General features: G+C 40.0%; 2 protein-coding genes, 1 long non-coding RNA gene and 5 pseudogenes across 16 annotated transcripts; 3 read left to right on the forward strand and 5 right to left on the reverse strand.

The window, feature by feature from the left end:
* Positions 1–38,467: 38,467 nt before the first annotated feature.
* On the reverse strand, positions 38,468–42,428 carry LOC309652590 (ferritin heavy chain-like). Its single transcript, XM_082446676.1, has 2 exons — positions 40,010–42,428; positions 38,468–39,859 (listed from the first exon to the last, which is right to left on the reverse strand). The coding sequence occupies exons 1-2, from the start codon at positions 40,069–40,071 to the stop codon at positions 39,277–39,279; spliced, it is 645 nt and encodes a 214-aa protein (XP_082302802.1). The 5' UTR covers positions 40,072–42,428; the 3' UTR covers positions 38,468–39,276.
* PRRG1 (proline rich and Gla domain 1) lies at positions 40,001–411,943 on the forward strand. 9 transcript variants are annotated; one of them, XM_082446651.1, is made up of 4 exons: positions 251,003–251,495; positions 329,045–329,095; positions 346,945–347,105; positions 366,536–367,205. In XM_082446651.1, exons 2-4 carry the CDS (start codon positions 329,086–329,088, stop codon positions 367,103–367,105), a joined length of 741 nt encoding a protein of 246 aa, XP_082302777.1. In that variant the 5' UTR covers positions 251,003–251,495; positions 329,045–329,085; the 3' UTR covers positions 367,106–367,205. The 9 variants fall into 9 exon arrangements, with proteins under 9 accessions (XP_082302775.1, XP_082302777.1, XP_082302779.1 ...); XM_082446653.1 differs by lacking the exons at positions 251,003–251,495; positions 366,536–367,205 and adding exons at positions 271,405–271,517; positions 410,723–411,943; XM_082446652.1 differs by lacking the exons at positions 251,003–251,495; positions 366,536–367,205 and adding exons at positions 271,405–271,517; positions 384,676–388,033.
* Positions 110,588–113,756, reverse strand: LOC309652417 (E3 ubiquitin-protein ligase RLIM pseudogene; annotated as a pseudogene). Its single transcript has one exon. The product of its transcript is annotated as an E3 ubiquitin-protein ligase RLIM pseudogene (transcript).
* LOC309651901 (ferritin heavy chain pseudogene) lies at positions 156,763–159,586 on the reverse strand (annotated as a pseudogene). Its single transcript has one exon. The product of its transcript is annotated as a ferritin heavy chain pseudogene (transcript).
* Positions 190,644–199,640, reverse strand: LOC309652671 (protein FAM47E pseudogene; annotated as a pseudogene). Its single transcript has one exon. The product of its transcript is annotated as a protein FAM47E pseudogene (transcript).
* A 2,676-nt stretch (positions 411,944–414,619) lies between the features above and the next one.
* On the reverse strand, positions 414,620–446,895 carry LOC309652648. The gene is made up of 3 exons (XR_014258847.1): positions 442,223–446,895; positions 415,234–417,200; positions 414,620–415,174 (listed from the first exon to the last, which is right to left on the reverse strand). It is a non-coding gene; the product is annotated as an uncharacterized lncRNA (long non-coding RNA).
* A 52,573-nt stretch (positions 446,896–499,468) lies between these two features.
* LOC309653314 (protein FAM47E pseudogene) lies at positions 499,469–502,853 on the forward strand (annotated as a pseudogene). The gene has a single exon. The product of its transcript is annotated as a protein FAM47E pseudogene (transcript).
* A 26,378-nt stretch (positions 502,854–529,231) lies between these two features.
* LOC309652252 (ferritin heavy chain pseudogene) lies at positions 529,232–534,756 on the forward strand (annotated as a pseudogene). The gene has a single exon. The product of its transcript is annotated as a ferritin heavy chain pseudogene (transcript).
* Positions 534,757–576,716: the final 41,960 nt, after the last annotated feature.

Below are 576,716 nucleotides of genomic sequence, written 5' to 3' on the forward strand. Positions count from 1 at the left end.
AACACATCCCACAGATTAAGGTTTCAATCCTACGAGACGGGCACCTCCACCCTACCCCACTCCCCACACACATACTTCAAGGACCAGTTGCAAGTCTAGGCTGTCACCTGTGCTCTGATCAGTAGGAACTGGAGTTCCTGTGACCTCCTCCTCAGGTTTGATAATTTTGTCTAATTGCATAGAGAACTCAGGAGAATAGTTTGTTTACTAGATTACCCGTTTGTTATAAAAGGATACAACTCAGGATCAGCCAGATGAAAGACTACCATAGGGCAAGGTATAGGGAGAAGTGGCACAGAGCTTCCATGCACTCTCTAGTTATGTTACCCGAAAATCGGGTTCGCCTCTTGGTGGGTGTTGAAATAATAGACACAACCAAGCCAAAGCTAGGGAGAAGGAAGGATTTATTATTACTTGCAGCAAGTAAGGAGAACACCAGGGATCTATCCCAAAGCAGTGTCCCCCTGAACAGCAAAACTGGGGAAGTTTTAAGCTAAGGGTACATGCATATTCATGAAGGGGCTTAAGCAGAGGAGAATTTAGCATAGAATTGGGACAAAGATCAACAGAGTCGAAGCTTTAATTGATTGAAGTCAGGAGGGTCAACATCATCATTCCATTCTCCACCTGGGTGGGGGCCTTAGTTCCTGCAGAACTCAAAGATACATTACCATGTATATCCCTTGAGGAGGAACTAGGACTCTGCTTTATCGCTGCACTATTGTTTGACCACCTTTTCTCTGTTCCTGCATTCCTTGTTCCCTTAAGCGTATTAATTACTGAGACCTGTTCAAGGGCAAGCACTGAGGTCAGGCTTAGATCACAAACTGACTTAGACCAAAATAGTTTCTCTTATGTCAAAGTCCTTCCGGTTCTCTCTCTCCAGGGACCCCCAAACCTATCTGCTCACAGTTACATCATGCTCCTAGCACCCCCATGTGTTCACCAACCAGGAAGATGTCTGAACCCCTTCCATTAGATTTTTTACAGAGGCCTAATTATGACTGATTAAATCATTGGTCATTAGTGATTAACTCAACCTCTAGCCCCTCCCCCCTCTGGCAGTCACGAGGAAGGGCTGAATGTTCCACCCTTCTAATCACTTGATTGGTACCCCTGGCAACCAACATTCCATGATTTGGGGCTTCCCAAAACTCAGGTGTAGTTAAGGGGGTTTGTTATAAATAACAAAAGATGTTCCTTTCACCTTTATCACTCCAGACCTGTTTCAGGAATGGGGAGGGGTGTTGGGGGGGGTGGAGACGGGACAAGTATTATAACAAAGATGCTTCTGTGGCTCTTATCATTTAGAAAATTACTAGATTCAGGGCCTCTAGCTAGGAGCTGGGGATGAAATTCAAAATATATATTTCTTATTTTGTAAAAATATCACAATTACTTTGCCTCATTATCCTTTGACTGAGTATATGATCTGTAGTGATGTCTTCTCTCCCATTCCTGAAACTGGTAATTTGTTTCTTCTCTCTTTTTTTCCTGATTAGTCTACATACAGATTTATCTTTTTGTTTAATTTTCTGAAAAAGTCAGCTTTCATTTAATTGATTTCATCTATTGGTTCTTTTTTGTTGTTATGTTTTCTTTTATGCTCTTCTCTGATCATATGTTTAAAAAATCCTTCCTTCTGCTTAACTGGGTATATTTTGGTCTGTTTCTACTTTTTAAAGTGGAAGGTTAGATAAGGGATTTGAAACCTTTTTCCTTTCTAATATAGAAATTTAATGCTTTAAATTAACATGCAAGCACTGCTTTAGCTATATCCTACAAATGTTGATATGCTGTTTTTGTTTTCATTCAGTTCCAAATAATTTCTAATTTCCCTTTGATCACTTCTCTGACCCTTGGTTGTTTAGAAATGTGTCATTAGCTTCCAAATATTTGAGTGTTTTTCAGATTTTTTATGTTAATGATTTCTAATCCAATTTCATTGTGATCAGAGAAAATACCTTTCATGATATGAATAATTTTATATTTATGGAGATGTGTTGTGGCCTGGAATATGGTCTGTCTTGGTCAGTGTTCTATGTCCACTTGAAAAAATGTTCTATTAAGGAATATGTTACTAAAAATCCATCACATTGACACTATGATTTTTCTTTTTTTTTGACGTCATTGTTTTTAAATTTTTATCAGAGTATAGTTGATTTACACTGTTGTGTTAGTTTCAGGTGTACAGCAAAATGAATCAGTTATACATATACATATATCCACTCTTTTTTAAGATTCTTTTCCCATATATGACACTACAGAGTATTGAGTAGAGTTCCCTGTACTATACAGTAGGTCCTTATTAGTTATCTGTTTTATATGTAGTAGTGTGTATATGTCAATCCCAGTCTCCCAATTTATTCTTCCCCACCTTATGCCCTGGTAACCGTAAGTTTGTTTTCTACATCTGTGACTCTACTTCTGTTTTGTAAATAAGTTCATTTGTACCATTTTTTTAGATTCCACATATAAGCAATATCATATGATATTTGTCTTTCTCTGTCTGATTTACTTAACTCAGTATGACAATCTCTAGGTCCATCCACATTGCTGCAAATGACATTGTTTTGTTCTTTTTTATGGCTGAGTAGTATTCCATTTTATATATGTACCACATCTTTATCCATTCCCTTTGATGGACATTTAGGTTGTTTCCATGTCCTGGCTATTGTAAATAGTGCTGCAATGAACATTGGGGTGCATGTATCTTTTTGAATTATGGTTTTCTCTGGGTATATTCCTAGGAGTGGGATTGCTGGACCATATGGTCCTGCACGAGCTGTTTATATATTTTGGAGATTAATCCCTTGTCGGTTGCTTCATTTGCAAATATTTTCTCCCATTCTGAGGGTTGTCTTTTCGTCTTGCTTATGGTTTCCTTTGCTGTGCAAAACCTTTTAAGTTTCATTAGGTCCCATTTGTTTATTTTTGTTTCTATTTTCATTACTCTAGGAGGTGGATCAAAAAAGATTTAGCTGTGATTTAATTCAAAGAGTGTTCTGCCTATGTTTTCCTCTAAGAGTTTTATAGTGTCCAGCCTTACATTTAGGTCTTTAATCCATTTAGAGTTTATTTTTGAGTATGGTGTTAAGGAGTGTTCTAATTTCATTCTTTTCCATGTAGCTGTCCAGTTTTCCCAGCATGACTTACTGAAGAGACTCTTTTCTCCATTGTATATTTTTTCCTCCTTTGTCATAGATTAGGTGACCATTGGTGCATGGGTTTATCTCTGGACTTTGTATTCTGTTCCATTGACCTCTATTTCTATTTTTGTGCCAGTACCATGCTGTTTTGATGAGTATAGCTTTGTAGTACACTCTGAAGTCATGATTTTTCTTAAGATTAGTATGATTTCATCTTTTTTATCCTTTATCTCCACCTAATTATAACAAATAATACCTAATAGTTCCCTACAGACTTCCCTGGCAGTCCAGTGGTTAAGACTCTGTGCTTCCAATGCAAGGGGCGTGGGTTTGGTCCCTGGATGGGGAACTAGGATCCCACATGTCATGCAGCTTGGCCAAGAAAATATTTTTTAAAAATTAAAAAAAATACTGCTGCCTAACAGTTCCCTACAGAGAGAACTCCATGGTTTTTAAACTGCATAAAAGTATTGCATATTCAGACTACTTATTTTCATTTATAAATAGTAAAAAACAAAAACAAACTGAATCCTGGTAGTGAATAAAAATTATTTACAGAGACACAGACTAGAAAAGGTGGCGGTGAGGAGACCAGAAATTCATTTTGTTTAACGGGTTGGTCTTTTTTTTAATATTTTATTTATTAATTTATTATTTATTTTTTGGCTGTGCCAGGTCTTCATTGCAGCACGCAGCATCTTTAGTTGTGTCATGTGGGCTTCTTAGCTGTGGCACGTGGATTCCGAGTTGGGGCATGTGAACTCTTAGTTGCGCATGCATGTGGGAATCTAGTTCCCAATCAGGGATCAAACCCAGGCCACCTGCATTGGGAGCATGGAGTCTTACCCACTGGACCACCAGGGAAGTCCCGAGACCAGAAGTTCTTGAAAGACAGGAAAAGCAGAGGGTTTCAGATTGTTTAATTCAAAGGACTTGAAACATCTGCAACAGAAAACCCCATCACATTCAGAAACACTCTATATCAGAGTAAATGAAATTGCAGCACCATGGAGGATCCTAGGTCAGCTGTGAGATGAAAGAGCTAATCCGTGAACAGCACATGCTTCATCCTGCCCGGCCCTGAGCCTCCTCCACCCCTACTTACATTGGGCATAAGCACCTGTGCCATTTGACCACCTTTAATCTCCCAAAACTGCACTCCAGAGACAGTGAATGAGCTTAAGATACCTGTAGACCTGCACAGAAGGGAAACATCAGGACACAGCTACCTCGAAGGGAAAAACATTTTTCTTCTGATGTGAGAAATTACATCTTTCTTTTGGCAACAGTGAGGGTCATTAGCCTACCTGAAAGCTCTATGCCATGTATCCCCCAGAGGAGACCACTGAATAACTGACACGCTCTGCCCTCCCATACAGAGGAGGAGACTATAAGTGAAATGGACATCACAACTCTAGAGCCATTCCATGCTAATTACTGAGGCTAATCAAATGGGTCCTTTATTCCGAAGTTTAAATGAACAAAGGCTTGCCAGATATTGAGGAAAGTAAAAGAGAAGATCATGATGAACAAAATGAACTATTTCTGGGGGGTAAAAAAAAACACCCAGATATAATACAGAAAACAGAAGAGAACATGATCAAACTTTCAAATTCATATTCTTCAAATTTTAAGGGAAGAAAATGGATTTATGAAATAAGGAAAAGCTGCTATAGAAGGAAACAAGCAGAGGACAAGATAAAGTTCTTGCAAATTAAAACTATCAATGCAAAATTAAAAACGTAATAGATACCAGCTGCTCAGGCCAAAGTCATCCTGCCTCGCCCAGGCTTTGATGGAAAAAAAAAAAAGACAAGGTTCTTAGCAATGATTTCTGTCAGTCTTCATTCATCTGGAATTGTTTTTATTTTGCCTTCATATTTAAGTGATAATTTTGCTTACTAAAGTATTCTTGGTGGACAGGTTTTTCTTTCTTTTTTCCTTTCTGCCATTTGAATATCTCACAGCCTTCTGGCCTCCACTGTTTCTGTTGAGAAGACAGCTTAGGGTATATTGTGGTTCTCTTCTACATCTCAAGTAATTTTTTCTTGCCGTTTTCAACATTTTCTCCTTGTCTCTGTGTTGGAAATTAAACTATGATGTGTCCAGAGGTGGATCTCTGCATTTTTCCTAACTGGATTTGGTTGATCAGCTTGGATGAGTGATGTTTATCAGCAGATTTGGGAAAATTTCATCCATTATTTCTTCAAATACTTCTTCTGCCCCTTCCTCTCTCTCCTCTTATTCTGGGACTCCAATTATGCATATGTTCATGTGCTTGAGGATGTTCTACTGGTGTCTGAATCTATGTTCGTATTTCATTCTTTATTTCTTTTTCTGTTCCTAGGATTATATGATCTCTAGTGATTTAACTTCAACTTCATTGATTTTTTTTCTTTGTCAGCTCAGATCTGCTGTGAAGACTCTGGTGAATGTTTTCATTTCAATTAGTGTACTCTTGGAGCCCAAAATTTCAAGTTTGTTTCTTTTAAAATTACTGTACGACTTAATTTTTATCCTCTACTTGACAAATCATTTTATTCATACTGTCATTTTAGTCTTTAAATACGTTTCCCTTTAATTTTTTGGCATGTATGAATAAAAGCTGCTTTGACATCTTTGTCTTCTGGGTCTACTGTCTAAGCCCTTTCAGGGAGTTTCTATTTACTGCTTTATTTCCCGTGTATTTGTCAAAATGTCTTATCTATTTGCATATCTCACAATTTTTTCTAAAAAGTGAACATTTTCGATCCTGTACTGTAGCATCTATAACTTCTGCCTGGATTTCTTCTGTAGAGGCTGTCTCCCTTGTAGTGTGTGAATGCTGATGTATGCTCATTTCTTTATTCTTATCTTTATTTTCAAACCTGGCTACCTAGAGGTCACCCAAGTGTCAGTATACCTTAGGGGTCAGCTTTGATTGGGCAGATTTTGTGCTTGAAACACCCTTAGTCAGCTGGCGCTGCCATAAGAAAATACCATCAACCAGGTGGCTAAACAGCCACCGTTCTGGAATTCTGATACAGATATTCTCTATCTGAAACGCTGTCTCCCAGGCTACAGTCCTCATTTTGCCCCAAATAAAACTTCACTCCCAGCTCTCACGATGTGCACTTTTTAAAGTCAACACAACTTAGGCTTCTATTTCTTTCCCTCCCTTTTTCCTTCCTTCCTTCCTTCCTTCCTTCCTTCCTTCCTTCCTTCCTTCCTTCCTTCCTCCCTCCCTCCCTCCCTCCCTCCCATCCTTCCTTCCTTTCCTCCCTCCTTTCTTCCTTCCTTCCTTCCTTCCTTTCTTTCTCTCTCTCTCTTTCTTTCTTTCTTTCTTTCTTTCTTTCTTTCTTTCTTTCTTTCTTTCTTTCTTTCTTTCTTTCTATATAAATGAATAGATAGATAAGAAGCTAGATAAATAGACATAGATGTAGGTACTATCTATGAAAAGTTAATCAGTCAATCTAGGAAAGAAATGGAAAATTTTATTTGAGCCACATTTGAGAATTATAACCTGGGAAGAGCCTCTCAGAAAGCTCTGAGAATTGTTCCAACCATTAGAAGTCAAGGCACAGTTATTTCTGCCTATGGGGGAGGTCTGGTTGATGCATAATGCAGATACACAATGCACAGTGGGATGAGAGAGGAGGCCAAAGGGCAAAGAAGATTTTTTATTTTGCTTAAGTTTTTCTTGTCTTCTCATAAAATATGAAATTTATTTCACAGTAATAAATTTATTGAGAACCTACTATGTGTTGGGCATTTTGTATACAATATCTCTAACCCTGACAAAGTGATACTATTGAGCCCATTTTACAGATGGAGAACTGAGGTTCAGAAGTGTTAATTGTCTTGTTCAAAGCCATACAGCTACTAAGTGGGCCTGCTGGAGAGTTTCACCTGATATGTATGAACCGCAAATCTGTTACCATTCCCTCTATCGTGCTGCTTCCCCATGCATTCTTCCTCTGAGCAAACAAAGTACATTAAGCTTTAGGAGGAAGAACTATTGTAATTTTGTATCATTCTGCTCCCAACATGAATATATATGCTCCCTAAACTTGTTTTAAATTGAAATCGGAGGGTGGGGGAACTGGGATGATATTGGTCAAAGGGTACAAACTTCCAGTTATAAGATGAACAAGCTCTGAATGATAACATACTCCATAGGGTTAACAGAAGCTGGCGCCTTAACAGACGTGATTGAGTGTGTCTTGCAGAACAGCAGATAAGGGAACAGTTCGTTAAAAACCCCTCTGCTTGGAACCTCCCTTTACTAATTAAGCCTGCTTTAGTTGTTATTTCCTTTCTTTAATTGTATACCCTCCAAGCTTCCCATAGCCTAGGTAATATATCACCAGATTTCTTAACCAGATTTCTTTTGTGTTTTGGTTGGAGCCTACAGTTCTGTTCCAACAAGATCACGCAGCTTAGGAAGCAGAAAACTAGCCTCACTTCCCAGACTGACAGTACCTGTAGGGCTTGGAAACTGAAAAAGGAAACGAAGCCTGAGTCTACAGCATCCTCCAAGTGCCAACAGGTGGGCAGGGCAGCACAGTGAAGAAATGAACCCAAACTTCAGACACTTCCCCATCAGGCATCAGGCTCCTCTGACTAAACAATTAGGTACTTATGACAAACTCCAAACAAGGGGAACTGTTATCAAACTTGTACGATTTCATGTCCAGGATCGCATAAGTGTCTCTTCTTTGGACCTCAACCAGGGGGCAAGGAGAGCTGTCGTCATTGAAACTACACAGGTAGAGACGACCCAAATGAATTCGAGGCTCATCAACATCCAGGCCGCTCTACAAAAAATGCACATGTGTTCTCTGATTACCTTAATAGATACTGAGATAATGCCTCTGACTTACAGGTCACTAAAATAATATGGGGGCTTAAGTTGTTTTCCAGGAACTTGGAGTCAGCTCCTGTCCAGTTTAAGATGGCCAAGACTGGTTGGGACCATTGACTCCAAAACTGGGCCTGTGCAGGTGTCCAATGAACAAACTTGTGACATCTGAGGGCTGAAAACTCCACCCTCAAATCATGCTAAGTGCCTCCATTTTTGAACACGTATCTCATGAAGAAGTATGTAATCCAGATATGCCTGCACAGAATACAGATTACCTCACCTTTTCCCTACCTCCAATCCCCTTTTCCATGCCTAAGACCACCTGTCTTTATCCCATAAATAGTTTAAGCCCCTCAATTCAGGAAGGTAGATCTGAGACTTATTCTCCTGTCTCCTTGCTTGCCTGCCTTGGGAATAAACTCTTTCTGGGCTACAAACCTTGGCATCTCAGCATTTGGCTTGCTGTGTGTCAGGCAAACAAGCCTGGTTTGGTAACATGGTGATCTAATGCATGACATGGTGATTATACTTAGAAATGTTGTATTATATGCTTTAAAGTAGTTAGGAAAATAGATCTTAAATATTCTCACCACACACACACACACACACAAAGGCAATTATGTGACAGGATGGAGCTATTAGCTAATGCTTTGGTATTAATCATCTTACAAAATATAAGTGTATCAAATTAACATGTTGTACCCCTTAAATTTATGAAACCAAGTAGGACCCTGTGGGGCCTTTCTGGGTAGAAACCCCTCTGTGTCTCCAGCTTATTGTTTGTAGAAAAAGGTTTAGTCTCCTAGGCCTTCCCCAGGTTCCAAAGAGCAGACTCAAGCAGTTACTAATTAGAGAAATGAGGGAATGCCAAAAAAAAAAAAAAAAAAAGAAAGGAAAAGCAGTCAAGCAAGAAAAGTAATGATAGCTTAAACAACATTTCAGCCGTAAGAGAGAGTCACAGGACTTCTAGTTCCTCCTCAAGTGATATAGATAACAAGCTGATGCATATCCTTGAGTTTTGCAGAAACTAAGACCCCCACCAGGTAAAGGTTGTTGACTACAAGCTGACCACAAGCACACAGACCCCAGAATGGTTGGAACCAGAAGGCTGATGATTGAGAATCCTGAAATATCACCTTGCCACCTTACCACCAACCAATCAGAGGAATGTCCATGAGCTGATCATGTACCCTGGCAACTCTTACCCCTTATGTTGCCTTTAAAAACTCTTACCTAAAAGCCATCGGGGAGTTCAGGTCTTTTGAGATTTAGGTGCCTGTTCTGCTTGTTTGCTGCCTTGCAAATAAACCGTGCACTATCCTTCACCACAACCCTATGTCAATAGACTGGTTTTGCATCTGCAACGGGTGACGTTTGGTAACATGTACAATGTTATATGTCAACTATATCTCACTGAAGCTGGGAAAAAAATAAAAAGAGTACCAGTTTTTATCACATAAAGTACATAATTTAAAGCAGCAAACAGACAATTATCTGGTTCAATTGAATGTCCTTTGACTTATTTCTTCAGATAGACATGGCTTTTCGTGTGGGTCACAGAACACGTATAGAAATTAGGAGTCATCTGTTTGTGATACTGATACATAATAGGCATGATGCCGTTCTTTGCACAGATCACAGGCAAATGTGTATCCTCTAAGATACAAAGATTCATGCAGAAATGAGGAAAACTGAAGGCCCAGTTCTCTAAATAAAAGGAAAATCACAGAAACAAGAGGCAGCATGGACAGCTTCACTGATCATTTGTCCACCTGGGATGTCAGAATGTTTGTCTAGCACAACGATGATGATCTGTGACATAGGTTATCTATGTTCTAATAGAGTAACACAGAAGAGACAATATTTGCGTGCTTATGGATGATCTATTTCTGCCGAAAAACTTGTAGCAGGGCTGCTAATCAAGAGAAAAATGCAGCTGTTTTTTGGTGATAAAAATTGCTTTCCAGTGACTGACTGTGCTAGTCAATCTTCTGCAAGGGAAATCAAGAGTAAAGGATGGCCAATAGTTCCATCACATTGCTGCACACCCAAAGAAAAGTAACTCATATGCAAAACACAGGAAAGCAACTCTTGAGAAAATGTCATGGGACAAATAAGTTGGGAAGCACTTCTAATTTGCAAATTCACACTGAGTTTGGGAGATACCAAAGGTTATAGGAAGTGGAGAAACACTTCACTGGGTTCATCTCTATATTTTTCAGGTGTATTTGATCACAGATTCCTCTTTTCATCCAATACCATGTAACATGTCCACAGACATATGTGTACTGAGACTCCTGGATGAGACTTGCTAATGTAAGGAAGGACAGACTTATGTTGAGAAAAAGGATCCTGCAGCAGCAAGTAGGATAAAGGGGAGAGAAGAGGAGATAGAGGCAGGGAGGGCAGACCTGAGCAGGGAGGAGGGTGGTGAGGAGAGAAAGACGAAGGTTAAAGAGAAAACCAAGGGAGAAGGCACGAGGGCTGGAGACATTGACTAGACAGCTCTCTCCTATTTACAACACAACAAATACAGAGTTCAAAACATCTTTTACATGCAAAATGGCTTTTGTCAAATTTTGGACCAGTGTTCACTGTAACACTGTAGGAGTTTCCTTACTTTTTGGTTTGTTTTCCCTGAACATATAGGCAGTGCCCAACTTATGATGGTTTGACTTAGGATTTTTTGACTTTAGGATGGTGCTAAAGCAACACGCATTCAGTAGAAACCAACCGTACTTCAAATTTTGAATTTTGATCTTGTCCCAGGCTAGAGATCTGCCCTCTGGTCCTCTCTTGTGACGCTGGGCCACAGCAGCTCCCAGTCAGCCGTGGCATCATGAGGGCAAACAACCGATACACTTAAATCATGCTGTACCCACACAACCATTCTGTTTTTCACCTTCAGTTCAGTGTTCAGTAAATATCATGAGATATTTAACACTTTCTTATAAACGGGCTTTGTGTTAGAAGACTTTCCCCACCCGTAGGCTCATGTGGGTGTTCTGGTATGTTTAAGGAGGGCTACACTAAGCTATGATGTTCATTTTGGTAGTTAGGTGTATTCCATACATTTTTTACTTATGATATATTCAACTCATGATGGGTTTAGCAGGATGGAACACCATAATAAATCGAGGAAGATCTGCGTATCAAATGTATTTTCCTGTTTTATCTGAATATGGTACATGTTCACGAACTTAGCCACTATCCCTAAAAAAATGCAGATGAAGGGCAGGAGGCAGAAGAGGATCTACAATAAAAATACATTCTTAGGGCTTCCCTGGTGGCGCAGTGGTTGAGAGTCCGCCTGCCAGTGCGGGGGACATGGGTTCGAGCCCTGGTCTGGGAGGATCCCACATGCCGCGGAGCAGCTGGGCCCGTGAACCACAACTGCTGGGCCTGCGCGTCTGGAGCTTGTGCCCCGTAACGGGAGGGGCCGCGATAGTGAAAGGCCCGCGCACCGCGATAAAGAGCGGTCCCCGCACCGCGATGAAGAGTGGCCCCCGCTTGCCGCAACTAGAGAAAGCCCTCGCACGAACCGAAGACCCAACACAGCCAAAAATAAATAAATAAATAAATAAAGTAGCTATAAAAATACATTCTTAAAATCCTTAAATGTCATTTGTGACCAGTGGCTAAGGAGGATCCAACCCCTAAGGAATCCCCCCACCCCACCCAAGTGAGCCACGATTGCCTGACTCCTTACCTCCAGGAGAGGCCAGTGGGCAGTTCTCTCCTCATCACAGTTTCCGGAAGTGGTCCTTAGGGTCCATGGATCTGCAATGGCAGAACTGAGATTAAATTTCCATCTAAAGAGGAGGAAATTGCCACATGTGGTCGGCATTTTCGAGTTTTCTGATGAAAAGTGACATTCATTTCTAAGCAAGGTTTAGTATCAGTAAATTAAATTGAAACGTTGACCAGAAAAAAATCTGTCATAAACTCGATCGTACTACATCTCTTAATTAAAAATCTGTCTAAAATTAGTACCAGAACATTCTGGGTTTCAATGACAGGTAATGCGCTAGCACTTTTTCTTACCACTGCAGCTAACATTCTCTGCCTGCCGCTCACTCCAGGTTGAGTACTGTAGATTTGTTCTATCCCTACTCGAGGGCAAATCTGAATAAGAAATGGACGTTGCATTTTAAACTGAGGTGACATTTCTAAATGATTTAAGAAACTTGAATAATGAGAACACGGATTCTCAGTCAGTCATAGGAGCCTTAATTTAATTTTTTTTTTTTTACCTTCTCCATGCTTGAAGCAGGTTCTAATACTGTGCTGTGGGCCTGTTATAAAGCATGTATAAAAAGGCACTGCAAAGATTATTCGCATGGCTCTTGAATGTGATAAACACTTTTTATAATAAATTATTACAGAAAAGCCCTTAAATGTTAGTAGCATATTTATGAATGTTTCTTTACATTAAAGTGGCAATAAAGTAGTTATTTCGTATGGAAAAAAATCAACTGAAATAAAGATGTTATTTTTTCCAGACCAGAGTGAAACACAGTTTCACCTTTTAAAAATTCTGCTTATAGGTATTAATGTAGATGAAAATAACATATTAGAATGTTATATAAGACATCCAGCCTTTAGAATACAAAAGTGCTCTGTGAGAATATAAGTGAGGTAGAAAAACTTTAAAACTGGATTGTGCACTATAATTTTAAAGTGCTCTGCTCTCTATAATCCTTAACCAGGAAAGTGTCTCTAACTAGTTATTCTCACTCCTGTGTAGTATATTTATGCTATCTTCTGGCAGTGGTCCCTTCAGCTAGGAATGTTCAATTTAACAGGCTGTACTAACATCAAATAATTTGGTATTTCCACACAGAATCACTCGCTGTCACTTTCTAGGTTGAAAGTAGTGCTCTAAAAGTGGAATGAGGCCAAAATAACAGCTCTGCTTAGTAAATAGAAATAGGATGATGTTACAACATCACTATTCTGACAGTCTGCTAGTCCCAATATGCCAGGATAGAGGCTAAATATTCAAAAAAAAAAAAAACTGTAGAAATTAAACATTTGGAAAATACCAAGTGAAGGGATGGAGCAACCCAAACTCTATTTCACAGAGCGCCGGCAGAAGTCTAAATTGGAGAACAGTTTGGTATGCCCACTGAAACCAACAAGAGCATAGTTGATGACCCACAGTTCATTGTTTAGTAAGTAAGGCTTATACACATGCGCTAAGCAATGCTGACAGAACGTCCTGAGCAGCATCGCTCCTAAAGGCAAAAATATGTAATCAGCCCAAATGGCCTTATGTGGGAGAATGGACTAATTTATTCATTGGAGGAATATGCACTGGGATATTATACAACAGAAAAAAATGAATGCACAGCAGCTGCATGCATCACTATGCAGTTCAAAAAAGAGTGACAGAAAAAGACATGCTCTAGGATTATATTCATATACCACTAAATGAGGCAAAATTGAAAAACAAATTGTTTATGTGTTCAACATGTAAGATAAAAGCAAGAGAATAAATAATATGCATTTGGACCGTGAGTACTTCTAGACTGAAGAGAGGAAGGGGGGGTCAGGGAGGAGCGTACAGGGGACTCTGAGGTACTGATAATACTCTCTTCTGAATTTGGTGCCAGGTACATGAGCACTCCTTTAATTGTCATTGTTTCAACTGGTATATGCCTTTTGGACACAACTCCCTTTAAGGGCCTGCCTACAACAAATTGGTCTTGATGTGTAATTTTTTAATATACTGTTGAATTCAATCTGCTAATATTTGTTGAGGATTTTTGCATGTATGCTCATGAGAGATGTTGGTCTGTTGTTTTCTGGTTTTTAAAAAAAATTTATTTATTTTTGGCTACGTTGGGTCTTTGTTGCTGCACACGGGCTTTCTCTAGTTGCGGCGAGCGGGGGCTACTCTTCGTTGTGGTGTGTGGACTTATTGCGGTGGCTTCTCTTGTTGCAAAGCACCGGCTCTAGGTGCGCAAGCTTCAGTAGTTGTGGCTCATGGGCTCTAGAGCGCAGGCTCAGTCGTTGTGGCTTACGGGCTTAGTTGCTCCGCAGCATGTGGGATCTTCCCAGACCAGGGCTTGAACCCGTGTCCCCTGCCTTGGCAGGCGGATTCTCAACCATTGCGCCACCAGGGAAGCCCGATCTGTTGTTTTCTTGTAATGTTCTTGTCTGATTCTGGCATTAGGATAATGCCGGCCTCATAGAATGAGTTAGGAAGTATCCCCTCAGCTTCTAACTTCCGGGGGAGATTGTGGTAGAATTGATATAATTTGTTCCTCAAATAAATTGGTAGAATTCATCAGTGAACCCATTTGGACCTGAGGCATTCTGTCTTGGAAGGTGATTAATGATTGATTCTATTTCCTTAATAGATGTAGGCCTATTCAGATTGTCTGTTTGATGAGTTTTAATTAGAAAATAATCTCAAGATACTAAGAAGTCAACCTGGATTTAGACTCCACCTACATTTTTTTCAGATTATTTATAAGTTTTAACATTGCTCTTCCCATATTTATTTTGACGATGTTTCTTCTCACCTTTATGGGATCACACCAAAGTACACAACCTAGTTTTCATACTAGCTACTCTCTCTTATATCGTTTGTATTGCTTTTAACTATTAATTAAATTATCCAATTATCAGAACATGTCAAGTAATATAAGGAGTATCATAAAAAACACAGGTTATTCTTGGAAAACTTTCATGTGCCTGTGGGAGAGGGCCTACAACAGAGCAGCCTACTAGTGCTGAGTCTTGAGTATGCCCATCGCATCAGCTGGCTTGCTGTACAGAGACAGTGGAGAGCACTTGTTCATTAGGTGAACTGGGTGAATAGACATAGGTTTGCTAAATGAGCTCATGATACATTAAATACCATATAAAGTATTTCCGTACAAAAGAAATCTGAACTAGAAAGCACGGGTGGCCTGACACATGATCTCTCAGTCTCCCAGGACTTCGGTTAATTCCTTGTACAATAGAGAGAACGGAGTTACCCATGGAAGGGCTATCCTAGATGAGGGAATCTCTTGGGATTCCTTGGGGGGGTGGTAGAGGAAAAGGGAGAGGAAATGCACATTTATAGTGCATTTCACGACCTCTGCATATATTACAGAACACAGGGTTCTCTCTAGACCACACAAGTCTAAGGTCCTTATTTTAATCAATGCAAATTAAAAGCCTCCTTCTGTAAAACAAGATTACTTTTGCCACACAGCAGTTGGCCAAGACAAATGACATTTTTAAACTGATTATAACAAATTAAAGTTTAAAAAAATCCTGCATACCAGATGTCTTCACTCAACCCTGGTTAATATAGTACTCATATTATACAGGTTTGTTTGTTTTATTATTGAGATCGTGCTCTACAAAATGTGAACCTAGTATGTGTTTTTTTGGTAAAGATGGCGGAGTCTGAAAGGTTAAGTCTCATGGTGGAGAGAAATTTCTGACATCAGGGAAAAAATGGGTTGAATGAGGTGTGTGTGTGTGTGTTTTCAGAAAATGTGAGTCACTGCTTTCTTATTCCCAAAACAGTTTGTAAGTGGATCAGGTGAGAGACTATATATGAGAGAAACAAACAAACAAAAAGCAAGAAAAAGAGCCAGTTTTAAATAAGAAAAAGTAATCATGTATACTTTATTTTAAAGTGCCTTTTTAAAAAATTTCTGTTGTTTTCCTCTACCTCTTCCTCTCCCTCCTTCCTCCCTCCCTTCCTCTCCATTTCATAGAAGGGCTTAGGAATAAACATTAAATAAATGAAATTAGAAAAGACTAGGAACTTAAAATACATCATAAATGAATGTAGAATTAAGAAGCATGGAATAACTTATTTTATAAAGTATTTTAAAGGAAAACTTTTATCTATTTATTTTCTCATACAATATTTTACAGTGAACTCAGAAACTGGAACAATAAATGAAAACCAAACTTGGGTTTTCTGTGTGCGCATTTTGCTTCTTTCTCTTCGGATGAAGCCTGTCTCTGATATAAAAAATAAAAAACATATTCCAGGACTATCATGAGTATTAGGGGTGCCCATCAATTCAGTTTATGGAAGATGATGTGCCCCCCTAGGAGGCACATACTAAATCTTAAAACATGACCAAATGAGTGTTCCAAGACTAAAACAAAAGTGACAGTGAATTGGTAAAAACATTCAAACCATTAAAAAATTTATTTCAGTAGGTACCAAAAAGAATATATTCAGGGGAGAAAATATCTGAATGTGATCATGATTCACTTTATCCTTCTTGCTTTATTAAAATTTGTGACAGCTTGTCAAGTAAAGATACTGAGGTATAAGAAACTCCAGCTTTCCTTTTTGTACTCCAAGGCAATAGTAAAAAAAAAAAAAAAAAAAAAAAAGACTCTGCTCTTCATCACTGTGATTCTATGCCAGGCGCGAAAAACTGCTCCCTACAAGGGTTATCCTCTTGTCTTTCAGTCGTAACTGTCAACCCTAATAATCAATAATGCTTATTCCTCTTATATTTTTTACATGACCTACCAACTATTCATATAAATTGAGCCTTTATAAATTTTATCAAAAGCAAACTTTGTCTTTCATCTTAATTCTCTCTCCCTTTTCCAGTTCTCTAGATTCCATTCAGAATAGCTCTTCCACCCAATAAATTGGGGAGATGGGAGCTGCCCTCAGGTGCTCAGTCTACTGGAACAGCTCTTATGCAAGGCAGAACTGCTGAGGCCTGGGTACCATCTCTAGTTTGAATGCCATGGCTTCCCACTATTCTTACGTAGTTTTCATAGGCTTTGTTAAATAAATGCTTTTCTCTTTGTTGTATGCCCTTTGATGCATCTTTATCCCTGAAAGACTTTATTTTTATTTATTTTTTTTAAACATCTTTATTGGAGTATAATTGCTTTACAATGGTGTGTTAGTTTCTGCTTTATAACAAAGTGAATCAGCTATACATATACATATGTTCCCATATCTCTTCCCTCTTGCGTCTCCCTCCCTCCCACCCTCCCTATCCCACCCCTCTAGGTGGTCACAAACCACCAAGCTGATCTCCCTGTGCTATGCGGCTGCTTCCCACTAGCTATCTATTTTACATTTGGTAGTGTATATATGTCCATGCCACTGTCTCACCCTGTCACATCTTACCCCTCCCCCTCCCCATATCCTCAAGTCCATTCTCTAGTAGGTCTCTGTCTTTATTCCCGTCTTGCCACTAGGTTCTTCATGACCTTTTTTTTTTTCCGTTAGATTCCATATATATGTGTTAGCATACGGTATTTGTTTTTCTCTTTCTCACTTACTTCACTCTGTATGACAGACTCTAACTCCATCCACCTCACTACAAATACCTCCATTTCATTTCTTTTTATGGCTGAGTAATATTCCATTGTATATATGTGCCACATCTTCTTTATCCATTCATCCGATGATGGACACTTAGGTTGCTTCCATGTCCTGGCTATTGTAAATAGAGCTGCAATGAGCACTGTGGTACATGACTCTTTTTGAATTATGGTTTTCTCAGGGTATATGCCCAGTAGTGGGATTTCTGGGTTGTATGGTAGTTCTATTTTTAGTTTTTTAAGGAACCTCCATACTGTTCTCCATTGTGGCTGTATCCATTTACATTCCCACCAACAGTGCAGTAGGGTTCCCTTTTCTCCACACCGTCTCCAGCATTTATTGTTTCTAGATTTTTTGATGATGGCCATTCTGACTGGTGTGAGATGATATCTCATTGTAGTTTTGATTTTCATTTCTCTAATGATTAATGATGTTGAGCATTTTTTCATGTGTCTGTTGGCAATCTGTATATCTTCTTTGGAGAAATGTCTATTTAGGTCTTCTGCCCATTTTTGGATTGGGTTGTTTGTTTTTTTGTTATTGAGCTGCATGAGCTGCTTGTAAATCTTGGAGATTAATCCTTCGTCAGTTGCTTCATTTGCAAATATTGTCTCCCATTCTGAGGGTTGTCTTTTCATCTTGTTTATGGTTTCCTTTGCTGTGCAAAAGCTTTTAAGTTTCATTAGGTCCCATTTGTTTATTTGTGTTTTTATTTCCATTTCTCTAGGAACTGGGTCAAAAAGGATCTTGCTGTGATTTATGTCATAGAGTGTTCTGCCTATGTTTTCCTCTAAGAGTTTGATAGTGTCTGGCCTTACACTTAGGTCTTTAATCCATTTTGAGTTTCTTTTTGTGTATGGTGTCAGGGAGTGTTCTAATTTCATACTTTTACATGTACCTGTCCAGTTTTCCCAGCACCACTTATTGAAGAGGCTGTCTTTTCTCCACTGTATATGCTTGCCTCCTTTATCAAACATAAGGTGACCGTATGTGCGTGGGTTTATCTCTGGGCTTTCTATCCTGTTCCATTGATCTATGTTTCTCTTTTTGTGCCAGTACCAAACTGTCTTGATGACTGTAGCTTTGTAATATAGTCTGAAGTCAGGGAGCCTGATTCGTCCAGCTCCATTTTTCGTTCTCAAGATTGCTTTGGCTATTCGGGGTCTTTTGTGTTTCCATACAAATTGTGAAATTTTTTGTTCTAGTTCTGTGAAAAATGCCATTGGTAGATTGATAGGGATTGCATGGAATCTGCAGATTGCTTTGGGTAGTAGAGTCATTTTCACAATGTTGATTCTTCCAATCCAAGAACATGGTATATCTCTCCATCTATTTGTATCATCTTTAATTTCTTTCATCAGTGTCTTATAATTTTCTGCATACAGGTCTTTTGTCTCCTTAGGTAGGTTTATTCCTAGATATTTTATTCTTTTTGTTGCAATGGTAAATGGAAGTGTTTTCTTAATTTCACTTTCAGATTTTTCATCATTAGTGTATAGGAATGCAAGAGATTTCTGTGCATTAATTTTGTATCCTGCTACTTTACCAACTTCATTGATTAGCTCTAGTAGTTTTCTGGTAGCATCTTTAGGATTCTCTATGTATAGTATCATGTCATCTGCAAATAGTGACAGCTTTACTTCTTCTGTTCCAATTTGGATTCCTTTTATTTCTTTTTCTTCTCTGATTGCTGTGGCTAACACTTCCAAAACTATGTTGAATAATAGTGGTGAGAGTGGGCAACCTTGTCTTGTTCCTGATCTTAGTGGAAATGGTTTCAGTTTTTCACCATTGAGGACAATGTTGGCTGTGGGTTTGTCATATATGGCCTTCATTATGTTGAGGAAAGTTCCCTCTATGCCTACTTTCTGCAGGGCTTTTATCATAAATGGGTGTTGAATTCTGTCGAAAGCTTTCTCTGCATCTATTGAGATGATCATATGGTTTTTCTCCTTCAGTTTGTTAATATGATGTATCACGTTGATTGATTTGCGTATATTGAAGAATCCTTGCATTCCTGGAATAAACCCCACTTGATCATGGTGTATGATCCTTTTAATGTGCTGTTGGATTCTGTTTGCTAGTATTTTGTTGAGGATTTTTGCATCTATGTTCATCAGTGATATTGGCCTGTAGTTTTCTTTCTTTGTGACATCTTTGTCTGGTTTTGGTATCAGGGTGATGGTGGCCTCGTAGAATGAGTTGGGGAGTGTTCCTCCCTCTGCAATATTTTGGAAGAGTATGAGAAGGATAGGTGTTAGCTCTTCTCTAAATGTTTGATAAAATTTTCCTGTGAAGCCATCTGGTCCTGGGCTTTTGTTTGCTGGAAGATTTTTAATCACAGTTTCAATTTCAGTGCTTGTGATTGGTCTGTTCATATTTTCTATTTTTTCCTGGTTCAGTCTCGGCAGATTGTGCATTTCTAAGAATCTGTCCATTTCTTCCAGGTTGTCCATTTTATTGGCATAGAGTTGCTTGTAGTAATCTCTCATGATCGTTTGTATTTCTGCAGTGACAGTGGTTACTTCTCCTTTTTCATTTCTAATTCTATTGATCTGAGTCTTCTCCCTTTTTCTCTTGATGAGTCTGGCTAATGGTTTATCAATTTTGTTTATCTTCTCAAAGAACCAGCTTTTAGTTTTGTTGATCTTTGCTATTGTCTCCTTCATTTCTTTTTCATTTATTTCTGATCTGATCTTTATGATTTCTTTCCTTCTGCTAGCTTTGGGGTTTTTTTGTTCTTCTTTCTCTAATTGCTTTAGGTGCAAGGTTAGGTTGTTTATTCGAGATGTTTCCTGTTTCTTGAGGTAGGCTTGTATTGCTATAAACTTCCCTCTTAGCACTGCTTTTGCTGCGTCCCATAGGTTTTGGGTCGTCGTATCTCCATTGTCATTTGTTTCTAGGTATTTTTTGATTTCCCCTTTGATTTCTTCAGTGATCACTTCGTTATTAAGTAGTGTATTGTGTAGACTCCATGTGTTTGTATTTTTTACAGATCTTTTCCTGTAATTGATATCTAGTCTCATAGCGTTGTGGTCGGAAAAGATACTTGATACGATTTCAATTTTCTTAAATTTACCAAGGCTTGATTTGTGACCCAAGATATGATCTATCCTGGAGAATGTTCCATGAGCACTTGAGAAAAATGTGTATTCTGTTGTTTTTGGGTGGAATGTCCTATAAATATCAATTAAGTCCATATTGTTTAATGTATCATTTAAAGCTTGTGTTTCCTTATTTATTTTCATTTTGGATGATCTGTCCATTGGTGAGAGTGGGGTGTTAAAGTCCCCTACTATGATTGTGTTGCTGTCGATTTCCCCTTTTATGGCTGTTAGTATTTGCCTTATGTATTGAGGTGCTCCTATGTTGGGTGCATAAATATTTACAATTGTTATACCTTCCTCTTGGATCGATCCCTTGATCATTATATAGTGTCCTTCTTTGTCTCTTGGAATAGTCTTTATTTTAAAGTCTATTTTGTCTGATATGAGAATTGCTACTCCAGCTTTCTTTTCATTTCCATTTGCATGGAGTATCTTTTTCTATCCCCTCACTTTCAGTCTGTATGTGTCCCTAGGTCTGAAGTGGGTCTCTTGTAGACAGCATATATATGGGTCTTGTTTTTGTATCCATTCAGCCAGTCTGTGTCTTTTGGTGGGAGCATTTAATCCATTTACATTTAAGGTAATTATCGATATGTATGTTCCTATTCCCATTTTCTTAAATGTTTTGGGTTTGTTATTGTAGGTGTTTTCCTTCTCTTGTGTTTCTTGCCTAGAGAAGTTCCTTTAGCATTTGTTGTAAAGCTGGTTTGGTGGTGCTGAACTCTCTCAGCTTTTGCTTGTCTGTAAAGGTTTTAATTTCTCCATCACATCTGAATGAGATCCTTGCTGGGTAGAGTAATCTTGGTTGTAGGTTTTTCTCCTTCATCACTTTAAGTATATCCTGCCACTCCCTTCTGGCTTGCAGAGTTTCTGCTGAAAGATCAGCTGTTAACCTTATGGGGATTCCCTTGTGTGTTATTTGTTGTTTTTCCCTTGCTGCTTTTAATATGTTTTCTTTATATTTAATTTTTGATAGTTTGATTAGTATGTGTCTTGGTGTGTTTCTCCTTGGATTTATCCTGTATGGGACTGTCTGTGCTTCCAGGACTCGATTAACTATTTCCTTTCCCGTATTAGGGAAGTTTTCAAATGTAATCTCTTCAAATATTTTCTCAGTCCCTTTCTTTTTCTCTTCTTCTTCTGGGACCCCTATAATTCGAATGTTGGTGCGTTTAATGTTTTCCCAGAGGTCTCTGAGACTGTCCTCAGTTCTTTTCATTCTTTTTTCTTTATTCTGCTCTGCAGTAGTTATTTCCACTATTTTATCTTCCAGGTCACTTATCCTTTCTTCTGCCTCAGTTATTCTGCTATTGATCCCTTCTAGAGTATTTTTAATTTCATTTATTGCATTTTTCATCGTTGCTTGGTTCCTCTTTAGTTCTTCTACGTCGTTGTTAAATGTTTCTTGCATTTTGTCTATTCTGTTTCCAAGATTTTGGATCATCTTTACTATCATTATTCTGAATTCTTTTTCAGGTAGACTGCCTATTTCCTCTTCATTTGTTAGGTCTTCATTTGTTAGGTGTTTTGACCCTGCTCCTTCATCTGCTGTGTGTTTTTCTGTCTTCTCATTTTGCTTATCTTACTGTGTTTGGGGTCTCCTTTTCACAGGCTGCAGGTTCGTAGTTCCCGTTGTTTTTGGTATCTGTCCGCAGTGGCTAAGGTTGGTTCAGTGGGTTGTGTAGGCTTCCTGGTGGAGGGGACTAGTGCCTGTGTTCTGGTGGATGAGGCTGGATCTTGTCTTTCTGGTGGGCACGTCCACGTCTGGTGGTGTGTTTTGGCGTGTCTGTGGCCTTATGATTTTAGGCAGCCTCTCTGCTAATGGATGGGGCTGTGTTCTTGTCTTGCTAGTTGTTTGGCATAGGGTGTCCAGCACTGTAGCTTGCTGGTCGTTGAGTGAAGCTGGGTCTTGATGTTGAGATGGAGATCTCTGAGAGATTTTCGCCATTTGGTATTACGTGGAGCTGGGAGGTCTCTTGTGGACCGGTGTCCTGAAGTTGGCTCTCCGACCTCAGAGGCACAGCCCTGATGCCTGGCTGGAGCACCAAGAGCCTTTCATCCACAGAGCTCAGAATAAAAGGGAGAAAAAATAGAAAGAAAAAAAGAAAGAGGATAAAATAAAATAAAATAAAATGAAGCTATTATAATAAAAAATAAGAAAAAATTATTAAGAAAAAAATTTTTTTTAATTTTTTAGAATAAATTTATTAATTTTTTATAATAAAATATAAGAAAAAATTTATTAAGAAAAAATTTTTTAAATGTTTTAAAATAAAAAATATGAAAAAACTTATGAAAAAATTTTTTTAATTTTTAAAAATAGAAAATAGGAAAAATTTATTAAGAAAACATTTATTAAGAAAAAAATTTTTTAAGTACCAAAAAAAAAAAAAAAATCGGCCGGACCGAACCATAGGACAAATGGTGAAAGCAAAGCTCTACAGACAAAATCTCACCCGGAAGCATACACATATACACTCACAAAAAAAGGAAAAAGGGAAAAATTAATATATCCTGCTCCCAAAGTCCATCATCTCCTGAATTTGGGATGATTCGTTGTCTATTCAGGTATTCAGCAGATGCAGGCACATCAAGTTGTTTGTGGAGCTTTAATCCGCTGCTTCTGAGGCTGCTGGGAGAAATTTCCCTTTCTCTTCTTTGTTCGCACAGCTCCTGGGGATCAGCTTTGGGTTTGGCCCCGCCTCTGAGTGTAGGTCGCCTGAGGGCATCTGTTCTTCGCCCAGACAGGACGGGGTTAAAGGAGCAGCTGACTCGGGGGCTCTGGCTCACTCAGGCCGTGGGGAAGGAAGGGTACGGAGGCGGGGTGAGCCTGCGGCGGCAGAGGCCAGCGTCACGTTGCAGCAGCCTGAGGTGCACAGTGCGTTCTCCCGGGGAAGTTGTCCCCGGATCACGGGACCCTGGCAGTGGGCAGCTGCACAGGCTCCTGGGAGGGGAGGTGTGGATAGTGACCTGTGCTTGAACACAGGCTTCTTGCTGGCGGCAGCAGCAGCCTTAGCATCTCATGCCCGTCTCTGGGGTCTGTGCTGATAGCCGCGGCTCACGCCCGTCTCTGGAGCTCGTTTAGGCGGCGCTCTGAATCCCCTCTCCTTGTGCACCGCGAAACAAAGAGGCAAGAAAAAGTCTCTTGCCTCTTCGGCAGCTGCAGACTTTTTCCCCGGACTCCCTCCTGGCCAGCTGTGGTGCGCTAACCCCTTCAGGCTGTGTTCACGCCGCCAACCCCAGTCCTCTCCCTGGGATCCGACCTCCTCCGAAGCCGGAGCCTCAGCTCCCAGCCCCGCCCGCCCCGGCGGGTGAGCAGACAAGCCTCTCGGGCTGGTGAGTGCTGGTCGGCGCCAATCCTCTGTGCGGGAATCTCTCCGCTTTGCCCTCCGCACCCCTGTGGCTGCGCTCTCCTCCGTGGCTCCGAAGCTTCCCCCCTCTGCCACCCGCAGTCTCCGCCCGCGAAGGGGCTTCCTAGTGTGTGGAAACCTTTCCTCCTTCATAGCTCCCTCCCACTGGTGCAGGTCCCGTCCCTATTCTTTTGTCTCTGTTATTTCTTTTTTCTTTTGCCCTACCCATGTACGTGGGGAGTTTCTTGCCTTTTGGGAGGTCTGAGGTCTTCTGCCAGCGTTCAGTGGGTGTTCTGTAGGAGCAGTTCCACGTGTAGATGTATTTCTAATGTATCTGTGGGAAGGAAGGTGATCTCCGTGTCTTACTCTTCCGCCATCTTTCCCAGACCCCCCCCCCCCCATGAAAGACTTTAAATGCGTGTCTATGCCAGTTTTACCAGCTTAACAGACATTTCTCCAAGGAGAAGATTCCCCCAAATTCCGTACACCACCATTCTGGAAGTCCAACCTCGCTCAGAATCTTAAGGGTGGGTATTTGAAGTGCCCCTTGGAAAGGCATCATTATTTATCTTTATCCATCAGTTATCCCATCACCAGATGCATGAGCTTCAGTGAGAATAACAGCACTGAGAAGTGGGAACATAATAAAGCAAGGTGGCTGAGAACCACTGAGTCTAGAATACACTGATACCAGATAAAACAAACAAAGCTGACTCACCATTTCCAACTGGACCAAGTCAGTGGCAGTAGAGTGTGCTGATAAGTTGACATGAAATAAACACCTTTCTCCTGGTCACCAGGTAATGTGTTGAAGAGTAGGGTACAAAATGGTAAATTTTTATTCTGTTAGCAACTGCTTTGAATCGGCTTCTTTTAGTAGAAGTTGAAGCTGGAGAGACCTGAGAAGATTCTGTAGATCAGTCCTTCTCAAACTTTACCTTGTGCATGAATCACTACGTATCCCATTAAAGTACGGATTATGATTCAGTTGGTCTGGGGTCTGGCCAGGGATTCTGCATTTCTAGCAAACTCCCCAAGGATGCCAGTACTCTTGGTGTCTGTGGACCTTACTTTGAGTAGTAAGGATTTAGAGCCCTAGGGATGGAATCCACTGAATGAGCAGATGGAGAGTGGAGGAAGGGATGGCACTGACAGAGAAGAGAGGACAGATGTGGATTCTGATGGGACAAGCAAGGTGTGAAGACTTTCCTCTTTATTATGTAGAACCCCTTCCTCATGACTTCGCAAGTCGTCAAGATTAGTAATTCAAAACTATATTTTTCCGGGGAAAAGCAATCTTTTCAACAAACAGTGCTCAGAAAACTGGATACTCATATGCAACAGAATGAAGCTGGACCTATACCTTATGTCATATAAAAAATTAACTCAAAACGATTCGAAGACCTATATGTAAGCTAAAACTATAAAACTCAGAAGAATATATAGGGGGAAGCTTCATGACAGCGGCTTTGGCAATGATTTTTTGGATAAGGTGCCGAAAACTCTGGGAACTAATGAAAAAGTAGATAAATTGCTGTTCATCAAAATTAAAAGCTGTCGTCATCAAAGGACAGTATTAAGAGAGTGAAAAGACAACCCATAGAATGGGAGAAAATATTTGCAAATCATATATCTAATAAGTGATGAATATCCAGAATATATACACAACACCTAAAACTCGACAACAACAATAACGAAATCAACAAAAATACCCAATTTAAAAACGGGAAAAGAAGTTGAATAGACGTTTCACCAAAGAAGGTAAACAAAGGGCCAATGAGCACATGAAAAAATGTTCAACAGCACTAATCATAAGGGAAATGGATGTTAAACTACCAGATACCACTTCCCATGCATTAGGGAGGGAGGAAGGGAGGGAGGGAGGGAGGAAGGGAGGGAGGGAGGGAGGGAGGAAAAAACAGATAATAAGTGTAGGTGAGGATGTGGAGAAATAGAAACCCTTGCTGGAGTGAAAGTAAAATGGTGTAGTCGCTGTGGAAAACAGTGTAATATTTCAAAACATTAGAAATGGAATTTCCATATGATGGAAGCTTTACACTTCTGAGTATATACCCAAAACAGGTAAAAATCAGGATTTGATCAGATACTTGTAAACCAGTGTTCGAAGCAGCAAGATTCATAAGAGCCAAAAGGTGGAAACAACCCAAATGTCCACTGACAGGTGAATGGTTTAACAAAACGTGACATGTGTGTATCACACACGCAATGGAATATTTCTCAGCCTTAAAAAGAAATTAAATTGTGATGCATGCTACAAGTTGGATGAGCCTTGAAAACATTATGCCAAGTGAACTAAGCCAAAGTATTTTTACGAATCCACTTATTTGAGATACACGAGAGGGGGACCACTTCCAGGAGCAAGGGGTAGGGGCGGGGCAAGCATGAGCCGCTCCAGTCAGGAGCCAGAGCTGGACCCTGAGCCGTCAGGATGCAGAACTGCAGACCCTCCCCGGTGGGCAACACCTCCCGCAGCCGGGGAGGGGCCGGGGCGGAGCGAGCGAGCGGGGCAGCGCCGGGGCGGAGCGGGCGCGGGCAGAGCGCTGCGCGGGGCCGGCGGCGAAGGTCTGCGGCGGGATCGGCGTCGCTGCGGCTGCCCACGACCCGGTCCCCGGCCGGCCGCCCCGCAGATCCACCTTCGTGGTGCGGCGGAAAGCGCGTGGATCCCCGAGGGAGCGAGTCCCCGCGCGCGGCGGCTCGGCTGCTTCCCTCCGTGGGAGGTCGGGCTCCCGGCTCTCCGGACCCGCCTGGCGTCCTCGTCTCCGGCGGGGCGGGCCGGCTGCGGCGCCCGGGACATGGCTTCGGCGGGCAGCGGCATGGAGGAGGTGCGCGTGTCGGTGCTGACCCCGCTGAAGCTGGTCGGGCTGGTGTGCATCTTCCTGGCACTGTGTCTGGACCTGCGGGCCGTGCTGAGCCCGGCCTGGGTCACGGCCGACCACCAGTACTACCTGTCCCTGTGGGAGTCCTGCCGGAAACCCGCCAGCTTGGACATCTGGCACTGCGAGTCCACACTCAGCAGCGGTGAGGGCCCGGCGCGCCGCGACCCCTGCCTCCCGCCCCGGACCGCCCCGCGCCCCGCTGCCTGGACAGCTACCGCCTCTACCCGCCTCCCCTTCTCCCTTGTGTGTCCCCCACCCTAGTTCGCCCCCTCCATCCTGGCCCTTCGCGGATCCTCGGGCTCCAGCCAACTCCCTGATCTCCACCCCTCACCTCTCCCCAGTCCCGGTCGCCAAACCCAGTGCAATGTCCCACGCTCTCTCTTCCCGTGGCCATTCCTCGGGCTCTGGAGTAACACGTATGCTATTTTGGGTAATTGTTATCATTTAAGGCGAGAACCATGTGGCTGTGTTGAAAGTGCAACGCCTTCCACACCCACGTTAAAAAAGACACAAGCAAAAGCGCCCCAACTCCCACCAGGATGCTGTGGGTTCTCTGTGCCTTCCCCACTCACTTCTCCCTCCTCTCTCAAGAAAGAGTTTGCCTGAGTTTACCACCTAGTGCCCCCGTTTCTGCCTGTTCTACTCCACTTTATCCAGAGTTTTCCCCAGTGAGTTAAAGCTTGGATTTTACATCCTTAAGTTTCTGAGGGATGTAGCGAGTGGGGTAAGGAACAGGCTTAATTTCCTTTCCTTGTTTGGTGACACTGTCCTTGGTTGCAAGGTGCCCCTCCTTCTCTCCCACTCCAGTGCCTCCTCTGTCCTCCAGAACTTTCTTTTTCTTCTCCAGGAGCTACTCACAGAAGCCTGGAAAGTTGCGGCTCATTCAGCCAGCGCTGGAAGCTGCAAAGGGATCTTCACTGTGAGAGCTCCTCAGACAGTTGATGTCAGAATTAGATCTTGGAGTGAAATAAAAATGCTCTAAAGGACATTTTTGGAATGATTCTTGAGTTCAAATAGGGATATTAGATAATATTAATCAATGTTAAATTTCCTGATTTTGATCATTAATAGTGCGTGAGTAAACTATTTACTTTTTATTTTTTATCTTTTTAGGAAATACACAGTGAAGTGTTCAGGAGTAGAGAGGCACAATATACCCAACTTTCTCTGAAATGATAGAAACTGTGTGTGTGTGTGTGTGTGCGTGTGTGTGCGTGTGCGCCTGCAGGGGGAGAGAAAATAAAGCCAATGTGGCAAAATGCAATTGGCAGGTACTGGTAAATGGCATTGTTTGTACTATACTTACACGTTTTCTGTAACTTAAAACCATTTAAATTTTTTAACTTAAAAATAATATTGTTCACTGGTATCAAGTACTTTCAGCCCAGTGCATTTCAAAGGAGGATTTTCCTTTCCTTTAAAGGAAAATGATAAAGTAGGATGAAAAGTCATTAGCTTTGTGAAAACTCTAGAATATCTGCAATGTATTTTCCTTGAAAAAAACACAATATGAACAACCAGATTTTGTTTATGTTTTAAAAACATGAGCAAGATTATACTCCAAACATTCTGTGATATTTGGTATAGGTAGTGAAGGTTCTAAATAGCATGTAGGTCACAATTACGAACAGCACTTTATTCTATTTAGAGGATTTCATAGCTCGTGATTGGTCTAGGAATATAGCTACTTTAAGACAAAGCCAGTTATGTTAAAATACACACACACACACACACACACACATTGACCTACACACTCACACACAATCATCTGAAGCAGTGTGAGAGTGAGAATCAAGATGTATTTGAATATCTTTAGTACATCTGACATCACTTGTTTCGTATATAGTGTTAATCTCATGGCTGGTGCACAGGAATGGATCTTTCTATAAAGGCTGCCTCTGGTAATGTCATTTGCAAGTGTGGAGCAGTTCCATAGAATTTGCACCAGTGCCTTCTGCTTTCCTATCTCTGTTCACCTTGAACAGCAATTGGTCTAAAGTAAAGAGAGGTGGAGAGGTGTCTTCTCAGAGTGGGGAGGGGTGTTCTGATACGCCTTTTCCTTTGTAGGAGAAGTAAAATGTTTTAATACAGTGTCACTATCTATTAGCTCCCTCTGCACTTTGTCTATGGTCAAGCATGGTGTGGTCATGACGGTATCTATAACTTTCCCGAACAAAGCCTTGTGTAAAACATGCTTCCGCCTTGCTGAGATGATCGATCTCAGCTCAGCAGGGTCCTATGGAAATGGAGCCCTCAAAGACAGACCATCACACGGGGAAGTGAACCTAGGTCTGTCACCCACACAGTATTCTTAGGTGCCACATTCAGAGTCCTCTGAGAGGATAGTTTTTAACTGATAGCAATGCACACAATTTGGGAATGCAGATTTCAAATATGCACCATGAAGGTAGGCAAATCTGTGAACATTTTTTTAAAAATTGACAATTTACTTATGGTTTTTTTCATTATTTTCAAACTTGTCTTGATTCTTCGAATGTGCAGTCTTCTTCTTTGCATTCACACTCAATATTTCCCTGTCTTATGTCTTCAAGAAGTTCATTAGCTGGTTGGTTTTTTCTCCTGTGAAGAAAACTAAAAAGAGCTATTATTATAAGCATAAAAAATATAATAAAGAACCATGTGGAAAATTAACCTATAAGATGAAATCTACTAAATGCTCTTTAGAAAACATAGCCAACACCCTAAACCTCTTTCTCTAGGTCAGCAATGAAGTGACTTTCAGCTCTCAACCACCACATCTGCTGTCTTCCTCATCATGTGAGTGTGTCCTTTCAGTAGCAGTTGCCCTGGGCAGGGACAGTGACATGATTAACAATGTTATATCCAGACTTTAGCACATTCCTGCCAACCATGGGTGTTTAAATAGAGCAATAATGATACCAGTACTTGTGCTCATTACTGTAAGAGGATGCCCCCAGGCGTTCTGCTGTTGGACAGCAGCAGTGAAATCAAAATCCAGTCTGTGGACTATCAGTCTTTGTCCCCCTAACTAAAAAAAAATAAAACTCCAGTTGACCTAATATAAACCCCGAGACCCTTAGCTGTATGAAAAGAAGAGGTAACAAAACAGCATTGAGGAGTTAAGATAAATGTGGCCATATGTATATCAAGGAAGAACTAATTATTTTTTTTAAAAGTACTTGAGTAGTATATAGTGTGATGCTTTAACATATCTAACCCCATTCCATTCACCTTCAGAAAAAAAAGTTCTTCTGCTTGATCTATAGAGATATTGCACACAATCAAGATGCACACCCAAGATAGCCTATGCAATAAAAAGGCCATACACACACACACACACACACACACACACACACACACACTTATGGGGAATTCTTTTTATTTTTCTATACAAGTAAATATATGCTATAATTCAATTACATAACTCTAACAAATATTTCTAGTGTGCAGGCATAAATATAATGCCACCAGCATTTAATCCCTGTTAATGTAAAGGGTTTAGAAGATTTCTTAATCTTATAAACTCTAAGACTGAGAAAGGCACATTACAGACATTTCCTGATCATTTTTTAGTCTGTACTTTCCAACAAATTTTGTTAAAGTATTTGTTTTCCAGAGGACCTGTTGAAATACATAAATGAAGAACAGAAAGTGGAAGTATCCAAATTAGAATCACCTAGATGCACTTGCATGTGGTAACAATGGTCAACCCACAATGACTGTTTCCACCCTTCCAACCTTATCATGGTAGCCATCTAGAACACAGACTTTGAGCGTGGCTGAATGAGGTCAAATGAATGAGCGTGGTAGTCGGCCAGTTCTCTTCCAAAAAAGTAACGACAAACTGGAGATAACAACCATTTCAGTACTCTGGAAGTTGATAAAAAGCATACAACAAACGAAGAATGTTTATGCAAGAATAACAGTGAGAATTTGTGGCATTCGTAGCCTAAGCTGCTCCTATTCTGCCTCCCCGCCCCAGGACTGGTATAGTAGTTCCACTAAGGTATAGGAGGCATGAGGCACAATGGCCTGGATGATGGAGAGGGTTGATTTCATTTACATGTGGAAAAATCTATGCTGAGGGGTGTTGCTGAGAACAGTACATATCTCTGTGCCAAACCCTTTGGGAAGAGCTACATCACAGCTACCCTGGGGGTGCAGTCTGGGTTGGTGTGAACTACAAATGGGAAAATCGGCCATAAATTTAACAGAGACTTCTGGCAACAGGGCAACTATCCTACACTTTAAGAAGTTCCCACATATCACAGCCATTCTGGAAGTCTGTGTGCACTCAGGAAGGACCAGACAAGGCCACAGGTAGCTACCCGTCGCTGGCTGAACATGAGGCCTTGCATACCCAGGAAGTAAAAGCCAAGGCAGACTGGTAAACTTCCTGAACTTTGAGTGCCTTCCCCAATTCATGAGATACATCCATCAGGAAAGGCAGAACTCCTTCTTGGCTCAGGTTGTATTATGGACTAGAAGTCTGTGTCCCCTCAAAATTCATTTGTTGAAGCTGGAACTCACAATGTAACTGTATTTGGAGATAAGATCTTTATGGAGGCAGTTAGGTTAAATGAGATCATAAGGGTGGGGCCCTGATCCTATAGGTTTAGTGACCTTAGAAGAATAACCAGAGCCTTACTTTCCCTCTCCCCCATGTGAGGACATAGCAGGAAGGCCACCATCTGCAAGCCAAGAGAAAAGCCTCAGAATGGCCTACCTTGCCAGCACCTTGATCTTGGAACTACCAGCCTCCAGAACTGTGAGAACTCCAGAACGGTGGCTTTGTTTAGCCACCTGATCGACGGTATTTTCTTATGGCAGCACCAGCTGACTAAGGGTGTTTCAAGCACAAAATCTGCCCAATCAAGGCTGACCCCTAAGGTATACTGACACTTGGGTGACCTCTAGGTAGCCAGGTTTGAAAATAAAGATAAGAATAAAGAAATGAGCATACATCAGCATTCACACACTACAAGGGAGACAGCCTCTACAGAAGAAATCCAGGCAGAAGTTATAGATGCTACAGTACAGGATCGAAAATGTTCACTTTTTAGAAAAAATTGTGAGATATGCAAATAGATAAGACATTTTGACAAATACACGGGAAATAAAGCAGTAAATAGAAACTCCCTGAAAGGGCTTAGACAGTAGACCCAGAAGACAAAGATGTCAAAGCAGCTTTTATTCATACATGCCAAAAAATTAAAGGGAAACGTATTTAAAGACTAAAATGGCAGTATGAATAAAATGATTTGTCAAGTAGAGGATAAAAATTAAGTCGTACAGTAATTTTAAAAGAAACAAACTTGAAATTTTGGGCTCCAAGAGTACACTAATTGAAATGAAAACATTCACCAGAGTCTTCACAGCAGATCTGAGCCGACAAAGAAAAAAAATCAATGAAGTTGAAGTTAAATCACTAGAGATCATATAATCCTAGGAACAGAAAAAGAAATAAAGAATGAAATACGAACATAGATTCAGACACCAGTAGAACATCCTCAAGCACATGAACATATGCATAATTGGAGTCCCAGAATAAGAGGAGAGAGAGGAAGGGGCAGAAGAAGTATTTGAAGAAATAATGGATGAAATTTTCCCAAATCTGCTGATAAACATCACTCATCCAAGCTGATCAACCAAATCCAGTTAGGAAAAATGCAGAGATCCACCTCTGGACACATCATAGTTTAATTTCCAACACAGAGACAAGGAGAAAATGTTGAAAACGGCAAGAAAAAATTACTTGAGACGTAGAAGAGAACCACAATATACCCTAAGCTGTCTTCTCAACAGAAACAGTGGAGGCCAGAAGGCTGTGAGATATTCAAATGGCAGAAAGGAAAAAAGAAAGAAAAACCTGTCCACCAAGAATACTTTAGTAAGCAAAATTATCACTTAAATATGAAGGCAAAATAAAAACAATTCCAGATGAATGAAGACTGACAGAAATCATTGCTAAGAACCTTGTCTTTTATATATATATAAATTTATTTATTTATTTATGTATTTTTGGCTGCATTGGGTCTTTGTTACTGCGCACGGGCTTTTCTCTAGTTGCGGCGAGCGGGGGCTACTCTTCATTGTGGTGCGCCGGCTTCTCATTGTGGTGACTTCTCTTGTTGCGGAGCACGGGCTCTAGGCACGTGGGCTTCAGTAGTTGTGGCGCTCGGGCTTAGTTGCTCCACGGCATGTGCGATCTTCCTGGAGCAGGACTCGAACCCCTGTCCCCTGCATTGGCAGGCGGATTCTTAACCACTGCGCCACCAGGGAAGTCCGGAACCTTGTCTTTTAAAAAAGTTCACAAGAGTTACCCCATTTGAAAGGAAATAACACCCGGCAGTAAGTAGAATACACACAAAGAAAAAAAGACCACAGATAAAGTTAATTAAATATAAAACACTGTAGAAATATTCTTCTCCTTTTTTTAGTTGTTTTTAAAGAGAATTCATAATTATAATAATTAAAGCATTTTGTTGTTGGATATGTACCATATATAGATGTCTATGAGAGTAGCAGCACAAAGAGGGTGTAAGGAGTGGAAGGAAGCTGGAAGAAAGTTTCCGGGTTTTACTGGAAGGTATTAGTATTAAGGTGAAGCATAGGTAAGCTGCTTCTTGTGGTAAGATACACATTGTAATCCCTAGAACACTCACTAAACAATAACTAAAACATAAGAAAGCAAACCAACAAGTGAATTAAAAAGGTCAAATAGGGAAATATCTATTTCATACAAACAGAGTAGAGGAAGATCAGGGAAACAAAAAAGACATGAGATGTACAGAAAACATATAGCAATATGGCAGACATAAATCAACCATATCAATAATAATATTAAAAGTAAATAAACACTCTAGTCGAAAGACAGATATTGTCACAAGGGATAAAAAAGGAGAGCCAATTACATACTGTCAACATGAGATACACATTATATTGAAAGATACAAACTGTGTGAAAATGTAAAGAATAAAGAAGATATATCATGCAAAGACTGAACAAAAGAGAGTGGGAGTAGCTATACTCATTTCAGGAAGAAATATATATATATTTTAAGACACAAACTATTACTAGGTGCAAAAAGAAACAATTTATAATGATAAAAGGCCCAAATCATCAGGAAGAGATAACATTATAAACAAACATACACATAACTAAAGAGTCTCAGATGCATGAAACAAAAACTGACACAGTAGAAGGATGAAATAGCTAAGTCAGAAATAATGATTGGAGTCTTCGATTCCCACTTTCCCTAGTAGATAGAATAGGAAGAAAAGCAACAAAGAAGTAGAAGACTTTACTAAAACTATAAACCAACTAGACCTAATGAACATCTATTGAACACTGCACCCAACAACAGATGAATACTCATTCTACCCAAACACCTATGAGATACTCTCCAAGATACAGTTGATATAATATATTAGGACAAGCCTCAATAAATTTAAGAGGATGATACTCTTGCAAATAATATTTTTTGAGCAAAATGGAACAAAATTAGAAATCAATAAGAGAATATACAAATATGTGTATCAGTAAGGAAATGAAATCATATGATATGTGTATCAATAAGGAAATTCACAAATATGTGGAAATTAAACAACAAACTTGTAAATAACCAATGGGTCAAGGAAGAGATTACATGGGAAATTACAAAATACTTTGAGATGGATGAAAAAGAAACACAGTATACCAAAACATATGGGATGTAGCAAATGCAGTGGTTAAAGAAAAATGTATAGCTGTAAATGCTTATATAAAAGAAAGAAGATGTCACATTACATCATTTTCCAAATTAAAAAATAAAAATAAAAAGATGACAGCCAACTACATTCAAAGGAAGCAGAAGTAAGGAAATGTTAAAGATTAGAGCAGAAATAGAAGCAATGTAGGACAGAAAAGCAATAGAAATAATCAACAAAATCAAAGGAGGTTCTTTATAAACTCAAACAGCAGCCTCTGGGTAGACTGTATAAGAAGAAAGAAGAGAAGACAAATTATTAAAATCAGGAGTTTATCTGCGTTAGATAATTACATATAAGGGAATACTATGACCCAGAACTAGGTACGCCACCTAGATGAAATGGAGAAACTGCTAGGAAGACACGAACTACAGAAACTGACTCAAGAAGAACTAGAATATGTGAATAGACCTATACTAGGTGAAGTGATTAAAATAGTAATTTTAAAACTTCCCACAATCAAAAGCCCAGGCCCAAATGATGTCACAGGTGAACTCTATGACGTATTTAAAGAAGAATTAATGCCTATTCTTTGCAAACTTTTCTGAAAAATACGACAGGGAAACATTTTCTAACAATTTCCCTGAGGTAATTCTTACAGCAGATTCAGAAAAAGGCATCCCAACAATACTACCGACCAATATCCCTTATGAATATAGATACAAAAATCTGGATTTGGGTTGTGGGCTGTAGTTTGACAACTCATGTTATAAAACAAACCAGTTTGTGATAAAATAGCAGAATGGACAAAATTCTGTGTGTGTGTGTGTGTGTGTGTGTAATCAGCAACTGTTGATTCAATAATTGTTGAAGTTAAAGTAAATTTTTAGTGTGATTGGTCCAGGACTTGCATGATGGTCTGACTGAGTGAGTTGTGTAAATCGAGGCATCATTATTATTTTCCAGCTCTCCAGGTGATTCCACAGTGCAGCCATGTTTGAGTACCAGGTTGTTAATCCATGTTTTTAACACTTCAGAGTGCATATTCGTCACCTGAGATCTTGTTGAAATATAGATTCTGATTCAGTAGGTCGAGAGTGGGGCTTCAGATTTTGCTTTTCTAACAAGTGGCCAAGTGGCTTCTGATCCATAGAATATACTTTGGGTAGCAAGGTGCTCACACTGGCTTCCACTGCCTGGGATATCGGGGTCCTGCCCCAGGGGACTCTGATGTACTTGGTCTGGGAAGTGGCCTGTGCATCAAGAATTTTAAAAGCTCCACAGGCGACTTTAATGGCCGAGAAAGCTAAGAACCTTTGTGCTAAAGTGCATGATGTTTTATAAATTTTAATTTTTGTATTATTGGGAGCCCTAATATGGTCCCTTTTGCCCGTTTCTTGCCCTATTGTACACTCTTCATGACAAACATCCATATATATGGTGGGAATCAGAGTGAGCCCTTTATCCTTCTGCTCTTGTCCATCTCTGACGAATGAGAAGTAGTTCAAGATGGAAAGAGAAGGATCAGGTAAGCTGGATTGGAGAAGAATAAGCTAATCGTGTCTAGGGGGCTCTTTACAAGGAAGGTTGGTTGAGACAAAATGGGAGGATTACCACGGAAATTTGTCACAGTAAAACTCATTTCCGGGCTTGGCTTGGGGCAACATAGACAAAAATCGTCCTTCCTGAGTCCTGGCTGAGCCTGACACCCAGAGAAGCTGCAAAGGACTTTTTTTTCCTTCTCAATACGCAAGGTGACACGGTTGGCCAAAATGCAAGAGGGAATTCCAATGGCAAGGTCTAGACATGCGGTCTTTTCCCCCAAAGCGTAAAGTACAACATGGAACTTAAAAGTGACAGAGACTGATGATAAAGATGGTGATGTTTATGGTAATGATGAAGACCAGATAGACGGCTAACACATAAAGTACTTCTACTGTGCCAGGTGATGTTCTAAGAGATTCACAAACATTAACTCGTTTAATCTTCACAGGAACCCAGTGGAGTTGACACTTTTATTATCCTTATTTTAAATGTGAGGAAACTGAGGCACAGAGAAATTAAATACCTTAACCACAGTTACTCAAGATGAGTGGCTAAACTGGCATGTGAACCCAAGCAAACTGAGGTTAAGAAACCCTACAGCAGAGAAGCAGGTCTGTTGTTTCCTTGGGAAATCTTTTTACTGGGAAATAATGTCTTTCTACCCATAGCCAAGACAAGGTAATAGGCTAACACCTCTCCACATCTAGAAAGGAGAAACCAGAGGCCACACTGAAGTTAGGAACAGGCTTATTCTGAGACAAGCTCTGAGCAGACACAGGTGGCCACAGTCTGGAATGAGGTAATGGTCCAGGTGGGGCCAGCAGCCCTCCGGATGTTCCAACACCTCATCCCATCCTCTGAGTGTTAGCTGCCCTGGGTGTGGGGCCGCCTGTGCCATAGTCTCTCTCCACGCTTTTGCTGGTGAGTTTATCCACTCTTATGACCCCAGCACCATCAAAAGGATGATGTCTCCCCATGTTTATTTTCAAACCTGACATTCCACCTTGTTACTCAACCAAACTCGGGTCCACTCCCCCAAAGCACAGTGAAGCCAATCTACTGGCATTGGTTTGGTGAAGGAAAGTACAGCTTTTATTACAGGCCAAGCAAGGAGAACCAGCCGCTCATGCTGAAAAGACCCGAACTCTCCAGCTGCTTTACAGGGAGGATTTTTAACAACAGTGTGAGGGAGAGGGTCTCGGGGTGCATGATCAGATTGTGCTCAAGTCTCTGATCGGTTGATGGTTAGGTAACAGGGTGATGTTTTCAGGAATCTCGATCATCAGCCTTCTGGTTTCAGCAGGTCTGGGTTATACATTCTTGTGGTCAGCATGTAGTTAACTTTTTCTACCTGGTTGGGTTTTAGTATCTGCAAAACAACTCAAGGATATGCCTCAGGATATTATCTAAAGCCCTGGAGAAGAAACTGAAGGTCCTTGACTTTGTTTTATGGCTAAGCTCTTATTTTGTCTTGGTTGACTGTTTTCATTTGTTTCTGCACATTCTCACTTCTCTGATTCAATTTGCTCTAAGCTTTTCTACAAACAAGAGGTGGGAGGGGGGCATACGGGGTCCTATCCCCAGAAATGACCTGCAGAGTAGTGCTTGATTTCAACCTGAGCTTCACATTCAGTTTTCTGGCTACGTGCAAGACATTTCCACTTGCATATCTAATAGGCATCTCAGACTTACATGACAGGCTTTCCCCCATCGTTTCTGTATCGCTGCTAATGTTCCCAGATTAATTTATAGCAACACCTTCAACCCAGGTGTTCAAGTCCAAACACTGGAATGTAGATTATCTCCCCTCATTTCCCATTCCTCACCTCTTGCCCATAAGCAAATCTTGTCGCCTTGTCCAAAATCCATTTGGAATGTGTGCAGGTCTCTTCATTTCCTCAGTGACCACTATATTTCAAGCCACCACTCTCTCTCTGGACCTGCTACAATGTCTCCTAACTTGTCTCCCAGTCTCAACTCACCCTCACTCCCCTACATTCCTCAAAGCAGTCGGAATCACTGGCTTAACATTCAGGGAGTTTTATTCTATTTTATATTCAGTATCAAAAATTTGACCTTCACAGTGAGCCCATATTTTTCAGCTTTCCTCATGAGGTAATTTGAGCTTTTTTTGGTACTGTGTTAGTTTAATGGAAGAAAGGGTACAGTGGAAGGGGGGAAAAATATATATATATACATATATATATATATATATATATATATATATAATGTATATGTATATATACATATGGATTTTTTTAAAGCTATTTTAAGCACATCAAGTTTTTTTTTTATTAATTAATTAACTTATTTATTTTTGGCTGTGTTGGGTCTTCGTTTCTGTGCGAGGGCTTTCTCTAGTTGCGGCGAGCGGGGTCCACTCTTCATCGCAGTGCGCGGGCCTCTCACTGTCACGGCCTCTCTTGTTGCGGAGCACAAGCTCCAAACGCGCAGGCTCAGCAATTGTGGCTCACGGGCCTAGTTGCTCCGCGGCATGTGGGATCTTCCCAGACCAGGGCTTGAACCCGTGTCCCCTGCATTGGCAGGCAGATTCTCAACCACTGCGCCACCAAGGAAGCCCCATATGGATGTTTTTTAAGGGCAATTTGCATGACTAGCATGTGACCTAGGAAGTCACTCCCATGCCTATGGGAAAGTCAGCCTCTGGCTCAGGTACCATTATCGCTGTTGTTCGGGATGACATTGTCATAGAGGGACCCTGCCATACCTGTTCAGGACCCCAGGCTGCTACCCAGAAGTGATAAATGTTCACATTCACATAATTTAATGAGCTAAAAGTTTTCAGGAAAAGTTGAAGGCACCCTTTATTTTACTCCCTGTCCAATCCCATTCTTCACTTCTTCCTAAGAGGCAACCAGTATTTTGTATTCCATACTAAGGTTTTTTATATATTGCTATATAATTTTACCATGCACAGGTACCCACATAGACTAGGGCTCAGAAGACCCACCCCACCCCACCCCTCTACACTGATTTTGTTCATAAGCGGAAGATTGATTTTGTGTTTTCCAGGGTCCCAAGGAAGACCATCTCCCTCCCTCTGTGGTGATCCTGAGCTGCATGTGGACCAAGCCTGGGTGTGTTCAGAGACTCCTGTATACCTGCTTTAAAATTTAAAAGGTGAGAGATTTGCCCACATGAATCAACCAGAGACCTTTATTTATTTATGAACCAATAACTTTATTGGAAGAAACGGAAAAACTGGAAGAAAAAAACTTAAGTGATAAAGTCCAGGAAAAGAGAGTCCTGCACTTGTTGCGAAAAAAAAACAAACAAACTTAAGTGAACTTCTTCTGCAAGGGCACTATTGCCGTCTTCATGGCAGGCACGGTGACCAGGGCTCTGGTCACCCTGTGGCTCTGGGGAAGTCCAGGCTCAGTTCTTCTTGTCGCTGTCGCCCAGGGTGAGCTTGTCAAAGAGGTACCCTGCCAGGTCGGCGTCCGGGGCCCCCATCATGCTCAGGGTGGTGACATGACCCTCCAGCTCTCTGATGAACGCCACCTGCTGGCCGAGGTGGTGAGTTGCCAGGAAGAGACGCAGGTGGGGGTCGCTCTTGTCGGTGGCCAGCTGGTGCAGGTCGAGCAGGCTCCGGTTCACGAGCTTCTCCAGGCACAAGGCGCACTTCATGGCCTTGAGGCCGCTCTTCCACTCGTCACTGGCTGGCTTCCTGATGTCTTGGAAGTGGAGGCGGCCCCCGCGCTGGTTCTGCAGGCGCATCAGGCCCTGGGCCCGCTCGCTGTGCTCGTGGGAACGGCGCAGGAAGAACCCGGTGAAGTGTTTCAAGGCGACGTCGTCGCAGTTGAGGTAAAGAGCCACGGCCAGGCACACGGCCAGGCACACGGAGTAGGCGTGGCGCTCCAGGGTGAAATGGCTGTTGACGTTGGCCTCGCAGTGGGGCTGGTAGTTCTGGCGCACCTTCGAGGATGGCGCGGGCAGCATGGCGGGCGGCGCGGGCAGCCTGGCGGGCAGCCTGGTGGGCGACACGGGCAGCCTGGTGGGCAGCACAGCAGGCGGCGCGGGCAGCGTGGCGGGCAGCATGGCGGGCGGCGCGGGCAGCCTGGCGGGCGGCGCGGGCAGCCTGGCGGGCGGCACGGGCAGCATCGTGGGCCTGAAGGCCAAGGTGAAGGCGAAGCCGCGGGGCCTGCGGTAGCTGCCTCGGAGGGCTCTCATGTGGTCGAGGAGGGCGGCCGCTCTGGGATGGACCGAAAGGCGGGTCCATTACCCGGGTTTGGGAGTGGGGAGAGGAGGTTCCGATTCCGTTACAGGGGGGATGGGAGGGTGGATGTGCACGGGGGGCGGGGCACGGACGCTGCGTCCCAGGTTCCATCGAGGCCTGGGTGAGGCAGGGAGACTGCGCTGAGCTTCTGGCCTAGTCTTTTTAAATGTTATTCACGAATATAAGCGCAACCGTTTTGAGTTAATCACTTGCGTGATTTCTTATTTGAATAGTGCCCTAATGTGATTCTTTCATTAAACAGTTCTTTTGTGGTATCATTGGTTATATTTACTATCACAGAGCTCTACTTGAAGTTAGCTCTCCTCAGTGACTTTAACACCCGTACTAATGACACTTCTGATAGCCTCTTCGCTGGGTTCCTGGACCTTATTAACTCCAGTGAGCTCCACTTTTCTCTTTCTGTTTCTGGTCACGTTCACACTTGTCTGACAGCAGAGCACCACCTCCAAAGTCTCAGTGAATCTTTCCACCTCTCCAGCTTTCACTCGTTTTGAACCTTGTCTTCACTCCCTTTGTTGTCTCTCATCTCTTAATCTTTCAGCACAGTCCTAGAAACACAGCCCCTTTCACCTGATTTACCAATTCCTTCCTCTGGGTAAGTGCAGACTTCTCTTTTCTTTATCAGAAAACAAAAGGCTTAGATGCATTCTTAGAGAAAGAACTTAACTGTGTGGATGTATTTATCCCCTCCAACCTCATTTGTCCTTTCACTGCCACTCAGCAAGCATTTTTTTTAACCCCTCAATTATGTTGTATGGAATGAGCCACAGTGATAGGAAATACCATTGATCTCAAATTATCTTTCATTCATTCATTCAATAAATATTTATTGATTACTTAATATGGCCCAGGCACTGGTATGGGATTTGGGCATATATTAGTAACAAAGAGAGACAAAGTCTGTTCCCATGAGGTTTGTATTCTAGTGGAGAAGCAGACCAAAACAAAACAAAACAAAAAACTGCTGTTTTTCTCCCTTTATTGTCTCAAGTAAATACGTATAAGGTATTACACATGTATATGAAATTTAAAAGTCAATATTTTCTTAGAAGTTAAGGATATTATAGTGGAAGACATAAGACCAATCTAGGTATTTATAATTAATTAATTCAACATTAATTCAACAGCCATTTATATACAGTACTCCAAATATGTGTCACTGTTTGACTCTGGAGATACACAGAAGAATCAAACATGGTCTCTGTTCTCAAGGTACAAGAAAGAGTGATGGACTGTTTTAAGTGCTCTCAATGGTTTTAAAGTTTTTGGATAAAATAGCTGTTTTCACTTAAAGTTTTATTACCATGGCTTTGACTAATGTACTTTTTTGGGGGGGGGGTCTCTTTATTTCTCTTTGAAAGCTCATGCTATGCTATAATCATTGTTTATGAAGGAAGCAAAGGATCAAATATCAACTGTCACATTGTAAACTTATCTAAGCAATTTTAGAGGCATTTAATTGTTGAGTCTGTAAAGAAATAGAATAATAACAATGTCTATTTGATAAGTTGATTTTAATGATAGAATCATACATTAGAGATGGAAAAGAACTACATGATTAGTTTCTCAGTGAGATAAAATTGTATTCTATGTTTGCTTAACACCAGTGTTTAGTCTTAATATAATTGCAATCTTTCAAAAATTTCCTTGGAAGAGTCCATTGTAGACTTCACTGGAAGAATCTATTTAAATAGAAGAAATCGTGATTTTGTAGAACATTTTCTCATTATGTCCCAAGATTATTTAATAATTAATTTATCTGGACAACTTTACTCTTCAAATATTAAAATAATACTATTGAATGGTTATATGTGTACTAAGGGGTGATAGTGGTGTTTCTCAGATGTTTTATCCCTCATCATTACTTCCTAGGTTAGAAGATAATGTTAAAGTACATGTTATAACTAAGAGAAACCTAAGGTTTAAAATCTAACTTTTTTAAGGGAAATCAATAAATTAGCATGAACTGGAACCTCAAATTTCCATGAAGGAAATATACATATGTATAAACAAAAACATTGCGTCCAGTTTTTCTTTAATGAGGAATGTAAAGCTAAATACAAACACAGAATGAAAAAACTTCAGAGCAGATCATGTTTTTAGAAAAATTTAAAATTTTATTTTTTAAATTTATTTATTTTATTTTTTAATTTTTGGCTGCATTGGGTCTTTGTTGGACGCGGGCTTTCTCTAGTTGCAGCGAGTGGGGGCTACTCTTTGTTGCAGTGCGTGGGCTTCTCATTGCGGTGGCCTCTCTTGTTACGGAGCATGGGCTCTGGGTGCGTGGGCTTCAGTAGTTGTGGCACGCGGGCTTCAGTAGTTGTGGCTCATGGGCTCTAGAGTGCAGGCTTCAGCAGTTGTGGCTCGCAGGCTCTAGAGCGCAGGCTCAGTAGTTGTGGCACACGGGCTTAGTTGCTCCGCGGCATGTGGGATCTTCCCGGACCAGGGCTCAAACTCATGTTCCCTGCATTGGCAGGCGGTTTCTTAACGACTGTGCCACCAGGGAAGCCCCCAAATTAAAAAAAATTTGATAATCAAATTTTATAGTTTATAACTTGGTCTGTGCTAAGATAATGTCTTTTAAAATATCAATATAGGACTATAAGATGAAGGTTTCTTTGAAATGTTTGTGGTCAGTGTTGGTATTATATTAGGATTCTCCAGAAAAACAGAACCAGTAGAAGATATATTTGTATATTATATAAAATAAGGAATTGGCTCACGTGAATATGGAGGCTGACAAGTCTCAAAATCTGCAGTTGCCATACTTGAGACCCAGGAGAGTCCATGGTGTAGGTCCAGTCCAAAGGCCAGGAGGCTCAAGACCCAGGAAATTCAAGTTGAAGGCAGGAAAAAACAATGTCCCTGCTCCAAGGCAGTCAGGCAAGAGGAGTTCCCTCTTACTCAGAGGAAGGTCAGCATTTTTATTTTATTCAGGCCTTCAAATGATTGTATGAGGCTCATCGACTTTAAGGAAAGCAATCTGCTTTACTTAGTCTACTATTTCAAATGTTAATCTCATGGAAAAACACCCTTTCAGGCACAAACGATAATATTTGACTAAATATCTGGGTACCCCCTGGCCCTTTCAAGTTGACATATAAAAATTAGCTATCACAGTATTATTCATGATAAATGCAGAGTCAACAAATAAAAATTCTCATGCTGTAATCTGCAAAAACTGTTTTGACTTTCAGTTCCCTTCATTAATTTAAAAATGGTACAGAACTAATAGTTACACAACTGATATTAGACAATAAGTTCTGACTCCATGTCAATGACTAGCTCTCATTCATTCATTCAGTATATTTCTATTGAGCACCTATTATATGAAAGGTATTTTATAGGTACTAACATAAAAACTTGTTCTATAAGCTCCTCATATTTGTATTTCTTTTGTAGCTAAGTGCTAGTAAATGTTTCATATAATTCCTTCTTTGAAAATTAATACATGAAGTAGGATCAATGGTATAATCTTAAGGAAGTAGACCATAAGTAGCAGCAGTCGGTGGCTTATCTCACTCTCTGTGTTGTGTGTGTGTGTGTGTGTGTGTATACATATGTATAAATAAATCATTTAATGAGAGGTAGTGAAAAGTGATACATCAATATTATATATCTCTGGGCTGTTGACTCTGCATTACCTCATTATTACAGATACTGAATTAAATTTGATTATTATTACCCATATTTTACAGATAAAGAAATTGTGAATTAAAGTATGTAACATGATCAAACACAGAGCTTGTAAATAGCAGAGAGTGACACTCTGAACTGGATTCCTCTCTAGGTAGTTTGGGAAGTTTGGCTGGACCATGAGCTCCTTTAGAACAAAGACTGGTCAACTTGTGATGCTAAATTTCACATAGTAGGGGCTCAAAAATATAAATTAAAATATTGAGTGGCCTATTAAAAGCTTTAGTCTCATTATTTCTCCAAATGAAAAAAATGAGTGGGAGTGGATGTTGAATATATATTTAAACTCTGTTTCCTTTAGAAGGAAAAAAAAATCAGACACCCAATGGTGATAAATTACTATTATAATTTTACTTTAATATGCATAAACATAAAACCAGGCATAGAAATTGGTATGCTTTTATAACTGTAAACCTAACAATTTGTAAATATATGCAAATACAACTATAAAACTATTAAAATTAAAATTAAGAAATTCCAGTTATGCATCAGATTATGCGTTTTGTCTTAAACACAGTCCCTTCTCACTGAGAACATACTAGTTGACGAGATGCAAGTTTCCTTTTGAGTGTGCCATGCCTGTGCCCTGATATCCATGAAACATCTCAGTTCTCTACCACCCTTCTTTACTGAAGACATGGCACACTTTAGCTCATATGATGATTCATAATGTACTTTTGCTTTCAGGTAGTGGAAGTCATCATTCAAATATTGTCTGTCCTTGTTCTTTTTTATTAGTTTGTGAATAGTAATTCTGATGCAGTTTGTTGATTTCATGAAATACCATTAAAAGTCTCAGGAACTTCAGTAACTGAAGAGGCTGTTCAAACTGGGAATTGAGGGGGAAGAGAACTACTGACAGAATTTTAAGGGATAACACTCTTCCCTTTGAGTTTCATTCTATTAAACTATTTTTCGCTTCCCAGTCATCACTTTAAAAGGAAATTTTAGTGTTTGCAGCTGGTAAAATGTGACTATAAGGGTGGACATGCGACAGTTGGCCTTTTTACACTAGAACATGCCAGCCTAGCAGCAGTCACACTCAGTGTGATTCAAAACACACATGCAGGCATGGACGGTGAGTTTGTGCTGCTGCGTTGAGCTATAGACAGATCAAGATAATTCTGAAAATGCTTCCAGTAATTTTCCATTTGGATGTAAACACAAGAACAGATCCATGGAATTCACAAATACAGGTAGAGAACACTGAGTTAGAATGGCATGGACACACCATATATCTAGTCAATAACTATTTAGGACCTAATCCAGCTTTGTGCTAAATGCTGAATGATTGCAACAGGCGTTGACTTTAATCTCATGGGCCCTAGAGTCTGTTTCAGTTCACTATGTTCACTGACAGAATATATATGTGATGAATATAAAATTAGATGCTAATGAGTTAATAATAGAATATGTATATATATTGAAATATTCATATATATTCAATAATATTTTGTTTGAAATCTTTACCACTATTGTCACAGATACAGAAATTGCTACAGACGTTCTCATACCTTTTCCTACATAGCAATTAGGTTTAGGGAAAATATTTTTGGTGGAATGGTGTTAGTCAACCTACAAATCCAGAATGTCTTGGTTGAAGGTGTAGATACTTTGTTTCACTAAAATCAAGTGTAAGTTTTTCCAAACAAGTTAGGAAAAAAATGCAAAATCCTTATAAAATGTTCCTTATGATTCCATACCTTACTATACTATTAACCCAATGTGTTAATAAGCTTATATTTAATGTAATCATTATTCTTCTTAATTTGACATGAGTAATGTGCTCTCTCACATTTTAATTTTCTAAACTTTTATACCATATTCTCAATGACTTATTTACTGATTTCCTTTTTTATAAAAATATGATAATGACCTCAACCAACCACTGTTAAACTCAGCAAAAAGCACAATTTCCAAATTAAATGTTTTGTAAAGTGTTTCCTGTGTATTATTCACATTTATTACTTTTCCTCTGAGCTTTTGATATTTCAGTACATACATCAAAAATAAATAATGTCCTTTTGACTTATTTTCTTGAAGTCTTTTGCCATTTTCCAAATATATCTGAATAGTTAAGGTCAGTTAAACCTATTCAGAGTTTCAAATTTCTAGGAAATATCTGATATTTAGTAACTTTCTGCCCAAATGATTTTAAATCTCATTTATTATAAAGTGAATTAAAAGATTGGCATATATTCTTTAAATAGAAAGATTATCAACCTGCTTTTGCTAATGTAGATGGTGCTCTTAAGTTCTGATTTCATACATGACAAACAACCCATGATTAAAGGCTCATTAATAATCTGCCAAATACTGTCAGCTGTATGACTCAGTTCTCCATTAGTAATGTAATCCCTTGATTTTCTTCTGCCAGAAAAGTGCTGATTCTTTGAAACCATTGGCAGTAATATGAATTTATACATTATATGTATATGTGTGTGTGTGTGTGTGTGTGTGTGTATATATCTCTTGGAAGAGAGACTGAACGCCAAGACAAAACCTCGCATTCCTTTACAGGACGTGCAATGCAGATGTGTTGTGGAGTAACTGCTGGATCTGGGAAGGAAGGTGAGGCCAAAGGCAGCCCATTAGAAAGGGAAGAGGCTGTTGGAACTGGGAATTGAGGGAAAGAGAACTACTGACAATTTTAAGGGATAACACTCTTGCCTTTGAGTGTCTGTGTGGTAGAGTCCGTGGCCTGGAGTAGAAGGGGAAAGCTGTACTAGAGCAGCTTCTGGTGGCAGGAATATTATTTTCTTATACATGCAGCTATTGAAACATTGCTTAACATTCCTCAGATCTTAACTGTCAAGGACAAAAAACAGCAATGATAACTGGAAATGTCAGTTCCACGTCCACAATAATCTATTTCCAATTGCTTCCCTATTTCACGAGTTCTCTATCAATTATCCATGCTTTTATTCCCCCCAAATCATCACTTTTTGCCTTAATCATGTGTATTCCTCAGTTATGCTGTAGAGAACAGCAATTTTCCCTATGTGGCCCTTCCCCCTTAATTCTTTTTTTTATTTTCCACATTAACAATCCCTAATTTTTAGAAAAAAGACAATAGCATATAAATGAATCAAGGTGCAGAATTCCTCAAATTATAAAAATCAATTCCTGGAGCGTTACTGATTGATAACTATATTGATCACATCAGTGTAAGTATTTTAATCAGTCTGTCTACAGAGATTGCAGCTACAAGATAAAAAAACATAATCAGTTTATTCAGTTGTTACAAATGTAGGAGGGGGAAATGGAAATAGGATTAACAAGATTTTATGCAGAACCAAGAGTCCACTTCCTTTTCTTTCCAGAGACACTGTTCTATAAACCATGGTATTGCTTCTCCTAGCCAGACTATTAGGCATGTTTGGTTAGATTACATGTTGAATTATACCAGTTCGTTGGAGTAAATGTCTCTATGGGACACTTGGGTTTATAAAGCTCTGTTTCATAGCTGGATGATGTAGAGCATCCCTCAGACTATCTTCTTGCAAAAGAACGCTGTTGGGTCAAATGAACAAGAGAAAACAGGTAATAATATAATATTAGAACTCTCTACAAAATAACATCTCAATTCACATTTTGTGATACGTTCAGTGACATCTTAGAAAGCCATGTTGTGTGTACGTATGTATGGAGTGCACACATTTGTACGTACATGTTGGGCTTTGATCACTAATGTTAATGTTCGCTAAAATTTGTACCTTAATGTGGATTGTAGTATGAATATATATGTAGTAAATTATTATAAAGAGATATGATTATTAATATAGAATAGTATTCTGTATTTTATAATTAGGGTTAGAGTGGTATAATTTAAAAATAATAATAATATTGAATATTTTTGCCTACCCTTCCAATATTGGACGTTAGTTAGGTAAAGTAGACATTAGTGGAAACATGCATCTTAGCTGATTGTGTATGTATATACTCTGTCAATTTTTAATTCTTTAAAAAATACAAATATTGTATTAGAAGCCATGGGGTATTAGAAGTCAGCGGTAGTGGAAAACTGAGGTTATTGATTATTTTGTGTTTTCATATCCACAATATGAAGTGATTTTGGAAGTGTTTTGCTAGCTACTAGAAAGTAAGCTAAGATTTATGCTAGCTCTTTGAAGGTATCTACCGAAGCACCATCACTAGGAAAGTGAGGTCACCCTTCTTTGATTAAATCATCAGACATAACATAGTACCATTTACATGTCCTCAAAGTTTTATTACAACACAATTAATAGCCAAGATTTTAGCTATTTACAAGGTCTTCTAACTATATACCAGATAATTTCATGTGTACATGGCATGAACTACCTTATAAAATAGAGCTGCCTCTTTTTATTTCCTAAATATTATAATCTATCTATATTAGTGAACTGGAGCTGTGGATCAGGTGATAAGATATGCATAACTGTGTGCACTGAGTGATAGGAATGCCACTTGTTATCTTTATTCTGGAAATGTCTATATAAGAAAATAAAAGGTACTTTCTAGAAATATGAAAAAAATAGCAGCCTGATACTGTTCATTCTTACCCTTTTTGGGAATTTGAATAAGTAACTTATTCTCCCTTAACCTCAAGTTCTCTATTTAAAAAAGTGACCTTGGACTAGATCCTGTTGCAGATACTGTGGTCAAATGATTTTATGCCCAGGGATTTCAGCCGTTGGCTGTGAATCAAAATCAGTTGAGGAAATTCTGATTCAGCAAGTTCGGGGTTGAACTCTGGCATATGTACAGTTGATGCTTGAACAACTTTGGGGTTAGGGGTGTGGACCCTCACACAGTCGAAAATTCAGGTATGACTTTATATAATCGGCCTTCCGTATCTATGGTTGCACATCTTCATATTCAGTCAACCCCAGATTGAGTAGTACTGTAGATTAAGTGAACCCACCCAGTTCAAGTCCGTGTTGTTCAAGGATCAACTGTACTTTTAAGAAGTGCCACAAGTGATTCTGATACTCAGCCAGGATATGGAATATTGATTCTATGCTATTTGGTGCGAAGAACAAAATGGGAATCTCTAATTCTATATATTGATTATAAGTTGTCTAAATTTCATACCTTACTAAGAAAAAATATCATTGGGTGTAGCAATGGTAAAATAGCTGCAGTGTATTTCATTGTAAGAGAAGATGGTTACAGTGTTACTGGTAGAAAAATGATCAGAATAGTGTATTAGTTAGGGTTCTCCAGAGAAACAGACCTAATAGGATATTTATATTATATTGGATTGGATTGGATATATAATAGGTTATTGTATTTTATATAATAGGGTAAAATATCCTATTGCGGTTGACCCTTGAACAATATGGGTTTGAACTGTGTGGGTCCACTTATACACGGATATTTTTCAGTAAATACTGCAGTGCTACACGATTCGTGGTTGGTTGAATCTGCGGATGCAGAACCGGATTATGCAGTTTTTAACTGCACCCTAACCCCCATGTTGTCCAAGGATCAAATGTTTATATGTGGGGAGGGGTGATTTCTTTTAAGGAATTGGCTATTGGCTTTGGTTTATGTGATTGTGGGGCTTGGCAAGTCAGAAATCTGCAGGGTAGGTCAGCAGGTTGGAAATTAAGGTAAACGTTCATGTTGCAGTCTTGAGTCCAAAAGCTAGAAACTCAGACAGAATTTCTATATTGCAGTCTGGAGGCATAGTTCTTTATTCATGGGAGGACTTCAGTCTTCATTCTTTTTTTTTTTTTTTTTTTTTTTTAATTAATTAATTAATTTATTTATTTATGGTTGTGTTGGGTCTTCGTTTCTGTGCGAGGGCTTTCTCTAGCGGCAAGTGGGGGCCACTCTTCATCGCGGTGCGCGGGCCTCTCACTATCGCGGCCTCTCTTGTTGCGGAGCACAGGCTCCAGACGCGCAGGCTCAGTAATTGTGGCTCACGGGCCTAGTCGCTCTGCGGCATGTGGGATCTTCCCAGACCAGGGCTCGAACCCGTGTGCCCTGCATTGGCAGGCAGATTCTCAACCACTGCGCCACCAGGGAAGCCCAGTCTTCATTCTTAAGGCCTTCAACTGATTGGATGATGTCCAGCACACTATGGAGGGATCATCTGCTTTTCTCAAAGTCTGCTGATTTACAAGTTAATCACATCTAAAATATACCTTCACAACAGCTTCTAGACCAAAAAACCAGGCACCATAGCCTAAGTTTTACAGGTAAAATTAACCATCATAAATGGTAAATATGACTGAGGGCTGGCTGAGGCAGGCAGAAGGATGCCGAAGTGGGTTCATTCAGAGGGAATGTGATTGGGTATCAGAGGAGGGCTGGCATATGCTGTGTGGGTGGAGGAGGCAGCAAGGTTGTGGACTACTTGAATCTGTTAGGGCTCAAAAATGGTGCCCTGAGCCAGCGTGAAGTCTACCACAGTAAATGTGGTAGGCAACTGAGGGTAGGCAGAGGCACATGGGATGTCATACTTGAGACCAATTAGGCTTCATTTAACCAGTGAGTTTCATCACGTTGATTTTCATAGTTTATTCTCATTCCCTTGTTCATCTGTTCGTTATATACTACTCCAGTCAGAGCCTTTCAACTTGCTTGAGCATTTGTTTATTAGCTTGGTGGTGTTGGTTTTGGTTGTCAGTACTGCACTATTCATTTTTGGAGTAGTATCACTTCATACTAAGGCAGTTGTTGCCTGTTGATTGAACAGGCCCGTTGTAATTTCTCTGCACTCCATGGCAATATCACTTTTCTTCAGCCCAGGAAGGGTTGTTTGAATAAGCAGGTTGCTTCCACTTTTAGTCTTTCAGCTGCCACTTGGATACTTACCAAACTTTGAATCCACTTGCCAAACTATCATGACCCTGTTATCCTGTGTGCCCACCAGTTATATACATATTATCTTTCCTTACCTATCTTGCATATGCTGAATTTTGACTTTCTTCAAATTTGGTTACCTTGGATAATACCATTACTACTTTGGTTTTTAAAGCCTTTAAAAGTCTTTTGCGACTATAAAAGGCGCAGGGCTCTAGAAATGGAATCCTCAGATTTTGGTGTGCATAAGATTCACCTATAGCTATATGAAATGCAGATTCTTGGCTCCATTTCTAGAAAATTCTGATACAATTTATATGGAGAGAGGGGGGTCTGCAAATCTGCATTTTACAGGAGCTACAGTTTCTACTATGCTTAATAGCTATTCTGTGTTGATTCATCATAATGCAATGCAATTATGCACTTAAAAAAAAACTAAACCTTTTTTTGAGAATATTAGATTTATCAAACAGTTGCAGAAATAGTACAGAGAGTTCTCATGTACTCTTCACCCATCTTACTCTAATGTTACTATTTTACATAGTACATATGTTAAAACTAAAAAGACAGCAGTGCATTAGTTTTAGCTAAACTCCAGACTTTATTCAGATTTATAGATTTTTTTTTTTTTTTTTTTTTACAATTCTGTCTTTTTTCTGTTCTAGGATCTAATCAAGTATATCACATTGAATTTAGTTATAATCTCTCTTCTATGGTCTCTGACAGGTTCCCAGCCTTTCCTTGTTTCCCATGGACCTTTATAGTTTTGAGAAGTACTGGCCAGGCTTTTGTAGAATGGCCCTGAATTTGGGTTTGTTTGGTGTTTTTCTCATGATTAGACAGACCAGGGTTTTTTGGGTTTTGGGGAAGATTACCACAGAGGTGAAATGTCTTTCTCATCACCTTGTGTCAGTAATGACTTTTACTGGTGATGTTAACCTTGATCACTTGGTTAAGGTGAGGTCTGCCAGATTTCTTCACTGTGAAGTTACTATTGTTCCCTTTCCATACTCTTATCTTTTGGAATCCAGCCAGTACTCCTAAGAGGGAGTTTAAGCCCCATCTCCTGGAGGGAAGAGTATTTACTTGTTATTTGAAATTCTTTGTAAGAAAGATTTGTACCTTCTTCCGCATTTACCTATGTATTCAGTTATTTATATCAGTATGGACTCACGAATATTTATTTTATATTTCTCTATAACTTTAAAGTTTAATTAATTTTATTACTCAAATTGTTTCAGCTTAGGCCATCAGGTGCTCCTTCAGTTGGGTTCTTGTGTCCCTTTGATCTGCCTCTATCCTTTTGATTTTTGAGTGCTGCCTTATTTCCTGGCACTACATAATGCTCCAGGCCCATCTTGTGTTTTCATTGCCCCAGGCCTAGAGTTAGTCATTTCTCCAAGGATGTCTGGTTTTTGTTATTTTGGAGAACCATGTTTAGAAACTAAGGCCTGGATGCTAGATGTGTTTGTTGCTACTTGGTGTCATTGTTTCTAGTCTCTCTGCAGAGTTATGAAATATCTGCATGTATATTAACCAATATGTACACACATATCTGTAATCATTTCTATAGGTGTCTGTCTCTATACCTATTAAACTAAACATGAGTTCATACTAATGTCTAAGACGCTAATCCAGTATCACATGGTTCATTCCAGCTTTTGCCCCTTGCTAATTTGTAACTTCTTTTACTGACAGTGAGAAACCTGACTCAAATTATTTACCATTTATTTACTTATTTGTTCTACACTAGTGTAAATGTTTTCAGATTTCTTAACTGTATTCCTGTGAGAAACAAACTTACCAACTAAAATTGTGTTTATGTACAGTTATTTTTGAGCCTAGTCTTATACTTACCAATCAAAACATCATTTTCCAAAGTCACTTATGTCAGTTCCTTTTTCTCCACCCCCTTCAGTGCCATTTTATCATATGTTGGGAATACAGTTGAATTCATTTGTCACAGTATGCATTACATCCAGGATACTCTGATTAAAAATTGCATACATTAAAGTTCACCCTGTGATGTACTATTCTATGTGTTTTGACAAATGCGTAGTCATGTATCTTATGCCTAGTACCATACAGTACAGTTTCATCAACCTAAAATATTCTCTGTGAGTGGCCTTTGTAGTCAATCACTCCCAACCTCTGACAAATGCTGATTTGTCTTCCATCCCTATAATTTGTCTTTTCCAGAATGTTGAATAAACAGCATCATACAATATGTAGACTTTTGAATTTGGCGTCTTTGACTTAGCAACATGCATTTAGGATTCATCCATGTTGTTGTGTGAATCTATAGTTTCTTCCCTTTTATCACCTGAAGTATCCATCATCTCGAATACCAAGTTTGTTTATCCATTCACCTGTTGAAGGATAATATGATATGATTATTTCTAGTTTGGGACAATTATAAAAAAAGCTGCTGTAAACATTTGGGTATAGGCCTTTGTGTGAACATAGGTTTTCAATTAACTGGGGAGTATGATTGCTGGATCCTATTGTAAAACTATGCTTAGCTCTGTAGGAAACTGTCAAACTGTCTTCCCAAATAACTGTATCATTTTATATTCTCACTAGCAATGAATGTATGTTCCTGTTGCACTTTGTCAGCATTTGGTATTGTCAGTTATCGGATTTTAGCTATTCTAATAGGTGTGTTGTGATATCTCATTGTGGTTTTATTTGTATATCCCTAATGACATATGATGTTGAGCATCTTTTCATATGCTTATTTGCCATCTGTATATCTTCTTTGGTAAAAATAGGTATATATGTATTTTTCTTTCTTTTGTTCTTATAGATTGTGTGTGTGTGTGTGTGTGTGTGTGTGTGTGTGTGTATGTGTGTATATACACACATATATAAAGTTAGGTTGCTTGTTTTCTCATTGTTGAGTTTTAAGAGTTCTTTATATATCCTAGATATGAGTCCTTTATACAATATATTCTTTTGGAAAGTAAAAAAAATGAAATGGATACAAGGTACAAATAAAAGTTTTAATCAACAGTCATATGAAAAATTTTGAAGCTGCCCAGTTGAACTTTAGGATATTCTAGATAAGTGAATACTCATTAGCTTGCTAGTTACAGTATTATTAAAGGGAATGGTTGAAACATTGGCTCTTATAAAAGTTCCTCAGAATTTTTCTAAATAAGGAAGCTAAAATTATACCCTTATGAAAATTCTCTTACTATATAAATAAACATCATGAAATCTACTAAATATCTTGAGACTTTAAAGCGTATTCCTATAAATAAATGAAAATATTTGTGAGATATAAGGAGATCTCTATGACTTTTGCTTCCCCTTTATGCATTGACTATAGCTTACTTCTGTTTTCTAATTATAATTATACTATATGAAATAGCAATATTATACTGGATGTTTATTCTGAGACAGATAACGTGCAAAACCATGTTAGATAAATTATATTGATTTACAAATAACCCATTTGTTTGATTTCATACGAAATTTAGAAAGAATATATATTGTGTCCAGTTTACAGAGGAAGAGCCAGAGGCAAAAGAGGCATTTATCATTCCTCATTCACAAGGAGGAGCTAAGGCATACTTGTTAGTAAGGGGAGAAAACATCATTCAGCTACATCTAACAAAGGAAATGATAAAGATTCTCTTGACAAGTTAATAAACATGTTTAGAACAATTAATTCTGTCATGAAAAATACTGTGATAAAAGAATAATCCAAGATGAATTTGTCTGTATTTCAAATCTTTATAAAACAGCTTTTTCACGGGCATTGTTGTAAGCACCACAAAAGAGATAAAAATCTAACTGTTATTATTCATGGAAAAATCAAGGATTGCAATTGGATCTGTAGAGTGACAAATATAAATCTGTGATATTAATCACCTACTGCTTAAGAGGTAAATGTCTCAGTTTTCAAAGTCTAATGTATTTATTTATTTATTAAATTTATTTATTTTTTAAAATTTATTTATTAATTTATTTTTGGCTGTGCTGGGTCTTCGTTGCTGCACGCAGGTTTTCTCTAGTTGCAGTGATAATGTATTTATTTTTATTTCTTTGGAGATTTATTTTCTTCTTACAGATCATATGGTATCACCACTGTTTAAAATTCTCATATTATTCTTTCATTTAAAAATTATTTTGGGGGCTTCCCTGGTGGCGCAGTAGTTGAGAATCTGCCTGCCAATGCAGGGGACACGGGTTCGAGCCCTGGTCTGGGAAGATCCCACATGCCGCGGAGCAGCTGGGCCCGTGAGCCACAGTTACTGCGCCTGCGCGTCTGGAGCCTGTGCTCCGCAACAAGAGAGGCCGCGATAATGAGAGGCCTGCGCACCGTGATGAAGAGTGGCCCCCACTTGCCGCAACTAGAGAAAGCCCTCGCACAGAAACGAAGACCCAACACAGCCATAAATAAATAAATAAATAAATAAATAATTAAAAAATTATTTTGTTAAAGTACTTAAAATTTTTATACAATTTTAAAGGTTACTTTCCATTTACGGTTATTACAAAATATTGGCTATATTCCCCATGTTGTACAATATATCCTTGAGCCTATCTTACACCCAAGAGTTTGTACCTCCCACTCCCCCACCCCTATATTCCCCTTTCTCCTCATGACTGGTAACCACTAGTTTGTTTTCTATATATGTGAGTCTGCTTCTTTTGTGTTATGTTAATTAGTTTGCTGTATTTTTAGATTATACATATAAGTGGTATCGTACAGTATTTATCTTTCTGTCTGATTTATTTCACTTAGCATAATGCCCTCCAAGTCCATCCGTGTTGCTGGAAATGGCAAAATGTCATTCTTTTTTATGGCTGAGTAGTATTCCATTATATATATATTTATATATATATATATCTCACATCTTCTTCATCCATTTATCTGTTGATGGACACTTGGGTTGCTTCCATACCTTGGCATTGTAAATAACACTGCTTTGAACATTGGGATGCATGTATCTTTTTGAATTAGTGTTTGTTTGTTTTGTTTTTTTTTGGTATATACCCAGGAGTGGAAATGCTGGGTCACATGGTAGCTCTGCCATTCATTTTTTGAGAAACCTCCACTGTGTTTTCCACAGTGGCTGCACCGATTTACTTTCTCAACAACAGTGTACAAGGGTTCTCTTTAGTCCACATCCTCACCAACATTTGTTATTTGTTGACTTTTTGATGATAGCCATTCTGACAGGTGTGAAGTGATATCTTACTGTGGTTTTTATTGGATGGGCCAAAAGTTTTGTTCAGTTTTTTCTGTAAGATGGCTCTAGCAGCACTTAGTTGTCTTTAACTTTATTTGAAACAATTTTGTTAGATTGTATGTGACAGCTGTCATATCAGCATGCATATAAAGAAAGACTTATCAAAATTGGTAAATTTTTGTGTAGCCATTTTAATATTGAAGATGGAAGAAAAAAGCAACATTTTTGGCATATTATGCTTTATTATTTCAAGAAAGGTAAAAACGCAACTGAAATGCAGAAAAAGATTTGTGCAGTGTTTGGAGAAGGTGCAGTGACTGATTGAACATGTCAGAAGTGGTTTGCGAAGTTTCGTGCTGGAGATTTCTCGCTGGACGATGCTCCATGGTCAGGTAGACCAGTTGAAGTTGATAGCGATCAAATCGAAACAGTAGTTGAGAACAATCAACATTATACCACGTGGGAGATAGCCAGCATACTCAAAATATCCAGATCAAGCAATGAAAATCATTTGCACCAGCTTGGTTATGTGACTCGCTTTGATGTTTGGGTTCCATATAAGTTAAGTGCAAAAAATCTTGACCATATTTCCACCTGTGATTCTCTACTGAAACGTAATGAAAACGTTGCATTTTTAAAACAAATTGTGATGGGTGATGAAAAGTGGATACTGTACAACAATGTGGAATGGAAGAGATCGTGGGACAAGCGAAATGAACCACCACCAGCCACACCAAAGGCTGGCTTCATCCAAAGAAGGTGATGTTGTGTATATGGTGGGATTGGAAGGGAGTCCTCTATTATGAGCTCCTTCCAGAAAACCAAAGAATTAATTCCAACAAGTAGTGCTCCCAATTAGACCAACTGAAAGTGGCACTCAACAAAAGCATCCAGAATTAGTCAACAGAAAATGCATTAATCTTCCATCAGGATAACACAAGACCACATGTTTCTTTGATGACCAGGCAAAAACTGTTACAGCTTGGCCGGGAAGTTCTGATTCATCTGCCATACTCACCAGACATTGCACCTTTGGATTTCCGTTTATTTTGGTCTTTACAAAATTCTCTTAAAGGAAAAAATTTCAATTCCCCGGAAGACTGTAAAAGGCTCCTGGAACAGTTCTTTGCTCAAAAAGGTAAAATGTTATGGGAAGATGGAATCATGAATTTGCCTGAAAAATGGCAGAAGGTAGTGGAACAAATGGGTGAATATGTTGTTCAATAAAGTTCTTGGTGAAAATGAAAGATGTGTCTTTTATTTTTACTTAAAAACTGAAGGCACTTTTTGGCCCACCCAATATTTGCATTTCCCTGATGATTACTGATGTTAGGCATCTTTTCATATGCCTATTGGCTATCTGCATTTCTTCTTTGGAAAAATGTCTATTCAGTTCTGCCCATTTTGTAATTGGGTTCCTTGTTTTTGATGTTGAGTTTTATGAGCTGTTTATATATGTTGGATACGAATCCTATATTGGTCATATCATTTGCAAATATTTTCTCCCATTCAGTAGGTTGTCTTTTCATTTTGTTGATGGTTTCCTCTGCTGTGCAAAAGCTTTTAAGTTTAATTAGGTCCCATTTGTTTATTTTTGCTTATATTTTCTTTACTTTAGGAGAGGAATCCAAAAAATAGAGCAGAAATAAATGAAATAGAGTCAAAAAAAATCAATGAAACTAAAAGCTGGATCTTTGAAAAGATAAACAAAATTGATAAATCTTTAACCAGACTGATCAAGAAAAAAAGGGAGAGGGCCCAAATCAATAAAATCAGAAATGAAAAAGAACTTACAACTGACACCACAGAAATACAAAGGATCATAAGAGACTACTGTGAGCAACTATAAGCCAATAAAATGGACAACCTAGAAAAAAATGTACAAATTCTTAGAAAGGTACAATCTCTGAAGACTGAACCTGGAAGAAATAGAAAATATGAACAGACTGATTACCAGTACTGAAATTGAATCAGTTATTTAAAAACTTCCAACAAACAGAAGTCTAGGACCAGATGGCTTCACAGGTGAATTCTACCAAACATTTAGAGAAGAGTTAACACTGATCCTTCTGAAACTTATCCAAAAAATTGCAGAGGAAGTACCACTTCCGAACTCATTCTTTGAGGCCACCATCACCCTGATACCAAAACCAGACAAAGATACTACAAAAAATGAAAATTACAAGCCAATATCACTGATGAACATAGATGCAAAAAGTCTCAACAAAACACTAGCAAACTGAATCCAACAATACATTAAAAGGATGATACACCATGATCAAGTGGGATTTATCTCAGGGATGCAAGGATTTTTCAGTATCCCAAATCAATCTGACACACCACATTAACAAATTGAAAAATAAAAGCCATATGATCACCTCAGTAGATGCAGAAAAAGCTTTTGATAAAATTCAACATCATTTATGATAAAAACTCTCCAGAAAGTGGGTATAGAGGGAATCTACCTCAACATAATAAGGGCCATATATGATAAGCCCACAGATAACATCATACTCAACAGTGAAAAGCTGAAAGCATTCCCTCTAAGATCAGGAGCAAGACAAGGATGCCCATGCTTGCCACTTTCATTCAACATAGTTTTGGAAGTCCTAGCCATGGCAATCAGAAAAGAAAAAAAGATAAAAGGAATCCAAATTGGAAAGGAAAAAGTAAAAACTGTCACTGTTTGCAGACGACATGACACTATACAAAGGAAATCCTAAAGGCGTCACCAGAAAACCACTAGAGCTCATCAGTGAACTTGGTAAAGTTGCAGGGTACAAAATTAATATACAGAAATCTGTTGCATTTCTATATGCTAACAACGAAATATCAGAAAGAGAAATTACGGAAACAATCCCATTTACCATTGCATCAAGAAGAATAAAATACCTAGGAATAAACCTACCTAAAGAGGCAAAGACCTGTACTCCAAAAACTATAAGACATTGATGAAAGAAATTGAAGACGACAGAAGCAGATGGAAAGATATATCGTGTTCTTGGACTGGAAGAATCAATATTGTTAAAATGACCATACTACCCAAGGCAATCTGCAGATTCAGTGCAATCCCTATCAAATTACCAATGGCATTTTTCACAGAACTAGAACAAATAATTTTAAAATTTGTATGGAAACACAAAAGATCCTGAATAGCCAGAACAGTTTTGAGAAAGAACAGAGCTGGAGGAATCATGCTCCCTGTCTTCAGACTATACTACAAAGCTACAGTAATCAAAACAGTATGGTACTGGCACAGAAACAGACACATAGATCAATGGAACAGGATAGAGAACCCAGAAATAAACCCACATACTCATGGTCAATTAATCTATGACAAAGGAGGCAAGAATATATAGTGGAGAAAAGACAGTCTCTTCAATAAGAGGCGCTGGAAATCTGGATAGCTACATGTACAAGAATGAAATTAGAACATTCTCTAACACCATGTACAAAAATAAGCTCAAAATGGATTAAAGACCTTAGTGTAAGAGTGGACACTATAAAGCTTCCTAGAGGAAAACACAGGCAGAACACTCTTTGACATAAATTGAAGCAATAGTTTTTTGTAAAAATACTTTTAATAGAATTTTTAAAATATGAACATGTGGGAAAATTTTCTTCGCATTTGAGTATTTTTCTTCTTTCACAGAATTGGTCATCTGACTGGGTATAAAATATTGGTATAAAATAGTTTTTATCAGGCATTATTCCGTTGACATTAGATTCTGTTGGGTTAGATGTACATCTGATTCCTTAGTAGGTCCCTTGTTTTTCTGCTCTGACATCTTTTTAGAAAGCCTTATACTTGAGATTCTGAAATTTCATCAGCGTATGTTTCGGTATGGATCTTTTTTTAATACTTTGAACTCTGTACTTTACTCTGTGGACTTATTTCAATCGAAAACTCAGATATTTGTTCAGCTAAGGGATATTATTTTATTAATGTCTCTTTGATGATTTCTTCTCTATTTCTTATGTTAACTGATTTTAGAACTTCTGCTAGTTTTGTGTTGGACTTAATCACCACATTTCTTAATTATCCCTCATATATTTAATCACTGTACCTTTTATTCAACATTCTATAGTATTTCCTCGCTTTTATTTCCCTTTTGCCTGATTCATTGCATTATTCAGTTCATATACTGAAGATTTAAATTCCAGAAATAGTATTTTAATTATTTATTTATAATATATAAATGTAATATTGTGTTAATGTCAAAATATTAATCTTTATAACTTGCTTAAACTGAATTGTAAATACGGATAATATTCTCTTATCTGATGTTTTTCCAAAGGATGTTCCACTTGATATATGAGAGTTTAATAGGTATTACTTGAAAAAAAAATCTTTTCTGACGTCAAATGAGTTTAGGAAACACTGCGGTTAACAAATATTAAATTTATTTCTTGAATCTGTTATTGTAAATAGCATTTAGTGAACTCATGGGCATTGGGAAACTCTAAGAAGCTATTTTATAGGGCGAATTTTTCAGATTTATTTTACTAAAATATTTATAAATTAAAGAACATATTAAGGCACAGGGCAGTTTAAGAAATGGAACAATGTCACTTTAGAATATACAGCATTGGAAATACATTTTTTACAGTCAAATTTTGTTAAATTTAACATGGTGTATTATTAGAAATTTCTAATATCTTTGTATTAAATAAATAAATTAAGAAGTACTTTATGAAAATAGGAGCAAGGGAATATCATTTATTCCTCCATGCCCCATTTCATTTCCTCCTCCAGGATTTCAAAACTAACTTTTCACATCTTTATTTTGGTGACAGGTTAAAGTTTGGTTGTCTTTTTTCTAGATGATTATAATTATATAAAATGAAGGGAATTAAAGTACTATGGAAAGGCTTGACTAAGTTTATTTTAGCTTTCCTCCTTATCACTATTAGGAAAACAGTATTCAATCAAGATCTGTCTGTATGGAGACTAACTGTTGACAGGGTCTAAAAACACACTGTGTTAAGATTATTTCTGGTATAAAATTTATTATAATCAGATCAACAGTGGGCCACAGAAATAGCTTTTTAAAAGTAAAACCAATCAGTCAACATACGTATTGACTGCCTATATATTTGTAATAGGAAGAGCTGTATTGTATATTAACTGTTTTGTTGCCAAATTACAGGAAAAACCACAGTTGTTTACAGCAGTGACTTTTTTACCCAGCAGGATGGACAAAACATTCTCAGAAATGTTATAAATATTTTCAATGTAATCAATTTTGTGGTTGCAACTGTATTTATTTTGATTGATTTAACTCATGGTTAAGTGTTTGCAAAGCCCTTTGTATGTAAATCTGTGGTGCATTATTGTGCATTATTGAACTAGAGTTCATTAGGTAATGGAGTTTTATGAACTTTATTAGCTTTTTTATTTTCTTACCCAGGAGTAAATAAATAAGGTTCTTGCTCTAAATAATAAATTTCGTAAACTATTGGTAAGATGGCTTTACTTTTAAAAAGGCTAGCAAAAATAAATAAATGAAAAGCTTGTTGCTATCTCCTGCCATCATCATCTTGCAGAACACAAATTTCATATTCACATTAAAAAGACATATTGCTCATGTTGATTATTAACTAGGAAAATGAGCCATAGGGGATACATTATGCTAAAGAACAGTTAAGTGAGAAAAATTCCCAAGACATTTCCCTCTTGAAAACAGCCTATAAGTAAAATCTTTTAAGCACCATGCTGTCATTTGATAAACTGTTTTACTGAAAAGGTAAAAGTCAATACCCAAATTTGAGATGTCACCACACACATATCACAAGTGTGACTTCACTTGTCTGTAAATTGAAGTCCTCTTTTTACAGTAATTTTAGTTATAATAGTGAATATTCTGGTAGTTAGCAGAAAGTTAACAATAATAACTTAATGATATAATAGCAGCCTTGGGAATTGAGATAATTCATGATCTATATATATTCTCAGTGTACTGCTACTTCATTTAAGATATATAGGTACAAAATGAATGCAATAAGCATTCTTTATTTCTTTCGCAGGTACGAAAGACTTGGGCTTCTGTGTCAAAAAGTCCTCAGTTGAAAGCTTGTTCCAAGCTATGTGAACTTGCATATAGTGATTTACTCATCAGAAGAATGGGACTAATAATACCATATATTATAAGTATTAACTTAGGTGATTCATTTAAAATGATGCTAATATTACACTTAGCTCATTGGCTTCAATTAATATGTGGTAGCAATTATTTTTAAAAGACTGACCTTGATAAAGTAGTCTATTCATTATGTAAAAACTCAAGTTCATTTTTAAACTTTAGGTTCTTCTGTTATAAGTTTGGAAGGCTAACATAATACCTTTCCCCCCTTTTTTCTTTTTTTTTTGTTTTCCAGCTAGTCACTGAAATCTCATTTATATTTTTTCTTGTAGAAGTGTTAGTAGGTAGTACATTTCCAGCATATGAATAGCTTTTGGAGTCAATAAATCCTGAAGATTAGTTTGAGACAGAGGAACTAAACTTCCAAAAGTAGCTTATCAAGGGCTACATTTATATGGCCTTTAGATATTTCATATATTATTGTTCTGAATTTATATTTAATTTCAAGAGTAACTGTCCTGTCTCTCTAACAACAACAGAAAAGGAACTTTAGATTTTGTCTGTGTTTCCATTACAGATTTTTCTCTCCCAGAGGCTCAATAATAATGGTGTAATAAGTAGTACATCTTACGGAGTTTTTTAGTCCACTGAATACAGATCCACTAAATATTGGTTCTGATACACTGTACTGTATTGTGAAAATTTTGATAGTTCATCATGCTGAATTTGCTTTTTAAAAAAATTAGAGGAAAGATTGCAAATATGCAATATATAGTAGATTTCAGTGATTTTAATTTTTTTATTTATTTTTTAAAATAAATTTATTTATTTATTTTATTTTTGGCCACATTGGGTCTTCGTTGCTGCGCATGGGCTTTCTCTAGTTGTGGCGAGCAGGGGCTACTCTTCGTTGTGTTGTGCGGGCTTCTTCTTGCGGTGGTTTCTCTTGTTGCAGAGCATGGACTCTAGGCACACAGGCTTCAGTAGTTGTGGTGCGTGGGCTCAGTAGTTGTGGCTCACGGGCTCTAGAGCACAGGCTCAGTAGTTGTGGTAAACGGGCTTAGTTGCTCCGCAGTATGTGAGATTATCCTGGTCCAGGGCTCGGAACTGTGTCCCCTGTATTGGCAGGCAGATTCTTTTTTTTTTTTTTTTAATTTTTGAATTTTATTTTATTTTTTTATACAGCAGGATCTTATTAGTCATCAATTTTATACACATCAGTGTATACATGTCAATCCCAATCGCCCAATTCATCACACCCCCACCCCCACCCCCCCACAGCTTTCCCCCCTTGGTGTCCATACGTTTGTTCTCTACATCTGTGTCTCAACTTCTGCCCTGCAAACCGGTTCATCTGTACCATTTTTCTAGGTTCCCCATACACGTGTTAATATATGATATTTGTTTTTCTCTTTCTGACTTACTTCACTCTGTATGACAGTCTCTGGATCCATCCACGTCTCAACAAATGACCCAATTTCGTTCCTTTTTATGGCTGAGTAATATTCCATTGTATATATATACCATGTCTTCTTTATCCATTCGTCTGTCGATGGGCATTTAGGTTGCTTCCATGACCTGGCTATTGTAAATAGTGCTGCAGTGAACATTGGAGTGCATGTGTCTTTTTGAATTACAGTTTCCTCAGGGTATATGCCCAGTAGTGGGATTGCTGGATCATATGGTAATTATATTTTTAGTTTTTTAAGGAACCTGCATACTGTTCTCCATAGTGGCTGTATCCATTTACATTCCCACCAACAGTGCAAGAGGATTTCTTTTTCTCCACACCCTCTCCAGCATTTGTTGTTTGTAGATTTTCTGATGATGCCCATTCTAACTGGTGTGAGGTGATACCTCATTGTAGTTTTGATTTGCATTTCTCTAATAATTAGTGATGCTGGGCAGCTTTTCATATGCTTCTTGGCCATCTGTATGTCTTCTTTGGAGAAATGTCTATTTAGGTCTTCTGCCCATTTTTGGATTGGGTTGTTTGTTTTTTTAGTATTGAGCTGCATGAGCTGTTTATATATTTTGGAGATTAATCCTTTGTCCATTGATTCGTTTGCAAATATTTTCTCCCATTCTGAAGGTTGTCTTTTCGTCTTGTTTGTGGTGTCTTTTGCTGTGCAAAAGCTTTGAAGTTTCATTAGGTCCCATTTGTTTATTTTTGTTTTTATTTCCATTACTCTAGGAGGTGGATCAAAAAAGATCTTGCTGTGATTTATGTCAAAGAGTGTTCTTCCTAGGTTTTCCTCTAAGAGTTTTATAGTGTCCAGTCTTACATTTAGGTCTCTAATCCACTTTGAGTTTATTTTTGTGTATGGTGTTAGGGAGTGTTCTAATTTCATTCTTTTACATGTAGCTGTCCACTTTTCCCAGCACCACTTATTGTAGAGCCTGTCTTTTCTCCATTGTATATCTTTGCCTCCTTTGTCATAGATTAGTTGACCATAGGTGCGTGGGTTTATCTCTGGGCTTTCTATCTTGTTCCATTGATCTATGTTTCTGTTTTTGTGCCAGTACCATATTGTCTTGATTACTGTAGCTTTGTAGTATAGTCTGAAGTCAGGGAGTCTGATTCCTCCAGCTCCGTTTTTTTCCCTCAAGACTGCTTTGGCTATTCGGGGTCTTTTGTGTCTCCATACAAATATTAAGATATTTTATTCTAGTTCCATAAAAAAATGCCATTGGTAATTTGATAGGGATTGCATTGAATCTGTAGATTGCTTTGTGTAGTATAGTCATTTTCACAATATTGATTCTTCCAATCCAAGAACATGGTGTATCTCTCCATCTGTTGGTATCATCTTTAATTTCTTTCATTAGTGTCTTATAGTTTTCTGCATACAGGTTTTTTGTCTCCCTAGGTAGGTTTATTCCTAGGTATTTTATTTTTTTTCTTTTTGTAGCAGTGGTGAATGGGATTGTTTCCTTCATTTCTCTTTCTGAACTTTCATTGTTAGTGTATAGAAATGCTAGAGATTTCTATGCATTAATTTTGTGTCCTGCAACTTTACCAAATTCATTGATTGGCTCTAGTAGTTTTTTGGTGGCATCTTTAGGATTCTCTATGTATAGTATCATGTCATCTGCAAACAGTGACAGTTTTACTTCTTCTTTTCTAATTTGTATTTCTTTTATTTCTTTTTCTTCTCTGATTGCCCTGGCTAGGACTTCCAAAACTATGTTGAATAATAGTGGTGAGAGTGGACATCCTTCTCTTGTTCCTGATCTTAGAGGAAATGGTTTCAGTTTTTCACCATTGAGAATGATGTTTGCTATGGGTTTGTCATATATGGCCTTTATTATGTTGAGGTAGGTTCCCTCTATACCCACTTTCTGGAGAGTTTTTATCATAAATGGGTGTTGAATTTTGTCAAAAGCTTTTTCTGCCTCTATTGAGGTGATCATACGGTTTTTCTTCTTCAATTTGTTAATATGGTGTATCACATTGATTGATTTGCATATACTGAAGATTCCTTGCATCCCTGGGATAAATCCCACTTGATCATGGTGTATGATCCTTTTAATGTGTTGGATTCTGTTTGCTAGTATTTTGTTGAGGATTTTTGCATCTATATTCATCAGTGATATGGTCTGTAATTTTCTTTTTCTGTAGTATCTTTGTCTGGTTTTGGTATCAGGGTGATGGTGGCCTCATAGAATGAGTTTGGGAGTGTTCCTTCCTCCGCAATTTTTTGGAAGAGTTTGAGAAGGATGGGTGTTAGCTCTTCTCTAAATGTCTGATAGAATTCACCTGTGAAGCCATCTGGTCCTGGACTTTTGTTTGTTGGAAGATTTTTAATCACAGTTTCAATTTCATTACTTGTGATTGGTCTGTTCATATTTTCTATTTCTTCCTGGTTCAGTCTTGGAAGGTTATACCTTTCTAAGAATTTGTCCATTTCTTCCAGGTTGTCCATTTTATTGGCCTTGAGTTGCTTATAGTAGTCTCCTAGGATGCTTTGTATTTCTGTGGTGTCTGTTGTAACTTCTCCTTTTTCATTTCTAATTTGATTGATTTGAGTCCTCTCGCTCTTTTTCTTGATGAGTCGTCTGGCTAATGGTTTATCAATTTTGTTTATCTTCTCAAAGAACCAGCTTTTAGTTTTATTGATCTTTGCTATTGTTTTCTTTGTTTCTATTTCATTTATTTCTGCTCTGATCTTTATGATTTCTTTCCTTCTGCTAACTTTGGGTTTTGTTTGTTCTTCTTTCTCTAGTTCCTTTAGGTGTAAGGTTAGATTGTTTATTTGAGATTTTTCTTGTTTCTTGAGGTAGGCTTGTATAGCTATAAACTTCCCTCTTAGAACTGCTTGTGCTGCATCCCACAGGTTTTGGGTTGTCGTGTTTTCATTGTCATTTGTCTCTAGGTATTTTTTGATTTCCTCTTTGATTTCTTCAGTGATCTCTTGGTTATTTAGTAACGTATTGTTTAGCCTCCATGTGTTTATGTTTTTTACGTTTTTTCCCCTGTAATTCATTTCTAATCTCATAGCGTTGTGGTCAGAAAAGACGCTTGATATGATTTCAATTTTCTTAAATTTACTGAGGCTTGATTTGTGACCCAAGATGTGATCTATCTTGGAGAGTGTTCCGTGTGCACTTGAGAAGAAAGTGTAATCTGCTGTTTTTGGATGGAATGTCCTATAAATATCAATTAAATCTCTCTGGTCTATTGTGTCATTTAAAGCTTCTGTTTCCTTATTTATTTTCATTTTGGATGATCTGTCCATTGGTGTAAATGAGGTGTTAAAGTCCCCCACTATGATTGTGTTACTGTCGATATCCTCTTTTAGAGCTGTTAGCAGTTGCCTTATGTATTGAGGTGCTCTTATGTTGGGTGCATATACATTTATAATCGTTATATCTTCTTCTTGGATTGATCCCTTGATCATTATGTAGTGTCCTTCCTTGTCTCTTGTAACATTCTTTATTTTAAAGTCTATTTTATCTGTTATGAGTATTGCTACTCCAGCTTTCTTTTGATTTCCATTTGCATGGAGTGTCTGTTTCCATCCCCTCACTTTCAGTCTATATGTGTCCCTATGCCTGAAGTGAGTCTCTTGTAGACAGCATATATATGGGTCTTGTTTTTGTATCCATTCAGCAAGCCTGTGTCTTTTGGTTGGAGCATTTAATCCATTCACGTTTAAGGTAATTATCGATATGTATGTTCCTATGACCATTATCTTAATTGTTTTGGGTTTGTTTTTGTAGGTCCTTTTCTTCTCTTGTGTTTCCCACTTAGAGAAGTTCCTTTAGCATTTGTTGTAGAGCTGGTTTGGTGGTGCTGAATTCTCTTAGCTTTTGCTTGTCTGTAAAGCTTTTGATTTCTCCATCGAATCTGAATGAGATCCTTGCCGGGTAGAGTAATCTAGGCTGTAGGTTCTTCCCTTTCATCACTTTAAGTGTATCATGCCACTCCCTTCTGGCTTGTAGAGTTTCTGCTGAGAAATCAGCTGTTAACCTTATGGGAGTTCCCTTGTATGTTATTTGTCTTTTTTCCCTTTCTGCTTTCAGTAATTTTTCTTTGTCTTTAATTTTTGCCAATTTGATTACTATGTGTCTTGGCGTGTTTCTCCTTGGGTTTATCCTGCATGGGACTCACTGTGCTTCGTGGACTTGGGTGGCTATTTCCTTTCCCATGTTAGGGAAGTTTTTGACTATAATCTCTTCAAATATTTTCTCGGGTCCTTTCTCTCTCTCTTCTCCTTCTGGGACCCCTATAATGCGAGTGTTGTTGCGTTTAATTTTGTCCCAGAGGTCTCTTAGGCTGTCTTCATTTCTTTTCATTCTTTTTTCTTTCTTCTGTTCTGCAGCAGTGAATTCCACCATTCTGTCTTTCAGGTCACTTATCCGTTCTTCTGCCTCAGTTATTCTGCTATTGATTCCTTCTAGTGTAGTTTTCATTTCAGTTATTGTATTGGTCATCTGTGTTTGTTCTTTAATTCTTCTAGGACTTTGTTAAACAGTTCTTGCATCTTCTCAGTCTTTGCCTCCATTCTTTTTCTGAGGTCCTGCATCATCATTTTCACTATCATTATTCTGAATTCTTTTTCTGGAAGGTTGCCTATCTCCACTTCATTTAGTTGTTTTTCTGGGGTTTTCTCTTGTTCCTTCATCTGGTACATAGCCCTCTGCCTTTTCATCTTGTCTGTCTTTCTATGAATGTGGTTTTTGTTCCACAGGCTGCAGGATTTTAGTTCTTCTTGCTTCTGCTGTCTGCCCTCTGGTGGATGAGGCTATCTAAGAGGCTTGTGCAAGTTTGACATGCAGATTCTTAACCACTGTGCCACCAGGGAAGCCCAATTTTTATTTTTTTAATTAAAAATTTTTTCCAACTTTATTGAGATATAATTGAGAAATAACATTATATAAGTTTCAGGTATATAATGGGATGATTTGATACATGTATGTATTTTGAAATGATTACTACAATAAGTTTAGTTTATCCATTACCTCACATAATTAAATTTTTGTGTGTATGTGGTGAGAACATTTAAGATCTATCTTAGCTACTTTCAAGTATATAATATGGCACTGTTAACCATAGTCACCATGTTCTACATTAGGTCCCCAGAACTTACTCACCTTATAACTGGAAGTTTGTACGCTTTGACCAACATCTACCCATTTCCCTCACCCTCCAGTACCTAACAACCACCATTCTGCTGTTTCTGTGAGTTTTTTGTTTTAGATTCAACATATAAGTGAGATCATAGAGTGTTTGTCTTTCTCTGTCTGACGTATTTCACTTGGCATAATGTCCTCAAGGTCCAGCCCTGTCACAGATGGTAGGAGATCCTTCTTTTTTATGGTTGAATAATATTCTTTTATATTTAGGTATATATGTATGTGTATATATATATATATGTATGTATATATGTATGTATATGAGATAACATATTCTGCAAAGCAACTTGCCTAAAGCCACAGGATGACAACATGGCAGTGCTGGACTATGAACTCATTTCTGCCTGGCTCAAAAGGCTGGGCTTTTAATGCTCTTTCATGCAGACTGTCAGAAATGAAAAACAATTTCCTTTTTCTTTATTAAACTACATATTCCTAGAACGAAATTCTCCAAAGGTTTTGTTACCCCTTATGTGACACTGTAATACAATTGATTATTATAATATTTGTATAATATACCATCAACTTTAGGCGCATGGCTGGCTTAAAGTGGAGGCTAACATGGACATACATATCACCAAAGGAAATTTTAACAGAGAGGAAGTTTGCTACAGTCTACTGTAACCTATTTTCCTAACCTAAGCAAATCTTTACTTTAAACAATTTTAATATGAGCATAATTAACCTGGTTAGCAATGTTTAATAATTACACAGTGTTTGTTTTCACTAGGGTTGTAGCAAATAGAAAATATATGTTTCAAAAAATAGGATGAGGTATAATATTTTCCCTTTTTTAGTAGGATACAATCTGATGTAAAAAGTTAAGTGCTGTGCACTTGGGCAAAAAAGAAGCAGTGAAAGGGCGATAATTAAGAAATCACAGGTTTCGGGCTTCCCTGGTGGTGCAGTGGTTGAGAATCTACCTGCCAATGCAGGGGACACGGGTTCGAGCCCTGGTCTGGGAAGATCCCACATGCCGCGGGGCAGCTGGGCCCGTGAGCCACGACTACTGAGCCTGCGCGTCTGGAGCCTGTGCTTCGCAACAAGAGAGGCAATGACAGTGAAAGGCCCGCGCACCGCCATGAAGAGTGGCCCCCGCTCGCCGCAACTAGAGAAAGCCCTCGCATAGAAACGAAGACCCAACACAGCCAAAAATAAATAAATTAATTAATAAAAAAAAAAAAAGAAATCACAGGTTTCCATTTTGTAAGATATTAAATAACAGGAGTGGCTGTTCATTACCTTTCAATTCTTCCATGTACTATCAGTTTCTTCCTCATGATGCAAATATCTGTTGAATAAATTATGCCATAAATATTTGCTTACTTAAAGGCATTGTCTTTATTATGCACAATAAAAGTTCCTTATTTACTCTAATGATAGATTGAAAAGAGAACAATATCCTTAAGTTTTTTTTAAATGGTGAAAGATCAGGAGAGCATGATACGAGTATCAGTGGCCATGCAGTCCACTTCCACCTTGTCTGTGGCTTTTACATCCAGAAAGGAATTTATCCCCCCTCCTGCCACATAACTGACCAACAACAGGCAAGATGGAAAAGCAGGGTACAACTCATTCCAGAAAATGAAAGTATATCTTTATGTTTTCTTTATTAGAGGCTCCGGTACATATGTTGTTATTGCCCTAGTTTCAATAGTTGGGGTCCAAGGTTTCAAGATGTATATTTCATTTTTCATAATATCGCTGAATGTCAGTGTGGAAATAATGCACACAATTAGAAGACACTCAGATCTCACACTTTAGGTAACTCAAGTTATCTGGAGTTTTCTCAGTTATTAAAATGAAGACAATAATACTTTTGGGTTTCTCTATATCATTAACCTCAAAAACACCAAAGATTGTGAATGGGCTTTGAAAACTTTAGGAGGCTACACTAACACAGATATATAAGGCTCTCCTGATTTGTCTCTCCTAAAAACTACAGATTTGAGGGCAGGTTATTTCTTAAAGTCTCATTGATGCTAAAAAAAAAAAAATCCAAATAGATCGAACATTGCTCCTGTTTATTTCTATATGACAACTAATACCAATACAGGTAATTACAGCAATGGAAAAAACCCACATAATTTCTCCAAGGAAAGTTTATTTCACTGGAAGTAGCCATCACCAATAAGCAATAAGAAGCTTTTCTAGTGACTCTCATTTTGCAAATACATTTTTTTTTCATCTTAATAGATAAGATTGAGCTTTAATCGAAGGCTATCACACAAGATAAACACCATTAAAGCTTTTTTTTCTTGGGTTCTTTGTACCTTTTTGGAACTCTCCTTCCTTCCTCTCTCCCTCCTACTCTTCTACAAATATTTGCTGAGTATCATTGTGTGATGCTTGTAATATTAGGGACTTATGTAAAGTGATCATTTAATTCTCACCAAAATTTGAGTTTGTTGATATGGTTTCCACTTTATAGTTGAGGAAACGTGTTCTGTGAAATGCAAGCTCACGTAAACAAAATGTGGAAAAGCAGATTTTATGGGATGGAATAGTGTAAGGGTGAAAGGTGCTGCACAAAGTCAAAGGCTTGAATGGAGAGCCACAGAAACCAGATAATGCTGAGCCAGAGAGCATAATATTGGCCTCTTTGATGTGTGAATAAATAAGTTTGGCAATTTCCTAGATTTTGAAGGCATTAGTTCCTCATTTGTCTGGAGTATTAGAGTGAATTCTTTAGTAGAAGGCAACTGGCAAATGAGGGTCCTTGTCTAAAAACATAAGATCTTAATAAAACCAATCATAAAATTGGCCTTGAAGGAGAGAGCATTGAAAGAAGATCACAGTGGTCTGAGTGAAGTCCTAACAATAGGGAAGATCATGTACAAAGACATAGAGGTATGAAAAGGACATATTGACTGGAATCTAGAATGTAAGAGTGTGTTTGTGTGGCTGTGTGTGTGTGAGAGAGATGTGTTTATGCGTATAGGTAAGTTTAGATGAGCCTGGAGAATTAACAAGCATGTGAATTTGACCAGATTTGCATTTTATAAAAATATACTTAAGAAGAGAGACTAATTTGGAAATCATTGCGTAAATAAGATACAGCAGTGATACGGACTTAAGGTTGTGGTGAGAAATTTTAGATTAGAGAGCAATTCTAGGCTTTGGCTTACGAAACTACATAGAAAAGACCTGGTTCTTCAGGCACACGATGCTCACAGGCAAACTTCATTTGAAGTAGAATATTTGCACATAAACAGATATCCTCTCCTATAAGGATGAAATATATAGATATACTTCCATTTATAGATGAATTCCTTCATTAATGGAAGCAGAAGTACACTCTAGGTCTGCACTATGAATTTTTCTAGCTACAAATTTTCCTGTCCCAGACAGTTTTAGCTGTTATTTTGGAAATGTAAAGGAGTTGCTTGATTTCTTAAATTAATGAGTGAATTTTAAATTGCTATTCATGAAATGCAAAGCATATGAATAGATTTGTGAGGATATTTGATGTTGCTGTATAGTTTTGATCACAGATGTCTATTTTGCAAACTACATTTGCCAGGGACCTGAAGCACCCTGCTGTTCTGTATCTGTGATATAGGATATGGAAATATTCCTTTGTGGTGAATTTTTATGAATAATGTAAAATTTAAAAATTATATTTAGTTGGGAGATATGATAAAATGGCATGACTCAAGTTTTACCTACAATTTAAGTAAGTAGTATTCAATCTGGCTTTGGGGGCTTGATGGAATTGTAAAAGGGGAGATAATAATTTCATTATTAAGCAGAGTTAACATTGTTTTGACCATAGATTTCAATTTTTGGTTAACAAAATAATTGTCATAATTATTTCATTACAATCTTAATATAAGTGGAGCTATACAATTCTCTTTTTATGCAGCACTATTATTTTGAGATTCCTCCCATGCTGTAGTGACTTAACTAGATCATTTTTCTAAGAGTAATTCTGCTTTTACTTATGGCTTCATTTTCGCCAGTAATTGATATAAGTGTAATGTTCATAGCACTACAAAAATATGAGAGGAGTATATATGAATGTTGGTCTCATAGTTGATAAAATACTGATGAACCTGAAGCAAAATTCAACTTCTTTAATAGATATAGGTATATTCACATTATCTATTTATTCTTGAACTTGATTAGTTTCTGTATTTCAAGGAATATATCTTATTTCATCTATCTTGTCAAAATTATAGTCAAAGTATTCATATTACTTCTTGTTATCCTTTAGATAGCTGTGGAATCTGTAGAGTGATGTCACCTCTTTCATTGCTGATTTTAGCAGTCTTTTTCTTTTTTTTTTTTTTTTTTTTTTACTAATTAGACTGGCTTGAGGTTAATATACTTTATTGGTCTTCTTAAAGAATCAGCTTTTACTTTCATTGATTTATCTCTATTTTTTTCTGTCTTCTATTTGATTGAGTTCTCCTCCCAATTTTGTTCTACTGTTGACATCCATTTTGCTCTTGTATGTCTTATAAATTCCATACTACTTAAAAAAAATTACCTTTCCTTAAATACTGCACCACCACTGATTTTAATATATAGGAAATCTTATTTATTTACCCATGTAGTTATCAATTTCACTACTCTTTATTTCTTTAGACACTTATTTCCATCTGGTATAATTTTCCTTCTGCCTAAATGAAATTATTCAACTCTTTTGGGGGTACTTTATGTCTGCTAGTAATGAATTTGTTCATCTTTTGTATGACTGAAAAAAATCCCTATTTTGCCTTGGTTTAAAGAGATGTTTTCACTGTACATAGAATTCTAAGTTTACCAATTTTTTTTTTCTTTCTTTAAGGAGGCTGTCTACTTTTTCTCAGTTGCATTATTCAGATAAGAGGTCTGATTTCATCCTGATTTTTGTTTCTTTGTATGTAATGTGTCTTTTTTCCCTCTGGCTCTTTTAAAATTTTTCTGTTTATCACGGTTTTTGAACAATTTGTTTACGATATGACTTGTCCTTTTTTTGTGTGTTTCTTGTGCTTGAAGTTTGTTGAAGGTCTTGGATTTGGGGACTTATAGTTTCCATTAAATTTGGGGGAAAGTTGCCATTATTTCTTCAAACATGTTTTCTGTCTTGCCTTCTCTCTCCTCTTCTTTGGAGACTCCAATTTTATATATATATATATATATATATATATATACACACACACACACACACACACAGACACAAACACACACACACATACACACACACACATTAGATTGAAGTTTTCTTCAAACAGTTTACTCATGCTCTGCTCATTTTTAAAAATTTTTTCTTTTTGTTTGTGTTTTATTTTGGATAATATTTCTTGCTTAGTCTTCAAGTTCACTAATCTTCTGCAGTGTCTAATGTGTCATGGATGCCATTCAATGTGTGTTTTTTTATTATCTTACACTTTGAATTTTTCATTTCTAGAAGTTTGATTTAGGACTTTTAAAAATATATTCCATGTCTCTGACTTAACTTTTTGAACATTTTGAGTATAGTAATAAGAATTGTTCTATGGTCATTTCTGCTAATTCTAACATCTGTGTCGATTATGAGCTGGCTTTGATTGCTTCATTTCTTCATTACAAGGGTGATTACTGCCTCTTTGCTTCCTTGATAATTTATTATTGGATGCAAGCCATTGTAAATTTTACCTTTTTGGGTGCTGGATAATTTTGTATTTTTACAAATATTTTTTACCTTTTTTTCTGGGATACTGTTAAGTTGCTTGGAAATGGTTTGATCCTTTTAGGTCCTTTTAAAGATTTGGTAGAAAGAAATATAGCAGGCTCCTGTTATATTATATGGCTTAATAATGTTGCTGTATTGTTCTTTTATAATATATGGTTAAATATTCCCCACCACTGAGGCAAGACCTTTCCATGTATATTGTCCATTGCCCTGTTAATCTTGAGGTTTTACAGTCTGGCTGATAGGAAAAGTCAGTATTTCAGGCCCTATATGAGTATTAGGCACTGTTTTCTGTAGTCCATTTAAGTGGTTCCTTTCCTGGCCTCTAGTAATGTAGTCACACACGTAAGCTGATCAGTAATCAGCTGAACAGTTAGTGTGGAGGTGCAAGATTCTGGAGTTGCCTCTCTGTGAATCGTTCTCCTCTCTGGTACTCTGTCTTGAGAACTCTACCCACCTTGTTCTCTAGAGTCTCTCAGCCCTTTCTCCTTTATTTAGTGAGACTGCTGGTCTCTGCCTGGGATCCCCCTCCCTGAGCTGTGGCCTGGAAACTCTCAGGTAATGTGAAGCAATCATAAGGCTCACATCATTTATTTCCTGTCTCTCAGGAATCAGTCTCTGCTCCTTGATGTCCAGTGTCTTGCAAACTGTTGTCTTATTTCCCTACCCCTTTTTTTAGGTGTTCCAGAGGGTAACTCTGATCCCTGTTACTCTATTTTGGCCAGAACAGAAAATGTAATTTACTTTTTCTTGCTTTGTCTCCACCAATTTGTCAATCTACCTTCTCAAAAGTCACCAGTGACTTCCAAATCATCAAATATCGCCAGTCCCTGACTTACCATGGTTCGACTTTGTGATGGTGTGGAAGTGATACACATTCAGTAGAAACCATACTTCAGATTTTGAATTTTATCTTTTCCCAGGCTAGTGACACGTGGTATGATACTCCTTCGTGATGCTGGGCAGCAGGAGTGAGCTGCAGCTCCGAGTCAGCCACGCTATCATGAATGTGAACGACTGGTACGCTTAAAGCCATTCTGTACCCGTTAACCATTCTGTTTTTCACTTTCAGTGCAGTATTCAATAAATTACATGAGATATTTAACTCTTTATTAAAAATAGGTTTTTTGTTAGATGATTTTGCCCAAATGTAGGCTAGTGTAAGTGTTCCAAGCCCGTTTAAGATAGGCTAGGCTAACAAGCTATGCGGTTCGGTAGGTTAGGTCTATGAAATGCATTTTCAATTTATGATATTTTCAAGTTACTATGGATTTATCAGGACATTACCCCATCATAAGTTGAGGAAGATCTGTACCTTATTACATTCTTACTGATCTCCATCATTAGAAATTATAGCTCAACACTTACATCATTGAAACAAAGTTCTCGCTTAACATCCATACCATTCTGTTTTTCTTTCCCCCCAATACTCATGATATTTATCTACTTTAAAATCCACGAAATAAATACCAAACTCCTTAGCATACAACATTAGGTGTTTTACAAGTTTGATGCAGCATAGCTCTTCTTTTGCCATAGCCAATAATACTCCAATACACAAATTACATATTAGATGTAATTCTTCAACCGTGGCTGCAGCTCGTATCTTTTCTTAAAATCCATTTTCTATTCATTTGTTTGCTCAACACATGTTTGTTAAGTTCCCATTTTGTGTGACAGTGTGCTGTATCCTCAAACTATTGCAATTAAAGATACAAACATTATGTTTTCCTATAATAAAATTTCTACCAATTCTTTGCCAGATGAAATAAATTTTGTCATATGAATTATTTCAAAGATTTTGTTCAGACTTCATCCTTGAAGTACATTCTTTCTGAGTAAGTTTTGAGTGGGGCAGGTTAAGATTGTAAATCAGTGAAATAGAATTAAATGTGTCAGTACAACCAGGATGACCTAAGATTGATGTGTCAGAAGCTAAAGTATGAAGCAAAGGAATAAAAATTTAGGTGACCATCATTCAATGGGAACTTGGTTTAGTCTAGTGACCATTGCATGTAACTGTTTTATTATTATTATTATTATTATTATTCCCTGCAGTATGAATCACAGGCAGAACATCTCCACTTAAGGTCAAGGACAACGTGACATTTTCATTTAAAGAAGTAAAGATGATTAGCAAATTGCCTACAGTTAATGGCCAGTTAAGAAAACATCTGATATTCAGATACCTTTGAAAGTTCACTATCTCCCCACTTTGTGATATGGCATATACTTTTTCCATATGATGAGAGATGTACAATTAAAATTACACCCACCCATTATTACAATTATCAAGTGAAATGTAATGAATCAGCATCATGTGTTCCAAGTAATGCTTTCAGAGCTCACTTCACTCAAATGAAAGAGATTACATTACTGTATGAAAATCAAAATCTTCCAATTATCCATCCTACTCTGGCCATGGAAGTCAATATCAGGAGATAAGGCTATTGAAAAGGAGCCTGCTGAGGTTGTTTGACATCTCTCAAAGCCATATTTCTGAAAAGTGATTATCGATGTAGAATCCCATCTCTTTGCTCAATTGCCCCATTTTTGGCTTCTTGAAGTATTAGGGAGCATGTTAATGTTGTATCTTAAAGGTAGTTGTTACCATAATTTTGGTTCTTTATACCAACACACAATAAAAACATTTTTGACAGCTTGTTGTCTAGGAAACCTTTTCAATATCAGATTATTCTACTAGCTTCCTCTTTTAGTTTTCATTTTGATTTTCCTTTTTTTAAATCAACATGACATTGTTAATTCTCTATATGCTTGGCTTCTATGTGTCACTTCTCTCTCTTTTGATATTATCAAATATTTGTATATAATTATGTTTCCACTTAGTCATCTGCTTTTCCAGGTTTTCCAAATTTAGTCTCCCTTGTTTAATATTTTTTTATAAATCATTCCAGGCATGCATCATTGTGTTCATCTTCTCTGAACTTCAATTTCATCTAATTTTGCCCTTAATTTTCACTATGGAAGCATGCAAAGTTTGTTCTTCCTGAAATATCAAGAAAGTTCATATTTTATTACTTGAATACTCAAATGAAAAGAACATGACTGTGAAATTTTAGATTCATTTCTGACCTAGCAAAAGGAAACACAACCAAGAAGCTGTGTTGTGTAAAGTTCAACTATATAGGAGAAAAGTATCAGCCATGTATAGCATTGAAAGCATAATGTGAATAATCACAGACCAAAACTTTGTGAATTTTAGAAATTAAAGTGTTAAAAGATGATGTTCAGCATTCAACTATCATGAGAGGCACAGATTCTTTCCTGTAATAATGTACTTTATATAGGGAAAAATACCAAAGTACAGACTCATTTCTGATTTCTTAAAGAGGAAACACCGTTTATCTTTTCAGAAATATAAGTCTGATACATGTTAGTTTTCCTTCATTTTCCTGGATCAGATTTTCAGTGTGTCCCACCACAAAAAAACATCATTATCATGGTCTCCCTTATGTCAGGCTTGTACCCTCCACTTTCTACATTGATGTAGAATACACTCTTCTTTTTTTTAAATAACAGCTTTATTTTCATTATGATTCACGTACCATACAATTAACCCATTTAAAGTGAACAATTCAATGGCTTTTAGTATGTTCACTCAGTTGTGCAGCTATCGCAACAGTCAATTTTAAAATAGTGTCATCATCCCCAGAAGAAACACTATCTATTAGTAGCCACTACCTTTTACCCCCATCTCCCTCAGCCCTTGGCAACCACAAATCTACTTTTTGTCCATAGATTTGCCATTCTGGACATCTCATATAAATGACTACATAGAATATGTGGTCTTTTGTGGCTGGGTTATTTCACTTAGCATGATGTTTTCAAGGCTCATCCATGTCGTAGCATATATCAATACTTCATTTCTTTTTATTGCTAAATAGTATTCCATTGCATAGATATACAATATTTTATTTTTTCTACTGTGAATAAGGCTGCTATAAACATTTGCATGTACTTTTTTTTATGTGACATACATTTTCAGTTCTCTTGGGTATATACCCAGGAATGGAATTTCTGGGTCATAAGGTGGTAACTCTATGTTTAACTTTTAGAGGAACTGTGAGATTATTTCAAAGCAGCTTTACCATTTTACATTCCCAGTAGCAGTATATGAAGGTTCTAATTTCTTCACATCCTCACCAACACTTGTTGTTATGTCTTTTTGATGATAGCCATGTCAGGGTGTGTGAAGTGGTATCTCGTTGTTGTTTCAGTTTGCATTTCTCTGATGGTTAATGACATTAAGCATTTTTTCATGAATTTATAGACCACTGTATATCTTCTTCGGAGAAATGTTTATTCAGATATTTTGCCCATTTATAATTGGATTATTTGTCTATTATTGATCTGTAAGAGTTCTTTATATATTCTAGATTACGGGCCCTTTATTATATATATGCTTTGCAAATATCTTCTCCCATTCTGTGGATTGTCTTTTCATTTTCCTGATGGTGTCCTTTGAAGCAGAAAAGTCTTTTTAAAAAAATTTTTATGAAGTCTGATTTATCTATTTCTTTTCTTTTGTTGCTTGTGCTATGATTTTGGTATCATATTTAAGAAGCTGCTGCCTAATCCAAGGTCACAAAGATTTACTCCTAAGAGTTTAATAGCTTTAGCTCTTACATTTCCATTTTGAGTTAATTTTTTCATATGATATGATATGAGAGATGGGTCCAACTTCATTCTTTTGAATATGAATATTCAGTCATCTCAGCTCCATTTATTGTAAAGACTGTTCTTTCCCCCATTGAATTATCTTAGCAGTACTGTTGAAAATCAATTAAATGTCAATGTGAAGATGTATTTCTGGGCTCTCCATTATATTCCACTGATCTGTGTGTCTAGCCTTATGCCAGTACCAAACTCTCTTGATGATTGTAGCTTTAAGTTTTGACGTATGGACGTGTGAGTCCTCCAGTCTTTTCAAGATTGTTTTTGCTAGTCTGGGTCCCTTGAATGTCCATATGAATTTAGGGTCAATCTGTCAAATTGTGCAAAAAAGCTAATTGGAATTTTGATAAGGATTGTGTTTAAGGTGTAGATAAATTTGGGGAATATTGCTACCTTAACAATATGAAGTCTTCTGATCCAAGATGTCTTTCCATTTATTTAGGTTTTTAATTTCTTTCAGCAAGGTAATGCTACTTTCAGAGTATAAGTTTTATATTCTTTTGTTATAGGCCTCTGCCCTATGAGTAGAGGCTTTAAGTGGTTTTTAAAAAAATAATTTTCACCAGCTATGATTGTTTTGCTGGGGAATGGGTCTGCTTTTCATATCATCATTCCATAAGTGCTAGCGTGAGAATAATCTTGAGGTTGATTCTGACTGCATCCATTTCTTCCTTGAATTATATTGCTTTCTTATTACCCTATAAACAATTAATGATCATTTTCTAAATATGGTGATGTGCCATCTGCCTTACAAGCGTTGTTTTTCATTTTTTCCCCATGGTAATCTGGGCATAGAGAATGACTCACTATGTCCTGAAAACCCCTGTACCTTTCAGTAATTATACCTTTAAAATGAACCTTTTTACATAGCTCTTTCCTCTACCTCTGTCAAAGAGTTTTCAGTCTTTGAAGGATCCCTCAAGTACCACCTTCTCCTTCATGAATCCTTTTGCATTCTCAGGAGGCAAAAGAAGTATTTCCATCATCTGCCTATATTAGCAATTTGAAATTCTTCCATAGCCCTTATCCCATTAAACTTTGCTCTAGAGTCATTTTATGTATACTTTTCTAATATACTATTCCATGAGCTCTTTGTAGGCAAGATTTCTTACCTTTTTATTAGTTCATTTCCACAATACTTAGCCCAATTCCTTTCATATAATACGATCTCAAATTTTTGCTGAATCCAAGTGAGTGTGTTCTGTGTCAAAGTACTATGCAGCTTTTATTCCCTTAAAGAATTCTAAATATAAAACATTCAAAATTGATCATGGAGCAATTTAAATTTGATCTCTTTTAATTCTTTTACTGGACCATTAAAGCGCTGTATTTCATCTTCTAATTAAGGGATCTAGCAGAAGGAACAAAGCTGGCCTTTCAATCTTTACTGTGACTGCAGCAACACCATGGATTACAGTGTAGAGTACACTGATTTACTGCTAAGTAAATGGAGACTTGTGGACTAGTCAGCACTGTGTATACTCTGCTCATTGGTCATATTAGGTCACAGTATTGCTTCTATTTGCAATGGCTTCACTGACTTATGGGGAAAATAAAATCTTTTCCTCCTAGGAGCTTTAACAGATCATATTTACTTTATTTTGGCTAAAATAAATACTTATGAAAAAGTAAAATTTCCAAGGAGTGGGTAGCATTAATAAGCACTGATTTGCATTGATTTGATAATTTAGGAGTATGAAAAGTGGTTTGAGAAGCGTTATGAGCATTCATAGTCATTTAGATATTTTTTTCTAGAGCTTTTTGGAAATGTGAACTTGAAAACAGATGAGATTTGGACTTGATGGTTAACAGCCCTTAGATTTGCCATGAGACGGCATAGAATCCATTTTCTTCTTCAATACAAAAGATAATGGACAATTTGAGTATCATACTTGCGCAATCTTATAGACTTGTTTTCCGATCTGTATATTTTGTTTCTGTGATAAGGCATGATTCATTTCAAATTTATGTTATATTTTGTGATGGCTTTTTAAAAATTCTTGTTTCATATTGGTTGTTTTGTTTTTTTCCATCTACTAGGATATATATAGGACAGAGAATTATATATATATATATATAGGACAGAGAATTACAACAGGGCATATAAGTACATATATATTGAGTATATACACACATACAGAGAAAAATACAAATAAGAGAAAATAAAATAGCGGAATTCTTAGGATCTTTCTAATGTTATTCTAATGTCATTTTTCTTATTTTAACCTAAATCTGTGCTTGAACAAATTCATCAAATAAGATAGAGTACTTCTTTAAGATGGGATCATATATTTTTTTCTACTTTAATGTCTTATGACAAGAATTTTGCACTTACATTCCCAGATTGCCTTTCTAAAATTGGTAATTTTTATTAGTGGCATTTAATTGAGTTATAAAAATGATTAAAACTATGACTTTATAAGTAAATTATTTGAAATTTCTCACAACACATGCTATGTATGTAATCCATAGATATAAGGCAACAACAAGATGTGTGGGCTCGGGTAAAGCTCAGATTTCAATGTAAACAATTAATAGTTTATTTTCTAAAAGAATTTCTAAATATCTTTAGCATAAATGACACAATACTAATAAATTCTGTTGTTTGTATTTGTATGTATGTATGTATTTACTTATTTTTTACAAAGAACTGGAAGTGATACAACATTGGTGGAGTTGTTCCTCTTTGAACTGCTAGCATCTAATATGAGGGAAATTTTGCTCAGTGCCTCTGTTACCTCCTAATTTCTTAGATTTATTTGACTGGACTTCCTGTTCTTTTTCCTTTTCACTGCTCCATTTGTGTTCTTCTTGAAGCTGAGCTCTTTAACAGGATAAACTTTGTATTTGTTCAAATAGTCTTTAATTCAATTAAAATAAAATTACCCACTTAAAAGTCCTCATCACAAGAAAAAAAAATTCTGTAACTATGTATGGTGGTGGATGTTAACTAGACTTTTTGGGATGATCATTTCACAATATATACAAATACCAAATCATTATGTTATACACTTGAAATTAATATAATGTTGTATCAATTATACCTCAGTAAAATTTTTTTTAAAGTATTGAAAGAAAGAAAGAAAAATCTGGACCTCAGTAGTCTCTATCACCAAGTAACTTTTCTTTTTTTGATACTTTTTGTGTCCCTGGAACTGCCTTTCAGAGTGGCTGATGTCCCTCCCCTTGGACAGGCCTGGGAAACTGCTGTGGATGCTTTGGTTGCTGGAAAGAGAGAGTATGATGAAGTCTAAAATTGGCTAGATTGTGTCACAGTGATCATGGAATATCCAACTAGCTAAAGAGGTGCCAGAAGAAAAGTTTCCAAATAACCAACATCTTTCCTTATCTTCCACAGAAAGCTTCCCTCCTTCTTCAGTGCTGAATAGTGTATCTAGAGCAAAATGACCTGCACTCAAGTGCCTGCTTATTAAGAGAAGAGGTAAATATGCACGTTCAGGGGTGAGAATATAGGTATTAAGCATTTAAAGATGAGTTTCAACAATCCCTTTCTTGATCTTTTGCTTAGCAACAAATGGCTTTGCCAAAAATCTCTGGGTACACACACATGCGTGCATGCGCGCGCGCACACACACACACACACACACACACACACACACAAAGGGTGTGGGGAAGAGAGAGAGAGAAGCATTTGTGTTATTGCTTATTTAGCCTTATTTAGAAGACTGTAAGAAGACCATGTTTTTCTCAACCCTCACTGTCCAAAGAACCAGGCTTCAGGTTATCTGCTAAAGAGTTCAGTATTTAATCACAATCAACCATTCAGTTAGTTAAATGTATATTTTGCTCACTAAATGCAAGGGGTTTTAGATACAACTTCTGGGTTGAATACTAAATTTCCATATTTAAGCTTTCTTCTTCTTATATCTTGCATTCATTATTCAAAACTTTATCCTCGTTGTGTTGCTTATACGTAGAGTTATCCCTATTGCAAATTTCCTAGACTTTTTCTTTCCCACCTCTAACCTACCTGCTCCTAATTTTCTTCTTTCTCATTTTCTTTCTATAAATCTGTTTTGCAAAGGTTTTGTCAGAAAGCAAAGTAGATTTTGGAATCCTAGAGGTCTATTTCAAAGTTATTATAATTATTATGTTACCATTATTTTTACTATAGTTTTTTGAGCTCATGCTATCTGCCAGACACTTTAAAAATGTTCTAAATATATTAGTTCATATAATCTCCATAAGAAAAAAATTATCATCAAAGCAGTGTGCTCATTTTACAATCAATCACTCTCATAAATATTGTTTCTCTGGATCTGTATTCATCAGTTTAGTAAATAAATAGTTCGTGTGTTCATTTTGTACCGTGTAATGTATAAGTTACTGTTGTTAAACAGTGGTTAGCCTCATAATCTTTTTCTTAATGAGGATAACAAATAAGCAAAGAAAAAAACTATAATAGCAGGTAACAAATGCAGTGGTACAGATATCCTTGTCATCTCATAAGATAAAGATAGGGATGTCAGGGGAATGTTTTAGAGAAGGTAATATGCTTTTCTTCTTGAAAGAGGAATTAATCAGATACACAAGGTTGGTGTGGACATGACCATGGAGAGAGTATCCCAGGTGAATGGAAAAGAATGTGAAAGATCTCAGAGACATAAAACCTATGATATTTTCAGGTAATTTAAAGAAAGTCAATGAAAGGAAAATCAGAAAGAACAGAACGTACCAGATCATGAGAGCTGGCTAAAGCAGAGTTTCTTTTTAAACCCCCCCCCCCAGTTTTATTGAGGTATAATTGACCAAAAACATTGTGTAAATTTAAAGTGTACAATGTGATTATCTGGTATACATATATATATCGTGAAGTGGTTACCACAATAAAGTTAGGTAATGTGTTTCAGAAGTTGTTTAGCCTTAGTCCAAATTCCAAGTTTTGCCCATTGTTACCTTTTTGTGCCTCAGATTTATATCTGTATAATTGAGATAATAATAATATTTTCCTTATAAAGTTATTTAGGGGTTAAATTGGTTAATAGCTGCAAAGATTTTATAGTAGCCTCTATCATGTAACAAATGCTATATGAATGTTGGCTGCAATTATGCTCTGCTAAAGAGACTGAAGCTGTATGTTTAGATTTTTTTTTAACAGGATCCCTGTGGAATAACTGAGATGAATGGATAGTGGGATGCATAACTGCCCTCAGTGAGACCAGTATGTAGGTTAGAAATGTTGCATGAACCAACTAAGATGGTACCTGTGCATATGGAGAAGAGGGCTTGAATGTAGTTTGGCCCTGACTCAGGACCTTTAGTATATGGAGAAGGAAAATCTGTTCTGAAAAACTGGCTATACTGTGGTTCTGCTTACAGAAATAGGAAAAAAAAAAGTAGGAAGAGGTTTTTCATTTGAACACCTTGTCTTTAGTTGCCTATCATGCATAGTAATGGAGGTATCTGGTAAGTGGTTGAAAATGTATGTCTGGAGCTTACATTTAGATCTGTAAGAGAGTCATCATGAGAAAAACCGGTAAATTTTTGAAGTATAGTTAGAAAAATTACGAATCATAAGTGCATAGCTCAATGAATTTTCACAAAATGAAACACCCATATCATCACTATATTTTAATCTGAGGATAACTCACTTGAACACATGAAACATATATTCTAGTCTGAGAGTGGCATTTTAGTATAAGAAACAGACCATAAACTAAATGAACTTCAAAATAATTGGAGTTCTTTGCTTGTGTTTATAAAACATTAGCAAAGATATATGGAGTTTAGAGAAACCCTTATTAAAATGCCATTTTCTTTCTCTTATACTTCCTTTCGCCCGTAAAATTTCTCAGCTATCTATTCCAAACTCTTTAATAGAACCCCAACCCTCTCTACAGTTCTTTTTAAAAACTCTGACAAAATATCTTTTCTTTAAGCAATAATATATTTCTTTTAATTGTTTACTGTTCCTCTTCCCCTAATTTTATGTCCCATGCAACTCAAAGAACTAGGCTGTGAATGTTCAAACCCTTTCAGAGAATGGATATCAGCAAAAACACTAATAAAGAAGAATCAGAACCTCTTTTATAGGAAAATATTGGGAGTGCTCACAGAACAATATTTCTTTTATATGTACATTTAAAAAGCTTTGAGAAGGAAGCTCTGGAAAACATCAAAAGCAGACATTGCAGCAGGAAAAACAAGCAAGGGACATCTGGAGAGGAGTCCTAGAAATCAAAGGAGGAAGAAATTTCAGAGAAATGGAGGGTGGCCATCAGTATAGTAGGTTTCAGAAGTAATGTAGGATGGTTTCCAAAAATTTTCAATTGGCTTTGACAAATTGGAAGTTTTTGGTGATTTTAGTAATTGCTTCTAGTGGAGTGACTAGAGAAGAAGCTGAATTCCAGTGGGTTGGGAAGCACATGGGAATTAAAAAGTAGAGGTAGAGAATTTAGATGACATTTCAAAAGAACTAAAGTATGAGGGACATGAAAGGAAGAGTAAGATTTCTGGCAGGGTGAGGGAGATACAGAATAGATGGAGAGTTGCTTTTGAAGATTTGAGTGGCTTAAATGAATATTTTCTTAAATTCTGAAGAGGAAAGAACCAGTAGAAAGGAAGAAGATAATGATATATAAATCAGATGAATTACGATGATTGAAGAAATGAAAGCATATGGAATCCAGAACACAGATGGAAGGATTGTCCCAGTCACGAGGAAGAATACTTCCTTTAGTGGGACAGGTAGGAGAAGTGCCTATGACTGTAGATACATTACAGAGGGATCAGGGAGGTGAGCTATGCCTTGCTGAAAAGGCAGTGTTTCTTGCTGAAACACTTGAAATCAGGTATGTTGCTTCCGTGAGAAGTGATTCAAGTCCACTTTCTGGCCCTTTCCTAATCCCTCACATAACACGTCTGAAGGGAGAAGGATAGTTTATGAACTGGTTAGAATGAATGTCTTGTTTACTTTTGGAATTGGATGTTGTGTTAAATTTTAGTTTATCATAGTGGTTCTTTCTCTTTTACTCAAATGGCTGGAACATTAAGCAAACCAATGACCTACTCTGTTAGATAGTCTTTTTTTTTTCTTCTTCTGCCTCTTCTTGCCACTCAAATAGGAGATAGAAAGTAAGGAGGATTGAGTTTGGATGCATGCCATGTCATCTACATTCCTGCTTACCTGTTTTCCCCTGGTACCTTCCTCTGCCTAATTCCTGTTGGTTGGACCTGGTGAAATTGTCCCTTCTTCAAAGAGATTGCTAACCCCACATCTGAATCATGGCCAGTGTTATATTTATGTGTCTCATAATAGCCCATTTTTTATGTCAAACAACTGTTGATATTTATAATTGCATGTTTTTGGTATTGTTGTTTCAATGTTGCTTTCCCATAAGACTGTAAGCTTTGGAAAGGTAGGTACAAAGTATATTATAACTTTAAGTTCCCATTGTTCCTTTTACAATGATCTGTTTAGAGCACCTCCCGGCCAAGGAACCATATGTCTGTGGTCCACAGCAGGATTAAGGTAATCTTGATTCTATGAACAAGTGCTGCAATGTCACTATAGCTTGTATATTAGTTGGAGGTAAAGGCAATTGATTATTAATGATCTGGCTGACATAACGGAAAACATACTCATTAAACTTTAAGAGGACACTGGCAATGTATTATTGGGAATTTTAACTGGTCCAGTGTCATTTGTTTCCTTTTTGTATTCTCACTTGATTTACTGTTTCTTAGTTGAAAAGAATGCAAACATCTGATTACAGACAGCCTAACCAGCTAAACACCAGACCAAACAGGAAAAGAAATGAGAAACAGATTAAAATTAATTTTTGATGTCCAACGCATCATTAGTCAGTAGGCACATAAGCAAGTGATTATTTTCTTAGTTAATTCAGTAGTGCTAGACCAAAGAAGTTAAGAAAAAGCTCTTTAACTTTTTGTTTGTTTCTGTTTTTAAAACTTTCAGAGCAGTGCAAGTAAACCTCAAAAGTGACAGGTAACTTGGTTCAGAGGCATAAGCCCTGCTGGAATTAAGCCTAAAGTTACTGTTAATCTTATTATAAAATTGTATTATATGTGTGTTTAAAGTGCTTCCCCTTTATGAATACGGAATAACTCAGAAGGCAAGGCAAGGCTTATTTAAATAAAGCATAAAAATAATTCCAAGCATACAATGATTGTTTGTGACCTCTGAGTTTCTATAGGATGATAGCAGCTTCTTAAATCCTAATCTTTCCACACATGCTCTAGAACCCATAGAGATCAACAAGGAAAGAAAATAAAACCATGAAAAACTTATGCCAAAAGCCTAGAAGTCAGAGAATACTACAACTTGGGCTTATGTCTAATAGGAAGACATCTGAAACCAACAAAACTCGTTTTGCAGCCCAGGCTGAAGGGGAGATTCAGATGAGACTGCTGAAAATCCCGAGCATGCAGCAGGATAAAACTGGTGCCAGAACGCAGATAAATTTCTCCTAGAAAAATGAGGTCTTACCCTGAGTGGAAAAATACCAAAAACAAGTAAGAGACAAGAAGAATCAGAAAACACTGGGTACTAAGAATCCAAAGGATTCCAAAGGACCTAAAAGTGTGGGACCAGAGGTAACAGTCATAGAAAGGCACTGCTTCTGGGAGAAAGGGAGCAACTTGGAAGGGATGAGCATCCCCTGGGCTTTTGAAAATGAAGAGAAAGAAAAAAGTATATGGAGGAGATTAGAGATCCTACAGAAACAAAATAATGCATAATCGGAATATAAAACCCTCTTTTAATTGTGTCATTCATTAAAGAAACTGCACATCACTGTAGCAATTATATTCTAACTCTAGAAAATAATTAGGAAGAAAAAGAGAGAGTTATACATGATTGTAGGGTTCTGACATTTTGACCTGCCAGTAGCAAAGAGCATAAATAATACTGAGATCTTGGTTTCTAAAAATCATTCCTTGCTGAAAGGAACCAGGATTCCTTGGCGATATGGCCTATTGTAGGAAAGGTCAGAGAAAGTACAAGGTAAACCAGAAAGCGAGGAAGTGCTCAAACACAGATGAGATTCATATCAAAAGAATTCAGTAGTTGAAGTTGGGCCCAATGGATACATTTGGTACAGTGTGAGCATTACAGAGAATAATGATGGTAGTACATTAAACAATAATAAGTATCTATGAATAAGAGTAAAGAAAATTTCATAATTATTTTGGAAAGAGGGATAGGAAAGATAGGAAATGATCTCTTAAATATAGGATTTAAGATCATACCAAATGATCTCAGCAAGTAAATGTAAAAAGAATTTCAGAATTAGAAACTCACTATTTTGTAACTCCTGATGTCATAGATATTTCCAGTTAAGGGTCAATGGCTGAAATCACATGGTAAAGAAATGTGGAGGACAGGATCTTTACAATCCCTTAAATTACATATTAATTACAAATGGAAAATATGTCTTTGCAACAGAGAAATCAGTGGCCCTCTCATAAATCACTAATGTTATGACCTGGCATTAATGAAATGCAGAGAAAGTTACACAATATTACCTACGTGGTGTCCTTGCCAGAAATATTTTATCTGAATTTAAACATGGAACACACTCTGATGAATCCTGAAAGTATAACATACTGAAGAACAACTGGCCTTGACTCTGCAAAGTATTCAATGTAATTAGAAGTACAGGACAGTAGATCAACTCTTCCAGATCATGGAAGACTTAAAGAGCCATCATAGCAAAATACGATGGTTGATGGTTGAATTAGATTGAATCATGGGGAAAACCAGCAGTAAAAAGTACATTTTGGGGAAAATAAGAAAAGTTTTAGTATTGTATGGGAGGGAAAATAATTTTCCCTTTACCCTTCTAGATTCTTGGCTAAGACACTATAAGGGTAGAAAAACTTTCCTTCTATCCTTCTAAGTTCTTTGGCTGGTCTAATAATCAAATAGACATAAAACAGATTAACAGGAGAAAGACAAGTTTAATTTCGTATGTAAGAGAGTCCCATAAAATATGAGACCCAAAAGGCAGCCAGGTAATTGAAGCTTATATAACATCCTGAGCTAAGGAAACGGGTAGGGGTCTGGGGATACAAAAGGAAGGAAGGCATTCACAGGAATGCAGAGGAGATGTTTAGAAAACAACGGTTATCCTATTATGCAGGTAAGTTTCTTAGGTAAAAAGTTATCTCTGGTAATAGCTCTCTTCCTGTATAGGCTCCCTTTCCAATGTAAATTTAGGAACTTGAGGTAGAGGTAAAGAGCTTTTCCTGAATCTGTTGGGTTTTGATTGTTTATAGCTCAAAATAATCCTCCTGCCAAAGTAGCATATTTTGGGGTGGCAAATGCTGCTCCCCTTAAGTTCCACCTTTGAAACTTCAAATAAGTTTCACAACCCAGACGCTAAGTTGATAGATTGCTGCCTATCTCATTGACCCAGTCTCAGCCTTGAGAATAGGTCAGTTGAGTTAACAGTTGTGTTTCATTTCAGGAGGTGGATGATGCAGGTGGGCTCCCAAAGTTAGGCTTGTATTGCATAAACAAGCAAACAGATATTCAATACGAGGATTTCCATGGAATAGAGAGTTTCTATGGAAGAGAAAGAAAAATGAAGGTTAATGTTTGGAGCAAATTATGAACCCAGTGTCTGAGTCCTGAGAGCTGCCAGTCAAGAAGACCTCTAGATATCAGGCTTGAAACATCTTCAGATGGAGAGAGGGCAGACAGACAGTGGGAATCTGACGGATTTTCCTGGTTTGCAGTTTGAATGTCTCTGATGAGGGCACTGGGTGTACCAGTCTGAGTGGCCCATGCAGTAACAGGCACAAAGGAGATTGTCTAAAAAAGCTATTGTGGTGATTTCTCTGGAGTTTATATCAAGTCATTCACGTTCTGTTTGCAGGGGTGCAGGAAAAAGCTTTTGTTCTCCCATCTAAGGATGGGAGAAAATCAGAAATATTAGTTTGGAGAGTTGTAGCCAGGTATTTGAGGGAACTGAAGGAATTAAAGATCCAGTCCACTTTACAGGCAAATAATAAAACCTCAAAGACAAGAAACAGCCCTAGAATCTAATATCCACAAAGGTGTGTTGCTGAAACATACTTTTTCTCTCTAAAAAATTTCTACACCCTCATTTTTACAAAGAAGCCAAAATAAGACTAATCTGTTTGCAAAGTAAGTCTAATTTCAGTAAAATTTGTCCTGATTTTGTACAGAAGTGCAGCTAGAATAGTGATTGACCACATAAGCTCTTTTAAACATGCTTTGCCAGAATTTTTCTAAAGGAATCTCAGATTAAACTTTTGAACTTTTTTGTTTTTGGCTGTGCCCCGCAGCTTGTGGGATCTTAGTACCCCAACTGGGGATCAAACCTGCACCCTCAGCAGTGAAAGCACAGAGTCTTAACCACTGGACCGCCAGGGAATTCCCCAGATTGAACTTGTAAAAGCCTCTCGAGGGTAGGAAGCCAAACCAAAGACTTGCCATCTGACTTCACTTGCAATACCTATAGATATAGGTGAATTCTTCTCTTCTCGAGGTTCCCCAGTTACCCTGAGATTACTGCGCCTGTCAGGAAGTTCATTACTCACCTGATTAGGCTGTTGGGAACCCTGTAAGCAAGGTTCCAGGCTGTCTTTTCAAGGGTTTTTATTGGCTCCATAAAGTCACCCTTAATTTCTTAAAGTTGTCTGGTCACATTTGATTCTATGTACATTATTCTCAAATATGACATTCCAGTCAAAGCCTTGGTTAATATAATCAGTTTCCAATTGTGTCCTGTCACAAGGAAAGCAGATATCTATTGCACTTATGCAGATAACTAACTGTATTGCTGTGAGATGAATACTCAAGAGTTTCCAAAATCTGGAGGGTCAGGTAGGGAGAAAAAGTAAATGTTTCACCTTTGTTTACAAAGGTGTATCTTACCCAATTGCTGCTAGCTTAAGAGAAAAAGTTTTCTTAACTCTGGGGGAAAAAACATTAAAGAACCAGCAAAGTTTCAAAAAGTTGTAAAAACTATAGTCATCCTAATCAGTTCATTCACTCCCGTGTTATTAATTCTTGTTATGCTTGAATACAGTTTTTCCATTAGTTCTGAAAATTCTTCCCCAGTTCAGTTCTGTGATCTTAAAATTATCAGAAACTTGGGCTTTTCAGAATCCTTTCCATGAATCTCCTTGAATATGCAGCACTTTTTCAGGAACACTTTTGCAAAAGCATCAGAGTAAAACAATAACTGTAAATGATAAAAGACTTAAAAATGTCCATGGTTAAAGATCCGATGAGGGTATATGCCCAGTATTGGGATTGCTGGGTCGTATGGTAGTTCTATTTTTAGTTTTTTAAGGAACCTCCATACTGTTCTCCATAGTGGCTGTATACCCCGAGAAAACCATAATTCAAAAAGAGTCATGTACCAAAATGTTCATTGCAGCTCTATTTACAATAGCCAGGACATGGAAGCAACCTAAGTGTCCATCATCGGATGAACGGATAAAGAAGATGTGGCATAGATATACAGTGGAATATTACTCAGCCATAAAAAGAAACGAAATGGAGTTATTTGTAGTGAGGTGGATGGAGTTAGAGTCTGTCATACAGAGTGAAGTAAGTCATAAAGAGAAAAACAAATACAGTATGCTAACACATATATATATGGAATCTAAGGAAAAAAAAAAGGTCATGAAGAACCTAGTGGCAAGATGGGAATAAAGACACAGACCTACTAGAGAATGGACTTGAGAATATGGGGAGGGGGAAGGGTAAGCTGTAGCAAAGTGAGAGAGTGTCATGGACATATATACACTACCAAATGTAAAATAGATAGCTAGTGGGAAGCAACCGCATAGCACAGGGAGATCAGCTCTGTGCTTTGTGACCACGTAGAGGGGTGGGATAGGGAGGGTGGGAGGGAGGGAGATGCAAGAGGGAAGAGATATGGGAACATATGTATATGTATAACTGATTTACTTTGTTATAAAGCAGAAACTAACACACCATTGTAAAGCAATTATACTCCAGTAAAGATGTTAAAACAAACAAACAAACAAAAGAGCCGATGAGAGTTCATTATAATGCAGCTGACAAAGAAACCTTATTATTTTTGTGACACACAACATTTTAATATAACTAGAATTACAAATGATAACATTATACCAGGACATATCAGATTTCTAGGAATTTCATACAATTTCAGAAATACTTATATTAATAATACATAGCCATACAAATATAATTATTACTTCTTATTTGACACTGCTTCCCATGTAATTTAACATACCAAATAAGCTGAATTAGTGTAATATCTGTCTTTTTATAAGGAGAGATAACAAATCTTTTTATGTGTTCTAGGGACTCTCTGGAAAATCCCAAAGTTAGATTGAGGTCAAAAAATCTTCATTTAGAATTTGATTTTGGGAAGTTTGTCAAGAATATCAAAAGTTTTGGACACTTAATAAGCTCACAGATAATTATGAAACAATACTTAATTATCTGTTTGACCAAAGTGACAATAAAAGATTTCAAAGGCAAATGCAGGTGGTTATATAGTTGTTGGTAAAGCTTAGCTCTTTTAAATTGAGAAGATTCAGTTTTCATAAGTAATCAAATACCTGATTAAGACAACATAGAGCACAGGAAATTATTTTAATGACACACAAAATCTTTGCTTTCTAGACAGATTACTTAAAAGATAAAACTTTCACTATATCTTATTATCAAGAGCAGACTAATAATACAGGGAAACTTTGTCCTTTTAGCAGATGAAAGACTATTAAGTTTCAGGTTTTCACAGGTACACTATTGATATTAAAGCTTATTTAAAAATCTTTATAAAAGCAATTCAACTTTAGCCAGCTTGATTACACAAGGTAAAGTTCTCTCTGTCTTGTTTTCTCTCTCTCTTCTCAACTTTCTACACCAGTCTATCCTTTATCCTCCTCTTTCCCATTCTGGAATAACCAGTTTTATTTTAGGACAAGTATACTTTCTTTTTCCTTACAAATTTATCTACATACCTCATACATTTTTTTGGCTAAGACACATCCTATGTTCTTTGCATACAGAATTGTGTCCTCTATTATTTCTCATATCTTTAATTATGTATATTAATTAGAATCCTTAACCCTTAGAAACCTTAATTTCTAGTGAAAACTAGGAAGTAAGCAATTATGAACAGTCACACCAGCGTTCTTTAGATTGGCAAATTTATGGATACATTTTATCATTTCTCGAAGCATGAATTTTTTTTTCACTGTATAATCTTTCAATGTGGAACAAAGCATGTTTATTAAGAGAGTCAAATTTATCTTTAGTTCATCTGTAATAAGAATCCAAAGATAGCTAAATCCATGTTCAGTAATTAATGTTTCTGTATTTTATCTTATTTGGAAATGATCTATATGCTAAATGAATTTTCATCATTTAACTTAACATAGCAAAACTCTAAAATTTCAAGTTACCCAAAAGATTTTAGAAGCTATTTTTAAGTACACATACCCTAAAATATAATTATTGCTATAAAGTTCACTAAAAACTTTGATCCTACTTGCATCTGTCTAGATCACTTGCCCCCAACAATTATGTTTAGACTACTCATGAAAACTTCATGAGCTATTAGACAAATTCAGCCATCATCCCAAGCTATGTTTCTTGCTGACAAATTTTGCAACAGAGATAGCATGAATTTTACTAGTAAACTCAGGTAGAATAAAATTTGTTTACATTCATTCTTTTAATTAAACCAACATGGATATTTTAATTAAACTAACAAACTTAAACTAGGTTTTATTTACTGAAGATTATCCCAGATTAACACTTGGGTTAGTTTCTATATTTCTGAGAGTTTTAGAAGACCCAAGTTTTACAAGCACTTGACCTTCAACCCAACTAAATAGAGCTCTTTCACAAATTAATTTTGGCAATACCATCCTAAGGTAGAAAAATACCACATATATACAACGTACATATATAGACACACATAAACATACAGACAGATGCAAACAGAGACCTTATAACTATAGTTTTAAAATGTTAGCTATGATTAAGGTACAGTAATATAAAACTCACTAGTTTATAAATGAACAGGTGGATCCAAATTTTGTTTTGGCAGTTGGAATAAGTGAAGTTCACCTGCTCAGATGGCTAAAGCTTTTTATTAATATTTGTGGAGAGGACATTTAAGATTTTTTTATTTGCCCAATTTCCAATTACCATCCCCCCCCCTTTTTTCTGATGAAAAACATCTCCCTAAAATTTGCATTTTAAAGGAATGGCTCTTAAGTCAATAGAGGAGATGGAGGTAGAAAATCTACATCATAGAGAAAGTATCCAAGTTTTCTCCAAGATGGAGTTTTGGGGGCATATTTGCCTGTTTTCAGAGGTCCAGGGTAATTGCTATTCAAATTTTTCTTTTTCTTAAGTGCAAGACAGGTCTGTCTCCAATGTCCTGGTTTTTAACAATATCTACAAGCATTTTGAGATGAATAGGGGAGGTTTGGAGATTGGTAAAATAGGTGGAATTTGATTTGCTTCTAGAGCCACATTTCTGGTTTTTTTTAGAGATTTGTAAGACAAAGATTGTTGTTTCCAATTCCCCAAAGACCTGGATAACAGCCTGAATGTCAAGGGACTGATGTGCCCATCCAACTAAACTTGCTTCTTTATATCAGGGAGATTTCCAACTAAGATGAAAATCAAAAGATTTCTAGAGCTTGAGGGTTTAATGCAGTATGCCTTCAAAAAGTCCGTCTAAAGCGTTTAACAAAGACCTTTCTGAGTACAAAATTCAACCTCAGACCAATTCACCTTAGGGGGAAAACCTGTACTATTGCTTCTACTAGCCCCTAAACATTGGCCTCCAGGTGATCCATTTCCTGATCATTTGTAGGAGGGCCTGGGAGAACTTCTGTTTCCTCTGTTTCCTCTGCAGGGGGGAGGTGTTCCTCAGGGGACTGCCTGGCTTGTCTGATAGCTATAGTATAATCAAGGGTGGGAAGAACATCCCTTAACAGCCAATCTAGGTTGCCGTGAGTGTGGTTGTGAATGGCCACTAAGCTTTCCATTCCTCTCTAAATTTGGTAAGATGTTCTGAAAGTTGAGGTAAAAGGCTTTATAACTTAGAAGATCTGCTGCTGTCTGGGGGACATGAATTTTTTGTGGTGTGGGTCCTGGATACAACCACAGAGGCATTGCACAGGAAGGCCTAAAGCTGGCAGAGCCTGTTTACAGAGCCCTGGAAAGTGGAAGGGGTCATAAGGGATGGAAAAATGATCCCTACCATCTGTCTCTGGTACTTCTGCTGAATTCAAGTCCTTGCTTTTAGTAATTTAATGCGTAATCTGTATACCCCAGGCCTAGAGGTTAGGCCAGAGTGCTCTCTGTAAATCTTGTAAAGAAAGGGAAGTCAAAACAGGCAACTTGATGTTTAAGGGATTTTGGGGGAAGTTGGAGGAATCTGGGGACCTAAGGGAATTCACTGAGGTGATGGAGTTGGATTTTGAGAGGTAGGGTTTAGACCAGAGGCCCAGAGATCCAAAGGATCTGGAGGGTCAGGGACGGGGAGTTGGGGGTAAAGGAATGTATAAGAGGATGAAAAAGGGGAATTTATGTCAGGTGTAGATTTTATTTTTGTTCTGAGTCTAATTTCTGTTCTCTCATCTTATTAAGGGAGTCCCTAACAATAGCCATTACACTGAAATATAGCCAATTCGAAGCTTCCATTGTCTGGCAATTGACAGGTAGGATCTTATATTAATCTCAATATCAAATCAAACCAATAAGACGGTTTATGGCTTAACCATGGATGCAAGAGATGTCCCAAAGGAGACTGCAAAGATGCAGCCCTAACAATATCTGGAATGAGACAATGAAGGTTGAGATGACAAAGGCCCCTTATGGATCAGGGCCCCTTGTGACTGAGTCCCCTGAGAGCTGGCATAGTCAGACAAAGAGATGCCAGTTGCAAGCCCAGATTGTTACCAGTGATTCTCATCAACTGGCTACCGCACTTGGAATCCCAGTCTTTGCAACTGGAAATGCACACAAGTATATGTACCTTCCAGGTGGTGGAGACTAGAGGGGATATTCTCACTGGTCATAAAGCTAAGCTCTTAAGCATAGAACAACACAAAAGGAAAACCTCCTCCACTTCTTTTTTTTTTTTCATGTACACATTAATGGCTTCAGCTAAGCCTTGGGTCTCTTGGAGCCAAACTGATACCTAAGAGGGATGTGCCACTGGATTGGGGATTGTGGTATTTTACCATGTACCTCATGGCATGGAAATGTTCTTGAGGTTGGTGGTGACCTAGTCAATTTAACCCATTCATGACCAACTTATCCTAACCTGGGGGTCTTTGAGTTAGGTTGCGAGTGCTCTAACAGCTTTTAAGTGCTCAACTGTGCCCACCAATTTTGTGGCTTGCTTCTGAAATTCCCACTAGTAATAGCCTCTACCTCATGTGCACATTAACTCACAGTGCCGGTCTGGTGAGAACTGTGAACTCACCAGTCTGTGAGGCAGGCTCAAATGACAGGCTTATAGGACTTTTGCCTCTGTTACGCACTGTGGTTTTCATCATTATGGCAAATGCCACGAAAGACATAAACAAAGAAAAGAAACAGTAGGAAAAGAATCAATAGAAAACAAGAGTACTCGTATCAAATTTTTACCAGAGTAGGTATTCCTAAGCAACGAATTCACCCAGATATTCTCTCCTGCTAATGTAAATTTAGAAAAAGCAGAGGACTCTCACCACCTTCCCTTCCATCAGACCCTGCAGGCAGAGATCTGGGAGACTGCCATGAGATTCCTTCTTCTGGCTTTTGTCAGAGGTCCCAGGATCTCTCAGCTGCAGCAGGCACAGAGTGAGCAGTGTCCAGCCAGTGAAGGTCCCTTCGTGGTTGCCAACTCAAGTGGAAAAGTGTTCCTACTCCCCTTCTAGGTTCTTTGGCTGGTCTAATAATCAAATTGACCTAAGACATTAACAGGAGAAAAACAAATTTAATTTTATATGTATGGGAGTCCCATAAAAATAAGAGACCCAAAAGGCAGCCAGGTAATTGACGCTTATATAACATCCTGAGCTAAGGAAAGGGGTAGGGATCTGGGCATGCAAAGGGAAAGAAGGCCATTCACAGGAAGGAAGAGATGTTTAGAAAACAAAGTTTGCCCTGTTACACAAATAAGTCTCTTAGGTAAAAAGTTATCTCTGGTAATAGCTTTTTTCCTGGTACAGGCTCCCTTTCCAATGTAAATTTAGGCTGTTGAGGGGGAGGTAAAGGGCTTTTCCTGAATCTGATGTATTTTGATTATCTTTCGCTCAAAATAATCCTTATGCCAAAGAGACATATTTTGGGGTAGAAAAATGTGTTCCCCTTTAATCCTCCTATAATAAAATACAGAGTAACAGGAATAAATACAGAATTTTAAAAATAAATTTATTTATTTTATTTTATTTTATTTATTTTTGGCCACATTGGGTCTTTGTTGCTGCATGCGGACTTCCTCTAGTTGCGGTGAGTTGGGGATACTCTTCGTTGCGGTGCGCGGGTTCTCATTGCGGTGGCTTCTCTTGTGGCGGAGCACGGGCTCTAGGCATGCGGGCTTCAGTAGTTGTGGCTCGCAGGCTCAGTAGTTGTGGCGCACGGGCTTAGTTGCCCCGCAGCATGTGGGATCTTCCCGGACCAAGGCTCGAACCCGTGTGCCGTGCATTGGCAGGTGGATTCTTAACCACTGTGCCACCAGGGAAGTCCCCAAACAGAATTTTAATAACAGGTATACCTCCTATATACATGGGAGGTACCCAGGAAAACTGAGTATCTCCCCAAAATGGCCCAAGCCACCACCTTAGATACCATCTCCAGCTAAAGACAAAGAAGATGTTTAGTGTTGGGGGGCAGTTATGGGAGGTTACCAGGCAAAGCACAGTAAATAGGGATATGTTTGTTATGCAGATTTAAGTCATTGTCCTCTCTACTGATAAGAGTTTCTAGAGACTTAGAGTCATCCTTCCTTTTCTGATATAGAGGGGGAGACACCCTTACAAATGGAGATTTCCCCTTGTAAATGTCCCTTACAAAAGGGTAACTTCTACTTGGTTTTCTGAGTTTCTCCTGAGTCTGCTCTTTTTTTAAAATAACCAGTCTAAAATAATTCTTATGCCAAAGAGGCATATTTTGGGGTCCCAAATTTTCCTCCACTTTTGTATAATGGATGATAGAATTGAATTAATGTTAATTTTCATAAGTGTGGTAGTGGTGATATGGGTTTGTATCCTCATTACAGGCATAATGAAGTATTTAGAGGTGAAATATAATATCCTCAGGCTAATATCAGATTGTTTGATAAAAGAGAGATAGGTGTGTGTGTGTGTGTGTGTGTGTGTGTGTGTGTGTGTGTGTGTTTGGAGAGAGAGAGAGAGAGAGAACTGGCATTGTGGTACATTAATAGTTGGTATATTTATTCATTATACTGGTCTTTCAACTTTTCTTTGAGTTTGATACTTTTCCCACAAAAATGCAAAAAATAAAATACGAATTAAAAATTTGGTTTAACTGCTTATAGACATTATCAACTGTATGTGTATTTATGAGGTTTTATAGATTTTAATATTTCATCTTTTTTTCCATAAATAATTGTATACCAAAAATCCATGGAACATCAATTTGAAGGAAACACTGTAAGTGTGAATACCAAAAGTGTTGTGTGTAGTGAGTATCAGCTCATGTTTTTTTGTTATGTGTATAGATGATTCTCAATGAATCTATCTGTGGGCTCAAGGGACATTCTGATATCAGCATTCAGTTCTCTCCTTGAGTCCCTAGAATAAATGTACAAAAATCATAGTTGACTGTGAAAGAGAGTTTGACTTAGAATAGATTTTCAAGAAAGGTTCACAGTATTTTTAAAGAACAATAGTAAAATTAATGCTAGAGTAGATTAATGTCTGTGAATTTGGATTTCTTTTCAAGTCTTGAGATCATTTCTCTCCAATTAATTTCACGGAATTATTGTATAATGTGTCACCCAAGTAGAACTAACTATAACATATGGATGTTCATACATTATTTCAATTCTGTTTTGTTCTTTTTATACTATGAAATCTCATTATGAGGACACTGGATAATGATAGGTTTTACTCAATCTCACGGTAAGCTTAATATTCTATTTTTATATTGTGTGAAATATTGCGGTTTGGGGGGGAATACATATTACTTTGAGAAATCATAACCAAATCGGGTATATAGAATGGATTGAAATGGGAATTAAATGATCTGGTTAAAAGTATTCTAGCAAGACCTAGTAACTGGAAAGAAAATATTTTTAATAAAAACGATTATTTTGTAGTTTCATTTTCATTGCTAAAGCATATATTTCACATTTTTATGTTCAAAAAGCGAACATTTCCATTATTCTTTCTTTCACCTTCCACACTTGAGAAACCTATTTTTCTGTACCAGCGAGTGTCCTACTTTATAATAGTATCTCAAGTGCAATTCTGATAGCATTTATGCTATCATAAAAATTGGCCGTCTACTCTCACCTCTCTTAAAAATGATACTCTTAGATTAATAGATTACCTTCACATGCTAGATGTTTAATAGTCTCCCACCAGAGTTATATATAATTGTGTACCAGTAAGTACTTTATTCATAAATGCTTTGGTTCCGCCAGTGTTATATGATGTCACTTTCTCTACAGAAACTTTTTTTTTATTAATTAATTAATTTATTTTTTTTTGGCTGTTTTGGGTCTTCGTTTCTGTGCGAGGGCTTTCTCCAGTTGTGGAGAGCGGGGGCCACTCTTCATCGCCATGCGCGGGTCTCTCACTGTCGCGGCCTCTCCCGTTGTGGGGCACAGGCTCCAGACGCGCAGGCTCAGTAGTTGTGGCTCACGGGCCCAGTTGCTCCGCGGCATGTGGGATCTTCCCAGACCAGGGCTCGAACCCGTGTTCCCTGCATTGTCAGGCAGATTCTCAACCACTGCGCCACCAGGGAAGCCCTACAGAAACTTTTATTTGCAAAAATAGGTCTACAGGATTCACGTCAGGATCATATTTAGAAAATTCCTCAGTCTACAATTTTCTGTAGTCGAGCAGTTTTCTGGAAAGGCATCTAACAAAGCAATTTTTACCTAATATACTGATGCTAGTTAATTGTTTCTTTTGTTTTTAATGTTCTTTAAGATAGATTTCTAATTATGGTACATATTATTTTCACATTTACTAATTTTGAGGTACTCTGTAGCACATAACAGAGTTTATTATAGTGGTTCACTTCTTGGAAGAAAATTGTGCTCTTTTGTGAGGAGTTTATGTTTATGATCATGGCTTTAGTTTGCAAAGCTCATTCATGTGAATTATTCATGTCAACAAATGTTTAATGTGTACTTACTATGTTCCATATATAAGGTTATGTACTAGAGATACAAGGAAAAGGAGGAAGAGAGAAGGACTGGCCCAAGGAGGAGGAGAAAGCATGATCTAAGACTCAAGGACTTAGTAAAGGACATTGATCCATTACAGTTTTTTTAACTTTTACTGTTTACAACTATTTAAACTTAATAAAACAGCACAGAATCACTAGTGTATCCAAAACTCAGATTCTAGATGTGATTTTTCCCTATTTGATTGCTTTCTTGTTTTAGAGTAAAATATTAGTGATACACATGAGAGCTCTCAAAGTCCATGGCATTTTCCTTACTGCGTAGTTACACACTGTCTAAAGTTTGACTCTACTCTAGCATCCATATTTTTATAAATCAGGACATTTGTTTATAGTTAGAAATAATATTCTACTCTTTTATATTTTGAACTTGCATAAATAATATATTTCCTTTTGTAACTTGCATTTTTCATTCAATGTTATGTTTTTCCCCTCAACAGATTTGGAGTTTATCTATTCTAGTTCTAGATTTTTAGTAATTAAAGGTCTAACATTCCTACTTGAGTGATCACAGTCTTATATTTAATAGCTCTAACCCTTACAGAAAACAACATTGATAAGTTTCAAAGCATTGGTTCTGATTGCATTTTATATCATCTCCATGTAATTATCATCTGTATTTTAATTGCACTTTATTTTTGACTTGGCCCCCAAATTAGTCGCACAGTTACACAGTGTTTAACAGTTAATCCTTCTTGGATTTATCTACATGTATATCACTTTCTTTGCTCAGTATTGTTCTTTAATCCCACTTCTTCACGGAGAGTTTAATTCCCTTCAGTAAGAAACCTATTCCTTGGAAGTTTTACTATTGAGGGTCTATAGGTAGAAATTTCTGTCTTTGTCTGAAAATGTCATCTCTTTCATTTTTTAATATGGTTAGTTAAATGTTATATTCTAGGTTAAGAGTGATTTTTCCATTAGTACTTTAAGGATAGTGCTTTCAGGTATCTTCTGGCATCTATCGTTACTGATAAGAAGATTGCTACTAGTCTAATTGCTCTCTTTATTTGATATTCTTTCTTTCTTCCAAATTGTTTCTTAGACTTTGCTCTTTGCCATTATGTGATGTGGTTTACCAGCTATTTTTTAGCCTTGGTTCCCCAGAAAGCAGAGCCTCAGGCCAAGAGTTTATGTGCTATTATTTAATTAGAGAGTACAATCCAAGTGAACAGGATTGCAGGGCAAAAGCAGTGAAGCAGGGAAGGATGGCGATTCAATATGAGAATGCATGATCAAGCTGGGATTTGACCCCTGGAAGTTCTGTAAACTGGATCTCAAAATTATGGGGAGGGAATGTGAAGGAAGGAGAAAGAATTCATCCATGGGTTTAGCCTGTGGAGGAACTGAACGGGTTGCTTTAGGAATATTCTCACCTGCTGGAGTAAGGAGAGAGGTGGGGGATAGATTTGTTGGAATCATGAACACAGTGAGACACTGTCAGATCGTATATGTAAGTAGTCTGCCAGTGTTGCACATTCTTTTAATGTGGAACAAAGGAAGGATGAGGCTGAGGTGAGGTATACGATACAGGGATATAGTCATATATTTGTTTTCATTTCTTTTACTGGTGACTCCATGCACTTCTTTTATCTGAGGATTTATTTCTAACTTGATCTCTGAGAAGTACTATTTCTTCAAATGCTTGTTAAATTCACTCTAATCTCACCTTCTAAAAATATTATTAGATGAATGTGGGTCTTCCGTTTTATCCTTTATTCCGTCATCATTCACATTTTCATTGAATCTCATAATTTTTTCTGGCTTATTTTCAACTTATAAAATTCAAATTCAGTTTTATCAAATATGTTATTTAAACTTTCTATGGCGTTTTGAACGCCAATGAACATACTTTTTATGCCTTTTTCTGCGTCAATTGAGATGATCATGTGGTTTTTCTGTCCTTCATTCTGTTACTGTGGTGTATCACATTGATTGATTTGCATGTGTTGAACCATCCTTGCATTTTACAAATAAATCCCGCTTGGCCATGGTGTATAATCCTTTTAATATGGTGTTCAGTTCATTTTTCTAGTTGGATTATAGCTTATCTTTGAAGATTCCAGCTTATCCTTGATCTCCTAACTTCAAATCATGTCTCATTCCTGACTGCCAGCCCTACTGACTTCAGGACTGGCACCAAGAGGCAGGGGCAGTGGATTTACATAGACTGCTTAACCAAGTCCCACTATCATGTAAGGTTTAATCCCTATAATAAAGTCCTTCTAGTGGTTCTACTTCTCCAATCAAACCTTAGCATAGAGTTTATCTAATGTCATTTGATATTCTGATCAAGGAAAAAGGGAGAAAGCCAAGGTGTAAAGTATAGGACCAGAAAGAAAAAAGATATAAAGGGAAATATATTAAATTTAGGATGATGCACTGAACGTAAATATGCTGTAAAAATCTAAAAACTGGATGAAATTGATTATTTCCTAGTAAAATATATATCACCAGAATTGATTCAAGAAGAGTGTGAAAAACAAAAGAGAACCCTTAGAAGCCCTTCATTGCTACTTTTGGTGAATTTGTCCACATTTCCATCTGGCTTGGCTTGGAGATCCCACCTCCATATTCTAGTGCTGGGCATGTGACCAAGACCTGGCCAGTTAGAATCCCCTGAACTTGAGGTTTTAACAGAAATCCCAAGCTGAGTCAGTCTTTTGTATAAAGGCTTTCTCTTTGCCTGGGTTCAGTAAATTGGTAATATATAAAAATAGAGTTGCTATTGGTCATTTTTCTTGCCACGCCTTGGAGAAAGCTTTCCCCAAAATAATACGAAACAAAACAAACTGCAGAGGGAAGAATATCCAAGTCAGAGAAACATTTTCTATTTATATCCTTTGGGCCCCTACACTTACCTGTGTCTGAAAGTATCAGCACTTTCAAACTTTGGTGTATTGTGAGTCAATAAATTCCTGTTTAGCCTTTCAACTAATTTGTAAGGGTTCTCTAAAATTACAATTTATAATTAATACAATGACTGTGGCAGCAATTGCATAAGATTTCAAGAAGCTAATTTTCTTGCAAAAATGAAGTTATGGGTATATACTCTTTCAAGTTCAAATACTCTGAAACTCTTTCCCTGTTGCTGAAGTTGTAAAGTCCTTTATATTGGATTTCAAAATACAAAAGAAAATAGACTCTGGTTCAAGATGTTTGTGAATGTAAGCATACGTAGCCGTTGCCTTTGCCTCTCAAGAACCTATCATAATAATGGTGAAATCTGAAAGAAAGGGAAGCCCACTACTATAATATGCAAGGAGGGGGCTTCAGCTTCTGAGGTATATATGTGCCCAGCAGAACTCCTGAGGAACTCAGGATGGCAAGAGGGAGAAGTAGACTGAAAGTCTATGTGGGGCAGAGTTACTTCACCTACACCTTTTTCTCCCAAGCAAAAAGCCTGACAGAAAGGCATTTAACCACCCTCTTACCAATTCTTTCTTTTAAAAGAGAGCCTTTTAAAAAAGATATGTAAAGACTGTTTCCAGGTGATCTATAATGGCCAGTATGTTTGTTACAGTTCCTGCCAAAGACTTACTCTTTCAACATTTGTAGGTGTTTAGAATAGTGGCAGGTCTCCATCTGTTCATGGTAAAACTAAGCCTTTCAGGTTCTTTCCTAGTCCATGAATTATTCCTATTTCTCCCAGGATTTATTTTTCTATTCTTAATATTTATCTTATTCTCTCTCTGTCATGCCTATCTCAAATATCTCAACAAATATTTATGGAACATCTACTTTGGGCAAGGCAGTATTTTGGGTGCTATGACTATTGTAGTGAAAATTACAAAACCCTTGCTTTCCTAGGAGTTTACATTCTTCTTAACATCTAGAGATATTTTGTTTTCTCTTCATATTTACGAATGAAGACCGTGAGCTCTGTGTTTATGATTATCTTTATACCTCTCGTTTTTCTGTCTTGATTATCTTTGCTATCTTCTTTATGTCTGTCTACTTTATAATTGCTCCTGTTCCAAAGGATTCCATCCATCTCCCTCCACTACTACCATGGAACATCCTTTCCCAGGCAATACCTCGTACTTCTTTGACTTCAATCTGGCATCTTTATCCTAATTTTAGAAGCATACTTGATATTCCGTGATAGCTAGATGAACATTGCCACTAAAATATCACTCTGACATCTCAAATCTCAGAGATTCCAGCTGAATTGTCATCTGTTCCTCTACTATGACAAACAAGTTATATTGCATTTCTTATATCAGTGGAACTTCTCACCATCTACTCAGTCACCTAAACCAGAAACTTAAGGTCATCTTTAGATTATCCAAGCAGCCACCAAATTTTATTGTGCTTCTTTAATACTACTTGAATCTATATGCATCCATATCTCAACTGTCTCACCATTATTTCAGGACTTTATACTTTTTTCTTCCAGTTAATGCCATAACTCCGTAAGTGGGACAATCTAACTTTTTGACAATCTGTTCATATCCCTGCTAGTTTGACCATTCTAAACATTGAAAACTGTTATTCCTATTAGAAAAATCATGTTGACTGTGCATTGCTTAGAAGATCTAGTTCAACTCTTCAGCCTGATACACAATACCACTTGTTACCTCATTGGCCTCATCTCTTCATGTTTTGCTAATGTACTTACATCGCTTCCTCTTCTGCCCCAGAGTATGATGATTCATACTTACTGTTTACTGAGCCCTAACTTTTCAGTGCATCTTTACTGTTGCATGCGGTGTTTATTTTGCTTAGAATGAAATTAATGACTTCATTTCATTGGCTAACTGCTACTAGTCCTGTAAGATACAACTCAGATATAACCCAACTTTAAGGAGTTTTGAATTATTAGTGTAGATTTCTCCTCCTAGATCATTCCATTATATCCTGTGTCTGAATCTGTGTCAGGGCATCCCTCACGTAGAGTGTTACTGTCTGTTTATTCATCTGCCTTCTTTAAAATTTAATACATTTCTTAATGATAAGTGCTGTGCGTCTTAACTATGACCCTAGCACCCAGCATTGGGCATGGCACGTTCTTGGTCAGTGTTGAATGCCTGAAATAGTGATTTAGAAAAGGGTTGGCAGATATTATAACTTCATAGGCAAGAAACCCTATACAAATATGTTAAGTAAGTGAGAGAGGTCTAGGTTGAAATAGATCAAATCCGGGATGCTAGGTAACAGTATTAAAATAGGTTTTTTTTGAAGAATAAAGGGTGAAAAATAAGTCTGGGATGCTCACAGTGGCCAAAAATTCTGAAGCAGTCTGTGTGTGTGTGTGTGTGTGTGTGTGTGTGTGTGTGTGTGTGTATGCTAGTAACTGTTCTAGTTCTTAGAAATGTAGTAGTAATTAAAAAAAAAAAAGAAAGATCTTTTGGAGCTTCTATTTTGGGATAGGAATGGGGAAGAAAACAAGCACAAGATAAATAAAAAATGTTTTAGACAGTCACAAGTGCTACTAAAGAAAAAAAAAATACACCGCCAGAATAGAAGATGACAAGGCCAGGGGTGGTAGGTAACTGTGTTGTGACTGGTGACGTCAGAATGGATAACCCAGAACCCGGAGTTGCCTTATAATTAGTGTCTGTCCTCTACGAATGGTGGATGAGAGAAAAAGGAATTTCCCCAAAGTGCTTTTCCAAATCCCCACATTTTTGCAGTGATGTTAAAGATGCTGGCTTGATGATTAAAAATGGAGAGTTTTGAATATCACACAAAGGGGAGCCCCTTATTTCATAGTGAAAAAGCCTGAGTTAGGATGGTAAAGAATTTTCAAATCTTAAATGAAGTCACAGAAAAGAAATACAGTTCAGATTTCCATTCGAAATTCTCATACCAGGAAACTTCTCATGGAAGGGAGTATACATTCACCTCTCAAATAATGAAAAGACGTGAAATGTTTGGTTAATTGTAGTAAAGAAGATACTGAAGATCTCAAAGTATTGTATATTGATAACAAGTGATATTACTTAACAGAAACGTCACATTTCTTTGTGAACTTTCCAGTACATGCAGTGTTTTGATGTTCATGTTGTTAAGTGCTCAGGCTTGTTTGCACTTACAAAAGAATCTTTATACTTAATTCTTCATGGAATATTGAGAGCACAACTTATTTTCATGGTTAGCCAAAAAAGATAGACGTTATATTGCAATCAAAAACCTATCCACAGGCTATAACTACTTTCAGAAAGAATTTGTTATTCAGATAAGGGTTTTGTTTTGGAATTAGGGCAAAATAAACAAATATTTAAAAAACTACAAAGAAAATACAGAGAAAATTCTTAAGATGGAAACGTTTATGCTCACAATCACGGTGAGTGATGCTGTGTATTTAAACTGATATACTGTAATGTAAAAAACGTATCAGGTTGAGCTCAGAAGATTCAGGTACAAATCTTCTCAATTTCTGATTTGTCAGGGCAGATAGAGAGGAATATGATTTGGAAGAGCAATATAATACTCAGCAATCGCTTTGAGACAAAAATAAGTGGCTCTATAGTTTCCAAGTCAGAGTGTTAAATTGGGTTTATGATATAAGCAGCATACACTGGTAGAATGAGATAGGGTGATGTGAAGTAAAGTTAGAGCGATAAGATATTGGTGGTTGTTCAAACAGGAAGGATACTGTCTTCTAGGAGCTTCCGTAGCAGGAATTAGGGATTCCATTCTTGGGGAAAATGGTAGAATATAATGTCATAGTGGGCCTAGAACCAAGACATTGAGCCATTTACTTGTCTAGGACTCATTATAATCATTTTCTCAGTACAGGATGGATCCCAGATGAGAAGTTGTATTAGTTTTCTGTTGCTGCATAAGAGATTAGTACAAATGTAATGGCTTAAAACAGCATCCCTTTATTAGCTCACAGTTCTATAGGTTGGGATACTGGCATGGAGTGACTAGGTTCTGTGTTCAAGGTCTTAAAGGTCTGAAATCAGCATTTTGAAACCCTTGTCAGATAATTCTAGCATCTAATTCATCTTGGGTCGGCATCATCTGTCACATCTTATTCAAGCTGTCATGTATCTGGTTCTTGGTATAAGTAGTGATATTTTATTGTCTTTTGGACATTTTGGCTATTATGTTAGGATACTTTGGTCCCTATGTAAAGTGTTTTGTTTTGTTTTGTTTTTTCAACTTTTAGCAGGCATTCACTCTTTATAGGTTTGGCACACATCTCCTGTACTTTGACGGACTGTGGTTCCATGATAACCTAATTTTCAGAACCTTTGTGGTACTCTTTTGGTCTGTTTATCTTGTGCAGGTGGGGTTACCTCTGGTCCCTTCTCATGCTGCTCATGGGGTCTGAAGCAGCTTCCCCGGGATACGGCCCTTGGTGCTTCTGGTGAGGGAAGGGAATCTCTGGAACACTTGATGAGGAGTCCTTCCTGGGCCAGGCACTTGTGCCAGGGTCTCCCTGGACTGTAAGGATGGAGGGCGCTCACCAGGTTGAGAGCTTTCTGTGGAGGGATCTCCGTTGCTGGTACCAGCAAGTTGCCTGATGTTTCTGGGTGGGGAGAGGAGTCTCAGGCCCATCTGAGGAGAGCATTTTCCAGGTGGGAGCTTTTTGTGGTAGGATCCCTGTTGCTGGTACCCTTAGCCACGGATGTGTCTGGGTGGTGAAGGGGGATCTCAGGCCCAGTGGGGAAGGAAAGCACTTTCCCTGGTCGTGTAGTGTCATCAGGGCTTCCAGGTGTTCCTCCTTGCAGGTTCTGCACGGCTCACCTGGTGTTTGGGGGCTCCCCATCTGATGTGCTGGAGGAAGAGCCTATTTGAGCCACTTCCTGTTACTAAGTTGGGAGTTAGGAAATGCTGGGCCTGGATCACATTTTTTTGTTGGTAGAGGGTCATAAGGTGCCCTGCCATGAGGTTGTTCATCCATTCTGAGGGTCCCTAGGCAAATTCACCTTCTTTAGACCTTTCAGAGCTGTCCTTCGGTTGTCTCATATTATTTCCAGGATATATAGTTGTGCCTATAAAGGGGGAGCCGGGAGAGAGAAGTACAAACCATCTTATCTGGATCAGAAGTCCTCTCTGTGCCTTTTAAGTGCTCACCTGATTAGGTCAGGCTCACTCTGGATAATCTCCCAATCAACTGTGCTACATATATCATAATCTAATAATGGGAATGATATTCCATCACATTCACAGGTCTCATACTCAAGGGGAGGGGCTACTACAAGGATCGTTGGGCATCATCTTAGAATTCTGTCGACCACAGAAGGTGCATGTGAATGTACTGAAGCATTAATTAAGCAATTATCATCCCTTGGAAGGTTTTAATCTGTTAGGATAGTATGAAAGCCAAGTACTGTTACAATTATTCTACTCACTTTAAATGAAGTGTATCTGATACCAAAAATACTTCATAAAAATCAGAATATTCAAACAACTTTCAGAAGTTAATGTCAATTTCAGAGGTTTGATCCAAGCCTTCATTTCTGGCCATGCAGGTATCTTCTGTGTGAAAAATATGCTACCTCAAAGATGTTTTAAAAAACTTCACCACCACTCCCCATTTATATTTTGTAGTTATGTGCAAATACTGTGGCTGCCAGCAATTCACATAGAAAATAAAGGTCAGTGATGTTTCTGACTTTAACTTTTTAGAGAAGGTTTATACTTAACACTGCCTACATTTGTATAGGTTGCACATTGCACAAAATTTCTGACTATTGCTTTAGGTTATAATACAATGTACTCTCACCTATACCAGGATTGAAAATTTTAAGCACAGTTTTCTGGACTGGCCAATACACCCCCCATAAAATAGTTTTCAGGCTGAATTAGGAGAAAAAGCCTTCACTATGTTTAGGTTGGAAGGAAGCATGACCCAAATTTTGATTTCAAATACTCACGGTTTTGGGTGATGGTTTTACTGGGGACAATTAGAATTGAACTATGTAGACATGTTTTTTGAAGCCAAGTTTTACCTTTAAGGCTTTCGTGTTGCAGCTTGAGAGGCTCCAAGCAGCAGTTGGGTACTTTGGGTCATTCCCACAAGGATTAAGAGTCATATATAAACCAAAAAACCCTTTATAAGAAATCAGAATCTGTTTTAAAAATGAATTATATGAACTAAACATATATAGAAAGAAATTGAAGCTTGAATATATTTAAGAAGCAAAAATTAAAGACATACCTATAACTGCCCTTTTTCCTTAATTGTTTACAATCACAGCACATCAAAGTGTGACATGTTGAAGAGAAAGGTAATTCAGTTCTAAGGCTTTGTCATCTTATCACTTTTAAAAATACAAGATCCGAGTAGATGAAAGGAAAATAGAGAGGGTCGTTAAAGAGCTGAGTCATAGAGTGGAATATAGGACAAGCGGAAGAGGCAAGAAGGCGCACGCAGACTGGGTGTGAAGAGAGTTGGGAATACTGGTTGTGGGAGATGGTCTCTGATTTGCTTATCGGATCTACTCGCCATCCTTCTTAACCCTGCTCCGTGATTCCAGGAGGCTGACCTTTGTCAGCTTCATCGACCAGTCTCTCTGTGTCTTCAGGTTGGGTTTGGCTAATGTGAAGTACTGACAAGAGATGAGAAGTCAGGAGGAAAGAAGGTAAGGGTATTTATTTCCATGACCTGCCCCCTTCCAAACTTTAGGTTGGCGCGGATGCCATTCTCTAAGGTTACGTCTCGTCGGGGGGGACTCCTGCTACAACTCTAAGACCTTCTGGGTTGCAGGAACTACCATCTCTCTGTGCCCCTTCAAACCTAGTGGTTGTAATACTGGCTTCTCACAGTTGCTAGCCTCAGGGTACTTCATCATCTCCTGGTTCCCCTTCATTCTTTACACACTTTAGTCTCTTCATTAAATGCTATCCCATCACTCTTTTAAAGTGTGCCATCAGTTTTTAGCTAGAACTGACTGATACATTGGTCGTGGGGAATAGGAGAAACTTTAAGGTAGTGTTAGGGAGGTGGGATAAACTGCTGTGGAGAGAGATAGGAAGAGAAGGGTTTCAAAGCTTTTTATGGCATTCTATGAATGTAACATGACTTCCTTATGTGGATGACTCTAATATAGTCTTAAATTGCCTCTTAATTATTGACATTTGGTTGGGTTTCTGTTTCTTTGCATGCACAACCAGGATTGAACAGGGCTGAGAGATGTCTGGGATTTACGTGACTAGATAATACTACTAGGATCTATCTAGATTCATTACATCATGTGAAGACATTTCTCCCATGGAATCAGGAACATCCCAACCCAGTGCACATGCTAAGTTTTTATTGAAATTCAGTGAACTGCTGTGGTGTGAAGTTAACTTTTATTGTCAAATTGGACAATATTGTTTGACTTTTTAATATTTCCTTTTATGATGGAACAGAAATTGGGGAAAGCCCAATGATTCCTTCAGGAACTAGTGATTCAGTTCAGATTGTTATATATAGATTCAGGTTGTTATATTTAAGCATGAATAACTCTAAAAGTGGACATGAGGCAGGTGACTGTTGTTTGTCCGTCACTGTAACACTTTACATAGCTGAGAATTCAGATCTCAATTAGGATTTTCAGTCTCATTGGAATCCACTACTTGCCCACGACAAATAGGACAGGTAGAGTTCTCAGAGAGCCAGTGATCAATGCAGTAAATGTGATATTCATGGGAGCAAGGTAGGATGCGAAGCTTGCTGTTTTTGATGTACTCTGTCATGCAAATGCTGCAAGCTTTTAATGCATCATTTTCATCAAAAGATCTTACAGCCAAGTTGTCAATCTGTGCTTTGCTGAGTCCTGTAGGTTGGTCTAGATCATCTTCATCTAAGTGGAAAATCTGTTCCAGATTAAGGAAGAGCAAAGGGTCACTTTCATCAGATATTACTGGGGTCATTTGTCTACCCCCTTGCCTGGTCTCTGATGGTAAGTCTGATGATGAGTTAGTTTCTTCAGTGCCTTCAAACATCAGTGAGCTAATTTCTGAATTTTCATCGCTTGAGCTGGCATTGGAAATAGTACGAGAACTGGAACTAGACATACAATTGGGGCTTGAATGACAAATCAGTGTGGAACTTGAGTGGGGATTATAGCTAGGATTTGAATCGGAACCAAATCCACTACTACTACTACCATTAGGACCATCGCTGTCATCTGGTGACTCTGGCCATTCCATGCTTTGACTTGGAGGTGAGACACTATGCTCTAAATTACTGTCACTGTCCATAAGGTTACTTGAGTTACTAAATTCTGTCATTGTCTGCCTTAACGTGCTCTGAATTGGAACAGATGTTGTGTCATCTAAGCTAGTATTTAAAATTCTACAAACGGGATTTCTGATGGTAATGACATAAGCTCTCACATCTGCCTGCTCAGAATGTGAATACATATGCCTCAGTCCTCGTTCACTTTCAGAACTGACGGTGTTGTTTGGTGTCTCAGATGTTAACTGAGTTCTACTAGCTGTGCTGTCTCTCTGAGAATATGCTCCAGAATGAACTTGTCCTACTTCAAGACTGAAGTGTATGGTCAGATATACTTCCCTCATTCCCCAAGATTCATCACTGCTGGTTGTATCTGGAGAATCTTCTCCATGAACGGCATTCCTTGTTCTAGAAGTTTCAATAAGACCACTATTTTGCACCTCAAATCCAGTCATTTGCTGTCTCAATATTTCTTGGTGCTCAGTTGTAGAAAATCTCACATTCTCACTTACCAGAGGCTGCTCAGAAGTCTGAGATGGTATACTATGATTAAGTCTTTGTACACTTTCCCTAAGTGAATGTGGAGGCGACCAACTTTCAGTTCTTGCTCTGGTTCTCGGATACTCTGGGCTCCTACTTCTTGCTCTTCTCTGACTTCTGGTAGGTGAGAATTCCACTAACGTTTCAGTTGTATCTTGTTCAGACATAGATGGTCTTGTAAATATTGATTCAGATTGTGGATTTTCCACTTGCCTTTGGCTGTCTTCCATATTTTCTCTTCTGGGAAGTCTTGCAGATGCTACATATTCATTCTCTGGATTTGGACTCCCATTATCAAGGTGAAAATTTCTTTCTAAAGTGAATCTGAACTGGTCACTTGTAGGATTAATTTGGCCCTCTTCTCTCCCAGATTGGTTTTCTGTCTGTCCACTTGTCATATTTTCAGTTTGTCCAAAACAGTTAAGCCCGTCTATTATAGAGTCGCCACTAGACACATCATCTGGAGCGTCTCCTCCATCTGTTAACAAAAAAAATGGGGAGGGGACATGAAAGAACTACCAAAATTAGAACCATCATAAAATAGCACTCTGAAACTTTGTTTCAAAAACAAACAAAAAGTGAGAACTTAAATACTCAGATGTTTTAAACTGATTTCACATTTATAGGGTTAATATTTTATAAACTACACTGTCTAGATTTACAAGTAAAGGTAGGAAAGTTTCAATTCCATCTGAAAAAGAGTGAGCTAATCCTAGATAAACTTAGAGAATTTTTTAAAAAGGGAATCTGGAGGAAGTCTATTTTGCAATATTTCATCATATACACAGCCCTGTGTACCAGCCCTGTGTAGGAGGAATACCAGCCCTGTGTAGGAGGAATGTCAAGAGACTTTTTTTTCAGTCCACTGTCAAAACACTAATGCAATTAAACAAGGTAAACACCAGTTAAGGTACAATGCTAGTATTTTAGTTCAATTTACATTATTGTCTAATTTTCATTAGTCTCCAACATTACTATTTCTAGGCTCTTCACCTATGTGCTTTTGATAATATATCAGCTGTTTTAAAATATAAGATTATTGCGCAAACATAAACAAGTTTTATAGGTTTAAAAGTATTTGAATTTTGAATACTTGTTAATGTTACCAAGATTTGTAATTGACATTAAATTGAAGGTCAGATCAAATGAATAGACTGAACCTAGCATGGTACATATAAGACCATATTCAAGAACCAAAGTATTACAGTCTCCTCTTCATTAGACAGTAAAATCCTCTACTTCACACTGGGAGAGAAGGCACCAGACCTGAGGTTTGAGCACGGCTTCTCAGCCTTAGCACTGTTGACATTTCGGTGCTGGACAGTTCTTTGTTTGGGGAGCTGTCCTGTGCATTGTGGGATATTTGGCAGCACCCCTGGCCTGTGCCCACTAGATGCTAGTGACAACCATGCCTCCCCTGCGACAACCAAAAATATCTCTAGCCATTGTCAAATGTCCCCAGGTGTTGGAGAGAGCAAAATTGTCCCCAGTTGAGAACCACTTGATTAGAATATGAAATATTTCTGTTTGCTTTTTTTACATGTCTATGTAGAAAAAATAATTCAGGAAGTAGGAGGGACTTTCAATTGAGGTAGAAAACCAAGAAAAGTACAAATAGGCTACTTCACACTGTTTCCCAATTAAAACAACCCAAATGTGAATCAGGAAAACAAACAAACATACCTTGACATTCTCACCAAAAATCAAGTAAATGCCGGTTCTTTTTATGAGAAGTTACTCACCAGATTAATTTATGTCACTTCTGTAGAATTAGCTACTATGTACTATTATGAAGTTACTATTTACTATGATGAGGTTCCTTATTCATCCCATCCTATTCCCTCCAAAAGCAAAGTATACCTGTATTTTCATCTGAGTCTTGTGGTGGGTTTTCTTTAATTAGCTGAAGTCTTCTCAGCAACTCTTCTTCTGTACTTTCACCTGGAATGCCTAGAAGATTGTTGTCTCTCATAAGTTTGTAATCTTCTTCACTCAGACTGTTGACAAGCCTGAAGAAATCTTCTTCCCGAACCAGTCGGTCCGTTTGACTTATGCGTTGGGCCGGAACGCCATCTCCTTCATCGTCGGAATCCGAGTTTTCCATCTTAGTAAACAAGTAGAAAAGGATCTGAAATTCACGACATAGTGTTGAAATTCACCAACGGCCGTTTAGCGTTCTTCGCTTTCTATCTCCTGCCAGAGTGTCCGGTTTCGGTTCCGGTTCCGACTCGGTCGGATGACCCTCCGCACAGGTTCCTCCCTTCTCCCGTCCCTGACTCAGCTCTGTAGCCGCCTGGTGACGCAACAGGTGGGAGCCGCCTCTGTCGCAGAACTTGCTAGACGTTGCCTAGGCATCCATTATCTTCCCCGCTGTTACCGGGTAGGGACTGGATTCAGGTTAGGTTTCATTTCATTGAAAACCAGCCAGTATTACTGAGGGTTTATAGTGTACCAAGCACCGTCCTTCACCTCGTTTCACCCACATGAGCCTATTCTCAGGTTTTCAGGAGGCGTTTTCAGGCTCTGATACGCTCTATTTATTCGTTACCTTACCTATGACTGCCTTCTTCAAAATGCCATGCCAAAGTCAGCCTAGTTAAGTGCAGCAGTTCTCATTTTCAGGTGCCCAGGGACCCCTCCGCCTTTTCTCCTCATGGATTTCTCAAATCATAGACTCTCACTAAGAAAGCCCACAGTTTGCGATAACTTACCAGGGCCCTAGCTGAGTCTCTTTAGAGTATCCTCTCCCTTTTAACTGTTAGTGGCTTCACCTTGCATTATACGGCCCTTCAGTCTTGTCTCAAACAAACAAACGAGAAACACCAAAACTCTGGCAGGCTTTTCTGCTCAGCCAGGGAATTCCTTCTCCACAAAAGCATCAGGTTCACTTTTGTCCTCCTTTCTCATAAATATTATAAATCTTACTTAAAGAAAACTAGCCAGAACATCACAGGAACTTTTAAGACAGATACATAATAGTTACTTTGTCTGCCACAGTGAGTACTGACTTTGCTGATTTTGTGGCATGTATATAACCTGAAAGGCTTGGTGAAAATAAAATAATGCTCATTTGCAGTGCCATCTGAAGGAGACCTCTAAGAGCTTCTGGACTCATTAACATTACCAGCCCCACTTAACACTTGTTTAGGAGCTCTTTGTTCAACTTATTCACGTAAAGACAAGATTTGGCTGCTGAATTTGAGACTTTATTCAATTTGACTTATTTAATAATTAATCCATCCAACATAAACTGGGTCAGTTATTGCCTCAGCGGCTAGAGATATGTCAATTGTTGAAGCAGTTTGTACTCCCAAGTAATTCACACACCAGGTGAGGGAAACACCACATGGAAACTATCAAAGTACAGTATATTTTATCATAGATTTATAGATGCAGTATTGTGTAAGTACAGAGAACTGTGTAGCAGTTATTTAATGGGAGTTGGGAAATGCTTCACAGAGGTATTATATTTAAATCTGAATCTTTAAATATAATTATACTTTCTATAGATGGAAAGTGGCAGTTATGTGTTGCTAGAGAAAGACTATGTCAGATGGAAGAAGTAGACTTGAAAGACCTTGGCTTGTTTGGGCAACTGTGGCCACAATTTTGGGGTTGGGTGGAAATGTGGAGTTAATCTCAGAAAGAATACTTGACAAAAACTATAAGTTGAGTTTTGATTTTTTTCATGTAAGAAATAGGACACTGATTAAGATGTTTTGGTATTTTTTTGAGAACAGGCAGTAGATTTTATTTGTGTCTGCTTAGCTTCCCCTTAACATACTTATGCTAATAGCATCCTGATTTTCATGGGGGAAAAACCCATTCTACAGTCTTAGTCCACTTGGTTTAGGTTTAGCTGGATTCACTGCCATGGCTAGAGGAAAGGACACATGACGCAGCCACGTCCAATCAGTAAACCTCAGATCGGTTACGGTAATTGGTTTAAGCATGGGCATGCGACCGAAAGTACATTTAAGAGTTAAATCTGAGATGTTGCGAGAAATCATTTTCCACTGCGGTTGCTAAGCTGCTAGGATATAAACCTGAAGATGCTTGTGGCTATGTTATGTCCCAAGAATGAGGAACATTGACATAAAGGGACAGAGGAAAACCATAATGGAGAAAGAGCATGATACCTGAGGAAAAATTTGAGAAATACCTGAAGCTAGATGTGCCTTAAGATTTTTAGATCTGTAAAACAACGTATTTCATTTTTAAAATGTAAGCCTGTGAAAGATTCCTGCCACTTATCATTGGAAGGCTCCTAAGAGTTGTCACGGGAGAGCCATATGATTGGTGATGTAATCAGACGTCAAAAAGTAATTTGATACAGGGCAGGGGGTCAGGGAATGAGTGAAACGTGTGGGAGATTAAGTGGTACAAACCTCCAATTACAAAATAAAGGAGTCAAGGGAATGAAATGTACACTGTGGAGAATATAGTCAATAGTAATGTAATATCTTTGTATGGTGACAGACGGTAACTAGACTTGTTGTGATCATCTTATAATGTACAGAAATATCTGATCACTATGTTGTGCACCAGTGACTAACATAGTGTTGTAGGCCAAGTATACTTCAAAAGACAAACAAACAAACTAATAGAAAAAGAGATCAGATTTGTGGTTACCAGAGGTGGGTGGGGAGGTTGGATGAAGGTGGTCAAAAGGTACAAACTTCTAGTTACAAGATGAATAAGTATAGGGATGTAATGTATAACATGATTAATATAATTAAGACTGCTGTATGTTGCATATGAAAGTTGTTAAGAGTAAATCCTAAGAGTTCTCATTACAAGGAAAAAATATTTTTTTCTTTTTCTTTTATTTTGTATCTATACGAGGTCATGGATGTGTGCTAAACTTATTGTGGTCATCATTTCATGATGTATGTAAGTGTAGGGGAACAGAACTTGCCACTGCAAAATGTTCCTTTGGTATGCAGATGATTTCAAGCTGAAAAAAAATCTAGGCCCAAAAGTCTCAGGAAGAAACTTTGACCTTGCTCCTAACCGCCTAGAAAAATTTAGATAGAGGGCCAGTCATTCCGCACTAGAGCTATCACCAGAGATATCTGCAAAGACTACGGGCTGGTAGTGGTAGGAGAAACTCAGCAGGGCCTAGAGATCAGAGTCCACTCTGTGTCCCTCGTCTCTCTACACGGCCCATCTACCAAACATTTGCTCTTCCATCTTCATGTAAATCACCTTGCTCCCATTTGAAGTCTCAAACAGTACCCACAGCATCCTCTTTTGTTTTTAGCTGAAGATGATATTTCAGGTGAGGGTTTCAGCCATACTGGTCATTCAGTTTTCCTGGGTCTCTCCCATATGTACATGTTATTAAACTTTGTTTGATTTTCTCTTGTTAATCTGTCTCATGTTAATTTAATTCTTAGACCAGCCAGAAAAATCTAGAAGGGTAAAGGAAAATTTCTTATTGCCCAACATAAGTCAAATCATTATGCTGTACGGTAAGTCCCCTGCAAAGGAACGAATTCCATTCCGAGAGCGCATTCATAAGTCCAATTTGTTCGTTAAGTCCAACAAAGTTAGCCTAGGTACCCAATGAACACAATCGGCTATATAGTACTGTACTGTAATAGGTTTATAATACTTTTCACACAAATAATACATGAAAAACAAACAAAAAAATGAAACATTTTTAATCTTACAGTGCAGTACCTTGAAAAGTACAGTAGTACAGTGCAACAGCTGGCATACAGGGGCTGGCATTGACTGAACGGGCAAGAAGAGTTACTGACGGGAGGAGGGAGAGGAGGCGGGAGATGGTGGAGCTGAGGGATCGCCAGCAATAGGAGACGGAGGGCAAGCTGCAATTTCACTCGCGTCTGACGTTGATGGCACAGGTTTGGTTCCTTGCTGGTTTCGATTCTGTCTCCCCTTTTGAAAAAACAATCCAGTGATGTCTGCGTAGTAGCTCTTCTTTTCTTGCCATAGATGATGACACAGTAGTACTGGATTGCATTCTGAATGGCTGCTGCAACCTTTGTGTACTGTTCTATGTTTGGATCCTGTGCCTCAAAAACTAACAGTGCCTCATCAAATAAAGAAAATCCCCTTGCCATTTCCTGCATCGTGAATCTCTTTGGTTCTTTAGTTACTTCTTCTTCCTCTTGTCTCCCTTTATCCTTTCTCTGGGCTGCCAATTCCATCTTTTCGCCTCGCTCCACTCTCTCAATTAGTTTCAGTTTTGTTTCCTTCGTTATCACTGCTTCTTAGCAGTACCAGCTACATCATCGCTGCTTTTATGCTTGCTTCCGGACATCCTGGGCTTGAAATAAAGATACTGTACTACTGTATTCTATACAGTACTGTAAAGCACACAAAAGCACAACCACTTGTAGAGGATGCACACACATGACAGTGTACACCAGACATGTGAACTGACTTACGTGATTGGACATGTGACCACACGTTCGCATATTTGACCTTTCACAACTTGAAGGTTCGTGTGTAGGGGACTTACTGTATGCCTTAAACTTCGACAGTGCTAAATGTCAAGTATATCTCCATAAAACTGTAAGGAAAAAAACCAAGTGATTTACAATAAAGTTGCCATGTAAAACTTACTTGCTTTTGTCCATTCTATAAAGTTAACATGTTTATACAATTTAAGTTTAATTGGATTTAGTTTTTATGAAAAAATAAGCAAACAGAATTTTTCTGTCATTTATTTGTTTAATAAGTATTTATTAGGCTTTGAAATTCTGTAAAGTTGAAGGAAATGAACATTTTCATTTGATTATGAATGAAATGTGGTTATGACATATAATGTTAACATTGTGAATAAATTTCCTACTTCTTTGTACCATGAGGTCCTTTCAAAATGTCCCTATTTTTGTATGTGTTTCATTTATTATACAATGTATTCTGATACCTTGGCCCGGTAATACTCATTTAATTCTCATATGAAGAGAAAATATCCCGAGGTAAAGTACCACTGAACGCTTGGCTTATATTAAGAAACAGAATGGTCCTGGTGGGAACTAAAATGTCTTTCACCGATAACCTTACTAATGAGTGAGATAATGTTATGTGACCAGTTAGCTCCCTGGTGGGATTTTTAGGATGCCTAAATTTAGCAAAGTCTTAGTGTGAGTAAGTGTGTACTTATGTGTGTTCTTGCATGTATATGTGTGGCGTATTTAAAAAGTTTTAACAGATGTTTGGTTAGGTTAATGACCATTGGCTTAGGTGTGGTTTCTGGATACTAGTAATAGGTCTATTTCACTGAAGTTTTGAAAGCTCCTCTACAGTGTGAACATACTTTATCTAGAACTTTGAATTCCTATAACACTATAGTTATTGTCTAATTTAAAGTCTTGTTTTTAATATTTGTTCTATGCATAAACAAAAAGATACAGCATGTTGTTAGCACTTAGAAAGTTACAATTGACTTCTTAACATTTTTCATATTTAAGTTCGTAACTGAAGATGGTCAGATTGACCACTTTGGGAGTGAAAGGAAAAAATAAAGGCATATTTACTTTTAAGTTCACCTGCTAGATGTGCTCACTGTATGCCCTGTTACATATGCAAGGCCAGGGTGACTGGAAGTGCAATTGTCAGGCTTTTTCATAAACTGGATAACCATTTGTTTTTGCGCAGCACATTACCTTTACATAGGAGCAATAAGGAGAAAAGGTGGAAGAGGCAAGCATTCTGCACTACAAAACACCACCTTTAACAGCTAACCCGCATTACTCAACTGCTGTACAGCTGTGTCTAGTGCAATTAAAAATATATAAACAGCTCATGCAGCTCAATATTAAAAAAACAAACAACCCAATCAAAAAATGAGCAGAAGACCTAAATAGACATTTCTCCAAAGAAGATATGCAGATGGCCAACAAACATATGAAAGAATGCTCAACATCATTAATTATTAGAGAAACGCAAATCAAAACTACAAGGAGGTATCACCTCACACCAGTCAGAATGGCCATCATCAAAAAGTGTACAAACAATAAATGCTGGAGAGGGTGTGGAGAAAAGGGAACCCTCATACATTGTTGGTGGGAATGTAAATTGATACAGCCACTATGGAGGTTCCTTAAAAAACTAAAAAGAGAACTACCATATGACCCAGCAACCCCACTACTGGGCATATACCCTGAGAAAACCGTAATTCAAAAAGAGTCATGTACCACAATGTTCACTGCAGCTCTATTTACAATAGCCAGGACATGGAAGCAACCTAAGTGTCCATCGACAGATGAATGGATAAAGAAGATGTGGCACATATATACAATGGAATATTACTCAGCCATAAAAAGAAACGAAATTGAATTATTTGTAGTGAGGTGGCTGGACCTAGAGTCTGTCATACAGAGTGAAGTAAGTCAGAAAGAGAAAAACAAATACCGTATGCTAACACATATATATGGAATTTAAAAAAACACAAAACATATATATATATATATATGTATATATATATATATATATACGTATATATATACTTATATATACGGTCATGAAGAACCTAGGGGCAAGACAGGAATAAAAACGCAGACCTACTAGAGAATGGACTTGAGGATATGGGGAGGGGGAAGGGTAAGCTGGGATGAAGTGAGAGAGTGGCATGGACATATATACACTACCAAATGTAAAATAGATAGCTCGTGGGAAGCAGCCGCATAGCACAGGGAGATCAGCTCGGTGCTTTGTGACCACCTAGAGGGGTGGGATAGGGAGGGTACAAGGGAGGGAGATGGAAGAGGGTAGAGATATGGGGACATATGTATATGTATAACTGATTCACTTTGTTATAAAGCAGAAACTAAGACACCATTGGAAAGCAATTATACTCTAATAAAAATGTTTTTTTTTTTTAAAAAAAGACTCTGCATTGTACTATCCTGATCTTCCTTTTACTATCCTCTCTTTCTATTATCCATATAGTCACTGTACCTGGAAAACAGGGCTGGTGTGAGAGCCTCACCCTCCCCTCCAGTCTCCCTTTCCTCACCTTTGGAGTATTTATGAGGGTAAGGAACCCTTCATCATATACAAATTACACCAGAATTTCCAGGAATGTTAGTTTAGAGCATCTGCTGGGCATCGGTGGGCTTAAAAGATGACTATCTGGGAGATGGTTCCAATTTCTTCTGAACATGTTAATTTGGGGAGACAGTTGTCCATCCTTTAAGGTCATATCAACAATTACAGTCAGCCCTCTTTGTTTATACTTCTTTCATAACAGTGATGTGAAAGCAAGTGAGTGGACTTGCAAGTACTTTCTAACATATAGATAGGAAGATATATGATTACATAATTACCTTAAATTCTGTTCCAATTTCCTCTGGAGCAGAGTGATACAATTTTCATACTATATAGTACGAGTAATTCCATTCAAAGTTCTGTAACCTGACATTGATCATTGGACCAGATATCAGAGACTAGTTTTTTGGTTATTCCCTTTCTCCTTTTTAATATGTGTACTTTGGGGAAGTTATGACATTTCTCTTAGCTTCATTTGCCCCATCTATGAAATGGAGATAACATACGTGTTTTAACTAAGTCTCGGAGTTGTTGTAAGGCTCAAACAAGTTACTCTGTGAAAAGGTGATTTATAACTTACAAAGCATTAAAAATATAAGGCCCTATTTTTATTAACACTAGATGGGTTTAGGTTTTTCTCTATTTTACAAATTGCTTTAAGATGTTAATCTTATGACAGATGAACTTAAGCTAGTTAGCCTAGCTTTTCCATCCATTTATTTATTGTGAGGCAAGTGATGTTCTGTAAAAGAGATTTAGGGTCACTGCATTTTGTAAAGGTGAGAACACATTGTAGAAGCTTCATAAATATTAAACAACCATGTAAGACACTTGGAAGTATCTATTGAAATACATTGCTGTGTCTCTGAGACACCCCTTACCATACTTTGAATAATTAATAGATGTTGTAGAAAAAATTCTGACAGTAATGTGAGGCTCATTTATGTCTTTCAGAGCCTTTGGAGTTCCTGGGGATAAATGAATGCAATTCTGAAGAAGTATTAGAAAAAGTAACTCATGCAGTTTTCCGTAAGTCATCACTTTGTAAGTGAGAATATTCCATTTTTGTCCCAAGGAAAGGTTAATAGGAATATGGTGTGCAGAAAAAGAAAAAGCAGCAGTGGCCAGCCATGCACTTATTCATGATACCACATGTGAGTGCAAGTTCACTGGATGAGTTATCTTCTCAGGAAAGGTTTTTCACTGCTAGGAATGAGGATGACATTGAAGCTTAACGGAAAAGATCTATTTTACTTTATCTGATGAAAAAATCTTCCTTCTCACCCTCCACAAATAGGTATCAATTATATATTAGTGCAAATACCATTATTTAGTTATTGCTAAGCTGCAAGTAATAAGAAATTTGACCAATGTAGTAGAGAAGGAAGGGATTGCAAGAGAGGAAGCAGCCCTTCCTAAAGGGATAAAAGTGACCAGAGTGAATGCAGAAAAGCTGGAAACCTCAAGCAAGTGACAGTTTAATTTAATTATGCACCTTCACCATGGAGAAGATGAAGTGCTGTAAGAACTGTCAATGGCCATGCATTTTAAATCCCTGCCTTTTGACTATGAAGTATTATAGTATTATCCCAGTATTATAGATGAGGCAACTTAACTAAGAAGTGGTTGGAGTCCCAAGTTCACAAATTAAGTGATGGAATGTAAAGTGATGAAGAAATCAGCCTATGGATGTTTAGAGGGAATCTGAATTCAGTAGTTGGAGATGTGCTGTGAAGTGTCAACTAAGGCAACTAAGGATTTCCTGCCCTGGGCAAACTACGCCCGCCTCCTAGATCCTGATGTTCTACTGGACACATACCAGGAGCTCTACACATGTATGTTATTGACTCCCTTTAGAACAGTCTTTTGAAGTTTGCTTCCTTATGACCTACATAGTTCCAACCTCTTTTCTCCTGCTGAGTATTCAGAATATCCTCTCCTGGTCTGAGTCTCAGAAGAGATCCCCTCCACTGCTGACCACAGGACCAGTCAGTCTCTGGCCATCTTTCTGTGTGAAATGAAACCTGTGATTTTGGTGTGTTAAGGATTGGTGTGTGGTGGGTCCAAGCCTGTGGCTGGAACAGTCGATCTCTTTTTCCTTCCTACAATGCAACTTCTTTTTTTTTTTAAGATGACAGTATAATCTATTATTTTAATAACTTTATTGAAATATGATTGATATAGAAACTGCACATATTTAATGCATACAATTTGATGAGTTTGGATATATGCATACCACACTGTGAAACCGTCACCACAGTCAAGGTGATAGACATATCCATCACCTCCAAAAGTCTCCTGTGCCCTCCCTCCTTTTTTTTGGTGATAAGGATGCTTAACATGTGATCTGCCCTTTTTATATGCAATTTATTTTCTTAATAAACTTTTTACATTTTGGAGGCTTGTTATTATGGTAGTAGTAGGGTGTGTGTTAGGGAAGCTTTCTCTAATTCTGATTAAACCCTAGTTTTTGGAGTGTGCTATGGGCCTGTGCCTAGGGGATGTGGCTTTTACAAGAGTTTCTGTCCCTTCTCTAGGGGTAGAGCTTTTTCACCCCACGCCCTCTAATCCTTCACCCTTGCAGTGGTTGTCCTGCAGTGTCCCCAGTATATATAATTGAATTTCTCTCCCCTGTACATTTAATTTTTCATTTTTTTTCTTTAAGTGACACAGGGAGGCTGTGGTAGACCAGAGTTCCCTTCACCCAGCTTGAATGAGATTTCCCTGATGCCAACTGTCAGTGTCAGACTTTTTGGAGATTAAGCCTTTTGTTGCCCAAGAGAAGGGTCTGGATGGATTTCACAATGGCTACTCTTCCCTTCCACCAGCTAGGGTCCTGTGGCTAGGGGAGGAGCTTTCTTAGGATTTTGATTCTGTGAGAGCCTGGTGGGTTCCTGTGAGAAAAACCTTTAAAAATGTAGGCCCTTCCCCATGACTTCAGCTCCCAGGAGCTTCTCAGTCTCATGAGAGCCTATACCCAGCTTCTAGCAAGTCATCAAATTTTCTAGTTTAATGTACCTTCCAGCTTATATGGCATCTGCCCAGCGGCTTCAGCTCCAGATAAGTAAATGACAGAGTTATCTCCCTGGAAAAGCTCACGTCTCTAGATTTTGGGATGGTAATTTGACGTGCAGTCTCAGTTCTCTGATCTGTCCAAGAAAAGGGTGGATGTGCACGGAGGGCGGGGCACGGACGCTGTGTCCCAGGTTCAATCCAGGCCTGGGTGAGGCAGGCCGCCTGCGCTGAGCACCTGGCATCTATTAATCTTTAAATTTTGCAGTAATATTTCTATCTTCCAAGGACTTTCTCTTGTTCTCTTATTGTTCCTTCTTATAGCACCCTGTTCTCATTTTATAAACCCACTGTCTTCCTTAAAATTCTGAGAATATGAATTTGGATTTTTTTGGTAAAGTTCTTTTCCGTTTCCTGTATTATATTTCTTTTTTCTCCAGAAATAGTTCTGTTTGTTCATCGTGATCCTCTCTTTCACTTTCCTCAAATATCTGGCAAACATTTGTCCATTCATATTTGGGAGTAAGGGACTCATGTGATTAGCCTAGGTAACTAGCATGGATCTGATCTACAGTTGGGACGCCCATTTCATTAATAGGCATCTCCTCTGTATGGGAGAGTGGAGCATGTCAATTAGGGAGTGGTCTTCTCCTTTGGGAGTACACAACATAAAACTTTCAGGTAGTATAGGGACCCTTCCAAATGCCCAAACCATGGCATTTCTCTGACATCGGAAGACTTAAGTGGACCTCTCTTCAGGTAGATGTGTCCTTCTGTTTTGTTTCCCTTCGGTTGTGCAGGTCTGCAGTTGTCTCAAATCTGCTCTAATTTGGGTTCACTTCCTGGACAAGTAATTCACTCTCTTTGGAGTATAGTTTTGGGAGATTAACACAGATCAAATGCCACTTTGACTTTGTCCAACGTAAGAAAGATTGGCGTAGGGTCAGGGCATGGTAGCAGCAAACAGAACTGTTGTTCAGAGAGTAGTTCTTTAATCTAACAGTCCACTCAGTACCTTCTGCACTGCTTTGATTTCATTGACTCTGTTCTTGAACTTTCTTTGAATGTGCTTGGCTTTCTACTACAGGTATATTGTTTTATTTTCCTTTATTTTTAAAAATTGAAGTATAGTTGATTTACAATACTCTATTAGTTTCCGGTATACAACATAGTGATTTAATATTTTTATAGATTATACTCCATTCAAAGTTGTTATAAAATATTGGCTCTCTTCCCTGTGCTATACAATATATCCTTGTAGCTTATTTATTTTATACATAGTATACATAGTAGTTTGTACCTCTTAATCCCCTACCCCCATCTTGCCCCTACTCTTTTTTTTTTTTTTAAACTTTTGGGTTTATTTATTTATTTATTTTATTTATGGCTGTGTTGGGTCTTCGTTTCTGTGTGAGGGCTTTCTCTAGTTGCGGCAAGTGGGGGCCACTCTTCATCGTGGTGCGCGGGCCTCTCATTATCGTGGCCTCTCTTGTTGCGGAGCACAGGCTCCAGACGCACAGGCTCAGTAATTGTGGCTCACAGGCCTAGTTGCTCCGCGGCATGTGGGATCTTCCCAGACCAGGGCTCGAACCCGTGTCCCCTGCATTGGCAGGCAGATTCTCAACCACTGCACCACCAGGGAAGCCCCACCCTACTCTTTTCTTTCTTTCTTCCCTCTTCCTTTCCATCTCCCCTTTCCTACTAGTAGAACCTATTAACCACTAGTTTGTTCTTTAAATCTGTGAGTCTGTTTCTATTTTGTTACATTCATTCGTTTGTTTTATCTTTTAGGTTCGAAATATAAGTGATAACATACAGTATTTGTCTTTCTCTGTCTGACTTATTTCATGAAGCATAATACGCTCCAGGTCCATCCATGTTGTTGCAAATGGCAAATTTCATCTTTTTATAGCTGAGTGGTATTCCATTGTAGTATTACATACACCACATCTTTATCCATTCATCTGTTGATGGACACTTAGGTTACTTCCATGTCTTGGCTATTGTAAATAATACTGCTGTAAACGTTGGGGTACATGTATCTTTTCAAATTAATGTGTTTTCTTCAGATATATGCCCAGGAGTGGAATTGCTGGGTCTATTTTTAGTTTTTTGAGAAACATACATACTGTTCTCCATGGTGGCTGCGCCAATTTACATTCCCACCAACAGTGTACTAGGGTTCCCTTTTCTTCACATCCTTGCCAACACTTCCTATTTGTGGTCTTCTTGATGGTAGCCATTCTGACAGGTATGAAGTGATTTCTCAAGGGTTTTTGATTTGCATTTCTCTAATGATTAACTATGTTGAGCATCTTTTCATGTGCCTGTTGGCCATCTGTATGTCCTCTCTAGGAAAATGTCTACTCAGTTCTTCTGCCCATTTTTCAGTTGGGTTGTTTGGGTGGTTTTCTTTGTTTTTTTGTTTTTTTTGGGTATTGACTTGTATGAGCTGTTTACATATTTTGCATATTAACCCCTTATCACTCATATCATTTGAAAATATTTTCTCCCATTCATTTGGTTGTCTTTTTGTTTTGTTGATGGCTTCCTTTGCTGTGCAAAAGTTTTAAGTTTAATTAGGTCCCATTTGTTTATTTTTTCTTTTGTTTCCTTTGCCTTAGGAGACAGGTCCAAAATATTGCTACCACTTATGTCAGGTAGTGTTTTCTCTTCTAGGAGTTCTGTGGTTTCTGGTCCTACATTTAGGTCTTTAATCCATTTTGAGTTTGTTTTTGTATATGGAGTGAGGAAATGTTCTAATCTCATTCTTTTACATGTAGCTGTCTAGTTTTCCCAGCACCACTTATTGAAGAGGCTGTCTTTTTTCCGCTGTATATTCTTGCCGCCTTTGTTCTAGATTAATTGACCATCATGTGCATAGCTTTATTTCTGGGCTCTCTATTCTGTTCCATTGATCTATGTGTCTGTTTTTGTGCCTATTTTAGCTACTGCTTTGATACTGTAGCTTTGTAGTATAGTCTGAAGTCAGGGAGCGTGACAGCTCCAGCTTTGTTCTTTTTTTCTCAAGATTGCTTTCGCTATTCAGTGTCTTTGTGGTTCCATATGAATTTTAGGATTATTTGTTCTAGTTTTGTGAAAGATGTCATGGGTATTTTGTTAGGGATTGCATTAAATCTGTAGATCGCTTTGGGTGATATGGACATTTTAACAGTATTAATTCTTCCCATCCATGAACATGGGATATTTTTCCATTTCTCTGTATCATCTTCAGTTTCCTTCAACAGTGTTTTTATAGTTTTCAGAGTATAAGTCTGTCACCTCCTTGGGTAAGTTTGTTCCTGTGTGTTTTTTGATGCGATTTTAAATGGGATTGTTTTCTTGCTTTCCCTTTCTGATAGCTCACTTATTACTAATTCAAGTTTACTACTAGTGACCAGTCTGTTCAGATTGTTTATTTCTTCCTGATTCAGTCTTGGAAAATTGTGTATTTATGGAAGTTTATCCATTTCTTCTAGGTTGCCCAGTTTGTTGGCACATAACTGTTCATAGTATTATGATTTTTGTATCTTTGTGGTATCGGTCATAATTTCTCCTCTTTCATTTCTTGTTTTGTTTACTTGAGTCCTCTCTTTTTTTTCTTGAGGAACATGGCTAAAGACTTATCAGTTTTGTTTATCTTTAAAAAAAACAGCTCTAGGTTTCATTGATCTTGTCTACTGTTTTTTGAGTCTCTATTTCCTCTCTGATATTTATTATTTCCTTCCTTCTGCTGACTGTGGGCTTTGTTCTTATTTTTCTGATTCCTATAGATGGTAGGTTAGGTTGTTTATTTGAGATTTTTCTTGTTTCTTGAGGTACGCCTCTATCACTATAAAATTCTCTTGTAGAACTGCTTTTGTTGCATCCCATAGATTTTTGTTGTTGTTGTTTTGGGAGGGCATGCACTGCGCAGCATGTGAGATCTTAGTTCCCCGACCAGGGATCTAACCTGCACGCCCTGCATTGGAAGCATGGAGTCTTAACCACTGGACTGCCAGAGAAGTCCCTCATCCCATAGATTTTGGAAAGTTATGTTTCCATTGTCATTTGTCTTGAGGTATTTTCTGATGTCCTCTTTGATCTCTTCATTGACCATTGGTGTTTTAGTATTTTCCCATTTTTCTTCCTGTAATTGATTTCTAGTTTTATACTACTGTGGTCTGAAAAATGCTTGATATGATTTCTGTCCCCTTAAATTTGATGAGGCTTTTCTTATGGCCTAGCATGTGATCTATCCTGGAGAATGTTCCATGTATACTTGAAAAGAATGTATATTCTGTGGCTTTTGGGTAGAATGTCTTATAGACATCTAAGCCCAACTGGTCTAATATGTCATTTAAGACTACTGTTTCCTTATTGATTTTCTGTCTGGATGATCTGTCTGTTGATATAAGTGGGGTGTTAATGTTCCCTACTATTATCATATTATTGTCAATTTCTCCCTTTATGTCTGAGAATACTTGCTTTATATATTTAGGCACTCCTATAATAGGTGCAGATATATTAACAAATGTTATATCCTCTTCTAGTACTGATCCCTTTATCATTATATAGTGCCCTTCTTTGTCTTCTGTTATAGACTTTGTTTTAAAGTTTATTTTGTCTGATATGAGTATTGCTACCTCCACTTTCTTGTCATTTCCATTTGCATGAAAAATCTTTTTCCATCCATTCACTTTAAGCCTGTGTGTGTCTTTAGCTCTGAAATGAGTCTCTTGTAGGCAACATATAGATGGTCTTTTTTTTTTTTTTTAATCCACTCATCCACCCTTTTTCTTTTGATTGGAGCCTTAAGTCCATTGATATTTAAAGTGATTATTGATAGGTATGTACTTATTGCCCTTTTGTTATTTGTTTTCTGGTTGTTTTTGTAGTTATCCTCAGTTCTTTTCTTCTTTTAGTTTCTTCCCTTGTGGTTGGATGGTTTTCTTTAGTGACATGCTTGTGTACCTTTCGCTCTAGTTTTTGTGTATCTGTTGTAGGTTTTTGATTTGTGGTCACCATGGGGTTCAGATATGTTGACCTGTAACTATATCTACTTGTTTTAAACTGGTAGTTATTTAAATTCAAACACATTCTAAAAGATCTACAGTATGTTAACTCCCCTCCCCTACATTTTGTGTTTTCGATGTCATATTTTACATCTCCATATTTATACTTTAACTGTTATTGTATTTATATTTGATTTTTCAATTTTTTGTCTTTTAACATTTGTACTAGCTTATTTAAGTGGTTGATCCGCAGCCTTTACTATATATTTGCCTTTACTAGTGGGATTTTTTCCTTTTCTATAGATTCTTACTTCTTCTTGTAGCCTTTGATTATCTGCTTAGTGGAGACTCTTTAACATTTCTTTTAGGGTTGGTTTAGTATTGATTAACTCTTTTAGTTTTTGCTTCTCTGGGAAGTTCTTTATCTCTCTTTCAATTCTGAATGATAATCTTGCTGGGTAGAGTATCTTAGGTTGTAGGTTTTTCCCTTTCATCACTTTAAATATATCATGTCTCTCTCTTCTGGACTGCAACGTTTCTGCAGAAAGATCAGCTGATAGCGTTATAGGTGTTCCTTTGTATATGACTCTTTGTTTTTCTCTTGTTGACTTTAGAATTCTTTCTGTGTAACTTTTGCCGTTTTAATTATGATGTGCCCTGGTATAGGTCTTTTTGCTTTCATCTTGTTTGGGACCCTCTGTGCTTCCTATGCCTAGATAACTGTTTCCTTCTTCAGTTCTGGGAAGTTTTCATCCATAATTCTATCAAATTCATTTTTGACCCCCCCTTTTTTTTTAAACTCTTCTCCTTTTGGGACCTCTATAATGAGAATGTTAGTACACTTGATGTAGTCCTAGAGGTCCCTTCAATTGTTCTCATTTTTTAAACTTGATTTTTTTTTGTTCTGATTAAGTGGTTTCCATTATTTCATCTTTCAGGTTACTTATGCATTCTTCTATATCACCTTGTCTGCTGTTAATCCCTTCTAGTTTTTTGTTTGTTTGTTTGTTTGTTTTCATTTCACTTATTGTATTCTTTGACTCTGACTGGTTCTTTTTATATTTTCTAGTTCCTTGTTAAAATTCTCACTGTGTTCATATATTCTTTTCCCTAGTTCCATTAGCATTTTTATTACTAATGCTTTGAACTCTTTATCTGGTAAATTATTTTTCTGTTTCAGTATTTTTTTCAGAGTTTTTTTCCTTGTTCTTTTGTGTGAAACAAATTCCTTTGTCTTCTCATTTTGTTTAACTTTGTCTCTATGAAATTAAGTGAAACAGTTACCTATCCCCTTCTTGAAGGGGTATTGTTGTGTGGGAGCATCCCTATGCAGTTTGTGCCTGCCCAGTAGCTTTGGTGGCAGAGCTGAATCTGAAGTGAGCACAAGTCACATCTTCCCCCAGGGTTTCCTGGCAGTTATCACCTTGGTGGGCGGTGGGGCTGCAGATGGAGGAGCTAGAGTCAGAGCCAGATATGAGGTGGGGCTTCTGCCATGCTCAGTGGCCAACACCACCCTATTAGGGGTGGGGTTGGGTCCCAAGGTGCTGGAGCAGAAGACTTGAAAGTCAGCTCTGAGCTAGTTATGTTCCCTCTAAGTGTATGCTCTCCTTTCTCCCAGCATTGGCACTTTTGCCCTGGAAGGGAGCAGTGCTGGATCAAGAGGGGCCAGAGTGGGTTCCTGGTGTGGGCCGGGCTTGTGCTGGGGTGGTCCCAGCACACCAGTCTGAGTTCCAGATGTTCCTGATCTGCTGCCTCCTGTATGCCAGCAGTGGCCACCCTTTCCCCACTGAGATGTAGTGCTGGGTCTGAGCCAGATCCATACCCCACAACTGTGCACTCTCTTCAGCAATGGCAGCCTTTGCCCTAGTGGGGCGCTGCACCATGGAGCAAGATGGGCCAGAGCAGGCACTTTGTGTGGACCGGGGCATGCACTGGGGTGGTCGCAGGGAACTGGCCAGGGTCCCAGTCAGTCTCAATCTGCTTCCTCCACCTTGTTTTGACAGCAAGCAAACGTGTACATGAGTGAAATCTAAGTTTCTCACAGTACCCTTGCCAGTTCTATTGGTCTTCACACCAGCCAAGGGGACTCATCTTCCTGGTGTCATACCCTAGGTCTGGGGTGCCCAATAAGAGGTTTGAACCACTCACTCCCCAGGGAGGATCTCCAAGCACATGAAATCCTCCCCCTTCTGTGTTCCCTGCTAAGGGCACAGGTCCCAATCCTATTGCTTCTCTTCCCTTCCTTCCTGACTGTGTGTATCTTTCTTCCAGCCTTCATTGTAGAAGAGCCTTTCTGCCAGTCTCCAGTTTGTTTTGAGTGAGAATTACTCCACATGTAGATGTATTTTTCATCTGTTCATAGGGGGAAGAGAGCTCAGCCTTCTCCTACTCTGCCATCTTGATCTCCCAGTAGCCTACTGCAGGTATTTAAAATTCTCTGGTTTTATCATTGTGAAAGCATCTCCTGTTTTTATCTTCCAAGCATTCCTCACAATATCTGGTTTGCTAACTATATCCTTTCTCATTTGTGTACGTGTAGATAGTAGTTTTTGTGTCTAGTCCACCACTATGAGTCAATCATCACTTTTTACTTTTTGAAAATACAAATACTTATTTTTTAAAAAGTTAATGCATCTGTATGGCTTAAAAGCCACATAGTTTTCTCTCTGTAGTCAGTCAATGGCGTATTACTTGTTATAATCAGGAGAAGAAAGAGGAAGAAAAAGAAGAAATAATACTCATGTTAAGAAAATCATAGACACATAAGAGAGGAATCTTTAGAAACATATTCTTCAGAAGCATATTATTTTTGAGTACATGTGGAGCATTTACCAAGATAGACTGTGTTCTGGGCCACACAACTGGTCTCAATAAATTTTAACAGTTTCGAATCATGCAAGATATGTTCTCTGACCACGATGGAATGAAACTAGAAATCATTAACAGAAAGATGTCTGATAAATCCCCAAATATTTGAAAACTAATAGTAAAGTACACTTCTGAACAATCCAAAGGTCAAAGAAGAGATTAAGGGCATTAAAATTATTTGGAATGGAATGTAAGCAAAATACAACATATCAACATTTGTGAGATGCAGCTAAATCAGTGCTTAGATGGAAACGTATAGCACTAAATGCCTATATTAAAAAAGAAAAAAAGTCTCAAATAAATTATCTAACTTCCAAACTTAAGAAACTGAAAGAATGAGGAACAAAATAAATCTAAATCAAGCAGAGGGAAGGAAGAGTTTGTTGCAAGCCAGGAAGTGTTTTCTAACCTGGGACAAAGCTAAGATGTTGAGGACTCTGAATAAAGCAAGGGTGAAGCATGTCTACTGTTATTGGGGATTGGCCCCAGGGAGAGGCCAGTGGGCCAGATTTAGGGTCTGTGGTTGAGCTGGTCATTTCAAATAGAAGTCTAAGTGAGAACTCTGTCTTTTTTTTTTTTTAAACATCTTTATTGAAGTATAATTGATTTACAATGGTGTGTTAGTTTCTGCTTTATAACAAAGTGAATCAGTTATACATATACATATGTTCCCATATCTCTTCCCTCTTGCATCTCCCTCCCTCCCACCCTCCCTATCCCACCCCTCTAGGTGGTCACAAAGCACTGAGCTGATCTCCCTGTGCTATGCGGCTGCTTCCCACTAGCTATCTATTTTACATTTGGTAGTGTATATATGTCCATGCCACTCTCTCACCCTGTCACATCTCACCCCTCCCCCTCCCAAAATCCTCAAGTCCATTCTCTAGTAGGTCTGTGTCTTTATTCCTGTCTTACCCCTAGGTTCTTCATGACCTATTTTCTTTTTTTTTTTTTCTTAGATTCCACATATATGCGTTAATATACGATATTTGTTTTTCTCTTTCTGACTTACTTCACTCTGTATGACAGACTCTAACTCCATCCACCTCATTACAAATACCTCCATTTCATTTCTTTTTATGGCTGAGTAATATTCCATTGTATATATGTGCCACATCTTCTTTATCCATTCATCCGATGATGGACACTTAGGTTGCTTCCATGTCCTGGCTATTGTAAATAGAGCTGCAATGAACATTTTGGTACATGACTCTTTTTGAATTATGGTTTTCTCAGGGTATATGCCCAGTAGTGGGATTGCTGGGTCGTATGGTAGTTCTATGTTTAGTTTTTTAAGGAACCTCCATACTGTTCTCCACAGTGGCTGTATCAATTTACATTCCCACCAACAGTGCAAGAGTGTTCCCTTTGCTCCACACCCTCTCCAGCATTTATTGTTTCTAGATTTTTTGATGATGGCCATTCTGACCGGTGTGAGATGATACCTCATTGTAGTTTTGATTTGCATTTCTCTAATGATTAATGATGTTGAGCATTCTTTCATGTGTCTGTTGGCAATCTGTATATCTTCTTTGGAGAAATGTCTGTTTAGGGCTTCTGCCCATTTTTGGATTGGGTTGATTGTTTTTTTTGTTATTGAGCTGCATGAGCTGCTTGTAAATCTTGGAGATTAATCCTTTGTCAGTTGCTTCATTTGCAAATATTTTCTCCCATTCTGAGGGTTGTCTTTTGGTCTTGTTTATGGTTTCCTTTGCTGTGCAAAAGCTTTGAAGTTTCATTAGGCCCCATTTGTTTATTTTTGTTTTTATATCCATTACTCTAGGAGGTGGATCAAAAAGATCTTGCTGTGATTTATGTCAAAGAGTGTTCTTCCTAGGTTTTCCTCTAAGAGTTTTATAGTGTTCAGTCTTACATTTAGGTCTGTAATCCATTTTGAGTTTATTTTTGTGTATGGTGTTAGGGAGTATTCTAATTTCATTCTTTTACATGTAGCTGTCCAGTTTTCCCAGCACCACTTATTGAAGAGACTGTCTTTTCTCCATTGTATATCTTTGCCTCCTTTGTCATAGATTAGTTGACCATAGGTGCATGGGTTTATCTCTGGGCTTTCTATCTTGTTCCATTGATCTATGTTTCTGTTTTTGTGCCAGTACCATATTGTCTTGATTACTGTAGCTTTGTAGTATAGTCTGAAGTCAGGGAGTCTGCTTCCTCCAGCTCCGTTTTTTTCCCTCAAGACTGCTTTGGCTATTCGGGGTCTTTTGTGTCTCCATACAAATTTTAAGATGATTTGTTCTAGCTCCGTAAAAAATGCCATTGGTAATTTGATAGGGATTGCATTGAATCTGTAGATTGCTTTGGGTAGTATAGTCATTTTCACAATGTTGATTCTTCCAATCCAAGAACATGGTGTATCTCTCCATCTGTTTGTATCATCTTTAATTTCTTTCATCAGTGCCTTATAGTTTTCTGCAGACAGGTCTTTTGTCTCCCTAGGTAGGTTTATTCCTAGGTATTTCATTCTTTTTGTTGCAATGGTAAATGGGAGTGTTTCCATAATTTCTCTTTCAGATTTTTCATCATTAGTGTATAGGAATGCAAGAGATTTCTGTGCATTAATTTTGTATCCTGCAACTTTACCAAATTCATTGATTAGCTCTAGCAGTTTTCTGGTGGCAGTTTTAGGATTCTCTATGTATAGTATCATGTCATCTGCAAACAGTGACGCTTTTACTTCTTCTTTTCCAATTTGTATTCCTTTTATTTCTTTTTATTCTGATTGCCTTGGCTAGGACTTCCAGAACTATGTTGAATAATAGTGGTGAGAGTGGACATCCTTGTCTCGTTCCTGATCTTAGAGGAAATGCTTTCAGTTTTTCACCACTGAGAATGATGCTTGCTGTGGGTTTGTCATATATGGCCTTTATTATGTTGAGGTAGGTTCCTTCTATGCCCACTTTCTGGAGAGTTTTTTACCATAAATGGGTGTTGAATTTTGTCAAAAGCTTTTTCTGCATCTACTGAGATGATCATATGGTTTTTATTCTTCAATTTGTTAATATGGTGTATCACATTGATTGATTTGCATATATTGAAGAATCCTTGCATCCCTGGGATAAATCCCACTTGATCATGCTGTATGATCCTTTTAATGTGTTGTTGGATTCTGTTTGCTAGTATTTTGTTGAGGATTTTTGCATCTATATTCATCAGTGATATTGGTCTGTAATTTTCTTTTTTTGTAGTGTCTTTGTCTGGTTTTGGTATCAGGGTGATGGTGGCCTCATAGAATGAGTTTGGGAGTGTTCCTTCCTCTGCAATTTTTTGGAAGAGTTTGAGAAGGATAGGTGTTAGCTCTTCTCTAAATGTTTGATAGAATTCACCTGTGAAGCCATCTGGTCCTGGACTTTTGTTTGTTGGAAGATTTTTAATCACAGTTTCAATTTTATTACTTGTGATTGGTCTGTTCATATTTTCTGTTTCTTCCTGGTTCAGTCTTGGAAGGTTATACCTTTCTAAGAATTTGTCCATTTCTTCCAGGTTGTCCATTTTATTGGCATAAAGTTGCTTGTAGTAGTCTCTTAGGATGCTTTGTATTTCTGCGGTGTCTGTTGTAACTTCTCCTTTTTCATTTCTGATTTTATTGATTTGAGTCCTCTCCCTCTTTTTCTTGATGAGTCTGGCTAATGGCTTATCAGTGTTGTTTATCTTCTCAAAGAACCAGCTTTTAGTTTTATTGATCCTTGCTATTGTTTTCTTTGTTTCTATTTCATTTATTTCCACTCTGATCTTTATGATTTCTTTCCTTCTGCTAACTTTGGGTTTTGTTTGTTCTTCTTTCTCTAGTTTCTGTAGATTTAAGGTTAGATTGTTTACTTGAGATTTTTCTTGTTTCTTGAGGTAGGCTTGTATAGCTATAAACTTCCCTCTTAGAACTGCTTTTGCTGCATCCCACAGGTTTTGGGTTGTCGTGTTTTCATTGTCATTTGTCTCTAGGTATTTTTTGATTTCCTCTTTGATTTCTTCAGTGACCTCATGGCTATTTAGTAACGTATTGTTTAGCCTCCATGTGTTTGTGTTTTTTACGTTTATTTCCCTGTAATTCATTTCTAATCTCATAACGTTATGGTCAGAAAAGATGCTTGGTATGATTTCAATTTTCTTAAATTTACTGAGGCTTGATTTGTGACCCAAGATGTGATCTATCCTGGAGAATGTTCCATGCGCACTTTAGAAGAACGTGTAATCTGCTGTTTTTGGATGGAATGTCCTATAAATATCAATTAAATCTATCTGGTCTATTGTGTCATTTAAAGCTTCTGTTTCCTTATTTATTTTCATTTTGGGTGATCTGTCCATTGTTGTAAGTGAGGCATTAAAGTCCCCCACTATGATTGTGTTACTGTCAATTTCCTCTTTTATAGCTGTTAGCAGTTGCCTTATGTATTGAGGTGCTCCTATGTTGGGTGCATATATATTTATAATTGTTATATCTTCTTCTTGGATTGATCCCTTGATCATTATGTAGTGTCCTTCCTTGTCTCTTGTAACATTCTTTAAAGTCTATTTTATCTGATATGAGTATAGCTACTCCAGCTTTCTTTTGATTTCCATTTGCATGGAATATCTTTTTCCATCCCCTCACTTTCAGTCTGTATGTGTCCCTAGGTCTGAAGTGGGTCTCTTGTAGACAGCATAGTTATGGGTCTTGTTTTTGTATCCATTCAGCAAGCCTGTGTCTTTTGGTTGGAGCATTTAATCCATTCACGTTTAAGGTAATTATCGATATGTATGTTCCTGTGACCATTTTCTTAATTGTTTTGGGTTTGTTTTTGTAGGTCCTTTTCTTCTCTTGTGTTTCCCACTTAGAGAAGTTCCTTTAGCATTTGTTGTAAAGCTGGTTTGGTGGTGCTGAATTCTCTTAGCTTTTGCTTGTCTGTAAAGCTTTTGATTTCTCCATAGAATCTAAATGAGATCCTTGCCGGGTAGAGTAATCTTGGTTGTAGATTCTTCCCTTTCATCACTTTAAGTGTATCATGCCACTCCCTTCTGGCTTGTAGAGTTTCTGCTGAGAAATCAGCTGTTAACCTTATGGGAGTTCCCTTGTATGTTATTTGTCATTTTTCCCTTGCTGCTTTCAATAATTTTTCTTTGTCTTTAATTTTTGCCACTTTGATTACTATGTGTCTCAGCGTGTTTCTCCTTCGGTTTGTCCTGTATGGGACTCTCTGTGCTTCCTGGACTTGGGTGGCTATTTCCTTTCCCATGTTATGGAAGTTTTCGACTATAATCTCTTCAAATATTTTCTCTGGTCCTTTCTCTCTCTCTTCTCCTTCTGGGACCCCTGTAATGTGAATGTTGTTGCTTTTAATGTTGTCCCAGAGGTCTCTTAGGCTGTCTTCATTTCTTTTCATTCTTTTTTCTTTAGTCTGTTCCACAGCAGTGAATTCCACCATTCTGTCTTCCAGGTCACTTATCCGTTCTTCTGCCTCAGTTATTCTGCTATTGATTCCTTCTAGTGTAGTTTTCATTTCAGTTATTGTATTGGTCATCTCTGTTTGTTCTTTAATTCTTCTAGGTCTTTGTTAATCATTTCTTGCATCTTCTCAATCTTTGCCTCCATTCTTATTCTGAGGTCCTGGATCATCTTCACTATCATTATTCTGAATTCTTTTTCTGGAAGGTTGCCTATCTCCACTTCATTTAGTTGTTTTTCTGAGGTTTTTTCTTGTTCCTTCATCTGGTATATAGCCCTCTGCCTTTTCATCTTGTCTGTCTTCCTGTGAATGTGGTTTTTGTTCCACAGGCTGCAGGATTGTAGTTTTCCTTGCTTCTGCTGTGTGCCCTCTGGTGGTTGAGGCTATCTAAGAGGCTTGATGGGAGGCTCTGGTGGTGGGGAGAGCTGACTGTTGCTGTGTGGGTCAGAGCTCCGTAAAACTTTAGTCCACTTGACTGTTGATGGGTGGGGCTGGGTTCCCTCCTTGTTGGTTGTTTTGCCTGAGGCAACCCAACACTGGAGCCTACCTGGGCTCTTTGGTGGGGCTAATGGCAGACTCTGGGAGGGCTCATGCCAAGGAGTACTTCCCAGAACCTCCGCTGCCAGTGTCTTTGTCCCCACGGTGAAACAGAGCCAGCCCCCGCCTCTGCAGATACCCTCCAACACTAGCAGGTAGGTCTGGTTCAGTCTCCCCCAGGGTCACTGCTCCTTCCCCCGGGTCCCGGTGGACACACTATTCCGTGTGCGCCCTCCAAGAGTGGGGTCTCTGTTTCCCCCAGTCCTGTCGAAGTCCTGCAATCAATTTCCACTAGGCTTCAAAGTCTGATTCTCTGAATTCCTCCTCCCGTTGCTGGACCCCCAGGTTGGGAAGCCTGACGTGGGGCTCAGAACCTTCACTCCAGTGGGTGGACTTCTGTGGTATAAGTGTTCTCCAGTCTGTGAGTCAGCCACCCAGCAGTTATGGGATTTGATTTTACTCTGATTGCGCCCCTCCTACCGTCTCACTGTGGCTTCTCCTCTGTCCTTGGACGTGGGGTATCCTCCTTGGTGAAGTCCAGTGTCTTCCTGTCAATGATTGTCCAGCAGCCAGTTGTGATTCTGGTGCTCTCGCAAGAGGGAGTGAGACCATGTCCTTCTACTCCGCCATCTTGGTTAATCCCCTGTCGTTGGCTTTTAAAGTCTGAATTGTCATCTGTGTTTATTGCATAATTGCCTAGTGTGAGTACTTTATCATTGCTGTCACTCATTGCAATCATCCAAACCATAAGTCAGTCTAGGTCTGCCACCTGTTTGGAGACCCAAGATAGAGTGAGATTGGGCTCTTACCATTCACCTTCTCCCTGCCACTCCAGGAGCTCTGTTGTACTCTCTTTCCTTGTGGTAGGTTGTATTATTTCCTCACAATTCTTTCTTCCCTCCCTGTCCTAATCATGACTTCACTGGTGGTGGTAAATACTTCCTTGCTCCCTGATTTTGAGTGTCCCAAGTCAATTTTTTTGGACAATGGTATGTGAGAAGACATAAGGTTTGCCAAATTGGACCAGAAGATGTAAATGTCCCTGCATGGTTGGGCTTGGCCTCTTACGTTTCTTGCATCCACCATTTGAAGAACATGTCCTGGGCACATTGCAGAATAATGGGACATGTAGAACAGACATGAATCCAGCCCAACTAAACTCAACCCATAGCCAAACCTAACAGGTACCAGCTGACTCCAGCAAAAGTCATTCTGTAGACCTGTGAATGAGATTTTGAGGTTGCTTGCTAGACAGCTTTACTGCAGCAAAATTGCCTAAGGCAGCTTCCCGAAATGCAAGTTTCATACCTAGTTATTTTACTAACAGCAGCCAGAATTTGGTTACTCTCAGTTATGCATACAGTGGCTATTAGCCATTGCAGATTGGTGCCTGGTAAAGTCAATTTTCATGTTCTAATTCACTTTACAAATGGTTTAATAAAAATTTGTCAAAGAGGAAAACTTTACCTTTATGTAGTTTCTAAGACTCAGTTACCATGAAAACCAGTAAGCTTCAAGGAGCAACATGACACTGTATTATACACACAAAGAAAAAAGTACCTCCTAGGTGCAAGTTATTTGGCTTTATTCCTTTATAGAGTATGTACAGTCTGTTTCTTTTATAAAGCGACTTGTGGTGGAGATGGTAGACAGGCCCATGAAAAGATGCTCAACATCGCTAATCATCAGGGAAATGCAAATCAAAACCACAATGAGCTATCACCTCACACCTGTCAGAATGGCTGTCATCAAAAAGCACAGAAATAACAAATGTTGGAGAGGGTGTGGAGAAAAGGGAACCCTCGTGCACTGCTGGTGGGAATGTAAATTAGTGCAACCACTATGGAAAACGGTATGGAAGTTCCTCAAAAAACTAAAAATGGAGCTACCATATGACCTAGCAATTCCACTTATGAGTACACATAGGAAAGAAACAAAAACACTACTTCGAAAAGATACATGCACCCCAATGTTCATAGCAACATTATTTACTTTAACCAAGATATGGAAGCAACCCAAGTGCCCATCAACAGATGAGTGGATAAAGAAGATGTAATATATATATATATATATACACACACATATATATGTATGTGTATATACAATGGAATACTACTCAGCCATAAAAAGAATGAAATTTTGCCATTTGCAACAACATGGATGGACTTGGAGGGCATTATGCTAAGTGAAATAAGTCAGACAGAGAAAGACAAATACTGTATGATATCACTTATATGTGGAATCTAAAAAATACAGCAAACTAGTGAACATAACAAAAAAAGAAACAGACTACGCATATAGAGAACAAATTAGTGGTTACCAATGGGGAGAGAGCAGGGAGGAGGGGCAATATAGGGGTAGGGGATTAAGAGGCACAACCTATTATATATAAAATAAGCTACAGGGATATATTGTAAAACACAGGGAATATAGCCAATATTCTATAACAACAATAAATGGAGCATAACCTTTAAAAACTGTGGATCACTACATTGTACACCTGCAACTTAGGTAATATTGTACATCAACTATATTTCAATTAAAACAGGAAAAAAAAGTAGCATGTGGTAGGCAGAATAATGGCCCCCCAAAGATATTTACACCCTAATCCCTGGAATTTGTGAATATATTACTTTACATGACAAAAGAGAATTTGTCTGTGTGATTAAATTAAGAGCTTTGAAATGGGGAGATTGTCATGAATTACGTGGGTGGGCAAAATCTATTCACATGGGTTCGTAAAAGAGGAGAGATTTTCCCAGTTAATAGTCAGAGGAAGATGTGACTATGGAAGAATAGTGATAGAGATGGGCATTGCTGACTTTGAAGACTGAGGAAGACGGATACAAGCCAAGGAATGTTGGAAGCCTCTAGAAGCTGGAAAAGACAAAGAAACAGATTTTACCCTGGAGCTTCCGGAAGGAATTAAGTCCTGAATGCACCTTAATTTTAGCCTAGTGAGACCTGTGTTAGACTTCTGACCTACAGAACTATAAGAGAAATGTATGTTGGTTTTTTTGGTTTTTTCCCATGGAACGTGTTCCTTGATTTGATTTGATTTGATTTACAATGTTGTGTTAGTTTCAGGTGTACAGCAAAGTGAATCAGCTGCACATATATCCTTTTTTTTTAAAGATTCTTCTCCTGTATAGGTCATTACAGAGTATTGAATAGAGTTCCCTGTGCTATACAGTAGACCCTTATTAGTTATCTGTTCTATATATAGTAGTGTGTATACTTCAATTACAGTCTCTCAATTTATCCCTCCCTGCTGGTAACCATAGGTTTGTTTTCTACATCTGTGACTCTGTTTCTCTTTTGTAAATAAGTTATTTGTACCATTTTTTTTTAGATTCCACATATAAGCGATATATGATATTTCTGACTTACTTCACTCAGTATGACAGTCTCTAGGTCCATCCATGTTGCTGCAAATGGCATTATTTCATTCTTTTTTATGGCTGAGTAATATTCCATTGTACATATGTACCACATCTTCTTTATTCATTCCTCTGTCAATGGCCATTTAGCTTTCTTCCATGTCTTGGCTATTGTAAATAATGCTACAGTCAACATTGGGATGCATGTATCTTTTCAAATTATGGTTTTCTCTGGACGTATGCCCAGAGTGGGATTGCTGGATCATATGGTAGTTCTCTATTTAGTTTTTTAAGGAACCTCCATACTGTTCTCCATAATGGTTGTACCAATTTACATTCCCACCAACAGTGTAGGAAGGTTCCCTTTTCTCCATACCCTCTTCAGCATTTATTGTTTGTACACTTTTTGATGATGGCCATTCTGACAGGTGTGAGGTGATACCTCCTTGTAGTTTTGATTTGCGTTTCTCTAATAATTAGAGATGTTGAGCATGTGCTTTTTGGCCATCTGTATGTTTCTTTGAAGAAATGTCTATTTAGGTCTTCTGCCCATTTCTCGATTAGGTTGTTTGTTTTTTTTGATATTGAGCTGTATGGGCTGTTGGTAAATTTTGGAGATTAATCCCATGTCGCTTGTTTCATTTGCAAATATTTTGTCCCTATCTGTGAGTTGTCTTTTCGTTTTGTTTATGGCCTATTATGTTACCCTTGATTTCAATACTCTGCTTCTGACTTATAGATGACATTTCTGTATATGGAGGTGGTTTTCCATCCTTTTTCAATGGGAAAGATCAATAGCTCATTGTCAAGGTAAAGAAGAGATTTGGATTGCCTTTACTTGTTGGACTAAAACTAGTTTTAGGGAAAGGTGTTTGACCCCTTTCTCCCAACCTAGTTTTCCTTGGTCAATTCAACTAATAACCATTACTATTTCTATATGCTTATTTCCAATGAGAGTGTACTTTTGTGAGGGCTGCACAGTATTTTATTCCCTCCTCCCCTCTCAACAGTTTGGAACACATAATAGGTCTCAAATAATTGCTTAGTAGATTAACTACTAGTTACTTGGATTAACTAAACCAACACCTCAAATGTGGCCCACAATTGCCCACTGCCATTTTTTTCTATTATTATTATTTTTTAATTGAAGTACAGTTGATTTACAATGTTGTGTTAATGACAGGTATTCCAAATTACAGGTAAGAATTTTTTTTTCTATTCATGCTGGAGTCAAGGGAATAAATAAATCAGCTCTTTGTTTCCCTCTTGAGCCAAAAACCAGTTGAGACGTAAGACACAAGAATCAAATAGATAAGAGAGAAAAATATCAGCTTTGTCACTCTAAGATTGAATTGTACAATGAAACGGAACATATGGCCATAATGAGTCCCCCAGAACCTCCCTTCCTGACAGCATGTCTGAGAATGCAGCCTCCCACTTGCAGGGGGAAATCATTCCTGGGGAACTTACCACAGGGAGTTTGTGAGAGAGGGTGACTCTTTGGGGTGGCGGGAGAGAGAGAGAGACAGACAGACAGACGGACAGAGAAGGGGTAAGTCTATAGAGCCACACTGTATTCGTTGGGTCTTGTGAGAGGCAGACTCTGAGACACAGGAGTGCAAAAATTTTATTGAGAGGTAAAGTTTTGAAAGATAAAAGAAGGAGAAAGCACAATTGGGCAGGAGAGCCTGGGATCTCAATGCACATTTGACAAAACGTCTGCCAAGCCATTGGGGGGCTCCACAGCAAGCACTGTCTATTAAAGGGGTACCACCTTGGGCTGAAATGCCAGGCCTTGGCACTCCTGCTATGTTCAGTCATTGGTTGCGGCTGCCCAAGAAGAAGAACATGGCTTTCAAAATCTGGAGGCTGTCAACTAACTTCACTTGTTGCAACTCACTGTCAAGTTCTTTCTTGAAGGGGGATCTGAGTGGCACCCCTCCAGGGCTGCCACACAGACCTACTGTGTTCCTTTTCCTACTGTCTCTGATTAGAAGAGTTACTCTTTCATCCCTGAAGAGGAATGGACAAGGGAGCAGAGAGAAGCTAGCTGTGTTGCTCCCATGTGTTTCTTTCTCAAGGAATGAAGTGGAAACACAGAAAGAAATACCAGTTAAGGAAAGGTCCTTTACACAAACGTGAGACATAAGAAAGAATTCCCTCTGCTTCTTGCAACCAATACCATATAATCCCACTTGCCTTCTCAAAACGTCCTGTTAACTGGAGAACTTTTTATGTTGCCGAGCTAGAGATCTGGAGGGGACTCTGCGTAGGAAGACGGAAGAGCAAATAAGTAGGGGTGAGGAGGACAAGGATGGAGCCAATGACGCTGGGCATTGTATGGAGGAAGGACAGAGAGAAAATCACTGTATCAAAGAAGGCTAAGAAGGGATTTGGGAGAAGATAAATGTCAGAGATATTAAAGTTGACTACTTTGGGTAGCATGATATAAACTCCTTCTTGAGCTCCACTGTGGAATCTTGAGAAAGTCTACATTGCCCTCAGATGCTCTTGTGAGAGCGGATTCTTCACACGATCCTCGGTGAGGTATTGACACGTGTGCCTGGAGGAATATACCATGCAACAGAACTTAGTAGCTGAGACACGGTCTACCTTAGGTCCGCGTGATGCCAAAACCTATGCTCTCAGCTGCTCAGCTTACACTGCTGTTGGTTGGCTTCCAAGGAGGGTGGCAGTGGTTCACAAAGTCAGTGGAACAGCTTAAAAATTATTTTGCCCTGAATATGCCAGAATTGTGGAGTTCCTTCTTTAATGGGCGTGTGTTCCAAAACCCGGGCTGTGGAGCCAGAGAGTAGAGACACACTCTTCGTTTTCCGTAGTTGCTCCAGAGTAACTCTGCCTGGTTAGTCAACCCCCAAGGGTTCACGTGACCTGACAAAGAAGATAGCCGTGATCCTCCCTATCGTTGCGTTCAGCCGTTACCGTGGAGTTTATCCTGGGTCCCCCCTGGGGTAGGTTACAGGTGATCAGAAGCAGTCCCTCTGGGGGGAACTACAAGCCCAAACAGCCAGACCAAAAGAAAGAAAATGCAGTCTCTGGTGGAGAGCAACGGAGAGAAGCTAAAAGCACAGATGCTGGATATATAAAATGAATACCCTCCCATCACCGCCATTATTGTTAGTACTCATAACAAATCAATTTTAGGAGTCAGAAAAGGTCTGTTTCTATCTCTTCCTTTTCCCCTAGGCTGCAGTGATTATTGCTCACCCTACTTCTGTCCAAACCCCGCTGCTTCTGATTCTCTCAGGTCTTCATCCCCTGGCCTCATTGCCCACTTCTCTTCTTCCGCTGCTGGTGCGCTTTCTCCTCTTCCATAGGCCAGCCTTTGGTCTCCTCTCACAATAAACATGGCAGCACAGAGCACGTAGTGCACTGAACTGCCACAGACAGAGGCCAAACAAGAATGGGACGAGTATTGACCTCACCTCTGGTTAGCAAGCCCCATGTTTCCTTTTTACTTTATATATATATATATATACTTTTATTTGAAGTATAGTTGATTTACAGTGTTGTGTTAATTTCTGCTCTACAGCAAAGTGATTCAGCTATATATATATATATATATATATATATATATATATATATATATATATTCTGTTTTTTTACATTCTTTTCCATTATGGTTTATCATAGGATATTGAATATAGTTCTCTGTGCTATACAGTAGGACCTTGTTGTTTATCCATCCTATATATAAAAGCTTACATCTGCTAACCCCAGCCTCCCACTCCATCCCTTCCCCACCCCCTCCCCCTTGGCAACCACCAGTCTGTTTTCTACATCTGGGATTCTGTTTCTGTTTCATAGATAGGTTCATTTGTGTCCTACTTTAGATTCCACATATAAGTGATATCATATGGTATTTGTCTTTCTCTTCCTGACTTACTTCACTTAGTACGATAATCTCTAGTTGCATCCATGTTGCTGAAAATAGCATTATTTTATTCTTTTTTATGGCTGAGTAGTATTCTATTGTATATATGTACCACCTCTTCTTTATCCATTCATCTGCCAATGGACATTTAGGTTGTTTCCATGTCTTGGCTATTGTGAATAGTGTTGCTATGAACATAGGGGTGCATGTATCTTTTTAAATTATAGTTTTGGATATATATGCCCAGGAGTGGGATTGCTGGATCATGTGGTAATTCTATTTTTAGTTTTCTGAGGAACCTCCATACTGTTCTCCATAGTGGCTGCACCACCTTACATTCCCACCAACGGTGTAAGAGGGTTCCCTTTTCTCCACACCCTCTTCAGCATTTGTTGTTTGTAGACTTTTTAATGATGGCCATTCTGACCGGTGTGAGGTGGTACCTCATTGTAGTTTTGATTTGCATTTCTCTAATAATTAGTGATGTTGAGCATCTTTTCATGAGGCTGTTGGCCATCTGTATGTCTTCTTTGGAGAAATGTCTACTTAGGTCTTCTGCCCATTTTTGGATTGGGTTGTTTGTTTTGTTGTTGTTGAGTTGTATGAAGCTCCATGTTTCCTTAATTCTCAAAAAGGAAACCATGAAACAAAATATAAGCCAACAAAAGTAAGCTATCATCATGACAATTCTAACGTGTTCCATGTTAGGATTACATGAAGTATGGTTGCCTCATGAGGAGTATTTCAGAAAAGAGGTTAGCTGTTTAAAATATGTATTAGTACCCATCCAACACCATGGAGAGGAAGGTTGGTTGGTTTCTACAGGACCAGTTCCACTTATTCAGAAAAATTCCTATAGTAGAAAATTTACTCATTAATTCATATTACCTTATTATGAATATCACTTGGGAGAAAAAAGGTGTAGCAGATGCTGTTGATGCCCCACTCATATCCCCTTGACATTTCCCATGTCCATCCATGCTGCCCAACTTCCAGCTGCCAGCACCTGCAACTCTTTGCCTGAATCCTCTCTCTGGATACTGGAGCCCTCTCTGCCCTCTGCCCTCCCAGAAGCAACCCTCAACCAATGACTGATGGAGTTACTGGATAAATATCCCCACTCCCTTGCCTCATGAGTAGAATAAATCTGAGGCATGTTTTATCAGGAAGTTGCCCTTAGTGATCCTTCTCATCTATGCAAATTTTACTGGCTTCCTTCCCTTCCCTGCTTTACTTTTCTACTTGTTACTGGTATTTCCAGGGATTATCTGCCAAGTAAATACTTGGCATTTAAACCATTTTCTCAGGGTCACTTCTGGAAGAACAAAAACCAAGAAAATTTGCCTGACCCACTGCTTACTAAGCAACCTTTTGATTTGTAGTATAGTTACATTAATGGCTAATTTTTGGTAGGACGTTCTTGGGAGGTAATCTGTCCTGGTTATATGTGAGTCTTATCTGGCTGATTAGTGACTCTTGGAAATACTGTTGGTGTAAGTCAGTCTTCTAGAACAGGGATTGGCAAACTACAACCTGTGTGTCAAATCTGACCAGCCAGCTGCTTTTATAAATAAAGTTTTATTGGGACTGCAGCGACACCCATTCATTTACATATTCTTTGTGGCTTTCACACTACAGTGACAGAGTTGAATAGCTGTGACTAAGACCATAGGTGTGTAAATTCTAAAATATTTACGCCTTACAGAAAAAGCCTGCTGATCCCTCATGTAGAACTGTTCTCATTTGGGTTCACTGAGGAAAAGAAAGCCATGTATTTGTGAATACGAGGGTTAGAACTTGGACCAGTGGCATCTCACCAAACGGCAGCAGCTCAGCCTGAAATCCAGACTGATCACCACCCACTCAGTTTGTCCCCGTGTTTGGTTATAGCATGTCCAGAATCATGTCTTGAGAATTCTAGAGTAAAAATGAGCAGGAGGGCATGGGCTAGAAAGGAATATTGAGAAAGTGTCCTTTATTTTATTTTACTTTTTTTTTTTTGGACATAGATAAAACCATTTTTATTTTATGTATTTTTTCACATCTTTATTGGAGTATAATTGCTTTTCAGTGTTGTGTTAGTTTCTGCTGAACAACAAAGTGAATCAGCTATATGTATACATATATCCCCATATCCCCTCCTTCTTGAGCCTCCCTCCCACCCTCCCTATCCCACCCCTCTAGGTCGTCGCAAAGCATCGAGCTGATCTCCCTGTGCTATGCAGCTGCTTCCCACTAGCCATCCATTTTACATTTGGTAGTGTATATATGTCCGTGCTACTCTCTCACTTCGTCCCAGCTTCCCCTTCCTCCGCTGTGTCCTCAAGTCCATTCTCTACGTCTGCATCTTTATTCCTGCCCTGCCGCTAGGTTCATCAGTACCGTTGTTTTAGATTCCATATATACGCTTTAGCATATGGTATTTGTTTTTCTCTTTCTGACTTACTTCACTCTGTATGACAGACTCTAGGTGCATCCACCTCACTACAAATAACTCAATTTCGTTCCTTTTTATGAATGAGTAATATTCCATTGTATATATGTGCCACATCTTCTTTATCCATTCATCTGTCGCTGGACACTTAGGTTGCTTCCATGTCCTGGCTATTGTAAACAGTGCTGCAGTGAACATTGTGGTCCATGTCTCTTTTTGAATTATGGTTTTCTCAGGGTATATGCCCAGTAGTGGCATTGCTGGGTCATACGGTAGTTCTATTTTTAATTTTTTAAGGAACCTCCATACTGTTCTCCAAAGTGGCTGTATCAATTTACATTCCCACCAACAGTGCAGGAGGGTTCCCCTTTCTCCACACCCTCTCCAGCATTTATTGTTTCTTAGATTTTTTGCTGATGGCCATTCTGACTGGTGTGAGGTGATACCTCATTGTGGTTTTGATTTGCATTTCTCTAATGATTAGTGATGTTGAGCATCTTTTCATGTGTTTGTTGACAATCTCTATGCCTTCTTTGGAGAAATGTCTATTTAGGTCTTCTACCCATTTTTGGATTGGGTTGTTTGTTTTTTTTGATATTGAGCTGCTTGTGTATTTTGGAGATTAATCTTTTGTCAGTTGCTTCATTTGCAAATATAGAAAGTGTCTTTTAAAATGAGGTTCATCCACACACTTGAAAATTTCTCTCCAAAAGATGTTCTTTCTTGATTGGCCTGGTGCTTGCTTATCATCCCATTGTGCTATACCCTCTTGGATCTTACAGGCTCAGCATTAATTATTAATCAATTTGAAACTGGTTAATGGAGGTCCTCTGTATGTGATCCTACGCTGTGGATGCCATGATTCTAGCTAGCTTGAGCTCCTTCTGCATAGAGACACTTTCTATTCTTTCTTGTCAACCGTCTAACCCCCAACAATTGATAAAACCGTATTCTATATATAATAAATACTCAGTAAACTTTGTCTCATATCCATCACACACAGACTCCTACCCTTGAGCCAACATGGTAATAAAACTGGAATCATATGCCAAATATGAAGTAATTGTGCATAACAGGTGAGTGATAAGGAATATAGGTTTGAAATATGCGAACACAGTGGGTGAAATCCTTCATCCTGGCCATCCAGGCTTATTTTCCGACATTCGAATGGAACAAATTGCTAAGTCACAAAATTTTACACCTGAGCCCTTCCTGAGTAGGTAATAATGAAACTAGAAAAGAAAGAATAAATCTGACCCCTTTAGGAAATTAACCAGATTGCATAAACTCTATGTCTTGTTATGAAATCCTTTTGGCCAGAGACTACTTACTAAAAACTTGTTTTTGCTCTATCATCCACAATCTAGTAGGGGGATAAAATAGGTAAGCCAATAACGACATTTAGACATTGGAAAGAATAGCCTACCACTACATTTATTGTCTCGACTCTCTCACTTCTATTCATTTTTTAATCCACTGTGATCTGGCCTTTATTTTCAGTTAGGTTCAGCTTACCATTCTTTTTTTAAAGTTCCTATTACATGTATGCTAGTACTTAAGAAGAGGGGGAAAAAACCCACATATTCCCTGCCCTCAAGGATTCTATAGCCTATTAAGGAATGTGTATAATGTGCATGTGTATAAAAAAATTGTCATACAGAGTGGTAAGTGCGATTGAAAGAAATGAAGTAGGAGTTGTATTGCCTCTGTTTAAGGGTGGATTTTAGGTTGAGTTTTCTGGAAACAGAGCCTGAGACAGGCGTTTATTGAAGGACTATACTCAGGGGAAAACTGTACACAAGTAAGGGAAGCCGAATAGGGCAGGAGAAGGAATCAAGCAAGGATGTGATCTTAGGCAAAATCTAACCTTGGCTTGACACAAGACAGATTCTGGAGCACAAGTCTCACTGCAGAGACAGGGCAAAGGGTTCAGGCTCTTGTGCCTCTATCATTGGCCGTCCCAGTTAGCCAAGGGCACTCCTGAGAACATCACAGATGTAAGCTGTCAGCTGCAGCACTCACAAGCAGCTGGGGGTTTGGCTGTCCTGGCTGGTCCAATTGATCTGGGCAGAGCACCAATAGCATCTACAAAAAGAGGGTTAGAATAAACTAGATGATATATTTATCACTTTGGGCAGCCCAACATCTGAGCACCCTTCCTGTTTGGGGAAAAATGTCAAGACAGGAAACACTCCCATTTACCATTGCAACAAAAAGAATAAAATACCTAGGAATAAACCTACCTAGAGGAGGTAAAAGACCTGTACTCAGAAAACTATAAGACACTGATGAAAGAAATCAAAGGTGACACAAACAGATGGAGAGATATACCATGTTCTTGGATCGGAAGAATCAATATTGTGAAAATGACTGTACTACCCAAAGCAATCTACAGATTCAGTGCAATCCCTATCAAATTTCCAGTGGCTTTTTTTTACAGAACTAGAACAAAAAATCTTAAAATTTGTATGGAGACACAAAAGACCCCGAAGAGCCAAAGCAGTCTTGAGGGAAAAAAACAGAGCTGGAGGAATCAGACTCCCTGATTTCAGACTATACTACAAAGCTACAGTAATCAAGACAGTATGGTACTGGCACAAAAACAGAAACATAGATCAATGGAACAGGATAGAAAGCCCAGAGATAAGCCCATGCACCTATGGTCAACTAACCTGTGACAAAGGAGGCAAGAATATAAAATGGAGAAAAGACAGCCTCTTCAAAAAATGGTGCTGGGAAAACTGGACAGCTACATGTAAAAGAATGAGATTAGAACACTCCCTAACACCATACACAAAAATAAACTCAAAATGGATTAAAGACCTAAATGTAAGGCCAGACACTCTAAAACTCCTAGAGGAAAACATAGGCAGAACACTCTATGACATAAATCACAGCGAGATCCTTTTTGACCCACCTCCTAGAGAAATGGAAATAAAAACAAAAGTAAACAAATGGGACCTAATGAAACTTCAAAGCTTTTGCACAGCAAAGGAAACATAAACAAGAGGAAAAGACAACCCTCAGAATGGGAGCAAATATTTGCAAATGAAGCAACTGACAAAGGATTAACCTGCAAAATTTACAAGCAGCTCATGCAGCTCAATATCAAAAAAACAAACAACCCAATCCAAAAATGGACAGAGGACCTAAATAGACATTTCTCCAAAGAAGATATACAGATTGCCAACAAACACATAAAAGAATGCTCAACATCACAGAAACGAAGACCCAACACAGCCAAAAATAAATAAATAAATAAATAAATTTTTTAAAAAACCAAACAATTCTTTAAAAAAAAAAGAATGCTCAACATCACTAATCATTAGAGAAATGCAAATCAAAACTACAATGAGGTATCACCTCACACCAGTCAGAATGGGCATCATTAAAAATCTACAAACAATAAATGCTGGAGAGGGTGTGGAGAAAAGGGAACCCTCTTGCACTGTTGGTGGGAATGTAAATTGATACAGCCACTATGGAGAGCTGTATGGAGGTTCCTTAAAAAACTAAAAATAGAACTACCATATGACCCAGCAATCCCAGTACTGGGCATATACCCTGAGAAAACCATAATTCAAAAAGAGTCATGGACCACAATGTTCACTGCAGCTCTATTTACAATAGCCAGGACGTGGAAGCAACCTAAGTGTCCCATCGACAGATGAATGGATAAAGAAGATGTGGCACATATATACAATGGAATATTACTCATTCATAAAAAGGAACGAAATTGAGTTATTTGTAGTGAGGTGGTTGGGCCTAGAGTCTGTCATACAGAGTGAAGTAAGTCAGAAGGAGAAAAACAAATACCGTATGCTAACGCATATATATGGAATCTAAAAAAAAGAAAATGGTTCTGAGGAACCTAGGGGCAGGACAGGAATAAAGATGCAGATGTAGAGAATGGACTTGAGGACACGGGGAGCGGGAAGGGTAAGCTGGGACTAAGTGAGAGAGTGGCATGGACATATATACACTACCAAATGTAAAACCGATAGCTAGTGGGAAGCAACCGCATAGCACAGTGAGATCACCTTGGTGCTTTGTGACCACCTAGAGGGGTGGGATGGGGAGGGTGGGAGGGAGGGAGACTCATGAGGGAAGAGATATGGGGATATATGTATATGTATAACTGATTCACTTTGTTATAAAGCAGAAACTAAGACACCGTTGTAAAGCAATTATACTCCAATAAAGATTTAAAAAAAAAGAGGGAGGGGATATGGGGATGTATGTATACGTATAGCTGATTCACTTTGTTATGCAGCAGCAACTAACACAACAATGTAAAGCAATTGTACTCCAATAAAGATGTTAAAAAAAAGCAAAGAAAGACAGATGGAAGACAAGGCTCCACTCCACATGATGTTTCCCATTTTCTGAGCAAAGTTCTACGGCCTTCCTCGTCGGCTACCAGACATCCTTCTAAAAATGCCTTTTCTGTTGTGATTAGCCAGGGTCCAATTTTGTGGTTTGCCACCAAGAACCCTGATAAGTACAGAGATTATGGACATTGTTAGATCATAGATGATTAGAGCCTGAAAAAGATGGGGGTGTCAGGTAAGAGGAGAGCTAATGGAGAGGAAGGGATGTTCAGACTGAGTAAGGCCAGAAGTCTAGGGTCGACTCTGAAATGTTTTAGTTGTGAGACTACCAGAAGGTGTGGCAAATCTAGGGGGAGTTTAGTGAAGGGGCAATGAGTTCATCTGGGGACTTGTGGAATCTGAGTTTTCTGGCGACATCCAGAAGGAGATGTCTCACAGATGGCTGTGCAAATGTCGTAGTCAAGGGAAGCGTCTGGGAGTGGGGGGAGAGAGAGAGAGAGAGAGTAAGATTGGCCCATGGATGTGGCGGAATTGGAGGGGAAATATATATTGAACAAGGGTTGAAGAGGCCAACAGCAGAATGCAGGAGGATGGTTAGCTTTATGTAGTTCTCTGTAGATAAACCTTAGGTAAACCGCGAAAGGACAAGGAAGGTAAGAAAAGAAGGACACTATTAACAACTACAGAATGATCAAGCAGGGCAAGTGCTGAAAAGAGACTAATGGTAATGTGAATTAGTAAGCCAGTGATTACTTTTGAGAGAGGAGTTTTGGTAGAGTTCCTTAAAGGGAAAAAACTCTCCCTCCTCCTGTGTCACGTAAATCCACTGCCTCTCCCCTGTCTCCTCTGGGTCTTCTTTCATTAACTGTATCCCAGTGCACTCCTGAATTTGTAACCTTTCCCACTCTATTGGCTCCTCTGCAGGAAATGAACATAGCTAAAATACCCTTTCCACTCTTCTCCACTTGTAGAACTCCAGTTCTTCTTTGAAGACTCAGTGTTACCTCCACAGCGGACGTTGCCCTACGACCCAGGTAAGATTTAGACCCCGTTCCTCTCCTGCACTCACACGGCACCTTGTAAGCCTCCTCTTTTACATCTTACTCAGATAGATTGGTGCTATCTCTCTGTGTGTCCATCTTTTCCACCACGCTTGTGAGCAGGAACTGTGCCCTAGTCATATTATATTCCTAGTGCCAAGCACAGCGCAGAAAACTTCTAAGAATCCAGGATAATTTGTTGAAAGAATTTGGCTAAACATTCTTGGCTATTTTAATTGGGCTATTTGGCTAAAAATTTCAAAAGCTGCATGAATGCTCCCTCCTAGAATGTTTTATTTTAGGTGTATTTCTTGAATTATGGTTATAAAAAATATTTTAAGGTGGAACTTTTACTTCTCCATCAACTTTATAGAAGAATTAAACTTTGGGGAGAAAAAAAACCCATGCCCAGGGAATTAGCGCAGAGAAAAAAAAAGAGAATAAATCTCCTCGTTGCGTGTGGCATAGTTAATATCAGATATAACATGTTGTAAAGCAAAAGTAATGTTACCAAAAAATAAACGTTAAAATACAGATTAAAGGGAAGGAGTCTATTCCTCCTCAGGCAAGGCAGTCGCTTTGCATATTAATGAAACTTAAATGCCTCACAGTAAGAAAAAGGATTGGAATAGATTGCAGTAATTTAAAAATGAGTACACTTTAAACAGCTTCTGTGATGAATGTGTGATTATGGAGAATCACAATGGCTAGTCCCACTCTGATGCTCCCAGAAGAGAGATGACCGCTGGCCCTGAATTAACAAAGCCACGTGTGGAGCCGAGGAAACTGAAGACACAAAGGAAGTTGACAGGTTGACTTGCTGAAATACGCAAAGATGTCAGTCTGGAAGGTGACAACTACAATTCTGGGGAGTGTGAGGGTTAGGGATGTGTATAAAATATTATAAACATCCAAGCCATTCTAGAATATTCATTGAAAGTGACAGAAAAATGGAAGGCAACAGGAAAAGACAAAGAGCTGCGTAAAGACAGGTGAAAAGTTTCAAATATTTGACGGCTTGAGATGACTTCAGGGCTTGTGGCAAATTACTGTAAAACATGGCTTGGCAAAGATTTCCTGTAACGTTTTAGGCTTTGCAGGCCACACGGTCGACTGACTCTGCAGTCGTAGCGAGTATGCAGACACAGACAACAGGAAATTGATCGGGTGCGGCAGTGTTCCAGTAAAACTTTGTTTATCAAAACCCTTGGGGGCCAGATTTGGCTTGCAGACTGTGGTTTGCCAGCCCGTACTCTAAAAACACCAGTTTGTGACAAAACAGCACATTGCGCAAAAGCTAGTACGTAAATATGTGTGTGTGATCAATAATTGTTGGTTCAATCATTGTTGTTCGGGTTTTTATTGTGCTTGGTATGTTTTTATTGTGCTTGGTCCGGTACTTCCATGAGGGTATGGCTGAGTGAGTTGGTTAAATCGAGGCAGCAGTGTTATTTTCCAGCGTCCCAGGCGATTCCAAGGTGCAGCCACGTTTAACAAATAGGATGCTGAAGAATGCTACGCAAAATTCAATGTGCATATTATTCATCACCTAGGGTCTTGTTAAAATGCAGCTTCTGATTCAGTAGGTCTGAGGTAGAGCTTGGGATTTTGCATTTCTAACAAACTGTCGATGACACTGACCTGCCGGTCCAGGGACCACATTTTGAATAGCAAGGTGCTTGCACTGGCTTTCAATGCCTGGGATGTCTAGGTCCTGCCCCTGAGACTGATGTAATTGGTCTGGGAGGTGGCCTGGGCATTGAGAGCTCTAAAAACTCCCAGGTGGCTCTAAGGTGCAGCAAAGCTTGAGAACCTCTGTGCTAAATCAAGTGCGTGGTGACATAAATTTTTGTTATTATGTTATCAGTAGCCCTGTTGCCCATTCTCCCCTTCCAATCCACGCATTCCTCTCCTTTTCAGGTCCAAACATCCAGAAGGTGGGTGGGATCAGGATGAGCTTTTCATCCGTTCAGTCTTTCCCACCTCTGAGGAGTGGACTGTAGTTCAGGATGGAAAGAGGAGGGAGGCTCAGGCAACCTGGGTTGGGGAAGAATAAGCAAAAAAATTGTCCTAGGGGCCGATTTAAAGGGGAGGCTGATTGAGACAAATGGGGAATTACCACAGAGGGCTGTCACAGCAGAACTCACCTCCAGGCTTGGGCCTGAGTTTGGGGCACTGAAAACAGCAATCTACCCTCCTGAAGCCTGGCAGCAACTGGCAGCCAAGCAGCTAGGAAGGATTTCTCCTTCGTGATATGCAGAGTGACACAGTTGGTCGAAATGCAAGAGAGACCCCTAGTGGCAAAGTATAAATGTGAAATCCTTTCATCAACAAATCATAAACACCACAGATGAACTTAGAAGTAAGTGAATGATAATGATGGTAATGATGATAAATGATGGCTTACAAATAATATATGTACTATATGTGCCAGGCACTGTTGTAAGTATTTAGAAAATATTAACTCATTTAATCTCAGCAACCCAATGGGGTTGATGCTTTTTAAAAAATTTAGTTGATTTACAATATGTTTCTGGTGTACAGCAGAGTGATTCAGTTATACATATATATTCTTTTTCATATTCTTTTTTCTTATTGTTTATTACAAGATATGGAGTATAGTTCCCTGTGCTATACAGTAGGACGTTGTTATTTACCTGTTTTGCATACAGTAGCTTGTATCTGCTAATCCCAAACTCCTAATTTATACCACCTCCCCCCTTCACCTTTGGTAACCGTAAGTTTGTTTTCTATGTCTGTGAGTCTGTTTTTGTTTTGTAAATAAGTTCATTTGTATCATATTTTAGGTTCCACATATAAGTGATATCATATGACATTTGTCTTCCTCTGTGTGACTTAACTTCACTTAGTATGATAATCTCTAGGTCCATCCGTGTTGCTGCAAATGGCATTATTTCATTCTTTTTTATGGCTGAGTAATAGTCCATTGTATATATATACCACATCTTCTTTATCCACTCATCTGTCGATGGCCACTTAGGTTGCTTCCATGTCTTGGCTGTTGTAAATAGTGCTGCTATGAACACTGGGGTGCACGTATCTTTACGAATTATAGTTTTGTACAGATATATGCCCAGGAGTGGGATTGCTGGATCATGCTGTAGCTCTATTTTTCGTTTTTTAAGAAACCTCCAGACTGTTCTCCACAGTGGCTGCATCAATTTACATTCCCACCAACAGTGCGGGAGGGTTCCCTTTTCTCCACACCCTCTCCAGCCTTTGTTGTTTGTAGATTTTCTGATGATGCCCGTTCTAACTGGTGGGAGGTGATACCTCATTGTAGTTTTGATTTGCATTTCTCTAAGAATTAGTGATGTTGAGCATCTTTTCATGTGCTTCTTGGCCATCTGTATGTCTTCTTTGGAGAAATGTCTTCTGCCCATTTTTTGATAGGGTTGTTTGTTCTTTTTGTTATTGACTTGTATGAGCTGTTTGTATATTTTGAATATTAAGCCCTTGTCAGTCGCATCATTTGCAAATATTTTCTCCAATGGGGTTGACGCTTTTATTATCCCTGTTTTACATATGAGGAAACTGAGGCGCAGAGAAGTGAAATAACATGCCCAAGTTCCCCCAATTTAGCAAGTGGCTAAACTGGGATTTGAATCCAGCCAAGCTGTGGTGAAGGATCCAAGACACCAAACTGTTTCTCCAAAACAGGAGAGTAAGAAGGATCTTCAGACAATTTATAGTTATAAACACTCACAAACAGCTGCTCAGCCTGTGCTTCCTCATATCTAGAGGAGAACAGTTTATATATATATATATATATATATATATATATATATGTGTGTGTGTGTGTATATGTATGTATGTATGTATTGAGACTGTATCAGAGAGAGAGCAGGGACCTCAAAGCAGACAGAGAAAGCGGAAAAAACAAGTTTGACTAAAAAGAGTAAAGGGGGAAATACCATTCAACACCATTTTTCTGGAAATTAAACTCAAAGGACCATAATCCTCATTTTTAACAAAGTATTGAAGCACAGTTATGGGGAAATGTAGAAAGAAATGACTCCTTAGCTAAACTTGTTCATATTTCAGTAAATGTTGAAAGCAATCTAGTAACTCTAAAATGACTCAAGCTACTCGTGTGTCTTTGAATATAGGATACAAAGTCTGAAAATTTCTAACTCTGACCTTTGTAAACTGTACACGACACAGAAGAAACAATATGTTTTGAGTATTTTTTCTCAGACCTAGACAACCTTAGGGTTTACATGGGAACAGATTTCATCTGCTCAAATAGAGAATGGACTGAGAGAGGGGAAGAGTTTTAAAAGGGGAACAGAAAAAAAAAAACAAACATAGAAAAGCAGGTCTGTCGTTTCCTTGGGAAATCCTTTTACTGGGAAATAATTGTCTTTCTACCTATAGTCAAGAAGACAAGGTAATAGGCTAATGCCTCTCCACATCTAGAAAGGAGAAACCAGAGACCACACTGAGATTAAGAACAGGCTGATCTTGAGATAAACTCTGAGCAGACACAGGTGGCCACAGTCTGGAATGAGGCAGTGGTCCAAGTGGGACCAGCAGCTCTCTAGGTGTTCCAGTGTCTCATCCCATCCTCTGAGTGTTGGCTGCTCTGGGTTTGGGGCCGCCTGTGCCATAATCTCTCTGCTTCCTTTCTGGTGAGCTTATCTACTCCATGACCTCAACCCATCTATGTATATATAGGCTAATATGTCCCATATGTATTTGTCCAAACCTGACATGCCCCCTGAGCTCCAGGTTCATTTTTCTGGCTACCTGCATGACAGTTCCACTTGGGTATCTAATAGGCATCTCAGATTTTACATGACATGCCTTCCCAGCTCCTCGAGTCCCCCTGCAAATACCCCCAGATTAATAAATAGCACGACCATCAGCCAGGGTGTTCAAATCCAAGCTTGAGCCTAGATGATTTTCGTCATTTCCCATTCCTCACCTCTGGTCCATAAAGCAGCTCCTGTAGACTCCTCCAGTTCATCTGAAATTTGCCTGCATCTCTTCATTTCCTCTACCAACACCGCCGTTCAAGCCACCATTGTCTCTGTGGGCCTGCTACAGTTATCTCTTAACTGGTCTTTCAGCTTCAACTCTCCTCATCCTCTACATTCTTCAAAGCGGCCAGAGTCAGAGTAACTTGGCTTAACATTCAGAGAGCTTTATTCTACTTGATATTCAATATCACAAATTGACCTTCAGCCTGGACCTTATATTTTTCACTCCTTCTATTGAGGTAATTTGGGGTTTGGGGTACCATGTTACCTTAATGGAAGAAAGAGTACTGTAAAACAACCTACATTTGCATGTGTTGTAAGGGCAATATGCATGTCCAGCATGGTGACTAGGGAGTCACCCCTATGTTTGTGTGCAGGCCAGCCTGAGGCTCGCTCAGTGACCATTATCACTATCGCTCAGGGTGAGCTTGTCAAAGAGGGACCCTGCCAAGCTGGCTTCTGGGGTCTCCATCTTGCTTCCCAGAATCAACAAACACTAACATTTACATATTTTAGTGAACTCAAAGTTTTCAGGTAAAGTTTAAGGACCCTTTATTTTTATCCCTGTCCCATCCCATTCCCTTCATTCTTCCTCCAGAAGCAACACTACTGTGATTTTTATACCATGTTTTTATACTCCTGCTATTCGCAGGCACCCGCATTCAGCAGGGCCTCACCTCACCACCCCCCATATACCCACATTGTTTATAAGGGGAAGATGGATTTTGCACTTTCCAGGGCCCCATGGAACGCCTTCTCCCTCCCTCTGTGGAGATCCTGACCTGCATGTGGGTGGGGCATGGGTGGGGGGAGAGCCTCCTGGATACCTGTTTTAAAAAGTGAGAGATTTGCCCACATGAATCAGCCAGAGACCTTTATTTATTTATGAACCAATAACTTTATTGGAAGAAACAGAAAAACTGGAAGAAAAAAACTTAAGTGATAAAATAAAGTCCAGGAAAAGAGAGTCCTGCACTTGTTGCAAAAAAAACAAACAAAAAAACTTAAGTGAACTTTTTCTGCAAGGGCACTATTGCCGTCTGCATGGCAGGCACGGTGACCAGGGCTCTGGTCACCCCGTGGCTCTGGGGAAGTCCAGGCTCAGTTCTTCTTGTCGCTGTCGCCCAGGGTGAGCTTGTCAAAGAGGTACCCTGCCAGGTCGGCGTCCGGGGCCCCCATCATGCTCAGGGTGGTGACATGACCCTCCAGCTCTCTGATGAACGCCACCTGCTGGCCGAGGTAGTGAGTTGCCAGGAAGAGACGCAGGTGGGGGTCGCTCTTGTCGGTGGCCAGCTGGTGCAGGTTGAGCAGGCTCCGGTTCACGAGCTTCTCCAGGCACAAGGTGTACCACATGGCCTTGAGGCCGCTCTTCCACTCGTCACTGACTGGCTTCCTGATGTCTTGGAAGTGGAGGCGGCCCCCGCGCTGGTTCTGCAGGCGCATCAGGCCCTGGGCCCGCTCGCTGTGCTCGTGGGAGCGGCGCAGGAAGAACCCGGTGAAGTGCTTCAAGGCGACGTCGTCGCGGTCGAGGTAAAAGGCCACGGCCAGGCACACGAAGGAGGCGTGGAGCTCCAGGGTGAAATGGCTGTTGACGGCGGCCTCGCAGTCGGGCTGGTAGTTCTGGCGCACCTGCGAGGGCGGCGCGGGCAGCATGGCGGGCGGCGCGGGCGGCGCGGGCAGCACGGCGGGCGGCGCGGGCAGCATGGCGGGCCTGAAGGCCAAGGTGAAGGCGGTGTGGAAGCGGGCCCTGCGGGACTGCAGGCGGCGGTGGCCTCAGAGTATCCCCAGGGTGGGCGATGAGGGTGGCCGCAGCCGCTGGGCTCCGAGCCGGGTGGCAGATGGCTGGATGCCGGCTCTGGGATGGACCCGAAATGGGGTCCGTTATGGGAGTTAGGCGGTGGGCTTCCGGTTCTGTTACCGGAAGAGGTCGCGTGGGGTGGGCGGGGCACGAACGCTGCACCCACGTTCCATCAAAGCCTGGGTGAGGCAGGGTGACTTTGACCTGAGCACCTGGTATCTATTAAGTTTTTAACTTTGCAGAAATCTTTCGGTTTCCAAGGACTTTCTCTTGTTCTCTAATTGCTCCCTCTTATAGCACCCTGTTCTCATTTTATAAACCCATTGTCTTCCTTAAAATTCTGAGAATATGAATTTGTAATTTTTGGTAATGTTCTCTTCCGTTTCCTGTGTTATAGTTGTTTTTTCCTCCAGAAATTGTTCTGTTTGTTCATCATGATCTTCTCTTTCACTTTCCTCCAATATCTAGCAAACATTTGTCCATTCGTATTTGGGAGTGAAGGAGTCATGAGATCAGCCTAGGTAACTAGCATGGATCTGATCTACAGTTGGGACGCCCATTTCACTAATAGTCTTCTCCTCTGAATGGGGGGGCTCAGTGTGTCAGTTAGGGAGTCTTTTCTATTTGGGATACATGGTGTGGAGCTTGTAGGTAAGATAGGGACCATCCCAAGTGCCAAAAGCTTGGCATTTTCTGACATTAGCAGACTTTCGTGTATCTCTTCTGTAATAGATTGTGTCATTCTGTTTTGTTTCTTCCTCTTCTGCTGAGCGGGTCTGCGGTTATCTCAGACCTGCTCTCATATGGGTTCCCTTCCTGAGCCTTTGAATGACGTAAGGAGACTATCACCCCATCGCCTGCACCACCACTGTGCCCTGGATCTTGGTAAGAACAAAAAATAAAAATGTACTGTCTTAGGCCAGCAAGACTTGGGATATTTGTTACAGCAGTTAGCCTACCCTGACTAGTTACCCAAGGAAGTTCTGGATGACTACAGGTTATAAGCCATTGTAAGCTTTTATAGCATTTCCTCTTGGTGGAAACGCAGATCCAAAAGTTAAAAAGTCTAGATAGAGCTGAATCATCAGGCTCTTATTTCTTTTGCAAAATTCATCAATAATATATATCAGTCCTGTTCCCTTTTTCCCTCATGGAGAGTGGAATGAAAAATCCCTCAAAGACCCATGAAGCACAAGGAGTAAGCTTTTCCATTTCCCTCAGTGCTGGGGAGCAAACCCAGGCTGGTCCTCAGGTGCCCGGCCTTAAGCTGACAACAGGAGGCATAAGGGGTGGGACTGGGACCGGCTGACCCCTGAGCCAGTCAGCTGTGGTGAGGGAGATGTGGGTCATGTAGGAACCACATAACTGGAGGATGTGTTTGTGTGGGGCAGCTCCCCAGAAGAGGAGGATACTGGTGCAGAACTGGCAGCGGAGCTAAGGAGATGGTCCAGGGGTCGTACCTGTTGGCCTGCCCTATTGGAGTGTGCGGGCTGTAGGCTGGAGGGAGTCCCAGACCTGCGCGTGTCTCCTCCACCACACAGCACGCCTGGCGCTTAGCACCTCGTTCCCTGAGCAGTTCTTCGCCTTCGGGAAAGAGTAGAGAGAGAGAAAGGAGCAGCAACAGCGGGCTCAGGAAGGCCTGGAACAACCAGTCTGAGACATCTGTGGGGGTGGGAAATGGCTTCAGCGCCCAGACGCTGCCTCGGGAGGCCCTGGGGCAGGGTGGCCTGGCCGTGCTCGCCGCGAAGGCCGGGGTTCGGGAGCCTGGCCGCGGCGAGCACCGGTTAACCGAGGGGACCAGGGCGCCAGTCCCAGTGAAAGACTTGATGAGTCCTCCCCAGACCCGGTGATTCCCTGCCTTCTCACTAATCCTCGCAATTCTGTGAGGGAGGGTTGTTTTTATCATCTCCCGCACGAGGAAACTGAAGTCTGCGATATAAACTTCTTGTGCAGGATGACGTGGAAATTGCAGTGAAGTCAGATCTGACTCTCAGCTACACCCCTAGTGACCTCAGTCAATAAAATGGGGTACACACAGGACACTGTGTCGTGTCGTTTCTTGAGGCCTCTCCCAGGTTCACATAATGAGAGAACAAAGAGGTGCAGACAGACAGCTGTTCTGATTCTGTAGCAGCTCAGTAACCCCTCTGCCCCCCTTCTCGGCACAGTCCTAACCTTCAGCAGGGCCAGGTTTCCCGTACCCAGCCATACAGGACAGTCTCTTCTTGCTCAGCTTCTACTAGGAAAGAAGTTTAAGTAAATTTTTAAAAATTTATGAAGGACCACAGTTTGAGATGGAACAACACTTTTCCTCAGCAGGCCGGCAAGCCCCTGACCATGGCCGGCAAGCCCCTGACCTTGGCCGGGACGAGGGGGTTGAAGTTGGGCATCACTCCTGTCATGTGCCTCCTGGCCAACCCCTCCAGCTGGGTTGTTCTTGATTTACATTCTGCTGGTCTAATTGATAGGTGACATTTCCTCATAAGTTTGTGATCTCTCCTCCTCTTTCAATGGGGGTAATCAATATTTCATCCTAGGGTTAGAACAGAGACTTGGGTTGCCTTTCCACATAGACTAAAATCAGTTTTCTAGAGAATTATTTAGCACCTCTCTCCCAAACTCCTGTCCCTTGGTCGATTCTCCAAGTAACCATTGACATGTGTGTATGCTTCTTTCCAAGCAGACTGTACTCTGTGAGGTCTGACGAAGATCACCACCCGTCTCCCTCTCTCAACAGTCTGATGCACGTAAATCCCCCAAAATTGCTTACTGGTTATGTGTACCTCTTTGGCGTAACTAAACCACACTTCTCAAATGTGGACCATAAATCTTCACACCTGGTGTTTTAATCTGGGGGGAGGGGTGGGGCTGATATGTCAGAAAACCACCCATGTTCTGCCTTTAGTGGCCAGCAACGGACTCGGACCCATTTCTTGTGGAAACGAGCGCAGAGAGCGGTGGGGATCATCACTGGTCCTCAGTGCTTTCCTGACCGTGATTTTATGGTTGAGCACGTGTCGTTCAGAAATCCAGTACCTCAGTTGTGCTTCTTCATCCAGAAGCAGTTTAAAGGATTCCTCTGTCACGTGTGGCCAGAGACGGGGACTCTCTTGTGGGGAGTTCTAGTCTAGCTGTGGTCCTGTGATTACTGACTGCTTATCACGTGATCAGCTTGACCCAGGGAGGGGTGAGGAAGAACCGCTACAGGAGGAAGGTAAACAACAGAAGTCTTGGGGGTGGGCTCAGCCTCTCAGTAGCGCTGCTGTTGTCCAGAAATGCCTGGGGCACTCACCTGGGCCATACTGCTTGAGGCAGCCCTCACAGACCTCTCCCCTTTGGGAGCCAGTATTGTGATTGGACCCGCCCTCCCTCCCCACCTCACCCTGCGGTTCTTATTATGATTGCAAGATGCACTTCAGTAACGACGATCAGGGAACTTTGAAAAAAAAAAACATGGTTTGTTACTCACAGGTCCTGGAGGATACATGGCATGCGTGGAGCCACACAGCGAGGTCATTGGTAGAAAGAGAGTACGTGTGCAGGCCTGGGGTTCTTTTATTGGGGCCTAGCATGGGATGCCTAGGGTTTCACAGGTTCAGTCTTTATTGGTGCATTTAAAACATGAGCGGGAATTAAAATGCCAGAAGGGAAAAACAAGTGGTCAGATGGTCAGTTCCCTAAGTCGACCAGAGATCTCCAAAACAAAGGAAACTTCTGGGGCGGGGCCGCCTGGCTCTTCCTCTAGTCCTGTAGCCGGCAGTGTGTTTATTCAAGATAGCTGTCTTTGAAGTGGCTGCCTAGGCAATCAGAAGCTTAAGGTCAGGCACTTGCTTTACAATAAAAAAAAAAAAATTTAAAAAAAATACTAACTCAGCTGCTTGCAGTACAATCCCCCCCCCCCGCCCCGCCCCCCGCCCCGTGATGCTGAAGCATCTGAGTTAGTGGTGAGGACGTTAACAGCCTTCAGTCATTTGTAGGCGGGGAGCTGTCTGGTTGGGAGCGCACATTTTGGCCTGCTTCCGTGGGGAAATATGATACGGTGCTGTCCTGCTGTCGGCAGGGGACAAACTCACAGTCTGACGAGCCTCTTGGTATAGGGTAGGGTCAGCGAGCAAGGACCCAGCAAGTTCTGCAAAATCATACCATAGTAGGTCATCCCCCGATGCCGTCGGGGCGATGCGTTTAGTCCATTGTTTCTGGAAAGTCTTAGTCTCCATGGCAGCGTTCCGCAATATAAACTGGGAAGTCGGGCCATCTGGGTGAGCAGCTAGGTCTCCAACTGGTGCCATGGCCCTGGGGTGTCCTCTCTGGTACAGGACGCATGGGCATCTCCAGTGGTGAACTCTTGGGCTGGGGCGGTATTGTCTGGAATGGTATCCTCTCCAGCAGTGAGTCTGTCTCACTCAGGGGTGAGGTCCTCTGGAGTGGTGGCCACCCAGGGGCGGGTGCGTCCTCCCATGTGGCTATGCAGTTGGGGTACTGATCATGGGCTGGGCATAGGCTAGCCTGACATAACTTAGAGGCTTCCCCGAGGACCGAGCTGCACACCTGATGCCTGCTGCTAGTGGAACAAATTGTTAAGAGCTCTCTGGGGTCATCAGGGGCACATTTGGCAACAGAATGGGTTGCTGTCCTTTCCTTCCCGGAGGAGCTCATCCAAGCACATAAAGATTCTGGGCACGTTTATGTCCCAGGCTACGGGAGAGCTTATGGATGCCACTTAGGCATTCCTGGGCTCAACCCGTGAGGGCAATCTGTGGGCAAATCCTGGGAGCACAGTCCCTGTACCCAGGTGGGTTTTATGTACGGGCAATCATAGGGCCAGTTAGCTTGTAGCACGATTTGATGTTGAAATTGGGCAAGTGTCATTTAGACATTGCTTCCAGAGGGCCCCTTGCCTATAAAGGGATGCGATCCCTTGGCCGCTCAGACTCGGTGGCACACTAGCCTGAGCCCTTCCCGCAGGGCTCTCCAACATTCCCCGCTTTTCCACCCTGTGGTGCTACTGTGGGCCGGAGCAGTGTGTTTACAGCATTATATCTGGGTGAGGATTAGGCCCAAGGGCTCTCCCAGTAACCCTGTCACCCAGGCGGTACAAAGCAGTAAGAACAGCCATCACCAGATGGAGCGCTGACGTGTGAATGAGCTTGGGTCACGTTCCTTCTGGATGAGCTATCTGTGTGTTGCTTAATGGCTGAGCGCGGTTGCTTGGTGGGGGAAAGTACTGGGTCGCCTTGTCTGGCGTGGGGTCAGGCCACGACTTGTAGCTTGCTCGCCATGTTCTCATCCCCAAATGTGGCCTGCGTCCACCAAGCAGAGCTCCTGCCCCTCTTTCAGGCACCCAAAGTGCGCCACTGGTTGGTCCCGGGGCGATGACTTCTACTTCCTCTGAATTAGCTGGGGAGTTCAGTTTCATCAGCCGGCTCTTGTAGCCACTGTGTTTGGTGAGAGCGGCCGGTGTGGAGGTGGCTCCTTTTGGAGAGTCGTCACCGTGGGCAGGATCTCCAAAGCGATGATCTCGCACTGACTTGGTGGGCTTGTGGCCTGTGGGGCATTCAGTGGTGAGGGGACCGTATTGGACTGTCTGCCCTCGATCAGCCTATATCAGAGGGAAGCAGATGGTCAGATGATTAAAAAGAAAATCATAGCAGCATAGGGAAGTGGAGTCAGAGGTCAACGTTTAAAGGGCATCGTGCTGGAGTGTGAAAGCTTGAGAACTGCCAGAAATGACCCAACGTGGAATTTTGGAGGGTGTATGGTAATTGTGTAATAATTGGTAGGAGGGGTATAAAGGCTCAGGGGGTGAGAATTAAGCAAGATGAGGGCCTGCGGCAAGAGGTCCATCCATGTCGAGAACCACTTGCTTGAAAATAATTTAAGTAGTGTCTCTTTAAGAAGGTCATTAAGATGCTTGATGAGGCCAGCCACCTGGGGGCGGGAACCCAGATGGAAGTTTGGAAGAATGTTGGGGGGGAGAGCCCACTGTTGAATCTCCTGAGAGGTAAAGTGGGTGCCCTGGTCAGAGTCAGCAGTGTTTGGCGGCGATCTGAAGGGAGCAGCAGTGAAGGTAGGAAGGAAAGAGATTACCTGTTTTGAGGAGGAATTTGGGGTGGAGTTCACCAAGAGAAGCCTCGTGTTAAGCATCAGTGATGGTGATGGGTCACGTGGAAGCCCCAGCCGGGCGGGAGTATGGTCGGGCTCCCCGGGGGAGTGGGTCCCCGTCGGGACGGCCCCCGTTGTTTGCTTTGGGTGCAGAGAACGCGCTCATCTGTCACCACCTTGGCTGCCGCTGAGGAGGGGGGCGTCCCCTCGCATGAGCACGACTTGTTCAGGCACGAATTCCCCGATGACCTGAGGTTGTGCGGGTCCATTTCGCCAGCTGGGGAGAAGGGTCGGTACCCTGAGGCATCCACGGGGCAGAGAGTGGAGGGCTGAGTGAGGGGGTCTGACCGCAGCATTCTTGAAAATGGCTTCAGGTGTGGAGCGGTTAGCGTGAGCAGAAACGTGAGAACTGACGATGGGGGTCGGGGGTTCTCCTCGTTCCTTCCGTGTCTTGGAGCCCCAGATGGCCTTGCCTTGCGTGAGGAAGTTGTCCCTTAGCCACTGGCCAGGCCAAAGTGCAAGGCTGTTAGCAGCGGCCCGGGAGTCTGTGGAAGGCCCCTTTTTGTGGCCTCCGTAAGGGCTGGGTGAACAGCCACAGCTTCTGCCCGTTGGGCTGAGCCAGGGGTGTCCTCCCCGACTAGAAAGGTGCCCGAGGCCGGGTGCGTGACGCAGCCCTGCAGCGAGCCGCATGGCACGCAGTGATGGCCCTGCCCTTGGCGAAGAGCACTAACCCCCTGTCCGTTTCAGACAGTTGGTCCCAAGGGGCTCCCCGAGTAGCCACAGGAGGAGAAAGCGGGGTGGGGTGGGGTGGGGACGGGGGCTGTCACTCCTCGGGGCTCTCCGGCAAGGGGCTGAGCATGGGGGAGACCACATCCTCCTGCCATCTGGAAAGGCCTTTGACCTCAGGTTTAGCCCTCCCCTGCAGGTACCATTTCCCTGTTACCAAGGAGGCATCAGTGGCCGTGCTGAGCTTTTCTCTTCAGAGGCATCTCTAACCCAGGGCACTTTAGGAACTTGTGTTCAGAGTAATCCCAGGTGGGGGCTGGCTAGGGGCTCAGTTCCTAAAAGAGCCCAAGAGGCTGCCAAAAGCTGGTGCCCAGGGGGAGTACGCGGGCCTGCCGCTGGGCTAGGTGCTTAGTCCACAACCCCCCAGGAAGCCAGGTAGGCTCCTGTTTGGTCCCGAGACTCCAGGAGGCCACTTGACGTGGCATGCGGAGCCAGTGGGGACTAAAGGTAAGACCCGCTGGACTGCGTGCTGGGCACCTTGCAGAGCCCACTGGTTGGGCTTTGCCCCGGTGGAAGGTGGGTGACTTGTGTGCGACTGCGTGTGCGATGGGGCGAGATGAGGGGCGTGTTGCCTCCAGGACACGAAAAGGCCTGATATGTGTTGTGCTTGTCTGAGTGTAGTGGGTGGTTTAATGGTGAGTAGTTGATGTTTGGCTGTTGGGGAAATTTCTCAGCCCTTAGAGGACTAGGTGACGCCCAGAAACAAGACGGATGAGGCCAGGCCTTGGCTCTTGAGGTCCAGGGGGTTGGTGTGCGAAGGGATGCAAATCTGCCCGTACTGCTTCCTCAGAGGAACCCCTGAGCATAATGTCATCAGTATAATGCCAGAAACGGCACCTTTCCAACCGTAAGGTGCTTAAGTCCTGGTGGCAGAGGTTATGTGTGGTCGCAGGGCCGTTTAAATATCCCATTGGGAAGCACGTAAACGTATAATCGGCCCCCTTCAAAAGTGAAAGCAAACGGAGCCTGGGATTCCTCCACGATGGGAACAGAATGGAACATGTTAGTAGGTCAGTGAACACAGAGGACGCTCCTTGGGCCGACTGTACATCCTCAGCCAGTTCTATATTATTAGGAACTGGAGCCTTACCGGGGAACCTGAGCACTTTTTGGTTTCGATAGTCAACGGTGAGGTGCCTTCGGTTGGTGGCTGGCTTAAGTACGGGCCAAACGGGGCTACTGAACGGGGAGATGGTGGCTTCACGACTCCAGTCTCAAGCATGTCGTTAATGACAGGGCGTAGGCCTTCAGTGGCCTGTTTAAGTCGCTACTGGGGAATGTTTACCGTCTTGACTAGGGGAGGAAGGGTCCCTGGCGTCCATTTGGAGAGTCCCACCAGGAAGGCCAAGAACTTGGGCTTATTCCATGTGGCACGGTGTTGTGTCAGTACCTCCACGCCTATAATAGGAAAGAACGAGCTGGGGGGCCACCACCAGAGGAAGCCATTTGAGGTGAAGGGTCCCAGTAGTGATATCCGAATAGGTTTGTGAAGCTTGGATTGTTTTACCAGCAATGCCCTGTAGGTAGAAGGGCTTCCCTTTTGGGGATACAGAGGGATTGCCTAGAATGACAGTGACTTGGGTCCCCATGTCTAGTAGGGCCAAAAAGGACTGTGCATTTTTATTGTCCTAATGGACCACCAGAGTGGTACAGGGGTAATTGTCCCCAGGTGGTGGGACAGGCCCCTGGGAGCGGCTGATTCCCGAGGGTAGGAGCTTAAGTGGCTGCCAGCCCTGGAGGTTCGGGAAGGGGGCCGAGGGGGTAGCGGGGACGGGCTTGGGGCTAGAGGATGGACGGCAGAAGAGGGCCGTAGCTGGGAGAATGTGAGTTTCGGGGCCTGGAGTTTAGAGAGTGGCTGTCCGGAGGTTAAGTAGCCAGGAACCCCAAGTTTTCATAACTCGCAGTAGAGGTTTTGCCTGTGTATTCCCATAAGGGACAAAATTAAATCAGAGGTTTATTAGGAAGGGAGTGGGGAACCCTTTCCATTGAGGGAAATTTGTTCGAGGGAGACCCTTCTGGAGCAGTGGTGACGGAGGGCCCTGAGTGTGACGTATTGGGGCATCTGGGCAGCAGTCTCGTCTGTGTCTAGCAGCCACGTCCGTGCCCTCCGGTTGCCTGATGGATGGTTTCAGGAACCCCCCCGAAATGTAGTAGCGCTGCCCTGTAATTAGGGGGGCGCCCTGTGAAAAGAATTCTCTGGACTTAGGGTCACATGGGGCCTATTCAGGGTTGGAAATCCAGGGAGTCACTTGGGTCACTGTGGTGATGGAAGTGACAAAGCCAGTGGATCATGCCAGTTTTGCACAGCAGGAGGCATGGAGGACCCTCATGTACATTAATGGTCAATTAAGGCCTTTTAAATTAGTGGTCTGACTGTCTCATTAGACCGTGTGGCCTTGGTCACGGCTGCTCTGGGGAGATCATTGACTTATTATGGCAGCGGTGACATTTTGGCATGGATACTGCGGGCAACACACGACAGAGGCAATATGCAAAAGCACGTAGCGGCATGGCAGACCTCCAGCAAGCGGTGTTCCGTTCCCAGATGGTGTTACCCACTTGGGTTGGTCAGCTAGTAAGCCAGCTCACGGGTATTCCTCTTGATTAACTGCACAGGCAAATCATGCAATCCTGCCAACAAGGCCAATTGTTTTGTGCTGGTCTCAACCTATCAATAGTGATCTATTGGCTAGAAATGCCTAGGGGCGCTCACCTGGGTCTGAGGTGAGCCCTCACAGACATTTCCCCTTTCAGAGCCAGTGTTGTGATTGGACCCGCCCTTGTGGTTCTTATGATGGCAGCTACCATCAGGGAACTTTGAAAACAAAAAAAAGAAAACCAAGGATTATTACTCACAAATCCTGAAGGATACGTGGTACACCTGGGGCCACTCAGCGAGGTGGCGGCAGAAAGATAGTGGGCCTGGGGTTCTGTCTTTATTGGAGCCTAGGATGGGGTGCCTAGGGTTTCACAGGCTCACTCTTTGTTGGCGAATTTAAAACCTAAGGGTGGGAATTAAAACTCAGGAAGGGAAAAACGAGTGGTCAAATGGTGAGTTCCCTAAGTCGACCAGAGATCTCTGAAAGAAAGGAAACTTCTGGGGCGGGGCCACCTGGCTCTTCCTCTAGTCCTGTAGCCGGCAGTGTGTTTATTCAAGATAGCTGTCTTTGAAGTGGCTGCCTAGGCAATCAGAAGCTTAATGTCAGGCACTTGCATTACAAAAACAAAACCAAACCAAACCAAACCCAACTGTCAGGTGCTTACACTATATTTACATAAAGATGCCCTCTCTTATTGTACGTCCTCTAGGGCAAGGATGGGTTACAGAAATGGCTGAGGGAGCAAGAGTGTCCTTCAAATGCGTAAGTCGGCTATGTGGTTTTTCTTCCAGTTTTACTGAGATATAATTGACGTGTAGCGCTGATAAGGTTAAGATGTACAGCATAATGGTTTGACTTACGTAGATCCTGGAGTGATTACCAGTATGAGTTACCATCAATCATCTCATATAGATACGAGGAAGAAACAAATGTTTTTCCTCGTGATGAGAACACTTAGGATTTACTCTTAACAACTTTCATGTATACTATACAGCAGTGTTCATTATATTCATCATGTTGTATATTACATCCCCAGTACTTATTTATCTTAAAACTGGAAGTTTTCACTTTTTGACCGTCTTCATCCAATTTCCTCTCCCCACATGCCCCACCTCTGGTAACCACAAATCTAATCTCTTTTTCTGTGACTTATTTTGTTTTGATTCCATATATAAGTAAGATTATACAGTATTTGTCATTCTCTGACTGATGTCACTCAGCGCAATGCCCTCAAGGTCTATTCATGGTGTCACAAATGGCAGGATTTCCTCCTTCTTTATGGCGGAATAATATTCCGTTGTATATATGTATCCCATGTCTTTGTCCATCTACAGATGAAAGGATAACATTTAGGTTGTTTCCATGTCTTGGCTATTGCAAATAATGCTGCTCTGAATGTGCGGGGTGGGGTAGGGACAGATATCTCTTCAACATAGAGTTTTCACTTCCTTCTGATGTATTCCCAGAAGTGGAATTGCTGGCTTATATGGTTGTTAATTTTTTTGAGGAATCTCCATACTGTTTTCCATAGTGGCTGTACCAATTCGTAAATTCCCCATCAGTGCATAAGGGTTCCCTTTTCTCCACATGCATGGTGGCATTCGTTATCTCTTGTCTTTTTGATGCTAGCCATTCCAACAGGTGTGAGGTGATATCGCATGTGGTTTTGATTTGCATTTCCCTAATGCTGTTGAACATCTTTTCACGTACCTGTTGGTCATTCATATATCTTCTTTGGAAAAATGTCCATTCCAGTCCCTTGCCCATTTTTTAGTTGGATTGTTTGTTTGTTTGTTTGTTTGCTATTGAGTTGTATGGGTTCTTTACATATTTTGGATATTAACCCCTTATCAGATGTTTGGTTTGCAAGTATTTTTTCCCATTCCATAGGTTGTCTTTTCATTTTGTTGGTTGTTTCTATTGCTAAGCAGCTTTCTGGTTTGATGTAATCCCACTTATTTTTTAATTTTTTAAAAATTTTGTTTGCTTGTGCTTTAGGTGTCATGTACAAAAAAATCATTGCCAATACCCATGTTAAGGAGCTTTTCTCCTATGTTTACTTCTAGTAGTTTTATGGTTTCTGGGTTTACGTTAAAGTCTTCAGTCTATTTCCAGTTAATTTTTGTGAGTGGTATAAGATAGGGGTCTAATTTCATTCTTTTACATGTGAAGATCCACTTTTCCCAGCCACATTTATTGAAGAGACTGTCTTTTCTCCACTGAGTATTGTTGCCTCCCTTGTCAAATATTACTTGACCATATATATTTGGGTTTATATATATTTGGGTTTATTTCTGGGTTCTTGATTCTGTTTCAGTGGTCGATGTGTCTCTTTTTATGCCAGTACCGTGCTGTTTTGATGACAATAGCTTTACAACATAGCTTGACTTCAGGAAGTGTGACGCCTCCTGGTTTGTTCTTTTTCAGGATTGCTTTGACTATTCAGGGTCCTTTTTGGGTCCATCTAGATTTTAGGATTGTTGCTTCTATTTCTGTAAAAAATGCCATTGGACTCTTGGTATGGATTGCATTAAATCTATGGATGGCTGTGGGTATTATGGAAATTTTAACAATATGAATTCTTCCAGTCTATGAACGAGGAGTCTCTTTCCGTTTATTTATGTCATCTTTGATTTTGTTCATCAATGTCTTATAGTTTTCAGTGTAGAGATCTTTTGCCTGCTTGGCTGTATTTTTTCCTAAGTATTTTATTGTTTTTGATGCTATTGTAAGTGGGATCATTTTCTTTGCTTCATTTGCAGATAATTCTTTGTTAGTGTATAGAAACGCTACTGATTTTTGCATGTTAAATTTGAATCCTACAACTTTATGGAATTTATTGATTAGATGGTAAGTTTCTTGGTGGAGTCTTTAGGAATTTTTTTAGATATAAAATCATGTCATCTGCAAATAGAGATAATTTTACTTCTTCCTTTAAAATTCTGATGCATTTTATTTGTTTTCCTTGCCTGATTGCCCCGGCTAAAACGTCCAGTACTATGTTGAATAGAAGTGGTGAGAGTGGACACCCTTGTCTTATTTCTAATCTTAGAGGAAAGCTTTCAACCTTTCTACCTTTATTATTATATTAGCTGTTGGCTTGTCAACATTATGACCATGTTATGTATTGTTATTATGTTGAGGTAAATTCTTTCAATACCTAATGTGTTAAGAGTTTTGTTTTTTTTTTTTTTATCATGAACAGATGTTGAATTTCATCAAATGCTTTTTCCGCATCTATTGAGTTGACCGTATGATTTTTATTTTTCGTTCTATTAATGTGAGGTATCACACTGATTAATGTGTATGTGTTGAAACATCCCTACATCTCAAGATAAATCCCACTTGATGATCGTGGTGAATGGTCTTCTTAATGTGCTGCTGAGTTGAGTTTGATAGTATTTTATTGAGAATTTTGAATCTATATTTATCAGGTATATTGGCCTGTAATTTTCTTTATTGGTGGTGTCCTTTTCTGGCTTTGGTACAGGGTAATGTTGGCCTCGTAAAATGAGTTTGAGAGTGTTCCCTCCTCTTTGATATTTTTTGGAAGAGTTTGGGAAATATTGGCATTAATTTTTTATTTTTAATTTTTATTTCTTTTTTATTTCTTAATTTTATTGGAATATATTTGATTTACAATGTTGTGTTAGTTTCAGGTGTACAGCAAAGTGATTCAGTTATCCATGTACAGACACGTATTCTTTTTCAAATTCTTTTCCCATTTAGGTTATTGCAGAATATTGAGTTGAGTTCCCTGTGCTATACAGTAGGCCCTTGTTGCTTATCTTTTTAAAATAGAGTAGTGTGCATATATGTGACCTCCAAACTCCCAGTTTATCCCTGAGCCCCACCTTTCCCCTTTGGTAACAACAAGTTTGTGTTCTACGTCTGTGAGTCTGTTTCTGCTTTATGCATAAGTTCATTTGTATCTTTTTTTTAGATTCCGCATATGAGCGATATCATATGATATTCGTCTTTCTCTGTCTGACTTAGTTCACTTATGAAGTAAGTATGAAGTATGATAATCCCCAGGTTCACCCATGTTGCTGCAAGTGGCGTTATTTCATTCTTTTTAATGGCCGAGTAGTATTCCATCATAGATATATGTACCACATCTTCTTTATCCAGTCATCTGCTGATATACATTTAGGTTGTTTCCATGTCTTGGCTATTGTAAATAGTGCTGTAGTGAACATTGGGGTGCATGTATCCTTTTGAACCATGACTAACTTTACTGTTGTGTTTGGGTTCCTTACTCTTTTCTGTGTTTGTATCTATTGCAGATTTTCAGTTTGTGGTTACCCTGAGGTTTTGCTATAGCAGTCTACATACAAATAAGGGTGTTTTAAGTTGCCGGTCTTTCAATTTCAAATGCATTTCCAATATCCTGCATTTGTACTCTCCTGTTCTCACGATTGCTGGTTTGGATATCATGTTTGTGTGTGGATGATTTCCTACCTTTACTTTATGTTTGCCTTTACCGGTGAGCTTTCCCATTCGTAATTATCTTGATCGTAGTTGTGGCCTTTTCTTCTCCTCCTAGAGAAGTTCCTTTAGGATTTATTGTAAAGCTGGTTTTGTGGTGCTGAATTCTCTTAGCATTTGCTTGTCTGTAAAGCTTTTGATTTCTCTGTCGAATATGAACGAGAGCCTTGCTGGGTAGAGTATTCTTGGCTGTAGGTTTCCCCCTTTTATCACTTTAAATGTATCGTGACACTCCTTTCTGGCCTGCAGGGTTTCTGCTGAAAAATCAGCGGATAACTTTATGGGGATTCCCTTGTATGTTATTTGTTGCTTTTCTCTTGTTGCTTTTAATATTTTTTCTTTGTATTTACTTTTCGTCAGTTTGATTAATATGTGTCTCAGCATGCTCCTCCTTGTGCTTATCTTGCATGGGACTCCCTGTGCTTCCTGGGCTTGAGTGAGTGTTTCCTTTCTCATGTTAGGGAAGTTTTGGGCTATATTCTCTTCAAATATTTTCTCAGCCCCTTTGTCTCTCTATCCTCCTTCTGGGACCCCTGCAGTGGAAACGTTGGTGCGTTTAGTGTTGTCCCAGAGGTCTCTGAGAGTGTCCTCATTTCTCTTCATTCTTTTTTCTTTATTCTGTTCCATGGCAGTGATTTCCACCATTCTGTCTTCGAGCTCACTTATTCGTTTTTCTGCTACCGATGTCTTCTAATGTGGTTTTCTTTTTAGTTACTGTGTTCTTCATCTCTGTTGGTTTGTTCTTTAAATCTTCTAGTTCTTTGTTAAACATCTCTTGTATCGTCTCGATCTGTGCCTCCATTCTTTTTCCGAGATCTTGCATCGTCTTTACTGTCCTTACTCTAAATTCTTTTTCAGGTAGGTTGCCTATCTCCACTTCATTTAGTTGTTATTGTGGGTTTGTATCTTGTTCCTTCATCTTCAACATATTTCTCTGCTGTCTCATTTTGTCTGACTTTCTGTGTTTGTGGTCTCCTTTCTGCTGGCTGCAGGATCATAGCTCCTCTTGCATCTGGTGTCTGCCCCCCTGGTGGGTCAGGTTGGTCCTGAGGCTTGTGCAGGCTTCCTGGTTGGGGGGGACTGATGCCTCCCCATTGGTAGGTGGAGCTTGTCCCTCTGGTGGGCAGGGCCGTGTCAAGGGGTGTGTTTTGAGGTGGCTGTGAGCTCAGGACAACTTTAGGCAGCCTGTCTGCTGATGGGCAGGCTTGTGTTCCTGTGCTGCTGGTTGTTTGGCCTGAGGCGTTCCAGCACTGGAGCCTGTAGGCTGTTGGGTAGGGCCAGGTCTTGATGCCAAAATGGTGGTCTCTGTGAGAGTTCACGCCAATCAATATCCTCTGGGTCCTTTGCCACCTGTGTCCTTGCCCCCCCACCAAGTGAGCCACAGCTGGCCCCCGCCTCCCTAGGTGATCCTCCAAGACTCATAGGTATGTCCAGCCCAGGCTCTTATGGAGTTACTGCTTTGTGCTGGGTCCTAGTGCCCATGAAACCTTGTGTGCACCCTTCTGGAGTGGCATCTCCGTTTCCCCCAGTCCTGCACTCAAGCTCAGCTGGCCTTCAAAGGCAAATGCTCTGGGAGTTCCTCCTCCCGATGCCAGACCCTCAGGCTGGGGAGCCTGACGTGGGGCTCAGGACTCTCACTCTTGTGGGAGAACATCTGTGATATAATTATTTTCCCGTTTGTGGGTCACCCACACCTGGTGGGTATGGGATTTGATTATGTCACGAAAGTGCCCCTCCTACTGCCTCGTTGTGGCTTCTTCTTTGTCTTTGAATGTAAAATATCTCTGTTGATAGGTTCCAGTCCTTTTTGTCCATGGTTGTTCAGCAGTTAGCTGTGGTTTCGGTGTTTTCATGAGAGGAGGTGAGCTCAAGTCCTTCTGCTCTGCCGGCTTTCCCAGAATCGAGGGGCTGCTTTTAGTTTGCATGCTTGCTGCCTCTTTTCTCAGTGTGTACTGGCCGTTATCCCCTTGATATGGGGTGTACAGGTGCGGCAGCCCTTGCGTGCTCCCAGGATGGTGGGGGCAGGGCTTGGCACCTGCTCACAGGTCCCTAGGGTCGGCTGCAGTCCATGCACTCCCGGGACATCAGGGGTAGGGCTTGGCGCCCGCCTGTGGGTCTTCTAGGGGCAGCTGCTCTCTGCGCTCTCCCAGGACAGCAGGAGCAGCGCTTGGCGCCTGCTTGTGGGTCTTGTAGCGGTATCCTGTGCCCACTTCTGGCGCCCACAATGGCGTTGGTGACTCGCACCTGCCCTGGGAGCTCCTGTAGTTGGTGTCTCGTTGCCTGGGGGTGCTCACAGGGAAAGAAGCTCTTATAGTGGTCCCACCCCTCTTCTCGTGTGCCCCCCGATAATGGCACCTTGCCTCTCTGGCAGGCCCTGGCTTCTTCGGAGTACACCCTCGGTTGCCACAGTCCAGCCTCTTCAGGCTGTCTCCGCACAGCCAACCCCAGTCCTCTCTCTGGGTCTGACCTCTGAAGCCTGAGCTTCAGCACCCAGCCCCCACCTGCAACAAGTGAGGCAGGGAGACTGCGCTGAGCTTCTGGCCTAATCTTTTTAAATGTTATTCACGAATATAAGCGCAACCGTTTTGAGTTAATCACTTGCGTGATTTCTTATTTGAATAGTGCCCTAATGTGATTCTTTCATTAAACAGTTCTTTTGTGGTATCATTGGTTATATTTACTATCACAGAGCTCTATTTGAAGTTAGCTCTCCTCAGTGACTTCAACACCCGTACTAATGACACTTCTGATAGCCTCTTTGCTGGGTTCCTGGACCTTATTAACTCCAGTGAGCTCCACTTTTCTCTTTCTGTTTCTGGTCACGTTCACACTTGTCTGACAACACAGCACCACCTCCAAAGCCTCAGTGAATCTTTCCACCTCTCCAGCTTTCACTCGTTTTGAACTTGGTCTTCACTCCCTTTGTTGTCTCTCATCTCTTAATCTTTCAGCACAGTCCTAGAAACACAGCCCCTTTCACCTGATTTACCAATTCCTTCCTCTGGGGTAAGTGCAGACTTCTCTTTTTTCTGTCAGAAAACAAAAGGCTTCGACGCAGTCTTAGAGAAAGCTCTTAACCGTGTGGATGTATTCATCCTCTCCAACCTCATTTGTCCTTTCACTGCCACTCAGCAAGCATTTTTTTAACCCCTCAATTATGTTGTATGGAATGAGCCAGAGTGGTAGGAAATACCATTGATCTCAAATTATCTTTCATTCATTCATTCAACAAATATTTATTGAATATTTATTATCCCTACAACTTTACTCCACAGATTTTTAAAATAATAATACTCTTGAATGGTTATATTTGTACTAAGGGGTGATAATGGTGTTTCTCAGATATTTTATACCTCATCATTACTTCCTAGGTAAGTAGGTAACAGTAAAATATATGTTATAGCTAAGAGGATCCTAAAACTTAAAAACTAACTTTTCTAAGGGAAAAATCAACAAACAAGCCTGGACTGGGACCTCAAATTTCCACAAAGGAAATATGCATACGTATAAACCAAAGCCTTTCATCCAGTGTTTCGTTAGTGAAGAATGTAAACTAAGTACAAACACAGAGTGAGAAAACTTCAGAGCGGATAGATTGTATTTTTTTTTTAATGTGATTATAGGACCATAAAATGAAATGTTTGTGGTCAGTATTTGTATTAGTCAGGGTTCTGCAGAGAAACAGAACCAATAGGATTGATTGATTGATTATAAGAATTGGCTCGGGGCTTCCCTGGTGGCGCAGTGGTTGAGAGTCTGCCTGCCAGTGCAGGGGACACGGGTTCGAGCCCTGGTCTGGGAAGATCCCACATGCCGTGGAGCAACTGGGCCCGTGAGCCACAATTACTGAGCCTGCGCATCTGGAGCCTGTGCTCCGCAACAAGAGAGGCCGCGATAGTGAGAGGCCTGCGCACCGCGATGAAGAGTGGCCCCCGCATGCCACAACTGGAGAAAGCCCTCGCACAGAAACAAAGACCCAACACAGCCATAAATAAATAAAAATTAAAAAAAAAAAAAGAATTGGCTCGTGCAATTATGGAGGCTGACAAGACCCGAGGTCTGCAGTCAGCAAGCTGGAGACGCAGGAGAGCCTGAATAGAAAGAGAACCAAGAGGACCTGATGTGTCAGTTTAAGTCTGAAGGCAAGAAGAAAACTGATGTCCCAGATCGAAGGCAGTCAGACAGGAGGCATTCCCTATGACTCATAGGAGGGTCAGCCTTTTTGTTCTTTTGAGGCCTTCAGCTCATTAGACGAGGCTTATCCACACTAAGGAGGGCAATCTGCTTTACTCAGTCTACCAATTCAAGTTTTTTAAGGCAAGATTCTTTTTTTTTAAAGTAAATCTTTTTTTTAAAATTAATTAATTTATTTTGGCTGTGCTGGGTCTTCGTTTCTGTGCGAGGGCTTTCTCCAGCTGCGGCAAGCGGGGGCCACTCTTCATCGTGGTGCGTGGGCCTCTCACCATCGCGGCCTCTCTTGTTGTGGAGCACAGGCTCCAGACGCATAGGCTCAGTAATTGTGGCCCACGGGCCCAGCCGCTCCACGGCATGTGGGATCCTCCCAGACCAGGGCTCGAACCCGTGTCCCCTGCATTGGCAGGCAGACTCTCAACCACCGCGCCACCAGGGAAGCCCTAAGGCAAGATTCTTTTTCAAGTTTTATTGAGTTATAATTAGCATATCACATTGTATTAGTCCAAGGTGTATAATTTGATATATGTATATATTACAAAATGATTACCCCAGTAAATTTAGTTAACATTAATTACCTCACATAGTTATAAATTTTTTTCTCTTGTGATGAGAATTTTTAAGATCTGCTCTCTTAGCGACTTTCAACTACGCGATACAGTATTGTTAACTATATAGTCACCATTGCTGTACATTACATTCCTGGAACTTATAATTGGACATTCTTACCTTTTGACCACCTTCACCCATTTCCCCCACTGTCCATCCCCACCTCTGGCAACCATCAATCTCTTCTCTGTATCTGTGATTTTTTTTTTGGATACCATTTATAAGTGATAGCGTACAGTATGTGTCTCCCTCTAACTTATTTCACTAAGCATAATGGCCTCAAGGTGCATCCATGTTGTTGCAGTTGCAGGATTTCCTTCTTTTTTATGACTGAATAATATTCTATCAAATATATGTACAGCATTTTCTTTATCCATTCATCCAACGATGGACACTTGGGTTGTTTCCATGTCTTGGCTGTTGTAAGTAATCTGCAGTGAACATGAAGGTTCCGATATCTTTTCGAGGTAGTGATTTCATTTCCTTTGGATATATAGCCAGGAGTGGAATGCTAGATTCCAATTTATTATCACTGTTTGTGTCAGTAGTAGTTCATATTGTACTTAGTAGTTCCCAGTAGTATTTCTATGACTATATGGTAGTTTTATTTGTAATTTTTTGAGGAACCTCCATACTGTTTTTCATAGTGGCTGAACCAAATTACATTCCAACCAACAGTGCACAAGGGTTCCCTTTTCTCCACATCCTCACCATTACTTGTTATTTCTTGTCTTTTTGGTGATAGACATTCTGACAGGTGTGAGGTGATGTCTCCTTGTGGTTTTGATTTGCATTTCCCTAATAATTAGTGATGTTGAACATCTTTACATGTATCTGTTGGCCATTTGGATGGCTTCTTTGGAAAAATGTCTATTCACTTCCTCTACCCATTTTAAAATCAGATTGCTGTTTGGGTTTTTGCTATTGAGTTGTATGATTTCTTTATGTGTTTTAGGTATTAAGTCCTTATCTGATATATGATTTGGAAATATTTTATCCCACTCTGTAGGTTGCCTTTTCATTTTGTTGATGGTTTCCTTTGCTGTGTAGAAGCTTTTTAGTTTGATGTAGTTCCACTTGTTTATTTTATATTTTGTTGACTCTGCTTTTGGTGTCAAATCTGAAAAATCATCACCAAGAGTGATGTCAAGGAGCTTACCTCCTATGTTTTCTTCTACTAATTTTATGGCTTCAGGTCTTATGTTCAAGTTTTTAGTCCAATTTGAGTTGAGTTTTGTGTATGTGTGTAAGATAAGGATCCAGTTTCATTCTTTTGCATGTGGCTGTCCAGTTTTCCCAGTACCATTTATTGATGTGACTATCCTTTCCCTATTGTACATTTTTGCCTCTTTTGTCATCAATGAATTGACCATATATGTGTGGGATTTTTCCTGGTCTTTCTATTTTCTGTTCCATTGATCTATTTGTCTGTTTTTATGCCAATACCATATTGTGTTGATTACTGTAGCTTTGTAATATAGTTTGAAACCAGGCAGTGTGGTATCTCCAGCTTTGTTCTTCTTTCTCAAGATTTCTTTGGCTAGCTGGGTTCTTTTGTGGTTCCATACAAATTTTAGGATTGTTTTTTTTCTATCTGGGAAGGATGCCATTGGAATTTTGATAGGGATTGCATTGAATCTGTAGAGTGTTTTGGATATTATGAATATTTTAATAATATTAACTTTTCCAATCCATGGGCACAGACTATCTGTCCATTTGTTTGTGTCTTCTGCAATTTCTTTCATCAGTGTTTTATAGTTTTCAATGTGCAGAACATTCACCTCCTTGGCTAAATTTATTCCTATGTAGTTATTATTTTTGTTGCAGTTATAAATGGGATTGTTTTCTTAATTTCTCTTTCTGATCGTTTGTTGTTAGTGTATAGATATGCAACTGATTTTTGTATATTGATTTTGTACCCTGCAACTTTAAATTTGTTTATTTGTTCTAACCGTTTTAGGGTGGAATCTGATTTGGTTGCCTTTTATCTTTATTTATTTATTTATTTATTTTGGACTGATTGCTCTGGCTAGGACTCCCAGTACTTCGTTGAATGAAAGTGGTGAAAGTGGTCATCCTTGTCCAAATCAAATGTTAATCTCATCCCAAAACACCTTTACGGATACACGCAGAATAATGTTTGACCAAATAGCAGGACACTCCGTGGCCCAGTGAAATTGACACATGAAATTAACCATCACGGTATTATTCATATTAAGTGCGGAGTCAGCAAATAAAAATTCTAGTGTCATAATCTGTGAAAAGTCTTTGTTTTTCCTTTCAGTTCCTTTCATCATTTAAAAACGTAAAAGAACTAACAGTTACACAACTGATACTAGTAAGTTCTTACTCGGTGTCGGTGATTACCTCTTATTCATTCATTCAATGTATTTCTATTGAGTACCTTTTTATGCCAGGTATTTTTTATAGGTACTATCACAAAACCTTGTTCTATAAACTCTTCATATTTGCATTGTTTTGGAGATCAGTGCTCTTCAGTCTTTCATGTTAATCCCTTCTTTAAAAATTAATAATGCAGTAGGCTCGATGATACACTCATAAGAAAGTGGACCATACGGCAGCAGTTGGTGGCTTATCATCCTCTCCAAATATATATATTTGATGCGCATGCATATATATAAACAAATCATTTAACGAGGGGTAGTTAAAGTGATATATCAATCTAAAATGAATATTATCTGTCCCTGTGCTGTTCACTCTACATTATCTTATTATTACAGTTACTTTCTGAGTTAATTTTTATTATCATTACCCGTATTTTTCAGATAAAGAAATTGTGAATTACAGAGTATGTAACATGCTCGAGCACACATCTTATAAATAAGCAGAGAGTGACACTCTGAACTGGATTCCTTTCTAGGTAGTTTGGAAAGTCTGGCTGGACCATGAGGATTAGAACAAAGACTGTTTAACTCGCTTGAGCCTAGATTTCACATAGTAGGGGCTCAAAAACATGAATTAAAGACTGAGTAGCCTTTTAAAGTTTTAGTTTCATTATTTGTCCAAATTAAAACAGTGAGTGGGAGTGGATGTTGACTATGTATTTAAAGTATATTTCCTTTAGGAGGAAAAAAATCAAACACCCAATCGTGACAAATTGTTCTTAGAATTTTACTTTAATATGCACAAACATAAAACTAGGTATAAAGCTCTGTAGCTTTAAAGTGTGCTTTTATAACTGTAAAGCTAACAATTTGTAAATGTATGTGCATATATATCTCATATATCTCTCATATAAATATATGAGTATATATGTATCATATACATGAGATATACACATATATGTGTATATATATGTATATATGTGTATATATATGTATATATGTGTATACACGTACACATGTAAATATATCTGTGTGTATATATATCTCTTGGAAGAGAGACTGAACGCCAAGACAAAACCTCGCATTCCTTTACAGGACGTGCAATGCAGATCTGTTGTGGAGTAACTGCTGGATTTGGGAAGGAAGGTGAGGCCAAAGGCAGCCCATTAGAAAGGGAAGAGGCTTTTGGAACTGGGAATTGAGGTGAAGAGAACTACTGACAGAATCTTAAGGGATAACACTCTTGCCTTTGAGTGTCTGTGTGGTAGAGTCCGTGGCCTGGAGTAGAAGGGGAAAGCTGTACTAGAGCAGCTTCTGCTGGCAGGAATATTATTTTCTTATACATGCAGCTATTGAAACATTGCTTAACATTCCTCAGATCTTAACTGTCAAGGACAAAACAACAGTAGTAATAACTGGAAATGTCAGTTCCACGTCCACAATAATCTATTTCCAATTGCTTCCCTATTTCACGAGTTCTCTATCAATTATCCATGCTTTTATTCCCCCCAAATCATCACTTTTTGCCTTAATCATGTGTATTCCTCAGTTATGCTGTAGAGAACAGCAATTTTCCCTACGTGGCCCTTCCCCCTTAATTCTCTTTTAATTTTCCACATCCACAATCCCTAAGTTTTGAAAAAAGACAATAGCATATAAATGAATTAAGGTGCAGAATTCCTCCAATTATGAAGATCAATTCCTGGGTCATTATTGATTGATAAATATATTGATCACATCAATGTAAGTATTTTAATCCGTTTGTCTACAGAGGCTGCAGCTACAAGATGAAAAAACATAATCAGTTTATTCAGTTGTTACAAATGTAGGAAGGGGAAATGGAAATAGGATTAACAAGATTTTATGCAGAACCAAGAGTCCACTTCCTGCCTTTCCAGAGACACTGTTCTATAAACCATGGTATTGATTTTCCTAGCCAGGCTCTTAAGCATGTTTGGTTAGATTACATTTTGAATTAAAGCAGTTCATTGTAGTAAATGTCTTTATGGGACACTTCTTGCGAAAGAGTGCTGTTGGGTCAAATGAACAAGAGAAAACAGGTAATAATATAATATTAGAACTCTTTTACAAAATAACATCTCAATTCCCGTTTTGTGATAGGTTGAATAACATGTTAGAAAACCGCAGTATGTGTATGCGTGTATGGAATGCATACATTTGTATGTGCATATTAGCCTTTGATTGCTAATGTTAATTTTGCTAAAATTTGGACCTTCATGTGGATTGTGGTATGGATATATATTAGCCAGGTAATGTAGACATTAATGGGAACATGCATCGTAGCTGCTTGTGTGTGTGTGTGTGTGTGTGCATTCTGTGAAGTTTTAATTTTTAAAAAAATATAAATGTTGTACTAGATGCCGTGGATCAAGTCAGCACTAGTAGAAAGCTAAGGTTATTGATTATTCTGCATTTTTCATATCTGTAATAGGAAGTGATTCAGGAAGTTTTTTGCTAGCTACTAAAAAAGTAAGCTAAGATATTTAAATGTAATCTCTCAGTAAGTTCTATGTAATGAGCAATTCAATCTTGGGAATTTAGATTATTCATGATCTATATTCTCAGTATACTGCTGCATTGCTTAAGGTACATAGGTGCAGAAATGAGTGCAATATGCATTCTTTACTCCCTTCTTAGGAGGAGGTGCAAGGTGTGGGGTTTTGTGCCAGATAGTCGTCTGTTGAAAGCCTGACTCCATGCCTTCCAAGCTATGTGAACTTACCTATAGTGATCTACTTATCAGAAAAATGGTACTAATGATAGGAGATGTTATGAAGATTAAATTAGACGATGCATTTATGATGAGGCTAATATTACACAGCTCATTGATTGCAGTGAATACACAGTAACTATTATTTTAGGAACTAGACTGACCCTGAGAAAGTAGTCTACTCACTATATAAAAGCTCACCTTCATTTTTAAATTTTAGACTCTTTCTGTTAAAATCCTGGAAGGCTAATATAATTTCTCCTTCCCTCTTATTTTGTTCTTTTTCTATTTTAGCTAGTCACTGAAATCTAGTTTATGTTACTTCTGGTGGAAAGGTTAGCAGGTAATGCAGTTCCAAAATATGAATAGCTTTTGGAATCAATAAATCCCAAAGATTAGTATGAGAAAGAGGAATTAATCTTCAAAAAGTAGCTTATAAAAAATGTAAATTTATATAGCCTTTAGACATTTGTAATATTATTAGTCCTGAGCTGCCGTTTAATTTCAAGTGTATCTGTCTTTTCATTCTAAGAAAATTGTAAACTTCCTAAGGTCAGGGACATTAGATCCTGTCTATTTATTTCTATTGCAGAGCTTTCTCTACTTGGGGCGTAATAATAATAATGGTGCAAAGAGTAGTAGATCTTAATTTTAATCCTTTTATTTTAAATTATTTTAGTGTAGTAGTAAAGTAATAGATATTACTTAAAATTACTTCAAGAGTATAGACCTTTAGTCTATTGAATACAGATCCATTAAATACTGGTACTGGTATTCTGTACTGTATTATGAAAAATATGATAGCTCACAAAGCTGAATATGTTTTTATTTAAGGATATGAAGGAAAGAATGCAAATATGCAGTGTGTAGTAGATTTGAGTGTTTTTTAAAAATTTTATTGTCATTTTTTTTTTTTTTTGCCACACCACACGGCACGTGTGGGATCTCAGTTCCCTGACCAGTGATCGAACCCGCACCCCCTGCAGTGGAAGCGCAGAGTCTTAACCACTGGATCACCAGGGAAGTCCCTTGAGTGATTTTTAGAAGTTAGTTACTTTCCCCACATGCTAGAAAGAAAGTCTGATTGGGGAAGAGGGATGTGAAATCAGCAAGATGGTGGAATCAGAGGTTCCCGGCTTTAGTTTTCCTCAAGGAAATACAAAGCAGCAACTCTCCACAGACAAGAAGGCCTCTGTGGGGGAAAAAAAAAGAAAAAATCCCAGAACCCAGAAGTGAGGCTGAAGCACCCCCCTGTGGACCACAAGGCAGCTTCACTTTGACCACGTAGCCCTTCCTGCAGGCCAGCACGCAGCCGCACCAAGAGGTTTCTCCAGTGGGGAAAAGAGACCCCAGCGTGAGCATCCGGGTTCCACAACATTCTGGGAAGCTTCCCATGAGGTCCACATCTATCCTTCACGAGCAACACTGGGAGAAAAGGGAGAGCTCAACCACCTGGTATCAGCTTGAAATAAAGGGGGCGGGGGCAGGGCTTCCGGCTTCCAGCATGGAGATTGTGATGGACTGTGCACCTGACGGCAGTGGTGCCCAATCAGCGAGCACAGCCAGCAGTTCCTCCCACCTGTGGTGTGGAGCCAGTAATCTCATCTGGCCAGGGAGCACGTGGGCAGCTCTAGCCAGATCGGGTCCCCAGCCAGCAGTCTGGCCCAGCCATGGAACTCGTCCTCCATCCCTGCTTAGGCAGGGTCGCAAGCCAGCAGCCCCATCCAACTGCAGAGCTCAGCCTCTAGGCTTGCCCAGCCAGGAACCCAAAGAGTGACTCTGCAAAATCTTGGAACCCCGTGCACAGACTCGCCTGGCTTTGGAGCCCAGCGTCCAGCCCCCTGGGTGGCTGAGCCGATTTCCCATTATGTAAGCTATTGAACTACAAGAGTAGCTATTTCATTATCTTGCAGTTCTTCCATGTGCTCTCAATTTCTTCCTCACAATGCAAAGATTTGTTGGGTATGCTATAAATATTATAAACAGTGCTATAAATATTTTCCTTACTTAAAGGCATGGTTTTTATTATACCTACTAAAGATTCTTTAGTTGCTCTAATGATAGATTGAAAAGAGAACAACATCCTTATCCTCTGCTTAAATGGTAAGAGGTCAGGAGAGCATGACATGGGTATCACTGGCCATGATATCCAATTCTACTTGGTTTGTGATTTTTACATCCTTCCAGAGTTGAATTTAATTTATCCCTGCTCCTGCCACACAACTGACAAAGCTGTGGTGGCTGTAACAGGCGAGATGGAAGAGCAGGGTACAACTGGTTCCAGAAAATGAAAGTCCATCTTTATGTTTCCTTTCTTAGAGGCCCTGGTGCTGGGAACGTTCTTCCTCTAGTTTCAGTGGTTGGGGTCCAAGGTTTCAAGGTGAATATTTCATTGTCCATGATATTGCTGAGTGTCAGTGTGGAAATAATACACACAACTAGAAGACTTTGACCTCACACTTGACCTTAGATAATTCAGTTACCTGGAGTTTTCTCAGTTATAAAATGGAGATAATAATTCTTTGGGGTTTCTCTGTGTTATAAACCTCAAAACAAACAAAAAGCCCCACAAAGACTGTGAATGGGCATTTTGAAAACTTTAAGTAGCTACACTAACACAGTTATACATCAGGCTCTCCCTAATTCCTTCTCCTTCTAAAAACTATGGATTTTGAAGTCTCCCTGGTGTTAAGAAGTCTAAATTCTGTTTGCGTCTGTTTATATCTGTATGACAACTAATAGCAATGTGGGTAATTGCTGCAGTGACGGAACCCATATAATTTCTCCAGGGAAAATTTTATTTTCACCAATAAGCGATAGGAGGCCTTATTAGTGACTCTTACTTTGCAAATGCACATTTTCATCTTAAGCAAAAGCTAGGATTGAGTGAGGTTTAGTTGAAGACTATCACCGTGGATAAACACCATCAAAAAGTGTTTTTCTTTTTTCCCTTGGCTTCTTTCCTGGGTACCGTTTTAGGACCCTTCTTCCTTACTCCCTCCTCTTTCCCAGATGTATGCTGAGTATCTGTTCTGTGATGTTGGTAGTATTAGGCACTTATATAAAGTAATCCTTTAATTTTCAGCAAAGTTTGAGTTCGCTAATATGGCCTCCATTGTATAGATGCGGAGACATGCTTCTTGAAGTACAAGGTCACATAACCAAAATATGGAAAAGAAGATATTCTAGTGTGTGTCTTCTGACTATAAATGTGTCGCTATTTCTGTGACATGTGCATATTCTTTAATGCACTTTTAAAATTGAGGAAATTGTAGATAATTGATTCTACTTTTGGTTAAATGGGAGACTTAAATCTCCTTTCTTACCTGTCTTGCACATCACAGCTCTTCTAATGAACTACTGCCCATGGAGTCATTTCACACTACAGTTTGATTTACCTGGTTTATTTATTTCAAAGATAAACTCATTCATTCATGCAGTTGAGTATTTGAGGCCCTGTTATTTACAAGGGGGCGATTTGTGTTAGAATACAATGGGATAAAGTAGATCATGAGCACATTGACTGGGACGTACAGTGTTAACCTTATAGACAAAGGAAATGACACGTAGCCCTTGTTTTGGATGTGACTGCAGTGGAAACTCTGAGAAAGGCATGTATTATAATACAAGAAACTCTGATAAATTGTATTTGATCATTAAAAAAAGAAGGAAAACGAATGAGATCTTTTGAAGAGGAAGAGACCACTTCTGGTAGGGATTGTTTCACATTATGGGAAAAGAAGGAGATGAGGGTAGAACGGGTTTTCATTGTTAAAATGTGAGAGAAAAATTGTAGACTCTTAATAAATCCTATTATTTAAAAAAGCGTCTCCTCTGTTCATTCATTCAGCAAATAGTTATTGAGCATCTACTTTGTGCTCTGCATTTTCTGTGTAGTGAGAACTTAGAGGCTAATTTAAAATGTCTCTGTTTTCACAGAGGGTTAAGCCTAGAGAAGAGAGGAAATAAAGACATAAACAAACAGATATACATACCACATCTCGTAGAGATAAATTTAAAGATAAAGCAGGGGAAGGTGGTAGAGAGTGATAGACGGTGATAATTGGGGTGTGGTAGTCTGAGAAGGACTCTCCAAAGAAGTGACATTTGAGCGATACCTGAATAAAGTGAACCGTATGAACATCTAGGAAAAGAACACTGCAGACAGAAGGAAGAGCAAATTCAAAAAGCTCTGAAATGGGGTATTTCTCATTCTCAATGGAGACTTCAGGTTCTCTTCCACGTGTAATGAGGAGCCTTCTGAGCATTGTAACTGGGGAGGAATGTGACCTGATTTTGATGTTTAAAAGATGACTCTGGTTTACTGTGTGGAAAATATTCTACAGTGTGAAAAGAATTGCAGTGGGAAAGCAAAGTAAGAGGCTCTTGCTATTGTGTGGCAAGATATGGTGGCTCAGAGAAGAGCAGTAAGGGTAGAGATGGTGAGAGGCGCTCCCTTTGGGAATATACCGTGAAGTTATATCAAACTTCAGCATGGAATGAGAGAAGTCAAGGCTAGCCTGAGCAATTGGCTGAGTGGTGATGCTATTTACCAAAATGGGGAATATGGCAAGAAGAGCAAATTTAGAAGTAGGAAATTATGTGTTCTTGTGATAATGCCCTTTCTTTCTTTCTTTCATTGAAGTATAGTTGATTTACAATGTTGTGTTAGTTTCAGGTGTATGGCAAAGTGATTCAGTTATGCATACATACATTCTTTTTCAGATTCTTTTCCATTATAGGTTAGTACAAGATATTGAATATAGTTCCCTGTGCTATACCGTGGGTCCTTGTTGTTTATCTATTTCTTATTTTTAGTAGTGTATATCTGTTAGTCCCTAACTCCTAATTAATCCCTCCCCCCACCTTTCCCCTTTGGTAACCATAAATTTGCTTTCTATGTCTGTGAATCTACTTCTGTTTTGTAAATAAGTTAATTTGTGTCATATTTTAGATTTCACATATAAGTGATAAAGAAGATGTGGACTGAATATATATATATACTCACACACACACACACACTAGTTGCCAACATGGATGGAACTAGAGATTATCATACTAAGTGAAGTAAGTCAAACAGAGAAAGACAAATATCATATGATATTGCTTATATGTGGAAGATAATGCTTTATTTTTAATTCCTATTATACATGCTAGTAGAGGTGTCATATGGGCAACTGATCATAGCAATCTGGAGTTCACCGCTGAAGATAAAAATTGGGGGGGGGGTCACACCTAGAGGGGTGGGATAGGGAGGGTGGGAGGGAGACGCAAGAGGGAGGGGATATGGGAATATATGTATACACATAGCTGATTCACTTTTTTATACAGCAGAAACTAACATAACATTATACAGCAATTATACGCCAATAAAGATGTAAAAAAAAAAATAAAAGTATCTACAAAAAATTTTTAAAACTTGGGGGGTCAATAGATGCATAGAGATAGTAGATAAAATCATGCTATTCTATTGAATTACCTGGGGAGTTAGTCCCAAGACTGAGCTCTGGGTGAATCCAACTCTGAGGTCAGAAACAGGAGACTTTGAAATTCAAGTTCCAAACCGAGAAGGAGCAGAACAACAGGAATTGTGGTGTTAGAAGAACAGAAAAATGGGGGATTCCAGAAAGCAATGAGTTACTTATCAGGTCCAACGCTCTTGAATACGATGAAACTATTAACTGGATTTTGCCATGACACCTTATTGGTGACCTCGACAAGAAAGTTTCACTAGCAAAGCAGAACAAAATTCTGGTTGGAATGAATTCAAGAGACCCTGGGAGATGAAGACGTGGAAACAATGATTTTTAAACGACTCTTTTTGGTAATTTTTCTACAAAGTGGAGCAGAAAATATAGAGTGGTAGCTGGAGAGAAAAATTACGTCAAGAGAATTTTAATTTTGTTTTGTTTGGTTATTTCAGATGATGTGAGTTATGAGAGCCTTTTTTGGTTTTGGTTTGTTTGTTTGCTTTTTAATGACAGGAATTATCCCCCAAAAGACAGAACAATAATATAGGAGACTAAGGAGGCAAAGACAGGACAAATATTTAATTGGGCAAAGTGTTGGGATCCAATGCACAAAGGAAAGGCTTTGCCTCAGTAGAATAGAGAGTTCATCCTTTGTCTCCAAGGGGATAGAGAATATGGGTACAGATGTCACTGGCCTGGTAGATGTGGTGATGGGAGGAAAAGACAGTTCTCTTCTAAATTTTTTTATTGTATCAGTGAAGTACAAAGCAATGCTTTGAGAAGGAGAAATGGAAACAGGGTGTTGGACAATTGATGACAGAAATGCGATGATCATTGGAAAATGGGAAAATATATTGATGAGGGAAATGGGGCAGAGCTTTCAGCTAGCGTTGAAGGCTCATTTAAGATTCATGCCATATGTAACCAATCAGTGTGGTATGTGTTTTTCTCTAGCCATATTTAACTGTTGGGGTGCAAGTACAAGAATGGCAGAGATTAAGATTTAACCAGGACTGGGGTTTTCTCAGAAGAATATAAGAGCGGGAGAGAGAGGCAAAGGAGTTAAAAGTAGACTCAAAGAAGGGATAGTAGTGGACGGTGGAGTCTAAGCTGGGAAAGTAAGGAACTGAAAGCAAGGCACAATTAAGTGCCTTGAAAGAGTGGTAAGGGTCACTGGATTGGAAACGTGTTGGGATTGAAGAATTGGAGGTTTGGGAATATTAAAAGGGGTGATCAACTAGGTAAAAAGCAGGGATCGGAAGGTGGAATAATTGAAATTGAGATTTGAAGTTGGTGTAATTATTGCCCAAAACAAAGTCTAGAGTCTGACTGTAGGAATTGGTGTCTGTAGTGAGATGAGGACAAGACGAATGGAGCTAATGCCAGGATTTGAATGGATAGTCTTTGTGAATATTTAAATCAAGAACGTTGATGAGAGTAGTCACAGGGAGCAAGTCAGGAATTCAGACACTAAGTAACCTCAGTGAAAATGGGGAAGTGAGTGAAAAGGGAGTAGTTGATTGCAATGAGGATGTTGGTGAATCCTACACCCTGATGGCTGTGTTCCCTTCTCATGAGGGTGAAGTATATACACATACTTCCATTTACGGATAAATTCCTTCATTACTGGAAGGAGAAGTGTGCTGCAAATCTGTGCTACAAACCTTTCTAGCTACAAATTTCCTGTCCCAGGCAATCTTATCTGTTATTTTGGAAATGTAGGGAAGTTGCTTGATTTCTTATTTTACATTTATGAGTGAGTTTTAAATCGCTATTCATGAAATGCAAAGATTAATCTTACTTGAATAGATATGTGTGGATATTTGATGGTGCTGTGTAGTTGTGCTCGCACAGACCTATTTTGCACACTAGATTTGCCAAGAACTTGAAGCTCCCTGCTATTCTGCACCTGTGTTATATGATATGGAAACACTCTTTTCACAGTGAATTTTTATGAATATGGTAAAAATTTTAAGTATGTTCAATTGGGAAGCATGACAAAAGAGCATAACTAAAGTTTCACCTATAATTTTGGTCAATAGTTTTCAATCTGTTTTGTGGGCTTGATGCAATCCTAATAAGGGGGATAACAATTTCATTATTAAATGGGGCTAACATTATTTTGGCTGCAGATTTCAAGTTTTGCTTAAGAAAGTAATTGTCATGATGAATTCATTATAATTTTAATACAAATAGAACTCTCTGACTCCGTTTTCTCAGCACAGTTATTTTGAAATTTATCCCGTTTTGTAGCTGACCTAACTAGATCATACTTTTAAAAAGTAATTCTTCTTTATTTACGGTTTTATTTTTACAAATAATTGATACAACAATGCAGTATTCACAACATTATAAAATGTGAGAAGAGTATATGTGAATATTGATTTCATAATTGATAAAATTTCTATAATATTGATGAACCCAAGCAGAAGGTCACTGAGAAATATTTATAAGCATTAGGTGTTAAATTAACAGATGTAGAATCAAAGTTGTATGTACATGGTGGGATGGACACTCACCATGAATTCTGATTGATATTAAAATGAGAGAGAGAGAAATAGCCAGGTAAGTAGTAAATAGAAAACTGTCTAAACATCTTCCCGTGCATCATCTCCATTTTGGCTGATTTTTATTACTTTGTGTATAGGAGTCTTAACAGAATCATCTTTCCATCCCTTCCTGAGGAACAGCCTCTCAGGGATGTCTGGTATCCTGTAGCCCTTGCTTAGAATGAACTCTTTAAATGCTGTTCCATAAAGATCTTCAAGAATGTCGTGTTCAGGAAGCTTCTTTCTAAAACTCCCATCTTCAAGTAAGACGTTGGGGTCAATTGAAGGTTCGTCATTTACTAGCTTTTTCCACAACTTGGGCTTCAGGTACGATGCACCATACCTCATCTCCACCGAGTTGGGTTTATAAGGATTCTGGGGTTTCCTCTCCCAGTTTCCTTCCTCTCTGGATAATTTTATCTTCTCCATTTTCTCTAGCCCGATGCTGTCCTTTACCTTTGAAGGGACCTGGGTTACTTTCTTCGTGTAGACTGTATCCTGGGCTGGTGGCCACTCCCAGCCAGCCTCACACGGTTTCGTGATGAGCGCTTCATCAATGCCCAAGTTTCCCAAAGCAGCAACCCATTTGAAGGATTTACGAATGGCTTTCGGTACTTCTCTGTGAACAGGAGGATCAGTGAGTGAATCCTTTCTGCTTGACTTCTTGTCTTCGTGATGCAAACTGGCTGGATGTGACACAGGAGGCTTCTTTGGAGGTTCCAGGTAGACCTTGGCAGGACGTTTTTTACGAAGCTTTGTGGGGGACTTCGTTCTTTTCCTGGGGCCCTGACAATAAGCCCATGTGTCCTCCAGCTTCCCGTCAGGATCGAGCACTTCCAGCACCTTTAATAAGAGGTCTGCAGGTAGATCTTCCTCCAGATTCGGGTAGAGAGCCAAGGGATGCTTGGTCAGGTGGGCTTCGATGTCCTCCACGAATGCCTTCTGTGCTAGCTGGGCTGGCGAGAGCGTGGAAAACAGGTCTGCTTCCGCGGGCAGCTTTTTCTGACTCTTTTTGGGGGCATGCTGGGGAACTCTGCGAGCAATCACGGGGAGAAAGCCCTCCTTAGGGCTGCGAGTGATCAGATCTTCACAAGGTGGGCAACCCTTCCGGAAGTCGTCCAGCCGCTCTTTCACAAATATCCACCGCCGGCTGTCCAGGGGGGTGGGGAGCTTCGGGAGCATCTTCTTGTGCTTTGCGAAACACTTGGAGGGTAACTTGTCTTTGTACCAGGGCTTGCAGGTCATGCCCAGGGGCATCGGTTCCAGTGGCCCCGGTACTAGCGGCCACTTCTTGTCCGCCATGGTTCCCCTGGCCCCTGGGGGGGGCCACCGCTTCAATAGTTTGCTGTTCGGGCCTCTCCGGTTGCTAGGAGACCGTGTAGCCAGGTGCAGCCAGGTTCTTCCCGGAGGCGGGTCAACGCAGGCGCCCTGTGAAGCCTGCATTTCTCCCAGGATGGGCGGTGGGTGAAAGCACATTCCTTTCTGTTGTCGTTACTGTTCCGTTGTATGGACGTAGTGCCATTTATTTATCCATTCACCTTTTGATGGACATTTGGGTTGTTTACGGTTTGAGGCTATTATAAATAAAGCTGCCACAAATATTTGTGTTCCTGTTTTTGTATGTCCATGTACATACTTTCATTTCTCTTGGGTAAACTTTAGCTATGAGTGGCATGGTGGGAGCAGGTGATGTTTTATGTTTTAGACCACCACCAAACTTTTCCAAAGTGGTTGTACTAATTAATATTCCTTCTAGTTGTGTATGAGAATGGCGCTTTGTCTACATACTCCCTAACACTCGGTAAGGGTAGTCATTTTCATTGTGGCTGCTCTAATAGGTGTGTAGTGACATCTCATTGTGGTTTTAATTTGCATTTCCCTGAGGACTACTGGTGTTGAACATCTTTTCATGTGCTTATTTGCCATTCATATCTCTCCTTTGCTGAAGAATCTGTTCAAACTTTTGCACTTTTTAAAATTGTTCTGCTTGACATCTCTTGTTTTGAGGATTCTTTGTGTATTCTGGATGCACTATGATCTGTAAATCTTTTTCTCCATCTGTGCTTTGTCTTTCCATTGTCTTAACACCGTCTTTCAAAGGGCAGTTTTTACATTTGATGAAGTCCAGTATATCAGTTTGTTCTTTTATGGATTGTCTTTTTGTGTTGTATATAAGAAAACTGCCTATCCATAGGTCATGAAGACTGTTTTTCACTCTGCTAAAATTTGTATAATCTTAGGTTTTACATTGAGATCTGTCATCTATTTCAGTTTAACTTTTTAGATGATGAATGATATGGATCAAAGTTATTCTTTTTAGTTCTATTTTTTGCCTGTGGATATCCAATAGTTCCAGAATTTTTTTTGAAAAGAGGAGCTTTTCTCCACTGAATTACTTTTGTAGCTTTGGGAGTGTAAGTTGTCCCTATTGTTGTGGGTCCATTTCTAGACACACGTTTCTGTTTCATTGAATCTTCTGTCTTTACACCAGTTCTGCTCTGTGTTGATTATATTTTACAGTAAGTTTAAAATTAGGCTGTATTCGTCCTCCAACTTCTTTATTCTTTTACAAAGTTGTCTTGACTCTTGTAGGTCTTTTGAATTTCTATAGGAATTTTAGAATCAATTTGTCAATGTCTTAAAAAAAAACCTGTGGGGATTTTGATTAGGATTTTATGGAATCTACAAATAAATTTTGAGATAATTGACAGCTTAACAATATTGAGTTTCCTGACCCATGACAAAGGTACATCTCTTCATTTATGTATGTATGCTTTCATTTATCTGAGCAATATTTTGTAGTTGTCAGTGTATAGGTCTTTCACATCTTTTTTGTGTTCAGCCTCTCTGAACTTCTATTTCATCTCTTTTTGCCTTTAATTTCTACTATGGAAAGATATAAAGTTTGTTCTTGCTGAACTATCAAGAAAGCTCTTATTTTATTACTTAAATAATTCAATGGAAAGAGCATGACAGTGAACATTTATATTATTTCCAGACTTGCAAAAGAAACCACCACCAAGATGATGTGTTGTGTAAAGTACGTACAACTTTAATAAAAGAAACAAATCAGCCACTATAACTTATAATTGGAAGCATACTAGAATAATGACAAACCAAAAGTTTTATGAGTTTTAGGAGTTAAAGAATTACATCGTTGAAACTCAGCTTTAAACTATCAGGAGAGGCACAAATTATTTCCTATAATAATGCAATAATATTTGGTATAGGGGAAAATGTCAAAGGATAAACTATCATTCCTGATTTCATGAAGGAGAAACATTTCACAATGGTACCTTGGTATCTGCCTGGGGTTAGTTCCAGGACTCCCCTTGGATACCAAAATCCACAGATGTTCAAGTCCCTTATATAAAATGGTGCAGTATTTATATATAACTTATGTACATTCCTGTATACTTTAAATCGTCTCTAGATTACTTATAATACCTCTTGCAAAGTAAATGCTGTGTAAATACTTGCCAGTGTGCCGCAAATTCATGTTTTGCCTTTGGGGATTTTTTGGAATTTTCTTTTTCCAAATATTTTCCATCTGCAGTTGGTTGAGTCCATGGATGCAGAACCCAAAGATATGGAGGGCCGACTGTACTACGCCATTTTATATAAAGGACTTGAGTATCCACGGATTTTGGTATCTGCGTGGGTCCTGGAACCAGTCTCCTTCAGTTACTGGTGGACAGACGACCGTATTCTTCTTATGGACTCTATTCTTTCTAGCTCATCTCCTCTGCTCCACACTGATGTAGATTCTTCCTTTTTAAATAACAGCTTTATTGAGATATAATTTACATATTAACAATTCTCTCATTTAAAGTGTACAATTTAATGGATTTTAGTGTATTAACAGGATTGTGCAGCCATCAAAACAGTCAGTTTTGACACATTGTCACGAACCTCAAAGGAACGCCATACCCATTAGCAGTCACCTCGTCCATCCCCCAGCCGCCTCAGCCCTTGACAGCCACTAGTCTACTTTCTGTCTCTTTAGATTGACCTATTCTGGACATTTTATATGTATGGAATCATAGACTATGTGGTCATTTTTGACTGGCTTCTTTCATTTAGCATACTGTTTTCAAGTTTCATCCATGGTGAAGCATGTATATGTACTTCATTTCTTTTTATTGCCAAATACTAATCAATTATGTAGATATACCATATTTAACTTATCCATTCGTCCGTTGATGAACATTTGGGGTTTTCCACTTTTCTGTTGTTATGAATAATGCCATGAACCTTCATGTATGGAGTTTTTTTCTATTCAGTCTTTTGAAATGTATTAATCTTTTTCCCCCTCTTCAGTGAGGTATAATTGATAATTTAAAATTTCATATTTTTAAGGTATACAACTTGATAATCTGATAAACATATACATAGTGAAACAATCACCACAATCAAACTAATTAACATATACATCACCTCAGATAGTTACCATCTTCTGTTGTGGGTATTGAAAACACTTAAGATCTACCCTCTCAGAAAATTTCAAATATACAGTATTGTTAACTATATTCACTTTGGTGTACATTAGATCTCCAGAATTTATTCATCTTAAATGACTGAAAATTTGTCCCCCTTGACCAACAACCTTCCCATCTCCCCCTCCCCCCAGCCTCTGACAACCAACTCTACTACTACTATTCTCTGCTTCTAGGAGTTTGACTCTCTTAGATTCAACATATAAATGAAATCATGCAGTATTAGTTTTTCTGCATCTGGATTATTTCACTTAGCATGATGCCCTCCAGATTCATCCATGTTGCTAAAGGCAGGATTTTCTTCTCTTTCAAGGCTGAATAATATTCGTGTGTGTGTGTGTGTGTGTGTGTGTGTGTGTGTGTGTGTGTGTGTACCTCATATTTTCTTTATCTGTTCATCTCTGAACAGATATTTAATTTGTTTCCATATCTTGGCTATTGTGAATAATGCTGCAGTGAACGTTGGAGTGAGTATATCTCAATATCCTGATTTCATTTCCTTTGGATGTATACCCCAAAATGAGATTGCTGGATCATAAGGTAGTTCTATTTTTTAATATTTTGAGGAATCTCCATACTGTTTTAAAGAATGGCTATCCCATGTTCTTGGATTGTAAGAATCAACATTGTGAAAATGACTCTACTATCCAAAGCAATCTACAGATTCAGTGCAATCCCTATCAAACTACCAATGGCATTTTTCACAGAACTAAAACAAAAAATTTCACAATTTGTGGGGAAACACAAAAGACCCCGAATAGCCAAAGCAATCTTGAGAAAGAAAAACGGAGCTGGAGGAATCAGGCTCCCTGACTTCAGACTATTCTACAAAGCTACAGTCATCAAGACAGTATGGTACTGGCACAAAAACAGAAATATAGATCAATGGAACAGGATAGAAAGTCCAGACATAAACCCACGCACATATGGTCACCTTATCTTTGATAAAGGAGACAAGAATATACAATGGAGAAAAGACAGCCTCTTCAATAAGTGGTGCTGGGAAAACTGGACAGCTACATATAAAAGAATGAAATTAGAACATTTCCTAACACCATACACAAAAATAAACTCATAATGGATTAAAAGCCTAAATGTAATGCCAGACACTATAAAGCTCTTAGAGGAAAACATAGGCAGAACACTCTATGACATAAATCACAGCAAGATCCTTTTTGATCCACCTCCTACAGAAATGGAAATAAAAACAAAAATAAACAAACGGGACCTAATGAAACTTAAAAGCTTTTGCATAGCAAAAGAAACCATAGACAAGACGAAAAGACAACCCTCATAATGGGAGCAAATATTTGCAAATGAAGCAACTGACAAAGGATTAATCTCCAAAATTGACAAGCAGCTCATGCAGCTCCATATCAAATAAACAAACAACCCAGTCCAAAAATGGGCAGATGTCCTAAATAGACATTTCTCCAAGGAAGATATACAGATTGCCAACAAACACATGAAAGAATGCTCAACATCACTAATCATTAGAGAAATGCAAATCGAACCTCCAATGAGGTATCACCTCACACCGGTCAGAGTGGCCATCATCAAAAAATCTACAAACAATAAATGCTGGAGAGGGTGTGGAGCAAAGGGAACCCTCTTGCACTGTTGGTGGGAATGTAAATTGATACAGCCACTGTGGAGAACAGTATGGAGGTTCCTTAAAAAACTAAAAATAGAACTACCATATGACCCAGCAATCCCACTACTGGGCATATACCCTGAGAAAACCATAATTCCAAAAGAGTCATGTACCACAGTGTTCATTGCAGCTCTATTTACAATAGCCAGGACATGGAAGCAACCTAAGTGTCCATCGACAGATGAATGGATAAAGAAGATGTGGCCCATGTATACAATGGAATATTACTGAGCCATAAAAGGAAACGAAATTGAGTTATTTGTAGTGAGGTGGATGGACCTGGTGTCTGTCATACAGAGTGAAGTAAGTCAGAAAGAGAAAAAAAAATACCGTATGCTAACACATATATATGGGATCTAAAAAAAACAGAAAAGGTTCTGAAGAACCTAGGGTCAGGAGGAATAAAGACGCAGATGTAGAGAATGGACCTGAGGACACAGGGAGGGGGAAGGGTAAGCTGGGACGAAGTGAGAGAGTGGCATGGACTTATATATACTACCAAATGTAAAATAGATAGCTAGTGGGAAGCAGCCGCATAGCACAGGGAGATCAGCTCGGTGCTTTGTGACCACCTAGAGGGGTGGGAGAGGGAGGGTGGGAGGGAGACACAAGAGGGAGGAGATATGGGGATATATGTATATGTATAGCTGATTCACTTTGTTATAAAGCAGAAACTAAGACACCATTGTAAAGCAATTATACTCCAATAAAGATGTTAAAAAAAAAAAAGAATGGCTATCCCAATTTACATTCCCACCAACAATGCACAAGGGTTCCATTTCTCTACATCCTCAACAACACGTTATCTTTTGTCTTTTTGATAATAGCTATTCTGAAAGGTGTGAGATGATATCTCATTGTGGTTTTGATTTGCATTTCCCTGATGATTAGTGAGGTCAAGCACCCTTTCCTACCTTTTGGCCATTTGTATCTCTTCTTTGTAGAAATTTAGGTCTTTTGCCCATTTTTTAATTGCGAGCTTTTTTTTTGGCTATTGAGTTGTATGACTTACTGATAAATATTGGGTATTAAGCCTTATGAGATATACGGTTTGAAAGTATTTCCCCCCATTCTGCAGATCGCCTTTTCACTCTGTTGATTGTTCCCTTTGCTTTGCAGAAGCTTTTGCTTTTGATACAATTTCACTTGACTGCTTTTGCTTTTGTTGCCTGTGCTTTTGCTGACCTATCCACAAAATAATTGCCCAGATCAACGTCAAGAAGCTTTTTCCCCATGTTTTCTTCTAGTAGTTTTACAGTTTCAGGTTTAATGTTTAAATCTTAATCCATCTTGAGTTGTTTTTTTTAATATGGGGTGAGATAATTTCCTTCTTCTGCATGTTGATATCCAGTTTTCCCAGCACCATTTGTTGAAGAGAGTATCTTTTCCCCGTTGGGTGTTCTTAGCAGCCTTGTCAAAGATCAATTGGCCATAGATGTATGGATTTATTTCTGGGCTCTCTGTTCTGTTCCTTTGGTCTCTATGTCTGTTTTTCATGCCAGTATCATGCTATTTTGATTACTGTAGCCTTGCAATATATTTTGAAATCAGGAAGTGTGATTCTTATTTCTCAGGATTGCTTTGGCTATTTGGGGTCTTAAATTTGTTATGATTTGTTTTGCGACCTAACGTGTTCTGTCCTGGAGAAGGTTCTGTATACACTCGAGAAGAATGTGTGTTCTTCTACTCTTGGATGCTAACTACTGTATATGTCTGTTATGTCAGTTTGGTCTATAGTGTTCTCAAATCAGCTGTTTCCTTCTGGATTTTCTGTCTGGATGTTCTATCTACTATCATAAGTAGAAGTCTCCTACTACTGAAGTCTCCTACTATTATTGTACTGCTGTGAGTTTCTGCCTTTAGCTCTGTCAATATTTTTTCCAACTTAATTGATGTATGATTGACAAATAAAAATTTTGTATATTTAAGACATACAACATGAAGATCTATCAATATCTGCTTTATGTATTTAGGTGTGTCTATATTTATAAATGTTATATCACCCTGTTGAATTGACCCTTTTATCTTTATGCAGTGACCTTCTTTGTCTCCAAAGACAGTTTTAGACTCAAAGTCTATTTTGTCTGATATAAGTGTAGTTACCCTTGCCAGGCTGGAGAGGCTGAGCCAAGCTGGACAGGGCTAATATGAGAGCATCCCTTTGAGGGCCCACCCTGTAACCCCACCTTTTAAAACTATGGTGCTGCTCCACCAGGGTCAAGGACAGGAACTTGGCACTCTCCATGCTCCTACTACACTCCATCTGGTGCCAGCATCATGTGAAAAAAAAAAAAAAAAGCCAGTGCCTAGAATTTGACTCTCTTTTTTTCTCCTATAGCACCCTAAACATATGTCTAATAAATACATATCCATATCAACCAACTCTTGTGGGAGTAATAAGTTGACATGAGCAAAAGCTAATACATGAGTTTCATGCTAAGGAGGCTTGAGAAGCTAATAGGCTTTTCTGGGGTTTTTTTTTGTTTTTATCATTTTACTAATATGTTGACCTGCACCTGTGAATCCATACGGCTCATGTATGCCACAGAATCTAACAGGAGGAAGCACGTGCAATGCCAAAATATAAAAAATGGAGGAGGAAAAAAGCGAGGCTATCAGAGGAGATACGAGTGTGGATTTATCGCAGTATTTTTGGGTGGCTATCAATGGACCAGCTCAGAATTCAGTTCAAGATTTGGTATCTGGGCACTGTCCTACGTAGGCCCTCCTTACTTAGCTATCAGAGCTTGTAGCACTCCAAACAAGCTCACGATCCAAAAGATTTCAAAAAACAGCTTGTATATACTGATAAGAAATGCTTTTTGTGCTCCCTTTTAAGCATATACATTTAAAAAATAATAGACAATCTAGAACCGTTTCCTTAACCTTTGGGGTCCTTTTCTCATGTGTAAAATGAAGTGGTTGAAGCAGATTATCTGGCTTTGTGGACCAAGATAATTTCTTCTTTTCATTTGGGTTTTTTTTTTTAATTGAAGTATAGTTGCTGTACAATATTACATATGTTATAGTTGTACAATATAGTGATTCACAATTTTTAATGGACCAAGATAATTTAAAGGAAGATTTTTTCATAAATATCTGAAAAATCTGGGTGTGAGGAGAATATAAAAGTATCATCTTAATGATCTCTAACCAGAAACAAAGAGCTATATCCTTTCATTCAGAACAAAATGAAGTTCTTCTACCTTGGAGATAAGCAGACTTTTTAGGAATTGGATCAATGCATTTAGAAAATAATTTACTCCTCTGTATTAAAGAGTTCCTGGTTTCCAGGCAGGGGTGCAGCTGCCTCCCAAAGTATAAGCCTTTTGCCCCATTGTCACCCAAGATTAGTGCTCTAAGGAAAGAGTTGTTTGCTCTCCTTTTAAACAGTCACCTTATTGTTTCTTTCTTTCTTTTTTTTTCCGATCCAAACAGTAATTGAATGAGTCACTCATTTGTCTGCAGTTTAATTGTTGTTACCATCTTGCCTCCAAGAGTTTTCGATGTTCAAATGGGTTACTGGAACAGCACTTTGTTAGGGAAAAAGGTTACATTGACTGCCCCCTCCCTCTCAAAACATATTAACTCTATGTATTAAGGACTGGCTGGAGTTTTTTTTCCTAGTCAACACCAAGGACGGCATGGGTCAGTGGACACCTCGATAGGCTTGATAGCAAAAGTATTCTACAGTCCTTAATATATATTTTAATATTTATCAACTATTGCTTGTCAGTGTTGTGTCCCAGTATCTCTGTGATTCTTTCACTTACCCATGTAAATGGACCAACCAAATTCAACGGAAAATTTGAACAAAAAGCACTTTTTATTGAAATATAATTGATGTACAATATTATTTAAGTTACAGGTGTACAGTATAGTGATTCACAATTTTTAAAGGTTATACTCCATCTATAGTTATTATAGAATATTGGCTATATTCCCTCTGTACAATATATCCTTGTAGCTTCCTTTATACATAATAGTTTGTACCTCCTACTCCCCTATCCCTATGTTACTCCTTCCCCCCTTCCCTGTCCCCACTGGTAAACAGTAGTGTCACTAGTGTGTTCTCTATGTCTGTGAGTCTGCTTCTGTTTTGTTATGTTCACTAATTTGTTTTATTCTTTAGACTCTACATATAAGTAATATCATAGAGTATGTCTCTTTGTCTGACTTACTTCACTTAGCATAATACCCTCTGTGTCCATCCATGTTGCCCCAAATGGCAAACTTTCATTCTTTTTTATGGCTGAGTAACATTCCATTGTATGAGTGTATGTATGTAGGTGTATACACACACACACACACACACACACACACACACACACACTACATCTTCTTTATCCATTCATCTGTTGATGGACATTTAGGTTGCTTCCATGTCTTGGCTATTGTAAATAGCGCTGCTATGAACATTGGGATGCACGTATCTTTTCGAATTAGTGGTTTTGGTTTTTTGTTTTTTTTTTTTAACCATATGTCCCAGCAATTCCCAGTGGAATTGCTGGGTCATATGGTAGTTCTAGTTTTAGTTTTCTGAGAAACCTCCATACTATTTTCCACAGTAGCTGCACCAATTTACATTCCCTCCCACAGTGTACAAGAGTTCCCTGGTCTCCATATCCTTGACAACATTTGTTATTTGTGTTCTTTTTGATGATAGCCATTCTGACAGGCGTGAGATGATATCTCATTGTGGTTTTGATTTGTATTTCCCTGATGATCAGTGCTGTTGAGCATCTTCTCCTATTGGCCATCTGCCTTTCCTCTTTGGAAAAAAGCCTATTCAGGTCTTCTGCCTGTTTTTTTTGTTTGTTTGTTTATTTTGTTTTTGTTTTTCAATTTTTTGCCTGTGCGGCATGTGGGATCTTAGTTCCCCGACCAGGGATCGAACCCGCATCCCCTGCATTGGAAGCGCAGAGTGTTAACCACTGGACCGCCAGGGAAGTCCCTTCTGTCTGTTTTTTAGTTGGGTTTTTTTATGTTGAGTTGTATGAGCTATTTATATATTTTAGGTATTAACCCCTTATCAGTCATATGATTTGCAAATATTTTCTCATTCAGTAGGTTCTCTTTTTGTTTTGTCGATGGTTTCCTTTGCTATGCAAAAGCTTTTAAGTTTAATTAGGTCCCATTTGTTTTCTTTTTTAAATTTTATTTCCTTAGGTTTAAGAGACAGATCAAAACATATTGCTATGATTTATGTCAGAGAGTGTGGGCAAGAAGGACTTTGAATTATCACCAGTAGAATGGTAGACTACATTTTAACATTATGAAACTGTCTTTAAAAGCAAGAAGAGAAGATCTAATTAATTGTCAAACACTAATAAATGTTTCTGGTTTTCTAAAAAATAAATTTATTTTATTTATTTATTTTTGGCTGCGTTGGGTCTTTGTTGCTGTGCGTGGGCTTTCTGTAGTTGCGGCGAGCGGGGGCCTACCCTTTGTTGCGGTGCGCAGGCTTCTCATTGCGGTGGCTTCTCTTGTTGTGGAGCACAGGCTCTAGGCACACGGGCTTCAGTAGTTGTGGCGTGCGGGCTCAGTAGTTGTGGCTCACGGTCTCTAGAGCGCAGGCTCAGTAGTTGTGGCACACGGGCTTGGTTGCTCTGCGGCATGTGGGATCTTCCTGGACCAGGGTTGGAACCCATGTCCCCTGCATTGGCAGACGGATTGTTACACTGCACCACCAGGGAAGCCCCAATGTTTCTGTTTTTAAATACACTCCTCGGTTCCTGGTCCCCACTGACCCGCTAGCCTGGCATTGCTGCCCAGATCTTGATTTCCTTAGAGAGTGAGTAAAGATGGGGGCTAGAAGGAATCCTAACAGGTCCTGAGAAAGAAAACCAGTGAATGTTCTTTCTGGTTTTGCCACTGGTATGCAGAGTGCATGCATTTATACACATAGAAAAGTGCCCAGAGTCTTCACTTAAGAGTCATTCTATGTCTGATTGCTTTCTAAAGGAATCTGTGTAGCTACATTCACAGATTCACTTTTTTGTTATCTGAAAGGAGAAAATGAATGCAGTAGTGCAGTTAAGAGCTCACATGTTAGGTATGAAAAGGAAAAGTGCCGATGGTGATATTTGATTTGTTGCGTGTGTTGGAGAATGTTTGATTTTATTTCTGAGAATAGAGTTTAAATAGTAAGGTTGGTCATTTCATTTCATAATTATGTGATTTTTACATGGGTTTGGGCATCTACATTAAGAATCTCAAAGCATTTTTTAAAATATATTTTCTTGGCTCAGCACGTGCAGTCTTAGCTCCCCGACCAGGGATCCAACCTACGCCCCTTGTGTTGGAAGCACGGAGTCTTAACCACTGGACCACCAGGGAAGTCCCTCAAAGCATTTTAAAAAGTAGGTTCATTGGCTCATTCATATTGGGGAACGAATTAGGGACAACCAGTTGTCAACCATCACCTGCAAAAGATGTTCACATAAAAATAGCCAAAATTGGGAACTCCCTGGCGCCCCAGTGGTTAGGACTCAGTGCTTTCACTGCCGAGGGCGTGAGTTCAGTCCCTGGTCGGGGAACTGAGATCCCACGAGGCACACACAGCAAGGCCGGAAAACAAAAAACAAAAAACAGAAATTGTAGAAGAGGGAAAAGCCTAAAGAAAATACACAGTGACTGCGGAGGGGACAAAGATGTAAAAAACTGGGGTATTGTGTGATGTTGGGACAATGCAAATCACTGGACTTTTGTATCCCATTTATTTTATCACAGGTCCCTTGGTTAAGAAAATCTTTGCACACGGTCACTTCTATCTCTGTGTGCGTTCTTCAGACAGTGACCACCAGGCAAGTCTTTAAAGGAGCAGTTGCACAAATTAGTTACATTCAAGGACTTTCATTTCTTCAGTTTAGCCCAAGGCTCTTAATCTCAGCGACAAAGTATATCTGAGACTGGCGCACTCAAGGAGTGTGCCATCTCAAGACAAAAAAGCAGAGTGCCATTCATCCATTGCTTTCTGTGCCACTGCCCACCTTCTAGGTCTTAATACCTTTGGCCCATGGCCAGGGCTCCTTATCTGGTTGACTTCCCTTTAGTCTCTTTCTCACCCCTCCAATAAATCCTCCATACTGACTCTAATTGTGCATCTTTCCAGAACCAAGACCCAGCATGGCATTCTTCCTTCACTGGATTTCTGCAGCTAGAAAAAATCCCAGCTTCTCAGCTGGCCATTTAAAACCTTCCCCAGTCTTCTCCTGACCTGCCTTTTCTACTTTGTCTTCTTTACTCCCTGCGTTCTGTACAACTCCATGCTGTTGTAGCTACTGTTTCTGAATGCATCCTGCCCTCATCCACCTTCTGGGTCAAGCTCAAGCTTGCTTCTCAGCCTTGCTGCTAACCCCATCCCTTTACTGCCATTCTGGCAATGGAGTCCTACCCGTCCTCCATGACCTTGTTCAAATAATTCCCTAGAGAACCCTCCTAGATGTCTGCAGTTGGAAGCAACCTACCTTTTGCTTATATTCCCAGAACACTTTGCACCTTTTTCAGAAAACTCTTCAACAGCTGGCCTTTTTGTCAATTACTACCACTGCCTCCCTCTCGCTAGGTGATGAGCGCCTTTGGGGCAAAGCCTGTGCTCTAATCATCATTGTGTCCCTGATGGTACCTAACACAGTATGAATATTTGATGGGCATTCAGGAAACATTTGGTGACAACCTAAGATAAGATTACAGTATGAATATTTGTTGGGCATTCAGGAAACATTTGGTGGCAACCTAAGATAAGATTACAGCAAGAATATCACACAAGTAATATCCAGGAGGTAATACTGAACATCCTGTTAGTTTTAATGGTAACTTTATCTCTGGCCCTATTTGTAAAGACTGTTAGGCAATAAAGAACTTGGTAGATAAAACATTTCTATCCCCTTTACTGAAGATTGTCATTCTATCTATTTATGCTAAATCTTTATTAGAGGGGTCAAAGTCAAATGGCAGAAACAGTTGAGATTGGCATTTTAAATAGAATTTGGTGTTACCCAGGTGTAACGAAAATTTCTAGTATATGATTATTGAAAGTCAGTTCTCCTGCCATTGTGTAATATATTTTGTAGCTCATTGGTCAAGTGTCCTTCCTTGTTTGTTTTTAGAACCCTCTCCCTCCCATGTACCGTGGCAAACAGACCAGAGAGAGTTCGTAAAGTGTACTGATAACTATCACTTATATATCTTTTTATCATGTTCTGAGCACTTTACTGTATTTTAGGTTATTTAAACTTTCTAAAATCTCTTCAAGGAAGGACTTGTTTCCTTTCTATGAATGATGAATATTAGGCTCAAAGAGCTTAACATTTCTTGTCTCAGATCTAACAGTCAGCAAATGGCAGAACCAGGTTCTGGTCCAGATTTTCTGACTCAGGATAGCCTACTCGACCTTGGACGAGAGAACGAAGAAGAGTTGGTCTATAGAAATATCATTTGCAGTCCATCCCCAGACCCAGCCAATATTCCCAGAATATATCTAACCTCGAAAAAATCCTTGTAATGACTAGATTTCCCTGTATAACCAAGCTTATCTATTTGTGTTTCAGCAATACCTGTATTACACTAAAAAATATCTGTGACCATTTTCCAAGATTAGTGTGGTTTGTTCTCTGAAAGAAAGAAAAAGTTATACCAGAGCTTATTAGAGCTCCAAAATGGGGAAGATGGGGTTGATGCAAGTCTTTTTTGTAAATTATCAAATTGTCTTGACCTTCAAGAAAAGTTCAGAAGGAGCTTCCTTCATTCTCTCTTTCTCTTATTTTACATTATCACCTTTTTCTCAATACCAAAGAAGTGTTCCTAAGGAGCTCCACTCTTGAGAACAGCCTGTCCAGGTCCTTTTGCTCCGTCTTCTCCTGTATTCAGAGCCATCCATATCTTTGCCTTCATGATCCTCAAATTCAGTATTTCTTCAGTATTTCTCTCTTTTTGTTCTTCTCCTGACGGGACCAGCAGGTCATTAGATGCCCTCTCTGTGTGTCTGCCAACCTAGCTGTATTTCCCAAGTCAAAATTGGGCTGTGTGGGTTGACAAATACAAGCGTGCTCTTCGAGATAAGGGAAAAGGATATTAAGATTGAGATTGTCCCAAATCCTTTGGATGTATGGCACCATACCTATCTATGTATATTTTGTGTTCCTTTATTCTGTAGCTGTAACTTACCTTCACATGAGAGCAGAGAGGGACTTGGATACCTCCATTCCTGACTAGATGTGCGATTTAATTCTGTTATTTCTTCTAATTCGCAACACCTCTCCACAGATTCCCTTGGAAAATAGAGACTGGCTAATTTAGAAGTGTTTCACGGATATGTCATCCCTCTCTCTAGAGTGATCTTACTCCAAATTCTTGCACATAGCATTCAATAAATATTGTTGAATGAATGAATGAACGAATTGAAATGAAACTGAGTTTATTTTAACTGTGGCACACAGGTACTCCTTGTGGTTAATATTCTCCTGTTGTCCATTCTCTGATCCTTGGCATGTGCCGCAAAGGTGAGGCAAAAGCTAAGCCAGACTCTGAATTTTCCTGATAGTGTCTCTGATAAGGTTGGGCTACTTAGTGACATTAGTGAGATGTAAAAATCTCAGATGCTTCTGATCTGCATACCTCTCCCTCATCACCACAGATGATTCAGCCCCAGTTTTGTTTGATCGAGACCCCTTGGATGTTGGGAATTTCCCCACTATGCATCTTTATCACTGCAGACTTACACCAAGACTCAAGGTGCTTTTGTTTTATGACTTAAATCTGTAATATCCAGCTCCTGACATATTCTTCTCTGCACTAAGTGAGCTCAGACTTGCCCTGAAACTCAAGATACGACCCTAGAAATGTAAAAGGAGCCTTTATGAGAGGCAAAAACACATCTTCATTCTGCTGCCTGCCCATCAAACTCATTAGCTTGTTCCCAAGTCTAAAAGGAGGGTAAATGCTGAAGGCAGATGATTCACTGTGAAGTGTGAAGTTAATTAAAGTCGTTGGTAGATGTTATATGACAACAGGGGACTCTATGGAGTCTTAGTACCTACTCAGTACCTTTCATGTGTCTTGTGGTTGGGTGACCAGACATGATGCAGCCTAAACTTGAGTTGTCTCTTGCTCCTTTTCATTTCTTCCAGTGGTCATGCAGGATGGTTAATGTTGTTTTCAAAGAAATTCTAGATCGGTTACTTATACCACTGAATTAAACTAGCTGGAGATCATGATCCTTTTGCTTTCCCTTGTCAGCGATGTTACGACTGGGCCCGAGGCTCACAGTTTCCAGTCTTCGCCGTCTCAGGACGTCTTTATGCCACGTTCCTTCCTTAGGTGTTTGTGTGAGTCTCACGTGATGGTGAGGAGATGGCCACTATGAAGGGAAGCCGAAGGGGGTCAGGAGTGGGCATTCTAAGCTAAGCGAGGAGCATAAACAAAGGTGTCAGGGAGGAACAGCACAGGATGCTTGGGAAACTGCAAACAGTTGCGTGACTTCTGTAATAAGTCAAGAAATGGGAGGAGATGAAGCCGGACAGGTCGGCAAAGCCAGGTGGGGAACGACAAGGCCAGGTGGGGAGGGACAAGGACGCAGTGCGGTGCTGTGTTGGGGCCTCCTCACCTGGTACAGGAGCCCCCCGGGGTGAGCCAGGAGCAATGCTGTTAGACTTACACTTACCAAAAAAAATTAATTAATTAATTAAAAAAACAGGGAATTCCCTGGCTGTCCGGTGGTTAGGACTCCGTGCTCCCACTGCAGGGGGCCCCAGGTTCTATTCCTGGTCGGGGAGCTAAGATCCCGCAAGCCGCGCGGTGCAGCAAAAAAAGAAAAAAAAACATTACACCTACATGCGTGACTCGGGCAGTTGTGTGTGTGTGTGGGGGGACTTTGAAAAGCACAGGCCTGGAAGAAGGAAGTCAGATTGGGAGGGAGCATGGAAGCCCAGGAAAGAGATGATAAGGGCCTACAGGAGGGTAGTAGGAATGGGGAGGATGGGCTGAATCTGAGCGATATTGTAGGGGAGGGGCGGGGCTGTTTGGCTGGCTGGTGGGGTGGATCTGGGGAGGGAAGGAGTGAACCCCAGTTCTGGCGGGTGCAGGGCGAGGCCACGGTTGTTGGCAGCTGGGACTGACAGCTCAGGCGGAGCGGCAGCAGGGTCGCCCTTCAGTTCAGCAGGATTGACAGGGGGCCTTCTTCAAGGTCACGCAGCTGGAAGATGGTGAGTGGGGTGCAGGGGACGTTGGGTTTGAGGTTCTGGTGACATACCCACGGACAAACGTCTGACGGTGCGAAATGGAACTCTGAAGCTCGAAGGAGGGGTGTGGGCCAGAGATGACAGATCTGGGAGTCACCAGCTCATAACTGGTAGTTGAAACTGAGAGTCAATTTATCTACCCAGGGAGCACGTGGCAGAAGGAGAACACGGGGCTTGGTAAAACTCTAGAAGATGTAAACATTAAAATGTTTATACAGTTCCCTTTATTGTTTAGTAGGTAATCCATGCACATTGTATGAAATCCAAAGGGTCCGAAAGGCACGTAGAGAAAAGTGAGTCTCCGACCTTGTCCCCTGGCTGTAGTGCTCCCAGCGCTGGGGGCTGCCACCTTTATTGGTTTCTTGTGTCTCGTTTCAAAGATATTCTCTACATACGCAAATATTTGCAAATGTGTTTGTGGTTGTTGGGATTATTTCACACAGTGCCGTCTAGTGTTCAGTCTGGTCGAGCTGCTGTCCTGGGGACCCACCCGTGTGCAGATGTCTAACAGTTAGTGAGAAATAGACCTTCGAGGCTTGCAGGAGAGGTGTCAGCCAGAGATAACAGATTTACAAGTCATCAGCTCACAGGTGGTAGTTGAAACAGTGAGAGTGGATTATCTAGTCACGGAGTGTTTATTTCCTCCTAGAAATGCAACAGAGAGGGGAAGAGAGGAGTGAGCAATAGAAAGAAAAAGGGGGAGAGAAAGGGTGTGAACCTGAGGAGAAGGGAAGAAGAGGAGGGACGTTATTGCTTTTCAGAAAATAAATTATTAGAGGAAAAAAGAGAACAGTTCAAGTTGTGTTTTGTTCCAGGTAGGTAAGGGGGTGGGAGAAATAAAGCATTATGATAAAACGGAAAGCATAGGGCTTTTGGAAGAGGTGGAGGGACACCCCAGAGACACACCTTCTCTGCTTGTTTAATTTCCTTAAGACTTACATTCTGGGAAGTCTCGCGAAGCCTTAAAAACTAGAGGCCTCTCAGTAGTATGCACTGAAAATACATGGGACGTTTTCCTTCTGGAAACATTCTAGCAGCGTCTTCCTCCTTTTGAACGAACCGGCCTCGTGATGTCAGAAGCAGCGCACTCCAGCTCGGAGGTGCTCGGCTGTGGCTTGCTGGCCTCTAGTGGCCAGGAAGGAACCTCGCCGCTCCGGCTCCGCCTGGCTTCACTGTGACTTCAGCGAGGAGCGGGGGATGTGGACAGGGGTTTATGCTAAGGGTCTTAGTTACTAACCACGTGGAGGGCTTCCTGGGAATACTGGAGACTATTGGCTTCTTTATCCAAACCCCCATTTACCTGGATAACAAACTTGCTTTGGCCCAGAACAGATTATGGAGGCAGCATTTAGGCCCAGACTCGAATTCCTTGTTTCTAAGATGTAGATAATATTCCAAAGATAGTGCTTTCCAGTTTCTCTGGTGAAAGGTGCAAAAGTAGATGGCAGGTAAGATAGGTTTGGAGCAGACTCGTGAGCATGTGAGGAGGAAAATCAAATGGAAATAACGTAAAGCAAACAAGTGTGTAAACTCTCAAGGAGGATATACATAGACAGCATTATTTTTGGGAAAGCTCAGTGATCACGTGGCCTCCGTAATAGTTTCTTGAGCAACCTTTGCAACTTCTCCGAGCTTCAGCTTGCCCATCTGGGAATAACGGTCCATCCCACGTGTATGCGTTGCCGAGATGACACGAGTCAGAACGTGAAGGGCTTACTTTACCTTTCACTGTGCACGAGTGACGCTTATTAAAGTTCTAATAAATTTAGCTATTATCATCATTTTACTGTTTTAGTGTTATTATTCTCTAGGAGATACAGTCCCATCTTCAGTTTTATGACAGACCGGGAGAATCTTTCCCTAAATTGAAATTCTGCTTGACAGTTTATACAGGTCTTCAAGTACATGTTGATCCCACTTAATTAAGGCAGCGCCTAAAATTCCTCATAAAGTTCTCCTCAAATAGATGGAATGCTCCTTCTTCTAAGGGGAAAGATGCACTTGAATGGCCTCTTGATATGAAGATACTACAGAAGGGATCTAAGTGGACTTTGAGGGGGTTGACAAAATGGACTTCAAAGCCCTTGCAGGCCTAAAATTTTAAATCACATGACTCTCTGACCTGCTTATTGCCTGCAAATTCATGAGCGGAGGTAGACAGCAGAGGAGACCGAGAGACACATCTCCGCACAAGCCCGTGGTTGACCCCGCCCTCCACTCTGGAGGGAAACTCCATTCTTTCCTCCTCAGAGACGGGCACCCCGGTCCCTCCCAGGCACAAGGGATGCTCCTGCAATGGCACAGAGGATGCCCGTGACAGCAGCCCCCCTCCCAGCGTCACGCGCCAAGCATGCTTTCCAAGTGGAGCAAAGATGGGCGTCAGGCTGAAGTAAATCAAAATAGTAAGACTTTGCAGGATGACTGGAAAAACGAAGAGACCTAAGTAAATAACTGATAGTAGAAACTGGCAAGGATGATTTAGATGTCAGTCTGATCTTTGCATGATATAAACATTGTAACTTCTAGTGTCTTGGCAGAAAACAATACCAATAATGTCACATAATTTGTCAGTTCTGTCTGATGGCAATAGCGGTAATAGAACGCTGTGATTAGTGTGCAGAGGGAGAAACTATACGTGCTTGTATTGTGACATAGAACCCACATATACTTCATTCTTCTTTATGGAAGGGTAGACTAACAAGTTGGTGAATTGACTATAGTAAACAATAATAATGGACTATGAGTTCCTAAGGAGAATCCATCACTATAAATCAGCAAACATTTCAATATAGAAGATATTAGAGGCTGGAATTACGGGGCAGAATCATAATGATATCAAAAGAGCTCATATTATTGAGCATTTACTGAACACCGGATGCTGTGCCAAGTGCTTTCCATGCATTATCTCATTTACTCCTTGAGACCTAGAGCACATTTTCATATTTTACAGATGTGGATACTGGGGTCCTTTAGAGAATGTCTTTCTTTCCCTTCATATAATTTAGCACAGTTCATAACTGTATATTTATTTGTTTGGGTATTTGATTGGCGTCCAACATTATAATGGTGATGTAAGTGAAGCCTTTCCGTGTGCCATGTAGCTGGGTCCATTTTCCTGGCTGGGGAGGTGGGGGAAGCAACACAGGTGTTTGCACCAAGTTTGACCCCTGCTCAGAGCAGCGCTAGCCTGGGTTTTGCTGTCCGCAGGCTGAGGACTGTCTACCCCTCCCGGTTCCCAAGTGCTGCCTCTGAACACTAACTGCTCTGCAGTCTAATGGCCTCTCCCTCCCCCACCTCTACCCTCACCCTCAAGAAGAACAGAAGAGCTTCCTCTTCAGCAGCCATTCTTCTCATACGTTCAAGTCCAAGAAGAACATCCCTGAAGGAGCTCATCAGTACGAACACTTAAAACCTGCAGAAGCACCGTAGGAAGTGGGAACATGAAGGGAGCTGTCATGTTGTCCTCAGGAAGAGGACCTGAGTCAGTGGATGACAGTTAACACTGTGGATTTCTTCAGCCAGATCAGAACTCTGCACTGAAACAAGCTGTCTAGTCACGGCTGCAGGTCCAAGATTGGAATGTCATTAGGAAGATGGTACTAATTTTGACACCAGGCACATGTTCTGCTCCAAAATATATCGACCCTTTGATGATTTGAGTTCAGGATGAACTTGATTGTGCAGCTCTTTTTCCTTCTAAGATTGGTGTCGCATTTCCCCCAAGTCTTATATCGGTGGTAAAGACTATTCTAAAGCATCTGTTCAGAGTTTACTACCCATCTTTCTTACCAGCACTGTGATTCTGTGATGCAGCTGCCTGAAAAGGCCCACCATAACGTGTCCTTTAAGTACTTTATTTTATTGGTTCAAGAGTTCAATTTGATTGATAGATGAGAGTTGGCACCACTTCAGCAATTCATTGAGAAGCTTGCGTTGAAAGACAGATTTCTTTAACACAGTTACCCTCCTGCTTCATGTACTGCTAGAGTTACCTTATTGTCAATCTGTCCTAGATTTGTGTTAGAGGTTGAATCGCACCCCCCCCCTCCCCCCGCAAAATCACATGTTGCAGTCCTAACCCCCAGTAGCTCAGAATGTGACCTTATTTGAAAATAGGCTACTTGCAGATGTAATTGAGTTAAGATGAGGTCATTAGGACGGGTCCTAGTCCAGTACGACTCGTGTCACGTGAAGGGGAAATTTGGACATACAGACGTGCACAAAGGGAGACTATCCTGTGGCCATGAAGACAGAGAACAGGGTGATGTGTCTACAAGTCCAGGAGGGAAGCCGTAACAGATCCTTCCCTCACAGCTCTCAGAAGGAACCCACCCGGCCCATACCTCGATTTTGAACTTCCAGCCTCCAGAATTGTGAGACGATGCATTTCTGTTTTTCTAAGCCATCTGGTTTGTGGTACTTTGTGTCCTGGCAGCCCTAGCTAATACAACTGGTGATACAGACTTTGAGAAAACAAAGACACCCATTGTCTGTGTTTACTGATAAAAGTATTCCCAAGGCAGGTTGGCTTCAAAGCAAGAACTGAAGAGCATAGCTAACTTTGACGTACTCTAAGACCTGTTATTTCACGAAATCACACTTGGTTGTAATACGTGGTGACTAACCTGTACTTTATTAGTTTACCCGTTGTTCCTTTGCTGAAGAAATTGATTGACTCTGTTTCAGGTGACAACATAATGGATAATGAGCATTTCGGCCACTAATTTATTAGTTTCCAAAAGTTTCCAAACCAAATTTCCTAACAATGCAGTCACACAATCAGATAGGTTTTTGTTGCACTTCAATTTAGACATTAAAAAGAGACATTTTTAGGTTTTCTTAACATTTAGAACATTTGTATTATTTTGTATTTTACTTTCAAGTTTGTATGGCAGTGCTTTTATAGATAAGAATCTACCTATTTATCTCTACCTCTCTAGTATCTATCTTAAAAAAAAAAATCCATGCTTGCCATTTGTTTTTAACATCTTTATTGGAGTATAATTGCTTTACAATGGTGTGTTAGTTTCTGCTTTATAACAAAGTGAATCAGTTATACATATACATATGTTCCCATATCTCTTCCCTCTAATAATCATCCTATGGCATGTATGGTGTAGGAGCAACCAAAATTTTTTCCTAAAATTCCTTTTTTATTTTATAATCTTTGAGATTTGTATCAATATAAACCTATCGAAATTGTTAGGAGGCCGTATATGTATATATCAGAAATGCTATCTTTTACGTCTTCTAAGGATCATCTTATAGATTTTTATTTTGAAATGCCTCGTTCAAATTAATTTTAACATATGAAGAGTTTGGTTAAGAAAAAAAATCTTCCAAAAAATTATCACAAACATAGTTTGTCAAACAATAGCTTGTCATAGCGTCAAAGCTACTATTTTCATTCATGTTGTAGTGTGGGAGTCCACAAGCTTTATCCCAATAAAGATAAATTAAGGAAAACCACAGGAAAAGTCATGAAGGTGTGCAAAACTCATAGCACAGCTAAAGTGTTTATTTATAGAAGAAGAATAAGTAAAATATCTTCCTTCATGTTGGTAATATAAAAAGGCTGAATTGAGCCCTCATAGGAGGGTTCTTCTTTTTTAACTGTTTTTTTGTATCCAGAGCCAACTTACTTTATTTCAGTTGAGATGAAAAGGATCTTCCCCTTTAATAAGAAAGCACCTACTTTTCATTTGGGTCCTAGGACTTGGTAAACTCCAGCTAACTGTTTCGAATATATTGAGGCACAGCAAGTGTACTGGAAGATGTGCCAGACGGAAGAAGCTTTAAATTCCCCTACGTTCTCTATTTCAGAGCTGTGATTTTTGTATTCACTCACGGACCTCCTTGATGGCTTTGGTGAAGATTAGATTTGCTAGTATTTTTTGTTACTTATTTTTATTATCCCAGTAGACTATAAAGAAAATGGTTGTTTAGAAAACTCCATTTTTAATAACTCAATTTTAATAAATTCTCAAATACATATGGACTTCAAAGGCAAAACTTTTCATCTAACTTATATCATTATTTGTGGAGGTAAAGAGTGGGTTATCAATTGTGAAAAAAGAGAAAAGCCCTACCTGAAGCATTCCACGATGAACGTTGAAGCTAATCCAAGGTTCCCTGTCAGCCATTCTGTAGGGTTCCGTTGGTCACTTAGGAGCAAGAAAGCGAGTGTCTGGATACTGTTTAGAATGTTACTGCCTTTCGGGACTTCCCTGGCGGTCCAGTGGTTAAGACTCCGCCCTTCCAACGCAGGGGGCGCGGGTTCGCTCCCTGGTTGGGGAACTAGGATCCTGTATGCTGTGTGGCGTGGCCAAAAAATAAAAAATAACTAAAAGAAGAATGCTACTGCCTCTCAACTTTAAATAAAGCTTGTTAATTACCTTTATTTTTCCAGAAGAAATTAACTTATATTTTTCAACTAGCGTTGCATTTTCATCTTCATTTCTAATATTTCCGGTATTCTCAAACACAAGGGTCCTCACTTTTCTGCATGTCTTTTCAGAATAGAAATCCTCTCTCTCCTCATGACTAAGCTTCAAACGACACGTCATCATAGCCCAAAGACAGATTCATTCCTAGTTAGACACAAATCAAAGGTTTGTTAGCAATTTGACACTTACAATGTCCTGTATTATTTTTAATAAGTACATTATCACCAGGTACACCGAAACACTGATATTAACGTTACTTGCTTGCATTCAAGGCCACGGCACCAAGAGTAGGACGAAAACTGGAAGTGGAGAGAATGGGAGAGGATGACATCTTCCTGACTTGGCTAAGGAGCCAAACTTGGAGGAGTCGCAAGAAATGCGGCTGTCTTTGACTCCTGTCTCACTTTCCATGTATCTCCCAGTGCCCTAAGCCAGAGTTTCTTGTTCCCCAACTCACACTCCCCTGCCCCCTTCAAATCAGAAGTCCTCTGGTCTCAGTATCTGTGATCTTTGCTCCTTGTACCTAATCACAGTCGTGGGGTGGACAGTGCTTGCTACATTGTGCACTTAGTCTCTGGTGCTTTCGTCTTCAGGCCTTTAGAAGGAAAACAAAAACTTGTGGGTAATGATGCCATCGTGGATCTTTGTTTGAACATGGGCAATTCCTTGTGCTACAGTGTTTGTTTTGGCAGCCAAACGTATCTTATTCTTCTTCAGACTGTGAATAAATCTGGAGGTTTTGCAGGGCTGCTAGCTCCCGAGGTGTTTCACGTTAGACTTGTAGAGTCCTCGCTCAGGTAACTTCCTAGTTACCCTAGAAAAGCAAATCTGCGCTCACCGTGACTTTCATGACAACAAAGGGGAAGTTTTTCTAGTATGGCAGAGGCCACAGGGACAGTTCTACTGGTGATTTTAAGTTTTCCGAACAAGCACTGTTGAGTTTTCCTTATTATTCTCTTGGCCTTCTGTCTGAGTGGTGAGGTTAAACTAGAAGTGGAGCTTCTTAATCAGAACCTCACTGCCTCAGTCGCAGAAACAAATCAGGCCCAAAGAGTGTAAGTCCTAGGAACTTGTTTCCAAGCAGCCTCGGTAGTGGCGCCGCTGCTCCTGCGTCTCCGTGTAGAAGCCCAGCGGAGAAGTCCTGGCCTGGACGGGAAGTTAAACCCGGAGGCCACTGGGCTGAGGGGGCTCTAAGGCCACCCTAAGTGAGGTTCACTCCTAAGGAAGTGAACGAAAGTCTAAGCCTGCATATGCCTCAGGGCTGCTAAATTGAGACCTGAGGGCAACCGATCACGACAAGCCAGCTAGGCTTTAAGCTGTAACCCATCGAAGCCTTTCCTTTCTTTGCTTCCACACTTCTCTGTATAACCTTCCAGCAGAGCCCCCGTAACAACCTGCGGCTTGGCACTCTGCCACTGGAATCAACCTTTGCTCAGACAAGCGCTTAAAATGTTTAATATGCCTCAGTTTATCTTTTGACAACGCCAAACACTGAACACCTTCACACAGCGACATTTATTTCCTCCCGAACGTTCAGTTCAGTGAGCAGATTTGGTTTCCGCTACGGTTCAATTCTGGCAAACAGGGAGAATAATCATCCTCTGTTTTCAGTCTTTCTATGTTTTGCATTATATTTTGATGTACCCAGGGCGTAAAAGTCTTCCAACAGTAATAGGGACATTGCATGAGGTGGCGGTAATTTTACTGAAGCAAGTGCGTTGAAATTCACTTGAGGTTTTTCTCATTATCAAATTCTATGCTAAATGAATATTCCATAAATCCAAATGGATTACCCGTGGGATAGACACTTGCTATAGAACAACATTGCATATTTGGTCTACATCAGAAATAGTAAGCCTTGTTTGCCATCGAAAATATCTTTAAATGTTCTTTTTTAAACTTTTTAAACCATTTTTAATTGAAGTATAGTTAATTTACAATGTTGTGCTAGTTTCAAGTGTACAGCAGAGTGATTCAGTTATTCATATATATATACATATACTTTTTCAGATCCTTTTCCCTTATAGGTTATTACAAGATATTGAGTATAGTTCCCTGTGCTGTACAGTCGGTCCTTGTTCGTTATCTGTTTGATACATAGTAGTGTATGTATGTTAATCCCAACCTCCTAATTTATCTCGCCCCCCCCACCCCCCCATCCCCTTTGGTAACCATAAGTTTGTTTTCTATGTCTGTGAGTTTATTTCTGTTTTGTAAATAAGTTCATTTGTATCATTTCTGTAGATTCCACGTATAAGTGATATCATATGATAGTTGTCTTTCTTTGTCTGACTTACTTAATATGATAATCTCTAGGTCCATCCACGTTGCTGCAAATGGCATCATTTCATTCTTTTCTGTGGCTGAGTGGTGTTCCACTGTGTGTGTGTATGTATATATATACATACACACATACACACATACCACATCTTCTTTATCCATTCCTCTGTCGATGAACGTTTAGTTTGCTTCCATGTCCTGGCTGTTGTAAATAGTGCAGCTCTGAACATTGGGGTGCATGTATCTTTTCAAGTTAGGGTTTTGCCTGGATATATGCCCAGGAGTGGGATTGCTGGATCATATGGCAACTCTATTTTCAGTTTTTTTGAGGAACCTCCATACTGTTTTCCATAGTGGCTGCACCAATTTACGTTCCCACCCACAGTGCAAGAGGGTTCCCTTTTCTACACATCCTCTCCAGCATTTGTTACTTGTACACTTTTTAATGATGGCCATTCTGACTGGTGTGAGGTGGTACCTCATTGTAGTTTTGATTTGCATTTCTCTAATAATTAGCGATGTTGATCATCTTTTCATGTGCCTGTTGGTCATCTGTGTGTCTTGTTTGGAGAAATGTCTATTTAGGTCTGTTCTTCCCGAGATGTGCGTCTTAACTATCTAGGGCCCATTTTTCCGAAGCGCACAATGCCTCATCCTGTTTTCTCATCCTGAATTCCCCTCAGGGTGCGCTGTCGGTGGGCGACTGCAGTGCGTTGTGTCTTAAACCTGGTATGATGGATGCTGAGCTACACTCTATGTTCTTTTTTGTTGTTCACGGTCTCTTCATCAGAATAAAATACACTGTAAGAAGAAGCTTGCTAATATATGCTTCTTGAGAACAGCGGCTATTACTGTTTTGCTAATCTACGTACTCAGCGCATAGCAATAAATACTTATTGAGTGAATGAGACTCAGAGAATCAAGTGAAGTGCTCATCGTGGACCCGAATTTGCCACCCCAAAATGTGCCTCTTTAGCATAAGGATTATCTTGAGCTGATTATTTTTAAGAAACGGCAGGCACAGGAGAATCTCAGAAAACAGAGTAGAAGTTATCCTTTTGTAACAGACATTTCCGTTTGTAAGGGAAACGTCCATTTCTAGGGGTGTCTCCCTCCCTGTACCAGGAAGAGGAGGATATCTAAACCTCTAGAAACTCTCATGAAAGGAGACGGCATGGACTGAAGTCTGCATGACAACCTTACCCTGGTTTACTGTGCTTTTCCTGATAGCCTCCAGAAACTGGCTCCCCTGCCCCTCCAGTAACTTCTTTTGTCTCTAGCTGGAGATGCTATTTAAGGTGGTGGCTTGGGCCATTTCAGGGAGCTGTTCAGTTCTCCTGGGTCTCTCCCATGCATACAGGAGGTATCCATGTTATTAAACTTCTGTTTTGTGTGTCTCCTGTTAATCTGTCTTTTATTATATGGCGGTTCTCAGCCAAGAACCTAAAAGGGTAGAGGGGAGATTAATTTCCTCCCCTACGTCACTTAGCTTAGAGAAGCCTTGTCTTGGGAACCATTAACTTTTGGGTCCTCTCTTTATACCACGTTGGGTCAGCAAAATACGTGGAGCTGGGGCGGCCATCTTATCATCACAGGAGTCGACCAGGAGCAAAAAGTCAAATGAGTACGGGAGGCCGGTTCTGAGATCGTCCAGTTTCTGGATCAAGGCCAGCAGTTACACACCTTCAGACTCTCTGCTATGGGAGAAAAATAAACTTCATCTTTGTTTAAGCCACTGTGAGACAGGCTTTATGCTGCTTGCAGCTTGACGTACCGATGGACTCGCCTTTCCCCAGGCGAGCCGCAGCTCTCGCTCGTTTAGCTGCTCACACGGAGAGAAGGAGTCCGGAGCGCTGGCTTGGAACAACCATACCGTTCCTACGTGGTCAGGGCAAAATGGTTTCACGTGACAGTTAGGGAACTAGAGGGCTCCTTGCTCTGTGTGCTTTTAAGATCAGGAGGCAGGGAGGGAGGAGGCAAGGGATGGAGATATTCTAGATCAAAGTTTAGGACTCATCTCTAAAGACTGAGACGTAAAACTCCCAGGTGTATTCCAAAATCTCCAGTGCAGCGCTAGATTGACCAAGTGTTGACTCAGCACAGAGCCCGGAGGAGTACGGAGAAAAAGAGACGTGAGGGAGGTACATACAAGGGGACGTGGAATTTGCCTGGAGATGAGGCATTTACTCTCCAGCTGAGTGGCTTGATTGGCGTGGGCGCCATCGGGGGTCGAGACAGTGAGGGGTGATGTCCCAGTGCCGGTCAGAAACAGGAAGGAGTGCGAGCGGTGAGCCAGACGAGCCGGTGTCCCTTGGCGCCTGAGCCCCAGGAAGCCGGCTTCATCATTTGCACGCGTGAGGTGTGTCCACATGCGTGTGCGCGTCGCGCTGAGGACTGGCTCCACCTGGAACCGCACAGATCTTCAAAGGGATCTGGGACCCAAAACGTGGTGCAGACTCGTGATCTGGTCAGCCCGACGGACTACAGAACGCAGGGGCGCGGTCATTTCAGCCACAAGGGGGTGCCGCCCAGAAAACACAATCAAGGCTCAATTATGGAACTACCACCAGTCGCAGACGACCGTAACCTTTTGGTGTACGTGAAGCTTTGGATTCCTACCCTGCTCTTATACCTGTGTCACTTGAACTTGGGATTTGTGTCTGCAGGGTGGTCAACGTGTTAACTAGGTGCTGGTTAGGATTGCTCCTGCCTCCTGTTTTAACCGGAATTGGGGGTGTTCAGGGTCCCTCCTCCGTTTCTGCGGTCAATAAAGTGTGGATTCTGTGGTACCGGCAGAGCTCACATGGACCCAGAGCCACAGGTTGAGAGCAGACCTTAAAGGCAAATCTCCCGTTTCCCACGTGAATAAACTGAGGCCCAGAATTGTTACAAAGCTAATTTGAGCGCAGACCAACAGCGTGTGTCTCTGCAGTGCTGTGCTTATATCCCATTCTGCCTCTCCTGGCAGGAAATGATCCCTGTTCAGCGTTGTCTAAGAGGCCCCTTATTGGATTGCACCAACCCACGGTTGTAGGAAGCTTTGGTGACGTATGGGATTGTCATGCTCCTTGTCATTGCAAGTGACCCCTTGGGAGGCAGCAGTGACGGGAATCAGTCAGTTAGCTGAAAGGAGGTGGCTTGGCAGTGCAGTCATTTGGAAAGCCATTTCATTTCACTTGCTGCTAACTTCAGATAAGAAGCATGTACACAATCACCTAAGACAGGAGTACCGCTTAATACGTTTTCCAAGTGTTTAAATATCACCACTGAGTGGTGATGACCTCTTTGTCATGTTTGTGAGAAAACACACAATCAGATGTGTTACTGAGCTATTAAATGGGATTGTGTTATAAGGGTTTTAAAATAAATTGGATATTTTAGTGTATCAATTATGTTGTTTCTCTTCAGTTTTCAAATATGATTATTTAAAGCAATAATAGGTTTGTGATCATTGTTTTGATTAATAGCAAAATCACTAAAGTACTGAAAGAAAATGATTTCCCGCAAAATAAAATTTTTATTTAACTAATTAAATAATTTCCCATGTTATACTAAGAGAAGAAAAGAGAGGTAGAAGATACCTTTGAGGTTTGTAACATGAGCAACTCAGAAGATGAGTTCCTATAATTAGAAATACCATAATAGTTACGGAAGATTACAGGCATACCTCATTTTCTTGTGTTCTCTTTTTACGGGGCTTCTCAGATACTGCATTTTTTACAAATTGGAGTGATGTGACAACCCTGCATCGAGCACGTCTGTCGGCGCCATTTTTCCAACAGCGTTTGCTCACTTCCTGTCTCTGTGTCATCTCTTGGTAATTCTGACAATCTTTCATACTTTTTCATTATTATTATTATATTTGTGATACTGATCTGTGATCAGTGATCTTTGATGTTGCTACTGTGACCTGCTGAAGGTTCAGTTGATGGTTGGCAGTTTTTAGCAGTAAAGTATTTTTAATTAAGGTATGTGCACTGCTTTTTAGACGTAATGCTGTTGCATACTTGGTAGACGCCAGCATAGCGTAAACATAACTTTCGTATGCATGGGGAAACCAAAAAATGTGTGTGACTGACTCTATTGCAATATTGGCTTCATTGCAGAGGTCTGGAACTGAACCTGCAACATCTTCGAGGTATGCCTGTGTTTGTAAAAAAGACTGCAGTAATATCCTCCCACTGTCCATACCCATGAGCACTTCCCTCCCACACTGGCTCTGTGCTTGCCCGCGTGACTTAACTTTGGTTAAGGGGACAATAGCAAATGTGACCTAAACGGAGCCTTGAAAGGTGCTTGCCCTCTTTTGCTGCTCTTGGGAACCCTGTAATCACCACCACGGAACAGGCCCAGACTAGCCTGCTAGATGATGAGGGACACATGGCCAAGTCATCCCCTGCCTCACCTGACATAGAGCCAACAATCAGACACGTGAAGGAGGCCATCTGGAACTAACCAGAGAAAGAAAAGTTAAGATCTGAAGCCTAATAGGAGTTAGCCAGCAGGTCTCTCTGTGCCAACCAGTGCCCAATGTCAAGCCAGGAACTGCCTCTCAAATCAGGTGGGCTGGTGTCAGACGTGTAACAAGACCCTCCTCAGGAGGATAATAGTTATGTATAATGCCTGCACTAAAAGATCCTGGTAGATAACCTTTGATCAAGTGGCCGCCTGGCACAGTCATGTGTGTAATACTCATGTGCTAAACTGTATTCAGCATTTGAAGCTGTAGTAAAATGATAGCCCCAAATTAACTTAAATTTGAGATACTTTATTTATTCTTTAATAAAAACACAGGATCATGCTATAAAGAATTTAAATGTGCGTGCATCTGAACAATTTCTTTTATCACAGTGAGCATGCAAGTGTCTACAAGATGAGCACTCTTAAAATTAGGGCCAGACGAGGGCTTCAATTAGCTGGTTCCAAGTTTCTTTTAACTCTTAATGTCTTGGAATAGAATCTCGAGGGAAGAAGTCCTATATTTGGCAATATCTTAACACATTTATTTCTGTCCCAAGAGATCTAGTTACTACTACAGATGTGAATAATTCTAAACAGCAATACATGCTTTACTTAGCTTCTGTACTTGTAAACTGGGAAAGGGAAGAAAAACAAAAACTATGGAATCATTTTAACATCATTAATTGTTGGTTCTTAGTAAAATATGGCCAGAAATATGCATGGGATACAAGAAGAGTAAGAAAAAGACCTGCATCTTATCCCACTTAATCATCACACATGTAACAAATAATTGTAACTTTTATTGATATTTCATAAAACCAACTCTTTCACTCCCTTTTCAGTCCTCAACTTCATTTTCTTTTTTTTTTTTAAGGGAACTTTATTTATTTATTTATAAACATCTTTATTGGAGTATAATTGCTTTACAATGGTGTGTTAGTTTCTGCTATATAACAAAGTGAATCAGCTCTACGCATACATATATCCCCATATCCCTTCCCTCTTGAGCCTCCCTCCCACCTCCCCCATCCCACCCCTCTAGGTGGACACAAAGCACCGAGCTGATCTCCCTGTGCTATGTGGCTGCTTCCCACTAGCTATCTATTTTACATTTGGTAGTGTATATATGGAACTTTATTTTTATTTATTTATTTATTTTTGGCTGCGTTGGGTCTTCGTTGCTGCACGCAGGCTTTCTCTAGTTACGGCGAGCAGGGGCTACTCTTCGTGGCGGTGCGCGGGCTTCACATTGCGGTCGGTGGCTTCTCTTGTTGCGGAGCACGGGCTCTCGGCGCGCGGGCTGCGGTAGTTGTGGCTTGCGGGCTCTAGAGCGCAGGCTCACTAGTTGTGGCGCACGGGCTTAGTTGCTCCACGGCATGTGGGATCTTCCCGGACCAGGGCTCGAACCCGTGTCCCCTGCATCGGCAGGCACATTCGTAACCACTGCGCCACCAGGGAAGCCGTCAACTTTATTTTCAATCCCTGCTGTTAGCTTCATGCTTGGGACTTGCCAGGTTAATAATTTTATAACCATAATCTTCTCAGAAGGAATTGTGATTAATTTTGGTAGATTGTATAGTGGATTACCACCATCTTTATTTCCTCTCCCCTACCGTTTAATTTCAGTTAGGCCATAAAGCTTGTGAAGGATATGTTTGCTATTTCTTTTCTGGCCTCTTCAGCGCTTAATACAGTGTTTGGTAGGAGCTTAGTAAATGATTGTTGAATACTCAGATGAAGTACCTAATCTGTCCCTTCTTTTCCCTGACTTCCTCTTAGTCCTCAGTAAGTTTTGGCGAATATGACTAAGACATGCTCAGAATCTGCGGGGGGTTTTAAATAGGGATGCTTTAATGTCTCTGCACTTTGTCTCCGTATTTTACTGGCTGTAATTCCATGACTAGTGATACTCCCCTAGAGATCTGGACAGTATGCTTTCGTCTTGCTATTTCTCATGCTCTCTCTGTGAATCCCCATCCATCGCATGCACCAGGGCCAGGGCTGAATAACGTGTGTATCTTTACCTGGGTCGATTTTGCAAATGGTAAGGAATTTGTTGCTTCAGTGATTTGGACCAATCAATTCAGGTGGTTTCATGCACACATTCGAAACTGTGCCCAAGTAATCATTGGAAAGGGTTAGCAAGGAAGGAGGCGAGCCTGGGAGAGATGGAATGCACTTAAATTTTTCATTTCCCTCGGCATAAATACATTTCATAAATACATTTTCTAAAATTTCTCTTGAGACTTCCCCTTTCACTGGATTGTTGAGAAGTGTGGTGTTTAACTTCCAAATGATTGGAGATTTTCCTTTCTGTTAATGATTTCTAGTTCAATTCCATTACGGTCAGAGATTTTAATTCTTTTAAATTTGTTCATGTTTTATTTATGACCCAGGATGTGGCCTATCTTAGTGAATATTCCCTGTGTGCTTGAGAGGAATGGGTATTCTGTTGTTATTGGGTAGAATGTTCTGTAGATGTCAGGTGGATCCCATTTGTTGATGTTGTTCGGTTCTTTTATATACTGGCTGATTTTTTATCTAGTAGTTCTATCAGTTACTGAAAGAGAGGTGTTGAAATTGTCAGCTATAATGTGGATTTGCCTATTTCTCTTTCAGTCATGTCAGTTTTGGTTTTGTGTATTTTGCAGCTCTGTTGTTTGGGGTATGCATATATGTAGGATTGTATATCCTCCTGGTAGACTGATCTTTTTATCATTATATAATGTCCCACTTTATCCCTGGTGATTTTTTTTTCCTCTGAAGTCTACTTTGTCTGATATTAGTAGGTCACTTCTGCTTTCTTTTGAATGGTGTTTGTATGATATATCATTTTGCATCCTTTTATTTTTAACCTACCTATATCATTATATTTGAAGTGAATTTCTTGTAGACAGCATGTATTTGGGTTTGGGGAAATTTTAATTATTCTTTATTCTGCTCTTCCTTCCTGTTCATAATCTCTCCATCTCCTGTTTTCCCATTGTACTTTATTTGTACTTATGGTATAGCAGTTTATCACATTTTGTCTTATGTACGTATTCGAATGTGATTATAGAAGCAGTTTCTTATGTATGTGAATGCGATTATAGAAGCAGTTTCTTATATCTTTGATCCCCCATATGGAAGACAGGCAAATTTTGGTGACTAGAGTTCTGTATAGTACTATTTTTAAATTCGCTGTGCTCTATTACCTGGTTTTCCTTCATTGAAGTGCAGTTGATTTACAATGTTGTGTTAGTTTCTGGTGTACAGCAAAGTGATTCAGTTATACATATATATATACACATTCTTTTTCATATTCATTTCCATTATGGTTTATCACAGGATGTTGAATATAGTTCGGTGTGCTATACATCAGGACCTTGTTGTTTATCTCTCTTACCTGTTAATGGTAAACTTAAAGTGTAAAATCCATGAAAGAAATGAGATTTTACATTTTGAAAAATCTCATCCTTAGTTTACTTTAGGAAGGCATATTGATGTCTGGTTGCTACACATAAAAATGCTTATGTAAAAGATTTAAAACTTTATTTTTAATTCCATCAAAGGGAAATATTATATCAGAGAGTCATAGTCTCGAATTCTGAAATCTGGGAAATCTAAATTTAAGAAAATACAAACTAGAGTGTATTTGACATGAGAACTTCTTGGGTGAAGTCACGTAAGATTGTTAGAGGATGAAGAACTGTGGTGAAGGAGGGGAGTAGGTGGGAAGAAGCAAGTGAAAACTCCTTTCATTGCCAATTCATACCCATTCTCTGCAGCAAATCAAATATTCTTACTCCCTAATTTAATGTCAATGCTAACATTGCCCCTCATATATTTAAAAAAAAATTTTTTTTGGAGTATAGTTGATTTACAATGCTGTGTTAGTTTCAGGTGTACAGCCCTCATATATTAATAATAGCGAAATATAGGGATTTCTGTTGGCTCATAAAATAATAGCCTCATTGATGAGACTTAATAATTTTCGCAGAAGTGTCTTAGCAACATGTAGACTATGGTTACATCAGGGAACATTTTGCTTTTAGTTCAAGGGTTACAAACTCCACCGCCCACCTGGGTCAGGGAGGTCATTTAAATGTGTGAAATGGGTCAAGGGTTTACCAAGGAATGTCGAGGACTGTGGTAAAGTAGCAAGCGCACACCCCATATAAAGGCATTCCATTTAAAACATTTAAAAAATATTATGAAGGACATACAAAACATGTCTCCTGGCCAAGGCACCTTTGTGCGACCTCCAGTTAAATTACTTATAGCCATTTCAATGGAGAAGAAAACTAGTCTGTCTTTATCACGTTCAGGGTGCCTTTACCTCACCTGTAACTCTCTCGTTTTGGAGTCATGTGGAATCTCTGAATATGGAATCATCATATGGGGAGATTTTACAGTACGCAGTGACTATAAGACATGATGCTATGCCTCAGGAATTTCTGACCCCTAGAATCTTAAAATCAAGAGGCAGATTAAAAAAATCAGGGTTCCAAAAAGGTCTAAATAAATAGTCATTTTTACTTTAAAACTTATTTTGTATATGAACATGTATAATCTTTCTTTAAAATTAAGAATGGGACTTCCCTGGCGGTCGAGTGGTTAAGACTCCATGCTCCCCCTGCAGGGGGTACACATTTGATCCCTGATCAGAGAACTAAGATCCCACATGCTGCGTGATGCGGTCAAAAAAAACCTTAGGCTAAAACAGCAGATAATTAAAACACTTAGCAAAACAAACAGACAAACAAGAGAATAACAATTATTTTTAAAAATTAAATTAAATTAAGAATGGCATCACTAATTCAATATATATTTTGCTCTAGATCAGGGGCCAGCAAAATTTTTCTGTAAAGGTCCAGATAGTAAATATTTTAGGCTTGCAGGCCACATGATCTCTGTCACGAATAGTAAATTCTCTCATGGTAGTACAGAAGTAGCCACAGACAATATATGTGTGTGACTGTGTTCCAATAAAAGTTACTCATGGATTTTGTGATAGTTTCAAAGAAAAAAATTGGGGAACTAGTTTTTTAAAAACAAATGGGTAAAGCCATTAATAGTTACCCAAACCTTTAATGCTCAGCCACCATTAAGTTGATACGAATCTTGTTTCTGCACTCTAAAGTGAGCTCAATTTACTATCAAAATCGCACAGGATATTTTCCAGTTGTTTTGGAAAGAAGGCAATATCATGTCTCAGAGCCAGCCCAGTGGCGTACAGTGACCAGGCAGTGGGAGTGTCTGCCCACATGGGAAGGCTTATGACTTGCACTGTTTTGCTGTGCATAGTGATAATAAAATGCAGACAGATTTTAGTCAGGTCTTTTATTATTCTTGAAATTGTCTGTAGTCAGTGAACCCTATTGTTGGCTGTACTCATTGCCTGCACCAAGGGGCAGACCGCATCCACTGGCCCATTCTTGGACTGCCACATGGGGCCAGCCTACATGATGTTTGCCCACGTGGTATCATTGGAGGGCTGTAGGAAAGCCTCAGACAAGTCTACCATAAAACACCTGAAATTCTGCCATTCATAACAGAAATAATAATGATAGAAGTGGAGAATTGCCATTCATTGACTGTCTACCATGTGCCAGAAATTATGTGTTAAATGCTTTATTTATATTTGAAAGATGAGGAAATGGAGTTTCTGAGAGGCGAAATAACTTATCCAAGGCCACAGAAGGGGGCCAGATTCGGGGGGATTCGGGACTGGGTGCAGGGAGTGAGTAGGGGGGAGAAGGCGATGTGAGAAACCTCAGGAAAGAGGATGCGTAAAGTCATGAGAAGAAATGGTTCTGAAGGACCTAGGGGCAGGACAGGAATAAAGACGCAGACGTAGAGAACGGACTTGAGGACACGGGGAGGGGGAAGGGTAACCTGGGACGAAGTGAGAGAGCGGCATGGACATATATACACTACCAAATGTAAAATAGATAGCTAGTGGGAAGCAGCCGCATGGCACAGGGAGATCAGCTCGGTGCTTTGTGACCACCTAGAGGGGTGGGATAGGGAGGGTGGGAGGGAGGGAGGGAGACGTAAGAGGGAGGGGATATGGGGATATATGTATACATATAGCTGATTCACTTTGTTATAAAGCAGAAACTACACACCATTGTAAAGCAATTATACTCCAATAAAGACGTTAAAAAAGAAAAAAAGAAGTGTATGTGAACAAACAGCTCATGAGACGGGAACTTGAAGTGGCTATTAAAAATTTGGGGGAAAAAAAAAGAAAAAAAGTCATGAGAAGAGAGAGTTGCATGAAAGGAGAAAAATATGAAAGGATAGGGTTGAAATGAACGAGTGTGTCACAAGTTTCCCATAGCTGCCTTTGTTCCCCAGTGTGTCCTTTCTCCTCATCTTGAGCAGTTTATTTACAGATAACAATATGCAGAATGCTTCCAGATTGCTGCTGTCACAGGAGCCAGACTTTTCTGTGTCAGCTGAGCCTGCGGAATGCTCACTTGTTCAGTTTGTCAGCTATGCTGCAAACAAAGACTATGAACCATGTGACCAATTGTCATATAGAATTGCTCGAAAAGAAAACTTACTCCATACACATTTATAAAGAAGCTTAAGTAATCATTCAAGCCTTCTTCCTAGCACGTTGACACAATATTAAGAAAAAAAACCAAAAAAACAGCAGCACTGAAACAGCATTCACAAGCATCACCATATTGTAGAATAATTAATTACCATAGTTTGATTGTTATATAAGATCACCTTTTCTAACCCCTAAAAACTATTTAACACCTTTTGAAAAGTGAGGTGATTGCATAAGATGTAAAGGTAGTTTTGGTCTCATAGAAAGATTTCAGCATTGAACAGGCTCAGGGCCTTCCTCGTTCAAAAGAGGTGTGTCTTGTTTTGGCAACCCAGATCTTTTTCCTACAGCTCTGTAAACATTTTAAGTATGGCCATAGCTGTCATGTAGTAAAAGACCTCAACTAAGATGAATACTAAAAGCACCTCTAGTGAGAAAAAGAAAAAGAAAAGAATAGAAAAAATAAGATGAAAAGCATGTCTACAATTAGTAGAAAAGGAAGGGAGAGACAGGGAAGTTCTCTTCATATTCCCCGAAATTGAAAGCTAATGTAAAATGGTTAGAAAGTTTTAAAGTTAGGAGACTAAAAGTGGTCCTGCAACTTCCGTGTGCATCTCTATCACCTGGAGGGTTTGTTAAAACACAGATCACAAGTCCTCACCCTGAAAGTCTCTGATTCAGAAGGTCTGAGGTGAGGCCTGATAATCTGCATTTTTAGCAAGTTTCCAGGTAATGCTGATGATGCAGGTGTGGGGACCACCGTTTAAGACCTTTTGGACCAGAGCAATGCTGCTTACTCTTTCCAAACTAACTACTCCTGATAGCAGAGGAGAGCAGGCAACCACGGGCTGCATGTGTGAATGCTGTATCTACCATTCACCAATTGTATGACCTTGGCCTAGGTACTTGACCGCTCTGTGAATTTTGCATTCTACTCTGTGACATATCCCTGTTTCTTTTCATATAAGAATGGCACCCCCTTAATTCTTTTGAGTAAAATGTTAAGTTCTAGGGTAAGGCACTGATCTTCAAACCCCACAGCAGGCTAGAATCACCAAGGAGACTCGAAAAAATACCGATGGCTGGTACCCATCCCCAGAGACTCTAACGTAGTAAGTATAGGGTTAGCTTGGGAAGAGGCATTTTAAGAAAGTGGTTGGTGTAGTTATAACAGTTCATGGTATATAGATCAGTGAAAATATATAAGCCGAGGCTACATGCATCTACGTGGAGAAATAAACCCTCAAAAAAGCAACAGGAAATAATCACATTATAACCCAATAATACTTCTGTAAGGATCAAACACATTTAAAACAATTCCACATACATAGATGGTAAAAGTGTGAGAACTTGGACAGGAAACATAACCTACACCCCCAAGGTAATATTTACCTCTTGTTAGGAAGGGGCTTGGAGGATGCCACTGAAGCAACATACAAAAGAAACTTCTGGTGCAAAAATATTTAGTTACTTTTAAAAAAAGAACGGGAGCCAGTGTGACAAAATGTTAACATCTAATACGTCTAGGTGGGAGTTAGATGAGTAATTTTTATATCGTTATATACATTTCTGTTGTGTATCTGCAAGCCATAGAAAGGGAAGCTACATCTTCTGTGCTCAGGGGGTGTGTCAGTTGTGGACCCTGCTGTGTGGTACTGAAAAAGAGGGGAATCCATTGCACTGAGAATTCTCAAAAGTACTTGACGTGGGGCCCTTTTATTCAAGGAGAGTCTTGTAGGATGAGAGCTGTCAGAACACATTTGGGAAGCGCTGCTTTATTGAACGGTGGACGCCATCATCCAACATTCGGTGTCATTATATGTCACCCCCAATGAATGAAGACACAGACTTAAGCTTGTAAAGGGTGGACTGTCATAGTCATGCTTGAGCTCCCACCCCTGCTTGACAGTAGGAACCCGGCAATTTAGATCTGCAAGTAGTTCAGAGTCAGGAGGTAGGTCACGGGTCCTCAGTGTTGCACCCACGTTCAGAGATTCACTAGGGTTCCTGGAAAAGGATTCTTGGGAATCAGCATATAGTTGCAGTCGGGGCTGAGATTTACCACAGCCATGTCGTTAAGGATACAGAGCCAGATCCTAAGGGGACAAACACAGGCGGAGTCTGGAGGAATGCATGTGTACGCCTCCCATGAGGGGCCACACACAACGTCCTCTTCCCCCAGAAATTAAAATGCAGCATCATGTGTGCAATGCTTTTGCCCAGCGAAGCCCTTTGAGACTCAGTTTAGGGTTGTTTTTTGTTTTTTTACTGGAGGCTGGTCACATAGGCACCCTCTGCCTATCATGTAGCAGAAGTCCAGACTTCCAGAAGGAAAGTAGGTGTCAGAATAAAAGACGTTGTTTGTATACAGTCCAGGCACAGTAAAAATTCGTATCGATTAGGGAGTATTAAGTACCCCCCCCCCGAAATCGAAGCTCCCAGACACCAGCCAAGGGCCAAGTTTGCAAACAGGCCTTTCTGAGGGTACCAGTCTCAGGACTGCTATGTTCTTGTTTCTGCAGAGGACAGTTGGCGGAAAACCCAGATACTACCATCGGTAGTATTAAGGAACCCTACAGGATAGAATGATGGGGTGAAACCAACAAGGTGAAGCCTATTAAGGGAAAACAAGAGCTTTGCCTTAAAGTCCAAAAGATCAATTCCGAGTACTGGCTGGAGGAGACCCAGCTTGACAGCAATTAATGTGAAAAACCCCCAGGGGGGTTTGCTGCTCAATATCAATTAACAGTGTTGACTGAGCCATTGGAAAAACTAATTGAAAGTTATTCTAAATTAATGGGCGTGTCATGTCCAGATCAATGGATGTAGAACTCCCATGGTATTCTGAAACGACCAAACATCAATTGGAAAATGTATGCACTTCTAAGGCTTTTATTCTAATACATGGATGAATAAATAAAAGATGTGCAGTAGGTAGTGCGGGCTGCTAGAGTGACACTGATATATGAGCAGCCTTATCATTTTTGAAATGAGGTTTTGAAAATTTTGAAATGAGTCTGGGAGATTCTCTTTTGCCCCATTTGGCAGAATTGAGACCAGTGGAGGCAGCTTTAGGAGACAGATACGGAGACAATATAAAAAGGGATGAGACCAGCCCAGCTACGGAATTAGCTGACTTGGGCAAGAATGTCTTCCCCAGTAATGGAAGCATACACACAGCTGGATGAACATGTGTCTCTAGACTGGATGAGACATTGAAATTGAAGATCTGTAGAGTCTCTCTCTGCTCTACAATGCTTGACCCTGCGGTCCTATTAATTTAGACGTTTCCACTGTGCCCGTGGCTGAGAGGCTGCTGAATGGACGGTCGAAGGAAGAACAGGAGTCATGACCTTTGCCCGGTGTCGCAATCTCATTTTGAGTGTTGCCGCAGGAACCCCGGGGATGCTGCCAGGCCCTGGGGGCTCATTTCATAACATTGCCTCACACAGGCAGGCCCGAAATTTGGAGACAAAACTTTTCACTGGCAAGACTCATGCCTGAAATTCCCACCTCTAGAATTAATCTTTAAGGATTCTGTGACACACATCAAGACATTACCTCAGTGAAGGACTCTGTTAAATTTTAGATGCAATTTCAGTGTACACCAGGAAGTTCCTTAGTCCCAACTGACCAGAGCGCCTCACGTTATACCATTAAACATTCATTTTTCTGCATCTTACTAATATGTCAACTTTCCCAAAACACCCACTAAAAATAAATACCCCTGGGTGAAGTAGTGCTTTAGCTAATCTCATGTAAATCAGGGTTCTCTAAATGTTTCGTATTATGTAAAAAATACTGATTTCTATCAGGAAAAATTCAGTTGTATCAGTAAAAAAAAAAAAAAAAAAAAAATTGTGTCCCCACCATGCCTATATCTATTTTATTTCCTCATATACTTGACTCCCTGGGCTCAGTCTCATTCAAACATACTTCCTTGAAACAAGCAGAACCCTCGTCACAGCCAGCTCTCTGCCTGCCCTGCAGCTGTACCCTGCTAGTGCCTTTGGCTGGAGTAAAACTCACCGCCATGCAGACGGGTCTCTCTTGAAATTCAGAGTGCAAACCTCACGTGGGCCCTTCATGCAGCCGGACCCTCAGACTCTTCTTCCCCAACCTAGTCGCTCTCCCGACAGTATATCTCAAACTTGAGTGTGCTGTCAGTCACCCGGGGGCCTTGATGAATACACTTCCTGATCTTGCCATTGAGTATGAGAGCCTGTGTTTCTAACAGGCCTCCAGGTAAGGTGCAACACTGGTGCCCCTCGAGTAGCAAAGTCCTAGATGACTATTTCCTACTTTATTATCTCTCTTCAAGCTTCTAGCACTTGCTCCCCGACCCCTACAACCAGCTAGTGACCTGCTTCTTACCGTACCGAGAAAGGGGTAGGAATCAGAAGAGGGCATCACAGACTCTGTCACGTCACCTACTGACCCGCCAGCACCTGGACCCACACCTTCTGCCTTCCCGTCTGTTAACAGACATCTCAGACATACCTTGCTCAAGAGTGAACTTCTGATGTTGTCCCTACTATCTCTTCTACCAAGTTCCAGGCACCCATCTCTCCGGATGTCCTTGTCATTTCTCCAGTTGCTGAAATCAAAAGCCTTGAAGTAATCCTTTCTCATGTTTCTTTCCTTCATACCCTGTATCCAGTCCTATTTGCTTTACCTTCAAAATACATCCATAGTCTGACCACTTCTCACTACCTGTACTGTTACCACCCCCTCCGGGATATCTGGATCACCATAATCATCTGGTAAATGGCCTCCCTGCTTCTAACCTTGCCCCATTAGGGTCTGTTTCAAACTAAGCAGTGAGAGTGATCTTATTAAACTTACCATATGTTATTGAATCTAAGATGCCATCAATTGTAGGAAGCAGCCTTATTTTATGTATAAGTAAGTAAAGTAAGGGACATTGCCATGAACTAAACTATGACGCTTTGCCTTAATAATAATCTTGTGCAGAACATCACTTAGTCTCACCAGAATCTGTCTGCTTTGAAGATACTTCGCAATTCCAGGATATTTGACACTTTTTACTGCATCCAGATTCATTCGTTGCTTGATGGAATGGTAGGCAATCCTTTCGGATGTGTATCATGAACAAAAGAAAACCCAAGTCCATCTACTCACTGATACATTTTTAAAGCACTTACTTGGTAATTGCTTTGCGAGAAATTATGGACTTTCAATCATTCCTCCAACAATGAACATTCATTTCACTAGTATCCAATTTTTACGCTGCTGCTGTGTTTCCCTGACTTTCTGTTGCACCTTAACTTTTTGTTTCAGTCCCAAATCATCATATAATCTTTTGGAAGGCACTTGAGAAAGCAATTAGACTCAACATGGGTAGTACGGATAATGCACAGAACTCGCCTAAAGGGAGGAAAATGAGAACTTTCCTGAACAAGTTCCTCTGTGCAGGCAATGACAACTATGCCTGAACTGCCACTTGCCAGACAAGTATTCTAATACAGTTTCTACAAGGATAATCCCGATAACCCCAGTGATAAAATGTAGGGAAAAAGTGATAAAATTCAGTACTGTCAGATCATGTCCCTCCTATACTCAAAACTATCAAAGGCTGTCCATTGCATTTACCAGCATCCGTACCGTACCCTACAGGGTGTTATGCGTGAGCTCCCTGGCCCCCGCCGCAAGCACCTGGGTCTTTGCCCTCGAGGGGGTTTGTCATTAGAGTAACCAGGTGGGTGTTGGGAATGTAGCCACGAGGATACTGAGTTGAGGATATATTTAGTTTGGATTTCTGAGCTGTATTTCAGTGGTTCACAGTCCTACCTAGAGGTAAGCTACTGCTAGCTTTCCCACGTACGGAACGGCTTCCAGAAATTCTCCTCATGTGCCCTGTGCTGACTCACCTGTGTTGGGACATGAGGATGCGAGGCCAAAGGCTGTTGGGTAACCTAACCACGTGCTCTGGCTCCTGGCACCTGGAAGAAGGGACGGACTGGCAGAGAAACAATTATTGAAATGGACGGTGCCAGAAGCTAGACCGTGGGAAACTCTTCTAATCACTAGCATATAAAATTGTAGGCAGAGTGGTTTACTCACATCAATGCTTGTTGAAACAGAAGTTCTCTCCTACCAGGAGCATACATGAAACTGCAGCCATAAACGCCACCCCATACTTCAGGATTCTCAATGTGTGTGGTGTTGGTTGGCTTTTTAAGGTCTGTAATATATTGCAGTTTCCTTTTTCATTCTACATAAATCTTTGATTTTGTGCCTAATTTTGTATTTCTGCCTTTGAATTCTTTTTTTTCCTAACATCTATATTGGAGTATAATTGCTTTACAATGGTGTGTTAGTTTCTGCTGTATAACAAAGTGAATCAGCTATATGTATACATATATCCCCATATCCCCTCCCTCTTGCGTCTCCCTCCCACCCACCCTCCCTATCCCACCCCTCTAGGTGGTCACAAACCACTGAGCTGATCTCCCTGTGCTATGCGGCTGCTTCCCACTAGCTATCTATTTTACGTTTGGTAGTATATATAAGTCCATGCCACTCTCTCACTTTGTCCCAGCTTACCCTTCCCACTCCCTGTGTCCTCAAGTCCATTCTCTAGTAGGTCTGCATCTTTAGGATTCTCTGTGTATAGCATCATGTCATCTGCAAACAGTGACAGCTTTACATCTTCTTTTCCAATTTGGATTCCTTTTATTTCTCTTTCTTCTCTGATTGCTGTGGCTAAAACTTCCAAAACTATGTTGAATAATAGTGGTGAGAGTGGGCAACCTTGTCTTGTTCCTGATCTTAGAGGAAATGGTTTCAGTTTTTCACCATTGAGCATGATGTTGGCTGTGGGTTTGTCATACATGGCCTTTATTATTGTTGAGGTAAGTTCCCTCTCTGCCTACTTTCTGCAGGGCTTTTATCATAAATGGGTGTTGAATTTTGTCGAAAGCTTTTTCTGCATCTATTGAGATGATCATTTGGTTTTTATCCTTCAGTTTGTTAATATGGTGTATCACATTGATTGATTTGCGTATATTGAAGAATCCTTGCATTCCTGGGATAAACCCCACTTGATCATGGTGTATGATCCTTTTAATGTGCTGTTGGATTCTGTTTGCTAGTATTTTGTTGAGGATTTTTGCATCTATGTTCATCAGTGATATTGGCCTGTAGTTTTCTTTCTTTGTGACATCTTTGTCTGGTTTTGGTATCAGGGTGATGGTGGCCTCGTAGAATGAGTTTAGGCGTGTTCCTCCCTCTGCATATTTTGGAAGAGTTTGAGAAGGATAGGTGTTAGCTCTTCTCTAAATGTTTGATAGAATTCGCCTGTGAAGCCATCCGGTCCTGGGCTTCTGTTTCTTGGAAGATTTTTAATCACAGTTTCAATTTCAGTGCTTCTGATTGGTCTGTTTATATTTTCTGTTTCTTCCTGGTTCCGTCTCAGAAGGTTGTGCTTTTCTAAGAATTTGTCCATTTCTTCCAGGTTGTCCATTTTATTGGCATAGAGTTGCTTGTAGTAATCTCTCATGATCCTTTGTATTTCTGCAGTGTCAGTTGTTACTTCTCCTTTTTCATTTCTAATTCCATTGATTTGAGTCTTCTCCCTTTTTCTCTTGTTGAGTCTGGCTAATGGTTTATCAATTTTGTTTATCTTCTCAAAGAACCAGCTTTTAGTTTTACTGATCTTTGCTATTGTTTCTTTCATTTCTTTTTCATTGATTTCTGATCTGATCTTTATGATTTCTTTCCTTCTGCTAACTTTGGGGTTTTTTTGTTCTTCTTTCTTTAGTTGCTTTAGGTGCAAAGTTAGGTGGTTTATTTGAGATGTTTCCTGTTTCTTGAGGTAGGCTTGTATTGCTATAAACTTCCCTCTTAGAACTGCTTTTGCTGCATGCATTAGGTTTTGGGTCGTCATGTCTCCATTGTCATTTGTTTCTAGGTATTTTTTGATTTCCTCTTTGATTTCTTCATGATCTCTTGGTTATTTAGTAGAGTATTGTTTAGCCTCCATGTGTTTGTATTTTTACGGTATTTTTCCTGGAACTGATATCTAGTCTCGTAGCGTTGTGGTTGGAAAAGATACTTGATGTGAACAACCAAACCAAAAAAGAAATCCACCAATGATAACAAGCGCTAAAAACTATACTAAGAAAAAAAAAAAAAAGAGAAAAGGACAGACAGAACCCTAGGACAAATGGTAAAAGCAAAGCTATACAGACAAAATCACACAAAGAAGCATAAACTTACACACTCACAAAAAGAGAAAAAGGAAAAAAATTAAAAAATATATATATATAAAAGGAAGAGAGCAACCAAAGCAATAAACAAATGTACCAATGATAATAAGCTCTAAATACTAAACTAAAATAAACATAAAACCAGAAACAAATTAGATGCAGAAAGCAAACCCCAAGTGTACAGTTGCTCCCAAAGTCTACTGCCTCAATTTGGGGATGATTCGTTGTCTATTCAGGTATTCCACAGATGCAGGGTACATCAAGGTGATTGTGTAGATTTAATCTGCTGCTGCTGAGGCTGCTGGGAGAGATTTCCGTTTCTCGTCTTTGTTCACACAGCTCCCGGGTTTCAGCTTTGGATTAGCCCCGCCTCTGCGTGTAGGTCACCTGCGGGCATCTTTCGGGAAGTCTGAGGTCTTCTGCCCACATTCAGTAGGTGTTCTGTAGGAGTTGTTCCACACATAGATGTATTTTTGATGTATTTGTGGGGAGGAAGGTGATCTCCACGTCTTACTCCTCCACCATCTTGAAGGTCCCTCCCAATTCTTTCTTTTAATTGTGCAAGATTCAGGCCCCGCGAAACCTAGATCTGTCCATGCTCTGACATGTATACCATTACCCTTGGGCCCCAGTCCCCACACACTTGCCCTGAGCTCCTGCCATGCTGGCCTTCTCACCATTCCTCAGACAATTCTGTCATTCCCTGGTCTCTGCACTGGTCCCCCTGCCTGGAGCCCTCTTCCTCCAAACATCCACATTGCTTGCTTCTTCCCCTTTCAGAAGTCTTTTCTCAAAATTCACATTCCCAGGGAACTATATTCAATATCCTGAGGTAAACTGTAATGGAAAACAGTATTTTTAAAATGTATATGTATAACTGAATCACTTTGCTGTACAGCAGAAACTAACAAAACATTGTAAATCAACTATACTTCAGTGAAGAAGAAAGAAAAAATATTCACCTTCTCCATAAGGCCCTCCCTGTCCTGTCCTCCTCTCCTTTTGGATATGAAGTCCATATCTATACACACTCCTGAAACTTCTTATTCCACTTTCGTTGTCTCCTTTTTGTAGCATCTTTCACCCTCTAAAGTAGATAGATTGATAATGATTGATCAAGGAATAGATAGATGATAGACACTATCAACAAACAATCAGGTTATTATGCTTCAAGCTAATTGCCTGCCCCTCCACAAGAATGTACTCAATAAATATTTGTTAAATGAATGAAACACTCCTTATATCAAAACCTGTGAATCATTTACTTAGGTAACACACACACACACACACACACACACACACACACACACACACACACACACACACACACACACACACACACACACACTGCTCTTCTAAACCAAAAGGATAACAACTTCTAGGACCTTAAGTGAAATGAAAATCAAGATGGAGTCACTATTGGTAAGAGAGCTCTCTATAATGGAGCCGGGAGGCCATTAAGGAAGTGTGACTTATGCATTTCTCTGCCTGGATGGAATCTGATCTTTTGACCTGATGAAGCCTCCCAGAACACCTGCCAGCAACTCAAGATACTTATCCGACCGTGACCCTAAAATAACTCGTGACGGTCTATCTATTATCGGACCCCTACCCTAAAACAACTTGTGTTCCTTAAGGACAAATATTTTCTGACTCAAGTCAGAGTCAGTCACCGTTCTCTCCAGGCAACTTTTAACCAACCATCGTGTGGCTTTTTGTCTCTATAAGCCCCTGACTCTTTCTCTTCCCCAGAACATTCTTTAGGGGTTACCCGAATGTGGGGGTCTCCCAAATTGCAACTCTTAAGACCCCAGATAAACACTTTTCTTATCTGCAGCCTCCTGCATTATTATTATTACTTTTTTTGGTTGACACCCTTTCCTGTGCCTTGTAGAGACTTAATATCAACATGATACTCTGTGCCCCAAAATGTGAAAGTGTGGAGAAAATGTGACTCTTTGATTGAAAAGGCCAAGGGAAATATTGTAGGGTCTAGTTGTAGTTGGTGGACGCATATTCTTCTTTTTGGATTGTGTGAGGATTTTTCTTTTAAGACGATTTTTTTAGATCAGTTTTAGGTTCGCAGAAAAATTGAGAAAGGTACAGACTTTTCCCATATACCCCCTGCCCAGAGGTTGCAGGTTCTTCCTACAGAAAAAGGACAGGATGATTTTTATAGTTGAATGACTGCAGGACAAAAGACAAAAGCTGCCTTTGAAATAAAGCTTCTCAGACGCATGGCTCTCGGTTCAGGAAACCAGAGAATTCTATGGTGGTCATTATTTAGAACAGTGAGGAAAATGAGTACAGCAGAAAATGTGGAATGCTGTGAGCATTGGATACAAGCCAAACGTTTGAAATGATTGTTTATTAACTTCTTTTCTGCCTGAATTTGTTTAGCTATTTTTTTCTTTTTCTTCTTTTCTCACCTGAGAAGTGAGGATCATTTTTCCACACCTGCATGATAGGGTAGCACCCAGGGCTCCATTTCCATCACAGTGCAGGAGGGGATGGCGGCAGGATCCTGACAGATGTTAATTTCGCTTCTGTCTCAGAACTTCACGTTTCAGGAAAAGTCTTCCTCCTTGTCAACAGCAAATTAACTTAGAGTTAATATCTGTGTTTCTTGTGTCTTCCCCTGCTGTGGGCGGCTTCAAGCAACTTCTGTCGCTGTGTGAGAGGCTGGATGAGAGGTCACGCTTCTCCTTCTCGCTGAAACAAAAGAAAGATTCAGTCATGATGTTTTCTGCTTGGCTTAGCACGTACCCTGGGATGCTTACATATTTTGCACGGCAATTCTAGGGAAATTTTAATGTCCAGAGTAGGTATCCCCTGTGAGGATCAGCTGTCGGGGTGGTTAACCATGTTTGTTCTTCATTTATATTTTACAGACCTATTTGTAGCTTTGGTTCATGTCTGATACTGAGCCTTGCCAGTTGTCAGAGAGCTGTAGCTTTCTGTTCACAGCGTGCTGAACTGGCAGGAGGGGGCCTCCAATGGGCGCTGATGGCTTGTGGGGGCCGAGGGAGGGGCCACACGTGCCAGGGCCTATGAGGGCTTATGAGGTTTGTTACTTCGTTATCCAAGTGAATAAGACACTAGTCTTACTGCCTTTGTCCTGGCGCCCACACAGCAGGCCGAGGGACCCTGTTGAAACCGGAATCAGATCGTGTCACGCCACGGCTTCGCACGTTCCGTTGGGTTCTCATTTCACTCAGAGGAAAGACAGAGTCTTCACAATGGCCCCCAAAGCCCTCCTCGATCGGACCCATGCCCGCCTCTTACCTCTCCAGCCTCTTCTATTATTCTCCACCCCCCTCGCTCCATCCACTTGGACCACACTGGTCTTCTTGCTGGGCCTAGGACACACCAAGCCCATACCCTCCTCTGGTCCCTTGCATTGGCTATCTCTTCTGCCTGGAATTCTCTTCCCCCAGATTTCCTCAAGGCACCCTCCCTCGTCTTCCACAAATCTCTGCTAGAAGTCACCTTCTCACGGAGGCTTACCCTGACTGCTACATTTTAATTAGCACCCTCCAGACACCGCACTCACACATATATACCTATATATATGCACTGACACATGTATGCCTATGTATAACTTTTCTCTGCTTTCATTGTCCCATAGCCCTCTGTCATCATTTAACATTCTAGATTATCTTTCTTGATTGTCGTATCGTCTGTCTTTCCTACTGTGTACAACGTAAGCTCCAAGAAGGCATTGAGTTTTACCTTGATATGCTGTTCACCGCTCTAGTCCAAGCCCCTGGAATAGCACTTGGAATATAGCCAGGTTGAGCATCCATTACTGGTTTGCCAGGACCGTCCCAGTTATGCCTGAGGTCCTGGTGTGATTATTAACGGCACTCCCTTCACTGTGCAAAGTGTTAGATGATTAGATTTATGGTCACTGTACACAGAGGAGAGGCTCAGTAACTGTATCTTAACTGAGAGGCTGCTCCCTCACGGGTAGAACCTTTTCTGGTTGTGGTTCAGGCAAATCGTCAGGACTGGGGAAAAAATCAGAGCGCTCACCAGGATAAAGCAGCTGAGGCTCAGAAATGGTGGTATAGAAGAGCAGCTGGCAGCTGGAAGGTCAGTCTTTGGGCTACAGTCCATCAGTCTCTGATATTCAGGAGCAGGGTACCAGTTTCCTACAAAGAGCACAGTGGAGTCACTGCTCCTGCAAGAAGCCTTGGGGACTAGAAAGTTGACCAGAGCAGAAATGTTGAATAGCATCCAAAACAGAAATCTAGCTTTAGAAACTGGGGTAGCAGCCAGGTAATCACACGTTCAGTTAAAAACTCAGCTAATGAAAAGGATCCTTGGGACTTCCCTGGCGGTCCAGCGGTTAAGACTTCGTCTTCCCACGCAGGGGGTGCGGCTTCGATCCCTGGTCGGGGAGCTAAGATCCCACGTGCCTCGTGGTCAAAAAACATAAAACAGAAGCAATATTGTAACAAATTCAATAAAGACTTTATTTTATTTTTTTAGTATTTATTTACTTATTTAATTTTATTTATTTTTGGCCGCATTGGGTCTTCGTTGCTGCACGTGGGCTCTTCTCTAGTTGCGACGAACGGGGGCTACTCTTCGTTGCGGTGCGCGGGCTTCTCACCGCGGTGGCTTCTCTTGTTGCGGAGCACGGGCTCTTGGCAAGTGGGCTTCAGTAGCCGTGGCACGTGGGCTCAGTAGCTGTGGCACGTGGGCTCAGTAGTTGTGGCTTGTGGGCTCAGTAGTTGTGGCTCGTGGGCTCTAGAGCACAGGCTCAGTAGTTGTGGCGCACGGGCTTGGTTGCTCCATGGCATGTGGGATCTTCCCGGACCAGAGCTCGAACCCGTGTCTCCTGCAGTGGCGGGCGGATTCTTAACCACTGCGCCACCAGGGAAGCCCTCAGTAAAGACTTTTAAAATGGTCCACATCAAAAAAAAAAAAAAAAAAAAAGGATCCTTAATGCTTTACTCTCTTGAATGAACCCTTTGAAGCCTTTACGTATATTCAGAATCATCCTTTTCTTAATGGAGACTGTGGCTCCCCTTCTCTTTGCCTTGTTAATCTGTGACTTTCCCTTGTTTCAGAATATATTCTTGAATATCTTTTAAAATATATCTTTCACTTTGATTTCTCTTATTCCCTGTATTAGTTTTCTGTTGCTGACCTAGCAGCTGGCCACAAGCTTAGCAGCTCAAAACAACACAAATTCATCATCTCACAGTTCTGCAGGTCAAAAGTATGGGTTGGATCAGCGGGTTTTTCTACTCTGGGTCCCACAAAGCTGAAATCAAAGTATTGGCTGGCCTGGGCACTTAGGTGGAGGCTCTGAGAGCTATTCCCCTGCCAGGCACATTCAGGTTTTTAGAGGGATTCAGTTCCATGCTGCTTTAGGACTGACGCCCCCATTTCCTTGCCGGCTGTTGTCTGGGAGTCGTTTACAGCTCCTGGAAGCTGCCCGCATTCCTTGGTTTGTGGTCCCTTTTTACCTTCAAAGCCAGGAAGAGTGGGTCGACTTCCTCTCCCAACTGGAATCTCCCTGACCTGTCCCTCCCTAGCGTCTCTCCTCCATTCTCCTCTGCTGCTGCACCTGTCTGACTGACTTCTCAGCCTTCCTCTTTCGTTTCTCTGGATTCATTTGTTTATAATGGGCCCACGTAGATAGCCCAGCATATTCTCCGTATTGTAATCGCTGTTAATCAGTTGTTGATGAAGCGGTAATTGTAATAAACTGTAATAACTGTAATAAGCAGATTAACTACATCTGCAAAGCCCCTTCACGGCAGCACCTAGATTAGTATTGGGTTGACTAACCAGGCAAGGGGACTCTTGGGGGAGTCACCTGTAAGAATTCTGCCTGTCACCCTCCTCCTGCTTTTGAAAGTGTATATTTGAATCTCCCTTCAAAATGTTTACTGTCAGGCACTTGAGGTGTTTTTACTTGTGAGTATGAGGGCCTCCCTGCCCTGCAGCTCCCCAAATGATGCCTGCGAAGGTGGTAGAATGGGTGGGCAGAACCTCGGGCTGGACTTAAAAAGTAAACTCATTTGGTGAGAAGTGATTTGTGAGGGGCCTCCGGCTCCTGGCTGGTCCGCAGTAGCTTCATTCCTTCCTACCAGCAGAGTGTTTAGTAAATAGCAAAATTCGATGTCCACAGTATGTCTCCAAGTCTCTGATTTGCAAGGCGGGGGAAATGGGTAGGAGGACGTGCACAGGGCTTAGAAAACTCCCGCACGGGAGCATAATTATCGAAACGGTGCACCCGGGAAGTGGAGGTGGGAGGATCCCACGTAACTGAGGCCCGCCAGATAGATGTGAATTGTGACAAGGGACATGTGGGTGGTGATTCTGAAACTGCCGCAGTAACTCCTCTCTGGAGCTAGGATAGGTCAAAGGCGGTGGTTCTCCAAGTGTGAGTCCTAGACCCATCAGCGTCACCTGGGAACTTGTTAGAAGCGTCAGTTCTTGGGCCCCATTCCCGACCTATTGAATCAGAAACGCTAGGGATAGGGCCCAGGTGTGTCCGTGTTTTAACATGCCCTCCAGGTGATTCTGATGCAGGCTGGAAGGAGTCCAGAAGGGATTTCAAAGGGATTCCAAGTGGTTCCCCTTTCTGAAGATTAGGCTGCTCTCAAGATAATGGAGAGAAAGGAAACGGGCTTGCTCCCTGGTTGGGGTCCCCTTCTGTTTAGCCATCACACTGCTCGAGAAACGGAAAGAGACACATTATCTGCAGGAGGTAAGGGCGTAAGGTTAAAATATCACGGACGTTCTCAATTACCTTTCACGCATAACACCGTGATTTTCTAAGAAGACGTGAGCACAGAATTGTTTCCTCTGGAAATTTATACGCAAGACGCAGTTCCTTAACGCATCATACTTGAACATTTCCTCTAGAACGGGAGTTTTTGTTGCCCGGAACCTCTGGGAACATTTTCCAACTTCAGGAATCTAGGGCTATACTTAGTGCCCAGGGGCAAGAAGATTTAAAATTTGAAAAGCATTCCCCAAGAGATTCTGATCAAGTTCAGCGTTTCTCTGGTCCTGGTGAAAGCCACGGAGGAACGAGCGTTCACTTCACGGTCCCAGCCTGAGCTGAATGTATTCCTAAGTCGTTCAGCTGAAGCCCTTCAGGTCTGTCAGCGTTTCACTCATGACCCAGGGTGTGGAGGGCCGAGTTACCGATTTGGCTGCTAAATGGCTGGTGCTGAATAAGAGTAAGGGTCTAAACAGCCAGTGAGCCCTGTCTCTCTACAGTGAGCTTCTCCTTTGATTGAACTTGGATGTGGGGCTGGCAAGTGGCCCAGACCATCAGAGAGTGAAAGAATTTATTGTGAGTAAATGCTTGAGGCGGAGGGAGTGGAAAAGGTCAAGGACACGGTTGAACTCAGACATTGGCTGGGCTTCATAAAGAGAGGCATGGGCCCTGTTAAAGGAATTGAGGCTTTGTCCTCTTTTTCTTTCTTTGCTAAATGCTGATTGACTCCCTTTTCACCGAGGCGGTATGCTTTGGCTTTTGTTTTCCTTTGTTTTGTTCTTTGGTTGGCCTGGAAGCCCCATGACCCAAAGAAATGACTTTTCTTGACGTTTTGTCTTCAAGTTTTGACATACCCAAGTAGCAACTCCTGAAACTTGTTCCTTGAGAGCTGCCTGCCCCCCAGCTCTGCCGTTTCCAGACTCTGTAAGCTTGGGCAGGTCGCTTAGCACCTCAGCGTCTCATCTGCAACATACAGATATAATAGTCCTTAGCTCACTGGGTGGCTCTAAGGGCTGAAGGAGTTCGTAAATGGCAAGTGCTTACAACCGCGCCCCACCTAGAAGAGGCGCACAGCAGATATGAAAATTCTTATTGCTGTTGTGGTGGCTGTTTGCCCTGCCCTGGATCTCTTACTTCTCACCCTTCCCGTCCTTCACCCAGTATGTACCACATGCCTGGTGGCCATAACTAGGGGAGAAGACAGACGCCATGGATCGGAGGTGAAGTAGTTCCCCAGAGGCCACATCCCATCTGCATTCATAGTACCTCCTTGTCTTCTCTGACTGACCGTGAGTTCCTTAATGAAATGGTAGGAGAGTGAAAGAATAGCAAGGAATTACCTTAATGACCTGAAAATGTGGCCTTTTAGCATCTAGAAATGTAAACAGTAGAAACCAGCACAAACAAATTTTAACTCATTCCAACATAACGTACAGACCGTGTCAGTCAGTTAGGCAACGTCTTGTGCAGGGCAGCCCAGCATTGTAAGAATGTATGACAACAAGGCCTTATTCCTTGCTCACATAACCAGTCTCTCCTGGGGAAGCTGGGTCCCTCCTCCATAGCTCTCTTCTCTGGCCGACTTGGGCTGTGAGGGCAGCCAGCATCTGGAGGGTTGCTGTATTGTCACTATGGCACATGAAGAAAAGGTCACGAGGGACTTCCCTGGGGGTCCAGTGGTTAAGACTCCGGGCTCCCAATGCAGGGGGCCTGGGTTTGATCCCACATGCTGGGAACTAGATCCCACATGCTGCAACTAAGAGCCCGCACACATGCTGCAACTAAAGATCCCTCCTGCCGCAACGAAGATCCCATGTGCCGCGCTAAGACCTGGCACAGCCAAATAAATAAATAGATAAAATAAATATTAAAAGAAAAAAAAAGAAAAGTAAAGCTTAAAAATAGGATAAACAAAATAAAGAAAAAGGTCAGGAGGCAAATCATGTACTCGCTCTTAAAGCTGCAGCCCAGAAATCAGCCACTTCTCCTCACATTCCTTTGGCTAAAGCAAGTCAGCTGTCTATGTTTAACTTCCACAGGGTACATTTAATCTTTGAAGTAATATCCTAAAAACTATAAACATTGTAAACTATTGCTTCAAAAGAAATAATGAAAAATATTTCATATTTAACAGTATAAGAACACAAATCAACCCGAAGTGAATCATCTCAACCCCAAGTGCAAGTTATATCAAGTCACTTTTTCAGTCTTAACTCCCTTTTTTTTGGCCGCACTGTGTGGCATGCGGGACCTCAGTTCTTCGACCAGGGATCAAACCCGTGCCCCTGCATTGGGAACATGGAGTCTTAACCACTGGACCGCCAGGGAAGTCCTTCATGTAATATTTACATGATTACTATACTTTTTCAAAACTGTCACCATAAGCAGAATGGTACAATTTTCAAACACTTCAATTGTCTAAGAAAGAACTGCATAGAAAGATCAGTCTTGGGCTCCCCTGGTGGCGCAGTGGTTGAGAATCTGCCTGCCAATGCAGGGGACACGGATTCGAGGCCTGGTCTGGGAAGATCCCACATGCCGCGGAGCAACTGGGCCCGTGAGCCACAACTACTTAGCCTGCGCGTCTGGAGCCTGTGCTCCGCAACGGGAGAGGCCGCGATAGTGAGAGGCCCGCGCACCGCGATGAAGAGTGGCCCCCGCTCACCGCAACTAGAGAAAGCCCTTGCGCGGAAACGAAGACCCAACACAGCCAAAAAAAAAAAATCAGTCTCATTTTGATTTTAGGACAATAGAGAGATAAGTGGAATTTTTCTCCCTGAGTTATTTGTATTATCCTACATTTGTAGATATATAATTCCTAAAGTGTATTTTTCTGTAATGTCTTTTGTTCCTGGTGTTCAGTGTATGCATATATGTATTCCAATTGCTTTAATTCAAAGTAACGACTTAAAATTTAACTAAGGAAATATATTTTTGAGAAAGTCTATCAAGTTTACTAGGTGGTAAGCATGGACTACAGTCGTTTTTCTTTTAAGTTAACCTTGGTAATTCCAGCTGTATAATTCAGTGTTTGCATTTAAAGCCAACTCTGAATTATTCACAGCCATGAAATGAGAATAATAATAAACAATATCTTAAATTACTAAGTTTTGTATACTTATTTAATCCTTTCAATGCTCAGAAGGAGGTGCTATTATCCCCCCCCACCCCTCATTTTACAATTTTAGAGATTGAGGAGAGGCTAAGAGACTTAACCAGGGTCACACAGTAAGTGGCAGAGAGAGCATGCAAATCCTAGTCTCCCTGGGCACCAGAGTCGGTGCTCCTAATACCACTCTATGCTCAGGTGCTGACCAAGCCCCCCCCCCCAAAGTGAAATAAGACCATTTTGATTATCGAACTGAACCTATCCACATGGAATCCCTGAATATATAAAACAAAAACAGGATTACTTAGGGCCAGATAAAAATACAGCCCAATGAGTTAAGAGTAGGTATAATTTACCCAAAAGCATAATGATCACCTACCCGCACTAGTAGAATGAGTCCAATACAATGATATCTATGTTTAAAGTATATAAGTAGGGAGTAGCAGGCTTCTGTAGGCTAAACGGATGAAGAAAACAGTTGTGCTTATAGATAAGCAGCTGAATTCTTAATATTAAAGGAAAAACAACTATTTAAAAAATTGGGTTAAACTGGTAGGTATGTCAAAGGCTTCTTTAGTAAAAGTAGAGATGAACAGCAAGGAATGTGCAATAGCTTCAACTCACCTATTAACGCATGAACCTCCAGGCCTGCCGAGAGACTTAGAGTGGCCAAACGTGTCATAATAGGCTTTTAGTTTTCAACAGGATCAGGGAGAAATCCCATTTTAACTGATTAATTCCAACATCCTGTTAATTGAATACCTTGACAAGCTGGTTGATGAGACCGTGGACGGGAGAATGTAAGATCACTTGTTTCTTATTGTGGCTTTTCAGTTTACATTTCCTTCATAAAGAAAGGCTGATAAATTACATTGGAAAATCTATATTTTTAACCAGAAAAGAAATTGCTATTACAGTAACTTTGCTGCGGTAGGTAGGCTACAGTATAAAGGGCATTTATTTTTAGGTAGGTTGCTGGTGTTCAAAAATGTTCTATTTGCAAGGCTAGCTTGGTTAGCCACTATGCAGAAAAGAGTTAAGATAACATGCCTGAGACTGCTTTCCTAAGAAAGGTCTGTTAGTAAGGTTGGACCTTGCCTGGCATCTGGGAATGTGGAGTTTGGGAGGGTTCCCACCAGTCGCAGAACTGATAAGGGTGACTCACTGTGTCTAAGTGGTTTGTGCAGTGTAGTTCCTGCTGAACTCTGCTTTCCTTCTGGGGGGAATTTTGATATATGATTGACAGAGGGTACCTACGTGACCAGCCCCCAATGAAAAGCCCAAATGCTAAGTCTCTAATGGGCGTCCCAGGGCAGTAACATCACACACGTGTTGCTGCATTTTTGTTGCTGGGGGAAGAGTGCGCTCTGAGTGACCTGTCATGGGAGGAATGAAACCAAGTAGGACCCTGTGGGCGCTCCCTGGTAGAAAAGCCTCTCTGTGTCCCCCGTTTCTTGTCTGTAGAAAAAGGCTTTAGCCTCCTAGACCCTTCTTGAGTTCCAAAGAGCAGACTCAAACATTTGCTAATTAGTGAAGTGAGGGAATGCAGAAACAAAGGAAAAGTAGTCAAGCAAGAAAAATAATGACAGCTTAAGCAATAGTTCAGCAATAAAACAGAGTCTTAGTTCCTCCTCAAGAGATCCACATAATAATAATCTGACGTATATGTTTGAGTTGTTCTGCGAAAACTAAGACTCCCCACCCAGGCGGAGGATGGTGACTACACGCTGACCACAAGCAAGTAGACCTCAGACTGACTGGAACCAGAAGTTTGATGATTGATTAAGGTTACCGAAACATCACCCTGTTACCTCACCGCCAACCAATCAGAAGAAAGTCTTGCATCCTGCAGCCCTCACGCCGAATGTTGCCTTCAAAAACCCTCCCCTGAAAGCCACCAAGGAGTTCTGGTCTTTTGAGCATGAGCTGCCCATTCTCCTTGCTTGGTGTCCTGCAAATAAATGCTGTACTTTCCTTTACCACAGCTGGTGTCAGTAGACTGGCTTTGCTGCTCAGTGGGCACGCGGACCCAAATTTGGTTTAGTAACAGGAAGAGAGTAAAAGGAAGCCTGCATGTGGATTCCTCTAGATTCTGCTTGTGTCTTTTCCCCTCGTGATCTGGCTGTATATCCATACTGTATCACCGTAATAAATCTTAGCCACGTGTGCCACTATATGCTGAGTCCCGTGAGCCCTTCTAGTGAATCTCTGAATGTGGGGATGGTCTTGGAAACCTTTCAGCACAGCTACTTTCTACAGGCATTTTACATCCACAGGCTTTAGTTTGAAAAGCAGTACTAAGTACATGTGTTTCATCAGAAGGTTGTAGAAAGATGATGTCTTGCCCCTGTTCTGACCAGATAAATAAAACTCCAAATATATTTGCAATCTTTGATTTCAATACATCAGCCCGCAACAAACATTTTACACAGTAAGAAGCTCTGGAAGAGAATCAGGAAGGCAGTGAATGCACACAGCAGAAACAATAGTTCACTTTTAAAGAAAAGTAAGCAGAAATGTCATTGTTCCTTTAGCCTTGGGGCACAATTATTCTTTGTTCTGAGATTTGTGACAAAAAGAAAAAAAAATCCAAGAAGCCATATGACGATCTCCTGTGGACTTTTAAAAATATCAGCCAAGGGAGAAAGTGGGCAGAGATAGAGGGATCATGTTATTAACAAATGTTGTCTTTTTTGTTTGTTTGTTATTTTTTAATGTTTTTTTCTTCTTTTAAAAATTTTTTGCGCCTTGTGCTTTGTGAATGTTGTCTTTTAAAATTACAATAACATTACCTTCACTACAATAACAGTATGTGTTTTATCTACTCTTCTTTTTAGGTACTGGAGGGCTGTTAAATATTTGTGAACAAAGGATGAAAAAACATTCACACAGTATGTTTTGAAATGGAATTGAAAACAAAAGAAAAGAACAAAGCAGAGCGTACACTGAGATCATCACATGAAAAGAAAAGATGCCTGACAGGATTAAAATGCCAATGCCTGGCATCAGGTACGATTGAAATGTCAATTTCATAATAAATATGTCATGAAGAGATCCTGTAACACAGTATGAAATGTTAGAAAACGACAATGCAGTGCCATGTACATCTTCTAAGCATCACTGTAGTTTTTTTCCTCATCCTTTAAAGCAGTGTGATTTTTCAGAATGCATGAAATACAATGTTAAGACAGCGTTTAACACGTTTCATATAGTTTCACAGGGTATTTCCAGAATATGAGTAATAATTTAAGAAAGATATTTCATCTGTTGAGAGTATGGTTTGAAACGCTCTTCCTTTCCTCGACGATTCCTGTAACAATGATGCATCTTCAGCGTCGGCCTCCCTTGTTTTCCCGCTTGCCACCCACTGACTACTTTGTAATTAACTTTACTTTTTTCTCCACAAACTGAAGATTTCTTAATGGAAGAAATGGTAAAAGACTGGCCTTAAGGGGCAATGGGTTTTGCCAGAAAGTTGCAGGAGGATAAGGTTAAACAGAAGAAAGATAGTGAGAGTAATGAACAGTTTGAGGACTAGAGATGGTATGGAGTTACTCTAATTGCAACGTGAAGCCTATTGAAATGATCTGTCGTTAAAATAGAAGTGATGTGACAAGTAACTATGTCTATCAAAGAACTTTAATATTGTCTCAAAAAGGATTATTTTCCAATACTCTCAGTCCAGTTAGAATATATAAATCATTTGTAACAAAGGTATTTTTATTTCTGTTACATTGCTCATGATAAAGGTGAGTAGATTTGGCTTCACAAAATTATTTCTAAGACTATAAACTCCTTTAAGGAAGGGAAATGAATCCATTATTCCTTACTTATATTTTTCTCCCCACACCCTCAGGCTCTTCTCAATGCTTACTTCATAAAAGGAATTTGGAGAAAAGTGGAGGGGGTGATGGGGGCACTTTGCTCCTTTTGTTGATAGGCCGACTTGAAGAAAAATGCACCATATAAGGGTTGTGAGTTTGGTGTTTGTTTTTAACTTTTTATTTTACACTGGGGTATAGTTGATTAACAATGTTGTGTTAGTTTCAGGCGTACAACAGAGTGATTCAGTTATAGATATTACATGTATCTGTTCTTTTTCAAATTTTTCCTCTCAATTAGGTTGTTACAAAATATTGAGCAGAGTTCCCTGTGCTACAGAGCAGGTCCTTGTTGGTTATCCATTTTGTTTTTTTATTTTTTATTTTTTATTTTTGGCTGTGTTGGGTCTTCGTTTCTGTGCGAGGGCCTTCCCCAGCTGCGGCAAGTGGGGGCCACTCTTCATCGCGGTGCGCGGGCCTCTCACTATCGCGGCCTCTCCCGTTGCGGAGCACAGGCTCCAGACACACAGGCTCAGCAATTGTGGCTCACGGGCCTAGTCGCTCCGTGGCATGTGGGATCTTCCCAGACCAGGGCTCGAACCCGTGTCCCCTGCATTGGCAGGCAGACTCCCAACCACTGCGCCACCAGGGAAGCCCGGTTATCCATTTTAAATATAGCAGTGTGTACATGTCAAGACCTTACTGGGGACTGTTGCCCAGGAGACAGCCTCAAAGTAGTTCTGAGGGAACTGCTCTGAAGAGGAAGAGGAAGAAGCCTAGTTTATATATGATTTTTGGCTAGGGAATCTGTGCAGTTAAGCATGCATCTTGGTAAGAGATGACTGCTATTCACAAAGAACAGGTATCTCAGGTTAATGATTTTAGTGCTTTTCTATGTATGGGTCTAACTATCTAAGGGGCTTGGTTTTTTCCAAAGCACAGACTGCCTCATCCTGTTTTTCATCCTGAATTCTTCTCAGGGTACACTGTCAGTCAGTAACGACTTGGAGCTGGGTGCTGAGCAATGCTCTTTGTTCTTCTTTGTTTACAGCTGTGTTATAAAAAATTAATTTTACTTTGTAATTCGTAATGGAGAGGTGGACTGCAACTCTATCTGATTTCAGTTCTAGAATTTCCACTGGGTTCTATTTATAGTTCGTACTTCTTTGCTGAGAGTCCCTGTCTGTATATTCATTGTGAGGGTATTTTTATTTACTTCCCTGAGCATAATGAAAATGGCTCCTTTAATATCCTTGCCTAATAATTTGGACAACTGAGTCATCGCAGGATTGATCTCTGTTGATTATCTGTTCTCCTAAAAATTGGGCCACGTTCTCCTGTTTTGTTGTGTAATTTTGGATTTTACCCTGGATATTGTGAATGTTATATCATGGAGTCTCTGGATTCTGCTATAGTCTCCTGAAGAGTTGATTTTGATATTTTGCTTGCTTGTTTGTTTTTAAGTCGGGTATGTCATTTGGTTGGTTTCAGACTTCATGGTCTGAATCTCCTGAGGTGGCAACGTCTCAGATTTCAGCTCTCTTAGATTTAGCTGTGTTAATTTGAGGCTACCCTAGCACCTGTGCAGTTCAGGGGTCAGCCGCAGAACTGAGCAAAATTTGTAGAGAGAAATCGATGCACCGCCCCCCCTTGTCTCCTTTATTTTTTATTTTATGTTTTTAAACATCTTTATTGGAGTATAATTGCTTTACAATGGTGTGCCAGTTTCTGCTTTATAACAAAGTGAATCAGTTATACATATACATATGTTCCCATATCTCTTCCCTCTTGCATCTCCCTCCGTCCCACCCTCCCTATCCCACCCCTCTAGGTGGTCACAAAGCACGGAGCTGATCTCCCTGTGCTATGCGGTTGCTTCCCACTAGCTATCTATTTTACGTTTGGTAGTGTATATATGTACTTGCCACTCTCTCACTTTGTCACAGCTTACCCTTCCCCCTCCCCATATCCTCAAGTCCATTCTCTAGCAGGTCTGTGTCTTTATTCCCATCTTGCCACTAGGTTCTTCATGACCTTTTTTTTTTTTCCCCTTAGATTCCATATATATGTGTTAGCATACTGTATTTGTTTTTCTCTTTCTGACTTACTTCACTCTGTATGACAGACTCTAACTCCATCCACCTCACTACAAATAACTCCATGTCGTTTCTTTTTCTCCTTTACATTGTCACTCCCTTGCTTTCCAGTGGCTATGGTTGCCCTGGATTCTATCCTCTATTTCTTCAGGCCAGAAATTCTGCAGATTTTCTGAGTTTTAGACACTCCAGGTAGAGATATCTTTGTTTTTTCCTCAGTCTAATGGATGTAAAACTGGTACTGTGCTCTGTTCCTTCTTCGAAGTTTCAAATTCCCTCCAAGATCTACTGTTTTTGTTTATTCTCCTATGCCTCCCAGTCACTGTTTGTTTTATATTATTTTTGGTATTTTTTTTCCAGCATCTTAAATTGTTTCCTGTGGCAGGGTTGGATCTAGTAGAGCTACTCAGCTGTACTAATAGCAAAACTGATAGCTCTATGTGATTTCAAATATGACAACTATAAAATGAACTTTGTGACTGTAAAAGTTTCTATGGTGTTTTTGCTAGTGGGATATTATAATAAAAATAGTCGGCCTAGCTTTTAAAAGTGGGCCTACCAAATATAACTTTTCTATAAGCTATTTAAATATTTTAAAAAGAGAATTTTCAAAAGAAAGTAAAATAAAACTAAGAAGTAAATAGAACAATAATTACTTGGAAATTCATATTATAAATTAAGGATATTTGAAGGAAGAATAAGTGGCATAACAGAAGACATAAGGTGAGAAGTAAACACAAAGGCTGTGACCTTGATTCTAAGTCATTATAGATAAAGACATTGGACTACAGTATAGGTTTTCTCCCTCAAAGTCTGATGTGGGTTGCCAGGGGCTCTCGTCCATTTAGTGACTCAGGGATCCGGGTTCCCACCATCTTGTGATGTTGCCATGTAAACACGTGGCTTGCATGACCTCTGCTATAGGGAGAGAAAGAGCCAGAGAGTCGCTTGCACACAGGCTTTTTATAGCCGGACTTGGAAATGGCGTGCCATTTTTGTCTCCATTCCATTGGCAAGAACTCAGTGAAATGCTCCCCATCCATCTGCAAGGGAGGTTGGGAATGTTGTCTTTCTGTGTGTCCAAGAAGAGGAAATGGTACGGTGAACACATGGCACCGTATGTGCAACGCTCTCCTTTTAATCGAGGCTACAAGAGGGAAAAAAGAGATACGGTTTTTAGTCCACATTTCTCTTCTTAATGGGCAAGAAAGTTGCTACTTCTTGCATATTACAAGAATACTGATAGGATCAAGATTACCTCAGAAAAGTATTTATGCAGTTGATCCAAAAGGAGCAAAGGGGCCCACTTACAGTAAAGAGTGATATCTTTAGTTATAGACAGACTGGTATTTGCGTGCGGGGGCGGTGTTTTAGAAGATGTTCTTTCTGCTCCCTCTTCTCAGTAGTTTTAGCAACCTGCTCTATATTATAAGGGCAATACGGAGTCTGTAGTTCTTGTACGATAAGAGATATAGGATATGTAGCTTTTATATACAAGAAGGTAGTCTACAGCCTATATGGAGGGTAGGAGCACTGAGAGCTTGCCACTGAGGGTTGGTGCAGCTGGGGCTACCCTCATGCTGATTGTCCTTCAACCCCAGGGAGGCCGGTGGGCTGGGCTTTGACCTTTCTCTCGTGGGGCTCTCTGCCCTGACATGTGGGAGTGGCCTACATGTAATCCATTCAGGAATCCCAAAGCTTGAAAAGTTCTCCATTGATTACTGATTGTCCCTTCAAAAGTATTCCCTATGTCAGATTTGGGACTTACTGTGCATGGTTTGTTTTATTGTTACAGTTGGGTTTTAATTTTTTTTTTTTAACTTAGACTATCTTAGCTGATCTTTCATAGTTTCTCTGGTGGGGTTCTTTGTATTATTGTAACGAACTTTAACCTCTTTCCTCAGTTTTACTGAGTAAATGTTTGACACAGTTTTTTTTAGCTCCTTTCATACCTATATACAGAGAGGGAGAGAAGTGGAGCGAGGAGCCAAAAGATATAGGAATAGATGGCAATTTCTGTATACGATACAGGATTTTTGTGCAGAAATGATCAAAAACTATTTTCTGAAAGAGCCAATATCTCTGTCACAATCATTTCATGAAGAAATTATTTTATTATTTTAATATAGTACATAATATTTTCTGGAATTTATAATAGATATTATAATAATATATTTCTAGAATTATAATACATTAATATATTATTGTATATTAGTATATTATATATCATATTTTCTAGAATTTATACAACATAAAGTATACGGAAAATGCCCCAAAAGATCAAAAAGAAAACCGCTGCTCAGCCCCATCATTCAGTCACTGTTTACAATTTAGAAAATGCATGCACTGAAAACTTGATGATATTTGTAAGGAGATAGAGGGCAAACCCGTTACAAAATCATGAACAGCTGGTTAGCTGAGGAGGCAGTCTGTAGACATGGAGAGAATGGAAGATTTGAGACAGTGATATTAGAAGAGCATGAAGCAACTAAATGAATGAAGAGGCATCAGAGAGGAAAAATTTTTCCTCTACCCTTCTGAGTTCTTCTGGCTGGTCTAAGAATTAATCTGACATGAGACAGATTAGCAGCAGAAAGTCAAACAAAAATTGAGTAACATGTAGACACGGGAGAGACCCAGGAAAATTGAGTAGCTTGCCGACATGTCTGAAGCCCTCACCTTAACTACCATCTTCAGCTAAAGACAAAAGAGGATGTTGGGGGCAGTGGTTTGGAACTTCAACGGGGAGGAAGGCAATTCACACAGGGATGGAAAAGCAAATGTTTGCTAAACAAATGTTTGCTGGGCCTTGCAGAGGTGATGCAGAAACAGAGTGGACCCTGATCTCTAGGCCCTGCTGAGTTTCCCCACTACATCTAGCCTGTGTTCTTTAGATATCTCTAGTGATAGCTCTATTCTGGGAACAAGACTTCTGTCTAAATTCTTCTAGGCAGTGAGGTGGAAGGTCAAAGATTCTTCCTGAGTCTTTTGGGCCTTGATGGTTTTCAGCTTGAAATAATCCGCATGTCAAAGAGACACATTTTGGTGTGGGGAATTTTGTTCCCCTATAGAGTAAAAGTGTTAAAAAGGTATAGTGTTAATATTTTTAAGGGAAAGAAAGCAAGTGATAAGCCATAAGCAAAAACCTCTTAGATCAAGAAAAATCCCAAATGCTAGTTCCCTGATAGAAAAAAAAGCTAGAGATAGCTCATAAGCCCCCAATGTAGAAAAACTAATGTCACCCCAAAGACTGATAACATTAGCCCTAAAAGCCCTGTGGGACTTCAAAGTAGCCAAAATGCTCCAGAAATAAACAGGATGAGGTGAAACTAATTAATCTAATGTATGGCCCACGTTGGGAAAGAGCAATCTGGCAACTTCCTCACTGGATGCAAGAAAAATAAATGATTCTGTTTATATCTATTTTGGTTATATATTTTATATGTAAGTCTAGCATCTTTTTTCAAGTAAGTACTGCCCTTCCATTTAGGACTGATAACAGAGAAAATCAAGCTGGGGCTTTATTTCTTATTGAGTTCAAAACTGAACAAGAAATGACTATAAAAGCTCAAGAACTTACAGTATAGACTCATGAAATAAGTTACAGAGGCGTGTAACTGAGAAAAGGAAGGGGAGAAGAGTGAGAAGAAGATAAGAGCAAGGAGGGAAAGAGGGAAGGCAGAAGAGAGGGAGGATTTTTTTCTTAAGTTTTAAATAGATTTTGTTTTTAAAAGAAATGAGCCACATATGCTACAAGTTCTCGAGTTCAATCTGAGACTCTCCGTTACCAAAATTCTTAAATTGCTTTTAAAAGTTAAATTAGCTGTTTAATTCTTCACAGTTTAGGCGTTCTAGGCATCCCTGTTGAGAACATTGACCTGATTAGTTTTTCAGTTTACTTTTGGAAATTAGTTCTTTAGTCTGTAATTAAGCCACGTGTCGTAGACTGAATAAAGAACCCCAAAGATATTCACATCGCAATCCCTGGAACCCGTGAACACATGACCTAACATAGTGAAAGGGTTTTCGCAGATGTAATTACTTTCAGGACCTTGAGGAGGGGACATGAGCCTGCGTTATTTAAGTGGGGCCTTAAATGTGATCGCAAGGGTTCTTACGGGGGAGAGGCGGCGGGAGGTGTGGCAACAGAAGAGGGAATGCAACAATGGAAGCAAAAGGTTGGAGTGATGTGAGGAAGGGGATGAAAGGGACCACTAGCCAAGTGATACAGGAGACTTCTGAAGATTGGAGAAGGCAAGGAGACAAATTCTCCCCTGAAGTCTCCAGAAAGAACACACCCTTGCCAACACCTTGATTTTAGACTTTTGCAGATTTTAGACATTTCTGATCTCCAGAACTATAAGAAAATAAGTATATGTTGTTTTCAGTCAGTAAATTGTGGTACTTTGTTACAGCAACAATAGGAAACTAATATAGCAAGCTGGTTTGAATGGATCTGAAAGTAAAAAACAAAACAAAAAAAACCAAGGCTCTATATAATGTATATATATGTGTGTGTGCATGTATACATGCATATATATGTTCATATTCATATATACATATATAAACTTACATATTAAAAAGCTATTGATATATATCCATATATAAAAGGCTATTCATATATACACACACACACACACACACACACACACACACACACACACAAATATGTATGGAATCAAGTATCTGACATGTTAGACTTTTAATAAAAATGGAAAATACAACACATTCCTCTGGAATCATGTGAAGGTGATGTGCATAATCACTGTACCACTTTTACTACACTTCATCTCAGCCAGACAACCGAGAAGCAATTACTATACTGCTTGTGACTGTAGTGAAGCACAGATGAGATTTAAATATGGCAGAAACTCTCTTCACTGACCTCCTCCCGAAGGAGTTGTGGATGAATTGATGACCATTTTAACGGTAAAACATACTAACCCATGTCCACAGCACAATGAATACTCTTGGGCAATAATACTCATGCCTACTTCTATCCCACCAGTTAAGTGGTCTGCTCTTCGTTGGGTTTGTTCCCAAACCTATTTATTTCAAGTACACATCCGTAACTTGATCCCAAATATTGTAATTCTGTATGTACAATTTAAATTCCAGAATTTGACTAAATATTTCATAAAACGGATGAAATATAAATTGGAATTCATGAAATTCCAATTGTTGTTTTCATGAAAGTACTTTGGAAAGATTTAATGCAGATGAAGAGCTCATAAAATTGCTGTTAAAATATGCATGGGGGAGACAACTTAAAAGTTTTGGATAAAAATCATAAAAGTCTAGGATTCTGTACTTAGACTGCTTCACAAATGCCTTTAGTTTCTTAAAAGCTCTTCTCTAAGGACACCCAGAAGTGGAAATTAGAGACGATGTTGTGCTGGTTAAGAGTGTAAACTTGGAAGACAGACAACATGTGTTTTAATCTCATCTCTACCATTTACTGACTGCGTAATCTTAGGCAAGTTTCTTAACCTCAAATGTAAAATGAGGATGATAATAATTGCTACCTCAGAAAGATACTGGGAGGACTAAAAGTACATGACACGTTGTAAGTGCTCAAATGTTATTATTAATACTGTTACTGCTACTATGTATATGGTCTATTCAAGAATGACCACGGGGACCGTCTATTGATGGAGCCATACTCAAAGAAGACTCCTGGGCTTTAAGTCAAAAGACTGATAAATAAATGTACATATAGCTGTATGTTAAAACGAAGTTTTCAGTTCTCCACTTTAGCCAGCTTTGCCAATTACCAAACCAATTCCAATCCTAATTGCTTTTGATGAGGGAATTCTCCTACAAGTTGGTTTATTTGTCTGCAAATTATTAGCTTAAAAACACAAAAATAAGACCCAAATCCTATGAAAATACAAAGCTCCCATGACAGGTAAGTATCACTTCACTCAACCCTTCCTTCCATAGTTTTTTAAAGATTCAGAGTTTAAAACAGTAAAGCCGTGTGCCTGTGGCCCATGGCATCCTGTACCCGTCCGGCTCCACCCTTCTGTCCCTATGCAACATTCATCTTATAAAACAAGGGCCAAGGTCTTTTCAAGCTGAGGTTGCCTTCTGTAGCTGGTGCAGGATTCCCGTTGCACCTTGCTTTCGAACATTTCAATGTTGCATCTCTCTTGTTACCTTACCTTAACAAAAATCATATTGAAGTAAATGGTGTCAGAACCATCCTGAGACCTAGCCTGTTGTATTGCCCTAGGTCACCCAGAGGGGTCTACCCACGAGAAATGAGGGAAATTAATCACTACCTCCCGACAAAATAAACAGAATTTCCTTTTTCTCATTCAGGATCATAGTAATAACTACTTCTGGTTAGACTATAAAGGGCTCAAGTGAAGAGGGCAATGGAATCCCAGGTTGCTTCTGATAGAATCATCTCAATGTTTTAGTAATTAGCAATTGGGCTTTTCTCAGATGTCTTATATGGAAAATTTGTAATTATTTGGGGGAAAAATGTTCCCTATTTTGGGGGTCAGATTGGGAAAAGATACCCCAAATTCTACAGCTATTGATCCAAAGGGAAGACAAATAAGAAGGAAGCAAATATCATTCAGTAATATTTATTAAGGTAGGGCTCTGTTGGGCTTCTTCCCAAAGGTAAAAAGAGACTCGGCCCCTCTTCTCCCGGTGATAATAGATTTAAGAAAATCAACTCAGATTGTGATGAATTAAAAGACGTATTAGAGCTGAAGACAAAATGGCCAACAAACACTCAGACCAAACAGAGAGCAAATACAGAATCACTGAATTTTTCTGTCTGAAAGCTGGATATATGTTTGACTATAGAGTTTCAGAATTCAATCAAACGTCTTAGATTAAGAATCGTAACTTTTCGCCTTAAAAGGGATACTCATGATGTAGAGGCAAGAGCACAAAATGAGGTTTCAGAAGACCTGAATTCTAGTCCCAACTCCATTCTGTATTTAGGTGAAGACACTTAACCTCTCAGAGCTGAGTGAATTAAGATCAGACACTTATTGGATTCTAGTCTAGTCCTTGACCCTTAGCAGCCATGACCTTGGGCACAGGGCTTAACCTTCCCTAGCCTTGGATGGGCTATTTGCAAAACAGGGATAATAATAGAACTACACTGTAGTAGGTAGAAGTGATGATTACATGGAATAAACATATGTAAAGAGCATAGCACTGTGGCCAGCATAAAAGTGCTCAACAAATATTAGCTGGGATTTACTTATTCACTTGTCTGGGAGGTGCTTAGAGAGACTGGCAGGAAGGAATGAGTGTCAGAATCGGGGGCGTTAGCTCATTGAAAGGGAGCTATTTTTTTTTAATTATTTACAATTTTTCAGCCTCTAAAGAAATGCTGGTACCCTAAGGCATAGTCCTGGGTGACCACACCCTAGTCAAATCTCTCATAACAGATCTTGCTCTTTTGCGTGAAGATCCAGGGTCTGTGAATGCCTTCTGTGCAGTACTCATTCTGTTTAACCAGAAACTAGACAATTAGCCTGGGGAATAAAAGAGTATGCAGAAGTACAATTTATATTTATAGTAATTATTTTAGCTCTTATTCCAGTATTGACAATGCCATATTAATAGTATCCTTTTCCAACAATTGAGAACTGTTTAGCCACCAAAAAGATGATCCAAATTTAATGCACTTAGGGCTTAGAGAGCGCCTGTTTGGGACCTCCAGGAAGTCAACTCTGAGACAATCAGGATTAAAAGAGGTTTGGGGGAAGGATGGAGAAGTAACATCTCTGAAAGGCAGATGGCGGGGGAAGGCTTGGGCAGAGAAAACCTTGATCCTGAGATGCTGATTTGACACTTCTGAAAGGAAAGCGAGGAGCTTCAGACCAAAATGCAGATGTGATCAGGTTTCAGCCAACCCAAGAGGGAGCTCCAGAACAAAGATTGCTCCTTAGAGGAGCCCCACGTTGGGCAGGAAGGGCCAGGTACCAGTGACCCACCATGCTCATTCACATGGTGGGGATTGCCCATCAAGCATGCGTAGCCTCTGCCCCCACCTCCAAAGTTGAGGCGCATCCTGAAGGTGATATAGCTGGAGGCTGCCCGCCAAGCCAACTGTTTGTAGCTGAGCAACAGTTTTCTTTCTTGAAGGAAGATCTGAGAGGCATACCTGAATGGCTGCCAAAGAGAGTTCCCATAATATACACACCCTCAATATATTTTATTAGAATACACATTTTCCCTATTTTTATACCTTACATCATTTCATGTTTTGTAACTTAAATCTTTATATTTTTTCTTGAAAGATTTTTACCAAATTCTTGAGTAGTTAAATTGAAATAGCAAATTACAAATTATAGTAAAGGACTTTAAAATATATATTTAAAAATTGATTTATTTTATTTTTAGAGGCAACTAAGTGCATATTCATTCCTGTGTTCCCAAGTATACCGATAAAGTTGGCATTTAAAATGCTGAGGTACCTAACCCTAAAATTCCATTTATATTTTGTATTGAATTAAAATTTATACTTTTGAAGTCATATTTTTGATATTGCAAGCACATGTTAGATGCAAAAACAGCATTCTCTTTTAGTTTTCAGGTTCTTGGAGGATAGGCATTGTATCCATATTGCCAAGTATTTTCCAGGAGGTTCTGTAGCTCAATTATAATGAACAGAGAATCACCTCACTTCTTGAATGTGATGAAGGATTATTTAAAATAGACCTTTAACATTAGTGAGATATATAAAACATTCATTGAGGATGAAATATGTTTTTTACGTAACCTTACCTTTTACTGAATTCAGGAGGATGATAGACTATGCTTTTGGATTACTCTGTGATATAATGAAAGTTGTAAACAAAATGAGCCATGGACATTAGAAATGAAAAGCCGTACTCTCTCCATCATGACAGTAAACCAGAGGATATTCTTTCATATATATTTTTACAGACATGTATGGACAGACAGATTGAATTCTGTAGATATACGTTGGAATTTCCAATGTACTTTAAGACCTTTTAAAAAATGTGAATATTGGCTCCCTGGATTATCTAAAGATTTAAATAAGTTAACCTGAACATATATGGCAGTCATAATTATTATGTAACTAACTTTTGTATTCTGCAGCCAAAAGAAATTCCTGTATTCTGATGAGACTCAGTAAATATGGATAGAAAAAAATGTTTATTTATTTAACATCTCCTAATTATATCACATCTTGCTGAGTATTTTTCCAATATTTTACTATAAAAATTTTCAATGATACAGAAAAGTGGGAAGGATTGTACAGTGAACACTCACCAAATAGATTCTACAAATAACATTTAACTTTACTTGCGTTTATCTGTCCATCTATCCAGTACTTCGTCCTTGCATCAGTCCAAATGATTTTCAACACATTTGAAAGTAGATCGTACACGTCAGTATATTCCCCCTAAAATACATTAGAATTCATTAGAGTTTAATATTTGGTTGTATTTTTTTCTTTTGAGGTAAAATTTCGATACAATGTAATGCAAATGTCTTGAGTGTGCCATTCAGTGAGGTTCCACAGATGCACAGATCTGTGCACCCAGAATACAGAATGTTAATATCATCCCATAAAGTTTTCTCATGCCTGCGTACCACTTCCCAGTCAATCTCCCAACACCCCACAGGGAAATACCATTGTCTTTTTTTTCCACCATAGATGAGTTTTGCCTGCTCTAGAAATTCATGTCAATGGTATCATACACATTCTTTCTTTTCTTTTCTTTTCTTTTCTTTTTTTTTGGTTTGGTTTTGTATTTTTTAAATTAATTTTTATTGGCGTATAGTTGATTTACAATGTTGTGTTGGTTTCTGCTGTACAGCAAAGTGAATCAGTTATACATATACATGTATTCACTCTTTTTTTAGATTTTATTCCCCTATAGGTCATTACAGAGTATTGAGTAGAGTTCCCTGTGCTATACAATAGATTCTTATTAGTTTTCTATTTTATATATAGTAGTGTATATATGTCAATCCCAGTCTCCCAACTGATCCACCCCCCCCCCTTCCCCCTTGGTAACCATAAGTTTGTTTTCCACATCTGTGACTATTTCTGTTTTGTAAATAGGTACGTTTGTACCGTGTTTTTAGATTCCACATGTAAGCAATATCATATGGTATTTGTCTTTCTCTGTCTGACTTACTTCACTCAGTATGATAATCTCCAGGTCCATCCATGTTGCTGCAAATGGCATTATTTCATTCTTTTTAATGGCTGAGTAATATTCCATTGTATATATGTACCACATCTTCTTTATCCATTCATCTGTCGATGGACATTTCGGTTGCTTCCATGTCTTGGCTATTGTAAACAGTGCTGCAATGAAAATTGGTGTGCATGTATCCTTTCAAACCATGTTTTTCTCTGGATATATGCCCAGGAGTGGGATTACTGGATCATATGGTAGCTCTATTTTTAGTTTTGTTTTTTTTTTAACACCTTTATTGGAGTATAATTGCTTTACAATGGTGTGTTAGTTTCTGCTTTATAACAAAGTGAATCAGCTATACATATACATATATCCCCATATCTCTTCCCTCTTGCGTCTCCCTCCCTCCCACCCTCCCTATCCCACCCTTCTAGGTGGTCACAAAGCACCGAGCTGATCTCCCTGTGCTATGGGGCTGCTTCCCACTAGCTATCGGTTTTACATTTGGTAGTGTATATATGTCCATGCCATTCTCTCACTTTGTCCCAGCTTAGCCTTCCCCCTCCCCATGTCCTCAAGTCCATTCTCTAGTAAGTCTGCATCTTTATACCCGTTTTGCCCCTAGGTTCTTCATGACCTTTTTTTTTTGTTAGATTCCATATATATATGTTAGCATACAGTATTTTTCTCTTTCTGATTTACTTCACTCTGTATGACAGATTCTAGGTCCATCCACCTCACTACAAATAACTCAATTTCGTTTCTTTTTATGGCTGAGTAATATTCCATTATATATATGTGCCACATCTTCTTTATCCATTCATCTGTTGATGGACACTTAGGTTGCTTCCATGTCCTGGCTATTGTAAATAGTGCTGCAATGAACATTGTGGTACATGACTCTTTTTGAATTATGGTTTTCTCAGGGTATATGCCCAGTAGTGGGATTGCTGGGTCATATGGTAGTTCTATTTTTAGTTTTTTAAGGAACCTCCATACTGTTCTCCATAGTGGCTGTATCAATTTACATTCCCACCAACAGTACAAGGGGGTTCCCTTTTCTCCACACCCTCTCCAGCATTTATTGTTTGTAGATTTTTTGATGATGGCCATTCTGACCTGTGTGAGGAGATACCTCATTGTAGTTTTGATTTGCATTTCTCTAATGATTAATGATGTTGAGCATCTTTTCATGTGTTTGTTGGCCATCTGTATGTCTTCCTTGGAGAAATGTCTATTTAGGTCTTCTGCCCATTTTTTGATTGGGTTGTTTGTTTTTTTGATAATGAGCTGCATGAGCTGTTTGTATATTTTGGAGATTAATCCCTTGTTGGTCACATCGTTTGCAAATATTTTCTCCCATTCTGTGGGTTGTGTTTTCATTTTGTTCCTACATACTCTTTCATGTAAGGGTTTCTTCACTCAGCACTTTTTTTTAGATTCATCCACATTGTTACTTGTTTCAGTAGTTCATTTCTTTTTATTTTTATTTTGCTGAGTTATACCTCATTGTGTGAAAATCTCAGTTTGTTTATCCATTGTCTTACTGATGGGCAACTCTGTTTCCAATTTCAGACTACTGTAAATAAAGCTGTTAAGAACCTTTTCATACTAGTCTTTTTTGTACACATTTGTTATCATTTCTCTTGAGTAAATATTGATGAGGGGAATTGTTTGGTTATAGAGTAGGCATATGTCTAATTTTAGAAGAAACTGCCAGATCTTTCTCCAAAGTAGTTGTATGGTGTTTCACTCCCAGCAACAATGTATGAATGTTCTGATGGCTCCATATCTTCACTAACATTTGGTGGTGTTGATCTTTTCAATTTTAGCCAGACTGGTTGGTATGTTTTGTGAGCTAATTGTGGTTTTATTTTGCATTTCCCTGATGACTGATGATGTTGGGCACATTGTCATGTGCTCATTGACCATTCGTATCTCTTCCTTTGTGAGACTTCTACTCAACTTTTTTGTTCATTTTTAAATTGCTTTTTTCTTTTTATTATTGAGTTTCAGAAATTCTGTTTGTATATTGATGCCAGTATTTTGTGAGATATATGTTATGCAGAGTTTTCTCCTAGTCTGAAGGTTTTTCATTAATTTTCTAAATGATATCATTTGATGAACAAAAGTTTTAAATTTTCATGAAGTCTAATTCATCATTATTTTCGTTTATGGTTATTGCTTTCTTTGTTCTGTCTTAGAAATCTTTGCCTACCTCCAAGTCACAAAAATATTCTGTTTCCACATAAATTATTTATTTTATTTTATTTTACTTTATTTTTTAAAATTAATTAATTAATTAATTTTTGGCTGCATTGGGTCTTTGTTGCTGCGCGCAGGCTTTCTCTAGTTGCGGCGAGCAGGGGCTACTCTTCGTTGTGGTGCGCGGGCTTCTTATTGCGGTGGCTTCTCTTGTTGTGGAGCACAGGCTCTAGGTGCGTGGGCTTCAGTAGTAGTGGCTTGCGGGCTCTAGAGCGAAGGCTCAGTAGTTATGGTGCACGGGCTTAGTTGCTCCACGGCATGTGGGATCTTCCTGGACCAGGGCTCAAACCCGTGTCCCCTGCATTGGCAGGTGGATTCTTAACCACTGTGCCACCAGGGAAGTCCCCCACATAAAAGATTTATAGTTTTACTTTGTACATTTAGGTCTATGTCTTATCTCAAATTAAGTTTTTATTGTGCGAGGTAGGAATCAAGTTTCAATTTTTTTGCATATGGGTACCTGTTATTCCAGCATTATTCATGGAAAAGGCTCTCCTGTCCCTAACAGATTGCCTTGGCTACTTTGTCAGAAATCAAATGACCATATAAGTGGGACACTTCTGGGCTCTCTATTTAATCTATTGATATTTCTATTGGTCTGTATACAGGCTGTCTATGACGTTATAGTAGGTCTTAAAAGTCAGTTATTGTAAGTCCTCTAAGTTTGTTTCTCTTTTTCAAAATTGCTTTGGATAATTTGGATTCTTCCTTTACATTCCTATATGGCTTTATTTTCCTATATGCCTTTTATAATCAGTGTGATTATTTTTTAGGTCTGCTGGGATTATGATTGGGAATGTGATGAGTCTAAAATCAAAACTGGGAGAAATATATCTTAACATTGAGTTTTCCAATACATGAGCATGGTGTATCTTTCCATTTAGTTAGGTCTTTCTGAATTTCTATCAGCAGTTTTTTATAATTAATAATAAAGAGGTCTTGCATATCCTTTGTGAAATTTATTCCTAACCACTTTATAGTTTCTGATGTTATCATAAATTAAACTGTTTCCAATTTTATTTTCTAATTGTGTGCTAGCATATAAAACATGATTGACTTTTATATTATTTTATTTCGAAATATATGGATTTTGTCTAAATATCTCTTGTACTTATTTCTTTTTTTAATGTTTTGATAATTTTATTTTTTATTATTTTTAATTAATTAATTTATTTATTTGGCTGTGCCAGGTCTTAGTTGCAGTTAGTTGCCCTGTGTGGGATCTTCGTTGTGGCATGCGGGATCTTTTAGTTGCGGCATGCGAACTGTTAGTTGCAGCATGTGGGATCTAGTTCCCTGACCAGGGATTGAACCCGTGCCCCCTGCATTGGGAGTGCCAGTCTTAGTCACTGGACCACCAGGGAAGTCCCTGTTGTACTTATTTCTAATTTAATCTCATTGTAGTCAGAGTGCATACTCTGTTTCATTTCAGTCCTTTTAAGTTTATTGACCTTAGTTTTATGGTACATCCTATGGTCTTCCATGCTACCTGTATGTTTACCAAGATTCTTTGAGATGATACAAAGAAATACAAAAATTAAACTCTGCTTTCTTGCAGTTTCCCAACCACATGGGAGTTAGAAATGTAAATACATGGAACAATACGACAAAGTCAGGAAAAACTAAATTATATCATCAGTAGGGATTAACCACATAAGTGATGAAAAGTCCTAAAGGAAAGGATTTATCAGAGTAGGGGCACAACAGGGTTTGCACCCCTCCACTCTTTCTGGACATGAGTGTTTAAGCCAATTCTTGAAACAAGTGCTGGGTGCAAACTATTAGATTGGAAGTTGGAGAACTAATGAGTGAAATGATTAAGGGATGAAAAAAGGATCTGGCAAGTCATGAGCAGAAGACAGCATGGAATCTTATTTCCTTGTGTTCCTTCTTTTTTTCCCACAAGAATTTTTTTCTAACCTTGTATGTGTCAGGCTTTGTAATTAATGCCAGAGCTACATTGTTCCCCTGCCTCAGACGTCTGGGTGAAGAGAAAGATTCAGGCATAAAGAAGAGGGGGATGCAGGTACTAGGAGAGCAAGGGGAGTAGCAATAACTAATTTACTTTGCATGGAGTGGCACCAGGAAGACCTTACACTGTGGGTGTCTTTGGAGCTGGGTCTTTAAGAATGTGTCTGCCATACAGAGAGAATAGAGAAGTCCTAGCAGCTTGAAAGTATAAGACAAATACAGAGAGCAGCTTAGGTAGAGGGTAGAGGGAATGAGTTTGCAAAGGAGCACTAGTGCCAGTAATTAGAAAATTTGATTGTGCTTAAGGAGTTTGTATTTTTTGTTAAAGTGCCTGGGAGTCAAAATGCTTTTAAGAAGTACAATGGCTTGATCATGTTTGTGTTTATTAACATATCTGGCAGAATTGAGCAGGGTGGATTGGATTTGGGAGAAACTAAAGACAGGGAAACGAGTTGGGAGAGCATCTTAGGTCAGGTGATTGATGATTAACCTGAAGTGATGCAGGAAAGAGGCATTAATATGTGAGACATGCAGGAGGTAGAATGAGTAGACAACTGAGGCTGGAAAAGAAGGGGTCATGGGTGACTTTCCCATTTCTAATGTGTGATGGGGTGCGTAGGGGTTTCATTAACAAGGAAAGAAATTGCAGAACAAAAGCAGAATTTGGAAGAAAAACTGAGTTTCATTTCTTATCAATTGAGGAGAAAAGATCCATTAGTCAGTTTTAACTATAGAACTGAAGATTAGGAGAAGGGGAGGCCAGAGATTTGATTTACAAGTCATTAATATTTACTTGCCAGCAGTCAAGCAGAGAACTAGAACTACATCCACCTGGTGTGTCGTGTGGAGACTGGACTACTGAATGAGAAAAAGGCTGAGATAACTTGTGAGTCCCCTTCTGGGCCTTTGAGTAACTATTAAGAGGAAGGAGGGTAACCAGGAGGTGGGGTACTAGTGAAGTAGACAGCTCTGGAATACCAACTCTGACAGTTTGGTTCTGAAATTTGCTTCATTTCTTAAACAAGAGGCATCTCATAAATAAGCAATTGGGGGAAATTAAGCTCACATCATGTATTAATGAGAACATTTGGGGGTTTATGCAAGAGAAACCAGTTTGAGCTAGCTTCAGCAAAATAAGATTTTCTTATGAGAATGCAGGGGTGCCTCATAGCAGCCAAGGGTAAGAATGCCACGTAACCAGGAGGCAGACTGAGAATCCAGGCTTGGCTCCACTCTGTTTACCTCCTTTCTCTTTGTGTCTCTTCCCTTTCTTGACTTGTTTTTTATCTTTCTCCGGATGCCATAGGTCCTAAATTGATACTATAGCTCCAGACACCCAGTGTTACTAATTTCCCCTCCCCATTCTAAATCCCCAGGCAAGTTCTCTGATTGGGCCAGCATGGGTGAGAGGGTCCATCCTGATCTAATCGTGTGTGTGTGTGTGTGCGTGTGTGCGTGTGCGTGTGTGTGTGTGTGTTTAAGGGCCAATGGACTCCAGGCCAGTTAATCATAAGATCTGGGGGTGGTATCCAGACATCAGTATCTGTTAGAAGTGTCCCAGTTTGGGAACCAATGCCTTAGGCTCTGTTATTTTTATGAAAATAAAGACTATCGTAGGGTTAATAATGCCCCCACCATGTCCATGTGCTAGTAGCCAGAACCTGTGGAAATATTATGTTAAATGGCAAAGGGGAATTAAAGTTTCAGATGGAATTGAGGTTGCTAAAAAACTGACCTTAAAATCAGGAGATTGTTTTGGATTATCTGGGTGGGACTGATATAATCACAAGGGTCCTTAAATGTGGAAGAGGTAAGCAGAACTGTCAGTGTGAGAGAGTAATGTCATTGCTGGCTTTACAGCAATGGAAAGGAAAGGGCCATGATCCAGGGCATGTGGGTGGCGTCTGGAAAGTGGAAAAGTCAAGAAAAATCATTCTCCCTTAGAACCTCCATAAAGGAGCTCAACCCATCTGGCACCTTGATTTTAGCCCAGTGTGACGCTTTTCAGACTTCTGACCTCTAGAGCTGTAATACATTTGTGTTGTTTTAAGCCATGAAGTTTGTGGTGATTTTTTTAACAGCAGCCATAGAAAACCAATACAGAGACATTATTGAGAAGACTGGTTACTACTTGAATAGAAGAGAGAGAGATCAAAGATAATTCCAAGGCTGTATTCCTTAAATACAGTTGTTCCATGGTGAATATTGAACTTTTTTTTTTTTGGTCTCTCTAGCACTTCTCTTCTGAAGACAGCATCTCCTTCTACCTTTTGTTTTCATTTAGAAATTTTCTCTTCATTTTTTTCCTCCAACTCTGAGGTTCTACTGGGGGGTACCATTCTTATGTCCCACCTGCGCTTTCTCTCCAAGAATGGTTATATGACTCAGCCTCACCCAATCATGCTCTTTATCTGGTGTTCTAAAAATTGAAACTTCGGGAAGAGAGGTACTTTCTGTCTGCTGACAGCTTGGTAGATGTGAGCTCACAATTTGTCCGAAGCCATGGTTCCAAGTGTACAGAACATGACTTGGAGGTTCTGAAGAGTGACCCCTTCCAAGAGAGGCAGGGTTGAGAGCCTAATCTGGAATTTGAAGCATTCAGTTACTGGTTCCATTTATTCTTAAGGCCAATCATAGACTTACCCTTTCGCAACTTGGGTTACACAATAACTTTCTCTTTTTGCCTAAGCTACTTCATTTTAGTTTTCGTCACTTCAATCAAAATATTCAGACAAATTCAGACATAAAACAAGAAAATAAATCCATAATCAAATGAAAGTGAACAAACATATATCTGCATCTATTAAAGATGCAAAAATTATCTTTATTAACACAGTGTTATTGTTGTTTTTTTCTCTTAGCACCTTCTGTATGTAAAACATTTTACCAGTGAAGTAACTAGGACAAGGTCCTACTTCAGGCACTTACAGATTTATTCAGCCTACAGAGTCTGTGTCTACATTTACCAGTATACATACCCTCTTGCAGTCTGTTCTTACTGCAGTCCCCCTATGCTTATTTGACAAAAGCAAAATAGAAATGAGTTCAGAAAGTCTGATTTGTAAAAATACAGAAACGGAAGAATCACAAAGGTTAATGGGAAGAATTTCAGGATATTCAGATCTCTAAGGGCAATGACCAGTCTCTCCCCAAAAATGTTCCTTTCCCTTTTCGGTCAAAATACTTGCTGGGAAGGACTATTGGTGTGGCCCTGTGGCAATTCTATTATTCTTAATAAGCCAAATGTTTCTTAGTTCCATCATAACTAAAGTAAAAAGAAGAAAGGAAAAGTAATTTGGAATAAATCACTTCAGGCCCACAGGCCAATTCACTTTGGATTCACTCAGGTGTGTTTATTTTAATAGCTGATCTGAAGGCATGTGAGATACCACAGCTTACCAGATTTTAAACAGAAAAGTACAGAACTTAAAACTAAGCACGCATGCAGCATGGAATAATAATCAAGTTAGGCTTCTTAAAATGCTAACTGCCAGAAAACCTGAAACCAATAGAGCAAAATTCACAGGACAACACAGGCTGAATATTCTGTTTCTCAGAGGGGCTTTTAAGAAGGCTCAAATTCTGAGGTAGCTCCCTAAAAAGCAGGGTCAATAATGGGTCTTATTTGACAACATGTGTTCTTCTCCCCAAGATATTCGGGTAGGTTTGTTCAAGACTTTTTTTTTTTTTTTTTTTTTTTAAGAAAAAGCAGATGTTGTCAGCAAAAGGCCAGAACAGCAGAAGAGTTTGTTCTCAGGGAAAGGGCTGAACTGTAACAGTGGGCAACGGTTGGAAAGTCACCAACCACGTTCTGGGCTCACACAGCAGAGACATGTTAACTAGGGTGCCCTGCACAGGCGGTTTGTGGATGAGAAATTTCCATGCCGCTTACCATGGGCTGAGGACAGCGCGCGATGAGGAGAGAGGCCAGTGGGCGGAATAGTGTGTGGGGAGGTAGGCATGTAAGAGGGTGAGAGGCTCGCGAGGATCTAGGGTGGGTCCAGGGAGAGGCGTGCTGACGCAGGGGGCTGGCTAGTTTGGCCCCGCGCCAAGCTGGGGTTTCTGGAGTGTGAATGTGCGTGGGGTGCACCCAGGGGCCTCGACGACTTCTCTTGCCAGTGTTATTTATAACAGATCTCAAGAGTGGAAAGCTCTAACTCGGTGCCCTGAGCGCTAAGTCTTCCGAACCTAGGCGGCGGATGCCCCGCCCCTCTGTTTCCCACCCTGCCTGGCCCCTCCCCTCTCCTTCCTAACTCCGCCCGGGCCCCGCCCCCGCCGCTTCCCACCGCCCTTCCCGTCGGCTCCTGGCTCCTGGCTCCTCCTGGGCTCGGCGGCGGTGGGAAGGCGCAGGCGCGGTTGGCGGCCGGCAGAGCGCAGAGTAGTGGCGCGGGGCGCGCGGTGAGTGCGGTGGCGGCGCGGGGCTCGCAGCCGGGGAACGTGGTTTGGGCGGGCGTCCGGGGAGGGTTCGGAGCGTGTGCGGGTGGCGGCCCGGGGAGACGTCGGCCCCATAAGGAGAAACCTACCAGACGTGCGGCAGCGGGGCTGGCCGCGCTGCCGGACAGTGTCCGGCCCCGGCCGCGTGGGGAGCTGAGTGCGTGGTGGCGGGAGCGGGAGAGGGTATGTGTGAGGAGAAATTGAAGGAAAGGGCTCCAGAGGCTGGAAGTCCGGACTCAGGCTTGGCAGAACCGGGAGCCTCGCCAAGGGCGCTGGAGGGTGTCCCAGCTTCAAGTTCAGTACCCCCGCTTGGTGCCCCTGAGCGGCGGGCGTCCCGGGCCTGTCCCTTCCCCCGCGCTGCCGTCTCGGAGTGCAGAGTTGCCAGGAACATTCCGCATCGCGGGGGGAGAGGATTTGGAGGCGGTGGGCTGTCGCCCCAAGCTTGTGCCAAGGAGGGCGTGGCATTCGTGTGACTTTCTTCACCCCGCCCCCGGGAATGTGTCCGTCTTCTGGTACATTGTGCTCATGGACGTTTTAACAAAGGCTATGACTGTTTTCTAGGCAGTGGCTGGTAACAGCGGGGGCGGGTCGGTGGAGGGGGGGCGCACGAGGTCGCGATGCGGCCCTGGGGGAAGGGGGAGCGGGGGGGGCAGGCTTGGGGGGAGTGGAAGGAAGGGAACAACCCTCCTGGCTCAGCTTTTTCCTCCTTCCTGGTCCGCTGATTTTGATCAGTGGTAGAAACAGCCTCGAGAGGGATATGAGTGGAAATTAGTGTGTGTGTTCAGACTGGCTGCAGCCATTGGTTTTGTAATTGTGCTGTTGATGTATTTTCTAAGTGTCCCTTAAGGAGAATGGCGAAATTAATGGAATTTAAGAGGAAATAATTGAACGGAAGGATGAAGAGGTGGAGTGTCAAAACTTAGAGCTAAATTAATGCTTTGAGATAGTCATAGTATAAATTAAGCCAAACTTTGAAGGATGTGGAGGTGTGAAAGAGTAAGTGGAAGTTGGTTAGGGTGTGGTTGATTGTTTCAATCAAGAGTGGATTATTGTGTGTGTGTGTGTGAGTGAGTGAGTGTAGATGCTGCTAAGTTCTTCAGCAGATTCACTTTAGAACCCTTAAAAATGATATTGGGGAAAAAATGATATTGGGGATATAAAACACTGGGGCAAATATTGTAATTTTAGATAAGGTTCTGAGGCTTTCCTTTTCAAGCTTAGGATCTTTATGGAAAGTAGTATGTGTTCCCAAGCATAGATGTTGATATTTTTACTCATTTGTTTAACTTAATACAATAAAACAAACTGAACTTCTTCCTCCTCCACCCCTTTCCCTCGATTGTGAATCCTGTTTTATAAACATTTACTTTCAGATCTGAAGTGTGTTTAAAGGCTCAGTCCCCCCTCCAACCCCCAAATCATGAAGTGAGCATGATTTCTTCTTGTGTTATTGTCATTTTATTCTTTCTTTTACTGTTATTTTAAGTTAAATGCCACTAACAGTACCAGATTTGGGGGGGAAGGTGTTAGGGATACTTCCCTTTTCCAGTGGCTAATGAACTCCTATTCATCCCTTCAGACTCAGCCCAATTCACCACTTGGAAAAATTGCCAGATCCATCAGAATGAATTAGTCACCCCTCTTTTCTGCTAAACTGATACTACTGGCCTTATTTCTCTCTTGCTACTGGAACTTCAGTCTTCTGTGTTATCCCAGTACCTAGGGCTGCTGGGTAGGTACTAAGTGCCTAATGAATACAGTTAGATGTTAATAAGTGCTGTTGGAAAGATAGTAATTCGTATCACATAAAGTTCATGGGGTAATGGAAGAAATTCAGAATGCTGAAATTATATTTAGTATTTGAACAACATTATTTGGAATATGGATAAGAAACAAGTATGGAAATATGTTCCCATGTATTAGTCTGTGGATTATCCTTCTAAAAGAGGTGCAAAAGCTTTGCGGATATAGACAAAATAGACATCAGAAAAACGCCAATTCCTTTAAAAGGTCAACTTCTGACACTGAAACAAGTGAAAAGTCAACATGAAACGAAGATTAATCATTTGTAGAAAGACACAAATAGGGTGCTGCTGGAATTTAGGAAATTTTTAAGTGGATTAAGCTGGCCACATGGTATCTTATGAAAGCTAATGTAACTAAAGAAGCTGTAACCTATTAGACCAATTAGAGAGACTAGTCAATTACATTATACTCCTCCTAAACTGTAAGGTGATTTGAGTATTTGGCTAATGAGTCTCTTCACTTTAGAGTGCCCTCAATAGGCTTGTCCTATTTCTGCCGGCCAGTTCTCTTAACTCCACCAGCATCACTGGCCTTCTAGTCACCTCTGGCTCATAACAGGGATTATCTTTCTCTTGCTCCTTACCACTCAAGCTCATCACCCCTAAACCTAGCTTTCGTCTGCTAGATGGATTTACCCATTGGAGAGAATACCGTGAGCAAATGTTTACTCAATTTATAAGTGAAGAAAATTGATACTTTAGTTTTAAAAATGAGTCAGGATTGACTACTTGGTTACTCCAGGCTTCTGTGCCTGCAAAGCAGAAAACCTATTCTGGCTCTTAGTAAACTTGTAAGGTTTCTCCCCTCACTTAATTTATCCCCTCTCCACCTATATGTAAAAGCTCTTTTTCTTCATGTCACTTTTTTAAAATATATGTAATATTAACCACTGTTCCCCCCAAAACACTCCAAGTTAGTGTCTGGTTTTTGTCAGTAAAACTTGGGAATCAGAGAGAATGAGTAGCCGCCATAAAACATTTTCTAAAAAAGTTCTACATCCTCTGTGGTCTGTAGATTCACTGAAAAAAAAAAAAAATTCCCAACTACTGCGATTAAGGCTTCCTACTTAAAACTTTCCTCACCTAGACTTCCTCCCTTATTTCTGTTTTTTCCTCTCATTCTTTGACCAGTCAACCTCAGTCACTTCCTCTGAGTCTTCTTAGGATTCTGTCCCAGACTCCTTTCCCACTCTTTGCAGGAGACAATAATATGGTGGTCAAGGGCGTGAAATTTGGAGGCAAGATGTTAAAAATCTTTCTCTGTCAGTTTCCTCATCTGTAAAAATGATAATTATAACACCTGATAAGTGAGATCAAGTGTATTAACAGCTTATCATAATATCTAGCACATACTAATTGCCCTAATAATGGTAGCTATCGTTATTTCTAATTGCCATTTCTTATGACAAGTACTATAATTTCACTAGCAGTTAACTTCAAAATATGGATATATTGACATCTACTCTGTTCGAGCTTCAGTCCTGTGATTGTAGATTCCTCCCATATTTCCAAAACAGGTGGCTTAGCACAGTGGTTCCCAAACATCAACATGCATAATAATCACAAGAATGCGTAGATTTCTGGGCCCCATCCCTAGAGTTTCTGATGTCTGGGATGGGGCCTGAGGAGTTTTCATTCCTTACAAGTTTCCAAATGATAGTGATGCTGCTGACCCTTGGATCACATTGAGAGGCACTGATCTAGATGGATTAAGACAAATTGGCAGGGAGGAAAGGAGACCAAAAAAAAAAAAAAGACCAGAAAGTTATCGAAGAGAGGAGCGTTCTTAAAGCTGGTGGTATCAAATATCTTGTAAAGTTTGGAAAGGATAAAACTAAGAGAACACAGTTGGATTTGGTGACCAGGAGCCTTTTTGTTTGTTTTTCATGTGTGTCAGATACAGAGGGTTGATTTAATTATACTCCTCAGTTGGTGGAATATTATCATTATTACGACCAGAAAAAACATATGTCAGGTATTTGAGGTAATGGTTCTTAATCTGGGATGTGCATTAGACTCTGTTAGGGAGTTGTTTTCACCAGCATACTTATGTTTAGTGCCCTTCCCCCCCATGCAAACTCATCAAGTCAGAATTTCAGAGTATGGAACCTGGGCATGAAAAAAGTTCCAGGAGATTTTTATGTACACCCTGGTTAAGAACCACTTCTTTGAACAATGATGGTCAGGAAGTAGAAGCAGTGAAAATAAACCAAGTTTTTGGTAAATTGTTGATGAAGTGAGAAGCGAAGAAAAAAACTGGAGTTTGAGAATTTTAAGGGATCAAGAAAATAGGAATTCGTAAAAAGAGGTAGAAAGCCTGCTTGAGTGTTTGAAGGTGTAATGGCTAAGGGAATATAATTGATGAAATAGAGAACTGGATCCAGAGGGCAGGAGAGAATAGAATCGGGCACCAAGAGAATAGAGGGGAAAAGAATGAGTGAAGAAAAATAAATCTAAAGGTAGAGAGGGGAGAAGTTGAAGGAACACTCCTTAAGGGAGGTTGTTTGCACACTACTGTTCAGTGGAACTTAAATAGTCCATGAACTCTGTGGATTTTTCAAGGTTAGTAGTGCTGGTCAATAAACTAGTCAGTTCAGCTACTCCAGCTACCTCTAATGGTTACACAGTTGTGTTTTTTCACGACTTTTCTCATTTAGAAGAATTTTTTGAAATTAAGTCTAGACATGCTGTGCTGTAATGCTGTTGCCCCAGCCCTTGCCATAAGATGACATATCATAAGTATTTATATGATTATTATTCAACAAATGTTTGTGTGCCTCTCAATTGCCAGGCATTGTTCTAAGAACTAAGGATACAGCAGTGAATAAAATATTTGTATTTTATTGGAAATTTCTGTCCTCAAGGAGCTCACATCCTATTTGAGGGAGGAAGATAATAAACAAAATAAATAAGTAAAATATAAGTGTGCATGTGCGCTCTGTGTGTGTGTGTGTGTGTATATATATATATACATACACACATATGTATATGTGTGTATGTATGTAAAGTTATAAAGTGTTGCATTCTTTGGAGAAATACAAAGTAGGGAAAGTGAATAGTGGAGCATCTATAGGTATTCACCAATAGGTGAATAGAGTCTGTTGGAGGGTGGTGATCAGGGAAGACTTCGCTGTCAGCAAAGACTTGTAAGAGATGAGAAAACCATTTATTTGGAGGAAGAGCTTTCTGGGCACAGAGAACAGCAAGTATAGAGGTCCTGAGGTGGTACCTTTTTGAGACCTTTTTGCTAGGAATCACAAAACAGTCCTTGTGGTTAGAGTAGCATGAATGAGTGGGGATGAATAATAAGAAGCAGGGTCAGATAAGTAAGAAGGTGTGTTGGAGGGTGGGAAGAGCATGTAGGGCTATTCAGCTCATTGTGAGAGGACATTGTAAGGTTATTGAGTGAGAAGGAAAGCCATGAAGCGTCTGAAGAGTGAAATGATGTGATCTGATTTCTTTTTTGCAAGGATCAATCTAAGTGCTTTGTGGAGAATAGATTGTAAGGGGAGCAAGAACAGAAGAGACCAATTCGAGGAGAGGTTGTGGTGGCTCGGACCAAGACAGTATAATGCTGGAGGTATGATAAGTGATCAGATTTCCTGCTCACTTATTGGAAGTGGAATTGGAAGGGGAGTGTGACGAAGCATGAGAGTCAGGGATGATGCCGAGGATTTTGATCTGAACAACTAGAAGGATGGAGTAGCCATTTAGTGAGATATAGAAGATTGTTGGAGAAGAAAATTTGAGAGAAGGAAGACTAAGAATTCAGTACTAGGCACGCGGAGTCTGAGATGACTGTTTGATATCCAGGTGGAATTCAGGAGAGTGGCATGGGTGAACAGGAAGCTCTGGGAATGGAGCAAATCATTACAAGGAAAGAGAAGGGGTTACTCCTTTGCTTTAAAAACATTAGTGAACTGTTTTTTAGAGCATTTTAGGTTCACAGCAAAATTGAGCAGAAAATACAGAGTTCCCATATACCCCCAAACACACACGAACTCTTCCACTATGAACATCCTGCAACATAGTGGTACCTTTGTTATAAGCAGTGAACCTGCCTGACACATCATTATCCCCTAAAGTCCATAGTTTACATTAGAGTTCACTCTTGGTGTTGTACATTGTGTGGGTTTGGATAAATGTTTAATGACATGCATCTACCATTGTAACATCATACAGAATAGTTTTGCTGCCCTAAAAATCCTCTGTGCTCTGCCTATTGATCCCTGGCAACCCTGGTCTTCTTACTGTTTCCATAGATTTACCTTTTCTAGAATGTCATATCGTTGGAATTCCACAGTGTGTGAACTTTTTACATTGGCTTCTTTCATGTAGCAATATGCGTTACTTTTCATCCATGTCTTTTCATGGCTTGATAGCTCATTTCTTTTCAGTGCTGAATAATATTCAATTTTTCTGGATATATCACAATTTATTTATCTGTTAACTTACTGAAGGACATCTTGGTTGCTTCCATGTTTTGGCAATTGTGAATAAAGCTGCTGTAAACATCTATGTGTAGGTTTTTTTGTGGACACAATTGCTGGATCATATGATAAGAGTATGTTTAACTTTGTAAGAAACTGCCAGTTTGTATTCCAAAGAGGCTGTACCATTCTGCATCTCCACCTACAGTGGATGAGAAGTCCTGTTGCTCCACATCTTCACTAGCATTTGGTTTTGTCAGTGTTTTGGATTTTGGTCATTCAAATAGGTGTGTAGTAATATCTCATTGCTTTAATTTGGAATTCACCAATGATATAAGATATTAAACATCTTTTCATATGCTTACTTGCCATCTGTATATTTTCTTTCTTGAGGTGTCTGTTCAGATCTTTTGCCCATTTTTTAAATCAGGTTGTTAATTTTCTTATTGAGTTTTAAGAGTTTTTTGGTATACTTTGGATAACACTCCTTTATCAGATGTCTATTTTGCAAATATTTCCTCTCAGACTGTGGCTTGTCTTCTCATCCTTTTAACATTGTCTTTCACAGAGCAGAAGTTTTTAATTTTAATGAAATCCAGCTTATCAATTTATTTCTTCCACAGATCATGCCTTTAGTGTTGTATCTAAAAGTCATTGCCATATCCAAGGCCAATTAGGTTTTCTCCTATGTTATCTTCCAGGAGTTTTATAGTTTTGTATTTTACATTTGGTCTTTGATCCATTTTGAGTTAAATTTTGTGAAAGGTGTAAACTCTGTGTCTAGATTCATTTTTTTTCTTTGTAGGTGGATGTTCAGTTGTTATAGCACCATTTGGTGAAAAGACTATCTTTGCCCCGTTATGTTGCCTTTGCTCCTTTGTTAACAATCAGTTGACTATATTTATTTGGGTCTTTTTTCTGGACTCTCTGTTTTATTTCATTGATCTATTTGTGTTCTTTCTCAATACCACACTCTCTTGATTACTGTACCTTTATTGTAATTCTGTAAATGGGGTTGAGTCAGTCTTCTGACTTTGTTCTTCTCCTTCAGTATTGAGTTGACTCTTTTAGGTCTTTTGCCTCTCCATATAAATTTTGGAATAAGTTTGTTGATATCCACAAAATAACTTGCTAGATTTTGACGGAGATTGTGTTGAATCTATTGATCAACTTGGGAAAAACTGACATCTTGACACTATTGAGTCTTTCTGTCCATGAACATGGAATAATTCTCCATTTATTTAGTTCTTTGATATCTTTTGTCACAGTTATGAGGAATTTTCCTCATATAGATTTTGTACAAATTTTTTAGATTTACACATAAGTAATTCATTTTAGGGGGGGAGTGCTAATGTAAATGGTAATATATTTTTAATTTCAAATTCCACTTATTTATTGCTGGTATATAGGAAATTGATTAACTTTTGCATATTAATGTTGTATCTTGTAACATTTCTGTCATTGCTTATTAGTTCCAGGAGGTCTTTTGTTGTTGCTGTTGTTGTTGATTCTTTTGGATTTTCTACATTGATGATAATGCCATCTGTGAACGTTTGATTTCTTACTTACCAGTCTGTATAACTTGGAAAGGAGTGGTGAAAGGGGACATTATTTCTTTGTTCCTTATCTTAGTTGGAAAGCTTTGAGTTTCTCCTTATTAAGTATGATGTTAGCTGTAGGTTGTTTGTAGATATCCTTAACACATTGAGGAAGTTCCCCTCTATTCTTAATTTTCTGAGAGTTATTAATCATGAATAGGTGTTGGATTTTGTCAAGTCCTTTTTCTGCATCTACTGATAAGATCATGTTATTTTTCTTCTTTAGCCTATTGATGTGATGGATTACATTAATTGATTTTCAAATGTTGAAACAGCCTTGCATACATGGGATAAATCTCTCTTGGTTATGGTGTGTAATCTTTTTTATACATTGTTGCATTTGATTTGCTAATCTTTTCTTGAGGATTTTTGCATGTATGTTCATGAGAGATACTAGTCTGTAGTTTTCTTTTCCTGTAATGTCTTTGGTTTTGGTATTAGGGTAATTCTGGCTTCATGAGTTAGGAAGTATTCCCTTGGTTTGGTTTCTATCTTCTGGAAGAGATTGTAGAAAATTGGTATAATTTCTCCTTAGGGGTTTGATAGAATTCTCAAGTGAGCCCATCTGGGCCTGTTGCTTTCTGTTTTGGAAGATTATTAATTTTTGATTTAATTTCTTTAATATATATAGGCCTCTTCATACTGTCTATTCTTGTGTAAGTTTTGGCAGATTGACTCTTTCAGAGAAGTGGTTTGTTTAATCTAGGTTATAAAATTTGTGGGCATGGATTTGTTCATAATAATCTTTTATTAACCTTTTAATGTCTCCATGCGATCTGTTGTGATGTCTTTTATTTCATTTCTCATATTGTAATTCGTCTTTTTTTTTCTTAGCTTGGCTAGAAGTTTACCAATTTTAAAGATCTTTTCAAAGAATCAGGTTTAGGTTTTAGTTTCTCTGTTGATTTCTTGTTATCTGCTCTAATTTTTATTATTTCTCTTCTTTTGCTTACTTTGAATTTAATTTGCTCTTTTCTGGCTTCCTAAGGTGGAACCTTAGATTGTTAATTTTAGATCTTCTTTTTTAATATATGCATTCAATGCTATAAATTTCCCTCTAAGCACTGCTTTCACTGCATTCCATAGTGTCTGGTAAGTTGCATTTTCATTTTCATTTAGTTCAAAATATTTTAAAATTTATTTTGAGAGTTCTTCATTGACCCATGTGGTGTTTAGAAGTGAGTTGTTTAATCAGCATATATTTTGGGATTTTGCAGTTATCTTACTGTTAACTGATTTCTAGTGTAATTCCATTGTGGTCTGAGAGCAGACATTGTATGATTTCTATTCTTTTAAATTTGTTAAGGTTGTGTTTTATGTTCCAGAATGTGGTTTATTTTGGTGCATATTCCATCAAGCTAGAGAAAATTGTGAATTCTGCTGTTGTTGGATGAAGTAGTCTTTAGATACCAATTATATCCAATTGACTGATGGTGCTGTAGGGTTTAACTATGTACTTACTGAATTTCTGCCTGCTGGATCTGTCCATTTCTGTTAGAGGAGTGTTAAAGTCTGCAACTATAATAGGGGATTCATCTACTTTTCCTTGCAGTTCTGTCAGGTTTTGCCAAATATATTTTAACACTTTGTTGTTATGTGCATGCACACTGAGGATTGTTATGTCTTCTTGGAGGATCGACCCCTTTATCATTATGTTATGGTATTATCCTCTTAGCTCTGACAACTTTCCTTGCCCTGAAGTAGCTCTGTCTGAAATTGATACAACTGCTTCTGCTTTCTTTTGATTAATTAATAGCATGGTGTATCTTTCTCTGTCTTTACTTTTCATCTATATGTGTCTTTATATTTAAAATGGGTTTCTGAATATTTGCAGCAACGTGGATGGACCTAGAGATTGTCATACTGAGTGAAGTAAGTCAGACAGAGAAAGAGAAACATCGTATGATACCACATATATGTGGAATCTAAAAAGAAATGATACAAATGAACTTATTTACAAAACAGAAACAGACTCACAGACTTAGAGAAAGAACATATGGTTCCCCGGGGGGAAGAGTGGGGGGAAGGGTTAGTTAGGGAGTTTGGGATTGACAGGTACACACTGCTATCTTTAAAGTAGATAATCAACAAGGACCTTCTGTATAGCACAGGGAACTCTGCTCAATGTTATGTGGCAGCCTGGATGGGAGGGGAGTTTGGGGGAGAATGGATACATGCATATGTATGGCTGAGTTGCGTTGCTGTGCACCTCAGACTATCACAACATTGTTAATCAGCTATACTCCAATATAAAGTAAAAAGTTAAAAAAAATAATAAAATGAGTTTCTTGTAGACCAGCGGTCCCCAACCTTTTTGGTATCAGGGACCGGTTTCGTGGAAGACAGTTTTTCCACGGACAGGGGTGGGAGGAGGATGACTGTTCAGGTGGTAATGCGAGTGACAGGGAGCGGCAGATGCAGCTTCGCTCACTTGCCCACCACTCACCTCCTGCTGTGCGGCCTGGTTCCTAACAGGCCACAGACCGGTTCTGGTCTGCGGCCTGGGAGTTGGGGACCCCTGTTGTAGACAACATATATTTGGGTTTTGTTTTTTTCATCCTCTTTGACAATCTGTCTTTTCATTGGTATATTTAGATCTTTGACATTTTAAAGGGATTATTGATATAGTTGGATTAATAACTACCATATTTGTTACTGTTTTCTATTTGTTGCCCTTGTTCTTTGTTCCTGTTTTTGTCTTTCATACTTTTTCTGCCTTTTTGTGGTTTTGAGTACTTTATATGATTCCATTTTCTCTCATTAGTGTATCAGTTATGCTTTTTTTAAAAACTTTTAATGGTTGCCCTAGCATTTGCTAAATATACATTTCCAACTAATCCAATTCCACTTTCAAATAATACTGTATCACTTCGTGGGTAATACAAGTACCGAATAATAAAAAAATATTCCAAATTCCTCCCTCCTATTCCTTGTATGATTGTTATCATTCATTTCACTTATACAAAAGCATATTACATATATAAGCATTCATAATTGAATACATTGTTGCTATTATTTTAACAAATTGTTATCTTTTAGATCATTTAAGAATAAGAAAAATCAAAGTTTTTATATTACGTTTAGTTATTCATTTTTTGATGCTCTTCCTTTCTTTATGTAGATCCTTATTTCTGACATATTATTTTCCTTCTCTCTGAAGAACTTCTTTTAACATATCTTGTCAGGCAGATCTACTGCCTAAAAGTTTCCTCAGTTTTTGTTTGTCTGAGAAAGTCTTTATTTCTCCTTCCCTTTTGAAAGATAATTTCTCAGGGTACAAAATTCTGAATTGGTGGATTTTTTTAATCGCAACACTGTAAATGCGTCTCTTCACTCCCTTCTTGCTTGCTTGGTTTCTGAGGGAAAGTCAGATGTACAGTTAAGCCTTGCACAATGTGGGGGTTAATCCAAGTGAGTATAACTTACAGTCATCCCTCTGCATCTGCATCCTCTGCATCTGCAAAATCAACCAACCGTGGGCCGTGTAGTACTTCAGTATTTACTATTGAAAAATATCTGCATATAAGTGAGCCCGGGCAGTTCAAACCCAGGTTGTTCAAGGATCAACTTACCTTTGTTCCTCTATAGGTAAGTTTTTTTTCTCCCCCTTCGGCTTTTTTCCAGATTTTTTTGTCTTTGGTTTTCTGCAATTTGAATATAACATGCCTAGACATAGCTTTTTTTTGTTTCTTTTTGTTTTTTTTTTAACTTTCTGTTTTTGGTTTTTTTAATTAATTAATTTGTTTATTTTTTGGCTGCGTTGGGTCTTCGTTGCTGCACATGGGCTTTCTCTAGTTGCAGCAAGTGGGGGCTACTCTTCGTTGCTGTGCGTGGGCTTCTCATTGCAGTGGCTCCTCTAGTTGCGGAGCATGGGCTGTAGGCACGCGGGCTCAGTAGTTGTGGCTCGCAGGCTCTAAAGCGCAGGCTCAGTAGCTGTGACGCACGGGCTTAGTTGCTCCGCAGCATGTGGGATCTTCCTGGACCAGGGCTCGAACCCATGTACCCTGCATTGGCAGGCGGATTCTTAACCACTGTGCCACCAGGGAAGCCCTGTTTCTTTGTTTTGTTTTGTTTTTAAGCATTTATCCTGCTTGGTGTTCTCTGAGCTTCCTGGATCTGTGGTTTGGTATCTGACACTTATTGGGGAAATTCTCACTCACTATTGCTTCAGATATTGCTTCTGTTCTTTTCTCTGTTTCCTCTTTCTGGTATTCTCATTACACATATGTTACATCTTTTGTAGTTGTCTCAGAGTTCTTGGATATTCTTTTCAGTTTTGGTAAGTTTTTATTGTCATATTTTCAAGCTTAGAGATTCTTTACTCAGCTGTGTCCATTCTACTAATGAGCCCATCAAAGGCATTCTTTATTTCAGTTACAGCGTTTTTGATTGGTAGCACTTCTTTTTGATACTTTCTTAGAATGTCCATCTCTCTGCTTACATTATCCATCTTTTCTTGCATGTTGTTTACTTTTTCCATTAAAGCCTATAGCATGTTATTCTTAGTATTTTAAAATTCCTGGTCTGATAATTCCAACATTCCTGCCATATCTGACTCTGGTTTTGTTTTGATTTTTCTCCCTTTTCACAGGGTTTAGAAGACAACCTCTTGGTATTGCAATACCTTTCCTACAATGGCAAAGTGATTGGGTTATCCTGAAAACCTTGAAATAATAATGTCAGTGCAAGTTGACTTTTAGAGTCTCTTAAAGAAATGGCTTTATACAACGTATGTCAAACTTTTATTTAGCATTTATTGAACACCTTTGCTGTGAAAGGGGTATGCTTTACCCTTTGTAAAGCAGAAACATAAATATTTCTCAAGAATGTTATTGAGCATAATGAAGTGAGAGTCGAATAAAGTTCCACAAGGCAGAGATAATCAGAGCTCTTAAAAATGCTCAGTGGTTGCTTTGCTTTCTCTATTATTGTATGGAAATAGCTGGTATACTTCTTTTCAAGCTCATTCACATACTTATGATGAATTTTTGATAGCATTCATTATCTTCTTGAAAGTCTTGGCAGTTAAATGGGCCAGAATTTAAGTAACAATTTGAGCTTCTTAGGTACGTTTTTTTCAGTGCCTCAGAATTTAGAATCTAGGATTTCTTTAGGAAAATGTATTCTATTTTATATTCCTGCCTTGGAATAAGTTCCTTGCATTCTGTTTTTTCCCTCCTTTGTGTCTTAGAAGATATGTGTTATTTCCTGGAATCCTAGGTAACCAGACTCCTCCTTTTTGAGTGACAAAACCTTGTTACTCAAAGCACTGTATGTTCTGTGTATGTGCTCCAGTCTGGCTCTAGAGAGCCTGTTCTTTGTGGTTTGGTTTCTAATGTTATGCATTACCATTTTGTAAACAACAAAAAAAAGTCCATATGACTAACTTGCCACAGTAATCCTCTCTGACACGTTTGCTTCAGGGAGAAAGCTGGCAAAGTTAGAAACACATGCCTAGTTTAAAATTTGCTGTCACTGCAGAAAAAAAGTTAATGGAATATAGTCCTAGTTTTTTCCTCTGTGTTAGTATTACTCATGGGACCAGAATAATGATTTTGGCAAGAGTATATTTACTTTCCTGTGTAATTTTATCATACTTCAGTATCTCACTCATATTTTCCCTAGGATTTATCAAGAAAACATTGTTATATAGAGGAGTAAAAATAAAATTCTTTCTTTAGGCTCATAAGCAGTTAGTCTGAAAATACAAATGTTTCTGTTGCATTAATATGAACTATACAAAATTTAGTGTTCCTTGTATTTTAAAGTTCCTTTAACTTAAAATGCAAATGGTAGACATTAATATTTATTATTAGCATCTTCTTTATATTTCATTCTCTCAACTCTGAATGTTCACGTAGTTTACAGAATTGACCTTTGCAAAGTTTTCAATAGTCCATCCCCACTCTGTTGTCCTTGTTCAGGGTTCATTACTTCTTTCCTAACACTGTAATCATATCCTTTTTACTGGTCTCCTCAGTCATTTCTTACCAGTGCTTAACACAGATCTGCCCATCCACAGATACTGAAAGCCTCCAGCCTACAGGTACCACCCTTCACAGTGCTTCTAGAAAGCCCCACCCACCCCTAAAGACTGACTTCTTTCCTTTCTTAAAAGGTTGTATATGCCTAACCTTTCTGCGTTGGCTTCTGCTTTTTCTGTCTGAACTCCTCATTTGCATTTCAGTTCTTAACTAATGAACTGGTGCTAGTTCTCTGCCAGAATCTCAGCCTCATTAGCCAGGGGTCAGAGCATCTCTGTTGTCTTTGACTACTTGGTCTCTGCCTGGTTAGGGTTGGGAATCGGGATTCTGAACACCCCGCGACTCCTTGCCACTAGAGTGGGTGGCCTCTAGTGTACTTCATCGGGGCTGATAAGAGGAAGAAGATAATCAGGGCCTTCAGAAGACCAGGAAGGGCACTGGGGTAAATCCTGCTTAGAATGGGATTTTGTTTTTTCCTCTGGGACCCAAACACACTCTTAGCAACCCTGTCCTTCACAGGAGTATAGTGAGTTCATTATTCAGAAGGTTGCCCACATTATTTTTTCTTCTCATCTCTCAAGCAACTCCTGACCGCACAGATTATCTTCCTTAATAATGATAATAACAGCAATGACAACCCCTCTGTGTTGTACCAGACATTTTACTTCTATTATTTTTGTTGCCTTGTAGGGGATATGACATTTACCCCCACTATATACTGAGGACACTGCAGTTCAGAGAGGTTAAGAGCTCAAGGTCACTTTGGGGTATGTGGTAGAGCTGGAATTCCAGTCCAGCTCTCTGACACTAAATCTTGGAGCTTTTTTCAGGAGGCCCCAGTGCATGAAGCATGCTTTTGGGCTGCCTCTTTCCATTCTCAGCTTTATACAGTAAAACTCTTGTGTTCAGGAAGAGAAAATAATATATTGAACACTTACTATGCATGCATTTCAAGCATCAGACATTATGGTCTAGCAAGCATTAGGTGCTTAATGATTGTTGAATGAATTGTTGAATGAATGAGAGGATACTATGTAAATTTGTTAGAAAGGGTAATCTCTTTGTGCTTAACACAGTGGCAGGCATGCGGTAGGTGCTCAAAAGTATTTGAATTAATGAGATTATTCATTCAAATATTGTTGAATTAATGAGATTATCCAGTGTACCCTTCTATTAAAACATGATGATGAATGTAAATATTTGAGTGATAGATCTAGTCTTCTGGTGAAGAAAAGATGGGTTTTAATGGATGTTTTTTTCCTTTGTATCCCTCAAAGAGTAGTTGATATCCTATGATGAGCTCCACTTCCAGTAGAAGGCTTCATTTACCTACTTCATCTTACTCGACCTCTCACTTATTCACTCCTTAAAACTCCTTCCTTGACTTTGGCCCTTGCCCTTGGATAATGCCATTAATTCTCATAACCAGCTACATTCTGCACACTGACAATTCCCACAGCTATATCAGAATTTTTTAGGCAAAATTTTTCCTTGACGATCCAGGGTCATGTAAATGACTGTCTACCTTAAACTAAAATGTCTTAGAACTTTCCCCCCATGCCCACTACCCCGTGTATATATCTGCTGCTTCTCCTTTGTGTCTCATATTGTTAAAGGGGAGGAAACTCTGTGTTCAGGACAGAGACCTCTGGGTAAGAAGCAGCCTCAGTATAATCACGAATGTGACCACATGGGGTTCCCTTAGCCACTGCTTTGGAGAAATCAGTCTTGACCTAGAGTTAAGACCCCCTAACTTAAGGGGCTAACAGTGGTCTACATCACCCCCTCCAGACAAGTTTTGTCTTTTGGTACTTTTCTGTGCCACTGACCTTCTATTCCTCCTTGCCGATGCAAGCAGGGATGACAGGAGAGTGAGGCCTCTTTCTCATTACATTCCTTTCTCAAGCATGATGTGTGAGAGAATGTACTCTGATTATCACATCCACAGAACTCTCTCAAGGTTTGTGTAGATTTTTCCCCCATTGTCTGTTTCTTTCCTGGCTGGATAATAGACCATAAGTTGTTCTGTGAGTTATTTTTCCTGTTACTTGCAGTCCTCACAGGAGGCCTGCCCAGTGACACGGTGCGGTTAACTCTTACCTATTTCTCTGGGCCTATTCATGGTTTCCCCTTCTTGTGCTAGAGTCACTGGACTTCAGCTGATAGTGTTATGTTTTTTCCTGTTACATTACTACAATGGCATGTGGTTTTGCTTCTCTTTTTTCCTTCATCACATTTGTGTGGGACCCATTTGTCTAAAACTGTATATGAAATGTCTTCAAACAGCCTTAATCAAGTCAGACGCTGTCTGTGTATAATGTTGGCAAAGAAATCTTAAGCATTTCCTTCCTACATTTAGTCATATTAAAGAGAAATTTATAAGGAGTATTTTATTCTTTTTATTACAAAATATTTACTATAAGATGACCAAAAGTTAATGCACATCTAGCCTCCACTTTGGCATAGGTAAATCTTAGTTGCTATGTGACCATCTACTGTCTGTCTGTCCATATCTGTATTTGAAGAAACGTAATTCACACTCATTTTGTTGAAGTGAGAGAGTGGTAGTGTATATGTGGACATATATACACTACCAAATGTAAAATAGGTAGCTAGTGGGAAGCAGCCGCATAGCACAGGGAGATCAGGTGCTTTATGTCCACCTAGAGGGGTGGGATAGGGAGGGTGGGAGGGAGACGCAAGAGGGAAGAGATATGGGGATATATGTATACGTATAACTGATTCACTTTGTTATAAAGAAGAAACTAACACACCATTGTAAAGCAATTATACTCCAATAAAAACGTTAAAAAAAAAAAGGTTAAATGTAGTGTTAGATTGTCTGGTGAGAGGTGAAAGTTGTTTGATGTTATTATCATTTTTATAGTATATGTTATTTCACTGTAAGATGAAAATTTGTCAGTAAGCGGTTGGGACACAAACATAATTAAATACCTTTGTTTTCTACATTTTTTGAAAAAATGAGAATATTAAATAATATGTTGTTTCATACAGTGTGTGATCACTGATCACAATCAATATTTTTAAGCTACCTATAATGATTAAGTTCACTGTTTATTTTTAGGGTATATAACCGTAGTGTTCATTTTCTAAACTTACTAGAGAGAGAGCTCTCTTAGAAAAACTGTGCATCAGTGTTTGTTTTGATTTTGGTTCACCGCTTAGCATCTTATCTTGTCTTTAATCAACATAAAGCTTGTCTAATTCATTGGCTCAAAAAAAAAAACAAAACTCATTTTGTTGTAGGTTCCCCAGCTAGCCAGGACTAAGGCAGACTGTCTCAGAGAGCTCTGAGATGGGTTTGTTTACAGCCTAAGGTTCTAACGCTGTCTGGGGTAGATGTTGCTGATTATAGTGCGCTGGTTGTTTTAGAACCACAGCCTTTGATCTGACCTTATTCTGTTTGACCAGAAGTAGCAGCATTAATTCCACAGAGTATTACAAGACCCTGAGAGTATCCTTCTGTAGGACCAAGAGTGAGTGGTTAGGGAAGTCATATAGCTGGTACACAGCTTCCTTCATTGTACATTACACATATCTCCCACAAATAGGCCCCCTGCTCCAAGGGTGCTTGTATTTGGAGTGGTTAATTCCATTAGCCTGTATGGGTAGGTGACAGAGGATATTCTGTTAAAAACTTCACACTTACTGTCCTCCTCCATGACTTTCTTTCAGTTAATTCAGGGCCCAGCTGAAATGCTCAGTATCACCTCTTAGTGAGTGCTTCAGAAATCTTGGCATTTTGAATATCACTCTAGTAGAAGCACATAAAATCAGCATATTGTAGAAAAGCTTCTCTGTGCAGCACCCTGCCCACCTTGCACGTCTTCATTCAGGCCACGTGGGCAGTGCTTCACCACAGTCTGACTCAAGTCTTGGCGAAATGCCCTGTGGCTCCTCCCGGAGCAAGGGGAGATCAGCGGCTTGGTGAGGAGCTGTCACTGGGTGGTTTCTCTTGGCGTACCTTGTGGGAAACTGTCCTAAGTCCATTTCTCATCCGTCTCCTCGTTCAGCTGAGTGCAGGGGTCTCCACCTTGTACCTTGTACCCTTCAGGTGTCTCTGTAAGTCTGCAAAACTGCTTGGATTTAGTTTAGAGGTGGCTCCTTGACAGCAGCGTGACACATCGCTTGAATATCTGTCATCTGGCCCTTCCTGTTTGATGTCAGCATGTGGGATTAAGGGCTTGGTACACTGACACCGTGCTGATTTTGCTTTTGCTGTGTGTTTAAGTAATAAATTGTCTGAATCCATTTGAGCTCATTGTCTCCTTACCAGACTAATCTGTGGAAGTGTGGCAAGCCAACCTAATAGCTATACTAGTAATACTTGTGGCCCTGTGAGCCACTGAGTTGCTGCTTTGGGAATGTTTGACTGTGTGACGCAGTGGGGCAGTGGGGCTCTCATTGGCCAAACACTCGGCTCCTCTATGTACCATGGGTTACCCTTTGAGCCTTTGTACTTGTCTCTGGGCAGAGTGAGGCCCCTACTGGAATTACCCTATTCTCACATTGCCAGGCCAACAAAAATACTAAAATATGCTCATCAGAAAGTCTTTTTATACAACTGGAAGGACCACACAAATTCTGAAGCTGACCCCTAACACCTGCCCCCCGCCTCCCTCCCTCCCCCCCCCCCCAGCCTCTACATCTCTCTAAGTGTGGTAGGAAACAAAGAATAATCACAGTGTTTGGGCCTACTCAGAATGGCGTACTTTATTTTTTTATTTTTATTTTATTTTGGCTGCGTCGGGTCTTAGTTGCAGCACGTGGGATCTTCGTTGCGGCACACGGGATCTTTTCATTGCAGCGAGCAGGCTCTTCATTGCAGCATACAGTCTTCTCTCTAGTTGTGGCATGCAGGTTCTCTCTCTCTAGTTGTGGCACGCGGGTTCCAGGGCGCGTGGGCTCTGTAGTTTGCGGCACGTGGGCTCTAGTTGAGGTGCACGAGCTCAGTAGTTGTGGCGCGTGGCCTTAGTTGCCCCGTGGCATGTGGGACCTTAGTTCCCTGATGAGGGATTGAACCCGCGTCCCCTGCATTGGAAGGTGGATTCTCTACCACTGGACCACCAGGGTTAGGGTTAGGATGTACTTTAAATGGTACATTCCTACTCAGGAGGTGGTTCCCTCTTGCTCATAGATTTTGTGATATTTTGGTTTCCAAAGAAGCCAAATGTTTCACCCTACAAGCACCTACAAACATTTCTATTCTGACATTAGATCTGGGAAAAATGGAAGACAACATGGAGGGTAATTTCTACTTACATATTTTTGAAAATTTTTCTATATACTACTTGTTGATTTTGCATTATGATCTTTTTTAATTTAGACATTTAAGGCTATAACTTTCCTTCTAAGCACAACTTTAACTGCATTCCACAGACTTTATGTTGTATTTTCATTACCATTTAGTTCAAAATATTGTCTAATTTCTCTTGTAATTTATTTTTTGTTTTTTTTGTGTGTTTCCCTTTGTAGAAAGCTTTTCATCCAAATGCAGTCACATACATTTCACTACATACTACTATAATTTTTATTCTAATATGGTAATACTCCTTCAATTTATCAGATCCCTTTCATAAGAGAAGTTAGCATATGTGTAATTTATTTTTTGATCCAGTGATTATTTAGAGTTTTATTGTTTACTTTCCAAATATGTAGTGTTTTCCTGGTTTACATATTGGTATTTGTGAGGAAAATGTTAACACAGAGGGTCTGGTTGCTGACTCCTTCATGTCTCTAAGGGAACCTGGAACCATGATTGACTCTTGGTTAACCCCTGGGAATGTGGCCTTCTACATGTTTTTATGTTAATGGTTGATTTAGTTTTGAACACCAGGAGCAATAGACCATGCTGTACCTGTTTGTCAGAACTGCTTTGTACAAACATCCAGATTGATGAAGTGTACCTAGTTTCATTGTTGGGGTCCTGAGTTTCAATTACCATGGCGGTCAAGTAGCAGGATATGCCTGTATGACCAGCCTTTCGTGCAAGCCATGAAAGCTGAGACTCAGTTGCTCTTTCTGCTCTTCCCTGGGCAGAGGTATTTTGCATATATCCCTATATTTTGCTTCTAGAGAGAGTATGTATAAAAAGGTTTGTGACCTCTCTGGGTTCTACCCAATGTATATCTTTTTCCTCCTGCTTTTACTCTGTACCCTAGACTGTGATAAATCTTAGCCATGAGTACAACCTACTGTTGACTCTTTCGTGGTGAATCACAAACTTGAGGGTGGTCCTGCGTGCCCTAAATTGGTATTCTCATTTGATTCTTTTGTGGGTAGAGAACATACTCCATATGATTTCAGGTTTGATTTTTTTAAGAAAAGAATTATTGAGGCTTGTTTTATAACCTAGAATATGATCTCTCCTGGTAACTATCCCATGTAAATCTGAAAAGAATGTGTATTCTGCCATTTTGGGGTATATCATTCTATAAATATATATTAGGTCAAAGTGGCTGATAATGTTGTGCATGTCTTCTATGGCTTTGTTGATCTTTTTTTTTCTAGTTCAATCCATTGCTGAGACAGGAGTGTTAAAGTCATCAACTATGATTGGAGAATTGTCTATTTCTCCCTTTAATTCTGTCAATTCTTGTTTCATATATTTTGAAACTCTGTTATGGGATGCATACACATTTGGGTTGATCCCTTCCTGTTCAATTGACTCTTTTATCATTATTGACTCTTTTATCTTTCTCCTTTATCTCTGGTAATTCATTTGGTTTTGAAATTTGTCTTGTGATGTTAACGGCCATTCCAGCCTTTTGCTTATTACTCTTTGCAAGGTATGTTTTTCATCTGCTCATTTTTAACCTGTCTGTGTATTTATATTTAAAATGAGTGTCTTGTAAACAGTGTAGACTTGTGTAGTTTGTTTTATTTTTGCCTTCTGACAATTTCTGCTTCTTAATTGGAGTGTTTAGTTCAATGATCTTTAATGTAATTATTGACATGATTGGGCTTAGGCCTAATATTTTTTATTTTCTACACATCTCTGTTTTTCCTTCCTCTCTTCATCCTGCCTTGTTTGTAGAGGATTTGAATATGTTTTCAGAATTCTCTTTTATTTTGTCTTTTGATATTTTAGCTATTCTTTTTCGTACTATTTTTATAGCGGCTGCCCTAGGGATTATAATATACAAAAATAACTTTTCACAGTCCACTTAATTAGTTAATAATGTACTACTTAGTACATTAGTTAATAATGTACTACTTCAAGTAAAATATCGAAATCTTACAAACTTATAGGTCCACACCTCTGTCCTTTTTGTTATAGTTGTTACATGTAAACACACACACATACATACACACACACACACACTCCACAAGACACTTGCCATTTTAGTTTTAGACAGTTATTTGATTTATAAAGAAATTCAGAGGAAAAAAGCAAAATATAGTCCTCTGTATTTATTCCTCCATTTATCACTTCTGATGCTCTTTATTCATTTTTGAGTGTCCCAATTCCATCTAGTATCATTTGCCTTACATCCAAATAACTTCTAGCATTTCTTACAGTGCAAGTCTGCTGCTAGCAAATGCACTTCTTATAGTGATCTGCCAGTGACAAATGCTTTTAGTTTTCTTTTATCTGAAAGTATCTTTATTTTGTTTTCACTCTTCAGGGATATGTTTTCTGGATACAGAATTCTGGGTTAACATTTCTTTTTTTTCCCCCCCAAGACTTTAAAGATGGTCCAGTCTTTCTGCCTTCCATGGTTTCTGATGAGAAGTTAAGCATTAATCAGATCATTGTTCTCTTGATGGTGATATGTCATTTTTCTCTGGCTGCTTTCAAGGTTTGCTCTTTATCTTTGCCTTACAATGGTTTATTATGTACTTTGGCTGGGTTTCTCTGTGTTTATCCTGCTTTGATTCATGTATTTTGTATCTGCGAATTTCTTTCATCAATTTTGGGAAATTTTTATCCATTATTTCTTCAAATATTTTTTTCTCTCTCCTCTTCATCTATTCTATTTACATTTATTTATGACTGTATAATATCATTTAACAGGTCTCTTAGCTTCTGTTCATTTTGTTTAATTTTTTCTCTCTATTCTTCACCTTCTGTAATTTCTATTGATTTGTCTTTAAGTTCACTTACTCATTCCTCTGTCATATCCATTTGGATGTTAGTCAATCTAGTGATTTTTTTTCAGAAATTATATTTCTTTGTTGTTCTAAAATTTCATTTTTATTGTTTCTGTTTCTCTGCTGAGACTTCCAGTTTCTCTGCTGAAGTTTTCATCAATTGATCATTCCAACATCTCTGCCATAATTGAGTCTAGTTCTCATGCTTTCTTTGTCTCATCTAACTAGGTTGTTTTGTTTTATTATGCTTTGAAATTTTTTGTTGAAAACTGGACATCATGTACTGAGTAATAGGAACTGAGGTAAATAGGCCTTTAGTGTGAAGTTTGATGTTTATCTGGCTAGAAGTTAGACTGTGTGTAGTATGTACTGTAGCTGTAGGTGAGAGAGGATAGACCTTCTGCTGGTGTCTTTGTTTTTCACTCCCCTATTGTCTTCAGGTTCTCCTAGGGACTTGTTCTTAAATAAGGTCTGGGATGAGCTATTCGTTCAGTTTTATTCCCCTGTCATTATACAAGAGTTCTACTGATGTAGTGGGAAGGTGTGGGGAGAGAGGAAGTGTTTTATAATCCTAAGACTGGATCTCAGTCTTTTAGTGAGCCTGTACCCCTGGGCTGTGACCTTCACGACTGCTTCTCAGCATTTGTTTTTCCCCCTTAGGTGAAATAGGAAGGCTAGATGGGGGCTGGAATTGGGTGATTTCCTTCCCCCATGTGGAAGGCTAAAGGGGGTTAGAACCAACTGGGTATTTGGGTATTTTGAGCCAATTTGAGTATTTCACTTCCCCAAGGTTGATTAGGCTCTGTTAAATAGTTTCTCTTGAGGGCAGACCTTGTTAAGAGGTAGAGAATGTTCTGGGCATATTACAAAGTGGCTACTTTCCCCCTCCCACTTCTGGAAGCCTGAGGGAATTTTTCTCTGATCTTCACTGTGAGAACTTGGCAGGGCTCCTGGTGGTAAAACTCAAAAAAGTATGAGGGTGCCCCTAAGATCAAGCCCCCCTGAAGTTTTTAACTCTCAAACTTGTCCACACTGAGCTTCTAGCAATCAACTACAGTTTAGGTTTTCTACTCTGGTACTGGTTCTGGAGTTTTCTGTTCCTGGGCCTCTGCTTTGGTAAGTTGGATTTTCTGTATGCACCTGTCTGTCTCTACAGTTTTGGGGGCAGTGTTTTGTCCTGTGAGCTCAGTGCTCTGCTGGATCTAGAAAGAGTTGTTGATTTTCAGTTTGTTCACCTTTTTTCTTGTTGTGAGAATGGGAGTGATAAATTCCAAAGTCCTTCTATACCAAGGTCGGAAGTCAGGTTTTTATGAATTGAAAACATGTCTTCTTGTATTTCATTGAGGATAGCCACTTTAACATCCTTGTCTGTTAGTTCTGGTTCATCTTGGAGTTGGACTAGAATGATTTTCTTTTCTCCTGATAATGTGTTATGTTTTGTGTGTTTGTGTGTGTGTGGTATTTTCTTGATTGTTTGTGTGCTGGGTACTTTGGGATTATATCTTGGATGTTATGAATGTTAAGTTGAGGAGATTCTGGACTTTGTTATTTTTATCCAATAAGTACTATTTATTTTAGCAGCCAGTTTTCTTGGCTGGGCTTGAACAGCTAACTCTTGTGTAGTAGCTCTTGTCTTTGTTCAGATCTGCTGTTTTTGGATGGGCTGTTAATAGTCTAGCCTGGGCAAGTGTTGTTCAGGGTTTAGTCAGAGATGTGGGTAATCAGGGATTAGGGATCTCCTCTTTGGGTCTTTCTCTTCAATGCTCATGATTTCCTGGATTCTTTTTATCTGGTTTTTCAGGTCTGAATGACTGGGTTTTTCACACATGCTTATACTTCTGCTGTGAGCACTTGGACTTCACCTAAGTCCAGACTAAAAGGCACATCATCTCCTCTCCTTCAACTGAGTGTACAATCTGCCAGTGTCTGTCTGCTTCTCTTCACTCATCAGCACCTTCTGGGTGGCAGTTACAGTCTCAGTTCAAAATTTGTTCTTTTGCTTTGCATTTATTCCATACCATCATAGTTAGGATTCAATTACAGATGTAATTGAATACAGAGTTTGGGGGTTCCCTCTCTGGCTGTCTTCCTTCTGGGATTCCCTCACTTCTTCAGCATTTTCCCAACTCACCTTTTCTGGTTCCCTACACCAGGATAATGTCGGGTTTTTTCTATGTGTGCCCTGGCCTCCACTAGCTGCTGCTCATCACAAATGCTGCCCTTAGCCCCAGGCTAAAAGCCATGGTGACTGAAACGTATTTATATAGTTCCCTGTCTCTATTCCTGCCAGCAGTTGTGAGTTGCCTGTGAGAGTCGGTATGCTTTTGCTCACTGTCCAGTACCTTAAGTTCATTTCTCTTTCTATGATACCTAGCTTTTGTGGTTGTTTTTTGTGTGTATGTGTGCGGGGGATGGAGAGAGTTCTGAGTTTATCATATCCAGAAATGGAAAGTTTTGAGGAATATTTCCATGAGGGCAAAAAACCAATTTACTTTACTGAATAACCTCTTAGAAACGAAGACCATGTGTTCCTTTAATGAATGTTGGTAAGACAGAATCCTGTGATATCCTAGCCTCTTGTTTTCCATACAGAAGGGAGTAGGGGGCAGAGACATTTTAGAGATAAGCAGAATCCTTTAAGGGCTATGAGCAACCTATATAATCCCACCTCACTAAGTTGTGTTGAAAATAGAATAACTTTTCACCAAGCCTGGAGATTTTTAAAAAACCTATTTAGAGCTGTTTTAAGTCAAATGCTAGATTCTACTCTGCTTAGTACAATGCTTGTAGTAGGTATTCAGTAAATGTTATTTCACCATAATAAATTACTCACCATTAATAAATTAAGAGTGAGCATTTTGATTATCTCAGAAATAAGAAAATTAAAGAAATATGTTTGTATATTTTTCTTCTTGTACTCATGTAGATACGCAGCTGATATATTTCAAGCCATTTTAAATAAGATTACTTTGTCCATGAAATACTTTGTTATATAGTGCTATATAAATGAAGCGTTTGGGAGGAAGTCCCTGTAATGGTTATTTCTTCTAACTCATTTGCTGAAGGACTGTAGGGAATAGTGAGCTAGATAATTAAATAAAGTTCGTTTTGTAGTTTCTACCTTATATGACAGCCAGAGTAAATGAGATTATTAACTTGAACACCTTAAGAATGCATACAGTAATTAGAAGGCTTATAGAAATCATCAAGGAATTTACAATGATAGAAGAGCAAAGAATTAAGGTTTCTCTAATGATGGGGTTAAAGTGTTCTGCATGTATGTCTGCACACATACAAAGTATAAAATTCATCAAAATACAACTCACAATACTTTTGGCTCATTACCCTCTTGTAAATTCACATGTAAGAGATTATGTGGGGTCTTGATAGCATTATGGTAAATCACAGGCTGTGCTGTAGGTGCTACTCACTATTGAATGGGAATGAGATCAAAGCAGTCATGTTGGCCTGTCACTAAAATGAGAGATTTGGCATTGACTTGTCAGTGTGGTTATTGTAAAAGATGCAGTATGGAGCTATTTCCTAAGATTAATCCAAGTATTCGGCATCATAACTCAGAAACTCATTCAATTCTCTGCCCTAGGTCTCCATTTACTCAGTGCTGTAGTCAGACTGGTGAACCCTGAGAAGGCTTAGGACTTTGGAGGGGCTGTGGTAGCTATCTTGCTGTTGGCTCTGATGACCTGTAGCTATGGATCCCCCTGTATGTACCCCTTTTCTGGGGTTGAAATCCAGTGCCCCAAAGCTGCTTTGAGGCCTGAATTGCATGAGTGAGCACTCAAAATGTGAAAACAGTTATAGACCAGAATAACAAGGTAAGGCCAAAGAATGTTTTTATGGATATTCATGCATGTTGCCAGCAGGATTCAATTTTTTTCCAGATGATTCTGAAAGATTTGCTTATAATTTAATGAATTTATATTTGATTCTTCGGAGCACCCACTTACATTCCTATTGGTTCTGTATCAGACCACATCATTTTATGTCCCTTTGTCTTACCCATCTCTGAGGTAGATGAATGCTTCAGTTCACCGGGTGGTAAGGGGCTGTATTTTCCCGGGACTTTCCTTGTGTTTCACAGTGTCTGTGTGATAAGAAGGACAGGAAGAAAATCTGTTTTAGAATAAACTGCATGAGGTGTTAGAATCCTATGACGCTTATTATGAAGTTTGGTGAAATGCTTTTCCAAAGAGAATTTTCTCCTCAAATTAGTAGCTATCAAATTGGTTTGTGGGAGGAACCTTCCTTAAGATTGGTGTTCCTTGGTAGCTAAAGCAAGACATTGCAGACATTTCAGAAGCAGTTTCCAAGGAGGTGAATAGATGGTGAGGTAATTTTCTTAAGTACTTGGATCCTGATTGTCTCCAGAGGCTTTGAAGCTGTGAGTTACAAAATAGACTGATTTGATCTCCTGGGGATATTTGCCAGCTTCATAATTGCACCGAGATTTTTAATGAAAACAAATGACAACACGATGTCTTTCCCTTTGTTCTAGGAGGGAGGCGATTCCTCGGTGATAAGGAACAAAGTGTAGGTTTTAGTTTGGAAGATTTGGAAAACCAGACTTCTTGTAGGCCAAACACAGCAGTATATCTGTGATACAGTTATGCAGCCACGGAGTTGTGACTACTTGTTTTATTGAGATAGCCTTGAAAAAAGTCAATTAGACTAAGCAACATGAAGGCAGGTTTTATGTTATTTTGGTAATCAGACTCCTGGCACGACACTTGGCTGTGGTAGATCCTGATACATTTTTGTTAGAAGAATGGGAAGTCTGTTGTGTTGCAATGTCCTAGGTTGCTTGACGTGTAGACTTTCCCTCCTGCCCCTGGCAAACAGGTCATTTTTCAGGACTCTCAAGTGTTGCCTGGTCTGTGAAGCCTTCATATCTTTTCTGGTTACCACTAACCTGACCATTCTTCCCTTAATGTATCCTTCACTTCTTTTATAGCATCTATGACATTTTAATTTCATTTTTGATGTGTATCTGCCTCTTTATACCACAGTGGGGAGCTCAATTACAGTTTGTTTGTTTACCCTTGGTATATTAGTAGGAATGAGTTTGGCTGCAATTAGCAGAAATGCAATTAATAGAGGCTTAGATAAGGGTGTAGTTATCTCACATAATTAGTTTGGAAGTAGGCAATTCAGGGTGGATGTCTTCAAGGACACATACCTTTCTGTTTTTCCAACCCATTAAGTTTAGCATGTGGTTCTCATTTGCATGATTGTACCATGGCTGTACTCCACACCTCACATCCGTATTCGATGCAGGAAGAAAGAGGGCAAATGGCAGAAGGGTTTGCAGAGGTATGTCCTCTTGAAAACAAGATTCTCCGCTTACATCACATTGGCTAGAACTGGGTCACATGTACACCCTTAGTTACAAGGGAGTCTGAGAACTTTTCCAGCCCTCCTCCTACAGAAAGGCTGGGGGGCAAAGGTATTGTGGATGGCATTTGTGTAGGTAGTCTACAATTTCCTGCTGATGATTGGGGTCTCCCTCAAAAATGTCCTGGCACATGTCCAATCAATTATGTCACATATTGAACATATTTTAGTAGTAGGCTTACCATCTTCAATCTCAAGAACAAAATCCGTTTCTTTGCTATTTCTTCAGATTCTTTGCATCTATTTTAAAAGTGTGGTCTGGCTCTTGGTTTCAAATTAAACTTTCTTTGGCCATTTTCAAGATGAAGGGTATGGTCAGAGATGGAAATAAGCAGTAGTACAAGAGAATGTGGTTCTAGGAACTTGGCCCCAGCAGTATGGAAACCATTTCCCTGTAAGTGATGGACTCCATAAATAGTCTATCTGCTTCCTAGGGTTCTGTGATTTCTAGATGTCCTTCAATTCCTTTCTCCTTTTATGAATTGCATTTGACAGAGGGAGGGGCTGCAGCACTTGATGGGTCCCCTTATTTGTAGTGTGAGGATATTTAATTTCTGTATCAACAAATAGTTTCGGGGTGTCCTCTTTAAACTGGTTGGAATGAAGCTGAGGGCATCTGGGAACCCTTAGGACCCTCTACTTCTTGCTGCTGCTGCCCCCACTCCTATTCTCTACTGCCTTCTTAGGGCACTCCTTCCTGTGATTCGTGACTTTATTTGCATTCCTTACTGTGTTCTCTAGATAGTTGTGAATTGTAATGTCTCTTTCTTTATCCAAATACATAACGTTTTTTTCAGCCAGAAATTCCCTTGTCCGTACTTACGGCAGCAACAGGGAAACACTACAGTCATATCTATTAGACAAATCCCCTCCCTCAGAGACCAAGCTTTCCTCCACAGTCCTTCCCTTTAGTTGTTCTAGGAAAGGCAGGCGGTTTTCTGGAGGTTTTCTGAAGCAGTTTTTAAGTTGCTTCTGGGAAATTTATATCCGTTTTGGTAGTGGACAAATTTTTTTCCTTCGAAGGCCACATATATAAGGAGGAAGAGATCAAATAAGGGCCACACATGTAAAGATCCTACTTAGAAGGTAGTTCTTTTGGGTAGAAGTTTTATTTTTGAGAGAAAATGTTCTTCATGCATGCTTTTGCAATTAAAAACAGAGCGTAAATGCCCCAAAAGAGCAGAGAGCACAAAATTTTAACCAAAAGCTATAGGTTTATAAAAGAAGAAATACAGCTAGCTCATATATACATTATATATAATCTATTCAACCTGATTGTGATCAAGGAATTGTAAACTAAAGTAATGAGATACCATTTTTAATCTATCGAATTCACAAATTTGAAAAACAAAATGCTCGTACTCATTGCTGACAAGTGTGAGAAATAGTCTTTAAAAGTTTTTTTTTAATTATAGAAGGTTAGGCATACTGACAAGTAGAGAAGCCAATATGATGAAAACTTCTGTGTCTACTATTTTATTTATTTTGGATCTTTTTTTAAAGGCCTAATCCTCCCTAATCTGGTTCCCTTTCTTCCTCCCTCCTTCCTTCACTGTCAACCTCCCTAAAGCCAACCTGAGGCAGCCACTTTCTGTAAACAAGCATCCTCGTATACTGGTGGTAAAAATGAAATTGCTTCAAACTTTCTGGAGGGCAAGTTAGCAATATGTATCAATCAACCTAGGAATTTAATCTCAGAAAACAGTGAGATGTACATAAAAATATAGGTGGGTACATATCAACATTATTTATAATAAAGAAACAGAACCATCCTAAATGAACACCACTAAAGCACTGGTTACATAAACGATAAATTTTCATATAATGGATTATGAAGTAGTGATGAAAATTTATGTGTGTTCCAAGTTGTCTGCCCTATGTATATATCATTGAGTAGAAAATATTTCCCATACATATCATGCAAGAATCGGTAGTCAGTGCAGTGGTAAAACATATAATTTGGTTTTGTGTTATGAACAGTTAAAGTAGAAAAAGAAAGGTAAAGGGGAAAATGGAAAATTAAAAGATCGGTTGAGTTTATAATGAAAGAAAGTGAAGTCGGCAGCTGGTTTGTTTAGGCTGTTCAGGGGACTTGGTGTCTTAGCCATCAGTTATTGAGTGTTTTTTCTCTGTGTCACCTGGGTGCAGAAAGGCCAAGTGATGGCCTCATCCCTCAAGCAGCTTGTGATCTGGGGGAGATAATACACAGAAAATTGGTGAACAAACAAGAGACAGTAATATTTGACAAATGAGTACTACAGATTTGAATGCTATAGAAATTCAGAGGACAGAGAGATTATGTCCTGCTGGGCTGATAGAGATGCCTTTCTAAGGAGGCAGGAAATTATACTGTCATTAATAATGGCGTTTGGATTCAAATATGCCCAAAGGAAGGGACATCATATTTAAATGAAGGGGAATGGTATGAACAAAGGCTTGGAAGTGGGAAAGTATATAGCATTTGTAGAGAGCTGGCTTGACTTGATTTGTAGGATTCTTGTTGGAGTGGAAAAACAATTAACAGGGAGCAGTACTCAGCCTAGAATGTCACCCTTGTCTTCAGACCTCTGATTCAGCTTTGCATGTAGTTGTGTTTGTTGCTTTTAATTGCAAGTCACAAAAATGTCCATTTTAGTATTAGAAAATCCACTGTAGGACATATGAAATTAAGCTGAGAGCTGAAAATTTTCCATTCTTGGTTCACTACTATAGTGGGGACAGCATTAGAGTGAGAAGCAGATCTAGGATGTGCTACAGGGTCTACCAAGCAGCAACTCTGCAGAGTTTGGTTACAACCAAACCAAGCCTTGGTTTCCTCATCTGTAAGACAAGTGTGATATTATTCGCCTTACTGAATTCATAGGGTTTCTAATGTGCAGATCAAGTAAAATGATATAAAGATTCTTCTTGACGCAGTGTTGGAGGGGCAAAAAAAATCTTCAGACAGAACTCCCTCTGTACCCTCTGCTCCCTCAGCCTCAACTCTGATGAAAAGGTATGTAACTAAGGGAAATAAAGGATTTATAGAGAAATTTGAACCCACCTGAAAATTGAGTACTGACATGACAATAGTCCAGAAAAATGTTCCCCCACCCAATACCAGACTCTTTAGTACATTGTCCCCAGACAGTTGGACTCCAGTATAGATTTGGGGGTTGCTTTTTAGCCATGATTATACTGTAACAAACATCCTCTTTTGTTTTGGCCAGTTGATCCCAGGGCTGTACTGATTTGGTAAACTCACTTGACAGGCATTCACAATGTATTTCCGAGGTGTAGTAATTCTTAGGGACCCAAGGCTACCCCCAGATGAACTATAGTCCCTCATCCTTAATTATTTAGTGTAGAATGATATTCTGAATTCTCTTGGCCCATGGGTTTGCTTATTGGCATTTTTTTCAGGGCTGCCACTCTTTTTTGGCTAAGGGCCAGCAGAGTGAGTCAGATCATTTAGGATTTGTTTATAGAGTGGCCATCAGGATATTTGTCAGAATCAGCCAGGTGCAGTGAGTTTCCTTTGGCATGGGCATTCCTCTGGGCCTGGTGTGTTTTTGATTGTATCTAGGAAGTTTTAGGAAGCCATTTGAGTGGGTCCATTTCTAAATATATTATACAAATGTAGAGTACACTGCTTCTGTGCTATCTTGCCATTGGCCTACTTATAACAAATAAACTATTGAAATTGTGTTGTAAAATGCCTTATAGTAGGGACTTCCCTGGCGCTCCAGCAGTTGAGACTCTGTGCTTCTGTTGCAAGGGGACACCGGTTCAATCCCTGGTCGGGAAACTAAGATCCCACATGCCATGTGGTGCAGCCAAAAAGTTAAAAAAAAAAAAAAAAAAAGAAAAAAGCCTTATAGTATTTACTATATGGATGTTGAAGATATTGTTCATTACAATATGACACTAGGGATAATTTTTCTCTCTAATCTCAAAATCATAAGTGATAAGGCTTCTAGGCAATTGGTTTGTTTTTATCATAGGGATGCCATGGCTTACGTAACTAATAGTGTTTTTCTCTTGGCATTGGCTACTAAGAGGTTTATCTCTTTCTTTAACAAAGATACAGAACCTTTCAGCAAGTTTTTTGTATACAAATCTCAGTTCTCTCTCTTGAGGCTATATTATCCTGAAACTCTTCTATTCTTGATTTTTCCCTTTGTCACATTTTCCTCAAATGCTTTTTGTTTTTTAATTTTATTTTACCTTCTTTTATTATCTGATTTTATATAGATCATCTTTAATTCTTTCCAGAACTAGGTAGGGTATGAGTAAATAAAATTAATTTGATACTGAAATTTTAAGTTTAATGTGTTGAAATGGTGTCTGTTTTGCTTTTGTTATTTATTATGACTTGGTGATGTAGGGTGCCAACGTAGGTGATATACTGAAGTATATAACAATTGAACTTTTAGATAAGATAGCATGAGAGGTAAAGCAACAAATGATCATATGCCTACAATAACCCCTGCAGTGAATACCTCAAGGTATGCACAAGTTATATCTGCCCTTTCCTGTCAAGCTTCTCAAGTCTCAGTTCATTTCACCAGGAAGCCTTTCATAGAAGAGGAAACCGAGTCCCAGATATTTCTCACAACTCACTAAGTAACAAGAACAAAGGACTAGCACAGTGCACGTTCCTTGATCAGGATCAATTCTCCCATGCCCACCCTATATGATCCAACTCTTTCATTGCCATACCATCTCTATTTTACCATGGGAAAACTCCAATTTTTGTAGTCTATTTCAGCTAGGTATTAAGAAGCAAGCTGATTAAATTAATTTACACATGTGTGAAGAGTTGATAACTCCCTCTGATTTTCCTAGTAATATATGCTGGTTTGCCCCAAAGGATAAGATAGCTCTGTCTCTAGATATCTAAATCCAGGTTCTCCCATTTATCTGTCCCAAGGCAATAATCAGAAATGAGAATAACAGTTTATATTTAAAACTATACACTGCTACATTATTTATGACAGCAAAGAATAGAATCAGTTCTTAATGGCTGCATAAATTTTTATTGTATGAATGTAACAAAGTTTATTTCTGAATGGTAGAACATTTAGGGAATGATTAAGTTATGGTACATGCATATAATGTAGCCGTCAAGAATCATGTTTATGAAATATTTAATTTCATAGGAAGATTATTATGATGTATGAATGAAAAAAGTTGGACACAAAATGGAGTATCATATGAGCTCAACTTGTTAAAATACAATTTTATTTATTCAATAAATTTTTTATTCAATAAATTTTGCGTGTCTAGTGTGTGTCAAGTAGAGTGATGAGTGTGAGGATATAGAATCAAACAAGATATGCATGATCCCTGCCAGCATTAAACAAAATAGGGCATGATTATGAAATTAAATCTCCCTTTGGGGATTGGTGATTTGTAGTCAAATGTGATTAAGCTCATTTTCTAGTTTGTGGATTCTCCAGGACCTTGGTTTCATTTCTCTTCTGCTTTTTGTCTGGGAATGCATAGCTCTCCAGTTCAATTAGATTGAGTGGTAGAATTTAAAAATAATAGCAACAGACAATTCAAGCCTAACATTCCCCATCATCTTGAGATTTTTATTTTTTTTAACCTATGTGGTCAGTGTTGCCCAGTGACATCAGTATAATAGCTTCTCCTAGAAATCTATCCTTGTGAGTTTGTGTGGGCTACTTCTGCAGGAGAAGATACTAGTTTGCAAAGGAAAAAAACATTTTTTTAGTTTTACCTGACACGAGCCTTTATAGAATGTGATTCTTATTGTTGGGTAGCATTATGAACTTAATTTTGTTCTTGAGACAAATTTCCTTTAAAACAATTTGAATGATACTTAATAGGAAATGGACCCTTACTCAGAAATAGTTTTTATTGAAGAAGCTATAAATCTTATTTATTTAGGAAAGTCATCCTGCAAAATAAACCTTCTTTAGAATTGAGGTTAATGTTTTAATTTAATGTTTAATGGTCCATGTCAAACCATTAAATTTTGGTTCTCCCAGTAGCTTTACTGTAATATCCTTGAACATATTCACTACAATGATACGCTTTGTTAAATAGTGATGCAACTTATTACATGTCATAGAAAGAGCTCTTCCTTCTAAAGCCTTAGAGGTATATCAGATTTGTTCGATATACTATTTGTTATGATATTTCAATGCCATTTTTGTCATGTGCATACACAGTAGGATAGTGGGAATGTTAAAAATGTGAGAATGGATTTTTTTTCTGGTTGAATTGTAAATGTTGAGCTCTTGAAGTTATTTAGTATATCTGACCTCATTTATTTAAAAAAATTATAAACCTGAATTACTTATATGATCACATTTAAAGCACCAGTATTGTTGCATTTAAGGCTAAGATTTTGTGCTGTGGTTTGCCTAAGGTAATACAACCAAAGCCACATTGTTTATTCTTCTACTTTTTCACTCACACATGGTGTCCATTATGCATTGATCTTGTCCAGCAGTATTAACTTTCTTTAACTGATTGTTCTTCTATCTGAAGAGTCTTATTAAAATTTAATCAGTAAACTAAAAATAAGCAGCTAATGCCATAGTGCATTCTGGTAACTCATAAAAGAGAAAAAGAAAGTAAAACCTAATGTGGGCTTGTGAGGTTAAAGGAAGGTGAGTATGTATTTATTGGCTATTCAAGGATATATATAAATTACCATTTTTTCTCTCTGAGAAGTGTGATATAATGGGACCACACTTGTAGGTGATACACTTTTCCACTTGCAGATATTTACTGTTTTCCCTACTAGCACTGAACTGCTCTGAATTATATAGCGCTATATAATAGGGGTAAAGCCCATCTGTGCCCCTTGTTTTCCTCAGAAAAGCCTTTCTGGACAGTGACTATGGCTAACATGGTTCTTGAGTTATGTCCTGTGTGTGCTTGCACTTCCCATCCGCCAAAACGAAGCAAATCCTACCCACATGTATCATCTTCATAATAGCCTCTCCCTTTTTGTCTCATTTCCACGTTGAAGGTTCTTTCTGACTTACTGCTTTTCTTGTTTCTCTTTTCAAAACATTTCTAGATTTAGAAGAGGTACCTAACCATATTCCTGCTGTTAGTTCTAACTTTCCTTTTATTTTTGATGGCTCTCTTCTGCTCAAAGGTACTTGTTTTCACAATACCACAGAGAACCTATTAGTTGAGAAAATTATGGCATTTTGCTCATCTTTAAAGTAATATTTGCTTAAATGGGCAAAAGATTTGAATCAGGCACTTCACATAAGATGTCCAAGTGGCCAATTAATGTTCAAAAAGGTGTTCAGCTTCATCACTCATCAGGAAAATATATGATATGATACCATTTACACCCACCAGAGTAGGAAAGATGAAAAAGACAATACCAAGAGTCTGTGAAAATGTGGAGCAACTGGAACTCTGCTCTAGTGCTGCTGATAGTGTGTATTGGTCCAACCACACTGGAAAAGTGTTGATCAAGTAATGAGTAGAGCTGAATATAGGCATGCCTATGAACCCATTAATTCCGTTTTTAGGCATAGATGCAGAAACAGTTACATACATTCATAAAAAAAACATGTACAAGAATGTTCATAGCACTATTTGTAGTAGACCTAAACTTGAGAAAACCCAAATGTCCATCAGTAGTAAAATGAATACATTAACGGGGATAGACACCTAACATGGAATTGGTAGTGAGAATGAATGAACCATAACTACATGGAACAATATGGATGAATCTTATAAACATTATGTTGAGCAGAAGAAGCTAGATCCAGAAGAGTATACACTGTGATTCTACTTATATGAAGTTCAGAAACACTCAAACTTCATCTGTGATGTAAGAAGTCAGGCTGGTGGCTTCCCTTGCTGTGAGGTAGTGACTAGATGGGAGGGGGGGCGGGGGAGGCTTCTGGGGCGCCAGTGTTCTGTTCGGCGTTCTGGTCTGGGTACTGGTTACATGGGTTGTGCTCACTTTATGAAAATTCAACAAGGAATATACTTATGATTTGTACACTTTTATGTATGTATGCTTTATTTTAATAATGTTTTATATAAACGAATAATAAGTACTGTATTATTTATCTACTGCTGCATAACAAATTACCTCAAAACTTAGCAGTTTAAAATAATAATTATCTCCCACAGTTTCTGAGAGTTAGTGATCCAGCAGTAGCTAAGCTGGGCGGTTTTAGCTCAGGGTCTCTCACAAGGTTGCTAACAACATGTCAGCTGGGGCCTGCAGTCATGTGACAGCTCGAATGGGGCTGGAGGATCTGCTTCAAGGTGGCTCAGTCACCTACCTGTTGACAGAGGCCTCACTGAAAGCTCCTTATATTACCACAGACGAGAAAAAAGAAAAACCCCACAGATAACATTTATTTGCTCATTTATTTATTTATATACATATATGTGTGTATAATGTTCTTACACGTTTAAATGTATTTAATGAATTATAATGAATACTGTCATAATTTTTTTCTCCACTCAATACATTGTGGACATCCATTTTTTTAATGACTGGCTCATCTATAGATCTATTTCATCATTTTTGCATATAGTTTTACTGAGGTATAATTGACATACGGTTGACATACATGCACATAATTAAAGTGTACAACTGGATAATTTTTTGTGCATGTATACACCCGTGAAGTTGTCATCACAATCAAGATAATGAGTAACTTCTCACCCCAAAAAGTTTCCTCCTGTCTCTTTATCATAATCCCTCCTCTCATTCTTTTTAATGGCTGAAAAGTTTTATTTACATATGTAAAGCATCTTTAAAATCCACACTTAGGTATGCTCACAGGTAGCTCAATCTGATTTTTTGTTTAAATTGTAGAACTCTCACCCCATTTGGAGGAAGAAATCCCCCTCTCCCAGTCAAGAACATGTAAGCCAGATTGCCTGGGTTAGAATTTGAGCTCTGCCACTTTGCACACTGTATGACCTTGGACAAATTGCTTAATTATTCTGCATCAGATTCCTTATCTGTACCTCTCGTGCTAATGCTAGTACTATACCTAACTCATAAGATTACAAAGATTAAAGGAATTAATATACATAATGATCTGATGACAAAGCACTATGTTATTGTCTTCTGTTGTTATTGTTTTCGTGGGTTGCTATGCTAAAAGCCTGGGTTCTCAGTTTCTCCTGATGATATTAAAGCTGTGAGTTGATAGTGTCCTACCTTCAAATATATTACTGGCACCTACTTCTTCCTTTCACTCCTATTTCTTCTGTATCACCTCCCTCTGACCTCCTTACTAAAGATGAGGAAAGGTATGTATTTAATGCCAGGCTCTTTTGGTATTTAGGTGATGTCTTAGGGACATTTAATTTGCTGAGAGATACCCAAAATAGGATGCTTTAAAAATCCCAAGACCTTATGAGTCAAGATGTCAGAATGCCACTTGCATTTCTACATTAAAAGTTGCTAGTGGTCACTTTGAGAGTAGTGGTTATACATGTACAATAATTATTCCTTGAATATATACTAAGTATATATCCTGTGAAAGATCCAAAGAATTAAGATATTTTTTGTCCTTGGGAAGCTTACTATCAACTTGAAGAAATAAGATTCTATTTTGAAGTAGTGAGTGTGGAAAGACTGGGATCAGGTATTAGAGATACAGCAAAGGAAGAGTGAGTAGGTCTTACTGATTGTTTATGTTAGATTGAGCCAAGGATACTGCCACTGCTGTAAACCATGTAACAGGGGTGTGTTTTACTACTTCCCCTAAACTGGAAACAACCCAAATTTCCATCAGTGATAGAATGAATAAATAAATAGGAATGTATAGCTAATAGGGAGTGGGTAGTGAGGATGAATGTTCTACAACCACATGCAACAAGTATAGATGTTCACAAACATGAAGTTGAGTGGAAGAAGCTAACTCCCAAAGTATACACTATGATTCCATTTAAATGAAGATCAAAAAACACGCAAAACTCATTTATGGTGTAAGAAATCAGGTTAGCAGTTACAGGTGCCTACCCCTCCACCCCCACTTTCCTCACCTTGCTAATTCAGAGTACAGGGCTTGCCCTGATCACCGTAACCACCATTACCACCATCGCCTCCAAGGAGTGATCGGGGGTCTGTTCTTCTTCAGGATTTATGGTCCAGGGAAGTTGCAGAGTGGGCTGTCTACATGGCAGATTGGATGGGAACTGAATAAAGCCTCAGGCATAGGTAGGCATCCTTCTAGCAGGGAGGTCATCAGCAAGGGGATGAGCACCATCCGAGAGAAGCCCTCACCGTGCACCACCAGGAAAGATTCTGTCCATATGCTTGCACTTGTGGTCTGTTGATGCTAAAACCACTCCTAAGGGACTCTTGGGCATTCAAGTAATGCCCCTCACTAAAATGGCCCAGCGTTACTCACCTGTTTGGTCCCTGCAGATCTGGCCCTTCTGTCCTATGGCCCACTGACTTCTCTCCTCCCTTTAGCCTAAGGGAGCTTTTCTAGCCTGGGATGGGGGAATGAATGGATGGGATTGAAGGGGGAACCCATGCTCTCGTTACAGTCTTCAGTCATATTGTCTCTGCTGTACTTTGGAAAACAAAGTTAGGAATTTTTTTTTCTCTTTTTCTGACCCAAGCTTATCTTCCATTTGAAGCAGTGATCACAGAATGGCTTAGCTACTTGTGGAGGCAGTAGTAAGTAAGGGTGAAAGAAAAGGAAAAAAATGAACTCTTGGAAGAAATAAAACTTTAAATATCTTAAAATGTCAATCCCACAACACTTGGGTTGAATGAGATAATGACGATATCAATAATGTAGTTATGGAATTTAGAGGGGAAGCTACTTTATATATGTGGTGGAGAAAATACTTGGTTTTAGATCCGTGATGTTTCAGGTGGTGGCACGATATCCAGGTGTAGATTTCTCTGAGGCATTTGGAATTATGGAAGTTAGGGGAAAGGTCGAGGCTGAATATATGGCTTTGTATTTTATTGGGGTGGAAGTGATAATTGAAACATTACTGTGGATGAAATAAATGGTTTCTGTTAGGAAATACCGATGACTTCATCAAGTGATTTATAGGGCATCTAGATTATTTGATGTAAGTTGTGATGACTTCTTTTTATTCACTGAGGTACTTCTATAGCATTAGCATGATTTATTTAGATAGTTACACCATTGTCTTTAATATTTTATTCTGTACTTGAAATATAAGTCCCACTATCATATAAAATTAATATCTCTAACTTAAAAGTTATTAGAGAATTTTCTAACTGTTGTTCTTGATAGTGCTAGATCTTTATGTTTCAATAATATTTATCCTGGGCCTACTTGTATTTCTTTTGACTTGTTGATTTATGGAAATTCAGTAAGCCATTTCACGGTATACTCCTGGGGTTGGCAAATAATGGCTTGCTTCCTGTTTTGTGTGGCCCGTGAACTGAGAATCGTTTTTACATTTTTAAACGGTTGAAAAATTTTAAAAGGAAATTTCATGACACATGAAAATGATATAGAGTTCTAATTTCAGTATCCATAAATGAAGTTTCATTAGAACACAGCCACACACAAATGTATTTCTGTGCTTGCTTTTGTGCTACAACAAAGTCGAATCGTTGTAGCAGAGACCAATTAGCCCGCAAAGCTCGAAATATTTACTCTCTGGCCCTTTACGGAAAAAGTTTGCTGACCCCTGGTATACACCACCAACAGTTGTGTCATTGATAAGCTACTAAAAGACAAGTATTCAAAAAGAAGTGCTTGTTTACACAGATAGTCATTTTAATAATCCCCGTCTTCCTTTGCTGCTTTATTTTTTTATCCTTTGTATGCACCGCTATTTATCACGATTTAGTATGCTTTATGTTTTGCTTGTTTCAGTAAACAAGCACAGGTTCCCATCTAGGTTGTAACTTTCATGAGGGCAGGGATTTTTGCCTTTTTTATTTACTGCTGTCTCCCCAGTACCTAGGCATGTGGTAGAAACACAATATGTATTTGAGTAGTCACATAGGATATATTTGCAGAATTGAAGAAATGATTGTGCTGAATTGGCTACTTATTACTCTACCCAAATCTGAGGATAACTGGAGAACAGACCGAAACAAAGCCTTTATGTCAGTTATTATATTTATACATTGAGGTTGATGGGCCTAGTGAAGTGAATGGCGTGGAGTAAATACCCAAAGTTTAGAGTAATTGAAGAATTAAGCAAGCTCTTTAGGAATAGGTTGTTTTATGAATGCAGGGGTATTCTTTAGCGGTCTTCCACTACATTTAGAATCCAAACTATTTTTCAACCAGTAAATCCTTGTATGATTTGACTGTTTATCTCTTTCTCCAACCTCTTCTCTCTTGCTTGCCATGCTGAAGCCATACTGAGCTTCTTTAAATTCCTTTAATAACATAAGTCCCTTTATGTATAGTTTTTTTTTTTGGTAATATTTATTTATGTTATTATTTATTTATTTGGTTGTGCTGGGTCTTAGATGCAGCAGGTGGGCTCCTTAGTTGTGGCTCGAGGGCTCTTTAGTTGTGGCATGTGAACTCTTATCCACTGCGCCACCAGGGAAGTCCCGATGTATAGGTTTTTTTTTGTTTGTTTTGTTTTTTAATTATTATGGCCCCCTATAGACTCTAAGCTCTATTAAGGCAGGGATCAAGTCTGTCTTATTCACCATCAAGTCCGCAGTGCTTACCAAATTTCTGACGTTTAGTAAGCAGTAAGTAAATATTTGTTGAATGACTACATATATGATTTAAAGAGCGCTAGACTTGGTGTCAGAACCCCTAGGTTAAAATCCTTTGGAATGTGTTCTGAATCTTAATCTGGATGCCAGTTAGACAGGTGTGTTTGTGAAGTCGTTGAGCTGTACACTTATGAGCAGTTTTGATGCAGATTTGTTGATGAGTTAAAAACAACAATCCTGGGATGCCCCTGCTTACTGATGATGTGAACATGAGTGAGTCAGTTTCTTTGAAATTTAGTTTTATCAGTTATCAAGACGTATCGTTGTACCTATCTCATCAGGTTGTTGTGAGCACTGATAAGATGATGTATGTGAAACGGTCTTACTGTTGTAGATATTCATCGTATACCAGTTGAATCTTTATTATTTGAAGGATGTGGAAGTGGAGAAGGTACAGAGAGGAAGCTCTGAGAAACCTAGTAGAATAAACGCATCCCTTACAGAAGGGCCCTTAGGCAGCTGAAGAGAGCTGGGGCTTTAAGAGACACCATTAGGAGACAATGGACTTCATCTGTCTCTGGTGTATGCCACAGGGCCCTTAGGCCCTCTTACTCTTAAAAATTGGAAGGGGGCTTCCCTGGTGGCGCAGTGGTTGAGAGTCTGCCTGCCGGTGCAGAGGACACGGGTTCGAGCCCTGGTCTGGGGGGATCCCACGTGCCGCGGAGCGGCTGGGCCCGTGAGCCACAACTACTGAGCCTGCGCATCTGGAGCCTGTGCTCTGCAACGGGAGGGGCCGCGATGGTGGGAGGCCCGTGCACCGCGATGGAGAGTGGCCCCCGCTTGCCACGGCTGGGGAGGGCCCTCGCACAGAAGCGAGGACCCAACACAGCCAAAAAAAAAAAAAAAAAAAAAATTGGAAGGACTTTGGGGCTTGGGGAAGAGCAGGAGACTAGGACTGGCAAAGCGTTTAGTAAGGTGGCCAGAAACTAATGCAAGTGCATATCTGTGTCCTCCACAGTGGAGGACAGTGAAGTGATTGACCTACCTAATCAACCATGAGAGAGCCATGTGGCTAAAAAATAAAACCATCATTGAAGTGCTTCTCTACAAATTAAAATGTACCCTGCAGTGTTTCAGAACTAATAAAGAGCTAGATATAATTGAATCTCAGAGGATTACTGGAAGAAGAATCACTACTGGGATTAGGAGTTTCCAGGCTGTGATTGTCACTGGAAGTCTGGGAAGAGAGAGGCAAGCGTGTGTAAGGACATCAAAACCGGCAAAGGAGGCTCTTAAAGAACTGAGGGCACACATTGCAAACTTAAATAGGACATGCAACTGAAGGTAAAACTTTAAAATCAAATTTTATTTTTAAAAATTCAGGTCATAAAATATATATTATTCTACCCTCTGTCTTAAGTAGTAATATTTACACTTAATGTAGTGAACCAGATTGACCACCAGCACTACATTGAACCAAGACATTTTGGGAAAAGGAAGTCTTTGTTATGATCCTCACAGGTCCTGCTCACTGTTTATTTATTGTAATCAAGAACTGTTCTAGCTGTTCTCATTTAATCTTCCCTCAAAGTCTGTGAAAACAGGGCTACTGATAATAACTCCATTATGGATGGAGAAACTGAGAATTAGAGAGTTAAATAACTTGCCCAAGGCCACATAGCTAGTGATTGGCAAGGCAGGCCTCAAACCCTGGTACATGTGGTGGCAAAGCCCACACTCTGACCTGGTGGGGGAGCTCTTGTCGGGATGTACGTAACCTGCCGTTATTTAAGAGGCCACAGTTCTGGAAATTTGCTCAGTACCAGCATGCCTTCCGTATATAAGAAATACACACCACAGAGAAGAAATCCTAAAAACTGTAGACTGATGAATGTTACTTGAATGTACTGGAAGACAGTAGCATCCGTAACGTTGTTACTGGATTGTAAGCTCCAAAAAAGCAGAGAATTTGTCTCTCTTTTGTTTGCCGTGTTTCTCTGAAGCAGGGTTTCTCAACTTTGACACTGTTGACATTTTGGACCAGGTAATTCTTTGTTGTGGGGGACTGTTCTGTGAATTGTAGGATGTTTACCAGTATCTCTGGCCTCAACCCACTAGAGGTTAGTAACACCCCTCCCCAGTTGTGACAAGCAAAAATATCTCTAGACATTGCTAAACGTCTTTTGGGGAGAAAATTGCCTCCAGTTGAGAACAAATGCCCTTTTAAAGAATAGAACAGTGCCTGGCAAGTAAAAGACCCCCAGTATTTTTTTAATTGACTGAAGACAGGAGTGAACGGTGTTCCAGAAAGTATACTGCTTGTGATATGCAAGATAACTAGAGGGAACCTTGAAAAAGTTCTAGAACTTTAATAGTTATGCATTTTTATATGCATTAGAAAAAGATAACGTTTTGAACCCATGATTTCACATAGTATTTTACAGGACAAGGCTAAAGTGGATACTGAAGTTTAAAAAATGGCTTAATTGAAGGAAACATTAAGTGTAGACAATAAATGCATTTAGCAAAAATCATAAAATTGATTAAGGTGGTATGTAAATGACTGGAGTTTGATGCATTGCTCTATACTAAGGGAAACTTAGGCAAACAGTGTGTCCTGAATATACCAGGTATGAGAGCCTCCTCTAAGTCCAGCCACTAGAGCCCTCATTGGGAATGATCTGGTGTCCTGTACAACCTAGACACAGATGTTGAAGACAAATTGATTACCCTCTGAAAACTGGACAGTCTGATGGATACTGTAAGGTATGCACATCTGTATGACATAGCACCTAAGTTCCATATTGTATGAGAGTTCAAAGGAAACAAAGATTTCTTCCTGTTCATGTGATGAGGAAAGGCTACACTACTGATAGTAAAGGATGAATGGAATCTTAGTAGGTATGGACATTGCAGAGAAAAAGTGCAGAGGAATAGAGCTGGAACAACTTAAAGCATACTTAAGGGATGAGTAGAGGCCACTTTGGCTGCAATGTAGGGTGACTGCTGATGAAGGTGGAAGCTGCTTGTTGAGAATGTTTAATGCCAGGCTGGGTAAGTCCATGGAACAGTGATTTTTATTTAGATTTCCTAATGTCTGGCTAAAAGCTGCTTTGTTGTTGTTTTTAAGTGTGTTGCCATTACTTTAGAAGTGATACTTAGTTTGGGATGAGGATCTGACTAAGAGTCAAGATTGATGAATACTGCTGCTTAGAGAGGTATACAGACTTAAATACACACACACACACACACACACAGCAGCTGAAAGAAGAGAATAAAGCAAGAGGGGATCAGAGTAGAAAGAAAAAGCTAAACCCTGGCAACAGGAGAAGAAGCAGGGTAGTAACCTGGGACTGGGGGAATACAGGGTTTTGGGGGCAATATTGGCAGTAGGCCTTAAACGCCATACCTCTGTAAGGAAACTGTCTTCTTTAAAACAAGATTCGGATCTTTGCAAGTTTACTACTGGAACACTAGGTGAGTCAGCTGACGGGTAATATTGATCTTTACCTCCTTGGTTTTGTCTTCACCTGGAAGAGAGCTGCCTCTGAAGCCTGTTCTCTCCACCTTGTTGACCTCTGGAGAGGCAAGTCCTCTTGAAACTCCTGGACTATGCCTGACAACCCTTTCCTTTGTGGTTCCCCTAACACAACTGAGAATGACTTGATTCTTTTCAAAAAGACTATTAAATATTAAAGAATAAACAAGAAATAAAATACAAGAAGCCTTGCCAGTCAAATCTTCTTTCCCTGCTGCCACCACAGAGAACTTCTTAAAATCCAAATTTAGCCATGTGGACTCCCTGGCTTAACTCTTTCATAGTGTCTCGATTGTATAGGGATTGCATTTTAGTGTATTGACTTTCTTTTGTTTTTTCTTGGAGTCAAAGAGGTTGTATAATTCTCTTTACATAATGCTTATTTTACTTATCTGATTTGGAGGGGTGACAGTGAAAATTGAGATGATACTGGGAAGGGTGAAGGACCTTCCCGTGAATATGTATGAGAGTTCCAGCTCTTTCCTAAAGCCTTCCCAGAAGAGCTTCATCTGAAGGGTCAGGGCTCACTAAACTCTTACTTTCCGACGAGGTATTTCTAGGCTGCCTCAAGGAGAAATCCCAGTGAGTGGGACTACAGCCCTCCACTTCAATTCAACCTGAAAACTTTGGCCCTAACCCATTTTATATATTAGTGTTCTGCATAAGATTTTTTGAGAGGAGGTCTGCTGCTTTAAATAAAAGGTGAGATGATGAGAAATCATTAGATGATTTCTCAAGTTCCTTTTGGCTCCAAAATTCTCTGAGAATCAAGCCCCCTTGACTTCTTTCTTGATTCACCTTATGTTAATTTTGTTCCATACAATTAATGCCTTGTTAGAAAGTAATGAAATTTCAGAGCTGCAAGAGGTTTTAGGAGTTATCTTGTCCAGTTTCCCAAACTGAGCTCCCAAGAATAGAACTCCTAAGAAATACTGATTGCTCACAAAAAGGATTGTCTAGCCAAATACATTGAGAGACTATACTTTTGTCACATTGCTTATTAGCATTTTTAAGGCTCTGAAAAGTTTTATAATAAAGAAACCTGTTTAACCTTAAGACAGCATGTCTTACATTTATTTGATCAGAGCCCTATTGCTGAATAATGCACCTTTTAACATCCTGTGGACATCAATTTGGGAAACACTCATCTAGTTCTGCTCCCTCCTTTTGCAAAGAACTTGAGATAGAAAATTTTCCAGTGTTACACAACTAGTTCTCAGGTTTCAGCCGCATATTTATTCCCTGATTGTCTCTATTTCATATATGCTTAATTTCTTTCTTTCCCAGCTTTATTTGAGATATAATTGATATATAACATTGTATAAGTTTAAGGTGTACAATGTGATGATTTGATACATAGATATATTGTGAAATGATTGCCACAATAATGTTACTTAATATATCCATCACCACAATAAGGTTAGTTAGCGGATCCATCACCTCACATAGTTATAATTTTTTGCGTGGTGTGTTGAGAACTTTTAAGGTCTACTTGCTTAGCATCTTTCAAATATACAGTAACTATTGATAACTATAATCATGCTCTATATTACATCCCCAGAACTTACTCATCTTAAAATTGGAAGTTTGTACCTTTTGACCATCTTCACCCATTCTCACCACCACTCCCTGCCCCAACTCCTGGCAACCACCAGGCTACTCTCTATTTTTATGAGTTTGGTTCTCTTCAGATTCCACATATAAGTGAGATTATACAGTATTTGTCTTTCAGTATCTGACTTATTTCACGTAGCCTAATGCTTTAAGATTCATCCATCTTGTCACAAGTGGCAGAATTTTCTGTTTTATGGCTGAATAATATTCCAGTGTGTGTGTGTGTGTTTATCCATTTTCTGTTGGTAGGCATTTAGGTGTTTCCATGTCTTGACTATTGTAAATGATGCTGCAGTGAACATAGTGGTACAGAAATCTCTTCCAGATAGTGGTTTCATTTCCTTCAGCTATATACCCCAAAGAGGAATTGCTGGATCACATGGTATTTCTGTTTTTTTATTTTCTTGAGGAACTTTCGTACTCCTTTCCACAGTGGCTGTAGTAGGTTACATTCCCACCAACAGTGTCCAAGGGTTCCCCTTTCTCCATGTTCTCACTAGCATTTATTATTTCTTGTCTTTGATAATAGACATAGTAACAGGTGTGAGATGTGATGTATCGTTGTGGTTTTGATTTGCATTTCTCTCATGATTAGTGATGTTGAGCACCTTTTCATATACCTGTTGGCCATTTGTATGTTTTCTTTTGAAAAATGTTTACTTAGATTCATTGCCTATTTTAAAATTTGGTTGTTTTTTGGCTGTTGAGTTGTGTAAGTTCATTGTATATTTTGGATATTAACCCTTTATTGGATATGTGGTTTGCAAATAAACTCTCCCATTCCTTTGGTTACCTCTTCATTTTGTTGATCATTTCTTTTGCTATGCAGAAGCTTTTTAGTTTGGTGTAGTCTCATTTATTTGTGCTTTCTCTTGCCCGTGTTGTTTCCCTTTGTTTTCTTCTAGGACTTTTATGAGTTCAAGTCTTATATTTAAGTCTTTAATTCATTTCAAGTTAATTTTTGTCGATGGCGTTAAGGTAGGTGGTCCACTTTCATTTTTTTGCATGTGAATATCTAGTTTTCCCAGAATCGTTTATTGAAGAGACTGTCTTTTCCCCATTGAGTGTTCTTGGCTCCCTTGTCAAATATTAGTTGACCTTATATGCTTGGGTTTATTTCCGGATTCTGGATTCTGTTCTTTTGGTCTATCTGTTTTGTTTTGTTTTTTTCCTATGCTAATACTTCTAGGTTGTTTAATTTGTTGGTGTATAATTGTTCATACTAGTCTCATGATCCTTTGTATTTTTGTGGTATTAGTTGTAATGCCTCCTCTTTCATTTCTGATCTTATTTATTTGCGTCCTTTTTTTTCTTGGTCTAGCTAAAAATTTGTAAATTTTCTTCATCTTCTCAATGAACCAACTTTTAGTTTCATTAATCTTTTCTATTGTTTTCCTATTCTTTATTTCATTTATTTCTGCTCTGATATTTAGTATTTCCTTCCTCTACTAACTGTGGGCTTAGTTTGTTCTTCTTTTACTAATTCCTTGAGGGGTAAAGTTCCGTTGTTCTTTTGAGATCCTTCTTTTCTCTTAAAGGTTTACTGCTATAAACTTCCTCTTAGAACTCATTCCTCTCAAAAGCAATGAGATGCTTTGTTGCATCACATTGGGTTTCTTGTGTTGTGTTTCTCCTTTTGTTTTCTTTTTTTTTTGGTTTCATTTATTTTTAGTACCTTTTTTTAACATCTTTATTGGAGTATAATTACTTTACAATGGTGTGTTAGTTTCTGCTTTATAACAAAGTGAATCAGCTATACGTATACATATATCCCCATATCTCTTCCCGCTTGCGTCTCCCTCCCTCCCACCCTCCCTATCCCACGCCTCTAGGTGGTCACAAAGCACCGAGCTGATCTCCCTGTGCTATGGGACTGCTTCCCACTAGCTATCGGTTTTACATTTGGTAGCGTATATATGTACATGCCACTCTCTCACTTTGTCCCAGCTTACCCTTCCCCCTCCCGGTGTCCTCAAGTCCATTCTCTAGTAGGTCTGCATCTTTATTCCCTTCCTCCCTAGGTTCTTCATGACCATTTTTTTTTCTTTTTTAGATTCCATATATATATGTTAGCATACAGTATTTATTTTCTCTTTCTGACTTACTTCACTCTGTATGACAGACTCTAACTCCATCCACCTCACTACAAATGACTCAATTTTGATTCTTTTTATGGCTGAGTAATATTCCATTGTATATTTGTGCCACATCTTCTTTATCCATTCATCTGTCGGTGGACACTTAGGTTGCTTCCATATCCCGGCTATTGTAAATAGAGCTGCAGTGAACATTGTGGTACATGACTCTTTTTGAATTATGGTTTTCTCAGGGTATATGCCCAGTAGTGGGATTGCTGGGTCGTATGGTAGTTCTATTTTTAGTTTTTTAAGGAACCTCCATACTGTTCTCCATAGTGGCTGTATCAATGTACATTCCCACCAACAGTGCAAGAGGGTTCCCTTTGCTCCACACCCTCTCCGGCATTTATTGTTTGTAGATTTTTTGATGATGGCCATTCTGACCGGTGTGAGGTGGTACCTCATTGTAGTTTTGATTTGCATTTCTCTAATGATTAGTTATGTTGAGCATCCTTTCATGTGTTTGTTGGCAATCTGTATATCTTCTTTGGAGAAATGTCTATTTAGGTCTTCTGCCCATTTTTGGATTGGGTTGTTTGTTTTTTCGATACTGAGCTGCATGAGCTGCTTGTAAATTTTGGAGATTAATCCTTTGTCAGTTGCTTCATTTGCAAATATTTTCTCCCATTCTGAGGGTTGTCTTTTCATCTTGTTTATGGTTTCCTTTGCTGTGCAAAAGCTTTTAAGTCTCATTAGGTCCCATGTGTTTATTTTTGTTTTTATTTCCATTTCTGTAGGAGGTGGGTCAAAAAGGATCTTGCTGTGATGTATGTCATAGAGTGTTCTGCCTATGTTTTCCTCTAAGGGTGTTATAGTGTCTGGCCTTACATTTAGGTCTTTAATCCATTTTGAGTTTATTTTTGTATGTGGTGTTAGGGAGTGTTCTAATTTCATTCTTTTACATGTAGCTGTCCAGTTTTCCCAGCACCGCTTATTGAAGAGGCTGTCTTTTCTCCATTGTATATTCTTGCCTCCTTTATCAAAATAAGGTGACCATATGTGCGTGGGTTTATCTCTGGGCTTTCTATCCTGTTTCATTGATCTATATTTCTGTTTTTGTGCCAGTCCCGTACTGTCTTGATTACTGTAGCTTTGTAGTATAGTCGGAGGTCCAGGAGCCTGATTCCTCCAGCTCTGTTTTTCTTTCTCAAGATTGCTTTGGCTATTCGGGGTCTTTTGTGTTTCCATACAAATTGTGAACTTTTTTGTTCTAGTTCTGTGAAAAATGCCATTGGTAGTTTGAAAGGGATTACATTGAATCTGTAGTTTGCTTTGTGTACGGTAGTCATTTTCACAGTGTTGATTCTTCTAATCCAAGAACATGGTGTATCTCTCCATGTGCTTGTATCATCTTTAATTTCTTTCATCAGTGTCTTATAGTTTTCTTCATACAGGTCTTTTGTCTCCTTAGGTAGGTTTATTCCTTGGTATTTTATTCTTTTTGTTGCAATGGTAAATGGGAGTGTTTCCTTAATTTCACTTTCAGATTTTTCATCATTAATGTATAGGAATGCAAGATATTTCTGTGCCTTAATTTTGTATCCTGCTACTTTACCAAGTTCATTGATTAGCTCCAGTAGTTTTCTGGTAGCATCTTTAGGATTCTGTATGTATAGTATCATGTCATCTGCAAACACTGACAGTTTTACTTCTACTTTTCCAATTCGGTTTCCTTTTATTTCTTCTTCTTCTCTGATTGCTGTGGCTAAAACTTCCAAAACTATGTTGAATAATAGTGGTGAGAGTGGGCAACCTTGCCTTCTTCCTGATCTTAGTGGAAATGGTTTCAGGTTTTCACTGTTGAGGACAATGTTGGCTGTGGGTTTGTCATATATGGCCTTTATTATGTTGAGGTAAGTTCCCTCTATGCCTACTTTCTGGAGAGTTTTTATCATAAATGGGTGTTGATTTTTGTCAAAAGCTTTTTCTGCATGTGTTGAGATGATCATATGGTTTTTCTTCTTCAATTTGTTAACATGGTGTATCACATTGATTGATTTGCGTATATTGAAGAATCCTTGCATTCCTGGGATAAACCCCACTTGATCATGGTGTATGATCCTTTTAATGTGCTGTTGGATTCTGTTTGCTAGTATTTTGTTGAGGTTTTTTGCATCTATGTTCATCAGTGATATTGGCCTGTAGTTTTCTTTCTTTGTGACATCTTTGTCTGGTTTTGGTATCAGGGTGATGGTGGCCTCGTAGAATGAGTTTGGGTGTGTTTCTCCCTCTGCATATTTTGGAAGAGTTTGAGAAGGATAGGTGTTAGCTCTTCTCTAAATGTTTGATAGAATTCACCTGTGAAGCCATCTTGTCCTGGGCTTTTGTTTTTTGGAAGGTTTTTAATCACAGTTTCAGTGTCAGTGCTTGTGATTGGTCTGTTTATATTTTCTGTTTCTTCCTGGTTCAGCCTCAGAAGGTTGTCCTTTTCTAAGAATTTGTCTATTTCTTCCAGGTTGTCCGTTTTATTGGCATAGAGTTGCTTGTAGCAATCTCTCATGATCCTTTGTATTTCTGCAATGTCAGTTGTTACTTCTTTTTCATTTCTAATTGTATTGATTTGAGTCTTCTCCCTTTTTTTCTTGATGAGTCTGGCTAATGGTTTATCAATTTTGTTTATCTTCTCAAAGAACCAGCTTTTAGTTTTATTGATCTTTGCTATTGTTTCCTTCATTTCTTTTTCATTTATTTCTGATCTGATCTTTACGATTTCTTTTCTTCTGCTAACTTTGGGGGTTTTTTTGTTCTTCTTTCTCTAATTGCTTTAGGTGTAAGGTTAGGTTGTTTATTTGAGATGTTTCTTGTTTCTTGAGGTAGGATTGTATTGCTATAAACTTCCCTCTTAGAACTGCTTTTGCTGCATCCCATAGGTTTTGGGTCGTTGTGTGTTCATTGTCATTTGTTTCTAGGTATTTTTTTATTTCCTCTTTGATTTCTTCGGTGATCTCTTGGTTATTATTTAGTGTATTGTTTAGCCTCCATGTGTTTGTATTTTTTACAGATTTTTTCCTGTACTTGATATTTAGTCTCATAGCATTGTGGTCGGAAAAGATACTTGATACGATTTCAGTTTTCTTAAATTTATCAAGGCTTGATTTGTGACCCAAGATATGATCTGTCCTGGAGAATGTTCCATGAGCACTTGAGAAGAAAGTGTATTCTGTTGTTTTTGGATGGAATGTCCTATAAATATCAATTAAGTCCATCTTGTTTAATGTATCATTTAAAGCTTGTGTTTCCTTATTTATTTTCCTTTGGATGATCTGTCCATTGGTGAAAGTGGGGTCTTAAAGCCCCCTACTATGATTGTGTTACTGTCCATTTCCCCTTTTATGGCTGTTAGCATTTGCCTTATGTATTGAGGTGCTCCTATGTTGGGTGCATAAATATTTACAATTGTTATATCTTCTTCTTGGATTGATCCCTTGATCATTATGTAAAGTCCTTCTTTCTCTCTTGTAATAGTCTTTGTTTTAAAGTGTATTTTGTCTGATATGAGAATTGCTACTCCAGCTTTCTTTTGATTTCCATTTACATGGAATATCTTTTTACATCCCCTCACTTTCAGTCTGTATGTGTCCCTAGGTCTGAAGTGGGTCTCTTGTAGACCGCATATATACGGGTCTTGTTTTTGTATCCATTCAGCCAGTCTGTGTCTTTTGGTGGGAGCGTTTAATCCATTTACATTTAAGGTAGTTATCGATATGTATGTTCCTGTTCCCATTTTCTTAATTGTTTTGGGTTTGTTATTGTAGGTCTTTTCCTTCTCTTGTGTTTCCTGCCTAGAGAAGTTCCTTTAGCATTTGTTGTAAAGCTGGTTTGGTGGTGCTGAATTCTCTCAGCTTTTGCTTGTCTCTAAAGGTTTTAATGTCTCCATCGAATCTGAATGAGATCCTTGCTGGGTAGAGTAATCTTGGTTGTAGGTTTTTCACTTTGATCGCTTTACATATGTCCTGCCACTCCCTTCTGGCTTGCAGAGTTTCTGCTGAAATATCAGTTCTTAACCTTATCGGGCTTCCTTTGTATGTCATTTTTTGTTTTTCCCTTGCTGCTTTTAATATTTTTTTTGTATTTAATTTTTGATAGTTTGATTAGTATGTGTCTTGTCATTTTTCTCCTTGGGTTTATCCTGTATGGGACTCTCTACGCTTCCTGGACTTGATTAACTATTTTCTTTCCAGTATTAGGGAAGTTTTCAACTATATTCTCTTCAAATATTTTCTCAGTCCCTTTCTTTTTCTCTTCTTCTTCTGGGACCCCTATAATTCGAATGTTGGTGTGTTTAATGTTGTTCTAGAGGTCTCTGAGACTGTCCTCAATTCTTTTCATTCTGTTTTCTTTATTCTGCTCTGCAGTAGTTATTTCCACTATTTTATCTTCCAGGTCACTTATCCGTTCTTCTGCCTCAGTTATCCTGCTATTGATTCCTTCTAGAGAAATTTTAATTTCATTTATTGTGTTGTTCATCATTGTTTGTTTGCTCTTTAGTTCTTCTAGGTCCTTGTTAAACGTTTCTTGTATTTTCTCCATTCTATTTCCAAGATTTTGGATCATCCTTACTATCATTACTCTGAATTCTTTTTCAGGTAGACTGCCTATTTCCTCTTCATTTGTTTGGTCTGGTGGGTTTTTACCTTTCTCCTTCATCTGCTGTGTGCTTCTCTGTTTTCTCATTTTGCTTAACTTACTGTGTTCGCGGTCTCCTTTTTGCAGGCTGCAGGTTCGTAGTTCCCATTGTTTTTGGTGTCTGCCCCCAGTGGGTAAGGTTGGTTCAGTGGGTTGTGTAGGCTTCCTGGTGGAAGCGACTAGTGCCTGTGTTCTGGTGGATGAGGCTGGATCTTGTCTTTCTGGTGGGCAGGTCCACGTCCGGTGGTGTGGTTTGGGATGTCTGTGACCTTATTATGATTTTAGGTAGCCTCTCTGCTAATCGGTGGGGTTGTGTTCCTGTCTTGACAGTTGTTTGGCATAGGGTGTCCAGCACTGTAGCTTGCTGGTCGTTGAGTGAAGCTGGGTCTTGATGTTGAGATGGAGATCTCTGGGAGATTTTCGCCATCTGATATTACGTGCACCTGGGAGGTCTCTGGTGGACCAATGTCCTGAACTTGGCTCTCCCACCTCAGAGGCACAGGCCTGACGCCCAGCCGGAGCACCAAGACCCTGTCATCCACACGGCTCAGAATAAAAGGGAGAAAAAAAGAAAGAAAGAAAGAGAGCAACCAAACTAAAAAACAAATCCACCAGTGGTAACAAGTGCTAGAAACTATACTAAAGAAAAAAAAAGAAACGGACAGAAAGAACCCTAGGACATATGGTAAGAGCACAGCTATACAGACAAAGTCACACACAGAAGCATACACATACACACTCACAGAAAGAGAAAAAGGAAAAATATATATATATATAGTTGCTTCCGATGTCCACCGTCTCAATTTGTGATGATTCGTTGTCTTTTCAGGTATTCCACAGCTGCAGGGTACATCAAGTTGATTGTGGAGATTTAATCCGCTGCTTCTGAGGCTGCTGAGAGAGATTTCCCTTTCTCTTCTTTGTTTGCACAGCTCCTGGGGGTCTTCTTTGGATTTGGCCCCGCCTCTGCCTGTAGGTCACCTGAGGGTGTCTTTTCTTCTGCTCAGACAGGACTGGGTTAAAGGAGCAGCTGCTTCGGGGGCTCTGGCTCACTCAGGTCCGGGGGAGGGAGGGGTATGGAGCAGCAGAGGCCAGCAAGACATTGCACTAGCCTGAGGCGCGCCGTGCGTTCTCCTGGGGAAGTTGTCCCTGGATCACGGGACCCTGGCAGTTGCGGGCTGCACAGGCTCCCGGGAAGGGCAGTGTGGAGAGTGAGCTGTGCTTGCACACAGGCTTCTTGGTGGCGGCAGCAGCAGCCTTAGCATCTCATGCCCGTCTCTGGGGTCCACACTGATAGCCGCGGCTCACGCCCATCTCTGGAGCTCGTTTAGGTGGCGCTCTGAATCCCCTCTCCTCGTGCACCAGGAAACAAAGAGGCAAGAAAAAGTCTCTTGCCTGTTCGGCAGCTCCAGACCTTTTCCCGGACTCCCTCCCAGCTAGCCGTGGCGCTCTAGCCCCTTTCAGGCTGTGTTCACGCCGCCAACCCCAGTCCTCTCCCTGGGGCCCGACCTCCGAAGCCGGAGCCTCAGCTCCCAGCCCCCGCCTGCCCCGGCAGGTGAGCAGACAACCCTCTCGGGCTGGTGAGTGCTGGTCGGCACCGCTCCTCTGTGCGGGAACTTCTCTGCTTTGCCCTCCGCACCCCTGTGGCTGCGCTCTTCTCCGTGGCTCCGAAGCTCCTCCCCCCCTTCCCGCCATCCCCCATCTCCGCCAGTGAAGGGGCTTCCTAGTGTGTGGAAACCCTTCCTCCTTCACAGCTCCCTCCCACTGGTGCAGGTCCTGTCCCTATTGTTTTGTCTCTGTTTTTTCTTTTTTCTTTTGCCCTACCCGGGTATGTGGGGAGTTTCTTGCCTTTTGGGAGGTCTGAGGTCTTCTGCCAGCGTTCAGTAGGTGTTCTGTAGGAGTTGTTCCACGTGTAGATGTATTTCTGATGTATTTGTGGGGAGGAAGGGGATCTCCACGTCTTACTCTTCTGCCATCTTGAAGGTTTTCTCTATTTTTGTAGGTCTCAAAACTTGTTTTATTTACCTTTTGATTTCTTCTTTGGTCCATTGGTTGGTCAGGAGTGTGTTGTTTAATTTCCATGTATTTGAAATTTTTCTGGCTTTCCTCCAGTTATTGATTTCTGCCTTCATAACATAGTGTTTGTAAAAGATGCTTGATAAAATTTCTGTCTTCTTGAATTTGTTGAGACTTATTTTGTGGCCTACCATATGATCAATCCTAGAAAAATTTTCTCTGTGCTTGAGAAGAATGTGTATTCTGTTGCTGTTGGATGGAATGTTCTATATATGTCTGTTTGATCCATTTAGTCTATAGTGTTATTGAAATCCACTGTTTCCTGATTGATTCTCTGTCTGGATGATCTATCCATTGCTGAGAGTGGGATATTAAAGTCAACAGGTGTTATTGTATTGCTGTTTCTCGTTTTATTTGTATTAGTATTTGCTTTATATATTTAGGTGCTCCAGTGTTGGATGCAAAAAGATTTACAATTGTTATATCTTCTTGATGAATTGACCCCATTTTCATTATATAATGACCTTCTTTGTCTCTCATGACTATATTTAGCTTAAAGTCTACCTTGTCTGATATTAGTATAGCTATCCCTGCTTTCTTTCGGTTACCACTTGCTTGGAATATCTATCACTTCATCCTATATGTGTCCTTTAAACTAAAGTTGAGTCTTTTGTAGACAGCATATCATTGGGATCTTGTTTTTTATCCATTCAGCCATTCTGTCTTTTGATTGGAGAATTTAATCCATTTATGTTTAAAGTAATTTTTGACAGGTATTGCCATTTTGTTCTATTGAATTCTTCAGCCATTGTATTCTTCAGCTCTAAGATTTCTGGTTTGTTTTTTTTTTGATAGTTTCCATTTCTTTCTTGAACTTTTTGTTTTGTTTGTGTACTGTTTTCCTAATTTTCTTTAGATGTCTATGTGTTCTTGTAGTTCACTGAAGTTCTTTAAGAGGATTATTCTGAATTCTTTCTCAGACAGCTTATAGACCTCTGTTACTTTAGGGTCAGTTATTGGAGCTTTATTAGTTTCTTTTGGTGGTGTTATGTTATGTTTACCTCTTTTCTTTGTGATCCTTGATTCCTTGTGTTGTTTAAACAGTCTCCTCCTCCAGACTTTACAGGTTCACTTCTGTAGGGAAAGACCTTCACCAGTCATGATAGCTTGAGGCTACTGGACAGGTCAGCTGGTAGCCTTCACAGTCAGCAGGGCTTGCTGTTGGGGTCTCTAGTTGGATGAGGCAATTGCTTGTGCTCTGAGGTTGGGGGGATGCCACTGGCTGGGCTCCACAGTTGGGTAGGCCTATTGGCTGGGCTCCATGTTCAAGCAGGACCACTGGGTGACCATCTCCCTGTTTGGGTGGGGCTACTGGTTTTGCTCAGCAGTCAGATGGGGCCACTGGCTGGCTTCTGCAATCACCTCCAGTTGGGTAAAGTCCCAGGCTGTGTTCGCTGGTAGGGTGGTGCCACTGGTTGGATTCCATGATTGAGCAGGGCTGTGGGTTGGGTTTAGCAATCACCCCTGGTTGTGGGGAGTCTCAGACTGTGCTCCACCACCAAGTGGTACCGCTGGCTGGATTTTATGTTTAAGTAGGGCCCCAGGCAGGACGTATTGGTTCGACATGGCCTCAGGCTGTGCTCTGCGATTAGGTGGGGCCGCAGACTGTGCCCTGAAGTTGAGCAGGGCTGCATTCTGGTGTTCCTGATCAGTAGACTGTGCTCTGCTGCTAGGCTGAGCTTCCTTGTTGGGTGGGATCACAGGCTATGCTTCTTGGTTGGACAGGATTACTGGCTGGGCTTCCTGCCTGGGCAAGGCCGCAGACTGTGTTCAGCAATTGGGCAGGGCCGTAGACTGGGCTCCTCTGCTTATCAGGGTTGTAAGGCTAGGATCCATGGCTGAGTGGGATTGTAGGCTGGGCTCTCCCTCTCTAGCAGTCCCATAGGCTGGGTTCCCTTGTCGCCCAGGGTCACTGTTCCAGCTCTTTGGTTTTGCAGGGCCAGTGGCTATGCTCAGCAGTTGGTCAGGGCTGCTGGCTTGGCTGCCTGATCAAGTGGGGCTATACGATGGGCTTGTGGCTGCTCTAGTTCCCTGGCCAGGCTTCCTGGAAGGAGAGAATGGAGGCTATGCTCAGCACTTGGGCGAGGCTGAGTATTTGCTTGCCTTCATAGGCTGGATGGTAGAACAGGCTTCATTTCCAGTCTGGCCCATTGATTGTGGGTCCAAATCAGGTAGAACTACCAACTGAGCTCCCTAGCCAGAAGGGGCCACTGGCTCAGCTCTGCAGACGGCCAGAGTTGCTGGCTGGGATCTTTGCTCAGGCACTGATATGAGCAGGAATGCCACTTGCCAGGGCCTGAGCACTGTTTGCTGTAAGCCCCGCCCCCCCTTCTCCATCTCTCTCTGATCCCCAGTAGTCAAGCCCAGCAGATTCCTCTGGTGATCTCCATGAGGGAAGACCTGAGTGGGCCTCCTGGGAAGTGTCCCATATGCTGGGGGAGCTGGATGTCCACCTCGGGCTCTCTTTTCCCATTATGGAATCCATATTCCCACTTCTCCCCACAGGGAGGAGGGTGATGTGGTCAGGGTATATCCAGTCCTCTCACCCTTCTAATGTGCTCCTTCTCAGTCTCTGTTGTCCAGCAGGGTGCTTCAGCCTTACCCTCAGGTTCTAACATCTTCACAATGGAGTCTTCTCTATGCATAGTTGCTAGGTGGTCTTCTTGTGAGGGGGACTGAAGTTGGGAATGATCTATGTGACCATCTTGATGACATCACTCTCCTCTATATGCTTGACTTCAAGTGGATTATATATTCCTTAATGTAGTGATAAATTATGTCTTATAATTTTGCCTCTCTGGTGCTTAGCTCCATACTGGGAATGTGGCAGGTGAACAATAGATGTGTGGTAGTTCTGTGATTAAAGCCTGTGAGAAAATAAAGCATTATAGTATAAATTAGCTTCGGTGTATGTATTTTCATAAAGAAACAGAATTGCTGCTCCTCCATGCACACCTGCATCTGCAATATGTATTTTTTTCCTCCAGAGTTTCTGTTGTCAGTAGCTCATAGTTATTGATTCATACTGTTTATTGGTAGTAACTCTGTGGGCTGCTTTGCTGCAGGGATAATTTGATTAGAGGTACTGCTGTTTGACACCATTCAGGAAAATGTTACACTATAAATGGTATTGGATTTGTCACAGAGTGACATTGAAGAGAAACTAGGGATAGGCAAACTAATAACATGCTAGCCTTGTTATTAAAATTGGGCCTTTTGGCATTTTTGTCCACCATTTTTTGTTGATATCACTGCCTTCCTAAGAGATAAGCTATGTGACCAATTTGATGACTTTTATTTGGCAAGGGCAGAAACTAATGCCAGATAAACAAAGTCATAGTAAGCTGATGTAGAGCCCATGCTTCCAGAATACTGTGTTTCTGTCCTCTGAGGTTAGATATCTGTTTTATTTAGGTAAGGGGGCAAGATTGGAATGCACTGAAATGAAATGCTCATGTTGACAACATAAGTTTTAATGGAACTTGAATCTGACTGTGTGTGTGCTGTGTTTTTTACAGTGAATCATCATCCAAGGACCTACCAGAGACCACAAGAAAACATGGGGAGAAGTAAGTTTCTCTTTACTTTTAAATAACTTAGATTCTCTCCACATTAATCCACTATATCCAGGAAATTAGATTTGCAACTCAAGGCTTGTATTTGGGTTTTTTTGGTTTGTTTGTTTGTCTGTTTTTTTTTGGGCACCTAAATCGTATTTCTGGTTAGTGTTAGAAAGGTTTCGTTTGAAGCAGGGCTGTGCAGAAAAAGACAACAGATCACACGTTGCTCACTGGAAAGGGTCTTTTTTTTCCCCCTGCTCTTTTCTGGACATCTTCCAGTACAGGGAGAGAAGGCTCAAACATGATATTATATAAACCTGCCCTAATCCCAGCTTCTTTACAACTCTTAGCAAAGTAACCCATATGCTGCTAATGGTTTCTGAGCCTTGCTGATAATAACATAAACAAAAATATGATGGTACTATGCAACCAATGATAGTAGTAAAAAATTCATCTGTGAGCTTGACTTATAAATGGCTTTGGTTGCCCCTAAAATGTTTAAGCCTGGCATTAAGAAGCATTAGATGAATCCTTTTTATTTTTCTTTTCTCATAAGGCTATTATATGGGCAGTGAACAATAGACAAATTTAAGGTCATTTCTTTGTTAAGTTATTAATAACCAGCCACTGCAGTGACTTCATAAATAATTCTAATCAATGTAGACCATAAAAATCTGATGCTATAAAGGACCTCAGAGGAAGACTTGGTGTTGGGTAAGTATAATGAGAAGAGTACTGGACATAGGTCAAAGACCTGAATTCAAGTTCTACCTCTACTATCTTGATCAAATCCTACCGTTCCCCTAAACTTGTTTGTTCATCTCTGAGGTGGGATTAATAACATTCTGCACTATTAGCCTCAGGAGACTGTGGTTGTCATAATGTGATAATATATATGAAAACATGTTGAGAACTCTGAAGTATAATGGAAGAGTGCAGTGGTATGCTCATTGCTGTCCTTACTGAATAAGTATATCTTCATTGGTTATGTCTTTCAGTAGTTAAAATGGAGTTATTTGATCAGATGCGTCTGTAGGCAGCAGGGCTGGGACTAGGGTTGTGCAAGTGACAGAGAGTGCTTCCGTATGTTTATGCTCTAGGCATCTTTCTCGCCCCATGTCAGTATGGGCCCTGGTAGGCAGCCCCAAGGATTATAGATAGAAAATATCTTCGTGAACCTTGATGAGCCAGCTTTTGTGTGTTTTCTCCAGTGCTTCCCTGGGTATTCTGGTTCTTTCCCAACCTTCACAAAAGATACCAATCTCTGATGGTTTAGAAATTTTTAAAAAATGACTAAATAAAAAAAACTGGTCAAAGTTCTGGGACTAATCCATACCACATCCTAACTCCAAGTCAGCTGTCAACAGAACCTTCCCGAGTGACTCATCATGGTTTGATCCTCACTTTCTCCAAGCTTCAAGTGAACTTGGAGAATGTTGTGATGATTGGATTTCATCATGGCCATATGGCGAAGAAAGCTGCGCTGAGACAGGGCAACACATTCCTTCTTGTTTTCATTCTTCCTTTTCAGAATGGTCATCAGGTTATTAGCAGGGAGATCATTCGGTGCTTGCTTTAAAAGGCGCCCCACCAAGTATTTGTTCAAATGGTCAGGTAATTAATAGAGTTCTTGCTAAAGGACAGGGCATGGTACTGTAATCTGCAAAGACGGGCATGTTTCCAACCTGGAGATGAGATAAGGGAAGTGCTTCAAAAGAAATACTACTTTTACAAACACATGGAAGCCTGTAATAGCAGCATTTTGACTGTGTTAAGCACTTCAAAAACATCCTTAGAATCCTGAATCTCAAAGAATCTATCCTTTACACTCTAAGCTTTACTTAGTTTGTCTGATTATACTTGTTAATTGCTGAAAAAAAGGATGCTTAGTGAAAAAAGAGGTGCTTCTGTGGGCTCTTTTTTTCCTTTTCTGGCAGTGTACAATGGAGTTTTTAGTGGATTTGGCAAAGATTCTCACAAACATAGCTCAATGTGTCATACAAAGGGACAGCAGAGGAAAATATCACAAAGACATGGCACTAGCCTCATTAATTAAGGAGCCATGAAAACAAAGAACACAGCTGGGAAACCATACAGTATAGATGAAAAATTAAAATGAAATTGAGGTGAATCTCTTTTAGTATTCTTTGATACTGGATGAAGAAATTATTTATAAGTATGTGTTAAAGGACTCATTCTTTTATTTATGTGATATGAAAAAATTCATAAACAAATTCTTACAAATTGTGTCCATTGTATGTGGCATTGAAATCCCATTTACCATATAGGGATTTAGTATTTAGCTAGAATTTAGTATTTAGGACTTTTATGAATATATAATTATTTTGATATTAACAAGTATCTGTAGAGCATTTCATAACTCGTACATATTTCTCCTTCATTATCTTATTTGAGTTGTAAGAGAACCCTATAATGTAAATAGGGATTATTATCTTCATTTTATGTATTATAAAACTGAGGGTCATGAGAGAGTCTTATCTAAAGTCCACAGTTTATAAATGAAGAGTCAGAAGACAAACCTAGGTCTCCTTATGTCATATCCAGTTTTTATTTTCTTCCAACAAATTGTATTCTGAACACCCTAGTCATCAGCAGTGTATAAAGTTGATTAAAAACTTAGGAGCTATCTGATGCTGTGAAAGGTATGGAAGAAAATATTTTCTTAGAACTACGATGATATTCATGTTTCTCACAGCATGGGGGAGTGAGCAGATAGGAAAAGAGAAATGGCTCAGTGTTCATCAACATTTATGGTAACAGCTAAAACACGTGTGTCAGATAGTGGAGTGCCTCAAATATCAAAATCCTCTGAGCAGCGGTGGTCCATGGCTGCAGTAATTCAAAGGCAGCAGCAGTGATTGGCAGTCATCAAGCTAGATAACAAGATAATTCAACTCAGAAGCTTGCTGTACACTGCCCACAGTGGGAGGTGCCCAGAGTAAGGGGCGTAAGACACCACTTCTGTGGTGAAAGTCACCCTTCTTGATTGATAGGTTTTTATATTTGTGGTTCTTCATAACACAAAGAATAAAATACAGCATGGAATACCAGAACAGCATGTAGACAACAAGGGGAGATGCTGTTACAAAAAAACAACAGCATGTATAAATAAAATTATGTGTAAGATTTTAGTAGAGAATTAACGTTTTCACAAAGAAGAGAATGTAAGGATTTTGCAAATATGTATATATAGGCTTACCAAATATTATGTACATAATACTAGAGAGTATTTATCAGTAATCATCTTCAGATGGAAAGTAAAACTTTATCCTACCTTTTCATCCCCGCCCCCCCTGAATAACTGGTACATTCACGATAAAATGACAAAAGTCTCAGTATTCCACAAAGCAATTTCTTGGGAGTTGTCTTGCTAAAAAATTTGGGGGTTGTTTTTGTTACAATGTTTGAGTAGAATTTGACTTTGAATCACACCTATTTTCCATCTGATTTTTTTCTGTCAGAACACACTTCTCTTACTGTATATTTTAAGTGCTATACCAGCAATTTATGGTATTTATTACTCTAATATGCAGTTATGATGGCTAATTTCACTGTCTTTACCTTAATAACAAAGCTTCTGGAAGAAATTCATCATGTTTCCTCAATCATAGCAAACCACAAGATGTTCCTACTTGTCTTTTACAAAATAGGAATAATATTTAGCCATGAAACTTCAAACTGATTAATTTTGCTTTGTTGTATAGAAAACAATATCTGGAATAGCTGAATGATAGCAGGCAGACAGGTCTTATTTGTGAAGAATAATTAACATAAAAATATAAAGATACCTTAGCATTTTTTCTGTTTCTCCTCTTTCAGTATTTAATCTTTGGAGATAGCTTTTACCTAGCCTAGGAGGTAACCCTAGGTCTATAAATTCTTAATCTGCAAAGTCAGTTTCCATCTTCATTTTCCATGCTTAATGGTAACATGCCCTTGATGTCCTAGTATACATGAACATATTGTTGTGCTGTAGAGAAACAGAGACAGTGCTACCAGTTACACTCTTTTTTTATTATTATTAAAACATAGCAGCATCATTCCTTTGGGTCACTGGACGTACTTGGCTCCTTTAGTTCAAAGAACCCAAACATGTCCCCTCCACTTACTAAGACTTAATGGAAGGAAAGATGGTTTATAGCTACCACAGTAAATTTCTAAGCTCTTTGAGTCACTGCTAAACTACTGTTCAGTTGAGGCCAATCCTAAACTTTCATTCTGAGCATACAGCTCCATGTTTTCAAACAGGGAATGAGTGTTCAAACTGACAAGCCTTGTAAAGTGACTGTCTCGTAATGTAGTGCCTAATTTTATTTGACAGCTCCCAGGTTTACAGTTCAAGTGAAGGCACACATTTAAAGACAATTATTTCATTTTCTGGCCTATATTAAATCTGAGAGTCTCTCTATTATGGTAGCATATTCATGCCTCTGCAGTTCAGATGATGTCACCAATTTATCGTAAACCCTTGTCTAGCTTCATAATTTTATAACAGTAAAACAAATCTGTTTGGGGCTGACAACAGCCATTATTTTTTCCTGGCAAGTTTTCCCATCAGAAAAAAAATGAGCTTACTATTTAAGGGTCAGGCTGCTTTTTTTTTTTTTTTTTTTTAAACTCATTATAGTGCTTGATGCTTTTTGTCTTTGATGCAATCCTCTCTGCCTTTTACCTATTCAAGAAGAAAATAACTTTGGTACGTAAGTTTAGAATGGTTTCTCAACCTTAGCACTACTGACATTTTTTTTAAAAATTGAGGCAGAACACATAATGTAGGCAAAACAATTCACATAACATAGAATTGACCATTTTAAAGTGTACAGTTTAGTGGCATTTGTACAGTCACAATGTTGTACAACTATCTTGTACCAAAACATTTCCATCACCTCCAAGGGAAACCCTCTACCCATTAAACAGTCAGTCTCTATTTCTCCCTTCCCAGGCCCTGGCAACCTGTGATCTGACTTCTAGCTCTATGGATTTACCTATCCTAGATATTTCATTTAAATGGAATAATACAATATGTGCCCTTTTGTTGTGTCTGGCTTTTTTCACTTAGCATAATGGTTTTTAGGTTTATCCATGTTGTATAAATACCTTATTCCTTTTTATGGCTGAATAATATCCCATTGTATGAATATACTACAATGTGATTAGTCATTCATCAGTTGGTGGACATTTGTGTTGTTTCCACCCTTTGGCTATTCTAAGTAGTGCTACTGTGAACCTCGATGTACAAGTTTTTGAGTATCTGTTCTCAGTTCTTTGGGGCGTACATGTAGGAGTGACTATTGACATTTGGGGCCAGGTAAGTCTTTGTCGTGGGGCCTCTCCCCACTACATGCCAGTGGCACCTACCCCCCCAAGTTGTGAGAATCAAAAATGTATCCAGACACTGCCAAATGTTCCCTGGGGTGCAATGTCTCCCAAGATTGAAAACCACTGATTTAGAATAAAGGGAAGGAAATCTTTAGAGATAAGCCATAATTAACATATTATGATTTTCATAGAAGTAATTCAAGTCTAAAGGAGAGCACTAGAGTTGGCCCTCTGTGTCTGCAGGTATCCACGGGTTCCACATCCATGGATTCAACCAACCATGGATCAAAAATATTGGAAAAAAGTAAAAATTCCAGAAAGTTCAAAAAAGTGAAACTTGAATTTGCTGCATGCCAGCAACTATTTACATAGAATTTACATTGTGTTTCCAACTATTTATGTATCACTTACATTGTATTAGTTATTATAAGTAATGTAGAGATGATTTATAGTATATGAGAGGATGTGCATAGGTTATATGCAAATACTATGCCATTTCACATAAGGGACTTGAGCATCTGCAGAATTTGGTATCCATAGGGGGTCCTGGAATGAATCCCCCATGCCTACCGAGGGACAAATGTATATGGTTGTCAACAGAAATAATCAATAAACTGATCTATGATAGGAATAGAAAGAAGTTTTATTTGAGCCAAACTAAGAACTATAGCCCGGTAGACAGCAGCTCAGATAACTCTTGAGGAACTAGTCTGGAGAAGCATGGTTTTTAGCACAGTTTTATATCTTGTCAGAACAAAGAACATCAAAGAAGTCAGGGATCCATTCCTTCAAGATTTCAAAACAACAGCCACAACAAATCAGCATATACACAGGGACTCAGTATGGCCTTCGCACCTGGGAAGGGAGTCTTATCATTGAAGGCATACCAGCATTGGTGACCCAGGACGGGAGGCATTTCATCTTTATTTTTAACATGGACATTTTTTACTTCTGGCCAATGCACCCTTTTCTTTAAGGATTAAGGCAGATGTACAATGCATGTTTGATAGGCCACAAACAGGCTGTTTTAGTTAGCATAAAGTTCGAGTTAAATCATATATAAGCCAGAATGACTTTCCCATACCGCAGTATGTGAAATTTTCTTCCATTATGGTTCTAGAAACCAAGGTGTAGTCCTGGTCCTATAATCAAGCAGCTGTGTCCTTGGATAAGTCACTTAACCTCTGGATTTCAGTTTTCTTGTCAGTAAAATGAAGGGATTGAGATGGATCAGTGGTTTCCAGTGTTGCTCAGTGAAGCGCCAGGTTTTCTAAAGGGGTCCCTGAGGAGCCACTATGAGAGAAGGGGAGGAAAAGAGAGCACTCCTGGTATGTAGTACCTCCCCTTCAGACAGAGCAAGCGAAAGTTTGAATTCTATCATTTCTAGAGCAAATTCACATGTAAATAACATTGATTTCACCAGCGAAAAGTCATTTCTGAAATCCATGTGCTAATTAACAAAGGCACTAATTTGTCAATGAGACTCCATTTCTGAAATCCATCATGCTCTGCTGTTTGTGCACAGAAGAGACAGATAGCTGAATACTATCTTTGAGTGCTGTCTGAACAACCACCTCTGAAATGTGGCTTTTTGATTAAATGTAGTATGTGTTCTATTAGGACAGTTATTCACTCCTAACATCTAGATTACAGCTAACTGTCACATAGATAATACCATACTGTCTATGTTGACAGATTGTGAAGCATTCATTATAACATAGAGTTATGTATTTAAAACTATATTTCATATTTGCTGAGTCTCTCTACATGCCTTTCCCCCCATTAAATGGTGATTGTTATAGTTGTTTCCATTTTCTTCCATATGGGACAGAACTGTAATCAGTGTAAATCAGATCCATAAGCTAAAAACAAAGTTTTATGGCTGTGACAACTATAAACTCTAAGACTAATGATATTCTTGTTGATAATAGTTGAGGCCCTAGTGATAGGAGAAATACCTATCTTTGGAATTCCCGTATTTTCATGATTCCACCTGATTGTGTGCTTAATTTTGTGCAAATTAGACCATTTTCTAATTCCATATTTGTTTGTTTCCTGTGGGTAAGGCACAGCCCCTAGTCTATAAATATCATGTGTTAGAGTACCATACCATACATTTAAACCAATTATTGCAATTACTAGCAATTGCTAGTAACTTGATTGCTGTCATCCTTATTTCATGAAGAATTCTGTTTGATAAGGCATTATGAATTGTAAAACTCCTTCAAAGAAAATTTGGCCTTTTACCTTCCTTTGTGGGAGAATCTATTAGATCTTTTCTCTGTATCTCGTTATTCTTTACAAAGCGTAAAATCGTTAGACAAGAGACATCTGAATATTTGATGTAAAATTTGGCTTTTAAGAAAACCATATTGAGTTAGCAAGACTCACTCGGCAGGGGGGAACCATATTTGTTTTGTTTTTAAAAAATATTGACTTTATAGACGTACGTTACCTGTTTTGTCTTCTCTCTTATAGAAATCCATTTCTGGCATTTTCTCCACACTTATTCCAGGAAACCTGCCTGTTATCATCTGGCGTTTCATTACATACCTCCGGTAGCACAAAGATATCTTTTTTTAAAGTCTTAGGTAGTGATCATAACCACTACATTGTCCTTAAGAACCAGGTTCAGGATATTAAAGATATTAATTACTTCTTCTCTCAAACCCTGAGACTCCCCACTCTCACTAGCTCAGTCCTGTAACTTCACATTATTTTTCAAATATCTCAGTCCTTGAGTGGGTTTCAGCTTCCTAGTTCCTGTGAATACATATACTACATGCCATTCTAACTAAGCTATAAGTTTGTGAAAACCTGTTTGGGCACATGAGCACCACTGTACAACAAATTCTGAATTATAAACCTACCTGCTATGAAAAAATTAACCTTTAATTTCCACAAATAGGTTACAGTGGTGAAATACAATTGGGAAATAATCTGGTTTTTCCACCTCCCTAACTAATAGGAAGATAATCCAAATAGGATCTTTTTATTTTGCATAATACTGGTTTTTAGGAGGTGAAATGTCACTTTAGAATTCTAGTGAGACTTTGTTTTTCTAGGGAAAGTTATATCCGTCAGTCTGTGATAAGAAATGCCTATTTAATACCCATTTCAGCAGAAAAAAACCTTGAAGGCATCGTATGCATGCACAACTGAGTAAATGATGGTATCAAAATGGCTTAGAAGCAAGAAAACAAAGAATTATGAGTATGACACTTCATAAGATTTTCTTTTATAGTATATAAATCTGAGCGCAGGATTTGGTGTGCTCCTTGTTGATTTTTGCTTCTTGTTTGTTTGTTTTTGTTGTTGTTGGTTTGGGGGATGGTGGTTGCTTGGCTGAAAAATAGTGTATTCATATACCCAAAGAATTTGGATGTGATACACTACTCCCACGTAACAAAAATCTTTCCAAGTATAAAACTTCACAGTCACAACTCAAAGGACCTAAGAAATCATATATATACAACATCTTAGGTTCACAAATTAGGTGACAGGCCCAGATAAATTAAGCAACAAAAATGCAGAATCATGCAGCCAGGTTAGTGCCAGAGCTGGACAGGAATCCGCATACCTGACTACAAATTCGGGACCTTTTCACCCTACCATACTCTTCTCTTTGCCTGCAGTTTCATTTGTTTCAGTAAAGGGCTAGTGAAAGTGGTGAACGGATATTGGCTTTCTCAGACTTCAACAAGATAGCCTCAAAAGGCAGTTTTCATATGACTAACAGAAGGCTCAAGTAAGTGGATAGCTTAGCATCTTATGCAGTCTTTTATGAGAAATTCACAACTAAACAAGATATTAGAGATTTATTCAGAAAAGAAACATAGCTTCCTGGTTAGCATGTGGACTCATTATAGTTTCAGTCTGTGGCACACCAACATTTACACAACACTGTCTAGGAATGAACTTTCCATTTGAATAAATACATTTTGCAGATTGCTCATGCTCACCTTTTTAAATTGTTAAAAAAACTTTTTAAAAAACTATTTTTATGGAAATAGTTCTAAAATAGATCATATACCTTACTGCCTTCTTAAACAATATCGTGAACATCATGTGGTCCTTTCTTGGTGACTCAGGTTCACCATCATAAACATAATCCCAGCTTTGGGAGCTGTTAGTGTGAGCAGGGTTAGGACCTACTCTAAATAACCCTCAAAGAGCCTTCTGTCTGTCTGTCCTCTTGTCTTCAGATTCATCAGCTTTCACTTCTTGTTGCTGTCAGTGTGTTGATCCAGTTCAGCCCACCCCTAGTCCCTTCTACTTCTACTTCTTTAATGTGCAATGAGGCTTTCAAGTCTTATAGCCAGGCTCGTGGATGAGGGTTGAGTAAATTGATCCTTGATTAGTCTAAGGGAGCTGAGGCTCCCCTGTAGGTGAAACATAAGATAAGTTATAATGCATGACCTTGGTCGTCTTTTGTTTCTAAGTTTATGAGACTGGATTTATTTGAGTGACTTCTGCATAAATAATGTCTTACTGTCCTTAATATCCACAGTGATTATGTCAAATATTGAATAGCTACCTGAACTATCAAATAACCCAAGTATCAATGGAAAATAATTTATTTAGTATATTTTGTTGTAGCTACTCATTCATGATTCGCTGAACATATATATCTGTCATGTGTATGATTTTCATTTCTTAATCTGTCCTTCTTAAGAGCTTCTTTGTGATCTATTATTAAAATTCTCATGATGATAGACTATCAGCATACATTTGATCAAAACTGAAGTTAGTAAACATATAAGGTATGGTAAAGGATACTTGCTTATGAGTTTCTTACAGAATCAAGTCCTTCTAAATAAGGACCAGAAATAGTCCTTAATTTACATTCTGAAGAATTTCTGAAATTTTTAAATCTCATGATATCCTCAAACTAGTTATGAATCATCAAAGTAGGCACTACTCAACATTAGCTAATTGAAAGGACCTATGAGACTCTCATAAGGCTTTAATAATGGCTAAAGGTATGGTGCAGCCGGAGAAAGATGGCTCCTAAGGCCATTTTTAGTCACACAGGGCATGCTTTTTCTTCTAATTGTGAACGGTCGAGATACATGCAAGATAACCTTGGTCTCAGGGGAGCCAAGGCACATGTTTACTGAGAATCTTTGATACCCAATGGTCATACAGATGAAATTAGGCTGCATACCATCAGTGCAAACCATCAATCTATACCTTTTCAATAAACATTGTAGACAAGCTAGTACAGAGTGCCTCCAAGGGCTTTAAACAGCACTTTATAAAGCTAGTACATTTCATCCCAATCTTGACCAAGGGGACCAAACTTCTAGGCATCCCTGGAGTTAAACATACAGACTCACTGAAAGTTAACCCTATCCTTGATCATCTATTCTTTTATTTTCTAAGTGTATTTTTTTTTATCGTCTTGGTAAATCTCTTGTTTTTCCTTTAATGGAATACCTGCCACCATGACAGCTGTCATGGTGACAACAAATCACACTCTTGTTTATTGAGCTCCATTTTTTGCCAAGCTCTGAGCAAAGCACTTTATGTCCATTACCTCATTTATAACTATGACGTCGGTGCTGTTATTCCAATTTTACGGATGAGGAAGGAAAGCGTAGGGTTTTTGCTTTCCTCTCATAGCTGTTTGCTTTAACAACTTTTTCTTACTTTCTAAATGCGTAACTGATGTGTACCATTTAACAAGCTTGGAATACCAATGAGGTCACATTCGTTACTCAGATTAAACAGCCACAGCCCCTGGAAATATGAGAATGTCTGTCTTCCTTCCCTGACCAACCCTATTCCCATGGGAAATTGAAGAACTCTAGGGTTGCACCTTAGGTCTAGAGGAGTACGCCCTGGGAGGAGCAATCAAGATGGCGGAGTAGTAGGACATGAAGCTCGCCTTCTCCCACAGATAGAGGAGTATGCCCCGCCTCCTGCACTGAAGAAAGATAATGGAATGCTAGGTGCATTTGTAGGAAGTCCCCATCCTCTCTTGCTCTTCATGTTCTTGCTGTTGTTGCCGGCGTATAGTCTTACATTAAAACCAGGGCAATCAAACCAGGCTTTCTGGGGCTTCCCTGGTGGCGCAGTGGTTGGGAATCTGCCTGCCGATGCAGGGGACACGGGTTCGAGCCCTGGTCTGGGAGGATCCCACATGCCGCGGAGCAACTGGGCCCGTGAGCCACAACTACTGAGCCTGCGCGTCTGGAGCCTGTGCTCCGCAACAAGAGAGGCCGCGATGGTGAGAGGCCTGCGCACCGCGATGAAGAGTGGCCCCCGCTTGCCACAACTGGAGAAAGCCTTTGCACAGAAACGAAGACCCAACACAGCCATAAATAAATAAATTAAAACTAAAGAAATGGCTTTATTTAAAAAAAAAAAAACACAAAAAAACAGGCTTTCTGGTACCCAGGACAATTCCAAGGACAATAGAGGAGTCACTTTGTGAACTGTGGCACAGGTTGCCTTTGCTGGGCTGGTAGTAATTACCAGCAGCGCTGGGAAAAGAGGAGGGCACCTTTCTACCCAGCATTTCACTCACCTGTGCTCGCTCCAAAACACAGGAGGCCCCATTGCCCAGTGTTCCGGCTACCTAGTGACCCTGTTGTTTCATTTTCATCTCCCTGGCCTCTTTCCCAGGCAAGCTCACAGAACCAGAGTGGCTAATTGAGGGAGACCTTAGGATAACCTACAATTGAGGGGTGTGACTGGATGGGGGGGGCCTATACTATATTCTTTTCCTGCTGGCTCTTATCAGGGCCACAGTAACCCATGTGACAGGTTTCAGTAACTGTAAACTTTCAGAAGGGATCTCAGTTTCCTTCCTCAGAGAAGGAACTTCCCAGCCCATTCAAGCATGGTGTGCCAGATGTATTTGGGAGAGCAGTGGCAGGACTCCATTAGCCTCTAGAACCCCTAGGTCAGAGGTTCCCAAACTTTCTGAGTTTAAGGCGCCCTTAGTTATTGCAGTGACTTTTTCACAGCAGCCATAGGCCAAAAGAAATGCCTAATAGTTCCATTTATTAAGTAATTAGGTCCAAACAACTTAATAGGTATTTATATCCTGACAGCTTGGTAGCCATTTGAAAAAATAATACAGGCATACCTCCTTTTATTGCACTTTGCAAATATTGTGGTTTTTTACAAATTGAAGGTTTGTGGCAACCCTGTGTTGTCAGGTAATAGTTAGCATTTTTAGCAATAAAGTATTTTCTAATTAAGGTGTGTACATTGCTTTTTAAAGACATAATGCTATTGCATACTTAATAGTCTATAGTATAGTGTAAACATAACTTTTATAAATGCACTAGGAAACCAAAAAACTCATGTGACTCGCTTTGTTTCAATATTTCTATCTTAAATAGCCATGCAGTTACTTACTAATTGGATGTGTGTACCTGTTGGGCACCGCACAACTTCTCAAACCTTCTCACTTCTTGTCAAACACAGCACTTTTTTTTTTTTAAATCATAGCCGAAAATCCAGTTTCACAAAGGAAAGGAATGTAGAACTATCTAATAATGAAACTGTGAATTACCTTAAGCTCATAGTTTGTGTGGTGTCCAACAGATGTTAAGTATCAGTGCATTTCTCCAAAAATGTAAACTATCCTGCACATTCTTCATGAATTCACTGCAGCACCCTGGGGAGCCAAGGTGCTAGTTCCTTGCCAAGCCAAAAAGCATCTGGCTGTGCCCTCTTCCCACAACAGTAGTTGTCCAGCTACTCTCCCTCTACATAAGTATTACGGCAAATCAATGGTTCTTTCAGAACAACAAAAATTATGCTCCAAGCGGAGCCCAAACAGAAGTACTGTACAAATTTCAAAAGGTAGTTTCTCTTGCAGAAGGATATTCAAGTGCTGTCTCACTAGAAACTTTGCAGTAAATGTACTGATTTCATAATCATATATTAAGTTTACGATGCTGCCTCATAATTAGAGGCATGGTCCATGGCTTCCCAGCTTCTGGTCATTCAGATATCAAGTTTCTCCCATTCTGCCTTTTCCTTTATTCCACGCTTATTGAATCATGTTCTGTACCAAGGTCTTTACTAGGTATTATGAAAGACAGATGTTGTATCAAAATATTAATAATACATGGGCCCTGCCCTCAAGTCTTGAGGGGGAACCAGACAGGCATACCAAAAATTATAATAAAATTACAATATACTTTAGTTAATTGCTATAATTGAAGTATACGTAAATACTGAGAGTCTGTAGCAGCTCTGTCTAACGAAGTGGGGAGTAGAATCTGGGGAAGGTTTTTAGAGGATGTTACATCTGAATGGAATAGGAGTTTGCTAGGCAGAGGAAGTATTAGGTACAGAATTATGGAGGCATAAAAGAACCTATATGAAGGATGGTAAGATTTGGTTTGACTGAGGAATAAGGTACATGATGGGTGTAGTGGCCAAAGAGATCACCCATATTTCACATCTGTCCCTTTCTTTCCCTTCCTATTGCCACCATTCTAATGCATGATCTCATTATTTCTTAACCTGGTCTGTTGTAAGTAGCCTTTTTCCTGGCCTTTATCCCTCCATTTTCTCTTCATCCTACCCCCAAATCTGTTGTACTTGTACATTTTTCTAGGTTATTCTCCACGAAGTATCGGTCTAAACTCTTGAATGCTGTCAAATAGTTTAAATATCTTAGCCTAACATTAAATGCCTCCATGACATGGCTATCAGGCCCCTTTCCGGTTTCATTTCCCTCTCTTCCTCTTTTGAATCGTGTACTCTGGCCCTACTGACCAGCTCATATTCCTCGTCTGTGGCCATAGGTTTATTCGATTTCAGGCCCTCACTCACTATTTTGTTTTCCTAGGATGTCTTTCCTCACCATCTTTGCATGCCCCAATCCTGCCAATTTTTAAAAGGCCAGCCCAAATATACTTTTCACTTGCCCTTCTCCAGGTCCCTCTCCCATCCCGAAACACACCTACCCAGTGGAAGTACGCCTGCCTGCTGACCTCAAAGAGCATCTACCTTGTTCATCTTGCGTTAGAGCTGTTTGTGTATCTCTTTTATCTTCATTATCTCTTGCACTGAAGAACCTTGAGGTCAAAGGCAGTCTCCTACTCATCTTTGTGACTTGTCATGATCTCATTGTACATAGTCTGTGTTCAGTAAATATGTCCTAAAGAAGGAATTTTGTTCACTTAAAAGAAAAATGTAAACATTTGCAACTTTAAATAATGGCTGTTTCAATGAATCCAGACCCAAGATTAGAGAACTGATTAGATAAGTGGAGTAGAGATTTTCCACGTGGGCTGTTAATTTTCAGGCCTTACCATCTGCTGTTTTTCAGCAAATGTACGGACATGATTTTGCCTAGATAAAGATTTTTGGCATTAGAATGTCAGTTTTAGTATGCTGCAATGCATTAAAAAATATATAACATGACTACATATTTCGGTTTAAGGCAGTAATTTAGAGAGTTACTTGAGAAGCTATCTTATTTCATTTATTTTTATTCTTTTCTTTTGAAGAGAAAGCATGGGTGAGAGCTATTTATTTTGAAATTATGAAAAAGTAGTTAACGTTTTTTGAATTAATATACTTATTTTGTGGTCATTTATGTGTTTACCAGTCTTAGAGTTTAAATATTTTCTTTAGTAAGGGTGTTTCCTAACTGAATCTAAAGAAAACAGCTTAGGTTTTTCTTTATGTCCTTTAATGAGAAAAGAACATGTTTGATTAATACCTCAGTGTTGTGTTCTCAAAGTAAATTTACATTCTGTATACTTGCCACATCATGTAATCTCTGATGAAGGCATACACATGATTCTGGACAGCTGTGGGGTAACTCACACACTTTGATGAGAAGGAGGTAGAGGGAAGTAATCATCTTTAGTTTCAAACATTAAGTCCAAACATAAGCCGTAGCATCGTGGAAATTGCCCAGTGTTTTAGGAAGAAATAGTCTGATCTTATCCTATAGGTCCAAGCTGCCACCTTCCCCTTTATTTTGTTTCCACATAGAAAGAATCCCAATTCTGGTATCACCCATGACATTTCCAAATTACCTTGATGAGGAACAGCAAATACTCTGCCACAACTTCCTATTCCCTAATATATGGCAGACGGAACTAATCTGTAACAATATCTTTCCTACTGGTCGGACTCTTACTCTAGGTGGTATCTTCTAATTGAGCACATTTGGCAGGTGAGATAAAATCTCCTTGCCAGCTTATTCCATCTAGAGTTCTCAGTATTATACCATGTTGCCTTCCAGTACAAGAAAATACACAGAAGGTGTTTGTGGAGTGCTCTTGGTAATTTGATTAGGCTGGAATAAGAAGGGCTGTGTCTTGCTGTACATTACCTTATAGTTGCTTAACCTTCTGAATTAGCCTGCTTTCTCGTTTCAAGAGTTAGCTGCTTTCCTTGACCCCTTTATGGAGATAGTGTATATAACATTTTCTCTTAGGAGAATTTAGGTTTCTTTTTTCCTCTTAAAAGCTTAAAATACATTATTACTGATTGGTTTATTTTCAAGAAAACTGTCCCAAAAGCCAAAGATGCGTTAGACTTTATTGACATATCTATTGTGTTTAGAAACAAGGAAGCCAATAGCCCTGATCAGTTTTGTACTTGTCAGACCACACTCAGTGTAGAATACAATATTTTATGAGGTAAAGACGGTACGGAGACGTCTGTCTATTTTATATGACCAACAGACGAAGGAACTAGACATGTTTATCCTAGAAAAGAGAAGCCTCGAGAGAAATCAGTTACTGTCTTCATGAATTAGTTGGCCTATCATATGGAAGAGAATTGTTTGTCATGGCATAAATAAAACCAATGGCTAGGAAGTTGTTAATTCAGTGAAATGTTCCTTGAAAAAGGGCTCCACAGTCAAATAAATATGACACATGCCTGTGTCATGTTCGTTTTCTGGAGATTTAAAATATATATTAAATGCATATTAAGGGTCCTGAAAAGTCATGCAGTAAAAGATCTTTTTTAAATTTGTTAATCCCAGCATTCCATAAACACCTTCCTCAGAACTAGTTTTCTAAGGAGCTCCCATTTGAGTAGTGGTTTCAAACTGTGGGAGTGGCACCAGCAGCACCAGCGTTACCTGGGATCTTACTAGAAATGCAGCTTCTTGGCCCTACCCCAGACCTATGGAATCAGAGAATCTGGGAGGTAGGCCCAGCAATATGTGTGATAATAAGTCCAGCATGGGATTCTGATGCTGCTAAACTGTGAAAAGCACTGATAGAAAATTCTACTATTACTCTCCAACTCAACAGCATCCTTTTATTTTTTAAGATTTCTTCTAACGATAGTTTATGACTGTGTGATTAATTTTTATCGATGGTTACCCTTCTGAAGTACAGAAGGAAGGAAACACTTATGGAAGGCCTACTGTAGTTTTCAATGTAGCCATCTAATTGGTATCAGTTTGGATACTTTAAAGAATCCTAAGTAATGAATCCGTATCTTCTATGAAGTGAAATACACATTTCTAAAATGAGGTAAACCTTAAATTCATTGCTACTGTGGCCATTTTTAAAAGAGCATTTACCGTTTTTCATTTTACTTCAAAATGTTTTTTGCAAAATGTAGACCTTTTTTTTTTTTTAAAATACATCTTGAAGGATCTGTAATGTGCCTTCTCTCATGTCAGAGGTCTTTAAGATTAGGGAATTTTCTAATTTGCATTAGCAGAGATTAAATTCTGGTAGCATTCTATTTATCTCTCCAAACAAGCAGGACAGTTTTAGAAAAATGTAATTGAAGTATAGTTTTAAATGAATCTGTACATAAAAAAAAATAATTCCCCATGAGTATGCATATAACCATTGCCTTATTTTACTGGGTATCATAAATATGCATTTTGAATGTTTATATGAAATGCCCCTATAAGTCATGCGGAACAATTTTCTTTTTCTGAAGGACATTGAAATATGGGGTTAAATATATTAAAGTGTCAAAATATATTTAAGTGCATTTAGAACAAAATTATTACTAATATCCCTTGGAATGAATTATGGCCAAATTTGTCTTAATTTCTTGATATTATTTTGTCAACTCTTCCTTTCATACAAGTAAGTGTTCTCTGGGTTTATATTAGGTCAACTGGAGTTTTATTTATTTTTAGTTAGGGGGACAAAGACTGATAGTCCACAGACTGGATTTTGATTTCACTGCTGCTGTCCAACAGCAGAACGCCTGGGGGCATCCTCTTACAGTTATGAGTATAAGTACTGGTATCATTATTGCTATATTTAAACACCCATGGTTGGCAGGAATGTGCTAAAGTCTGGATGTAACATCGTTAATCATGTCACTGTCCCTGCCCAGGGCAACTGCTACTGAAAGGACACACTCACATGATGAGGAAGACAGCAGATTGGTGGTTGAGAGCTGAAAGTCACTTCATTGCTGACCTAGAGAAAGAGGTTTAGGGTGTTGGCTATGTTTTCTAAAGAGTATCTAGCAGATTTCATCTTGTGTATTAACTTTCCACATTTTTTAAATTACAATTTTATGCTTATTATTATATCTCTTTTTAGTTTTCCTCACAGGAGAAAAAGCCAATTCAGTATTAAAACGCTACCCAAGAGCTAATGGACTTTTTGAAGAGATAAGGCAGGGCAATATTGAACGTGAATGCAAAGAAGAAGTCTGCACATTTGAAGAAGCAAGAGAAGCTTTTGAAAATAATGAAAAAACTGTAAGTATACTGGCAATCTTTTTTAAATGTTCACAGATTTGTCTACCTTTGTGATGTATATTTGAAACCTGCATTCCCAAATTGTGTGCATTGCTATCATTTAAAAACTACCCTCCCAAAGAACTAACTCTGAACGGGGCCTCTAACTAAGCCACCCGACTCTGCGGGTCGGAGGTCTAGTTTCACTTCCCTGTGTGCTGATCTGTCTTTGAGGGCTCCATTGCCATAGGACCCTGCTGAGTTGAGATCGATCATCTGAGCAAGGGGGAAGCATGTTTTACACAAGGCTTTGTTCGGGAAAGTTATAGATACCATTATGACCATACCGTGCTAAATCATGGAGAAAGTGCAGAGGAAGCTAACATATAGTGATGCTGTTTTAAAATGTTTTACTCCTTAGGTAGGTTTATTCCTAGGTATTTTATTCTTTCTGTTGCAATGGTAAATGGGAGTGTTTCCTTAATTTCTCTTTCAGATTGTTCATCATTAGTGTATAGGAATGCAAGAGATTTCTGTGCATTAATTTTGTATCCTGCTACTTTACCACATTCATTGATCAGCTGTAGTAGTTTTCTGGTAGCCTCTTTAGGATTCTCTATGTATAGTATCATGTCATCTGCAAACAGTGACAGCTTTACTTCTTCTTTCCGATTTGGATTTCTTTTATTTCTTTTTCTTCTCTGATTGCTGTGGCTAAAACTTCCAAAACTAGGTTGAATAAAAGACCTCTATGCAGAAAACTATAAGACACTGATGAAAGAAATTAAAAATGGTACAAACAGATGGAGAGACATAACATGTTCTTGGATTGGAAAAATCAACATTGTGAAAATGACTATACTACCCAAAGCAATCTACAGATTCAATGCAATCCCTATCAAACTACCAACGGCATTTTTCACAGAACTAGAACAAAAAATTTCACAATTTGTATGGAAACACAAAAGACCCCGAATAGCCAAAGCAATCTTGAGAAAGAAAAATGGAGATGGAGGAATCAGGCTCCTGGACTTCACACTATACTACAAAGCTACGTAATCAAGACAGTATGGTACTGGCACAAAAACAGAAATATAGATCAATGGAACAGGATAGAAAGCCCAGAGATAAACCCACGCACCTATGGTCAACTAATCTGTGATGAAGGAGGCAAGGATATACAATGGAGAAAAGACAGCCTCTTCAATAAGTGGTGCTGGGAAAACTGGACAGCTACATGTAAAGGAAAGAAATTAGAACACTCCCTAACACCATACACAAAAATAAACTCAAAATGGATTAAAGACCTAAATGTAAGGCCAGACACTAAAAAACTCTTAGAGGAAAACATAGGCAGAACACTATGACATAAATCACAGCAAGATCCTTTTTGACCCACCTCCTAGAGAAATGGAAATAAAAACAAAAATAAACAAATGGGACCGAATGAAACTTAAAAGCTTTTGCACAGCAAAGGAAACCATAAACGACAAAAAGACAACCCTCAGAATGGGAGCAAATATTTGCAAATGAAGCAACTGACAAAGGATTAATTTTTTTTAATTATAAAATTTATAAACAGCACATGCAGCTCAATATCAAAAAAACAAACAACCCAATCCAAAAATGGACAGAAGACCTAAATAGACATTTCTCCAAAGAAGATATACAGATTGCCAACAAACACATGAAAGGATTCTCAACATCACTAATCATTAGAGGAATGCAAATCAAAACTACAATGAGGTATCACCTCACACCGGTCAGAATGGCCATCATCAAAAAATCTACAAACAATAAATGCTGGAGAGGGTATGGAGAAAAGGGGACCCTCTTGCCCTGTTGGTGGGAATGTAAATTGATACAGCCACTATGGAGAACAGTATGGAGGTTCCTTAAAAACTAAAAATAGAACTACCATACGACCCAGCAATCCCACTACTGGGCATATACCCTGAGAAAACCATAACTCAAAAAGAGTCATGTACCACAATGTTTATTGCAGCTCTATTTACAATAGCCAGGACATGGAAGCAACCTAAGTGTCCATCAACAGATGAATGGATAAAGAAGATGTGGCACATATATACAATGGAATATTACTCAGCCATAAAAAGAAACAAAATTGAGTTATTTGTAGTGAGGTGGATGGGCCTAGAGTCTGTCATACAGAGTGAAGTAAGTCAGAAAGAGAAAAACAAATACCGTATGCTAACATATATATATGGAATCTAAAAAAAAATGGTTCTGAAGAACCTAGGAGCAGGACAGGAATAAAGACGCAGGTGTAGAGAATGGACTTGAGGACACGGGGAAGGGGAAGGGGAAGCTGGAACGAAGTGAGAGAGTGGCATGGACATATATACACTACCAAATGTAAAATAGGTAACTAGTAGGAAGCAGCCACATAGCACAGGGAGATCAGCTCAGTGCTTTGTGACCACCTAGAGGGGTGGGAGGGAGGCACGCACAAGAGGGAGGAGATATGGGGATAGATATATGTATACCTATAGCTGATTCAATTTGTTATAAAGCAGAAACTAACACACCATTGTAAAGCAATTATACTCCAATAAAGATGTTATAAAAAATAATAAAATTTAAACGTTTTACTTCTACAAAAGAAGAGACATATCAGAACTCCCCTCCTCCCTCTGACAAGATACCTCTTCACCTCTCCTTACTCTAGACCAATTGCTATGCAAGGAGAACAGGGATGAGAAAGCACAAGGCAGTGGTATATATTCTCTGGAACTGCTTTATGGTAGGAAATGACATTACCAGTGGTTGCCATTATATAAAGATCCATTCCTGTATGCTCACCATGAAAATAACACTACATGCGAAACAAGTGATGTTAGATGTTATAAAGGGACATCAAATAATCTCAGGAGCAGTGGATGCAGAAGTTTTAAAGAAAGAGGATTTGTTCTCTTGTTAGGTAGAGAAGGATCCAGGGCGTAAGAGGAAGGAGTTCAAGGAGAGGTTATCAGAGAGGCAGCATTGCTAGATTCCAGTGTGCACAGCAAAGGTAAAATCAGTTTATAAAGTGATAAGCTGTGAGCATCATGGTTTTTAAATCTTAAGTCCCACAGTTAAAAACAGGGAAAAGAATACATCACCCATGATGCCATTATGCAATCACAAAGCACTGTTGGCTTTTTAATTTCTTTCCAGCTTTTTTCTTCTGTATCTGCTTACTTCTTGCAGGGTTTTTTTACATATTTTTTCTTCTTATTAATATATGTTAATTGTAGAGAAATTGAAAATGTAGTAAAACATAAAATGAATAAAATCACTTGAATTCTTAGCACCATCAGTTTTATAATTTTGGTATTTATCATTCTAGCCTATTTTTAGTATATAATTTTTAATAAGGACAATAGGATTATAGTATAAATGGTGCTTTTTTAAAATTAATTATTTATTTATTTAATTTTATTTTTGGCTGTGTTGGGTCTTCGTTTCTGTGCGAGGGCCCTCTCCAGTTGCAGCGAGCGGGGGCCGCTCTTCATCGCGCTGCGCGGGCCTCTCACTATCGTGGCCTGTCTTGTTGCAGAGCACAGGCTCCAGACGCGCACGCTCAGTAGTTGTGGCTCACGGGCCCAGTTGCTCCGTGGCATGTGGGATCTTCCCAGACCAGGGCTCGAACCCGTGTCCCCTGCACTGGCAGGCAGATTCCCAACCACTGCGCCACCAGGGAAGCCCGGAACTTAGTTTTTGATATTGTGATTTTTCAAAAAATACAAATTTTAGATATTCTGCTGTGGTTTTCATAAAGCTAATGACTTTTCATCCTGCTTTATCATTCTCCTTTAAAGGAAAGGTAAGAACTTTAGTGGGAAGATACTTTGAAACTATGTAAATATTTCTGTTCTCCACCAAACTTCTACCTACTAGTTTTTGTGTTTTTTATTTTTAGTGTTTAGTCTTTTGATTGCATATAGAATTTTGAGCCTGAATTTCCCTTCTGAATCCAGAACATTATTAAAAACAAGCATCTTTAAATGTCATTAGGCTTTTCTCCAGGTACTAGTATTTTTATGATCATCAAACAGCATTCTTAGTACTACATGAAGTATAATACTTTGAGATTGAACTATGGAATATGTCAGGACTTAAATAAACTTTGTAAATATACACTGGCTGTGGATCGTACACATTAATCAGACATGATTTCTGCCCACCTTACATGGCATTTTGCTCTCACATACATTTCCCCCCTCAGCTAAGTTTAAGTTCAGATTATCATAGAAATATGTATAACGGGTTTATTAAAAGTCCTAAGATTTGTGAGATACAAGTAGAAATCAACTTTTTTTTTCCCTTTTCAGTAGAATTTCTCCTTCCACTCTTTCCTAGAGTTGATCTTGAGTGCAATCAGTCCACAACTTTTTTATATGTTGTTTCCCTTATTTTGTATTTTCAAATGAGTTCCAACCTTACCGACTAGTTTTAATGTCTGCTGTTGATAGTTCTTGACTGAATCAATTAAATTCTAGTTTACTATAACGCTAAATGGTGGATTTCTGACTCCATCATTCTGTGTACGTTTGTTAGTTGGCATTCCACTATGGGCAGGAACTTGCCCTTTATCTATCTTTCATAGATCATTTTATTCAGTGAGTTATAATTCATTGCTGTCAGTGTTTTGATCAAAATGTCTCAAATTTGGTTAATGGAAGTTTCTTCAAACTGGCTTCTCTGTCTCTTTGACATGTCCCTATCAGTTTTTCTAGCACTTTTTTACTTTTTGGCCCAACAAGGTGTTCCAAGATAATCTTGTACTTTCTCTGCCCCAGTCTTGGAATTGGCTGTTTCTCTGAGGAGCCTTTCTTACTTATAGTTAGGAATAATATTTAGAAACCAAGATCTGGGAGCTAGAGTGTTCTCATTGCTATCAGAGTATCATTGCTTCTGGGCCTTCCAGCAGCAGAGCTAGGAAAATAATTACACACATATATGCATATAAATGTGTGTATGTGCGTGTGTGTGGTGTATGGACTTGCATATTCATCCTGCTGATCTCCGATTCCAGTACCCCTCAGGGTTCTTCTTTGTTTTCCCCATTCTGTATTTGTAGGTGCGATGTAGATATTCTTTGTAGATATTCTTCCACAACGAGGGCCCTGACTTTCAATAACATCAATATATTAACTCATTTGCCCAGTTCTACAACACACATACAGTGGTGTCAGAATTTTAATACCCATATCGTAATAGGGAGGGGAAAAACATTTATATTCATCTATCCATCTATCCATTCTGGAAGTCACTCCATATGTATTCACAGGGATTATCCTGTTTTTAAAAATCTGTATAGTACTTCCTTGTAAGGATGTGTCACAGTTTATTCAACCAGTCTACTGTATTTAGGCATTAAATAGTTTCCAGTATTTTTGCAATTACAGATAATGCTGTAGTAAATAATTTTGCATTATTGGAAGTATATCTTCAGGGTAAATTCTTAGAAGTGGATTGCTCGTCAAGGATTGGTGCATATGTACTTTTGTTAGATATTGCGAGAGTACCCTCTGTAAAGCTTGTACTATTTTACATTCCCACCAGATATTTGAGAGTGCCTATTTCCTCACAGTCTGACCAGCAGAGTGTATTTTAAAAGTGTTGACATTCTTTTCAGTCTTTTGGGTGTGACGTGGTATCTTGTGGTGTTTCAATTTACATTTCTCTTATGAGTGAAGTTGTGTATTTTGCCATGTGTTTATGGGCCATTTTTATATCTGTCTTGTGAATTGTCTTTGCCTTTTGCCCATTTTTGTATCAGATTTATGGTCTTTTTTTCCCTGAATTTTTAATAAGTATATTAGAGATACTAGCTTTTATTGGTGACATATTTCAAATATTTGCTTACAGTTGTCATTTATATTTTGACTTTGCTTATGGATTTTTCTCATGCAATTTTTTTTCATTTTCATTGTAGCCATAAATTAAAGAAATATTTTATTAAATCCAGATTTTTAATCATAGTAGAAAACCATCCTCTTATGCCCTGGTTATAGAGGAATTCACCCAATTTCTTCTAACATATTTGAGTTTTTACATTTAGATCTCTGATTCACTTACAGTTTATTCTTGGGTGTGGTGTGAGTTATGGATCTGATTTTTTTCACATAGCTATCCAGTTGTCCAAACACAATTTATTATGAAATCCCTCTTAGCCCCAGTGATTTAATTACCCTTTATCATGTACCTAATTTCAGTATGTGCCTAGTCAATTTCAGGATTTTATATTCTAGTCCATTGGTCCATCCTTCTGCTCAAATGCCAGTGCCACACTGTTTTATTTATAGAAGATTTTTAGTATACTTAGTATAAATTAGAACTAGTTCTCCTTATAAGCTCTTCTTTTTCAGTGTTTTGTGAGCTATTCTTACATGCCTATTTTTCCATATAAATTTTAGTATTAATTTGTCTAGCACAGAAAAAAATCATTTGTCAGTATTTTTATTGGGATTTCTTTCAGTTTGTAAATTAATTTAGGGAGAACTAACATCTTTAAGATATTAAATCACCCTCTACAAGAAGAGATTTCTTTCTATTTGTTGAAATCAGTATTTCTCCCTTTCAGGAATGTTTTATTGTTTTCATCATATAAGTTTTGCACGGTTCTTAGGTTGGTCCCTAACTATTTCTTTGTTGCTATTGTACATGGGTTCTTTTCCATGATATATTCTAACTGGTTATTATTTGTGAATGTGTAAGCTATTGATTTTTTTAAACCTTATTGAGTTATAATTGACATACAATTAACGACACATATATAAAGTATACAACTTGGTAAGTTTTAACATATGCATACACCTATGAAACCATTACCACAGTCGAGATAGTGAACAGATTCATCATTCCCAAAAGGTCCTTCTTGCCCCATTGTAATTCCTCCTTCCCACCTCTCCCCATGATCAAGAGCACCCCAAGGCAATGATTCCTCTGACTTCTGTCACTGTAGATTAGTTTATATTTTCTAGAGTTTTCTATAAGTGAAATCATACATTATGCACTCTTTTGTCTGACTTCTTTTACTCAGCATGATTATGTTCAGATGTCCATAGTGCACATATCAGTAGTTATTCATTTTTATTGCTGAGTAGTATATCATTATACATATATGGACATTTGGGTTGTTTCCAGTGCGGGGTTATTACAAATGAAGCTGCTATGAACACTCATGTACTAGGTTATTGATTTTTTTAAATTAATAAACCATATATTTATTTTGACTTGAGTTCTAAGAAATCCTGTGGTCCAAGTTATACTTGCAAGGATGCATTAGGTTTTTAAAAACTTTTGAGATAATTATAGATTCTCATAAAATTGCAAAGATAATACAGAGAGGTTCCATGTAGCCTTTACCCAGTTTCCCCCCAGTCATTACATCTTACATAATTGTAGTACAGTATCAAAACCAGGAAACTGACATTGGTACAATCCGTGTGTATAGTTCTATGCCATTTTATCACTTGTGTAGACTCCTGTAACCACCACTACAGTTAAGATGCAGAATTCTTTCATTTGCACAAAATCTCCCTTAATAGTCGCACCCCCCCCCACCACCACCATCCCTAACCTGTGGTAATCACTAATCTGTTCCCCACCTCTGTAATTCTGTCATTGCAAGAATGTTATATAAATGGAATCATATATATGGAAGCTTTTAATATTGCCTGTTTACACTCAACATGGTGCTCTTGAGTTCACCCAAGTTGTGTGTATATCAATAGTTCATTCTTTTTTGTTGCTGAATAGTATTCCATGGTATGGATGTATCACAGTTTGTTGAACCATTCACTCGTTGAGGGACATCTGGGTTGTTTCCAGTTTGGGGCTATTTTAAATAAAGCTGCTATGAATATTTGTGTACAGGTTTCTGTGTGAACATAAGTTTTTATTTCTCTGGAGTATAATTGTTGTATGCTAAGTATAAGTATAGTTCTTTAGGATACTGACAGACTAAGTTGTTATTGTATAAATTACCGTTTTAAATTCCCACCAGCAGTGTTTGAGTGATCCAGTTTCTCTTCATACTTGCCAGCACTTGGTGCTGTTACTGTGTTTCCTTTTTTAGTCATTCTGATAGATGTGTAGTGATACCACATTGTGGTTTTAATTTCCATTTCCTTAATGGCCAGTAATGTTGAACATCTTTTCATATGCTTTCCATTTATATATTCTCTTCTGTGAAATCTCCTTTCCTGTCTTTTGGGTTTTTTCTAATTGGATTGTTTGTTGTCTTGTATTTTTGAGTTTTGAGAGTTTTCTGTATATTCTAGATACAAATTCATTGTCAGATATGTGTTTTGTAGGCTATTGATTTTTATGTGTTAATTGTATACCTTCATACCTTACCGACCTCTTTTATTGCTTTCAAGGTGAATGATGATGTTTTTATTGCTTCCCTCTCTGGCCCTTATGCGTGTCAGTGCTTCTCTGTATCCTTTGGATGCTGCATTTCAGCAATCTTCGAAGCAAATAGAAGAAGAAACTCTTTCAGCAATTGCTCAAGCAATTCTCCGCACTCACCAGCATCACCTCTTCCTCTCTATAGAATCATTCTCATTAGCCTACACACCTCTTAGGAAAAAAAACTCTCTTCACCCTACATCTCCCTTCAGCAATCACCTCATTTCTTGAAACTCTGCTCTGTCTGTACTCACTCCCCTGGTGAGCTTTCCTAGTTTGTGGCTTGAAATGCTAGTAACTCCCAAATTTATATGCTGGAGGGTTACCTTGAACTGCAGACCTGAGTGACTAACTGCCTACTTAACATCTCCTCTTGGAATTGGATACATTTCTCAAACTAAACATAGACAAATTTGTGTCCCTTCCCTCCAAATCTGCTTCTGCCACAGCCTTTCTGATCTCAGTATGCGGTAGTAACGCATCCATCCATCTCTTTGCTAAGCCCCAAACCTTGTTGCCATCCCTGACTCTTCTTTTTCATATCCCCACTCCATCTGCCAACAGTGTTGGTTCTAACATGAAAGTATATTCAGAATAGAGCCACCTCTCAGTCTCTCTGCTTGTTACCACTTTACATCCAAGCCACCATCACTCTCTCATTCGTATGATTTCTTGGCCCCCTCCTCATAGGTCATTCTCAAAAGAGCAGGCTAGAGTGATCCTTTAAAGTGTCTTCTCTGTAACGGCTTCCTGTCTTCCTCAGTACACATCCAAGTGCTCAGAATCACCCACAAGGCACTAAACGATCAGTCCTTATCCCTCTCCACTCCACACCTCCACTATGGCTGCAGGTACTTCTTTATCTCATCTCCTATGACACATCACCCCTTAATCACTTTCCTGTGGATTCCTTACACACACATAGCACGTGTCCTGCCTCAGGGCTTTGGCACTTGCTCTTTCCTCTTCCACATGGATGTTTCTGAGCTCCCTCATCACTCCCCGTCAAGTTCACTTTCTCAGTGAGGAAGTATCCTACTTTAAATTGCAACCTCTTGCCCCTTCTGGGAATTATTTTTCTTCCCAGCACTTACCACCATTTGACATCTATTTGTTGTATTTGTTTATTGTTGCTCTCCCCCCAGAACTGTTAGCTCTATGACAGCAGTGTTTCTCTTCTGTTTTGTTCATAGCTATGGTCTTTAGCATATGAGACAGTGCTGGCACATAATGGGAATTAAATAAATATTTGATGAAGGAATGAACGAATGGATTGGCATATTATGAAGTACATTTATTCATAGGAAGTAGTGATCTGAAACTTGTTCACAAGTTAGCTGATAGATGTGGACTTAATTTAAAATGTATTTTTTATTATGTTGGTGTTAGGTTCCTTTCCTTCTTTATGGTTTAAGGCCTGTCATCTGAGTTTGCTTATGCCATTGAAACCATACCATTTACAAAAAGGTGTAATCAGGGGATTTTGGTCTAGTAAGTGTAATAGAAATGGTATTCTGATCCTTGATCTATTTCAGAACATCTATTTCAGAATATTGTTTGTTATATGTTAAGAAGGATCTGCTCTGTGTTAAGAAGCATTTGAATAACTAAGTATCATCTTTGAAGTTCACTTGATTAATCCAGGCAGAGAAGAAAATTATTGACTTTTGGCATTTGCTTTCTAGTCTTAGACTACATACTATCTTTTTGTTTACTAAAATTTATCACTCAGGACAGTTTTACTCATACTTAATTTTCATCATCCCCAAATCTGAACTGTGTGAAGTTAGAAGTATGCTTTCAGTAAAAATTCTTTTTTGGTAATTTCTTACCTAATTTGGAACATAAGTCTAATTATAAGATACAATAGAAGAACATGTGTTATACTTCATGGTCCTCCTCTTCACCAATGTAGAAATTTGGTCAGATTTATTCGGATGTTATCTGCTGAGTGCCTACTGTATAACAGACACAGGACATACAACAGTGAATAAGCTGACCCTCCCTCCTGGCACTTGAGATCTGGGAGAAACAGCCTGCATACTCACATAAGCAGTAGTTAACAGAATGCCGTGTGCAAATCCTCTGCTTGGAAGATCACATGGACCTGATTTGGTGTCTCAGCTCTGCCACCTACTGACTGTATTGCTTTGTGCAAACATTTCACCTTTCTAGGCCTCAATTTCTGTACCTTTAAAAAAGGAGAAATTACACCCTCAGCATTAGGTTTGGAGCTGTGCACTTAGCTTAGTGCCTGGCACAGAGAAAGCCTTTGATAAATATATTTTATTCTAGTTTTTAGGTGCTGAATTATAATCACTTTATTTCAGAATCATTATTCGATCTCTACCATTGTTTTCTCTCTTTTCCTCTCTACAGGTCCCCCAGGGTACTTTTGCATTTTGGAAGTTTTAATCTTGAACTAACATGAGGAAAATAGTAGTAATTCTTTAAAACAACTACTTCAGAACTTTTCTTGACAAATTATTTCTAGTTTATTTGTGCTTGACTTTCCAAAATGGCTGTCCTCAAACTTGAGAGTGCATTAAGAATCGGCTTGGTTGCTTCTCAAAACTGCACAGTCCCCCTCAATGCCCAGATCTGGGTCTCTCATACTATACCACAGCAAAAGAAATCAGGACTCTTTGGGGGAAATGGCTGATTCGAGGGCTGGAGCAGGGAGAATACAAGATGAGCTGAAGTGTACTGTAGTAACAGAAAGTAAGGAAGTACTCAAAGAGCAGATGAGAGCATGTCCAAGGGGCACAGGAGCCAACCTGAAGGAGCTGTCAGTGGCCAAAGCCAGAAAAATTTGAATAACAAAATAAGTGATGTAGTGTTGGATTATAACCTAAAGCATATAATAAATGCTTGAGTCCATAATGATACAAATAAATGAATAAATAGGTGAGAAGAGACAAATCTACAGTACACAAGAATTCCAAACTGTGTATGTAAATACCCCCCTCTCCAGGAGGCAGAGCTTAATTCTCTGCCTGTCTTGAGGGTTGCTTGGTCTTAACGATCTGCTTCCAAAGATTAGAGTATGGAAAGTGGGGGGAAATACCTTACTTCTCCACTTACTTTGCCAGTGGAGAAACCTGGCAAACCACTACCTTGACAGGGTGATCAAAGTTAGCATCATCAGTGATAAGTCATATATAGCACGTTATGAGAAGGGACTTCACCTCTGTGATACTTTCCCCCCAAACCAATAACCCCAGTGGAATTATGAGAAAATTACCAAAGACATCCAAATTGAGATATATTCTACAAAATACCTGACCCCTCAAAACTGTCAAGGTCATGAAAAAGAAGAAAAGACTGAGAAACTGTCACAGAACAGATGAGACTAAAGATATATGACGATTAAGTGCAATGTGGATTGGATTCTGGAACAGAAAGGTCATTAGTGGGAAAACCAGTGAAATCCAAATCCATTGTTAATAGTAATGGACCAATATTAGTTAATTAATTATAACAAATGTGCCATCCTAATGTACGATGCTAACATGAGGGGATACTGGGTGAGGGCTACAGAGGGATGCTCTGTACTAACTTTGCGATTTTGCTGTAAATCTAAAGTTACTCCAAAATTTAAAAAAAAAATTATTTTAAGAATGCACAGTCCAGGGTCCACAGGTCTCCATAGGGCCAGGGAATCTGCTTTAATGAGCAGTCCTGGGGATTCTAAGGTAGGTGATCAGCAGATTACATTTTGTTAGCTTGTAAAGCAAATGGTTTAACTAAAACTGCTTAGTTGGAATACTCAGAAAGCTTTGCAGTGGGTAGTATTTCTGGGGGTGTGGACGATTGTCCTGTCTGGGGCTATCCCATGCCCTGTGCACTCCATGCTCCACTCCTCCCCCAAGCTATGTCTGCAATTTAGAAACTGAGTCCAAGGATTTTAGTCTAAGTCCAGCTATTACTTTTTGGATAATACCTCTCATTCCAAAGTGTTGCCTTAAATTTGTCTTGTGTGGAAATTATTAAAAGAGAAATTGAAGAAAGAGATATGCAGTGCCCCTTCATACTAGGATATGCTACAAAAGCTACATAGGGGATCTCTGGATTCAGAGCCCACGGCAGGACGTACGCAGCATGTAGACACTTGTGGGTGAAGATGGTGATTAACAAGAAGTGCTCAGAGTCTGAGGTATTTAACAGTTGGTCACTAGTTCCCTGGAGATTACTTGTCACACCTGCAGACAGAAACTTGGATTCTTTGACATTGTTAGGGGAACTCCTATTTCACTTAGCTTCTCATGATCCACTGATGGCACTTGAGCCACTGATTCAGAGCTTTGCCCTTTGAGAGCTGAGGGAATTTAGGAAGGTAGGGAGTCGAGTCTGGGCATAGACATATAGGGGGCAAACAGGGGGCATCACTGTGGCTGTCTCCCAGTCATACTCCATGCATTTCCATCCAGATCTTTCCACACCTTCCCTGGACCCATCCCAGACCCTCTTGGAGGAGCCAAATATGAAGTTCCCTTTCAGCTACAAAGGGTAGTTTCCTGGGGCTACCATGGGCTTTGTCACTGTTTCTTTTGGGATCTCTTGAGAATAACTTAAACAGGACCGAAATCTGTTATTTTGTGGAATTGGTATTCTGAGCTACCAGAAAGATCAGGAAGGTCTGACAGCACATTGTCCATTATATGATCATTTAAGGTAAGTTTTTATTGATTATATTGTCGATGTTGTCTTTAAATTTGTGGTGAACTTTATTCTCTGGCAGTTGGGCCCTTTTGTAGATTATAAATCCTATGTAGTCTCAGTTATTCTTTTCAGGTTATGGCAGTAACTTAATTTGGAGGGTTTCAGCCTGCATATTAACAAAGCGGTGGACTTGCTCCAGTGTGGGTCTCTCCTGCCCATGCCAGCAGTCTGTTAACCTTGACCTGAAGTTACCTCAGCACGTTTCCTGTCTTAATGCCAGTTAATCTTTTTTCAGACCTCCCCTCAGAGACTGGGTACTGGTGGGGCTGAGGGGTCCATTTTTTTTGTCATTTGTAGAATCATCTGCACCATAGATTTAATATAACTCTGTGTATCTTAGGCAGCAATGTCCAGTTAGTGATGCCCTGTTTAACTTCCAAATATGCTGCTATTTACCCATGATTACCCTCAAGACACATGTGGAATTTCAGAACTCATCAGTACTCATTAGAATTAGTTTGCCAGAAGGAGTTCTCCTAATAGAGCTGGTGGAAATTCAAGGGCTCCATGGGAATATCCCACCAGAGTTTAAGGTCACATAAGTGATGAATCAGGTGTCTGAAAAGACCCTGCCTTGCATGACCACTCTAGTTTGACAGTCTAGACTCTTGTTCCTTGAAGACAGGCAGATCTCATATCTTTCTAGGCACTTTGGGGCATAAAAATTCCTATCCATTCTCTTCCACTTGAAACTTGAGTGTTGGATTCGCTTTAGGCTCACCTTTTCCTCTGTTCCTTCAGCTTCTGCTAGACCTTGACCTGAAGATCGTGGAGTAAGGAGAGGGTCATGATCTGCTCTTTAACCCTTGCCCCTTCCCATTTCTCTCTCCTCTGGTATTTTGAGGACCTGGGAGAAGGAAGGGGAAAGGGGACAGATGTCTGTAACTTAACTGGTATTGCTGTCACCCCCTCTTGGCTGTCACTAATTCTTTGGTGGGCCTAATTATAAGTTGGGTGGGAGATGCACAGTGTTCTTCAAGGGCTCCTAGAAGAAGCCTCCCCACAACACAGTTCCAAGAATAGGAGTCATGACTCTGCACTGGCCTCTTTTGCCCCCTTCCCCACCTGGCTCCTATCCTGGTATGCACACCTCACTTCTTCGTTGAGGCCCTCTGCCTGGCAAACAGCCCTCTGGGGCCGAGTAGCAGCAACAAGCTCAAGTTTTCCACAGTATCCACCTAACTTATGGGGAGTACTTACACCCTCATTTTAATCCTTGGAAGGACCCTGCTCTATTGCTGCCCCTGTTCCCCACCTTGCTTTTCCTCATATCCACCCTGCCCTTCCTATGGGCACAGGGGGCAGGAGTGGGGCACATCGGCCATTCCACTGCTTAAGCAGATGTCCACTTGGGGAATGGTTGTTAGTGTTCTCCTCTTGCAGGTACCCTCCATGTGGCTTTCTTGGAGCTCCCCTTAGTAGTTCAGGATCTTGGGGTCTAAACAGTAACTTTGAATTTATGAAAAGTGTGACAAACCAACCTAGCATGTGCAGTGGTGATCCTAGTGGCCCCGTCAGCCACCGTGCCACTGCTTTGGAGTGCCTGATTGCTTGCTAGGCAGTACTGTCACTGTTAGAAACGGCTCACATTATCCAATAGTGAGTGGCATTCAGTCAGTGGAATTGATGAGAATGAAACTTTCACATTCAAATTGGGATTTGAGTAGAACCCTACATCAGCAACTTTGCTTGGTAAGTGTTTAACGCACCTATTATTTCATCTGAAAGATGGTGTCACATGCCTCCCATGGCATGCTAGGAGGAGGTTAGCTATGAGTTCAGAGAACAGGGGTTTACCTGTTACCCAAGGAATTATATTCCTTAGCCTAATACATTAAACCTCTCTCTCCAAAGAAGTAAAAGAAAGAAGAAAAAAGTCAGAAACCACCCATTCTAGGATGAGGCTGAAGTGTTGTAAAATGATACAATATCCAACAGAAAATGCCAGTTTTTTTTAAATTAATGTTTTCTATCTTTATACATAATACTATGGACCATTAGGGCCACAAATAAATTACCAAAAAGTTTAAACAATTATGAATAGTTTAAAAAAGTAGCTACTTTGATAAATATACTTAAGGCAAGTGGATGACAAAACCCAATATGTTTTACCATATTTCATCAATTCTCTAATCATTTATTCACATTTTAACTTCTGTGAAATTGAGGTGCAGCTTACAATCAATGACATGTGGTTGAAAGCATGTTTTTTTCTTTTTTAATACAGAAAAAAAGTGTGCTTTTCAGCTCATGGTATATTTGATAAAGTACAGCAGCCAATCACCACCCCTGCCCACTCCTCAGAGATCCCCATCTGGATGGGGCCACTGCTGTAAATCAATTTCTGTTACAGCGGGTGGCTGCTGATTTAATATTGGGGGTGGCAACTGGTTCCTTCCCCCAGTGTGAGGGCACAGTTCCTCTAGTGTTAGGGTGCAGCTCCCCCAGGGCAAGACTTCTGACCATGGTTCTCATGGTTGGAATATCAGCAACTGTAGAAATAAGATTCAGTTTAGTGGGATAGGGAGGGTGGGAGGGAGGCTCAAGAGGGAGGGGATACGGGGATATATGTATACGTATAGCTGATTCACTTTGTTATACAGCAGAAACTAACACACCATTGTAAAGCAATTATACTCCAATAAAGATGTAAGAAAGAAATAAATAAATAAACTATTGATTAAAAAAAGATTCAGTTTAGCCACTTCCAAGGTACAATAAAATCAGTGGCAAAGGAAATTAGAACTTTGCAATAGCCCTATATTGTCAGCCATAGGTCTTAAGTACCATCAAGCTGAAACAGGGCATCTGTTCCCCTAGTGCACACACAGCCACCTGCAGAGCAAAGAGGGCTCCACCTTTTCTTGAATTGTATGCTTCAGAGGGTTGCACTAATGACATAACTTAACATAGCATTATTATTTGAATGTTAAAATATTACCCCATTCCCAAAGCTAATATTTGATACCAGTCACTGCTCATCATGAATAGACTGAAGCCTGATTTTTCTCTCCATTCTATTATTGAAGAAAGACTCATGGAATAGGCTCCAATCATTGTTATAACTGATAGGGTCCAGGAAAACCAAATAGGTCAAGCTCTTCATTTCACAAGGAAATAACAGCCTCAGAGAAGTTGTCAGTTTGCTCATTTCCCCACAGCAAGATATTGATTGGTGCAGCCCCAAGTAGGACCCAGGTCTCCCTGCCCTCCCCTCCCTCTGCGTTGAACACAATTCCCTCCTAATTTAATGGGTGATGGTTATGCTGGGGTTTCACAATGGAACAATTTACCTCTAGGCTTCTTATGCCAGTTCTTATTAGGCCATTAGTAAAGGCACATCACAATATGCTTAATCAAGCCCAGATATGATTGAAATGGAAAAACTGGTGGCTGGTTCATACTCTTAGCTGTATTTTTATTTTTACTGTTTTAAAATGCGTTAGAACAGGCAAAGCGGGTGACATTCTTTGCATCTGTAGACCAATATTGGGAGTGCCAAAAAGACCAATGATGCACCTGATTTCCGACTGGAGTTGGAACTCGTGGCTTTTGATTCCTAATCAAGTACTCCTGAGCATCATACCATGTAGCTGACACAGTCGGAGCACAAGGCAGGAAGAAAAGGAAAAGAAAACCTAATAGAACGTGCAATATAATAGGGCCAATTGGGAAAGAATACAGAGGTTGGCTGAAATTTCCTGTTACTATCTGAGAAGTGGCAACCTGAACTCTTAGACAGTTTTGAACTTGTTTGGTTTAATGGTGAGATCATTTTCAAGGGAGCTGTCTTTAAGCTAAATAAACTGATGAGGTTTCATTATAATTCTAGAGTAATGTCTGAAGAGGTAGAAGAGATGATAAAGAATTCTATTTAAAGTTAGTGAAACTTTTCAGTTCTATAGAGATTCATTTTTATTACTTTGAAAGACAGATTACATTATAAAGATCCAGGTACATACTAATAACTAAAATGAGATAAAGTAGTAAGAACAATAATTCCCCGCAAATCTAGAATTTATATTAGTTTTTCATTAAAACTGTTCCATTTTGCTGTTTTGTATTTTAAAGTATTAAAATCCAGAAACTAACACAACACTGTAAATCAACTATACTTCAAAAAAAAAAAAGAAAAAAAACCCAGGGTAAACTTTAGACGAAACAGAGATAAATAATTATTTACTAGGAATTGTAATATCTCTTCAACTTACTATAAAGAGATACTTTGTTCCAGTGTATGCCATTCTATTTGCCTTCTCCACTCTACCACCTCTTGTATTACTCATTTCCATTATACTAGAACTCCTGTGCTCATTGCAGTTTGGTCTGAATTGTCCTACCACCAACATTCTTGGTGAGAAAAGAAAGTAATTGCCTGAATTAATGTATTCGAAGTTGCAATCTGTGTGGCAGATAGTTGATCTAAGAACCATTTTACCCCCTTCTTCCTTGCTAAGAGAACCCCAATTCGGGGGAGTAATAACATACCCAGGTGCTAGAGGTGAATCATAATTAGTCTAATCATGGTTCTGGTCTAGTCTGGTCATTGCCATGACTAATCACAGCAATATTGTTCCCTTTTCATAATCTGTAGTAATGTCTTCTCCCTCATTCTTGATATTGGTAATTTGCCTTCTCTCTTTTTTCCTGATCAGTCAGTCTAGAAATTTATCTTTTCTTTAATCCTAAAGAGTCTGTGTTTGGTTTTATTTATTTTCTCTATTTTTTGTTTATTTTCTATTTCACTGAATTTTCCTTTCTTGATTGTTCCTGACTTCTGCTTGATTTGGGTATTTATTGCTCTTCTTTTTCTTGTTCCTTAAGGGAGATGGTTAGATTTTTTATTTTACATGTTTTTTCTTTTCTAATCTTGTGTGATTTGAATCCTTTGAAATTTATTGAGACTTGGTTATGGCCCAGAATATGATTTATCTTGGTAAATATTCTATGTGTACTTGAGAAGAATGTGCTTCTAAAGAATATATTTAAAAGTTTCTTCTCTTCTGTTTCATGAGTATTATTTCTTCCTCTTTTCCTTTTCTCCTCCTGATTTATAAGAAGTAATACCGTACTGGTTGCCTGCAGAAAGGACACCAGTGTGGCTTTGAACCATGTGACTATATTACCTATTCAGAAAATTATTTACAGTTTTAGAAATTTTTAAAAAATGATAACTGAATCATGGTAGTGGTTAAACACACCAAAAACATCTACATGCGTGCACGCGCGCGCACACACACACACACACACACACTAAAGGGTATCATTAGCACACCAGAAATATGAGGAATTCTTGGAAGATAGGAAACGGCAGATGCAGTCAAATTAGTTAATTCAGAGAATTTGAAACATCTGCAGTAGAAAACTGAGGCCATTCAGACACACTTCAGAACACTCACCAAAACTGAAGCATTGTACAGAGTCCTAGGTCAGCAGTGAGATGAAAGAGCTGATCTGTGAACAGTACATGTTTCATTCTGCCCTGAGCCTCCCCCACCCCTGCTTCCATTGGGCATAAGCACCTGTGCCATTTGACAAACTTTAATCTCCCAAAACTGCACTCCAAAGACAGTGAATGAGCTTAAGATACCTGTAGACCTGCACAGAAGGGAAACATCAGGACACAGCTACCTCGAAGGGAAAAACATTTGTCTTCTGATGTGAGAAATTACATCTTTCTTTTGGCAACAGTGAGGGTCTCTAGCCTACCTGAAAGCTCCATGCCATGTTCCCGCAAAGGAGGCCACTGAATAATTGACACGCTCTGCCCTCCCATTCCAAGGAGGAGACTATAAGTGCAATGGATGTCACAACTCTAGAGCTGATCCATGCTAATAACCGAGGCTAATCAAATGAGTCCTTTCTTCCTAAGTTTAAATGAACAGAAAGGCTTGCCAGAAATTGAGGAAAGTAAAAGAGAAGATCATGATGAACAAACACAACTATTTCTGAAGAAAAAGCAAATATAATACAGGAAACAGAGTAAATCCAAATTCATATTCTCAGAATTTTAAGGAAGATAGTGGGTTTGTAAAATGAGAACAGGGTGCTATAAGAAGGAGCAATTAGAGAACAAGAGAAAGTCCTTGGAAGATAGAAATATTATTGCAAAATTTAAAGATTAATAGATGCCAGGTGCTCAGCACAGGCGGCCTGCCTCACCCAGGCCTGGATGGAACCTGGGACGCAGCGTCCGTGCCCCGCCCCCCGTGCACATCCTCCCTCCCATCCCCCCCTGTAACGGAACCGGAACCTCCTCTCCCCACTCCCAAACCCGGGTAATGGACCCGCCTTTCGGTCCATCCCAGAGCGGCCGCCCTCCTCGACCACATGAGAGCCCTCCGAGGCAGCTACCGCAGGCCCCGTGGCTTCGCCTTCACCTTGGCCTTCAGGTCCGCCATGCTGCCCGTGCCGCCCACCAGGCTGCCCGCACCGCCCACCAGGCTGCCTGCGCCGCCCGCCATGCTGCCCGCGCCGCCCGCCATGCTGCCCGCCGTGCTGCCCGCGCCGCCCGTGAGGCTGCCCGCCAGGCTGCCCAGGCCGCCCACCAGGCTACCCGCCATGCTGCCTGCGCCACCCACCATGCTGCCCGCGCCACCCACCATGCTGCCCGCGCCGCCCCCGAAGATGCGCCAGAACTACCAGCCCCACTGCGAGGCCGCCGTCAACAGCCATTTCACCCTGGAGCGCCACGCCTCCTTCGTGTGCCTGGCCGTGGCGTTTTACCGCAAGCGCGACGAGGTCGCCTTGAAGCACTTCACCGGGTTCTTCCTGCGCCGCTCCCACGAGCACAGCGAGCGGGCCCAGGGCCTGATGCGCCTGCAGAACCAGCGCGGGGGCCGCCTCCACTTCCAAGACGTCAGGAAGCCAGCCAGTGACGAGTGGGAGAGCGGCCTCAAGGCCATGAAGTGCGCCTTGTGCCTGGAGAAGCGCGTGAACCGCAGCCTGCTCGACCTGCACCAGCTGGCCACCGACAAGAGCGACCCCCACCTGCGTCTCTTCCTGGCAACTCACCACCTCGGCCAGCAGGTGGCGTTCATCAGAGAGCTGGAGGGTCATGTCACCACCCTGAGCATGATGGGGGCCCCGGACGCCGACCTGGCAGGGTACCTCTTTGACAAGCTCACCCTGGGCGACAGCGACAAGAAGAACTGAGCCTGGACTTCCCCAGAGCCACGGGGTGACCAGAGCCCTGGTCACCGTGCCTGCCATGCAGACGGCAATAGTGCCCTTGCAGAAGAAGTTCACTTAAGTTTGTTTGTTTGTTTTTTTTGCAACAAGTGCAGGACTCTCTTTTCCTGGACTTTATTTTATCACTTAAGTTTTTTTCTTCCAGTTTTTCCGTTTCTTCCAGTAAAGTTATTGGTTCATAAATAAATAAAGGTCTCTGGTTGATTCATGTGGGCAAATCTCTCATTTTTTAAGTTTTAAAACAGGTATCCAGGAGTCTCTGAACACAGCCATACCCCAACCATATGCAGCTCAGGATCTCCACAGTGGGAGGGAGAAGGCGTTCCATGGGGCCCTGGAAAACACAAAATCAATCTTCCCCTTATACATAATGTGGGTATATGGGGGTAGACTGGGGCGGGGTGGGGTGAGGTAGGGGTCCCTGGTGAATGTGGGTGCATGTGCATAGTAAAAGTATAGAACCATAGCCTGAAAATCATGATTGCAGTTGCCTCTGGGGAAGAAGTGAAGGGAATGGGATTGGGCAGGGATTAAAATAAAGGGAGTCTTCAGTTTCACCTGAAACGTTTATGTTCATTAATTATGCAAATACTAATGGTTAAGTATGAGTAGCAAGATGGGGGGTGGAGGGGTTTGGAAGTCTGAATGGTGGAGTATCTCTTTGACAAGTTCACTCTGGGCAACAGTGATAATGGAAAAATGAGTGTTAGGCTGTCTTGCTCAGAAACACGGGGGTGACTTCCCATGGTCACCAATGCCTGGCATGCATGTTGTAATAACAAAACATCCACTTATGTATGTTTTCTTTCCTTTGTATCATATGTATATATGCATGCGTATGTGTGTGTGTGTATATATATATATATATTTTAATTCCAACCAGCAGCAGAGTTCATTTTGAATCTCTAGACTAGATTCTGAATGTTTGCTTAGGAAGACGCCCTTTGTTGAAAAGCAGTTTGGCGATCACATTACTGGAAATGATATAGCTGCTTCCTAGACCTTTCCTGACCCTGGCTGTATTTCTGCCCTTGGGTTTCATATATCCAACTTTGATTTAGTTTTTGTTATTTGCTACCAAGAGAACCTAAGCTAATATGTCTTATTATCAACACACTTCTACCAGCCTCCACTGTATTTACAGTAGAGTAAATAGCCCTTCTAGGGTAGTAAATTACATTTTTCTCTTTATCCCTACTACAGAGTCCACTGAAAGGAAAAAGGATCAAGGGTGGAAGGGATCAAATAAGAACAATTGCCCGGTTGATTCGTGTGTGCAACTCTCTTACCTTTTAAGTTTTAAAACAAGTATCCAGGAGTCTCTCCAGCTACCCATGCCCGGTCCACATGTAGCTCAGGATCTCCACAGAGGGAGGGAGAAGGTGTTCCATGGGACCCTGGAAAACACAAAATCTGTCTTCCCCTAATAAACAATGTGGGGGTGGCCTGGGGCCCTGGTGAATGTGGATGTCTCTAAATAGTTAAAGTATAAAAACATGGCCTGAAAATCATGATTGGGGTTGATCAGGGGAAAGAGTGAAGGGAATGGGATTGGGCAGGGGTTGAAATAAAGGGGGTCTTCACTTTATTTGAAATGTTAATGGTTAATTCTGGGTTAGCAAGATGGGGGCCCTGGAAGCCAACACGGCAGAGTCCCTCTTTGAAAAGCCCACCCTGCGCTACAGTGTTAAGGGAAACTGAGCCTTAGCCTGTCTTCCCCATAGATGTGAGGGTGACTTCCTCTGGTCCCCTATGCAGGACATGCAGTTGTCCTTAGAAAACCTCTACTTTCCCCTTATAAACAGTGTGGTTATGTGGGGTGAGGTGAGAAGGGTGGTTTGGAGCTCTGGTGTCTGTGGGTGCATGTGTATGGTAAAAATGTGGATAAAAACATGTTCTGTAATGCATCATAGCGGTTGCCTCCCAGGAAGAAGTGAAAAATGGGATTGGGCAGGGATTAAATAAATGGAGTCTTCAACTTTATCCGAAGTATTTTAGCTTATTAAATTATGCAAGTGTTAATGTTTATTACTTCTCAGTAACAATCTGGGGCCTTGAAAACTGGCATAGTGGAGTACCTATGTGGCAGGCTTGCCCTTGTCAGTGATTATGGGAACTGTGCCTTAGGCTGGCTTCTCCATAGACACAGGTATGACTTCATATAGTTAGCAGTGCCAGGCATGCATGCTGCTGTTATAAAACCTCTGCCTTTGTTTTCTTTTCTTTGTACAATTTCTACTAATAATTTAGTACAAAAAGAAAATCCTACTCAGTACAAGGGTTGAAAATTTAACACAGTTGCTGAACATCAAATTTTTGATAATGAATATATAGTAGATTGAATCTCCGTCAGAGAAATAATTAAGAGTCATAGAAGAACCTTGTACAATAACTAATAGCCACCAATAGAAATTTCAGAAGGAGAAAATAGAGGGTTGTGTAGAAGGGGACACAATAAGCAAGAAATATTTTTAAAATGCTAACTACATCCAAATACTATTATCATATATTTTTCTCCTTTAATTATACCAACAGTCTAAATTAGATTAATAGATCTCCCTGTGTGGAATTATTATTCCTGGAATGATATTTGGTCGCTTGGTTTGTTTTAGTATAATTTTTTTGAGCTATAACATTGTATAATATTAAGATGTACAATGTGTTGATTTGATACACATATATTGTGAAATGATTGCCACCAAAGCCTAAGCTGAAACCTCCATCACTTCACATAATTACCATTTCTTTTTGGTAGTCAGCATATTTAAGATTTACAATCTTAGCGACATCCAAGTATATAATACAATATTGTTAACTATAATGACCATGCTGTACATTAGATCCCCAAAGTTTGTACCCTTTGATTAACGTCACCCCCTTTCCCCGACCCCAAGCCTCTGGTAACCACCATTTTACTCTCTGAGTTTTGCTTTTTTAAATTCCACATATAAGTGATAGAATATAATATTTGTCTAACTTATTTTACTTAGCATAATACCCTCGAGGTTCATTCTAGTTGTTAAAAACACCAGGATTTCCTTCTTTCCCATGGCTGAATAATACTCCATTGTGTATGTGTGTGTGTTTAGATATATATATAGATATAGATATATATATCTATATCTATATATATATCACATCATCTTTATCCATTCATCCACTGATGGACACTTAGGTTATTTTCATATGTGGGTTCTTGTGAATAATGTTGCATTGAACATGGAGATGCAGATATCTCTCTGAGATCCTGTTTTCATTTCTTTTAGATAAATACCCAGAGAAGGGATTGCAAGATCATATGGTGGTTCTCCTTTTAGTTTTTTGAGGAGCACCCATACTGATTTCATACTGGCTGTATCAATTTACATTCCCAACAACAGTGCACAAGGGATCTGTTTCTCTACATCCTCGCCAACACTTGTTATCTCTTTTGTTTTTAATGATAGCCATTCTAATAGGTGTGAGGTGATATCTCGTTGTGGTTTTGATTCGCATTTCCCAGATAATTAGTGATGTTGAACACCTTTGTATGTGCCTGTTGGCCATTTGTATGTCTTTTTTGGAAAAATGTCTATTCAGATGCCTTGACCACTTTTTAATTAGGTTATTTGGCTTTTTTGCTAGTGAATTGTGTGAGTTCTTTATATATTTAGGATATTTTTATCAGATATATGATTTACCTGTTTGCTTTATTGATCGTTTCTTTTGCCATACAGACCTTTTTTTAGTTTGATGTAGTCCTGCTTACTTATTTTTGCTTTTGCTGCTTGTACGTTTAGTGTCATATCCACAAAATGGTTGCCAGGACCAAAGTCAAAGAAGTTTTCTCCTATGTTATCTTCTAGGAGTTGTATGACTTCAGACCTTATGTTTAAGTCTTTAATCCTTTTTGAGTTTTTTTTTTTTTTAACTAAATATTTCAGCTTACTTTTTTTTAAACTTTGGGTTTATTTTATTTATTTATTTATTTATTTACGGCTGTGTTGGGTCTTCGTTTCTGTGCGAGGGCTTTCTCTAGTTGTGGCGAGTGGGGGCCACTCTTCATCGCGGTGCACGGGCCTCTCATTATCGCGGCCTCTCTTGTTGCGGAGCACAGGCTCCAGATGCGCAGGCTCAGTAATTGTGGCTCATGGGCCTAGTTGCTCCACAGCATGTGGGATCTTCCCAGACCAGGGCTCGAACCCGTGTCCCCTGCATTGGCAGGCAGACTCTCAACCACTGCGCCACCAGGGAAGCCCCTTGAGTTAATTTTTTGAGGGGTGTAAGATAGGAGTCCAGTTTCATTCTTCTGAATGTGGTTATCTAGTTTTCCCAACACCATTTAACAAAGAGATTATCCTTTCCTCATTGAATATTCTTGGCTCCCTTGTCAAATATTAGTTGGCCCTATATGTATGGGTTTATATCAGAGCTCTTGATTATGTTCCATCAGACTATGTGTGATTTTTATGCCAGTACCATACTCTTTTGATTACTAAAGCTTTGTATTATAGTTCAAAATCAGGAAGTATGATGCCTCCAGCTTTGTTCTTATTTCTCAAGATTCCTTTGGTTATTTGGGGTGTTTTGTGCCTCCTTAGGAATTTTAGGATTGTTTTTCTATTTCTGTAAAAAATCCCATTGAAATTTTGATAGGAATTGCACTCCATCTATAGGTGGCTTTGGCTAGTATGGACCTTTTAACCATATCAATTCTTTTCCTCAGTGAACACAGTATATCTTTCATTTTATTGGGTCTTCCATTTTTTTATCAAAGTTAAAATTTTCAGTGTACATATCTTTCACCTTCTTGGTTCAGTTTATTCTTAAGTATTTTATTGCTTTTGATTTTCTTGTGAATAAGATTGTTTTCTTTATTTTTCAGATGTCTTGTTAGTATATAGAAAATACAACTGTTTACTCTACGTTAATTTTGTATCCTGCAATTTTCCTGAATTCCTCGATTAATTATAACAGGTTTTTGGTGGAGTCTTTAGGACTTAACTGTATATAAAATCATATCATCTGCAAAGACATTCTGACTTCTTCCTTTCCAATATGGATGCCTTTTATTTCTCTTTCTTGCCTGATTGCTATGGCTGGGACTTCCAGTACTATGTTGAATAGGAGTGGTGAGAGTGGGATTCTTGTCTTGTTCCTGATCTTAGAGGAAAAGCTTTCAACTTTTCATCATTGTGGATGATGTTAGCTGTGGACTTGCTCTATATGGCTTGTATTATGTTGAGGTGTCTTCTCTGTATACCCAGTTTAAGAATTTTTATGATGAAAGAATGTTGTATTTTATTAAATTATTTTTCTTCATCAAGGTGATATGATTTTTATCTTCCATTCTATTAATGTAGTGGATCAGTTTTTGATTTGCATATGTTAAACTATCCTTCCATCCCAGTGATAAATCCCACTTGATCATAGAACATGACCTTTTTAATGTGCTGCTCAGTTCAGTTTGCAAAGGTTATGTTGAGGATATTTGCATCTATACTGAACAGGGATATTGACCTGTAGTTTTTTTTCTTGTAGTGTCCTTATCTGGCTTTGGTATTAGGGTAATGCTAGCCTTGTAAGATGATCTTTGGAGTGTTCCCTCCTCTCTAATTTTTTGGAAGTGTTTGAGAAGGATTGGTATTAATTCTTTTTTAAATGTTTGGTAGAATTCAGGGAAACCGTCTGGTCCTGGCTTTTCTTTGGGAGAGCTTTTTCATTAGTGATTCAATTACCCTACTCATTATTGTTCTGTTCAGATTTTCTGTTTTTTCCTGATAAAGTCTTGGTAGTTGCATGTTTCTCAGAATTTATCCATTTCTTCTAGGTTCCAATATGTTGGTGTATAGTTGTTTATAGTATCTCTTATGATCCTTTGTATTTCTGTGGTATCAGTTGTAATGTCTCCTCTTTCATTTCTGATTTTGAGTCCTTTTTTTTCTTAGTCTAGCCAAAGGTTGTCAATTTCATTAATTCTTTTCTTGATGTATGCATTCGTCACTATGCATTTCCCTCTTAGAACTGTTGTTTGTGCATCCCATTTGTTTTCATATGCTGTGTTTCCATTTTTGTTTGCCTCAGGATAATATTCTATTTCCCTTTTGAATTGTCTGTGACCCTTTGGTTGTTCAGGAGTATGTTTTTTTTAATTTCCACATATTGGTGATTTTTCCAGCTTTCCTTCCATTACTGACTTCTAGTTTCATACCATTGTGCTCAGGAAAGCTACTTGGTATGATTTCAGTCTTCTTAAATTTGCTAAGACTTTTTCTGAGACTTATCACGTGATCTGTCCGGGAGAATGTTTCTCGTGTGCTTGAGAAGAATGTGTGTATTCTCCTGCTGTTGGATGGGATATCTGTATATATCTATTTGACCCCTTTGACCTAAAGTACAGTAAAGTCCAACCTTTCCTCATTGATTTTCTGTCTGGATGATCTGTGTTGAGAGTGGAGTATTAAAGGCCCCAACTATTATTGTATTGCTATTTATTTCTCCTTTTACTTCTCTTAGTATTTGCTTTATATTACTTAGGTATTCTGTGTTGGGTGCCTAAATATTTACACTTGTTATATCTTCTTGATGAATTGACTCCTTTATCATAATGACTTTGTGTCTTTTGCCATATTTAGCTTTAAGTCTATTTTGTGTGATAGATGCATAGCTACCTCTGCTTTCTTTTGGTTATAATTGCTAGAAATACCTTTTTCCACCCCTGCACTCTCTCTATGTGTATGTCCTTAAAGCTGAAGTAATTCTCTTGTAGGCAACTTATAATTGGATCTTGTTTTTTTTATCCATTCAGCCATCCTATGTCTTTTGATTGGAGAATTTAATCCTTTTATGTTTAAAATAATTATTGATAGGTAAGGACTTACTATTGCCATTTTGTTCATTGTTTTCTGACTGTTTTGTACATCCTTTGTTCCTTTTTCTTCTCTCTTGCCATCTTTCTTTGTGATTTGATGACTTTTTGTAGTGGTATGCTTTGATTCCTTTATTATAATCTTTTTTTGTATCTAACACAGGTTTTTCCCTTGCGTCTTTGGGGTTGGTTACTGATGATTATTGTGATCCTTTGGTCATGTCATGTTTCCTTGATGTTTTTCATGTTCCTTGAAGTTTTGCATTGCTGTCTTTTCATTTGAAGCAGTAGTCACCTCCTACAGTCTTTACTAATTGCCTTCAGGAGAGATATACCTGCTGTGAGCCCTGGTAGTGATTCTGAGGCTTTCTCAGACCTTCTATGGATATAGCTGCTCCACACTTCTTCCTCCCTCTTGTGGCAGAAGTCTTAAGCTTTCTCTTATGCCTTCTCTTGCTCCTGCACTGCACCAGTCCAGTTGTTGACAGTCTCACTTTTGTTTTCCAAGAAGTGGCACTAAATCTCAAGTTTGTGGTGTTTCCCTAGCCTGCAGATTTGGGTGATTTTCTGCACGTGCTCACTAGCCATTTTCCAAAGCTCACCCTGCCACCACCGCTGGGAGCACACACAGGGAGCTGACCAAAGTGTGGGGGGGGTGTGTGTAGAGGAGACATGCTGAGTACTGAGGGTACCCACGGGTCAGTTGGGGTCATCCATGAGCAAGGCATTACCAGTGCTTGTGGGCAGGCTTCTTGATGGAGTCCAAGACGCAATTATTAGGATCCATGTCCCTTTAATACCCTCTAAGAGGCCTATCTGCCACTCTCTCAGCTTCTTCTTGACCCCCAGTCATGAAGTTCACAATTCAGTATTCCTCTCCAATGTGTCTGAAATTTGTATTATTTTTTCCAGTGGTGTGTTGGAACTTTTCCTCTGGAAACCTGGACTTCCACAAAGGTTCTCACATCTGTGGGTGATTGTCTAAGACAGTGTTTTCCAGGGGCTCCTGGACTGTGGCCAAGAGAAGCTGGAACTGGTTCACAGGCTACCCCAGGAGCCATACCTGGGACCAAGTCAATATGCCCTTTACCCAGTGTGTGGGTGGTTGAGACTCCTTCTGGGACATTTAGCATATGGAGCTGCATCATCCCACAGCTCCCACAGAGGCACTGTTGTCCGTGAATGGATGCCAAATTGTTGTTGAGGGGGGACGAAAACAATAAATCTCTTATTTCACCATGATGCTGACATTACTCTTGCTAATATTTCTACTTATGATTTTTCATCTGTGTTCATACTTTAACATGTAGATTTTTAAAAAATATGTGTGAGTAACATCCCTGTCCTGCTTTGGTGTTAGGATTATTCTGCCCTTGTAAAACAAATTGGGAAATTTTCTCCATTTTTATGTGCTCTGGAATAGTTTTCGTATCATAGGTTTTTTTGTTTTTAGAAGGTTTAGTAGAATTCCCATTAACATTATCTGGATTTGCTCTCTTTTTTGTTAAGATAGATACGTTTATTTCGGTGAAAAAAAGTGCCTTTGGGATTTTGATAGGGATTGCATCGAATCTGTGGATTGCTTTGGGTAGTATGGATATTTTAACACTATTAAGTCTTCTAATCCATGAAATGGTATGTCTTTTCATTTATTTGTTTCTTTTTAAATTTCTTTCAGCAGTGTTTTGTGTCACATTGATTGATTTTCATACATTCAACTATCCTTGTATCCCAGGGATAAATCCCACTTGGTCATGATATATGATCCCTTTAATGTGCTGTTGAATTTCGTTTGCCTAGTATTTTGTTGAGGTTTTTTGCATCTATATTCATCAGAGATATTGGCCTGTAGTTTCCTTTTCTTGTAATTTATTTTTCTGACTTTGGAGGTAGTGTAATACTGGCCACATAAAATGAGTTTAGAAGTGTTTCCTCCTCTTCAGTTTCTTGGAAGAGTTTGAGAAGGATTAGTATTAATTTTTCTTAAATTCACATGGAACCACAAAGGACTGCAATAGCCAAAACAATCTTGAGTAAAAAGAACAGAGCTGGAGGCCTCACACTTCCTGATTTTGAAAAATATTACAAAGCCACAGTAATAAAAGGAGTATGGTACTGGCATAAAGACAGACACATAGACCATTAGGACTGAATAGAAATAAGCCCACACATATATGGTCAAATAATCTTCAACAAGGGTGCCAAAAATGGGAAATGGATAGTCTGTTCACCAAATGGTGTTGGGAAAGGCAGATATCTACATGCATAAGAATGAATCTGGAACCTTACATTACACGAAATGCAAAAATCAACTCAAAATGGATTAAAGACTTTAACATAAGACATGAAACTATAAAATTTGCAGAAGAAAATATAGGGGAAAGACTTCGTGACATTGGTCTTGTCAATTGTTTCTTGGATACCAAAAACAGAGGCAACAAAGGCAAAAATAGACAAGTGGGACTACATCAAACTAAAAAGCTTCTGCACAGCAAAAGAAACAATCGACAAAATGGAAAGGTAACCTACAGAATGGGAGAAAATATTTGCAAACCATATATCAGATAAAGGGTTAATATCTAAAATATAGGAGGAACATATATAACTCAATAGCAGAAAAAGAAATAACCCAATTAAAAAAATGTGGAAAGGACTTATTGACATTTCTCCAAAGAAGACATACAAATGGCTAACAGGTACATGAAAAGTTGTTTAATATCACTAATCATCAGGGAAGTGCAGACCAAAACCACAATGAGATATCACCTCACACCTGTTAGGATGGCCATTATCCAAAAATCAGAAAATAACAAGTGTTTGTAAGAATGTGGAGAAATTGGAACCCTAGTGCACTGTTTTGGGGAATGTAAAATAGTGCAGCCACTATTGAAAACTGTGTGGACATTCCTCAAAAACTTAAAAATAGGACTACCATATGATCCAGGAATATCACTTCTGAGTATTTATCCAAAAGAACTGAAATTAGGATCTCAAAGAGAGAATTGCACTGCCATGTTCACTGCAGCATTATTCACAGTAGCCAAGAGGTGGAAATGATCCAAGTGTCCCTTGATGGATGAATGGATAAGGAAGAAGCAGTGAAGAAAATACAACTAGGAAAGAAAGAAATCCTCTCATATGCTACAATATGTATGAACCTTGAGGACACTATGATAAGTGAAATAAGCCAATCACAGAAGGACACATACTGCATTATTCCACTAATAGAAGATATACAAAGTAGTCAAGCTCATAAAAAGAAGGTTGGATGGAGATTTCCAGGGGCTGGGGGGCAGGGAAAACTGGGAATTTGCTGTTCAATGTGTATAGAGTTTCAGTTATGCACAATAAAAAAGTTCTAGATATCCTGCTATACAATATTGTGATTACAGTTAAAGATACTGTATTGCACACTTCAATTTTAATTAAGAGGGTAGATATCGTGTTACATGTTTTCTACCACAATAATAAATCACTTGTAATAGATGCCTTGCAAATATCTGTTGAATAAATGAAAAGTAAAAATAGATAATCTTATTTATTATACTTAGCAATCTATCAAGATTCTTCCTAACTTAGATTTCAAGATATTAATTGCCACTACATACCATTTTGGCCATCCTAACATATTTTAATATGTAATTCTCTTACTGCTTTTAATTTCTAAATAGCTTAGAACATCAAATTTTATTTTCCCTTTAACTCAAGAAATTTAGAAAGATGTTTATAAAATTTAAAACAGATGTTTGGGATTACCACTTTTTGCTAATTTCTAATGGTATATGATATAGAGTGAGAATATAATTGCCCTAATTTCATTCATTTCTTTGTTCATTATTCATTTAACAAGTATTTATTGCATGCCTACTGTGTATCACGCACTATACTCATCAATGAGGATATAGCATGGTCAGACAATGGCGCTTGTCTTCAAGGAACTTAAAAGCTAAAAATAAATAAGTAAATAAATATGATTAATTTCAATTGGGATTAAAACCATAGATAAATATTCAGTTTACTGTGATAGAGAATAGCTATTGCTGGAGGAGACATTATTTTGAATAAGGTGATCAGGGATACTTCTGTGGGTTGATGTTATATTGAAGGCCAAAGGGTAAGTGAGAGTCAGCATATAATAGCCAAGGGAACGCATTTTAGGTGTTAGGGTATCAGAAAGGAGGAGGTGTATGTCACTGAACCATAATGAATTGAGATGGAGTTGCACAAGGTAAGGTGGAGATGTAGGGTCTTGTAAGCATTATTAGAGTAGTCCAAATTATATTCCAAGTGCAACGGCAAGGCTGTAAAGGGGTTTAAGCAGGCAAATGATTCTGGCTGTTGTGAAGGATGTTGGGTTTGGGGAAGAGTTGAAGCAAGAGGACCAGGTAAGAGGTATTGCAGAGGTCCAGGTGAAAGACCATGGTAGTTGGAACAACAGGGGTGGCTAAGGAAATGAGATATAGACAGATTCACATGGATTTTGGATAAGCTGATAGGATTTGTTCATGGATTTGGAAGTGAGAAATAAGAAATGGAGAAAATCTAGATTCAGAGATTTGGACTTGAGCACCTGGGTTGATGGTAGTGCTGTTTATTAATCTGGGGACTTTTGCTGGGGATACATTGGAGGTGGAAGGGTGGGGAAGGCATGTCATCTAAAAAAAATCTGAGATGCATATTTAGACATCCAAGTGGAATTGTCATGCAGGTAGCCAGAAAAATGAATCTGGAGCTCAGGAGGAGGTCTTGTTTTGAAATATACATATGGGAGGCATCAGCTATAGATGATGTTGAGGTCAAGCGACTGGAGAAGCTTAGCAGAAAGAGAGTGGAGAGAGAGCATGGTGCAGCCTGCCGCACACCCAGGGCAGCTAACATTAGAGAGCTGCTGGCCCCACCTGGACCATAACCTCATTCCAGACTGTGACCACCTGTGTCCACACCCAGTGTCCCTAAATCAGCCTGGCTTCTGGTTTCTCCTTTCAGGATGTGAAAAAGAGTTAGCTCTTTGCGTTGTCTTCAGGGCTATGGATAGAAAGAAATTATTTCCCAGTTAAAAGAAGATTCCCCAAGGAAATGATCTCCTTTTCCATATCTTTTTTTCTGTTCCCTTACAAAACCTCAGTCTCTCACTCAGTCCGCTGTGTTTGACCAGATGAAATCTGTACCCATGTAAACTCTGAGGTTGTCCATGTCTGGGAAAAAAATTCTCAAAATATTTTGTTTCTTCTGAGCCGCCTGTGTGTTACAAAGATAAAAGTTAAAAATTACAGATTTTTGTATGCAGTATTCAAGGTTACAGGAATAGTGTGAGTCTTTTTAAAGCTAGCAGATTGCTTTGAACATCTAATAAAATGTGAATAAGTTTATCTACATAGTAATTACCATCCACAATTCATCACTGCATTTTAACACTTTTTTTAAAAATGAAAATTATGGCCCTGTGAGTTCAGTTTCCAGAAAATGCTACTGTCATTTACCTCTTCTTAGTCAAAGTTGGTCTTTTTACTTTTCTTTCTCTGCTTGCTTGGAGGACCTCTCCTCTCTCTGACCTCGACTCAGATCCTACCTATTAACTGTACTCCTCTAGATATGAGGAAGCACAATGTAAGCAGCTGTTTGTGTTTATAACTGTAAATTGACTGAGGATCCTTATTTTCCTGATTTGGAGAGGCAGTTTGCTGTACTGATTTCTTAAGCTCAGATTACCTGGCTTCAAATCCCAGTTTACCCACTTACTTATCTTGGGTGAACTTGGCCAAGTTATTTAACTTCTCTGTGCCTCAGTTTCCTCACATGTAAAATAGAGGTAATAAAAGTGTCAATCCCATTGGGGTTTTGCAATTAAATGAGTTATATGTAAATCATTTTGAACAGTGTCTGGTATATAGTAGGTGCATTATGTGTTAGTCATCATTTATCATCACCATCCTCATTGTCCACCCACTTCTAAGTCTTTTTGTGCTGTTTATGCTTTGGGGAGAGGATTTTCATGTCTGTACTTTGCCACTGGTGGGTCTCTTGCATTTTGACCAACATTCATTACCCTGCATATTTAGAAGGAAAAACTCTTTGTAGCTGCTTAGTTGTCAGGTGTTGCCAGGATTCAGGAGGGTAGATTGCTAGTTTCACTGCCCCAAACTCAGGCCCAAGACTACAGGCGAATTTTGCTATGACAGTTTTCCCTGGTAATCCTCCCCATTCTGTCTCAATGAGCTTCCCTTTTAAATCACCCCGTAGAACACTTTTTGCTTATTCTTCCCAATTCCAGGTTGCCCAAGTCTGTTTTTTCCGTCCTGAACTACCTCTCACTTCTCAGAGATGGAAAACAGCAAAAGGATGAAGTGCTAATCGTTAATCGTAATCCCCACTGTCATCTGGAGGTTGGGATCTGAAAAGGAGAGGAATGGGTGGGCGCAAATGGGGGGCTGAGGAGTAGGCAAACAGGATCACATTAGAGCTACTAACAAAATAATAACTAAAATTGATAAATCACCACACACTTTGCCATGGGGGTTCTCAAGCTTTGTTGCACGTTAGAATTACCTCCAGGGTACATCCCAGACCAATTATATCAGTCTCTAGGGGCGGGACCTAGGCATCCCAGGCAGTCAAACCAGCATGAGCACCTTGCTACTTCAAGTGTGGTCTGTAGAGCAGCAGCAGCAACCTCACCTGAGATCTTGTTAGAAACTCAGTAGTCTTAAGCACTACCCCAGACTTACTGAATCAGAATCTACATTTTATTTTTTTTAATTTTTGGCCGCGTTGGGTCTTTGTCGCTGTGCGTGGGCTTTCTCTAGTTGTGGCGAGCGAAGGCTACCCTTCGTTGCAGTGCGCGGGCTTCTCACTGTGGTGGCTTCTCTTGTTGGGGAGCACGGGCTCTAGGGCGCACGGGCTTCAGCAGTTGTGGCTCGTGGACTCTAGAGCGCAGGCTCAGTAGTTGTGGTGCACGGGCTTAGTTGCTCCGCGGCATGTGGGATCGTCCCCGACCAGGGATCCAACCAGTGTCCCCTCTATTGGCAGGCAGATTCTTAACCACTGTGCTACCAGGGAAGTCCCAGAATCTACATTTGAATAAGAGTCCAGGTAATGCATATGCACACTGAAGTTTTTGAAGCACTGTTTTAGCATCCTAGTTCTCAATGATGGCCGTACCTTGGGATGATCTGGGATGCTGGAAAATCTACTGATGCTCATTTAAACAACTCATCCAGGTATATCCTTATGCACGTACGAGACCAAACACGCTAAAAACTTACTGTAACTTCAACAATTGTTGAATTGACAAATATTAAACAAGACTTTGAGGGCTTCCCTGGTGGCGCAGTGGTTGGGAGTCCGCCTGCCAATGCAGAGGACACGGGTTCGAGCCCTGGTCTGGGAGGATCCCACATGTCGCGAAGCGGCTGAGCCCGTGAGCCACAGCTACTGGGCCTCCGCTCTAGAGCCCGCGTGCCACAACTACTGAGCCCACGTGCCACAAATACTGAAGCCCGCGCGCCTGGAGCCCATGCTCCGCAACAAGAGAGGCCATCGCAATGAGAAGCCCGCGCACCGCCGCAACGAATAGTGGCCCCTGCTTGCCACAACTAGAGAAGGCCCGCACGCAGCAACGAAGACCCAGTGCAGCCAAAAATAAATAATTAATTTAAAGAAAAAAAAAAAAGACTTTGAAACCTCTCATTTCCATTGATGTTGCATACTTGCACATGCACATACACACACACCTTTAAGCATTCTGTTTTATAAATGGGTTGGCAACCCATATGTTTTATCACAAACATGGATCGGAAACTGTGGCATACAAACCAGATCCAGCCCACCATCTACTTTTGTAATAAAGTTTTATTGGAACAAATGCATGACCATTTGATTACATATTGCTTGTTACTGGGTTCGTGCTACAGTGGTACAATTGTTAGCAAACTCAGGTCCGGCTGCTTGCCACTGGAACGTCGGTATGAGAGACAAATGTTGGTAGGAACAGAAAAGTTGCTTTAAAAAAGTTGCCATCAATCTGGGGAGAAGGCTGACTAGTGTCCCAAAACCAACTCTAAAGATTCTGCTCGGCCATGAAACTTTCTAAAGGGTAAAAAGGGAAGTAATCTCAGTTAATCATTGAGATAGGGGGTCAGACTCATCGCCATCTCCCACTGCATGCAGGCTTGTCAATTCCTTGTGATCTTTCTTTAGATGCTATATCTCATTCACACAGCTTGTTTGAGAGATTAATGAAGGGGAAGCTGGGGAAGAGACCTGGTCATCTGTTAATTTACTTATTCTTCATTTCTACTTCTTTGATCTAAGGAAGGAACCAACAGGTTAGGCAAGGCTTTGTGTGATCAAAAGATTTGAAGGGTGTGCTTGAGCCGGAGGTTAGTTAAAGTATAGCTTTGCTAAAGTGACAAGACAAAAGGTGCCTCCTGTAGAGAGCTCTTTCCTGCAAAGTGCTCTTTTCTGCCAAAAGCTGCTTACACAATTAGTAGATACGACAAAGACTGTATGTCCCACAAAGTCTAAAATACTATCTTATTCTTAACAGAAAATTTTGCCAACCCGTTTTATACTAACTTGTCACAGGCCCTGAATATTTAAAATATTTAAAATGCTAAATATTTAAAAACTTTCAACTGTCTTTATACCTCCAGCGTACTCACATTGCAGTCTAATCGTCACCCTCTGGCAGAAAGGAAAGCCATGTACTGTATACGTTGAATCTAGGAGGGTAATGATTTAATATAGCATCTCCAGCCAAGAGAAATATGGCAGACATTGCTGGTTACCTATCCAATGGCCATTTCACTCCTCCTTCCCTGCTAAGGCAACACTAATTTGGGGGGAATGACAGTGTCCCCAGTTACTGGTGATAAGTCATAATTAGTCTATATCAATCATGGCACTTATGTTCTCCTTACAAGGTATTTGCTTTTTGTTCTCTCCTGCTGCTAGGGCCAGCCATGTGAATGATTTCTGGCCGCCTGGGAAAAGTTTGCTCCCCTGATAAAAGAGACAGAGTTTTGAGAAAAGAAAGCATTTTGCCACCATTCCGATCATCCTTGTTGGGATGCTTGTATGAGGATGTTATGCCAGAAGCAGAGAGAGCCACCTTGTAACCATGAGGAAAGGTTGAGAGAATTGCAGGACACCAGTGTAGACCATGTCATACTTTCGCCAGAGTCATCAACCCTAGCATTTTCTATCACCCAGGCTTCTTGATAAGAAAACACAATTGACATTATTGTTTAAGTACTTTGTGTGTATTCTGTTACTTGCGGCTAATCTAACAGACGTAAGATGACTATAGGGGCAAGGCATTGTTTAGCCTCACTCAAAATTAAATCTACCTTTTCCTTCCCTTTTTAAATAAGCAGTATTGTAAGTGTGTGTTATATGTGAGGTTTCAGATACAGCACCTGTTTCAGGTGCTCTCCAGACATTTTCTGTGTTGTTGTGAACAACAATCCTGTTTGTTTGGTATGGATCTTATTTGATGAGAAAATGGGTTCAGAGTGATGTCATTTTCTAAAACCACACACCTACAAAGTGATAGAGCCAGAATCGTCTGGTTTCAAGGGAGGGTAATGTCTTTGCATCACTTCTACTTTGCTATCATCTCAATTCCTTGTGCTAGATGATCCTTATTACACAGGTGATTTTATTTAAGCAGTAGCCCTGTGAAATGAGTCGCTTTACCTCTATTTTTAAATAAAAAGTAATGCAGTTTGGTTTATGGGCAGTGTTTGCATATCCCTTCCAGGCGTTCAGACCTAGAGTTCATTCTCTCCTTGTCACACCCAGCCCTGAATGACCTCTCTCTCCCTCAATGTTCAATATTCATTAAAAACACAGGTCCCTAAACCTCATCTGCATCTCAAACTAACTGCTATCTCAACCTTTAATTCATAGCCAGGCTTCTAGAAAGGTTTACCTGTATCTGTTGACTTTCTTAAAAGGAGGAATTTCTTAGTATTACTTCCACAAGATTTAGAAAAAAAACATATAAAATGATTTATGTGAAAGCCTTCCTCCTGTTCCTATCCCTAGGCTCTCAATTGTTCCTCCCCTGCCCCCTGAAGGGAAGCTTTTCCTGGGAGTTTTCTGTAATATCCTTATTTACATTTGTTTCATGTATATTTCAGCATATAAGGATTTATACCTCCCCTCCAACCTAAATAGTAGCATAATTCAAAGGATCCTGCATCTTGATTTTTTCCCCATCCTTAACAATATAAAAGAATGAATTTTTTATTTGAGATATAATTGGCATAACATTTCATTAGTTTCAGGTATACAATATGATTTGATATTTATATATATTGCAAAATGATCACCACAATAAGTCTATTTAACATCCATCACCAAAGATGGCGGAAGAGTAAGACGTGGAGATCACCTTCCTCCCCACAGATACATCAGAAATACATCTACATGTGGAACAACTCCTACAGAACACCTACTGAATGCTGGCAGAAGACTTCAGACCTCCCAAAAGGCAAGAAACTCCCCACGTACTTGGGTAGGGCAAAAGAAAAAAGAAAAAACAGAGACAAAAGAATAGGGACGGGACCTGCACCAGTGGGAGGTCTGGTCAATGAAGGAGGGGAAGCCTCGGAGCCACGGAGGAGAGCGCAGCAACAGGGGTGCGGAGGGCAAAGCGGAGAGATTCCCGCACGGAGGAGCGGTGCCGACCTGCACTCAACAGCCCGAGAGGCTTGTCTGCTCACCCGCCGGGACGGGCGGGGGCTGGGAGCTGAGGCTCGGGCTTTGGAGGTCGGATCCCAGGGAGAGGACTGGGGTTGGCTGCGTGAACACAGCCTGAAGGGGGCTAGTGCGCCACAGCTAGCCGGGAGGGAGTCCTGGAAAAAGTCTGGAGCTGCCGAAGAGGCAAGAGACCATTGTTTTGGGGTGTATGAGGAGAGGAGATTCAGAGCACTGCCTAAATGAGCTCCAGAGATGGGCGTGAGCCGTGGCTATCAGTGCGGACCCCAGAGACGGGCATGGGACGCCAAGGCTGCTGCTGCTGCCACCAAGAAGCCTGTGTGCGAGCACAGGTCACTATCCACACCTCCCCTCCTGGGAGCCTGTGCAGACCGCCACTGCCAGGGTCCTGTGATCCAGGGACAACCTCCCCGGGAGAACACACGGCACGCCTCAGGCTGGTGCAACGTCATGCCGGCCTCTGCCCCTGCAGGCTTGCCCGGCATTCCGCACCCCTCCCTCCCCCTGGCCTGAGTGAGCCAGAGACCTCTAATCAGCTGCTCCTTTAACCCCATCCTGTCTGGGCGGGAACAGATGCCCTCAGGCGATCTATAAGCAGAGGTGGGGCCAAATCCAAAGCTGAACCCTGGGAGCTGTGCGAACAAAGGAGAGAAAGGAAATCTCTCCCAGCAGCCTCAGGAGCAGCTGATTAAATCTCCACAATCACCTTGATGTACCCTGCATCTCTGGAATACCTGAATAGACAACGAATCAATCATCCCAAAGTTTAGGCGGTGGACATTGGGAGCAACTGTAGACTTGGGGTTTGCTGTCTGCGACTGACTAGCTTCTGATTTTTATGTTTATCTTAGTATAGTTTTTAGTGCTTGTTGTCATTGGTGGATTTGTTAATTGGTTTGGTTGCTCTTTTTTTTTTAATTTTTTTGTTTTAACAATTTAAATTTTTTATTTTAATAACTATTTTATTTTATTTTATTTATTTCTTTTTTTTCTCGCTTTTCTTCTGAGTCGTGTGGCTGACAGGGTCTTGGTGCTCTGGCTGGGTGTCAGGCCTGAGCCTCTGAGGTGGGAGAGCTGAGTTCAGGGCATCGGACCACCAGAAACTTCCTGGCCCCGCGTAATATCAATTGGCGAAGCTCTCCCAGAGATCTCCATTTCAACGCTAAGACCCAGCTCTATTCAACAACCAGCAAGCTCCAGTGCTGGACACCCTATGCCAAACCACTAGCAAGACAGGAACACAGCCCCACCCACTAGCAGAGAGGCTGCCTAAAATCATACTAAGTTCACAGACACCCCAAAACATACCACCAGCCTCGGTCCTGTCCACCAGGAATACAAGATCCAGCCTCGTCCACCAGAACACAGGCACTAGTCCCCTCCACCAGGAAGCCTACACAACCCACTGAACCAACCTTAGCCACTGGGGGCAGATGCCAAAATCAACAGAAACTACGAACCTGATGCCTGTGAAAAGGTACCCCAAACACAGTAAGTTAAGCAAAATGAGAAAACAGAGAAACACACAGCAGATGAAGGAGCAAGGTAAAAACCCACCAGACCAAACAAAGAGGAAATAGGCAGTCTACCTGAAAAAGAATTCAGAGTAATGATAGTAAAGATGATCCAAAATCTTGGAAATAGAATGGAGAAAATACAAGAAACGTTTAACAAGGACCTAGAAGAACTAAAGAGCAAACAAACAGTGATGAACAACACAATAAATGAAATTAAAATTTCTGTAGAAGGAATCAATAGCAGGATAACTGAGGCAGAAGAACGGATAAGTGACCTGGAAGATAAAATAGTGGAAATAACTACTGCAGAGCAGAATAAAGAAAACAGAATGAAAAGAATTGAGGACAGTCTCAGAGACCTCTAGAACAACATGAAATGCGCCAACATTCGAATTATAGGGGTCCCAGAAGAAGAGAAAAAGAAAGGGACTGAGAAAATATTTGAAGAGATTATAGTTGAAAACTTCTGTAATATGGGAAAGGAAATAGTCAATCAAGTCCTGGAAGCACAGAGAGTCCCATACAGGATAAATCCAAGGAGAAACACACCAAGACACATGTTATTCAAACTATCAAAAATTAAATTCAAAGAAAAAATGTTAAAAGCAGCAAGGGAAAAGCAACAAATAACATACAAGGGAATCCCCATAAGGTTAACAGCTGATCTTTCAGCAGAAACTCTGCAAGCCAGAAGGGAGTGGCAGGACATATTTACAGTGATGAAAGGGGAAAACTTACAACCAAGATTACTCTACCCAGCAAGGATCTCATTCAGATTCGACGGAGAAATTAAAACCTATACAGACAAGCAAAAGCTAAGAGAGTTCAGCCCACCAAACCAGCTTTACAACAAATGCTAAAGGAACTTCTCTAGGCAGGAAACACAAGAAAGGAAAAGACCAAAAATAACAAACCCAAAACAATTAAGAAAATGGGAATAGGACCATACATATCGATAATTACCTTAAATGTAAGTGGATTAAATGCTCCAACCAAAAGACATAGAGTGGCTGAATGGATACAAAAACAAGACCCGTATATATGCGGTCTACAAGAGACCCACTTCAGACCTAGGGACACATACAGGCTGAAAGTGAGGGGGGGGGGAAAAGATATTCCATGCAAATGGAAATCAAAAGAAAGCTGGAGTAACAATTCTCATATCAGAAAAAATAGACTTTTAAATAAAGAATGTTACAAGAGACAAAGAAGGACACTACATAATGATCAAGGGATCAATCCAAGAAGAAGATATAACAATTATAAGTATATATACAGACTCCTGCTCCTTACCTCCCATTGATAAAAGAGATAGAAAGTAGAGCTAAGACCACTGCTAGGGGACAGGAATAAAGACACAGATATAGTGAATGGACTTGAGGACATGGGGAGGGGGAAGGGTAAGCTGGGAGGAAGTGAGAGAGTGGCATGGACATATATATACTACCAAATGTAAAATAGCTAGCTAGTGGGAAGCAGCCGCATGGCACAGGGAGATCAGCTCCGTGCTTTGTGACCACCTAGAGGGGTGGGATAGGGAGGGTGGGAGGGAGGGGATATGGGGATATATGTATACGTATAGCTGATTCACTTTGTTATACAACAGAAACTAACACAACAATGAAAGCAATTATACTCCAATAAAGATGTTAAAAAAATCCATCACCATACATAGTTACAAAATATTTTTTCCTGTGATGAGACCTTTTAAGATCTTTTCTCTTACAAATACACAATACAGTATTATTAACTATAGTAACCATGTTGCACATTACATCCCCATGACTTATTTTATAACTGGAAGTTTGTACCATTGAACCCCCTTTAAGCATTCTGCCCACCCTACTCCCCACCTGTGGTAACCAGCAATCTGTTCTCTGTATCTCTGAGCTCAGTTATTTGTTGTTTTATTTTGATTGTTTAGGTTCCACATATAAGTGAGATCATATATTTGTCTTTCTCTGTCTGACTTATTTCACTTAGCATAATGCCCTCAAAGTGCATCCATGTTGTCGCAAATGGCAAGATTTCCTTCTTTTCTATGGCTGGATAATGTTCTGTTGTGTATACATACCACATCTTCGTTATCTATTCATCTGTTGATGGACACTTAGACTGTTTCCATATCTGAGTTATTGTGAATAATGTTGCAGATGAACATGGGGGTGCAGATACCTCTCTGAGATCCTGTTTTCATTTCTTTTAGATAAATACCCAGTGGAGGGATTGCTGGGTCATATGGTAGTTATAATTTTAATATTTTGAGGCGCCTCCATACTGTTTTCCATAGTGGGTACACCAATTTACATTCTCACCAACAGTGCACAAGTGTTCTCTTTTCTCCATATCTTTGCCAACACTTGTTATTTCTTATCCTTTTGGTAATAGCCATTCTAACAGGTGTGAGGTGATATCTCTTTATGGTTTTGCTTTGTGTTTCCCTGATGAGTGGTGAGCACCTTTTCATGTACCTGTTGGGCATCTATGTCTTCTTTTAATAATAGCTATTCAGATCCTCCATCCATGTTTTAACTGGATGGTTTTTCAGATTTGTAGTTTTTTGCTACTGAATTGTATGAGTTCCTTGAATATTTTGGATATTAACCCCTTATCAGATATATGATTTGCAAATATTTTCTCCCATTCAGTAGGGTTGCCTTTTCATTTTGTTGATAGCTTGCTTTGTTGTACAGAAGCTTTTTAGTTTGATGTAGTCCCACTTGTTTATTTTTGCTTTTGTTGCCCATTTTTTGGTGTCAAATCCAAAAAAATCATCACCAAAACTGATGTCAAGGAGCTTACCGCCTATGTTTTCTTCTAAGAGTTCTATGGTTTCAGGTCATACTTCAAGTCTTTAACGCATTTTGAGATAATTTTTGCATGGTGTAAGATAGTGGTCCAGTTTTCCCAGAACCATTTATTGTAAGGAGAACATAACGGCCATGATTGATGTAGAATAATTATGACTTATCACCAGTAACTGGGCACATTGTCATTCCACCTCAAATCAGCTTATAGCCTTATGTCATTCCACCCCAAATCAGCTTATAGCCTTAGGGTATATGACCCTATTTTTCTCTTGTTGCCTTTAGAATTCTCTCTTCATCTTTAACTTTGGCCATTTTAATTATGATATGTCTTGGAATGGGTCTCTTTGGATTCCTCTTGTTTGCAACCCTCTGTGCTTCCTATATCTGGATATCTGTTTCCATCTTCAGGTTCAGGAAATTTTCAGCCATGAAATCATCAAATACATTTCTGACCCCTTTCTCTCTTCCTTCTCCTGTGACCCTTATAATGTGAATGTTAGGACAATGTTAGGACATTTGATGTTATCTAAGAGGTCCCGTAAACTCTCATTTTTTAAAATTTGTTTTTCTTTTTGCTGTTCTAATTGAGTAATTTCCATTATTCTATCTTCCAGATCACTTCTGTGTTCTTCTGTATCACCCAGTCTGCTGTTAATTCCTCTAGAGTGTTTTTCATTTCAGTTATTGTATTCTTCAGCTGGACTGGGTTTTTTTTTGTATTTTCTAGTTCCTTGTTAAAATTCTCACTGTGGTCATCTATTCTCTTCCTAATTTCAGTTGGCAAGTCTTATTACTAATGCTTTGAACTCTTTATCTTGTAAATTAGTTCTCTATCACTAGTTGTTTTTTCATGGTTTTTTCCTTCTTTCATTTGAAGTAACTTTCTCTGTCTCTATGAAATTAGGTGAAATAGTTACCTATCCCAGTCTTTAAAGGGGTGTCCTTGTGTGGCAGTGTCCCTATGCAGTCTGCATGTGCCCAGTGGCTTTGGTGGGAGAGCTGGATCTAAAGTGAGCACAGGTCAAATCTTTGCCTATGGAGTGCTGGCAGTTATCACGTTGGTGGGAGGTGGGCTGGAGATGGAGGGGCTAGAGCCAGTGCCAGGTGTGAGCCAGGGCTTCTCCTAAGCTCAGTGGCCATAACTGCCCTGTTGGGGGTGGGGGCAGGTCCCAAGGTGCTGGAACAGAAGCCCTGAGGGTCGGGTCCAAGCTAGTTCTATTCCCTCTAAGTATATATTCTCCCTGCTCCCGGCAATGGCACCTTCACCCCAGAGGGGAGCAGCACTGAAGCAAGAGGGGCTGGAGTGGGTGCTCTGTGAAGGCTGGAGTGCATAATGGGATGGTCCCCACATGCCAGTCAGAGCTCCAGACAGCTACCAATCCACTGCCTCCACCAAGCACCAGCAATGGCTGCTTTCACCCCATTCACATGCGGTGCTGGGTCCAAGCCGGCTCCATCCTCCACAAGTATGCACTCTTCTCGGCAATGGCAGCCTTTGCCCTAGTGGGGAGCTGTACCAGAGTTAGAGCGGCTGCAGCAGGCATTCATCACAGGCCAAGGCAGTCACAGGAAACCGACCAGAGCCCCAGGCAGTTTCAATCTGCTTCCTCTTCCTTGTTTCAGGAGTAAGCAAGCTTGTGCGTGTGTTCTTCAGGAGTGAAGTCTCAATTTCTTACAGCCCACTGGTTTTCAAACCAGCTAACGGGACTCATCTTCCTGGTGTTGGACCCCAGGGCTGGGGTGCCCAATAAGTGATTCAAACCCCTCACTCCCAGGGAGAATCTCCAGTCCCATGATATTCCACTCCCCTTCTGTGTTCCCTCCTAGGGACGTGGGTCCCAACCTGATTGCTTCTCCTCTGTTCCTAACCAACTCTGTGTGGATCTTTTTTTACAGCCTTGGTTGTAGAAGAGCCTTTCTGCCAGTTTCCAGTTTGTTTTCAGTGAGAATTGCTCAACATATGGATGTATTTTTGAGGTGTTCATGGGGGGAGGTGATCTCAGCCTCCTCCTACTCTGCCATCTTGATTTCCTTCCTCCCTCCCGTTTTTTTTTAAAGACCTGAAAGTTATCAGAAACCTCTACTAGTCAGAGTGCTTTCCATGAGTGTCCTTGAAGATGAAGCACTTTGTATAGGAATACTCTGGCAAAAGCAATCAGCAGTAACTATCTGTAATGACAAAAAGACAGAAATGTCCATCATTAAAAATGTGATGAGAGTTCATTATAATGCAGTTCACATGGATAGTTGGTTATTCCTGTCACATAGAACATTTTAAGATAATAATTAGATATACAACTAATAACATTCTACTAGGACATATCAGATTTTTAGGAATTTTATAAAACTTCTGCAAGTTTTATATGTTACTATTATATTAGTAACATATATGTATCAAATATAACCTACAGAAGGTTTAAGCATTACTACTTATTTATTAATGTCTACCACGTAATTTAGCATATCAAATAAACCTAAGTAAAGTCTCTCTTTTTGTAAGGAGAGACAACAAATCTTTTGACATGTTCCAGGGACCTTCTGGAAAGTCCCAAAATTAGTTCAAGGTCAAAAAGATGTCATTTAGAATTTGATTTTTGGAAAGTTTGTTAAAAAATATCAAAAATATTAGAACAAATAGGATCATAGGTCTCTCTGAAACAATACTTGGTTATCGATTTAATCAAAGTGACAAAGACTTAGCAGGCAAATAGAGAAAGTTACAAAATTGTAAAAACAACAACTTAGCTCTTTTAATAGAGAAGACTCAGTTTTCTTAAGTTGCCAAAGACCTGATAAAGACAACATGAAGCACAGGAAATTATTTTGATAAAACACACAATCTTTGTTTTCTAGGCAAATTTATTAAAAGGTAAAGAAAAACCTTTTACAGTCTTATCAGGAGCAGACTAATAGCCCACGAAAATTTTGTCCTTTTAGCAGATGAAAGAAAATTAAGTTTTAGATTCACGTACATACACTACTTACTAAAGCTTATTTAAAAAAAAAAACCTTATGATAAATTTATCCCATTTTTAGCTAACTTGACTACCCAAGGTAAAGTTCTCTCTCCCTGCCCCCAACTTTCTATATCCATTCATTTTGACCTTTATTTATTCTTCTTGTTTCATTATGAAACAAACAGTTCTACTTTAGGACAAAATTACTTTCATTTCCCTTTTAAAAAATGCATCTCCATACATCATACCTTTTCTTAGCCAAAACATCCAGCTTGCCTTGCATAGTGATGTTTCCCTTAGTTTTTCTAAGTAGTTTTAATTACGTATTTTCATTAGAATTCTTAACCCTTAAAAACCTTAACTTCTAGTGAAAACTAAGATGTAAGCAATTGTGAATTGTTATACAAGTATTCTGTAGGTTGGAAAATTTCTGAATACATTTCATAATTTCTAGAAGCATATGCTTTCTCGTAGTATAATTTTTTTAATGTGGTACATGTCTGCTGACAGATCCAAGTATCTTTAGTTTCTCTGTAGTGAGAAGTCAAGGGTGAATAAACCTATGTTTGGTAATTAATCTTTCAGTATTTTATCTTATTTGGAAATGATGCAGATATTCATTGAATTTCCATCATTTATCTTAACTTAGAAAAACTCTAAGGTTTCAGGTTCCAAAAGGATTTGAGTAACTTTTTAAGTAGACATACCATAAAACATAATTACTGTAGAAAAAGTTCACTTAATGTTTATCCCACTTATGTCTACTTAATTTACTTTTTAAAATTTATTTTTATTTTTTTCCATTTTCTTTTTTTTAAATAAATTTATTTATTTATTTATTTGTTTTTGGCTGCACTGGATCTTTGTTGCTGCATGCGGGCTTTCTCTAGTTGTGGTGAGCGGGGGCTACTCTTTGTTGTGGTGCACGGGCTTCTCATTGCGGTGGCTTCTCTTGTTGCAGAGCACGGGCTCTAGGCACACGGGCTTCAGTAGTTGTGGCTAGCAGGCTCTAGAGCGCAGGCTCAGTAGTTGTGGCACATGTGCTTAGTTGCTCCATGGCATGTGGGAGCTTCCCAGACCAGGGCTCTAACTCATGTCCCCTGCATTGGCGGGCAGATTCCTAACCACTGCACCACCAGGGAAGTCCTAATTTACCTCTTCTTAACAATCATATTCAGATTACTCATGAAAATTTCATGAAACATTTAAAAAGCTAGCCATAATGACAGATTTTTAAGACAGGGAATGTGAGCTTAAAAAAATTTTTTTTTTATATTGGAGTAGAGTTGATTTACAATGTTGTCTTAGTTTCAGGTGTACAGCAAAGTGAATCAGTTATACATATACAGATATCCATCCTTTTTCAGATTATTTTCCCATATCGGTTATTACAGAATACTGAGTAGAGTTCCCTGTGCTATACAGTAGGTTGTTGTCAATTATTTTATATGTAGCAGCATGTATACATTTATCCCAGACTCCTAATTTATCCCTCCCCCCACCTTTCCCCTTTGGTAACCATAATTTTGTTTTCAAAGTCTGTGAGTCTGTTTCTGTTTTGTACATAAGTTCATTTGTACCATTTTTTTTAGATTCCACATATGAGTGATATATCATATGGTATTTGTCTTTCCCTTTCTGACTTACTTCACTTAGTATGATAATCTCTAGGTCCACCCATGTTGCTGCAAATGGCATTATTTCATTCTATTTAATGGCTGAGTAATATTCTGTTATATGTATGTACCACATCTTCTTTATCCGTTCCTCTGTCCAATGGACACCTAGGTTGCTTCCATGTCCTGGCTATTGTAAATAGTGCTGCAGTGAACATTGTGGTACATGTGTCTTTTTGAATTACAGTTTTCTCAGGGTATATGCCCAGTAGTGGGATTGCTGGGTCACATGGTAGTTCTACTTTTAGTTTTTTAAGGAACCTCCATACTCTTCTCCATAGTGGCTGTACCAATTTACATTCCCACCAACAGTGTAGAAGGGTTCCCTTTTCTCCACACCCTCTCCAGCATTTATTGCTTGTATGATTTTTTGTTTGTTTTTCTTTTTTTGAATTTTTGCATTTTATTATATTTACTTTTTTATATAGTAGGTTCTTATTAGTCATCAGTTTTATACACATCAGTGTATACATGTCGATCCCAATTGCCCAGTTCATCACACCACCACCACCCCCACCCCACCACGGCTTTCCTCCCTTGGTGTCCATACGTTTGTTCTCTACATCTGTGTCTCAACTTCTGCCCTGCAAACCGGTTCATCTGTACCATTTTTCTAGGTTCCACATACATGCGTTAATATATGAGATTTGTTTTTCTCTTTCTGACTTACTTCACTCTGTATGACAGTCTCTGGATCCATCCACGTTTCAACAAATGACCCAATTTCGTTCCTTTTTATGGCTGAGTAATATTCCATTGTATATATGTACCACAACTTCTTTATCCATTCGTCTGTCGATGGGCATTTAGGTTGCTTCCATGACCTGGCTATTGTAAATAGTGCTGCAATGAACACTGGGGTGCATGTGTCTTTTTGAATTATGGTTTTCTCTGGGTATATGCCCAGTAGTGGGATTGCTGGATCATATGGTAATTCTATTTTTAGTTTTTTAAGGAACCTCCATACTGTTCTCCATAGTGGCTGTATTAATTTACATTCCCACCAACAGTGCAAGAGGGTTCCCTTTTCTCCACACCCTCTCCAGCATTTGTTGTTTGTAAATTTTCTGATGATGCCCATTCTAACTGGTGTGAGGTGGTACCTAATTGTAGTTCTGATTTGCATTTCTCTAATAATTAGTGATGTTGAGCAGCTTTTCATGTGCTTCTTGGCCATCTGTATGTCTTCTTTGGAGAAATGTCTATTTAGGTCTTCCACGCATTTTTTGATTGGGTTGTTTGTTTCTTTAATATTGAGCTGCATGATCTGTTTATATATTTTGGAGATTAATCCTTTGTCTGTTGATTCGTTTGCAAACATTTTCTCCCATTCTGAGGGTTGTCTTTTCGTCTTGTTTATGGTTTCCTTTGCTGTGCAAAAGCTTTGAAGTTTCATTAGGTCCCATTTGTTTATTTTTGTTTTTATTTCCACTACTCTAGGAGGTGGATCAAAAAAGATCTTCCTGTGATTTATGTCAAAGAGTGTTCTTCCCATGTTTTCCTCTAAGAGTTTTATAGTGTCCTGTCTTACATTTAGGTCTCTAATCCATTTTGAGTTTATTTCTGTGTTTGGTGTTAGGGAGTGTTCTAATTTCATTCTTTTACATGTAGCTGTCCACTTTTCCCAGCACCACTTATTGAAGAGACTGTCTTTTCTCCATTGTATATCCTTGCCTCCTTTGTCATAGATTAGTTGACCACAGGTGCGTGGGTTTATCTCTGGGCTTTCTATCTTGTTCCATTGATCTGTGTTTCTGTTTTTGTGCCAGTACCATATTGTCTTGATTACTGTAGCTTTGTAGTACAGTCTGAAGTCAGGGAGTCTGCTTCCTCCAGCTCCGTTTTTTTCCCTCAAGACTGCTTTGCCTGTTTGGGGTCTTTCGTGTCTCCATACAAATTTTAAGGTTTTTTGTTCTAGTTCTGTAAAAAATGCCATTGGTAATTTGATAGGGATTGCATTGAATCTGTAGATTGCTTTGGGTAGTATAGTCATTTTCACAATATTGACTCTTCCAATCCAGGAACATGGTATATCTCTCCATCTGTTGGTATCATCTTTAATTTCTTTCATCAGTGTCTTATAGTTTTCTGCATACGGGTCTTTCGTCTCCCTAGGTAGGTTTATTCCTAGGTATTTTGTTCTTTTTGTTGCAATGGTAAATGGGAGTGTTTCCTTAATTTCTCTTTCAGATTTTTCATCATTAGTGTATAGGAATGCAAGAGATTTCTGTGCATTAATTTTGTATCCTGCAACTTTACCAAATTCATTAATTAGCTCTAGCAGTTTTCTGGTGGCAGTTTTAGGATTCTCTATGTATAGTATCATGTCATCTGCAAACAGTGACAGTTTTACTTCTTCTTTTCCAATTTGGATTCCTTTTATTTCTTTTTCTTCTCTGATTGCCGTGGCTAGGACTTCCAGAACTATGTTGAATAATAGTGGTGAGAGTGGACATCCTTGTCTCGTGCCTGATCTTAGAGGAAATGCTTTCAGTTTTTCACCACTGAGAATGATGTTTGCTGTGGGTTTGTCGTATATGGCCTTTATTATGTTGAAGTAGGTTCCCTCTATGCCCACTTTCTGGAGAGTTTTTATCATAAGTGGGTGCTGACTTTTGTCAAAAGCTTTTTCTGCATCTATTGAGATGATCCTATGGTTTTTATTCTTCAATTTGTTAATATGGTGTATCACATTGATTGATTTGCATATATTGAAGAATCCTTGCATCCTTGGGATAAATCCCACTTGATCGTGGTGTATGATCCTTTTAATGTGTTGTTGGATTCTGTTTCCTAGTATTTTGTTGAGGATTTTTGCATCTATATTCATCAGTGATATTGGTCTGTAATTTTCTTTTTTTGTAGTATCTTTGTCTAGTTTTGGTATCAGGGTGATGGTGGCCTCATAGAATGAGTTTGGGAGTGTTCCTTCCTCTGCAGTTTTCTGGAAGAGTTTGCAAAGGATAGGTGTTAGCTCATCTCTAAATGTTTGATAGAATTCACCTGTGAAGCCATCTGGTCCTGGACTTTTGTTTGTTGGAAGATTTTTAATCACAGTTTCAGTTTCATTACTTGTGATTGGTCTGCTCGTATTTTCTACTTCTTCCTGGTTCAGTCTTGGAAGGTTATACCTTTCCAGGAATGTGTCCATTTCTTCCATGTTGTCCATTTTATTGGCATTATTGGCATAGAGTTGCTTGTAGTAGTCTCTTAGGATGCTTTGTATTTCTGTGGTGTCTCTTGTAACTTCTCCTTTTTCATTTCTAATTTGAATGATTTGAGTCCTCTCCCTGTTTTTCTTGATGAGTCTGGCTAATGGTTTATCAATTTTGTTTATCTTCTCAAAGAACCAGCTTTTACTTTTATTGATCTTTGCTATTGTTTTCTTTGTTTCTATTTCATTTATTTCTGCTCTGATCTTTATGATTTCTTTCCTTCTGCTAACTTTGGGTTTTGTTTGTTCTTCTTTCTCTAGTTCCTTTAGGTGTAAGGTTAGATTGTTTATTTGAGATTTTTCTTCTTTCTTGAGGTAGGCTTGTATAGCTATAAACTTCCCTCTTAGAACTGCTTTTGCTGCATCCCATAGGTTTTGGATCGTCGTGTTTTCGTTGTCACCTGTCTCTAGGTATTTTTTGATTTCCTCTTTGATTTCTTCAGTGATCTCTTGGTTATCTAGTAACATATTGTTTAGCCTCCATATATTTGTGTTTTTTACATTTTTTCCCTGTAATTCATTTCTAACCTCATAGTGTTGTGGTCAGAAAAGATGCTTGATATGATTTCAATTTTCTTAAATTTACTGAGGCTTGATTTGTGGCCCAAGATGTGATCTATCCTGGAGAATGTTCTATGCTCACTTGAGAAGAAAGTGTAATCTGCTGTTTTGGGATGGAATGTCCTATAAATAGCAATTAAATCTATCTGGTCTATTGTGTCATTTAAAGCTTCTGTTTCCTTATTTATTTTCATTTTGGATGATCTGTCCATTGGTGTAAGTCAGGTGTTAAAGTCCCCCACTATTATTGTGTTACTGTCGATTTCCTCTTTTATAGCTGGTAGCAGTTGCCTTATGTATTGAGGTGCTCCTATGTTGGGTGCATATATAGTTATAATTGTTATATCTTCTTCTTGGATTGATCCCTTGCTCATTACGTAGTGTCCTTCCTTGTGTCTTGTAACATTCTTTATTTTAAAGTCTATTTTACCTGATGTGAGCATTGCTACTCCAGCTTTCTTTTCATTTCCATTTGCATGGAATATCTTTTTCCATCCCCTCACTATCAGTCTGTATGTGTCCCTAGGTCTGAAGTGGGTCTCTTGTAGACAGCATATATATGGGTCTTGTTTTTGTATCCATTCAGCAGCCTGTGTCTTTTGGCTGGAGCATTTAATCCATTCACGTTTAAGGTAATTATCGATATGTATGTTCCTATGACCATTTTCTTAATTGTTTTGGGTTTGTTTTTCTAGGTCCTTTTCTTCTCTTGTGTTTCCCACTTAGAGAAGTTCCTTTAGCATTTGTTGTAGAGCTGGTTTGGTGGTCCTGAATTCTCTTAGGTTTTGCTTGTCTGTAAAGCTTTTGATTTCTCCATCGAATCTGAATGAGATCCTTGCTGGGTAGAGTAATCTTGGTTGTAGGTTCTTCCCTTTCATCATTTGAAGTGTATCATGCCACTCCCTTCTGGCTTGTAGAGTTTCTGCTGAGAAATCAGCTGTTAACCTTATGGGAGTTCCCTTGTATGTTATTTTTCGTTTCTCTCTTGTTGCTTTCAATAATTTTTCTTTGTCTTTAATGTTTGCCAATTTGATTACTGTGTGTCTCGGCATGTTTCTCCTTGGGTTTATCCTGTATGGGACTCGCTGCTCTTCCTGGACTTGGGTGGCTGTTTCCTTTCCCATGTTCCGAAGTTTTCGACTATAATCTCTTCAAATATTTTCTCTGGTCCTTTCTCTCTCTCTTCTCCTCCTGGGACCCCTATAATGCGAATGTTGTTGCGTTTCATGTTGTCCCAGTGGTCTCTTAGGCTGTCTTCATTTCTTTTCATTCTTTTTTCTTTAGTCTGTTCCGCAGCAGTGAATTCCACCATTCTGTCTTCCAGGTCACTTATCCGTTCTTCTGCCTCAGTTATTCTGCTATTGATTCCTTCTAGTGTAGTTTTCATTTCAGTTATTGTATTGGTCATCTCTGTTTGTTTGTTCTTTAATTCTTCTAGATCTTTGTTACACATTTCTTGCATCTCCATCTTTGCCTCCATTCTTTTTCCAAGTTCCTGGATCATCTTCACTATCATTATTCTGAATTCTTTGTCTGGAAGGTTGCCTATCTCCACTTCATTGAGTTGTTTTTCTGGGGTTTTATCTTGTTCCTTCATCTGGTACATAGCCCTCTGCCTTTTCATCTTGTCTATCTTCCTGTGAATGTGGTTTTTGTTCCACAGGCTGCAGGATTGTAGTTCTTCTTGCTACTGCTGTCTGCCCTCTGGTGGATGAGGCTATCTGAGAGGCTTGTGTAAGTGTCCTGATGGGAGGGACTGGTGGTGGGTAGAGCTGACTGTTGCTCTGGTGGGCAGAGCTCAGTTAAACTTTAATCCATTTGACTGCTGGTGGGTGGGGCTGGGTTCCCTCCCTGTTGGTTGTTTGGCCTGAGGCAACCCAACACTGGAGCCTACCTGGGCTCTTTGGTGGGGCTAAGGACAGACCGTGGGAGGCCTCATGCCAAGGAGTGCTTCCCAGAACTTCTACTGCCAGTGTCCTTGTCCCCAAGGTGAGCCACAGCCACCCCCGCCTCTGCAGGAGACCCTCCAACACTAGCAGGTAGGTCTGGTTCAGTCTCCCCTGGGGTCACTGCTCCTTCCCCTGGGTTCTCATGCGCACGCTACTTTGTGTGTGCCCTCCAAGAGTGGAGTCTCTGTTTCCCCCAGTCCTGTCGAAGTCCTGCAATCAAATCCCACTAGGCTTCAAAGTCTGGTTCTCTAGGAATTCCTCCTCCCGTTGCCGGACCCCCAGCTTGGGAAGCCTGACGTGGGGCTCAGAACCTTCACTCCAGTGGGTGGACTTCTGTGGTATAAGTGTTCTCCAGTTTGTGAGTCACCCACCCAGCAGTTATGGGATTTGATCTTACTGTGATTGTGCCCCTCCTACCATCTCTTTGTGGCTTCTCCTTTGTCTTTGGATGTGGGGTACCCTTTCTGGTGGGCTCCAGCGTCTTGCTGTCGATGATTGTCCAGCAGCTAGCCGTGACTCTGGCGTTCTCTCAAGAGGGAGTGAGAGCATGTCCTTCTACTCCGCCATCTTGGTTCATCTTTTCTGCTTGTAAGATTTTTGATGGCCATTCTGACCAGTGTGAGGTGATGTTACAGAGCTTTTTTAAACAAATTAATTTTGGCAATATAGTCCAGAGGTAGAAAAAAGGTCACATATACATAACATGCATCCATAGACGTACATAGACCCACAGAGACCCCAAATTTTAGCCATGAATAAGATACAACAATACAAAACTCATATTGTGTCTGGCAGATGGAGCAAGTTAGGATTACCTGCTCCAGTGGCTAAAGCTTTTTACTAATATTTTTGGAGAAGACTTTAAAGGTTTGTATTTGTCCTTGACAAGTAATATTATGGAGGCTATGGACTAGATTTTGTGCCACGGAGCTTTTAAGGCAGTTGCATTATTAAAAGCATCCCCCCCACCCTCTTTTTTTTTTCAGTCTTAGGTGATTATGAGCAGTGTTTTAGTTACCATGTCTTTGAAATATAATCTCCCCAGGAGCTAAGATTTACATCTTCAAGGGATAGAGAAAGATTGTAAGTTTTCTCCTAGGAGTTTTAGTGCCCTTTGGATCATTTCAGGAATCCCAATAAAAGGTAGTGGCACCCCCCCCCCCCCGTTAATTAGGGGGATGCACCCTGTAAAAAGAATTCTCTGGACTCAGGATCAAAGGGGGCCCATTCAGGGTTGGAAATGAAGAAGGGGTCATTTGGGTCACTGTGGTCATGGAAACCATCAACCCATTGGACTGTGCCAGTTTTGTGCAGCAGGAGATGGTTCTCGTCTTAATGTTTTCCATTCACTGTGATGCTTAGCAGTGATCACTGTGGTGGAAGGATGGGGATGGTGCTAGGCAGTAAATATCCAAGTAAGGAGAGGGACGGCCCTGGTACAGGTATCGGTGGCTCTAGGAACCTTTGCCTTCTCTTCTCCCTCCTCCTCCTCAATCGAGGCCCTGACAATCTCATCAGCTTTTCTTTTGGTGGCCCTGGTACAGATATTGGTGGCTCTAGGAAACTTTGCCTTCCTTTCTCCCTCCTCCTCCTCAATAGAGGCCCTGATAATCTCGTCAGCTTTTCTTTTGGTGGCAGCAATGTCTCATGAGGCATGTTTCTCCATTCTGCCTCATTCAGGGGAAAGCTGAGGGGCTCAGGATCTGTGGTATCATAGAGGAGAGGAGCAGGTTATAGATTTTAGGATCTTCAGAGATGCCAACCAGTTAACACGTTTTGGCAGCCATGAGTAACAATTCAGAGCTTCCCCCCCCAAAAGACACGAAAACCTGCAATGGCCAGTTAGCTTCCCCTTCTTCTTCCTGCTGCATAAAATCTTTAAGAAAGGTTTGAATTTAGTTAAGGTATAGTTTCTGATCTGTTTCTATTGTACTTCTTGATTTTTTCCTATTGCCTCGGTCTTAAGTATTATTATTGGAAAATTTTGACTGACATCACTGTGAGCCCTTTTTGTGGGCAGCTGCTTTCCTTTCCAGGGTGTGCCTCCACTAGCATGATATGCACAAGGTCTTTGGAAAAAGCCTCCGGAGCAAAATACCACAATCTTGGCGTGTTGGTATGCTGGCACTGAGTAATGCCCTGGAAGCTTCCATGGGGTTTTACATTTATCAAGGAGCTGGTACACCTCCTTAGAGTTGTTAGGAGGTGCTGGCACCAGGTGTTCAGGACAGGACATTTATAAATATTTGTCCATTAATTGTTTAGCAACATCATGGCAGGGATGATTATCTCATCAGGTCTGGAGGCAAAGAGCAGTAGTAGTGAGTGAAGCAGTGACACAGAGACTGTAGGCCTCTGTTGTATTTTCCCTTTTGTGGTGCCATCAGTTTCCTGTCAGGAGGCTATTTCACTGTTCTGGGTTAAGGCTCACAGTCCAAGCATGACCCACCAACTCAGTTTTCACAAGAAGTCTCCTATCGTCCTTACCTATAGGAATCTTTTCATCCTGCCTTTAACCCAGAGCCTCTCCTTGGTCAGTGACAATAGCCTGGTGATCCAGTCCACCTTCCTAAGTTCTCCTTGGCCTTGAGGTATGGAGTACCCTCACACACATTCATAGTCAATTAAAGCCTCTACAGTTAGTGGTCTGATCACCTTATTAGACCATATGCCCTTGATCACACTGCTCTGGGTATATTGTTGAGTTATTATAGCAGCCATGATACGCAAGCAACATGCAACAGAGGCAGTATGTGAAAGCACATAGCAGCTCAACAGACCTCAGGTAAGCAGTGCCCTTTCTCAGATGGAGTTACCCACCTGAGTTGGTTAGATCATGGTGTGTGATCCTTTTATAATATATTGTTGAAATCAGTTTGCTCGTATTTTGTTGAGGATTTTTGCATCTGTGTTCATCAGGGATATTGGCCTGTAACTTTCTTTTCTTGTAGCATCCTTGTCTGGTTTTGGAGTCAGGGTTATGCTCACCTTGTAAAATGAGTTTGAAAGTGTTCCCTCTCCTTTTTTGGAAGCCTTTGAGAAGGATTGGTACTAACTCTTCTTTCAATGTTTTGTATACTTCACCAGTGAAACTGTCTGGTCCTTGTCTTTTGCTGGGAGGTTTTTTGTTTAATAATCTCTAATTTAATTACTATAATTGGTCTGTTCAGATTTTCTATTTCTTTATGATCCTGTCTTGGTGGTTGTACGTTTCTAGGAATTTATCCATTTCTTCTAGGTTGTCAAATTTGTTGGCAGGTAATTGTTCATAGTAGTCTCTTACATACTTTGTGTTTCTGTGGTATCAGTTGTTATGTCTCCTGTTTCATTTCTGATTTTATTTTAGTCCTCCCTTTTTCTTGGTGAGTCTAAAGGCTTGTCAACTTTATCTTTTCAAAGACCCAGCTCTCAGTTTCACTGATTTTTCTATTGTCTTTTTAGTCCCTATTTCATGTATTTCCACTCTGATCTTTGTTATTTCCTTCCTTCTACTAACTTTGGCCTTAGTTTTTCCTTCTTTTTCTAGTTCACTGAGGTATAAAATTAGATTGTTTACAATTTTTGTTTACAATTTTTGTTTCTTGATGTAGGAATTTATTGCAATGAACTTCCCTTTAGAACTGCTTTTGCTGCATCCCATATGTTTTGGTTTGTTTTATTACCATTTCATTTGTCCCAGGAATTTTTTTTCTCTTTGATTTCTTCGTTGACCCACTGGTTGTTCGTATGTTGTTTAATCTCTACCTATTTCTGAATTTTCCAGTTTTCTTCTTGTAACGGACTTCTAGTTTCATCCCACTGTGGTTGGAAAAGATGCTTGATAGCAGCTTTCAATCTTCTTAGTATATTAAGGTTTGTTTTGTGGCCTAACCTATGAACTATTCTGGAAGAAATTAATTATATGTGCATTTAACAAGACTGTGTAGTCTATTGTTTTTGGATGGAATGATCTGTATGTATATATCTCTTAAGTCCATCTGTTCTAATGTATCATTTAAGGCTGATGTTTCCTTATTGATGTTCTGTCTGGTTGATCTATCCATTGATGAAAGTGAGGTATAAAAGTCCCCTACTATCATGGTACTGCTATTTCTCCCTTTAGGGCTGTTAATCTTTGCTTTATATATTGAGGTCCTCCTATGTTGGGTGCATAAATACTTACAAATGGTATATACTCTTGTTGGACTGACCCCTTTATGTAATGCCCTTCTTCCTCTCTTATTAATTACAGTCTTTGTTTTAAAGTCTATTGTGTCTGGTTTAAGTATAGCTACCCCAGCTTTCTTTTGGTTCCTATTTGCATGAAGTATCTTTTTCCATCCCTTCACCAATCTGTGTGTCCTTACATGCAAGGTGAGTCTCTTGAAGGCAGCATATAGATAGGTCTTTTATTTTTTTTAATGCATGCAGCCACTCTGTGTCTTTTGATTACAGACTTTAGTCCATTTACATTTAAAGTAATGAATTATAGGTATATACTTATTGCTGTTGTGTTGTTTTCTTACCGTTTTATAGTTCTCTATTCATTTCTTCTGTTGTTCTTTTCCTTTGTGATTTTCTTTATTTTGTGTGTCTACTATAGGTTTTTGCTTTGTGTCTACCATGAGGCTTACATATAGCAACTTATCAACTTATAACATAACATCTTAACAGTCTGTATTTAAACTTTGAACATATTCTGAAGTTCTACATTCTTACTCCTCCCCCCTCCACGTTATTTTTTTCATATCACATTTTACATCTCTTTCTTTATCTTGTATATCCCTTACATACCGTTGACCCTTGAATAACATGGGTTTGAACTGCCCAGGTCCACTTACACATGGATTTTTTTTCACTAAATATGTACTATAGTACTACACAATGTACAGTTGGTTGACTCCACAGATGTGGAACTGGTATATGCGAATTTTCAAGTGGGAGGAGAGTCAGCACACTTAACCCCTGTGTTGTTCAAGGGTCAACTATAATGTCTGTAGTTAGTTATTTTTACTACTTTTGTCCTTTAACATTCATACTAGCTTTAATCCATCCACCATTTTACTATATATTTACCAGTGAGATTTATCCTTTCATGTTTGTTTTCTTGTTACTACTTAGTACCCTTTTTTTTTTCAGCTTAAAGAAATTCCTTTAACATTTCTTGTAAGGCTGATGATGAACTCCTTTACCTTTTGCTTGTCCAGAAAACTCTTTCTGTCTCCAACTCTGAATAACTATCATCATCAATACTTTTAGATGGGGAGAGTATTCTTGGTTGGAAGTTTTTCTTTCAGTGCTTTGACTATATCATGCCACTCCCTTCTGGCCTGCAGCATTTCAGCTAAAAAACCTGATGGTCTTATCTTATGGGGGTTCCCTTGTATGTTACAAATTGTTTTTCTCTTGCTGCTTTTAAAAGTCTCTCCTTAACTAACTAACTAACTAACTTTTTAATTATAATGTGTCTTGTTGTGCGTCTCTTTGGGTTCATCTTGTTAGTTTGGAACTCCCTAGGCTTCCCAATCTGGATGTCTGTTTCTTTCCCCAGGTTAGGCAAGTTTGAGCCATTATGTCTTCCAAATATCTTTCCATCCCTTTCTCTCTCTTTCCTCCTCCTCCTGGCACCTCCCTAAAATGTGAACGTTAAGTCAGCTTGATGTTGTCCCCACAGTCCCTTAAGCTATCATCTTCATTCTTTTTTTTCTTTTTGCTGCTCTGACTGGGTGAGTTTCACTGACCTTTTTTGCTTCATCTAGTCTGCTGTTGAACCCCACTAGTGTATTCTTCAGTACAGTTACTGTATCCTGCAGCTCTGTGACTGACTTCCTTTTGAAGTTATCATCACTGAGTTTATCCATTCCTTTCCTGATGTTCCTGACTACAGCAACATCTTTATGACCATTATTTATTTTGAACTCTTTATCAGATAAGTAAGTCACTTACCTCAGTTTCATTAAGGATTTTTTTCTGAGGTTTTATCGTTTCATTTGCAACACATTCCTCTGTTTGTTTCTTCAATTTTCCTTGACTCTTTGTATTGGTTTCTATATAGTAGATGAAACAACCACCTCTCTCAGTCTTGAAGGAGTAGCCTCATGTAGGAGATGAACCTTATCATTCAACCCTGCTCTAGCTCTTGGTTGTCTGTCTCTCAAACCACACAAATGTGATATCACAACCAGCAATCATGAGGAGAGTCCAAATGCAGGATATTGGAAATGCATTTGAAATTAAAGACCAGTAACTTTTAAAACAATCTTGTTTATATATAGACTGCTATATCAAAACCTCATGGGAACCATAAAGCAAAAATGTACAATAGATAGATAGATGGATACACACACAAAAAAAGAAAAAGGAATCCTAACACAACACTGAAGATAGATAGACAGTCATCAAATCACAAGAGGAGAGACCAAAAGAGGAAGGGAAGAAAAAAAGACCTTCACCACAAAATCCAAAACAATTAACAAAATGGCAATAAGAACATACATATCTATAATTACCTTAAATGTAAAGGACTAAATGCTCCAACCAAAAGACACAGACTAGCTGAATGGATCCAAAACCAAGACCTGTATATATGCTGTCTACAAGAGACCCACCTCAGATCTAGGGACACATTCAGACTGAAAGTGAGGGGGTGGAAGTCAAAAGACAGCTGCAGTAGCAATACTCATATCAGACAAAATAGACTTTAAAGACTGTTACAAGAGACAAAGAAGGACACTACATAATGATCAAGGGATCCATCCAAGAAGAAGATATAACAATTGTAAATATATATGCATCCAACATAGGAGCATCTCAATATATAAGGCAAATGCTAACAGCCATAAAAGGGGAAATTAACACCCCACTTTCATCAATAGACATCATCCAGATGATAGAAAAATCAATAAGGAAACACAGGCCTTAAATGACACACTAGACCAGATGGACTTAATTGAAATTTATAGAGCATTCCATCCAAAAGCAGCAGAATACACATTCTTCTCAAGTGCACATGGAACATTCTCCAGAATAGATCACATGCTGGGCCACAAAGCAAACCTCGGTTTAAAATTAAGAAAATTGAAATCATATCAAGCATCTTTTCCAACCACAGTGCTATGAGATTAGAAATCATCAACTACAAGGAAAAATGTGTAAAAAAACACAAGCACATGGAGGCTAAAAAATATGCTACTAAATAACCAATGGATCACTGAAGAAATCAATACCTAGAGACAAATGAAAGCATGACAATCCAAAACCTATGGGATGCAGCAAAAGCAGTTCTAAGAAGGAAGTTTATAGCAATACAATCTTACCTCAGGAAACAGGAAAAATCTCAAATAAACAACCTAACCTTATGCCTAAAGCAAATAGAGAAAGAAGAAACAAAACCCAAAGTTAGCAGAAGGAAAGAAATCATAGATATCAGAGTAGAAATAAATGAAATAGAGATGAAGAAAAGATCAATGAAACTAAAACTGGTTCTTTGAGAAGACAAACAAAACTGATAAACCTTTAGCCAGATTCATCAAGAAAAAAAGGGAGAGGGCTCAAATCAATAAAATTAGAAATGAAAAAGGAGAAGTTACAGCACATGCCACAGAAATACAAAGGATCATGAAAGATTACTACAAGCAACTCTATGCCAATAAGATGGACAGATTCTTAGAAAGGCACAATCTGACATGACTGAACCAGGAAGAAGTAGAAAATAATGAACAGACCAATCATAAGTACTGAAATTGAAACTGTGATTTAAAAACTCCCAAGAAACAAAAGCCCAGGACCAGATGGCTTCACAGTCAACTTCTATCAAACATTTAGAGAAGAGCTAACACCTATCCTTCTCAAACTCTTCCAAAATATAGCAGAGGGAGGAACACTCCCAAACTCATTCTATGAGGCCACCATCACCCTGATACCAAAACCAGACAAAGATACTACAAAAAAAGAAAATTACAGACCAATATCACTGATGAATACAGATGCAAAAATCCTCAACAAAATACTGGCAAACTGAGTCCAACAATACATTAAAAGGATCATACACCATGATCAAGTGGAATTTATCCCAGGGATGCAAGGGTTTTTCCGTATCTGAAATGATTGTCAAACCTGTCTGGTCCCTTCAGATTACATTTATTATCTGTGTAATTTTAGCCTTATCTAAAACTACTGAATCCCTTTAATCTTTTTCATTAAAATTTTTTCTTCATTAAACAAATTTTCATTCCCTCTAAAGCACTGTTTTACCAAGTCTTTTTTTATATTATTATATTTTTATTAGTTATAATATCACATTGTAATATATCATTATTATTATATTACATTTAGTTATAAATTATTTTCCATGCAAGTTAAATTTGATCCTTACATGTAATCTGAACGATCCAGACCCAGGGTTAAGAAATGACAAAAGTAAAAGCCATCATGGAAAGAAGGAACAAAACAAAACAGAAGCATCAGTAACAACAAAACCTGTGTTACCTCACGTTGGAGATCAATAATATCTTCTTCATAAAGCAGGCTGCTTGCCACTCACCTGGTGGGCAAGTCTTAATCCATGTGAATACCTTCTGCAGTAAAGATTAAGGGTTTTTACCAAGTCTTGAAATCATTTATTTGCTCTTTCTGAATATCTTCTGGCTGTTTTCAGTAAGGTAGATAGAGAATAATCTAATCTAAAGAGCTTAGAAAGACATAAACTGGGTTTATTTGTTTGAATGACAGTTAGTTATAATATTTTACTGTTTGAATGGCAGTTATAGTATTTTACTTGATTCCATGTGACTATTTCTCCAATTCTCTTGCCTCAAAGACAAAGTAAGGCTAGTTTCCCAAGAAATAAATCTGTCAGTACCTTTTATTCAGATCAATGTTACTTGCTTTCAACTCCACATTTAACATGATGAGAAGATTGAATTTACCAGGAAAGTGTCCAGGTTTAAAATACCTTATACATCAGGGCAGATTGCTTCTTGGTTTGCTCTGTCACCAGGCCTGTGGCATTCAAATCCCAGCCCCAACATTTGTGTGTTAAATGACCTTGGTTTTATTATTTGATAACATCTCTGAGCCTCCATTTCCTCATCTGCAAGTAGGGATGATAATTATACCTTCATTATTGGGTGTGGCTTAAGAATTGAGTTGCTATAGGTAAAGTAAAAATCAGTGTTGTAATTCCATTTTTGACTAAGCTTTATTTTTAACCCTGGAAAGTAAAAGTGTGACTTTGTTTTAAAGTTTTTTTCTCCCAAAGAAAAAAAATTACTAGTCTGTAGATTTCTGAGCATGCCAAAGAAACCACAGAAATTGAATCGCACAAGCCAAGCATGAAAAAAAAGAATCATTTTCATGTGCATCATTGATGCTTGATTATCCCAAAGTGACTGGACAAGATTAAAAAGCCACATTTTATTGTGTTTATCTAAGATTAGCATTAGATAATTATCTGAAATCACATATTTATTGTGTTTTGTGGTTAAGATTAAATGCAGGGCGGGGGGTGGGGAGGAGATGGTGATCTGAGAGATTAGGAAGAGAGGAGAAATCCTCATCTATATAGGTAAAGAAAATCGACTACAAATCAGATACTTGGTAGGTCTCTATAAGTACATTATTAAAAAGTTTATTGTGGTTTAGTACAGTTTGATTCCAAATTTCTAAAGAATGTGTATGTGTGTAAGGATTCGAACGTGAGTTGGAAGTAAGAGTAGATGTAAACCAAAAATGTTAATAGTGATTATATCTTTGCAATGTAATTAATTGCAGATGACTGACTGGTTTTCTTTTTTAGATGTTTTTGCATTAGTAAATTTTTACATAATTAATATATATTTTCTGTAATAAATTTGGCAGTCCTAAAAGTAACAGTTATACAAAAAGTTAATAGTGTACAGTTTTATTGTTTAAAAAAGCTTCATGTATCTGTGTTTCATGAGTTTTCAACCTGTGATTATCAAGTGATTGTTTCACTAATAAAAATAAATGCTGTATGATTTGGGATTATACTGCCTCTACTCTTGGCTTGTTTTAATATTGCACCTTGTGTATTTTCATCTGTACATAGCTTTTAGTAAATACCATATTTCTTATAGCATATTTTATCTTAGAATCACAGAATGTTGGAATAATAATGTACCTTATAGGAGACTGAGTTTAGGGGTGGAACATTGATGACTGTGGGTCATTTGTTATACCCACAGAGTATTTTAAAAGCCTTTATGACTAATAAAATATAGTACTATAAAACAAGCAGCTTTATAGTGCCCACCGTCTTACTTTCTGCCAGATATTTAAATAGTATCAGTGACCTGTAGTGACTGCAAATATTGTTTAACAAAAAAAAAAGCTATTATTGGCTAAGTTTAAGCCTTGAAAACAAAGTCAATAGCACTGGGGGTGGTGTTTGTACCAAGGTTTGGGATATAGATTAATCAGTCAATTTGAAGCAGAGGCTTGATTATGATATACAAGAATTCATTATAATCACTACTACTTATTGAATGTTTATACGCTAGGGACTTACTTAGATGCATTAGAGCTGTGTACTTTGGGGCTGGGGAGGAATATCTGGTAGAAGAGGATCCCAAACACACAGAACCATTAGAAAACAAGGCATTCATCTGTGAAGCATTTGAATACTAAGAGCCTACAACAGCCTGAAATAGCACAATGATGATGGGATCCGTGAACGAGAACCTCGTAATTGGTACATGGAAAATGGTATTTAACTTATATTTTAAAGGGAAGATTATGTGGTATATTTGGAAAAAGGAAAATCCCTTATGCTTTGTTTCCCCTTCTAATATGTCGTAACTGAAAATACAAATAACACCAAGTCTTGAAGACTTTTGGTTCTGACTGACCATTTTAGGGGAGGACCCAGAGTGAGCACCATGATTTGTAATTTCTTGTCAGGGAAAATATAGGCTGTAGGTCATCTGAACCAGCGAGTCTGGTTTTGGGTTTTGTTTTCATCATGTTAATAGAACCCAGATATATGTGTTCATTTGCTATCTCCTATCTTTTGATTACACTGATTTTCAATTCATTTCGTCTTGTATTTTCAGAAGGAGTTTTGGAACACTTACACAAAAGCACAACAAGGAGAGAGTAACAGAGGAAGTGACTGGTTTCAGTTTTACCTTACCTTTCCATTAATCTTTGGCCTCTTCATTATCCTCCTTGTCATCTTCCTCATCTGGAGATGCTTCCTAAGAAACAAAACTCGCAGACAGACGGTGACTGAAGGCCATATTCCTTTCCCTCAGCACCTCAATATTATCACTCCGCCTCCCCCACCAGATGAAGTCTTTGATAGCAGCGGATTGTCGCCAGGCTTTCTGGAATATGTAGTTGGGCGCTCAGATTCTGTCTCCACTCGCCTGTCCAACTGCGATCCCCCACCGACCTACGAGGAAGCCACTGGTCAGGTGAACCTGCGGAGGAGTGAAACAGAACCTCATTTAGATCCACCCCCGGAGTATGAGGACATCATCAACTCCAACTCAGCCAGTGCCATTGCTATGGTGCCTGTGGTCACCACCATCAAATGAAACTGCACACTTTATTATAATCATTTTTAAAATACTAATGAAAGAACTTTCTAGCACTTTACCACTACATAAATGTGCGTTTGACTTATTGGATTCTGACAGCATACCACTTCACATCCTCTGATTTGATTTTCATTAGTTTTGTTTCCTACTATAAATTCATTATCCATGCTCATTTTTGCTAATGGAAATATGTTGAGGGAAAAATACTAGTGGAGGTCTTCATGTGAGGAGATGTACATGTGTGTATGCATATATGTTTATGTATATATGTACATGCACATATATGTGTTTGTACATCAGCCCAGTATATGGGCAACTGTCTTAAAAAGTCATTAACATCTATCTAAATCACCTGTAAAGTTAGAACATTACTCACCAAAATCGGGGTAGGGGAGAAGGCACCAACAAGTTGTGTAACAGGTAGCAACATGCTGTTGAATTTTGAAAATAAGATGAACTTAGCATGTTTTCTAATTCTTACAGGCTTTTGTTAACCTTCTCCAACTACCTTAAAAGGAAAAAAAAAATGCATGTAGTCAATCTTGACTTTAGGAACATCTCAGAAGGCGACAGAGAAGGAAGGTACAATAAATAATACCTTGCTTATTAACAGTGGACAGCAAGAAAATCATGGGTCCTTAGTGGCATTGGGCTGGTTTTGTAGGAGGGATTTTTGTTGCTGTTTGTTATTGACTGCCTCCCCCACAAAAATTAAACAGTATTTGCTCAGTATCTTTGCATGTCTCATGCTATTTGTATTAACATCTTGATGGAGTGGATTTCCTGGCAAAAGAATAATTTCTCAAGTAGATACACGTATTAATGACAGGGAACAGATGCAGATTTCTCCTTTGCCCATTGGCGACAGTATTTTTTTCTCGTTGTTTCATTGCCCTTTACTCTACCTTACTCTCCTTCTCCTACCACCACAGAATCTTCAAGCACCTAAGAATTTAGTTAAAATTCCTGAAATTATTTTCTTAATGTTTTTATATAGAGTGAAGCCTTTGTCTCAAGATGATTAGGAGGCAATTTTCCATTAAATTAAGAACTGTGATTTTTATATTGTTCTCCAGTTGGTGGAGGAAGATTGCAAAGTCTGTGCTGTGCCAGGTGCACAATAAATCTAGTTATACCTGCACACAGACCTCATTGTTGCTATTTCATTTTGTATTTTCATCAGATTTTTTTTTTTAACTGCAGGATTTTTACTTTACTTTTCCCTTGGAGCAGGGGGAACAGGCTGTGAATGAACTGCCAACATAAACTGGCTCAGAAAGGAAAAATAAAACTTATACATGCACTGATGGAAAATTCATTATATCGGTCAGGGAATTGTCTGTGCCACTCCCATGACTGCATAGTGTTGGACAAAATGGTTGAGCAGGCAGAAGGAATGCAGGTTTCGGAAGTGTCATACCCTGCTGCCTCCATCTCCAGCCCACCCAGACTCCCCCAAACCAAAGGAAGGAGGACCCTGAACTAAGGAGTCAGATGACCTGAATTCGAATTCCGCTCTGCCATACACTTGCCAGGCTACCTTGGCAAAGACCCACATCTGACCCTCAAATTCCTCCCCTCTGAAACAGCAATAGTATGGTGTGCCCTGCCTTTCTCCTGGGGCTTTAAAAGTATCTAATGAGATGGTGTGCATGAAAGTCATTTGTAAGACGTGAAGAGCTCTCTAGGTGAAAGGTCATAGCATTGTTCCCATTGCTCCTGTGAAGGGAGAATTTTCTCCCCGTTTCCCTAAAATGTATGTGTTTTCACATAGTGAGGAAGTAGAGTAGGCGGCTCCATAAATGGCTAACGTGCTCCTAATCTGAGTCTGTGGGCTCTTAGTTAAACACCTGTCATTCTCTGGTCTCTACCAATGCTGGGCCTACTTAATGATGACTGCCAGCTCAGCACAAACAGGATTACGCAAATGTTGGAAAGGGAACTAAGATGTCTATGTTTAGATAATAGGTTTTATAGCTTTCATGGACTAAAAATGAATAACTCTTGAACCTGGTCTCAGCAGAAATGACAATATTATTTTGAATTTGGTCATGAGTACATGGTGATCTGTGGCTTCTATTTAAAGCTGAGAGTGGGAGTGTTTGAGCCAGTGATTTGTGTGCATGTGTGTAGGTATGTATTTTGGTTTATTTTTAAAGCAAAAGTAAGGCTCCTTTTGTGTGGACTTCTTGTCATTAATAACAGGCCTTAGATTAAACCAGCAGTTTTCAAAGTGTGGCCAATGAACCCCTGGGTGTCCTTGAGAACCTTTGAGGGGATCTGTGGGATCAAAAGTATTCTCATAATAATAACCAAGACATTAGTTGTCTTTCCACTCTCTCTCTCTCAAAAAGTAGTTAAAAATGTAAAAGCCATCTTCCCATGAATTTTTTTTTGTTTTAGAAAATATAACTATTTTCTTTAAAGTGTTATTTATGTTAGCATGTAATGGACTTTTTACTTTTTAAATGAATAAATACTTAAAAATTTTTTGTTTTACTTTCTTAGATGGCAAATACTGGTAGATATAAACTCCATAAACAAAAGCTCTTTGGTGTCCGGATCCCCAACAAATGTTGAGTATAAAAGGGTTTGGAGACCAAAAGTTTGAGAATTACAGGATTAGACAAAGAAGCAGGATGTTCTATTACTAAGTATGTATTCTTGCAATTTTATTTTACATTCTAAACTCCTGGTATTGGACTTAATGCTGCCTCTTAGAGATACCCGAATTTCAGTATAAGAATGAATGTTGATCCTTGAAGGAAAAGCCAAATGATTAAACTGATCAATGACTACAGCTTTTTAGACTGTTGGTCACAGACCACACTACTCCACAGTGATAATTGGCATCAGCCACAGGTCTCCTGGCAGCATTCAGGTGATAATGACAAGATAAGTAAATTTTTAAGATAAACAAAATAAATACTTTCTTCAAGAAACAGTCTCTTCGGTTACTTTGTTTTGTTTGCTATTGGTTTGGGTTTGACATTTTTAGAAACCCTTTTGCTAACCCATCTGGTTTTATAAACTGCGTTTCTTAACATTTGTTATAATTAAAGGGGCTTATCTGGAATAACATTTTTTATGCTTTGGCCTTTCTTACCTGACTATTACATTCACCTTTGATTATTTTTAATAAAGGTTTATTTTTACAGATATATTTAGTACCTTCCTTAAGCAGTAACTAAACTGAATCAACCAATGTGCATTTAAATGAAAGAATGGGCTTCCGGGTCTTCCAGTGGACCCGTTTCCAGGCCTCCACATGCACTGTTTGTGTCTGGAATTCTAGAACTGGCACTTTTCTGCCTCCCTGCTTTGAATGTTACAATGAACTGTATCTGTTTAAAGTAAATTAAATGATTTCTTGTTTTCCTATTGACCAGTACAAATACAGATGCTGTGTTTGATTCATTGTTACTGATGACTTCAAGATTGATGATCTGATAGGATTAACTGTGGAGGTAGCTTTAACTTGGTTCTGTGTAAATAGCATGTATTTTATAATATTACACATTTTTAAACACTTGGTTTACATTAAATTATGGTATTTAACTATTTTTATGTTTATTCTAGGTAAGGTTTTTCTTATGTTTCTGTGTTTTTGGTATGCTAAATAAAGCTATTTTTAAACCCAAGCAATTTCTTCTGCCATGTGTTGACTATATTATGGTTAGGTGATAAACATGCTGTATAAGCTCTTATTAATTGTGATCTTTTTAACATGGTAAAATTATTACATTTTTTCTTATGAATTTAGGGAATATTGGTCAGTAAAGAAATCAAAAGTTACCTGGTGAAAACTTCAGGCTGTTCTCAGCATAAGAAAGAACCATCTGTACTAGTTGTGAATGATGCTGGAATGATACAAAATGGGAACACTTGCTCCAAAGGGATACACTGAGTTCCCTGCTATAGTGTAGTTTGTCAGTTACTGGGAATAGTGTTGTCAGGGATACACTGAGTTCCCTGCTATAGTGTAGTTTGTCAGTTACTGGGAATAGTGTTGTCTGCAGTACAAAGGAGCTGGGTTTTCCTCCTTAGCAGAATAGCTTGCATTTGACAGGAGAAAATGAGAAAGGAAAGCAAAGGGTAGAAACATATGTGACCACAGGGCATCTCCCTAAGTGCAGTTACCTCAAAGACTAAAAGCTGATGTGCCATGTCATTAACCAAGCTTTATGGTATTAAAAAAATTTAAACTATTTACTTATAGCCAAGGAAGAATTTTAAGTATAAATTATAAGTCTAAATATACATTTTATAAGCATAAGTTTTCAGAGAATTGTCCAAAATGTCATAGAAAGGTACTTTTAAAAACATATAGCAATTTCTAAAAATTACATAACTTACATCTTAACACATCCATGAAACCCAACACCTGGATCAAGACATTTCCAGCACCCCAGAAGGCTCCCTCTTACCCCGCCCCCTCCTCAAAGAGAACACTATTCTCGCTTTGATCATAAAAGATCAGTTTTTAAAATTTCATACTTGTCTGTGGCCATATGGACTTGCCCCTTTTCCTTTTTTAAAGAATTTCCAAAAACTTCAAGCTAGAAGTTCCAGAGCTGCTCTTCCATCTCTTGGCCCTCCTTGAAATCACCTACTCATTCTAAGCCTTTTCTACATCCCTGAAGCTCTTTGAGGGCCAAAATTATGTTTAATGCTTTTAACTCCCTTCCACAAATACACCAAATACCTAAAAGTGAGGACTCTTCTAACACTATAAATTGACCAAACCATCAGTACCTTTCTGGCTGGTCCCCTTAATGCTTGTCTTCGTCCTAAAATTCTTATCACATGCCATTTCCTTAAACTTTGTATGATGACATTTTGTTCTCAGGAATTTTATTTACTTTATCTACTACTTTTTTTTCCTTTAGATCAAAACCTGCTATAATCTGGCCCCACAGGCTTATCCAACCTTATTTCCTTCCATAGCTCAGATGATAGATATTTACAAAAGTACCTACCTTGTGTTAGACACTAATGGGATTAGAAGGCAATGGTGCCTATAGCCCTTCTCCCTGGGGATTAGACTGAGATAACTTTCTAATCTTCTAATTTAGTGCAACCCTAATTCTACCCCATCTCACAGAGATTCTTTTTGCCCAAAGTTCTATGGTATTTATAATCAGTCATCTTTATCATGTAGTCCTTTATGTCAGGCTATGTGGTGATTTTTATAAGTTTTTAACAATGGAAACTAAGTTTGAAATTTTTTTTCATAGAGCCCTAATATATTAAACAGATGAGACTATTGTGGTTGACTACAGAACTGGGAAGCTTGGAACCTCACCATCTGTGACCTTCCTTGTCAATCCCCCTTACTTCAAGTCAGTCCAAGTTCCCTCTGCAAACATTAGAATTTGATGAACATAACTGGAAAACCACTATAACATCTCCTTGGAAAACCACTATAACATCTCCTATTGATGTCCAATTTCTTAGTCCCTCATTTTTCCACACATGCAAAAAAGCAATCTACAGAATATCCTCCACTAACACACTGCTTAGGGTTCAAAATGTTCTTTCTGGTCCAACTGTTCCTAGCATACTGCACTGGCCACCAACAAACACTATCAAAATTTTGTCAGAGGAGAGCACCATGTAATGTTAATAGTTCTGATTCTTTGGTTACATCATTTCCATCATCACCATACTTTTTGCTACATTTTCAATACTCAGTCCTTTTGTATTTGTGGAAATGACAGTTTGATTGTATCCACAGACCATATCTTTAAATAAGCATAGAGTAATGTCAATGAAAATAGTATGGACAGGGTACTCCAAAAGCCTGTTCTTCCACAAAAGCAGCAAATAAACTGCCAAAAACTGTCAGAATCAACTTCATTAGAACTCTGGAAATAAAGTTTATAGCAACCAATCAAGAAAAAAACTTTAACTTACCCTGCCCTTATCCCCTGCTTCCCTTCTCGGTGGCATCTTGGAAGACAACAGCTCACATTCCAGGTATAGGTTCCTAGTACCAGAAGGAGAAAAATGAACCTTATTCTCAAAGAATTGAGGTTGGTTGTTTAGCCCTTTATTTTGGCTTCCTGAAGTACCAGCTCAAAGGGCTTATGTTTATTTCACCTCATTTGGAACTTTCCCAAGATGGAGCAGCTACCAGGGTCGGGTGGGGACATTCAAAAATACTTAAAAGGTAAAAGCATTAGCTGCTACCTGCTGGACAAGGAGTAACAGTTGGGATAAACAAGAGACAAACTGAAAAACTTGGGAGGAAAGGCTAGGGAATGAAGAGAATAAGGACTTTGAAAAACTCCCACATAGTCTTAGGAATCTATTAATAGAAGGCCAAGCACATATCCAAAGCTGGGTACATGCTCTAAAAAATCTGAGAGGCTGGGGCTTCCCTGGTGGCGCAGTGGTTAAGAATCCGCCTGCCAATGCAGGGGACATGGGTTCGAGCCCTGGTCCAGGAAGATCCCACATACCGCAGAGCAACTAAGCCCATGTGCCACAACTACTGAGCCTGCGCTCAAGAGCCCACGAGCCACCACTACTGAGCCCACATGCCACAACTACTGAAGCCTGAGCACCTAGAGCCTGTGCTCCACAACAAGAGAAGCCACCACAATGGGAAGCCCGCGCACTGCGAAAGAGTGGTCCCCACTCACCACAACTAAAGAAAGCCCGCGCACAGCAACAAAGACCCAACACAGCCAAAAATCAATCAATCAATCAATCAATTAAAACAAAATCTGAGAGGCTTTAAACTCTCACCTTTGTCTGATCTTCAGGTTCTCCATAAGCAAGAAGTGAAGGTTATGATAGAGCAGTATATTATTTGGCTGACAGTTGAAGGTTTCCTCCAACACAAAGAGCCAATCTGCCAAAACTAGGACACTTCTTTTGGGGGGGGGCATTCTAGGCATTTAGGGAACTCTGTCAAGTCACTAGCTGACCATTACAATAACAGAAACGAGACTTCTATCACATGACAAAGAGTACAGACTTCAGCCACATACGACTTCAACCACATATGACAAAGAATACAGACTTTACAAAATGAGTTTAAAATGTTACTAAAACAACAAACAACAACTAAAACAAGTAGCAAAAACAAACCCTGAGGAGGGGGAAGAATCTGATTTCCAGAGTTGCTATCCTTTAATTCATAGCTCCACCTTACTGCTCACTATAGTACCCAGTCCCCACCATCTAGGAAGCCTGACAAGAAAACTCAGGCAACTGTGGAGCCCTTCCTACAGCCTCATGTGGGCAGGGTACAAAGCCAACAGTCCTATCCAACAGTTCTCAGCCAGCAACACACACCCCCAACCTTTGAGCTCATGTAGTGGCCTCACCCCAAAATAGACCCAGCAAGCCCCAGTGGCCCAAGGATGTTACCAGCACACATGTACAGGAACCCAACAGCTGACTGGTGAAGAACTGTCTCTGACAAAGCAAACCTGTTAAGTCTGGAAGAGGAAACCAACCACTTACTCAAATGTGCAGATACCGATGTAAGGAATCAAAGATCATAAAAAACCAAGTAAATATGAAACCAAAGGAAACTAAGAAAACTCCAATTACTAACCCTAAAGAAATATAAGTTACGAACTGTCAGACAAAGAATTCAGAAAAATCCTTTCAAAGAAGTTTAGTGAACTACAAGAACACACAGACAACTCAATGAAATCAGTAAAACAATACATGCACAAAAATAAAACTTCAAAGAAATAAAACCCATCAAAAACAAAAAATAAAAACAAATCTTAGAGCTAAAAAATATAAAAATATAATGAGTAAACTGAAGAATTCAGTAGGGAGCTTCAAAAGCAGACTCAACCATACCAAAGAAGGAATCAGTGACTGAGAAGACAGGAGTATTGAAATTATCCAGTCAGAGGAGAAAAAAGAATAAAAAGAGTAAAGAAAGTTGATGGGACATATGGGACACAATGAAAAGAAACGATATCCACGTTATAGGAATTTCAGAAGGGGAAGAAAAAGACAAAGGGCCAGAAAGTATATTTAAAGCAATAATGGCTGAAAAAATTCCCAAACCAGGGGAGAGAAATGGACATCCAGATCCATGGGTCTTTAAAGGATCCCAAATAGCTTGAACTCAAAGAGAGCTACTCCAAAATACATTATAATTAAATTGTCAAACGTCAGACACAAAGGCGGAATTTTGAAAGCAGCAAAAGAAGAGAAGTTATGTACAAGGGAACCCCCATAACACTATCAATGGATTTCTCAACAGAAACGTTTCAGGTCAGGAGAGATTAGCATGATATATTCAAAATATTGTAAGGAAAAAAAATACCTGTTTACCAAGATTCCTATACCCAGCAAAGCTGTCCTTCAGAAATGAAGGAGGGATAAAGACTTTCTCAAACAAACAAAAGCTGAGGGAGTTCATCACCACTAGACCTGCCTTACAAGAAATGCTAAAGGGAGTTCTCTGAGTGGAAGTAAAAGGACAATAATAAACATCATAAAAACGTAAGAAGGTAGAGTAAAACTCACTGATCATGGTAAATATATAGTCAAAGTTAGACTCTTTAATATGATAATGGTGGTGCATAATTCACTTACAACTCTAGTTTAAAAGTTAAAAAGCAAATGTAAAAATTACCATAACTATAATACTCTGTTATTAGTTACACAATAATATGTAAACTGTAATATCAATAACCAAAAATGTAAGGGGAAGGAGAAGTAAAAATGTAAAGCTTAGAAATTCAGTTGAAGTTAAGTTGTTATCAGTGTAACACAGGGTGTTATAATTTTAAGCTATTTCATGTGAGCCTCATGGTGACAAGGAAAAAACCTTTAGAGTTACACAAAAGAAGATGATAAAGAATTCAAGGCATAGATACCAAAAGACATCAAAACACACACACACAAAAAGACAGCAGGAACAATGGATCTACATAACAGCCAGAAAACAATTTAAAAAATGACAATAGCAAGTCTTTACCTATCAGTAATTACTTTAAATGTAAATGGATTAAATTCTCCAATCACAAGACATAAAATAAATGAATGGATTAAAAAACAAGATCCAGAGAGGAGCTTCAAGATGGCGGAAGAGTAAGACGTGGAGATCACCTTCCTCCCCACAAATACATCAGAAATACATCTACATGTGGAACAGCTCCTACAGAACACCTACTGAACGCTGGCAGAAGACCTCAGACCTCCCAAAAGGCAAGAAACTCCCCATGTACCCCGGTAGGGTAAAAGAAAAAAGAAAAAACAGAGGCAAAGAATAGGGACGTGACATGCACCAGTGGGAGGGAGCCGTGAAGGAGGAAAGGTTTCCACAAACAAGGAACCCCCTTCGCAGGTGGAAACTGCGGGGGGCAGAGGGGGGAGCTTCAGAGCCACGGAGGAGAGTGCAGCAACAGGGATGTGGAGGGCAAAGCGGAGAGATTCCCGCACAGAGGATCGGTGCCGACCAGCACTCACCAGCCCGAGAGGCTTGTCTGCTCCCTGGCCGGGGTGGGCGGGGGCTGGGAGCTGAGGCTCAGGCTGCAGTCGGATCCCAGGGAGAGGACTGGGGTTGGCTGCGTGAACACAGCCTGAAGGGGGCTAGTGCACCACAGCTAGCCGGGAGGGAGTCCAGGAAAAAGTCTGGAACTGCCAAAGAGACAACAGACTTTTTCTTGCCTCGTTGTTTCTTGGTGCACGAGGAGAGGGGATTAAGAGTGCCGCTTAAAGGAGCTCCAGAGATGGGCGCGAGCCGCGGCAATCAGCGCGGACCCCAGAGACGGGCATGAGACGCTAAGGCTGCTGCTGCCACCACCAAGAAGCCTGTGTGCAAGCACAGGTCACTATCCACACCTCCCCTCCTGGGAGCCTGTGCAGCCCGCCACTGCCAGGGTCCCGTGATCCAGGGACAACTTCCCTGGGAGAACGCACAGCACGCCTCAGGCTGGTGCAACGTCATGCCGGCCTCTGCCACCGCAGGCTCGCCCCAAATCCGTACCCCTCCCTCCCCGCCAGCCTGAGTGAGCCAGAGCCCCCGAATCAGCTGCGCCTTTAACCGCAGCCTGTCTGAGTGAAGAACAGATGCCCTCAGGCGACCTACACGCAGAGGCGGGTCAAAATCCAAAGGTGAACCCCAGGAGCTGTGTGAACAAAGAAGAGAAAGGAAAATCTCTCCCAGCAGCCCCAGGAGCAGCGGATTAAATCTCCACAATCGACTTGATGTACCCTGCATCTGTGGAATACCTGAATAGACAACGAATCATCGCAAATTGAGGAGGTGGACTTTGGGAGCAATGATATATATATATATATTTTCCCTTCTTTTCTTTGTGTGAGGGTGTATGTGTATGCTTCTGTGTGTGATTTTGCCTGTATAGCTTTGCTTTTACCATTTGTCCTAGGGTTCTGTCTTTTTTTTTTTATTACTTGAAAAAATTTTTTTCTTAATAATTATTTTTTATTTTAATAACTTTATTTTATTTTACTTTATCTTCTTCTTTCTTTCTTTCTTTTTTTTCTCCCTTTTATTCTGAGCCATGTGGAGGACAGGCTCTTGGTGCTCCAGCCAGGCGTCAGGGCTGTGCCACTGAGGTGGGAGAGGCAACTTCAGGACACTGGTCCACAAGAGACCTCCCAGCTCCACGTAATATCAAACGGTGAAAATCTCCCAGAGATCTCCATCTCAACGCCAAGACCCAGCTCTACTCAACGACCAGCAAGCTACAGGGAAGGACACCCTATGCCAAACAACTAGCAAGACAGGAACACAACCCCATCCATTAGCACAGAGGCTGCCTAAAATCATAATAAAGCCACAGACACCCCAAAACACACCACCAGAAGTGGACCTGCCCACCAGAAAGACAAGATCCAGCCTCATCCACCAGAACACAGGCACTAGCTCCCTCCACCAGGAAGCCTACACAACCCACTGAACCAACCTTAGCCACTGGGGACAGACACCAAAAGCAACGGAAACTACAAACCTGCAGCCTACGAAAAGGATACCCCAAACACAGTAAGTTAAGCAAAATGAGAAGACAGAGAAACACACAGCAGATGAAGGAGAAAGGTAAAAACCCACCAAACCTAACAAATGAAGAGGAAATAGGCAGTCTACCTGAAAAAGAATTCAGAATAATGATAGTAAAGATGATCCAAAATCTTGGAAATAGAATGGAGAAAATACAACAAACGTTTAACAAGGACCTAAAAGAACTAAAGAGCAAACAAACAATGATGAACAGCACAATAAATGAAATTAAAAATTCTCTAGAAGGGATCAATAGCAGAATAACTGAGGCAGAAGAACAGATAAGTGACCTGGAAGATAAAATAGTGGAAATAACTACTGCAGAGCAGAATAAAGAAAACAGAATGAAAAGAATTGAGGACAGTCTCAGATACCTCTGGGACAACATTAAACGCACCAACATTCGAATTATAGGGGTCCCAGAAGAAGGAGAGAAAAAGAAAGGGACTGAGAAAATATTTCAAGAGATTATAGTTGAAAACTTCCCTAATATGGGAAAGGAAATAGTTAATCAAGTCCAGGAAGCACAGAGAGTCTCATACAGGATAAATCCAAGGAGAAACATGCCAAGACACGTATTAATCAAACCACCAAAAATTAAATACAAAGAACCAATATTAAAAGCAGTAAGGGAAAAACAAGTAACACATAAGGGAATCCCCATAAGGTTAACAGCTGATCTTTCAGCAGAAACTCTGCAAGCCAGAAGGGAGTGGCAGGACATATGTAAAGCGATCAAAGTGAAAAACCTGCAACCAAGATTACTCTACCCAGCAAGGATCTCATGCAGATTTGATGGAGAAATTAAAACCTTTACAGACAAGCAAAAGCTGAGAGAGTTCAGCACCACCAAACCAGCTTTACAACAAATGCTAAAGGAACGTCTCTAGGCAGGAAACACAGGAGAAGGAAAAGACCTACAATAACAAACCCAAAACAATTAAGAAAATGGGAATAGGAACATACATATCGATAATTACCTTAAATGTAAATGGATTAAATGCTCCAACCAAAAGACACAGACTGGCTGAATGGATACAAAAACAAGACCCGTATATATGCGGTCTAGAAGAGACCCACTTCAGACCTAGGGACACATACAGACTGAAAGTCAGGGGATGGAAAAAGATATTCCATGCAAATGGAAATCAAAGAAAGCTGGAGCAGCAATTCTCATATCAGACGAAATAGACTTTAAAACAAAAACTATTACAAGAGACAAAGAAGGACACTACATAATGATCAAGGGATCAATCCAAAAAGAAGACATAACAATTGTAAATATTTATGCAGCCAACATATGAGCACCTCAATACATAAGGCAAGTACTAACAGCCGTAAAAGGGGAAATCGACAGTAACACAATCATAGTAGGGGACTTTAACACCCCACTTTCACCAATGGACAGATCCTCCAAAATGAAAATAAATAAGGACACACAAGCTTTAAATGATACATTAAACAAGATGGACTTAATTGATATTTATAGGGCATTCCATGCAAAAATAACATAATACACTTTCTTCCCAAGTGCTCATGGAACATTCTCCAGGACAGATCATATCTTGGGTCACAAATCAAGCCTTGGTAAACTTAAGAAAATTGAAATCTTATCAAGTGTCTTTTCCGACCACAACGCTATGAGACTAGATATCAATTACAGGAAAAAATTGGTAAGAAATACAAACACATGGAGGCTAAACAACACACTACTTAATAACCAAGAGATCACTGAAGAAATCAAAGAGGAAATCAAAAAATACCTAGAAACAAATGACAATGAAAACACAATGACCCAAAACCTATGGGATGCAGCAAAAGCAGTTCTCAGAGGGAAGTTTATAGCTATACAAGCCTACCTTAAGAAGCAAGAAACATCTCAAATAAACAACCTAACCTTACACCTAAAGCAATTACAGAAAGAAGACCAAAAAAACCCCAAAGTTAGCAGAAGGAAAGAAATCATAAAGATCAGATCAGAAATAAATGAAAAAGAAATGAAGGAACGATAGCAAAGATAAATAAAACTAAAACCTGGTTCTTTGAGAAGATAAACAAAATTGATAAACCATTGGCCAGACGTATCAAGAAAAAAAGGGAGAAGACTCAAATCAATAGAATTAGAAATGAAAAAGGAGAAGTAACAACTGACACTGCAGAAATACAAAGGCTCATGAGAGATTACTACAAGCAACTCTATGCCAATAAAATGGACAACCTGGAAGAAATGGACAGATTCTTAGAAATGCACAACCTTCCGAGACTGAACCAGGAAGAAATAGAAAATATGAACAGACCAATCACAAGCACTGAAATTGAAACTGTGATTAAAAATCTTCCAACAAACAAAAGCCCAGGACCAGATGGCTTCACAGGCAAATTCTATCAAACATTTAGAGAAGAGCTAACACCTATCCTTCTCAAACTCTTCCAAAATATAGCAGAGGGAGGAACACTCCCAAACTCATTCTACGAGGCCACCATCACTCTGATACCAAAACCAGACAAAGATGTCACAAAGAAAGAAAACTACAGGCCAATATCACTGATGAACATAGATGCAAAAATCCTCAATAAAATACTAGCAAACAGAATCCAACAGCACATTAAAAGGATCATACACCATGATCAAGTGGGGTTTATTCCAGGAATGCAAGGATTCTTCAATATATGCAAATCAATCAACGTGTTAAACCATATTAACAAATTGAAGAAGAAAAACCATATGATCATCTCAATAGATGCAGAGAAAGCTTTCGACAAAATTCAACACCCATTTATGATAAAAACCCTCCAGAAAGTAGGCATAGAGGGAACTTCCCTCAAAATAATAAAGGCCATATATGACAAACCCACAGCCAACATCGTCCTCAATGGTGAAAAACTGAAACCATTTCCACTAAGATCAGGAATAAGACAAGGTTCCCCACTCTCACCACTATTATTCAACCTAGTTTTGGAAGTTTTAGCCACAAGAATCAGAGAAGAAAAAGAAATAAAAGGAATCCAAATCGGAAAAGAAGAAGTAAAGCTGTCACTGTTTGCAGATGACATGATACTATACATAGAGAATCCTAAAGCTGCCACCAGAAAACTACTAGAGCTATTCAATGAATTTGGTAAAGTAGCAGGATACAAAATTAATGCACAGAAATCTCTTGCATTCCTATACACTAATGATGAAAAATCTGAAAGAGAAATTAAGGAAACACTCCCATTTACCACTGCAACAAAAAGAATAAAATATCTAGGAATAAACCTACCTAAGGAGACAAAAGACCTGTATGCAGAAAATTATAAGACACTGATGAAAGAAATTAAAGATGATACAAACAGATGGAGAGATATACCATGTTCTTGGATTGGAAGAATCAACACTGTGAAAATGACTCCACTACCCAAAGCAATCTATAGATTCAATGCAATCCCTATCAAACTACTAATGGCATTTTTCACAGAACTAGAATAAAAAAATTCACAATTTGTATGGAAACACAAAAGACCCCGAATAGGCAAAGCAATCTTGAAAAAGAAAAATGGAGCTCAAGGCATCAGGCTCTCTGACTTCAGACTATACTACAGAGCTACAGTAATCAAGGTAGTATGGTACTGGCACAAAAACAGAAATATAGATCAATGGAACAGGATAGAAAGCCCAGAGATAAACCCATACACATATGGTCACCTTATCTTTGATAAAGGAGGCAAGAATATACAGTGGAGAAAAGACAGCCTCTTCAATAAGTGGTGCTGGGAAAACTGGACAGCTACATGTAAAAGAATGAAATTAGAACACTCCCTAACACCACACACAAAAATAAACTCAGAGTGGATTAAAGACCTAAATGTAAGTCTAGACACCATCAAACTGTTAGAGGAAAACATAGGCAGAACACTCTATGACATAAATCACAGCAAGATCGTTTTTGACCCACCTCCTAGAGAAATGGAAATAAAAACAAAAATAAATACATGGGACCTAATGAAACTTAAAAGCTTTTGCACAGCAAAGGAAACCATAAACAAGACGAAAAGACAACCCTCAGAATGGGAGAAAATGTTTGCAAATGAAGCAACTGACAAAGCATTAATCTCCAAAACATACAAGCAACTCATGCAGCTCAATATCAAAAAAACAAACAACCCAATCCAAAAATGGGCAGAAGACCTAAAGAGACATTTCTCCAAAGAAGATATACAGATTGCCAGCAAACACATGAAAGAACGCTCAACATCATTAATCATTTAGAGAAATGCAAATCAAAACTACAATGAGATATTATCTCACACCAGTCAGAATGGCCATCCTCAAAAAATCTACAAACAATAAATGCTGGAGAGGGTGTGGAGAAAAGGGAACCCTCTTGCACTGTTGGTGGGAATGTAAACTGATACAGCCACTATGGAGAGCAGTATGGAGGTTCCTTAAAAAACTAAAAATAGAACTACCATATGATCCAGCAATCCCACTACTGGGCATATACCCTGAGAAAACCATAATTCAAACACAGTCATGGACCACAATGTTCATTGCAGCTCTATTTACGATAGCCAGGACATGGAAGCAACCTAAGTGTCCATCGACAGATGAATGGATAAAGAAGATGTGGCACATATATACAATGGAATATTAGCCATAAAAAGGAATGAAATTGAGTTATTTGTAGTGAGGTGGATGGACCTAGAGACTATCATACAGAGTGAAGTAAGTCAGAAAGAGAAAAACAAATACCGTATGCTAACACATATATATGGAATCTAAAAAAAAAAAAAAAGAAAAAAAGAAAATGGTCAGAGGAACATAGGGGCAAGATGGGAATAAAGATGCAGACCTAGTAGAGAATGGACTTGAGGATACGGGGAGGGGGAAGGGTAAACAGGCACAAAGTGAGAGAATGGCATGGACATATACACACTACCAAACGTAAAATAGGTAGCTAGTGGGAAGCAGCCACATAGCACAAGGAGATCAGCTCGGTGCTTTGTGACCACCTAGAGGGGTGGGATAGGGAGGGTGGGAGGGAGGGAGATGCAAGAGGGAAGAGATATGGCCACATATGTATATGCATAACTGATTCACTTTTTTATAAAGTAGAAACTGACACACCATTGTAAAGCAATTATACTCTAATAAAGATGTTAAAATTTTAAAAAATCCATAGAACGATAAAAAGAAAAACAAGATCCAGTGATATGCTGCTTACAAGAGACTCACTTTAGCCTTACAAACACACTAAGAGTGAAGGGATAGAAGAAGATATTTCAGCAAATGGTATCCAGAAAAAGCAAGAATACCTAATTGACTTTACACTAAAAATGGTAAAAAGAGACAAAGAACATATAACAATTTTAAATATTTATACATCCAACATTGGTGTACCCAAGTATATAAAGCAAGAACTAACAAAGTTAAAAGAAGAAATAAACAACAATATAATAATTGTGACTTTAATTATCCACTCTCAACAATGGATAGATCGTCCAAACACAGAATCAATAAGGAACCAGTGGATGAGAACAACATACAGCAAATGAACCTAACAGATAAAAACAGAACATTGTATCTGACAACAGCAGAATACACATTCTTCTCAAGCATGCATGGAACATTTTCTAGGACATACCATATGTTTAGCTGTCTTAGAAAATTCAAGAAGATTGAAATCATACCAAATATCTTCTCTGACCACAACTGTATGAAACTAGAAATTAATAACAGGAGGAAAACTGGAAACTTCACAAATACATGGAAGTTTAAAAACACTTTCCTGAACATCCAATGGATCAAAGAAATTACAGAGGAAATAAAAAGTAACTTGAGACAAATGAAAATGGAAACACAGCATATCAAAATTTGTGGGATATAGCAAAAGCAGTTCTAAGAGGATGTTCATAGCAATAAATACCTACATTAAGAAACTAGAAAAATTTCAAATAAACAACCTAACTCTATGCCTTAAGGAACTAGAAGAAGAAGAAAGCTAAGCCCAAAGTTTGCAGACAATGGAAAATAATATTAGAGAAGAAATAAATGAAATTAAGAACAGGAAAACAATACAAACAATTAAGCAAACTAAGAGTAGTTTTTTTTAAAGTATAAACAAAATTGGCATACCTTTAGCTAGACTAAACAAGGAAAAAAGAGAGAAGATCCAAATCAACAAAATTATAAATGAAAATGGAGACATTACAACAGATACCACAGAAATACAAAGAATGTTAAGAAGCTACTGTAACTATATGCCAACAAACAGGACAACCTAGAAGAAATGGAAAAATTCTTGGAAAAATAAAATCTACCATGACTGAATCAGGAAGAAAATAGAAACTGAACAATCCAGTTACTAGTAAGGACACTGGATCAGTAATCAAAAATCTCCCAGAGAAGAAAAGCCCAGGACGAGATGGCTTCACAGTTGAATTTTACCAGACATTTAAAAAATTAATGCTGAAGGGGATCAAGATGGTGGAGGAGTAGGATGTGGAACTCACCTTCTCCTATAAAAACATTAAAAATACATCTACAAGTAGAACGATTCACACAGAACATCTACTGAACGCCGACAGAAGACCTCAGACTTCTGAAAGGGCAAGAAAACCTCCACGTAACTGGGTAGGACAAAGGAAAAAGAAAAATAAAGGAATTGGGACGGGCCCTGTGCCCCAGGGAGGGAGCTGTGAAGGAGGAAAGGTTCCTGCACTCTGGGAAGTCTCCTTACCAGCAGGGAGATCAGCCTAGACAGAGGGGGAGCTTCAGAGCCTAGGAGGAGAGTACAGCAACTGGTTTGCGGAAGGCAAAACAGAGAGTAACCTGCACAGAAGGTCGGCACTGCCACCCTGTACTCCTCATATATACATATATACAATGGAATATTACTCAGCCATTAAAAAGAATGAAATAATGCCATTTGCAGCAACATGGACGGACCTGGAGATTATCATACTGAGTGAAGTAAGTCAGACAGAGAAAGACAAATATCATATGATATTGCTTACATGTGGAATCTAAAAACACGGTACAAACGTACCTATTTACAAAACAGAAATAGTCACAGATGTAGAAAACAAACTTATGGTTACCAAGGGGGAAGGGGGGGTGGATCAGTTGGGAGACTGGGATTGACATATATACACTACTATATATAAAATAGAAAACTAATAAGAATCTATTGTATAGCACAGGGAACTCTACTCAATACTCTGTAATGACCTATAGGGGAATAAAATCTAAAAAAAGAGTGAATACATGTATATGTATAACTGATTCACTTTGCTGTACAGCAGAAACCAACACAACATTGTAAATCAACTATACGCCAATAAAAATTAATTTAAAAAATACAAAACCAAACCAAAAAAAAAGAAAAGAAAAGAAAAGAAAAGAAAGAATGTGTATGATACCATTGACATGAATTTCTAGAGCAGGCAAAACTCATCTATGGTGGAAAAAAAAGACAATGGTATTTCCCTGTGGGGTGTTGGGAGATTGACTGGGAAGTGGTACGCGGGCATGAGAAAACTTTATGGGATGATATTAACATTCTGTATTCTGGGTGCACAGATCTGTGCATCTGTGGAACCTCACTGAATGGCACACTCAAGACATTTGCATTACATTGTATCGAAATTTTACCTCAAAAGAAAAAAATACAACCAAATATTAAACTCTAATGAATTCTAATGTATTTTAGGGGGAATATACTGACGTGTACGATCTACTTTCAAATGTGTTGAAAATCATTTGGACTGATGCAAGGACGAAGTACTGGATAGATGGACAGATAAACGCAAGTAAAGTTAAATGTTATTTGTAGAATCTATTTGGTGAGTGTTCACTGTACAATCCTTCCCACTTTTCTGTATCATTGAAAATTTTTATAGTAAAATATTGGAAAAATACTCAGCAAGATGTGATATAATTAGGAGATGTTAAATAAATAAACATTTTTTTCTATCCATATTTACTGAGTCTCATCAGAATACAGGAATTTCTTTTGGCTGCAGAATACAAAAGTTAGTTACATAATAATTATGACTGCCATATATGTTCAGGTTAACTTATTTAAATCTTTAGATAATCCAGGGAGCCAATATTCACATTTTTTAAAAGGTCTTAAAGTACATTGGAAATTCCAACGTATATCTACAGAATTCAATCTGTCTGTCCATACATGTCTGTAAAAATATATATGAAAGAATATCCTCTGGTTTACTGTCATGATGGAGAGAGTACGGCTTTTCATTTCTAATGTCCATGGCTCATTTTGTTTACAACTTTCATTATATCACAGAGTAATCCAAAAGCATAGTCTATCATCCTCCTGAATTCAGTAAAAGGTAAGGTTACGTAAAAAACATATTTCATCCTCAATGAATGTTTTATATATCTCACTAATGTTAAAGGTCTATTTTAAATAATCCTTCATCACATTCAAGAAGTGAGGTGATTCTCTGTTCATTATAATTGAGCTACAGAACCTCCTGGAAAATACTTGGCAATATGGATACAATGCCTATCCTCCAAGAACCTGAAAACTAAAAGAGAATGCTGTTTTTGCATCTAACATGTGCTTGCAATATCAAAAATATGACTTCAAAAGTATAAATTTTAATTCAATACAAAATATAAATGGAATTTTAGGGTTAGGTACCTCAGCATTTTAAATGCCAACTTTATCGGTATACTTGGGAACACAGGAATGAATATGCACTTAGTTGCCTCTAAAAATAAAATAAATCAATTTTTAAATATATATTTTAAAGTCCTTTACTATAATTTGTAATTTGCTATTTCAATTTAACTACTCAAGAATTTGGTAAAAATCTTTCAAGAAAAAATATAAAGATTTAAGTTACAAAACATGAAATGATGTAAGGTATAAAAATAGGGAAAATGTGTATTCTAATAAAATATATTGAGGGTGTGTATATTATGGGAACTCTCTTTGGCAGCCATTCAGGTATGCCTCTCAGATCTTCCTTCAAGAAAGAAAACTGTTGCTCAGCTACAAACAGTTGGCTTGGCGGGCAGCCTCCAGCTATATCACCTTCAGGATGCGCCTCAACTTTGGAGGTGGGGGCAGAGGCTACGCATGCTTGATGGGCAATCCCCACCATGTGAATGAGCATGGTGGGTCACTGGTACCTGGCCCTTCCTGCCCAACGTGGGGCTCCTCTAAGGAGCAATCTTTGTTCTGGAGCTCCCTCTTGGGTTGGCTGAAACCTGATCACATCTGCATTTTGGTCTGAAGCTCCTCGCTTTCCTTTCAGAAGTGTCAAATCAGCATCTCAGGATCAAGGTTTTCTCTGCCCAAGCCTTCCCCCGCCATCTGCCTTTCAGAGATGTTACTTCTCCATCCTTCCCCCAAACCTCTTTTAATCCTGATTGTCTCAGAGTTGACTTCCTGGAGGTCCCAAACAGGCGCTCTCTAAGCCCTAAGTGCATTAAATTTGGATCATCTTTTTGGTGGCTAAACAGTTCTCAATTGTTGGAAAAGGATACTATTAATATGGCATTGTCAATACTGGAATAAGAGCTAAAATAATTACTATAAATATAAATTGTACTTCTGCATACTCTTTTATTCCCCAGGCTAATTGTCTAGTTTCTGGTTAAACAGAATGAGTACTGCACAGAAGGCATTCACAGACCCTGGATCTTCACGCAAAAGAGCAAGATCTGTTATGAGAGATTTGACTAGGGTGTGGTCACCCAGGACTATGCCTTAGGGTACCAGCATTTCTTTAGAGGCTGAAAAATTGTAAATAATTAAAAAAAAATAGCTCCCTTTCAATGAGCTAACGCCCCCGATTCTGACACTCATTCCTTCCTGCCAGTCTCTCTAAGCACCTCCCAGACAAGTGAATAAGTAAATCCCAGCTAATATTTGTTGAGCACTTTTATGCTGGCCACAGTGCTATGCTCTTTACATATGTTTATTCCATGTAATCATCACTTCTACCTACTACAGTGTAGTTCTATTATTATCCCTGTTTTGCAAATAGCCCATCCAAGGCTAGGGAAGGTTAAGCCCTGTGCCCAAGGTCATGGCTGCTAAGGGTCAAGGACTAGACTAGAATCCAATAAGTGTCTGATCTTAATTCACTCAGCTCTGAGAGGTTAAGTGTCTTCACCTAAATACAGAATGGAGTTGGGACTAGAATTCAGGTCTTCTGAAACCTCATTTTGTGCTCTTGCCTCTACATCATGAGTATCCCTTTTAAGGCGAAAAGTTACGATTCTTAATCTAAGACGTTTGATTGAATTCTGAAACTCTATAGTCAAACATATATCCAGCTTTCAGACAGAAAAATTCAGTGATTCTGTATTTGCTCTCTGTTTGGTCTGAGTGTTTGTTGGCCATTTTGTCTTCAGCTCTAATACGTCTTTTAATTCATCACAATCTGAGTTGATTTTCTTAAATCTATTATCACCGGGAGAAGAGGGGCCGAGTCTCTTTTTACCTTTGGGAAGAAGCCCAACAGAGCCCTACCTTAATAAATATTACTGAATGATATTTGCTTCCTTCTTATTTGTCTTCCCTTTGGATCAATAGCTGTAGACTTTGGGGTATCTTTTCCCAATCTGACCCCCAAAATAGGGAACATTTTTCCCCCAAATAATTACAAATTTTCCATATAAGACATCTGAGAAAAGCCCAATTGCTAATTACTAAAACATTGAGATGATTCTATCAGAAGCAACCTGGGATTCCATTGCCCTCTTCACTTGAGCCCTTTATAGTCTAACCAGAAGTAGTTATTACTATGATCCTGAATGAGAAAAAGGAAATTCTGTTTATTTTGTCGGGAGGTAGTGATTAATTTCCCTCATTTCTCGTGGGTAGACCCCTCTGTGTGACCTAGGGCAATACAACAGGCTAGGTCTCAGGATGGTTCTGACACCATTTACTTCAATATGATTTTTGTTAAGGTAAGGTAACAAGAGAGATGCAACATTGAAATGTTCGAAAGCAAGGTGCAACGGGAATCCTGCACCAGCTACAGAAGGCAACCTCAGCTTGAAAAGACCTTGGCCCTTGTTTTATAAGATGAATGTTGCATAGGGACAGAAGGGTGGAGCCGGACGGGTACAGGATGCCACGGGCCACAGGCACACGGCTTTACTGTTTTAAACTCTGAATCTTTAAAAAACTATGGAAGGAAGGGTTGAGTGAAGTGATACTTACCTGTCATGGGAGCTTTGTATTTTCATAGGATTTGGGTCTTATTTTTGTGTTTTTAAGCTAATAATTTGCAGACAAATAAACCAACTTGTAGGAGAATTCCCTCATCAAAAGCAATTAGGATTGGAATTGGTTTGGTAATTGGCAAAGCTGGCTAAAGTGGAGAACTGAAAACTTCGTTTTAACATACAGCTATATGTACATTTATTTATCAGTCTTTTGACTTAAAGCCCAGGAGTCTTCTTTGAGTATGGCTCCATCAATAGACGGTCCCCGTGGTCATTCTTGAATAGACCATATACATAGTAGCAGTAACAGTATTAATAATAACATTTGAGCACTTACAACGTGTCATGTACTTTTAGTCCTCCCAGTATCTTTCTGAGGTAGCAATTATTATCATCCTCATTTTACATTTGAGGTTAAGAAACTTGCCTAAGATTACGCAGTCAGTAAATGGTAGAGATGAGATTAAAACACATGTTGTCTGTCTTCCAAGTTTACACTCTTAACCAGCACAACATCGTCTCTAATTTCCACTTCTGGGTGTCCTTAGAGAAGAGCTTTTAAGAAACTAAAGGCATTTGTGAAGCAGTCTAAGTACAGAATCCTAGACTTTTATGATTTTTATCCAAAACTTTTAAGTTGTCTCCCCCATGCATATTTTAACAGCAATTTTATGAGCTCTTCATCTGCATTAAATCTTTCCAAAGTACTTTCATGAAAACAACAATTGGAATTTCATGAATTCCAATTTATATTTCATCCGTTTTATGAAATGTTTAGTCAAATTCTGGAATTTAAATTGTACATACAGAATTACAATATTTGGGATCAAGTTACGGATGTGTACTTGAAATAAATAGGTTTGGGAACAAACCCAACGAAGAGCAGACCACTTAACTGGTGGGATAGAAGTAGGCATGAGTATTATTGCCCAAGAGTATTCATTGTGCTGTGGACATGGGTTAGTATGTTTTACCGTTAAAATGGTCATCAATTCATCCACAACTCCTTCGGGAGGAGGTCAGTGAAGAGAGTTTCTGCCATATTTAAATCTCATCTGTGCTTCACTACAGTCACAAGCAGTATAGTAATTGCTTCTCGGTTGTCTGGCTGAGATGAAGTATAGTAAAAGTGGTACAGTGATTATGCACATCACCTTCACATGATTCCAGAGGAATGTGTTGTATTTTCCATTTTTATTAAAAGTCTAACATGTCAGATACTTGATTCCATACATATGTGTGTGTGTGTGTGTGTGTGTGTGTATATATGAATAGCCTTTTATATATGGATATATATCAATAGCTTTTTAATATGTAAGTTTATATATGTATATATGAATATGAACATATATATGCATGTATACACGCACACACACATATATATACATTATATAGAGCCTTGGGTTTTTTTGTTTTGTTTTTTACTTTCAGATCCATTCAAACCAGCTTGCTATATTAGTTTCCTATTGTTGCTGTAACAAAGTACCACAATTTACTGACTGAAAACAACATATACTTATTTTCTTATAGTTCTGGAGATCAGAAATGTCTAAAATCTGCAAAAGTCTAAAATCAAGGTGTTGGCAAGGGTGTGTTCTTTCTGGAGACTTCAGGGGAGAATTTGTCTCCTTGCCTTCTCCAATCTTCAGAAGTCTCCTGTATCACTTGGCTAGTGGTCCCTTTCATCCCCTTCCTCACATCACTCCAACCTTTTGCTTCCATTGTTGCATTCCCTCTTCTGTTGCCACACCTCCCGCCGCCTCTCCCCCGTAAGAACCCTTGCGATCACATTTAAGGCCCCACTTAAATAACGCAGGCTCATGTCCCCTCCTCAAGGTCCTGAAAGTAATTACATCTGCGAAGACCCTTTCACTATGTTAGGTCATGTGTTCACGGGTTCCAGGGATTGCGATGTGAATATCTTTGGGGTTCTTTATTCAGTCTACGACACGTGGCTTAATTACAGACTAAAGAACTAATTTCCAAAAGTAAACTGAAAAACTAATCAGGTCAATGTTCTCAACAGGGATGCCTAGAACGCCTAAACTGTGAAGAATTAAACAGCTAATTTAACTTTTAAAAGCAATTTAAGAATTTTGGTAACGGAGAGTCTCAGATTGAACTCGAGAACTTGTAGCGTATGTGGCTCATTTCTTTTAAAAACAAAATCTATTTAAAACTTAAGAAAAAAATCCTCCCTCTCTTCTGCCTTCCCTCTTTCCCTCCTTGCTCTTATCTTCTTCTCACTCTTCTCCCCTTCCTTTTCTCAGTTACACGCCTCTGTAACTTATTTCATGAGTCTATACTGTAAGTTCTTGAGCTTTTATAGTCATTTCTTGTTCAGTTTTGAACTCAATAAGAAATAAAGCCCCAGCTTGATTTTCTCTGTTATCAGTCCTAAATGGAAGGGCAGTACTTACTTGAAAAAAGATGCTAGACTTACATATAAAATATATAACCAAAATAGATATAAACAGAATCATTTATTTTTCTTGCATCCAGTGAGGAAGTTGCCAGATTGCTCTTTCCCAACGTGGGCCATACATTAGATTAATTAGTTTCACCTCATCCTGTTTATTTCTGGAGCATTTTGGCTACTTTGAAGTCCCACAGGGCTTTTAGGGCTAATGTTATCAGTCTTTGGGGTGACATTAGTTTTTCTACATTGGGGGCTTATGAGCTATCTCTAGCTTTTTTTTCTATCAGGGAACTAGCATTTGGGATTTTTCTTGATCTAAGAGGTTTTTGCTTATGGCTTATCACTTGCTTTCTTTCCCTTAAAAATATTAACACTATACCTTTTTAACACTTTTACTCTATAGGGGAACAAAATTCCCCACACCAAAATGTGTCTCTTTGACATGCGGATTATTTCAAGCTGAAAACCATCAAGGCCCAAAAGACTCAGGAAGAATCTTTGACCTTCCACCTCACTGCCTAGAAGAATTTAGACAGAAGTCTTGTTCCCAGAATAGAGCTATCACTAGAGATATCTAAAGAACACAGGCTAGATGTAGTGGGGAAACTCAGCAGGGCCTAGAGATCAGGGTCCACTCTGTTTCTGCATCACCTCTGCAAGGCCCAGCAAACATTTGTTTAGCAAACATTTGCTTTTCCATCCCTGTGTGAATTGCCTTCCTCCCCGTTGAAGTTCCAAACCACTGCCCCCAACATCCTCTTTTGTCTTTAGCTGAAGATGGTAGTTAAGGTGAGGGCTTCAGACATGTCGGCAAGCTACTCAATTTTCCTGGGTCTCTCCCGTGTCTACATGTTACTCAATTTTTGTTTGACTTTCTGCTGCTAATCTGTCTCATGTCAGATTAATTCTTAGACCAGCCAGAAGAACTCAGAAGGGTAGAGGAAAAATTTTTCCTCTCTGACGCCTCTTCATTCATTTAGTTGCTTCATGCTCTTCTAATATCACTGTCTCAAATCTTCCATTCTCTCCATGTCTACAGACTGCCTCCTCAGCTAACCAGCTGTTCATGATTTTGTAACGGGTTTGCCCTCTATCTCCTTACAAATATCATCAAGTTTTCAGTGCATGCATTTTCTAAATTGTAAACAGTGACTGAATGATGGGGCTGAGCAGCGGTTTTCTTTTTGATCTTTTGGGGCATTTTCCGTATACTTTATGTTGTATAAATTCTAGAAAATATGATATATAATATACTAATATACAATAATATATTAATGTATTATAATTCTAGAAATATATTATTATAATATCTATTATAAATTCCAGAAAATATTATGTACTGTATTAAAATAATAAAATAATTTCTTCATGAAATGATTGTGACAGAGATATTGGCTCTTTCAGAAAATAGTTTTTGATCATTTCTGCACAAAAATCCTGTATCGTATACAGAAATTGCCATCTATTCCTATATCTTTTGGCTCCTCCCTCCACTTCTCTCCCTCTCTGTATATAGGTATGAAAGGAGCTAAAAAAAACTGTGTCAAACATTTACTCAGTAAAACTGAGGAAAGAGGTTAAAGTTCGTTACAATAATACAAAGAACCCCACCAGAGAAACTATGAAAGATCAGCTAAGATAGTCTAAGTTAAAAAAAAAAAATTAAAACCCAACTGTAACAATAAAACAAACCATGCACAGTTAAGTCCCAAATCTGACATAGGGAATACTTTTGAAGGGACAATCAGTAATCAATGGAGAACTTTTCAAGCTTTGGGATTCCTGAATGGATTACATGTAGGCCACTCCCACATGTCAGGGCAGAGAGCCCCACGAGAGAAAGGTCAAAGCCCAGCCCACCGGCCTCTCTGGGGTTGAAGGACAATCAGCATGAGGGTAGCCCCAGCTGCACCAACCCTCAGTGGCAAGCTCTCAGTGCTCCTACCCTCCATATAGGCTGTAGACTACCTTCTTGTATATAAAAGCTACATATCCTATATCTCTTATCGTACAAGAACTACAGACTCCGTATTGCCCTTATAATATAGAGCAGGTTGCTAAAACTACTGAGAAGAGGGAGCAGAAAGAACATCTTCTAAAACACCGCCCCCGCACGCAAATACCAGTCTGTCTATAACTAAAGATATCACTCTTTACTGTAAGTGGGCCCCTTTGCTCCTTTTGGATCAACTGCATAAATACTTTTCTGAGGTAATCTTGATCCTATCAGTATTCTTGTAATATGCAAGAAGTAGCAACTTTCTTGCCCATTAAGAAGAGAAATGTGGGGCTTTCCTGGTGGCGCAGTGGTTGAGAATCTGCCTGCTGATGCAGGGGACACGGGTTCGAGCCCTGGTCTGGGAAGATCCCACATGCCGCGGAGCAGATGGGCCCGTGAGCCACAACTGCTGAGCCTGCGCGTCTGGAGCCCGTGCTCCGCAACAAGAGAGGCCGCGATAGTGAGAGGCCCGCGCACCGCGATGAAGAGTGGCCCCCACTTGACGCAACTAGAGAAAGCCCTCGCACAGAAACGAAGACCCAACACAGCCATAAATAAATAAATAAATAAATAAATAAAAATTAAAAAAAAGAAGAGAAATGTGGACTAAAAACCGTATCTCTTTTTTCCCTCTTGTAGCCTCGATTAAAAGGAGAGCGTCGCACATATGGTGCCATGTGTTCACCGTACCATTTCCTCTTCTTGGACACACAGAAAGACAACATTCCCAACCTCCCTTGCAGCTGGATGGGGAGCATTTCACTGAGTTCTTGCCAATGGAATGGAGACAAAAATGGCACGCCATTTCCAAGTCCGGCTATAAAAAGCCTGTGTGCAAGCGACTCTCTGGCTCTTTCTCTCCCTATAGCAGAGGTCATGCAAGCCACGTGTTTACATGGCAACATCACAAGATGGTGGGAACCCGGATCCCTGAGTCACTAAATGGACGAGAGCCCCTGCCAACCCACATCAGACTTTGAGGGCGAAAACCTATACTGTAGTCCAATGTCTTTATCTATAATGACTTAGAATCACGGTCACAGCCTTTGTGTTTACTTCTCACCTTATGTCTTCTGTTATGCCACTTATTCTTCCTTCAAATATCCTTAATTTATAATATGAATTTCCAAGTAATTATTGTTCTATTTACTTCTTAGTTTTATTTTACTTTCTTTTGAAAATTCTCTTTTTAAAATATTTAAATAGCTTATAGAAAAGTTATATTTGGTAGGCCCACTTTTAAAAGCTAGGCCGACTATTTTTATTATAATATCCCACTAGCAAAAACACCATAGAAACTTTTACAGTCACAAAGTTCATTTTATAGTTGTCATATTTGAAATCACATAGAGCTATCAGTTTTGCTATTAGTACAGCTGAGTAGCTCTACTAGATCCAACCCTGCCACAGGAAACAATTTAAGATGCTGGAAAAAAAATACCAAAAATAATATAAAACAAACAGTGACTGGGAGGCATAGGAGAATAAACAAAAACAGTAGATCTTGGAGGGAATTCGAAACTCGGAAGAAGGAACAGAGCACAGTACCAGTTTTCCATCCATTAGACTGAGGAAAAAACAAAGATATCTCTACCTGGAGTGGCTAAAACTCAGAAAATCTGCAGAATTTCTGGCCTGAAGAAATAGAGGATAGAATCCAGGGCAACCACAGCCACTGGAAAGCAAGGGAGTGACAATGTAAAGGAGAAAAAGAAACGACATGGAGTTATTTGTAGTGAGGTGGATGGAGTTAGAGTCTGTCATACAGAGTGAAGTAAGTCAGAAAGAGAAAAACAAATACAGTATGCTAACACATATATATGGAATCTAAGGGGGAAAAAAAAAAAAAGGTCATGAAGAACCTAGTGGCAAGACGGGAATAAAGACACAGACCTGCTAGAGAATGGACTTGAGGATATGGGGAGGGGGAAGGGTAAGATGAGACAAAGTGAGAGAGTGGCATGGACATATATACACTACCAAACGTAAAATAGATAGCTAGTGGGAAGCAACCGCATAGCACAGGGAGATCAGCTCCGTGCTTTGTGACCACCTAGAGGGGTGGGATAGGGAGGGTGGGATGGAGGGAGATGCAAGAGGGAAGAGATATGGGAACATATGTATATGTATAACTGATTCACTTTGTTATAAAGCAGAAACTGGCACACCATTGTAAAGCAATTATACTCCAATAAAGATGTTTAAAAACATAAAATAAAAAATAAAGGAGACAAGGGGGGGGCGGTGCATCGATTTCTCTCTACAAATTTTGCTCAGTTCTGCGGCTGACCCCTGAACTGCACAGGTGCTAGGGTAGGCTCAAATTAACACAGCTAAATCTAAGAGAGCTGAAATTTGAGATGTTGCCACCTCAGGAGATTCAGACCATGAAGTCTGAAACCAACCAAATGACATACCCGACTTAAAAACAAACAAACAAGCAAAATATCAAAATCAACTCTTCAGGAGACTATAGCAGAATCCAGAGACTCCATGATATAACATTCACAATATCCAGGGTAAAATCCAAAATTACACAACAAAACAGGAGAACGTGGCCCAATTTTTAGGAGAACAGATAATCAACAGAGATCAATCCTGCGATGACTCAGTTGTCCAAATTATTAGGCAAGGATATTAAAGGAGCCATTTTCATTATGCTCAGGGAAGTAAATAAAAATACCCTCACAATGAATATACAGACAGGGACTCTCAGCAAAGAAGTACGAACTATAAATAGAACCCAGTGGAAATTCTAGAACTGAAATCAGATAGAGTTGCAGTCCACCTCTCCATTACGAATTACAAAGTAAAATTAATTTTTTATAACACAGCTGTAAACAAAGAAGAACAAAGAGCATTGCTCAGCACCCAGCTCCAAGTCGTTACTGACTGACAGTGTACCCTGAGAAGAATTCAGGATGAAAAACAGGATGAGGCAGTCTGTGCTTTGGAAAAAACCAAGCCGCTTAGATAGTTAGACCCATACATAGAAAAGCACTAAAATCATTAACCTGAGATACCTGTTCTTTGTGAATAGCAGTCATCTCTTACCAAGATGCATGCTTGACTGCACAGATTCCCTAGCCAAAAATCATATATAAACTAGGCTTCTTCCTCTTCCTCTTCAGAGCAGTTCCCTCAGAACTACTGAGAGGCTGTCTCCTGGGCAACAGTCCCCAGTAAGGTCTTGACATGTACACACTGCTATATTTAAAATGGATAACCAACAAGGACCTGCTCTGTAGCACAGGGAACTCTGCTCAATATTTTGTAACAACCTAATTGGGAAGAAAAATTTGAAAAAGAACAGATACATGTAATATCTATAACTGAATCACTCTGTTGTACACCTGAAACTAACACAACATTGTTAATCAACTATACCCCAGTATAAAATAAAAAGTTAAACACAAACACCAAACTCACCACCCTTATATGGTGCATTTTTCTTCAAGTCGGCCTATCAACAAAAGGAGCAAAGTGCCCCCATCACCCCCTCCACTTTTCTCCAAATTCCTTTTATGAAGTAAGCATTGAGAAGAGCCTGAGGGTGTGGAGAGAAAAATATAAGTAAGGAATAATGGATTCACTTCCCTTCCTTAAAGGAGTTTATAGTCTTAGAAATAATTTTGTGAAGCCAAATCTACTCACCTTTATCATGAGGAATGTAACAGAAATAAAAATACCTTTGTTACAAATGATTTATATATTCTAACTGGACTGAGAGTATTGGAAAATAATCCTTTTTGAGACAATATTAAAGTTCTTTGATAGACATAGTTACTTGTCACATCACTTCTATTTTAACGACAGATCATTTCAATAGGCTTCACGTTGCAATTAGAGTAACTCCATGCCATCTCTAGTCCTCAAACTGTTCATTACTCTCACTATCTTTCTTCTGTTTAACCTTACCCTCTTGCAACTTTCTGGCAAAACCCATTGCCCCTTAAGGCCAGTCTTTTACCATTTCTTCCATTAAGAAATCTTCAGTTTGTGGAGAAAAAAGTAAAGTTAATTACAAAGTAGTCAGTGGGTGGCAAGCGGGAAAACAAGGGAGGCCGACGCTGAAGATGCATAAATGTTACAGGAATCGTCGAGGAAAGGAAGAGCGTTTCAAACCATACTCTCAACAGATGAAATATCTTTCTTAAATTATTACTCATATTCTGGAAATACCCTGTGAAACTATATGAAACGTGTTAAACGCTGTCTTAACGTTGTATTTCATGCATTCTGAAAAATCACACTGCTTTAAAGGATGAGGAAAAAAACTACAGTGATGCTTAGAAGATGTACATTGCACTGCACTGTCGTTTTCTAACATTTCATACTGTGTTACAGGATCACTTCATGACATATTTATTATGAAATTGACATTTCAATCGTACCTGATGCCAGGCATTGGCATTTTAATCCTGTCAGGCATCTTTTCTTTTCATGTGATGATCTCAGTGAACGCTCTGCTTTGTTCTTTTCTTTTGTTTTCAATTCCATTTCAAAACATACTGTGTGAATGTTTTTTCTTCCTTTGTTCACAAATATTTAACAGCCCTCCAGTACCTAAAAAGAAGAGTAGATAAAACACATACTGTTATTGTAGTGAAGGTAATGTTATTGTAATTTTAAAAGACAACATTCACAAAGCACAAGGCGCAAAAAATTTTTAAAAGAAGAAAAAACCATTAAAAAATAACAAACAAACAAAAAAGACAACATTTGTTAATAACATGATCCCTCTGTCTCTGCCCACTTTCTCCCTTGGCTGATATTTTTAAAAGTCCACAGGAGATCGTCATATGGCTTCTTGGATTTTTTTTTTTCTTTTTGTCACAAATCTCAAAACAAAGAATAATTGTGCCCCAAGGCTAAAGGAACAATGACATTTCTGCTTACTTTTCTTTAAAAGTGAACTATTGTTTCTGCTGTGTGCATTCACTGCCTTCCTGATTCTCTTGCAGAGCTTCTTACTGTGTAAAATGTTTGTTGCGGGCTGATGTATTGAGATCAAAGATTGCAAATGTATTTGGAATTTTATTTATCTGGTCAGAACAGGGGCAAGACATCATCTTTCTACAACCTTCTGATGAAACACATGTACTTAGTACTGCTTTTCAAACTAAAGCCTGTGGATGTAAAATGCCTGTAGAAAGTAGCTGTGCTGAAAGGTTTCCAAGACCATCCCCACATTCAGAGATTCACTAGAAGGGCTCACGGGACTCAGCATATAGTGGCACACGTGGCTAAGATTTATTACGGTGATACAGTATGGATATACAGCCAGATCACGAGGGGAAAAGACACAAGCAGAATCTAGAGGAATCCACATGCAGGCTTCCTTTTACTCTCTTCCTGTTACTAAACCAAATTTGGGTCCGCGTGCCCACTGAGCAGCAAAGCCAGTCTACTGACACCAGCTGTGGTAAAGGAAAGTACAGCATTTATCTGCAGGACACCAAGCAAGGAGAATGGGCAGCTCATGCTCAAAAGACCAGAACTCCTTGGTGGCTTTCAGGGGAGGGTTTTTGAAGGCAACATTTGGGGTGAGAGCTGCAGGATGCAAGACTTTCTTCTGATTGGTTGGCGGTGAGGTAACAGGGTGATGTTTCGGTAACCTTAATCAATCATCAAACTTCTGGTTCCAGTCAGTCTGAGGTCTACTTGCTTGTGGTCAGCGTGTAGTCACCATCCTCCGCCTGGGTGGGGAGTCTTAGTTTTCGCAGAACAACTCAAACGTATACGTCAGATTATTATTATGTGGATCTCTTGAGGAGGAACTAAGACTCTGTTTTATTGCTGAACTACTGCTTAAGGTGTCATTACTTTTCTTGCTTGACTACTTTTCCTTTGTTTCTGCATTCCCTCACTTCACTAATTAGCAAATGTTTGCGTCTGCTCTTTGGAACTCAAGAAGGGTCTAGGAGGCTAAAGCCTTTTTCTACAGACAAGAAACGGGGGACACAGAGAGGCTTTTCTACCAGGGAGCGCCCACAGGGTCCTACTTGGTTTCATTCCTCCCATGACAGGTCACTCAGAGCGCACTCTTCCCCCAGCAACAAAAATGCAGCAACACGTGTGTGATGTTACTGCCCTGGGACGCCCATTAGAGACTTAGCATTTGGGCTTTTCACTGGGGGCTGGTCACGTAGGTACCCTCTGTCAATCATATATCAAAATTCCCCCCAGAAGGAAAGCAGAGTTCAGCAGGAACTACACTGCACAAACCACTTAGACACAGTGAGTCACCCTTATCAGTTCTGCGACTGGTGGGAACCCTCCCAAAATCCACGTTCCCAGATGCCAGGCAAGGTCCAACCTTACTAACAGACCATTCTTAGGAAAGCAGTCTCAGGCATGTTATCTTAACTCTTTTCTGCATAGTGGCTAACCAAGCTAGCCTTGCAAATAGAACATTTTTGAACACCAGCAACCTACCTAAAAATAAATGCCCTTTATACTGTAGCCTACCTACCGCAGCAAAGTTACTGTAATAGCAATTTCTTTTCTGGTTACAAATATAGATTTTCCAATGTAATTTATCAGCCTTTCTTTATGAAGGAAATGTAAACTGAAAAGCCACAATAAGAAACAAGTGATCTTACATTCTCCCGTCCACGGTCTCATCAACCAGCTTGTCAAGGTATTCAATTAACAGGATGTTGGAATTAATCGGAGTTAAAATGGGATTTCTCTCTGATCCTGTTGAAAACTAAAAGCCTATTATGACACGTTTGGCCACTCTAAGTCTCTCGGCAGGCCTGGAGGTTCATGTGTTAATAGATGAGTTGAAGCTATTGCACATTCCTTGCTGTTCATCTCTACTTTTACTAAAGAAGCCTTTGACATACCTACCAGTTTAACCCAATTTTTTAAATAGTTGTTTTTCCTTTAATATTAAGAATTCAGCTGCTTATCTATAAGCACAACTGTTTTCTTCATCCGTTTAGCCTACAGAAGCCTGCTACTCCCTACTTATATACTTTAAACATAGATATCGTTGTATTGGACTCATTCTACTAGTGCGGGTAGGTGATCATTATGCTTTTGGGTAAATTATACCTACTCTTAACTCATTGGGAGGTATTTTTATCTGGCCCTAAGTAATCCTGTTTTTGTTTTATATATTCAGGGATTCCATGTGGATAGGTTCAGTTCGATAATCAAAATGGTCTTATTTCACTTTGGGGGGGGGGGCTTGGTCAGCACCTGAGCATAGAGTGGTATTAGGAGCACCGACTCTGGTGCCCAGGGAGACTAGGATTTGCATGCTCTCTCTGCCACTTACTGTGTGACCCTGGTTAAGTCTCTTAGCCTCTCCTCAATCTCTAAAATTGTAAAATGCGGGGTGGGGGGGGATAATAGCACCTCCTCCTGAGCATTGAAAGGATTAAATAAGTATACAAAACTTAGTAATTTAAGATATTGTTTATTATTATTCTCATTTCATGGCTGTGGATAATTCAGAGTTGGCTTTAAATGCAAACACTGAATTATACAGCTGGAATTACCAAGGTTAACTTAAAAGAAAAACGACTGTAGTCCATGCTTACCACCTAGTAAACTTGAGAGACTTTCTCAAAAATATATTTCCTTAGTTAAATTTTAAGTCGTTACTTTGAATTAAAGCAATTGGAATACATATATGCATACACTGAACACCAGGAACAAAAGACATTACAGAAAAATACACTTTAGGAATTATATATCTACAAATGTAGGATAATACAAATAACTCTGGGAGAAAAATTCCACTTATCTCTCTATTGTCCTAAAATCAAAATGAGACTGATTTTTTTTTTTTTGGCTGTGTTGGGTCTTCGTTTCCGCGCAAGGGCTTTCTCTAGTTGCGGCGAGCGGGGGCCACTCTTCATCGCGGTGCGTGGGCCTCTCACTATCGCGGCCTCTCCCGTTGCGGAGCACAGGCTCCAGACGCGCAGGCTAAGTAGTTGTGGCTCACGGGCCCAGTTGCTCCGCGGCATGTGGGATCTTCCCAGACCAGGCCTCGAATCCGTGTCCCCTGCATTGGCAGGCAGATTCTCAACCACTGCGCCACCAGGGGAGCCCAAGACTGATCTTTCTATGCAGTTCTTTCTTAGACAATTGAAGTGTTTGAAAATTGTACCATTCTGCTTATGGTGACAGTTTTGAAAAAGTATACTAATCATGTAAATATTACATGAAGGACTTCCCTGGTGGTCCAGTGGTTAAGACTCCATGTTCCCAATGCAGGGGCACGGGTTTGATCCTTGGTCGAAGAACTGAGGTCCCGCATGCCACACAGTGCGGCCAAAAAAAAAGGGAGTTAAGACTGAAAAAGTGACTTGATATAACTTGCACTTGGGGTTGAGATGATTCACTTCGGGTTGATTTGTGTTCTTATACTGTTAAATATGAAATATTTTTCATTATTTCTTTTGAAGCAATAGTTTACAATGTTTATAGTTTTTAGGATATTACTTCAAAGATTAAATGTACCCTGTGGAAGTTAAACATAGACAGCTGACTTGCTTTAGCCAAAGGAATGTGAGGAGAAGTGGCTGATTTCTGGGCTGCAGCTTTAAGAGCGAGTACATGATTTGCCTCCTGACCTTTTTCTTTATTTTGTTTATCCTATTTTTAAGCTTTACTTTTCTTTTTTTTTCTTTTAATATTTATTTTATCTATTTATTTATTTGGCTGTGCCAGGTCTTAGCGCGGCACATGGGATCTTCGTTGCGGCAGGAGGGATCTTTAGTTGCAGCATGTGTGCGGGCTCTTAGTTGCAGCATGTGGGATCTAGTTCCCAGCATGTGGGATCAAACCCAGGCCCCCTGCATTGGGAGCCCGGAGTCTTAACCACTGGACCCCCAGGGAAGTCCCTCGTGACCTTTTCTTCATGTGCCATAGTGACAATACAGCAACCCTCCAGATGCTGGCTGCCCTCACAGCCCAAGTCGGCCAGAGAAGAGAGCTATGGAGGAGGGACCCAGCTTCCCCAGGACAGACTGGTTATGTGAGCAAGGAATAAGGCCTTGTTGTCATACGTTCTTACAATGCTGGGCTGCCCTGCACAAGACATTGCCTAACTGACTGACACGGTCTGTACGTTATGTTGGAATGAGTTAAAATTTGTTTGTGCTGGTTTCTACTGTTTACATTTCTAGATGCTAAAAGGCCACATTTTCAGGTCATTAAGGTAATTCCTTGCTATTCTTTCACTCTCCTACCATTTCATTAAGGAACTCACGGTCAGTCAGAGAAGACAAGGAGGTACTATGAATGCAGATGGGATGTGGCCTCTGGGGAACTACTTCACCTCCGATCCATGGCGTCTGTCTTCTCCCCTAGTTATGGCCACCAGGCATGTGGTACATACTGGGTGAAGGACAGGAAGGGTGAGAAGTAAGAGATCCAGGGCAGGGCAAACAGCCACCACAACAGCAATAAGAATTTTCATATCTGCTGTGCGCCTCTTCTAGGTGGGGCGCGGTTGTAAGCACTTGGCATTTACGAACTCCTTCAGCCCTTAGAGCCACCCAGTGAGCTAAGGACTATTATATCTGTATGTTGCAGATGAGACGCTGAGGTGCTAAGCGACCTGCCCAAGCTTACAGAGTCTGGAAACGGCAGAGCTGGGGGGCAGGCAGCTCTCAAGGAACAAGTTTCAGGAGTTGCTACTTGGGTATGTCAAAACTTGAAGACAAAACGTCAAGAAAAGCCATTTCTTTGGGTCATGGGGCTTCCAGGCCAACCAAAGAACAAAACAAAGGAAAACAAAAGCCAAAGCATACCGCCTCGGTGAAAAGGGAGTCAATCAGCATTTAGCAAAGAAAGAAAAAGAGGACAAAGCCTCAATTCCTTTAACAGGGCCCACGCCTCTCTTTATGAAGCCCAGCCAATGTCTGAGTTCAACCGTGTCCTTGACCTTTTCCACTCCCTCCGCCTCAAGCATTTACTCACAATAAATTCTTTCACTCTCTGATGGTCTGGGCCACTTGCCAGCCCCACATCCAAGTTCAATCAAAGGAGAAGCTCACTGTAGAGAGACAGGGCTCACTGGCTGCTTAGACCCTTACTCTTATTCAGCACCAGCCATTTAGCAGCCAAATCGGTAACTCGGCCCTCCACACCCTGGGTCATGAGTGAAACGCTGACAGACCTGAAGGGCTTCAGCTGAACGACTTAGGAATACATTCAGCTCAGGCTGGGACCGTGAAGTGAACGCTCGTTCCTCCGTGGCTTTCACCAGGACCAGAGAAACGCTGAACTTGATCAGAATCTCTTGGGGAATGCTTTTCAAATTTTAAATCTTCTTGCCCCTGGGCACTAAGTATAGCCCTAGATTCCTGAAGTTGGAAAATGTTCCCAGAGGTTCCGGGCAACAAAAACTCCCGTTCTAGAGGAAATGTTCAAGTATGATGCGTTAAGGAACTGCGTCTTGCGTATAAATTTCCAGAGGAAACAATTCTGTGCTCACGTCTTCTTAGAAAATCACGGTGTTATGCGTGAAAGGTAATTGAGAACGTCCGTGATATTTTAACCTTACGCCCTTACCTCCTGCAGATAATGTGTCTCTTTCCGTTTCTCGTGCAGTGTGATGGCTAAACAGAAGGGGACCCCAACCAGGGAGCAAGCCCGTTTCCTTTCTCTCCATTATCTTGAGAGCAGCCTAATCTTCAGAAAGGGGAACCACTTGGAATCCCTTTGAAATCCCTTCTGGACTCCTTCCAGCCTGCATCAGAATCACCTGGAGGGCATGTTAAAACACGGACACACCTGGGCCCTATCCCTAGCGTTTCTGATTCAATAGGTCGGGAATGGGGCCCAAGAACTGACGCTTCTAACAAGTTCCCAGGTGACGCTGATGGGTCTAGGACTCACACTTGGAGAACCACCGCCTTTGACCTATCCTAGCTCCAGAGAGGAGTTACTGCGGCAGTTTCAGAATCACCACCCACATGTCCCTTGTCACAATTCACATCTATCTGGCGGGCCTCAGTTACGTGGGATCCTCCCACCTCCACTTCCCGGGTGCACCGTTTCGATAATTATGCTCCCGTGCGGGAGTTTTCTAAGCCCTGTGCACGTCCTCCTACCCATTTCCCCCGCCTTGCAAATCAGAGACTTGGAGACATACTGTGGACATCGAATTTTGCTATTTACTAAACACTCTGCTGGTAGGAAGGAATGAAGCTACTGCGGACCAGCCAGGAGCCGGAGGCCCCTCACAAATCACTTCTCACCAAATGAGTTTACTTTTTAAGTCCAGCCCGAGGTTCTGCCCACCCATTCTACCACCTTCGCAGGCATCATTTGGGGAGCTGCAGGGCAGGGAGGCCCTCATACTCACAAGTAAAAACACCTCAAGTGCCTGACAGTAAACATTTTGAAGGGAGATTCAAAAATACACTTTCAAAAGCAGGAGGAGGGTGACAGGCAGAATTCTTACAGGTGACTCCCCCAAGAGTCCCCTTGCCTGGTTAGTCAACCCAATACTAATCTAGGTGCTGCCGTGAAGGGGCTTTGCAGATGTAGTTAATCTGCTTATTACAGTTATTACAGTTTATTACAATTACCGCTTCATCAACAACTGATTAACAGCGATTACAATACGGAGAATATGCTGGGCTATCTACGTGGGCCCATTATAAACAAATGAATCCAGAGAAACGAAAGAGGAAGGCTGAGAAGTCAGTCAGACAGGTGCAGCAGCAGAGGAGAATGGAGGAGAGACGCTAGGGAGGGACAGGTCAGGGAGATTCCAGTTGGGAGAGGAAGTCGACCCACTCTTGCTGGCTTTGAAGGTAAAAAGGGACCACAAACCAAGGAATGCGGGCAGCTTCCAGGAGCTGTAAACGACTCCCAGACAACAGCCGGCAAGGAAATGGGGGCGTCAGTCCTAAAGCAGCATGGAACTGAATCCCTCTAAAAACCTGAATGTGCCTGGCAGGGGAATAGCTCTCAGAGCCTCCACCTAAGTGCCCAGGCCAGCCAATACTTTGATTTCAGCTTTGTGGGACCCAGAGTAGAAAAACCCGCTGATCCAACCCATACTTTTGACCTGCAGAACTGTGAGATGATGAATTTGTGTTGTTTTGAGCTGCTAAGCTTGTGGCCAGCTGCTAGGTCAGCAACAGAAAACTAATACAGGGAATAAGAGAAATCAAAGTGAAAGATATATTTTAAAAGATATTCAAGAATATATTCTGAAACAAGGGAAAGTCACAGATTAACAAGGCAAAGAGAAGGGGAGCCACAGTCTCCATTAAGAAAAGGATGATTCTGAATATACGTAAAGGCTTCAAAGGGTTCATTCAAGAGAGTAAAGCATTAAGGATCCTTTTTTTTTTTTTTTTTTTTTGATGTGGACCATTTTAAAAGTCTTTACTGAGGGCTTCCCTGGTGGCGCAGTGGTTAAGAATCCGCCCGCCACTGCAGGAGACACGGGTTCGAGCTCTGGTCCGGGAAGATCCCACATGCCATGGAGCAACCAAGCCCGTGCGCCACAACTACTGAGCCTGTGCTCTAGAGCCCACGAGCCACAACTACTGAGCCCACAAGCCACAACTACTGAGCCCACGTGCCACAGCTACTGAGCCCACGTGCCACGGCTACTGAAGCCCACTTGCCAAGAGCCCGTGCTCCGCAACAAGAGAAGCCACCGCGGTGAGAAGCCCGCGCACCGCAACGAAGAGTAGCCCCCGTTCGTCGCAACTAGAGAAGAGCCCACGTGCAGCAACGAAGACCCAATGCGGCCAAAAATAAATAAAATTAAATAAGTAAATAAATACTAAAAAAATAAAATAAAGTCTTTATTGAATTTGTTACAATATTGCTTCTGTTTTATGTTTTTTGACCACGAGGCACGTGGGATCTTAGCTCCCCGACCAGGGATCGAAGCCGCACCCCCTGCGTGGGAAGACGAAGTCTTAACCGCTGGACCGCCAGGGAAGTCCCAAGGATCCTTTTCATTAGCTGAGTTTTTAACTGAACGTGTGATTACCTGGCTGCTACCCCAGTTTCTAAAGCTAGATTTCTGTTTTGGATGCTATTCAACATTTCTGCTCTGGTCAACTTTCTAGTCCCCAAGGCTTCTTGCAGGAGCAGTGACTCCACTGTGCTCTTTGTAGGAAACTGGTACCCTGCTCCTGAATATCAGAGACTGATGGACTGTAGCCCAAAGACTGACCTTCCAGCTGCCAGCTGCTCTTCTATACCACCATTTCTGAGCCTCAGCTGCTTTATCCTGGTGAGCGCTCTGATTTTTTCCCCAGTCCTGACGATTTGCCTGAACCACAACCAGAAAAGGTTCTACCCGTGAGGGAGCAGCCTCTCAGTTAAGATACAGTTACTGAGCCTCTCCTCTGTGTACAGTGACCATAAATCTAATCATCTAACACTTTGCACAGTGAAGGGAGTGCCGTTAATAATCACACCAGGACCTCAGGCATAACTGGGACGGTCCTGGCAAACCAGTAATGGATGCTCAACCTGGCTATATTCCAAGTGCTATTCCAGGGGCTTGGACTAGAGCGGTGAACAGCATATCAAGGTAAAACTCAATGCCTTCTTGGAGCTTACGTTGTACACAGTAGGAAAGACAGACGATACGACAATCAAGAAAGATAATCTAGAATGTTAAATGATGACAGAGGGCTATGGGACAATGAAAGCAGAGAAAAGTTATACATAGGCATACATGTGTCAGTGCATATATATAGGTATATATGTGTGAGTGCGGTGTCTGGAGGGTGCTAATTAAAATGTAGCAGTCAGGGTAAGCCTCCGTGAGAAGGTGACTTCTAGCAGAGATTTGTGGAAGACGAGGGAGGGTGCCTTGAGGAAATCTGGGGGAAGAGAATTCCAGGCAGAAGAGACAGCCAATGCAAGGGACCAGAGGAGGGTATGGGCTTGGTGTGTCCTAGGCCCAGCAAGAAGACCAGTGTGGTCCAAGTGGATGGAGCGAGGGGGGTGGAGAATAATAGAAGAGGCTGGAGAGGTAAGAGGCGGGCATGGGTCCGATCGAGGAGGGCTTTGGGGGCCATTGTGAAGACTCTGTCTTTCCTCTGAGTGAAATGAGAACCCAACGGAACGTGCGAAGCCGTGGCGTGACACGATCTGATTCCGGTTTCAACAGGGTCCCTCGGCCTGCTGTGTGGGCGCCAGGACAAAGGCAGTAAGACTAGTGTCTTATTCACTTGGATAACGAAGTAACAAACCTCATAAGCCCTCATAGGCCCTGGCACGTGTGGCCCCTCCCTCGGCCCCCACAAGCCATCAGCGCCCATTGGAGGCCCCCTCCTGCCAGTTCAGCACGCTGTGAACAGAAAGCTACAGCTCTCTGACAACTGGCAAGGCTCAGTATCAGACATGAACCAAAGCTACAAATAGGTCTGTAAAATATAAATGAAGAACAAACATGGTTAACCACCCCGACAGCTGATCCTCACAGGGGATACCTACTCTGGACATTAAAATTTCCCTAGAATTGCCGTGCAAAATATGTAAGCATCCCAGGGTACGTGCTAAGCCAAGCAGAAAACATCATGACTGAATCTTTCTTTTGTTTCAGCGAGAAGGAGAAGCGTGACCTCTCATCCAGCCTCTCACACAGCGACAGAAGTTGCTCGAAGCCGCCCACAGCCAGGGGAAGACACAAGAAACACAGCTATTAACTCTAACTTAATTTGCTGTTGACAAGGAGGAAGATTTTTCCTGAAACGTGAAGTTCTGAGACAGAAGCGAAATTAACATCTGTCAGGATCCTGCCGCCATCCCCTCCTGCACTGTGATGGAAATGGAGCCCTGGGTGCTACCCTATCATGCAGGTGTGGAAAAATGATCCTCACTTCTCAGGTGAGAAAAGAAGAAAAAGAAAAAAATAGCTAAACAAATTCAGGCAGAAAAGAAGTTAATAAACAATCATTTCAAACGTTTGGCTTGTATCCAGTGCTCACAGCATTCCACATTTTCTGCTGTACTCATTTTCCTCACTGTTCTAAATAATGACCACCATAGAATTCTCTGGTTTCCTGAACCGAGAGCCATGCGTCTGAGAAGCTTTATTTCAAAGGCAGCTTTTGTCTTTTGTCCTGCAGTCATTCAACTATAAAAATCATCCTGTCCTTTTTCTGTAGGAAGAACCTGCAACCTCTGGGCAGGGGGTATATGGGAAAAGTCTGTACCTTTCTCAATTTTTCTGCGAACCTAAAACTGCTCTAAAAAAATCGTCTTAAAAGAAAAATCCTCACACAATCAGAAAAGAAGAATATGCGTCCACCAACTACAACTAGACCCTACAATATTTCCCTGGGCCTTTTCAATCAGAGAGTCACATTTTCTCCACACTTTCACATTTTGGGGCACAGCGTATCATGTTGATATTAAGTCTCTACAAGGCACAGGAAAGGGTGTCAACCAAAAAAAGTAATAATAATAATGCAGGAGGCTGCAGATAAGAAAAGTGTTTATCTGGGGTCTTAAGAGTTGCAATTTGGGAGACCCCCACATTCGGGTAACCCCTAAAGAATGTTCTGGGGAAGAGAAAGAGTGAGGGGCTTATAGAGACAAAAAGCCACACGATGGTTGGTTAAAAGTTGCCTGGAGAGAACGGTGACTGACTCTGACTTGAGTCAGAAAATATTTGTCCTTAAGGAACACAAGTTGTTTTAGGGTAGGGGTCCGATAATAGATAGACCGTCACGAGTTATTTTAGGGTCACGGTCGGATAAGTATCTTGAGTTGCTGGCAGGTGTTCTGGGAGGCTTCATCAGGTCAAAAGATCAGATTCCATCCAGGCAGAGAAATGCATAAGTCACACTTCCTTAATGGCCTCCCGGCTCCATTATAGAGAGCTCTCTTACCAATAGTGACTCCATCTTGATTTTCATTTCACTTAAGGTCCTAGAAGTTGTTATCCTTTTGGTTTAGAAGAGCACTGTGTGTGTGTGTGTGTGTGTGTGTGTGTGTGTGTGTGTGTGTATGTGTGTGTGTGTTACCTAAGTAAATGATTCACAGGTTTTGATATAAGGAGTGTTTCATTCATTTAACAAATATTTATTGAGTACATTCTTGTGGAGGGGCAGGCAATTAGCTTGAAGCATAATAACCTGATTGTTTGTTGATAGTGTCTATCATCTATCTATTCCTTGATCAATCATTATCAATCTATCTACTTTAGAGTGTGAAAGATGCTACAAAAAGGAGACAACGAAAGTGGAATAAGAAGTTTCAGGACTGTGTATAGATATGGACTTCATATCCAAAAGGAGAGGAGGACAGGACAGGGAGGGCCTTACAGAGAAGGTGAATATTTTTTCTTTCTTCTTCACTGAAGTATAGTTGATTTACAATGTTTTGTTAGTTTCTGCTGTACAGCAAAGTGATTCAGTTATACATATACATTTTAAAACTACTCTTTTCCATTACAGTTTACCTCAGGATATTGAACATAGTTCCCTGGGAATGTGAATTTTGAGAAAAGACTTCTGAAAGGGGAAGAAGCAAGCAATGTGGATGTTTGGAGGAAGAGGGCTCCAGGCAGGGGGACCAGTGCAGAGACCAGGGAATGACAGAATTGTCTGAGGAATGGTGAGAAGGCCAGCATGGCAGGAGCTCAGGGCAAGTGTGTGGGGACTGGGGCCCAAGGGTAATGGTATACATGTCAGAGCATGGACAGATCTAGGTTTCGTGGGGCCTGAATCTTGCACAATTAAAAGAAAGAATTGGGAGGGACCTTCAAGATGGTGGAGGAGTAAGACGTGGAGATCACCTTCCTCCCCACAAATACATCAAAAATACATCTATGTGTGGAACAACTCCTACAGAACACCTACTGAATGTGGGCAGAAGACCTCAGACTTCCCGAAAGATGCCCGCAGGTGACCTACACGCAGAGGCGGGGCTAATCCAAAACTGAACCCCGGGAGCTGTGCGAACAAAGACGAGAAACGGAAATCTCTCCCAGCAGCCTCAGCAGCAGCATATTAAATCTACACAATCACCTTGATGTACCCTGCATCTGTGGAATACCTGAATAGACAACGAATCATCCCCAGATTGAGGCAGTAGACTTTGGGAGCAACTGTACACTTGGGGTTTGCTTTCTGCATCTAATTTGTTTCTGGTTTTATGTTTATTTTAGTTTAGTATTTAGAGCTTATTATCATTGGTACATTTGTTTATTGCTTTGGTTGCTCTCTTCCTTTTATATATATATATTTTTTAATTTTTTTCCTTTTTCTCTTTTTGTGAGTGTGTAAGTTTATGCTTCTTTGTGTGATTTTGTCTGTATAGCTTTGCTTTTACCATTTGTCCTAGGGTTCTGTCTGTCCTTTTCTCTTTTTTTTTTTTCTTCTTAGTATAGTTTTTAGCGCTTGTTATCATTGGTGGATTTCTTTTTTGGTTTGCTTGTTCACATCAAGTATCTTTTCCGACCACAACGCTACGAGACTAGATATCAATTCCAGGAATAATACCGTAAAAATACAAACACATGGAGGCTAAACAATACGCTACTAAATAACCAAGAGATCATGAAGAAATCAAAGAGGAAATCAAAAAATACCTAGAAACAAATGACAATGGAGACATGACGACCCAAAACCTAATGCATGCAGCAAAAGCAGTTCTAAGAGGGAAGTTTATAGCAATACAAGCCTACCTCAAGAAACAGGAAACATCTCAAATAAACCACCTAACCTTGCACCTAAAGCAATTAGAGAAAGAAGAACAAAAAAACCCCAAAGTTAGCAGAAGGAAAGAAATCATAAAGATCAGATCAGAAATCAATGAAAAAGAAATGAAAGAAACAATAGCAAAGATCAGTAAAACTAAAAGCTGGTTCTTTGAGAAGATAAACAAAATTGATAAACCATTAGCCAGACTCAACAAGAGAAAAAGGGAGAAGACTCAAATCAATGGAATTAGAAATGAAAAAGGAGAAGTAACAACTGACACTGCAGAAATACAAAGGATCATGAGAGATTACTACAAGCAACTCTATGCCAATAAAATGGACAACCTGGAAGAAATGGACAAATTCTTAGAAAAGCACAACCTTCTGAGACGGAACCAGGAAGAAACAGAAAATATAAACAGACCAATCAGAAGCACTGAAATTGAAACTGTGATTAAAAATCTTCCAAGAAACAGAAGCCCAGGACCGGATGGCTTCACAGGCGAATTCTATCAAACATTTAGAGAAGAGCTAACACCTATCCTTCTCAAACTCTTCCAAAATATGCAGAGGGAGGAACACGCCTAAACTCATTCTACGAGGCCAACATCACCCTGATACCAAAACCAGACAAAGATGTCACAAAGAAAGAAAACTACAGGCCAATATCACTGATGAACATAGATGCAAAAATCCTCAACAAAATACTAGCAAACAGAATCCAACAGCACATTAAAAGGATCAGACACCATGAACAAGTGGGGTTTATCCCAGGAATGCAAGGATTCTTCAATATACGCAAATCAATCAATCTGATACACGATAGTAACAAACTGAAGGATAAAAACCAAATGATCATCTCAATAGATGCAGAAAAAGCTTTCGACAAAATTCAACACCCATTTATGATAAAAGCCCTGCAGAAAGTAGGCAGAGAGGGAACTTACCTCAACAATAATAAAGGCCATGTATGACAAACCCACAGCCAACATCATGCTCAATGGTGAAAAACTGAAACCATTTCCTCTAAGATCAGGAACAAGACAAGGTTGCCCACTCTCACCACTATTATTCAACATAGTTTTGGAAGTTTTAGCCACAGCAATCAGAGAAGAAAAAGAAATAAAAGGAATCCAAATTGGAAAAGAAGATGTAAAGCTGTCACTGTTTGCAGATGACATGATGCTATACACAGAGAATCCTAAAGATGCAGACCTACTAGAGAATGGACTTGAGGACACAGGGAGTGGGAAGGGTAAGCTGGGACAAAGTGAGAGAGTGGCATGGACTTATATATACTACCAAACGTAAAATAGATAGCTAGTGGGAAGCAGCCGCATAGCACAGGGAGATCAGCTCAGTGGTTTGTGACCACCTAGAGGGGTGGGATAGGGAGGGTGGGTGGGAGGGAGACGCAAGAGGGAGGGGATATGGGGATATATGTATACATATAGCTGATTCACTTTGTTATACAGCAGAAACTAACACACCATTGTAAAGCAATTATACTCCAATATAGATGTTAGGAAAAAAAAAGAATTCAAAGGCAGAAATACAAAATTAGGCACAAAATCAAAGATTTATGTAGAATGAAAAAGGAAACTGCAATATATTACAGACCTTAAAAAGCCAACCAACACCACACACATTGAGAATCCTGAAGTATGGGGTGGCGTTTATGGCTGCAGTTTCATGTATGCTCCTGGTAGGAGAGAACTTCTGTTTCAACAAGCATTGATGTGAGTAAACCACTCTGCCTACAATTTTATATGCTAGTGATTAGAAGAGTTTCCCACGGTCTAGCTTCTGGCACCGTCCATTTCAATAATTGTTTCTCTGCCAGTCCGTCCCTTCTTCCAGGTGCCAGGAGCCAGAGCACGTGGTTAGGTTACCCAACAGCCTTTGGCCTCGCATCCTCATGTCCCAACACAGGTGAGTCAGCACAGGGCACATGAGGAGAATTTCTGGAAGCCGTTCCGTACGTGGGAAAGCTAGCAGTAGCTTACCTCTAGGTAGGACTGTGAACCACTGAAATACAGCTCAGAAATCCAAACTAAATATATCCTCAACTCAGTATCCTCGTGGCTACATTCCCAACACCCACCTGGTTACGCTAATGACAAACCCCCTCGAGGGCAAAGACCCAGGTGCTTGCGGCGGGGGCCAGGGAGCTCACGCATAACACCCTGTAGGGTACGGTACGGATGCTGGTAAATGCAATGGACAGCCTTTGATAGTTTTGAGTATAGGAGGGACATGATCTGACAGTACTGAATTTTATCACTTTTTCCCTACATTTTATCACTGGGGTTATCGGGATTATCCTTGTAGAAACTGTATTAGAATACTTGTCTGGCAAGTGGCAGTTCAGGCATAGTTGTCATTGCCTGCACAGAGGAACTTGTTCAGGAAAGTTCTCATTTTCCTCCCTTTAGGCGAGTTCTGTGCATTATCCGTACTACCCATGTTGAGTCTAATTGCTTTCTCAAGTGCCTTCCAAAAGATTATATGATGATTTGGGACTGAAACAAAAAGTTAAGGTGCAACAGAAAGTCAGGGAAACACAGCAGCAGCGTAAAAATTGGATACTAGTGAAATGAATGTTCATTGTTGGAGGAATGATTGAAAGTCCATAATTTCTCGCAAAGCAATTACCAAGTAAGTGCTTTAAAAATGTATCAGTGAGTAGATGGACTTGGGTTTTCTTTTGTTCATGATACACATCCGAAAGGATTGCCTACCATTCCATCAAGCAACGAATGAATCTGGATGCAGTAAAAAGTGTCAAATATCCTGGAATTGCGAAGTATCTTCAAAGCAGACAGATTCTGGTGAGACTAAGTGATGTTCTGCGCAAGATTATTATTAAGGCAAAGCGTCATAGTTTAGTTCATGGCAATGTCCCTTACTTTACTTACTTATACATAAAATAAGGCTGCTTCCTACAATTGATGGCATCTTAGATTCAATAACATATGGTAAGTTTAATAAGATCACTCTCACTGCTTAGTTTGAAACAGACCCTAATGGGGCAAGGTTAGAAGCAGGGAGGCCATTTACCAGATGATTATGGTGATCCAGATATCCCGGAGGGGGTGGTAACAGTACAGGTAGTGAGAAGTGGTCAGACTATGGATGTATTTTGAAGGTAAAGCAAATAGGACTGGATACAGGGTATGAAGGAAAGAAACATGAGAAAGGATTACTTCAAGGCTTTTGATTTCAGCAACTGGAGAAATGACAAGGACATCCGGAGAGATGGGTGCCTGGAACTTGGTAGAAGAGATAGTAGGGACAACATCAGAAGTTCACTCTTGAGCAAGGTATGTCTGAGATGTCTGTTAACAGACGGGAAGGCAGAAGGTGTGGGTCCAGGTGCTGGCGGGTCAGTAGGTGACGTGACAGAGTCTGTGATGCCCTCTTCTGATTCCTACCCCTTTCTCGGTACGGTAAGAAGCAGGTCACTAGCTGGTTGTAGGGGTCGGGGAGCAAGTGCTAGAAGCTTGAAGAGAGATAATAAAGTAGGAAATAGTCATCTAGGACTTTGCTACTCGAGGGGCACCAGTGTTGCACCTTACCTGGAGGCCTGTTAGAAACACAGGCTCTCATACTCAATGGCAAGATCAGGAAGTGTATTCATCAAGGCCCCCGGGTGACTGACAGCACACTCAAGTTTGAGATATACTGTCGGGAGAGCGACTAGGTTGGGGAAGAAGAGTCTGAGGGTCCGGCTGCATGAAGGGCCCACGTGAGGTTTGCACTCTGAATTTCAAGAGAGACCCGTCTGCATGGCGGTGAGTTTTACTCCAGCCAAAGGCACTAGCAGGGTACAGCTGCAGGGCAGGCAGAGAGCTGGCTGTGACGAGGGTTCTGCTTGTTTCAAGGAAGTATGTTTGAATGAGACTGAGCCCAGGGAGTCAAGTATATGAGGAAATAAAATAGATATAGGCATGGTGGGGACACAATTTTTTTTTTTTTTTTTTTTTTACTGATACAACTGAATTTTTCCTGATAGAAATCAGTATTTTTTACATAATACGAAACATTTAGAGAACCCTGATTTACATGAGATTAGCTAAAGCACTACTTCACCCAGGGGTATTTATTTTTAGTGGGTGTTTTGGGAAAGTTGACATATTAGTAAGATGCAGAAAAATGAATGTTTAATGGTATAACGTGAGGCGCTCTGGTCAGTTGGGACTAAGGAACTTCCTGGTGTACACTGAAATTGCATCTAAAATTTAACAGAGTCCTTCACTGAGGTAATGTCTTGATGTGTGTCACAGAATCCTTAAAGATTAATTCTAGAGGTGGGAATTTCAGGCATGAGTCTTGCCAGTGAAAAGTTTTGTCTCCAAATTTCGGGCCTGCCTGTGTGAGGCAATGTTATGAAATGAGCCTCCAGGGCCTGGCAGCATCCCCGGGGTTCCTGCGGCAACACTCAAAATGAGATTGCGACACCGGGCAAAGGTCATGACTCCTGTTCTTCCTTCGACCGTCCATTCAGCAGCCTCTCAGCCACGGGCACAGTGGAAACGTCTAAATTAATAGGACCGCAGGGTCAAGCATTGTAGAGCAGAGAGAGACTCTACAGATCTTCAATTTCAATGTCTCATCCAGTCTAGAGACACATGTTCATCCAGCTGTGTGTATGCTTCCATTACTGGGGAAGACATTCTTGCCCAAGTCAGCTAATTCCGTAGCTGGGCTGTTCTCATCCCTTTTTATATTGTCTCCGTATCTGTCTCCTAAAGCTGCCTCCACTGGTCTCAATTCTGCCAAATGGGGCAAAAGAGAATCTCCCAGACTCATTTCAAAATTTTCAAAACCTCATTTCAAAAATGATAAGGCTGCTCATATATCAGTGTCACTCTAGCAGCCCGCACTACCTACTGCACATCTTTTATTTATTCATCCATGTATTAGAATAAAAGCCTTAGAAGTGCATACATTTTCCAATTGATGTTTGGTCGTTTCAGAATACCATGGGAGTTCTACATCCATTGATCTGGACATGACACGCCCATTAATTTAGAATAACTTTCAATTAGTTTTTCCAATGGCTCAGTCAACACTGTTAATTGATATTGAGCAGCAAACCCCCCTGGGGGTTTTTCACATTAATTGCTGTCAAGCTGGGTCTCCTCCAGGCAGTACTCGGAATTGATCTTTTGGACTTTAAGGCAAAGCTCTTGTTTTCCCTTAATAGGCTTCACCTTGTTGGTTTCACCCCATCATTCTATCCTGTAGGGTTCCTTAATACTACCGATGGTAGTATCTGGGTTTTCCGCCAACTGTCCTCTGCAGAAACAAGAACATAGCAGTCCTGAGACTGGTACCCTCAGAAAGGCCTGTTTGCAAACTTGGCCCTTGGCTGGTGTCTGGGAGCTTCGATTTCGGGGGGGGGGGGTACTTAATACTCCCTAATCGATACGAATTTTTACTGTGCCTGGACTGTATACAAACAACGTCTTTTATTCTGACACCTACTTTCCTTCTGGAAGTCTGGACTTCTGCTACATGATAGGCAGAGGGTGCCTATGTGACCAGCCTCCAGTAAAAAAACAAAAAACAACCCTAAACTGAGTCTCAAAGGGCTTCGCTGGGCAAAAGCATTGCACACATGATGCTGCATTTTAATTTCTGGGGGAAGAGGACGTTGTGTGTGGCCCCTCATGGGAGGCGTACACATGCATTCCTCCAGACTCCGCCTGTGTTTGTCCCCTTAGGATCTGGCTCTGTATCCTTAACGACATGGCTGTGGTAAATCTCAGCCCCGACTGCAACTATATGCTGATTCCCAAGAATCCTTTTCCAGGAACCCTAGTGAATCTCTGAACGTGGGTGCAACACTGAGGACCCGTGACCTACCTCCTGACTCTGAACTACTTGCAGATCTAAATTGCCGGGTTCCTACTGTCAAGCAGGGGTGGGAGCTCAAGCATGACTATGACAGTCCACCCTTTACAAGCTTAAGTCTGTGTCTTCACTCATTGGGGGTGACATATAATGACACCGAATGTTGGATGATGGCGTCCACCGTTCAATAAAGCAGCGCTTCCCAAATGTGTTCTGACAGCTCTCATCCTACAAGACTCTCCTTGAATAAAAGGGCCCCATGTCAAGTACTTTTGAGAATTCTCAGTGCAATGGATTCCCCTCTTTTTCAGTACCACACAGCAGGGTCCACAACTGACACACCCCCTGAGCATAGAAGATGTAGCTTCCCTTTCTATGGCTTGCAGATACACAACAGAAATGTATATAACGATATAAAAATTACTCATCTAACTCCCACCTAGACGTATTAGATGTTAACATTTTGTCACACTGGCTCCCGTTCTTTTTTTAAAAGTAACTAAATATTTTTGCACCAGAAGTTTCTTTTGTATGTTGCTTCAGTGGCATCCTCCAAGCCCCTTCCCTAACAAGAGGTAAATATTACCTTGGGGGTGTAGGTTATGTTTCCTGTCCAAGTTCTCACACTTTTACCATCTATGTATGTGGAATTGTTTTAAATGTGTTTGATCCTTACAGAAGTATTATTGGGTTATAATGTGATTATTTCCTGTTGCTTTTTTGAGGGTTTATTTCTCCACGTAGATGCATGTAGCCTCGGCTTATATATTTTCACTGATCTATATACCATGAACTGTTATAACTACACCAACCACTTTCTTAAAATGCCTCTTCCCAAGCTAACCCTATACTTACTACGTTAGAGTCTCTGGGGATGGGTACCAGCCATCGGTATTTTTTCGAGTCTCCTTGGTGATTCTAGCCTGCTGTGGGGTTTGAAGATCAGTGCCTTACCCTAGAACTTAACATTTTACTCAAAAGAATTAAGGGGGTGCCATTCTTATATGAAAAGAAACAGGGATATGTCACAGAGTAGAATGCAAAATTCACAGAGCGGTCAAGTACCTAGGCCAAGGTCATACAATTGGTGAATGGTAGATACAGCATTCACACATGCAGCCCGTGGTTGCCTGCTCTCCTCTGCTATCAGGAGTAGTTAGTTTGGAAAGAGTAAGCAGCATTGCTCTGGTCCAAAAGGTCTTAAACGGTGGTCCCCACACCTGCATCATCAGCATTACCTGGAAACTTGCTAAAATGCAGATTATCAGGCCTCACCTCAGACCTTCTGAATCAGAGACTTTCAGGGTGAGGACTTGTGATCTGTGTTTTAACAAACCCTCCAGGTGATAGAGATGCACACGGAAGTTGCAGGACCACTTTTAGTCTCCTAACTTTAAAACTTTCTAACCATTTTACATTAGCTTTCAATTTCGGGGAATATGAAGAGAACTTCCCTGTCTCTCCCTTCCTTTTCTACTAATTGTAGACATGCTTTTCATCTTATTTTTTCTATTCTTTTCTTTTTCTTTTTCTCACTAGAGGTGCTTTTAGTATTCATCTTAGTTGAGGTCTTTTACTACATGACAGCTATGGCCATACTTAAAATGTTTACAGAGCCGTAGGAAAAAGATCTGGGTTGCCAAAACAAGACACACCTCTTTTGAACGAGGAAGGCCCTGAGCCTGTTCAATGCTGAAATCTTTCTATGAGACCAAAACTACCTTTACATCTTATGCAATCACCTCACTTTTCAAAAGGTGTTAAATAGTTTTTAGGGGTTAGAAAAGGTGATCTTATATAACAATCAAACTATGGTAATTAATTATTCTACAATATGGTGATGCTTGTGAATGCTGTTTCAGTGCTGCTGTTTTTTTGGTTTTTTTTCTTAATATTGTGTCAACGTGCTAGGAAGAAGGCTTGAATGATTACTTAAGCTTCTTTATAAATGTGTATGGAGTAAGTTTTCTTTTCGAGCAATTCTATATGACAATTGGTCACATGGTTCATAGTCTTTGTTTGCAGCATAGCTGACAAACTGAACAAGTGAGCATTCCGCAGGCTCAGCTGACACAGAAAAGTCTGGCTCCTGTGACAGCAGCAATCTGGAAGCATTCTGCATATTGTTAGCTGTAAATAAACTGCTCAAGATGAGGAGAAAGGACACACTGGGGAACAAAGGCAGCCATGGGAAACTTGTGACACACTCGTTCATTTCAACCCTATCCTTTCATATTTTTCTCCTTTCATGCAACTCTCTCTTCTCATGACTTTTTTTCTTTTTTTTTCCCCCAAATTTTTAATAGCCACTTCAAGTTCCCGTCTCATGAGCTGTTTGTTCACATACACTTCTTTTTTTCTTTTTTAACGTCTTTATTGGAGTATAATTGCTTTACAATGGTGTGTAGTTTCTGCTTTATAACAAAGTGAATCAGCTATATGTATACATATATCCCCATATCCCCTCCCTCTTGCGTCTCCCTCCCTCCCTCCCACCCTCCCTATCCCACCCCTCTAGGTGGTCACAAAGCACCGAGCTGATCTCCCTGTGCCATGCGGCTGCTTCCCACTAGCTATCTATTTTACATTTGGTAGTGTATATATGTCCATGCCGCTCTCTCACTTCGTCCCAGGTTACCCTTCCCCCTCCCCGTGTCCTCAAGTCCGTTCTCTACGTCTGCGTCTTTATTCCTGTCCTGCCCCTAGGTCCTTCAGAACCATTTCTTCTCATGACTTTACGCATCCTCTTTCCTGAGGTTTCTCACATCGCCTTCTCCCCCCTACTCACTCCCTGCACCCAGTCCCGAATCCCCCCGAATCTGGCCCCCTTCTGTGGCCTTGGATAAGTTATTTCGCCTCTCAGAAACTCCATTTCCTCATCTTTCAAATATAAATAAAGCATTTAACACATAATTTCTGGCACATGGTAGACAGTCAATGAATGGCAATTCTCCACTTCTATCATAATTATTTCTGTTATGAATGGCAGAATTTCAGGTGTTTTATGGTAGACTTGTCTGAGGCTTTCCTACAGCCCTCCAATGATACCACGTGGGCAAACATCATGTAGGCTGGCCCCATGTGGCAGTCCAAGGATGGGCCAGTGGATGCGGTCTGCCCCTTGGTGCAGGCAATGAGTACAGCCAACAATAGGGTTCACTGACTACAGACAATTTCAAGAATAATAAAAGACCTGACTAAAATCTGTCTGCATTTTATTATCACTATGCACAGCAAAACAGTGCAAGTCATAAGCCTTCCCATGTGGGCAGACACTCCCACTGCCTGGTCATTGTACGCCACTGGGCTGGCTCTGAGACATGATATTGCCTTCTTTCCAAAACAACTGGAAAATATCCTGTGCGATTTTGATAGTAAATTGAGCTCACTTTAGAGTGCAGAAACAAGATTCGTATCAACTTAATGGTGGCTGAGCATTAAAGGTTTGGGTAACTATTAATGGCTTTACCCATTTGTTTTTAAAAAACTAGTTCCCGGGCTTCCCTGGTGGCGCAGTGGTTGGGAGTCTGCCTGCCAATGCAGGGGACGCGGGTTTGAGCCCTCGTCTGGGAAGATTCCACATGCCGCAGAGCGGCTGGGCCCGTGAGCCACAGTTACTGAGCCTGCGCGTCTGGAGCCTGTGCTCCGCAACAAGAGAGGCCGCGACAGTGAGAGGCCCGCGCACCGCGATGAAGAGTGGACCCCGCTTGCCACAACTAGAGAAAGCCCTCGCACAGCAACGAAGACCCAACGCAGCCGTAAATAAATAAATAAAAATAAATAAAAATTAAAAAAAAAAAATCTTCTTAAAAAAAAAAAAAAAACTAGTTCCCCAATTTTTTTCTTTGAAACTATCACAAAATCCATGAGTAACTTTTATTGGAACACAGTCACACACATATATTGTCTGTGGCTACTTCTGTACTACCATGAGAGAATTTACTATTCGTGACAGAGATCATGTGGCCTGCAAGCCTAAAATATTTACTATCTGGACCTTTACAGAAAAATTTTGCTGGCCCCTGATCTAGAGCAAAATATATATTGAATTAGTGATGCCATTCTTAATTTAATTTAATTTTTAAAAATAATTGTTATTCTCTTGTTTGTCTGTTTGTTTTGCTAAGTGTTTTAATTATCTGCTGTTTTAGCCTAAGGTTTTTTTTGACCGCATCACGCAGCATGTGGGATCTTAGTTCTCTGATCAGGGATCAAATGTGTACCCCCTGCAGGGGGAGCATGGAGTCTTAACCACTCGACCGCCAGGGAAGTCCCATTCTTAATTTTAAAGAAAGATTATACATGTTCATATACAAAATAAGTTTTAAAGTAAAAATGACTATTTATTTAGACCTTTTTGGAACCCTGATTTTTTTAATCTGCCTCTTGATTTTAAGATTCTAGGGGTCAGAAATTCCTGAGGCATAGCATCATGTCTTATAGTCACTGCGTACTGTAAAATCTCCCCATATGATGATTCCATATTCAGAGATTCCACATGACTCCAAAACGAGAGAGTTACAGGTGAGGTAAAGGCACCCTGAACGTGATAAAGACAGACTAGTTTTCTTCTCCATTGAAATGGCTAAGTAATTTAACTGGAGGTCGCACAAAGGTGCCTTGGCCAGGAGACATGTTTTGTATGTCCTTCATAATATTTTTTAAATGTTTTAAATGGAATGCCTTTATATGGGGTGTGCGCTTGCTACTTTACCACAGTCCTCGACATTCCTTGGTAAACCCTTGACCCATTTCACACATTTAAATGACCTCCCTGACCCAGGTGGGCGGTGGAGTTTGTAACCCTTGAACTAAAAGCAAAATGTTCCCTGATGTAACCATAGTCTACATGTTGCTAAGACACTTCTGCGAAAATTATTAAGTCTCATCAATGAGGCTATTATTTTATGAGCCAACAGAAATCCCTATATTTCGCTATTATTAATATATGAGGGCTGTACACCTGAAACTAACACAGCATTGTAAATCAACTATACTCCAAAAAAAATTTTTTTTTAAATATATGAGGGGCAATGTTAGCATTGACATTAAATTAGGGAGTAAGAATATTTGATTTGCTGCAGAGAATGGGTATGAATTGGCAATGAAAGGAGTTTTCACTTGCTTCTTCCCACCTACTCCCCTCCTTCACCACAGTTCTTCATCCTCTAACAATCTTACGTGACTTCACCCAAGAAGTTCTCATGTCAAATACACTCTAGTTTGTATTTTCTTAAATTTAGATTTCCCAGATTTCAGAATTCGAGACTATGACTCTCTGATATAATATTTCCCTTTGATGGAATTAAAAATAAAGTTTTAAATCTTTTACATAAGCATTTTTATGTGTAGCAACCAGACATCAATATGCCTTCTTAAAGTAAACTAAGGATGAGATTTTTCAAAATGTAAAATCTCATTTCTTTCATGGATTTTACACTTTAAGTTTACCATTAACAGGTAAGAGAGATAAACAACAAGGTCCTGATGTATAGCACACCGAACTATATTCAACATCCTGTGATAAACCATAATGGAAATGAATATGAAAAAGAATGTGTATATATATATGTATAACTGAATCACTTTGCTGTACACCAGAAACTAACACAACATTGTAAATCAACTGCACTTCAATGAAGGAAAACCAGGTAATAGAGCACAGCGAATTTAAAAATAGTACTATACAGAACTCTAGTCACCAAAATTTGCCTGTCTTCCATATGGGGGATCAAAGATATAAGAAACTGCTTCTATAATCGCATTCACATACATAAGAAACTGCTTCTATAATCACATTCGAATACGTACATAAGACAAAATGTGATAAACTGCTATACCATAAGTACAAATAAAGTACAATGGGAAAACAGGAGATGGAGAGATTATGAACAGGAAGGAAGAGCAGAATAAAGAATAATTAAGATTTCCCCAAACCCAAATACATGCTGTCTACAAGAAATTCACTTCAAATATAATGATATAGGTAGGTTAAAAATAAAAGGATGCAAAATGATATATCATACAAACACCATTCAAAAGAAAGCAGAAGTGACCTACTAATATCAGACAAAGTAGACTTCAGAGGAAAAAAAAATCACCAGGGATAAAGTGGGACGTTATATGATAAAAAGATCAGTCTACCAGGAGGATATACAATCCTACATATATGCATACCCCAAACAACAGAGCTGCAAAATACACAAAACCAAAACTGACATGACTGAAAGAGAAATAGGCAAATCCACATTATAGCTGACAATTTCAACACCTCTCTTTCAGTAACTGATAGAACTACTAGATAAAAAATCAGCCAGTATATAAAAGAACCGAACAACATCAACAAATGGGATCCACCTGACATCTACAGAACATTCTACCCAATAACAACAGAATACCCATTCCTCTCAAGCACACAGGGAATATTCACTAAGATAGGCCACATCCTGGGTCATAAATAAAACATGAACAAATTTAAAAGAATTAAAATCTCTGACCGTAATGGAATTGAACTAGAAATCATTAACAGAAAGGAAAATCTCCAATCATTTGGAAGTTAAACACCACACTTCTCAACAATCCAGTGAAAGGGGAAGTCTCAAGAGAAATTTTAGAAAATGTATTTATGAAATGTATTTATGCCGAGGGAAATGAAAAATTTAAGTGCATTCCATCTCTCCCAGGCTCGCCTCCTTGCTTGCTAACCCTTTCCAATGAGTACTTGGGCACAGTTTCGAATGTGTGCATGAAACCACCTGAATTGATTGGTCCAAATCACTGAAGCAACAAATTCCTTACCATTTGCAAAATCGACCCAGGTAAAGATACACACGTTATTCAGCCCTGGCCCTGGTGCATGCGATGGATGGGGATTCACAGAGAGAGCATGAGAAATAGCAAGACGAAAGCATACTGTCCAGATCTCTAGGGGAGTATCACTAGTCATGGAATTACAGCCAGTAAAATATGGAGACAAAGTGCAGAGACATTAAAGCATCCCTATTTAAAACCCCCCGCAGATTCTGAGCATGTCTTAGTCATATTCGCCAAAACTTACTGAGGACTAAGAGGAAGTCAGGGAAAAGAAGGGACAGATTAGGTACTTCATCTGAGTATTCAACAATCATTTACTAAGCTCCTACCAAACACTGTATTAAGCGCTGAAGAGGCCAGAAAAGAAATAGCAAACATATCCTTCACAAGCTTTATGGCCTAACTGAAATTAAACGGTAGGGGAGAGGAAATAAAGATGGTGGTAATCCACTATACAATCTACCAAAATTAATCACAATTCCTTCTGAGAAGATTATGGTTATAAAATTATTAACCTGGCAAGTCCCAAGCATGAAGCTAACAGCAGGGATTGAAAATAAAGTTGACGGCTTCCCTGGTGGCGCAGTGGTTACGAATGTGCCTGCCGATGCAGGGGACACGGGTTCGAGCCCTGGTCCGGGAAGATCCCACATGCCGTGGAGCAACTAAGCCCGTGCGCCACAACTAGTGAGCCTGCGCTCTAGAGCCCGCAAGCCACAACTACCGTAGCCCGCGCGCCGAGAGCCCGTGCTCCGCAACAAGAGAAGCCACCGACCGCAATGTGAAGCCCGCGCACCGCCACGAAGAGTATCCCCTGCTCGCCGTAACTAGAGAAAGCCTGCGTGCAGCAACGAAGACCCAACGCAGCCAAAAATAAATAAATAAATAAAAATAAAGTTCCATATATACACTACCAAATGTAAAATAGATAGCTAGTGGGAAGCAGCCACATAGCACAGGGAGATCAGCTCGGTGCTTTGTGTCCACCTAGAGGGGTGGGATGGGGGAGGTGGGAGGGAGGCTCAAGAGGGAAGGGATATGGGGATATATGTATGCGTAGAGCTGATTCACTTTGTTATATAGCAGAAACTAACACACCATTGTAAAGCAATTATACTCCAATAAAGATGTTTATAAATAAATAAATAAAGTTCCCTTAAAAAAAAAAAAGAAAATGAAGTTGAGGACTGAAAAGGGAGTGAAAGAGTTGGTTTTATGAAATATCAATAAAAGTTACAATTATTTGTTACATGTGTGATGATTAAGTGGGATAAGATGCAGGTCTTTTTCTTACTGTTCTTGTATCCCATGCATATTTCTGGCCATATTTTACTAAGAACCAACAATTAATGATGTTAAAATGATTCCATAGTTTTTGTTTTTCTTCCCTTTCCCAGTTTACAAGTACAGAAGCTAAGTAAAGCATGTATTGCTGTTTAGAATTATTCACATCTGTAGTAGTAACTAGATCTCTTGGGACAGAAATAAATGTGTTAAGATATTGCCAAATATAGGACTTCTTCCCTCGAGATTCTATTCCAAGACATTAAGAGTTAAAAGAAACTTGGAACCAGCTAATTGAAGCCCTCGTCTGGCCCTAATTTTAAGAGTGCTCATCTTGTAGACACTTGCATGCTCACTGTGATAAAAGAAATTGTTCAGATGCACGCACATTTAAATTCTTTATAGCATGATCCTGTGTTTTTATTAAAGAATAAATAAAGTATCTCAAATTTAAGTTAATTTGGGGCTATCATTTTACTACAGCTTCAAATGCTGAATACAGTTTAGCACATGAGTATTACACACATGACTGTGCCAGGCGGCCACTTGATCAAAGGTTATCTACCAGGATCTTTTAGTGCAGGCATTATACATAACTATTATCCTCCTGAGGAGGGTCTTGTTACACGTCTGACACCAGCCCACCTGATTTGAGAGGCAGTTCCTGGCTTGACATTGGGCACTGGTTGGCACAGAGAGACCTGCTGGCTAACTCCTATTAGGCTTCAGATCTTAACTTTTCTTTCTCTGGTTAGTTCCAGATGGCCTCCTTCACGTGTCTGATTGTTGGCTCTATGTCAGGTGAGGCAGGGGATGACTTGGCCATGTGTCCCTCATCATCTAGCAGGCTAGTCTGGGCCTGTTCCGTGGTGGTGATTACAGGGTTCCCAAGAGCAGCAAAAGAGGGCAAGCACCTTTCAAGGCTCCGTTTAGGTCACATTTGCTATTGTCCCCTTAACCAAAGTTAAGTCACGCGGGCAAGCACAGAGCCAGTGTGGGAGGGAAGTGCTCATGGGTATGGACAGTGGGAGGATATTACTGCAGTCTTTTTTACAAACACAGGCATACCTCGAAGATGTTGCAGGTTCAGTTCCAGACCTCTGCAATGAAGCCAATATTGCAATAGAGTCAGTCACACACATTTTTTGGTTTCCCCATGCATACGAAAGTTATGTTTACGCTATGCTGGCGTCTACCAAGTATGCAACAGCATTACGTCTAAAAAGCAGTGCACATACCTTAATTAAAAATACTTTACTGCTAAAAACTGCCAACCATCAACTGAACCTTCAGCAGGTCACAGTAGCAACATCAAAGATCACTGATCACAGATCAGTATCACAAATATAATAATAATAATGAAAAAGTATGAAAGATTGTCAGAATTACCAAGAGATGACACAGAGACAGGAAGTGAGCAAACGCTGTTGGAAAAATGGCGCCGACAGACGTGCTCGATGCAGGGTTGTCACATCACTCCAATTTGTAAAAAATGCAGTATCTGAGAAGCCCCGTAAAAAGAGAACACAAGAAAATGAGGTATGCCTGTAATCTTCCGTAACTATTATGGTATTTCTAATGATAGGAACTCATCTTCTGAGTTGCTCATGTTACAAACCTCAAAGGTATCTTCTACCTCTCTTTTCTTCTCTTAGTATAACATGGGAAATTATTTAATTAGTTAAATAAAAATTTTATTTTGCGGGAAATCATTTTCTTTCAGTACTTTAGTGATTTTGCTATTAATCAAAACAATGATCACAAACCTATTATTGCTTTAAATAATCATATTTGAAAACTGAAGAGAAACAACATAATTGATACACTAAAATATCCAATTTATTTTAAAACCCTTATAACACAATCCCATTTAATAGCTCAGTAACACATCTGATTGTGTGTTTTCTCACAAACATGACAAAGAGGTCATCACCACTCAGTGGTGATATTTAAACACTTGGAAAACGTATTAAGCGGTACTCCTGTCTTAGGTGATTGTGTACATGCTTCTTATCTGAAGTTAGCAGCAAGTGAAATGAAATGGCTTTCCAAATGACTGCACTGCCAAGCCACCTCCTTTCAGCTAACTGACTGATTCCCGTCACTGCTGCCTCCCAAGGGGTCACTTGCAATGACAAGGAGCATGACAATCCCATACGTCACCAAAGCTTCCTACAACCGTGGGTTGGTGCAATCCAATAAGGGGCCTCTTAGACAACGCTGAACAGGGATCATTTCCTGCCAGGAGAGGCAGAATGGGATATAAGCACAGCACTGCAGAGACACACGCTGTTGGTCTGCGCTCAAATTAGCTTTGTAACAATTCTGGGCCTCAGTTTATTCACGTGGGAAACGGGAGATTTGCCTTTAAGGTCTGCTCTCAACCTGTGGCTCTGGGTCCATGTGAGCTCTGCCGGTACCACAGAATCCACACTTTATTGACCGCAGAAACGGAGGAGGGACCCTGAACACCCCCAATTCCGGTTAAAACAGGAGGCAGGAGCAATCCTAACCAGCACCTAGTTAACACGTTGACCACCCTGCAGACACAAATCCCAAGTTCAAGTGACACAGGTATAAGAGCAGGGTAGGAATCCAAAGCTTCACGTACACCAAAAGGTTACGGTCGTCTGCGACTGGTGGTAGTTCCATAATTGAGCCTTGATTGTGTTTTCTGGGCGGCACCCCCTTGTGGCTGAAATGACCGCGCCCCTGCGTTCTGTAGTCCGTCGGGCTGACCAGATCACGAGTCTGCACCACGTTTTGGGTCCCAGATCCCTTTGAAGATCTGTGCGGTTCCAGGTGGAGCCAGTCCTCAGCGCGACGCGCACACGCACACGCACGTGGACACACCTCACGCGTGCAAATGATGAAGCCGGCTTCCTGGGGCTCAGGCGCCAAGGGACACCGGCTCGTCTGGCTCACCGCTCGCACTCCTTCCTGTTTCTGACCGGCACTGGGACATCACCCCTCACTGTCTCGACCCCCGATGGCGCCCACGCCAATCAAGCCACTCAGCTGGAGAGTAAATGCCTCATCTCCAGGCAAATTCCACGTCCCCTTGTATGTACCTCCCTCACGTCTCTTTTTCTCCGTACTCCTCCGGGCTCTGTGCTGAGTCAACACTTGGTCAATCTAGCGCTGCACTGGAGATTTTGGAATACACCTGGGAGTTTTACGTCTCAGTCTTTAGAGATGAGTCCTAAACTTTGATCTAGAATATCTCCATCCCTTGCCTCCTCCCTCCCTGCCTCCTGATCTTAAAAGCACACAGAGCAAGGAGCCCTCTAGTTCCCTAACTGTCACGTGAAACCATTTTGCCCTGACCACGTAGGAACGGTATGGTTGTTCCAAGCCAGCGCTCCGGACTCCTTCTCTCCGTGTGAGCAGCTACACGAGCGAGAGCTGCGGCTCGCCTGGGGAAAGGCGAGTCCATCGGTACGTCAAGCTGCAAGCAGCATAAAGCCTGTCTCACAGTGGCTTAAACAAAGATGAAGTTTATTTTTCTCCCATAGCAGAGAGTCTGAAGGTGTGTAACTGCTGGCCTTGATCCAGAAACTGGACGATCTCAGAACCGGCCTCCCGTACTCATTTGACTTTTTGCTCCTGGTCGACTCCTGTGATGATAAGATGGCCGCCCCAGCTCCACGTATTTTGCTGACCCAACGTGGTATAAAGAGAGGACCCAAAAGTTAATGGTTCCCAAGACAAGGCTTCTCTAAGCTAAGTGACGTAGGGGAGGAAATTAATCTCCCCTCTACCCTTTTAGGTTCTTGGCTGAGAACCGCCATATAATAAAAGACAGATTAACAGGAGACACACAAAACAGAAGTTTAATAACATGGATACCTCCTGTATGCATGGGAGAGACCCAGGAGAACTGAACAGCTCCCTGAAATGGCCCAAGCCACCACCTTAAATAGCATCTCCAGCTAGAGACAAAAGAAGTTACTGGAGGGGCAGGGGAGCCAGTTTCTGGAGGCTATCAGGAAAAGCACAGTAAACCAGGGTAAGGTTGTCATGCAGACTTCAGTCCATGCCGTCTCCTTTCATGAGAGTTTCTAGAGGTTTAGATATCCTCCTCTTCCTGGTACAGGGAGGGAGACACCCCTAGAAATGGAAGTTTCCCTTACAAACGGAAATGTCTGTTACAAAAGGATAACTTCTACTCTGTTTTCTGAGATTCTCCTGTGCCTGCCGTTTCTTAAAAATAATCAGCTCAAGATAATCCTTATGCTAAAGAGGCACATTTTGGGGTGGCAAATTCGGGTCCACGATGAGCACTTCACTTGATTCTCTGAGTCTCATTCACTCAATAAGTATTTATTGCTATGCGCTGAGTACGTAGATTAGCAAAACAGTAATAGCCGCTGTTCTCAAGAAGCATATATTAGCAAGCTTCTTCTTACAGTGTATTTTATTCTGATGAAGAGACCGTGAACAACAAAAAAGAACATAGAGTGTAGCTCAGCATCCATCATACCAGGTTTAAGACACAACGCACTGCAGTCGCCCACCGACAGCGCACCCTGAGGGGAATTCAGGATGAGAAAACAGGATGAGGCATTGTGCGCTTCGGAAAAATGGGCCCTAGATAGTTAAGACGCACATCTCGGGAAGAACAGACCTAAAGAGACATTTCTCCAAACAAGACATACAGATGACCAACAGGCACATGAAAAGATGATCAACATCGCTAATTATTAGAGAAATGCAAATCAAAACTACAATGAGGTACCACCTCACACCAGTCAGAATGGCCATCATTAAAAAGTGTACAAATAACAAATGCTGGAGAGGATGTGTAGAAAAGGGAACCCTCTTGCACTGTGGGTGGGAACGTAAATTGGTGCAGCCACTATGGAAAACAGTATGGAGGTTCCTCAAAAAAACTGAAAATAGAGTTGCCATATGATCCAGCAATCCCACTCCTGGGCATATATCCAGGCAAAACCCTAACTTGAAAAGATACATGCACCCCAATGTTCAGAGCTGCACTATTTACAACAGCCAGGACATGGAAGCAAACTAAATGTTCATCGACAGAGGAATGGATAAAGAAGATGTGGTATGTGTGTATGTGTGTATGTATATATATACATACACACACACAGTGGAACACCACTCAGCCACAGAAAAGAATGAAATGATGCCATTTGCAGCAACGTGGATGGACCTAGAGATTATCATATTAAGTAAGTCAGACAAAGAAAGACAACTATCATATGATATCACTTATACGTGGAATCTACAGAAATGATACAAATGAACTTATTTACAAAACAGAAATAAACTCACAGACATAGAAAACAAACTTATGGTTACCAAAGGGGATGGGGGGGTGGGGGGGGGCGAGATAAATTAGGAGGTTGGGATTAACATACATACACTACTATGTATCAAACAGATAACGAACAAGGACCGACTGTACAGCACAGGGAACTATACTCAATATCTTGTAATAACCTATAAGGGAAAAGGATCTGAAAAAGTATATGTATATATATATGAATAACTGAATCACTCTGCTGTACACTTGAAACTAGCACAACATTGTAAATTAACTATACTTCAATTAAAAATGGTTTAAAAAGTTTAAAAAAGAACATTTAAAGATATTTTCGATGGCAAACAAGGCTTACTATTTCTGATGTAGACCAAATATGCAATGTTGTTCTATAGCAAGTGTCTATCCCACGGGTAATCCATTTGGATTTATGGAATATTCATTTAGCATAGAATTTGATAATGAGAAAAACCTCAAGTGAATTTCAACGCACTTGCTTCAGTAAAATTACCGCCACCTCATGCAATGTCCCTATTACTGTTGGAAGACTTTTACGCCCTGGGTACATCAAAATATAATGCAAAACATAGAAAGACTGAAAACAGAGGATGATTATTCTCCCTGTTTGCCAGAATTGAACCGTAGCGGAAACCAAATCTGCTCACTGAACTGAACGTTCGGGAGGAAATAAATGTCGCTGTGTGAAGGTGTTCAGTGTTTGGCGTTGTCAAAAGATAAACTGAGGCATATTAAACATTTTAAGCGCTTGTCTGAGCAAAGGTTGATTCCAGTGGCAGAGTGCCAAGCCGCAGGTTGTTACGGGGGCTCTGCTGGAAGGTTATACAGAGAAGTGTGGAAGCAAAGAAAGGAAAGGCTTCGATGGGTTACAGCTTAAAGCCTAGCTGGCTTGTCGTGATCGGTTGCCCTCAGGTCTCAATTTAGCAGCCCTGAGGCATATGCAGGCTTAGACTTTCGTTCACTTCCTTAGGAGTGAACCTCACTTAGGGTGGCCTTAGAGCCCCCTCAGCCCAGTGGCCTCCGGGTTTAACTTCCCGTCCAGGCCAGGACTTCTCCGCTGGGCTTCTACACGGAGACGCAGGAGCAGCGGCGCCACTACCGAGGCTGCTTGGAAACAAGTTCCTAGGACTTACACTCTTTGGGCCTGATTTGTTTCTGCGACTGAGGCAGTGAGGTTCTGATTAAGAAGCTCCACTTCTAGTTTAACCTCACCACTCAGACAGAAGGCCAAGAGAATAATAAGGAAAACTCAACAGTGCTTGTTCGGAAAACTTAAAATCACCAGTAGAACTGTCCCTGTGGCCTCTGCCATACTAGAAAAACTTCCCCTTTGTTGTCATGAAAGTCACGGTGAGCGCAGATTTGCTTTTCTAGGGTAACTAGGAAGTTACCTGAGCGAGGACTCTACAAGTCTAACGTGAAACACCTCGGGAGCTAGCAGCCCTGCAAAACCTCCAGATTTATTCACAGTCTGAAGAAGAATAAGATACGTTTGGCTGCCAAAACAAACACTGTAGCACAAGGAATTGCCCATGTTCAAACAAAGATCCACGATGGCATCATTACCCACAAGTTTTTGTTTTCCTTCTAAAGGCCTGAAGACGAAAGCACCAGAGACTAAGTGCACAATGTAGCAAGCACTGTCCACCCCACGACTGTGATTAGGTACAAGGAGCAAAGATCACAGATACTGAGACCAGAGGACTTCTGATTTGAAGGGGGCAGGGGAGTGTGAGTTGGGGAACAAGAAACTCTGGCTTAGGGCACTGGGAGATACATGGAAAGTGAGACAGGAGTCAAAGACAGCCGCATTTCTTGCGACTCCTCCAAGTTTGGCTCCTTAGCCAAGTCAGGAAGATGTCATCCTCTCCCATTCTCTCCACTTCCAGTTTTCGTCCTACTCTTGGTGCCGTGGCCTTGAATGCAAGCAAGTAACGTTAATATCAGTGTTTCGGTGTACCTGGTGATAATGTACTTATTAAAAATAATACAGGACATTGTAAGTGTCAAATTACTAACAAACCTTTGATTTGTGTCTAACTAGGAATGAATCTGTCTTTGGGCTATGATGACGTGTCGTTTGAAGCTTAGTCATGAGGAGAGAGAGGATTTCTATTCTGAAAAGACATGCAGAAAAGTGAGGACCCTTGTGTTTGAGAATACCGGAAATATTAGAAATGAAGATGAAAATGCAACGCTAGTTGAAAAATATAAGTTAATTTCTTCTGGAAAAATAAAGGTAATTAACAAGCTTTATTTAAAGTTGAGAGGCAGTAGCATTCTTCTTTTAGTTATTTTTTATTTTTTGGCCACGCCACACAGCATACAGGATCCTAGTTCCCCAACCAGGGAGCGAACCCGCGCCCCCTGCATTGGAAGGGCGGAGTCTTAACCACTGGACCGCCAGGGAAGTCCCGAAAGGCAGTAACATTCTAAACAGTATCCAGACACTCGCTTTCTTGCTCCTAAGTGACCAACGGAACCCTACAGAATGGCTGACAGGGAACCTTGGATTAGCTTCAACGTTCATCGTGGAATGCTTCAGGTAGGGCTTTTCTCTTTTTTCACAATTGATAACCCACTCTTTACCTCCACAAATAATGATATAAGTTAGATGAAAAGTTTTGCCTTTAAAGTCCATATGTATTTGAGAATTTATTAAAATTGAGTTATTAAAAATGGAGTTTTCTAAACAACCATTTTCTTTATAGTCTACTGGGATAATAAAAATAAATAACAAAAAATACTAGCAAATCTAATCTTCACCAAAGCCATCAAGGAGGTCCGTGAGTGAATACAAAAATCACAGCTCTGAAATAGAGAACGTAGGGGAATTTAAAGCTTCTTCCGTCTGGCACATCTTCCAGTACACTTGCTGTGCCTCAATATATTCGAAACAGTTAGCTGGAGTTTACCAAGTCCTAGGACCCAAATGAAAAGTAGGTGCTTTCTTATTAAAGGGGAAGATCCTTTTCATCTCAACTGAAATAAAGTAAGTTGGCTCTGGATACAAAAAAACAGTTAAAAAAGAAGAACCCTCCTATGAGGGCTCAATTCAGCCTTTTTATATTACCAACATGAAGGAAGATATTTTACTTATTCTTCTTCTATAAATAAACACTTTAGCTGTGCTATGAGTTTTGCACACCTTCATGACTTTTCCTGCGGTTTTCCTTAATTTATCTTTATTGGGATAAAGCTTGTGGACTCCCACACTACAACATGAATGAAAATAGTAGCTTTGACGCTATGACAAGCTATTGTTTGACAAACTATGTTTGTGATAATTTTTTGGAAGATTTTTTTTCTTAACCAAACTCTTCATATGTTAAAATTAATTTGAACGAGGCATTTCAAAATAAAAATCTATAAGATGATCCTTAGAAGACGTAAAAGATAGCATTTCTGATATATACATATACGGCCTCCTAACAATTTCGATAGGTTTATATTGATACAAATCTCAAAGATTATAAAATACAAAAGGAATTTTAGGAAAAAATTTTGGTTGCTCCTACACCATACATGCCATAGGATGATTATTAGAGGGAAGAGATATGGGAACATATGTATATGTATAACTGATTCACTTTGTTATAAAGCAGAAACTAACACACCATTGTAAAGCAATTATACTCCAATAAAGATGTTAAAAACAAATGGCAAGCATGGATTTTTTTTTTTAAGATAGATACTAGAGAGGTAGAGATAAATAGGTAGATTCTTATCTATAAAAGCACTGCCATACAAACTTGAAAGTAAAATACAAAATAATACAAATGTTCTAAATGTTAAGAAAACCTAAAAATGTCTCTTTTTAATGTCTAAATTGAAGTGCAACAAAAACCTATCTGATTGTGTGACTGCATTGTTAGGAAATTTGGTTTGGAAACTTTTGGAAACTAATAAATTAGTGGCCGAAATGCTCATTATCCATTATGTTGTCACCTGAAACAGAGTCAATCAATTTCTTCAGCAAAGGAACAACGGGTAAACTAATAAAGTACAGGTTAGTCACCACGTATTACAACCAAGTGTGATTTCGTGAAATAACAGGTCTTAGAGTACGTCAAAGTTAGCTATGCTCTTCAGTTCTTGCTTTGAAGCCAACCTGCCTTGGGAATACTTTTATCAGTAAACACAGACAATGGGTGTCTTTGTTTTCTCAAAGTCTGTATCACCAGTTGTATTAGCTAGGGCTGCCAGGACACAAAGTACCACAAACCAGATGGCTTAGAAAAACAGAAATGCATCGTCTCACAATTCTGGAGGCTGGAAGTTCAAAATCGAGGTATGGGCCGGGTGGGTTCCTTCTGAGAGCTGTGAGGGAAGGATCTGTTATGGCTTCCCTCCTGGACTTGTAGACACATCACCCTGTTCTCTGTCTTCATGGCCACAGGATAGTCTCCCTTTGTGCACGTCTGTATGTCCAAATTTCCCCTTCACGTGACACGAGTCGTACTGGACTAGGACCCGTCCTAATGACCTCATCTTAACTCAATTACATCTGCAAGTAGCCTATTTTCAAATAAGGTCACATTCTGAGCTACTGGGGGTTAGGACTGCAACATGTGATTTTGCGGGGGGAGGGGGGGGGTGCGATTCAACCTCTAACACAAATCTAGGACAGATTGACAATAAGGTAACTCTAGCAGTACATGAAGCAGGAGGGTAACTGTGTTAAAGAAATCTGTCTTTCAACGCAAGCTTCTCAATGAATTGCTGAAGTGGTGCCAACTCTCATCTATCAATCAAATTGAACTCTTGAACCAATAAAATAAAGTACTTAAAGGACACGTTATGGTGGGCCTTTTCAGGCAGCTGCATCACAGAATCACAGTGCTGGTAAGAAAGATGGGTAGTAAACTCTGAACAGATGCTTTAGAATAGTCTTTACCACCGATATAAGACTTGGGGGAAATGCGACACCAATCTTAGAAGGAAAAAGAGCTGCACAATCAAGTTCATCCTGAACTCAAATCATCAAAGGGTCGATATATTTTGGAGCAGAACATGTGCCTGGTGTCAAAATTAGTACCATCTTCCTAATGACATTCCAATCTTGGACCTGCAGCCGTGACTAGACAGCTTGTTTCAGTGCAGAGTTCTGATCTGGCTGAAGAAATCCACAGTGTTAACTGTCATCCACTGACTCAGGTCCTCTTCCTGAGGACAACATGACAGCTCCCTTCATGTTCCCACTTCCTACGGTGCTTCTGCAGGTTTTAAGTGTTCGTACTGATGAGCTCCTTCAGGGATGTTCTTCTTGGACTTGAACGTATGAGAAGAATGGCTGCTGAAGAGGAAGCTCTTCTGTTCTTCTTGAGGGTGAGGGTAGAGGTGGGGGAGGGAGAGGCCATTAGACTGCAGAGCAGTTAGTGTTCAGAGGCAGCACTTGGGAACCGGGAGGGGTAGACAGTCCTCAGCCTGCGGACAGCAAAACCCAGGCTAGCGCTGCTCTGAGCAGGGGTCAAACTTGGTGCAAACACCTGTGTTGCTTCCCCCACCTCCCCAGCCAGGAAAATGGACCCAGCTACATGGCACACGGAAAGGCTTCACTTACATCACCATTATAATGTTGGACGCCAATCAAATACCCAAACAAATAAATATACAGTTATGAACTGTGCTAAATTATATGAAGGGAAAGAAAGACATTCTCTAAAGGACCCCAGTATCCACATCTGTAAAATATGAAAATGTGCTCTAGGTCTCAAGGAGTAAATGAGATAATGCATGGAAAGCACTTGGCACAGCATCCGGTGTTCAGTAAATGCTCAATAATATGAGCTCTTTTGATATCATTATGATTCTGCCCCGTAATTCCAGCCTCTAATATCTTCTATATTGAAATGTTTGCTGATTTATAGTGATGGATTCTCCTTAGGAACTCATAGTCCATTATTATTGTTTACTATAGTCAATTCACCAACTTGTTAGTCTACCCTTCCATAAAGAAGAATGAAGTATATGTGGGTTCTATGTCACAATACAAGCACGTATAGTTTCTCCCTCTGCACACTAATCACAGCGTTCTATTACCGCTATTGCCATCAGACAGAACTGACAAATTATGTGACATTATTGGTATTGTTTTCTGCCAAGACACTAGAAGTTACAATGTTTATATCATGCAAAGATCAGACTGACATCTAAATCATCCTTGCCAGTTTCTACTATCAGTTATTTACTTAGGTCTCTTCGTTTTTCCAGTCATCCTGCAAAGTCTTACTATTTTGATTTACTTCAGCCTGACGCCCATCTTTGCTCCACTTGGAAAGCATGCTTGGCGCGTGACGCTGGGAGGGGGGCTGCTGTCACGGGCATCCTCTGTGCCATTGCAGGAGCATCCCTTGTGCCTGGGAGGGACCGGGGTGCCCGTCTCTGAGGAGGAAAGAATGGAGTTTCCCTCCAGAGTGGAGGGCGGGGTCAACCACGGGCTTGTGCGGAGATGTGTCTCTCGGTCTCCTCTGCTGTCTACCTCCGCTCATGAATTTGCAGGCAATAAGCAGGTCAGAGAGTCATGTGATTTAAAATTTTAGGCCTGCAAGGGCTTTGAAGTCCATTTTGTCAACCCCCTCAAAGTCCACTTAGATCCCTTCTGTAGTATCTTCATATCAAGAGGCCATTCAAGTGCATCTTTCCCCTTAGAAGAAGGAGCATTCCATCTATTTGAGGAGAACTTTATGAGGAATTTTAGGCGCTGCCTTAATTAAGTGGGATCAACATGTACTTGAAGACCTGTATAAACTGTCAAGCAGAATTTCAATTTAGGGAAAGATTCTCCCGGTCTGTCATAAAACTGAAGATGGGACTGTATCTCCTAGAGAATAATAACACTAAAACAGTAAAATGATGATAATAGCTAAATTTATTAGAACTTTAATAAGCGTCACTCGTGCACAGTGAAAGGTAAAGTAAGCCCTTCACGTTCTGACTCGTGTCATCTCGGCAACGCATACACGTGGGATGGACCGTTATTCCCAGATGGGCAAGCTGAAGCTCGGAGAAGTTGCAAAGGTTGCTCAAGAAACTATTACGGAGGCCACGTGATCACTGAGCTTTCCCAAAAATAATGCTGTCTGTGTATATCCTCCTTGAGAGTTTACACACTTGTTTGCTTTACGTTATTTCCATTTGATTTTCCTCCTCACATGCTCACGAGTCTGCTCCAAACCTATCTTACCTGCCATCTACTTTTGCACCTTTCACCAGAGAAACTGGAAAGCACTATCTTTGGAATATTATCTACATCTTAGAAACAAGGAATTCGAGTCTGGGCCTAAATGCTGCCTCCATAATCTGTTCTGGGCCAAAGCAAGTTTGTTATCCAGGTAAATGGGGGTTTGGATAAAGAAGCCAATAGTCTCCAGTATTCCCAGGAAGCCCTCCACGTGGTTAGTAACTAAGACCCTTAGCATAAACCCCTGTCCACATCCCCCGCTCCTCGCTGAAGTCACAGTGAAGCCAGGCGGAGCCGGAGCGGCGAGGTTCCTTCCTGGCCACTAGAGGCCAGCAAACCACAGCCGAGAACCTCCGAGCTGGAGTGCGCTGCTTCTGACATCACGAGGCCGGTTCGTTCAAAAGGAGGAAGACGCTGCTAGAATGTTTCCAGAAGGAAAACGTCCCATGTATTTTCAGTGCATACTACTGAGAGGCCTCTAGTTTTTAAGGCTTCGCGAGACTTCCCAGAATGTAAGTCTTAAGGAAATTAAACAAGCAGAGAAGGTGTGTCTCTGGGGTGTCCCTCCACCTCTTCCAAAAGCCCTATGCTTTCCGTTTTATCATAATGCTTTATTTCTCCCACCCCCTTACCTACCTGGAACAAAACACAACTTGAACTGTTCTCTTTTTTCCTCTAATAATTTATTTTCTGAAAAGCAATAACGTCCCTCCTCTTCTTCCCTTCTCCTCAGGTTCACACCCTTTCTCTCCCCCTTTTTCTTTCTATTGCTCACTCCTCTCTTCCCCTCTCTGTTGCATTTCTAGGAGGAAATAAACACTCCGTGACTAGATAATCCACTCTCACTGTTTCAACTACCACCTGTGAGCTGATGACTTGTAAATCTGTTATCTCTGGCTGACACCTCTCCTGCAAGCCTCGAAGGTCTATTTCTCACTAACTGTTAGACATCTGCACACGGGTGGGTCCCCAGGACAGCAGCTCGACCAGACTGAACACTAGACGGCACTGTGTGAAATAATCCCAACAACCACAAACACATTTGCAAATATTTGCGTATGTAGAGAATATCTTTGAAACGAGACACAAGAAACCAATAAAGGTGGCAGCCCCCAGCGCTGGGAGCACTACAGCCAGGGGACAAGGTCGGAGACTCACTTTTCTCTACGTGCCTTTCGGACCCTTTGGATTTCATACAATGTGCATGGATTACCTACTAAACAATAAAGGGAACTGTATAAACATTTTAATGTTTACATCTTCTAGAGTTTTACCAAGCCCCGTGTTCTCCTTCTGCCACGTGCTCCCTGGGTAGATAAATTGACTCTCAGTTTCAACTACCAGTTATGAGCTGGTGACTCCCAGATCTGTCATCTCTGGCCCACACCCCTCCTTTGAGCTTCAGAGTTCCATTTCGCACCGTCAGACCTTTGTCCGTGGGTATGTCACCAGAACCTCAAACCCAACGTCCCCTGCACCCCACTCACCATCTTCCAGCTGCGTGACCTTGAAGAAGGCCCCCTGTCAATCCTGCTGAACTGAAGGGCGACCCTGCTGCCGCTCCTCCTGAGCTGTCAGTCCCAGCTGCCAACAACCGTGGCCTCGCCCTGCACCTGCCAGAACTGGGGTTCACTCCTTCCCTCCCCAGATCCACCCCACCAGCCAGCCAAACAGCCCCGCCCCTCCCCTACAATATCGCTCAGATTCAGCCCATCCTCCCCATTTCTACTACCCTCCTGTAGGCCCTTATCATCTCTTTCCTGGGCTTCCATGCTCCCTCCCAATCTGACTTCCTTCTTCCAGGCCTGTGCTTTTCAAAGTCCCCCCACACACACACACAACTGCCCGAGTCACGCATGTAGGTGTAATGTTTTTTTTTCTTTTTTTGCTGCACCGCGCGGCTTGCGGGATCTTAGCTCCCCGACCAGGAATAGAACCTGGGGCCCCCTGCAGTGGGAGCACGGAGTCCTAACCACCGGACAGCCAGGGAATTCCCTGTTTTTTTAATTAATTAATTAATTTTTTTTGGTAAGTGTAAGTCTAACAGCATTGCTCCTGGCTCACCCCGGGGGGCTCCTGTACCAGGTGAGGAGGCCCCAACACAGCACCGCACTGCGTCCTTGTCCCTCCCCACCTGGCCTTGTCGTTCCCCACCTGGCTTTGCCGACCTGTCCGGCTTCATCTCCTCCCATTTCTTGACTTATTACAGAAGTCACGCAACTGTTTGCAGTTTCCCAAGCATCCTGTGCTGTTCCTCCCTGACACCTTTGTTTATGCTCCTCGCTTAGCTTAGAATGCCCACTCCTGACCCCCTTCGGCTTCCCTTCATAGTGGCCATCTCCTCACCATCACGTGAGACTCACACAAACACCTAAGGAAGGAACGTGGCATAAAGACGTCCTGAGACGGCGAAGACTGGAAACTGTGAGCCTCGGGCCCAGTCGTAACATCGCTGACAAGGGAAAGCAAAAGGATCATGATCTCCAGCTAGTTTAATTCAGTGGTATAAGTAACCGATCTAGAATTTCTTTGAAAACAACATTAACCATCCTGCATGACCACTGGAAGAAATGAAAAGGAGCAAGAGACAACTCAAGTTTAGGCTGCATCATGTCTGGTCACCCAACCACAAGACACATGAAAGGTACTGAGTAGGTACTAAGACTCCATAGAGTCCCCTGTTGTCATATAACATCTACCAACGACTTTAAGTAACTTCACACTTCACAGTGAATCATCTGCCTTCAGCATTTACCCTCCTTTTAGACTTGGGAACAAGCTAATGAGTTTGATGGGCAGGCAGCAGAATGAAGATGTGTTTTTGCCTCTCATAAAGGCTCCTTTTACATTTCTAGGGTCGTATCTTGAGTTTCAGGGCAAGTCTGAGCTCACTTAGTGCAGAGAAGAATATGTCAGGAGCTGGATATTACAGATTTAAGTCATAAAACAAAAGCACCTTGAGTCTTGGTGTAAGTCTGCAGTGATAAAGATGCATAGTGGGGAAATTCCCAACATCCAAGGGGTCTCGATCAAACAAAACTGGGGCTGAATCATCTGTGGTGATGAGGGAGAGGTATGCAGATCAGAAGCATCTGAGATTTTTACATCTCACTAATGTCACTAAGTAGCCCAACCTTATCAGAGACACTATCAGGAAAATTCAGAGTCTGGCTTAGCTTTTGCCTCACCTTTGCGGCACATGCCAAGGATCAGAGAATGGACAACAGGAGAATATTAACCACAAGGAGTACCTGTGTGCCACAGTTAAAATAAACTCAGTTTCATTTCAATTCGTTCATTCATTCATTCAACAATATTTATTGAATGCTATGTGCAAGAATTTGGAGTAAGATCACTCTAGAGAGAGGGATGACATATCCGTGAAACACTTCTAAATTAGCCAGTCTCTATTTTCCAAGGGAATCTGTGGAGAGGTGTTGCGAATTAGAAGAGATAACAGAATTAAATCGCACATCTAGTCAGGAATGGAGGTATCCAAGTCCCTCTCTGCTCTCATGTGAAGGTAAGTTACAGCTACAGAATAAAGGAACACAAAATATACATAGATAGGTATGGTGCCATACAGCCAAAGGATTTGGGACAATCTCAATTTTAATATCCTTTTCCCTTATCTCGAAGAGCACGCTTGTATTTGTCAACCCACACAGCCCAATTTTGACTTGGGAAATACAGCTAGGTTGGCAGACACACAGAGAGGGCATCTAATGACCTGCTGGTCCCGTCAGGAGAAGAACAAAAAGAGAGAAATACTGAAGAAATACTGAATTTGAGGATCATGAAGGCAAAGATATGGATGGCTCTGAATACAGGAGAAGACGGAGCAAAAGGACCTGGACAGGCTGTTCTCAAGAGTGGAGCTCCTTAGGAACACTTCTTTGGTATTGAGAAAAAGGTGATAATGTAAAATAAGAGAAAGAGAGAATGAAGGAAGCTCCTTCTGAACTTTTCTTGAAGGTCAAGACAATTTGATAATTTACAAAAAAGACTTGCATCAACCCCATCTTCCCCATTTTGGAGCTCTAATAAGCTCTGGTATAACTTTTTCTTTCTTTCAGAGAACAAACCACACTAATCTTGGAAAATGGTCACAGATATTTTTTAGTGTAATACAGGTATTGCTGAAACACAAATAGATAAGCTTGGTTATACAGGGAAATCTAGTCATTACAAGGATTTTTTCGAGGTTAGATATATTCTGGGAATATTGGCTGGGTCTGGGGATGGACTGCAAATGATATTTCTATAGACCAACTCTTCTTCGTTCTCTCGTCCAAGGTCGAGTAGGCTATCCTGAGTCAGAAAATCTGGACCAGAACCTGGTTCTGCCATTTGCTGACTGTTAGATCTGAGACAAGAAATGTTAAGCTCTTTGAGCCTAATATTCATCATTCATAGAAAGGAAACAAGTCCTTCCTTGAAGAGATTTTAGAAAGTTTAAATAACCTAAAATACAGTAAAGTGCTTAGAACATGATAAAAAGATATATAAGTGATAGTTATCAGTACTCTTTACCAACTCTCTCTGGTCTGTTTGCCACGGTACATGGGAGGGAGAGGGTTCTAAAAACAAACAAGGAAGAACACTTGACCAATGAGCTACAAAATATATTACACAATGGCAGGAGAACTGACTTTCAATAATCATATACTAGAAATTTTCGTTACACCTGGGTAACACCAAATTCTATTTAAAATGCCAATCTCAACTGTTTCTGCCATTTGACTTTGACCCCTCTAATAAAGATTTAGCATAAATAGATAGAATGACAATCTTCAGTAAAGGGGATAGAAATGTTTTATCTACCAAGTTCTTTATTGCCTAACAGTCTTTACAAATAGGGCCAGAGATAAAGTTACCATTAAAACTAACAGGATGTTCAGTATTACCTCCTGGATATTACTTGTGTGATATTCTTGCTGTAATCTTATCTTAGGTTGCCACCAAATGTTTCCTGAATGCCCAACAAATATTCATACTGTAATCTTATCTTAGGTTGTCACCAAATGTTTCCTGAATGCCCATCAAATATTCATACTGTGCTAGGTACCATCAGGGACACAATGATGATTAGAGCACAGGCTTTGCCCCAAAGGCGCTCATCACCTAGCGAGAGGGAGGCAGTGGTAGTAATTGACAAAAAGGCCAGCTGTTGAAGAGTTTTCTGAAAAAGGTGCAAAGTGTTCTGGGAATATAAGCAAAAGGTAGGTTGCTTTCAACTGCAGACATCTAGGAGGGTTCTCTAGGGAATTATTTGAACAAGGTCATGGAGGACGGGTAGGACTCCATTGCCAGAATGGCAGTAAAGGGATGGGGTTAGCAGCAAGGCTGAGAAGCAAGCTTGAGCTTGACCCAGAAGGTGGATGAGGGCAGGATGCATTCAGAAACAGTAGCTACAACAGCATGGAGTTGTACAGAACGCAGGGAGTAAAGAAGACAAAGTAGAAAAGGCAGGTCAGGAGAAGACTGGGGAAGGTTTTAAATGGCCAGCTGAGAAGCTGGGATTTTTTTCTAGCTGCAGAAATCCAGTGAAGGAAGAATGCCATGCTGGGTCTTGGTTCTGGAAAGATGCACAATTAGAGTCAGTATGGAGGATTTATTGGAGGGGTGAGAAAGAGACTAAAGGGAAGTCAACCAGATAAGGAGCCCTGGCCATGGGCCAAAGGTATTAAGACCTAGAAGGTGGGCAGTGGCACAGAAAGCAATGGATGAATGGCACTCTGCTTTTTTGTCTTGAGATGACACACTCCTTGAGTGCGCCAGTCTCAGATATACTTTGTCGCTGAGATTAAGAGCCTTGGGCTAAACTGAAGAAATGAAAGTCCTTGAATGTAACTAATTTGTGCAACTGCTCCTTTAAAGACTTGCCTGGTGGTCACTGTCTGAAGAACGCACACAGAGATAGAAGTGACCGTGTGCAAAGATTTTCTTAACCAAGGGACCTGTGATAAAATAAATGGGATACAAAAGTCCAGTGATTTGCATTGTCCCAACATCACACAATACCCCAGTTTTTTACATCTTTGTCCCCTCCGCAGTCACTGTGTATTTTCTTTAGGCTTTTCCCTCTTCTACAATTTCTGTTTTTTGTTTTTTGTTTTCCGGCCTTGCTGTGTGTGCCTCGTGGAATCTTAGTTCCCCGACCAGGGACTGAACTCACGCCCTCGGCAGTGAAAGCACTGAGTCCTAACCACTGGGGCGCCAGGGAGTTCCCAATTTTTGCTATTTTTATGTGAACATCTTTTGCAGGTGATGGTTGACAACTGGTTGTCCCTAATTCGTTCCCCAATATGAATGAGCCAATGAACCTACTTTTTAAAATGCTTTGAGGGACTTCCCTGGTGGTCCAGTGGTTAAGACTCCGTGCTTCCAACACAAGGGGCGTAGGTTGGATCCCTGGTCGGGGAGCTAAGACTGCACGTGCTGAGCCAAGAAAATATATTTAAAAAAATGCTTTGAGATTCTTAATGTAGATGCCCAAACCCATGTAAAAATCACATAATTATGAAATGAAATGACCAACCTTACTATTTAAACTCTATTCTCAGAAATAAAATCAAACATTCTCCAACACATGCAACAAATCAAATATCACCATCGGCACTTTTCCTTTTCATACCTAACATGTGAGCTCTTAACTGCACTACTGCATTCATTTTCTCCTTTCAGATAACAAAAAAGTGAATCTGTGAATGTAGCTACACAGATTCCTTTAGAAAGCAATCAGACATAGAATGACTCTTAAGTGAAGACTCTGGGCACTTTTCTATGTGTATAAATGCATGCACTCTGCATACCAGTGGCAAAACCAGAAAGAACATTCACTGGTTTTCTTTCTCAGGACCTGTTAGGATTCCTTCTAGCCCCCATCTTTACTCACTCTCTAAGGAAATCAAGATCTGGGCAGCAATGCCAGGCTAGCGGGTCAGTGGGGACCAGGAACCGAGGAGTGTATTTAAAAACAGAAACATTGGGGCTTCCCTGGTGGTGCAGTGTAACAATCCGTCTGCCAATGCAGGGGACATGGGTTCCAATCCTGGTCCAGGAAGATCCCACATGCCGCAGAGCAACCAAGCCCGTGTGCCACAACTACTGAGCCTGCGCTCTAGAGACCGTGAGCCACAACTACTGAGCCTGCACGCCACAACTACTGAAGCCCGTGTGCCTAGAGCCTGTGCTCCACAACAAGAGAAGCCACCGCAATGAGAAGCCTGCGCACCGCAACAAAGGGTAGGCCCCCGCTCGCCGCAACTAGAGAAAGCCCACGCACAGCAACAAAGACCCAACGCAGCCAAAAATAAATAAATAAAATAAATTTATTTTTTAGAAAACCAGAAACATTTATTAGTGTTTGACAATTAATTAGATCTTCTCTTCTTGCTTTTAAAGACAGTTTCATAATGTTAAAATGTAGTCTACCATTCTACTGGTGATAATTCAAAGTCCTTCTTGCCCACACTCTCTGACATAAATCATAGCAATATTTTTTGATCTGTCTCTTAAACCTAAGGAAATAAAATTTAAAAAAGAAAACAAATGGAACCTAATTAAACTTAAAAGCTTTTGCATAGCAAAGGAAACCATCGACAAAACAAAAAGACAACCTACTGAATGAGAAAATATTTGCAAATCGTATGACTGATAAGGGGTTAATACCTAAAATATATAAATAGCTCATACAACTCAACATTAAAAAAACCCAACTAAAAAACAGACAGAAGGGACTTCCCTGGCGGTCCAGTGGTTAACACTCTGCGCTTCCAATGCAGGGGATGTGGGTTCGATCCCTGGTCGGGGAACTAAGATCCCACATGCCGCACAGGCAAAAAATTGAAAAACAAAAACAAAATAAACAAACAAACAAAAAAACCAGGCAGAAGACCTGAATAGGCATTTTTCCGAAGAGGCAATGCAGATGGCCAATAGGAGAAGATGCTCAACAGCACTGATCATCAGGGAAATACAAATCAAAACCACAATGAGGTATCACCTCACGCCTGTCAGAATGGCTATCATCAAAAAGAACACAAATAACAAATGTTGTCAAGGATATGGAGACAAGGGAACTCTTGTACACTGTGGGAGGGAATGTAAATTGGTGCAGCTACTGTGGAAAATAGTATGGAGGTTTCTCAGAAAACTAAAACTAGAACTACCATATGACCCAGCAATTCCACTGGGAATTGCTGGGACATATGGTTTAAAAAAAAAAAAAAAAAAACCAAAACCACTAATTCAAAAAGATACGTGCATCCCAATGTTCATAGCAGCACTATTTACAATAGCCAAGACATGGAAGCAACCTAAGTGTCCATCTACAGATGAACGGATAAAGAAGATGTAGTGTGTGTGTGTGTGTGTGTGTGTGTGTGTGTGTGTGTGTGTGTGTGTATACACCTACATACATACACTCATACAATGGAATGTTACTCAGCCATAAAAAAGAATGAAAGTTTGCCATTTGGGGCAACATGGATGGACACAGAGGGTATTATGCTAAGTGAAATAAGTCAGACAAAGACACATACTGTATGATATTACTTATATGTAGAGTCTAAAGAATACAACAAATTAGTGAATATAACAAAACAGAAGCAGACTCACAGACATAGAGAACACACTAGTGACACTACTGTTTACCAGTGGGGACAGGGAAGGGGGGAAGGAGTAACATAGGGATAGGGGAGTAGGAGGTACAAACTATTATGTATAAAGGAAGCTACAAGGATATATTGTACAGAGGGAATATAGCCAATATTCTATAATAACTATAGATGGAGTATAACCTTTAAAAATTGTGAATCACTATACTGTACACCTGTAACTTAAATAATATTGTACATCAATTATATTTCAATAAAAAGTGCTTTTTGTTCAAATTTTCCGTTGAATTGGGTTGGTCCATTTACATGGGTAAGTGAAAGAATCACAGAGATACTGGGTCACAACACTGACAAGCAATAGTTGATAAATATTAAAATATATATTAAGGGCTGTATAATACTTTTGCTATCAAGCCTATCGAGGTGTCCACTGACCCATGCCGTTCTTGGTGTTGACTAGGAAAAAAAACTCCAGCCAGTCCTTAATACATAGAGTTAATATGTTCTGAGAGGGAGGGGGCAGTCAATGTAACCTTTTTCCCTAACAAAGTGCTGTTCCAGTAACCCATTTGAACATTGAAAACTCTTGGAGGCAAGATGGTAATGACAATTAAACTGCAGACAAGTGAGTGCCTCATTCAATTACTGTTTGGATCGGAAAAAAAAAAGAAAGAAAGAAACAATAAGGTGACTGTTTAAAAGGAGAGCAAACAACTCTTTCCTTAGAGCACTAATCTTGGGTGACAATGGGGCAAAAGGCTTATACTTTGGGAGGCAGCTGCACCCCTGCCTGGAAACCAGGAACTCTTTAATACAGAGGAGTAAATTATTTTCTAAATGCATTGATCCAATTCCTAAAAAGTCTGCTTATCTCCAAGGCAGAAGAACTTCATTTTGTTCTGAATGAAAGGATAAAGCTCTTTGTTTCTGGTTAGAGATCATTAAGATGATACTTTTATATTCTCCTCACACCCAGATTTTTCAGATATTTATGAAAAAATCTTCCTTTAAATTATCTTGGTCCATTAAAAATTGTGAATCACTATATTGTACAACTATAACATATGTAATATTGTACAGCAACTATACTTCAATTAAAAAAAAAAACCCAAATGAAAAGAAGAAATTATCTTGGTCCACAAAGCCAGATAATCTGCTTCAACCACTTCATTTTACACATGAGAAAAGGACCCCAAAGGTTAAGGAAACAGTTCTAGATTGTCTATTATTTTTTAAATGTATATGCTTAAAAGGGAGCACAAAAAGCATTTCTTATCAGTATACACAAGCTGTTTTTTGAAATCTTTTGGATCGTGAGCTTGTTTGGAGTGCTACAAGCTCTGATAGCTAAGTAAGGAGGGCCTACGTAGGACAGTGCCCAGATACCAAATCTTGAACTGAATTCTGAGCTGATCCATTGATAGCCACCCAAAAATACTGCGATAAATCCACACTCACATCTCCTCTGATAGCCTCGTTTTTTTCCTCCTCCATTTTTTATATTTTGGCATTGCACGTGCTTCCTCCTGTTAGATTCTGTGGCATACATGAGCCGTATGGATTCACAGGTGCAGGTCAACATATTAGTAAAATGATAAAAACAAAAAAAAAACCCCAGAAAAGCCTATTAGCTTCTCAAGCCTCCTTAGCATGAAACTCATGTATTAGCTTTTGCTCATGTCAACTTATTACTCCCACAAGAGTTGGTTGATATGGATATGTATTTATTGGACATATGTTTAGGGTGCTATAGGAGAAAAAAAGAGAGTCAATTCTAGGCACTGGCTTTTTTTTTTTTTTCACGTGATGCTGGCACCAGATGGAGTGTAGTAGGAGCATGGAGAGTGCCAAGTTCCTGTCCTTGACCCTGGTGGAGCAGCACCATAGTTTTAAAAGGTGGGGTTACAGGGTGGGCCCTCAAAGGGATGCTCTCATATTAGCCCTGTCCAGCTTGGCTCAGCCTCTCCAGCCTGGCAAGGGTAACTACACTTATATCAGACAAAATAGACTTTGAGTCTAAAACTGTCTTTGGAGACAAAGAAGGTCACTGCATAATGATAAAAGGGTCAATTCAACAGGGTGATATAACATTTATAAATATAGACACACCTAAATACATAAAGCAGATATTGATAGATCTTCATGTTGTATGTCTTAAATATACAAAATTTTTATTTGTCAATCATACATCAATTAAGTTGGAAAAAATATTGACAGATCTAAAGGCAGAAACTGACAGCAGTACAATAACAGTAGGAGACTTCAATAGTAGGAGACTTCTACTTATGATAGTACATAGACCATCCAGACAGAAAATCCAGAAGGAAACAGCTGATTTGAGAACACTATAGACCAAACTGACATAACAGACATATACAGTAGTTAGCACCCAAGAGTAGAAGACTACACATTCTTCTCGAGCGTATACAGAACCTTCTCCAGGATAGAACACGTTAGGTCGCAAAACAAATCTTAACAAATTTAAGACCCCAAATAGCCAAAGCAATCCTGAGAAATAAGAATCACACTTCCTGATTTCAAAATATATTGCAAGGCTACAGTAATCAAAACAGCATGATACTGGCATGAAAAACAGACATAGAGACCAAAGGAACAGAACAGAGAGCCCAGAAATAAATCCATACATCTATGGTCAATTGATCTTTGACAAGGCTGCTAAGAACACCCAACAGGGAAAAGATACTCTCTTCAATAAATGGTGCTGGGAAAACTGGATATCAACATGCAGACGAAGGAAATTATCTCACCCCATATTAAAAAAAACAACTCAAGATGGATTAAGATTTAAACATTAAACCTGAAACTGTAAAACTACTAGAAGAAAACATGGGGAAAAAGCTTCTTGACGTTGATCTGGGCAATTATTTTGTGGATAGGTCAGCAAAAGCACAGGCAACAAAAGCAAAAGCAGTCAAGTGAAATTGTATCAAAAGCAAAAGCTTCTGCAAAGCAAAGGGAACAATCAACACAGTGAAAAGGCGATCTGCAGAATGGGGGGAAATACTTTCAAACCGTATATCTCATAAGGCTTAATACCCAATATTTATCAGTAAGTCATACAACTCAATAGCCAAAAAAAAAAGCTCTCAATTAAAAAATGGGCAAAAGACCTAAATTTCTACAAAGAAGAGATACAAATGGCCAAAAGGTAGGAAAGGGTGCTTGACCTCACTAATCATCAGGGAAATGCAAATCAAAACCACAATGAGATATCATCTCACACCTTTCAGAATAGCTATTATCAAAAAGACAAAAGATAACGTGTTGTTGAGGATGTAGAGAAATGGAACCCTTGTGCATTGTTGGTGGGAATGTAAATTGGGATAGCCATTCTTTTTTTTTTTTAACATCTTTATTGGAGTATAATTGCTTTACAATGGTGTCTTAGTTTCTGCTTTATAACAAAGTGAATCAGCTATACATATACATATATCCCCATATCTCCTCCCTCTTGTGTCTCCCTCCCACCCTCCCTCTCCCACCCCTCTAGGTGGTCACAAAGCACCGAGCTGATCTCCCTGTGCTATGCGGCTGCTTCCCACTAGCTATCTATTTTACATTTGGTAGTATATATAAGCCCATGCCACTCTCTCACTTCGTCCCAGCTTACCCTTCCCCCTCCCTGTGTCCTCAGGTCCATTCTCTACATCTGCGTCTTTATTCCTCCTGACCCTAGGTTCTTCAGAACCTTTTCTGTTTTTTTTAGATCCCATATATATGTGTTAGCATACGGTATTTTTTTTTCTCTTTCTGACTTACTTCACTCTGTATGACAGACACCAGGTCCATCCACCTCACTACAAATAACTCAATTTCGTTTCCTTTTATGGCTCAGTAATATTCCACTGTATACATGGGCCACATCTTCTTTATCCATTCATCTGTCGATGGACACTTAGGTTGCTTCCATGTCCTGGCTATTGTAAATAGAGCTGCAATGAACACTGTGGTACATGACTCTTTTGGAATTATGGTTTTCTCAGGGTATATGCCCAGTAGTGGGATTGCTGGGTCATATGGTAGTTCTATTTTTAGTTTTTTAAGGAACCTCCATACTGTTCTCCACAGTGGCTGTATCAATTTACATTCCCACCAACAGTGCAAGAGGGTTCCCTTTGCTCCACACCCTCTCCAGCATTTATTGTTTGTAGATTTTTTGATGATGGCCACTCTGACCGGTGTGAGGTGATACCTCATTAGAGGTTCGATTTGCATTTCTCTAATGATTAGTGATGTTGAGCATTCTTTCATGTGTTTGTTGGCAATCTGTATATCTTCCTTGGAGAAATGTCTATTTAGGACATCTGCCCATTTTTGGACTGGGTTGTTTGTTTATTTGATATGGAGCTGCATGAGCTGCTTGTCAATTTTGGAGATTAATCCTTTGTCAGTTGCTTCATTTGCAAATATTTGCTCCCATTATGAGGGTTGTCTTTTCGTCTTGTCTATGGTTTCTTTTGCTATGCAAAAGCTTTTAAGTTTCATTAGGTCCCGTTTGTTTATTTTTGTTTTTATTTCCATTTCTGTAGGAGGTGGATCAAAAAGGATCTTGCTGTGATTTATGTCATAGAGTGTTCTGCCTATGTTTTCCTCTAAGAGCTTTATAGTGTCTGGCATTACATTTAGGCTTTTAATCCATTATGAGTTTATTTTTGTGTATGGTGTTAGGAAATGTTCTAATTTCATTCTTTTATATGTAGCTGTCCAGTTTTCCCAGCACCACTTATTGAAGAGGCTGTCTTTTCTCCATTGTATATTCTTGTCTCCTTTATCAAAGATAAGGTGACCATATGTGCGTGGGTTTATGTCTGGACTTTCTATCCTGTTCCATTGATCTATATTTCTGTTTTTGGGCCAGTACCATACTGTCTTGATGACTGTAGCTTTGTAGAATAGTCTGAAGTCAGGGAGCCTGATTCCTCCAGCTCCGTTTTTCTTTCTCAAGATTGCTTTGGCTATTCGGGGTCTTTTGTGTTTCCCCACAAATTGTGAAATTTTTTGTTTTAGTTCTGTGAAAAATGCCATTGGTAGTTTGATAGGGATTGCACTGAATCTGTAGATTGCTTTGGATAGTAGAGTCATTTTCACAATGTTGATTCTTACAATCCAAGAACATGGGATAGCCATTCTTTAAAACAGTATGGAGATTCCTCAAAATATTAAAAAATAGAACTACCTTATGATCCAGCAATCTCATTTTGGGGTATACATCCAAAGGAAATGAAATCAGGATATTGAGATATACTCACTCCAACGTTCACTGCAGCATTATTCACAATAGCCAAGATATGGAAACAAATTAAATATCTGTTCAGAGATGAACAGATAAAGAAAATATGAGGTACACACACACACACACACACACACACACACGAATATTATTCAGCCTTGAAAGAGAAGAAAATCCTGCCTTTAGCAACATGGATGAATCTGGAGGGCATCATGCTAAGTGAAATAATCCAGATGCAGAAAAACTAATACTGCATGATTTCATTTATATGTTGAATCTAAGAGAGTCAAACTCCTAGAAGCAGAGAATAGTAGTAGTAGAGTTGGTTGTCAGAGGCTGGGGGGAGGGGGAGATGGGAAGGTTGTTGGTCAAGGGGGACAAATTTTCAGTCATTTAAGATGAATAAATTCTGGAGATCTAATGTACACCAAAGTGAATATAGTTAACAATACTGTATATTTGAAATTTTCTGAGAGGGTAGATCTTAAGTGTTTTCAATACCCACAACAGAAGATGGTAACTATCTGAGGTGATGTATATGTTAATTAGTTTGATTGTGGTGATTGTTTCACTATGTATATGTTTATCAGATTATCAAGTTGTATACCTTAAAAATATGAAATTTTAAATTATCAATTATACCTCACTGAAGAGGGGGAAAAAGATTAATACATTTCAAAAGACTGAATAGAAAAAAACTCCATACATGAAGGTTCATGGCATTATTCATAACAACAGAAAAGTGGAAAACCCCAAATGTTCATCAACGGACGAATGGATAAGTTAAATATGGTATATCTACATAATTGATTAGTATTTGGCAATAAAAAGAAATGAAGTACATATACATGCTTCACCATGGATGAAACTTGAAAACAGTATGCTAAATGAAAGAAGCCAGTCAAAAATGACCACATAGTCTATGATTCCATACATATAAAATGTCCAGAATAGGTCAATCTAAAGAGACAGAAAGTAGACTAGTGGCTGTCAAGGGCTGAGGCGGCTGGGGGATGGACGAGGTGACTGCTAATGGGTATGGCGTTCCTTTGAGGTTCGTGACAATGTGTCAAAACTGACTGTTTTGATGGCTGCACAATCCTGTTAATACACTAAAATCCATTAAATTGTACACTTTAAATGAGAGAATTGTTAATATGTAAATTATATCTCAATAAAGCTGTTATTTAAAAAGGAAGAATCTACATCAGTGTGGAGCAGAGGAGATGAGCTAGAAAGAATAGAGTCCATAAGAAGAATACGGTCGTCTGTCCACCAGTAACTGAAGGAGACTGGTTCCAGGACCCACGCAGATACCAAAATCCGTGGATACTCAAGTCCTTTATATAAAATGGCGTAGTACAGTCGGCCCTCCATATCTTTGGGTTCTGCATCCATGGACTCAACCAACTGCAGATGGAAAATATTTGGAAAAAGAAAATTCCAAAAAATCCCCAAAGGCAAAACATGAATTTGCGGCACACTGGCAAGTATTTACACAGCATTTACTTTGCAAGAGGTATTATAAGTAATCTAGAGACGATTTAAAGTATACAGGAATGTACATAAGTTATATATAAATACTGCACCATTTTATATAAGGGACTTGAACATCTGTGGATTTTGGTATCCAAGGGGAGTCCTGGAACTAACCCCAGGCAGATACCAAGGTACCATTGTGAAATGTTTCTCCTTCATGAAATCAGGAATGATAGTTTATCCTTTGACATTTTCCCCTATACCAAATATTATTGCATTATTATAGGAAATAATTTGTGCCTCTCCTGATAGTTTAAAGCTGAGTTTCAACGATGTAATTCTTTAACTCCTAAAACTCATAAAACTTTTGGTTTGTCATTATTCTAGTATGCTTCCAATTATAAGTTATAGTGGCTGATTTGTTTCTTTTATTAAAGTTGTACGTACTTTACACAACACATCATCTTGGTGGTGGTTTCTTTTGCAAGTCTGGAAATAATATAAATGTTCACTGTCATGCTCTTTCCATTGAATTATTTAAGTAATAAAATAAGAGCTTTCTTGATAGTTCAGCAAGAACAAACTTTATATCTTTCCATAGTAGAAATTAAAGGCAAAAAGAGATGAAATAGAAGTTCAGAGAGGCTGAACACAAAAAAGATGTGAAAGACCTATACACTGACAACTACAAAATATTGCTCAGATAAATGAAAGCATACATACATAAATGAAGAGATGTACCTTTGTCATGGGTCAGGAAACTCAATATTGTTAAGCTGTCAATTATCTCAAAATTTATTTGTAGATTCCATAAAATCCTAATCAAAATCCCCACAGGTTTTTTTTTAAGACATTGACAAATTGATTCTAAAATTCCTATAGAAATTCAAAAGACCTACAAGAGTCAAGACAACTTTGTAAAAGAATAAAGAAGTTGGAGGACGAATACAGCCTAATTTTAAACTTACTGTAAAATATAATCAACACAGAGCAGAACTGGTGTAAAGACAGAAGATTCAATGAAACAGAAACGTGTGTCTAGAAATGGACCCACAACAATAGGGACAACTTACACTCCCAAAGCTACAAAAGTAATTCAGTGGAGAAAAGCTCCTCTTTTCAAAAAAAATTCTGGAACTATTGGATATCCACAGGCAAAAAATAGAACTAAAAAGAATAACTTTGATCCATATCATTCATCATCTAAAAAGTTAAACTGAAATAGATGACAGATCTCAATGTAAAACCTAAGATTATACAAATTTTAGCAGAGTGAAAAACAGTCTTCATGACCTATGGATAGGCAGTTTTCTTATATACAACACAAAAAGACAATCCATAAAAGAACAAACTGATATACTGGACTTCATCAAATGTAAAAACTGCCCTTTGAAAGACGGTGTTAAGACAATGGAAAGACAAAGCACAGATGGAGAAAAAGATTTACAGATCATAGTGCATCCAGAATACACAAAGAATCCTCAAAACAAGAGATGTCAAGCAGAACAATTTTAAAAAGTGCAAAAGTTTGAACAGATTCTTCAGCAAAGGAGAGATATGAATGGCAAATAAGCACATGAACAGATGTTCAACACCAGCAGTCCTCAGGGAAATGCAAATTAAAACCACAATGAGATGCCACTACACACCTATTAGAGCAGCCACAATGAAAATGACTACCCTTACCGAGTGTTAGGGAGTATGTAGACAAAGCGCCATTCTCATACACAACTAGAAGGAATATTAATTAGTACAACCACTTTGGAAAAGTTTGGTGGTGGTCTAAAACATAAAACATCACCTGCTCCCACCATGCCACTCATAGCTAAAGTTTACCCAAGAGAAATGAAAGTATGTACATGGACATACAAAAACAGGAACACAAATATTTGTGGCAGCTTTATTTCTAATAGCCTCAAACCGCAAACAACCCAAATGTCCATCAAAAGGTGAATGGATAAATAAATGGCACTACGTCCATACAACGGAACAGTAACGACAACAGAAAGGAATGTGCTTTCACCCACCGCCCATCCTGGGAGAAATGCAGGCTTCACAGGGCGCCTGCGTTGACCCGCCTCCGGGAAGAACCTGGCTGCACCTGGCTACACGGTCTCCTAGCAACCGGAGAGGCCCGAACAGCAAACTATTGAAGCGGTGGCCCCCCCCCAGGGGCCAGGGGAACCATGGCGGACAAGCAGTGGCCGCTAGGACCGGGGCCACTGGAACCGATGCCCCTGGGCATGACCTGCAAGCCCTGGTACAAAGACAAGTTACCCTCCAAGTGTTTCGCAAAGCACAAGAAGATGCTCCCGAAGCTCCCCACCCCCCTGGACAGCCGGCGGTGGATATTTGTGAAAGAGCGGCTGGACGACTTCCGGAAGGGTTGCCCACCTTGTGAAGATCTGATCACTCGCAGTCCTAAGGAGGGCTTTCTCCCCGTGATTGCTCGCAGAGTTCCCCAGCATGCCCCCAAAAAGAGTCAGAAAAAGCTGCCCGCGGAAGCAGACCTGTTTTCCACGCTCTCGCCAGCCCAGCTAGCACAGAAGGCATTCGTGGAGGACATCGAAGCCCACCTGACCAAGCATCCCTTGGCTCTCTACCCGAATCTGGAGGAAGATCTACCTGCAGACCTCTTATTAAAGGTGCTGGAAGTGCTCGATCCTGACGGGAAGCTGGAGGACACATGGGCTTATTGTCAGCGCCCCAGGAAAAGAACGAAGTCCCCCACAAAGCTTCGTAAAAAACGTCCTGCCAAGGTCTACCTGGAACCTCCAAAGAAGCCTCCTGTGTCACATCCAGCCAGTTTGCATCACGAAGACAAGAAGTCAAGCAGAAAGGATTCACTCACTGATCCTCCTGTTCACAGAGAAGTACCGAAAGCCATTCGTAAATCCTTCAAATGGGTTGCTGCTTTGGGAAACTTGGGCATTGATGAAGCGCTCATCACGAAACCGTGTGAGGCTGGCTGGGAGTGGCCACCAGCCCAGGATACAGTCTACACGAAGAAAGTAACCCAGGTCCCTTCAAAGGTAAAGGACAGCATCGGGCTAGAGAAAATGGAGAAGATAAAATTATCCAGAGAGGAAGGAAACTGGGAGAGGAAACCCCAGAATCCTTATAAACCCAACTCGGTGGAGATGAGGTATGGTGCATCGTACCTGAAGCCCAAGTTGTGGAAAAAGCTAGTAAATGACGAACCTTCAATTGACCCCAACGTCTTACTTGAAGATGGGAGTTTTAGAAAGAAGCTTCCTGAACACGACATTCTTGAAGATCTTTATGGAACAGCATTTAAAGAGTTCATTCTAAGCAAGGGCTACAGGATACCAGACATCCCTGAGAGGCTGTTCCTCAGGAAGGGATGGAAAGATGATTCTGTTAAGACTCCTATACACAAAGTAATAAAAATCAGCCAAAATGGAGATGATGCACGGGAAGATGTTTAGACAGTTTTCTATTTACTACTTACCTGGCTATTTCTCTCTCTCTCATTTTAATATCAATCAGAATTCATGGTGAGTGTCCATCCCACCATGTACATACAACTTTGATTCTACATCTGTTAATTTAACACCTAATGCTTATAAATATTTCTCAGTGACCTTCTGCTTGGGTTCATCAATATTATAGAAATTTTATCAATTATGAAATCAATATTCACATATACTCTTCTCACATTTTATAATGTTGTGAATACTGCATTGTTGTATCAATTATTTGTAAAAATAAAACCGTAAATAAAGAAGAATTACTTTTTAAAAGTATGATCTAGTTAGGTCAGCTACAAAACGGGATAAATTTCAAAATAACTGTGCTGAGAAAACGGAGTCAGAGAGTTCTATTTGTATTAAAATTATAATGAATTCATCATGACAATTACTTTCTTAAGCAAAACTTGAAATCTGCAGCCAAAATAATGTTAGCCCCATTTAATAATGAAATTGTTATCCCCCTTATTAGGATTGCATCAAGCCCACAAAACAGATTGAAAACTATTGACCAAAATTATAGGTGAAACTTTAGTTATGCTCTTTTGTCATGCTTCCCAATTGAACATACTTAAAATTTTTACCATATTCATAAAAATTCACTGTGAAAAGAGTGTTTCCATATCATATAACACAGGTGCAGAATAGCAGGGAGCTTCAAGTTCTTGGCAAATCTAGTGTGCAAAATAGGTCTGTGCGAGCACAACTACACAGCACCATCAAATATCCACACATATCTATTCAAGTAAGATTAATCTTTGCATTTCATGAATAGCGATTTAAAACTCACTCATAAATGTAAAATAAGAAATCAAGCAACTTCCCTACATTTCCAAAATAACAGATAAGATTGCCTGGGACAGGAAATTTGTAGCTAGAAAGGTTTGTAGCACAGATTTGCAGCACACTTCTCCTTCCAGTAATGAAGGAATTTATCCGTAAATGGAAGTATGTGTATATACTTCACCCTCGTGAGAAGGGAACACAGCCATCAGGGTGTAGGATTCACCAACATCCTCATTGCAATCAACTACTCCCTTTTCACTCACTTCCCCATTTTCACTGAGGTTACTTAGTGTCTGAATTCCTGACTTGCTCCCTGTGACTACTCTCATCAACGTTCTTGATTTAAATATTCACAAAGACTATCCATTCAAATCCTGGCATTAGCTCCATTCGTCTTGTCCTCATCTCACTACAGACACCAATTCCTACAGTCAGACTCTAGACTTTGTTTTGGGCAATAATTACACCAACTTCAAATCTCAATTTCAATTATTCCACCTTCCGATCCCTGCTTTTTACCTAGTTGATCACCCCTTTTAATATTCCCAAACCTCCAATTCTTCAATCCCAACACGTTTCCAATCCAGTGACCCTTACCACTCTTTCAAGGCACTTAATTGTGCCTTGCTTTCAGTTCCTTACTTTCCCAGCTTAGACTCCACCGTCCACTACTATCCCTTCTTTGAGTCTACTTTTAACTCCTTTGCCTCTCTCTCCCGCTCTTATATTCTTCTGAGAAAACCCCAGTCCTGGTTAAATCTTAATCTCTGCCATTCTTGTACTTGCACCCCAACAGTTAAATATGGCTAGAGAAAAACACATACCACACTGACTGGTTACATATGGCATGAATCTTAAATGAGCCTTCAACGCTAGCTGAAAGCTCTGCCCCATTTCCCTCATCAATATATTTTCCCATTTTCCAATGATCATCGCATTTCTGTCATCAATTGTCCAACACCCTGTTTCCATTTCTCCTTCTCAAAGCATTGCTTTGTACTTCACTGATACAATAAAAAAATTTAGAAGAGAACTGTCTTTTCCTCCCATCACCACATCTACCAGGCCAGTGACATCTGTACCCATATTCTCTATCCCCTTGGAGACAAAGGATGAACTCTCTATTCTACTGAGGCAAAGCCTTTCCTTTGTGCATTGGATCCCAACACTTTGCCCAATTAAATATTTGTCCTGTCTTTGCCTCCTTAGTCTCCTATATTATTGTTCTGTCTTTTGGGGGATAATTCCTGTCATTAAAAAGCAAACAAACAAACCAAAACCAAAAAAGGCTCTCATAACTCACATCATCTGAAATAACCAAACAAAACAAAATTAAAATTCTCTTGATGTAATTTTTCTCTCCAGCTACCACTCTATATTTTCTGCTCCACTTTGTAGAAAAATTACCAAAAAGAGTCGTTTAAAAATCATTGTTTCCACGTCTTCATCTCCCAGGGTCTCTTGAATTCATTCCAACCAGAATTTTGTTCTGCTTTGCTAGTGAAACTTTCTTGTCGAGGTCACCAATAAGGTGTCATGGCAAAATCCAGTTAATAGTTTCATCGTATTCAAGAGCGTTGGACCTGATAAGTAACTCATTGCTTTCTGGAATCCCCCATTTTTCTGTTCTTCTAACACCACAATTCCTGTTGTTCTGCTCCTTCTCGGTTTGGAACTTGAATTTCAAAGTCTCCTGTTTCTGACCTCAGAGTTGGAGTCACCCAGAGCTCAGTCTTGGGACTAACTCCCCAGGTAATTCAATAGAATAGCATGATTTTATCTACTATCTCTATGCATCTATTGACCCCCCAAGTTCTAAAAATTTTTTGTAGATACTTTTATTTTTTTTTTTACATCTTTATTGGCGTATAATTGCTGTATAATGTTATGTTAGTTTCTGCTGTATAAAAAAGTGAATCAGCTATGTGTATACATATATTCCCATATCCCCTCCCTCTTGCGTCTCCCTCCCACCCTCCCTATCCCACCCCTCTAGGTGTGACCCCCCCCCCCAATTTTTATCTTCAGCGGTGAACTCCAGATTGCTATGATCAGTTGCCCATATGACACCTCTACTAGCATGTATAATAGGAATTAAAAATAAAGCATTATCTTCCACAGATAAGCAATATCATATGATATTTGTCTTTCTCTGTTTGACTTACTTCACTTAGTATGATAATCTCTAGTTCCATCCATGTTGGCAACTAGTGTGTGTGTGTGTGTGTGAGTATATATATATATTCAGTCCACATCTTCTTTATCACTTATATGTGAAATCTAAAATATGACACAAATTAACTTATTTACAAAACAGAAGTAGATTCACAGACACAGAAAGCAAATTTATGGTTACCAAAGGGGAAAGGTGGGGGGAGGGATTAATTAGGAGTTAGGGACTAACAGATATACACTACGAAAAATAAGAAATAGATAAACAACAAGGACCCACGGTATAGCACAGGGAACTATATTCAATATCTTGTACTAACCTATAATGGAAAAGAATCTGAAAAAGAATGTATGTATGCATAACTGAATCACTTTGCCATACACCTGAAACTAACACAACATTGTAAATCAACTATACTTCAATGAAAGAAAGAAAGAAAGGGCATTATCACAAGAACACATAATTTCCTACTTCTAAATTTGCTCTTCTTGCCATATTCCCCATTTTGGTAAATAGCATCACCACTCAGCCAATTGCTCAGGCTAGCCTTGACTTCTCTCATTCCATGCTGAAGTTTGATATAACTTCACGGTATATTCCCAAAGGGAGCGCCTCTCACCATCTCTACCCTTACTGCTCTTCTCTGAGCCACCATATCTTGCCACACAATAGCAAGAGCCTCTTACTTTGCTTTCCCACTGCAATTCTTTTCACACTGTAGAATATTTTCCACACAGTAAACCAGAGTCATCTTTTAAACATCAAAATCAGGTCACATTCCTCCCCAGTTACAATGCTCAGAAGGCTCCCCATTACACGTGGAAGAGAACCTGAAGTCTCCATTGAGAATGAGAAATACCCCATTTCAGAGCTTTTTGAATTTGCTCTTCCTTCTGTCTGCAGTGTTCTTTTCCTAGATGTTCATACGGTTCACTTTATTCAGGTATCGCTCAAATGTCACTTCTTTGGAGAGTCCTTCTCAGACTACCACACCCCAATTATCACCGTCTATCACTCTCTACCACCTTCCCCTGCTTTATCTTTAAATTTATCTCTACGAGATGTGGTATGTATATCTGTTTGTTTATGTCTTTATTTCCTCTCTTCTCTAGGCTTAACCCTCTGTGAAAACAGAGACATTTTAAATTAGCCTCTAAGTTCTCACTACACAGAAAATGCAGAGCACAAAGTAGATGCTCAATAACTATTTGCTGAATGAATGAACAGAGGAGACGCTTTTTTAAATAATAGGATTTATTAAGAGTCTACAATTTTTCTCTCACATTTTAACAATGAAAACCCGTTCTACCCTCATCTCCTTCTTTTCCCATAATGTGAAACAATCCCTACCAGAAGTGGTCTCTTCCTCTTCAAAAGATCTCATTCGTTTTCCTTCTTTTTTTAATGATCAAATACAATTTATCAGAGTTTCTTGTATTATAATACATGCCTTTCTCAGAGTTTCCACTGCAGTCACATCCAAAACAAGGGCTACGTGTCATTTCCTTTGTCTATAAGGTTAACACTGTACGTCCCAGTCAATGTGCTCATGATCTACTTTATCCCATTGTATTCTAACACAAATCGCCCCCTTGTAAATAACAGGCCCTCAAATACTCAACTGCATGAATGAATGAGTTTATCTTTGAAATAAATAAACCAGGTAAATCAAACTGTAGTGTGAAATGACTCCATGGGCAGTAGTTCATTAGAAGAGCTGTGATGTGCAAGACAGGTAAGAAAGGAGATTTAAGTCTCCCATTTAACCAAAAGTAGAATCAATTATCTACAATTTCCTCAATTTTAAAAGTGCATTAAAGAATATGCACATGTCACAGAAATAGCGACACATGTATAGTCAGAAGACACACACTAGAATATCTTCTTTTCCATATTTTGGTTATGTGACCTTGTACTTCAAGAAGCATGTCTCCGCATCTATACAATGGAGGCCATATTAGCGAACTCAAACTTTGCTGAAAATTAAAGGATTACTTTATATAAGTGCCTAATACTACCAACATCACAGAACAGATACTCAGCATACATTTGGGAAAGAGGAGGGAGTAAGGAAGAAGGGTCCTAAAAAGGTACCCAGGAAAGAAGCCAAGGGAAAAAAAAAAAAACACTTTTTGATGGTGTTTATCCAGGGTGATAGTCTTCAACTAAACCTCACTCAATCCTAGCTTTTGCTTAAGATGAAAATGTGCATTTGCAAAGTAAGAGTCACTAATAAGGCCTCCTATCGCTTATTGGTGAAAATAAAATTTTCCCTGGAGAAATTATATGGGTTCCGTCACTGCAGCAATTATCCACATTGCTATTAGTTGTCATACAGATATAAACAGACGCAAACAGAATTTAGACTTCTTAACACCAGGGAGACTTCAAAATCCATAGTTTTTAGAAGGAGAAGGAATTAGGGAGAGCCTGATGTATAACTGTGTTAGTGTAGCTACTTAAAGTTTTCAAAATGCCCATTCACAGTCTTTGTGGGGCTTTTTGTTTGTTTTGAGGTTTATAACACAGAGAAACCCCAAAGAATTATTATCTCCATTTTATAACTGAGAAAACTCCAGGTAACTGAATTATCTAAGGTCAAGTGTGAGGTCAAAGTCTTCTAGTTGTGTGTATTATTTCCACACTGACACTCAGCAGTATCATGGACAATGAAATATTCACCTTGAAACCTTGGACCCCAACCACTGAAACTAGAGGAAGAACGTTCCCAGCACCAGGGCCTCTAAGAAAGGAAACATAAAGATGGACTTTCATTTTCTGGAACCAGTTGTACCCTGCTCTTCCATCTCGCCTGTTACAGCCACCACAGCTTTGTCAGTTGTGTGGCAGGAGCAGGGATAAATTAAATTCAACTCTGGAAGGATGTAAAAATCACAAACCAAGTAGAATTGGATATCATGGCCAGTGATACCCATGTCATGCTCTCCTGACCTCTTACCATTTAAGCAGAGGATAAGGATGTTGTTCTCTTTTCAATCTATCATTAGAGCAACTAAAGAATCTTTAGTAGGTATAATAAAAACCATGCCTTTAAGTAAGGAAAATATTTATAGCACTGTTTATAATATTTATAGCATACCCAACAAATCTTTGCATTGTGAGGAAGAAATTGAGAGCACATGGAAGAACTGCAAGATAATGAAATAGCTACTCTTGTAGTTCAATAGCTTACATAATGGGAAATCGGCTCAGCCACCCAGGGGGCTGGACGCTGGGCTCCAAAGCCAGGCGAGTCTGTGCACGGGGTTCCAAGATTTTGCAGAGTCACTCTTTGGGTTCCTGGCTGGGCAAGCCTAGAGGCTGAGCTCTGCAGTTGGATGGGGCTGCTGGCTTGCGACCCTGCCTAAGCAGGGATGGAGGACGAGTTCCATGGCTGGGCCAGACTGCTGGCTGGGGACCCGATCTGGCTAGAGCTGCCCACGTGCTCCCTGGCCAGATGAGATTACTGGCTCCACACCACAGGTGGGAGGAACTGCTGGCTGTGCTCGCTGATTGGGCACCACTGCCGTCAGGTGCACAGTCCATCACAATCTCCATGCTGGAAGCCGGAAGCCCTGCCCCTGCCCCCGCCCCCTTTATTTCAAGCTGATACCAGGTGGTTGAGCTCTCCCTTTTCTCCCAGTGTTGCTCGTGAAGGATAGATGTGGACCTCATGGGAAGCTTCCCAGAATGTTGTGGAACCCGGATGCTCACGCTGGGGTCTCTTTTCCCCACTGGAGAAACCTCTTGGTGCGGCTGCGTGCTGGCCTGCAGGAAGGGCTACGTGGTCAAAGTGAAGCTGCCTTGTGGTCCACAGGGGGGTGCTTCAGCCTCACTTCTGGGTTCTGGGATTTTTTCTTTTTTTTTCCCCCACAGAGGCCTTCTTGTCTGTGGAGAGTTGCTGCTTTGTATTTCCTTGAGGAAAACTAAAGCCGGGAACCTCTGATTCCACCATCTTGCTGATTTCACATCCCTCTTCCCCAATCAGACTTTCTTTCTAGCATGTGGGGAAAGTAACTAACTTCTAAAAATCACTCAAGGGACTTCCCTGGTGATCCAGTGGTTAAGACTCTGCGCTTCCACTGCAGGGGGTGCGGGTTCGATCACTGGTCAGGGAACTGAGATCCCACACGTGCCGTGTGGTGTGGCAAAAAAAAAAAAAAATGACAATAAAATTTTTAAAAAACACTCAAATCTACTACACACTGCATATTTGCATTCTTTCCTTCATATCCTTAAATAAAAACATATTCAGCTTTGTGAGCTATCATATTTTTCATAATACAGTACAGAATACCAGTACCAGTATTTAATGGATCTGTATTCAATAGACTAAAGGTCTATACTCTTGAAGTAATTTTAAGTAATATCTATTACTTTACTACTACACTAAAATAATTTAAAATAAAAGGATTAAAATTAAGATCTACTACTCTTTGCACCATTATTATTATTACGCCCCAAGTAGAGAAAGCTCTGCAATAGAAATAAATAGACAGGATCTAATGTCCCTGACCTTAGGAAGTTTACAATTTTCTTAGAATGAAAAGACAGATACACTTGAAATTAAACGGCAGCTCAGGACTAATAATATTACAAATGTCTAAAGGCTATATAAATTTACATTTTTTATAAGCTACTTTTTGAAGATTAATTCCTCTTTCTCATACTAATCTTTGGGATTTATTGATTCCAAAAGCTATTCATATTTTGGAACTGCATTACCTGCTAACCTTTCCACCAGAAGTAACATAAACTAGATTTCAGTGACTAGCTAAAATAGAAAAAGAACAAAATAAGAGGGAAGGAGAAATTATATTAGCCTTCCAGGATTTTAACAGAAAGAGTCTAAAATTTAAAAATGAAGGTGAGCTTTTATATAGTGAGTAGACTACTTTCTCAGGGTCAGTCTAGTTCCTAAAATAATAGTTACTGTGTATTCACTGCAATCAATGAGCTGTGTAATATTAGCCTCATCATAAATGCATCGTCTAATTTAATCTTCATAACATCTCCTATCATTAGTACCATTTTTCTGATAAGTAGATCACTATAGGTAAGTTCACATAGCTTGGAAGGCATGGAGTCAGGCTTTCAACAGACGACTATCTGGCACAAAACCCCACACCTTGCACCTCCTCCTAAGAAGGGAGTAAAGAATGCATATTGCACTCATTTCTGCACCTATGTACCTTAAGCAATGCAGCAGTATACTGAGAATATAGATCATGAATAATCTAAATTCCCAAGATTGAATTGCTCATTACATAGAACTTACTGAGAGATTACATTTAAATATCTTAGCTTACTTTTTTAGTAGCTAGCAAAAAACTTCCTGAATCACTTCCTATTACAGATATGAAAAATGCAGAATAATCAATAACCTTAGCTTTCTACTAGTGCTGACTTGATCCACGGCATCTAGTACAACATTTATATTTTTTTAAAAATTAAAACTTCACAGAATGCACACACACACACACAAGCAGCTACGATGCATGTTCCCATTAATGTCTACATTACCTGGCTAATATATATCCATACCACAATCCACATGAAGGTCCAAATTTTAGCAAAATTAACATTAGCAATCAAAGGCTAATATGCACATACAAATGTATGCATTCCATACACGCATACACATACTGCGGTTTTCTAACATGTTATTCAACCTATCACAAAACGGGAATTGAGATGTTATTTTGTAAAAGAGTTCTAATATTATATTATTACCTGTTTTCTCTTGTTCATTTGACCCAACAGCACTCTTTCGCAAGAAGTGTCCCATAAAGACATTTACTACAATGAACTGCTTTAATTCAAAATGTAATCTAACCAAACATGCTTAAGAGCCTGGCTAGGAAAATCAATACCATGGTTTATAGAACAGTGTCTCTGGAAAGGCAGGAAGTGGACTCTTGGTTCTGCATAAAATCTTGTTAATCCTATTTCCATTTCCCCTTCCTACATTTGTAACAACTGAATAAACTGATTATGTTTTTTCATCTTGTAGCTGCAGCCTCTGTAGACAAACGGATTAAAATACTTACATTGATGTGATCAATATATTTATCAATCAATAATGACCCAGGAATTGATCTTCATAATTGGAGGAATTCTGCACCTTAATTCATTTATATGCTATTGTCTTTTTTCAAAACTTAGGGATTGTGGATGTGGAAAATTAAAAGAGAATTAAGGGGGAAGGGCCACGTAGGGAAAATTGCTGTTCTCTACAGCATAACTGAGGAATACACATGATTAAGGCAAAAAGTGATGATTTGGGGGGAATAAAAGCATGGATAATTGATAGAGAACTCGTGAAATAGGGAAGCAATTGGAAATAGATTATTGTGGACGTGGAACTGACATTTCCAGTTATTACTACTGTTGTTTTGTCCTTGACAGTTAAGATCTGAGGAATGTTAAGCAATGTTTCAATAGCTGCATGTATAAGAAAATAATATTCCTGCCACCAGAAGCTGCTCTAGTACAGCTTTCCCCTTCTACTCCAGGCCACGGACTCTACCACACAGACACTCAAAGGCAAGAGTGTTATCCCTTAAGATTCTGTCAGTAGTTCTCTTCACCTCAATTCCCAGTTCCAAAAGCCTCTTCCCTTTCTAATGGGCTGCCTTTGGCCTCACCTTCCTTCCCAAATCCAGCAGTTACTCCACAACAGATCTGCATTGCACGTCCTGTAAAGGAATGCGAGGTTTTGTCTTGGCGTTCAGTCTCTCTTCCAAGAGATATATATACACACAGATATATTTACATGTGTACGTGTATACACATATATACATATATATACACATATATGTGTATATCTCATGTATATGATACATATATACTCATATTTATATGAGAGATATATGAGATATATATGCACATACATTTACAAATTGTTAGCTTTACAGTTATAAAAGCACACTTTAAAGCTACAGAGCTTTATACCTAGTTTTATGTTTGTGCATATTAAAGTAAAATTCTAAGAACAATTTGTCACGATTGGGTGTTTGATTTTTTTCCTCCTAAAGGAAATATACTTTAAATACATAGTCAACATCCACTCCCACTCACTGTTTTAATTTGGACAAATAATGAAACTAAAACTTTAAAAGGCTACTCAGTCTTTAATTCATGTTTTTGAGCCCCTACTATGTGAAATCTAGGCTCAAGCGAGTTAAACAGTCTTTGTTCTAATCCTCATGGTCCAGCCAGACTTTCCAAACTACCTAGAAAGGAATCCAGTTCAGAGTGTCACTCTCTGCTTATTTATAAGATGTGTGCTCGAGCATGTTACATACTCTGTAATTCACAATTTCTTTATCTGAAAAATACGGGTAATGATAATAAAAATTAACTCAGAAAGTAACTGTAATAATAAGATAATGTAGAGTGAACAGCACAGGGACAGATAATATTCATTTTAGATTGATATATCACTTTAACTACCCCTCGTTAAATGATTTGTTTATATATATGCATGCGCATCAAATATATATATTTGGAGAGGATGATAAGCCACCAACTGCTGCCGTATGGTCCACTTTCTTATGAGTGTATCATCGAGCCTACTGCATTATTAATTTTTAAAGAAGGGATTAACATGAAAGACTGAAGAGCACTGATCTCCAAAACAATGCAAATATGAAGAGTTTATAGAACAAGGTTTTGTGATAGTACCTATAAAAAATACCTGGCATAAAAAGGTACTCAATAGAAATACATTGAATGAATGAATAAGAGGTAATCACCGACACCGAGTAAGAACTTACTAGTATCAGTTGTGTAACTGTTAGTTCTTTTACGTTTTTAAATGATGAAAGGAATTGAAAGGAAAAACAAAGACTTTTCACAGATTATGACACTAGAATTTTTATTTGCTGACTCCGCACTTAATATGAATAATACCGTGATGGTTAATTTCATGTGTCAATTTCACTGGGCCACGGAGTGTCCTGCTATTTGGTCAAACATTATTCTGCGTGTATCCGTAAAGGTGTTTTGGGATGAGATTAACATTTGATTTGGACAAGGATGACCACTTTCACCACTTTCATTCAACAAAGTACTGGGAGTCCTAGCCAGAGCAATCAGTCCAAAATAAATAAATAAATAAATAAAGATAAAAGGCAACCAAATCAGATTCCACCCTAAAACGGTTAGAACAAATAAACAAATTTAAAGTTGCAGGGTACAAAATCAATATACAAAAATCAGTTGCATATCTATACACTAACAACAAACGATCAGAAAGAGAAATTAAGAAAACAATCCCATTTATAACTGCAACAAAAATAATAACTACATAGGAATAAATTTAGCCAAGGAGGTGAATGTTCTGCACATTGAAAACTATAAAACACTGATGAAAGAAATTGCAGAAGACACAAACAAATGGACAGATAGTCTGTGCCCATGGATTGGAAAAGTTAATATTATTAAAATATTCATAATATCCAAAACACTCTACAGATTCAATGCAATCCCTATCAAAATTCCAATGGCATCCTTCCCAGATAGAAAAAAAACAATCCTAAAATTTGTATGGAACCACAAAAGAACCCAGCTAGCCAAAGAAATCTTGAGAAAGAAGAACAAAGCTGGAGATACCACACTGCCTGGTTTCAAACTATATTACAAAGCTACAGTAATCAACACAATATGGTATTGGCATAAAAACAGACAAATAGATCAATGGAACAGAAAATAGAAAGACCAGGAAAAATCCCACACATATATGGTCAATTCATTGATGACAAAAGAGGCAAAAATGTACAATAGGGAAAGGATAGTCACATCAATAAATGGTACTGGGAAAACTGGACAGCCACATGCAAAAGAATGAAACTGGATCCTTATCTTACACACATACACAAAACTCAACTCAAATTGGACTAAAAACTTGAACATAAGACCTGAAGCCATAAAATTAGTAGAAGAAAACATAGGAGGTAAGCTCCTTGACATCACTCTTGGTGATGATTTTTCAGATTTGACACCAAAAGCAGAGTCAACAAAATATAAAATAAACAAGTGGAACTACATCAAACTAAAAAGCTTCTACACAGCAAAGGAAACCATCAACAAAATGAAAAGGCAACCTACAGAGTGGGATAAAATATTTCCAAATCATATATCAGATAAGGACTTAATACCTAAAACACATAAAGAAATCATACAACTCAATAGCAAAAACCCAAACAGCAATCTGATTTTAAAATGGGTAGAGGAAGTGAATAGACATTTTTCCAAAGAAGCCATCCAAATGGCCAACAGATACATGTAAAGATGTTCAACATCACTAATTATTAGGGAAATGCAAATCAAAACCACAAGGAGACATCACCTCACACCTGTCAGAATGTCTATCACCAAAAAGACAAGAAATAACAAGTAATGGTGAGGATGTGGAGAAAAGGGAACCCTTGTGCACTGTTGGTTGGAATGTAATTTGGTTCAGCCACTATGAAAAACAGTATGGAGGTTCCTCAAAAAATTACAAATAAAACTACCATATAGTCATAGAAATACTACTGGGAACTACTAAGTACAATATGAACTACTACTGACACAAACAGTAATAATAAATTGGAATCTAGCATTCCACTCCTGGCTATATATCCAAAGGAAATGAAATCACTACCTCGAAAAGATATCGGAACCTTCATGTTCACTGCAGATTACTTACAACAGCCAAGACATGGAAACAACCCAAGTGTCCATCGTTGGATGAATGGATAAAGAAAATGCTGTACATATATTTGATAGAATATTATTCAGTCATAAAAAAGAAGGAAATCCTGCAACTGCAACAACATGGATGCACCTTGAGGCCATTATGCTTAGTGAAATAAGTTAGAGGGAGACACATACTGTACGCTATCACTTATAAATGGTATCCAAAAAAAAAATCACAGATACAGAGAAGAGACTGATGGTTGCCAGAGGTGGGGATGGACAGTGGGGGAAATGGGTGAAGGTGGTCAAAAGGTAAGAATGTCCAATTATAAGTTCCAGGAATGTAATGTACAGCAATGGTGACTCTATAGTTAACAATACTGTATCGCGTAGTTGAAAGTCGCTAAGAGAGCAGATCTTAAAAATTCTCATCACAAGAGAAAAAAATTTATAACTATGTGAGGTAATTAATGTTAACTAAATTTACTGGGGTAATCATTTTGTAATATATACATATATCAAATTATACACCTTGGACTAATACAATGTGATATGCTAATTATAACTCAATAAAACTTGAAAAAGAATCTTGCCTTAGGGCTTCCCTGGTGGCGCGGTGGTTGAGAGTCTGCCTGCCAATGCAGGGGACACGGGTTCGAGCCCTGGTCTGGGAGGATCCCACATGCCGTGGAGCGGCTGGGCCCGTGGGCCACAATTACTGAGCCTATGCGTCTGGAGCCTGTGCTCCACAACAAGAGAGGCCGCGATGGTGAGAGGCCCACGCACCACGATGAAGAGTGGCCCCCGCTTGCCGCAGCTGGAGAAAGCCCTCGCACAGAAACGAAGACCCAGCACAGCCAAAATAAATAAATTAATTTTTAAAAAAAGATTTACTTTAAAAAAAAAGAATCTTGCCTTAAAAAACTTGAATTGGTAGACTGAGTAAAGCAGATTGCCCTCCTTAGTGTGGATAAGCCTCGTCTAATGAGCTGAAGGCCTCAAAAGAACAAAAAGGCTGACCCTCCTATGAGTCATAGGGAATGCCTCCTGTCTGACTGCCTTCGATCTGGGACATCAGTTTTCTTCTTGCCTTCAGACTTAAACTGACACATCAGGTCCTCTTGGTTCTCTTTCTATTCAGGCTCTCCTGCGTCTCCAGTTTGCTGACTGCAGACCTCGGGTCTTGTCAGCCTCCATAATTGCACGAGCCAATTCTTTTTTTTTTTTTAATTTTTATTTATTTATGGCTGTGTTGGGTCTTTGTTTCTGTGCGAGGGCTTTCTCCAGTTGTGGCATGCGGGGGCCACTCTTCATCGCGGTGCGCAGGCCTCTCACTATCGCGGCCTCTCTTGTTGCGGAGCACAGGCTCCAGATGCGCAGGCTCAGTAATTGTGGCTCACGGGCCCAGTTGCTCCACGGCATGTGGGATCTTCCCAGACCAGGGCTCGAACCCGTGTCCCCTGCACTGGCAGGCAGACTCTCAACCACTGCGCCACCAGGGAAGCCCCGAGCCAATTCTTATAATCAATCAATCAATCCTATTGGTTCTGTTTCTCTGCAGAACCCTGACTAATACAAATACTGACCACAAACATTTCATTTTATGGTCCTATAATCACATTAAAAAAAAAATACAATCTATCTGCTCTGAAGTTTTCTCACTCTGTGTTTGTACTTAGTTTACATTCTTCACTAACGAAACACTGGATGAAAGGCTTTGGTTTATACGTATGCATATTTCCTTTGTGGAAATTTGAGGTCCCAGTCCAGGCTTGTTTGTTGATTTTTCCCTTAGAAAAGTTAGTTTTTAAGTTTTAGGATCCTCTTAGCTATAACATATATTTTACTGTTACCTACTTACCTAGGAAGTAATGATGAGGTATAAAATATCTGAGAAACACCATTATCACCCCTTAGTACAAATATAACCATTCAAGAGTATTATTATTTTAAAAATCTGTGGAGTAAAGTTGTAGGGATAATAAATATTCAATAAATATTTGTTGAATGAATGAATGAAAGATAATTTGAGATCAATGGTATTTCCTACCACTCTAGCTCATTCCATACAACATAATTGAGGGGTTAAAAAAATGCTTGCTGAGTGGCAGTGAAAGGACAAATGAGGTTGGAGAGGATGAATACATCCACACGGTTAAGAGCTTTCTCTAAGACTGCGTCGAAGCCTTTTGTTTTCTGACAGAAAAAAGAGAAGTCTGCACTTACCCCAGAGGAAGGAATTGGTAAATCAGGTGAAAGGGGCTGTGTTTCTAGGACTGTGCTGAAAGATTAAGAGATGAGAGACAACAAAGGGAGTGAAGACCAAGTTCAAAACGAGTGAAAGCTGGAGAGGTGGAAAGATTCACTGAGACTTTGGAGGTGGTGCTCTGCTGTCAGACAAGTGTGAACGTGACCAGAAACAGAAAGAGAAAAGTGGAGCTCACTGGAGTTAATAAGGTCCAGGAACCCAGCAAAGAGGCTATCAGAAGTGTCATTAGTACGGGTGTTGAAGTCACTGAGGAGAGCTAACTTCAAATAGAGCTCTGTGATAGTAAATATAACCAATGATACCACAAAAGAACTGTTTAATGAAAGAATCATATTAGGGCACTATTCAAATAAGAAATCACGCAAGTGATTAACTCAAAACGGTTGCGCTTATATTCGTGAATAACATTTAAAAAGATTAGGCCAGAAGCTCAGCGCAGTCTCCCTGCCTCACTTGTTGCAGGTGGGGGCTGGGTGCTGAAGCTCAGGCTTCAGAGGTCAGACCCAGAGAGAGGACTGGGGTTGGCTGTGCGGAGACAGCCTGAAGAGGCTGGACTGTGGCAACCGAGGGTGTACTCCGAAGAAGCCAGGGCCTGCCAGAGAGGCAAGGTGCCATTATCGGGGGGCACACGAGAAGAGGGGTGGGACCACTATAAGAGCTTCTTTCCCTGTGAGCACCCCCAGGCAACGAGACACCAACTACAGGAGCTCCCAGGGCAGGTGCGAGTCACCAACGCCATTGTGGGCGCCAGAAGTGGGCACAGGATACCGCTACAAGACCCACAAGCAGGCGCCAAGCGCTGCTCCTGCTGTCCTGGGAGAGCGCAGAGAGCAGCTGCCCCTAGAAGACCCACAGGCGGGCGCCAAGCCCTACCCCTGATGTCCCGGGAGTGCATGGACTGCAGCCGACCCTAGGGACCTGTGAGCAGGTGCCAAGCCCTGCCCCCACCATCCTGGGAGCACGCAAGGGCTGCCGCACCTGCACACCCCATATCAAGGGGATAACGGCCAGTACACACTGAGAAAAGAGGCAGCAAGCATGCAAACTAAAAGCAGCCCCTCGATTCTGGGAAAGCCGGCAGAGCAGAAGGACTTGAGCTCACCTCCTCTCATGAAAACACCGAAACCACAGCTAACTGCTGAACAACCATGGACAAAAAGGACTGGAACCTATCAACAGAGATATTTTACATTCAAAGACAAAGAAGAAGCCACAACGAGACAGTAGGAGGGGCACTTTCGTGACATAATCAAATCCCATACCCACCAGGTGTGGGTGACCCACAAACGGGAAAATAATTATATCACAGATGTTCTCCCACAAGAGTGAGAGTCCTGAGCCCCACGTCAGGCTCCCCAGCCTGAGGGTCTGGCATCGGGAGGAGGAACTCCCAGAGCATTTGCCTTTGAAGGCCAGCTGAGCTTGAGTGCAGGACTGGGGGAAACGGAGATGCCACTCCAGAAGGGTGCACACAAGGTTTCATGGGCACTAGGACCCAGCACAAAGCAGTAACTCCATAAGAGCCTGGGCTGGACATACCTATGAGTCTTGGAGGATCACCTAGGGAGGCGGGGGCCAGCTGTGGCTCACTTGGTGGGGGGGCAAGGACACAGGTGGCAAAGGACCCAGAGGATATTGATTGGCGTGAACTCTCACAGAGACCACCATTTTGGCATCAAGACCTGGCCCTACCCAACAGCCTACAGGCTCCAGTGCTGGAACGCCTCAGGCCAAACAACCAGCAGCACAGGAACACAAGCCTGCCCATCAGCAGACAGGCTGCCTAAAGTTGTCCTGAGCTCACAGCCACCTCAAAACACACCCCTTGACACGGCCCTGCCCACCAGAGGGACAAGCTCCACCTACCAATGGGGAGGCATCAGTCCCCCCCAACCAGGAAGCCTGCACAAGCCTCAGGACCAACCTGACCCACCAGGGGGGCAGACACCAGATGCAAGAGGAGCTATGATCCTGCAGCCAGCAGAAAGGAGACCACAAACACAGAAAGTCAGACAAAATGAGACAGCAGAGAAATATGTTGAAGATGAAGGAACAAGATACAAACCCACAATAACAACTAAATGAAGTGGAGATACGCAACCTACCTGAAAAAGAATTTAGAGTAAGGACAGTAAAGACGATGCAAGATCTCGGAAAAAGAATGGAGGCACAGATCGAGACGATACAAGAGATGTTTAACAAAGAACTAGAAGATTTAAAGAACAAACCAACAGAGATGAAGAACACAATAACTAAAAAGAAAACCACATTAGAAGACATCGGTAGCAGAAAAACGAATAAGTGAGCTCGAAGACAGAATGGTGGAAATCACTGCCATGGAACAGAATAAAGAAAAAAGAATGAAGAGAAATGAGGACACTCTCAGAGACCTCTGGGACAACACTAAACGCACCAACGTTTCCATTGCAGGGGTCCCAGAAGGAGGATAGAGAGACAAAGGGGCTGAGAAAATATTTGAAGAGAATATAGCCCAAAACTTCCCTAACATGAGAAAGGAAACACTCACTCAAGCCCAGGAAGCACAGGGAGTCCCATGCAAGATAAGCACAAGGAGGAGCATGCTGAGACACATATTAATCAAACTGACGAAAAGTAAATACAAAGAAAAAATATTAAAAGCAACAAGAGAAAAGCAACAAATAACATACAAGGGAATCCCCATAAAGTTATCCGCTGATTTTTCAGCAGAAACCCTGCAGGCCAGAAAGGAGTGTCACGATACATTTAAAGTGATAAAAGGGGGAAACCTACAGCCAAGAATACTCTACCCAGCAAGGCTCTCGTTCATATTCGACAGAGAAATCAAAAGCTTTACAGACAAGCAAATGCTAAGAGAATTCAGCACCACAAAACCAGCTTTACAATAAATCCTAAAGGAACTTCTCTAGGAGGAGAAGAAAAGGCCACAACTACGATCAAGATAATTACGAATGGGAAAGCTCACCGGTAAAGGCAAACATAAAGTAAAGGTAGGAAATCATCCACACACAAACATGATATCCAAACCAGCAATCGTGAGAACAGGAGAGTACAAATGCAGGATATTGGAAATGCATTTGAAATTGAAAGACCGGCAACTTAAAACACCCTTATTTGTATGTAGACTGCTATAGCAAAACCTCAGGGTAACCACAAACTGAAAATCTGCAATAGATACAAACACAGAAAAGAGTAAGGAACCCAAACACAACAGTAAAGTTAGTCATGGTTCAAAAGGATACATGCACCCCAATGTTCACTACAGCACTATTTACAATAGCCAAGACATGGAAACAACCTAAATGTATATCAGCAGATGACTGGATAAAGAAGATGTGGTACATATATCTATGATGGAATACTACTCGGCCATTAAAAAGAATGAAATAACGCCACTTGCAGCAACATGGGTGAACCTGGGGATTATCATACTTCATACTTACTTCATAAGTGAACTAAGTCAGACAGAGAAAGACGAATATCATATGATATCGCTCATATGCGGAATCTAAAAAAAAGATACAAATGAACTTATGCATAAAGCAGAAACAGACTCACAGACGTAGAACACAAACTTGTTGTTACCAAAGGGGAAAGGTGGGGCTCAGGGATAAACTGGGAGTTTGGAGGTCACATATATGCACACTACTATATTTTAAAAAGATAAGCAACAAGGGCCTACTGTATAGCACAGGGAACTCAACTCAATATTCTGCAATAACCTAAATGGGAAAAGAATTTGAAAAAGAATACGTGTCTGTACATGGATAACTGAATCACTTTGCTGTACACCTGAAACTAACACAACATTGTAAATCAAATATATTCCAATAAAATTAAGAAATAAAAAAGAAATAAAAATTAAAAATAAAAAATTAATGCCAATATTTCCCAAACTCTTCCAAAAAATATCAAAGAGGAGGGAACACTCTCAAACTCATTTTACGAGGCCAACATTACCCTGTACCAAAGCCAGAAAAGGACACCACCAATAAAGAAAATTACAGGCCAATATACCTGATAAATATAGATTCAAAATTCTCAATAAAATACTATCAAACTCAACTCAGCAGCACATTAAGAAGACCATTCACCACGATCATCAAGTGGGATTTATCTTGAGATGTAGGGATGTTTCAACACATACACATTAATCAGTGTGATACCTCACATTAATAGAACGAAAAATAAAAATCATACGGTCAACTCAATAGATGCGGAAAAAGCATTTGATGAAATTCAACATCTGTTCATGATAAAAAAAAAAAAACAAAACTCTTAACACATTAGGTATTGAAAGAATTTACCTCAACATAATAACAATACATAACATGGTCATAATGTTGACAAGCCAACAGCTAATATAATAATAAAGGTAGAAAGGTTGAAAGCTTTCCTCTAAGATTAGAAATAAGACAAGGGTGTCCACTCTCACCACTTCTATTCAACATAGTACTGGACGTTTTAGCCGGGGCAATCAGGCAAGGAAAACAAATAAAATGCATCAGAATTTTAAAGGAAGAAGTAAAATTATCTCTATTTGCAGATGACATGATTTTATATCTAAAAAAATTCCTAAAGACTCCACCAAGAAACTTACCATCTAATCAATAAATTCCATAAAGTTGTAGGATTCAAATTTAACATGCAAAAATCAGTAGCGTTTCTATACACTAACAAAGAATTATCTGCAAATGAAGCAAAGAAAATGATCCCACTTACAATAGCATCAAAAACAATAAAATACTTAGGAAAAAATACAGCCAAGCAGGCAAAAGATCTCTACACTGAAAACTATAAGACATTGATGAACAAAATCAAAGATGACATAAATAAACGGAAAGAGACTCCTCGTTCATAGACTGGAAGAATTCATATTGTTAAAATTTCCATAATACCCACAGCCATCCATAGATTTAATGCAATCCATACCAAGAGTCCAATGGCATTTTTTACAGAAATAGAAGCAACAATCCTAAAATCTAGATGGACCCAAAAAGGACCCTGAATAGTCAAAGCAATCCTGAAAAAGAACAAACCAGGAGGCGTCACACTTCCTGAAGTCAAGCTATGTTGTAAAGCTATTGTCATCAAAACAGCACGGTACTGGAATAAAAAGAGACACATCGACCACTGAAACAGAATCAAGAACCCAGAAATAAACCCAAATATATATAAACCCAAATATATATGGTCAAGTAATATTTGACAAGGGAGGCAACAATACTCAGTGGAGAAAAGACAGTCTCTTCAATAAATGTGGCTGGGAAAAGTGGATCTTCACATGTAAAAGAATGAAATTAGACCCCTATCTTATACCACTCACAAAAATTAACTGGAAATAGACTGAAGACTTTAACGTAAACCCAGAAACCATAAAACTACTAGAAGTAAACATAGGAGAAAAGCTCCTTAACATGGGTATTGGCAATGATTTTTTTGTACATGACACCTAAAGCACAAGCAAACAAAATTTTTAAAAAATTAAAAAATAAGTGGGATTACATCAAACCAGAAAGCTGCTTAGCAATAGAAACAACCAACAAAATGAAAAGACAACCTATGGAATGGGAAAAAATACTTGCAAACCAAACATCTGATAAGGGGTTAATATCCAAAATATGTAAAGAACCCATACAACTCAATAGCAAACAAACAAACAAACAATCCAACTAAAAAATGGGCAAGGGACTGGAATGGACATTTTTCCAAAGAAGATATATGAATGACCAACAGGTACGTGAAAAGATGTTCAACAGCATTAGGGAAATGCAAATCAAAACCACATGCGATATCACCTCACACCTGTTGGAATGGCTAGCATCAAAAAGACAAGAGATAACGAATGCCACCATGCATGTGGAGAAAAGGGAACCCTTATGCACTGATGGGGAATTTACGAATTGGTACAGCCACTATGGAAAACAGTATGGAGATTCCTCAAAAAAATTAACAACCATATGAGCCAGCAATTCCACTTCTGGGAATACATCAGAAGGAAGTGAAAACTCTATGTTGAAGAGATATCTGTCCCTACCCCACCCCGCACATTCAGAGCAGCATTATTTGCAATAGCCAAGACATGGAAACAACCTAAATGTTATCCTTTCATCTGTAGATGGACAAAGACATGGGATACATATATACAACGGAATATTATTCCGCCATAAAGAAGGAGGAAATCCTGCCATTTGTGACACCATGAATAGACCTTGAGGGCATTGCGCTGAGTGACATCAGTCAGAGAATGACAAATACTGTATAATCTTACTTATATATGGAATCAAAACAAAATAAGTCACAGAAAAAGAGATTAGATTTGTGGTTACCAGAGGTGGGGCATGTGGGGAGAGGAAATTGGATGAAGATGGTCAAAAAGTGAAAACTTCCAGTTTTAAGATAAATAAGTACTGGGGATGTAATATACAACATGATGAATATAATGAACACTGCTGTATAGTATACATGAAAGTTGTTAAGAGTAAATCCTAAGTGTTCTCATCACGAGGAAAAACATTTGTTTCTTCCTCGTATCTATATGAGATGATTGATGGTAACTCATACTGGTAATCACTCCAGGATCTACGTAAGTCAAACCATTATGCTGTACATCTTAACCTTATCAGCGCTACACGTCAATTATATCTCAGTAAAACTGGAAGAAAGACCACATAGCCGACTTACGCATTTGAAGGACACTCTTGCTCCCTCAGCCATTTCTGTAACCCATCCTTGCCCTAGAGGACGTACAATAAGAGAGGGCATCTTTATGTAAATATAGTGTAAGCACCTGACAGTTGGGTTTGGTTTGGTTTGGTTTTGTTTTTGTAATGCAAGTGCCTGACATTAAGCTTCTGATTGCCTAGGCAGCCACTTCAAAGACAGCTATCTTGAATAAACACACTGCCGGCTACAGGACTAGAGGAAGAGCCAGGTGGCCCCGCCCCAGAAGTTTCCTTTCTTTCAGAGATCTCTGGTCGACTTAGGGAACTCACCATTTGACCACTTGTTTTTCCCTTCCTGAGTTTTAATTCCCACCCTTAGGTTTTAAATTCGCCAACAAAGAGTGAGCCTGTGAAACCCTAGGCACCCCATCCTAGGCTCCAATAAAGATAGAACCCCAGGCCCACTATCCTTCTGCCGCAACCTCGCTGAGTGGCCCCAGGTGTACCACGTATCCTTCAGGATTTGTGAGTAATAATCCTTGGTTTTCTTTTTTTTGTTTTCAAAGTTCCCTGATGGTAGCTGCCATCATAAGAACCACAAGGGCGGGTCCAATCACAACACTGGCTCTGAAAGGGGAAATGTCTGTGAGGGCTCACCTCAGACCCAGGTGAGCGCCCCTAGGCATTTCTAGCCAATAGATCACTATTGATAGGTTGAGACCAGCACAAAACAATTGGCCTTGTTGGCAGGATTGCATGATTTGCCTGTGCAGTTAATCAAGAGGAATACCCGTGAGCTGGCTTACTAGCTGACCAACCCAAGTGGGTAACACCATCTGGGAACGGAACACCGCTTGCTGGAGGTCTGCCATGCCGCTACGTGCTTTTGCATATTGCCTCTGTCGTGTGTTGCCCGCAGTATCCATGCCAAAATGTCACCGCTGCCATAATAAGTCAATGATCTCCCCAGAGCAGCCGTGACCAAGGCCACACGGTCTAATGAGACAGTCAGACCACTAATTTAAAAGGCCTTAATTGACCATTAATGTACATGAGGGTCCTCCATGCCTCCTGCTGTGCAAAACTGGCATGATCCACTGGCTTTGTCACTTCCATCACCACAGTGACCCAAGTGACTCCCTGGATTTCCAACCCTGAATAGGCCCCATGTGACCCTAAGTCCAGAGAATGCTTTTCACAGGGCGCCCCCCTAATTACAGGGCAGCGCTACTACATTTCGGGGGGGTTCCTGAAACCATCCATCAGGCAACCGGAGGGCACGGACGTGGCTGCTAGACACAGACGAGACTGCTGCCCAGATGCCGCAATACGTCACACTCAGGGCCCTCCGTCACCACTGCTCCAGAAGGGTCTCCCTCGAACAAATTTCCCTCAATGGAAAGGGTTCCCCACTCCCTTCCTAATAAACCTCTGATTTAATTTTGTCCCTTATGGGAATACACAGGCAAAACCTCTACTGCGAGTTATGAAAACTTGGGGTTCCTGGCTACTTAACCTCCGGACAGCCACTCTCTAAACTCCAGGCCCCGAAACTCACATTCTCCCAGCTACGGCCCTCTTCTGCCGTCCATCCTCTAGCCCCAAGCCCGTCCCCGCTACCCCCTCGGCCCCCTTCCCGAACCTCCAGGGCTGGCAGCCACTTAAGCTCCTACCCTCGGGAATCAGCCGCTCCCAGGGGCCTGTCCCACCACCTGGGGACAATTACCCCTGTACCACTCTGGTGGTCCATTAGGACAATAAAAATGCACAGTCCTTTTTGGCCCTACTAGACATGGGGACCCAAGTCACTGTCATTCTAGGCAATCCCTCTGTATCCCCAAAAGGGAAGCCCTTCTACCTACAGGGCATTGCTGGTAAAACAACCCAAGCTTCACAAACCTATTCGGATATCACTACTGGGACCCTTCACCTCAAATGGCTTCCTCTGGTGGTGGCCCCCCAGCTCGTTCTTTCCTATTATAGGCGTGGAGGTACTGACACAACACCGTGCCACATGGAATAAGCCCAAGTTCTTGGCCTTCCTGGTGGGACTCTCCAAATGGACGCCAGGGACCCTTCCTCCCCTAGTCAAGACGGTAAACATTCCCCAGTAGCGACTTAAACAGGCCACTGAAGGCCTACGCCCTGTCATTAACGACATGCTTGAGACTGGAGTCGTGAAGCCACCATCTCCCCGTTCAGTAGCCCCGTTTGGCCCGTACTTAAGCCAGCCACCAACCAAAGGCACCTCACCGTTGACTATCGAAACCAAAAGGTGCTCAGGTTCCCCAGTAAGGCTCCGTTTCCTAATAATATAGAACTGGCTGAGGATGTACAGTCGGCCCAAGGAGCGTCCTCTGTGTTCACTGACCTACTAACATGTTCCATTCTGTTCCCATCGTGGAGGAATCCCAGGCTCCGTTTGCTTTCACTTTTGAAGGGGGCCCGATTATACGTTTACGTGCTTCCCAATGGGATATTTAAATGGCCCTGCGACCACACATAACCTCTGCCACCAGGACTTAAGCACCTTACGGTTGGAAAGGTGCCGTTTCCGGCATTATACTGATGACATTATGCTCAGGGGTTCCTCTGAGGAAGCAGTACGGGCAGATTTGCATCCCTTCGCACACCAACCCCCTGGACCTCAAGAGCCAAGGCCCGGCCTCATCCGTCTTGTTTCTGGGCGTCACCTAGTCCTCTAAGGGCTGAGAAATTTCCCCAACAGCCAAACATCAACTACTCACCATTAAACCACCCACTACACTCAGACAAGCACAACACATATCAGGCCTTTTCGTGTCCTGGAGGCAACACGCCCCTCATCTCGCCCCATCGCACACGCAGTCGCACACAAGTCACCCACCTTCCACCGGGGCAAAGCCCAACCAGTGGGCTCTGCAAGGTGCCCAGCACGCAGTCCAGCGGGTCTTACCTTTAGTCCCCACTGGCTCCGCATGCCACGTCAAGTGGCCTCCTGGAGTCTCGGGACCAAACAGGAGCCTACCTGGCTTCCTGGGGGGTTGTGGACTAAGCACCTAGCCCAGCGGCAGGCCCGCGTACTCCCCCTGGGCACCAGCTTTTGGCAGCCTCTTGGGCTCTTTTAGGAACTGAGCCCCTAGCCAGCCCCCACCTGGGATTACTCTGAACACAAGTTCCTAAAGTGCCCTGGGTTAGAGATGCCTCTGAAGAGAAAAGCTCAGCACGGCCACTGATGCCTCCTTGGTAACAGGGAAATGGTACCTGCAGGGGAGGGCTAAACCTGAGGTCAAAGGCCTTTCCAGATGGCAGGAGGATGTGGTCTCCCCCATGCTCAGCCCCTTGCCGGAGAGCCCCGAGGAGTGACAGCCCCCGTCCCGACCCCACCCCACCCCGCTTTCTCCTCCTGTGGCTACTCGGGGAGCCCCTTGGGACCAACTGTCTGAAACGGACAGGGGGTTAGTGCTCTTCGCCAAGGGCAGGGCCATCACTGCGTGCCATGCGGCTCGCTGCAGGGCTGCGTCACGCACCCGGCCTCGGGCACCTTTCTAGTCGGGGAGGACACCCCTGGCTCAGCCCAACGGGCAGAAGCTGTGGCTGTTCACCCAGCCCTTACGGAGGCCACAAAAAGGGGCCTTCCACAGACTCCCGGGCCGCTGCTAACAGCCTTGCACTTTGGCCTGGCCAGTGGCTAAGGGACAACTTCCTCACGCAAGGCAAGGCCATCTGGGGCTCCAAGACACGGAAGGAACGAGGAGAACCCCCGACCCCCATCGTCAGTTCTCACGTTTCTGCTCACGCTAACCGCTCCACACCTGAAGCCATTTTCAAGAATGCTGCGGTCAGACCCCCTCACTCAGCCCTCCACTCTCTGCCCCGTGGATGCCTCAGGGTACCGACCCTTCTCCCCAGCTGGCGAAATGGACCCGCACAACCTCAGGTCGTCGGGGAATTCGTGCCTGAACAAGTCGTGCTCATGCGAGGGGACGCCCCCCTCCTCAGCGGCGGCCAAGGTGGTGACAGATGAGCGCGTTCTCTGCACCCAAAGCAAACAACGGGGGCCGTCCCGACGGGGACCCACTCCCCCGGGGAGCCCGACCATACTCCCGCCCGGCTGGGGCTTCCACGTGACCCATCACCATCACTGATGCTTAACACGAGGCTTCTCTTGGTGAACTCCACCCCAAATTCCTCCTCAAAACAGGTAATCTCTTTCCTTCCTACCTTCACTGCTGCTCCCTTCAGATCGCCGCCAAACACTGCTGACTCTGACCAGGGCACCCACTTTACCTCTCAGGAGATTCAACAGTGGGCTCTCCCCCCCAACATTCTTCCAAACTTCCATCTGGGTTCCCGCCCCCAGGTGGCTGGCCTCATCAAGCATCTTAATGACCTTCTTAAAGAGACACTACTTAAATTATTTTCAAGCAAGTGGTTCTCGACATGGATGGACCTCTTGCCGCAGGCCCTCATCTTGCTTAATTCTCACCCCCTGAGCCTTTATACCCCTCCTACCAATTATTACACAATTACCATACACCCTCCAAAATTCCACGTTGGGTCATTTCTGGCAGTTCTCAAGCTTTCACACTCCAGCACGACGCCCTTTAAACGTTGACCTCTGACTCCACTTCCCTATGCTGCTATGATTTTCTTTTTAATCATCTGACCATCTGCTTCCCTCTGATATAGGCTGATCGAGGGCAGACAGTCCAATACGGTCCCCTCACCACTGAATGCCCCACAGGCCACAAGCCCACCAAGTCAGTGCGAGATCATCGCTTTGGAGATCCTGCCCACGGTGACGACTCTCCAAAAGGAGCCACCTCCACACCGGCCGCTCTCACCAAACACAGTGGCTACAAGAGCCGGCTGATGAAACTGAACTCCCCAGCTAATTCAGAGGAAGTAGAAGTCATCGCCCCGGGACCAACCAGTGGCGCACTTTGGGTGCCTGAAAGAGGGGCAGGAGCTCTGCTTGGTGGACGCAGGCCACATTTGGGGATGAGAACATGGCGAGCAAGCTACAAGTCGTGGCCTGACCCCACGCCAGACAAGGCGACCCAGTACTTTCCCCCACCAAGCAACCGCGCTCAGCCATTAAGCAACACACAGATAGCTCATCCAGAAGGAACGTGACCCAAGCTCATTCACACGCCAGCGCTCCATCTGGTGATGGCTGTTCTTACTGCTTTGTACCGCCTGGGTGACAGGGTTACTGGGAGAGCCCTTGGGCCTAATCCTCACCCAGATATAATGCTGTAAACACACTGCTCCGGCCCACAGTAGCACCACAGGGTGGAAAAGCGGGGAATGTTGGAGAGTCCTGCGGGAAGGGCTCAGGCTAGTGTGCCACCGAGTCTGAGCGGCCAAGGGATCGCATCCCTTTATAGGCAAGGGGCCCTCTGGAAGCAATGTCTAAATGACACTTGCCCAATTTCAACATCAAATCGTGCTACAAGCTAACTGGCCCTATGATTGCTCGTACATAAAACCCACCTGGGTACAGGGACTGTGCTCCCAGGATTTGCCCACAGATTGCCCTCACGGGTTGAGCCCAGGAATGCCTAAGTGGCATCCATAAGATCTCCCGTAGCCTGGGACATAAACGTGCCCAGAATCTTTATGTGCTTGGATGAGCTCCTCCGGGAAGGAAAGGACAGCAACCCATTCTGTTGCCAAATGTGCCCCTGATGACCCCAGAGAGCTCTTAACAATTTGTTCCACTAGCAGCAGGCATCAGATGTGCAGCTCGGTCCTCGGGGAAGCCTCTAAGTTATGTCAGGCTAGCCTATGCCCAGCCCATGATCAGTACCCCAACTGCACAGCCACATGGGAGGACGCACCCGCCCCTGGGTGGCCACCACTCCAGAGGACCTCACCCCTGAGTGAGACAGACTCACTGCTGGAGAGGATACCATTCCAGACAATACCGCCCCAGCCCAAGAGTTCACCACTGGAGATGCCCATGCGTCCTATACCAGAGAGGACACCCCAGGGCCATGGCACCAGTTGGAGACCTAGCTGCTCACCCAGATGGCCCGACTTCCCAGTTTATATTGCGGAACGCTGCCATGGAGACTAAGACTTTCCAGAAACAATGGACTAAACGCATTGCCCCGACGGCATCGGGGGATGACCTCCTATGGTATGATTTTGCAGAACTTGCTGGGTCCTTGCTCGCTGACCCTACCCTATACCAAGAGGCTCGTCAGACTGTGAGTTTGTCCCCTGCCGACAGCAGGACAGCACCGTATCATATTTCCCCACGGAAGCAGGCCAAAATGTGCGCTCCCAACCAGACAGCTCCCCGCCTACAAATGACTGAAGGCTGTTAACGTCCTCACCACTAACTCAGATGCTTCAGCATCACGGGGTGGGGGGCGGGGCGGGGGGGGGATTGTACTGCAAGCAGCTGAGTTAGTATTTTTTTTAATTTTTTTTTTTTTATTGTAACGCAAGTGCCTGACCTTAAGCTTCTGATTGCCTAGGCAGCCACTTCAAAGACAGCTATCTTGAATAAACACACTGCCGGCTACAGGACTAGAGGAAGAGCCAGGCGGCCCCGCCCCAGAAGTTTCCTTTGTTTTGGAGATCTCTGGTCGACTTAGGGAACTGACCATCTGACCATTTGTTTTTCCCTTCTGGCATTTTCATTCCCGCTCATGTTTTAAATGCACCAATAAAGACTGAACCTGTGAAACCCTAGGCATCCCATGCTAGACCCCAATAAAAGAACCCCAGGCCTGCACACGTACTCTCTTTCTACCAATGACCTCGCTGTGTGGCTCCACGCATGCCATGTATCCTCCAGGACCTGTGAGTAACAAACCATGATTTTTTTTTTTCAAAGTTCCCTGATTGTCGTTACTGAAGTGCATCTTGCAATCATAATAAGAACCGCAAGGTGAGGTGGGGGGGGGGAGGGCGGGCGGGTCCAATCACAATACTGGCTCCCAAAGGGGAGAGGTCTGTGAGGGCTGCCTCAAGCAGTATGGCCCAGGTGAGTGCCCCAGGCATTTCTGGACAACAGCAGCGCTACTGAGAGGCTGAGCCCACCCCCAAGACTTCTGTTGTTTACCTTCCTCCTGTAGCGGTTCTTCCTCACCCCTCCCTGGGTCAAGCTGATCACGTGATAAGCAGTCAGTAATCACAGGACCACAGCTAGACTAGAACTCCCCACAAGAGAGTCCCCGTCTCTGGCCACACGTGACAGAGGAATCCTTTGAACTCCTTCTGGATGAAGAAGCACAACTGAGGTACTGGATTTCTGAACGACACGTGCTCAACCATAAAATCACGGTCAGGAAAGCACTGAGGACCAGTGATGATCCCCACCGCTCTCTGCGCTCGTTTCCACAAGAAATGGGTCCGAGTCCGTTGCTGGCCACTAAAGGCAGAACATGGGTGGTTTTCTGACATATCAGCCCCACCCCTCCCCCCAGATTAAAACACCAGGTGTGAAGATTTATGGTCCACATTTGAGAAGTGTGGTTTAGTTACGCCAAAGAGGTACACATAACCAGTAAGCAATTTTGGGGGATTTACGTGCATCAGACTGTTGAGAGAGGGAGACGGGTGGTGATCTTCGTCAGACCTCACAGAGTACAGTCTGCTTGGAAAGAAGCATACACACATGTCAATGGTTACTTGGAGAATCGACCAAGGGACAGGAGTTTGGGAGAGAGGTGCTAAATAATTCTCTAGAAAACTGATTTTAGTCTATGTGGAAAGGCAACCCAAGTCTCTGTTCTAACCCTAGGATGAAATATTGATTACCCCCATTGAAAGAGGAGGAGAGATCACAAACTTATGAGGAAATGTCACCTATCAATTAGACCAGCAGAATGTAAATCAAGAACAACCCAGCTGGAGGGGTTGGCCAGGAGGCACATGACAGGAGTGATGCCCAACTTCAACCCCCTCGTCCCGGCCAAGGTCAGGGGCTTGCCGGCCTGCTGAGGAAAAGTGTTGTTCCATCTCAAACTGTGGTCCTTCATAAATTTTTAAAAATTTACTTAAACTTCTTTCCTAGTAGAAGCTGAGCAAGAAGAGACTGTCCTGTATGGCTGGGTACGGGAAACCTGGCCCTGCTGAAGGTTAGGACTGTGCCGAGAAGGGGGGCAGAGGGGTTACTGAGCTGCTACAGAATCAGAACAGCTGTCTGTCTGCACCTCTTTGTTCTCTCATTATGTGAACCTGGGAGAGGCCTCAAGAAACGACACGACACAGTGTCCTGTGTGTACCCCATTTTATTGACTGAGGTCACTAGGGGTGTAGCTGAGAGTCAGATCTGACTTCACTGCAATTTCCACGTCATCCTGCACAAGAAGTTTATATCGCAGACTTCAGTTTCCTCGTGCGGGAGATGATAAAAACAACCCTCCCTCACAGAATTGCGAGGATTAGTGAGAAGGCAGGGAATCACCGGGTCTGGGGAGGACTCATCAAGTCTTTCACTGGGACTGGCGCCCTGGTCCCCTCGGTTAACCGGTGCTCGCCGCGGCCAGGCTCCCGAACCCCGGCCTTCGCGGCGAGCACGGCCAGGCCACCCTGCCCCAGGGCCTCCCGAGGCAGCGTCTGGGCGCTGAAGCCATTTCCCACCCCCACAGATGTCTCAGACTGGTTGTTCCAGGCCTTCCTGAGCCCGCTGTTGCTGCTCCTTTCTCTCTCTCTACTCTTTCCCGAAGGCGAAGAACTGCTCAGGGAACGAGGTGCTAAGCGCCCGGCGTGCTGTGTGGTGGAGGAGACACGCGCAGGTCTGGGACTCCCTCCAGCCTACAGCCCGCACACTCCAATAGGGCAGGCCAACAGGTACGACCCCTGGACCATCTCCTTAGCTCCGCTGCCAGTTCTGGACCAGTATCCTCCTCTTCTGGGGAGCTGCCCCACACAAACACATCCTCCAGTTATGTGGTTCCTACATGACCCACATCTCCCTCACCACAGCTGACTGGCTCAGGGGTCAGCCGGTCCCAGTCCCACCCCTTATGCCTCCTGTTGTCAGCTTAAGGCCGGGCACCTGAGGACCAGCCTGGGTTTGCTCCCCAGCACTGAGGGAAATGGAAAAACTTACTCCTTGTGCTTCATGGGTCTTTGAGGGATTTTTCATTCCACTCTCCATGAGGGAAAAAGGGAACAGGACTGATATATATTATTGATGAATTTTGCAAAAGAAATAAGAGCCTGATGATTCAGCTCTATCTAGACTTTTTAACTTTTGGATCTGCGTTTCCACCAAGAGGAAATGCTATAAAAGCTTACAATGGCTTATAACCTGTAGTCATCCAGAACTTCCTTGGGTAACTAGTCAGGGTAGGCTAACTGCTGTAACAAATATCCCAAGTCTTGCTGGCCTAAGACAGTACATTTTTATTTTTTGTTCTTACCAAGATCCAGGGCACAGTGGTGGTGCAGGCGATGGGGTGATAGTCTCCTTACGTCATTCAAAGGCTCAGGAAGGGAACCCATATGAGAGCAGGTCTGAGATAACCGCAGACCCGCTCAGCAGAAGAGGAAGAAACAAAACAGAATGACACAATCTATTACAGAAGAGATACACGAAAGTCTGCTAATGTCAGAAAATGCCAAGCTTTTGGCACTTGGGATGGTCCCTATCTTACCTACAAGCTCCACACCATGTATCCCAAATAGAAAAGACTCCCTAACTGACACACTGAGCCCCCCCATTCAGAGGAGAAGACTATTAGTGAAATGGGCGTCCCAACTGTAGATCAGATCCATGCTAGTTACCTAGGCTGATCTCATGACTCCTTCACTCCCAAATACGAATGGACAAATGTTTGCCAGATATTGGAGGAAAGTGAAAGAGAAGATCATGATGAACAAACAGAACAATTTCTGGAGGAAAAAACAACTATAACACAGGAAACGGAAGAGAACATTACCAAAAATTACAAATTCATATTCTCAGAATTTTAAGGAAGACAATGGGTTTATAAAATGAGAACAGGGTGCTATAAGAGGGAGCAATTAGAGAACAAGAGAAAGTCCTTGGAAACCGAAAGATTTCTGCAAAGTTAAAAACTTAATAGATACCAGGTGCTCAGGTCAAAGTCACCCTGCCTCACCCAGGCTTTGATGGAACGTGGGTGCAGCGTTCGTGCCCCGCCCACCCCACGCGACCTCTTCCGGTAACAGAACCGGAAGCCCACCGCCTAACTCCCATAACGGACCCCATTTCGGGTCCATCCCAGAGCCGGCATCCAGCCATCTGCCACCCGGCTCGGAGCCCAGCGGCTGCGGCCACCCTCATCGCCCACCCTGGGGATACTCTGAGGCCACCGCCGCCTGCAGTCCCGCAGGGCCCGCTTCCACACCGCCTTCACCTTGGCCTTCAGGCCCGCCATGCTGCCCGCGCCGCCCGCTGTGCTGCCCGCGCCGCCCGCCGTGCTGCCCGCGCCGCCCGCCATGCTGCCCGCGCCGCCCTCGCAGGTGCGCCAGAACTACCAGCCCGACTGCGAGGCCGCCGTCAACAGCCATTTCACCCTGGAGCTCCACGCCTCCTTCGTGTGCCTGGCCGTGGCCTTTTACCTCGACCGCGACGACGTCGCCTTGAAGCACTTCACCGGGTTCTTCCTGCGCCGCTCCCACGAGCACAGCGAGCGGGCCCAGGGCCTGATGCGCCTGCAGAACCAGCGCGGGGGCCGCCTCCACTTCCAAGACATCAGGAAGCCAGTCAGTGACGAGTGGAAGAGCGGCCTCAAGGCCATGTGGTACACCTTGTGCCTGGAGAAGCTCGTGAACCGGAGCCTGCTCGACCTGCACCAGCTGGCCACCGACAAGAGCGACCCCCACCTGCGTCTCTTCCTGGCAACTCACTACCTCGGCCAGCAGGTGGCGTTCATCAGAGAGCTGGAGGGTCATGTCACCACCCTGAGCATGATGGGGGCCCCGGACGCCGGCCTGGCAGGGTACCTCTTTGACAAGCTCACCCTGGGCGACAGCGACAAGAAGAACTGAGCCTGGACTTCCCCAGAGCCACGGGGTGACCAGAGCCCTGGTCACCGTGCCTGCCATGCAGACGGCAATAGTGCCCTTGCAGAAAAAGTTCACTTAAGTTTTTTTGTTTGTTTTTTTTGCAACAAGTGCAGGACTCTCTTTTCCTGGACTTTATTTTATCACTTAAGTTTTTTTCTTCCAGTTTTTCTGTTTCTTCCAATAAAGTTATTGGTTCATAAATAAATAAAGGTCTCTGGCTGATTCATGTGGGCAAATCTCTCACTTTTTAAAACAGGTATCCAGGAGGCTCTCCCCCCACCCATGCCCCACCCACATGCAGGTCAGGATCTCCACAGAGGGAGGGAGAAGGCGTTCCATGGGGCCCTGGAAAGTGCAAAATCCATCTTCCCCTTATAAACAATGTGGGTATATGGGGGGTGGTGAGGTGAGGCCCTGCTGAATGCGGGTGCCTGCGAATAGCAGGAGTATAAAAACATGGTATAAAAATCACAGTAGTGTTGCTTCTGGAGGAAGAATGAAGGGAATGGGATGGGACAGGGATAAAAATAAAGGGTCCTTAAACTTTACCTGAAAACTTTGAGTTCACTAAAATATGTAAATGTTAGTGTTTGTTGATTCTGGGAAGCAAGATGGAGACCCCAGAAGCCAGCTTGGCAGGGTCCCTCTTTGACAAGCTCACCCTGAGCGATAGTGATAATGGTCACTGAGCGAGCCTCAGGCTGGCCTGCACACAAACATAGGGGTGACTCCCTAGTCACCATGCTGGACATGCATATTGCCCTTACAACACATGCAAATGTAGGTTGTTTTACAGTACTCTTTCTTCCATTAAGGTAACATGGTACCCCAAACCCCAAATTACCTCAATAGAAGGAGTGAAAAATATAAGGTCCAGGCTGAAGGTCAATTTGTGATATTGAATATCAAGTAGAATAAAGCTCTCTGAATGTTAAGCCAAGTTACTCTGACTCTGGCCGCTTTGAAGAATGTAGAGGATGAGGAGAGTTGAAGCTGAAAGACCAGTTAAGAGATAACTGTAGCAGGCCCACAGAGACAATGGTGGCTTGAACGGCGGTGTTGGTAGAGGAAATGAAGAGATGCAGGCAAATTTCAGATGAACTGGAGGAGTCTACAGGAGCTGCTTTATGGACCAGAGGTGAGGAATGGGAAATGACGAAAATCATCTAGGCTCAAGCTTGGATTTGAACACCCTGGCTGATGGTCGTGCTATTTATTAATCTGGGGGTATTTGCAGGGGGACTCGAGGAGCTGGGAAGGCATGTCATGTAAAATCTGAGATGCCTATTAGATACCCAAGTGGAACTGTCATGCAGGTAGCCAGAAAAATGAACCTGGAGCTCAGGGGGCATGTCAGGTTTGGACAAATACATATGGGACATATTAGCCTATATATACATAGATGGGTTGAGGTCATGGAGTAGATAAGCTCACCAGAAAGGAAGTAGAGAGATTATGGCACAGGCGGCCCCAAACCCAGAGCAGCCAACACTCAGAGGATGGGATGAGACCCTGGAACACCTAGAGAGCTGCTGGTCCCACTTGGACCACTGCCTCATTCCAGACTGTGGCCACCTGTGTCTGCTCAGAGTTTATCTCAAGATCAGCCTGTTCTTAATCTCAGTGTGGTCTCTGGTTTCTCCTTTCTAGATGTGGAGAGGCATTAGCCTATTACCTTGTCTTCTTGACTATAGGTAGAAAGACAATTATTTCCCAGTAAAAGGATTTCCCAAGGAAACGACAGACCTGCTTTTCTATGTTTGTTTTTTTTTTTCTGTTCCCCTTTTAAAACTCTTCCCCTCTCTCAGTCCATTCTCTATTTGAGCAGATGAAATCTGTTCCCATGTAAACCCTAAGGTTGTCTAGGTCTGAGAAAAAATACTCAAAACATATTGTTTCTTCTGTGTCGTGTACAGTTTACAAAGGTCAGAGTTAGAAATTTTCAGACTTTGTATCCTATATTCAAAGACACACGAGTAGCTTGAGTCATTTTAGAGTTACTAGATTGCTTTCAACATTTACTGAAATATGAACAAGTTTAGCTAAGGAGTCATTTCTTTCTACATTTCCCCATAACTGTGCTTCAATACTTTGTTAAAAATGAGGATTATGGTCCTTTGAGTTTAATTTCCAGAAAAATGGTGTTGAATGGTATTTCCCCCTTTACTCTTTTTAGTCAAACTTGTTTTTTCCGCTTTCTCTGTCTGCTTTGAGGTCCCTGCTCTCTCTCTGATACAGTCTCAATACATACATACATACATATACACACACACACACACATATATATATATATATATATATATATATATATATATATAAACTGTTCTCCTCTAGATATGAGGAAGTACAGGCTGAGCAGCTGTTTGTGAGTGTTTATAACTATAAATTGTCTGAAGATCCTTCTTACTCTCCTGTTTTGGAGAAACAGTTTGGTGTCTTGGATCCTTCACCACAGCTTGGCTGGATTCAAATCCCAGTTTAGCCACTTGCTAAATTGGGGGAACTTGGGCATGTTATTTCACTTCTCTGCGCCTCAGTTTCCTCATATGTAAAACAGGGATAATAAAAGCGTCAACCCCATTGGAGAAAATATTTGCAAATGATGCGACTGACAAGGGCTTAATATTCAAAATATACAAACAGCTCATACAAGTCAATAACAAAAAGAACAAACAACCCTATCAAAAAATGGGCAGAAGACATTTCTCCAAAGAAGACATACAGATGGCCAAGAAGCACATGAAAAGATGCTCAACATCACTAATTCTTAGAGAAATGCAAATCAAAACTACAATGAGGTATCACCTCCCACCAGTTAGAACGGGCATCATCAGAAAATCTACAAACAACAAAGGCTGGAGAGGGTGTGGAGAAAAGGGAACCCTCCCGCACTGTTGGTGGGAATGTAAATTGATGCAGCCACTGTGGAGAACAGTCTGGAGGTTTCTTAAAAAACGAAAAATAGAGCTACAGCATGATCCAGCAATCCCACTCCTGGGCATATATCTGTACAAAACTATAATTCGTAAAGATACGTGCACCCCAGTGTTCATAGCAGCACTATTTACAACAGCCAAGACATGGAAGCAACCTAAGTGGCCATCGACAGATGAGTGGATAAAGAAGATGTGGTATATATATACAATGGACTATTACTCAGCCATAAAAAAGAATGAAATAATGCCATTTGCAGCAACACGGATGGACCTAGAGATTATCATACTAAGTGAAGTTAAGTCACACAGAGGAAGACAAATGTCATATGATATCACTTATATGTGGAACCTAAAATATGATACAAATGAACTTATTTACAAAACAAAAACAGACTCACAGACATAGAAAACAAACTTACGGTTACCAAAGGTGAAGGGGGGAGGCGGTATAAATTAGGAGTTTGGGATTAGCAGATACAAGCTACTGTATGCAAAACAGGTAAATAACAACGTCCTACTGTATAGCACAGGGAACTATACTCCATATCTTGTAATAAACAATAAGAAAAAAGAATATGAAAAAGAATATATATGTATAACTGAATCACTCTGCTGTACACCAGAAACATATTGTAAATCAACTAAATTTTTTAAAAAGCATCAACCCCATTGGGTTGCTGAGATTAAATGAGTTAATATTTTCTAAATACTTACAACAGTGCCTGGCACATATAGTACATATATTATTTGTAAGCCATCATTTATCATCATTACCATCATTATCATTCACTTACTTCTAAGTTCATCTGTGGTGTTTATGATTTGTTGATGAAAGGATTTCACATTTATACTTTGCCACTAGGGGTCTCTCTTGCATTTCGACCAACTGTGTCACTCTGCATATCACGAAGGAGAAATCCTTCCTAGCTGCTTGGCTGCCAGTTGCTGCCAGGCTTCAGGAGGGTAGATTGCTGTTTTCAGTGCCCCAAACTCAGGCCCAAGCCTGGAGGTGAGTTCTGCTGTGACAGCCCTCTGTGGTAATTCCCCATTTGTCTCAATCAGCCTCCCCTTTAAATCGGCCCCTAGGACAATTTTTTTGCTTATTCTTCCCCAACCCAGGTTGCCTGAGCCTCCCTCCTCTTTCCATCCTGAACTACAGTCCACTCCTCAGAGGTGGGAAAGACTGAACGGATGAAAAGCTCATCCTGATCCCACCCACCTTCTGGATGTTTGGACCTGAAAAGGAGAGGAATGCGTGGATTGGAAGGGGAGAATGGGCAACAGGGCTACTGATAACATAATAACAAAAATTTATGTCACCACGCACTTGATTTAGCACAGAGGTTCTCAAGCTTTGCTGCACCTTAGAGCCACCTGGGAGTTTTTAGAGCTCTCAATGCCCAGGCCACCTCCCAGACCAATTACATCAGTCTCAGGGGCAGGACCTAGACATCCCAGGCATTGAAAGCCAGTGCAAGCACCTTGCTATTCAAAATGTGGTCCCTGGACCGGCAGGTCAGTGTCATCGACAGTTTGTTAGAAATGCAAAATCCCAAGCTCTACCTCAGACCTACTGAATCAGAAGCTGCATTTTAACAAGACCCTAGGTGATGAATAATATGCACATTGAATTTTGCGTAGCATTCTTCAGCATCCTATTTGTTAAACGTGGCTGCACCTTGGAATCGCCTGGGACGCTGGAAAATAACACTGCTGCCTCGATTTAACCAACTCACTCAGCCATACCCTCATGGAAGTACCGGACCAAGCACAATAAAAACATACCAAGCACAATAAAAACCCGAACAACAATGATTGAACCAACAATTATTGATCACACACACATATTTACGTACTAGCTTTTGCGCAATGTGCTGTTTTGTCACAAACTGGTGTTTTTAGAGTACGGGCTGGCAAACCACAGTCTGCAAGCCAAATCTGGCCCCCAAGGGTTTTGATAAACAAAGTTTTACTGGAACACTGCCGCACCCGATCAATTTCCTGTTGTCTGTGTCTGCATACTCGCTACGACTGCAGAGTCAGTCATTGCAACAAAGACCGTGTGGCCTGCAAAGCCTAAAACGTTACAGGAAATCTTTGCCAAGCCATGTTTTACAGTAATTTGCCACAAGCCCTGAAGTCATCTCAAGCCGTCAAATATTTGAAACTTTTCACCTGTCTTTACGCAGCTCTTTGTCTTTTCCTGTTGCCTTCCATTTTTCTGTCACTTTCAATGAATATTCTAGAATGGCTTGGATGTTTATAATATTTTATACACATCCCTAACCCTCACACTCCCCAGAATTGTAGTTGTCACCTTCCAGACTGACATCTTTGCGTATTTCAGCAAGTCAACCTGTCAACTTCCTTTGTGTCTTCAGTTTCCTCGGCTCCACACGTGGCTTTGTTAATTCAGGGCCAGCGGTCATCTCTCTTCTGGGAGCATCAGAGTGGGACTAGCCATTGTGATTCTCCATAATCACACATTCATCACAGAAGCTGTTTAAAGTGTACTCATTTTTAAATTACTGCAATCTATTCCAATCCTTTTTCTTACTGTGAGGCATTTAAGTTTCATTAATATGCAAAGCGACTGCCTTGCCTGAGGAGGAATAGACTCCTTCCCTTTAATCTGTATTTTAACGTTTATTTTTTGGTAACATTACTTTTGCTTTACAACATGTTATATCTGATATTAACTATGCCACACGCAACGAGGAGATTTATTCTCTTTTTTTTTCTCTGCGCTAATTCCCTGGGCATGGGTTTTTTTTCTCCCCAAAGTTTAATTCTTCTATAAAGTTGATGGAGAAGTAAAAGTTCCACCTTAAAATATTTTTTAGAACCATAATTCAAGAAATACACCTAAAATAAAACATTCTAGGAGGGAGCATTCATGCAGCTTTTGAAATTTTTAGCCAAATAGCCCAATTAAAATAGCCAAGAATGTTTAGCCAAATTCTTTCAACAAATTATCCTGGATTCTTAGAAGTTTTCTGCGCTGTGCTTGGCACTAGGAATATAATATGACTAGGGCACAGTTCCTGCTCACAAGCGTGGTGGAAAAGATGGACACACAGAGAGATAGCACCAATCTATCTGAGTAAGATGTAAAAGAGGAGGCTTACAAGGTGCCGTGTGAGTGCAGGAGAGGAACGGGGTCTAAATCTTACCTGGGTCGTAGGGCAACGTCCGCTGTGGAGGTAACACTGAGTCTTCAAAGAAGAACTGGAGTTCTACAAGTGGAGAAGAGTGGAAAGGGTATTTTAGCTATGTTCATTTCCTGCAGAGGAGCCAACAGAGTGGGAAAGGTTACAAATTCAGGAGTGCACTGGGATACAGTTAATGAAAGAAGACCCAGAGGAGACAGGGGAGAGGCAGTGGATTTACGTGACACAGGAGGAGGGAGAGTTTTTTCCCTTTAAGGAACTCTACCAAAACTCCTCTCTCAAAAGTAATCACTGGCTTACTAATTCACATTACCATTAGTCTCTTTTCAGCACTTGCCCTGCTTGATCATTCTGTAGTTGTTAATAGTGTCCTTCTTTTCTTACCTTCCTTGTCCTTTCGCGGTTTACCTAAGGTTTATCTACAGAGAACTACATAAAGCTAACCATCCTCCTGCATTCTGCTGTTGGCCTCTTCAACCCTTGTTCAATATATATTTCCCCTCCAATTCCGCCACATCCATGGGCCAATCTTACTCTCTCTCTCTCTCTCTCTCCCCCCACTCCCAGACGCTTCCCTTGACTACGACATTTGCACAGCCATCTGTGAGACATCTCCTTCTGGATGTCGCCAGAAAACTCAGATTCCACAAGTCCCCAGATGAACTCATTGCCCCTTCACTAAACTCCCCCTAGATTTGCCACACCTTCTGGTAGTCTCACAACTAAAACATTTCAGAGTCGACCCTAGACTTCTGGCCTTACTCAGTCTGAACATCCCTTCCTCTCCATTAGCTCTCCTCTTACCTGACACCCCCATCTTTTTCAGGCTCTAATCATCTATGATCTAACAATGTCCATAATCTCTGTACTTGTCAGGGTTCTTGGTGGCAAACCACAAAATTGGACCCTGGCTAATCACAACAGAAAAGGCATTTTTAGAAGGATGTCTGGTAGCCGACGAGGAAGGCCGTAGAACTTTGCTCAGAAAATGGGAAACATCATGTGGAGTGGAGCCTTGTCTTCCATCTGTCTTTCTTTGCTTTTTTTTAACATCTTTATTGGAGTACAATTGCTTTACATTGTTGTGTTAGTTGCTGCTGCATAACAAAGTGAATCAGCTATACGTATACATACATCCCCATATCCCCTCCCTCTTTTTTTTTAAATCTTTATTGGAGTATAATTGCTTTACAACGGTGTCTTAGTTTCTGCTTTATAACAAAGTGAATCAGTTATACATATACATATATCCCCATATCTCTTCCCTCATGAGTCTCCCTCCCTCCCACCCTCCCCATCCCACCCCTCTAGGTGGTCACAAAGCACCAAGGTGATCTCACTGTGCTATGCGGTTGCTTCCCACTAGCTATCGGTTTTACATTTGGTAGTGTATATATGTCCATGCCACTCTCTCACTTAGTCCCAGCTTACCCTTCCCGCTCCCCGTGTCCTCAAGTCCATTCTCTACATCTGCATCTTTATTCCTGTCCTGCCCCTAGGTTCCTCAGAACCATTTTTTTTTTTTTTAGATTCCATATATATGCGTTAGCATACGGTATTTGTTTTTCTCCTTCTGACTTACTTCACTTTGTATGACAGACTCTAGGCCCAACCACCTCACTACAAATAACTCAATTTCGTTCCTTTTTATGAATGAGTAATATTCCATTGTATATATGTGCCACATCTTCTTTATCCATTCATCTGTCGATGGGACACTTAGGTTGCTTCCACGTCCTGGCTATTGTAAATAGAGCTGCAGTGAACATTGTGGTCCATGACTCTTTTTGAATTATGGTTTTCTCAGGGTATATGCCCAGTACTGGGATTGCTGGGTCATATGGTAGTTCTATTTTTAGTTTTTTAAGGAACCTCCATACAGCTCTCCATAGTGGCTGTATCAATTTACATTCCCACCAACAGTGCAAGAGGGTTCCCTTTTCTCCACACCCTCTCCAGCATTTATTGTTTGTAGATTTTTAATGATGCCCATTCTGACTGGTGTGAGGTGATACCTCATTGTAGTTTTGATTTGCATTTCTCTAATGATTAGTGATGTTGAGCATTCTTTTTTTTTTAAAGAATTGTTTGGTTTTTTAAAAAATTTATTTATTTATTTATTTATTTTTGGCTGTGTTGGGTCTTCGTTTCTGTGATGTTGAGCATTCTTTTATGTGTTTGTTGGCAATCTGTATATCTTCTTTGGAGAAATGTCTATTTAGGTCCTCTGTCCATTTTTGGATTGGGTTGTTTGTTTTTTTGATATTGAGCTGCATGAGCTGCTTGTAAATTTTGCAGGTTAATCCTTTGTCAGTTGCTTCATTTGCAAATATTTGCTCCCATTCTGAGGGTTGTCTTTTCGTCTTGTTTATGTTTCCTTTGCTGTGCAAAAGCTTTGAAGTTTCATTAGGTCCCATTTGTTTACTTTTGTTTTTATTTCCATTTCTCTAGGAGGTGGGTCAAAAAGGATCTCGCTGTGATTTATGTCATAGAGTGTTCTGCCTATGTTTTCCTCTAGGAGTTTTAGAGTGTCTGGCCTTACATTTAGGTCTTTAATCCATTTTGAGTTTATTTTTGTGTATGGTGTTAGGGAGTGTTCTAATCTCATTCTTTTACATGTAGCTGTCCAGTTTTCCCAGCACCATTTTTTGAAGAGGCTGTCTTTTCTCCATTTTATATTCTTGCCTCCTTTGTCACAGATTAGTTGACCATAGGTGCATGGGCTTATCTCTGGGCTTTCTATCCTGTTCCATTGATCTATGTTTCTGTTTTTGTGCCAGTACCATACTGTCTTGATTACTGTAGCTTTGTAGTATAGTCTGAAATCAGGGAGTCTGATTCCTCCAGCTCTGTTTTTTTCCCTCAAGACTGCTTTGGCTCTTCGGGGTCTTTTGTGTCTCCATACAAATTTTAAGATTTTTTGTTCTAGTTCTGTAAAAAAAAGCCACTGGAAATTTGATAGGGATTGCACTGAATCTGTAGATTGCTTTGGGTAGTACAGTCATTTTCACAATATTGATTCTTCCGATCCAAGAACATGGTATATCTCTCCATCTGTTTGTGTCACCTTTGATTTCTTTCATCAGTGTCTTATAGTTTTCTGAGTACAGGTCTTTTACCTCCTCTAGGTAGGTTTATTCCTAGGTATTTTATTCTTTTTGTTGCAATGGTAAATGGGAGTGTTTCCTGTCTTGACATTTTTCCCCAAACAGGAAGGGTGCTCAGATGTTGGGCTGCCCAAAGTGATAAATATATCATCTAGTTTATTCTAACCCTCTTTTTGTAGATGCTATTGGTGCTCTGCCCAGATCAATTGGACCAGCCAGGACAGCCAAACCCCCAGCTGCTTGTGAGTGCTGCAGCTGACAGCTTACATCTGTGATGTTCTCAGGAGTGCCCTTGGCTAACTGGGACGGCCAATGATAGAGGCACAAGAGCCTGAACCCTTTGCCCTGTCTCTGCAGTGAGACTTGTGCTCCAGAATCTGTCTTGTGTCAAGCCAAGGTTAGATTTTGCCTAAGATCACATCCTTGCTTGATTCCTTCTCCTGCCCTATTCGGCTTCCCTTACTTGTGTACAGTTTTCCCCTGAGTATAGTCCTTCAATAAACGCCTGTCTCAGGCTCTGTTTCCAGAAAACTCAACCTAAAATCCACCCTTAAACAGAGGCAATACAACTCCTACTTCATTTCTTTCAATCGCACTTACCACTCTGTATGACAATTTTTTTATACACATGCACATTATACACATTCCTTAATAGGCTATAGAATCCTTGAGGGCAGGGAATATGTGGGTTTTTTCCCCCTCTTCTTAAGTACTAGCATACATGTAATAGGAACTTTAAAAAAAGAATGGTAAGCTGAACCTAACTGAAAATAAAGGCCAGATCACAGTGGATTAAAAAATGAATAGAAGTGAGAGAGTCGAGACAATAAATGTAGTGGTAGGCTATTCTTTCCAATGTCTAAATGTCGTTATTGGCTTACCTATTTTATCCCCCTACTAGATTGTGGATGATAGAGCAAAAACAAGTTTTTAGTAAGTAGTCTCTGGCCAAAAGGATTTCATAACAAGACACAGAGTTTATGCAATCTGGTTAATTTCCTAAAGGGGTCAGATTTATTCTTTCTTTTCTAGTTTCATTATTACCTACTCAGGAAGGGCTCAGGTGTAAAATTTTGTGACTTAGCAATTTGTTCCATTCGAATGTCGGAAAATAAGCCTGGATGGCCAGGATGAAGGATTTCACCCACTGTGTTCGCATATTTCAAACCTATATTCCTTATCACTCACCTGTTATGCACAATTACTTCATATTTGGCATATGATTCCAGTTTTATTACCATGTTGGCTCAAGGGTAGGAGTCTGTGTGTGATGGATATGAGACAAAGTTTACTGAGTATTTATTATATATAGAATACGGTTTTATCAATTGTTGGGGGTTAGACGGTTGACAAGAAAGAATAGAAAGTGTCTCTATGCAGAAGGAGCTCAAGCTAGCTAGAATCATGGCATCCACAGCGTAGGATCACATACAGAGGACCTCCATTAACCAGTTTCAAATTGATTAATAATTAATGCTGAGCCTGTAAGATCCAAGAGGGTATAGCACAATGGGATGATAAGCAAGCACCAGGCCAATCAAGAAAGAACATCTTTTGGAGAGAAATTTTCAAGTGTGCAGATGAACCTCATTTTAAAAGACACTTTCTATATTTGCAAATGAAGCAACTGACAAAAGATTAATCTCCAAAATACACAAGCAGCTCAATATCAAAAAAAACAAACAACCCAATCCAAAAATGGGTAGAAGACCTAAATAGACATTTCTCCAAAGAAGGCATAGAGATTGTCAACAAACACATGAAAAGATGCTCAACATCACTAATCATTAGAGAAATGCAAATCAAAACCACAATGAGGTATCACCTCACACCAGTCAGAATGGCCATCAGCAAAAAATCTAAGAAACAATAAATGCTGGAGAGGGTGTGGAGAAAGGGGAACCCTCCTGCACTGTTGGTGGGAATGTAAATTGATACAGCCACTTTGGAGAACAGTATGGAGGTTCCTTAAAAAATTAAAAATAGAACTACCGTATGACCCAGCAATGCCACTACTGGGCATATACCCTGAGAAAACCATAATTCAAAAAGAGACATGGACCACAATGTTCACTGCAGCACTGTTTACAATAGCCAGGACATGGAAGCAACCTAAGTGTCCAGCGACAGATGAATGGATAAAGAAGATGTGGCACATATATACAATGGAATATTACTCATTCATAAAAAGGAACGAAATTGAGTTATTTGTAGTGAGGTGGATGCACCTAGAGTCTGTCATACAGAGTGAAGTAAGTCAGAAAGAGAAAAACAAATACCATATGCTAAAGCGTATATATGGAATCTAAAACAACGGTACTGATGAACCTAGTGGCAGGGCAGGAATAAAGATGCAGACGTAGAGAATGGACTTGAGGACACAGCGGAGGAAGGGGAAGCTGGGACGAAGTGAGAGAGTAGCATGGACATATATACACTACCAAATGTAAAATGGATGGCTAGTGGGAAGCAGCTGCATAGCACAGGGAGATCAGCTCGATGCTTTGCGACGACCTAGAGGGGTGGGATAGGGAGGGTGGGAGGGAGGCTCAAGAAGGAGGGGATATGGGGATATATGTATACATATAGCTGATTCACTTTGTTGTTCAGCAGAAACTAACACAACACTGAAAAGCAATTATACTCCAATAAAGATGTGAAAAAATACATAAAATAAAAATGGTTTTATCTATGTCCAAAAAAAAAAAAGTAGAATAAAATAAAGGACACTTTCTCAATATTCCTTTCTAGCCCATGCCCTCCTGCTCATTTTTACTCTAGAATTCTCAAGACATGATTCTGGACATGCTATAACCAAACACGGGGACAAACTGAGTAGGTGGTGATCAGTCTGGATTTCAGGCTGAGCTGCTGCCGTTTGGTGAGATGCCACTGGTCCAAGTTCTAACCCTCGTATTCACAAATACATGGCTTTCTTTTCCTCAGTGAACCCAAATGAGAACAGTTCTACATGAGGGATCAGCAGGCTTTTTCTGTAAGGCGTAAATATTTTAGAATTTACACACCTATGGTCTTAGTCACAGCTATTCAACTCTGTCACTGTAGTGTGAAAGCCACAAAGAATATGTAAATGAATGGGTGTCGCTGCAGTCCCAATAAAACTTTATTTATAAAAGCAGCTGGCTGGTCAGATTTGACACACAGGTTGTAGTTTGCCAATCCCTGTTCTAGAAGACTGACTTACACCAACAGTATTTCCAAGAGTCAGTAATCACCCAGATAAGACTCACATATAACCAGGACAGATTACCTCCCAAGAACGTCCTACCAGAAATTAGCCATTAATGTAACTATACTACAAATCAAAAGGCTGCTTAGTAAGCAGTGGGTCAGGCAAATTTTCTTGGTTTTTGTTCTTCCAGAAGTGACCCTGAGAAAATGGTTTAAATGCCAAGTATTTACTTGGCAGATAATCCCTGGAAATACCAGTAACAAGTAGAAAAGTAAAGCAGGGAAGGGAAGGAAGCCAGTAAAATTTGCATAGATGAGAAGGATCACTAAGGGCAACTTCCTGATAAAACATGCCTCAGATTTATTCTACTCATGAGGCAAGGGAGTGGGGATATTTATCCAGTAACTCCATCAGTCATTGGTTGAGGGTTGCTTCTGGGAGGGCAGAGGGCAGAGAGGGCTCCAGTATCCAGAGAGAGGATTCAGGCAAAGAGTTGCAGGTGCTGGCAGCTGGAAGTTGGGCAGCATGGATGGACATGGGAAATGTCAAGGGGATATGAGTGGGGCATCAACAGCATCTGCTACACCTTTTTTCTCCCAAGTGATATTCCTAATAAGGTAATATGAATTAATGAGTAAATTTTCTACTATAGGAATTTTTCTGAATAAGTGGAACTGGTCCTGTAGAAACCAACCAACCTTCCTCTCCATGGTGTTGGATGGGTACTAATACATATTTTAAACAGCTAACCTCTTTTCTGAAATACTCCTCATGAGGCAACCATACTTCATGTAATCCTAACATGGAACACGTTAGAATTGTCATGATGATAGCTTACTTTTGTTGGCTTATATTTTGTTTCATGGTTTCCTTTTTGAGAATTAAGGAAACATGGAGCTTCATACAACTCAACAACAACAAAACAAACAACCCAATCCAAAAATGGGCAGAAGACCTAAGTAGACATTTCTCCAAAGAAGACATACAGATGGCCAACAGCCTCATGAAAAGATGCTCAACATCACTAATTATTAGAGAAATGCAAATCAAAACTACAATGAGGTACCACCTCACACCGGTCAGAATGGCCATCATTAAAAAGTCTACAAACAACAAATGCTGAAGAGGGTGTGGAGAAAAGGGAACCCTCCTACACCGTTGGTGGGAATGTAAGGTGGTGCAGCCACTATGGAGAACAGTATGGAGGTTCCTCAGAAAACTAAAAATAGAATTACCACATGATCCAGCAATCCCACTCCTGGGCATATATATCCAAAACTATAATTTAAAAAGATACATGCACCCCTATGTTCACAGCAACACTATTCACAATAGCCAAGACATGGAAACAACCTAAATGTCCATTGGCAGATGAATGGATAAAGAAGAGGTGGTACATATATACAATAGAACACTACTCAGCCATAAAAAAGAATGAAATAATGCTATTTGCAGCAACATGGATGCAACTAGAGATTATCGTACTAAGTGAAGTAAGTCAGGAAGAGAAAGACAAATACCATATGATATCACTTATATGTGGAATCTAAAGTAGGACACAAATGAACCTATCTATGAAACAGAAACAGAATCCCGGATGTAGAAAACAGACTGGTGGTTGCCAAGGGGGAGGGGGTGGGGAAGGGATGGAGTGGGAGGCTGGGGTTAGCAGATGTAAGCTTTTATATATAGGATGGATAAACAACAAGGTCCTACTGTATAGCACAGAGAACTATATTCAATATCCTATGATAAACCATAATGGAAAAGAATGTAAAAAAACAGAATATATATATATATATATATATATATATATATATATATATATATATATATATAGCTGAATCACTTTGCTGTAGAGCAGAAATTAACACAACACTGTAAATCAACTATACTTCAAATAAAAGTATATATATATATATATATATATATATATATATATATAAAGTAAAAAGGAAACATGGGGCTTGCTAACCAGAGGTGAGGTCAATACTCGTCCCATTCTTGTTTGGCCTCTGTCTGTGGCAGTTCAGTGCACTACGTGCTCTGTGCTGCCATGTTTATTGTGAGAGGAGACCAAAGGCTGGCCTATGGAAGAGGAGAAAGCGCACCAGCAGCGGAAGAAGAGAAGTGGGCAATGAGGCCAGGGGATGAAGACCTGAGAGAATCAGAAGCAGCGGGGTTTGGACAGAAGTAGGGTGAGCAATAATCACTGCAGCCTAGGGGAAAAGGAAGAGATAGAAACAGACCTTTTCTGACTCCTAAAATTGATTTGTTATGAGTACTAACAATAATGGCGGTGATGGGAGGGTATTCATTTTATATATCCAGCATCTGTGCTTTTAGCTTCTCTCCGTTGCTCTCCACCAGAGACTGCATTTTCTTTCTTTTGGTCTGGCTGTTTGGGCTTGTAGTTCCCCCCAGAGGGACTGCTTCTGATCACCTGTAACCTACCCCAGGGGGGACCCAGGATAAACTCCACGGTCACGGCTGAACGCAACGATAGGGAGGATCACGGCTATCTTCTTTGTCAAGTCACGTGAACCCTTGGGGGTTGACTAACCAGGCAGAGTTACTCCGGAGCAACTACGGAAAACGAAGAGTGTGTCTCTACTCTCTGGCTCCACAGCCCGGGTTTTGGAACACACGCCCATTAAAGAAGGAACGCCACAATTCTGGCATATTCAGGGCAAAATAATTTTTAAGCTGTTCCACTGACTTTGTGAACCACTGCCACCCTCCTTGGAAGCCAACCAACAGCAGTGTAAGCTGAGCAGCTGAGAGCATAGGTTTTGGCATCACGCGGACCTAAGGTAGACCGTGTCTCAGCTACTAAGTTCTGTTGCATGGTATATTCCTCCAGGCACACGTGTCAATACCTCACCGAGGATCGTGTGAAGAATCCGCTCTCACAAGAGCTTCTGAGGGCAATGTAGACTTTCTCAAGATTCCACAGTGGAGCTCAAGAAGGAGTTTATATCATGCTACCCAAAGTAGTCAACTTTAATATCTCTGACATTTATCTTCTCCCAAATCCCTTCTTAGCCTTCTTTGATACAGTGATTTTCTCTCTGTCCTTCCTCCATACAATGCCCAGCGTCATTGGCTCCATCCTTGTCCTCCTCACCCCTACTTATTTGCTCTTCCGTCTTCCTACGCAGAGTCCCCTCCAGATCTCTAGCTCGGCAACATAAAAAGTTCTCCAGTTAACAGGACGTTTTGAGAAGGCAAGTGGGATTATATGGTATTGGTTGCAAGAAGCAGAGGGAATTCTTTCTTATGTCTCACGTTTGTGTAAAGGACCTTTCCTTAACTGGTATTTCTTTCTGTGTTTCCACTTCATTCCTTGAGAAAGAAACACATGGGAGCAACACAGCTAGCTTCTCTCTGCTCCCTTGTCCATTCCTCTTCAGGGATGAAAGAGTAACTCTTCTAATCAGAGACAGTAGGAAAAGGAACACAGTAGGTCTGTGTGGCAGCCCTGGAGGGGTGCCACTCAGATCCCCCTTCAAGAAAGAACTTGACAGTGAGTTGCAACAAGTGAAGTTAGTTGACAGCCTCCAGATTTTGAAAGCCATGTTCTTCTTCTCGGGCAGCCGCAACCAATGACTGAACATAGCAGGAGTGCCAAGGCCTGGCATTTCAGCCCAAGGTGGTACCCCTTTAATAGACAGTGCTTGCTGTGGAGCTCCCCAATGGCTTGGCAGACGTTTTGTCAAATGTGCATTGAGATCCCAGGCTCTCCTGCCCAATTGTGCTTTCTCCTTCTTTTATCTTTCAAAACTTTACCTCTCAATAAAATTTTTGCACTCCTGTGTCTCAGAGTCTGCCTCTCACAAGACCCAACGAATACAGTGTGGCTCTATAGCTTTACCCCTTCTCTGTCCGTCTGTCTGTCTGTCTGTCTCTCTCTCCCGCCACCCCAAAGATTCACCCTCTCTCACAAACTCCCTGTGGTAAGTTCCCCAGGAATGATTTCCCCCTGCAAGTGGGAGGCTGCATTCTCAGACATGCTGTCAGGAAGGGAGGTTCTGGGGGACTCATTACGGCCATATGTTCCGTTTCATTGTACAATTCAATCTTAGAATGACAAAGCTGATATTTTTCTCTCTTATCTATTTCATTCTTGTGTCTTACGTCTCAACTGGTTTTTGGCTCAAGAGGGAAACAGAGAGCTGATTTATTTATTCCCTTGACTCCAGCATGAATAGAAACAAAAATTCTTACTTGTAATTTGGAATACTTGAATGATTTCCTGGAGACCATATAGGGCATTTCTTCTACGCTTTTGTAATGAATTCATTAAAAAAAAAACTCATCAAAGGCATGGTCTTAAAAGGTGATGAATATTTAGCAGGGTGACAGATGGAACTGGGTACATAACTCACTTATTAACACCTCTTTTATTGAATTTCCTCCCTTTCCACCGCTCTTCCCTCTCTCTGCTTCCTGTTTTCACTCCAAAAATATACTACTTGCATCCAACACTTTTCTTAGCATATACTTTGGGTGGAACTCAAACTAAGACACCACCCCGATCCTACCAGACTTTCTTCAGGAAATTAGAAGAATGAGCGAGTTGATGAGAAAACAGGAAGAAGCAGACATGGGGAGTGCAGCCAAATCACAGAAATTGTGGAGTTTTCATGTGAAGCGCCAGGAACTCCTATAGTGACTGTTTCCAGAAAGGCCTTGACTACAGAACCCCTCTCTAGTTCAAGCTCCCATGAGGCTCAGCCCCATGTCCGTGAGTTCGCCTGCTGCTAATTTAAGTACGTTTCTGTTCCTTGCAGGTTAAATAGCTTTGACTCAACAGCAAGGCCAAATAAATTCAAGCTTGCTCCAAATATGTCTCTTCAGATCAGGTTATTCTCATGTGCAGTGCAGAAACTGAGGTTGCTAGCAGGTCCCTCATAAGTGACAGTCCTTTTTAACCATCACATTCTAAAATGTCGGAGAAGCTCCAGTCCCAACAGCAACTTATTATTAAATCATTTTGAAGTTGGGAAGGTAGGCCTGGAAACATTTCTGCAGAGAGCTGCTTGGTTATTTTGTTTTGATTACTGTTAGTTTCTGATCAGCCCCTCAAGAAGGGAGAGTATCCGATTTGAAGGTCCACAGTCCCATATAACATCACCTTTCTTAGACAGCCCAGGGATCACTGATCAAGAATGAATATTTCTTGATAAAATATTCAAGTCAAAACTTCTTAAACGTTATTCCAGCTTAGTAAGAGGAAGGGCAGGGCATAGGAGTGGGTAGCAGGTAGGACCTACATCACAGAGAGGAAGACAATCACAGCCGTGTTTGTGAAGATCCCTTTTCTTCAGCTAATTACCTCAGCAGAGGAGAGCGTGAAGGAATTGAGTGGGGAAAGGAGGTCCTTGCAACCACAGGCACAGCTTTGGGAAATACACTCCTTGTGGTCGTTATCATTGCCCATTTCATAAATAAGCCGAAGTAGATAAAGTCAGCCTTGTTAACCAAACATCTCTACAACCAGTCAATAAAGGGCTCAGGTGATGCAGACCATATGGTTTCACCCAGCTCGTGTATTTTGGGATTTTGAGATAATGCTTTGCGAGTTCCCTTCCTCTAAAGAGATATCTATGTAGTGTGGCTTCCTAGGAAAGAGACTCGGCAGGCCCCGTCAGGGGTTGCCATGTTAGTGCTGCAGACTGCAGGGTTTGGCAGAAGGAGGCCTGGAGAAACTATACAAGTTGAGATCTTTGGTGAGGTCCCTCGGCTGCAGGGCTAAATCACACTGGCCAGCACTACAAGGAACCATACTTAACCCTAGCTCTTGCCAAGTTTTTATCTAGTCCAGGTCACAGAGGGATTTTAGGTACCTCCTGCTGTGCAAACTTTCTTGATCCTCATGCTGTGCTGAAAATATCCTGCTAAGAAAACTGCAAGGGGCTTCCCTGGTGGCGCAGTGGTTAAGAATCCGCCTGCCAATGCAGGGGACATGGGTTCGAGCCCTAGTCCGGGAAGATCCCACATACGGCGAAGCAACTAAGCCCGTGGGCCACAACTACTGAACCTGCACTCTAGAGCCCACGAGTCACAACTACTGAGCCCGAGTGCCACAACTACTGAAGCCCGCACGCCTAGAGCCCGTGCTCCACAAGAGAAGCCACCGCAATGAGAAGCCCGCGCACTGCAATGAAGAGTAGCTCCCAGTCGCCGCAACTAGAGAAAAGCCCATGCGCAGCAACGAAGACCCAACACAGCCAAAAATAAAAAAAATAAATTTATAAAAAAAAAAAAAAGAAAAAGAAAACTGGAAGACCCCACTTAACCAAGTGTCAAAGATGTTATTACCAACAGCCGATAAACCAACATCGTGTGCCTCCTGATGTGACGCTCGAAGAAGGACACATAGCTACTTATGTAGCGTTTCTGCTAGATGAGTACATAAACCAAATCTAATCATGCGGAAACATCAGACAAACCCAAACTGAGAGACTCCTCCACAACAGCCGGCCTAGATTCTCTAAGCATATCTGTGTCATGAAAGACAGAGGCCAAGAGCTAGTCCATATTAAAGGAGATTAGAGAGACAGGACAGTTAAATGCAATATACATAAACCTGGATTAGATCTAGGGGGAAAAAGGAGAATTGCCAGGAAGGCATCGTCGGGACAATTGATGAAAATTGAATGTGGACTCTATATAAAAAATAGCATTGTATCAAAGTTAGATTTCCTGAATTTGATACTTATACTATGGTTTTGTAAGAGAACTGCTTGTTTTTAGGTGATATTAGCTACACCCAACTGCCTCTTCAACTTGAAATAATTAAGTACGTGTGTGTACACACACACGTACAATGTGGAAAAATGTTAACAACTGACATATCTAGATAAAAGGTAAAGTTAGGGAGTTATGTGTATGATACATGCGATTCTTCTGTAAGTTTTAAGTTACTTCTCAATACAAAATTTTAAAGGCCAACTTTATGAATATTGTTTTATTAAAAATAAATAACATAGAGAAAGGTTTTTTAAATACCTTGATGCCACAGTAAAGTGGAAAGAGAATGGGCCTGAGGAGCCTGAGAATTCATTACTCTGAGCTCCACCAACAAATAACCGAGCATTTTGGTAGAAAGTCACTAAATCGTTCTGAGGCTCAGTTTTCTATAAAATGAAAGAGCTGTTCTAAATAATCTCTAGGATGAGTTCTTGTCCTCACACTTTGCAGGATTCCTCTTTCCACAACTTCCCTCTAACAACACCACGTCACGAACTCTTTTTCGAGTATATTTATTCTTTATTGATTCCTTTAAGTATAGCAGCCTTCTTCCTGAAAGCAAAGCCACAAACCGGCAGCAATGACCGGTTTCAATATAAATGGTCTGCAAATGCAATTTAATGCATATTTAAATAGAAGTGCACTCACAGGCAGTATAATTAATTCAGAGGCATTCTTCCCCAGGATTTTGGTATAGGTTCATTTCATCCATAGACTCAAGAGAACATAACTGAGGTATATAGAGCGTCAGCACATTTGACACATTTTAATAGAGAAGATACAGTTGGTATCCTAAGTAAATAAAGAAATGACAAAAAAAAATGAATAGTCTCATCAACAGATTATGATATTATCTGCTGGCAATATTAGTCTGACTCCTACTGATGCAATATAAGCCTGACAGCCAGCTGTAAAAGTAATGAATCTGAGCAAAAACTGATTGCGAAATGTTCTTGGCTTAAACCTGGAGCAACCATCCTGCTGACCTAAGAGAAATCCATGCAGTAAATCGCTTCAGGAGGCATAAGGATCCAGAAAACTCTGCTTGTAAAGGGTAAAGCATCATTTTCATTTTGAGACCTACTTTTAGGTACTAAATTCAATTTTAGATGGCCTCAGCTTTTTTTTCCTGTCTCTAAAAGACCCAACTCACAAATTTGTCATGCTTTCAGTTTCAGAAAGCTGGCAATGGTAGTCTTCTCTCAGATGAATTTCAAGGCTTGTTCAGCTTGGTTAGTTAATTACAGTCCATCATGAAAAATACTAGGTCACGTTACTTCCATTTTTTGCAGAAGAGAGCAACGTGTGAATGTTTAGCCTGGTCATTTAGTATTCAGCAACTAACGCTGGCTTTATACTGCTTGGCGGCGACACTGGTAGAGGTCAACTGCAAAGCACTGAGCAGGCAGGATAGAGTAACAAGTCAGGAATGTGACAACTGCATAGTGTTACAGCACTGTTTTTTCCTTCAACACAAATGCACTGAGCCACTGCCTCACCCCCAATGCTGTCATCTTGGAAAAATGACCTGACTTCTCTGTCCCCAAAATGTTCTATCTGTAAAATGGGGATATGATTTTATTTCTTGAAGATCAAGGACTGCACTCTCTCCTTAGGAGAACAAAGAGGTCCTACTTCAGAAGGAACTTTGAAGCTGTTAATCTAGGACCTTCCTTTGTTCCTTCCCAAAGCTTCACCGAAACAACAGGAAATGGAATTCTTTAAAGATGGAAACCTGAAAGGATAAGTACAATAGAAGATAAGACAACAGTTTCCGAACAAAATTTGGAAACTGGAAAGCAGTAAATGATTTAGAAAACCTGGGAAATCTGAATCCTAAACTGGCAGCAGGGAAAGCTGAGAACCGATCTGATACACCCAGCCAGCACCTTGAAAAGCTTGAGACTGAGGGTGAGGGTGGGCCTAAAAGCAGGAGGATTGGGTAAAATTCTTTTTATGAAGACTTTAGATTCCAGATCCCCTACTTCACTATGTGCAGCATTTGATTGCGCTGTCTATACTCTGGCAGTGACTGGGGGTTGGTCTTTGGAGAGGATAGGAGACTTCTGGCCTGGAGAACACCAGCTACAGTTGAACTCAGGAGTACCGTATGAAAAACAGGGGATTAAGTCAGAAAGTATACACTGAATTTGATATGCTACTTCTCTCAGCCCTCTTCTTCCACTCAGACCCTGTAGCAATGGCAGCCAGACTTGTGCCTCCCAGGCAGGTTACCGGATAATACTTCTTTGTGGATGTAGACATCAAATGTCCCCCAAGGGAATATGCCAGTCATGTCACCACGCTACCATGTCACCCACGTTCAACAAGACCCACCTACTCCCATAGAGCTTCCAGTCAGCTTTTAAGTACTTCATTCTCAAGTATGAACTGAAGAGAGCAACCTTCTAAGGAGAGCCTCTAACCTGAAAGACTGAAGCCAAACAGAACAAAATGAAACCTACAAACAGAAAAAGGAGTGTGGTGGGGGAACTGAAATTGCAGGGAGAAGAAAACTTTAAAGAAGAGAATTCCGTTAATATCCCTAAAGAGAAAAGAGAATATTGCATCCATGAAATAAGAAGCGGGTGCTAGTAAAGGAACATTCAGAGACTCAAAAAAAAAAAAAAGCAGGTATTATAGAGATGAAAATTATGATAGAGAAATAAAATGTTTGGCGTATAAAGTTGAAGGAATCTTCCATAAAGTAAAGCAAGAAGACAAAGAGATAGTATGGAAAAGATAAGAAAATTAAAGGACCAATCCAGATGGTCCAACAGCCAATTAGTAAGAATTACAGAAAAACAGAACAAAGAAAATGGAGAGAAAGAAATTATTAAAGAACTAGTAATAAAATGCCCCACAACTGAAGGACCAAAGGTTTTAAAGGGCCTATTAAGCACCCAGCAAAATTTACAAAAATAGACCTACACCAAGACATATCATCACGAATTTTCAGAACCCTAGGGAAAAAAGAGACGATCCTACTTGCTTCCAGAGAGAGGAATAAACTGTTTCTATTCAAAAGGCCAAAGATTAGAATGACTTCAGTCCTCTCAACAACAGCACAGTAGCTAAGAAAGCAATGGGGAAATGTCTTCAAGACTCTGAAGGAAAATGACTCTCAAGCTAGAATTCTATTTAATTACCAATGAAGTTTCAGAGGGCAATGAAAATATTTTTGAACAAGTAAAGTCCCCCCAAATTTGCTTCTTTAAAGCCCCTTCCCAGGAACCTACTAGAGGATGAGCGTCATCAAAATGAGGGAATAAATAAAGGAAAAGGGAGGTAAGGAAGCCAGGCAACTGTGGATGCAACTAAAGAAGCCACAGGGCTTCCCTGGTGGCACAGTGGTTGGGAATCTGCCTGCCAATGCAGGGGACACGGGTTCGAGCCCTGGTCTGGGAGGATCCCACATGCCGCGGAGCAACTGGGCCCGTGAGCCACAACTACTGAGCCTGCGCGTCTGGAGCCTGTGCTCCGCAACAAGAGAGGCCGCGATAGTGAGAGGCCCGCGCACCGTGATGAAGAGTGGCCCCCGCTTGCCACAACTAGAGAAAGCCCTCGCACAGAAACAAAGACCCAACACAGCCAAAAATAAATAAATAAATTAAAAAAAAAAAAGCCACAGAAATTCACAGGCTGAAGGGTGAGGAGAGATCACAGCATGGCAGCTGTGCCCAGGAGTAGCGACCCAGCAGTCCAGGTTGGAGGTGGTCAGAAGACTTTAGCTTTACTATTCAAGATGTTGAAATGGAGAGAATACCTGATATATCAAAATTGTTAAGAGGATATTTAGACAACTCAGGGAGAGCTGGGGGGTTGAATTGGTAACACGAATGTAGAAAACTAAACAAGCAAATAAACATTGGTGATCATCAACTCCAGGTAAAAGAAAAAGTTGTGCAAAAATAGAAAAATAACCATAGTATTGTATGGGGCTCAGTTGTGAAGAGAACTTACATAGTCAATGAAAATACAATACTGAACCACCATAATTATGCTATAACTAGATGAAGATCTCAGATGACCAGTGCATGGGGCGGGGGGGGGGGGGGGCGGGGGGGGACGGGGCTGGAAGTGAAAGGGAGCTAATCCTCGTCATTAGCAATGGGAAGTCAATAGATAAGGCTGAAAACTGAAAACAAGAAAGGGGGAAGCAAGTTATTTAAAGATATCAAACTAATAAGCTAAAATAATTGAAAACTGTTGCCACTGGAAGGGGAAATGCGGAAGTGATTTGACTTTTTATACTCTGTGCAAACAGAGCTTTGCTATAAATAAAAACTCAATTATAAGAAAGACGATATCAATAAGAAAAACAACAATAATTAAAGCACATCAAATATGCTTAAAATTATGTAAGGAAAACAAATTTTTTTTTTTACTTTTATATATGTTGGAAATTTTCTGTAGTAAAAGAAAGCTGGAAAGTTTGAAAGCTGGAAAATAGCCTTTCCTATACACACTGTATGGCAAAGTAACCAAACAGCTGATGAAAGAAATTTTCTGTTTTAGAAGTATCCCAGCAAGAAATGAAGAAATGATAGAGTTAGAATATTACCATTTTGTGACTCTAGTGAAATAATGGATCTGGAATGTGGTCATCAGTGTCTGCTAACTACACAAAAAGCAAGAAAATATTATGAGCCTCATGATGGAAGTACACAACCCACATATGATGTATTGCCAAAAATTCAAATTAAGCAAAACAAACCTTTAGAGAAATTTGAACACTGACTGATGATATGAAAGAATTGTTATTTAATCATGTCAATGATATTGAGATTATTTTTCCTAAGTGTTCTTATGTTTTAGTAGAGGAGTTCTCAAACTTGAATGTACATCAGCAAGATTAATTAAAAAACAGGAGGTGAATTAAAAAACAGATGGCTGAGGCCCCATCCCCAGAGTTTTTGGTTCGGTGTATCTTTGGGAGAGCCTGAGAATTTGCATTTATGACTAGTTCCCAGATGATGCTGAAGCTGCTGATATGGGGACCACAAATTGAGAACCACTGTTTCAGAGATACATCGTAAAGTATTTACAGATGTAATTATATAATGTTTGAGATTTGTTTCAAATAATCTGGGAAGGAGAGAAAGGAGTAGGTAGGGGGTAATGCACTGTAAATATTAACCATGAGTTGGCAACTGTGGATACTGGAAGATTAAAACATGAAGGTTCATTATACTTTTCTGTTTAGTTTTATTTATGTTGGAAATTTTTTATAGTAAAAGTTTTTTTTTTTAAAGGAAGGAAGAAAGAAAGGTAAGAAGACAACCAAAATGAAATAAACTAAATAAGGCAAAATGTTTACAAGGATTTCCTTCGGGTGCTTTCAGATTTTTTAAAGAATGACCATGTACTACATTTAGTATTCAGCAAAATTATTAAAACTTATTCACACCTTAAAAATGTTATTGATCTGATATATTATTAGAATGAATAAAAGAGAGTTCAGCAAGGTTTCTGGATGTATGGGCAATACACAAAAATCAACTGCATTCTTACACACCAGCAATAAAGAGTTAGAAAAGGTAATTTCCAAGAAGGACTATCAATATTACAATTAAAATATAAAGTTCCTCGGGAGGGATAAATCTAACAGAAGTTGAGTAAAACTTCTATGCCAAAAATTTAAAAACTATTCAAAGATGATAAAGGTCTAAGTAAATGTAGAGATAAATCATATCAATGGATAAGAACACTCAATATTTTAAAGATATCCAGTCCACATATTAATGAATAAATTCTATGCAATTCCAATGAGAATTTCAACCACATTTTCTTGGGACTTTAGAAGCTGATTTTTAAATTAACATGGAAGAACAAAGGACCAAGAATAGCCAGGATTATTTTGAAAAGAGCTAGAGAGAAGGTCTTGCTTTGTCAGATATCAAGGCTTATTAGAAAGCTATAGTATCTAATACACAGTGGCATTGGTTCAGAGATAGATAGACAAATGGAACTGAGCAGAAAGAGTTCAGAAACAGACCTGTGTGTATATAGAAACCTTACATATGATAGAAGTAGTATTACAATTCAGTAGGGAAAGGATAAATGGCTTAATAAATGATATGGGGCAATAGGTTAACAACAGATAAAAAAATTGAATCCATACCCCATGGCATACGCCAAAAACAATTTTGGTAGATTGTGGTATTTAAATGTAAAAAGTAAAACTTGAAAATTTTTAGAAGGAGACTAGAATAATTTTTTTATGATTTGAGGGAAGGGGTTCTTAAACAGACATTAAAAGTATCAACCATAATGGAAAAGATTGATAAGTTGGAAAAGTTTAACTATATTAAAATTAAAAACATCTATGCATTGAAAGATACCACAAAACAATGACCAGACAAGACACAGATTGTGAGAAGATTTTTATAATTACATATAACTGACAGGATTAGTTATCAGAATATATAAAAAGCTACGATAAATAAATATAAGAAAGACAGCCCAATCAAAAGTGGACAAAAGATGTGAACAAGCAATTCATAGACTAGGAAAACTCATTGACCAATGAATAGAGTAATGATGCAATAATGTGGGAGATCATGAGATACCATTTTATACCCATCATATTGACAAAAATTAAAAAGTCTGATAATACCATGGGTTGATGAGGATGTAAACCACTGCAACCTCTCAGTTACTGCTTGTAAAGATTATAAGTTGCCTCAACCATTTTGTTTAAAATTCGGCATTATCTAGTAAAATATATGACATGCGTATCTTATGACCCAGCAATTCCAATCCTATGTATAGTCCCTAAAGAAACTCTCACACATAGAAATGATTAGACATTTACAGCATTATTTTAGTAGGAAAAAGAGTGAAACAGCTCTAATATTCATCAGTGTAAAATGGGTAACTATATTATGGTATAGCATGGTCATACAATGAAATATCAATAGCATACGGCAATGAAAATCAATGAACTAGAACTACATGTATCAATAGAGATAGATCTCAAAAACCTATGTTGATCAAAAAAGTAAGGTACAGAGGGTATGTACAAAATGATACCATCTGTGTACAGCTTATCAACATGTATATATACATATATAAATTATATATAGGGCATAAAGTATACAAAGATATGAATAAAAATAAAAAATAACAAATTTAGGATTGTGGTAACCTCTAGAGTGAGAGGATACATAGTGTCCAATAAGGATTTGGTTTTAATATCATCCAACTAAAAATAACAGTAACAGAATGATTATAATACCATTTTCAAAATCTCACCACTGATTACTTTATGTACATGAAGTATTCAGAGAATTTTAATTAAGTGATAAAGTCACCAAGTTCTAGCCTGAGTAAATTGTAAAAAGCCATCACTAGCACCCTATGAAACTAAACAATGAGAATTACTGTTCAATCATTGCTATAATAAGATGACGATTCCTCCTTCAGACAACTCAGAGCAAAGCTGATTGCACCTTCTCTGCCAAGGCTATTTCCATCGGTTGGCTTGAGCTATTTTAAGTATCTGTCCGGTCTTGAGCAATTTCTACGTATCTCTTTGGCAGCAGTCCCAACATCCAAATTAGCAACTAGATGTATGAATAACCAAGCAAGATAAGAAATTGCTGTCTGCTAAGCCCCATTTGTCCAAAGGGAAAGTAAAATCCAACCCATTAACAATAACAAAAAGTATTCCTGTATCATAACTTAGTTGTGCTGCCATTTATAGAGTTATATAATTTTCACATTGAGACTTCACTATAGGTCTTTGCTTTTAGAAATGAGAGTGTGAAAAAATAAATAAAATAGAAATGAGAGAGTATGGCAGTCTAGTAAAACATTTAATTTAGTTATTTAAGTTCTGCTGTGATATATACTATGATGAACCACTCTGCCAAATAAGGGGAAAGGATATTATGTCCCATACTGACTTACAAAAAATAATTAAATACTAGATAAACAACAGTCTATGAATGTAGCCATTAAAATTATATTTTAAGGTAATTTTAATATTAAATACAGCACTTTCACAGTTTAAAAAAATCAAGATACCTGTGTAAATGCATAAAATTTATGAAAGGAATATATGAAAATGTTATATTTCCCTAGGTGTTGGGTTATGGGTTATATTTTTCAAATTTCCTACCATGAGCACATATTGCTCTTCTAAATGGAAAAATATTTTTACTGAGAATTCAGTATTATAATGTATGTAAGTACTTAAAGGACATACTTTCAATCCTAATTGCTGAGTTATTAATAGAAAGCCTGAATGATTGACTATTGCAATATGAAACTTCATTTGCATGTCTTGGTAATTTTTGTTCAAATATGTTAAGTGTTCTATTCCAATCAGAAGCAATGGTTCTTCCATTTTCCAAAATCATCTCTTAACAAATTTTTTTCTCCTCTGAATGGTACTTTCTCTACATGCCAGAAATTCCCCTTAGTCATTTGCCTGTGCATTTGTAACTAACTGTGGTGGCTCTCAATTTGTGCTGCTTATTGGAACCACCTTGGGAATTCTAAAAAAATTCTAATGCTCAGGCCACACCCCTGACACATTAAATCAGAATTTATGTGGGTGGAATCCAGGCACTAGTAGTTTGAAGAGCTTCCCAAGTAATTCCAACGTACAGCCACTGCTGAGAATTAGTCAACTGGCTTTATTACTCAAAGTATGGTCCATGGACCAGAAGCATTGGCATTACCTAAGAACTTTTTTTTTTTTATAAATTTATTTTTTATTTTTGCCTGCCTTGGGTCTTCGTTGCTGTGCGCGGGCTTTCTCTAGTTGGATCGAGCAGGGGCTACTCTTTGTTGTGGTGCACGGGCTTCTCATTGCGGTGGCTTCTCTTGTTGAGGAGCACGGGTTTCAGTAGTTGTGGCTAGTGGGCTCTAGAGCACAGGCTTAGTTGCTTCACGGCATGTGGGATCTTCCTGGACCAGGGCTCGAACCCATGTCCCCTGCATTGGCAGGCGGATTCTTAACCACTGCGCCACCAGGGAAGCCCTAAGAACTTATTAGAAGTACAGAATATTTGACCCCAACCCAAACCTACTAAATCAGAATCTGCATTTTAAGAAGAGCCTTAGATTATTTACATGCGTGTTAAAGGTTGAAAGAGGTGTTCTAGAGTCCTCAAATTAGTGACTGAGATTAATAAGAGCACGGTCATGAGTGTAACCCATGTTCTACTCAGTAGTTTGGCTGTGTTTGAGATGCGTAATCCCTGGCGTTTATGTTTAATATTTTCTGATTTTAGGGTCATGTGAGTGGATAGTCTTTTGTGTCCATGGGTAGATGCATGATTGTAATGATTTCCCAAAGTAAACGATTTTCTGTTCCTTGTTAGGAGTTCCTTATTAAGCCAGTGAAACCGAGCAGGACCATGTGGGGCCCTCCTGGGTCCTAATCCTTTCTGTGTCCCCCATTTCTTGTTTATAGGAAAAAGGCTTCAGCCTCCTAGGCCTTCCCTGAGTCCCAAAGGGCAGATTCAAACAGTTGCTAATCAGGGAAGTAAAGGAATGCAGAAACAAAGGAAGAGCAATCAAGAAAACAATAGTGCAGCCATTAAAGCAGGATCCTGGTTCCTGCTGAAGGAATGTATCAATACATAATATCTTTGAGTTCTTCTGCTGGAACTAAGGCTCCCACCCAGGCAGAGGATGGTAATTTCAAGCTGAGCGCAAGATTCCTGGAGCACTGCCCTGTTACCTCACAATCAGAAGAAACTCACACGCCCTGCAGCCCTCACCCCAAATTTTGCCTATAAAAATTTCTACCTCCAAACCGTCGGGGAGTTCAGAGGTTCTTGAGCACGAGCCACCCCTCTCCTTGCGTGGCCCTGCCATAAACCCTTCTCTGCTCCAAACTCCAATGTTTCGGTTTGTTTGGCCTCACTGTGCGTCGGGCACATGGACTTGCGTTCAGTGACAACAGGAAATCAATGATTTAATTACTCTGACAACATTTATGAACCTCATCACACACGACTTTTCACAATCAGATTCTACCTCCTCAGTTACATTCCTGCTGGACCCCAAAGTCTTTCACCTTGTTGATTTACAGTGCTAGGCACAGAGGAAGCCCTCAATAAATGTTAGCTAGATATTATTGTTATGCCTGCCTTCACATGGCCAATATCCCTGACTAGAATGTCCACTTCCCTCCTTCCTCTCCTGGTATATGCAAACTTAGCATACAAATACCAACACAGACATCCTGTGTAGCATGCCCCTAACACCTCTAGTAAAGAGACCTTCCTGTGTGTGTGGCCTTCTGTGATTATAATTCATCTGCAGTGAGGCTGTAGCTCCTCCTACTCTGTGTGCTCCTTCAGGGGAGGGACCAGATGTCCTGGAACTCCTAGGGTTCCTAGGCCTGTAACCGAGCAGGACCCCATGGGGGCCTTCCCGGGACAGGCCTTCCGCCATATCCTCTGCTTTAGCTCCTCTCTGAAGTACCTAGATAACAGTATTTGATGCACATTTCCTGAGTTGTTTTGCAGATGTGAAAACCCCCCACCAAATGGAAGAGGTTAACTACTTGATGACCATGAGCACATGGGCCCAGGCCTCCTGGAGCCTAAGGACTGGTAATGTTAACCCCTGTGACACCACCCTGTTACCTCACCATCAGCCAATCAGAGAATAGTGTGCAAGCTGATCACATACCCTGCGACCCTCCCCTCCCTCACCCGGCTTTTAAAAGTGCTTTGCGGAAACCCTTAGGGGATTTCGAGGCTTTTAGGGCAGGAGCCGCCCGGCTCCATGCATGGCCCTGCAATAAACCTTTCTCTGCTCCAAACTCCGATGTTTCAGTTTGTTTGGCTTCACTGTGCGTCGGGCACACGAACTTGCGTTAACAGGCCCTCCACAAATACGTACATAATGAATCAGTAATTAAAAGATAGAACCATCTTCCCTCATGGAGATTTGCCAAGTGCATGGCAGAGGTTCTATTCAGGCAGAATAGAAAACCACTAGAAAGCATCTGGTTTTGAAAATGATAGGGTTGTGAGATGTATTTTTTATGAGGTATTTATTGCTTAAAGGAAAAATTTTAAATATTGCATTCTTTAAGTCTTGAACAATCAATAGTCTCTTATTTCATGTACAAGGCTTCAAAGGAAGCCTGAAAATTTTCCAAGGAAAATTTTATGTTATGAGAATTGGAATTTTATCTGCTCCTTGTCCATTGATTCATTCACTCATTCATTCAACAGTATGTCATTTTAAATATCTACTCTAGAGCATTATATGTTTTAATTGCCTACAGAAGGGCATAACAATATGAACGTATCACCCCTTAGCAGGATTAAGTATAGTATCATCATATCATAATGTCTTACAATAGGAGATGATGTATATTTTACAGTTAGGCAAAACATTCCACACTACCTGTAGAAGGCACAATGATCCCTTTTTATGGGTTTTTGTGTGTCCCTGACTCAACTTTGGTGTGCTTTCAACAGCCAGGCCAATACCTGCAGCTCTTCTTCTGGAAGGAGACTCCCCTCAGGCTACTGGAACTGCTTTGCAATGATTGTGGATGTGGAAGTATGAAAACAATCAAGTTGGCATGATTCTGAAGTGTAACTTACACTCCAGAGTTCCTTCATGAAAACAGGTTGAAGCTACTACCCTCTATGAAATTTGGCCTAAAATGGAACCCTTACTTGGCTTTCTCTCTTTTCCCTTTATACTTCTCCCACTCCCATTATTGGAGCCTTCCCCCAGCTCTCCTTCTTCATCCCCCACTCTGCCATGGGAACAGGTCCTTAATAAATCACTTGCACGCAAATCCCCTTCTCACAGTCTGCTTCTGAGAATCATGACCTAAGGCAGTTTTTTTACGCTCTATTCCTATATAAAAACACACACACAGAGTTTAATACACTCAGCACTCTTTAGCCTATATTTTATTCTGCCTTTGTCAATTAGTCATTTATATTATTTATATATCTGTACTTCTCTCTGGGTCCTTGAGAATGTGAAATGCTTTATTCCCTGTGTCCCTTTATCTCTTCCCTCCCTACCCCCGACAATACATCACAGACCACCCATACAGAATACGTGCTCAATAATGCTGTTTGTGTTTTTTCAAACCAGATGGGATACACATACATTTTATAGACATGTACATTAAGAATAGTCCAAGAAAACTTAAACCATATGTTATTAAAGGATTCTTTTTCTAGGCAGGCAGAACATATATTTTTAAAAGTCTTATGACTTAAAAATAACCAAGTGAATTTTTCTTTAAAATGAATTCATCATCAAAAGGGATTTAAAGTAAGAAATGGTGAAAATAATTACACCACTACAGAATCTGTCTTTTGGACCATTTTATGATTAATTCCTGCTAAAATTACTCAAATATAATCTGACACAAATTTTTCAAAAAGCCGTAATTAGAAATGAAAGAGGGGATAAAAGGTTTCATCAAGTCTCTTTTGCCATCCAATCCAGTCCTACCCAATGCCTTTTCCCTAACACCCTTCAGCTAAGTCCATTTGGGACACTCACATGCAAAATCCTCTCAGCAGGCAAATGAGCTCAGCAACCTGGCTGCCCTGCAAAACACCCCTTCTTGTCACCTCCCAGAAACGACAGTCCCCAGAACAAGGGAAGCGGCCCTTCCTAAGTCTGTTTGCTTTAACTCAGTTACCTATAATGCCTTGGAATGTTCCTTCCGTCAAGCAGTTGTACCTTAAATTTCAGAAGTCGTCTTATTAGAGAGAAAATTGATCTCCACCTTCAACCAATTTCCATGCAAATTAGGCTTGGCTAAACATGTAGCCTGGAAAAAAAAGCTGTTGCAGAAATTCCGAAAACCTGAAGTATTTTTCATCACTTTGGCACATGTAATAAAGAAAAGTCATTTTTCCATGGGCTTCCCCATGGCTGAGTTGCTGCCTCATGCCAGCTCTTTACAAAAGTCCACAATTGTTTCAATGTGGCTGTTGTTATTTTAATTCTGTAGTTCTTCATTCATTGTCATGGTTGGCCCTTATTGCCAAAGTACCAGAAAGTGTTGCTGGAGGAGAACATATTTCCTAGCATTTAGGGCATGTGGATAGAGGTATGAAATTCTAAGGCAAGGCCAAAAATGATGGTGCCTCTGTGCAGACAAAAGTGTTTCTCAATTTCTTTCAAGGATATCCCATGCTCTTGGAATGGAAGAATTAATATTGTTAAAATGGCCATACTACCCAAAGCAATCTACAGATTTAATGTGATCCCTATCAAATTACCCATGACCTTTTTCACAGAACTAGAACAAATAATCCTAAAATTCATATGGAACCAGAAAAGACCAAGAATTGCCAAAGCAATCCTGAGGAAACAGAACAAAGCAGGAGGCATAACCCTTTCAGACTTCACACAATACTACAAAGCTACACTAATCAAAGCAGTGTGGTATTGGCACAAAAACAGACATATGGATCAATGGAACAGAATAGAGAGCCCAGAAGTAAACCCGCACACCTATGGTCAATTAATCTTCAACAAAGGAGGCAAGAATATAAAACAGGAAAAAGACAGTCTCTTCAGCAAGTGGTGCTGGGAAAGTTGGACAGCTGCCTGTAAATCAGTGAAGTTAGAACCCACTCACACCATGCACAAAAATAAACTCAAAATGACTTAAAGACTTAAATATAAGACAAGACACCATAAAACTCCTAGAAGAGAACATAGGCAAAACATTCTCTGACATAAATCGTACCAATGTTTTCTTAGGTCAGTCTCCCAAGGCAACAGAAATAAAAACAAAAATAAAAAAATGGGACCTAATAAAACCTACAAGCTTTTGCACAGCAAAGGAAACCATAAAAAATACGAAAAGACAACCTATGGAATGGGAGAAAATACTGGCAAATGATGCAACCGACAAGGGCTTAACTTCCAAAATATACAAACAGCTCATAAAACTCAACAACAAAAAAAAAAACAAACAACCCAATTGAAAAATGGGCAGGAGACCTAAATAGACATTTCTCTAAAGAAGACATATAGATGGCCAATAGGCACATGAAAAGATGCTCAACATTGCCAATTATTAAAGAAATGCAAATCAAAACTACAATGAGGTACCACCTCACACCGATCAGAATGGCCATTATTAAAAAGTCCACAAATAACAAATGCTGGAGAGGGTGTGGAGAAAAGCGAACCCTCCTACACTGTTGGTGGATATGTAAGTTAGTGCAGCCACTGCAGAAAACAGTATGGAGGTTCCTCAGAAAACTAAAACTAGAGCTACCATATGATCCAGCAATCCCACTCCTGGGCATATATCTAGACAAAATTATAATTCAAAAAGATACATGCACCCCTATGTTCATAGCAGCACTATTCACAATAGCCAAGACATGGAACAACCTAAATGTCCATCAACAGACGAATGGATAAAGAAGATGTGGTACATATATACAATGGAATACTACACAGCCATAAAAAAGAATGAAATAATGCCATTTGCAGCAATATGGATGCAACTAGAGATTATCATACTAAGTGAAGTAAGTCAGACAGAGAAAGACAAATACCCTCTAGTATCACTTATATGTGGAATCTAAAAAAAATGATACAAATCAACTTATTTACAAAACATAAACAGAGTCACAGACATAGAGAACAGACTTGTGGTTACCAAGGGGGAGGGTGGTGGGGAAAGGATGGACTGGGAGTTTGGAGTTAGTAGATGAAAACTATTACATATAGAGTGGATAAACAACAAGGTCCTACTGTATAGCCCAGGGGACTATATTCAATATCCTGGGATAAACCATAATGGAAAAGAATATTAAAAAAGATTGTGTGTATTTGGATATCTGAGTCACTTTGTTGTGCATCAGAAATTAACACAACATTGTAAATCAACTATACTTCAATAAAAAATAAATTTAAAAAAAAGAGGGGCTTCCCTGGTGGCACAGTGGTTGAGAATCTGCCTGCCAATGCAGGGGACACGGGTTCGAGCCCTGGTCTGGGAAGATCCCACATGCCACGGAGCAACTAGGCCCGTGAGCCACAACTGCTGAGCCTGCGCGTCTGGAGCCTGGGCTCCGCAACAAGAGAGGCTGCGATAGTGAGAGGCCCACGCATCGCGATGAAGAGTGGCCCCCGCTTGCCGCAACTAGAGAAAGCCCTCGCACAGAAACGAAGACCCAACACTGCCAAAAATAAAATTAATTAATTAATTAAAAAAAGAACCACCTAAATCAGAATCAGTTGCTAAGGCATATTGAAAATGCAAATTCCCAGGATCCACCTTTTGAATCCTAACTTCTAGAGATAGGGCCCTTCCTTTTATCAAGCTCCACCTGACCAACACTGATTGGCCCAGGAGTAAGCCCATCACTCAGAGCCAATCAGAGCTCTTCCTCAGAATGTTAAATTTGGGGCCCCTGGACTAGAAGTTCCATGAGGAGCAGAAACTGTTTTGTTCTCTGATGTATACCTAGCATTTCAAATAGCGTTGGTTACATAGTAGGAGCTTATTAAATTGAATTAAGAGTCTCAGTTTCCCTTTGATGGTGAACATTGTGAGCTGTGAGGTTGCCATATTCCTCTAAGTTTGGAAGAAGTATAGAGACAGAATGAGATTGTCCTAGAAATACTCAAGTCCCTAATTCCAGTTGTCCCTGAAGTCTAACTATCTCCCTGTCCTTCCCTTGGTTTTGTGAGCCAATAAATTGCCTGAATTTATTGTCCAAATTTGCTTGATTTGGGTTTCTGTCACATGCAACCAAAAGTATTCTAATAAGTACAACCAGGATCTTAGAGTCTATTAATTTTATTTTAATTATTTTTATTATTGGTGGAGTTGGGTCTTCGTTGCTGTGCGCGGGCTTTCTCTAGTTGTGACCAGCAGGGCCTACTCTTCGTTGCGGTGCACAGGCTTCTCCTTGCAGTGGCTTCTCTTGTTGCAGAGCACAGGCTCTAGGCGTGCGGGCTTCAGTAGCTGTGGTGCACGGGCTCAGTAGTTGTGGCTCACGGGCTCTGGAGCTCAGGCTCAGTAGTTGTGGCTCACGGGCTTAGTTTCTCCACGGCATGTGGGATCTTCCCGGACCAGGGATCAAACCCATGTCCCCTGCATCGGCAGGCAGATTCATATCCACAGTGCCACCAGGGAAGTCCCTAGAGTCTCTTATTTGTAAATTATTTTATGATATTTTACCACACTTTAGTCTAAAGCAACCTCTGAAACAGATTTTAAAAACTGAGATACAAAGAGGTTGAGAAGACTCACCTAAGGTTATATGCTAGTGTGTGGCAAAACCACGACTAAGATTTGTATTGATGCTTCCTTCCCGGTGGAAAAGAAAAGATAAAACTTGGGAGAGATTGAGAGCCTTGAATTGTTTTTACCTCTAATGCTTTCCAATTAACTTAATATTATAGCATAACTGGTTCAGTGAAGAGGGAGAGTTTCAGCCACCAGGTACTTTCAGAAATCTCATTCTACTACACACGAAATATCTGATAAATTCTTATTTAGCCCCAGTGAAAGTTTCATCTGTCAATGGAGAGTGAGGGTAACAAGGGAACTGTTGCTTTTGATTTAATTCTAATCACAAGGAAGAATTGGCTGGTGATGGTGGTGCTGTAGAAGTGTTAGGAATCTGAAGAATATTGCCTTGTTGCTTTAGAAATTGTCTGACTTAGATGACCCTGGATATATCTGTCTAGATATTTGGTAAGCAGAGATTTCAAAATTTTAACAGAAGAAAAACAGGAATAAACTCTTTTGACAGTTGTGTTATAAGTGTCGGGGTGAAAGACTAAGAGATTGGGATGGTTTTTTTGGCCCGGCATCCCTCTTCCTTTGCTGTGGCATCAACAAACACCCTATCATATATATATATATATATATATATATATATATATATATATATATATATATATATATATATATATATACATACACATATATATTATTTGGTCATACATATTACCAAAGTCTAGACAATCAGATTTGTTCTGGAATGTGACCCAAATCAGGCCAAAGAGAGCCAAAACCTTGAGAGAAGCACTTTTTTTTTTGGCTGAGCCACACGGTTTGTGGGATCTTAGTTCCCTGACCAGGGATCGAACCTGGGCCCCCTGCAGTGGAAGCATGGAGTCCTAACCACTGGACTGCCAGGGAAGTCCCCAAGAAGCACTTTCATTAGGGTGTTAATTTGTACCACTTAAGCCTGTCTCCACCGTCTGATGGTGGCTATTTTGTCCGTATAAGAAAAGAGCCTGCTTAAGAAGGTATCCAACATGGGGAGTGGAGAGGGTGAGAGAGGGGGAGGGAGGGGGAGGAAGGGGCAGAGAGAGAGGAGATATCTTAACATCATTATTTTAGCACTTGGTTCCAGCCATGCCAAGATATTTTGGTTCTGAGCCTTTTGGCAAAGCCCAGGTAGAAAGGTTGAGCTGAGTTCTGCCTAATTCAGAGGCATCTAAAGAATCCAATGTAGTTGCACAGTGCATTTGCTGAGCAACAAATATTTTAGAAAGACAAAGACACGATGGAGCAACTAACCAAACATGAATACGGAGGAGTAGCATGAAGGTCTAAGGGAGGCATCAGGAAGACACAGAGAGAGTTTAGGTCATTAAGTAAGTGTGCAAAAATAAGATACAATCCTTTTTTAAAAATTATTTTCTCAGCAAGAAGATATAGGAAACTACAGGAGTATTTGTTGGGTCATAACAGATGATAGAAGGAAAGTTAAAACTATTCCAGTTCTGTTTCTATTGTTTTTCCATTGAGGAAAATTATTCTCAAATTGAAAATGTCAGAACAACAAAGACCAGGAGAAAATGGAAACCAGGAACACTTACAGAGACGGGAGGCTATTTCAGTCGAAAACAACTTTGGCTGATTTGAACAGAAAAGTGATTTATTAACAGGAAATTGGGTAGCTCATAGAAACTCTGGAAGGGGTGGAAAGCTAGGCTCAGAGACTAAAGGCAGGGACACTGACCTAAATGACCTGACAGAACAGCCTACTGAGGACTCAGCTGTCACAATCTCTGGGCAGTGGATACTATAGTTTGTGCCACAGCTACCACAGGATCGGACATTACATGCTGCCACTAGGATCCTGTCTCTGCTGCCCTGGGAACTCTATCTTGACACAACCATACTTTCCACCCAAGATGAATCTCCACAGCTATGGATTTTGTGCATGGCTGACTTCAAGCCAAAGTCTGAATGGACTAACAAATGTATCTGAGTAACAGAATGTAGTTATGTACTTACATCCTAGCTGCAAGGGATGCTGGGAAAAATCTGAGTGTGGTATTTTTTTATTCTATAAGAGGAGGTAGATTCTGCCTCTCACTAAAGCTCACAAAATGTGAATTCCTCAAGCTTTTCATATATAGCTGTTAATGTGTTGAGGTAAATTCCTTCTATACTTACCTTGTTCAGAGTTTTTATCACGAAAGGGTGTTGTATTCTGTAAAATGCTTTTTCCGCATATATTGAGGTAACCATGTGATTTGTATCCTTAAGTCTGTTAATGCTGTATCACATTTATGGATTTGGGTATGTTGAACCATCCTTACATCCCAGGGATAAATACCACCTGATCATAGTGTGTGATCCTTTTAATGTGCTGTTGAATTCAGTTTGCTAGTATTTTGTTGAGAATTTTTGAATCTATGTTCATCAGGGATATTGACCTGTAGTTTTCTTGAACTGTCTTTTTCTGGTTTTGTTAGCAGGGTAATGCTGGTCTCATAAAAAGAGTTTGGAAGTCTCCCGTCCTCTTCAATTTTCTGGAGGAGTTTGAGAAGGATCGGCATTATTTGTTCTTTAAATTGTTTGGCAGAATTCACTCATGAAGCCATCTGATCCTGGGCTTTTCTTTATTAGGAAGTTTTTGATTACTCATTTAATCTTCTTACTAGTTGTAGGTTTATTCAGATTTTTTATTTCTTCATAATTCAGTTTTTTGTAAGTTATATGTTTCTAGGAATTTATCCATTTCTTCCAGGTTATCCAATTTCTTGGTGTATACTTGTTCTCAGTAGTCTCATAACCCATTTTATTTCTGTGGCATCGGTTCTAAGGTCTTCTCTTTAATTTCTGATTTTGAGTCCTCTCTGTTTCTTAGTTTAGCTAAAGGTTTATCAATTTTGTTGTTCTTTTCAAAAGACCAAATCTTATTTTGTTTTTTTCTATTTGTTTTCTATTCTCTGTTTGATTTATTTTTGCTCTAATCTTTATAATTTCCTTCCTTCTGGTATTTTTGGTCTTAGTTTCATAACTGAGCAGGACTCCATGGGGCCTTCCTGGGAAAGAACCCCCCATGTCCTCTGCCTGCCTCTTGTTTGTAGAAAAACTTTACCCCCAGGCCTTCCCCGAATTCCAACAGATAAATTTAATCAGAGGAGTAAGAAAGTACAGAAACAAAGGAAAACAAGCAAGACAAAATAATAGTTTAGCCATTAAACAAAGTCAAGGATCTTTAGTTCCTCCTCAAGGGCTATAGATAATATTCTGAGCCAAATCCTTTGAGCTGTTTTGAAGATACTGAAACCCCCACCAGGTGGAAGAAGTTAACTATGTGCTGACCACAAGCACATAGACTTTAGACCAGTTGGAACCAGAAGGTTGATGATGTTGACTCCTGATTACCTCACCAACAACCAATCAGAAGAATGTCCACAAACTGATTATACACCCTGAAACTCTCCCCCTTCCCCTTTTTTTTTAAAATTAATTTATTTATTTTTGGCTGCATTGGGTCTTCCTTGCTGCACGCGGGCTTTCTCTAGTTGCTGCGAGCAGGGGCTACTCTTCGTTGCGGTGTACAGGCTTCTCATTGCAGTGACTTCTCTTGTTGCAGAGCATGGGCTTCAGTAGTTGTGGCACGTGGGCTCAGTAGTTGTGGCTTGCTGGCTCTAGAGCGCAGGCTCAGTAGTTGTGGCACACAGGCTTAGTTGCTCCGTGGCATGTGGGATCTTCCCCGATCAGGGCTCGAACCCATGTCCCCTACATTGGCAAGTGGATTCTTAACCATTGCGCCACCAGGGAAGCCCCTCCGCCGTCTTTTAAAACCTTTCCCTGAAGGACTTCAGGGAATTCAGGCCTTTAAGCATTAGTCACCTTTACTCCTTGCTTGGTGCCCCATAGTAAATGTTGCACTTTCCTTCACCACAACCCGGTGTTAGTAAATTGACTTTACTGCATGTAGGCAAACTGACGTTTGTTATTTGTAGACCTTTTTGATGATAGCCATTCTGACAGGTACGAGGTGATACCTCATTGTAGTTTTGATTTGCATTTCTCTAATAATTAGTGATGTTGGGCATCTTTTCAAGTGCCTGTTAGCTGTCTGTATGTCTATTTTGGAAAAATGTTTTTTCTCGTCTTCTGCCCATTTTTTGATTGGGTTGTTTGTTTTTTGATATTGATTTATATGGGCTATTTATATATTTTGGATATTAACTCCTTGTCAGTTATATAATTTGCAAATATTTTCTCCCATTCCGTGGGTTGTCTTTTCGTTTTGTCAAGTTTACTGTACAAAAGCTTTTAAGTTTAATTAGGTCCCATTTGTTTATTTTTGCTTTTATTTCTTTTGCCTTAGGAGACAGATCCGAAAAAAATATTGCTGTGATTTATGTCAAAGAGTGTTCTGCCTATATTCTCTTCTATATTCTCTTCTAGGAGTTTTACGGTTTCAAGTCTTACATTTAGAACTTTAATCCGTTTTGAGTTTATTTTTGTATATGATGTGAGGAAATATTCTAATCTCATTATTTTACAGGTAGCTGTCGTTTTCCCAGCACCACTTGTTGAAAAGACTGTCTTTTCTACATTGTATACTCCTGCCTCCTTTGTCATAGATTAATTGACCATAATGTGCATTTCTGGGCTCTCAATTCTGTTCCATTGATCTACGTGTCTGTTTTTGTGCTAGTACCATAATGTCTTAATTACTGTAGTTTTGTAGTATAGTCTGAAGTCTGGGAGGGTGATACTTCTAGATTTGTCCTTTTCTCTCAAGACCACTTTGGAAATTTGGGGATTTTTGTGGTTCCATATGAATTTGGATTATTTGTTCCAGTTCTGTGAAAAATGTCATCGGTATTTTGATAGGAATTGGATTAAATTCCTATCAAAATAGATTAGATTGCTTTGGGTGGTAATGCCATTTTAATAATATTAATTCCTCCAATTCAAGAGCTAGAGGTATCTTTCCATTTCTTTTTATCATCTTTAATTTCCTTCAGTAATGTTTTATAGTTTTCAGAGTATAGGTCTTTCACCGCTTTGGTTAAGTTTATTCCTAGGTTTTTTTTTGTTTGTTTGTTTGTTTTTGGGCCATGCCATGTGGCTTGGGGGATCTTAGTTCCCCAACCAGGGATTGAACCCATGCCCCCTACAGTGGAAGTGTGAGTCCTATCCACTGAACTGCCAGGAAATTCCCCCTAGGTATTTTTCCCCCCTGGGTATTTCATTTTTACTTTTTGATGTGATTTTAAACAGAATTTTTTTTTTACTTTCTCTTTCTAATAGTTCATGGTTAGTATATAGAAAAATAACATATTTCTGCATATTAATCTTATATCCTGCAACTTTGCTGAATTCATTTATTAATTCTAATAGTTTTTGTGTAAAGACTTTAGGGTTTTCTATATAATGTATCATGTCATTTGCAAATAATGACAGTTTTACCTCTTCCTCTCCAATTTGGATGCCTTTCATTTCTTTTTCTTGTCTGACTATACAGGGAAGTATAACCATCATTTCTTTAAATTAGCTTTCTGCCTCTTTCTCTCTCCTCCTTCTGGGACTCTCATAATGCATATATTGGTCCTCTTTTTGATGTCCCATAATTTCCTTGGGGTTTTGTCACTATTTTTCCTCTTTTGTCTTTTTGTTCCTTTGAGTGGATAATCTCAAATGGCTTTTTCTTCAACTTTGCTGATTCTTTCTTATGCTTGTTCATGTCTGGTTCCTCTAAGGAATTTTAAAATTCAGCTATTGCATTCTCCAGCACCAAAATTTGTTTTTTTCTTTTTTATATTTTCTCTTTGTTGAAATTCTCATTTTGTTCATGAATACTTTTCCTGAGATTCTTGAGCATCTTCATGATAGTTATTTTGAATTCTATGCCAGGTAATTCATACACCCCTGTTTCTTTAAGGTTGATTTCTGGAGATTTATTTGTTCCTATGACTGGGCCATTTTTCCTTGTTTGTGTTCTTTGCAATTTTGTGTTGGTATCTGCACAACTGAAAAAACAGTCAACTCTCCCAGTCTTTATGGACCGACATCATACAGGGAAATACTTTCACCAATCAGCCCAGTTAGAGATTCTGGGGGCCTCTCAAACCTTTTCTGTGGATGTCTCTTCCCTAAACTTGGGCATGTAAACCGCTAATTAGAGGGATTTGCTGGTTTCTTTTTTCAGTAGTTTGTAATCTCTTGCTCCCTCTGTTGTCTGTCTGCTGTACTGCAGGCTCTCTGAAGCAGCAGCATGCTGGCCAGCTCTTTTTTTGTTCTCAGCGGGCCCCCAAGCAGTACAGAATGCCAGTTCCTGTTTATGCTCTGAGACATGTGAGACAGAAGCTAGTCCTTGCATAGCCCCCTGAAAAGCCAGAAATGTTGGGTGCACACTCCATTCCTTTCCCCCTGAGGGAGAGGCCACCAAGCTGTATCAGCCTTTGTCTACTGTGGTTCCCCTGGAGCTCTAGCATGCCATCCAGCTCAGCAACTCCAGGCATCTAGAGTGTGCTAGTTCACATAAGTGTTCCAAGACAGGTGAAACAGAAACCAGTACTTTGGGCAGCCCCCTAAAAGTCAGAACATTGAAAGTAAGGTCTAGTCTTCTCTTTCACTCCCCAGGGAAAAGCCAGGAGCTAGGAGTTTGATCCAAGATTGCATAGCACCATAGCAGGGAAAGAGACTACAGCAAGAGATTGTCACAAATTTTCCTATGGACTTCAGTGTGACCAGTTGCATGCTTGAATCAGTATTTCCTTGGGAGGAAGGAAGCTCTGGGGCTTCTATTCTGCCATATTGCTGACATTACTCCCTATACCTTTGACTTTTTTTTTTCAACAGGAGAGAGAAATAAACTTCTACTGTACTTAGAATTTTCTCAAATATATTTTTTCTTTATAAGCAGCTAAATATAATTTGAATGGATGCAGATAGATGCCTACTTTGGATGGTAGGTAATACTAGATGAAGTCTTAAAACTTTACAAATCTAGGATGATCCAAATCTAAGATTCAAATTATTTTTCTTCTCCCAAATATTTTATGAAAAAGAGGAAATTTTAAGAAATGATGAAAATGAGAACAAACAAAACCTAAAGTCAACAGAAGGAAGGAAATAATAAAGATCAGAGAGGAAATAAATAAAAAAAGAGATTAAAAAACAATAGAAAAAGTTAGTAAAACCAAGATCTGGTTCTTTGAAAAAATAAATAAGATTGACAAGCCTCTGGCCAGGCTCACCAAGAAGAAAAGAGAGAGAACCCAAATAAACAAAATAAGAAATGAAAAAGGAGACATAACAACTGATACTACAGAAATACAAAAAACCATAAGGGAATACTATGAACAATTATATGCCAACAAATTTGACAACCTAGAAGAAATGGACAAGTTTCTAGAAACATACAGCCCACCAAAATTGAATCAAGAAGAAACAGATAATTTGAACAGACCAATCGCTAGAACTGAAATAGAATCTATAATTTAAAAACTCCCTACAAAAAAAAAGTCCAGGACCAGATGGCTTCACAGGTGAATTCTACTAAACATAACTTATACCGATCCTTCTCAAACTCTTCCAAACAATTGAAGAGGAGGGAACACTCCCAAGGACATTCTATGAAGCCACAATCACCCTGATACCAAAACCAGACAAAGACACCACCAAAAAAGAAAATTACAGGCCAATATATTTGATGAATATAGATGTGAAAATTCTCAACAAAATATTAGCAAACTGGATCCAACAACACATAAGAAAGATCATACACCAAGACCAATGGGATTCATCCCAAGTTCACAAGGATGGTTCAACATATGCAAATTGATCAATGTGATACACCACATAAACAAAAGAAAGGACAAAAACCACATGATCATCTCGATAGATGCAGAAAAAGCATTTGAAAAAATTCAATATCCATTCATGATAAACTCTTACCAAAGTGGGTATAGAGGGGACATATATCAAAATAGTAAAAGCTATTTATGACAAATCCACA

The sequence above is a fragment of the Balaenoptera physalus genome (genome assembly GCF_965194825.1).
Source record: "Balaenoptera physalus genome assembly, chromosome: X".
NCBI lineage: Eukaryota > Metazoa > Chordata > Mammalia > Artiodactyla > Balaenopteridae > Balaenoptera > Balaenoptera physalus.

Excerpts from the sequence above, each read along its gene's own strand:
- LOC309652590 (XM_082446676.1), bottom strand. The coding sequence starts at position 40,071 with ATGAGAGCCCTCCGAGGCAGCTACCGCAGGCCCCGCGGCTTCGCCTTC. Across the intron at positions 39,860-40,009 it reads GCCTTCACCTTGGCCTTCAG|GCTGCCCGCGCCGCCCGCCA; the intron begins GCCCACGATGCT and ends GCTGCCCGCCAG.